Source organism: Tauraco erythrolophus, chromosome 5, assembly GCF_009769465.1.
Source record: "Tauraco erythrolophus isolate bTauEry1 chromosome 5, bTauEry1.pri, whole genome shotgun sequence".
Classification (NCBI taxonomy): Eukaryota; Metazoa; Chordata; class Aves; order Musophagiformes; family Musophagidae; genus Tauraco; species Tauraco erythrolophus.
The window spans coordinates 51,179,782-51,756,497 of record NC_141469.1 but is presented as its reverse complement, the minus strand read 5'-3'; the positions used below and the strand labels follow the sequence as shown (position 1 = coordinate 51,756,497).

At 41.7% G+C, this 576,716-nt stretch overlaps 5 protein-coding genes, 1 long non-coding RNA gene and 1 other non-coding gene across 20 annotated transcripts; 3 read left to right on the top strand and 4 right to left on the bottom strand.

Annotated features, from left to right (window-relative positions):
- The first annotated feature begins 161,283 nt into the window (after nucleotides 1–161,283).
- On the top strand, nucleotides 161,284–229,590 carry LNX1 (ligand of numb-protein X 1). 3 transcript variants are annotated; one of them, XM_086611724.1, is made up of 11 exons: nucleotides 161,284–161,672; nucleotides 194,582–194,823; nucleotides 196,376–196,531; nucleotides 202,382–202,537; nucleotides 205,766–205,968; nucleotides 208,672–209,043; nucleotides 214,052–214,192; nucleotides 218,372–218,549; nucleotides 220,461–220,689; nucleotides 228,399–228,557; nucleotides 229,291–229,590. In XM_086611724.1, exons 1-11 carry the CDS (start codon nucleotides 161,284–161,286, stop codon nucleotides 229,424–229,426), a joined length of 2,361 nt encoding a protein of 786 aa, XP_086467850.1. In that variant the 3' UTR covers nucleotides 229,427–229,590. The 3 variants fall into 3 exon arrangements, with proteins under 3 accessions (XP_086467850.1, XP_086467851.1, XP_086467852.1); XM_086611725.1 differs by lacking the exon at nucleotides 202,382–202,537; XM_086611726.1 differs by lacking the exons at nucleotides 161,284–161,672; nucleotides 202,382–202,537 and adding an exon at nucleotides 165,508–165,599.
- Nucleotides 229,591–230,908: 1,318 nt separating this feature from the next.
- Nucleotides 230,909–273,205, bottom strand: FIP1L1 (factor interacting with PAPOLA and CPSF1). Of its 11 annotated transcripts, none has more exons than XM_086611824.1 (18): nucleotides 273,121–273,205; nucleotides 272,278–272,323; nucleotides 269,800–269,857; nucleotides 266,249–266,352; nucleotides 264,943–264,945; nucleotides 264,042–264,103; nucleotides 263,733–263,840; nucleotides 262,434–262,564; nucleotides 262,080–262,148; nucleotides 259,689–259,798; nucleotides 250,961–251,054; nucleotides 249,735–249,888; nucleotides 244,241–244,267; nucleotides 243,611–243,665; nucleotides 241,786–241,841; nucleotides 238,110–238,335; nucleotides 231,917–232,054; nucleotides 230,909–231,205 (listed from the first exon to the last, which is right to left on the bottom strand). In XM_086611824.1, the coding sequence occupies exons 1-18, from the start codon at nucleotides 273,203–273,205 to the stop codon at nucleotides 231,058–231,060; spliced, it is 1,674 nt and encodes a 557-aa protein (XP_086467950.1). In that variant the 3' UTR covers nucleotides 230,909–231,057. The 11 variants fall into 11 exon arrangements, with proteins under 11 accessions (XP_086467950.1, XP_086467944.1, XP_086467945.1 ...); XM_086611818.1 differs by lacking the exon at nucleotides 264,943–264,945 and adding an exon at nucleotides 239,293–239,388; XM_086611819.1 differs by lacking the exon at nucleotides 264,943–264,945 and adding an exon at nucleotides 239,293–239,388 and having other exon boundaries at nucleotides 238,110–238,314.
- A 5,556-nt stretch (nucleotides 273,206–278,761) lies between these two features.
- On the top strand, nucleotides 278,762–488,048 carry SCFD2 (sec1 family domain containing 2). Of its 2 annotated transcripts, XM_086612206.1 has the most exons (13): nucleotides 278,762–279,497; nucleotides 288,018–288,186; nucleotides 313,276–313,403; nucleotides 332,530–332,705; nucleotides 367,886–368,135; nucleotides 369,657–369,664; nucleotides 379,656–379,671; nucleotides 392,471–392,485; nucleotides 415,130–415,171; nucleotides 473,828–473,973; nucleotides 477,611–477,745; nucleotides 482,300–482,419; nucleotides 486,411–488,048. In XM_086612206.1, the coding sequence occupies exons 1-13, from the start codon at nucleotides 278,762–278,764 to the stop codon at nucleotides 486,501–486,503; spliced, it is 2,034 nt and encodes a 677-aa protein (XP_086468332.1). In that variant the 3' UTR covers nucleotides 486,504–488,048. The 2 variants fall into 2 exon arrangements, with proteins under 2 accessions (XP_086468332.1, XP_086468331.1); XM_086612205.1 differs by lacking the exons at nucleotides 369,657–369,664; nucleotides 379,656–379,671; nucleotides 392,471–392,485; nucleotides 415,130–415,171.
- Nucleotides 488,049–490,792: 2,744 nt separating this feature from the next.
- Nucleotides 490,793–493,602, bottom strand: RASL11B (RAS like family 11 member B). Its single transcript, XM_086612042.1, has 4 exons — nucleotides 493,476–493,602; nucleotides 493,298–493,354; nucleotides 492,105–492,181; nucleotides 490,793–491,260 (listed from the first exon to the last, which is right to left on the bottom strand). The coding sequence occupies exons 1-4, from the start codon at nucleotides 493,600–493,602 to the stop codon at nucleotides 490,793–490,795; spliced, it is 729 nt and encodes a 242-aa protein (XP_086468168.1).
- Nucleotides 493,603–534,398: 40,796 nt separating this feature from the next.
- LOC147528727 (uncharacterized) lies at nucleotides 534,399–536,467 on the bottom strand. Its single transcript, XR_015222179.1, has 4 exons — nucleotides 536,285–536,467; nucleotides 535,369–535,467; nucleotides 534,863–534,946; nucleotides 534,399–534,415 (listed from the first exon to the last, which is right to left on the bottom strand). It is a non-coding gene; the product is annotated as an uncharacterized LOC147528727 (long non-coding RNA).
- Nucleotides 535,082–535,199, bottom strand: LOC147528728 (small nucleolar RNA SNORA26). Its single transcript, XR_015222190.1, has one exon. It is a non-coding gene; the product is annotated as a small nucleolar RNA SNORA26 (small nucleolar RNA).
- Nucleotides 536,468–546,221: 9,754 nt separating the features above from the next.
- USP46 (ubiquitin specific peptidase 46) lies at nucleotides 546,222–576,458 on the top strand. The gene is made up of 9 exons (XM_086611882.1): nucleotides 546,222–546,302; nucleotides 559,412–559,492; nucleotides 560,285–560,498; nucleotides 563,529–563,758; nucleotides 567,170–567,246; nucleotides 573,882–573,965; nucleotides 574,265–574,462; nucleotides 575,292–575,370; nucleotides 576,357–576,458. The coding sequence occupies exons 1-9, from the start codon at nucleotides 546,222–546,224 to the stop codon at nucleotides 576,456–576,458; spliced, it is 1,146 nt and encodes a 381-aa protein (XP_086468008.1).
- The last annotated feature ends 258 nt before the right edge of the window (nucleotides 576,459–576,716 follow it).

The window sequence follows — 576,716 nt, the reverse complement described above, 5'->3', positions numbered from 1 at the left end:
AATTTTTAGAATAATAAACAAAATATGAATGATCACAAAGTATCTCCTAAGTAAGTATTTCTATATTTAAACCGATAGTTTGTGGGATGCTGTTTTGAAGTGTTAAGGTGAAAAGATGACTAAATTTGTAAAGTATTTAAGATAGTGATTTATATAGGTCTAAAAAACATCGAGAAGGAGACAACTATTTTCATAGAATTCATGGACATCTATTGGGGATAAAGAAAGCTTTCTTTCTCTTCATGAAGCTTTGTGTGATGTGAACAGATTGTGTACGGACAAGGCAGACTGCTGGAGGAACAGAAAGGTTGGGTTTGTTTTCTTTGGAAGAGTCAGTTTTAGCTGCCTCCAACAGAAAACGACCAAATTGTTTGGGCTCTTGTTCACTTATTTCACTGCTGGGGTTCTGTGCTCTTGTCATCCTGGGAGAGCTTTTGTGTTCCCTTCCCTATTGCTGTCTCTCAGGCTGTTGACAGCATCATTAAGCACACTAACACTGTTTAGAAAAAATAGTGGTGAAGTACCAATTGCAGCAAAAATCAGATATGAATCTGTAACATTCCAGGCAGTGCAGGGTTCTTGTCTAACTGCATTGCCAAGCTAGCCAATAAGATATAGATTTTAAGTTTTAAGTGCAGGGCTATTTTTAATCAATATTCGGTATATCCTTGGGAAATGATGTTTTGTGATACTATCTGGGAAAGTATCTACTCTTTAAAGTAACTTTATAAAAATATGAATAGTAGCTATATGAGATATCTTAGCATGCTTTTACTTTTGTATGAAGTACAAAATACACTTTTAGGTGTGGTTTGGGTAGTTATGACTGTGGAATATCTGATGGTGATGTACCATGAGGCAAGCTCTCACTAGTATCCGCACATTAAGGAAAAAAATGTGTGAATCCTACACCTACAACCTTAATTGAAGTTAAAGGTTGCTAGCCTGCATGGGCCACCAGTGTCATCTAAAGAAGAAAAAAGAAACAAATGTTTAAGCCATTGAGCATCCCACCCACGCTTCCACTCATTAGTTCCACTCAGCCTGTGCTAACACTGCAGTTGTGCCTCAGTAGTGCACTACGACCATCTGGCTAACCCCAGAAAGACATGTGGGCAGCCTATCTTCAAAGATGAATACGGGCTTTTAGCAACAGGACTAACAGCTGTATCAAGCCAAAGAATGGAAAATAGATATCCTGAGTTCGCCTTCTTCCGTAAAGGATCGAACGACCTGGGTTTGACAGTGCCATTTTAAATGAAGATACTTAGATTTGCATGTACTTCCCTGTCTCTTTGTAAAATGTGCTCTGCAGCTGCTTATAGTTAGAGAGCATCAATTATGGTGTGAATCTATAGGATATATTAGCAGATGGATATTTTTTCCTTGCTTAGTGGAGATGAGGAATACTCTATGGAGATAAAAGATGGAAAAGTTACTCATAACAGTTCATATGACCTTTAGCTTTCTCTTTCTAGCAAGCACTACATAATTACTGTGAGCTGTTTGGAACTCTTTTTGGAGATGTCTCTTTTAACTCTTGCAAGAGCACACCTACAACATTTTAGAGAATAGTTTTGGACAGAGAGGGAGAATATTTTTATTTCAAATTGAGGCCATGTATCCCATCCAGCAATGAGAAGTGTTGTGTTGCTTCCTGGATTACTCAGTGTCTTCACTTCCTGCTTACCTGTTGTGAAACTAATGTGTTCCAGAAAGGATAGAGTTACTTGAGCATCTGAATTCCTACAGGGAGCATGAAAGTGAAGTACTTTTTAATCGTTTTGACTCTACAAATGATGCAAATCCAAGTACATGGAGGAAAGACTTGCATATTGAGAAATGTACTGCTTCATTCATCACCCTAAGAATCAATCGTGAATCATGCATACAAACTGAGATCTGATTCTTTCTACCTCTTGCTGTTATATTATTTTTCCCCATTCATTTCATGTGGAACAGGAAATGACTTGTCTTCTCCCTTAAGAGAGCACCTTTGTGTCTTCTGCTTTGTTAAATGATTCCGTAAGATTAATTCTCCTTATGAAAGTGTAGCCACAATAAAGATGCTGAATGCATACTTACCATTAGCAAAGAAAAAGGATCATGCAGAATAGCCATATATAAAACAAAAATAAAAGGAAAAATTCTTCTCACTTTTTAAAGGGAAATCCTGCTGTTATCTGCCTACATGACTGTGATATCACATAGTCTTGAATGGATCATAGTGCTGAGAGCTCGCAGTGGTTTGACAATTACCTGGTCAGCCACCCTATGGAAGTGTACATGCAAATATATAATTGTTCTTTGTACAAATGGTATTTCCGGTGACAAACTTACAAACAGATCATTATACAGGCAAGGTCACTCCCTACACACAACTAAGAAACCGAAAAAGAAGATAAACATTCATAATATTTTGCTGAGTGATCCTTTTCATCTCAACCCATTCCGTTTCTTCTAAGCTCCATTATTAGCCATACACATGGCAACTACAGATATATGACTGTATGCTGGGAAGATAAAGGGCAGGTAGAAAAATTCCTCTGATCTTTTCTTATCCTCATATCTGCAGGGTGCCCTGGAAGAAGCAGATGGAATAAACAAAACACGCAGATCCACCTCCAGACTGGCTTTTTGCAGTCATGACTATCACCAGGCTCTTGCTGGTGTTTCCCAAAGAAACCATGCCTCGCTCACACATCCAAATTCAGCATCTTCTGCTCTGATAACACACTTTTTTTTTTTTAACCAAGGATACTGTCCCCCAACCCTTTAGTAACTAACCACAGGGCCTTTTAGACAGGCTGTCCAACTGTCACACTGACATCCTTTTAACTCTACACCTTCCTCCAGCATCGCTCATTCTCCCCCGACGTCCCACTTCATTACACGAAACCCTGAGACCCTCCCTCTCCTTTTTTGCTTTGTAAAGATGACTCGGGACCTGAACCCAGCTGCTTCTGAGGTAATTGCTGGCATTTCTACAGCTGCTTCAGGGCTGGGCTGAGGTTTTAAATGGCTGGTGGTAGGGCTGGTTTTTCTTTCTCTTCTGTGCTCTGTGACCTCGTACACTAGTACCTGCTGGCAAAGGAATGAGTATCTCACTGACCATGTGAAAATACCTTGGTCCTAAGCATCACTTCTTTTTCAGAAAGCAGGAAGGAATTCATCACATCTGCAGCAAAAAAAGGTACAGGTTAAAGGCTGGGTTTTATTGTGAGGTGTATGTGCTAACTTGTGATCCGACACACACATGTTCATTTAGGAGGTTAACTGGCAAATGTTTTTATTGCTTCACCCTGCTTTAGCAAGCTTTTGTCACAATTGAACTCTATCTGAATAAAACTGGAGGAATTGCTGCCTGATTATCAATACATTTTATGTGGTTTAAGTTGTGTAAAACGTGAGGTGAAAGAGCTACATTAAAATTGTAGAGCCGAGCAGTCAGAAGATTGCCTTAAAATTGTCTGTTTGGTTGTAATTTTACTTCTAAGTGCATACTTGCTGTGGTGCTCTCTAGTGATTTATGATTGCCTACTGTTTATTTTCCACTTCACCTTTGCTCAGAAGGCTTTTAAAAAATACTTTAAGATGTTTAGTGCGAAATCTTGTATAACATCAGGACTTCAGTGTAGCGACAAAATCCAGTGATCCCAGCAGTATTCAGTAGTAGCTTTGACTATAAGACTGTCTTTGCTCTTGCACGTATCTCACTTACAACAGCAGCTTTTGGCACGGGGTTCTGCTGCACTGCTAGAAAGTGCATCCCGTGAGCTGGAGGGAGGCCAGGATCCTGTGGATTAAAAATCAAGACTGTAAATATAGATTGAATGCAATGGGCACATTAAAGCTTTGAAATGATTCTGTATGAGGAATGGCTTGCACTCTGCTGATTTAGATTATGGACAAATCTGTTGTATGGCTCTGTATCCTTGCTCAGTGGAAATCTTGGCCAGGACATGAGATGCTGCAGGGCCAGTTATGTGAAGAAGCTTTACTTATCCGGATCTACATGTACATCTGCAGCTGCAACTGCTGTCTTTGTCTGTTTAGCTTTGTAAAAATAAAGATAGGTTAACCTTCGTCTGTAGACAGGCTCCCTGACTCTCCTTGAGTCTTTCATGCTTGAAACCTAGACCCCAGGGAGGTTGTGGCATAAAAGCCACAGGCAGAGCTCTTGGGGGGAGGTCACAAAGTGCGGTGAGGGTGCTATTACATCTGGATGCCAGCTGAATCGACACAACTGCAGGTCTGTCCTGCTGTGGGGTCAGGCTGGTGTCTGCCTGCCTTGGGGGTGGGAAGTGGGAGAACCACAAAGAGCATTGCTCCCATGGTTCACTGGTCTGACACAGGGGAGAATTAGCTGTGCATGTTTGATATTCCATTTCTGGTTTTCTTCTGCCCATGTTTTCTTTTTTTTAAAAAAAATAGAGCACATTTTGTTGTAGGAGTTAACTGTTCTTAAGGGCATGATACTTGGGTCCATACAGCAGAGCTAAGCATGCCTTGAGAAATGGCTTTGGTTTGGGGGAGTTACTGAATACTGAAATAAACAGCTGCCATGGGTGATTTTGTGGAAGACCCATATGACATGCTCAATCGCAAATACAAGGGATTAGAGGAAGTCAGAATGGTGCATTAAAGACCTGATTATCTCCTTTTGTATGTTAACTGAAAGGTGTTTGATATGCTCAGTTTTTATGGCACTGACAGAATGAGATGACCATGGGTTTAAATGCTACAACAGAATCAGCTGACTGCTAATTCCACTAGTTTGAAAAATTAATTCTGATCGTGAAGTGCAACAAGTTTTTAAGAAATTTTGGTAAGAGAAGAAGGATTATTTTTTTTCTTTTAAAATCACTGTCTCTTGTCTTGTGGTCATTTTTTTTCTTGTAATACCTCTATGTATTGACATGTCTACTTTAGAAAAGAGAAAGGCAAAATGTGTCTTCACACAGGAATTCACAAAGTAGCTTACATAGAAATATTTTATCTGAAATACTTTAAGTGGTTATTGTCACTTTTCTATACATGGACTCATCTGGCCTCATAAAGGAATATTCCTCACAGATCCCTTAGTTCTCAGTGGCTTATGACTGTGTAATTTTGCTTTCTCTTCTGTTCACAATAAAACACAAAATTGGTATTGAACTCCTGATATCTGTTGCACTGACTTATTGCTATATTCTCGTACTATCTTTTCGTACTCGTTCCAGGAGCAGCACTTGTGTAAGCTGAAGCATTTCTGGAAATGATAGTCACTATATGATTTTGTATGTTGGTCTAGATATGGTCTGACTGGTGGTATGGGCAGGTGACTTACCCTCCTTTATTAAAGGAAAATAAGGAGTATGTACTGCCTGGTTTTAGGATGGCATCTTTTTAACTTTCACATCCCTGAGAATGTTTTATTTTCTCACAGTAATTGTGAACATAGTTGGGTAGCACCTTTAGTTGCTGTCTGTGAACTTGCTGCTTTGTGGTATTTTAAAAGATAAAGGAAAAGGAATTCTTCAGTAGGTAAAAGGATGTTTTCTATGAAGTAAATCCATGAAAGAAACACTTCCAATTCTGAATAATTTAAACATAACTTGGTCATTTATGTATATCGGTGCAAACCAATGGTAATTTCACTGCAGTATATGTGTATCTAGGTCACAACATAATTTAACTTTCAGGTTTCTCTTCTAGTTGATAATTTTTAAAGACATTAACTAGTTTAAGATCCTAAAAGTTACTTTTCAAAGTATTTTTTAATGGTCTTGTTTTACACTGTTTGAAACTTTTACCAATAAGTGTCAATAGTGTGAAAAGTAGTGATTATATATTAGTCTTACCCATAAGCACTGGGTAAAGTAATCCATAGGGATATCTAGTGCAACTTGTCACCTACTGTCCATATATCTGTGTGAATCATGTTGTTTAAAATAAAAGGCTTCCTTTCTCCAGACATATGCCTCTGTATGTAAATGTTAGGCAAATTCACCACTGGGGAGAAAAAGGAATTAATGTCCAATATCAAAACATGAGTCGTGCTCTCAAGCACTGTGTGTATCTGACTAGGGCCTACTTGGGAATACTGCAGACAGAGGCCCTTCAAAAAAAACCAACCCAAACTGTGCAAATGTACTCAGATTCTCCTATTTTTAAAATAAATTACTTCCATGTGTGTTAAGAGAACCATTTCTAGGTGGACCTCCTGAAGTTCTTCCAGTATAATTCACTTCCAACTTATATAATACATTAAAAATATCTCATCTGCTAGTATATGTCCAAGCTGACCCAGGATTGCATTCAGGGCCACTTTATAAGGAAAACTTGGTTGAACAAAGAGAAACAGATGTTTCCTGCCTAGTAGCATGAAGCAAGTTAGTGTGTTGGAAAGCCATCTAAAGTTAATGGAGGGACATCCAGGATTGCAGTTGCCATGATATTCTCCCCAGGCAGCTTCAGAACAAAAGCTTTTGATTTTTAACAGCTTCAGAAGGGGGCCAGCAACTGTAGATGCAATCGCAAAAGCAGAATAAGAGAAGGGAGATGAGGACTATTAGGTCAGAAATCAGCAACAAGTGACTGAGTATGTGGAGGTTTTGGTCTTGGTTAGCGTCGGTCCTTGGGGGTGCCCACCACACCAGATGGTGGCATGGGCTGTAGGGCAGCACGCTGCCTCAGGTAGCCGTGCTGTTAGGATGCCGTGTTGTGGTGGCTTGTCAGCTGCCAGTACTGAACTTGGCTGCCTTGTGTATCTCTCCCTGGCCTGAGGTGTCCTGAGGGTCCTTGAAAATCCAGACTAAGGAGTTTTATGGCCACAGAAACAATATAAGAAACTAAGAGGAGGGAGGGGAAATAATGCAAAAGGCCACCTGTTTCTTCAAAACGCAAGGCAGCTGTGGCCTCTCCTCTGGCTACATGTTTCCTTCTGCATAATGTCCCCTTTTTGTAGGCTACTTTTTCCCACGGCTACTTCTGCTGCTCCTGGACTGCTGTTAATATCCCACTTGCAGTATGCCCTAACAGCATCACCACAGCTTTCCGATTTCAGCTTGCATGTTAGAGTGTCTGGAAACAAGGTTCAAACCCCTTATGTAGAGCACAGGTTGAAATCTGAGTATCTCACTTGCACGAAGAGTGCCACAGATGCTTGTCTACAAGCCACCTGCAATGTATTCACTCTCCAACATCTTGGAAGGCAGAGAAGAAAATGTAGATTTCCTCTGATAATACGGGAAAAGTTCGTGAGGTGACAAGACAGGGAGCTGTGTGTTTGTGCTGGAATGGCAGAAGGCTTGTTTTCCACACCTACTTTTACAACAGTTTCTATATTTTATTCCATGAGTAATTTCAGAAAGATGATCCTTTAATTACAATGGAACTTATTGCTTAACTTAAAGAAGTCTGTGTGGCTTTTCATTTTTCCGGAGGGAGCTTTTACTCCAGATTATTTCTGTGATGGAATAGTGAGGAGTGATGGGTTCAGAAGAGGTATATTTTGGCTTTGTCAATGCTGTGTGCAAACAGAGTGAGTGGTGCAGTCTGGAGCTCTTTCCTGAAGGCATCATGCAGGAGGCTGGTTGCTGGAAATAGAAAAATGAATAGGAATATGATGAGCAGATCAGCACCCTATCATTACTGCTTGAGCTGATTTCTATTGAGTTTGGGATTTCTGTCAATCTTCTGTTCCCACAAGGCTTTCTCAGAGAGACTTTACAAAGAGAAACTAAGGAAGGAGGGAAAAAAAATGTTGCTGAAAGCCTATGTGTGCGAGGGCTTTTATCTAATGATTGATGGTATGGCTTGCAATTAAAATTTGAAAATGGTGACAAATAAAACTGATACAGTGATTTTATTGTACAGTCTCCATCCCGAATGAAGAGTAATTTACTTTGACTTTTCTGTATTATTTTATCGGAAAACACTTTCACTTGTATAAAGCATCTAGGCAACTATTACTTTCATTGATTTGTGGTCGTTTCTGGTTTCAAGAGCTAAGCGATAGATACATGGGGAAAATTGTACATTGCAACTACACTACATTGAAATGAAGTCTGACTTAGGAATAAAAATAGGTTTTTTTTGGTTTGTTTTATCTGTAAACACTGGAGTGCATTCGCTTTAGTCATGCTACAGTGCATAAGGAAGAAGAGGTTACAGTTGAGAAATTGCTTAGCAGGATTAAGAGACTGCGAAACAGTTATTTTTAGACTTAAGGTTTCTGTTTTTTCAATATTTTGTCTGGGCAAGAAGACTGGAAATGAATTGGACACTAGGGATTCCTGGAGAGAGGAGGCTGCTTGTAACATCCTCATGGGACTGATGAAGTTTTGTGAATTGCTACCACTCAGTTTACTTGTTCGAGCTTCCAGGGAAGGCCACTAGATGTGAATGTGTTTTTAATGGGCTGCAGCTCTTCACTGCTGTTACCCGCTATGTGCATATGACCTCAAGATCTCCCACCCCCGTAGCAGGGCAAGAATTGCCTCTGAGTTAGCTGATCTGCGCAACTCCAGAACTGTGTTCTCTGGAAGATTTCTCTTTTCAACTATCATATAAAATAGGTGGGAGCAGATAGGGCATCTTTCAGGTTATCGAGTAAGAAGAGGGGATGAGGGAGCAGATGGAATGACAGGAAAACACACACTTTTATTTCTAATCCTGACTTCTCAGTAGTGCTGCGAGCAACTGAGTCCGATAGACAGCAGCTCTTAATTTCTGACAAAATTAGTAAGCTTGAAACAGTGCAAATATAATAAAATTTTCATACACCTAGCTAATACTTAAAGAAAAATAGAGTATAGAGCATTGTCTGTTAACTTCCATTTCCAAACTTTGAGCTATAACTGTGATTGCACAGCCACTTCTTGTTCTCAGAACAACCCTGTGTACTGCTATGATAGATCCTCCGCAGTCTGTTTTCTACATCTGAATTTCTTTGAGTCAATGACTGAACATCAGTGGCTTTTGTTGGGAAAAGCTTGTATTTGGTTGAAATGCACTGTACTTTCTCCTGTAGGCTTATTCCCAGGAGTTGCTGGGATTGATAATCTTAGGATGGACAATATAGCTGCTACCTTGGCAGGTTGGTGGTGACTATGTTTTGAAAGACACCCTTTCCCCACCCACAGCTCGGGTAATTCTGATGTTCTCTCCAGTTATTCTCTGCTCCAGTTTCCTAGTGTGTGACAACTCTTCTTCAGTAACTTCAGAGCTTATTTCTGTCTTTTGATTCCTGAAACTTCTTAAAACATTTTGTCACTTCTGCCTATAAGTCTGCTGAGAAGGTATTCCTAAAATAAAGATAGAATTCATTTATAAAATTCTTAAATATTCCAGTGACTCTTCTACTAACTTATTTACCTTGGCATGATAAGAACATACGTAACTAGAAGGACAAAGTCCCCAGCTGAACTCTCCTGCCCTGTCTAACCAGCAGTGCACACTGAGGCTTGTACATCACTTCTCAGCGAGCTGCGCAGCAGCTTTGTTAGAAGTTCATGGCTCCTAGGTGGGATACGTGTCATCCATCCTGATGACAGAAAAGAAACCTTAGGCTGTCAGTGTTGTTGCTGGTGTTATGCGGAGGTAGAGATACAAACCTGATTCCCCTTCCAACTGGTGGCAGTGTGCATGGATGGAGGTCCCTGAGAATGGGGTGAGGGCTTGGCCTGGATCATGGCTCAGCTTGGTGGGGTGGCGGATGCTGTCCAGTCATCCTCCCTGCCCAGGAGGCATAAGAGGTTGTCACCAGGCATCACTCCAGCCCAGCACACACTGATCAAGGAGCAGAGAAACTCTCCCATCAGCTTGTGAGAGCATACCTGTGAAGCACAAATGCAGTGGTGGGAGGAGGAAAGTGCTGTCTAGCAGAAACTTTGCTTTCAGAAAGGTATCAGTGAAGGAAATGAATATTTTATATGACACGGTGCACATGAAATCATTGTCGTATGCACCATCCACTTTATACATCCCTAGAGCCATCAGAGTTCTGGTGACTTAACCTGATATTGATCCTGCATTATTTAGGAACAGTTCCAACATGCGATGGAGGGCGTTACATTTATGACAGTTATAGAAGTCCCTCATCAGATTAGTGCAATTAAATGAAAACTACTGCCACTTAATCTAGTCACAAAATTGCAAAATTATTCCAATACTTATCATAATTACAATGACATTAAGTCATTTCTGTTTGTTTTTGTTTCTTTGCAAATGAGATTTAAGCATCGTATCCTATGAAGATGGCACATCTAGCTGTGTGACTCCCAGGTGCATGAATTCTGTTTGTCTGCTAATCCCTCGCTGGCTCTGGGCTATTTGGCAGCGAAGCATTTCCTGGGGTGCACTGTAATAACAGGCAGCTGTTCTGTCAGCTCCACTGAAAAAGGAGATAAAATGGCAGACAACGTTCACTTTTTCCTAGACGAGTTTCTTACAGTTCCCCAAACTGACTGAAGTAACTGCTCTTAGTAGATGATGTCATTTGTGTAGAACCAGGACGGGTTTTTAGGGAACAAACTTAGAAATTATCTGCTGTAGAGGGGGCAGCATGCAGTAGTTTGCAATCGAAACGCTTGTAAGGGGTCAATGTGATTGCATGGAAGAACGGCCGTTAAACTGTAGGAGATGGGCTGTTTGTTTCAATGCAGCTGAATTTTCCCACCGACTTTTATCTGCGAGAAGGCTCTCTGCAATGATGAACAGGCCCTTCTGGATTCTGGCTTTCCATCTCTGCCCCAGTCATCTTGTTACTCTGGGGACTGAAAATGAAGAGCATATCTAATGAGATGTTGAGTTTTCTGGATATCATTTGGCTTAGTGTCTAGCTGGAGTCTTTGGTACCTCCTCTGAGAGGCTGAACACTCAGCAGCCCCTGAGAGAACCCAGCGTTTTTGTCCGTAATGGAAGTTAACATTAATGCCCACCGTGGCACAGAGCCCTCTGTGCTGCGACATAGAATCATAGAATCATAGAATGGTTAGGGCTGGAAGGGACCTTCAAAGGTCATCTAGTCCAACCCCCCTGCAAGGAACAGGGATATCTCCAACTAGATCAGGTTGCTCAGGGCCTTGACATACTTCACCTGCCATCATTCTGGCTTGAACTCCTCTTCCTGAACCACCCATATGAAATAGGAGGTGCCCAAGACTAATTAGAGCAGTTTAATGCTTTGATATGTCTAGATGTTAAGTGTTACGAAGAGATATTATTTCAAAAGGCTGAGTACTCTGAAGTTAGCCATCCTGGGTTTGATGTTGCATGGAATCACTCCTTTGATTTATGGATCTTAAATAGCTAATCCTGATTACAAAACTCCTTCCCAAGCAAATCTTTTCATTATAAAAGCAGTCTCTGTATCTCTGTTTTCATCCACAGACACAAAGTCTTTTAAGCAAATAAATTGTGATTTATTTGTGACATGTGTGTTTCCACATCCCAGACCATTTAGCTTTTATATATCTATCTAAATTTAGCCGTATTATTTTGCACTGAAGTGAGGTAGTGTTGCATTATCCCCTGGGCTACCTGGTGACTTTTGCAAAGTTATATCCAAGCCCAGCTCTGCTGCAGGGCTGTAGTGTAACAACTGACTTCTTAGGACTGCACTTGGCTAAACTACTGCTTTATGTACCCTTGAATCATGGGGATGGGAACCATCTGATGAACTGTTATTTGGTGTCTATCCTTTTACCAGCTCTTTTGATGTTGCCCTTTTATCATTTTACTGCTTTTCTCTTAGTGTAACATGTAGAAGAGTGTTCAGTGTCTTCAGTATATTAAGCTATAGTTGTGCAATACCTGAAGTCTGTAAAGCAGTGATGTTAGCCCTGTAGCTATTTAGTAGGAAAGCGGTCCTCTCCTTTGGAAATGAAGGCCTATCTTTGCGTGGAATTAACTTCTCTTTCCCGAACATGGACTATGATTTTGTCCTGGAAAGTTAAGAAAAAATTAAGCAATTTCTTCATCCAAATGTTTAGGATTACTTGTCCTTTCTTTACTTCGTTCCTTCCAACATAAGTTAACTAGTGCTCAAGGTTTTAAAAATAGACACCTTGTAAGCATACCTGTGGGCAGGATACAATTCATAAGGGGGAGAGGGTGAGATTTCAGCCAGATCCGACAAACTGGTGGAGAAGGGAAGCACAGCTGCCTTGCCAGGGACTGAAGTCCTTGAAGTTGATTTAATCCTGATGTCAGGCACTCTTTCCAATGTGGGCAAACAGCCCATAATGTAAACTCTGGGGATGAAACTGAAATTGGTGGTCACTTGCATGTCTTGCGGCATGAAAGCAAACTTGTGGTTAAAGCGTCTGTCAAGGGATTAGGAAGGTCTAAAGTTGAAGCAATGATCTTCTAGCAAAAAATAACAAGCATGCTCTTAGTAGAAAACATGTATAGCTGCTCTGCGAAACACTGACAGCGCATATAATCATCTTATAACGATGGGTCAGACCCTTGACTGATGTATCGTGGCTCTCCTGGCTTCCGCGCAGCAATACCAATTTACACCGCCTGAAGGCATAGCCTGTTGTGTGCAACTAAATGTGGGCCTGGTGTGGGCTGGGGGTAGTTTTTGTCTTTCTCATAGCACCGCAGCAGGCTACCCTCTCTAAAGATATCCTTTCTGATCAGAGATCGTAAGGCAAGGTAATTTATTTTTGGATAGGAAAGATGTCTGATAGTAGCTTACAGGTTCCCAGAGAGCATGGTGATGGGGTGGTGAAATCTTGTCACCCTTGAAGCCTGGGATGTATCCCTGCCTTTCATCATGCAGACAGCCTTTGAACTCTGCTTGTATCTCTGCCCATGGCTCAGACGCAAAGTTGAAACTTTTTTGAGAGTTTGTTGCCCTTTTGTTTTGTTACGCTCTTGGAGGAGCTGAAAAACCACTTAGGAAAAAAGTATACCTGAAGCTGCCTGGACTATGATCTTGGTATGAAATGAGGCCAAGGAGATTCTAGGTACTTCAAACTTGCATGTTTATCTTGTGTAGGTATAAAACCTGCTTAATAACATTGTCTGAAACCTTTCTGTCCTTCAGTCTTGCTCCAGTGTGAAATGGAGGTTCTGGTCCTCAGTTCTGCAGTTCATGGAGACCACAGTAAAATATGTGATGCTGCTGTTATTGGCTCCAGTGCTTTGGAGAACAATCAAGGATCAGCTCTGATGAACTTCTTGGACATTTCTCTTCAGCAGAGGAGCTGACAGCAGCAGTGGCAGTGAGTTTGAGACAGAAACGTAGAAGAAGAATTTCCTTTTATTTTAATTCCTTGTGGCTATTCATGTTGGTCAAAATCCACCTTGGGCTTTTAGCATCCGCTGCAACTACTTAGCAAGACCACGTACACTTGTTAATTTGTTCTTACCATGTTCTGTGGCTCTTAAGATATAGTGAACACATTTCAGATTGTTTGCACAACTTCCATTGGAAAGGTTAGATCCAAAGAAACTCTAACACACTGAAGTGCATGGATCTTGTTTCAAATATCCCAGCCAAGCTTTGTTAGAAGCAATTATCTTTTTTCTGGCCATCACTTTTTCCAAATTATCCCTTTAAAACGTATGTGTAATGCTGTGTTCACTCAGTACATTTTCCCCAGATGAAATTCAAATGTTTTGACATCAACTGAGTCTCACAGCTGTAAGAGAAGACTGAGATGAAAATAAATGACTGCACCTACTGTGAAGACTTGTAACAGAACAGAGCTTTCTGTCATGTATCAGAATATTGCATGTGTTATGAGCAGTTGTGATGCTGCTAACATAAAATTTCTCTTTTCCAAATCATACTCTTGAATCTCATATTCAGCCAGAACAGAATCTAGCCCGGTGCCCTAATGACCGGTGTGTCACAGCCTCTAGCAATCAAAGGGTTAAGCTTCAGCCCAAAGGCAGCACCTGCAATGGCAGTGTCATCTGCCATTGTACTGGGTGACTTGGCACTGGTGCAAGGGGAAGAATGCTTATCTAGGGAAATCGCTTGGTTTAGTAGTGCCCACAAACCTCCAGGGAGATGTTTTATCTGGCAGCACCCTGTTTAGTTTGTGGGTGCTGAGATCATCACTTCAACCACCCTGAAATTCTGGCGGGCAGCACTTGCTGGTGGTCTCTCTTGAACTGGCTTGTCTATGTGTTTCCAGCTGTTCACTGCATTAGAGACAATTGAAAATTTATGGACGCCTTCCAAATATTACTTACCCGTGTAAGACACTGCTCTCATTGCCAAAAAGATGTACTGGGGTCATGAATAAATAGAGACATGGTCTGTGCAAATGGGATGGGAGATTTCCACAAACCAGAGGTTTTTTTATTAAGATGTTGTCTACATACTGTATAATGTTGGGGAATAGCCATATTATAAGACAAATTGGGATATTAATGGACTGTACTGCAGGGATGCTGGTTGATTATATATAGAGTCAGTTGGCTGGCCACTGATGTTTGGTGTTATTGGTTCTTATTTGTTTTTATGATCTGCTCTGCACTACGAAGTTACAAGGATATTCTTTAGACAGGAGACCTGCTCAAAAGCCAGCTTTAGCAAAAGCGTTGCTTCTATCAATGTTTTCCCTAATGCACAAAGAATTTGTCTTACGATAAACAAAAGAACACTTGTATTTTTCTGTTTTCTGGACTTTTGTGAAGCCTGAAGGCTTCAACACATGCTGGAAGTTGCAAAATGATCCTTTGATTCAAGCCCACTTAAAAAAATAAAAAAGACAAATAAAAAACTGGTCCTTGCAGATCTGAAGAGGATGCAGACCTCACCCTTTCTGTCTAACAGGTTCAGGGACCCCTTATCTCAGGTGTTAGATTTCTGCTTGTTAGGATCTGAGTTTGGGAGAAGAGGTGCAGCCTTTGAAGGCTTTTTGACATATTATTTCTGGTGTGACCATTCTACAGTTTTTTAGGACAGTGGCTGTGGTTGTTTCAAGTACTCTATCTAAATTGCCACTTGCCAGTTGATGGAAGCCAGAAATAACACTTTACTAAGTGAAGTTGCTGGAGAAACGTTTCAGAGAAGTAACTGCCTGATTTCAATTCTCCTGCTATTCCTCTCCAATTAGCTGGTTTCAGCATCAAAAGCAGCATGAAACTGCTGAGCTAAATTTATCTGCCTGTGTGACTCCAAACACATATAGCAGTCTGGTATCTGGCACTGGGACCTCTAGTCCAGCAGCTGAAAAATGGCAGTAACAAAAAGAGTATGTCAGGAAAGAATGGTGGGCCTTCTAGCTGACTTCTAGTCCTTCAACTCTGCACCTTTCAATAAGGATAAGGGAATGCATAATAAGACAGACTGGAGTGAAGCTTTGTGCAAGATGGGATGCTTCCCTGGATCTAAACGCAGAACTACATTGGTTATACTGATTTGAAGTGGTCAGAGGTGTTTTCCTCCATCACAGAATAGAGAAAGGACAAGCTAGATCTATGTAATACCACCTCTGATACTGGCAAATGTTCAAAACAGTTAAAGTAGGTTTTGTGCTTACCCAGGTTACTCTAAAGCAAGCTAACTGCACTATTTCATCTAAACTTCCCTGCACAGATAAGGCCTATGATCTCTTGCCGCCGCTTCTGAAAGCCAACTGTGTTCAAACACACGCACTGCAACCCGTTTGGAATCATCTCAGGCTCTGGCTGATGTTGATGGAGCCCTGTGTTTAGAGCTGATAAGATATGTCAGTGTCTCATCTCCCTGCTTTATATCTGAAAGCATGTCGTGAAGATTGCTTGTAAGGCTACAGAGAGCATTTGGTTTTTCCAGATGCTTCACAGCGAGAGTAGAAGGGAGTAGAGGTGCATCACATCTTCTCAGCACTGCTGTTGAAGGCCCCCAAGAGTTCATAAATAGGTGAACTCACCTGAGACTGGCCTGGACTCAGCATTGAGGTAGGAGTCTTGTGGGCTTCCACCTGGATGGAAAAAACATTCATTTAAGTTTTTACAGGCTGGGACTAACGTTTGATATGAGTGTTCTGCACAGCTGTAATATTGCTGTGCCCAAAATTACCTGAGATGACCAACAAGCCAATTGAGGAATATAAAAATCGCATGTGTGACTTGATTACATCATTCCACCAACAAAATAGAAGCTGAGATCTGGATCTGAATGTAGGAGCTGTTGCATCTCTGTTGCTTTCATCATTGAGTTGGCTGAATTGCCACCTTTATTAACTGTGTGCTATATACAGCATGTGTGCATATTTATGTCACTGAGGAGAAAGTGGAAAGAATGAAATGCATTTCCAGCTCAATTAATTTTGCTGGTAGGACTGATATAATCCCCTGAAATTCCAGATCTAAGAAACAATGAAGATTGTATAAACATCTAGAGTAACAGGTAACTTTGCTGCTCTAATGAAATCTGACCATTGGCATAAAGTCTCAAAACAGTACTGAACCATTTATTAAATAATATCTATCCCCTAATGATGAATTCATTTTTAGTTAATAACAAGTCTTTGTGAAGCATAATGAAAAATACAGTGCCATGTGTAGTAAACTGGCCTCTGTTTTCTTTGACAGCATGCCAGATCCTCAGCTGCAGCACTACTATACTATTCATCTCCATAAAGGGCTCTTTCGAAAGCATTGTTAAACAGCAGGAAGGAATGGTGTATGACAGCTTCATTAGTCACTAGGAGCCAAACCTGACCACTTTCTGCTGGGAATTATTAGCATGTTCCAAAACATCCCTGGATTGATGGCATCCGAAAAAAATTTTTTCCCAAATTTTTGGAGTGTGACCAAATCTCAGTTTGAAAACCGTGGAATGGCAGTTGTACCATCAAGTCCTCTCTGAGCGAGGTTAGGCTCTATTTGCAAGGAAAACATGAACTTCCCAGCCTTAGGAGTCCAGAAATATTTCCAGTACACTATTTGGTTTGAAATACACAGACATGGGAAGTTGTTCTCTGTAAGTGCAGAATGTGATCTTGCCAAAACTGCAAATGCCCCAGCACCATCACTGCAGGCAAGCCCCTGTGTATCAGATACAAAACTCGAAGCTTTTTCCCATTTCTGCGCAGTATTTACAAAAGTGCATCCAGCAGGCAGGTGCTCTGGTACGTCAAAGATGCTCACGGTCCCATAGAGACCAGTAAATGTGAAATTCTCAGCTAACATAGTGTTTCAGGCTTTATGTTGTTAGCCTGAGATCAACTGTATTTAAAGTGGGGCGCTTCTGAACCTTGCTCAACAAGATCCTAAGCTACAGGATAAACACGAGGTGCAGAATCAAGCTCTTGCATAAATCTATTGCATGATTTATTGCTCCTTTGAAAATATCACAGGCTGTTTGTAAAGTGAATTAGCTGTCTAAAAAAAAAAAAAGTGAAACGAGCAAAGCCTGTGAAAATGCTGCTGTTAGCATGAATGCTTTAGCTAACTCATTCCAAGAAAATACCACCTAAAAGTCAGTTTTTCGGTAGTGAGGCTTCACTGAACAGTGAGGTCCAGGGAATTGATGGAACTCGTAATAAAACCACTGTATACAAAGAGGTATTTTACAGGCCAGCTGTTCTTAATTTCCTGTATATTTGTAAAGATAAAATTATCCCTTAATACGGAGTTATTTATGCTTTTGTACCCACACGGAACCTTCTGTGAATATTTTACAGGTAACGCCATTCATAATTAACAGCGAGCCAACAAATGCCTGGTGCTTGAGTGATGACTTAATGTACACTTGCAAGCTTAGCCAAGACCCTGGTGTGACTAAGCCAAATGCAGGAGAGGAGACTGTGCAAGAGCGTGCCTCCACATGCTTTTGGAAATCCTGCCTGTTCCTATCTCTATCGGTGTGACTGTCCTGCTTGGACTGCTCGGTGGGCTCGAGCCCAAGCGACAGGCTCGCCTCAGAACCCCTGGATGCTCAGCTCTTGCCAAGCTCTCCTTGCAGCGAACACTGGGCCATTGCATTTGCATAAGCGTGCAAGCTTCGGCTTTGGTGTCTCCTGTTGCCAGTAACAGCTGAGATCCTTCAACCCAGAGATTACAGGAGGTGATTCTCTTCCAAACTTTTTTTTTTTTAAAAGAAAGTATGGAGTATTTGGTGTGAGAGTCAGTTCTCATGATTCCTGGGGGCTCTTCCTCTTTCGTGCTATTGAAAAGACGGCCTTGAAGTTACTGTGTGTTGGCCCATGAGTCTTGTAAGGGGTTTACTGGTAACAATAGCCTCAAAGCTGCAACTCAAAAGCTGTGTGCCTAATCTACAGGATTAACACAAACAACATGTCCTTGAACAGGATAGGTTTACAGCAGTCTAACAGGAGTCATTTTCTCCAAGAACAGAAAACAGAACCTTTACAGCCTGGGGAGACGGGAGCAGAGCAGACCCCCAAGGTGACCATCAGCAGTGGGCTACTGGCTCTCCCTGCTGATAATCCACACGAGCCGCTCTCCATTTTGGTATCGTATGTCTCTGTGTGTGTGTGATCCTATAGTGAGGAATTGTTTCCAGTTTTCTGCAAGCTGGAGCCATTGCTGCCAGTAGTTTTTAGTGTGGTTTGTTCTGGTGCTCTGAGGTGGTGGAGAGTAGGTCTTGAGTGTGGGCTACTAGGTACCTCCCCCTACACTCTGAATTTGCTTGTGTCTTTTCTGGCTTCCCTCACTGCGTGAAAGCCAATCCCTGGTGAAAGATAGGGTTTGCTGCTGGTGGAAATAATATTCTGCTACGGAGCAGTGGAGGGCTGGAGAAGAGGGTGATGCCCACTTGTGAACGGCAGCCAATGAACTCTCTCTCCCACTGCGGCTTCCGGTTCTGCTCCAGCAATAACAACACATTTCTTCCCACACCTCATATTCCTTTTTCCCCTCCTGACTCTGCAGTTCATTTGTTCACTGGACTTTCGTTTGTGAATCTGTTTACTTTGCCTTTGCCCATTTGTTCTTGCTGTTGGGCCTCACTGAAAGCCCTCTCTAAATATAACAGGGAGACAAGGAAGAGAAGAACATTTGATATTTTTGTATTGTTTCCAGAGCTACCACTGGAGTGAGCTCATCTGAAAACCGGTTTAAAAGTATTAACCCCTTTTCTAATCCTCTCTAATAAAGATACCATCTCCTGTTGATATCATTCATTGAATCTTTGCAGACTCAGGAAGTCACCCTGATTTACACTTCCAAGTCTGTCTATGCGTCCAAAAGGACTAAAAATTCTTTATTTGTAAAAGAATTAAAGATTTCCTTTGAGGTTAAAGAGAATTCCTAACATGCATGAACTAAACAAATTCATCTTCTCAAAAAAAAATTATTTTAGCAAAATACCATATAAAGCATTAATTATATAATCATTCTTCACCAGTGGGAGGAACTGTGCATGTTAGGAAAGGCTGTATTTACTGGGCTGGCAACTACTTCCTGAGTAGTTGCTTTCTGCAAGAATACAAAAGGAAAAGTGTGTGTGCACGAAATGTAATCCTACCCCAGAAGTTTTAGTGGACTCTGTCTATGTGCTGCGGCTTTGCAGGTGTGATGGCTAAATTAAGTTTCACAGCACCCCCTTGGGAATGTGAAATGGGTGCCAGGAAAAAAAAATCTAGGCCTGGGAATTTGAAGCTAAATCCCTCTGAATAATTTTAAAATCAGATTGGTGGCACTCTGGAGAATAGTGAAATGAAGCAGAGGAGGAAGGGAGGAGCGGGTTCTGCTATCCAAGCAGGGCTGAATCAGAGGAATAAGGAGGGTGTACCAGTAAAGGAAAGACACAGGAATCTGACTTAACAGGTGACTTGGGTGACTTTAGGGAAAAGATTATTTGCTTTTGTAATGCTAGAGAAAAAATGATCATTTCCTAGCGGTGTGTGTAAAGGCAGACGGAGCAGTGGTGGGTGAAGGCGGCAAGTGTGGAAAGGCAGTGGGTTCCCCATAAGTGTTTTACATCTTCCTGTTTCAGAAACTGTTTGTCAAAGAGATCGGCAGAATCCGTATGCTCTTTTAAAAATGCTTCCAGCCTTCGATGCTGTAAACATAAGTGCTTTGTGCAATGAAATAGTACATTATGAAGCAATTTTGGCTTCCCTCGTTGCGCGTTATGTTCCCCTTTCACTTATAGCTGTCTACCTGTATCAGTTGAGCCTCCAGCAACAATAGTGTAAAACTGTGCTTGTGAAGAGTATGGTGATATCATCAGAATATTTCACTGGCAAGACCTCGATAGATGTAGCTGCAGTTCCTCTTGACTCAAGTAGGAAGGCGATATATTAGATCAGTTCTAAGAAATAGCAGAAATAATGTTAGAAGCACTGGTTGAGAAGGATTCTGTATCATTCCAAATGTCTGGCAATAAGACTTCTTAGTTGGGCTTGTAGAAGTATTAATTCTATGAAGGATTTATCTCTCAGTCTCTGAAAGTACCTAGGTTGAGTCTGGACTCAGAATCACTTCTGGTGAGGATTTTGCCTGATTTTGTCTGTCTTGATTTATTAACATGTAATACCTTACCTGCCACACTGACCTATCAACTGGCATTCTAGCTGAGATGCTGTCTGATTTCCACAGCTATGAACAATTTTGGAGCACACTAATTGCTAAAACAAGCATGTTGGCTCTAAAAAACATCTGTCATCCCCTCTCTTTTTTTAAGAAACAGTCAGCACTGATGCATCTGTGTGTGTTCTACCCAGGTTGCAGGTTCACTATACACAGTGTGGATGTGGTTGTCTCAGAGCCAGCTCCAAGTGCTAACACATCTCCATCTCACAGCTGAAAATGCTGGTGAGACGTTGAAGTAGTTGTGCAAGGGGTCAGCCCATGTCCAGCATGACCTACCCTGCATTTGGGCTCATAAGGCTGGCTGGACTAAATACTGCTCTGTGGAGTCACCTGACGGTTTGAGCCGCTTTCCGACACTCATAACACACAGTTATGTTCTGGTATGTGGAGCAGAAAAGCCTCTGCTCTTCTGGATAATGTAGTTGATTATTTCTGAATGATTTCTTCTCCGTCGGTTGTAAAGTTAACTGAGTCTGCGATGACATGTATTTATTTTGAGAAGGCTTAGGAGGAGGCTGAGGCCAGTACAGTAGCATTCAGTTCATAGTGTAGAAAATGAAGACTCAAGTGCAGCGCATCAAAGACTTTGCTTCCATTAAGCTCTGCCAGTGCTTCACAAGATATTTCTGAGTGGAGAATGATGAATACACAATTTGAAGTGTGGGCCCAGTATCTACATAGAAGAATAAGCTCTCCAAGGCAGAAATGGCTTCTTAAGCCAAAATGACCTCTCAAACGAGACTGCAGGGCTACTGTGCAAATGGGTGCCAGCCATCTGCTCCTCAGCTGGCAAATGTTGACTGCTTCAGGAGCTGAATGTTCCTCCCATGTGGTTAATTTCTTCCCATGGCAGAAAATGCTGGTGTACAGTTTGATTTTAAACAATGAGAAGAATAATGGGAACTACAAAACAAACGGTCAGAGGAGCTCCATTTCCCTCACTTGGCTCAGTTCCCAGTGTCAGACATTGCACTGCAAGGAAAAAAGCAGTAGGGTAGGGTTCAGGAGATACCCCACCTGACACTTTTTCAAAGGTTGTCTGAGAGGTAGCTTGTGACTGCACCAGACCAGTGCTGCAGGGAGAAGATCTTTCCCTGAGATGGGAACAAGCTGTGCTGCTCCTAAGAGGTTTCTTTCCTTTTGGCCTTGGGATGGCTGGTGTAAGGTCTGTGGCTGCAGGGATGAGGTGGTGAGGTCTGCATGATCAGCTCTGGGGACTCGAGACAGCCTTGTGCACCTCCAGGACAGCTGAAGATGCTTTGCTTCCCTCACTGGTCAGAGGGGCTTCCCGAACGCCACAGCATGCGCCCAACGCACCGAGTCACTAAACCACACGTAATCTATGTAAACACTTTTAAAACTTTTTAAACAAAGATACATACACGTTTGTCTCCAACTCCCTGTTCTTATGCTTTATATTTTGGATATTTATTGTGCAGTTTAAGTATTTGCTTTAAAGAAACTGTAATTCAATGTCTCCCCAAAGATTTGCTATTCCCCATAAACATTGCCTAGAAACATCTGCTTCCCTCATATGGATCTCATAATTTGTGCTTTGGATTTCATCCAGTGCTCTGTGGAAAAGTGATGCCTTCCAGAGACAGAAACCTGATTATGAGAAACCTCATGGACAATAGTGAGTGCCTTTGTTGTAACTGATTTTTGAAGAGAGAGAGAGAAACAGAGATGGGAGAATTGTTTTTTATGAAATGTTTTTTTGCGGAGACATGCCACACGCTCCTTTAGTCTCTTCAGGCAGATGCAGAGTAGTCTCTGCCTCTCTGGGTTTATGACCCTTCAGCCATTTCCAGCTGCATCTGACAGACAGGGGGGTCTTGAAGATAACCATGTTCTTGAAGTTTCACCAAAGTAGGTAAGTGGAAAAAGAAAAGGGCCATTTTCCCTGAGTGCCCTGACTGCAGCATTACAGTGTTAGATATCAGAATCTATGCAGCACAGAGAACTTGCAAAGAAAATGAGAATTAAACAAACTTTAACCAGTCACAAAATACAAGTCTGCAGGACACTGAGCTTTTTCAGTTCCAGTGTTGATGGACATAATTGGAAATAAAGCACCTACAGACTCCAAACAGCCTGAAGAAGAACAACCTGTGCTATGTCAGGTACCAACTGAAAACTGTGCAGCCAACAAGAGATAGGACCAAGATTTTTTTCCTCTTCATGTCCCTCCATCCCTTCCATGGCTGTGGAAGACTATCCCTGCTGCGGAGCAGTGGTCTAAGAAGGAGGTGGAAGAAGCCCTGCTCTTTCACCTGCCTTCCCTTGCACCAGCCAATGGTGTACAGGAAGGATAGCGTGTTCATTACCAACCAACAGGAAGGATAGCGTGTTCATTTTGGGGCACAGCTTTTTTGGCATTCCTCAGACTGTGTCCTTGTGGTGAAGAATAACAGCTTAGGTTAAAATAAAGCAGATGGAGAATAAGAAGTGGTAAAAAATGGTGAAGGGAGGAACTTGCAAGAAGAGGCAAGAATACTAAGTTCCTTTTAGGTGTTCAGTGTACGGGTCCTGTTCACCTAGCCATTTGTCTTCGCAAACACAGTCTGAGAAGGAGATGATAGCCATTACATATGGATCTAATGATTAGAGTGTTTGCCCAGGGATGTGGAATTCAGACTTGTCCTCAGCCTGAAATGCCAGTGATTCCTCACCTCCTGCTTCTCCGGGTCCCCAGGCCAATGCTGTAAAGTGTTCCAGTCTGAGTGGAACCGTTTTGCACTACTGTGATTAAAATCTGCATAACAAAAAGTCAGTTGGGCCAAATTTGCAGAACTCAAGTATCTTATTGGCTTCAGCTCTGCACTTCGCTTTGCTCCTCACTCGTCATTGTGGAGCTCTGGATAAGTAACTAATCTGTGCTCTACTGTATCGACTTCTTTAACATGTCGCAAGACTTCATAGTTCAGCCTGTGGGAGTAGGAACTTCACTTACGTTTCACGAGGTGCCAAATCCTTTGATAAACGTGAAGATATGGTCCAAGATTACCACTGTCTCTGTGCAGGAAAGGTTTTACCTCTGCTCGGAGAAGCGCTGTGGGTCCACCGGGCTGTATGCTCGCTTGTGACATCCTACTTCTTGGCTTTTGGTAGCTGCCCACACCCTTCCCTTGTGTTTGTTGTAATCGGTTACATATGTTGATTTGTTTTTGTACACATCTTGACCTCAAATCAGAACAGGAAAATCTCTCTCTGGGAATAGCTGTGATGAGGTACATATCCTTTGTATGAGTGCTCATGATCGTCCGTTGTTTGGTTTGGGGTCACCTCCCTGTAGGCACGTTTTGGTCTTGCCAGGCTTCTGGCTTCTTCTTGTATTTTGCCCAAACCTACTCCCAGGGAGAGGCTTCCCTTCTTAAGCAGTGCGTTTTGGATGCTCTCACATGCTGCTATGTCTGAATAGCATTTCATAAATGTGTCTACATGAGTTGTCCACTTAAAATTGCTGGGGTTGAGGTCTCGGCACTGTGCAAACCTGGACTATGGCAAATGTAGCCATTGCGTCTTAACTGAGTGAAAGCAACAGCTTCATTCCTCCATTATCTTAAAACATTTACTTTCATTATGGAGCCTTTTTTCTAATTCTTTGTCCTCTAGTCTCCTTACGTTTGAGGAAACCTCTATCTTCTCACCACCCTCCAAGTATCCCAGTGCCAAAGGGCCCATTACTCTTGGTGGTTTAATGCTCAGCTAAGTGCTGCTCTCTCACTCTATTCCTTGGTTGTTCCTGGATATCCCAGAGGAGTGTTCCTGGGCACGGGCCACTGAGCAGACCCCAGCTGAACGGCGTAACCATGCAAGCACAAGCAGTAACTCCTTGCTCGGGGATGTCCTGGCTCCGACTTTGCTCCATGAGGAACAGAGCTGCCAAGTTCCAGTCAGAGAGTGGAGAGAGGTCAGTATTTATGGGGTCTGAGCGTTATTCTATGACATAGGAAGAAAAATAGAGGAGATTATGGTCACCAGTGCGCTTCTGCTGCACAGACACACAAGCAGCATCGTTAACGTTTGAGTCCAACAAAATCTGCTTTGTTTACAGTGTAGCTTGCCATCTTTTTTGTTTCTGGGGAATAGGTGTCTGCTGTTCTTTAGTAAACGTTCACACAATGGTACGCTTAGGAAACAAAGAAAAAAAGTGAAACAAACCAGGAATACGAGTACAACTTGCAGTCTACCTCTTCAAAACACAAGTAGTGCTGAGCTAAAGCACTTCCCGGACAGCAGCCATCTCTGGGTGGGGCTGTTTTGGAGGAGGGAGTTTAAGTAGGCACGGACATGAATGAGGCAACTGCTGCAGTTTTCCTGAAATCTGAATGATGTTTTTAAAGTTCGCATCCTCCCTCAGAGCTTGGGCTTTGCCGTCTGTCTCTGTTAAGCAAACATGTCTCAGCTTAAAATCTTGCACAAAGTTCGTGCCCAAATGGCCTGCTGGGTGCAGTGAACCTCAGCTAAATGTTTACCGATTTTGATGGATTTGGACCACGCATCTGTCTCTCAAGAGCCTGATCCTTTCCTCACTGTACTCCAGCCCGAAGTCTGTTGCTGGGAGGGAGCAGGCTCTGGGTTTGTAGTCGGAGGCTGTGCCAGATGATGGTGATGTGGCCGCCTTTGGGAAAGCCCAATGGCTTTGGGAAAGCTCCTTCACACCTCTGCTTGCTCACCAACCCTGCTCATCCTTTGTGGTGTTTTTTTTTTTGTTATATTTTTTATAATTATTATTGTTTTTCGCAAAATTGAAGAGGGGCCAGGTGGGAAACGTGGGGCATTACTGCTCCCGGGCTGCCCTCTCTTGGGTAGCAGCGGTGGTGTTGCACCTTCCCAAAGTCAGGTGGCGGCAGAAGCTTACCAGGAGTTTTCTTACCGAGGTCTGGCACACCAGCGGTGCTGAGCATTGCCTGAGCTCGTCCTGTCCCCACTGGGATGCTGCTGGAGCCTGAGCCTCGGTCCTGGCTGGGTGTCCAGGAAGGGGACATGTTTCACTCACAGGACCATACAGACCATCCGAGTCCCAGGCAACTGGACTGCTAAAGCATCGCAACTGTAGCGGGTCGAGCTGCCCAGTTCTTAGTTTGATCTTTGTTGGTGTAGTGTACCCGCTCCTCCGAGCCCAGGGAAGGGAAAGCTCGGGGAATGCAGTCAAGCAAAAACATGGTGGAGTAGAAACGTCTTTGCCTTTTAGTTGGGTGATCAGGGAAAGGCAGAGCCCTGTATGTTCCTACATTTTTTTTGGTAGTAAAAGCTTACAAAAGATTCTTTTTTTTTTTTTTTTTGCTGGTCTCCACACTTTAGAAAGGGATGGGGGGAAGCCTTTCAGCTCAATATGAAAAGGTGAATTTTAAAGAGTAGCTAGTTGTTTGGAAGAGAAGGCATATGGAGCTTGGAGCTTGTTTGCTTGCTTTTTTTTTTTTTTTTGGTAACAGCATTGCTCAATATCTAATCTTCTGCAGAGCACATAACTTCTGTTTCCTGTGTTATGAAATCCTGGAAACAGCCCTGAATTTTAAGGAAACCAAGCACACTTCTGCAGAGAAGATGCAGCAAAAGAGCTCCCTCTCTTGTCCATTATATGTTTCGGCCAGTTTGCTTCGATGCAGGAGTATCAGTTTAAAATCAGAGTGAAACTGTCATTAAATTAGATTGGATTGAGGATTTATCTGGAGTATTCAGCTTTATGTCAGTTTAATTAAACTGTTTGAAAAAGATGTGTAGTGAGTATTGACATTCAACACCCAGATGAAAAAAAAACATCCAACTGTTTTTGATAAAGTACTAAAATATTACTTCTGCAATAACTCCTTAAAAACACAGTGGGAGATATATCTTTCATGATATCTATAAAATATTCTACAAAACATGGTTTTGATTATATTTTTCTCATCAGCTTTCATTACCAGTAAAACTGCGTTTCACAGGGTAAAAATAAGTATCTCTGTAACCCTCACTTTCAGAATCAGATTGGCTGGGCTAAATCTAGTTGTGATATAAATCCAAGGAAAAGATGTTTTAACAGGAGCTATTGAGCCACAACTATTTCTAATGGTTAATTGCTGTGCAAAGCTAGAAACAAAGCATTTGCAAAGTATCACTTTTTCAAGGTAGCTCTAACAATCTTGCATATATGAAATATGGCTTTCTGGGCACAACTGTAATAAGAGTCACATGTTCAATGTAAAAGGCTCCACTTAATTTGTGCCATACCTTGTAAAGTCAAGTCACTGCATTTTCGTGCTCAGTTTTCCAATCAGAAGCTTTCATTTAGTGGGAAAATAGCTATACTAAGAGGGCAGTTAATGATACAATGTTACTTCTAAACTGTAAACGTTCACTGTGTTTGGGAATGTTTTCTTTTATGAAACACATTCTCACCCTAGATTTAATGTCCTGATTAACTGCATCACTGGTTTTATGACTTTAGTTTTTTTTTTTTTCCTACTGAAATAAGTAGATGATTTTCTTAGAAGCTTGGATCTGAAAGCTTTGCAGAAAATCACTCTTATGCCTTAAGAGCAGCCAAGTGCTTTTTGTTGACAATTCATCTGATGTGACAAAGCAATTGCAGCCTTGCAACAGCCTTGTAACTTCTGCTCTGCAAGAAGACAGAAACCGTGTAGTGTATAAATCTGTCTCCAATATTTCCTTAAGCTCCATGCAGTCCTACCCAAAGATTCCTATAGACTTCCCTTGATTTCTCTTCACTGAAGGCCAGACCGATGTTTGTGAAGACATTTAACAGCTATAGATTGGACTGAAATCTGCCAGTCTTATCAAGGATAGGGATACTGACTTTGCAGAAAGAGCTGAATGACTGTGAACACCATTAAATGGATCCCTAGTACTCAAGATAAATGATGTTGCTTTAAAACAGTGGGCAGAAAGGTCTTGGAAGTCTGAGACAGGGATTAATTAAAGAGGGAAAACAGATCTTCCACCCAGCTTGGTTTCTTGCTTTTCTTAAAGAAACATTTCACTTAAACGAAAATCCGATGATTCAATGAAAAGTTGATTTTATTGCCTTATTTGAAAAGGTTACTTGAGCAATTTCAGGTTTCTTGTTACTTCAATAAGACCAGGCACGATGGAATTTTCTTCTGCATATTATGTATTTCATTCAGTCTTCTCATCATATAATCATAAATTTTTAGGTTGGTACTTCCACAGTGTTTTCAAATCACATCGTGAGTTCTGTTACCTTGGTTTAAGTGCTATGTAGGCTCTTCTGCTGATAGGAGACAGACACGTACAACTTGGGAAACTGTGTGTATGTTAAGAGAAAAATTCTCGCTTTAGTAAACACAGAGTTTGCAAAGGTAGCAAAAAACAGGTCTTTCCTAGGATGGTAAATGCTTCAGCCTGGCAATGAAAAAGGTGGAAACTTCTTGATACGCTAGTTTTCAAAAATTAAAAACATTTAATTTGATCTTATCTAATTAAGGTCTCAAAACTTCCTTGTGTTTCCTAAGTGGACTGTAACACAATGGAGAATATACAGCAGATGAGAAATAAATTATAGAAAACAACCTAATCATTTTAATGTGCTAGGTCCTCCCAAGGAGGAAGCAAAACTTTGGCTGGACCAGGACGTGCCATCATCCCCTCCTGATGGCCTGTGCTGCTGCCAGCTGTCCCTGCCAGGAGTGGTCAGGGAGATGGGCATCCTCACTGGACCACTTCTGCCTCTCCTCTCCATCCCCTGTCTTCTCCTCTGGGTGATTGTGTGAATATATCTCAGCCAGCCCCAGCAGGGTACGACTGCTCTGAACCCCAGTTGCTACCTCCTGGGAAAGGCAAGGGATGGCTGGGAAAGGGCAGCTTTCTTCCAGGAAACTCAGTTTTACTTCAATAGATACCATATTTATTTTGAAAGTGACACCTAGCCCGATGAAGGTGGCCTTGCCAGACTGCTGGCTACTGTTTTGTACAGGCTTTAACACTCCGGTATCCTGCTGATAAATCAAGTGAAAAATAATAACAAGACTAGAACAGATGCCTATTTAAAAAAGGGGAAAAAAAAGCAGCTTGTTTAGTTGACCTTCACACAGAATCCATCAGGCTTAACTACTCAGTCTTTGTTGGCACTAGAATAGTTTTGGTGGCATTGTGCTCTGGGCTCCCAACGCTTTCTTTTTTCATTTAAATCTCCGTGAGCTACTGTGTAAATAAATAAGGAGTACAAGGCTGCACTGTCTCTTTCCACAGCACTGGGCGATGCTGTGCGTGGGGCCGATGCTCTGATCATCGAACACCTCTTGGAACAGCCACCCACCCCATCTGACAAAACAGGTCTCCCAGTCTGGCTTTGAACTTAACGTCAACAGACAGAAAAATATGGGGAAAAGAGCTCTGTGGGGTGGAGAACCCCAGCCTCTGCCAGGGTTTGCTGCGTATTTTCCTGCAAACCACGGCTAATGGCACGGGAGTTTTCTGAAAGCATTACGCAGGTTTCAAAGTATCATGACATTGTTTTCCAGCGTGGTGCTTTTTCGTTTTTTCTGTACTTGTTTGGTCCTAAACAATCTGAGGAGAAATTCAGAAGTAAACAAATGGCAGGATGCTCTGGCTGAAGCTCTCAGGGGGTCATGTTTGTCGTAAGTCAGCTCGAAAACAGCTCAGATGATTGCTTTTTTTGAAAAAAAAATCTAAAGAAAGCCAGCTTGCAACTTTGAAGGCTGTAATCCGTATAATAAAACACAGGGCGAGCAAGGCAGATTTGGCAGCATCTGCTGAAAAGTCCCACACCATTCAGAATGCACAAGAATGGATGCTATCAGGCGGTGAACTCTCATTTACAGGGCCATATGCTTTACAAGGAATGTTGATAGGTTCCCCTTATCTCTGTTTGTCATCACTCCTATCCTTCATTTCACTGCTTGCAAAGGAAAACACTCCAAATTGTTCACGTTTTCTGCTGAGCCACCGCCATTTCTTACGTTTGCTCTTCCTCGGTGGAGCTTTCTGCCTCCAAATCTCTGAGCTGCCTTCTAATGTCATTTTAAAGATGAGAAAGAGGTTGTTTTTGTGCTGTGTAGTGGTACCCGCACAGTTATCTCTTTATAACTGGCTAGCGAGCTTGTCACCTGCTGCCAACATCTGAAGACAGGAGCTTAGAAAATAAATGGCACAATAAAGCCCACAAGCCCATAAAACCACACTTAATGATTTGTCATGCTTCTCTGCATCCTGTTAAAAATGGGCCCTGTTTTCACCCACGGTCTGAGGGCTGCTCTGTTTCCTGAATGTATTCCCCATACAAACCCGGTGCTAGCCCTGATACACGCCAGCGAACCCCATAGAAGAGAGCACTGCTGTTTTGGGGTGTCCTCACCTGCAGTGTGGTACAACAAGGTGATTTGCACGGTGTCCTGGAGTGCGAGCAAAGAAATGGAACAAGAAGGACTTTGCTGTGGCTAGGTTTGCTAAATACCAAATCTTCCACCACCTTGTAAGACTTTATTGACAACAGCATCCCTTTTCCAAAGGAAAAAAGTCTTGTGGTGTGGAGGTCTCATGGGGTGTGGAAGGGACAGTAGAGAAGAGATGTTCTCTGATCTCATTTCCTGCTGCTTCCCTAGGATGTGTGAAGGACCTTTTTGTGCAGGGACCTCATGACACTGGTCTCTTGAGGAGCCTCCACCCACGGATGCAAAGCCTGACTAGGGGAGGACTGGTCAACCAGGGCCCAAAGCACCCAGCAAGAGGGAGCAGCCCGTGTCGGGGCTGCCAGTTGGGTCTGGGTTCGCTAGTCCTTAGCCAGATCCGTGTGGCATAAACAGATGTTTTCTCCCTCTGGGTTTTCCACTGAGCAAGCACTAACCAGGGGGTGTGGCAGGGGGCATTTCTCTTCCCATTCCTTCAGGCTCTATCAGTTCCTAGACTCCCTGAGTTTTCCAGGTGATTTTGCAGTAGGAGTGACACAGAGCTGGGGACAAGGACCTGTGCTGCCATTTGCCATTCTCACATGTGAGCAGAAAACAGTATCCTGGTGCTCTCTCCGTTCGAGAGGGCCGAGTCTTTTGCTATTTTCATATTTCTCTCCTCTGCCAAAATTGGTGCATGTGGCCTTTTTACATAGTGCAGGAGGCTCTGCTTTTCAACATTATAAAGCCCAGTATACCAAAGGCAAGCACTTATCAGCTATCAGTGCACAGAAATTTGGTATACCACCTATGGTATATCCAGGGAGAAGGGACTCTTCATGGAGCCAGCCCGGCTTAGATGCAGTCGGGCAGCATTGCACAGGAGAAAGAGGACAGGAGAAGTTTCTGTGCTCAGGCAGAGAGCCTGAGTAGAGTAACAGCCTCCTGGAAGGCCTCAGCTGACAGCAGCACCAGGAGCTCTGCGGGAGGTGGAGGGAGAGGCGAGGGGTGCTGAGACCTTCTCTTCCCCACACTGAGCGGCGGAACTGGTCTTGTGCAGACGGGCGGCACGGGAGGACATGGTGAAGCCACTCAAGGGGCCGCCTTTGCACTGCTCTGCTCAGCCAAAAAGGCAGGAGAGTGAATGATTCAGGAGGTGTCTTTGATGCTGGATTTGGCTGAGGAGTTATTTAATTCCAAATTCAGAGTATTTTCTTATTCAGCCATTTTCTTGTCCTTCATATCGTGTCATTACTTTGCTTTTGCAGGGAAAGCAGGCCAGAACGAATTGCAGCTTGCCTTGTACTGCTGCAAAATGTCCGTATTCATAAAACATGCTTGTTTGGCAAAAACAAGGAAAGGGGACAGGTGTTATTGCCTGCATTGACGTCCCAGTGCTTTAGCTCAGACGTCAGGAGAGTCACACTTTAGAGATGCACAGCAAACGGGCTGTTGTACGAGCCTTGTAGGAAAAGATTGATGACTAGATTGGTTGTTTTGACACTTCTGAGAATCTTGTCTCCCATGTGCTTTTAGGAGAGCAGAATGTGTAATTTTCCTCATTACATAAGGGCTCAGAGGATCTGCTCTTTTGCACCTCCTCTTTCTGGAGCAGCTTTCAGTAACACGGCTTGGATATCAACCCAGCCTATGGTCATGCCTGAGCCACCTCCCGGACTTGGCTCATTGCAAAACTTGGAGAAGGGGAGATGTGGGCTGGGGCAGCCGCTGGAGAAGCAAAAGGGAAACTTAATATGGGAGAGATTGCCTGTGAGAAAATAACTGCAGAATAATTGGAGAAACCAGGATCCTTTGCTGGAAAATCATTTTTGTCAGCCTCTCTTATGTTCAATTGCATAAAAAAGTGGTAAAGCAAGCTGACTCACTTTTTTATGCCAAACAAAAGTGCCTTTCTTCCTTAATAATATACCAAAGGTATGTTGTTTGTTTGTTTGTGTGAGGCAAATGGATTTTTCTGTGGAGCACAAAACTGCCGGACTCACAGCTTTGTGAATGGAGGGTGTGCTCGCAACTGCCCCGTACACACAGGACTGCTCCGTATAGGGGCTGGGGTGGAAAAAAGGAGGCTCCAAAGCATCTTTTTTGAGAATTCCCCTTTGGTTCACTCTTAGCTCGAAGCTAAGCAGGGAGCGATGCTAAGCCTGTCTCTTCACATGACCGGGGTTTGTGCATCTTGCCTTGTAGCAAACAGGGGATTGTACAGTTGTTCAGGTCGGGCAACTCTATTTCATAACAGCAACTGCGCTTTCTGGAAATGTGGGCAAGGTCCTGTTTGCCCCTTTCAGCTCACCCAGGCATCCAAGGTGCAGACAGCCACTCTGTCCCCTGAGAGACTACATGAGCTTACGTACTCCAAAGTGCAGCACCCCTACTTGGATGGCCCAAGTGTGGGTAGATTCCCCCATCTAATTAGGTACAAGCACTGGAGGTGATGCCTTGCCTGGTCGGTGTGGCTGAGCCTTGCTTTCTTCTCTTGGTCAGGTCCCCAGGCCTCACTTAATGATGGACAGGTCCCACCTTGGGATACTACCTCATATCTCAACCTTTGCCTTGCAGTGAGTGCACCCGTCCTTTTGTTTCTCTGGGTTTTAATCACAGCACCTCTCAACTCCCACCGTCTTTCCCCATCTCCACGCTTGTCTTTATACAACTGCCTGCATCCTGGCTGTCATTCCCATCGTTGGCCTTTGCTTTGGCAAACACTGCTGTAGGTAGGTGTTCAGGCAGTGTGACCGAGGAGTGCAGAAGGCTACTGGAAGATGGCGAAACAAAGGGCTGACACATGGCAAAATGCCACTGCAAAAAGATTCCCTGCAGCGAGTGCGGTGGCCTGGAACGGCCTCGGCCCCGGGGCTTGGGAATTGCTTTTTCTGTGCCATGTTGACTTAGCTTTATAAGAAGCCCATCTTGACTGCATCTGAGCATCCCTGTGGAGTCGTCTCTTTGTTAACTGTGTTATCAATTAAAGCCTCTCTGTAATCCAAAGAACTTTTCTGATTCCCCTTCCTGGCACACTTTTTATTAGAAATGGCTCTTATCCATTCTAGCCTGCTGCTTCTGCTCCAGAAGATATCTGAAGCTTTTCTTCCCAGTTCAAAGCCTCGTTTTGTCAGTTTTCCCATCCTGAGGTAGGAAAGAGCAAATTACCTGCATTCCCTTAAAGCTGGCCAATGAGGAACTGCGGACCTTGGGTTTTGTTGCAGCTTTGTCTGATATAAAACAACAGAAACAACAAAACCCCAGTGGCTGCGTCTTTTTTTTTTTCCATAGTGGAACATTTTAGAAGCCAGACAGGAAGCTTTTCCTACGTGATGGCCTGTTGCAAAGATAAACTGACTCCTGGTGATTTTAGAAGAGCTGCTGGGTTTGGAGAATTAATTTCCATTGTATTACTTAATTCAATCTGCTTACACTCAGTAAATGTATTTTTGCTTTACTTCTTCTAACTTATATATCAAGCTTGTATAGCTCAGTAGAGAAATGAGGTCTGACTTCTGCAAAAAAAAAAACAACTCCCCTGTCCTTTGAGAGCCGATGTTCATTCATCTCCTTGCCCTCGGTGCATTTTTCTGTCGAGATCCCCATTCTCTGAGCTCATTACATTCCCCATCTCCTCTCCCCTCCAGGCCCCAGCAAACGTCTTCCACTAGCCCTACAGTTTGACCTTGGACCTCAGTTGCTCTCCCTATCTGACCCCAACTGTGGATCCTGGCAAACCTCCAAACTGGGGAGCTCCGGGACAGGCAGGAAGAAGGACAGAAGTTTGCCTTTCTTGACTCCTGTTCTCCTTAAGATGAACAGCAGCTGCAATGAGAGGTCATCACCGGGCGCGCGGATTCACGCTTCCCGAAAGAACGATCTTTTTGGGAAAACTTGCTCCAAATCGAGGGCCAAAGTACTTCTGCTGTCTGTACCAGTTTGTAAGAGCACAGCGATGCAACATCAGGTTTTGGCACAGGATCCAGAAATCGTAGGTGAGCCGGGAGGGATCAAGGAGATCAAGGGTTTGGGAAACAAGAGACAACAAGTCTAAGTACAGCTGAGACATTCAGTTATGCTTTAACCCAAACCATAGCTTTGACCAGTCACCTTACTGCTTTCAAGAATGCATTTTCATTCCTAGCTATAAATCAGTCCTACTCAGTAACCAACAGTTTCATCTGAAAAGCAACTGGCCAGTGCGTGGTAGAATGCAAATAGCAATTGGAGGAGGGATGATATTAAGATAAAACAATGAAAGTTGACATGTTTGGGATATCTGGGAACAATAACCTACTGGTCATCTCTCTCTCTCTCAGTGATTGTCATTGACAGACTGCTGCATTTGCAATAATTTAGGAATAGGACAGGAAAAGTAATCCAAAGGATATTTTGCAGGAAGGTCTTGGGAAAAATTGTCTCCATACGTACACTTCATTCTCTGAGAAGTTGAGTAAGCAACTCTATTCCTATTTTTTGTGAAAGTTAAAGGATCTTAGATTTATGATGAAAGGGCAGTGGCTGGCTGCAGAAAATGGTATTTTATACTTCTGGAGTATTTTACCCACTCTGCTTGGCTTTTGGCAGGGCTTGGTCTGAGATACTCACTACTGTAATTAATACAGCTTGTCAGCCTTGTTTTTGAGAAATCATAGATTTCTTTTTCCAAAGTAAGACAAGTACAAATCTCCTAACTGCAAAATGAAGCCTGAGTGAGTAGATGTTGTTATCCACAAAGGATGCTCTGATCTCTAGAAATCAGCATGTTTACATTAAGAGTGTTAGCACTGAACTCTAATGATGTTCTTACAGACCATTATTACTAGGTATTTCTTCAACGGTTTTACAAACAACTATTCAGTACCCCAAGATTATGATTTACAGTTTTATTTCCTGAGGAAAAAGTAACCATTTGGACTTTTTTTTGCCCTTGGACTTTTTCCCTCCCTTCCTCTACTCTGATGCTTACTTCTAGGAAAAATCCTATAAGTGAGTATCTGCACTGAATAACTTTTTCTCTGATCACTGGCATTTATTAATGAACATTAGCATCCTGGTCAGATATTAAAATGAAGTCCACACTGTGGCCATGTCTTCACATGCTCCCGACCTGCTCAAGTAGCTGATAAGTATTTGTAAATGAGGCACGAGAACAAACATATGCGCAGTGGTTGCCTGGCTGGTGGCATCTCCACAGAAATGTTAGAGGAGTGGATACAGATGAATAAACAAACTGGGCATGTTTAAACATATGTCTGTGATTATACAATGCAGATTTTGAAAAACCTACTTACTGTTTCAATAGAATGGGGACAGAGAATCTCCTGGGTAAAGCTGAGCTTTGCCCAAATGCCAGTTTGTGTGCTGAAAATCTCTTTCCGAAGCACATTTCAAGTCAGTTTTCCTGGGAAACATCACAGGCAGCTTTGCTGTATCACAAGCTAATTTTCAGCACCGTCAGACATAACTCTAGTTTTCTTCTGCTGTAGTACCTTAAAATTTCACAACAGCTGTTCCTCCAGCAGGAAAATCAAGCAGACTTATTGTCACTCTCCAGATAGGAACTGACGTACACTACTATAACGTAGATTTAAAGCAGGGATCTGAGAAGCAATGTGGCATTCCTGGGAGTCTTGGCCCACCATGACTCTGTCTGAAGGAGAAATCCAAGTGTGCACCTTGATCCCATGAGCAAAAAGTCCACGTACATGCACTGGGAGAGAACCATGCTGCCCTGACAGGTCCCAGTCTGGGTACAATTTCCTCAAATTCTCCTATGAAGCAGAGGACAGATAAAAGAAAGGGGGATTTCTTAATTGGTGGATTATTCTGTATCACTTTTCTGCTCTGCCTGGGAGCTCACAAAGAAATTTGGCCGTGGGAGTGGGGATATTACTTGAATGAAGAGCTGTCGTGCTCTGGAATTTGTGGATCAGTGCAAATAGCTGTTAAACAGTTCTGTATATGTACATGTGTATATGTACACAGGCTCTTTTAAATCACAAACTCATTTCAAGCCACATTTTGAAAGAAATTTTGCAAAAGAACAAAAAAGCGAAAATACAGCTATCAGTGACACAGCCAAAATCTGTGCTCTGAATAATCGCTTCAGCAAAAGACTTGATTTATTCGGTTTAAGTGGTGTTTTATATCCGGATAGAGATCATTCTCAAAGGGCAATCCTTTAAAACTCTTGTAGTCTGCCCAGTAGCTTTGTGGCAAGTACTTTGTCTGGGACGAAATAACTCACTTCTATAAATCAACTGTAATTTGGGAGAGAGTAGTATCTTTTAGTAGACTTCGCATTAGTTCATTCTCTCACCAAAATTCTAAATCCTTTGAAGTTTTACGGATCATTCTGCACAGCTAAGCTCAGTTTTGTTGAATAATAGTTAAGGACCTCAACAACGTTATTTTCTCCCTGCTGTCTATAAAAGAGATAATCCCCATACTAGGGCCAATGCTCACTCTTTGCATTGGAGGTTCTGCCTTTAAAGAAAATATCAGCATTTCATTTGAAGGTCCAAGTGATAATTCCTCCATGAAGTGTGTCTAATCTAGATATTCTTTCCTTTCAGGAAACCTGAGGACAATAATTTCTTCTTTTCCAGTGTTTCTGAATGGCAGTGAACCATTTGGGATTTCGCTACTAAGTTTTCTTCTGTGGTTTTTGTAGCCTCTTTCATGGCCGTCCCAAGTACGGTGCTCTCTGCTTGGAAATTTTCTTTTTTCTAATTTGCAGTGTGACTGCTCTAATGTGCTCCGAAGTTACTGCGCCTCAGAGGCCAGTTTAGGATTATCACAATAATTTGCTTGTCCCTGTGTGGTACTTTTTTGACAACACTTCCCCAGCAGCAGCCTTGCTTGCTTACCTGGTACAGCTTCCTAAGGCACCTTAGATCCGCCACTTCACATCTATTGACTATTGCTGTTGAATTCTTGATTTCTTTTGTTCTTTGAGACTTTTACATGGAGGAGCTACAGCAAAATCCTTTGAAATATGGGCTCTGTTCTTCAGAATTAAATCAGGGCAGGGGGATGGGGGCAGAAGGAGGGGAAATATCCATTAATTTCATTGAAGATATATTAACAGCAATGACTTTAGGCTTTTCGGTTCTTGTTTGTTTGTTCAAATGTCATTATTTCAAATGGGCCAAAGCTCGCTCTCCAGCAGGAAAAAGTTAGAGACATAATTAATTCAAGGCATTTAGCATTTCCTGTCGAAGTGGCAGACATTCATCAAGCTGTGAAGATTGCTGAGTTTCATGGCCGCTTGGGGCTGACGCTCAGACAGTTTTCCCACCACACCTCTCTGCACAACTTGCATGTCTCTCAGCTTTGAACTCGTCCTCCACAGACAAACCCAGGTCCTTACGTTGACCCTCAGTCTCTTCAAAAACTCCTGTCAAACCCCTTGCTATGTTCTCTCCCTGCTCTCTCCTAGGACATTGGTGACTCCAGGAAAGGTGGCTGGAGCTCACCTGGCTCCCTGTGCCCTGAGGAGGAGCAGCAGGTTGCGACCTCTAGATACAGGGATGCTGGGCCACCTCTCCTTGTCATGGTCACAACACCTGAGTGAGGCAGGGAGAGCCTGGAGTCATACAACAACCTTGTTGCTGTTTGCGGAGCGCTGTCCAGGAAACTGCAGCGAAAGGGGTGTAGGAGGAAGGGGACAAATAATGAAAAGCAGAGAGGAGGGAGCTTTGGAGGGTTTAAAGGAACAAAGCCTATGGCTACGTGGCTGGGCACAAGCCAGCTCCAGACTTCCACGTTAGCAGAAGACTGTTAAACAACACTTAAACAGGAAAACAAAGAAACTCTTCTTGACAGCAGGGCTCTTCTGTAGGGTGCTATGCCCCCCGAGAAAAATTCCTGGCAGCTATCTGCCTCGGGCTGTGGAGACCCACCCGGTGACAGGGAAGGGCTTGACTGTGAAGAAAAACAATATCTTGAAATACTTGTGTGATTTGGTAGCTCTTGGATTCCTCCATCAGGGTTTTGCCTGTTCTGGCTCGTTGCGTATGGTCACAGCACTCACACTGCTGTCTGGAAGACGCAGGCTCATATTTTTTTCCTCCCTCTGTGTTACAGTGGGAGCGGTGTAGATCATTCAGAGAACACGTCTGTTCATGAACGCTTGTGTTTCAGAGATTAGATGCCAGTGAAGGAGTGAAATGGTTTTCTGATTTGTCAAAAGTCCAACAGGTTAGACTTTAACTTAGCAGCAAATGATCAAATTAGATGTGACAGAAGCACAAGAAGTCTGTAGTATGGCCCTGTCTTGTAACTACATTGAAATTAGGTGAAAAAGTCTGGTTGATAATGGCTTTAGAAAAGTAAACGCACCATCTAAGTTTGACAGCTATGTGGTTGAACTGATAGATATGGTGATTATTGTTGGCACACAGCGGAAAAATAGAATTACATTCTGTTTAATCAAAGGGACCTAGTCTGGGATAAGCCTTGGATCCCTCCTCTACATGAAAAACAGCCTTTAGAACAAAGGAAGTTCTGCATAATGTTATTTAGTCTGCATAAACCACTAACTGTATGTCAGAGCCCTGATGAAGTCACTGCTTAGAAACCATTAAGAGATAGTGCACAATTGATGCAATATACTCTGCTTTAGTTGGGACGCATGCTTCTGGCAAGTAATCCAGCAGTCAAATCCAGTGTGCACACACAAAAATTACCAACAAACTAATGTACAACAGAGGAAAAAAAACACCCCAAGCTTTCTGCCACTCTAAAAAAGAGTTTCCTTTTAAAATGTGCTGTAAGACCACTTTTTGTATTGCCTCTCATCTGTGAGTCAGAAGAGCAGATTGGTCTGAATGGAAAAGTCTCCAAAGACCAGTTTAATATTAGAGAAAATATGTCTTCTGGCCTCCTATCAAACTTTAATATGTATCTAATGCTGATGCTAGTGGTCAAGTGAAGTAGTGTATTCTTCACTTTGGTTAAAAAAATTGTGTTTCCTGCATGAAAAGAGCCTTTGCAGAATGAAAACATCTGCCAGTAGAACCGAATGCCTGATCCCTAACACAACATTTTCTGGGGAAAAACTTTAATTTAGTCACACGGTTCATCCTCACCCAAATTCATTAAGCAAATTAAATCATGAAGGTAAGGCGAATCACGTGTGACCAGGCACGGTACCTATCGGGGTGCAGAGGAGAAGTGAGGAGCAGAAGGGTGTGAGTGCCATCCGTTGCCTATCACAGAATAAATCAGAGCTGAAACCTTTCTTTTGTGTGGTTTGGAACAGACGTGGGCCTCGAAGACAGAAGATGTGGACCAAAAGACAAGTCATTCCTTTATCTAGTTATAATTAACTGCAGGTGGTTTCTGCTAACATAATGCAGATTCGAGTCTCATTTATCTTTTTTTTTGGAGGCAGCATAGCTCTCACATTTTTGGGAAAAGTCAGAGGGAAAAAATTGATTGTTTTCTCATTATGGCAGATTGCATCTTTCTGTTCAAATTCTTGGCTGGTTTTTCTTTCTTTTGATAGTGATAACACTACCTGTCACTCTCTGACAGATGGGCTGAACATAACATAGGACAAACCAAAACTGATGAAGGCCTGGGCTGACTTCATTAAAATTGAGTCTTGTCTATCAGAACAGCTAGGAAAATAGATGTTTCTACTGGTGCATACTTGTCTTTCTCCCTGCCAGCAAATCTGTATCATCAAATCCTCTTAGTCTTACTGTGCATTTTGTAAGAGAAAGATTTTTGAGTGATTTCTTCCTTCTTGCTTCTTGGCTGTGTCGGCTACAAAACCCTGTAGCCCTGAGCCGTCTCTTTTCCCTCTCTCTCTCTCTCTTTTACATCAACTTAAATCAGGAATAACTCACTGGAGAAACCAAGGCGGTATAAGGCTGCTGGGACAGAGCTGGGGCTGTTGTTTTTATTCCACGTAGGCCGAGAGCAGACACCTAACACCGTGTTGCCTGAACGCTGCTTGTAATCATATTCCTCTCTGGAAACTGGATCCTTCTTAAAGGGAGCCCTGAGCTCTGGGTATTTGGCCTCTTTCTGGTCTCCTCAGTCTCCAAAGAGAGAAAGGGTCTCAAAGAACAATGGAGAGACTGAGAGGTGCAATTAATTGAAATAAGATCTACATAGACTTCGTAAGACTTGGGATGCAAGAGTTAAACGACATGGCTCTGCAGCGACAGCTGAGAGGAGACAGGGGTGAGGTCCAAGAAGGAGCTTGGCTTCTCTTTGGGGGGAGAAAAACGTAATGTTATTCTCTCCGTGTGCCGCAGCCAAAGCTGGTTCAAGTGTTCTGGTGCGATCATGCTCCTTAGCACAGGCAAACAGCAGTGCGAGACGCTGAGAGCTCTCTGGATCCTTTCTGTGTTGCAAACAGCCACTTGCACGTGTCCATTGCAACGTCAGAAAAGCTGAAATATGAAACTGCTCCCCTATCCTGGTTTTAAGGAAGTATCAGGCGCTGGCAAGTTTGGACACCTGCAGCGATTGACTTGTTTCCAGCACAAGTCCAAATGCATTCAGCTTTCCCAGCAAGTTGTTTTCTCCTAGGGAAGAGGCATAAAAGAAGGGGGAAAATGGAGGGAAAGTGAGAGCAGATAATACAAGGACAAAATGTTTCAAAAGCAAAATGCTGGGAGGACGGAGGAGAAAAAAATGAACACACAAGACAAAGCATGTGTTTGAGATAGCTACAGCTGTCATGTTCGGTTTCAGTGTTGGTTGTTATCTTTGGGAAAAAATGATGAGTGGGAAGGTGTGCTGATATGTTAAGGCCTTTAAGATGGGATGGAAAGTCTCAGAGATGCAGGGTAGATATATGGTTGAGGCAGATCATATCGCTGTTTCCTTCGTATCCCCAAAAAACAGCAAGACTGAAAGAACTGAACATACTAGAATGATTTCCTGTCTTGGCTACTTAGGAGAAACTCCACAACAACCCATCTAATATAATCAGAGTCAGATTTGGCCAGAGCTGTAGGATGCATAAGGAGACTGCTGCAATAGTCCCAATGGGCAGTGGGTTGGTTCATTTAATACCGCACCGAGGTGTTCCCCCTTGCTTAACATAGGTACAGACACTGCTGTGACTTCAGAGTATAAGTAGGGTTTCTGATTATTTAGTTTCTCTTTTAAGTGCTTGTGTTATTTTTGAGAATTATGACCTGCTTTTGTGTTTATATTATAATTTTTGTAAAATCGGCTTTCGAAGCATTTTAGTCTGATCTTTCCTGATGATTTTAATTTGTTGATTTTGTCTAATTCAATAATCTACACCCTCAAATCATTTGACTTCTCGAAAAATGCATTTAAAGACATTAACTGGAAACTTTGAGTTTGTTTGAAGCCAGTTTCATTTCAAACAGCTGAACTTTCAGCTGTGGCTCTGAGGTGATGTAATTTAGTTTTTCTTTGGTTTAAAGCTAAACCCAAGAAACTGTGCTTGTCTGACACATCAGCATGGACTCAATAAGGGGCATAAGCAGGCAGATGATCTAGTCCCCAAAGAATATTATGTTATATAACGTAGATAGGAATAATATATATGCATGCATACAGGCAAAAAGTATTATAATTGCTTAATATAGTGTGTAGAGATGCATTTGTAGCCGATAGTTAGTGACAAAATTAGATGCATAAAGTCCCTAGAATGTGTTAGAAAATAAAGACTCCAACAGAAGAGAATAAGAAGTGGACGAATATTGCAAAACACGGATTTAACCCTAAGTATTTGTGGAAAATCTTTAAGATTTGTGAAGACGATGGTTCCATGTTTACAACGCACTTGATTTCTTATGAAGTAGAAGTTATTCAGTCTTCCAAACTGCACTAATTCACACAAATATGATTTGTGCTTGAGATTTGTAGCATATTAATGGATTTTAAGTGGTTCCAGCAATTCCATTAAAAGAGGATGGAATAAATAAGTGAACAGTTTGCCAAAGGTGGAGATACCACAGTTGTGAAACCAGCCAGTGGTTTATGTCAAACACAGTCATTTAAAAACATAGTGGTGAGTTAAAGTAAAAGTGACTTTAAGATTAGGTATTCTGCAAAGCGTTGCTCTAAACGAAGACAGGGGTATAAGCAGTAACATCTGGATGAAATAAATCCCCATCTGAGACCTAAAGTAAAATAAAATTGCTTATTTGAATGATTTCTGTGTTAGAAAGTAGAACCTAATACCAAGAACAAGAGTCTCTGGGAGTTTTTGGAAGAGGAACAAAAAGTTGACAACTGATAAATTTTCAACAGCTTTACTGCCCGTCTTAAATTAGATACTTTTTAGCATTTTCTTATGACGTGCGCATTGCCTGACCACCTCATCTGCTTTGGGCATCTTGGGGGTGTGAAGTCAACAGAAGAAGACTTAAGGCAGCTGAATAGAGAGCAAGGGTGGCACAGCACTGAATTGCAAATGGGTTAGGAGATAATCCTTTCTTTGTAACTCCTCTGTCTTCACCTGAGGCCACAGTGACTGAATATATTTGTGTGCTTTTGCTTGTGAGAAAACATACGTAACAGCCTAGTCTAGATTTTCCTTTTGTTTGGAGTTTTACTACTAGTGTGGTTTCAGTAGAAAACTGAAACAGTAGAAAACTGTGGAGGTCCCACATACAAAGAAATTTTTACTTTCGAAGAACCATTGTCTTACGTATAATAATTTTCTTCTTTTGGCCAGTTTCTTATTAACCTACCAGTTTCTTATTAACACACCAGGGTTTATTTAGATGATTTTGAAGTGTCCTTCCTGTTTATAGACTGATTAACCACACGCACCAAACAAAATACAAGGCCAAGGAACAGATACCATGCTAACAGGAAGAATCTTCATGTAAATAATGGTGACACTCCATGCTGTCCAGTAACTACCTCTTCCCGCAGGATGCGACCAGCTTCGAAATATTTGTTTGGAAACAGAAGTATTTATTCTATTTACAGGATTAAGCAAAATGAGAGATGGCCATGTTTGCTTTTAGAAAAAAAAAAAGAAAAAATACATGAAAAAGGATGAGTTCTGAATCAGAGTTTAGAGGTTTTGCTTTGGGTTACTGATGCTGTCATGTCTTTGGGACAGTTGAGCATTCCTTTACCTGATGGACTGAGATAATTTCACCTTAATATTATTTACTTTGACCATATGAATGAACCTTCAAGTATGCACTGGGAAGAATAATGCAGGTGATAGAACAGGCTCCCGGCAACACACTGTTACACTTGCTCAGACGTCTATTATTCCTAGGGTACCTCTTAATGGTGTGATTATGTCTGTTGTTATCACTCTATTTGTGCCATTAGTTAAGGACACATACAGACACCAGAACAGAGACATCACCAGCACAAAGTCTTGCCAGATTGCTTTCTGAAAAAAAAGTGTCTGCTCGTTCAAAAATGCTTTTCAAATAAAAAAATGAAGACAAATTTATTAGTTTTTATTAGGAAGTTGTTTTTTTTTTTTTCAATTTGGCACAAAATATTAACTTAAAATGAACCTGAGAGTTTCTGGAAAACCTTTCAAATTTCGTAGTGCTACCCAGTGCTCAAGGATGAAAGGTTTGTTTCTGCATCCAAAATGGACCTTGGTGGTTGGTCCCTCAGTAGGTGACAGCTGCCTGTGACCTCCTGTGGGCCCAGGCCAGCATATGGGGCACTGACCTCACCCACTCACAAACAGACAACAAAGATGATCTAGAAGCTCCTTGGTGAACAAAATTAAACACTGCAGGTCAAATGGAAATCAATTACAAGCTGTGCAGAAGATTGTAGAAGTCAACACCAGCTCTCACCAATGAACTGGGATGGAGGCAATCAAACATTAGGTCAGTTCGGGTCACCCTGTGGCTTCAGCGTCAGTTTTTCACTCAGTATAGGGTAGGGAACTCTAAACATCTGAGACAGTGGATGAAGTTAACGGATGACTTGGACGTACTGATAGATCCTATGCTGAACACATTGTGCCAGTACAAACAAATAAAAGTATTTAAGCAAAAAAATAGCTCTTTTTGTAGTTAGCACAAGCATAGTCACATCCGTCTAAACAAAATCTGTTAATTTTTGCATTTAAGTCTTTGTCTCTGATTTATTTATGAAATCTATTTGGTATCATCTGTCTAATGCAACTAAACAGTTTTCAGCACTGAGCCTCTCTTAACATTTAAATGAACACAGAAATGTTTTTTTTCTCCACAATAGTAACAATTGCCAAGACTTTCACGAAAAGCCCCTAAATGAATCAGAAGCCCAAAACCCACTCACTTGTGTTTCTATATAGCACAATGCTTGGAAATGGCCTATGGACTATCTTAAGATGTTATTTTATGCCACTAATCTTTGAAAACAGCTATGAGCTGAGATGGCATTAGTGCTTCTATTTAAAACACAAGTTGTGACTCCTTGTAACACTTATGTTACACATCTATAACATGTACAAAATTATACTGAATGAGTAAATTATTTGTAGTGTATCTAGTGGTTATTGCAAACTTCTGGAACTATGAGAAGACTGAATCCATCATAATTGAACTTTGCATCTTGATATGATGGAGTTACCTTCGACCTAAGTTGGTACCCCAGAATTGCAAGATATTGCAGGCTGAGTTGGTTGTACAATGGTGATGATGGACATGGGATGTCTTCACCACAGTCTGTTTTATTTCCAAAGCATGTATGAAAGTCCCACAGGCACCCATGGGATAAAACAGCTTGACCAAGCACTTGACCAATCACTTGACCCAAAAACTAAGGACTGTCCTACCAATGGTTTGTTTTTTGGCTCTGAGTGACTTCAGACTCTTTCTCTGTGCTTTTCTTTACATTTCCTGATACTTTTTGTTCTTGTTTTCTTAAAAACCTAGCCTCACAAAAAACAAGGCTCAGCACAACCCCGTCATGCTGCTCACCCATTCCTAAGCAGATGTAAGACGTGTAACTCACCTCTGCTTGGGGTGGTGATGAATTCCTGCATCTTTAGATCTGTAGGCTTTGCTGTCTGTAACGTTTTGGGAGGCTGCCTGTGAAACTGGTTGAAAGTAGTGAGCGTACTCCAGATTATAAATCTTTTAGTGTGCAGGTCGCACAGTTAATGATATGGGTGAGCTTTTGGACTACCTTGTTTAGATTGGCATTTTGGGACAAGAACTTTATTTCTTGTGATACAGAACTGAGTACTTAAGGCATTTAGCCAATGACAATAACTTTGCAATGGGGGGCTTGCTGGATTTGTCTGTGATTTGGATGTTGGTGGGTGGCTGGGCATTTTCCGGCAATATTGCAGCTGGTTTGTCTATTTCATGGATCGTGGGATTAGCGCAGTAACAAAACATAATTTCAGTCTATGAAAGATGAAAAGCAACAACGCTAGTAAGTCTACATATTCACGAGTATTTCTATGCTTCATTTATTTGAAGAAAGACTTCTCTTTCTCCTAATTATTTTATGTATAGAAGACTGGTATCTCATGTAAGTCTTCCCCTGGCCAGGAGTCCTGGAGGGAAAAGTTAATTTGTATAAAATCAAATTGGTAATAGGACCTATGCTTTTAAAATAGGAGTGTGTCCCAAGGAGGTCTTGGGACAGAGCATTAAATATTCTCCCTTGATCCCAGAGGCTTGACTTCAATGCATGCTGGGATTTGAAGTCTCCATTGATATGTGAGTGCAGCTGCTTGCAAGGGTTTTCAACTGCAGAGTTTTATGGCCTGCATCTGGCTCATGGCTCATACCTTAAACATCCTCCAGGGAGCCAACAGTCTCATTTTTGTTCTTAACACACAGGAACAAAATTAAAATGAAAATCTAAAATGCAAACCTTTTTTCCAAACCATGTGAAGGTCAAGGAAATAACCTCTTCTGCAAAAATATCAGGAAAACACATATAGAAAAGCACATATCACAAATAAAAGTAGGCAGCTATTATAACATCATTATCAATCTAATTTTTAAACTGGCTAGTAAGTATGGAAAAGTTGAAAATGTTCTTTCAAACGACTTCCAACAGCAAAGGATAGGATATTGCACTGGGCAGGATATTCTAGCAGGTGATTCCCACTGCCTTCTGCTCACACGTGTTTTCCATGGTAAGTCAAAGCAAAGAAATATTTTCTATGTTTCTGTTTCTAAAAGTGAGCTTTCAAAAGAAAATTCCACCATGGCTTTTCCATCACAAGTGGTCTAACAGCAGTGATGGGAACACACGCAGAATCCAGAGCAGAAATGCTGATGGTGTCCTTGGGAACAGGGCTCCCTGCTTACCAGCAGGCCCTCCATGAAATGCAGGAAGCTTGAGGGGTTTCAACCACCAGTTCCTGATTGTAAGGAGTATATTTGTCATCAGTGTTCCCACACCCCTCCAAAGGCTTCTGAGCAATGCAAAGAGAGATAATTTCCCTACCTCAGAATGAGCCCTGGCATCTACCTCTTTGCACAGGAGATGCCACAGGAGGAAGGACAAGCAAAACCAAGTGTGGGCAGAGATGTTTCTGCCAGAAACTACTCCATCCTCTCCCCAAAGCAGCTGCCACCCCATGCACCCTGCCTTGCCCTCAGCAGCTGCCGGTTGACCATGTCTCCTGCATAAGTGACAGAACCAGGACCGCTTTATTACCACGGCCAAAAGCCTGCTCTGCCTAGAGCTAGAACCAGTTCTGGGGTTGCCAGGGGCCAACTGAGTATAAACGTGTTTGATTAGAGAACAGCAGCCTCTCCCCTTAGCCACAGATCAGGAGAAGTTTGATCCGACCGCTCCATCGATGCGGAAGAACAATGATAATTCCATTACACACAAAATGAACCGCAGCCCGGTGACTCAGAAACCCCAGGTTTTTGTCGCAGCGTTCACTGCTGACTGTGTTTCTGTGTTTTTATGATACATACGTAGACTGCAGATCAAAGGCTAATTCTAGGTCATTTTACCTATAAGATTATTGAGGTTTCCTGCTAAATCACTGAGAACAGTGAAAATTTGCAGTGTTTTTATTAAACTTGCACAGTCAGCACACAGTAAAATTAGAAGGTATGTCAACTTGGGTTTGAGTACCTCAAAGAAACCAAAATGCTTAAAACCCAAAATGCACAGTTAAACAAAAATAAACTTATAAATCTCTTGAAAAGTCCCAGAGACCTTCCAATCTGTCTGCGGACACCTCTTGCCTGTCTCTGACCCTCCTAAATCAAAGTATTTATCTAAAGTACAAAAGTTGACAGTTTGCATTTAATAAAAGTTGCTTGTGTTGTCAGTTTGCAGAGCTCTTGTTCCTGCTGGCCATTTCCTTGATGATGTGTTACAGCAATGCAATGGCCAGTGGCACCTATGGAAATAGATGCAAAAAGGGGCTTGATTAATTTTAAATATGTTCATTCTTGATGCAAAATGTAGGTTGTATGAGCCAAAGAGGTGAGGGTTGTAACGAGATATGTGTTTCAACTAGCCGAAGTTCTGTTTTAGGTGAACGATTACGGTTCCTGGTAACATACCATGGTACAAAAAAAATATAAAGGACCACTTTTGCTTACAGGCATTTTCAAGGGATTTGTATCTAACATTAATGCTGAAACGGTTTCAAACTCTTAGGTACAATTCTGCTCATCAGTACAGTTAAAGGTCTATTGCAAGCATCAGAGAAAAACCTTTATGTACGTATGCGCTGTTTTTGCATCTCTGAACATTTACAGACTTAGGCTTCAGTCCTGTGTACTTCCACATGGGGTTTTTCTTTACCCATATACTTTAAGTGGAACATTTGCCTACGTTTTGTAGAATGTTGATTGGCATCAGATCATAATTTTGAGAAATACATATTTGCTTGCATGTCACGTACCTTGTCCTCTTCATAAAGTAATGTTAGTATTTAGCGCCGAGTACCCCGCCAGCCATCCTAAAACAGCCTCCTGTTATGTTTTAAGGGTATTGAAATTAATTGGTTGTACTTAGTTTTTCTCTTGTTTAGAACAAAGATCTTTTCTGATATACTGTAGAATACACATCAGATGGAGACAGTCGTAGTTAATGTTAAACAATGTTCATTTGTTTACAAGCATTTGCTCTTCCCTGGACTGGAAGGCAACTGTGGAGCCTTCCTGATGACCACGGAGGGCTGCATTATCTGAAACAGCCTCTGAAAGTTAAAGCTACTTCAGAGCTGTAGACTCTACTCGGTAGAGAGGAAAGCCAAAGTGTATTTGGATCAGTTTAGGCACCAAGCAAGATCAGCCAGGGTGTAGAGAGCAGCAGGCTGCCACTCCCAGCCTAAGGTCACCAGTAGGTCCTGCTGCCTGTTTTTCCTATGCTGAGCTGTTGCATCTTCTTCAGGGGAGGGAAGAGGTAAAAGGGAAGCGGGCGAGTGCATCCAGGCCCAGCAATAAAGGAGGATGGGCAGGATAGTTGAGAGGCAGCAAACCCAGCTGGAGCCCCTCAGCCTCCCCTTACCTGCAGACCCACACTGACAACTTTCTGGAAGGCTGTGACGGGATGTAGGAGAGTGGGTATATTAGGAGGGGTAGTGGCATGGCCCTTGAAATGTTAGCAAGGCATTGCAGATGGAAATGCGGCATGGCAAGCCTGCATAGACAGATGTGGTGAGACTGGACGGTGGTTGAGGACATTTGTGCATGGTCCATGTGTGTGATTCCTGGGTTCGTTTTTATGAACGGTGTTCATTGGCGCCTCCAGAAATGTTCACGTAAACCTCACTCTGGGTCAGAAGAAGCACTAAGGTGTAACCACCTCTGTTTCTCAAGACTTCTTGGGTATCTTCTTCTGTCCAGCTCACAGGTGCTTTTTGAAACTTTATTTCTGTCAAACGTAGATAGTATAGATTTAATACTCTTTTATTGGCCTGGGCTGTCAGAATAGCTTTAAATCTATGTATTGAGAACCTCAGTCAGGTATTTTTATTTAGAATAAATTCAGTTCTAAACTCTCCTTGGTTAGATGCAACATGCTTTAAATATGTATTATCTTTCTTCATTTTATGGACTACACTCTTCAAAACAAATATTACTTAAGAAACTACAAAAAGGCAAAACCTAATATTGTATACCTTTTCTTACTGTTGTTGCCTTAAAAGGACCAAAGTAATAAATATGAGTTTTAAAAAAGAGTTCTTTCTGAAGTGGGGTTCAGACCTGTAAATTCAGTTTAAGTTCAGAAAATTATGCTGAAGGTGCACAGAAAACCCTGAAGTAGATATTTTAAAGAAACTTCCAGTTTAAAATTGAAATAAATATTGTATTGAAAAACAAAGTACACAGACTACGACATGAGGCTTAGAAAAACACAGCTGAGCTTCTGTTGACAGAAGTGGAAGACGGCTTACCTTGTGCTCTTCTCCCCACGGATGCTTGTGGGAGGCCCAGCTCATGAATCTCGCTGTTGGACAGTGCTGAATCCTCACCTACGTATGGTTATAGCAAGAACGATCCTTTGGACAGCTTGGAAACTCATGACCTTTTGTTTGCAAAAGGCATTTTCAAGTAGCAGCATTTTGGACTCCACAACTGATCTGTGCTTCAGCATAGAAAAGCGTTTCTTTAGTACATTTTTCTCTTAAGAAACTCCACTCCAAGTCAGCGAATCTCATCTTCTGGTCCTGGTTAATGCACCAGACAAAGGAGTCAGGCTTTTACAGTCAAGCTTATGCAAACACATGCACTCCCATGCACCCTGGTTTGTTTTGTTATAAGACAAGTGAGGGTCATCCAAAACTTTAGCAGGGGAGGTTCAGAGCCCTAGTCCTGGCACCGCCTGTGTTTTAAACAGATGGAGCACAGCAGAGTTGTGATATAGTTGGCTGACGGGTTAGTTGAATATTACCTGTATTTGTGGAGCTAATGAGAGTTTGGGCTTTTGTGGTACCTGGTCTGCAACACAAAGCAGAGCAGCAGAGTGGTTTCCTTGGTAAGGAACCCTCCCTTGGACAGTAGCCCGGATTGTGTGGATACAGGTCAGTGCCCACCTGGGTTAGGAAGTGTCAGGCTTTAAAGTAATTAGCGTGGCCAGCAGGTCGAGGAAAGTGATTCTGCCCCTCTACTCCTCTCTCCTGAGACCACACCTGGAGTACTGTGTTCAGCTCTGGGTCCTCAATATAAAAAGAACATGGAGCTGTTGGAGCGGGTCCAGAGGAGGGCCATGAAGATGACCTAAGGGCTGGACCACCTCTGCTATGAAGACAGGCTGAGAGAGTTGGGGCTGTTCAGCCTGGAGAAGAGAAGGCTCCAGGGTGATCTTATAGCAGTCAACCAGTATTTAAAGGGAGCCTACAGGAAAGCTGGAGAGGGACTTTTTGCAAGGGCATTTAGTGATAGGACAAGGGGCAATGGCTTTAAACTGAAAGAGGGGAGATTTCAATTAGACATAAGGAAGAAATTTTTTACAATGAGGGTGGTGAAGCACTGGCACGGGTTGCCAAGAGAAGTTGTGGATGCCTGGAAGTGTTCAAAGACAGGTTAGATGAGGCTTTGAGCAACCTGATCTAGGGGATGGTGTTCCTGCCTATGGCAGGGAGGTTGGAACTAGATGATCTTTAAGGTTCCTTCTGACTCAAACCATTCTATGATTCTACAATAATTAGAGAAGACGAGTGGTGAGATACTGCATTTCATTCGGGAGTCCTAAAGTCAGCACAGGCCATGAAGCTGGGGGAGGCCAGGCGGACGGTGTGAACCCCACTGGCCACACCACAGAGCCCCTTCCCCGAGGAGGGCTGTGACGTGCCCAGCAGCCTGCAGCCGCTCGCCGCCCTCTCTGCTCTGCAGAGCTTCCCGGAGCGCGGTTCCAAAGCCGTGCTGTCTGCTCTGAATATGTAAACCACGCTACGTGGCCTTAAACCTGAGGTTCAGCCTCCAGAGGGACAGTGTGGGGGTTTCCTCTGGTAACAGAGCGCTGTGTTAGCAGTCTTCTTGCCAGGCTGCGGTGAGGAGGCAGTGTGTGAAAGTGGCCAGTGCCAGCTGGCTCACATGCCCTCGAGACCACTTTTTTTAAAAAAAAATTATAATTTATCATATGAAAAATTGTATTAGCGTAGTTTAGAGTAGCCCTGAGCTCCTTAATTTAGGGCTACTTTGGGTATCTTTTGGCAATCACAAACACCCCTCAGGAGCCTCTAATGCAGGGAGGCAGCAACCAGCTCCCTCGTATCGTTATTTCTGTGCTGTTTTTTCGCTGGGAGACGCAGACAGCCGTGCTTAGTGAGGTGGCTCCTATTGCAAAAGCTGCTCTGTCAGAAGACCAAGTTTCTGCTTGTAACTCACCCCTGATGGCTGAACAGTTCAGTCACTTAGTGCAGGTTGGACTGACTTTGGTTTTAGCTGTGTTTCCACATCACCCTAATATGTTATTTTAACATATATGTATGTACATGTAAATAAATAATATGTATAATGTATGTATTATACACAATATCTATAACATATAATGTTTGGTTTTACATATACTGAAAAAAGCATTATTTCCACTGGCAGTCTTATTGAAGAGCGAGTTATAGGCTTCCACAGTGTGTCATGACACAGAATACTGCTGACAAGGTGGTGGCCTGGCATTGATTTTAAAATCAGATTCTTCTTTAATAGTAGACATGTTTTTGGTATTGATGACATTATGCTCTGCAGTGTCTACTAGGACCATGTTGTTCTGGTTGCTTGCCAGGTCACTGACCCTATTGTTTCTCTTACACTTCTGTATTAACCTTTTATGCAGTAGTCAACTCCAAAGCAAAAGGTTTAACAGGACACTGAGCCTTCTATTCTTTCCACTTCTCTCTGTAACTCCAAGTGCAATGCACTTTACTTAATTCACTGTAACTGCTTCTCCATTAATTGACCATTTATAATCCACTGGAACCATAACAATGACCTATAGTTAAAATGAGAGTAATGGAGTATCCCACTGACACAGAGTCAGCCCACCTTGAAAGCCCTGACATTACCACCACCCCACCGGATTAGAGGAGATGTGGTTTATATTAGTGACCTGAAGAAGGTTCATGCCCCCTGGGAGAAGGCTGTTCCCTGGAATGGCAGTGTGATTAATGGTTTATTTACAGCACTGACATCAAGGCTGTCAGGACTCTTCATCAGTCTTTGATGTAAAACACACTAAGAGGCCCTAGGTCCTTCTTATCTGCTCAGAGAAGAGAAACCAGAAATAAGGAGCATTTCAATGTGGCCACAATTCTGGAACTAAGGTTTTCCACGATGGCAGCAACCGAAGAAAATGACAAGGTCATTTCTACTTCACTGGCCTTACTGGTGAGACAGTGCGACCAGAGAGAGACTGTGGCTTCTCTTTTTTTGGCTGGGGGGAGGGCAGCAAGAAAGCACTAGTGACAGGTGATGTGGTGAGAACATGCAGATGTCCACATCAAATCCACAGGACGTTATGAGGGGTGAGCGCATCAGTTCTGCACAAATCACAAACCAGGATGGATTTTCATGTCCCAAGTGAAGTTGAGCTTAGACAGATATTTTTCGTGATTACTGCGTAATCCCCAGCACTATCGTATGTAGACATTTCCAATTTTTAATCTTTCATACTATTTTAGAAAAGGCTTCTACTCCTGAAAACTTCCTCCGTTTTCTGGCTGAGCTGGCTGAGCACAGTCTGATTTCCCTCAGCCCCGTGCGCTGGTAAATCCCACGCAGCCTGCTGCTCTCATGGGCCAGCTGATCTGTGAGATAACGTTGAGGCAGCGTCAGCCCTTTCCCTCAGCCTGCTGATGGGAACTGGCTTGCTGACAGCCGGTACGTTTGCATTGGCAGCCACCTCCTCCCTGCCCCATCCACCTCCTGTGGTGCGGGACTCCGGCGGACTTTTGACTTGCGCAGTGTCATCATGCCTGTGGTTCTTTGGTTCTGCGTTGCCCTCGTAGGGCACTGATGTAAAAAAAAAAAAAAAAAATCAATAAGATGCCTGAGAAGTTCTCCTAGGCTTGGTTGAAATAATAACTGGATGAAAACCAGTTGCTGAATTCAGGCCAGATAAGACAGAAAATAACGCTGGAAGGGGGGAAAGAAAACTATGTTGGAGAGCCTCAGCTTCCCCAGAATTTCCCTCTGTTAAGAAGTCTGGCACTTGTGCTATAGGCATGTTCCAACCCACTTGGCGTGGTGTGGGCTCCTTGCTAATTTCCTGGTGCCTGAGCAGCACGAGAGTGAGCTCTTCTGCACACAGCAGCCTGCTGGGCTGCGCTCCTTCTTACTGGGCTAAGATCTACAGATAGCAATCTATAACTTGCAGGAATATGCGTAGGATATAGGCTTATGAATCAAACTGTCGGTCTTAACAGGGCTCTGGTTTGTTCAAAACTCTGTTAACAGGCTTGTTTGGCAGGGCTGGCTTCCCAGAGCGCGTTTTGCTGGGGCTTGCTCCCTCCTTGGCTTCTTGTAGAGTACGGGGTGGAAATCGATGTACTCAATGAGGACCACCCAAAGCAAAGGATTTGCGTTAGAGCTAACGTATCCTTGAACGCAAGAGTGTAGGATGTACGTGCAGCGGGACCCAGAGATTTCTCAACAGCAGGTGTGACTTAGGGAAAGCAAAAAGCCCCAGGATGTAGTCGTAACAAACCACTCAAATAAAGCGATCAAGAAAAAAAATACAGAAACAAATTAAAGTTTGCGCATGATGAAAACAGAGCTAAACAAAGCTGTGCTTCCCTGGCCTAACTTCAATCCTCTAAAAGGTCTTTAGACATTGCAGTAGATGGCCTCTGGTCCGCATGTGAAGATCCTGACTACTATTAGGCAAGTGATTGTAATTAGCAGTCTAGCTGATTTTACTTCCTGAAAGTGCAAATTGCAAAAGCTTCACATACTCATTATTTAACATTTCTTCTAAGTTTCTTAGGGGAATAATTCTCAGCTGTGGACCGTTTGCAAATATTTCATTCTCAACATTTGACCTTTTGCTGTTGGCAACCTAGATAGATTTTTCTTTCTTGGTTGAATGCCCCTTAATTAATCAAAACCTTGTATAGTGAAGGTGATAAATGAGTGTAAAACCTTAGAGGCCCAGCTCCGGTTAAGCAGGTAAAGTGAATGATACTCAAATACTTCCACTAGAGTACTGCTAAGGAGTATGTAAATGTATCAGTGCCCAAAAAACCCCTTTTGATGCAAACATTTCGTACAAACACACACACAAGAAAAATCATGAAAATTTTGCAAGAAGATGCAACATAGCTTTCCAACTTTACCCTAAAAGCTGTTATATTTTCATGGAAAGTGTTTCCATTTGATTAGTACAGTCCTGCGTGCAGAACCCAAAAGAGAAAGATCAGAAAAGACAGAAGAAAAAAATACATAGAAAATAAGTCTTTGTTGATGACTTTCCCTGTTTCTCTTTCCCTCTGTTTCATGGAAGATCCGAGGTAACAGAAGTTCATGTGGCTGGTGAGTCACAACCAACAATCATTATACTCAATACACAGTATACATATATTTTGGTATTTTCTAGCTCCCAGAGAAAGTTGCATCATTTTCTCATTTTCTAAAACTTTCCCAGACCACTCCCTTTGTAAAATCTGTTAAAGGGCTTTTAGCCATTTTGTGGTCAAGGCTCTGTCCTCTGTGCAGCATGCTAGTCCCAAAATGTGCTTCAGTAAACTCAGAACAAGGTTGGGCTACCATCAGAAGCCCCCACTCCCTTTCTTCTCTCCCTGTCCCATCTCCGTATGGGAACTCAAAAGCCTAAATTATTAAATGCTGCAGGGTTTGTTGTTGGTGATGAGCAGCCACGGCGTAAAAATCAGCAAGGGAAACCTGGATTTTCTGGCATCCGTCTTGAGAAACACCCAGACCTGCAGCTTGGTCCTCTCCCACCGCTCTTGTCTCGCTGGGATGCTAACCACATGCATCTCTTGGTTCCCTCCACACTAGCCAGCCAGATCCCTCTGTTCTTCTGTTGCCTGCCACGCTGCCTGCTAGCTGGAGGGGACATCTCAGGGGCTGCGTCCTACGGGGCTGCCATCAAAGCGCGCTGGGTGAGGAGCCAGCCAGGGTTAGGGAGCAGGCAGGCACCAGCAGTCCAGGTAGCAGCAGGGAAGCTCTGTCCTTCGGGTGCAGGGACAGGGCATCCAGAGGTGCTCTGGGATGCTCACAGTCAGATCAGGATAAGGAGCTCCCCATTTTTTGGCAGAATCCTTCCTGCCTGAAGCACCCGGGTGGAAAGCAGAGACTGTCCTCCCCTCTCAGGGAGGGCATAGGGCTCTTCCCAGGGAGAAGCAGGTGACGTGCTTGTCATATTTTAGATGACTAGCAACGCAAGGGTTAAAATGCAGCTTTGCCACAAGCTCTCTTTAGGTACAACTCAAGAAATTGTTAGCAGCTGACTCATATCTGCTTCCCAGATCCCCTCCTTGAGGGAAAGGCAGCACTGCCAGCTCCCTTCGTGACACGCAGGAGGACCTACTGGTCTGCTGGTCCTGCTCGCTGTCCTGGAGCCAGCTCCTCACCCACTCTGCCTGCAGAAGGAGGTGCAGAGGCTTTATCCAGCAGCCAGGGCAAAGTAGGAACAGGAGACTCTAGGCCCCTCTTACCCATCAGCATAGGTTAATGGGGTGGGCTACAGCTTGTTTCTAAAGCTAATTTCTGCAGAAGTCGCAGCTTGAGTAAGTGAGTCACTTGAACAAGTGAGCTTGTGCTCCTCCCTAAGCACCATGTCAAATTTCTGTTCTGTCTGCTGTATCCGGAGTCTAATATTGTTTCTCGAGTCTGACAGAACCTGCTTTGCATCGCACAGAGTTCTTGCTGTGGGATATATTGCAGGGTCTGACAGTCCTTACATTGTATTTAACACTTCTTCAGGTGCCAAATTTTTTCAGTTTAACATGCAGCAGATGTGCTCGCAGTTTTTTTAAAACAGCTCCAGTCAATCCATTTTCAAAGCTGGCTGGCTAACTAATGCGTCTTTGCTTAAGGGTGAATGTTTTCATAAATAGCCCCAGGAATGGCTTATCATTTTTTCAGCCCTCCATCCATGAAACGTTTCATTAACAGCCATCGAAAATCTACTGCCAGATTAATTTGTTGATATGATATGTTCTTTAAAAGTTTCTGCATCCAGTTGGAAAGTGTAATATGGTTAATAGTCAAGCTTTGACAAATGCACTGATTCGTTTTTGCAAGAAGGTATTGCAACTTTCTAATCCTGTAGGCGTTTCAGTTATCAAATGCCTGTGGGTTTGGATGAGGCGTCTGAAACATAGCTAAACTAAAACCTAAATGGACATATAACACTGACAAGCTGAAAAGCGGAGCAGCCGCAATACTCCAGGCACAATATCCCCTAAGAGTCATAACAGGCTTCTCCTGAAGAGCACAAGCATGGAATGGGTATAATGCTGCTCCATCTCAGCTAAAGATAAAACTCCCGTTGACTTAGCTGGGAACAGCATCAAAGCCAAGCAAAAACATCTGATAACAAAGCAAATGGGAACCTTCTTGCCTGGGAGAATCAAGAAATGGCATTTTCTCTTGAAGTAGAAACACAACGGCGTTAGCTAAATTAGTGTCTTTTTTCACCCACCAGACTGCAGAAGTGATTTTCTGCAAGGATGGATTGTACTGTACTCAGGATACAGGAATGGGGTGCTGATACATGATGATAACGTTTCTCCCCATTGACTTGCTGGGACCTTGTTGCTTGTTCTAGGGCTGGATCGAGAGGTGTAAGTTAGCTTTCAGCTCCTCAGTGTGGTGTTGGGCGTTATCGCATGATGCCTCCATGCCTCCGTGCCCTCCTCAGTCCAGGGAGACAGGACCATTGACTGTGCTGGACACCACACGGATAGATCAGACAGCAGTTGCTTGTTCTGTCTTGGACAAGCCACTTATGATTGGATCAATGGAGAAACTCTCTCAACTTGAGCAGAATCTCAGATATGTATGGGGAGCCCAAGTACATGAGGACAATCTTCAGAGTCCCTGCTCAGCTACTATCCCAACCTGGAAGCACCCAAATGCTACAGGTCTTCCCCCTTCTTTGGTCTCTCCAGGCACTTAGGGCTCCTGTGCTTTCCCAGTAGCACTCAGATCACTGCTTCAGGGCTGGACTTGAGATGCCCCTCTGCTGAAGTGCCCTGGGGTAACAAGTGTGTTGAGGCTCACGGTGTGCATCTAACAGTCATGGGCACAACAGCTCCTCCTAAAGCAGCAGAGGCTGCTTCTCTTGTTTAAAGGATGGCGAGAGACGGAGAAGCAAATGTCCTGCCACTTTCTGTTTCTGTTCTCCCTTGAGCTAGGACACCTGGATCTAGCTCTCTCCTCAGTTCAAAGGCCCTCGAACTCACTGGTTTTGTCGTATGAGCAGAGCCCTACCCCCAGTCTGAAGCTGCTATACTGAGGAACGCTGCCCCGCTCCCAGCTCGCTCTGTAGCATGTACGCACCTCACCATGCCGATGGGCGAGCACCAAAGTGAGCATGGCTCTGATGTGTGCATGTGTGCAGGAGGGATATTGTGGTGGTGTAGCAGGCATGTCCTGGGCAGCGCAGGGTCACAGCCTGAGGAGGAAGCCTGGCTGTCCTACACATGATCTCTGCTCTGGACACATGAGACTAGAAGTCACAAGCGTCCAACAGCTGCCTTCAGGATACCGAATTCACAGTCTTGCCCTCTGTCTTCTCAGGCTTTTTGCTCTTGTCTGTTTGTGTCACAGGATTTAATTTAAAATCAATTTTACCAGGATAAATGCTGATATTACTCAAGGGGACTGGGCTTTACTGGCAATGGGTGAAGTGTAAAGTAGAGCTGAAGGAACAGCATCTCAGCATAACACGTTAGCAAGCCCTGAGTCAGCACAGGCACGACGCTGTAATCAAGAACATCGCCTGTTTACTTCAGTGTGATTAATATCAATCATCTGTTCTTCGTTAAATGGTTAGATCCTTGATAATAGGAAATTTCCTGGAGTTATATTTGGAAATTCCATCTGTCTCTCAAGAATTTACCTGCTGGCTCTTCACCTTGTGTGGCAACAACAGCTTTGGCACAAGGGTGACCAGCGACGAGGGTGATCCAGCTGGAGGTACTGGACACTCAGGAAATCACAGAGGTGAGTCAGAGCTGAAAATTAACTGCTTTTTAATTTAGCTCAGATCTACAGGCCATGTGTGAGAGAACATAATGCCTGAGATACTAATGGGGTTCCCGGTTATGCTAAACTTTAAAAGGAACCTCTTAGCCTTATGCAGATTGGACCTTGGTCATTGACATGGAAACAATTACAACTTGAATGTGGTCTCTTTTTCACTGTCATCCTGAATTGGCCTCACCTCTTAGCAAACTAATGCATGTCGAAAAGATTAATGGATTAAATGCAGCCGGGGATAAGCCTATTACACTAAAGCCCTTTAAAATCAATCCATAGCTTGTAAAGGAAGAGATCACCTGAAATACAAGCCTCAGGGAATATCTGCAGGGTGCTGTGACCATCCCTACACCATGGTTGGTGTTGTAGGCAAAACTAGACAGGACATGCCAACTCTGAGTGCCACACAGGCCACAGCCAAAGCTGGGCACTGGGGCCCAGCATGAGCTTCTTGCTACCCCACCACCACCCAAGCCATACCCTAGTTTTAGCATTTGGAAAGATTTGCTCTCAGATGACTGTACTGTGCTGTGTTTCCCTTGACTTCCCAGAGATTTCTTTTGCAATTCGTGGTCTGGGCTGAGACCCCGAAGCGACTGCACTGGAGAATCTCACCGGTGTCATCTTCCACCCTGCCTGCCCCGTGGAGCCTGACACTTCCTTGCAGCTCCACGATGTCTCTTTCAGCATTTTCTCAAGAGGTTTTGAAGAATGTTTCACAAACAATTGGCCCAGAACACTGAAAAAAATACCCATCTTGTTTATCTATGCTCCAAATTATTTACTACAACCGGTCATTTTAAAATATAGTTTACACAGTGTTTGAACAGTTTATTCCATAATTCAAGGGTTATCTTTAGAGATTTTTAAACATTCTGTAAACTTTTTTTTAATAGATAATTATATCATATATAAAAATGTAAAGGGAGAGAGGAACAAGAGAGCCTGACTGAAGCAGGGCCTTCGGTAAATAGAGGGAAACCACTGTCTGGAGTCCAGAGCAGGCACTAACTTTCTGCTCCAAAGCACACATTATGCCTTAGAAGATCTGCACCTGGAGTTTGCATCCACTGGGAGTGGCACAAATGGGGATTCATAGAGATCTGGTGCCTTTGAAGCCAACTTGGCGTGTGTTCATGCTGAAGCCAAAGGGATTGCCTACACAGTAGGCTACTGCTCTGCTGTTTGCAGCTACGGCCAGGTAGCTGAGGCTGCATCTCTCCAGTTTCATGCTACCTATTAAACTTGCAGTGGCAGACAAGCCTTATAAAGAGCTTTATAACCTTCTCCACAGTTTGGAAAGTCAGAAGCAGTTAACCCAATACATCAAGATTTTCGCAAGTCAGACCCTTTATTTGACCTCAAGCCTGCAGGACCTGTCCATATCTAAGAGTAAAAGTATTTAAGAAAGAGATTTTACCTTACATATGAGGAATATAACACTGAACCTTACTGGAGGCAGTGTGAACAAACACCTCAGAGTGCCCAGGGCACCATGCTCAGCCCATTCCCAAGCTCCCTGGTTGTGTTGCAGTTCCCCGACTTCAGCCAACTTCAAAACATAGTCATTGGCCTCCTGTAAAGTGATGGCTCTATACTAGCTGTATGTCTTTCAATACTGGAAAACCAGATGAACAGATTAGCTGCAAATAAGATACAGATCAAGATAAAGTCTTTTCAGGGAAAATCACTTCAACGTCAAAGGCAAATTAAAAGAGCCCAACAAGCAGGCCAAATAAAATGAAGTGAGAATCACTGAACCTAACACAAAATACAGAAGCTTTGGGAAAGTACGGAGGGTCTTGCAGCCTTGAATCAACCAACACTTAACTAAAGCAACAAATGTTTTGACCATCCTTGATGCTATGTTTTCAGATGTAGGGAGCTTGAGTTTTAGAGGTGCTTTTCCATCTTTTTCAGAAAAATTTTACCTTTTGAAGGCATGCCAGATGGTAAAACCCTCACACTGAAAAAATGGAAATGTTTCCAATGTAGAATCTGCAACTATTTACATAAATAATATTACAATTTATATTTAAAAAATGAAAGAACCTTGCTCTTTTGGACAGTGTTTACATTGCACAGATTTGACTGATGAACTAGAATCTGATTGATGGTCCAAAAATGCTCACCATATGTCCCTTCTCTGTATTCCAGGAGACTAGATAAACACAAACGCTTTCTTGAAATGAAAGAAGATTTTGTGAGAGCCGTATACATAAAACACAGTACTTTGTGAATAAAAGAGATTTTATCTCCATAGATATTCTCATCTTTAGAAGCACAATGTCTTGTCATTCAGTTAGGGGCATACAGGACAATTTGTTTCTTCCACTTCAGCCACATTTGTCTCTAGGTTCTTAAGGAAAAATAGCCTGAGAACGTTTTTCTGTCTTCTTTTTTCCTTATTTTTTTCAGCATGAGTTTCATGATGTAAATCATATTGACAATTTGAAGCCACTGTAAAAAACAACAACGAAGTGTTTTGTCTTACTGCAATAGCAGTGTAAAAGTTTAGACACTGGCAGGAGCAAACAGGAACTCTGAAGGGTGTAAGGTCATTTGTTATTTTTTTTTTAAATCCATTCTCTCTTCATTTCAAATGACCATTGGAATGTCATGAGCATTTGGAAATCACTGCTTTTGCCTTGAAGGTATGTTGAATCTTTGCTGTGGAGAATGACCATAATGCTTTAAAATCTAACTGACCATCAACATTTCCAGATGTGCGAGGAGGACTCGATTTCTCTCTCAAAGCTCCTTTTCAACACACAGCCAGCCAGCAACGCAGTTCAGAACATATGGAAAAGGCACCAAGCGTCTGACCTTCTGCTGGAAGAGACCTTTACTTGAGATTTGTCCAGTGTGTATCTTACATAGAAACTAGTGCTAAGTATACAAAGCAAAACCACATTTTTGGCTTTAGTGAAACAAATCGCAGTCCCTGACACTCCAAAAGAATGCAGGCTACAGAAAAAGGAAGAAAAAGAAATTAATGAATCCAAAGCAAAAGAAATCCAACATGCTTAAATCCAAACCCTCCCAAATGTTGTATTTAAATTAAAATATCAAAGGAATACTTTTCTTTGATAGATGCAGTATTTCTGCTCAAAAGGTCTTGTGCAAGTCTCTCTCTGCGTGTACATCTACCATAATATTGATTTTCATGATTTTTGATTATTGTTGATTCTTTATCAGAAAACTAAAGGGAATAATATTACTTCTATTTGAGAACAGAAAACCCTTGTACAAATTAAATTGTACATGTGAAGCGGTACACATTATATGTATTTATTCTATTACACATGTAATGCAGCCACTAATACCGTATTTCCTCCTTCAAAACAAGAGTCTTTTGTTCTTTGTCTCTTTTGCCCTCTCCATATAACAAAGCAATATATCTTTAAATGAGGAAAATTCCCCAAGTAACAAGCAAACAAAAACCTAAAGCTTGATTTAGTGTTGTAATGCTATGGCAGTAAATGAGGACTCAGGAAACGTCTTATTCCAAATGTATAGCTAATAACAGAGACTTAAGGTACTATTATAAAATATAAACTATTCACCAATTCTTCACTGGGCTGTACTCCAGGGAAACTCTATTCTGCTTTGATGAATTCTAGGGCTGACAGAAACGTAAATAGAGTAGATGTCTATATTGGAAGAAGATTTTGCTTTTCCACGCTGAAACTCTTTCAGAGAATTTATAAATCTAAGAGTGGATAATACTTTCATTTGCCAAACCCCAGATATGATAAATGTATCCTCCAGAAGAACATTTTAGCCATTTTTGTTTTGAAGCAGCAATAGAAGAATTGGTAATTGTATCAGTTACAATTTACGAACAATACAGGATGCCTAGCTAGTGAATTTGATTTAAGGTTTTCCTGCCAAGTACAAAGCCTGTATCAGTCCAAGTATTGTTTGATTCTCTAGTGTGTGACATGCAATTTCGCTTCATTTTGTGGCATAACTTGGTTCCAAAGCTCAGGAAGTACAAGGTGATTACGCAGCTCTTTGCGGTTGTTGCTTTTGCTGCCAGTAAAATGGTGTGGATCCTGCCATAGGCTCAGCCTTTTAGAGACGTTCGGAACAAAGGTATTTCAAACTATAAGAAGCTATATTTACATCGGGAAAAAAGGTGTAAAAAGAACCTTTTATGTTAGTTTAACTGGATGGGTTTATACGAGTAGCCATTTGGCAACAGCATAACTATCTTCTTGTAGATAAATCCTCCGCTTGGCATTAGACCCCATTGAAATATATTCTGCTTTTCTACCATGGATGTTATGCTTACATATTTTTCTCTCATTTTGACAAATTCATTACCTGATAGATGAAAACATGAAATCATTCAAGCACAATGACTGAGCGATGCCTCATCCAAAATACTAACTGCATTTCCTTTTAATGTTTGAGCCATTCCAAATTCCTGCACAACTTGTAAACACTCTCAGATATTTTTGATCTTCGACCTATGCATAGAGACACGTCTCTGCAGAAGCTCTCCCTTTATCTCTGAGACGCCGGCTCAGGCAGGAGTTTTTGTCCTCATTGTCTTGTCTGGGTTCAATATGAGGTTTGTCCTTGAAGAATGGTTCCTTGTCCGAGGCATGGCAAACAATTAATAATAGCCGTATCCTGAGGGCACTTGATGAGGGGTGACATAGGTGAATGCAGCTGTAGCCAGAGGGTATGTGAGAGAAGTGCTCATGCACCACGAGCGGACAAGAAAGCGAGAAAGGGGCCAGAAAAAAATCAGAGGGGACTTCAACTGCCAGAACCAGCAAAATGGGGATGGGTTGAGATGGATTTAAAGAAGTCAAAAGTGAGAGGTAAAGAGAAATTCTGGGTGGTTATATAGGCTGCTGAGTCCATTCATAGCTATAGGGAAGGGACAGAATAAGATTTGTTCCAGGCAGCTGTTAACTGTACAATAAAAAGTTTCAAAGTGTTTTAGGAAAAGGTGTTGCCCACGAGTGCTTGTAGATGATTCTCCAGGGAGGTGGCAGGATAGGTCTTCATACAGATACATCTCATGCTGCAAAAATCTGTCTGAAATTGATCCTTTCATCACACTTTGTTGGCTGCTTAGATGACTCCTCTTTACGCTCGAAAAATAAAGAGGATGTAAAAATAGCAATATGCCACGGAAATCATTAGGGACTGCTTATGTGAGTCCAAGACAAAATATATGGCCTCTGGAACCATTTTGTATCTGCTGAAGTCATTAGGTTGGTGGAAGGAGAGTGCTTGGGGATGAAGGAGTTCAGGTCCTTGGCCACAAAGCTCGGCGTCAGCTAGCGAGCAGCCCCGACTGGCTCTGAAGGGCTTTCCAGCTAGTCCTTTCTGTTTAAAAAGCTTACGACTCTGGCATAAGATTGTTTTGGTAGTGCTACACATGGGCATTGGCATGTTCCTTGTCAATATTTTTAAGAATTCAGCTACTTGCTAGCTAGTGCAACAGTGTGATGTTGAAAGGAAGCCCATAACGGAGAAAAGGCCATGGGTTTACACAGAAACAAGCTGATATGTGAATGAGAATCTAGATTAGCCTTGGCAGGACACACTGTTATTGAAATATTCTGTCTTTCCCCCTATGGCAGGTTGGTTTATGCCTAGCAGTAAGAGGATAATTGAAGACTGAAAGGGTTAGAAGTGGTTTAGTTTGGACCCGACAGTCCATGGAGTTTTTTAGTGTTATTATGACCATTATCTGTGTGCACAAAATTCTCCGGGGGAACAAGCAAGGTCTGCGGTTGTACCTTAGCACAAAACACTCAAGTGGTGTTTTGTCTTGATCCATTCTGACAGCTGGTTTATCCTCTCAGACTTGCAGGGATGGGACTGAAGCATGGATAAGGGTCCCAGCTAAACAGGATGGAGTTGGCATCCCACATCAGAGGCCCTTTCTTTTTTCTCCTTCTTTCATGACTCTGGGTTGAATGAGAAGGTGCTATGGATCGGGCCAGTGTGGGGAGGAGAAATCAGTCAGTGCCATTTCCCCATGCTCAGCTTTGATGAGATGTTATAATTTTTTTAGGAAACAAAATCCTTACTAGCTCCAGCACTAGTCAGTTAGCTGGTTTAATTTGCATTTTGACTTAAAAGCTTCAAAATGCCATTTATCTCAAATAAGCCTCTGACCTTGTTCTTCTGAACGCATTAAGCAGTTTCCTCCAGTCCTACCCCAAATCTCCCACAGCCTGTTCCTTCCTTGGCCTGGGGTCAAGGATCTTGATGGGATGGCTAGTGTGGGCTCTTGCTCTGAGCTTTGCCTTCAGCCGTGCCCTTGGGGTGTTAGATAACCATCACCTCTGCTGTGGTGAACATATCTGAGATGGAACGAATGGAAGTTGCCTCCTCTTGTAAAGCATTTTGAGCTCTCTGATGTCGGTCTGAAAAAGAGTGCCCTCAAAGCTCTGATTTCCACTCCACAAAAGCAGATGTCTAACAAGCCTAATGTTTGCAAAATTCTTCCCAGTTTTACAACAAACAGCAGCATTTATTGTAGCTGTGCTTGTTAGGATGTTGCCGCAGGAGAGTCTCTGGCCTTTAGTTCAGTGCTGAGACCATTACAAATGCTGCACATTCCTTCTGATTAGTCTTTTCGCTTCTCACTCTCTAAATTTTTTATTTTTATTTTTGGAGAAGATGAAACGAAGTCAATGAGTGCCTGCCTCATAGAGGGATTAGAGACCTGCCTCATAGAGGGATTAGAGACTGCGGATTGCTGAGTCCAAGCCTAAACCAGCAAGGAAAGAGGAGGACCATCTGTTGACCTAAGTACAAACCAATTGGTTCCCAATGGCAGCTGGAAATAGCAGCGATTCTTGCTGAAGTGGGTTTGGTGAATGGGTTCGGGACAAGTTTCAATAGCCAGTTACACCATAACTTTTCCAGCGCAGCTCTGATTCCCATCTCACAGAACTCCTAGGGAGACACAATGGTTGTAATTAATTCTATCAGCAGAGTTGGATTATACACAAATTTCTCCCCCTGCAAAGGCACCAAGAACTCCCTCAGTATTCTGCAGGCCTTTCTTGCTGTGAAGAGTACTATGGTAGCTAATACTAGGGAAGAACTTTCCACTTTGTTTGCTAAAAAAAGCTGATTTTAAGGTTTAATAATAGTTATAAATAATTCTGTAGAATATATACTAGATTTTTAATATTAGGATTATAAATTAGTCTTTCTGTAATTCATTTCTAGGAACCTAAACATTAACTTAGAAGTTTAATTTTCATGACCAGTGAAAATTAAATTTCATGACCAGTTGAAAATAATGCTTCTGTATTTTCATGTATGCTGATCTCTTATTAGATTGCTTAAAAGATACGTTCTGACTTAAGGGAATTTATCTGGAACATTTCAAAAACACATTTTATATCCCAAAAATATCAATGTGCACTTTCTGTGCAATCAGACGATACGTCATCTGTCATGAAATCGAGGTTTTTGCAGAGTCACTTAGAAAAAAAAGACCATTATGTCTCCGTGAGATGCGACTTTTAAAGAGGTTTTAATCTAGTAAGTGCTAAGCGTGTACAAGTCCTGCCTCCAATTTGCTATTTAAAAGGGCAGGAAATTCACAGGTAACACACAACGTGTACTTGGAAAAATGCAAGTTTCTGCCATCGTTTTAAACCTTCACGTAACATGTACTTCACTCCCTGAATCCTGGGGTTTCAGACTATAAAAGGAGCTTTCTAAATAAAAGGGTCAAAAAGACCATTTTCAAAGCTGAGGTGTACTTTGGTTCAGAGCTCTCTCAGACACAACGGTACATCATGTAGGAGCAATGCAGATCTGTGCGGTTTGACTTTCAGTGAAGTTTAAGAATATCATGGCTTTACCCTCTGCCAAAAAGACATCAAATCATCTATTTGACTTCAGGGGTTTCTTTGTGGAAGCCAGACCTCTTTCAGAAAAAGTCTTTTGGTGTTACCATGCTGGGATCTGAGGGTCCCAGGTCAGCACACATTTCACATGAGCTGAATGACATCTTGCTCTTTGATTTGCTATAGGGAAAATGTCATCGAGGTTATTTCATTCGACATTTTTAGGTGCTGCTGCTATTAGGGAAACTAAGGCAGAAAAGCATGCTAAAAAAGCAGCAGAATCAGCAATGTCCTGTTAATTTTCTCCCCAGTTGTTTTCTGCCGTAATTGTGGCAGCACAGCAGGGTGGGAGGGGAGCTGGAAATATTTTGAAAGGACTGGTTACATTTTAAAAGCCCAGTGTTATTGCACAATAAGGGGAATCTTCATTTATCTCCAGGATTTCACATTTTTTTGTCGTCAGCAAGTGCCTTTTGTATTCTTCACTCTCCCAAAGCCCCATCACGACTCATTAAAGAATTTTGTTGCAACAAACTGCTTGCCATTGTTCGTATTTGGGGTCAAGTTTTCTAAGGCACCTCAGAGTAAATCCAGAAAAACAAGGGCTCTGCTGTGCCCCTCGTTAAGACATCTCCCCAGATGTCCACGGGTGCTGGATGGGTGCTGGGCTGCCCTCACAGTGAATGGGAAAGTTGATGCTTATGTGGAGGGGTAGACAGAGGTGAGCACATGGAGCTGGGAGCTGAGCAACAAGCGATGCTGAGGAGAGGAGCAGAGCTTAAACTTTTACCTCTGAGTGATCCGAGTACTTCCCTCCTCTTCAAATTAATTAGTCCCAAGCCCTCCTCAGGATTTAAGCAACAGAAGATGCTTAACGACAGCCTGGCTATAAAGTGATTTGGAAGCTGAAGAATTACCTAGAAATTATTTTTTCCAGAATTAGTCACAATGGTTAAATTGCTAATGACATAAAAACAGACTCAATAAGTATTTATGTAATTTTAAAAGCAGTGACAGGCTGTCTCTGGATCTCATGAGAACAATGAAGTGCTTTTCAGTTTGTCAGTAACTAAGGGTATACAAAAAATACTTTTAGGCAGAAGTTTTCAGTTTGGTTTCCTACAGAAATGAGACAAAAAGTGTCTCAGTCTGCCAGATCTTATCCCAATAATTCCAAACCCACAGACTAATTCTTACTGATTTAGCAGAGGAGATATTTCATAGATATCAGCTCCTGCAAGCTTTGTGAAGATCAACAGCTGGGCAGAGGAGAAAAAATCCATTATTGCTTTGTTTCATTAGAGGAAAACTCAGCTGCTCTCTGTTCTGTTTGGCAGCAGGCAGCTGTTGCCAAGCCTGCAGGTACGCCTGAGCCAGCTGGACAACAGCGTGTGGCTCCAGGTGTCCACACAGCCAGATGGACTCGCACTCACACTCCAGAGAAAGGAGCCTGGGGCGGAAAGGTGAGGTAGGACACAAATCTGGTTTCATCCGTTCCACTGTTACGGTCCTCTACTTGCAGTAGAGGCTCCTTAAATGGCTATCTGCAGGGATTTGAATCCCACTGTCTGTAATTTCTACTATGTTTTGGAAATCCCGTCACAGAAGTAGAGTAGTGCTATGCGTGATAACTAATTATGACCCGGTTAATTTGGTATCAGTTGTGTCAGCTGCCTATTCAGGAGCTTAAGACAACAAAAGGACTGTACTTACAGTTAGTCAACACTCTTTCAGAAAAAACTAGGACTTGTTAAATGCTCCTGGTGTCAGAGCTCGAGAGACAATGGTTGATTGAGGCAGATCGCTGACACCGTGGACTTCTGCGATGCCTTAACACCACACAGCGTTCCATTTACTGAGCAGTGCTGCAGCGTATCCAGCGAGACACTTAACAAGTGACTTAAGACATGGCTAGCTGACAGATCTCAAAATGCAGTCATCAAAAGAGAATTGTAGCTACATAGACTGGGGATCGTTGTGTGGTGCCACAGGGACCAGTGTTAAACACACTGCTATCTAATGAGATCATTAATGACCTTCGGGAAAATATTAAATTTCTGCTGACAAAAGTTCTGCAAAGATTAGTGTGTTCAGTGTCATAGCATGATTGTAAGTAGAGAGGAATCACCTTCACTGGAGGTTTTTTTATGAACTGATTAGGCTAGATCTGTTGGGGATGGTTGGGTAGTGCTTTCTCTGTGTATAGTGTGAGAGAATAGACTAGATGACCTTTTGAGGTCCATTCCAGGGTTAGGCATCTACTGGCTTGCAGGCCTGGACAGTAAAGTAGCTGAGTTTATCATCTACGACTTAGATTTTCTCAAAACTTTCTGTCGACTCGATAGCTCAAAAAGTACTTACATCCAAAAGCCACACACAAGCCTGACAGAGGTCAACATTCATGCTTAGTCTTTGTTGCCATAAAAGAGGGCTGTGAATTCTTCACAATTGATGGGTGTTTCTTCTAAATGATGGTTTCCCTTAAGCTGTTAAATGGGAAATTATCCAAAAAACCAAAGAAGAATAGAAATATTATTTCCTCTTGTATTTTTAAGCAACACCCTTTAGTAAACTATTGCCAAATCAGATTGTCTTTTTACGGAGATGAAATGTATACAGCCTAGAGTAAGCAAATCTTTAAAACCTGGCAATTCCTTAATGCATGAACTATCATTGATCAGTGTTTGAAAATAGGGTGGTCTTCCATAAGACAAGAAAGTGTTATGTTTACCCTGCCGTTGTTTTGTTGCAGGCCAGCGCTGCTGAACATCACAGATTATAAATCCGTACACGCAGATGTTGTTGGCTACCTCCTTTCAGAGCGGCAAGGGCTGGGCACTTCCATTGCTTGGATGACCATTGCCAAAATTGTTGCTGATGAGATCCTGGCCCCTGTCACAGAGGGGCTCCTTTCATGGCCACCCATGGAAGAAGGTGTTTTGGCACTTACAGCTCTTTGGCCATCTGACCCCACTGGCGAGCCAGAAAGACTGTGAACTGCTCTCACAGTCCAGATAGGGACCCTCTCAGGAGGTGGTACAGATTTAGGCAGCTTTATATGCAAAACCTTTCTGTTCCCACTTTTTTCTGCTGGTTTTCCAGAACACAAGGGAGTAACTACCTGGCAGGCAAGGCTTTTTTTGCACTGATGCACTTGGGGCTGCAGACCGCTTTTGTAAATAGACAAGAAGCTGCTCTCTCCTCTGAGCCAGGCAGTGCAGGGGAATGAACCCTCAAAACAGAAGGAGAGCTCCAGTCAGCTCCCTGGGGAGCTGGCATTGCCCCCCACCCTGCCTGCCTCATGGGAGGCGGGAGAAAGGAGGCAGCTCTAGCTCAGGAGCTGGTCTCCTGGTTCAGGGCAGGACGTGTGTGGGGAAGATGGGCTCCCATTTTGGCACCAGCATGGCCTCATGCAAGAGGAGCAAGTGAGAATCAGCCTACTCAGCAAAACAGAATGCAGGAAAATTAAGGGTGGGCATAGTTTATGTAACAGCCGATGACGCATGGCTAAGAGTCCATGGCGTGGATATGAATCACTTTTCAAGAGCTTTAATTCATCACTAACCTCTTCTCCAAGTAAATCACACGGAGGAATATACATGCTTACATAGGCTGCTTCCAGAAAAGAGGAGAGACAAAACCAGCTCTGCAGCAAGCTGTGGCAGTGGATGAGCTCAGGTGTTGGAGGGGGTTGAATCTCCTTTCCTAAATAGGGAGAATCTTGAATTAGGGCACTAGGGAGAAACGAGGGGCCGTTGTCTCGCCTCCAGAGCACTCATTATGGAGTGCCCTAACTCTGTCTAACACCACAAGCAGATGAAACAGCCAGATAGAAATCATGACTCATCAAACACTAGTAAAATGCATATGTGATGCAGCTGTGCTCTGAGCCAGCCACTTTCTTATCAGCGTGTGTCACGGGACTGTGTTAGACACTCTAGAAGCCGTCGCTGGCTCTTCCTGCCCAAGTGGATGCATTTTCCCAGACTGGCTGCGCTGAGTGTCTGCTCAGGTCCAGGCAGGTATGGTGGCCCATCAGTTTGAGAAAATATCTTCGAAGAGCAAGAGCAATGTGTTACTTCAGTGTTAGAATAGGAAAGTCAACGAGCCAGTTCAGAGAACGGCTTCAAAACTACCAGTGTTTTTGCAAAACCAGATGTTCAGCAAGCGATGGGGTATTATCTCCTAACAGGAAAGAATTTGCTTGTTTGTTTTTTTGCTTTGATTTGTTTTGGTTTTGTATTTGTTTTAAAAGGCATGATATTTATACTGAATGCTTACCCAGGAGAAATATTACAAGAATGTCATCAAGCTTGTAAAATTAAGCACTCAAGAAATACCAGGAGTCAAACTGCGGCGCACTCTTAATTCATCTCCATTGAGAGCGTACTTAAATGGTAGCATTTAACCACATCAATGCAAAAGTCTCTCCCACTCCTGGATGGTTCTTTCTCAAGTGATATTACAGCTTCTTCTCCTTCTGTACTTGGCCTTCTGTCTTATTTACTGCATGATATTTAAGATCTGCTTTGAAGATAAATCTATTATTTTTTTTCCTTGTGCGTGTCTGTCGTGGGTTAGGCCGATCCGGCAACTAAACCCATGCAGCTCTCCCAGTCCAGTAAAATGGAGAGGAGAGTAAAGTGTAATAAAAGAGCTGAGGATCGAGACAGGAACAGAGGAGCACCCACCAACCACGGTCCCGGGCAAAAGAGGCTGTTTTCTTAATGCAAAAATATTTATTAACAGCTACCTACAAAGAGAAAAGCAAACAAAACCGGTTACTTAAGAGAATAACAAGAAACAAGGCCAGGTCTTAAAAACAACACCACTCCCCCCCTTTTGCCTCTTCTTCCCGGCTCTACCTCCTCCCCCCAGCGGTGCAGGGGGCAGGCAATGGGGGAGTACAGGTCAGTTCATTCCAAGTTGTTATTGCTGCTTCTCTTAAAGGAAAAGGAGTCCTTACACCATTGTCCCTTGATCCAGTGGATCCCCTACTCACGGCGAAAGCGTGAATCCTACCCGCCGGGGGGCAAATCCTTACCCCATCGGATTTGCCCCAAGTGCGGGCTTTACCAGTCCTGGACCTTTAAGGCGTGGGTCGTCATGTCGACCTTAAATGTGCCTCCATGCAGACTTAGATGCGTAAATGCAAAATGCTTAAATGCGCCTCGACCTGTGCCCATGATTCAAAATAGTCTCAGGCTCAGGCATCTCCTTTAACAAAGCACCTCCCCATCAGCAGGGGTCATCCCACGGACTCTAGATGCGTACCGTACTCAGGCTCTGGCATCTCTTCTCGACGTGGGTCCTCCACGGGCTGTGAGTGGGTCTCTGCTTGCTCCACCGAGGGCTGGTTACGAGGGGCCGCTTGCAAGGGGGACTCAGCCGCGGCACACGTTGTTCCATTCCATCTTCACTGACCTTTTATCTGTGTGGCCGTTTCTCTTAGATCTCAGTCCTTTCTGGGTGAACTCGGCCCTGTGGGCGCCCCGGCAGCGGGGCTCTCCCCGAGTTCCCCAAGCGGCTCCACCGCCGCCATCCTCGACGGGGCGGGCACCGGCCCGGCCGGGAGTCGGGAGCGGGGGCCGTGCCCCCCTCCCGTCTCCTTGCTCCTGGGCCAAAGGCACACCTTTCCGGTTCCTTTGTCCGACGTAAATAGGGCAATTCGCAGAGGTGCCGATTGGCTCAAGCCCCGACGGGGATGGGAGTCCGGTCTGATGGGCAGCTTCTGCCACCCGGACCTCCCTCCCCACTTCAAACCATAACAGTGTCATTAGGGTAACTAATGGGTAACTTAGTTACTGACCATTGGTAATTGCTGCTGTCTGTAGGGACCTGAGTGAGAGCAGAGGGAGAGGCCGTCCGTCACTGGCAGTGGAGGGATGGTGGACCTCAGGCAAGCTGGTCCCTGGCCTGGCCTCAGGATGGGGAGATGCTCTGGTAAGCAGTACTTTTGTACATGGGTATTTCTCCTCTCTGCCCACTGATTCCTGCCACTTCTGCCCATTTTCTGCATTCTTTTCCATTCTATTGCTGTCTTCCTCCCAGGCTTTCCAGCTTTGCAGTCATGGCTTGGGTGTTGCAGGTCCTCGCTCCTGTGCTCCTGCAGCCAAATCCCAGTCCCTCCCTCAGAGCAAGAGGGCTTGAGAGCTTTTCCAAGAAAATCTTGGTAGTGCATAGCGGGTTTTTTAATGTGGGCTAAAAAATGCTTTTCCCTCAGGCTTTGTTCTCAGAAGTGACTGAAATATTTGGGCCCAAATTTTTTAAAACTGTGTTTGAAGCAGAACTCAGGCTCAGTTTCCCTCAGTCCTGCTCCTGGTGTTTGTTGTTACTGTCTTAAAGGTGAAAATGGGCAACTGCAATAGCATTGAGAAAGGATCAGGAAATGTTGAAGACAGATCAGGCTAATCATGCAGTCTGTCCTCTATATACACAAAGAACTTCAGGTGTTTGTATTTCCCAAAACAGTGCTTGACAGCATAGAGCATTCTCATGTAAGCCAATATCTGTGAAATCAACCCTCAGTGCTTTTACAGGATGATTTAGCATCAATAGCAGTTGCATTTTGTGACAAAAATATTTATACTTTGTGATTGTAACAAGCTATATATTAACCAAGGATAGCTGAGAAAGTATGACGGGCAAGAGAAGATGGGTCAGTGTTTCCCCTGTAAGCATAGCAGGTGTCATTAGAATTTAGGAGTACATGGGCTTTTCATCTAATCCAGTACATCAGTTTGTACAAAAGAGAGATTTTGATGAAGCGAAAAGCTTTAGCTTCAGCTCCTTGAAGGTATGGTAACAGGTGAAGAGAGAGGTGATGGCACTGCACTCCCTTTGATGAAGGCTCAGCGAGCGAGGCTTGAATGAGTTGAGCAATGAGGTAGCTCTGTTGACTCACAGCTCAGGACCTGAAATCCTGGAGGCTAGAGGCTTGGACCGGGAGCACCACGTTACATTGAGAGGAAGATGCCTTCTAATTTGAAGTGATGGCAAGCATCATTGTTTTTCCAGAAAGATGTGATGAAGTAACTAATGTTGTACTGCAGCATACCTAATCTACTCCTCCTCTCCGGTGATTTTTATGTTGTTCAGTCAACAGGATGTATTTTGTGGCTGCTCTTCATTTACACACACAAAAGGGCAGTTTATATTCCCTGCATAGGACTGTCCCTATTTTACAGTGCCAGCTGCTTGCAAAAAGATGTAAATAGATAGTAAAAAAAAAAGATAAAAAGATAGTAAATAGCTGAATAATTTCATACTAGGTAGCAAAAAAATACATGTGAAACATATTTTTTCCTCACTGGCTTTAATTTACTTGGTCACAATGTCACAGGGGACTAATTTTGCCATTTTCTGGAGGCACAGTTACATTATTGTTGTGTGTATCTGTCTGGTTTCATCAGCTGCATATGGCATCGCATCAAATAATATGAAGTGACATGACTAGTAGAGTCCGATGGGATGCTCTGGGAGAGCCTCCAAGCGGAGATGTCATCTTTAATGCATCTACGAAGAGTTTTGGAGTGTGCTTTGTTCATCCTCACCATTCCCTTTAATTAGTGTGCTAGAAAGATCCTGCTCTTACTGTGATTGTCCTGGGAAACAGTTCATTCATTTGCAGCCCATAACATGGGCCATGCCTCTTGAGTTATGATGTCCAGAGGGAAAAACAGTCTCTGAAGACATCAGCGTCTTCTTGCAGAGACGTCCTGAACCTTTTTCTTTGGAACTTCTGCTGCTTTTGCCGTTTATGCAAGATTTCAAACATTTAAGTCCCTCTGACTTTGTTGCCTGCGATTTGTGGCCAGGGCCTGCCCAATTTTCTGCCTGAGGCAAGAAGAGAGTGGCTCGCTACTCTTTGGGCTGCGTGACCTGTGTGGGGATGTTTGTGAGGGTTGTATGCCCGTGTACACCTCTCTCCTGGAGGGCCACAGAAAGAGGGCAGCCCAAAAAAATGCAGCAAAGCTCTTCCCTTTGCCCTCATCCTTAAACGGTATGGAGGAGGGGGTGCCAACAGCGAGGCAGCCCTCTCCCCCTCGGTGGTGGGGAGCTGAGCACTGATCCTTGGCCTGGTGGCATCTGGATCCTGCGCATTGATACAAGAACTGCACATCTCTCTGTGTGAGCTGAAGCCTGTCATGATTACAGTAACATTTTCGCCCCATCCCTGAGACCGAAAGATGATCCCGTGGGCTGGAGCACCTCCATGCCAGTACATCTCCCCAACTGCTGGGCTGGGAAGGCTAAGGTTAACCAGGAACACACAAGCAGCTCCTGCATAAGCCGTGGCCAGAAGCCCATGATTAAAGACATAGCAGGCTGCAGGTCGGCTAAAGCTGCCAACAAGCCTCCTGAGCAGGAAGAAAACACTTAGAGCTGTCAAAGCACTCAAAGGTATGATCCTGCTCTCTGGGCTGGGCTCCTGTTTTATTTTTCAGTCTTTATTTCTTTAGACTTATTTTTTTCTCAGATAATTGATGCTGCAAACAGTAGGTTCCTGTGGAAGATGCTCTTAATCTGATCAGGGGTTTGAAATTTTAAAGGAACAAGGCTGCAGTGTGACTGAGAAGGGCTTGCAACAGGATCAGGCAACAAGAGGGCTTGCAACTCTCTTTGCTCCTAAGTTTCACCAAGTCACTTAAACTCCTCTGCAGCTTCACTGCAGCATGACTTAAAACTTTTGTTTGGATTGGGAGCTTCCTCTCCTAAGACTGAAATTTCTAAAAATGAGGAATTATGTGACTCTTTACAGGTATTGTGGTAAAGGCAGCCAGTAATTAAAGTTAATGACTGCAAGAGATCAAATGTGTTACAGACTTCCTTTCTCTTTTTCTATATTTCATTTACTTAATGCATTTGAATTACTGGGGAGGGGGGAAAATCCTGGCTCTTCTGGTTTCTGAGTACTGTCAACTGCAGTAACACTAAAATACTGCCCTTTGGCTATAGATGTTATAAAGTTTTGTCCAGACAGTCATTGTGTTAGTAACTTTTCCTATTTCTATGTGTCTTAACACAGGAACAGAGGAAATATTTACACTTCTTTTTTAATGGGAAAAAGTGATGGCTAAACCACATCTTGGCAGGGGAAGCAGGGATAGGTGTGCAAGTTAAAATTTCTTTTAGCTCTCTTTATATTGGCTAATTGTCAAGTTGACTTGTTTCCATTTGAGGGTGAGTACAGTACTGGACATTTATATGTATGTGAATGTTTATGTATGTTTATATATGTATATACACAACATGCACATTTTTTTTGACAAACTTATGCCATCACTGTAGAAAATAAAAATACAGCTACATGAGCCAGCAGTGTGCCCAAGCAGCCAAGAAAGCCAATGGAATCCTGGCATGTATCAGAAACAGCGTGGCCAGCAGGAGCAGGGAAGTGATTGTCCTCCTGTACTCAGCACTGGTGAGGCCACACCTGGAGTACTGTGTCCAGTTTTGGGCCCCTCACTTCAAGAAGGATGTTGAAGTGCTGGAGCGGGTTCAGAGAAGAGCAGTGAAACTAGTGAAGGGTTTAGAGAACTTGTCCTATGAGGAGCGGCTGAAAGAGCTGGGACTGTTTAGTCTGGAGAAAAGGAGGCTCGGGGGACCATATCGCTCTCTACAATTACCTGAAAGGAAGTTGTAGGGAGATGGGGGTCGGTCTCTTCTCCCACGTTATGAATGACAGGATGAGAGGGAATGGCCTCAAGTTACGCCAGGGGAAATTTAGGTAAGATATCAGGAAAAATTTCTTTACAGAGAGGGTTGCGAAGTATTGGAACAGGCCGCCCAGGGAGGTGGTCGAGTCCCCATCCCTGGAGGTGCTTAAAAACCGTGTGGATTTGTTGTTGAGGAACATTGTTTAGGAACCCTGACAATGCAGGGTGAATGGTTGGACTCGATGACCTTGAGGGTCTCTTCCGACGAAATGATTCTATGATTCTGTGATTCTACAGCAGACTACGCGGTGGAAGATGCTTGTTTTGATTTTGTCACACACAGTATTAGATTGTACCACTGAGCAGTAGAGCGGACTTATCAGCAGGCTAGCTGATAAGCCTCAGGTCCGTTTGTATTTATTTTTCCTGATTCATTGTATGCTGGGGGAACTGTAAAAGCACATCAAGATAAGCATATGATACAGGAGGAAAAATAGCAGCTAAAACCTGTTTTCCTGAAATTGTTTGTCTCTGTCTCTTGAGATAGTCCACATTGAGTCATACATCTAAGGCTCCAAAATTTGGGGCAATTTGGCTACCATGCTGAGATGTGATGAGTTAAAGAGACTACCTCCTTATCTGCAGGAGGTGACCATCTTGCAGGGAAGGGAACAGGCTGTATTTTGGCCCAGATTGGGAGAACCTGCTTCTCACAGCGGCTGTCGGTGGGCTGGCGAGCAGCCGGTGCCTTCTGCAGCAAGGAGGTCCCTGGGCAAGGCAGGCTCCTCTAGTCACCCTTCTGCTACTTTCACGCCGGCTGCTGCCCAGCTTTGGATATCCAAGCAACGAAAACCAGAAACATTATATAGATTTTATGTTCTCTTCTCTACCACTATTTTGCTGTAGCAGGCTGGAAGTGAGTCTATTTTTGGGTCTTATTTCCACTGTCTGTACAATAGAAACAACACCTACAACCTTTATGATACATTTCTGGATCAGAAATCCTAAATCAGGGAAGGAGTTCGTGCAAAAGTAACTGTGTGGGATGTGATCGTTGGCATCCTCTCACACTTTCAATGTTTTACATGAACAATTATGGATCTTTGTGTTTAGCCAAGCCTCCTAAAGTGGGGAATTTGAAGTTCAGAAGACTCATGCGCTTCCTGAAAGGCAAGTCTCCACTGTGTGGACTGCCATAGTGGAAATTCAAATTCAGCTCTTGTTCTGGCCAAGAAAATCTTCCAGCAAAAGCACTGTCACAATATCACGGAATCGACTGGAAAATAACCAATGCCGTGGAAGTCTCTGCTGATGAAACTGGAAATGTTCAGAAATAGATTTTGTTGGGAGAAAGGCGACTTCTTTTTTTTTTTCTTTTATTGTTATAAGCTGTTAGCAAAATTTCCTGATTCATATAGAGTTATTTCTTTCACCATCTGTTTCAATGACCCAAACTGTTTGTGCTTGGGTGTGTGAGGTTTGTCCTTGGTTAGGACGGCAGGTCGTCACAGCTTTTTGCTGCAGGTGAGATACACAGGTGGCTCTGGTCCCTCTGCTCAGCCGCCGCAGCCTGCCAGGGACCTTAGGTGTCCTCTGCACTTCAGGGACAAAATGTGTTCTGTGTTCAGTAGGAAAAAAAGCCACCGTCTGATGAGTGAATTCACTAGAGATTGAAGAAACCACACTGAGACAGCTTTTCTTAGCCTCGTGGAAGGATTGATGTTTATAAATGCACATGATAAAAATGAAGCATTTTACACACCTCTTTCTATATCGTTGAAGGCTGCCCACTTAGTCTGGGGAGGGGTGGCCTGTTAGACTAACACAGATATTTTAATGACTTTTTCAGCCCAAGTTCTGTAGTGACGGTGCTGGCAAGGCACCCCATGATGCATACATGGCCCCTCCAGGCGCCTTGCTGCTGCTGGATATTCAAGCAGATCCCGGAGGTACCTCCTTTCATCTGCAGTGAGCTACAAGGTTATATTCCCCACTGTAGGTTGTTGGACAGGCCATTGCAATCCACATCTGCGATTTCTGGGCTGGACAACAGATACTCAATCCAATGAGGAATTATTCTTCCAGACGTAAGTTAGGCTGTGACTGTCCTAGACTCTCTCATTTGGCGTCCAGCAGTTTGGATTGCTGAAGGAAGATCACCATGGCTCTCTGCTTGTTGCATTGGCCTCTGCACAGCCACATGTTTAGTTTGTTTTTCAGTTTAACATCTTGTAGTAGGGCAAGTGTAGCCTTGAAGCCCCTGTTTTTGGTGACCATCACCAGCAAGAGGGGTCTTTTGGCATCCTGCACTGGGAGTCTGGGAGGTGAGAAGGAAGAATAAGCTGCTCCTGAGAGCTCAGCTGGTGCAAGCACCAGCCATCAAGGCTTGCTGCTTCTCTGGAACTGGCTGAGGTGGTAGGAAATCAAAACTACAAAGAGTCCTTGCTTATCTACAGAATAATTTGTAAAGGCAATCAAACACGTAAACTCAGTCAGCATGTAGAAGGTTTCAGCAGTTGGCCTTGGAAGTTTTATGATTCCTTGGCTTGATTTTCAGCCTTTCATCTCTGTACATTGAACTACCAGCCTAATGTGTCCTCCATTTTCCTTTTGTGAGTAGGAAGCAGCCAAAGAACACACCTATCGAAAAGGTGAGAAAACAGTGTGAGGGCAGAGGAAAGAAACACCTTATTTTCAGTGCAATTGTTCATTTCTGTCCCTGTGGAGGTGTCTGAGACTCCCAAGTGTAACCGTGATTCATCATGAGAGCTCAGCAAGGTTTAGTTTCTGCCAGTCTCCAGATTCAGAGGGTGCTGGTGGAAATACTGCCTAAATCCCGAGTTGTATCCCTCTACCAATGTGGCAGCAGATTAGCTATGGAGCGTTCACATATCAAATTACAAGTCAGTGCCTTCAAGAATAAAGTTCTTTACTGTGTCTGCATATTAATTGCCATTAAACTATGAGAACAGATGTGGGGGGAGAGAATGAGATAACTCCATCTCTGTAGAGTACAAAGAAATCATCATGTTGTTAACTGTACCTTGACAGAGGGCATTTCCAGCTCAGCTGTAGTGTATGATCTGCCAGAGGGCAAGAACTATTCAGATATTTCTGAGCTGGTGAATAATTGCGGTTCCTATTCAATCAATACTTCTCCCTGTTATCTAGAGCATATGGTATGGCGCTACAATAGGATGCTTAAGGCAGCTTTAATGTGACTTAAGTGGAAGGTTAGGGATCTATTTATGAACATCCTGCTAAGTCACACTGCACTGAAAATTGGACTGTGTGTGGAGGCACAGACACAGATCATCATAGCAAGGCTCTGAGTGAGCCTGAATTTGGCTTGGCTTGGCTTGTTGGAAAATTTTTGGCGTCCATTTAACCGGGTTTCCTGTAACTTCTCTTAAAATTGTTTCAGTCTCAAAATCCTTGTTTTAGATCTCCCCACCACCACCTCCAAAGTATATAGGTTTTTTTTTCCTCTTATGATACGATATTACTGTGCAACAGCAAGATGTCAAAAAAAAAAAAGTTACCAGAATATATAACTAGACTTAGGTGACTTTATTTCTCTATGCAGTGCTTGTTATTCGTGAGCTATATCTAAAAAAGCTGAGTGCTGTGAACTTTTTATTATAAATATTTATTAATTACATAAACAACTGTCTACTAACTACTGATAAACACTCAATGTATCCCACCTACACAAGCAATGGTGCAAAAAAGATGCTCATCTGGAAAGGAATCCACTTGGACTAGAAAATAACATGTATCTAGATGTGTTGTTCATCCAGAAAGCATCCTCTTCCTTCCTGTTTTGAAGATAGTTTCATACTTCCTGTGTGCAACTGAGCTATTATTTTTAGTTGAGATGGAAAATTGCTTTCCCTCAACACTCTGCAAGTTAAATGTCTACATCGATAGGTTAGAACAGGCGATAATATGTTTGATAGGTTTGTACTAATCCGTTGGTATAAAATAAAAGTATGTGGGGTGTCTATAACAGATCTGACACCTCTGGTTTGCCCAGCATAAGGACAGAGACATGTTTTCAGCCCCTTTCAGAAATTACTGTGTTCAATCATTTAAAAATGTGTGTGTCTTTACTGTGTGCCTGTGTACCAGAATGTGAAGTCTCCTCTCATGAGTCAGACCAGATTTTGTATGATTCAGTTGTCTGGGCGATTAGATGACACGAGCTGAATTGCCAGTCCAGTAAGTCTTGGAAGGGCGAAAAGAGATATCTTCATCCAAGACCAAGATCCTGGCCTTTGCTCTGGAAACTTTCTCAAAATGCTAAACCAACGTTTCGGAGAAACGTGGCTGGAAGACCAGTTGTGAATACAAACCTCTGAAAGCCAATGTTTGTGGCAAGAGAGCCGGGGCTGTGACTGCCAGCCATCATCAACCTCTGACCGAGCCATCCCCTCACTTACAAAACGAACTCAGTGGAAGTATTGCTCGTTGAGGAGAGTCCCCTGAAACCCAGACATCTAAATCTAAGTGAAAACATCATTTCCATTTCCTGCTCTTCTAGAATAGACTCTAATCTGGTCCCATTTGTCCTCTAATTTTTATTTGGCAATGACATTTCCAGGAATCGTGTATAGCTGCTTAGAGCACCACCTCTGTACTTGAATAAGATAGCTGAAATTCAGCATTCGAGCCTTGAAGGTGGACTATTTAATACAAACCAATTTATCCCTCAGATCTGAGCTCAGGATTTATGGCCCCAGTTTGTCATCACGCCAAAGTTAATTTTTGACAGTTGGGTTTTTTTTTCGCTCTGTTTCTTGTAGGCTGAGGTGCAGAGGGGACGACTTTGCGCAGGCTGAAACAAAGCCCGTCTGAACTTCATGTGAGCAGCAGTGGATTTTGATAGTGCGTTTTGGGTTGTTTTGGGTTTTCTTTTTAACTTTCTGCCTTTCTGGGACTGGGACGGGACAGGACGGTTCCCATGCCAGGCACTGCGGCTCATACTCCCAGCCCCAGTGAGGCAGGAAGGCCACTGGGATTACAGCCGATGCAGATGGCCGTGCTCCAAGGTGCACATTTCCTGCAAGAAAGCTCAGCTGGGAATGCTGAAAACCAGCTGGAAAACCAGGTTAATGTTTGCCTTACGCAGTGAGGTCCTACATGAGGCTTCTTCAGTGGAGCCTGTGCTGCAAAAAGAAGTCAGAAGGAGTTCAGCAAGGCGAGTGGCTGATCCCGCAGGGCTTTCCAAACTGGAAATGGCAGGAGATGCCATGTCGGGGACCCTCGTGCAAGACTTAAGAGAGGGCTGACTCCCTTGTACCTGTCTTCCCTTACAAAGGGGAATGAGGTGTGAGGCAGGGGAGAAAAAATTCTGGTTAGCATATACAAACTTGAGTCAGCTTTGCAAAAGCCTGTGGCTCTTGATAAGGATGTGCCACTTTTTGGGAAAGGTACCCGGGAAGCAATGTGCTGACTGCCCCTTGCTGGGAAAAACTTGTGCTGAGAGAGTCTGGGCTCCCGGCTGGGGCAGTGTTGAAGCTCACAGCCTCCTCCCTCTGGAGTGCCCAATGCTCCCATATCCTCACCAGGGCTTGTCTCCTCCTTCCCCCTTGCCCTGCTGGCTGCAGGTACAGGACTGGCTACCGCCTCCCAGGGCAGTCACCTGCAGCAAGTGGAGATGCTCCTGCATCCTCAGTAAGCTGGTGCCTCTCTCAAAAACCTCTATTGCCTGCTTGCACATCTCGGCATGAAATTATTGGGAAAAAACCTACTCTGCCCTGACAAACTGCTGCTTGTTTTTTGTTTGTTTGTTTGCAGCACTTGTACATAGAGGATTTTTCTTTCTTTTCCTGCTTTTATTGATAGGCCTGTGCTGTCAGGGTTCAGAGCTCCAGTTCAACATGGAGACAAATTCAGATCACACGTTGAGGCTGGAGAGGAGATGTTGACCTGGTAGGGCTGCACACCAAGTACATCACCTGCTACATAGTGTGCAGGCGGCACAAACTCCCCTGACTGAGTCAAGCAGAAAAACCACCAGCCATCAAACCAACAAGCCCCCTGCTTACTTTCACTGAAGCTGCCTGCCTCCAAGCATATCCCTTCCCTGCTGCCAATGCTTCCAGCGGTGCCTCTGCATCTCCTGCCCTCCCAGTCTCCACTCAAGGTCCCCAAAACAGCCAGATCCAGGGCTGCAACACAGCTCTCTGTGGTGCGTAAATGGGTGATTCCTGGACATAGTGGGTTTGCTGGGCTTGTAACGTCTCCGGAGCCCACGGATGCTGGTGTTTAGAGACCTGGCTTTAGGGGAAGGGGATTTTCCCTTGCGTTGACTGCTCCCACCAGACTGTCTGTGATTCAGATCAATTGACCGCTGACATTTGACTTCCAGAGCAGAAGATGACAAATGCCCGGTTTAACAAAACAAGGGTGAATGCATGTAGCTAGTGTAAGGCTTCCTTGCTCCGCTTGCTCTCAGAGAAAGCTTTCTGTCCAGCTCTTGAGGCAGTACAGCTGTGCCACCTAAATATCTTGGCTGCTCCTCTCTGGTGCTGTTCTGCAAGACATTTACTTCTGTCTTCCACAAAACAAGAGAAATCTGCAGATGTTGAAAACATTGTGGTGAAATATGACCCGTCATGTTTTAGCTATAAAATAGTTCAGCCTCTGTGACGTGCTGCTCTAATTCCTTAGCTGTTTATTGTTTGGAATGAATTCTTACTTGAAATGAAATATTCAAAAAATTAAGATGGAAATGGATAAAGATTGTTGATTCATATGCAAGGGCATGTCTAAAGTTTTCTTCAAATCCACTGATCACAGGTATGAGAGAGAGAGAGACAAACGCCACCTCAGCTTTTTTGAATCTTCTTAAATTTGACCTGGTTTAGTGTCTGTCAATTTTGCCTGACCCAGAACACCGCCATAAAATTTGAGTTTCTCCAATAGAATTTATGGACTGGAAGTGTTATTCCATACTGTCCTCTGTTATAGACTGGCAGTAGGCTGAGGCACTCGGTGTGCAAATACCAGCAGCAATATCTGCACCTGAGCAACCTGCTCCACAGGCGACAGCCCTGCCTGTTCCTGGTGGTTCTGCTGCGCTGCAACGTGCTGCGGCAGCGTGGCCGCCCATCTCTCCTCTTCTGCTTTCCCTTCCACCTGGCTGCGCATGAGACGGTTTGAGCATTAGCTATTCATTCATAATTACTGAATAAAACCACAGTAAGACTGGAGAGAATCTGTGACCCTTTCCCTGTGTAGCCATTGAACTCTGGGTTTGCTTTTGTACTGGTACTCCTCTGCTGTGATGGTTAGCATGAGTACAAATATCTCTGTCAGCTCTGAAAGAGAGAGAAGATCTTTCCTAGGTCACCGGAAAGAATGGATTAGGTTGTGAAACCTTTTCATTTTAAACAACGTGATTTGGTCAAGGTGGGATGTTTGCATGCAGGCAGGACACTTCAGTACCTTTTAGAATTTGTGGTTAAGATATTCTCCTTAGACTACCTTTTCCACTCATCTAGCTTACATAAATATTTGACTTGAACAGATACCACTATTAATCTGTTTAGAATGCTGCTAGACTGTTTACACAGAAAGGAAAGCTGTAAGCCTGCTTGTCCAAATAGTTTTAAGCAAGGGCAATGCTGCTTTTTAGCACCTGGCATAAATATTTGGAAAAACTTATAAATCCCAGATAACCTTGCCTCTCTCAGATGTATTTACTGCTTCCTAAAACCTTTTCCCTAAAGATCCTCTCTTTTTTTTGTTGTTCTTTTTGGGAAGAGCTTGATTTTTCTCTGTGAATTTTATTTGCACATCCTTCATGATCCTAATCAGTGCTGTGATTTTATGAATTAAAATGTTTGTCTACCTAGATTTGTACAGATAACATGATCAAGTAGAATACAGCAAGATCACTTGAAAGTCCCTTAGATGTGAGCCAAAACATGCATACTTGAACAGATCATTTCAGAATAATGCAATAAGCTGTCTCATGTTCTGTATGTCCTGGCTTTCTTCTCACATCCGTTTGAATTGCCTTATTATTCCCTTGAAGGTTTCCTATGCTGAGAGAGATTGCCTTTAAATAATAAAAAACCCCTAGCACCACGACAGTAGGATGGAGCTCTGTTTCGAAGCTCTCTTTTATTTAGCTATGTCTGAAACAAGTTTGTTTTTTTCTTTAGATTTTATCCATTACCAACAATTTTTATTTGTTGTATCTGCTAGGTGAAATATATGTGATTGCACATGGAAGGGAAAAAGAACCCTGCCAGTTTATGACTGGCTTTTTGAGCCAGAAAAGATTAACTAGAATATTTTGATGTGATTATGATTATGATTGTTATTATACTAACATTTCAAGGGAGAGTTGCCTGCTCTAGACTCTAGGCGATGCACACAGAGCAAGGGAGAGCTGAGTACCTCAGGGGCAGGAGCGGGCTTTGCGCATTGAGATTTCCATACAAACTACTGGTAACTGCTACAAGACAAAAATATGTTTATGAAGTGTTTTCCCAATTTTGTTTAAGGTTTCTGTGATGGATTCTTTTTTTTTTTTTTTTAAAAAAAGCACTGCTTTTACATGAGATTCTTTGAATTTGAGAGATCAGTTTCAGTGCGCTTGACCTCTTGTACTAGTTGTTCAGCCTTTCAGAAAACATTAGCTTCCTGGTTTTAAAAATCTGGGTCTGTTGAATCACAGTAATAAAACTGCAAATTGATGAAGACTAAAACTGATCACTGGAGTTAAAGTGTATTATAAATAACGATGTTATTGACAAGTGCAAACTCACCTTATAAACAAAGAATGATTTAAATTTTGAAATAAAAAGTCTAGTTTAAAAAAATGGGAAGAATTTGGAACTGCTTGGCATAATTTCCACCTGCCTCTGTCTCACTTGCCTTAGGAACAGAAACATAGGACAACGCAAGGAGTCCACCCAAAGGAGATCTGGGGATGATGGGATCTGCCCGTCAGGGGTTTTGTGAGAAGGTAGTTCAGCAATGGAGGAGAGGGAGGTCAGAAGGAGCTGTGAGTGGAGAAGCCATGGATGCTCAAAAGAATGCACACCGTAGAGAAGGCAAGCTGGGGACTGAAGAGTATAATAAAGCCAGGAAAGGTTCAAATATATTTAGGTGGCTGCTACTAAAATTGGATATACACACCAGGTTATTCTTAAGGCCATGAAGTTAGATCAGATCTTTTTTATAACAATGTGCACATCACTTGGAAATTCCAGTCTGTTTTCCCTGGAATCCGTGGACCTGGTGAAATTTTGTGAACTGTCCCAAATGCCTTGTGTGCAGGAAATGAATTACCATGCAGAAGAGAAAATGATGAAGGGGCAACTCTTTCCTAAATAAATCAGAGGAGGAAGAGGCAACAAAATTTGAGAGGTACTTCGAGCGGACCTGGGCCATACTTACATGCTGTATAGTGTCATGTTATAATTTCTTTTTAGTTCACAGCAATCTGATTTCTTTCCAGTCAGCTTTCTCATGTGCAGAAACTCCACCAAGTTGCATTTAATTACAACACAAAGATTAAAAAATGATTTGTTCTTCTTGAACTGGTGCTCTGTAAATGTTCAAAGTGCCTGTAACCCCTACTGTATATTGCAGAGCAAAGCAATTGCGTCCCATCTCCAGGAAGCTTGCCAGAACCCTCTTTTCTGCATTGTCTCTGAGTCAGGAAATCTAAACATGTATTTCAGTTTGTCAAACTTCCCAAAGTGCTGCTATGTATTTTGTGGCATGGTGATACTCTGTTTATACCTCCCTTAACCATGAGCGTGAGAGCACTGAAAGAAGAAAGGAAGAAGAATAATGGGAAAGAAGCACAGAAGTAAGATGTTTCCCATTGGAAACTGCAAGTATTGGTACACAGGCTGTCTGATTTCAAAGTTGGGGGCCCATCCTCAGCTATTGCACACAGCCAAACGCCTGGAAAAGCTGACAGTGATTGAGCTGGATGCAATTGTTCAGTCAAACCTTTTTGGAGAGGGAGAGGGAAGGAGAAAGGGAGAGAGGAAGAAGAAGTGGTAGATGCAAAAATGAATCTGTATTCAGTGGTATGGAGAAATATTGTGGATTTGTTATTGTGTTAACAAACTGTGCTTGGAGAAAGGAAAGGCAAGTACAGATGTCCAATAGCTAATACACTTCATTTGACATAAAAATGGTCACAGATTTTCCTTTCCATATGTCCTCTAATTCTGTTGAAATGAAATTCTGCAGTTTTGAGGGGAGGTTTCAAGCTGGACAAAGAAAGATGGACAAAATAAACTTGTTCAATGTATACTTGATTCACTAAAATATTTGAAAAATATTCATCAGATTAATCTTGAAGATGTTAAAAATCTCCACCTAAAGCTACCTGTATATTTCATGTTGTTAGTATTTACATCCTTCTCCGAAATCACCTCAAAAAATTAATCCAGATACTAGATACTCTCAGCATTTTGAAATGCTAGACACCTATGAAGGGGTCTGAAAGATATGTAGATGCTCCACCTGTAAAAGCTGAATTGCGGAGTTTTGGAAGTATTGCGTGTCCCTCCAGGCTCACCTGCAGTGGAGCAATCCTTTGTAATAGACCATAAGAAAAGACTCCTCAGGGCTGCCCCCGGTCTCTACTCTGAACCTCGCTGCCAAACATAGGAAGGAGAGAATCCATTGAGCTGATTTTTAATATAATTAGGAAAAGAAGGGAAGAAAAGCCTCAGAGGATCCGGTGCCAGGCAGTCCTGCCGGTCCCAGAGCTTCCTTCTGTCCTGGGAAGTCAGGAGGGAAGTCAGGATTCCTCCTGGCAAGGAAGTCACCATCTGACCTGCTTTTTGTTGTCATCCAAATAGTTTCCTCCATGTTTTCTGTCTTCGCCTTCCCACGAGCATAATTAGCTTTGGTTACTGTTGGGCTGAGACCTGTCTGCAAGGACAGGACTAGGGAAATGATGGCCAGCAGAGCTTTTCAGTGAGCAGTAGTCCAGGACACGCACAGTGTAGTAATCTCCTTGTCACAATCTTTAGGCCTTCAGCAGCGTGTGTTGGTGTTGACTCATGATAAGCGTTGTGATTCAGGGTTCACAGTTCTGCAAAGAAGTACATACATTACAGCACTTTTCTTGCAAAAATTTTTGAAGTCATGGGGCTACCCTGTATTATGAAAACTGCTTCTCCAAATAATTATACGAAGGCTGCAATGTAGCATTGGGCCTGGGTGGTGGCCGCGATGAGCAGTCTCCCGTGGCCCTGGCTGGACGCATTGGCTGCTGAGGAGACAGGGGTGAGGAATACAGGTCTGCTTCAGCTCCTGTCCCTGAGCAGGTCTCTGCAAGCAGGAGGCAGAAAGAAATTCAGGCTTGAAATAGGTGAGTCAGAGTTGCAATGTGTCGCGGCAGGAAAGGTTTAGCAAAATGCACAATCTAAGCCTTATGTGCTGCAGAATAATTCAGGCTCTTCTGCAACTGCTGAAAGAGTTTCCTTCTTGATGTAAAATGTCTATACTTCCAGGACAGAGTACTTCTATACTCTGACTTTTATGGCCCCAGATGGAACAGAAAATGGTTGGTTTTGGATTCAGCTCATCAAAACCACAGACAGAAACACTGTGCTGTACTCCAGTCAACTCTTTCCATGAACAGGCAAGGGAACACAGTGGATAAAATGGTCTGTGGTTATCTGTAACTTAAATATGCTCTCCCAAATTTCTGTATGTAACAAAAGTCACAGTAGAGACTACGAGACAAAGCTCACTACAGCCTCTACAACCCAACTCTGCTATTGGAAATAATAAAAGAAGAAAGAATGACTTGTTTCTTACTCCCTATTAACACATCCATTTCTGGACAGATTTTTAGTCTTGCTTTAACCAAAATTTAACAATCTGCCAAAAGGAGGGAGGATGACAGGAAGACTGAACGGCTGGGGACTAGGGGAATGGATGAATGCTGTGGAACTGGAGCCTGTCCAGGTCTCCTGAGCTATTTCTGGTTTTGCAACGTTAGTTAGTTTGCAAAGCATTTTTCTGTAATTTAAACCTATCTGTTTTCATGGATGACTCATTTTAGGAAACAGTGTTCTGACTAAAGGCAAATCTGTGTTATGTGCTTGGAGTAGAAATATCTTTCTCACCAAAAAAAAAAAAGTGAGATTTTTTTATGCTGTCTTGTCAAATAGTATGCCTGAGATGGATACAGTTTCCCTAGTATTTCTATTAAAATTTAGTCTCAAACCCAGTAAATCTGAATAGATTCATGTTGGACAATTAAGGTAAGAGTATGACAATCCCTACCAAAAGCTAAAAGCTGTCAGTGTGAAGTTCAGTGAAACTCCACAAAAGTGAAAACAGGCAACAGAAAAGGAGACAGACGACTTCAAGTGCTAAAAGAACATTTAAAATAAGATGTATACTTGGAAAGCGTTTTTCTGGGAACAGGCTTCTTGTACAAAACATACAATCTGCAGCTCAGATCTAAGAGAAAAAAGAGTATGTTCCAGCCTTACTATGAGTGGTGGTGTAAGAATCAGCTGGGTGATCTCTTGGCATTAAAACCAGCTGATTAGCAGTGAGAAAAACAGATATTTTACCAAACCAATATTACAACAAAGCAGAGAGAGATTATTTTATAATATTGATGTTAGCTGCCATGTGGCAGCTAACATCAATATTTTTGCAGAATGATCACCCTCCATGAATGGCTTAGAAATGCTATAGTACATTGAAATTTTCATAGATATGTCATTTTACGGTGTCTCTATATTAACAAAACTATTCTAATGGTGGATGACGAAACAATTCCAAATGCTCAGCATCATTGGCACAAAAATCCAGCCATCTGCAACTGATCTGAAATCAACTTGTAAGGAAATTGGCCCAAAATGGCAGGTCAATGGCCTTGCAGATCATATCATATATCATAGCATAAGTAGGAGAAATGGTGAGAAGCCTGAAGGACAGTTAAAAATAAGAAAAACATATCTAATGAGGCACTGTGACTTGAAGCCACCGAGCCTTCTGCTTCTCAGCACAGCAAGAACTTCTAACTTGCTTTCAGTGAAATAAATTCACTGAATTTTCATTTCTTAGTGTTGGGTTTTTCGATGTTTTCATTTTCACCTTGCTAGCAGAATTGCTTGCTAACCCCTTACTGACCCCCTTTATATTTTCCCTTCTTTTTTTAAGATCTCTTCCTTTATTTTCCTGAGCACTTTCAAATATTTGCCACGAGGTGCATATCCAGATGTGCAGCACCTATACTCTTCCTCTGAAGACAGACTTCCGACAAATTTGCTCACTTAGTGTCCTTATCCATCATGTCCAGAGTATGCTTAGCTTTTATGTGACTGTAGAGGTATACAAAGACAATGTAGGCTGTCTTTATCATTTGCTGGGACCCGTACAATGACTAGATCAAGCTACGACTGCTCTTGTGAAAAATAAAGTATTTATTACTCATCTTTCAGAATATGAGTGGAAGGCAGCCTTCTTCATTAGAAAACTTACATATTTTTCCATATGAAAACTTAGTAAGAAGCCCTTTGTTTAGTAACTAAACTTACAGTAAAGATACGAGAAAAATCCCATTCCACATTATGACAACATTCCCAAAAGTTATGAATATATGAAAAATACCTCTTTTATAAAGATTTGGGCAGTCGTAAATGGTTTTGGTTTTTATAATATTTTTAAAAGGTTCTGAATTCATAGAAATTTGACGTTGACTTTTTTTTTTGTTTTAAACACACATTTTTTTCTTGTTGCCATGTATAGTTTTCGTTCCCCAAATATTGTCAGTCTGTGTAACAGTGTCCAAAGAGAAAAACATTCCCCTCACCCCAACACCACAGTGGGCTGTTTTTCTAACCACAGTTTCATTAGGTGGCAACTAGCTAGTTTTGGGGGAGCTGTTTCTAGATAGGAACGCCTCAACATCTTAGTAGTTGCTGCCAGTTAGATATGATCCCCACAGTCCATCACTGGGATTTGATATGGGTGAAATCACTGAGTGTAACACTCAACGGCCGGAAAAAATATTGACCCTGTTGTGTGACACAGTATTCAACTTTGAAATCCTGATCCAGGCACTGTGCTGATGTCAGAAAATAAAAACTCCCATTTTACTGCCTGCATTCCTGCCTGTCAGATACTTCAGAGAGCAAGAGCCTGGAGCCCTATTATCTATGTGCTTTATAGCTCCCCCAGGGTTTGAGGTGGACTGAAGGAGTTCACACCTTTTCACTTCACACCTCAGCTGTCTATTATTTTATTTGTTTCCTTGTATCCAGATGTGTACTCCCTCACTAAGACTAGTGTTACTTTCAGTGCCCTCATTTCTTTGAATTGATGGTTCAAACATGTAGTTTCTTTATCAAGCAGGACACAGCTCTGGTTGAGGTTCCTCAACCACAGGTGATGAGGAGAAGGTAGTAGAAAAGTAGGTCTCCGCAGGTGTTTTGTTCTCTTGCTCTTTCCTGGGCATCTCCGGTGGGGCAGACACAGGGTGCTGGGCGGGATCCTGAGCCTGACCCCTTCTGGCTCTTTGTTTATGACTTGGGGTTTAGTCCTTTTGTTTCCAGTCACAACTGCGTAGCTCATATAAGAGTTAGCTTACTTCTTGCTGATGTGTCTTCTTGCTATGCTGAAATGCTACCACCAACACTGCAGTGTCTCCACAGAACCTTCAGAAGAAGGTCAGGGACATCCATCTTGCAAAGGGTGCTGAGTTTCCCTGCTGATTGCAACAAGGATGCGATTTGATTAGGTATCCGAACATCCATTTTTGGTCTCACTTCTTTCGGCAGGAGCATCACTTTTGCTGATAACTTCTCATCTGGGCAGAACCTCAGTGTAAGTCTCCCAGGCTGACTGATAGCTTCCTGGAGCTGGTGTTGCAAGGCTGTCTGCTGAACGCTGCTCCCTCCAGAGACTCTGTCAAAGCTGTTTGGGGCTGCAAATGGATTGCACATGCAGGCAGCTCAGGAGCTGCAGTATGCTAACATTTTATGGCTGTTTTTTCCTTCTCATTACATCTAATACCAGTCATTCAGGTGCTGTGGGCTTTCCCTCCCCCAATGGTCTTTGTTGCATGAACTTGCTAGGAACTGTTTATCTGATGTTTATATTACCAGGATAAAAAATTGCTGCATTTGATATTTTTCATATTTAAATGTAGTTGTACCCCTCCAGAGGCATTAAAAACGGTACTGCCGCAAGAGTATTTGTTTCCATCTTTAATTTGGCTGATTTCCATGTTGCATCTGCTCTTTGCTTTTGCAGCGATGGTAAAACTTGAAGTTCACATATGTGATAAAGATCTGTATGAACGGACCTAATCAAGATTTCTTCTAGAACAAACTGTGGAGATTGTGCTGACCTACCCGACCAGTCATCCAAAAAATATGTCTATGGATTCAAGTCATTTATTAGTCTTGGCTTTTATTTTATTATTTTTTATGTTGCTCACCATGAAATTTTCTCTTGCTAAACATGAAATCCTGCTGGGGATTTTGGTAGCTCTGCTCCACTTCTGTTCCTGTATGACTGAAATATGCTGTTGGTTTTGCTCTGTAAATGTGAATCTCTTTCAATGGGCAGAGATTTTCGTAGTACGCAGATTGCTGCATGCAGCATCTCAGTTTGGATTCCATGCTCTTACTCATCCCAGCCCTGTTAGTGTTATCTGCTGGTTTTTAGAAAAACAATTTTAGCTTTTATTTCCTGTCAGATCGACTTCCAGCCCAGTTTACTGCCTCCATCAAAAGTCTCTGAGACGCTACTGTCTAAATGTCTTGAGTTGTAGTATAAATAGATCTTACAATTTTGTTTACAAACACGCCTTTTTGTGCAGATCATAGAAAAAAAGCTATAAAGGCATTTTGAAAAAGCAGCCCCACTTAGGCAGCAATATGTTTATTCAAATTCTTAGCCTGCTTCTGGAGTGTATGATAAATAAATACATGATTGAATTAGATTTACTGCATGAACATCTCCCATGAACTGATAAAGGATGTTGCAAAGCAAAACAAAAAGTCCCATCCTGTGTGCTGCTTGTTTGAGCAACCGTGCTCGGAGAAAGGAGGCTTGTTCCTCCCCGGATCTTGTCCCTGCAGGGCTGGGCAGGATGGCAAGTCCGTGGAGGTGGCTGCGCTGCTGCCCTCCCCACACCGTGGTCCTGGGGTCGGCTGGGAGCCTGACCCCGGGCGCTGACTCCCACAGCTGGGGTGGGGTGTGTGTGTGTGTGTGTGTGCGCGCGCGTATGTGTGTGCAAGAACCCCCAAGGTAAATTCCCACCTCCCCGTGCATAGGGCATGTATTTCATCACAGCCCTAGATTGCTTCCAGATGAGCAGAGACAACTACAGAGGAAAGTGTTTGCAAAGGTGGTGATGCTGGAAACGGACTTTCTGCTTGGGCAGCCTTGCTGCAGGCATGCTGAGCCCAATCTCCTCTCTGATATCAGGAGAGAAGGGGAGGTGAGAGCTGGCAAGCCACCCTCTGCACTGCTCCCTCTCCAGGGGTTGTCCTTCTGCTCTGCAGCAGCCCACTCAGAAAACCATCTTCGGATCAAATCTCCTCCCTCCCTACAAAGCAGACAGGGAAGGTGGATGCCTTGGTGGCATGGTATCTGTGTTATGCCAGGGGGCTGCCATCTGCTGGTAATTATTCTTTTTTTCTTTTTTAATTAATTTAATGAGTGCAGTTCAACAGTCTTTCAGAGGTACCCCAAGATTCTTTCATCTAGTGTGGTTATGATCAGGAGAGAGTTGCCCATTGCAGCAGCTGGTGGAGGCAGGACTAGTTGACCGTGTGGATGTGGGACAGGGGACATTGCGTAGGTGGTGCGTCCAAGCAGCGGGCTCTGGAGTTTGCAGGGGTTGTCCCAAGTTGTCCATGAGTCAGTAGAGTCATGTTGCTGCAAAAAAAGCAAACATCCCACTGGCTTGTATAAACAAGCGTACGGCCTACGAGAAATGTGAAGTAATCCTTCCGTCCTGCTCCACATGGATAGTGCCTCAGCTGGAGTACGGCAGATGACGCATTTCCAGAGGGTCTGGAGAAACTGGAGCGAGTCCAGTGGGCAGCAGCGGGAGAGATCATGTTTCTGAGGCCTGTGATCAATGAAGGGAGGCTGGATGAATTAAGCTCACTGATGTCTAAGAAGGGCAGTGGTACAGGACCAGGCTGCAGCCTTAAAGGATGCGTAAAAGCTGCTGGGGCTCATCTGTCCTCTTTGGCATCGGTGAAGAGAAAACAAATGAATGGACTTTAATTTTGGCCAAGAAAATTCAGGTTTAAACATTGGGAAGACCTTTTTCTTGGAGGAGGGGGAAACAGCTCTCAGGGATAAAATCCTTGACAAGGCTGCAAAGTCACTGGCTGAGTGCTGATGTGGGTCTCCTTGTCGGGAGGGAGGGCAGGGAGGCAGCAGGCAGCCCGGCTGCTCTTCCCTGTCCTCCCCTTCCCTAGGGCACAGGATGCTGTCCCGGTACCCATCACCCTCCCCACTCACCTAAGACAACCCCACTGACCACGCTGACCCCTGGGACAGAAAGAAGCTGCCCGATTCTTTGAGATTTTTTCACATCCATTCGACTTCTGTCTGTACTGACCTCAACTTCTCAACATAGATTTTGTTCTTCCTGAAGATGCTGATGTATTATGTTAGATCTAAAAGCAAAACTACACTGCTTATAATTTTGTTACAGATTCATTCTTGGGCAATGCTTGACATTACAAAGGTTGAAAACAAATGAGGTGAAGTCAGTGTTGTGATTCCAGGTTGTTTCTTTTTCCCCTTTGAGATCAGTTATGCCTGGCATTTAGTGACTCCATTAACAATCTCGGTTTTGCTCTGTGTGTTTTGGTTTTTGTTCAGAAACACAAAAAAGTTAAAATGTGTCATTAAAAGGAGTTATGCAGAAGTATAAACTGTGTTCATCTACTTTGGAGCTTGGGAAGTTAAGAACTTCCATGTGTCATGACGGCAGCCCTGAGTCAGAATATAATGTATGAGTTCTCAGCATGTAGAAACGGTAAAGCATTAGAGTTAACGTCTGGGAGAATTCAGCATTTGTTTCAGGTGGATTGCTCAGTCAAAACCTGGAAATATTCTTGGCAAGGCTCTAATAAGCGTGACCGTTTCAGGTTAGAGCTGCTGCAAGTGCCAGGAGACTATGAATTTCATTCATTTTTCTTGAGGATCCTGGAAAGAGCATCAGCACAAACCCTTTTATCTTTTTTTTCAACTGCATTTAACAGTTACAGTTTCCGTTTAGGCTGACTCTGGCACTGGATAACCTGTGATGGGAATTCCATGGGTTTGGGCAAAAAAAAGTTTTACATGGAAATTTTAGACACCCTTGTGAAGTGGATACTTGAATAGCAGCTGCAGCAGCTCTCAGTATCTAAATAATGGATTTTTATTGAATGTAAATACAATCCCTAAAATTTCAATATTGGAAAATAGAGCTCTAAGGTGTTTTTCAGAAAAAAAGCAGGGGCTGCTATCTGCACCTCCCAGCAAACTGGGGACACAGGAGGATGCCAGGAATCTTGCATCAGTTTGCCGAGGCACTCTCTAAAGAAGTTTCCCTTTGCAATAGTGGAAGCTGATTTCTTTTATGATGTCCAGAAGCAATGTTTTAAATCAGAGCAGGTTCATGTAGTTTGAGCTGTATTTTGGAAGAAACTGGTCTGCTGTTCAGATGTGTGTTTTCCTATAGAAAATATTTTCACACAAACACTTCTCAATTGGCAAATATATTTTCAAGGTTGTTGGTTTAAGGGTTTGTTTACTTTTTAAAAGTATGTTATTCGTGCGGAAATTTTTTCTTTTAGGAAAAAAGTGAACATTGATCTTATATCCAGAAACGCTGTTTATTTATTCATCTGTCCAAAGGCTAAAACATTTGACCCAAGTATAAACATTTTGGCTGTAAAGATGCCACAAAAGTTCATGGGAATTTCTGTTTGGGTACCTGAGATTTGTGTTTCCTTGGAAGAGATGATCTTCAGCAGATCTTTGGTTCATGTGATGCATTGCGAGCACGTGACTGCCATGAGGAATTGCCTTCTCTTCTACACAGAGAGAAGAAAAAACACTGCAGCATGAGGAGCATGGCTTTCCTTCAAAACCTAACCAAAGTGCAAGAATGATGGCACTCCTCTCCTCATGAAATTCAGATTCAGAATATTTTTTATTTCTTCAATCGCAAAAACTTCAGCTATTTCAGGTGAAAAATTTTCAAGGGCAGAAGAAGGAGCGAATAACTCTTTTCTGATGAGATCTGGTATAAATCATTGAATCACACCTAATTAATATTTTATTTTGCTGCTGCTGCTGCTTTGGTGCCAGCCCAGAGCAGATGCTCACAAGTTTACTTCTTACTGACTTTCTTAAGCATTATTCATTTTTTTCATATCTCTTATATCTCTTTTTGTCCCTCGGAAGGAACTGTCCTATCATAGCAACATAGAAGATTCTCAAATCATTTTTACCCAAATATGTCTTTGTTTAATTTGTAAAATTTCAGTTTCTTTTACATTCAGGAAGTATGACCAATGGCGATTTAGAAAACAAAATAGCTATTTCTCATTAGGCAGCCAACAGCTTGTTTTGGTCAGCAGAATAGCAATAATGCAATGAGACTAATTGGTCTAAACTATGTAGAGAGTTTTCCTCTTTGTAAAGCATTACTTTAGATGTCTCTGAGTTTTTCTGGCTCATGCGGCCTTCCTACATCTGTTTTTTTTTTTTTCCCCTCGTCTGGCTACTCTTTAGGAGAAAGGATTGTTTTCCTTTGGTTCACAATGGACTACTCTTTAGGAGAAAAGATTGTTTCCCTTTTGTTCACAACTTTGAAAGTCACCTTTGAGAAATCGGGGCTTCCAGGAAAACCATTCCCTCATTTAGTGCATTAACATCCCATTACCATCCCTGAACCCCCCAGGCACTGTGCCATGACCCTGCCTTCAGCTTGGCAGCCAGTGATGTGTCTCACCAGCGTGCATCATGAGCCCTTCTCCGGGAAACCAGGGATCTCTCAGTGTACTGTGTGCCAACAACAACACAACAGCGATAAGTAATGAGCAAATATGGTGGGGTAATTCATGCAGTTTTCCCCAGCATCTCTTCCAGGGGACCATGTCAGAGAGCAGTTGGTTGATCTCTGATCATGGCATCAAGACATCTCTGTAATGTACAAAGATTTAGCCTTTGCTCAAACACTTTCTTATCCAGAGCTTGCCCGCATTTAACAAAAAAGGAGTTGGGTGGTTTTCTTTTAATCTCTTCGTTAAAACAACATATTCCTGAAAAATCTCTGAAGAGCTCTGCTAAAAGACCGGTAGAAAGGAGGGGCCTGTTTGCATGGTCAGACTATGAGTCTGAAAACCTATGTGGCTCCTGAGCTGGCTGGCAGCCTCGGCGTGCTGCAGGAACCTGTCACCTGAACACAGGAGGCTTTTCTCTGACCTTCAGACTCATTCCTTTCTTTTTGCTGTTGTTTATCTCCGGTGCCAAATGTGGAGAAGGGAAGATAAATCACTGAAATCTCTGGGATTTCATAGCTGTATAAATGCACTCTTGCTACAGTATGTACTCGCATCTTGCGAACAGCTAATCGCCACTCAAACTGACAGCAGGTCAAAAGTGCACAGCAGCCATCTCGGGGTTTTAAAAAGAAATAAATAGCAGATTCTGTTGACTCTGGTGTGGAGAAATGCACATCTGAACTCCCTGTTGTATGCATGAGGTGTTTCCTCATTTACCAGACGGAAAATTTTGGATGAACTTCCTGCGGTGACGCATCTCGCATCAGAGCTCAACAGATAATAACAGGGAAGGAGGCTGTGACTTGGGATTAGTGCTGTACATGCAGGATCCTGTCTTGATGGGACTTACTGCACCAGTGATGTTGCAAAAAATTTCAGGACCCCAGAGGAAGCATCACGAAAACATATGAGCATATGTGAGAAGAAAAAATTGAAGGAAAATTATCTTTTGTATTTCATATTCCTTAACTGCTGTGGATAGCTGTCACACAGCAAGCAGATCAGAAAGAAACAAGTAGAAGGTGCCTTAGATGGGTGGACATGGGTGGTGCGGGCAGGGGGAGGAGAGAAGAAAGTCCAATCTGGCCTCAAGGTTCTGTGATGGGCCCTGAGAATATCCGTGATGGCAGGGTCAGGCCCCCTGCCCGATGAGCACTCCAAACTTGTTGTGGGGGGTGGGGAATTGTGTGTTGTCGGGGCTCTCTGTAGCCATCTCCGCTCCCGGTCTTGAAGGGCAGGTGCAAGTCAATGCGCTCAGTAAGGAGCTAAGCAGGTGGGAGTAGGAGGCTGCAAGGAGCCATTAACTGCTGGAAATGAGTTGACTCAGAAAATAATGACATGTAATAACAAGAGACAGCAAAAACTCCCAGGAAGTGGGAACATAGTAAAAAAAATGTGGATTGTTCCTCCGAAGGAAAGCAGTGAAAGCCTTGCTGCCTCCGACAGGAAGGGAGATGTACTTCACCACGGTAATGTTTAGGTTATGTAGCAGGTCTTTTCCATCTCTGATTCCTGTGATCACACAGCCAGGCATGTTAACTATAATTAAGCATACCATCAGGCATCATTTACCCAGGGGTGTGCCTTGGCTGCTCTGCTCTTCCCGACATGATGCAATTGCCTCCATTAGGCACAGCTCTCTAAGCACAAGCATCCGTGACTCATCAGGGGCTGTTTACCTGTCCGACTGCTCACAGACTCAATTAAACAAAACACAGGGTCCATTTGCACTGCGGTGTGCCATGGCAGCCTGGTGCGTGAAGTTACCTTGTAAAGGTGCCTGGTTGGGACCACGGGGTGTGTGGTGGCACCCTCCTGTGTGCACACATGGGGAGCTAGATGTTGCTTCTGCACTTTACTGACAAAATCAGACTTCATACAAATATAGCTTTCCCTAAAAAAAAAAAGAAAAAAGAAAAAAGAAAAAGAAAAAAAATAGAGTGAAAGTGGTGACGTGCTAAATATTGTCCTTTTTAAAAGTCTGATCTCTACTAGCTCTGAATGTGGTGCTGGTCTTCATCAGTGTCATTTTTAATGTCGCACACTTGGACTGCTTGAATGGCAGAGATCCCCAGTGCAACACAGGGGATCGTGTTAAGACTCTCGCCTAATACTTGAGACTCCTTGGTTTTATTCCCTTCTCTGATGGTCTAATCCCAGATTCATCCCGGCTAAATTTAGGCACTTAACAGCTCTGCCTGAAGTAGAAGCTTTGCCTTCTTTCCGGAGCAGGCAGGGGTGATGCTGGGCTGTGGTCTCTCTGTGCCTTACATATCTCAGAAGCTGGGGAAGGGGGTGAGGAGATTGGAGGAAGGCTGGGAAAAATATAAAGAGGCTGGAAAAGAAGAGGCACTACCACCATGCTGAAGTGAAGGACTAACCATCAGGTAAAAGCCATCAATTTTCGTCTCTGAAGTAGGAAAAATGGTCTTTATATTAGAAAAGGGTGAGGAGGAGGAATGTGTTGAGCGTTGCGAGGCACGTTGATGAGACAGTAATGGCAAGCAGGGCAGGGACCTTTATTTGGACACCAATCCCAGTCTGTTTCTTCATGTATCAATCCTGTGTACCAAGTAACTCTTCAGGATTTGAACAATGTCAGATTTTCCTTGTGGGCTTGTTGGGAAAAAGATTGGATTCTCTGTAATAATTTGAAAACCAGGTGACAGGCCAACTGACATCTTTCCATAGACCTCTGGAAGAGGTTGAGAGGATGGGGTGGGCCATGTTGAGGCAAAAGAAGTGTTCACAGAGATGCCAGTAACAGTACTGTTTGGTACATCAGCATACACTTGCAAGTGCCCTCATGGAAGAGAAGAAATGGTAGGTTGGCAGATGCCACCATAACTATTTTTCATGGGTGCATGCAAGGGTTAGAGCAGACGTGGGATTTAAGAGACCATTGTATGTGGCTGCATGTTGTCATCAGAACATGTAGAGAAGAAATCACTGGATTCCCGTAAGAGGATGTTAATGTACTGCAGCTGGCTTCTTTTTTTTGTTGTTTTGGAGAGTACATCAAGTATGTTATTACATGACTGTGGTAAAAAGCAGTGGACTTTAATGACCACAACAAATTAATCCTTACAAAAGCTCTATGAGTAGTAGCATTATTATTAATGTTAGTAAAAGTCTTTAAAGGCAAAGCATAAAGTAAATGCAAGGTGTTTACATTAGCATTCCAGATGTTTGACAATGAACAGCCCCATGGAGATGAACTTGCTTCCATCATCTCCTCTGGAGCATATCACAGACGAGGAGTGGACAAACTATCCTGCTGATCCTGAGGATGGCTCTTGATTTTTAGGAAATGTCATCTTATATCCTGTCATAGCTTTGTTGTGGCTGTTGATACTGCTGGTTTCCTCCATTTCTGCAGTAGGAAGCCTGAGGGATTGCAGTGTGTCTAAAGTGCACCTTATCATTCGCATCTTGGTGGACTTTGGCTTTACTATGCAAAATAGCTCTAGACAAAACAAATTACAAGAAGACGTCTCTTTCCCCTGAAACTGTCACTCTAAATAGGAAAGAGAAAAAGGAAGATGTGTAAAAGACTGAAAAAATTAAACATGCCTGACATATTCCCTGCAACAGGCCAGTAATCCAGAAACCATGCCGAAAGACTGTCTATCTTCTCTCACTCTGTCACTATTTTGTTTCTCTCCATTTTTAAATTTTTTTGTTTTACCGTTTGGTAATTTCTTTCCCATTTCTAGGATGAGTTGCTTGAAAGTCATGCTGTTGGTTTGAGAGCAAAACCAGATTCAGAAGAAAGTTTCTACTTAGTGACAACACAGCATATGAAACTTCCCACTAGCCTGTGGCGCTTGATGAAGTTTCCGTCTTGACGGAGAGCTGGACTTCGAGCAGCCACAGAAGGTATTGCCCCGTTCCTGAATTGCTAGTTTGCCCCCTGAAGGTGGGAAGCAGCTTCTTCAAGCCTGACAGGTGAAGCAGGCATCCTGCTCGTCCGTACCGGCTGTTATCTAGTCACCCTGCTTGGCAGCCGCATCCTGAACACTCCACACTGTGGAGTGGTCACTTAATTGGCAAGTGGCTCAGCTTCCTAAGCTTGTCTGCATTTTATGCAATAAAGCTGCTTTGGGGAGCTCTGAACTGTGGATGTAGTCCGGAGGGTGCAGGGGGTGAAACACCTAAGAAATCCCTCTGTCCTGATGTTGGCTGGGACAGAGTTAGTTCTTATTAGCACCTGGAAGAGGTCTGTGTTTTGATTTGAGCCTGGGACTCGTTATGAGAAGAATGTTAATAACACACTGATGTTTATAGTTGGCACTGAGACATCAAGGACTTCTGGGCTTCCCATGTTTTTGCCAGTGTGCAGGGGCACAACAGGCTGGGGAGGAGCACAGTCGGGACAAAGGGTCTGCAATTCCCCTCATGATTTGAATTTAAGTTTAGGATTGAGGGTTAAATTGGCCAATGGAGTATTCCATATCGTGCAGTGTCATGCTCAGTATAAAAGCGAGGGTTGACGGGGAAGAAGTGGCTTTGTGCTTCCGGGGGCTCTTACTCTCAGACTCTGGAGTGCTGTCTTGCGCTCTTACTCTTTTTTCAGGCCTCTCGCTCGTCCGGAATTGAAATGTCAGGACTTATCTGTTTTGGAATCGTTAGTCCAGGACGAGACGGGCCTCGGTCAGCAAGTGGTGAGCAATTACACTGTACATCACTTGTTTGTATATATTATTATCATTATACATGTATATATATTCATATATTATTAGTAGTAGCATTAAATTGTTCTTATCCCGTCCCATGGGGACTCTTTCCCTTTTCCCCTTCAGTTCCCCTCCCCATCCTGGGGGTGAGGGTGGGAGTGGGTGGGAGAGCGACTGTGTGGCGTTTAGCTGATGGAGTGGCCGAAACCATGACACCCTCTCGTATGTTCAGTTCGTGTGAGCCGGGCGTCTCTTCTGTCACAATTTTGTCCTTCTCTCTGCTGTGGGTCCCCAGGTCTTATTCTAAAGGTGAGATACAATAAGTTCCCAAGGCGGGGGTGGCTTGCTGAGGGTGCCCTGGCCAGGCAAGGCGAGAGCAGACACGTTCTGTCAGGGCACTCGCTGCCCTGGGCAGGCTGGTGCGCTCCTCAGCTGGCGCTGCTCGGGAAAAGCAGTCTGCAGATGCACAAGAAACGCGTTGGTCCTTATGGAAAGCAACCATAAAAGAGACGAGGGATACTTCTGTTTTGTTTATTGACTCGTGAGCTCCTAAGATGGCGGTGTGGCCAGAAGTGCTAATGGGATTGTTTGACTGTGGATTGAGGGGAAGCTCAGGAGGTTTCGGTCCAGGGCAGGAATGATGCCATCGGAGTGAGAGAAGGTTTAGGCTGGGAACGGAGGTGTGTGTGCACTGAAAAACGCTAAGCAAGCTGCTCAGCGTTTGAAGGGAGGAATGGAGGGAACCTGAAGATTATAAGCGCTTCCCTGGGAAATAACACCCTCAAGCCTGGACACACACCCTGTGACATTCAACGAGCGGTTAACCAGGTGACTTACCAAGTTTTGAGGTATGTTCCCCATCACTGGGTGTTTTTGAAACCATGAGCTGAGTTTTCCCTAAAAGAGATATGTTTAGTTCAAACTGGCATTGATTCAGGGAAGCCCTCTGGCCTCTGTGATCAGGGATATCAAACCAGATAGTTGTGCTAGTCCTTCTTTTGATTTATGAATTTATTAACGTTATCTCCAAACAGTGTGTTCACTGCATATTTTTCCCGGATTGCAAAAGACTTTCTGTGTGATTTTAAAATTTTGTTGCTGTGATCAGCAGTTTGCACTGATTTTCAAACAGGAATGCATTTTCCTGTAAATTACAACTAACTTCCACCCTCTCCTCTTCACCCCCACCCCAGTTTGTGAATTGGTTTCCAATTTCAAATACTTAACAGAAGGAATCTTTGGTGGTTTATATTCTGGGCAGAATTCATCGATTGCAAAATTTTTGTGATCCATTTTATTGCAGCAAGATTCTTTCCAGAAATGTTATACTATGTGTTGCTGTTTTGTGACTGGGACATGTGGTAACTCTACTTCAAGAACGAATCAACGCCAGATTCCACAATACATTTCTACATTGTCATCCATGCAGTGGAAAATTAGAAACATCTGTCCCCTTTTTTTTTTTTAATTCATTGAAAAGAAATATTACAACACAAGCTAGTATAGGTAGTAGAAGTTGATACATGAGTGGAATGAAAAGAGCCACGTGGAAGCATATTCTGAAATTTATTAATAAAAAAGACAAATCACTAGCCGTTATTTACAAGTAATAAGCAGTGATGTTTAATATTCTGCATATCTTTAGGAGTCATCACTGCTCATCTTGTGACCATGTGTCTATGTGGAAGATTATTATCAGCTTCCAGACTCTGAAATCAATTGCAGTTTCTCACCTTTCTTGAAGCTTGCAGCTGTGTTTTTAGATTTTCACCCAAATTTCATATTTTGGAAATATTTTTTTTCTTTAAGAATGTATCAATTACTATGCTGTTCCTTAGAGCCTCCTTGGGCCAGGTATCTGTTCACCAGGGCATGTACTTCCCTTCTGTTCACATTTTGTAATGCCATAGGCAGTTGTAGCCAGGCAGAGCAGCTTCAGCGTTACTGTACAGAAAATTGTTCCAGGCACTAAAAGTTAAAACTGGAAAGATATTACTGGTAGGTTAACATAAAGAAAAAACAATGCATTTTGCTTGAAGAACAGCAGGCAGAATGAAGAGCTTTTTAGACCTTGTTTGATACGAATTTTTCTATAAGCTTACAGTACCCTCAAGAAAGGCAGCAAAGTTACTGTCACTTTTATCATGCTGGGGCGTTCAGCTCTGTGGGATAAACTTAGCAGCGTTCCTCCTCTGAGTATTTGGAAAGCATCCCTTTATGTCTCAGTTTCCAGCATTCCTGTAGATTAGGAATAGTCTCTCTCTCTTTTTTCACCCTTCATAATTTGTATATATAGAGAGATCACTTTCCCCAAGTGCTTGTTACTGTTATTTTTTTGGAAAACAGCATTCATTTTTCCAAACGGTGTTGGCTGCTAATATGACAAGAATATACCAGTGCTATTCCCTTACATTAACAAATCTCAGTCTAAAGAAGATTGAGAGAGTAAGGGTTGAGTGAAATATTTTAGTCCAAATTTCTTTAACAAATGTAGGAAGCAATTTAATATGTTTTGAAAAAAATGGCTTTATCACAGAAAATTATTTCTACTGGGGCAAGGACACAGTTTTAAAGGCTTCTGCATTATCTTAAAAATATCAACAAAATATATTATAACTAAAAATGATTTTGTTTCAAAATTCTCTGCACATTTGAATATGAATATTTCACCTTCCTACCTGAAATTTTTTTTTTTGTTTACTGAAAACTTTGGAAAATGACCATTAATTTTTTTAGAAGAACTACCAGTATGCCAGGTAATCAGAAACACGCATCACTCCTTGGCCTCATACTTATGTCACTGCCAAAATTAAGAGAAGGTATATATTGTAATGATGCTGAAATATTTTTGTTTTGTTTCTAATTTCGACTAGGTAGGATTTGTCCTCTCTGATACTCCTTCTATGTGAATTTTTGTGACCCTGCTGCCTTTGTGTGTGCTCCTATGACTAAAACGTAGGGGACAGTGCTGCAGACTTTTGTAAGACCAAAAAGGTAATATTACTAGAAAAGTATTAGTCAGATGGAATAGATAAGTTACTTGGAATTTCCACTTTATATATGCCCTGCCCTCCTTCTAATACCTCCTTGGTTATCCTCTACTTGTGGACGGAGACTGCCTGAGCTGGCATGGCATTTTGTTTGCTGTTATAGCTATTTTAGTTGTCAGTGATCATGACAGAAACAGTCAAACTGAAATCGAGCAGTTATAACAGCTTCATGAAGATTCAACAGGATGGGAATGTCAAGAGTACACTAGCTTGTTTTTAGGAGCGCTATCAATGCGCCCTTTATCGTGTAGGAACAGTTGTGCCTTTGTTTTGGTGGTGCTATTTTTTGGAAGATGAGTGAATAAGAGACCATTGATAGTGGTTTTTCTCTTTTTTTTCCCCAAATCTCACATGTGTCTGTTGCCTGGCACATCTCTCTCTGAAGCGTAAAAATAGTGTGCCACTTTGCTTTTTACATATTTGAGGAGCAAAAAAAGGGGGAGGAGCAGGGAGTAGCAACACTGTTGGTATTAGTGGATAATTTTATCCTGAGATTCAGCAAATTGAGGTTATTCCCTGTCAAAGCTGGGGTGCAGCACTGCTAGCTTCCCAAGCCTCTAACTAGACACGTGTTGATAAAGGGTGAGGTAATTTCCAGATGATGGATGGCAAATGCCGTTAGAGTAACAGCGGCAGGAGAGCTGGTGGTGGGAATGGTCTCCTCACAGGTTGTTACCACAGTTGTGCTTGATAGACATCTGAGGTAGGTCCCATGGAGCGAAAGAGAAGGGGAGGTGGAGGAAAACGGGATTACTGACAGAGTCTGCTCTGCTTGTTCATGTTTTTTTCGTTCAGTTCTCCCTTTGGTTGTAATAGCTCAAACTTTGCATGACAAATGGCTTATTGTTTCTCTCCGTAAGCCTCTAAGAAATTTCTGAGCAGAAATACAGAGCCTTGCTTTCAGAGAGGCAATTTGCAACATCCAGGTTCTGGCTGCGAAGGACCTAAGGTCTGAGTCACGTAGACCATATAGGGGAAAAAAATGATGGGCTTGACGTGTAGCACCCAAAAATACGCTTGCTGCTTCTACTAGGTGCTCTTCAATTTTAGTCTGAGATTCAGAAAATGTAATGATTTCCAGACATTGCCAATATTAATACCTAACCCCCCTTTTTTTTTGGTGTTAAAGTGTTAGTTTAAAGCAATGAAAAAAATTCCTGGAAATATAATCTTCCTGTAGAAAAAGTCTATTTCAAGTTTATAGGCCATATGGCTACATAGTGAGAAGAAGAGGCATGGCATCTTTAGAAACATCCATAGTGAAACTTATCTTTTTGTAGAGAGTAAAGAATTTAAGTAAATTTAATTTGGTCTTTCAGGTGGGATTTATTCAAGTAGCTATTACAAAACTATGTGTGAATGTAAACATATTGTCTTTTTGAAAATAAAAAGCAAAAAGTGTTTCAGCTTAGTTATCAGTCAAGATTTGGTCTATAGCCACAGCAGCAAGTGGGTGGCTAGTCCACTAGAGTCCCTGAAATACAGGTTCAGAAAAGGTACACTACATTAGGACTGGTTATTTTAAATCATTGGATATGTGGTGTGGAAATATCTTTCAAAATTATTTGTACCACAATGTGAGACAAAAGTTTGGCTCTGGCTGTTTCAGTTTCAGCATAATATTTTTCTGGATGTGGTATCACTTTAAAGCTCATCCTATGGCTTTAATTCACCACATGAAAACTGACTAATCTTTATGTATATTTGTGAATATTACAGCAGGCATAAAATAACATTGTGCTTAATAAAAAGTTATTCTTTTATTTGTTTAGTTTAAAGATATAATGAATCTTTCAGGCTAGGTTTGATTAACAATAAATTTGTTTGCAGTTCTCATGCATATCCAGTATCTTAGAGAAACACGGAAGAAGGTACTGGAAAAAGCCATAACCATGTGCAGACTTGCAGAAGTAAACAAACCTTAAATTTTTACCTGAATACTGAAAGAAAATGTGTTATACCCCTGGCCTATCACCTAAAAGTTTTGGAGACATTCCTGTAAATCCAGAAAAACCTTCCAAACATGGACCTGTAAGAAGGGAAAAGGAGAAAGTAAAAAAAAATGATGACAGCCGCAGACAACTCTTGAGCAGGTTGATGTAGATGCAAGGTCCTGAATGAATGCAGAACTGCACCCCTGAGTATTTAAAGCCAGATCATGCAAAGTGCTTCTGAAAATAAGGCTACTTGTTTCATCCCAGAAATCACTTGGCAGTTTTCAAGCCCTCCACAGTAGCTGAGATCCTGCCTCCATCGAAGTCAATGGGGCGTTACCCTGACTCAGCTGGGGCCAGGTTTGCGCTCAGGCGCTCGTGCTAAGTGTAATGCTGGAAATCAGAAGAAATAATGTTCCTGGTCACGTTCTGGCTCAGTGTTAGAACTTCGAGTACTGTAAGATTCTTTGACCTTTCCTGTTTTCCTGTGAAGAGCCATCACCTGATAAACCTTGTGGTTCTCTTTTCCTTTTGTTTTTCTTTAGTGATTACTGTATCAACTTCCCCAGATTTGAAAGAAATAAAGGAGAGGTGCCTTGGGGGCCAAATTCTTATTAACTATTTAAATGTTGTCAGCAAGGGAGTAGGATTTGTATTCAATGCAACGTGAGCTCAAGCTCAAAAGGTCTTTATTTTATTCCTTCTTTACTTGTAGCTGCATAACAAAGATGATTTATTTGCAAATGAATTACTTTAATAATAGTTTTTGAGTCACACAGAACATAGATGATCTTGACCCCATCTCTGCAGCTGTAAAAGTAAGAGCGTGGGTGTGGTTGCCTGGTGGCTGGCCAGGACGATACAGTTCAAGGGGGTGGATGAAATAACATTTACACTTACAGTAACTGTTTAAAAATGTAATTTGAGTTCTGCCAAATCCTTCAAGTTCGTTTTGGGAATCCAGCTCGTTAGACTTGCCAACACTCAACTCTTCTCACCCTAGTTTTTTGCAAGTTATCTCCTCCTGCCAGATGCATTTTGCTGCAATAGTCTAATTACAGAGCATGAGGTTCCACCAGCCTTGCCCTGCAAATGGTTATGGTAAGACGCTCCTAGCTGACAGCCCTGCTTAAGCAAGCAACCTGACCCAGGAGACTCAGCATGGAGGGGGAACACAATCCCAGAAGAAGTTTTCCACTTATAGGTCTATTTGTATCTGCTGTAGTAAATGCTCCCAAGCCAAGCAAGGTCAGACATTTGTTGGATCCTCAAGGAAGCACGTGGCAGAGAAGATGGAAAGTTGGAAGCTGGCATTTGTGGGCACCACAAGTACCAGGAATCTTGTCTAACAAAGACATAGAATGAGGTCTTGACTGCTTTGCAGTCTTGTAGATGCTTTTTTAAAAGGGCACAAGTGTTGGCTGAAATAGCCAGATCATACCAACTGGAATAAGCACTCTCTCTCCCTGGGTTCCTCCTGTTTGAGGATACAGGGTGATCCTGCATCGCAGCTGGCACAGGCTGCCATGGACAGAGCTTTGCCGTGTCTAGTCCTTGCAGCCCTTACCCGCGTCACTGCTGTGCATACTGTGAGCTGTTCTTACCTGTGTAGATTGATGGACTATAGTCTTTTATTAGACAAAGAACCCAAGCAGAGTGGTGCTTGGGCTGCTAGTGCAAAGGAAAGCATCTTGAAGAGTTTACAGTCTCTGCTGGTTGAAGACCCATGTTCACAGCCCACCTTTTCGGACTACTCATGAAGTCCTTGCTGACACCAACATATTGCACGATAGCACCCATGACTAAAGGATGTCTACCATTGTTGTATCATGCTGAGGAATGAGTTTAAGACCTGAGGGACCACTGTCTACCCTGTTTACGTTTAGCTAAAATATGGGTTTTTTTTCAGATTAAAATCTACTGTTGAACATATAAGAGATATAGAAAGAGCTCTTTAGTGACTTGTTCACATGGTGAATTATTGCCTTCACTTTTTAAGAAAAGTCAACCTTTCTGCCTGGTATTTGGCAAGCTCTTTCACATTAAAAAGGTGTGGTTTTTTTTCAGATTAAAAAGCACTCTTAGTCCCAAATACCTTTTCTTAGTGAAGGTATATACATGTCCACACTGTCATCAAGTCAGCCTTATTTTGCATTTGGCTCCTGCAATGACAAGATTTGTGATCTTCTCCTTTTGTCCATCAGCTTCTCTTACCTAACACATTTGGAACACTTTGCAGGTTTCAAACGAATTTAAAAGAATGTAAAAATCTCAAAGAAGAGAGTTCGTGCTGGCTTGATGAAAAATTGGCCTGGGTAGAGGAGAGAGACTCTGAGAAGGGAAAGCTCAGCTGTCACACACTCTGTTTGGCAGCACAGGGTCAGCCGGTCAGGGTGAAGGTATTTACAGGCTACCTGCAGCATGTGTCATCTCACATTTAGTAGTGGGGTCATAAAAGACATCGAGACTAGGGAGAGTTTCCCTTCAGTTTTGTTTCCCTTAAACTCCTTTCCACCGAAAATTGGTATGAATTCAGGCATCAGGAATTCTGTTGTTCATGGAACATTTTCTTTTTTATAATTGTGAATTGGTTTCCACTCATTAAGCTTTTCAGTAAGTGACATTTTCTTCTGCCCTCAAGTCCTCTGTGTCTTCTTGTCTTTCTCTTTTACCCTCTTTGGATTTTTCAGCACCTAAATTATGAGAATCAGACTGTGTATAGAAATCTATTATTGGTCTTAACAGTGCCTTATTCACATCCTTACTTGCTCCTTTCTTCAAAACTTACCCGCGTTTCTTGTTGCGGCTTTGAAAGGTGAATGGTGCTTATCTGTCATGAACCCCAACTAGTCCTTGAAGCTGATGATTGCTAACCTGGTACCCACCCAGTTCTGCAGGCAGAGACTGTGTTTCCCGTTCCTGACAACATGACCATGCTTGGCTCTAGACACACTCTCTCTGGTATAATGTATAGAGTTTTCCAGATCCCTTTATATGGTCACCATGGTCTTCTCAGTGTTGCAACAAGCTTTTAGTCATGTTAATCTTAACTGATAATTATTTTTTCTTTACTTCTACTGATGTAAAATGCCGTGGTAGGTACATCTTTTCAACACGGCACATAAACACCCTACAACATAAGAGAAGTGAACAAAAGACATTGGATCATATATGAGAGATATAAATTATGTCATTGATGAATGGCTTATAAGATAGCACTGAGGACAATTTAATAATATTTTGGAAGAAATCTGTTCAGCTTCCGTGATCTTTAGTAATTCTGCAACAGGGAAAAAAGTGATGATTTTCCTGAAATCCTACATACATGGTGCCAGATGGTCATTGTTGTCCTCAGCAACATTGCATGTAGACTTTATGATCATATAACTTTGCACTTAATTTTATTTTGAATTACATTTCCATTATCAGGAGAATATTCTTAGCAAACTTAGGTTCAAGGAAAGTCATTGGATATACCACTGTGTAGACAAGAAAATCCTGTCAGAATAAATCTAGATTGTTTTTCCTTTAAAAGTTCTGAAACTACATTTTTTTATGGAAGATGAGGGCATTCATTTTTAAAGGAAATTCATTATAAATATCTTCAACACCTTTAAATAAGGTGTGACTATTTCTTTTTCTCTTCAAAAGTTTTTATTAAAGCCTTGGCCAACTTTAAGTGATTCAAACACTGAAACTTCCATTCAGTATCAGACGGCATTTATAGAATCATATAGCCAAAAATCTGGAAGACATTGAATAAAATGTACCCCAATCTTTACTATTTGTAAGTCTGTTTAATACGGCTGTTGAAGGAAGCATGGGACTGTAAAATTATTTAGACATTCAAATAAGTGAAAATTAATAGTGAAGAAATTTTCCTATCTCCGTTCACTAAACAAACGCAATCCACAAAATGTGCTTAATATATCATTTGAAGCGAACATTTAGGAGTATATTATTTTAATTAGGAGATGGCAGTTTCAAACACAACTTTTGAATCCAATCCAAGATTTTCAGTGCACGCAGAGTGTTTCCAAAACAGACTTTTAAATATTTGAGCTTCAACTCTGGTTTTAAGTACTGCAGCTTGATGAGCTGTTCTAGTCTGGGGCTAGTAAACAAGTCTAGAACTAGCTGGATTTCTCCCAGTAGATAAATTGTCATCTGCTTACTTTTAACGTTGTCTGGATTTGTCAAGTCTGTCCCGCAATCTTTGTCTCCAGGATAACATGTAATGCAGTCATCTCCTGGGAACACAGAAAGATTTTCTGTTGTAATAATAACATTAAAGTGAGCTTTTTGTGAAAAATATTCCTCATGGCTATAGAAGAGGTCAGCTTCCCTGAAGGTAAATTTTCACAGCAGTCTGCAAGATTTTGATATATCACCCCTGCCGAATTTTAATAGGGATAGAGTGCTTGGTCTTGCATGTAGGAAAGATGTTTGATCTACATCCAGATGAAAGGTCTGGGGTTTTTTAGCTTCCCAACATACAACAGCTGTACAGGTAGGAGCAAACTAGTTTGCATGTGGATACAGGGCAGCATGAAAATGCCAGCTTTTGTGATCACGCTGTCCATGGATTTTGTTGGTCAAATAAGGTCTTTTCATCCAGATGCAACATTTTTCCAGTTGTTAAGAGGATGTGTGGACATCTGAACATGAAGTTATTTCATGCTGTGCTTAGGCTGAAATATTTTGTGCAGTTTAGAGAGAGCGAGAGACAGACACTTTTTTTTTCCCCATATTTTTGTTTGTTTTGGTTATTTTACAACTTCTTTTTCTTCCTGTGCTCTTCTCTTGCCATTATCAGCCCAAGATGTTTAACTTAAATAATACTTCACAAAAAAAAAGGCCTTTTTAACGCTATGCTAGGCAAGATGTCTGTTGATTTTGAGAGGCTCTGTATTTGCCAAGCCTTGCAGAGATTTTTATTTCTGAAGGATCTAAAGAGCTTCTCAGGTGCAGACAGCACTATAGATAGTTGCATGTGAGCGTTGCAGGCACCTTGTTGCATCTTTATCCACTAACATTTTTGGACAAAAATCTACTACAACACCAGCTTGCTGTCCTAAGCCACCAGATCTCTTCTTCTAGGTAGGAGCTTCTGATCCCTTCTGTTTTTCTTTGCACCTCCAAAAATACCCAGACACTGCATGGTATCTCTGTCTTCTTGCTGCACTTACTGCAGGGAAGATGGGTCAGTTCACGGTCACAGCTGGGCTCTTTGAACCCAGGCTTGTTTTATCTCCTGAAGATACTGTGGTGACATGTATGTCACTCCGTCAAAAAGTAGATGGGTTTTGACACGTACACACGAAAAAAAGTCTGACCAGACAGGCCCAGTGTCCGAGGTCTGGAGGTGGGTACCAGAGGGAGCTGGAGAGGGAGGGAGGGAGGGAGGGAGGGAAGGAGGGGGGCTATGAGAGCTGCAAGGAAAGCTGAGAAATGGAGCTGAGTCACAAGTTTCTGACCAAACCGCCTCCAAGTTTCACAGACTTTCTTTCCCAGCAGGGCAGACGGCAGCAGGGCTCAGCCTGTGAGCTGTGCAAAACCTTCCTGGCTGGCTTAGGAATCTCCCTGGCTAGCAGGGAGAAGACGTTTCTGGTTAGTCTTACCCTGGCTGACAAGATCACTACTGTACTGATTTCTTGTAGCTGTAACAAAGTCCTTTCGTCCCGCAGAGGCGATGTAAAATCTGATCGCTGGTGGGCTGTTTTTTTTTTCTCTTGGTGTGCTTTGTGTAGAAAGTCAGAAAGATTTTTCTTGTTTTTTCACTGCAGTGCTGCTAGCTTGGTTGTTATACGACACTTTTTAAGAGCTATTTAAAATCTCAACTGACTAAAGCGGTGGGGAGAAAAGCCTGTTTCATATTTTGCCTCACAAAACATTACGTTTATCCTTCATTAGATAAAAAAAAAAAAATAAAATCTTTGTTTTAATGTGGGTTGAGTCTAACGGGGGAATTCTTCAGGTTTCCAAATTTACAAAGTGTTCTTCCTGAGTGGTTAACTGTTCCCACATTTCTAAAAAGGAGGGGAGAGGAAATTACCAAAGAGGTTTTGAAAATTACCCTGGACGTTAATGGTTGTTTTCTGTTTGTTTTTTCTTGTTCTAATTCTAATAAAGGTTTCTCAAGTCACACTATTGTGCCGCTCTCTTCTAAAAGTTGGCTATGGAAATAAGAACAATGTTGGGAATGTTTGTATGGAGTTGGTCTGGTTTATGTTATAAAGCATTTTTCTATCATAAAGCTCTGGATCAGGTCTTTACCTCCATCATTAAACATGAAGGGACAGAAACTCAGCTGGTCTACACTGGCTTAGCTCCATGGACTTCGTTGCTGTGAGCAAGTTAAAGATTTCACCCTTTACAATAAGATTCCTCCTTACAAGATTTATTTTCCTTTGGTTATGTAAATAATCCCTGAAATATTAAAAAAAAAAATTATCGATTCAGCCTGGGTTAACTCATGGAAGAAGTCACGCGTGAGGCAAACTGCAAAAGCAAACATTGCTCCAGCTGCAACAGTCTGCAAGTGGCAGGACAGCACCGTGCCCTGTGGCTCTGCCCAGGATTTGCCCGCGTGCCTGAGGTAGCTATAAGATAAATTAAACATCTACTTAGAGAACATACAGATAATCTAATCTTATTTTAAGCCTGCATGTGTAATAAAACATGGCCCTCTCTTCTGTGCTGCCTCCCAGGAGCCTGTGGGCACGTTCCCGGCGAGTCCAGAGCCATGGCACAGCCCTCGTGGCACCTTGGCACTGCTCCTGCCTGGCTTCTGGCCACCCAGGTGGAGGTGCTCCCATTGGCCCAGCGTGGTGAGGACTGAGCCAGTGACAACTGCAGCAGTGGTGGTACCCAGACACTGGAGCAGCAGCAGCATCCCTGCTCACATGGCCCCAAAGCCAAGGCAGCCCGCTCCTCTGCTGGGAAAGTCAACTGATTTATTTATGAGTTTATATCAACCAGCCACAAAGCGTTAGCTAAAAATAACAGAAAGGCTGCAGGCTGATGGCAGCCACCTTTGTCATCTTGTTAGAGCTGGAGCTTGATTTTGATTCCTGCTTTGCAGCTCTGTGAGCTGACAAAGGTCCACATTTTTAGATGCATGAAGATATCAAGAGTCGAGGACAGAAGCAATAAGCTTCTGAATATACACCTTGATGTTTACTTATACTATCAGGCTCCTCAGTCCGTTCAGAAATCTCCCCCTAACTTTCTCATGCAGTTACCTGTACGGGAAAGGAGTGCTCCTCTTTATAATACACTTTCTTTACAGGGCCTGATAATTTTGCTGGCTTCTGGAGGATTTTTTGGGCGTCCTAGTCTGTCTTTCTTTGAAACCCAGCCCAGCTCAGTTGCACTATCATGGAGAGTCCCAGCAGAGTGCTGTAGAGCAGTCGCGAGGCTCTGAGGTCTCTGCTGAAGGGCTGGAGAGTATGCAGGTTTGACATTGCAGGCATAACATCCTGGAGCGGAGCGGACAGAAGATTAACCTTCAAAAAAGAGAAGTAGAAAACACAAAAAATCATTATTTGGGATGTGTGGCAAGCCTACTCTGAGGCTCTTGGAAGCGATGAGGTGGTGGCTGTGGAGGTTGTTATTCCATGGGCTAAACCAAGGAGGCAGGAAGCTCCCATCAATTGCTTTGTGGTAGAATCCTCAGACTGAGTTTCCATCTCATCCTGTCCTTTCTAGCAAAGAAGAAATATGTGCATCCTTTAAAGTGGTAACTTGGAAAAAATATAAGCAAAGTCTATGTAAGCAAGCAATGGAGAAGTGTTGCCTCTTCTTGGCTTGGTGTGACTGTTTTTCTACACATGGGCTTCTACACTCTCAGCAGGAGCCACACATCCTGCTGGACAGGACAAAATCCTGGGCAAAAATCCAGTCTGGAGTGAGAAAAAGGAAACCAGTTTAGGAATAGACAGTACCCATCAGTCTCGATAGCACAGTTGTTCTGCTGTTTGCTACAGGAGTTTTCTAGTGCTTGTTCTAAGTAATTCATGCTCAAAAGTAACTCTGCATAAGCTGATAGCACTAGCCACCAGCCAAGATCTCCTGCTCTCCATGTAAACGTGGTCTTTCTTTCCCCAAGATAAGGAAGTTCTGCTTTTCACAATTACGTACTAAAATTAGAAACCATCTTGTTCAAGTTTGGTGGGAATAGTTATACTCCCAAAAAGGTCAGGAAATTAATTACACTGGCATGGTCCAAACTGCAAAGTATCCTTGCTTCTCTTGGACTCGGTGCAGTGCAGTAGATGGGTGAAACTCATGGACATCAGGGAAAAAGTCCTGAGCAAGGGTTAGACCAGGCCAGGAATTCACTCTGGGGAAGGGGATGTTGAAGTGACATCTGTAGGAGGCACCGGAGTGTATCCGATTCCACCTCGCCGTTACTGTATTTACCATTTCTCTCTGGTGCATGTGGTGGTATCTTCTTCTGTGGTGCTTGCAGTGTGGGCTATCCCCTCACCTCACCCTAAATAAAGTGGCATTACTGCATTTTTCTCTTTTTCTATACAGAAATAGTACAGTAAGTTCCTTCCTTCCTTCTGTGTAAGGAGAGAGGAGGGAAGATCTTTTTCAGAAAGAAAAGATTTGAAAAAGAAAGGCCAGCAAAAAAAAAAAAAATAAAAAAAGGCATATATTTTTCCTTCCTGGACTCTAATTTATCTGAAAGCAACTCAAGCTTCCCTTCTCCTTCAGAGCCCAGGTCCTGTTCTCTTGCCTCCCAAGGCTCTGCTGGTACAGCGCTTGGGTGCAAAAAGGTTTGCAATGGTATTTGTTTTCTACTGGCCCATCGAATGTGAAAACTTGTAGAGTTAAGAAGGCTGAAAGAAGGAAACCAGGGCATGAGCGGTGGTGACGGGTATGCCTGTGAACAAGGCCCCTGGGTGCTGCTGCACTTACTGCACCTGGCAGCACTCAGACAACTTTGCCTTGATGCTGCACTCCTGAGATTAACAGATGCTATGTCAGTGCTCTGTGCGAGCTTAAACCGCCACGGCGTACGACAGTGTTTAGCACTCAGGGGCTGCTCACCTTGCTTCTGAGATATGTTTAAAATGATACATTGATTTTTGCATTTTGGTGCTGGGTCTGTTTTTAAAAAACACCCAAATGTGGAACCCATCGAATAGATACGGTGCAATCTGTTTGCAGTTGATGGAAGGAGTTAGTTGAAAGCACTGGGTTTTCTTCCTTTCATTACCAAGCTCTTCCAGATAAGGCAACATTGTCTTAAAAGCTCTTTAAGTAAATAACCAAATACGATATTTTAAATGAAGGACTTCGTAAAAAGTCTTGAGAGAGGCTCATCTTCTTTCCTTTCAGTTAATCTTGGAGAATTCACAACAAAAGTCACATGTTTTGATGTAAATTGCCTGGAGAACAAGGCACACATGTGCAAGCTCAAGCTCAGTCAGTTTTCTCACGTGCGCGTGTGCAAACCTGCAGTATTTTTGTCCACAGACAAAACCAGGCTGTTGTGACAGTATATGAGCACAGGTTTTGGTCACAGAAATTTTCAGCTTTGATTCCTATGTGACATCATCCATGGTTTTGGGAACTAGCTTAATGGCTTACTTATTTAAGGGACTTCAGTAAAGAGCTCACAATGGCAACATTAATTCAGATAATTTACTGCCTTTTTCTGCAGAACAAATGGACTCAATGGATTTTTATTTTAGCTCAAGCTCTTTTTAAAGTCTGATCAAATAGTTTGGGAATGTCGAGTTCCACATATGAAATGTTGGTTGCGACCAATTAGAAATACATAATGCTGTTTCTGTTCTTATTTTGGGTGAACTCACTATGAAGCCAAGGATAGGCTTGTAGGTCTCTGAATGTCTTGGTGCCAGCACATATTAATTTGTAGTTTTCTCACGTCGCCACGACCATGTAAGTCTAGCCTATAAAATTCTTTCACCAGCATTGTTGTGTGAAGAAGCGCTCTACTGGAGATACGGTCCTTAGACTAACTTGGTTTCTTTTCCTTCTCCAAACCGGGGTAAGTTCTACTGCTACGAGCACTGTTTGTATCTGTGTCTACACCAGGGCTAGTCGCTGCACAAGAGCTCTCTGTAATGGTCCATGTAGTCAGGTACCCTATATTCAGAACTGGACAGTAGCAAAAGCCATTGGAAGGGATAGAAGAAATGATGCTTAGAGTGCCTGAAGACACCTTCACAAATCTCTCCAGGTTTGGAATTCCTGAGCCACAAGTGAAATATAAGGTTATGTTTAAGATATATAGAAGACTAATGCTTTGTGGCTCTGATCAGGTTTTTTTTTTTGATCAAGATGTGCTTTGGACCTTTTGCAGAGGTTGGAAATATATTTCCTTGTGTTGGTTTTAAGCCTGCTGCTTGATAACCTGATTGATTGCTGCCTGTTTCCTCTGTGTTAAGGAAGAGGGAATAATCATCCCCTGTTTGTTTTCCCTGTGTCTTTCATGATTTAATAGATCTTCATTGCATCTGCTGTGCTGTCTTGGTGTCTCTTGTAGTTCTACTATCGCCTTCAGGAAAAAAAAAAAAAACTAAAAAAAATCTCTGAATATATCCACAGATTAATGTAGTGAAAGAACATTTTCTTCTTTAAATAATTTCTAATGTTTCATATAGTATCTCCAAAGCACTGTGTTGATATTTTACCAGTGATCTCAACATCTCTTTTCTGAGTGGTAATGGCTACTTTAGAGACTATTACAGGTACAATTAGGGTAATTTTTCTCTGGTACACTAATTTAATGCACCAGTACCCACTGTAACATCACAAAGTTACATTATCAAAACCCTTGTGGCTATACCAGTTCTGAAAAAAATCGTGTATAATTCCATGATAAAGCACGGTTTTCTTTTCTTACTTATAACTGATAATAGGCAATAACTCTGATTATCCATTTTGACTCAGCTATTACGATCTTCAATTGCCTCCTTGGGCAACCACACAATACGCTGTTCACAAACGCTTGAATGTGCCATGTCTTCTTTTATTTTCCTGTATTATTATTATTAGAATTATGTGAACATTTATAGAAATACCATGCCTATTCATTTTTTCTCTGATTTTTTTTTTTTCCTCTCAATTTTTGGTAAATTTTCTGTCAACAGTTTAATAAGTGCATTTGAGAAGTTCATCATCTCCATCAAGTAATTCTTGATCTGCTGGTTGTTGCAACTTTGTGAGCAAAGATAGGATTTAGAACATGTGTTGGGTTAATTATGCAAACTACCCAATCAAGCTACAAATTGGCACATAATTTAGGACTGGCTCAAGCACAACAGCCTGCTAATTGTATAATTTATGGTGCTCATTGAATTGTTTAATGCAGCTGTTAACTAAGAAGGAAGCATACAGTTTAAATTCTCTCCTCATAAAGCAGCATGCACCTGAGAGAAATGTTGTCTTTAGGCTACGAATATTGAAATGTTTTTAGAATGTGATCTCATAAGGCCTGACTGTGTTGCTGAACCATGATTCTCTTCAAAGGTAAATGCATAATTTTTTTGGGAAAAAAAAAAACTGTTTGTAGTTACAAGTGAAATTCAATTCTTTTTTCTCCAGCCTTCTTCCACCTGGCTTGTTCTGTTGCCATTTCTCTCAAGAGTTTGAGCCTTAAATACAGAATGATTAGGATGAATATAGAAAGCACTGTCTATATGTAGTTCTGCATAGACAAAGGGGGTCACCAGTCTGAGGAGCTGACTGAAATAGCTCGGTCACCGAAGCTGTGTGTTGCACACTTCACTGCTGGCAGGCTGATCTGTGTGTATCGTTTACCCTCTATGTGGAAGAACTCACCAGGCTTTGTCGCAAGAGTTACAGAAATGACCTTGCAAACAGCCAATTAATTCTATTTAAATGCTTACTAATGGCCAGAGAACAAGCGTAGTGCAAATTAAAGCTAAATCTTCAAATGTTGTTTTGCCAATAATTAGACTCAGGGCCTGTAAGCGATGACCCGCTATTACAGTGTGCCTGGAAACCCTGATGTTTCTCTCTTGACAAAGGTGCTATTGAATTCGGGGCTGTCATGACAGAGCTGCGGTTGCATTCATTGACAGCATGCCCGAGGGTAAGAGACTTGCACATATACAAGGTGTAGAAAATACTTAATTTACTTGTTAAATCAGTTCCCTATGCTGTTTCCCATTAGCAAAAGTCTTTGCCAGCTGCAACTGTAGATCCTGCTAAAGCTTCATGGAAATGGCTTCTTTTTGCTCCTGTTTTTGCAAGTTGGATGTTAGTTCTTTTGTATTTTGGAAATTTTGGATAGAGATTTCTGGAAGTGAGCAAGAAGGAGCTGCTCTCTCTTAGACTGCCTGGGTGAGCGGAGCTGAGCTGAGCCACGGGGGAAAAGAGCCATGTGTTCTTTATTCAGGTGTGCAAAAAAAACCCGATGCTGCTTTGCCTGTGTATGTCTAATACTAGTCCTGGAAGAAATAAGTAAAAGATTTTATATCTGCCTTTGAAGGGTGGTGTGTACCGAGGCTTTCTGGTTCAACATGGTATAGTAGGAGCTGGCAGTATGTAGCTCATGTCTTTCTAAAAAACATATGACCTGCTTTCCTGGCTGCCTGGTTTGCTTTCTGTCTAAGACCAGCAAAGACAAACTTTGCTTTAAATGTGAAATCATCCCAAAATGGAGACATGTTCCTCTTCAAAGCCAATACTGAGAGCTGACACAGCTAGTAGCAGTCCATATATGCATGTGTGTAAGCACACAAAGACATGCAGCAACAAATACCGGCCAAAAACAGAGAGAAGAGGCCTAGATGCATTTGTGGTTGAGTTAAAAAGCACCAATGGTTTGCTTGGAGATCCCGCGTGCTATCAACTTTCTGTGTTTGTGGGCAAGCCATGTACTTTCCATGTAACAAGTTTCTTACTTCTAGAGAAAGATTTGACTTTGCTTCCTTTTCTGTTCTTTTTCTTACCATGTGTTTGTGTATTTCTTGGGTGTTGTGGCTGCTTAAGATCAATATATTTAAATGTGACTACAGATGTAATACAGGTTTAATTATATGTATAATCTAATTTCCCAGACTCTGAAGAGCTTTCAGGAAAATATGATGCCATTTTAACAGCAAAATTAAAGAACTGTAAATTCTCAAATTGCATATAATTTCTAGGGTTTTTTTTTGATTTACATTTATATCACCGCTTGATTTGTAAAGTTACGGTAATATAACCCAAAGAATGGGTGAGAATACTGTTCTTGTCCTCAGTAGTTACAAGGAAAAATAATTTGAGCAAGTCAGTCCTTAATGTGTTTGTCTTTCAACATCTGAAGCCAAACCCTCTCAAATGGATTACATGGCCAATCTGTTCAGATGCTGCTGCCAGATTTGTAACCATTAGAGTGGGACCCTCATTTCTAAGATCTTCCCGTTCTGGGTACCCTGTTCCAATATGAACAGGCAAAGATGGGAGCAAGATGCTCTTTTTTCATCTCTAGAACCAGCTGATCTGGAAGAAAATCTGCTTTCAAAAGCAAAAATTTATGGAGATGAAAACTTTTTACCTCAGAGTGTGTTAGCTGTTTCTCAAGTCATTGTTTCAAATCTGCTCAGGAGTAAAGATTCACTTGGCTTTACCTGGCTTAGCTTATAGTAAAGACAGGAGCTGTCTTTTAAGCTGAGATTTAGCTGTGGATCTAAGCTAACCTGAATAGTGTTTGCAAGGTTGGAATCACCATTCTTCTGTAACTTCATCCATGGCCTGTGCTTCAGGAAAGTAATATATCACCACTGTGGCCCCATCTGCTTAGTATTAGTTAAATAATCATGAAGTCCATGGAAAAGGTTGGGTTTCTTTTAAAATAAAGGATCTGATTGGAGGAAAAAAATATTACAGGGAGTAGAATCACCCAAAAGCAATGTACTGGGCTTGATTGTTTACTAACAATTATATTATTTTTAGTGATGGTATAGATGCAGCGGCAGAGGTTGGAAAAGGATTTAAAAATAAATGTTTGGTTTTGCTAAAAAAAAAAAGGTTAGATTTCTGTTCAAGCCATCCTTTTAGGAAAACTTAAGTATAACTAAAAATATTAAGTGCTTTCCTTTGGCTTTCAGTTTGTTAACATCGTCTTCTCAGAGAAAGTCTTACAGCTCTCAGTGTGTCTGAAAATGCCATAAAATAAAAATATTTGAAAATACTAAGATATCTCTTTTTCTTTATTAAAACTAGTATTTATTTTAATTGAAATGTGATTAACTTCAAATATAATTTAACTTTATTAATTCAAGTAATTAAAATTTTGATTACACAAATTAATATTTTGCACAGATTGCTTGATGACTGAAAGACAAACATCCCGTTGCAAGGAGATAATAACTCAATCATCCAAGTGTGTTGAAATAGTTCTGCAAGGACATGTATAGACGCTAGGTCACGCCTAGCAGTAGCATATAATGCTGTAGAGCTTGCAGGTGCCTTGCTTTTGTAAGTTGTCTCATTATTCAGCTCTTTTCTTGGGCATCTCTGCCTATGCTATAAGTATATTCTGTAACATAAGAGTAGCATGCTGGTCCTGCTCCATTCCTTCTGAGCAGAGCTACTCTTCCATAGGGGAGGTGATCAGGTGGCTATGGATAAGAGGGAAGAAGAGAAAAAGGAGACCGAGGCTATGTGTGCAGTGACAATAAATGAGAGGCAAAATATGCTTTAGAAGTGGGAAGAGTGTGCGTTAAGGAGAAGAAATGGACATGTCCAAAGGGGAGAAGGAGGCAGTGAGGGATGACAGTGCTCTGCGGAGAGCCCCAGGTGTCCAAGGTAGCCATCTTGCATAGCGCAGTGACCAATTTTGTGGGGCAAAAATGACCCCTATGAAACTGTGGGGTCATTCCAGGAACGCTCCTGGTAGGCTTCAGAGGAAGTTACAGCCAGCTGTGCTCTACCCGGGAGACCAGCATCATGATGTGATGTAAAGACCCCGAGGACGAGATGGGTAAACAGCAGACATGGGAGATTCCTTGGAGTCTCTGTTGTTGACAGATCTAGCTAAGGCAGGAGGGAATATGTTGTTATTCCAGGAAGCCTTAATGACTTTAGCAGTGGGCTTCTAAGGAACTTGAAATTTTTTTATTTTTCTGCACAGTAATCGAGGATTTCCTGGGATGCCATGAATACATCAGATGCACTTTGATATGATGCTTCAGGTTTGATTTGATCTCTTTCTTTTTTTACGCCAGTGTGATCTCTTACTTAATTGCAAATATTCCCCCTTCACATAACAATTAGGAGATTTTTAGTGTAAAGTGTATAATTGTATACAAATGCCTGAAAGCCAGACTGCTAAGTCTGCTCAATTTCCTCGTAAGAGAGGTTTCTTACTTTGGAGAAAGGAGCTGCTTTTGCTTTTAGCGTGGATGAGAAAGGTAGGGAAAAATACACATCGATGTGTGTATGTCCCATATATACGTAACTGTGAAAAATGTGTGTGTATATATGAGAATGGAATATGTTTATATTGATGTATATTTGGAGCATGGATATAATTTCCGTCCTCATACGCTTTTGTGATGGGTAGTATGTGTTTATAGCAGATACAGTCAAAGAATTGACCCATCCATTATTTTGTGTTGTCAGACTGGTGTTTTCTAGGCAACTCTTGCAAATGTTTGACTAGCTCTGAAATTCAGGGAAATTCATTATGGTAAATTGCTCTCAGTACTATCATTTTCCAGTGCCAAATAAGCCTCAACAGCATATTCCTGAACATCAGGAACCACTTTTTTACTGTGAGGGTGACTGAGCACTGGCACAGGTTGCCCAGGGAGGTTGTGAAGTCTCCATCCTCAAAGATATTCAAAACCCATCTGGATGTGATCTTGGGCAGCCAGCTGTAGGTGGCCCTGCTCGAGCAGGGTGGCTGGACAGATGACCTCCAGAGGTCCCTTCCAACCTCAACCATTCTGTGTTTCTGTGATTCTACTCCAGATCGAAGCTTGTTTGTGCATGTTTGTGTTTAGAAAGACTTGGAAAACTTCCCTTACTTTTTAAGCACATCTATAATTCCCATAAAAAGCAGTTACTAAAGGAATGAAAATTGTTTTCTAGGAAGAGATGAACCCTCAAGATACTTCAGTCTGTTGATGTATCTTCTGTGCTGTTGCTGCCTGGATTTGATTTGCTCAGGACTGATGGCAAGCCTTCCAACAAGAGGATTATTCATGTGGAAGTTGCTGCTTTCAGTCTAGCAGAGCTGTGCCGGGCAATTCCTAGGGCCTGGTGTGAGCTTGTTTCTACTAACTTCTTAATTATCTTAGCAAGGCATGCCCTGTATTTGATCCAGCTCAGCCATCCACTTGGATGATTCACAAAGTTGAATTTGCTGAATTAGAAAGGAATGCGAAGCACCCAGATGACATTGGCACTGCGCAGTGTGAGGGGAAGAGCTCCAATATGACAGGAAACCAATCCATCTGGTGCTTTTCATCTTGGCCTGTGAATAATCTGCATGGTCTCAATGCCTGTGCCTGTTGCTATGAACCTGTGATCCTCAAATCGTTATCCCAACTGTGAGTGCAATTTTGCGCCTTTGAGTTCTGTATATAAATTTATGATTTGCGAAGCGACTGGGAATGGCCCAGTGCAGAGGAATTCTCTAGATGCGCTAAGAGTACTAGCTCCCTCCTCATCCCAGCACCAGGAGGAAGCCAGGAGGACTCAGACCACCCTGTGCACTGAAAGCCAAGTCTCTTGTGGGAGCCTCTCAGGTCCAGGTCCTCTGCTCCTGGGGCCATCACCCTTGTTTCCTTCTCACCTCTCTACTCTCCCATCTTCCCTCTGGTTTGGGAATGCCACAGCACTGGGACTCATGCAGCTCATTACACACATGAATTATGGCAGATCTCTCTTTCCATGCATGTGCATTGCATCTTGAGATGTAAATCAGTCTGAGCAGTGGAGTCTCATGACAGATTGAGCCCAGTCTCTACTTTCCCCAGATATAAGGAAAACTGAACAATGGCAACATTTGCCTTAGAGGGGTCTTGTGCAGCCTGTGGTTTACAGTGCATGGCTGATTCATAAGACATGGGAAGGTAGCAGACATGACAGTAACAAAACATCCTACCCTCTGGTCATGGCAACTGGAACACAACTTTCCTGACTGGCAGTGCCCAGGTGACAGTGTGCAACTGCTAACAAAAAGAACCGTTTTGCAAAGTGGTACCGTTTCGCTTAGTACTAAGGATGCCATTTCGTTCCTGCTCTCCCAGCATCCAAAACATAGGGGATACAAGACAGATGGTCACTTCTCTTCCCCCACAATGTTAGGTTGTACTTTGATTTTAAAATGGCTGAGAAACACTGCTTTTAAGCATTCAGCCTGCTTAGCAGGGATTGATCCTGCGGGAAATAACTGATGTGAACCATAAGCGTGTTTTGAGAACATACTGGCTAAGAACTGACTGTGACCAGCTGATATACGTAAGCGAGCATTACTGTTGGAGTTTCTAAACAGTGTCTAATTAAAACAGGCTTGTTGCTGCTCTTGACTCTGCGGTCGTGGCAATGCCCGCGACAGGTGTCTGCCTGTTACGGGGGAGCCATTCCCTGCTACTGTTAGAGGTGCTGCTTTCAGTGGTGCTTGTCGAAATCTGGTTGCCTCTGTGTGGTATCTAGTCAGCTTGTGTTTTGAATGAGAGCACAAATCTTCTGGCAGGTGTGTGGTTGCAGTTACAGGACTGGGGACCCCAAGGAGAGCTGGGGCTGGAAAGGGCTCCTTCCCTCGGGTCAGCACTAGGGCTGCTCTGCAGCTGGAAAAAATGCAAGAGTAAATCCAAGTCATCATACTGAGAGGGATTCTAGTTTCCAGGTTTTCTTCTGACCAATCCCCCAAATATTTCTATTTGGTGAGAAAGGGAGGAAGAGATTTGTGAGTGTGTCCTTTTTACTGAATGGTGGAGCAGTTAAGGAACTTGTCCAGGTCTCCTGTCACTACTTTGCCCAAAAAGGAGGCAATTGGGAAGCCCTCAGCCTCTCCTCTTGAAGTTGTTCCACTTTGAATAAACAATTAACATTTACTAGAAGAGGGACTGGTCCTCAGGAAGTCTCATCTCTCAAAAGCAGACCCACCAGGCTACTGATTCATGCACACACGTGTGCTCTCTCTCAATGAATAGTTAATGTTTTATTAAGAGTGGAGCGGATCCAAGCGGATGATTCAAATCTCCTCGCTGGAGCCAATACTTGGCTTTCAGCTAATATGCTTTTTGTTCCATCAAAAATGTCATTGCTTTTACACAACTCCTTCTTCTTCTCCTCATCTAAATGCCCTTCTTTGTTTCAGTTCATTTTTGTTTTGTTACTTGCCTGGACCCTGCCCTCTCCTTTGCTCCTTAACCCTGAGAGTAGGAGATTTGTGGCTCCATTGTATTTGAGATTAGCTGAATCTGTGGAAAGGTTGAAGGTAGGTTTTCTTTTGAACCTAGCCGGGGAGGGCTATAGTGTTCCCATCTCCATGTTGTCTTCCCAGTCCTGAAGAACAAAACGACTCTTGCCTGCTCCGTGTGCCCTCAGCCAGCCAGTGGATGCCTGGTGCTTCCCAGCCACCTGCTTTGGACATGAGCTGAAGTCGTAGAGTGCGTTCAAGCCTCAACCAGCCAATTTTCACCACTGCCCATTGCCATCTCCTACCCCTTTCAGGGTGGTTTCAAAGCTGGGGATGACAGTTCCCCAGAGGGAAGCACAAATTACGAGTGGTAACCAGCATGCATGGGCTGCAGGGTCACCCTGCATTGCTTTGCAGAGAGAGAAACCCTGAAGGAAATCCCAAGCTGAGGACCTACAAATAACCTTGACTCTGGAATATAACCCCAGCCTAAACCTGAAGCAAATTTGAACCGCATGTGCAAATTGTTTGGGATTTCTAACTGCTTTTCACGACTGTGAGCTGTAACTCAGGCTGCAATGTTTCAACCCAGGGTTTTGTGCTGAGGTTGTGGATACATTTCTCTGCCTACATGGTGGCATTAATATCCATGCTGTTACATAGCATCTCCTGATTTCTGGGGGTGGAGATGGACAGAGAAAGTAGAAGTAGGGCTGAAATAGCTGAAGGAGATGAGGCTGTTGTCTCCGTACTGGCTTTTGGCCTGACTGGTTGGATCAGTCACAACCTGGAGAAGAATTATTGGCCACCCCGTGGCTGATAGTAAGATCAGCGGCTAATGGTACTTACAGGACTTGTCACTGATTGAAATTCAGATGTAGTTATGAACGTTATTTGCTAAACCTCTGCTTTCCTTTATTCCCTCTTTCTTTCGGTCAACATGTCCCTTCTAGCCAGCCTCTCTGTCTCTGAAGACATCTCTTGTCTCCACGTGGTGATAGGAGAGCTGTGTAAAACAACTGTGAAAACACCCATGGTAACTGGCTCCTTGTCTAACCAAGCCCCATCTGTTGCAAACTGCAGTGTTTGCAGTGATATCCCAGAGCTGTTAAACCATTCCATATGGGAAGCTTTGCCACGTACATAACCTTGCCCACAACAAAGCCTAGTGAAGGAGCTGTGATGTTAGGGAAAAAAACAATACAAATCAAGACAACAGTTAACATATTGGGAGAACATGTAAACAGTCTGCCAGTTGTAAATTGTAAATTCCGGTTGCCCACCGTGAGGTGGGGGGAGAGGAATGTGAGTAACACCAGCACCAACACTCGCATCTCAGACCGTTTGCACCAACTGCTTTGATTCATCTTGGTAGAAGGGAGTTTCATGTTATCTGCTGTTCTTCGTATGGAGCAAGTTGATTTTTATGGTTCAAAATAATGGAGGGCTGTACTTTTCTTACCTAGCTTTACAAACTTGGTGTGCCTCCTGTGTATGGCTTTGCAAATTGACCTTGAGTCTAGACTTCTGGGTTTTTTTAAAGCACAAGCATCATGTCCTTAAAGTGCTTCCTCTGTTTTGTTGTGTCCATCCTCCCACCCTTCCAGCATGAGCTCTACTTCTTGGCTCTCTGAATAAACTCTCTCTTACAGGAAAATCTGTAACACACCCTACTACAGTTTCCACTATTGCATATGGCTTTCTTTTACCCCAAGTAACATTGGAGCTAACTTGGGAAATGCAAAATAAATTCAGGTTATGCTATCCAAGCCATTTTAGGCTAAGTTCTGCCATGATAGGTAGAAAAAACAAACCATGTAATTACATTGAGATTTAGTGCTTGGTTAAAGAGCAGGATCTCACAGGAAACGGAGCAAGAAGGAAAAGTCATTCCACTTCTGAAAACCGTAGCCAATGTTCCTTCCAAAACTTGTCGGCTGCCATTTGCCTTCTGTTTTGCCAAAGCTTTTATTAGTTACTTTGTAAAGGTGCCAAAGACACCAAAGAACCCAGGAGTTTTTATTACAAGTGTGGTTTAGGTCTCTTCTAGGTGTGACGATTGTGCAGAGGCTATTCTGTAAGAAAAGGCAAGTAATACCACCTCAAAGTCTACTTTGAGATGGAGGAATTACAGCATAGTAGCTTTCAGCTGAGGAAAGATATCTGAGCTGCATCACCCTTGTTAGAGAGGTGATGGGCACTCAGAGGACTCATGGAGAAAACAACCAAACTGAAACAAGTGTAAACCTGTGCTGTACTGCCTTGCTGACCTTCGTCTGGTCTCTACAAAATGCAGCCCACCTGGGGTTTTTGCATATTTGATCCCTACTGCTGCTTGGCTGGCTTGGAAGTGTGTTGGGAGCAGACATGCACAGACTGTCTCCCACTGCTAGCGTCACAGCATGCCTCTGTGTGCAACACAGCCGGGAGTTTAGACATTGGGTTGAAACCCAGGTCCCTTTTGAGTGGTGGGGTTGGGCCGTTGAGCCTGCAACTTCCATCCTGATTTAACTCACGAAACATCTCTGCCTCCTGCAGAACACTACTGCCTGTTTTGTGTCTTTCCAGAAGTTTTGTCCTCTCTTTTCCTAATAATATCATCTCCTTATGGAGCTTACAATTATGCCACCAGCAGGATATAAAATTCTCCTTTTTCATTAGAGACATAGAACATTTTTATTTTTTTTAGAAAAAAAAAATACTCAGTGGGGGAAACATTCTGGGAAGCTGGTGTTTTTCATGCACAGGCTAAACTCAAGCCTTCTCCTTCAATAATTGAAGTGTAGTTAGAAAGATACAGCTGTGACTCATTCGGGCTCTCTGACAATCTGTGAGCCAGGGGCCTGGAAAGGAGGCCACTCTGCACCAGCTCACAGGACTATGGTGGATGTATAATTTGCAGCTGCTTTCAGGATGCTTCATAGTCTTTTCTTGACTTATAGATTTTTCAAGTATCGATGTTTTAGGATTTTTCTGCAGGAAATTGGAAGAAATAGTCTTCATGTTCTTTCTACTCTCAAGGATTTTTTTCTATTTTTCCAGATCTGAGGGGTTCTTGGCATTTTCTTTACTGTTGTATCACACTTTAACTTTTTTTAATCTTTGTTAATGGCCACATTTTTATGAGCCTGTGGGACACATTCCGTGAGTACTTTCCTTTTTCTTCTGAACATGTGGTAACTCGGTTTGAAAAGATTGCCTTCAGCATGCCAAGGTGCTCTGAAGAAGATTTTTCCCATGTTTTGTGACAGCAGTGAATAGGCAAATCAAAACACCGGGTTTGAAGCAGATTAGATACCTCTTAGAGGAAAAGTTTCTCACTTAATTGACTTCCCTGAAGAACGGAAATGAAAGAGACTTTTCATCAACTGCATTTTCCCTGGCAGATGAAGGAAATTCTGGTGACTGCTATGGTTCTTATTCTGTACAGTTGTACTTCTGCAGAGAGCAGTAGTGCAGAGGTCTGCTGTGCCCTACACCAGCTGCAGTATGAGTGGCTCTCATAGAGCCGACAGATAATGAGAGCCAACACTGCCTGAGCACTTGTGCTCCAACTCAGCAGTGCTGTAGAGCAGATGGGAGATGGCAAATCCTGTCCTTCCTTTCTCAATAAGGGTGATGAAAAGCAACTTTCCACCTTTTTTCAAATGCTTTTTCCTCTGGAAAGCTAGAGGTTTGAGTTTTACATGTTTTATTTTTTCTCTCCAATATCTAAACAAGACATCTAAAACAATTTGAGGCACCATGTATTTCACAGCCAGCAATATGTGGGCAATTCCTTCCCATGTACCTGCACATGCAATCTGCTAAGCCGGAGAGATTTCCTGATTTTGACAGACAGTGAGTGGTGGGGAGCAGAGCCTCTGGCCCTGCTTCAACCAAGACAAGACTGAAGTTCCACCATCTAGAGGAGAGGAAGGATGACAGGGTTGCTGCTGATGACCTCCATTCATGGGAAGGTATCTTCTCCCTCCCTGTTAAAGTAACGTTGGCCAGCAGTCCCATTTCAGCAGCTCCAGGACCGAGTCCACAGCGTGGGACTTCTTGCTTCAACTGCAGCCAGCTTGACTTCAATGTAGGTTGGAAAAGACATAAGCAGAATCTTTGTTTATTTAAAACAGGTCGTTATACACATCAAAATAGAACAGGTCTTCCCATAATCAGAGAGAGAAGGACAAAAAGTTAACCCAGAAAGACGGTTCTAGCAATCACTATCCATGTAAAGAGTGTCTGGTAAGCTGTCATTGTGCCTGGCAAATCAGCCAAAAAGCAGCCTGTTACTGCCTTGAGCTAGCACTTGGGTTAAAAACTTGGGTATTTTTTTGTAGAGACACTCAGAGGAGCTATTTTAAACAGGATTTTGGCAGTATTGATGATAAAATGCCAGAAATATTTAATCTCTACTCCGGTTACCTCTTGTTGACATTGAACTAGCACTCTGTGAAGAAGTGATTGAAAGATTATTGCTGAAGGAAGAAGAAATAAACATAGATGGAAAAAATAACACTACACAGTGTAAAGCAGACAGTACCAAGTATGCCCTTTAAAAATAAAAACAAAAAAACCTCGCCATTAAAAAAGGACAAGAATACTTTGTGTTTTTAGAATGTGAGCCACAGTAGTTTCTAAAATGATGTTTCAATTAGCTATGATTTATTCTCTGCTGTTACGCACTTTCCTTTTCCATGATTTTTGTGCTATATTCTATAATTGCATTCTAATGATACTCTGGCCTGAGTTTTGAGTCTGTGGCTCTGCTGCAGCTTCCCACCCGTGGTGAGAATGACACTGCGAGGCCACGCAGCGTGTTCTGGTTGGTCTCTGAGATCCTTTCTGAATGAGTGATTTTGGCCTTGAGAAGGCTATTTGTGAAATGAAGTTGAGGAGAGCAGTTCTCATTCATAAGACTTCTCTTGCCTTTTAAGGAAGACTTTTACAGCCATTTTTCCCCTTGTTTCCTATCAACATTTTTTCACAGAGAAGCTAAACTGGGGTGCTGCCCACCACCCTCTCCTCTGAACTCTCATAAATGAGCAGGAACAGGCGCTGCAGTTCCAGCTGGCCAGTAAATGAGGTGTGAAAAAAAGCTTTACCTTTTTATTTTAAAGCAGAGCAGAGCTTTAAACTGCTGTACATAGAGAGATTACAGGCATTGAAAGAGTAAAATAACATATATCTTGTGTAGCAGATGGCAGGAGATGAGTATTTCAGTCTGTCACAATTTTTACTCCATTTTCCTCAAGTGTTTCATATAGCTCCACTGAGACACCTTGATTGCTATAGGATACCCTCTTTACACAAAGGTTTCCAAGAGTATTGCCAGTTTGCAATACAGGGAAAGACAATACTTAAGCAAAAGCAACATCCTTAAACCAAAGCCCCTCTTTCCATTTAAGAGTCTGATTGTACTCCAGTAAAGGAATAAAGTCAGGGTAGGATGAGACAATTTTGAAATTATATAGTTTTGGACATGAGTAATGCTGCAGACTGGCGTCAGGTACCCATTAGCATCAACTGAAAATACTTAGCGGTTCCAATTGCCTGGAGAAGCTCCAGTCCAGCAAGTGAAAAGGCAGAGGACAGTGAGGGGAGTGAGAAGCAGGAGTAGCTGTACTCAAAGTACATGGTTCTGAATATAGGGAACACAGTTCAGTTCAGTTTTCTTTTTTTTTCTTTTGTAAAAACTTCTTGAAATGTTGCAATACTCAGCCTTAATTTTCTCCACAGATACAGTTAAGAAACTCAAAAATACATAGAGAAAACTTCTCCTTCCTCCTGCAAGCATATGAAAGATGGCCAGATTTCTGCAGTCATCTTTCTAACGATGATGCTGAACAGGTAGCTGCTGCTCCAGATGTGGCTAAACGAGCATAGGAGGATGTAAATTTGTTTTTTGGGATCCCTAACAAGCTTCTGGAGTAGAAAAAGTGATGTCTTTGGGACGGGTGGTGCAGAGCTTTCCTGCTTCTGTTGAGAAGAAAGCACTGTAAACATTTGACATGCAGATCTCTCACTTGCTGGTTATACAGAGGACATAGTTTTGGCCAAGAACCAGGCCAAATCCTATTGCGATCACTACAAAGTGTCAGGCAGGCCCTGTATAAAAGTGGAACAAACTAGAGTTTATCTTTCAGAAAAACAGACAGACATATCCCTTCAAAACCCATCCATTCCATCATCTTGTCCTTATGTATCTGTTCACTCTCGGTCCCCAAGAGGAACCTCTCTAATGCCATCAGGAACTCAGGCCACCTCTTGGGTGAGCGACTGCCTTGTCATGATGTGCAGAAAGGACTTAGAGAAGAGAGAGGGAGGTACCAGGTACGTCTGTGGAAAAAGAAACTGAGTAATCTAAAGGCTGCTGCTAGCGGTAGAAACCTACAATTGGAACTCCATTCTCCTTTTAAAGGTTCATTGGCTGTGAAGCAGAACTGCACGTCTACTTGTTCAACTGGGGTGAGGATGCTGCTGGAACAGCATCGTTGGGGAACAGACATTGTGAGGGGAGACAGAAGCCTACAGTGTGAAATGATCAAAACCCTGAACTGAACCTGCAAAATACACAATTTCATGAAACGTATAGGTAATTAAACAGCAACATCACGCAGTTTATTGTGGGAACTACGGCTGGTCCGCGGATCCCAGGACAGAAGATGAAGAAACTGGCCTTGAAGAAATTGCTGTGTACCCCTGCAGATATGAAAACTCCCTGAACAGAAGTGGAAAACAACTTGCAGGTGCCTGGGAGAGCCAGGGAACCGTAAGATAAAGAGGAACTGTATGATAAGAGACTGGACTGTGTTTTTGCACTAATTGTGTGATGTAATGAATTTGGCTTAAGTTATGTAGAGTGCGTGATCACCAATCATGTATTAGGCTAAGGCGCGTGAACAGCTGTAGCTAACCAACCACCTAATTGCTTATGTCGCGTGCACTGCTAGAATTAGTATAAAGGTGTGCTGGAACTTGCAAGGGGGGATTAATTAATTATATAATAAATCAACACTGCTTGAACCTGTGTATGTCGTGTCCGTCTCAACAGCGACATACAGCAACAGTTTATAATCTCAGCTTGAAGTCTGTTACTAGTCACGCTATGTCTTTAATATCCCGACTTCCCTAAAAATCTGTTGGCATCACAAATCAGCATTATTCATCATAGTGAAGGTTACCCAGTCCTTTTGGCTTGTGTCATAATCAAGTTTTCTGCAGTGTGTTGTTTTTTTTTTTTTTAATATTAGAGGTACTGTTCACTGTGTCTTTACTGTCCTTGTCAATGTAAGTGTTTCCTTTGTGTTGCTTACAGCTCTGGTTTTACAGGAGATTGTGTTCTCTCTTTCCCTCTCTCCCGGATGTATACTTGCTTGAGCTGCTGGGGTGCAAGAGCACAGCTTTTCTACCTTCGATGATGAAGCTTGTGCCGATACAACCTGTGCTGTAAAACCGATCCTACAGTATTTAGTGCAAGTGTGCCATTTCCTCGCCTCAGGCCATGATATGAATGTGGTCTTCCATATATTACAACTGGAAACATTTGGGAGTTTCAATAGGATAAATTTTTATGGAGTTATATGTCCCTTGCAAGTGGCACAGGGAGCTTTTCTCTAAACTCCATCCATTTCCCCTCACTTCCAATCCATGTGTGAAGGCCAGGCAAGGTTGTTCCCTGGCATAATCCTGAACGTTAAGAAAGGCGCCAGATTAATGCACGTGCACATGCAGCACTCCACAGAGATGTGCCTGGTTAACGTTAACGCTGCTGTCAGTAATGAGCTTTCTGGAAGGCAGGATGCTCAGCCATGCTCAGAAGCACGGCACAGGCCATGCCGGGGGACATCCCTGTGGCGTTCAGCCCTAAGGCAGGCAGGCGAATGGAGTCTGTCGTGCTTTCTGTCCTGATGGGTTTTTATGAAAGCTGACCAAAGTAATGTTCATGAGTGTGAGAGTTTTGCTTGCTAGTGCACTTGTTTTGGGAACTGGGAAGGCACCCACGTATGCCTACTCCTGTCACAGGTAGCACCCAGGGAGGGCAAGCAGATATATGGTCATGGACTACATGAAGATGCTGGAACAGAGGACATAGCCTCTGCTGGGTAATTCTCGCGATCTCATACAGCTGCCTAAATTTAGGCATCTAGTGCTAGCTGAGATGTCCCAGAACACCTGAGACATCTGCACAGAGCTAGCAGCGATGACACAGGAACCACCGAAGGTCCATGTCATGCTGGAGGCCAGCCGTCTCCAAAGCTTAAGCCCCCAAAAGGGCACAAGAAACCTGGCAGCTGTGTCACACCCCGAAGCTGGGAGGTGATAATGAAAATAGGATTCAGTCTTTGGAAAGCTGTTTTCTGTAAGCAATCAGTGTTTGTCGACGGGAATGCAGTTCAGCCTGAATCAGGCGTTATTTCAGTATTTTTAGTTGTCTTTCTGCCTTCTGTTCTGGAAAGAAACATCTCTGTTACATAGTTATGACAGCATAAAGCAATATTTGAGCCCACTTAACAAGCCATGTAGACTACCTTAAGGCCTCAGTAGCAATGCAAATGCTGCAAACCAAGGCTTCCTGCAACACAATGTTTTTGAAATAATAATAAGAGAATTTGTCTTGGTGATTTGCAGAAGGACCATGTTCCCAGCTAGTTTAAAGGCTATGGCTTGCCTTGGCCGCTCAAGGGATGGCCGTTTGGTTTCTGCTGGGGAAGATGGATGGTCCTGGGTTTCTCTCGGTCACATCAAGAGCTAAGCAAACACACAGTTGATAGCCTCTTTCAGGCGGTTCCTCATCTCTGGATTGACACCCCTGCTCGCAGCCTCTCCTGCTTTCTCTTTCTCATTCCCTTCCCCCTCCCTGTTTCCATAAATATGACAAACAACGCCGCATTATACAAACTCTTCTGCCACAGTGGAAACATCTGTAGTCTGAACACTCCTGTAGAAATGTCACTTCGGGGAAATGCTCTTCATTTAATGAGAAACCTCTCTTTCAAGCCCTCGGAGGGGCTGGGGAGGGAGGGGACGCTGGGCTTGACACTAGTTCTGTGTTGTTTTTCAGGGCTTTTGCGGAAGAATGTTGTGTCTGATTTTGTGGATTGTCAGAATGAAGCCAGATGGCAGTGGATTAAGTGTAACGCTGCTTTGTTGTTCTTGGGTTTGCAACTGTGCTACCCCTTGAGCAAGGCAGCCCCCCCCCCCCCGGCAGCAGCCCCAGCCTCGTGTGCCCCCAGCCACCAAGTGCCCTTTCCCATGGGCTCCTGAAAATGCTGCTCTGGAGGTGGGGAGAGAGGAAGCTTTATGTTGGTGAGGACTGCTAATTGGAAACTGCTCACTTGACATTTTTCGTGCCTAGATTATTCCTGAGAGCCTGTTTGCTGTGTTCTCCATATGACGAAATATGGGTTTTTTGCAATTGTAGTAATCGGTTCGCTTGCTGAAGTGAAGTTGCTGGGTGAGCAGCTGAGCCAGCAAAGCCTGGTTTTTTACAGATTTGTGTCTGGTAGCTGGATTTCCTGAGATTTAGGAAGGCGTGAGTTCAATTGAAGTGTTTCCCATGAGGCATTCAAGTATTTCAAGACTTTTGTTGATCGTTCAGTGTCTAATAAGGTATGTAATTATGCCTCAACCTTCCTTTCTGTGTGAATGCTTAATGGGAGTCTCTTTCCTCTATGACTCTGCACTATTTTCTTTATACTTATGGGCACATAGTATCTTTGAGATCATTATCCTTTGCCAAAGTTAGGATATTGAAAACAGACACTGTACCTGAAGATACAAAGGGAGGCATGAAGGCACAGACAGAGAAAGGTGTGATTGCCTCAACTTTGATTCCCTAGGAAACTGAGTTAAGGATAAGTTATTATTTCAGGAGAAGGTGAGTTTAAAGCCTCTTCCAGTTTCTTAATTAATCATAGACAGGCAGATGAATTTCCTCTTAAAAGGATTGTTCTTCCCCATACCCTCTGCCCCCAGCATGAACACCTTCTTTTTCCAGGATGGTTTTTGACAGTTTGGGTTACAGAGCACTATCCTCTCACTTACCTAGAGCCTCACCAGAGCTGCACAAGCTCTGCTTCATTTGCTCAGCACTTACAGACCAATGCAATTCCACCCAGCTTATGAAAACACCAGCGAACGATGCTATACATTTTCCCTTCAGACCTCATCATCATTTTAACCATAAGCTTAATACTTTTCATTTAATTTACTCCTCCATGATCTTTTGTTGCAATTTCAGTTCAAACCAGCAAATTTTATTTTGTAACAACCCTGCACTTCGTGTAGACCAGCAAAGGTCTGTTCCAAGTTTGTTGTAAAGTCCTTGGGCCTGGAAAGCACTCTGACAAAAACCTGCTGCCTTGATAATTGAGGAGAAACCACAAGCCAAGTCAGCGTTGCCGCTTTGTTGTGCTCTGTCCTGTTCTTTCCTAGGATAATGCCTCAGCTGCTCAGAAGTTTGTCTGGAAGTCAGCTGTACTTCACAACTGTTCAGAGGTTTTTTTTCCAGCAAGTCACCATGCCCTGTCTTTGTCAAGACTCAGCACACCACGCACAAAGCCCTGTGCAGAAACATGTAACGTTGAGTAGTTCTGGATTTCCTTGCGCAGAGCTGTGTCTTGATCTCAGCTGCTTAGCTTGCAAATTCTTTGATGTGCAGCCTGTCTGCGTGGCTTGCACAGCACGGTCTACCCGGGCAGTGATTAACAAAAGAAATGGGAGGAGGAGAGGGGCTGCAATTAGGGTAATGTTTGCTTTTTTATTACATATTGTTACAGTGTAAAATGTAGATAGCCTTAAGCTAGTCATGATCTCCAAAATGTACTAAGACATGACAATTTTATAGTGACCAGCTATTACCAAGATGCTCAGAAAGACTGGGGTTTCCTAATCTTTAGTTCAGTGACTTTAGAGATAAATTTTTCCTGATTCTTGAGGAGATACCCTGGTGATGTAAAGGAAATTTTTCAAAGAGTTTGAGTCCTAGTACTCTGCTTGTAACCTCTGTGTTTCACCTTCTGCCTTGGTGGTCCAGCGGGGGTGGCCCCAACATCAGTTCAGAGTGTACTTTCATCTTCCTTGTACTGCACTGCACAGTCCAGAAGGTATAAATTAAATGTATTTGAGTATGCCACTAATGTGCTTACTCTATTTTAAGCAGAAAATTCACTTATGATATATTTTCTGTTAAGAAGAAGTAAGTTTGGATGTGTTTTTGTTGTTGTTTGTTCTCAGAAGTATTTTTCATTCATAGTGTGAGTTTCTCCCCCTCAAATTCTTCTCTTGTTTTTCTTTACTGTATCCTGTTGTAATATTCCCTTTGGAAGGTCTTTTAGAGAGTATTTTTTAACAGATTCTAAAAACTTCCTTCCTGGCATTTGCATCCTCTCTTTAGATGTCAAAATTAAAGATAATGGTCCATTGCTGGTGTTTTGGGAAGGGAGGGGTAGGCAAGGGAGTTCGCAGCCTCCACACGCTCAGCAAGTCAACGTATTTTACGTGCGGTGTGAGGGACTTAGTGTGTACCAACAGTGGTTCACTGTTAGCCAGTACAAGGAGGAGACATTGAAATTCAAAGCAAGCATTTTGAAAATTGTCAGTATTTTGTGATCCATTTCCCCCCACACAAAGCGAACAGATCTTCCAATGAACTTTGTGAACATGGTGCAAATCTAAATACGAATGGTGATTTTGTCCATGGGGCATGAATATAGACTTGTTCTGTCAGCAGCAGGGCTACGTGTCAGGGGTGCTCTGAACAACTGTTTCAGCCTGAAGCCTTTGATGGATAATAGTAACCCCATTCATATACACTTAGTAAGTATATATAGTGGAAGCTCTCAGCACCGGTTCCCTGGCGAAGCAGAAAGAGAGGAGGTCGGTAGCATGAAGCACAGGTATGTCAACATTGAACCTGTGGAGATTTGAGTTCAACTGCTGACATCGTATCATGTGCAGAAACAGTTTGGTGGCTTTACCGTCCCCACATCTGGAATGTTTCAGCATATGTGGTCTACAGAGGCTTAAAACCACAACAGAAAAATGTTTTTGTTGATGTTATCAACTGAGATTCAAGTAGCAGAGCTGTGGTCGAAATGCTTTTAAAAAAGCTTCTGCTTCATGTGCCTGGATCAGAGGCATTCATTTTTACCTTTTTAGCAGTTAAAGATATTCAATAGTGATTCTCCAGGTATAATTATGGTAGAAAAAGCACACAAAATAGTCACTGAAGACATCATCAGGCACTGAAAGCTGACTTTATGGTTTTGTAATGTCAAATAAGTCTTATCTTCTCTACTTTGCTGGAGAGCTTTCTGTGGTTTTGCTGCAGGCCATAATACACTGAAAGGGGAAGTGCACTACAACACTGATCCAACAGCATGACATTTGTGAGTTAGCTAAACGGAGTTGCTTAATTTCTTTTGAACAGTTTCAATGGAGTTACGACTTCTAAGACGTTTCATGGTACAATGCATGAAACATAGATGTTTTCTCAAGGAGCTCTCATTTGAAATGATACTTCAGTGTTCACATTGTGGACTGCAGACAAAATAATTCATAATGATAATATTTCCATTAGAAATGATTGAAATTTCATTCAACATTTTGTTGATTTTTTTTTGCTATATTTACACATTATATATAATATATTATAGTTATATATTCATTTGTTATGGTTTTTGAAAACATGCAAGATCTCAAATTTCCAGTGTGGAAAACAAGTATAGTTTGTTTCAAGACCCATGAGCACCAAAGCCAAAGAATCCTGTTTTGTTATAGATTCATGAGTGCTATGAGCTTCAAGGGGAGATTTTCTTGCTGTTTTATCATTTCAGACTTCTTTCCCATGCTGGATATGGGAGCTCTGCATTTTAGCAAGGCATTCTCAGTGAAAGTTTTCTCCTAGTGGAAATGCTATCAGTCTTTCATCTCTACCTGAAAGCTTACTTGCTTTCACTAAACTTGTTTAATTGCTGTTGAAAGCCCTTCTCATCTGTCAGAAGTGGTTGAAATTGTTCCTTGAATCCAAAAGTCATTGTGGATTCTGGGAGACTGGCAGGTACACAAGTGCAGTTACATGAGCTGCTGGAAACTTGAAATGTGTTTTCTGTGTTACAGAAGGAGGGCAGAAGCCCACGAAAGGCCAGGGCTTGCACTACATGGGGAAAGTCAGCAAACCAGCTGCTCTTCTATCCTCTATTTTTAGACCTTTGGCTTTGTAGGTAGACCACTTTAGAACAGAGTAGCACTTGTTCATTCGAGCTTTAGGTTACACCTCTGAGCTAAATGTCTTTGCTATCCACCATCTCCCAGTTTGCAATGGGCACTGCTAAGGAGGTTCTCTGTGTGTATGTGTAACATTTTATACACTTCATTTTTCTGTATGTAATTATGTGTCCTTACAACTTTTGTTTCTGATGTAATCTATACTCTATGCATTGCACTCTCCCTTGAATAAATGAATTAGCAATTTAAGCAATTAGCATGTAAAAGGAGTCGTGCTTAGACTGATGCTCAACTCATTTAGTAAAGCAAAGGGAGGTTATCTGCAAGGTATGCACTATTCCCTTTTTGCTGAGCTTGCTGGGTCAGCAACACTCTGTGTCTCATCTACAAGCAATAACGTGTTCAGACTGAACGTGCTGGGCTGCTCAGGAACCAGTGTATTGAAAACATCTCACCTTCTTCAAAGTGGCCCCTTCCTGTGTGCTTTGTCCCACCAGCTGATACCTTTTGTGGTTTTCTATGTGGATGTACTAGAACTTACAGTGAGTATGACCAAAGGAACACTTGCATACCTGAAAGCACGTCATTTTTTCCAGCTGTAGCATTTAATCTCGTAGAAAATATAACCTTTCCACACAAGGAGAAGATCCCTTACCTCTCTGAGATAAGAGTAGAGGTCCCATAGTGTCTTGACTCAAATTTACGTCTTTGCAGGTCCCTATGGTATGCATGGAAGTAACATACTTCGTAAAACACACCCTAGTTTTCTCTAGCTAGATGGCACAGGATTTAAACACCTGAAGAGACAATCCAGTGTTCAGTGCAGACAGTGAGGGCTGAGTGAAACCTACTTCCCCAAAGAGTTTTGTCCTCTTATGAAAAGGCAGGTACCAGAGTGGTGACCAGGCATGTCTGAGATGGCCGTGGCCACTGACATGGCCCCTGCCTGTTCCTGCAAAGCTTTGCAAAGCTTCGTAGTTTGCAGCTGCAAGTGGGTCACTATCAGATGTGCAGATATTAATGCATTTCTTCCTTCTGTGTGAAACGCATCTGTCTCTCTTCAGAGAGTTTCCATGACCAGTGCTGAGTCCTGTGAATGCAAGGTACCACAAGCATTGTAGCATTCCTTGATAAATCGTGTCTCCGTGACTAAAGCGGAATATTTGTATTGATACTAAAAATTGCATTTGCTGAATTATGCTGCAGAGCCACCTGCAAAAATAGGATGCTCCAACACAGAAAGAAGGATGTTGAACGTCATTATTTATATAGTGCTGCAGATACAGTATCCCAGCCAGCCTGTGTCAGTGTCCAAGGGGTCAGCACAAAATATCTCTGTTGGTTGGACTGATGACGTTCCACGGAGCAAAACCGTGTACTGGCTGGTAATATACACAGTACTAAATGACAGAGAGATTGAATAGGTGCAGTGGGGACAAAAAATCTTGACTATTAGGAACTGCCACAACTATATCTAAAGTAACAACACACAGAAAGAGATTAAGAAAGTAAATGTGGTTCAAATTCAGCATGTCAGGAACAAATCAAATTAGCATGGTAGAGGATCCAAAGAGAAATGCATTTGGAAACGTTTATACACTGAAGCTGAGAGTCTGAGTAGTAAGTAAGAGGAACAGGAATTTCTCAATAATCAAGATAAATTCAACTTAATTGTCTCATCAGGTTTCAGTGCTAGAGGGACCAGTATGTCAGAATATTGTACAAGCTGTTTAAGCAGGCTAAGGGAGGTAAAAGAAGTTGTGTGAGTGGAGTGACTTTGTGTATGACCTAGTGACATATATAGGTATGCATAACTTAGAACTGGAAAGCACAGGATCTCTAAGAAGTGCAATGCAATACGCTGATTAGCAAAGCCCAGGAGCAAGCAGGGGTGGACAGAGGTGATGTTATAAGTCACTGAACTGAATCTGAAGACAGGTTGAGCTGCTACTGCATGTGTAATTATGAGGAACTTTATTTTGGAGACTCGTTAAAGGTTTCTTTTAGCTACCTGTGAAACATCACTACAGTAGTGTTAAATACTGGATGACAGTTCTACAAAACAAAACTGGCATAGAAGAATTCTGTTTTCAGACAGCCTGATAATAGATAAAAATGAATTTATCCGCTAGACTGGAAATCAGGGGTTGTCTCAGGAAGAAGTAATCATGACCTGATTACATTCAATATAGTTGAGGAGAAAACAATCCTAAAGGGTAATATTTATACATGCTGTATTGATAAGATCAATTTCCCAAATCTGAGGACAGCCCTTAATAAAAGTGACTGGGAAGAGAAAGGTATGACTGAAAACAGCAAGTTTTTCAAGAAGAGTTTGCTTACTGGGCTGAATGTTGCTAAAGAATGTGTGGCAAAAGAAGACAGAAAATAGAAATGTGCTTGCACACGTCTACACACGTGTTTAAATAGGTGTATATTCATCTACGCATCTGCATATGGGGCTATGTATGTGTGTATATATATCTATAGACATATATGTCAGCATGAATACACACCGTATTTACATATATGAATAAAGTGTGTGACTGTATACTGGAAAAAAGAGTTAGAAAAGGGGAAATAGACATCTGTTGATATTTACATGTCATGAAGTATGGAAATTACTAGCAAAGTCTAAAACAAAATCTACTCTTGGCAAGAAAATGGTGTTTTGAAGAAGTTTTTAATTTACATGAGTAAAAAAAAAAAAAGTAGCAATGGTGTAGGCCCAGCAAGGGTTGAAGGTACTAAAATTGTTAACAAGAAATACGTAGATGGCTGAAATGTTCCATAAATATTTCTAGTTTATGTTTGGAAAGAAACAAGGTGGTGTACATATATCATGTGAGGATGAGGAATTCTTTTCCCGCCCATCTGTAATTAAAAGAATGTTAGACAGCACCTACTTCGGGAAAAGCTCCAGACCCTGTATAATCTGCAGCTATGCATCCTAAAACAAAAATTTAAAAAATTGTCTGAGGAATTGTCTGGCCCACTGATGTTAATTTTTAATAAATTTGGGGATATTGGAGAAATTTGCCAAGACTGAAAGCATGGTTGTTGTTTTTGCCGATGTCCTAACAGCACAAACAGGATAATTCTGATAACAGCAGGGCAGCTAGCCTGACCTCATTTCCAGTAAAATAATAGAGATGCTGATATGGGAATTCAAGTAATAACAGGAATATTATTAATGGCAGCCAATGACGTTTACTTTGAACATGGGTTTTGTCAGGTAAGCTTTGCTTGCTTTTTTTTATGGAAGCTTACCTGCTTGGTTAATACATTAGCTATATAGGCATAATAGACCCTGAAAGGTGTTCAGCTGGATATCTTAATGTATTTTGATAAAAAATGAAACATTTTACATTCCTGTATAAGGACATATCAAGTAGCCAAGAACAGATGTATCAAAAGCAATTGATGCAGAATCACACTAAAAATGATATTTCTGGTGAGTTTCCAGTGCCAGATCAGGACTCAGTCCACTTCTGCTAATGTTTGCTTCTTGGTCTTGCAGGAAAGATATTGAATCACTCACTGATCATGCATGGTGCTACAGAAAAGAGAATCTGAATTACCTAAAAAGTGGAGTTCAGACCAAAGAACGTTTTCATACAACCAAATGCAAAATTATAGACCTGGAAATGAGGAACATGTAGCATACCTATAGAAATGGAGAAGACAGCTTGGAAAGACTTTGGAGATCTTAATGGACACCCTCTGAATGTAGTCCTAGCCCAATGGCAGGGCAAAATGTCTAGTGTGATCCTTGAGCACACATGCAGAAGGGGATCAAGTTGGAGCAAGGGTCTGATTTTTGTCTGTGTTTACAGTACACATGCGTATGGGAGACTCAGGTGGAGCACCATCAATCGCATCACAGTCAGCACTCTAGAAGATAATGTAAAAGCTGGACAAGAATGCAAGGAATAGCAAGAATCTTACCTAAGGGCTAGGTAATATACCTGCTAGTCAGAGCACAATCTATTTGGTCCACATGAAAAATACATTGGGATGTTAGTGCAAGTGTAACACGGGTAATGGTACAAGATGCAGATATCAGCTTGGGAAGGGCTCTTTCCAGCTAGGAAATGCATAATATAAACTGATGATGATAACCTGAAGCAGTGTCATCAAATCAGCAATAAATTATTCATGTGTTTTTATAAGTATGGACAATTAATTCCCAGAACAAACTACCAAAGAGACCAGCAGGCTCCCTACCTCTTGGTTCTTCAAACCAGAACGGGGTGTTTTCCTAGAGAGACTCCTGATGGGGCTAAATCCAAGACAGTGGAGCCCATACAGGGTACAGAGCAGGGGACATGACAGCCTGTGACATGTAAGAAGTTGGGCAAGATGACCACCTTCTCTCTTCTAATCTCGAACTTTATGAACTGCTCCTAGGACATAAACCTGGCTGTGAAACTTAATTCAAGGATGGACTGCGCATGCTACGTATTTGTACATGCTTTCAGTACAGATGTTTTACTCCAGCTTAAACAATTCCCTTTACTATGTATGACAAAGTATGGGAGAATTAGCAAGATGCTCTTTATGCCAGGTAATTGCTCTAATTCCTTGGTAATTATAAGCAAGTAACTTAATTTCTGTGCCTCAGTTTGCCCATTTCTAGAGAGTAAACCCAGCTTTCCTCAGTCCCTCCCTCCACACTGGGGATACCTCTGGGAGGTAATATACAAACATGTTCTTCCAAAAAGGCACAGGTAATCCAAAAACTGGGATAGGGCACAGGGTTGATGTTTTTAATGGATCAGAGAACTTCCATCCCACAGAAGATATTTGTGTTACCTTGGTCAGCAATCCACCCGTACTGTGAACCTTGACGAAATAAACGTAATTGTCCTGGGATTGGTTATATAACGAGCTTGCTTTGCAATTTAACTAATGAATGTGCTGAGAGCCCAGATTAATCTTTTAACTTCAGCAATTTCTCCCAAGGGAAAACATATAGAGTCTGTCTATCTGTAATATTATCCTCTCCCAACAGCTCGAGTGATTTGGCCACTTGAATGTTTGTTTTGCTTCTGTACGTACAGCTCATGTGTTCACAGATTTTTTCAGAGGAGGTGAAAGGACCCCAAGCTTCACTTGAGATTGTACAGCTGGATCTGAGGGCTTTCCCAGTCCGAGTCCTTCCTGACGGACACCATGCGAGCTCTTTGGTGGGATGATTTTAATTGCTGGTATGACACAGGCTGCTGTTGTGTTTTTGTTGTTTTTTTTTTTTCCAAGTAGGGCCATATTTAATTCTGTGCTCTCTCAGCCCATGAAAGCTGTCTATTTAAAAAAAAATAGTATTTGCAAGTCTGGTACTATTATTGGCTCGTTAGCTGAGGACAAGAGATTATTTTAGTACCATGGTTTTAGTTTTTTCATTATGCTCCTGTTCTCCTTCTCAGGAGTCTTCTAGACAATTTAACAGTATGGGATACAGAAGATACAGTAAATTTTTATGACAAATGAAACATGAGTTCCCAGAGTGACATACACTGTGTGAGATCCTTGCCATCCATAAATTGCACCAAGAAGATTAACTTTGGAAGTCAACATCCTATTTAAGCTGCCACACTGTAGAGAATTACTAGTTTAACATTGGTGATTAATGACTGCAGAGTCCATAGTCTCATTTCCAAGCAGACTGTCAATGGCACTCAGTAGTCCTCAGAGAGTTCATAGTACAAGTGCTTGGCAATCTTTCCTTTTATGTTTTCTGATCCAATTCAGATTGCTGATTTTGTACAAGGAGGAAAGAAGGAGAGGAAATTGACACAGAAAACACTGGCCTTCATTCTGGAGTTGTTTCTGAACCTGATTTTTCTCCCTTGGAGTTTGTTCTTGTTCTCTGGTGTGCCTCTACAAGCCAAGGTATATACTTGATGTAGTCCCATGTGAGAACATTGAATCAAATGCCCATGCCAGATGTGGATGTGGCCTGCTGTTATTAGAGAAAGATGACAGTTTTATCCCAGGAGGGACCCCATCTTCTCCTGGCTGGTCTGTCCTTACCACCCCAAGCCATGACCCAAAGCTCTTGATGCTCCTTACCCAGCTCCCTCTTCTTGATGCTTCTCCACCAGGACAGCGTGCCAGCCAGGACCACCCACCTTCCACCTCCTAGTCCCCATTCTACAATCCATCCACCAGGAGCAGGGACAAGAGTATATTTTACCATCATAAGGATGTCACAGAAACACTCAACAGCACTGGAGATTCTTTGTGTGCCTGAAAGAGACAGCACAGCTCAGCCCAGTGCCAGGTCTGTGCTGACAGGAACATAACACATGCCAGAGACTGGTCTTTTATTTCCTTTATTGCAAGCTCCCTGCTGGCTGGCCTGGACCAGGGGCTGGAAGAGAGGGGTCAGCGGCAGGCATAGAGCTGACCTGACCCCTGCCCTGTCTGCTCTGGCTTCATGGGGGTTCAGAGGAGATTGTGTGGACCTCTGTGTTTGCAGGACACGGTGATCTTTTCAACCCAACACAGATGGCATCCATTACAATATTGTCACCAAACATTTCATTATTACAATTTTTCATAATTTGACTTGACTAATCTAACTTAGCTCACACAACATCTACTGCCAATGGTTGCAATATATGCTGAAATCATTTAGTTGAACTAAACAACTCTAATACAATAGAGTTTATAGCACATTGTCCACCTGGAAACGATTTTAGCAGTGTGAAGCACAGGATATGTGCAACTGGAAAGGTCTGTCCTTATAACCATATTTGCATAGACTGAGACAAACCGTGTGAATTTGTTTTAAAATTATACAGAGCTAAATATGTAACTTCTTTCTCCTTCAATGTATGAAGCTATACCAGGGAATTAGAAGTTTTTCGAGGAGGTGTCATTGCACCAGTCAGATCTATGAGATGCTGCTGTCATTTTGATGCAAAAGAATGAATCGTAGTAGGAAAATACTCTCACTTTTTTATGCTGTTGATGAAGAAAATCTGCCAGAGCCTTTAGCCAGCTGCAGGCAAAGGAGGGAACCTGTAAATAATGCAGTACACAAGCTGTAGTTCAGAGGAGATCCTTCTGTGTTCCTCCCCAGCAGATGAAAGACAGGTTCAGCATAGGATCTTCCACCAACAGGGACAGCTCACCAGCTCTTTGGTTCAGAGCCAATAAATAACTTACCTTCTGGGGAAATAATTTGCCTGGTATATGTAAGGAAGTATTAAAATCATATTCCAGAGTAAAGAATTTGGACAGGAATGGGTGCCCAGGTGGGCTGTTCGGGTGAGCAGGAGAATGGAGAGCCTTTCTTCTGAGCAGAAATGTAGAGAGTTCGTGTGGGAAGGAAAACATGTCATGAGATGGGAAAGGCTATTACAGCAATTCAGTAATATTGGCGTGAGAACAAATGAGTTTGAACTGGCCCTTAGTCTGGAAACTTAGAAAAGCCTCCGGCAGTGGGAGGGGGCGAAAACTTGGCTAGTTTCTAAAATGGAAATTAAGCCTGTAACTGAGACCGTCTGATGTGGTCACCTGTGACAGCAGGGCTCTGGGCTTTCCGAACTAGGGCGATCAGCCTCGGAGGGACCTCCCATGTGAGGAAGGATTTAAACACACGCTTTGCTCTGTGGGGATGTATTTGCTAATGTTTAAGCTTCTGTAGCTTAAGCATGTTTTCAAAAGTACATTGCATATGCATAGTTCAATTTTGCAGATGGCTGACGCATGAGGCTTGCGTATCTGGCCTTGTGAATGCCCTGGACATCTGGTCCTGCGCGGGCAGTGTCTCTCCGTATCACACCCGTCACGGGGGGAAGAGCAGCAGCTCCTCAGCGCTGCGCAGAGCCACAGCTCCAGCACGGCACCGCCAGCACACACCGGGGTTTTGGGTGGCCGTGCACTGAGCACCAGCAGGCTGGCTTGGTGAGGACCCATCCCAGGTTTCCTCAAGTAACTCGGAGCACAGGTGCCGGTGCTGTCAGGGCAGGAAAGGCAAATACTACTGCAAACAAGCGTCCATCAGGCTGAGAGCATGACTGTCACGCTTGCTGGTAGGACTTGACAGGCCCCTTGATGATTTCTTAAAATAAATATTTAACAAGGGATTTTATAATCGCAAGTAGCGTGTATGTTTTTGAAACGTTTGGAGGGAAACAAACTTGTGTAAGAATGAATTGGAGGCCAAGACCTGGTAGCCATAGATGTTTATATCAGAGGCTGGGGATTTCCTTCCACCTGTTTTTGGCACATACTGCAGTTGCTTCCTTCAAATCCCTCTCTGAAGCTGCCTTGCTTCCTGAATAACACTTCCTTCCTGAGGTGCAAATACTTATGACGGCCGAAGTCTTTGCATTTGCTAGTGATTCACATAGTTGAAAGATCAAGGTTTGTTTTCCTTCATTGGAAGTATTTTCTGAAAAAAAAAAAAAAGATGTTTTTTGGTGCTGCTGCCTTTGTAATTAGCATTCACACTGAGCTGCTGTGTTACTATTCAGCAGTACATCTTATCTGCAGTACAACATCGTACCCCTTTCTTGGGTACTTTTTCAACTGAAAATTACTGGGTAAGAGGGTTTAAAGTAGTCTTTAGTTTGCAATGTTCAGAAAATTGCCAGAGCTTGTATTTTCAGCTGGCTGATTCCAGAGTTTACAGATTACTTTTACATGGTTCAAGTCTTCACCACCGACTTCAAGTGTGCAGGAACAAGGTGAAGATCCAACTTCTAAAGCATGGACTCAAGGTTAGAGCTTGCAGGCCTCATCTTCCCTTTCCAAGGGGAAAGCCAACATGAATCTTTTGTCTTGAAGCAATTTTTAAAATGATCCTCTGGACTTTATTAAAGTTGAACCACATTGATTGCAAGGCTGAAAGAAGAAAAGAAACGCAAGGAAGAGTTGTACTGAAAATGGACTTTGGTATATGCCGGAAAGAAAATTAAAAGCTTCAAATTACGCTGTTGTCTGAGTAGCCTGCACATGCTTATCTGCCTGCAGGAGAAATGACGGGGAGGGTGTGGTTTTCTAAACCTTAAATTGCTCAGGTTTATGCAATTCAGCTTTTCTTTGTGCCTTCTGTCATGCCATAGGCTTCCCTGCCTGACACGGCCGCCGGCCGCTCTCTGCCTGCAGAGACAGGGCTGAAGGTTGGATGCCATTCCTCTGCCCAGCAGCGCCTGCCCGAGCCCCACAGCGGATGAGAGACACCGTGAAGCCAGACACGTGAGTTTAAAAACTTGTATTGTTTTTTGTGCTGCTCCTGCTTTTACCTTTCAGTCGGGTGCGAGTTGTTCCAGAGGAGTAAAGGTGGAAGGAAATGCTCCAGCAAACAAACCAGCCCTGGTTTGCGGCAGGAGGGAGCGGGTCCAAACCTCAGCCTGCACGCTGCATGCAGGGCAGCGATAAATATTTATTGTGTCTGTCATTAGTGATTCAGTCTCCCCATAATCTAATGCAGGGATTATTTTCATAATCTCACCGAGAAGGCCGTATAACGTACCTGCAGGTTGCTGTGGTTGGTAGCCGGTGTTAAAATACTACTTACACACATACTCCATGCTAGTATTGTAAAAGTGTTGTGCTTAGTTCGTTAGCTTTTTGTTGGCTAGATGCTTTTGGATTTCTGTCTTCCTTTGGCTAACAAGGTCTCTTTATTCAGTAAAGTCTGTTAAAATCCAACTGATTATCTGTGGAGAGGTACTATTTGTACTGCAACTGCTTTAGCCCATCGTTTTATTAATCCGCTGGAAACCCGTATCTTCCCCTCCCCCAGGTTAAAATGCACAAAGTCTTGCTGCAGCCGTAGGAGGTAAATCAAGGCTACGTTCGCCCCTGCTGTATCTCACAGTTTGATTTTAAGCATATAACTGCAGCTGAGGTGAGAAGATAAAGAGAACTTGGTTGACTTTTTATCTTTAGCTCACGTTCTCCTCTACTCACTTAAACTTATACTCTGTTCTTAACTCAAATCATCTTGTAATTCAGTACAGATATAGGCAATGGTTGTAAACTTGTGAATACATATGAATACACTTAGCTTCTTCTAAGTTTCATTTCTACCAATGGACCTGTGAGAATATGTATATGAACAGACATGCCAACACAGAACCCAGGACTGTGATGACAGTACGTGGACATCCTCACAAACAGAAGTACACACTTAAAGTACTCGGTAGAATAGAGGCCGAAGCACGTAAGTCAGCAGGACCCATTTAAATGTTTAAAGCTAAACACGTTTTGGGGTGTTTTTAATGAATAGGGATGGACTGCTTCCATCAAGATCTCCATTGCTTTGACATCTACTGAGGAAAAAGAAAGAAACCAGGAAAGGTGTGCATATCAGACTTGTAATTCACGCTTTGCCTGGGTGCCTGCTGATGACTAGGAAAGGGTTCCTCCAACAGCAAGAAAAGCAAGAATACCTTAGGTGACTGTACTGAGCACTACACAAGGCACTTGTTTTCCCACAGTCTCCTGTAGAAACAGAGCTCCCTGTTCATCCCACCCTCTGAAGCACTTTTCATTTCCTCATTCAGGTTCATGCAGAACATCAAGGCAGCTCCATCACTTTATTAAAACAGCACTGCCTGTTGTCTGCTATTGTTAGAAAAGCAGAAGTGCTGATCTGTAAATAGAAGCCAGGATTCACTGTCAGGCATTTGGAAAGCTGCTGCCTTGTGAGGAGTTGTATCCTCAATACTTCCATCCACTTTCGTGAGACTGAAAAGTCCTCTTAAGAAAGAAATCTGTTACTAATTTACTATTTTATACTCCTCCACGCAAAACTTAGAGCCCACGTATACTTTCCAGAAATATAAATTGAATCAATCTGGGGAAGCTTGTCTCTTCATTATCTTTTTCTTGCCACTTGAAAATATTCTTTCTCCTGCTGCTAATTTCTGTTACTTGCTTTTGGTTCTGTACAAGCATCCTGTCCTTTGCTCACATGAATTCTACTTTCTGGTAGACTGTTCCAAGGCCATGTGTTTGAGCTTTAACTGCATCAGGACTTCATTGTAGCACAGAATTGTAAGGAGGAATGTTCCTGGCTCTGGGTCATGATCGTCTATCAGAAGAGAAAATTGAATTGTCTTTTGGAAGAAGTTGGAAGGCACTGGCGTCTTCCCCCAGCATAGCTTTTCCTTTGCAAAATGTGAATAAATCTTGCAGGGAGGATGAGATGATAGATTAGCTCCATTTCACTGCAAACCAGGAAATCGAGCAACATTGTTTCCAGCAGAAAGGTGAATTAGTAAAAGCTTTCAAAAGCAGAGAGTCTCCTCCAGCCTGGCTGCTGGAGGGAAGCAGTCTGATACTTTTGGAGCTGTCCTGGCCTGCCTGGCTCCTCTCACTGCAGCTGATTTTGAGGGACTCTGGCCAGAGGTTTTTGGGGAGCTATTGAGGCCCCTCTCTGGTTAAAATGACCAGACACTAGTATCATGGAGGACTACCTGACATTGCACTTGTTTGCAGCGCGCATCCAGTTCTTCCACTGGAATTTTTTGCTCCTGGAAACTGGGATGCACGAAAGATTCAGTTGACTTTTCAATCTGAATCTGTAAAAAAGATCGTTACCTGAATCGCGTGACCCAAGGGAACTCAACACGGAAGCAGAAACTTTCACCTTTGGTTAATGTTCAGGGAGCGGTTAGTAGGCAGCTCCAGTTGGGTACGGCTGTCTCCGACTGCACCCTATTGCCATGCCTCTGAATAAATATCAATTACTCCTTGACAAGGAAATCCAGGAGCTAAACACCCTGAAACTTCCTACCTGTCTATAGCGGCTCCTGGCAGCCCTCTCCTTGCTCCACCTCATTTACTGTAATACACTAGCAGCAGTCTTACTAAAACAAAGAGCCTTAATAAAATGATGGTTTCCATGTGCCAATAATTTCTTATCAAGGGATGGTGGCTACTTCTCTGTCTGGACTGATGTATCTTTTCAGAAAATGGCTTATCTGAAAGCAGGTGAATTTTGATTTGATTTTGGATATAATTCCAGTCTGCTTTTTGCTTTGTCTTTTCCCTAGCCTCTTGCTTTCCATGTCTACAGACACATGGTACAGATGCTGTTGAGATGCTGATGTTAAAAAACATGGGTGATGCTGTTATTTTATTTGCTGTTCTCCTTCAAAGCTGATTTTTGTTTGTAGCTCTCTTTACTATATATCTAGCAGTACCAGTTCACATAGGATTTTCAAAGTAGAACTCAGTGCTGGAAAGTATCTTGTAGCATAGCTTTGGGTTTTCATAGTTTCAGTCTGAGGAGTCATCTAATCATACTACTGCTATATAGAATCATAGAATTGTTAGGGTTGGAAGGGACCTTAAAGATCATCTAGTTCCAACCCCCCTGCCATGGGCAGGGAAACCCTCCACTACACCAGGTTGCCCAAAGCCTCATCCAACCTGGCCTTGAACATTTCCAGGGATGGGGCAATTTAAAAGAATATTGCAGTTTAGATCTAGTCAAAAAGAGTCTGAGGCTCTGAAATAACTATGACTTGCAGGAGGAAATTCAAATAATTAAAAAATCCCCTTGCCTGTGTACATGGAGCAGATCACATCTGACTGTGTGCAAGGATGCAGGAAGCAGGACACTTTGGGCATGTAATTCCTAATTGATTTCTCATCACGGGATTAAGCAGTGCACAATTGGTCTCCACACCCACAGAACCGGTTCTGGAAGCAGATATTAATTCAGCTGCAGACTTAACTATCTTTCCCAGGCTGGTGTCACCCGCATGTCCTGGCTGACAAAACCTTAGTAAGCCTCTTCATTTTAAGGAGAATGTTACAAGGCTGCCAGCAACACATGCATCTTAATTAGCAATGGACTTTATTGGGGGAGTTCCCGCATAGCCGCAGTGACAGCAGTGATGAATCAAGTCCAGTGAGTAAGTAGTACCATACCCAGGGATGCTGTTTCCCAGCACCAAGCAGATGAGGGCAGAACCAGGCTCTAGAGAATGAGTTTTGGTAGCTGAAGGCCACTATAATAAATAAAATTCATTTGTTGAGGCATTTGATGAACAGGTCATCATCCTGCTGCAAAAAGGTGCCCTGGAACGGAAACTATTGCACAGCCTTAGCTAGAGAGCTGCTTCCACTCCTGCTCAGATACTTTGTGTTTCCCCAGTCCTTTCCCTTTGGGAAATGGTTATAAGCTCTGGTGCACAGCTCACTCCTAAATAATCAATGGGCACTATCAGCAGACATGAACGGGTGCTGTCAGCGCTACTTAGTAAGAGACATAACGGAGTGAAAGACAGTATACTGCTTGTTCAAGACCCAAAAGGTAACTGGCATTAGGATCAGAAAAAATGCCTGTAAGCTCACCCAAACCTCTTCCCCATGCCTCCTGAAATTTCTGCTTCCAGCTGCATATTGTGTGTCTGCACATTTAGGAGACTGCCTCTGGGCTGTACTGCTCTCTTAAGTTGTTGAAATCTTCTTGTTGACTACCTTGCCTAGGCCTGTGCCCTCTTTTTCCAGGTTCCTGAATGGGGCTGGACCACGGCAGCTGTCACCCCAGGAGTGAGTGGCAGGGAATGCTTTTGGATTGCGTTATTTTAAAGACCAGAGTGCCACTGTTTTGTACAGTTCTTCAATAGGGACTGTTTTTCCAGTTAGAATTTGTTTATTCAGTCATTTTTTGCTTATCCAAGTGGCAAGAGAAGAAAATAGTAAGATACAGATACAATTAGACATTTACAGACCTGTAAGTTAAAGTGTAAGATAGAAGTACTGGAGTTAGATACAACATAAACAAAACTGAGATGCAGAGGATTAAATCATTGCTCCATTGAATTAGCTTAATTTTGCCATTGGGTGCAACGGGACGGAAGTTTTACCTAAAGCATTGCTTCTCCTGCTTAGACGGACCCAGCTGCTGCAAGTTGCTGCTGTCCCCCCACGGATGCGGGTTTGTAAAGCAGAGGATGCAGTCCTAGGAGCCAAGAGCCTGCAAGTGTTTTCCCTCGGGTCAGGTCTGAGAGCATGTCTGTGGCTGCACAAGGACTCTTGTGATGGAGACTGGGCATCAGCATCACGGGAGCCCGGCCGCGCAGTGTGGGAGCAGCCAGCTGCCCCTTCCTCTGCTCACCTTACCACTCTGCGGGCTGCTCCTGAAAAAAGTCCCCACAGGGTGTTGTGAGAACTCATTAAGTCATTTGTTAAGTATTAAGAGACTCCTGGATCAGAGGAGGAGTTGTAAAGGCACAGCGTAATTAAAGCACGGCTTACTTGATTACGTGTTATTAGCAGAGTTATCCATCACATGTTCTGAACTTTGTAGTTATTAAATGTTATCTCATGGTCACATGTGAGAAGATGTTTTGTGGTCTGAAGGTGGCTGGCACTGTGGCTGTGGGAAGCAGGGTGAGGGGTAAGGCTTCAATGTCCTCTGGGACAGAAGTCCTCCGCAGTGCTTTCTGCCCCTGCCTTTTGGTTCTCTCTCCAGCAGCTCTTCCTGCCCCTGGGCAGAGAGGCAACATCACCCGCCTGCCCCGCCAACCCACGTGGGGCCCTGGGAGAGGATTGCGAAGAGAGATTAAGACTTACTCTGAAGCTGTATTGTTAAGATTTTTACATTCCCATACATTACACTTTGCCATTTCCAAGCTAAGTAGGGCAGGCCCGCACGGAGGACACGTGGACTGCATCCCGGGTCGTCTGTGCAGATGCTGCAACTCTTGCATCTGTTTCGTGTTGCGTTGTGTTTGTCTGTGGGGAGCAAACCTCTAACAGGGGATGTACAGGTGCTCTCAGGATGTGTTTGTGCTAGCTGTGCCACTCACATGTCGCAAAGCTGGGAGTGAGCTGGACAGGTTGTCCTTCATCCTCATCAACATGAACGTCATACTGCAAAACCGCAATGGACCTTTACACCACAAAAGAGATAAAAGGTACTTTAAAGTATTTTAGAGGGTGCTAAGGGTGAGGGTGGTTTTTTTTGGTAGATGATCTTGGCCTCACAGATGGGGAAGTCAATGAGATTACTTTCCTGCTGTCTGAAGACACAGCATCTTCAAAGCGTGGGGAGCAAAACGTTTTAATCAGGACAAGCACGTATTCTCTGAGACTGACTAGGCATCACCAACAATCGGGGTGCTACCATCTAGCTATGCCTTCCATCTATCCCAAGCACAATCACCTCCTTTTCCCTGCTTCCCAGTACCCACTAACCTCTTAAGCCTTGCAAACTGTCAGCAGTTTTCAGTCACATTGAGGGTCGTTTTTTCCCCTGATGGACCAGGAGTGTCTTGCCCTTCTCAAAGCGGCTGGGTGCTTTTGGCATTAGGAATGTAGTAAAAATTGCATCTGCGCATTAGGAAGCCAGAAAGCAAGGGGCATGCCTAGCGAGAAACCTTTTTGTTCAAGTAGGTACCTCTGTTGGCGGTATGGGCCATCTCAGTGTCTGTACTGCCGTGTGTGGCAAGCCATGGAAGCTGGAAGTAGGGAAGGAAGTAGAACAAACTTGTTGGATTATGTATTGGGTTCAGGGGGCAGAAGAATTATTGAACACTGTTTCCCTGTAGCTTTGCTTAATATGGTGTAGCTCCAGCATTAGTTTTTCTTGAGGGCTGGCTATACGCAGGTCTCTTTTCCTGCCCATCTATGCTAATATACAGCATGATTTGGATTCACTCTGCAGCCTTTCTTTTAGTGGAAACATTAGTTTTTTTCTCTTTCCCACCAGCCACCTATTCTCATGGTAATTGCGATAATGTATGTGGAGGCTTCTGCCATTTTGTTATACTGGGCTGAAAATGAAAAACTGATCCAAAAGACACTGGGGAGCAAAAGAGCAGAGATGAACAAAGAGACTCAGACAGAGAGAGCAAGTGCAGAACTGCCCTGTTTCTTTAGGAAACAGGATACAAGCAATGTCATAGAGTTAGTATCAGGAATCAAATTTGTGCTGAAGGTACAGAGCATTTTATTTTATTTCTTTTAGAGCAAACGTGTTTTATTCCAAGTTTTGCACTTCACTATGTAGCAGCAAGGTAATGTCTCACTGTTGCAATGTGCCCAGTGTGGATCCATGTATGCCTGGGGGCTAGGCTGTCTGAATTGAGGAGCGCCTGGCTGGAGCACCCCATAGCTCCATAGTGGCCTACAGGCCCATATTTTCTTACTCTGAAATATGGAGTAGGGTGGGCAGACAAGCATCCTCCATCGCAGAGACACAGCAGACACACACCTGGAGCAAGGACCGGAGACACACTCCCTCACACAGTTTGTGTGGGCTGTTGTACCTGTTCCCAGATACCAGCATCTTGAAAGGCAGCTGGGGCACGCGGGTATCCAGCCACACAAATACAGGTTGGTCATTTGGTCAGTGGCTGAAAGCAAGCTTGTGGTATTTGTGAGGTCTCACCAAAGCCAGCCGGAGCAATCAGCCAAACCAGAGCGGTAATGCACCTTTTGTTACGTAACTAGCCGTGCAATTTTATAATTTATTATGTGAAATGTCGATGGCATTTATTATGTCAATTAGGATGAGCACATATTTAGGAAGCACTTTAGGAGTCAATCATAATTGCTCACATAGCCTTGCTTCAGCCACATGATTGACTTCCTTTGAGCAGGTAGGCTGTGTGCCTTTGGGAAGCAGTTACCCACAGCCTGCCTGTTTGGATACAACTCATCCTTGTGCTTGGAGTCTGAGCTTGTAGTTCTGGTGTAAGCTGTTGGTCAAAGTCTGGGTTTACTGAACTTTGAAAAAAGCAAGAAACAGAAATTATTACCTCAACTGACATAGTATTTGACAACTTGAGGCATGCCAGCAACAAGTCTTCTCAGAAGTACTACCTTCTGCTAAGGTGAGATCATTCATAGGATGTGTTGCTTGTAGTGTGGGTATGTTAACCTGCGGATGCGTACTGTCTTTTTCAAATCTTTTCTTCACTCAACTCTTGTCTAGCTGTTCCTAATATTCTCAAATTACTTCTGGGCTGATTTTTTTCATTTTAACATGCTGAGTAAAGTTTTGTGTCCATGAAACCATCAGAAAGAGCAATTCAGGTTTGTGTGGGCATGCGAGAGAGAGTCAGACAAAAAAGCGGAATATATTTCCGTACATTCCTAACAGGCGTTTCAGATACATAATTCCACAACAAAAAAACTTTTTCCAGCACTGGTTTATTCTGTAAATTCCAGCATGAACCACAGAGAAAACCGTTTTTTTCTATCTGGTTCTGGTTTTTGAAGTTATTGTGCATGCAAGCACAGTATGACATTTCTGTTAGGTTTCACAGCTTGAGCTGCAACTTAAAAAGTCAGGGTTATTCACCTACTGTACTGTGGGATTTTTCAATTCAGTTGGAAATGTCTTTCATCACTAAAGGCTCTGCAAAGTGCTTTGTTTGTTATAAGCTCTGAGAAGGACTTTTTGACTAATAATAACTTTGAAAAACCAGCTGTCTTAAAGCTGGGGCCAGGCAGAGGAGAGGTTTTGGAGCTCTTGTTTGTTGTTTCAGAGACATTTTGTACTGCTGTGCTGAACTTTTAAATACAATTGTTTTTCTCCAAGAGCCAGCTGTAACAGACTTTCCTATAATCTTAAAAGTCAAGCTGAATTCTTAACTGCTAAATCAGTATCTCTGGGATCCCCAACTTTTCTCCAGCTACTGACTTTTCACCTGGAGGCATGGATCTCACCTCTGCCTGTGACAAATTTCTGCTGGAGATGGCCTACTACTGGTTACACCTCAGGCAGAAAGAAAATTTTGTGACTTTTCTATAGGTATAACAGATTTAAAAATAAGGGGGAAGGGGGAAAAAAGAGAGAGGAAGATACACGTAGGAGGAACGCTGGTCCTAAGATGTGATGATAAGGTTTTAGGTATCTTAGTGTTTTATAACCTTCCTCTGAACAAAGTTTCAAATCTAGGCAGACTGACTCACCCCGTTGGCCTTAAGTGCAGCTATGCCAAGGTTGGTGCAAATCATAATATGATATTTTTTAGCCAGATCTTTGGAATGTGAATCACTGGTTTTTTAGATGGAAAATACTGTATAACAGGTATTACTGGAGTATGGGTCACTCTATAATGTTTTCTACAACTGTTGTCTAGTATTATGAAACAAACAGGCTGCCCGATGGCCTCTGAAATAAGTACAACCTTGAACAGTAAAGTCAGTGAATAAAACACTTCAGTCAGAGAGAAGCAAGTAGTGGTACAAAACACCCTAACGGGAAAGCTGGGAGGCCTTCTGCCAGGAAAGACAGTTTGATGAAAGACAATATATTAAAACAGCATTAAAATTTCTCTAACTAATGGTGTATAGTTTTGTATAAGCATTCAACCTGATGCCTCATTATAAAATGCTGGATATAAAACAGGTGGAGTGATTTTGTAACCTGGATTCTCACAGGAGTAGTAAGGGCTATGCTCTCCTGAGCCTCCTCACAGCTAATCCTGCATAACTTAAGGGTTTTGAGCTTTTGAAGGAGGACCTCTGCTCCCTCCTGGCTGTGATCCACTCTTCTTCCCAGTGTGGTGAGCCACTAGATGGGGACAATGCCCAAATCTCCTGGCCTGCCTACCTCCAGCCACTGGCAGCTGGGCTGAGGCTTCATTAAAGGGTTAATTCTGTGACTATGAAAGGTGCCAAGTCTCCTAGCAATTTTATGCAGGTACTTTTTAACATTAATGAGCAAGATGGCAGCCTCTGGGTTCTCAGCGAAACAAGCTGAGTAATAAGAATGGAAGGTGCTGGTTGCAGCGTGCTCACAGCTAGTGTGGCGAAAGGAAGGCCAGGTAAAAGCATCTCTGGAACAATAATGAACTTCTAACTGTATGTGCCAAATGGCTACGCTGCTGCCGTAGAGTGGTTTCCTTACAGGTGCACATTCATAGGAGATAACAGCCCATGCAGGGGCTGGGTGAAGAATGCAGCACGACTTTGGTATCGCAGTCCGTCTGAGAAGAGCGCGACAACTCTGTCGGTAGATAGTACCTCTACCTCCTACAGGTGTGTGCGGCAGAGAAACAGGGCATGAAAAGGCATTTCCTTTTAATCAGTGGATATAGGATTCGTTACGCACATGCTTACAGTCCAAAAATAAAACAGGAGCATTGATAAAATGTGTTTCTTAAATACACAGAGAGAAAAACAAACCAAAGGAAAACAAAAACAACTAATATTTGGCAATCTTACTGTACTATTCAGAATTCATTTTCCCTTCACGCTGGCCATCCTTTCCCTTGTTTGAAGATTTTGTTATCCCCAAGCCAGACTACTTCAGAGCTACTGAAGCTAAATTCCTTTACCTGTTTTGCAGTTTATCTGTGTCACTCCTTCATTTAAGTGATGCCTGTTCACTGGCTTGTCTTTCACCATTTGGGATTTAAGCCACTTGCTGCCCTTCCAGGCTCCCTGTCACTGCTTCTCTGGCCTTTAGGCATCTGTTTATTCCTTCATGTGTTAGCTGCTTCCTCGCTATCTTTTATCACCAAATTCTTTCTCTTTTAGCCTTGGTAACTCATTTTTTGCCACCTGAAGCTTCTCCCATTTTGTGCCATGCTACTTCCAAGTGCAGCCTCCTGAACTGCTGGGTTAATATTTGACGGTGTGGCTGGGTGGAGGCGATGGGGCTCTGCCAGCTTGCTTAGCCAGCCCTCCTCTTGCTGCGCTGCTGCCAGTGTAACTGCCATGGTAAGTCAGGATTTAAGCTTAAGGTTGCTTAAATGCTTTGTCAGGATGGGTCAATCACGGGCTTGGCTATGCAAGTGGTGAAAGGGATTCTCTCTATCTACTTTCCATGTTTACTGCCCATCCTTTTTGTCTGGGTTTGTTTTGCTGTTCTCTTAAAGCTCCTCATGGCTTCGAATTCCTAAGCAGCGAAGACCTATAAGCTGCAAACTTCTCCAAATCAGTGCAGTCTGTTGCGTAACTTGTCACAAAAATGTGTTACTATGATACTGGCTTCCGCTGTGGTCATAGCCCTGGGAGGTACTTCTTGCCTGGATGTGACCATTCTCGTGCCAATTTGTGGCTGAAAGCTTGGCAAAATGGATATCCAGGATGACAGTGTTCTGCCTTCATCATTTGCACCAAATTCCTGTGCCTTCAGCTGTGTGCCTTGGGCTGGAGCTTGATTTACTGCAATGTCAGAACACTGTGAAACTCTTACAAATCAGTATTTAACTGTATTTATCTCAGCCAAGCTGTGATAAGTGCTGTACAACTATGCTAAATCTAGGACCCAAGTTGGTAGAAACTTCTGCATGGCAGCAAAGTGGCAAATGCTACTGTTGTCCTCTTGGGCATACCACCACCACCACCACCACATCTAAAATCTCCTCCTGCCTATCATCCATGCAGTGACCAGTCCCTGTAAATACAGCTCTTGCTATAATCCAGGGTGAGGCTGTCACAGTGACGTCCTCACCCTGCTGGGGTTGCCAGTGGTGTTGACACTGACTGCAGATGGACATAGGATTCTTCTGCCTTCCTTTCCTTTCTCCTCCTCCCCAAAGCATGGGCCTCAAAAGAAGAGACTTTCAGCCATGTAACAATTGCCTTTTTTCAGTTAGATATTGTCTACCATCTACCTGTACAGGGTTCCTTGCTCAAAGTGTATTTTATTATTCATAGTTAATAGAAGAAGTAGAAATATGCACTGGTTATCAGCAGGTCAATTTTAAATCCTCTTTTCCCTCTCTTCTACATTGTTCAAAAGGAACTGTTAGCAAAGCTGAACACCAAGGCTTTAAGCTTCCTAACAGAACATGAAATTGATTATGTAGCTTGTTATGACAGCACGTAAATGTTATAAATACAAATGACTGCAGACATTGCAGACAACGTCTGCCTCTGACCGAATCTGTGCAACAACTTTGTCACGCACCCTCCGTGCTAACTCCTGTGGTGGTACAATCACCTCTCACAGACCAACGGCGACCATTTCATTGCTTGGTATGTCCAGCAGTTTGAGAAGGTTCATTGTAGGTGAACATGGACCAAATTAGGCAGAAGAGGCTGATAGTTTGGGTTTTTTTCCCCAGAATATGTGTTATTATCTAGTCTAAATTTTCTAAATAACAAAGGCCATAGGACTTAATTCAAGTCCTCCTAAAAATCCAATGCCTGTTACTAATTAACGTGTACGGTTTTGTTTCCCTGTGCTGTAGCAAGCGTTTACAATTTATGTAAACATTGTAAAACTCAGGTACAGCTCCCTGCACCTGCACTTTTTTACTAGCAATGCATTATTAGCATGTCAGATTCATAAAGACCATCCGTAACATATCCAGGACAGTCTGACTTTGGGTCCGGTGGGGCTTCTCTCATCATTTTTGCTGCAGCAGAGCATGGCCGCAGGGCAGCGATGCCTCCCTTTCTCATTGTCATTGCGGAAATAATTGCTGCTTTGGAGTTGTAGCACCATTTCCAGTTGTACCTAATTTGTATTAGGGGAGTTGATGTGTTGTATGTGTGGGAGCGGAGGGGTGGTACGTTCAGGGTCCAGGCATGAGGCTGGGAGGGAGCCATTGGGATGGTCATGCTCTGGGATCAGCTTTCAGCAGGCTCGCCAACGGGAGCCACACTTTGGGTCTCCTGCCAGCAAGAAGCAAGAGTTTATGTCCTTGGGAACATCCAAGAAGCAACAAAATGTTGGGGTTGGCAGTATTCTGGCATGTGGTGCACAGGAAGAGCACCCACGTGGGTTCACTTGTGTGTGCTGGTACAAGAGGACAGGGAAGGAAAGTAGAAAAACAGCATGATATTACCCACTCCCCTGGTTATTCCTAGTGCAGGGCATTTAAAAAAAAAAAAGGAAAGAACAAAGTTCATAAAGCAATGCTATATTTTTCCATGCTTTATTGATTTCTAATTCATTTTATGGCTATGTTTAAAGCCATAATCCCACAAATTCCCAAGCTGTGTATTGCCACTCCTGCAAGCATCCTTGTTGACATCAGATAGGCTCCCTCCACCAGTGAGGGATGTGGAGATCAGCTGAAGGCTCTCCCTCTCATTCTGTGAAACACAGCTATTAGTAGAACAAACACCAGCTTGCGGCCATACCACATCATCGAGAAGTTGGCTAAGAGCTACTTACCAGGAGTCACTTGTGGTGCCCAAACGGTCCCCACGTCAGTCTCATGATCATCTTTTCTCTTGATTCATTTTGCTGTGTGTCACCTTAGTAGAGCCAAACAATAGTGGGTTTAGTTCCTATATTACGATATAAGCAGGTAGAGCTGTTTTCTGCACTGTAGTAAGATGTTAGTTTCTTCACAAAGAGCTGTTCATAAAGCTCTGGTGAATATTTTTACAAAAGGAAACACTTGGTGCAGTATAGAGTATTTTAAATATTTGCCAGAATTCTAACAGGTGATAATTTTAATGCAAAAGAAGCTACTGCTAATCAAGAGAGAGCTTACGCAGAACTTAGTCTTGCAAGGGAAAAATATTATTATACAGTCACTTAGCATAATTGCTACATAAGAACAGAGTCTAGCAAAGCATTAAAGTGAATGTTTGACATTTAAGCATCTGGTTAAAGTTAGTGGGGCAATCATTTTACCTTTATCTTAGAAAAACCTTGCCATGCTAAAGTGTAATTTCTCAGGTTTAGAGCCCATGAGCTTTGCATAAAAATAAGGTTTTATTTTATATGAAAATGTGCTCTGTCATAGTCAGATTTTAATTTTTTTGTGTTCTTTACCTCATTTGCCCTCAAATGTGGGTGTCTGAGGCTGACACATTGTCTCAGCAAATTAAGTCAAGCTGGAAGCAAGGGTACAGTGTTACAGCAGAGCAGCAAATAAGATTTACATTTTCAAGCAAGAGCAGTAATTAGGCCATTGCATATTTTGTATCTTCATGTTTATTTTCAAAGTGACATCAAAATAAGCATAGATGTAATGAGACATAAGTGCTCCAACAAGCAGTCAGGGTTCATCAAGTGAAAACTACAAATTACTCTTCGGTTTGCTGCCACTCACAGAGTTTATATCTTTAAAATACCAGTAGGCAGGTGCTCTGGCCAGAGCTGATTGGGTCTGTATTTAGGGACCTACTGGGTTTCTGTAATACAAATTATTAAGGGAATAGGCCTAGTTTTGAATGATACAGTACTTGGCATTGTGTTGGGGACTTTGGCGCATGAGGTACTTGGTGCTGTGGAGAGTAAAATGCAGTTTTGAGCTGATTATGCTGGTGCAGATGGTTATAACTGCTTAACTTGAGGTATCAGAACAGTGTCATGGGGGATAAGCAGACAAGCTTTGAAAGCGGGGTCCCAGATCCCTGAGACCGGCACTGGTGAAGCCGCACCTGGAATATTGTGTCCAGTTTTGGGCCCCTCGCTTTAAGAGAGATATTGAGCTCCTGGAGCGAGTCCAAAGAAGGACAACTAAACTGGTCAAGGGGCTGGAAAATAAAACTTATGAGGAGCGGCTGAGGGAGTTGGGGCTGTTTAGCCTGGAGAAGAGGAGGCTGAGCGGAGACCTGATTACGGCCTATAAATACTTGAGAAAAGACGGTGGGGAGGTAGGGGAAGGGCTCTTTACATTAGTGATGGGTGATAGAACAAGAGGAAATGGGCATAAGCTTAGTCAGGGGAGATTCAGGTTGGATGTTAGGAAGTATTTCTTCTCTGAAAGGGTTGTCAGCCACTGGAATAGGCTGCCCAGGGAGTTGGTTGAGTCCCCATCCCTGGATGTGTTTAAGAATAGGGTGGATGATCTACTTGAGAACATGGTTTAATGGGGATTAGGGATGGTTGGACTTGATGATCTCTAAGGTCTTTTCCAACCTAGAAATCTATGAGACAAGACAGAGAAGTTCCGAACTCTCCCCAAAGTACATGACCGCTGTCCGTAACGCCATTGTGTGTAACATAAAAGACGGGGTCTTGTGTTCAATGGTTTTGAAAATCAGAGATCCATTGCTGCCGTGGGAAGAGGGTGGTCGAGGGTCCCAAGCTCTAAATCCTCACGACCCCAAGAGTATCCTCCCTCTGGCTGCACGTACAGTGTCTGTACATGGGTGTGTGTTGGGTGAAGTTGCTGCTCTCCGTTACTATGCTGAGGGGGCATCTTGGGCAGTAACCATTATTCTTACCTATTTTCTGCACAGTCTTGCAATATTTGCCTACACGTGATGCTGCTTTTCCAGCAGAAGTAATGTGACCACAAAATCAGCTGACTTGAACTGTAAATATATGCTAATTTCAAGTTTTCAACCATGAAATGCCTGTAGTATTTCTCCCTGTTTTGATAGCTTTCTTTATAATTAGAGTGATTGTGTAAATTGAACTACATTTAAGAGTAAAAGTCCCTGGAGCTAACGCTCTCTTTTCTCTCCCCTCTTTTTTGCTTCACCCTCCCATCCCAAAGATGCAATCCTTTCCAAATACCTGCTCAAGTACTTTATATCCAGATACATACTGTAAGTATGGTAAGAGAAAACAATCCAGAAATAACCCTTTGGTTTCTTTCCCACAGATCTGATGGCACACAAGCCTTGCTGCGGCTCTCATGAATAGAAAACAGGTCGGGTATTTCCGTCTGCCCTTTTCTGAATTGCATCAATTCTGATTATGAGCCAGAAAGAAGAAGAAGAAATGGAGGATAGTTCCCAGCCACTCTGTGTCACCTGCGGCCAAGCACACTTACCAGAAGAAAATCACTTGTACAGCTACACTGAAGAAGTAGATGATGATCTGATATGCCACATTTGCCTACAACCTTTGCTTCAGCCGTTAGACACGCTCTGTGGTCACACCTTCTGCACAGCCTGCCTTACCAACTTCCTCGTGGAAAAAGACTTCTGCCCCATGGACCGCAAGCTTGTGATTCTCCAGACGTGTAGGAAGTCCAGCATACTAGTGAATAACCTCCTGGACAAGCTAATGGTTAGCTGCCCTTTCACAGAACACTGCTCAGAGGTCATGCAACGCGGTCACCTCGAACAGCATTTCCAAACCCAGTAAGTTGTGGTTGATAGACCTTTTTCTCACTCTTTTTCTTAAGGGGAGGAAAAAGTATCTTCAATTAATGCTGATTAAAGTAGAGAATTAATGTAAAGAAAGATTTATAGATTTCAGTCCCAATGAATGCCTACAGGATCACGAATTTAGAGCTGAATTTGGTCCATTTATGCGACAAGATCTCCTCTTTTTTTAGAATCAAATACATTCAAGGTACTTCATGCAATCATTAGCAGTTTGAGCGGATACCTTGTGGTTAGCTGCATAATGGAAGTGTGTATTTAGTCATCCAAAGAGACCTGGGAGTTTTGGGAAGCTGAGCTATCATAAATATTTCAGTTGTACATTAAGGGTTTTATAATTGCCCTTTCTTCAATCCTTTTTGAATGAATCCTTCGCAAATGACCTATATGAGAAGTAGAGCAGAAAACATTCTGGTTTGGCATTGGGCTTTGGGGCTGAGCACTCCTTTCTTCCAGGTGAGCACTTACCCGTGCACCGCATTGTGGGGCTCACAGAGCCCAGACTTCTCCAGCGTGCTGTGGAAGAGCTCTCTGGCTGGAGTCCTCCTCCAGGCTTACCTCTCTTGGTGGCCAGGACACCCTCTCTCCTGATCCTGGGAGAGACCTCTCTAGGGAGCAGTCTGGTTCCTCTGCAAGGAGAAAACTGATGGTGAATGATCCTCTGTTCTGTAGGGTAAAAGCACATGCTGCTGCTTTTATCTTGCATCTTCTGTCTTTTGAAAGGAAGGCAGAAAAGTAACGAGATACATTCAGGACTGTGCTTTCTGATGGCAGACAAATGCTTCAGCATAATCCAGGTAATAGCAGATTTGAGGAGATGTGGGATCTGAGAGATGCCCTTCTTTGTAGCCTTTATCTGTTGTCCAGTGAAATGTCTTCACCTGTGGTTTTCAGGTGTGAGTCATGTTCCTAGGTGCATTGTGGAGCAAGCCCTGGGAGACCAGTGCAGAGCTCCAGACTGCTGCTGGTGGCACATTCCTGCACAGACGTGGTAACACTGAGGATCAGAGCATCCCTGCGAAGCAGCCTGGTGAGCCGGAACATGGAGATGTGTTCACACGGCTGCAGGCTTCTGGGTCTTGAAACCAATGGCTCTGCAGCCTGCCATTCAAACACATCCCCATTTGAACTGGAGATGGCACTTCCTAAAGTACCCGGATTCTTCTGAGGAAATTATTCAAGATATGTGGTTGAACCAACCAAAATATTTGACTGTTTTGCATTACTAAAACTGAAAACAAAACCCATTAGCAATAAGTCCCTTGCAAAGGGCGAGAACCCATTTTTCACATGCCTGTGGATTTGGGTGCCCTTGGCCCACTTAGTTCTGGACCCAGCTTTCCCTGTTGAGGGTCCTGCTGTCTCATGGCCCATGGCGTAAGAGGCAGCGGCACAGCCTCCAGCCCAGGCCAGCCATGCTCTGCAAGGTTAACTTTCCACTGCTAAGGGGAAAAATTAGCAAAGTTACTCATAGTTTTCTGCCTTTCTGCCAAATACGAGCCTCAAATACAAATTTCACTAGTAAGGCAGGTAAAGGGACTGACAGTCTGCTGTGAGCTGCTGTCACTGAGATTATGTTTCTCTAGAGATTCCAACGATAAAATCCTGAGCCTCTCGTGTAAATACCCTTTCCCTTTGATATATGTATAGCTGACTTTAATGTATTTTAGATCCTCCTTTTTGTCTTCTTTTTTTTTTTGAGTTAATGGAGCTGTGGCCATAAAACCATCAGAAAAAAAAAATCCCATACAATAAATAAGCAAACTGGAATTTTGTTTTTTACACAGAAGCCACGCAACCAGCACAATTCCTGATTTCTAGTGTTGACTCTCCTATATGGACGTGTGCGAGTCACCTCAGTGTCTTGGTTCCTTCTCCTTGAGGTAGTAAAGATATCCTTCACACATATGCCTTGCAGAATTGCAGTGTTGTAAACCATGATTTGATCCTCTAAAAGACTGGCAAATTTTATTTCAGTGCTTATTACTGAATGTCCATGGCCTGGATTTTCCCCTCAGGATCTTCAAGATCTTATGCCTCTGGCTCACCTGGCCTGAGTCCAACCACAGGTAGGAGGAATTGGCTTAGTAACATGTTCCCAAAGCTTCTTGTTGTTCCTCCTCCTCTGTGCCAGGCTCCCTCCACCAAGTCCTGGCTTTGCAATCCCAGGGAGCAGAGGACTGGAGGGATGGAGCAGTGGTCTCCCTTCCCACCAAATCCTAAAGCCTCCAAGGTAGTGCAGTACAAGGCAGCACTATGTAGGCTGGGCAGCTGCTTCTTTGCCACTCATAACACGAATTTTCCTTCCTTGGCGTGGAGGGCTGAGTTACCTTAAGGCCAAAGGGCAGAGGCAGGGGAGTAGGAAATCACGGGGAACCTTTGCTGCTGGGAGCTTTGACTTTCTGGGGAGTGGGTAGGGCAGCCTCACTGGTGTTCCCACCCAAGGGAAGGATTAGGAGAGAACTTTGAGTGAGCTGTAAGGTCGACTTCTGTAACTTCATGCTTGCAGAGACTGTGCAGTACTTTTATTTTTTTTAAGCGCAGCACTAATTAATTATGGCAAAATGCATCTTATGCCTCTGCCTAATTTAATTCTCAGGAATGCAGAAGCCTGTCTTGCCATCCCACCTCCAGCTCATGGCAGGACAGGAGAGAAGGGCATTGTGCTCTTCAGGCGCCGGCACACCCATGCACAGAGCATATGGAGCTGATGTTGTCCTCTTTAACTCCGGTGAATCGATAGAGGGGAGAGAAAGTGTGCGACTTGGCTAATAAAAAAAATAAAATAATAATCATAAAAAATCCAGTGCCTGCGGCGAGAACAGCTCAGAGCCCATGTGAAATCTCGACTGAACGTGATCTGTGTTCTCAGTGAATAAATTAAAGTAGACTCCGCTCGAGTCACCAGGGCAGTCGGCAGTCCTTGCATTTCTTGCATGATTCAGGCTCGGACCAATCCTGGTTCTCAGAGAGGAAATGAAAGCTTGCCCTGATCAGAGACAAGGTCACTGATGGGACAAGGTGAGTTTGCAGTGTTTTATGCTTTGTAATTGATGAGGGAACTTTATTTTGTTTTAAATGCCGGTTGCTATGGAGTAGTCCATTAAAAGCATCCTTATTTAAAATGTTTGCTCTAGCATCCTTCAAAAAAAAAAAACAAAACCAACAACAAACCAAAACGAGAAGAGACATGTCCTTGGTTTATTACATGATTTGTTTGCACAAAAACATCTGACTGGATTTGGGGAATTCAAACCGAGACACAAACAGCCAGCAGTTGGCTGTGATCTTTTGTGGTGTTTTACTTTAAAAAGGTGTGGTCTTCCGATATCGCCTGCTTCAAAACTCCACAGGGGGCATTTTTTCCTCCCCCCCTTGTCAGACAGCTACACCCTTCTGTGATGCAGTTTAGCTCGTAACCCATCTGCTTGTGGGCAGTGATGTAAACGTACCAGCTGCCTCTGAAGAACCGCTCTGAATCCTGCAGGAGGCAGGTCCCTTCCCCGAGCATCCCTTTCCTCTGCAGCATAAGTCACTGTCTCGCCAACCACGCTGTGCTGTCCCTAAACCCTCACATCTACCCATCCGAGAGTCAGATCGAGTAATCCTCTTACAGGTCAATGATTTTTGCAGCGTAGCTTCGTTTAAGGGATTTAAGCTCGATTCATAATGTGCTACCGTTGCGTTGAAATGGAAAGGCTCGACTAGAAGGGGCTTGGCTGGCACAAAAGCTTCACGTTGTGTGTCCCACCAGCACAGAGAGACAGTTGGAAGGAGGAAACCTAGCAGCAGTGCCAGCCCTTCACTGAAAATGAAGGCTCTTCTGTTACTGGTCCTACCTTGGCTAAGTCCTGCAAACTACATAGACAATGTGGGCAACCTGCACTTCCTGTACTCCGAGCTGTGAGTACGCACGGTCGCGCCGGCGTCGTGCTCTCTGTCTGTCTGTCTCACCCGTGTGACAGGAAGGGGCTCCCCACGAGCGTTATGGGGGGTTCTGTCTGTCTGCCTGTGTGTCTGTGCTTGTGTGTACATGCGAAGAAAATCCAGCAATGTCTTTCCAACAGCTTCAAACTGTGCTGCTGCCTGGTTGCTTCCCATCCAGAGGGCTAATAATAGCAGTATGTCCCCATCGCTTTCTGCTTTGGAGGCAGCTGAGACGTACAGATTGAAGCTGCCTTTTTCCTTATCAACTTGCTTTTCTGTGCCGACGTTTTCGGTGGTTGTTGAGTTTGGTTGTTTTTTTTTCCATTCCTGAATTCGTGTCTTTTCTTTACTTTCCATAAATAGCTTTGCAGAGGAGCTGGGCGTAAAGGAGGGCATCAGGATAGACACCCCCGGTAGAGCACTCACTGTGTGTACATGCATAATGTTCTGTGTGTAAAGCTGTATGCCTGTAGCAAAACGCTGAGAAGCCTTTCACCAGAAATAATTCACTTGAGACAGGAAAGAGATTTCCCGTATTCGTATTTTTGCCCATAGCAGAATGTTATTTTCTCTGTGATGTGAATTTAAATGTAGCAATCCGTGCATATACCTTCATGTCTTAAAAAAAACCCACCACCTCAAAAAACCCGTAGCTGATCTTTCCAACCCGTAAAACAAAAATTCTATGGGATCATCTGTTAGTGCTACTGGTTTAATTTGTGCTTGAGTGTCATTGTACTAGCTAATAGGGTTTTCATGGCTAGAAATAGATATTTATTCCAGTATGTTTCAATTAAACGTGTTTTTTTTGTGTTTTAACAAATTATAAACACCAAGATCTTCCTTGAGATAATGAATGAAATGACTAATTCTGCTCAAAAATGAAAAATGACCATACTGTGCCTACAGTGGGAATGTTTTAGATACAGTTGTGATTACTACCAATGATACTAATTTCCAAATGATTTTGTCTCTGCTGTCAGACAAAAATAGCAGTGTTTTGCAGAAACACAAGGTCCCCTTTTGAAATTCTGGTGTGATACGCATGGCAACTATTAATAATTTAGTCACGCTGCCTACAACTGCTCAAGATTTCTGTATGCCGTAAGTGTTTTTAAAAATTTAACAAATCTGGTATCAAAGGTTGCAGCTATGCCCTAATTTTAATTTACTGGCATTTTGTTTAAGAATATTAATTAAAAAACCAAACAAAACACCAACAAAAAACAGTTAAACCAAGCAGGCTACAGGAGCAATCAAGCTCAAAACAGAGCAGATGAACACTTATAATGGAAACAATGGCATCTGGGACATCCAGTTTCCAGGAAAACAAACTGATGAGATTAATCAGAGCACAGGCGCAGACGCAGCCTACTTGCTTTTCTTGGGGAATTCAGGTTCACTGATTCTCCTAGGGTAAAGGGCTGCGACGTACGGTAACTGTTCGTCTCTTATTTATTTAGCCTTCTAACCCAGAGAGATGTTAGTCTTGCTGGATGTCACCACTTGTTCTTGACTGAGTGGGTGTGGGCTCGGGTTTGGGTGTGCATCTTGGGTTGTCAGCAATGGGTGGTGCAGGTCCCCTCCTCGGTGCCCGGCCCTGGTGCCAGGAGCTGGTGCTCAGGACCTCACACACCGCTCTGTTTCTGGCCGCAGCAACAGAAAGCAGGATTTGCTGGGGGTGACATAATCTAAAAGGGCGCTGGGCAATTTGAGGTCATTTCAGGAGTTTCTCCTCCTCTGTGTGCATTTGGTGCCTCTGGATGCTGCACAAGACGCTGATGTACTAATCTGTGGAATGAATTCAAGGTCCTCTCTAATAGCAGCAGTTGAACGAGAGAGAGGAATACTGTTTTCAGTCCTGTTTAATCAGGTTTACTGCCCCAGCCCTTTTGTGCCCCAAAGCCCACGGAGGCAGCTTCCTAAATCCTTCCCCACAGACAACTGAGCAGCCACCTCCGTTGTGTAGCATGTCTGATGGCTTACTCCACAGCTTGAAACTAGACCATAGTAGCGGAAATTTTTTTTTCATTATCATACTATCTTTGGTTGCTGGCCAGTACAAATACTGGCCTCAGTCAGGACTCATTATTTTGTTGGCTGGCAGCCAACAGAGATACCAGCTGAGGAGGAGTAGGGGGCCGGCAGGAGTGCAAGCGGCAAAGGAAGAGCTGGAGGACAGTAGGGGATGTGGTTACCATCACCGGTGCTGGCCCAAGGGGAAGAATAAAGGCACTGGGATTCACACTGACCTCCCACTCATGCAGCCCATCTCTTCTCTTCTACCTCATTCAAACAAAGTCAGGTTATTTGCACTGCCTTGCAGGGATTTGCTTTAGCTAGAGGGTGTCTTTTTTATAAGTGTGGAACGAGTGGCCTGGGGAGTAGGGATTACACTATAGCCCAAAGCCCACCTGAAGATGCAGGCTCTGGAATCTGCCTAAGAAACAAAAAGGAGATTTTAGGAGAGTCAAAGAGGAGAAATGAAGTTGGGGCAAGACTGTGTCAGACCTTTGCACTTCAGCCGGGTGCCACGTGGGTAGGAAAGAGGTGTGTGGATGTGTCGCAGTGGCACTTGGTGGGACAGGCATTGGTGCTGCTATTTTTATTTTTCTATTGGCAGTCTGATAATTATAGATATTCTCAGCCAATAAATATATATGTCCTGACACTGTCACCTGCAGTAAAACCACTTCCCTGGCCACTGTCTGTTGTCCCTCCCTTGGCCCCAGCAAACATCTCAGCACAGATGTCTTCTTGTCCTTGCTCTTAGCCAAATCATGAAAAGCAGTCCGTGGTAAGCTGAGGTGTTCCCTCCTGAGGAGAAGCCCATGGAAACACCTGGCAGAAGGACAGGAGAAATCTGTGAGGTCTCCCCTAAGGAACCTCTGAGAGGGAGTGAGATACAGCCACACCAGCCCAATGGCTCTCAGCATTGTAAGGGTCTGCACGGGTCTTAAGGAGACCCCAGTCCAGCACCCATGCCTTCTTTTTATCCCTGTACAGCTGATTCAACAGGCATCTGCTCTCTTTCTTTCTTATCTAAAATATCTACAGAAAGGAAATACTTGCCAAGCATTCTTTTGAACCAGGGTATGTTATTCCCCCTGGTGGAAAACAAGGTGTGTTGTTGGAAAGGCAGCCTGTGGCTGCTGCAGGAAGCTCTCCTGGAGGTGAGGACCTGGTGGTACTATTCACACCAAGGGATGCCAGCCTCCATTGCTACTTCTCTCACTTCAAAGCAGGACCTGTGCAGTGGAGTGTTTCTCAATAGAAGGATTTTCTGCACTTTGAGCTCAATGAGCCACTTAGAAATAAAATTGGAGGGGAAGGGGGATGTGAGACTAGGCAGTGAATATCCTCACCTTGTCCCTCTGAGGACCTCAGTCACGTGGAAAACTTAGGGTGGTTTCCAACCTAATCCCCCTTTGACATGTGGCTATGCTGACGGAGTGAGTGCGTGGAAGGGTGCTGGTCATCGTGTGTGCTCAGCACAGCTCAAGTGCTGGGGAGCCTGCGGCAGCCACGCTTGCTGGAGCTGCTTCCTTCCAAGGATTAAATCTCTCCTGACCTTAGTCACTGCTGGTAATCCACCAGCTAGATCCACCCCACTAATTTGAATCAACCGTTTTTTTTAAAAATCTATCGTTTGTTAGAGTGGAATACTCCCATATGTGAAAAATTACTTCTTTTTTTCTTACCTCTCTTGAGTTTTATATGAAACAGTCAAAGGGATGTCACCAAATTAACTGGATCAAGTTTCTCCATATAACTTTTATATGATAACTATTCTCTTAAATTTCAAACCAGCACTTTGGGCTGGAATATCCTGTAAAATTTTGCTTCTCTGTTCATTCAATTTAAAAAGAAGAGACGCAAGAGCCAACTGTCTCCCAGTGTCCTTGGGCACCTCTTTTTTATAGTAAGCATGCTTTAGGTCAAGATACTAGGTATGCCTTCCCAGCCCCCTACCAGCACTGGGCTTAACCATATGGGCAACTCCTTTAATTTCTGTTTAACTCGGTGGGGAAACTTGTGTCTGGCTTCACGTCTGTCCTTGTAAAGTTAGCTGCACAGAGATTGAGGAGTGCAGGGCACACATTATTCGTGACAAAATTGGTAAGCCTGGAGCACCTTTTAGGTTTGTGTGTTAGTCCACTGCAAAAGTCACGTGTTGGCCTCCTTACTCTGTGCAAAGCTGTGTGTACGAAAATCTGTGTTGGAGTTAAGCTGTGAGGTTAATTAAAACTAAGTTTTGGAAAGCAAGGCTTGAAAGGAAAGATTCTTGAATGAAAATATAGATGAAATATTTAGAATATCTGCATTAAGCAGCCAGGGCAAAGCATGCTTGGATAAAATACGAAGGATCTTTTCCAGTGTACTAGAATTGGTTGCCTCTCAGAGAAAGCAGAACTGAGGTGGATTAAATCAGAAAGGCATGTGTGCATCAGGGACTGCCTATTAGCTTCACTCCTACTCTACAGCCTCACAAAGGGACCAGGATGGAAACATGGCAAATCTGACATCTTGCGTGGGAGGAAGAAATAGTCTTCTCAGTTCCTGATTCTTTCTGTCTCCAATGTCCTCTTTGGGAAAGCTTCTGAGCAGGTACCGAGGTGCAGGACAGCAGCAGGCACTGGGCACTCTCAGTCTTCCGTTCTGTTTCTCCCCAAGCTCTCCTCAAGAGCAGCAGATCCTCCCAGGAGCTGATTTTCCTTCAGACTTCTGTGACCTCTTGCAAAATCTCCGCCAACAGCTAGTGTCGCTTCTTCAACCTGTCCTCTCCCTGCCTTCTGTTCTACCCCACTCCACCAGCTCCGGTGGCTCCTGACCGGCTCACGCTCATGGTGTCAAGTCTGCGGGAGCCCACCGTCCCCAGCAGCCATGGGAAATCCTCTGGCTTCATGTCAGGAGGACGCTGCAGCCGGGGCTGAGTTTGGCTGCTGTGCTCTGCGGGTTTCTTACGGTCAAGGGAGGCAGGGTGCTGTCGCCAGCACAAGTCCCCGTTGCACCGATGATGTGCAAAGGGGGAGGCAGTGGGAAGAACTTACTGAGCAAGCTGCAAACCATCCCTCGTGCTGCCACAAGCTGTACTGATTGGGAGCGTAACTGCCAGCCGGAGGAAGGAGGTTATGTGAGAATTTCAGTTTGAAAAGCAAAAGATCATCTTACGCTCATCTTCATATTCCCAGCCCTCAGAACTGCACAGTAAAGCTTGTACGAACGTGGCCTGAAAGCCCCCAGAAAAAAGCCTGTGTTGGTGAACTGCAAATATAGTGTATTATTCTTAAAAGTACAGGAGGGGTTGTAGTCTAAACTCGTGGTGTTGAGGTGCCTAGTATGAATTTTCTGAACGCACTAAGTGGTGTATTCAGCAATGTTTGATACAGACTACACAGCATAGGAGGTGCAGCAGAAAGTGGTTGTTTCCACTGACGATGACCATTCTGGGTCCGGTCACTCTTTGACCAAGGACTAACTACACTCTATCAAATATGCAGCGTTTTCCCCTTAGCAGGACAGTGGGTTCTGAGTCTCTCTCCCAACTTCTGCCTTCCTCTCCCAGAGATGGTCCCTTTCCCCACCCAGGTTAGAGTGCTGCATTTTCATGGCATGAGTGAGTGTTACGGGTTAGCATCTTTTTGTCCAATGCTGTGATTCTAGGTGCAGAAATAATTTTTTGGTGGGCAGCTCCAACAACCAGAAAACCTTTGAGAGCTTTAAGAATTTGTTGATTATGCCTAGGAATTTTGTGTGTAATGAAAGCTGGCATTCCAGTTATACTTTGAGAAAGATCCTGCTGTATTCTTTCTGTGCATGCATGAAACTCGCCTTTACTCACGTAATTGAGATCAGAATTAGACCTTTTCCTCTGCTAGCATGTTTTCTTATGGCTGGAGCCTTCTCACCACCTTTGGAAAAGGCCGACATTGGCCATTGTCAATTCAAAAGATACATTTTGTTGCCGAAAGTAAAACCTAAGTTAGCCAAAAAAAGTGAAACCCTGCCAAGCTAGAAGGGCAATGCAGTAACTGTGGTTGGCAGAAAGGTTTCTTTTCGTGAATGAGTTATGTCTCAGTTATGTCTAATTTCTGTGTAGGCTGCTGGTAAGAAGTGTGGTTACATGTCTCACCCATGTAACAGGAGCACAAAGGAGGCAAACCTTGGAGGCTGGTTCTGGGATGGGACCAGAGAGAGGAAAGCAGCAGGGATAGTCTGGAGGGCTGGTGGAGTAGTAGGAAGGAGTGAGATGATGGGAGCTGCAGGAGGTCAGTGGTAACTCACAAGCAACAGACTCTCCGTTCTCATCTGACATTAAGCCACACAGGCCGTATGCTGCAAGTTTGGCCGACCTCCGCGTCTCTCTGACAATTAACCTAGTTTAGCACTGGCACTGGCAGCTTGACAAGGATATTTTTCCTCGAGCTATTTCTCTGACAAATCTGGCAGAACTGGACTGTCCTGCAAGGCGAGGATAAACACCGCTCTTGCAGAGCTCTTATGCCTGTCATAGCTTAAATCCTGCTCCGAATACTAGTTCTGAGATCAGCTGTAGCACAGCTCCTTTCACTGCAGGGAACCAGTCTAGTACTTCTGAGGGTCTTTCTAGGTTTTTTTTCAACAGTCTTGACCTTTTGGAGGAATCTGCCTTCAAGGTCCTCAGACTGCAGAGCAGCCGGCTGTGTTTCGTGATCTCCTCCATGAGCAGACCTATCGTTCAGGAACTAGAACTGTTTTTCTGCATCTTGGCATGTGACTACGTGCCCAAACTTCCAAACTTCCCCCCCTCAGTCGTGTAGTGACTGGGTGCACGAGGACACCAACAGCACAGAACACAACAGCAGACATTTTATAGTAACATCAGTGGCAATGCTGGGCTGATAGCATAGCCTGTGTGACAGCAGAGATGTGGCTGCTTGGGGCTTCCCGTTTCAAAAGGAGGGCCCAGGCTGGTCCCTCTGTGTTGAACTGGTACCTCAGTGGAGATATCTGTTAGTCAGTGACATGTCATATATCATGACTAAAACTCCACTGCCACCAAAGGATTCCTGGCTTGGAGCTGAACTCTGTTTTGGGATTAAGAATGTGAACTTTTTTTTTTAAACGTCTTAGAAAGCTGAATTGACTCCTAAGCCTCAGCAAAGCTGCAGCTGGTGAAGACCGAATTTAGCCAGTAAATCCTTGGGCTCTCTTTAGAACATGCTTTATGCATTCATATAATTTATTAATTGACAACAGATTCTGAATATAGATTGAAGCAAGTTCAGGAGCAACCTAGTGAAATGGCTGGAGATTCCAACAGATACCGTACAACTTTCACACTCAGAAAAATGAACTGTGAAGCATCCATAACTTCTACATATTGCACAATATATCCTCCTGTTATGAAGGAAAAGAGGCTGACTGTAAACAGTGGGCAAGTCAAGCCATATTTCTAGGATGTTTCTGTCTCCTTTCTGCTGAATTTCTGTTGGCAGCACCATCAAATTTGTTGATAAAGTCTTGTTCTTCTCAGCAGTGCAGGCAGACTATTGCGTTTGTAAAGATCACATATAGCATTGACTGTGTTTGCTCTGGTATTTGTTTTATCTTCTTTTTATCGAGACACTGAGCTGAGTATAATGGATACCTGGGTGAGGAGGAAATAATCACCATTGATTGACTCCTCAGTCCTTGTGGAGCTGTCTTGCTCCATGACACTGCTGTGACACATGGCATGAAGCCAGGTTAAGACAAGATATTTGCAGTTGATGATGGAGCCATGCTCATTTTTTTATTTGCTCTTCTACTAACTCACTGCATATTATTTACTAAATAACAAAAAATGGATTAGTAAAACGTCTTTAGTGGTGTAAATTTCAGCCACAAAACTCGATCATCAGTGTGCTACTTTGAGATTTATTTTCCCCCCCTTAACTCTCTTGAAATCACGTTGGCAAGAAGCAAATGTTTTAGGTCAGCAAGTCATTTCATGTGCACACATTGGGAAACTTACGCCTCCCTCTATGTTACGCATTGCAGTCCCATCATTCACTAGACAGCGTGTAACATATTCTTTACGTAGAATTTCAATAATTTACTAACCTCTTAAATGGAGGACAAGAGGAATCTGACATGCTCTAAGAATTGTATTTTCCTTTCTCCTCTGCAGAACCTAGTGAACTGATAAGATTAGTAGACTGACAGCCTCATTATGTTTTGTGTTTCATTAAGAACAGACAGTACTATTTTTGAAAGCGTAATTCAGGTATTTTCCTTTCTCCTTCCATATATGATAAGTGTTACTGTTATATGTTATTTTTAACACTCAGTTAGGGCTGATGATGTCCCACTGTTTTTAACCTTCCTTCCCATGTAGTGGAATGGTTTCATAGGAGGATCTGCAGAAGTCATTCTCTTGTGGATTTTATAATTCAACAGTATGAAAGGCCAGAAAATGTCCCACGTGGAGCAGGCTTTCAAGGAGAGGAGATGGGCATGATTAGCCAAATCTCTCCTGTGATCCATGGTAGAGCACTGGAAGCAGAGAGTATGCTGTGCTGCTGCTACTACATGAGGACGTGTAGGTTGATATGGATGAGCAAGCCTGTTTCGCTTGATATGTACGAGCATTTCCTGCCAAGAGGCTAAATCATAGTCAGAAATAAGTGCTCTATATGAAGAGCACATGTTGCAACTCAGCCTTTCGCCAAACAGGTTTTGCAGTGGGAGCGGGAATCCCAGGAGGTGGTTGGGACTTGCCCTTGTCAGCTCCCAAAAGAGCCTCATCACTGGTTCAGGTATAAACACCAGGCTCATCTCTCCTTCGAGTTCTACTACCTGGTTTGTAAATACAGCAGGAAGATGGCACTGCTGGAGAAAAGATGAATACAATTCCTTCCCAGTGTGTATACGCTACTGTTCCTTTTTTGCTCTTGGCACTGCCTTGGTTACAGTTGTCGTTGGGATCTGTTGTGGGGATGAGCGTAGCTGAAAATGCCAGTTGCTGCTACTTTGCCCCAACCCAGACTGTGATGGAAATATTGATACTAGTAATGTTAGAAATCAGTCTAGAAATGCTGAGAAGATCCTGCAGCAGGTGCCCAGCAGTGGCCATTGCAATCCTTGCCATCCCTGATGTCCCCCTACTGCCACATGAACCCTGGTATAGGACTGGCAGAGACACCGCACAGCCTCCGGTGTTGGGGACGTGCTGCGTTCTCCACATCTCCTTTCTACCTGCTCTGTGCTGTTGTGGGTCAAGGCTATGGCCATACAAATGTACTTTCCTTGGTGCTGTGTCTGTAAATTTTCTCAGTGTCCATTTTTAAATTGTGTTAAATTTTGCATTTCTTGATGATTTTTAGTGGATTGAGTGTGCGTCGTTTCTAGCAAACATGATGCTTCCAGTTTCTTCCCTCAGAGGAGATTAAATTCCAGTACATTCTTGTTTTATCCTTCCGAGGCATGAGTGTAATGAAGTTGGACAGTAATGGTCGCTGCATTTCACTTTTTTTCTGCTCTTTCCCCAGTGGTCTAAGCATCTGTAGGTTTGAAGGCACTTATAGTTGTGGTCTTCGAGTTCAAAATAAATCAGAAGAGAATAGACCAAAGCAGGACAGAACGTTTAATAAGATATATAGTGTATGTATAAACTTGCACTTAATATGTGGAGCTGACAAAGCAAATAAATGCAAAGTCCTGCGGATCTGCCTTTTTTTTGTAATCTGGGCTTGAATAATAGTAACATGATCCAAGTGAACAAAAGAGATTTATAAAGGCTGAGATTGTTACTCTGTTCCAGAGCTGATGAACTGTAATCCACACCAGATACTTCCAAAACGCATTTGCTCCTGCTCCAACTACCTTGCAACACAACTCCCCTTCCCCTTCCCCTTCCCCTTCCCCTTCCCCTTCCCCTTCCCCTTCCCCTTCCCCTTCCCCTTCCCCTTCCCCTTCCCCTTCCCCTTCCCCTTCCCCTTCCCCTTCCCCTTCCCCTTCCCCTTCCCCTTCCCCTTCCCCTTCCCCTTCCCCTTCCCCTTCCCCTTCCCCAGATGTTTAGCTACATCCCTAATATTTTTGCAAACTCAGTATTGCAGAGAGGTTACCAGCCTCTTTCTTAGAGAGAAAATGCATTTCACAGATTTGTGATGGTCTCCTTGATCTTTGTTAAGGTCTGCTAATTGTTGTTCAGATCCTCCTGTGCTTCATGTCTCCTCTGTTATTCAAATCCCCAGCAAATAGAGGTTGACAACCAACGCAAAAAATACCATAGTGATTTTGTGCCCTGTGGTGCTTTACAACACGAAGAGAACTCACAGCAGACAGCACGAAGGTTTTTTGTCTGTGATGAGAGAGCTTGATTTGCTTGCGTCTTGGGTAAAAATAACCGTTTCCTTTTAAATATGTGCTTATCTTTTTGCAGTGTTACATAAACTCTCTTGACGTTACCTGCCAAGTGTGAATCGGCTGCTTCTGCCCTATATATGTTTTGAGAGAAGATGGAGGTTTGAAACTCTTTAAATAGGAATCTTCCTGTTGATTCCCTTGACATGGCTTGTAATGCTCATTCAGTCTCTGTCATCACCTGTGCCAGGCTGTTTTGGTTTCTTTAGCCATTTTCCACCTGGCTTCTCCTGGCTACCCTAAATCTTTGTCTTTTCCTTGCTTCCTCTCTACTCCTGTTTTCTTCACACCTTTGCTCTTGCCTTTCCCATGTATCTGCCCCACTCGTTACAGCAGCACCAAGGAATCAAGGTTAGCAGGGAAGCACAGCCTTGAACATTGCACGGCATGACAGCAGCATCTTTCTCCTGTCTGGTGAAGGAGAATTGAACTGGTTTAAAAATATAAGCCACTCTTGAACTCAGAGTCCATTGCATTTACTGCAGTAAATGCACAGAGTCAAGATCAAACAAGGACTGAGTATGCTGGCCCTGGATTTAACTATGGTAGGTGGATGGAGATCACCCATCCATAATTTCAGAGTCACTTGGAGCTAGTAAGTTCAATGAGTCCATGGAGAGACTTCTGCTGGTGCTGCACAAGCCTTGTCCTCCTTGTTGTAGAGGTGGTGAGACCCTGTCTGCTCCCTTCTCTCGTCTCCAAGCACCTGACTGGCCTGTGAAATACTGAAATACCCTGTGAAAGGGCTATTCCCTTGAGTGCCTTGTCTTGTTCAAGGAGAGTAAGAAGGAAAGGGAAAGAGAGAAACTGGCTAACTTGATCTGTCAAGGATCCATGTGGTTATCTCCAACGGTGCTGAGCATGCCTAGCCATGTGTCTTCCATCACTTTGCACTATTGCAGCACTGCGAAACTCTGAGCTGGTTATGGTTCTTATTTTAAATTTATGGATTAATGTGTGAGTAAACTGTGAGTTTAAACTTCAGAGCTTAACTTCAGCAAAAAATGCAGAGTTGAAGGCTAAAAACAAAGCAAGCTTTACGGATTGACCAGGTTTGGTGAGACTCTTTATATTAACTTCACTTCAGCAGTCTTGGTGAACTCTAAATATTTATCTGTTAGGCTAAACATAGGTTAAGCCAGGCTGTGAAATAGCTCAGTTGTAGAACTGACATCTAATCAGAATTTTATCAACTGATCCTCTGCCTGGTTAAATTGCCACCTGGACTAAAATCCTAAAAGGGTTGCAAACTGTTCTAAAAACCCACTATAAACAATGAAAATAAAATAAGCCAAGAAAATAGAGGTTGTAAGTTCTTACCTTGTATCATTCAATTCCTCTCACCTAGTTGATTCATTTGGATCAAGGACCTCATCTCTAGTTGTTACTCTAGCTGCTATTCGAGCACTCAGACAGAGGAAGCTATGGAAGATGGTAGAAGTAGTGAACAGAGTAATGTCAACATGCTTGATTCTTTTCCTCACTTGGATTAGTTCTATACAGATACTATTCTGGTGGCTTCAGTAAATTACTTCCTTGAATTTCATTAGAATGCATTAGGAAGAAAATGAGGTTTTGTGTACATGGACAAACTTCTATTGTTTACACCTATATAGCAGAGAGAGAGAATAGTAGAGATCCAAAAAAATATTTTTGGGGAAAAGAGCATCTAACCACACTGATTCACATCACATCATTTTTAGCAGAAACAGCAATTTTGAAAAACAGAACATCCCTTGAGGGCGTGTGGGTGAATGAGTTGAAACAATACAAATAAAATATCATGGACTTCAGCTTCTGCGATCTCTGTGACAACCTCCCCTTCCCTCCAAAATAACACACCCCTGTGTGGGAGCTTTGTAAAACCTCAGGCTCCACTTTTCCTCTCGCCTGTGACAATGGTAGCTGAATGACAACAGATCTTACAAAACTGTGACTTTTCTCCTGGTGTGGGGTTTTTTTTGTTGACATTTATCTCCCAGCCTTGGCAGGCACAAACTTCATGACTTTAACACTGTCCAGAAAGTCTCTTTTAAGCAGGATGTTTTCAGGAGAGTAGCAAGACTGGTGATAAAACAGCGACCCATTGCTGAGTGGTGAGATCTGCAGCTAAAGGGCAAGAGTGTGGAAAGGACCCTGTTTGTCTTCAGCCTTGAGGCTTGTCCTTGTAAGGGTCATCCACATCACCACAGAAGGCCTCAAGGGTTTTAGAGGATGAATATACTTGCTAGCTGTCTCAGAAGATACTGAAGAAACTGAATGGTGTACCTATAGGCTGGGGATGGATCCTAGTCCTACCTCACTACACCTCTGGTTGACCACAGTGATGGCGATGAAATAGGAATTGTTTGGCATCTTCATTTCACCTTAGTGTCCCAGGCACAAGGAAGCAGAGGGTTTTTTCTGTTGGCTGCAGGGAAACTCAGGTCTTACAATTTCAGTCTTCCTCATTGAAAAAACTTCTGTGCATTTTTCTCCCATCTCTTTCTGGCAGTGCTTGAGAGTGGGATAGGTCTGGCACCATATGACACTCCTTTCTCCCTCTGCCCCCATCCTCCCACTTGGGGAGGCCCTGGGCACCGAGGAAGACAGGAGGCAGCCCTATGTCCACCTGAGAGCTGCCGTGGCTTACTGCATGGGCATACACCAGCAGGATTTCAAAACGTCCTTGAGATCATGTTTTGTCCCTGAAGATGCATGATGCCGTTCAGAGCCCAGGGACAGTGTTTCACTATTTGTCTGTGGTCGCTGATGGGATGACCAGCCCTGTGCAGACCTTCCCTGCGGCGGGCAGCTTGCGAAGGGGGCAGATGGAGGGAGAGAGGTGGAACTGTGGGTATGACCTGAAATCCTCCTGCTAACACTCCCTGGATGTGGCTGTGACCAGGCAGGAGAGGCTCAATACAGGGCTATCTCAGCTGCAGCATCTAGACTGAGACACCACTGCGCTCTCCTTTGTCAGAGAGAAACAAGGAAACTGGATTCTAAGAGATTTTATAGTTTACGTGTCTGTTTCTCAAGCGATATTTGCTATTTGTAAAACTGGTCAGACTAGGGCTTCCTGAGCAACGTTTTCAAGAAAAGATTATGACTGCATGAAGCACTATTCTGGAGTCGCCCATGGTGATGACAACTCCCTCGGCACCTTTTTTTTCCTCTCTGACATTTCCAAAAAGAACAGCTGTGCTGCCTATGGTCCCCTGTGCCAGGGAAGCAGTTGCTGATGTTATCTTCCCCTCCCTTCTGACGGCTTTGCAAATTGTGCTTCTTCTAGGTCTTCTGAAATAGTCACATTGGAGAGAAACGGTCTTCAGTCTTGCAAGCCAATAGTGAGCTGTCAGGTCCAGGGCTGAGCACAGAAATTTGAGTGATTCGTAATTCTGCATCTTCATCTGCACTTGGATGCAGCAACAGAGCTCTGTTTCAAGATGCAACCTTTTCTGTGCTTTTAGAAAGCAGATGAGTGTCTGTTATATTCATTCTTCTCTCCTTTTTGCTAGAGATGCTGGAGTACCTGATGGGGAATAAAGGCTCTATGAGACTGCTTTTATTCTTACTGCTTTTCATGCTATGGTGGTTTAAAGAACTCACAAATGAGCTAAATCTGTGTTGCGGAAGACATTGAACAAGAACAGAGTAAGCCCTAAGGACTTTTTATTACACATGAAATAAAGAAAACTTATAACTTGTTTTCAAGATGTAGCATGTTGAGGAGTAGACCTTGACTCTCACACAGCTCCAGACCTTGATCTACAGATTAATGTCTTCTCTGAACTGATCCTAAACTATTGTTAGACATGGCTGATCAAATGAATCACCTTTTATGGAGTTAGGTTCTTTTATAAAGGATGTTGCCTACTGAATTGGGAGAGCTTTTTTACCCTTAAAGTTTTCTTAGGGCAATAGTGTTAAAATGATACTTTTAACATGTTAATTAACAGAAAACAAGTTATTGAAGGCAAGAAAAAAATTATCTGTTTTTCTCCTAGTAGCAGAAGGATCTCTTGATTCACTTCCCTGTGTTACTTATGTCCATTGGCATGAAGGTCTGTGCTTCATTATGCCTGCTTCTTCATAGGCTAAAGGAATGGGCAGGTGCCTTAGGTGACTTAAGCCATAATTTTACTGATACTTTGATTATACGTGGCTGCTACTTAGTGTGAAGAAAGGATCTCAAGATGTAGAGCCCAGAGATGTAAAGTGCAATGGCATTGGGAAACTAGCCCTAAAATTGGCACTGAGAGCTCCCGCAGTTTCCATTTGGTCCCCAGAAGAAAGGGCAGAAATTATCCCAAAAAGATGGTTTGAGCACACAGAGAAGTTAATCCGTAATAAAGTCAGGTGTGAAGTGACAAAACTGCTCTTACTGTAGGGTAACTTCTCTGGTGAACGCTCTAACTCTGGAACAGGATATCTCCAGGGAAACTATTCTTGGATGTGTGTTTCTACACATATAATATACATAGTGTGGCTAAGGTATCATTCCACAACCACTACAGTAATCGTGTACTTCCCTGTTGCAGACAATCCCTTAGGAAGCAGCACGGTCTCTGGAGGCTGATGTGGTTAGCCTTTGCAGGACAGTTTGAGCTCGTTTTTGGAAGGTCTTCTCAATGCCAGTATCTGAGTACTCAGGAAACTGTCCCGTGTGATGCTGTAGCATCTTCAATTAGCTTTTAAAGAAATAAGAAAATAATTTGCCTGAAGCTGTTCTGTTTACAGTCACTAAATTGTTAGGTATTTCTTTCCCTTTCTTCCTAGTCCTTCATTTCCCTCCGTATTGCACCCTTATAAACACACGGTGCTGAGTGTCTGACTTTGCCCTTCATGAGGCAAACCTCTTTCAGGGACAGCTAAGGAAGTTCTTCCAAAGGTGTAACCAGCTGAAGATAGGTAAACCACCAACCACTGGTGCAAGGCGTTGGAAAAACACTAAAACAGAGACCCATGTCTCAATTGCTAATACAAGTATTTAAATGCACTGACAGTTTTATTTAGTCTGTCTATTCAACTTGTTTTTTATCCTCAATGTCTATGTCAGGCTGGAGTGAATATTTTGGAACCAGAGAGAATGTTCTCATTGTAGCTGTAAGATTATTTTGTGTTATAAAGCTGATCAGTTTGGCTCGATGAGCCATCTACCTTGACAGGCTGTTGTAATATTTACATTAAGCAGGTAGGATTTGTTTTACATATGTCTGAATCTGGGCTACCAACATGTCCAATGCCCCCAGCATGCTGCTGTCCACTGGACGCTAGTGTAGATGTCCAGCTGGAGATCCTGTCTGTTGGTGATGGCTTGGGTCACTTTGAGTCATGACATGGGCAGTGCCTTTGCTGTGAAAATTAGCAGGTGATGAGGCATGGCAAGAGCACGCTGCTGGAGGTTAGATTGCCAGCTCCCTCTGAAGGACCAGAGCCATCTCAGTTTGAAGAAGACAGTTATAATTATCCCCCTTTTCAGAGCCAATAATGAACAGACATCATTTCCTATGCCACCTTGGTTTTCCTTCAGGGGGCTATCATCACTGCTAACAAGACCCAAGTCTACTTAAATTGTGACGTTAACAAAATCACAGCCTGGGCTGGAACAGCCTCGGGCGCAGAGGCTGGCTGAGTCACCCAGATGCCACAACCTGTCACAGAGAATTCGTGGTTTGGATTCATTTCAAGGCAGTCTCTCGCACAGCAGCCCCGACCCCTTTTGTGGGAGCAGCAAGGTCAAGCAGGATGTTCCCTCTCCTAGGAGAGCAGGGGCAGGTCTTGAATTACCCAGGGAAATATAATTGCAGCTCAAGCTCAAAGTTCAGCATTTTTCTTTACTTATACTATGCAAAAATAGCATGAAATCTGAGAGATTAGAAGTAACTAAGAAAACCTAAAGAAACCTGTAGCATGTGCAAGCTACAGAATACGAAGAAAGAGCAGCCTGAGCAACTCGGGCTTAAAGTAAGACATGGTGCAAAAATTGTTTTCTCTTTCACCCACTTTTTTACAGTGAGAACAATCATTCACTGGAACAATCTCCCCAGGGATGTGGTAGAGTTCCCATCGCTTAAGGTTTTCAAGATGCAATTGGAGAGGGTGCTAGATAATCTTATCTAGGCTTCCTTTCCCATGAAAGGTTGGACCACATGATCTTTTGGGATCCCTTCCAACCTAGACTCTTCTATGATTCTATGATATTTGACTTTGTTGAAGATATCCATTTTGTGTTGGTAATACAGTACACACTTCTGAAGACATCTTTTGTAATTAAGGGGTTTCAGGGCTGGATTCCTGCTTCCACCCTCATTTGTGTATTTTATCCCTTGATTCATCAGTTATATCCCTGTAGTCTAAGAAGACAAGACACAATTTTATGGACAGGTTCTCAACCTGTATCTGAAGCCTCTAAGGTCGCTTCTTTAGCTACAGACTGAAGAAAGACTCGTGTGCCTAGATGGTATTGCCAGGTTTTCCCCAAGATACTGGCTGGACTAACAGAGGACAGCGCCTTTTCTTATGAATCTCTCCCAGCTTGAACTGAAAAACCACAGCAGCCATTGAAGCAGAACTCAGATTCTCCCTCCCCAGGCATCAGTTTTTCACTTGGCGATAGCATCGGGTTCCCTCTTGCTTAATCCTGCTCTCTGAATAAGCTTCAGCAGGAGGATCAGCTTTACCCCAACCTGACCTGAGCTTTAGTTGTTAGAGCACTCCTGAAAACTGAGATGTGAGGGTGTGAGCTCCGTCAGCCTCCTTTGCCAAGCAAGTGCTGACAGTGGTCGACGTACAACACGAGAGAAAATGCACAGCTACATTTTTGGTTGCTTTCCGTGGTATTGAACGCAGCATTGTGTGTAGGTAGCTGTGTGGGGACAAGGCGGAGTGGATTTTTTTGTCAGACTTGGCTAAAGGAATTCAGGTTAAAAGTATTTCTGATAGTTCTGTTAAAAAAAGGGGATTCAAAAAAAAGTATTTTTCACATTTTTTATAGCATAAGTGAGCATTTCTTACCATGTGAGCTTTCAGAAGACTGTAAACAACATTCCAGCCATACTTGTGCTGTGGCTGGATATGGACTTTCTGGAACCTTTAAATGCTTTTACAATGTGTGTTCGTTTTAATGGGAGGGTGAAATATCTCACTGAAATATCTCATATTCAGCTGGGTGGAGCCCATAAAACCACAAACAGTGAAGATTTTTCCATGTCCAATGGGTTTGGGGAGTTTTGTTCTGAAAACAGACTCATAGCATCCCTCTGATCCACCCTCTTCCAGCCATACATGCAAAGGAGAAGACTGCAGAGCCAGGAGGAGCAGAAGCCAGAATGGTGTTTCTCTAGCAAAACGTGCTGTTGGCTATGTTATCTACACAAAAACAGTAATGTAGTGAGGTATTTAGTCAATTGTGTGACTTGTGTACATCTTATGCCAGTGTCAATACTCATTTAGGCTGAAATCCTGGAAACTGAGTTCTGAGATACACCAGGAAATGTTGTACTCTTCCTTCCCCATCCCTACAATAAGCCCATGTTGGTTTCAAGTTTTAAGACAGTGATTCGTGGATCACATGCAGTTCACTTCTTATAGTACTGGTTCAGGGTCTTTGTTGAATAAGACATCGGATTTGATAAGACAGAAGAACCACTTTTTAAAATGGGAAGTTTTTGTGGCATCTTAAGATGCTACTTAGTCATGGTGGTGGAGACGTTTGCTCAATACTCAGCTGGGCATCTGACAAGGATCTGCGGTTTCTCACCTTCTGAGACCTCCTTTTACTGACTTTTCCCATGAGGAAGCAAGTATGTTTTCAGAGCTTGATGTGTACCAAGATGTGTTAGCAATGTAATTTAGATACCCAAGCTGACCTAAAAGGGATGTTATGTTACTTTTAGGTCACTGAGGTCAGAGGCAAGTGCCACCAGAGCCAGAGCTGTGGGTTGCACTTCATAGCATGTTCTGTCAATAAGAGAGTATAAAGACAACATTCATTATGTACTGACTGCAGCCCTGTTATTTCGTGTAAATTCAAGTTCTGGTGGAGAACATATGAGTAAACCCAAGTCTTGGGTTGAAAATATCTTGAAATTGAATGCATCATTCCCTTTTTATTATTTACATCTTTGTCACTGCTTTGTGCCAACTGGAGCCTCAAACCTGCTTGTAGTTGTGCTGGCTTGTTGAATCTGTGACATAGCAGATACCACAATTAGTTCTATTTGAAAAAGAAATGTGTGCTAAATATGTGTAAATACCAAGTTTCCATCTGGTGGGCTCTTCTGTCTATAGCTGCAAGAATCAGGTTACGCTGGTACTGTCACTCTTGTTAAAAAAACAAAACCCCTTGTCCCATTGCAAGCGTATTTTGCTCACTGCATCATAAAGTTTTTATAGTACAGGTGGTGACAGTAGGAGGGGAAGACAATGCTGAGGTACTAAGCTCCAGGAGACTAGTTATGCCTGTTGAATATAATCCAGAGATCAAAACACTGAACAATAAATGCGAAAAGCACACGAATCAACAGACTGAATGCTGCTTCTTAACATTAATTACATATGTATCCACATAATTTGAAAAATGCAGTGTATTGGATTGTGTGGTAAAATGAGGTATAGCATTGCAATGCTTTAAAAATTTGTCCTTGCACGTCTTATTTTTGTCATAGATAACTTGATATTAGCAGCATTAACATTTTTTCAGCCTTTTTATATATACGCTGTGATTTTCCTTGGACTCCTTTTTCAGTTAAGGTTCTAAATGAAGAAGACATTCAATGATCCGGCTGCCATCTCATTACGTACAATCTCAATTCCTCTGTGAAAAGGTGACATTATTATTTTATTAGTATAAGGCAAAATCAGTGGTCAAGATTGCCTGCAGAGTACCAGTGCTGTTCTTTGAGTTGTCTTGGATGGACTTGAAAACCAGATATGAAGCTGGCAGCTGCTGATGGCAGGTCTTACATTGCTTTCCGAACACCCAACTGACACACATCACATGTGATTGCTCCCTCATGCACACTGTCTGTCGATAAAAGAATGTACAACTATTGATAAGTATCCAGATTTTCCATGAAGAAACCTCTTGGGGGTCTTTCTAATTTGTGTTTTCTCACTTTCATTTGAAACAATGTTTGAGTTTTACTCTTCAAGAGTGGGGAAGACTGAAGATTTTAAGTGTGTTGTATAGAAAATAATGTCGTTCTGGAAGGTGATGAAAGCAGCTGGTAAAAGTTTCATCAAGCTCTACCTTTGCTGAAGTCAAGAGGAGTTTTTAGTACTTTAGGACTTTAATACAGCACTTGATCAGAATTAGTGGTTTTAAATTATGTATTATATGTTGAATGCTAAAAGCACTAGAAGCCATCAGCAAGGTTTACAGGCTCCCACCAGCTCAAAGAAGCTAGTCCCATGCATCTTATTTTTCCCTCTTATTTTGCTCTGAATCTCCTACCCAGGTACTCATAGGTTCCTTGCTGTGTCAGTTCCTGAGCACCTACCAAAAGTTAGAGACGGTGCGCTGCTCCTCTGTTTTCTTTGTTTGTGTCAGCTGGTGTGAGTAGATTGCATGAGACATGCAGATTACTCTTGGAGATCTTCAGTATTTAATGGAGTAAGTTTAGTATAAATAAATGAATACTGCTGTTGTTTTGCATCACATAAGATCACCTTGGTTCTCTGCTTCTGGCCACTAACTTCCCTGTGATGACAAATGTTTTTTTATAGTAATCTAGGAGTAAATAGTGATTAATAGGCTGACTTCAGTCTTTCACCCTGGTTAATTTCTTGATTTTGTTGCTCGAGGTCTACTTGTGTGTCGTGGTTTTAGGCTGATCCAGCAACTAAAACTCACACAGTCTCTCCTTCTCCAATAAAGTAGAGAGGAGAGGGAAAAAAAAAACCAAAAGGACTGAGGGTTGAGGCAAGAACAGAGGGAGCACCCACCAACCATGGTCCTGGGCAAAACAGGCAGCGCTTTTCTCAAAGCAAAACAGTTTATTAATGATTACTTAGAAGGACAAAGGGAAATAAAAACCGATTACTTGAGAGGACAGAAAGAAACAAAACCAGATCTTAAAACCGACACCTTCCCCCCCCCCACCTTCCTTTTCCTCCCGGCTCTACCTCCTCCCCCCAGCAGCACAGGGGGCAGGGACTGGGGGAGTGCAGGTCAGTTCATTCCGTGCTGTTACTGCTGCTTCTTTCTTAAAGGAGAAGGAGTCCTTACACCCTTTTCCCCTGCTCCAATGGATCCCCTACCCACGAGGAAAAATCCACAAACTTCTCCAACGTGAGTCCAGCCCACTGGAAACAATCCTTCCCCACAGATTGCTCCGGTGTGGGCTATACCACAGTCTCGGGTACTTAGGGAGCTGCAGCCACTCGCTCCGGCGTGGGTCGTCACGAAGACTCCAGATGCCTTTCTGCCTTGCCGTGCCCCCAACACGACCATCCTCGGGCTCAGGCATCTTCTCCCCACGGGCTGCGAGTGGGTCGCTGCTCCACCGAGGCCGTCCTGGTTGCAGGGGGGCAGCCTGCTATCTCACCATCAGCCGCAGGGGAACCTCGGCTCCAGCACACCTCCTCCCGCTCCATCCTCACTGACCTGCTGTCGATGCAGCTGTTTCTCTCAGATCTCAGTCCTCTCCAGGTGAACTCAGCCCAGTGGGCACCCTGGGAGTGGGGTGCCCCCGAGTTCCCCAGCTGGCTCCGCCGCCGCCATCCTCCGTGGGCAGCGCCGGCCCGACGCAGGCAGCCGCCCGGCCGGGAGCCAGGGAGCGGGGGCAGTGCCCTCCTCCCTTCTCTGGTCGATCCTGGGCGAAGCACCTTTTCCGGTTCCCTTGTCCTGACTTAAATAGGGCAATTCGCAGAGGCGCCCTATTGGCTCAACCCCGAGGGGGATGGCAGTCTGATCCGGTGGCCAGAACTAAGCCTAACCCGGATCCAAAACCGGGGAGGTCGCAGGGAGCAAAATCCCTCTCCTGCCACCAGAACCACCCCCCCCTCCACATCAAACCATGACATTGTGCTCTACAAGCATTACATTTAAAGGCAGCATTGGGAAAGGTAGAAGCTGAAACAACAACCCAGGGCCATGCCTTATGTGAGCAGTGGGAACAGGCTGCTGATGCCCTTGTGTGTTCTCAGAGCACTGGTGGCTTGGGCACAGGTGGGCAAGGGGCAACAGAAGGTGAAGCCATAAAATCAACTGTGAATATTAGCTTCTCTAAAGTAGTAGTTGTGTTAGGCATGATACAGAAGCTGTGCTAATCCATAAAAGAAGTTGGCATTTCCAGCCCATGTGCTGACTCGCCCATCTCGGCTGTCTCTAGCAATTTACAACTCCGTTCTCCTGTATGTAAGCCAGCTGCAATTTGTTGGAATGGTTTAAGACTAGAACTTGAAATGATGCTTGAACCTTGAACAGAAATCAGTATGGTTGTAGTTTCAAAATCACCAGTGACAGAGTGATGGCCTGGAAGAAGTATCAGGGGAGGGAGAGAACATGATCTGGATCAACAATTTGTACACAGTCTCAACAATAACTGGGATCATTGCACAATAATCCAAATCATGATTTTTGCCCACAATTGCAGGCAACTAATATTGTTTACCTATTTCTTTCAATTCCCTATTCCCATGATAGAAGTTAATGGGACTTTTGAAATATTTCATAATAGAAGCTGATGACGGTCACTGAAATAGAACATTTTGTTCTTTAAAGAGAAGGGGAAAAAAAGCTTAAGCATGATGACATGTTACATGATACTTTGGTAGCATGTACATGAAGTTTAAACTCTACAATTTATTTAAGAATAAAAACACACTCCAAGTTCTTTCAACTTGCCTGAAAACTACTAAGAAATCTAGAGATTCCTCCCTTCTCTCAGTATGAACTGTCAAATTTAAAATGAGGATTTGGATTCCATTGTATGCTTGTCCAATTTGTGTCTGGTACCAGCTGTCTGTCCATCAGCAGTTTTGGGAACTGTGGGGACTGAACTCTGAACCACAGTTCCATTCTTCACCAATGCAAAATACTTTCAAGGGTCTGTACAAAAATTGCTACCTGTGCTTGCTCTTCCTTCTCAGCAAGCACATCACAGGAATGGGTGTACATCACTGTAGCTGATGACTAACATAGTGATTATAAACAATGCTCAATACATATTTTTTTCACATGCTCAGAAAACCTCTGTTTTGAAATCCATGGGAACTATAGGTCATTTTGCACCCAGATTTCTACAGAGTAGCTGAGGTAGAAGTGTAAGTTTATAGATACTCCTGCACATGTTGCTTATACAATATAAAAATATATTTTGTTTGATAGCATTACAGTGCAAAAGCATTGTAAAAATGACAGCCCTTCCCTGAGGTCAGATCTTTACAGATAGGGCACAGCACAACTTCAGGCTTTTCTAGTAAGATAGTTCCAGAGTTTGTTGAATTACGATGTCTTCATTAAAAAAGAAAGAGCATGAAAAAACCTTAGGAAAACATAACAGAGATATGCAGAAATTAAACTGAAAAAAAAAAGATATTTGAGAAATTTTTCCTATCTTGTGGGAAAGTATCTAAGCTAAAAAACTTTAGCTTAAAGAAATTAATGTTATGAGGACCTTTATAAATATTTATAGAGTAACAATATAGAAATATAGAACCACTGAATTTACTATGTGTTTAGCAAAGGCCTCTGATTGACAATAGAGAGAAATTAACATGAGAAAATCTCTCTGACAGCTAGACAGAGAAGCCATTTGCCTCATCTGATCTTCTATCATAGCTATCTCCGTGCTGACAGGGAGAAGAGCGGTGTTTATGGAGGCGTAGGACTGATCGTCGCTCATCCACATCCCTCCGGAGGCAGTGGGGACCGAGCTGCCAGCCTACACCTCTCTCCCGCCAGCCCTGATGCCCCAGGTGTCAGGAAGCTGTCTCTGAAAGGCTTTTGTTTATCGGGTTATTGAAGTGAAAGACTAATAGTAACCGGGAGAATTTCCCACTTCAGTTAGGTGAAAAATGAGCACTTTTTTCCCCCAAACAAGATGGCAAGCCTCTGACACTGGGAGATCATCAGGGAGAGGACACACAAGTGCATCGATGCCAGGGTACGGAGTGCACAGAACAGCAGCGGTGAGCATCTAGAAATGTTGCTGGCACTATGAAATTTAAGTACAGGTGCAGACAACAGTCTGTTTGTAGTTGAATGTTCAGACAAGGTTTTTGGAGCCTGACTTTCAGCCAATGTTGGTTGGAAACTGAAAGCCAGGAGTTTAGGATTCGCTTTTTAGATAGCTCATCCTCTTCTTTATGAATATTGAGGAAGGTTTAACATAGGCAGAACCTTCCTAGCCATAGCTGGTGATTACAGTAGCTTGAGGAATGCTCTTGGCATGACACAATCCTTTATAAAAAGCAGAAAAGGCAAATGCATTTAAAAAAAAATAAATCAGGTACTTATTTATGGAGCTTTTTTCATATGCAGCATTCATGCAGTGATTAATCCTTGCAAGAACTCAGAATTACCAAGGAAAAAGCATTGTTGTTAAGCACTCAATTCCAGGATTGATTCTCTCATAAAGCAAAAAAAGAAGAATTTTGCACCCACCACCAGGAGTCTCAGAAGCCAGATTTCCAAGCAAGGATGACACAACATCATTGGGTGTAAAGGGCAGCAGGGTATCAGTGAGGTTATCAGCACCAGGTTATCTAAAAGGCTCCTTGTTGGTTGTCTTCAGTTTCTCCATCAGCTTTTCTGCCAGATCAGTTCAGGGGTACCAGACCAGTCAGAGGAGTTTGTGTGACAGAGTCACAGGCATGGTATGCACTGTTGGTATTTCTGATCCCAGCTTGTGACAAGCCCAGATTACATGGGAATGAGACCGCTTGGAGTGAGGGCATAGCTGAAACACACTAGTCTACCCTGATCAGGGTTTAGCTTCAGATCAGTGATGACAGCCCATTATGCAGTATTTTCTTCTGCTGGGCAATCATGAGTGCTTTGTATACATTATTCTTAATTGCATTCAGACAATGTGTCCGTTGCTGCTGCACTAAAGCAGAACAGCACCAAAATACGAGTGTGATGGAAGTGAGGCTGGGAAAGCACTGCTGGAACTGGGCAGGGAGAGCTTCTGCCCTGTTTATTTGTGCCAGACCTGGCTCACAAGCACTATCAGTCTCTGGATTCACTTTTTCCCTTGTTCCCTGCCCAGGCAGTCAGGTGTGAGACAGGGAGAAAGAGGGGCAGCCTGTGAAATGACACAGGCACAGAGAGCAGGGCATTTTTGAAAGAGAAAATGCATTATAAATATATATGTAGGGTTTTTTTTGCCTGTGATATTGTTTCATTTAGATGACTAGAAGGGAAGTGAAAAAATCCATGCAGTTGTCTTTGTTTATGTTTTGCCTTTACGTTTTGCCCCTGTGTCAGTCTGGGTAATGGAGATCCTTGAGGTCAACCTCACTTTCAGGCCCTCCTTTGCTGTGCAAGTCAGGGATGCCGCAAGGAAAATGCATTGCTGTTTCCAAACCACTGTTTCCATTTGAATTTGCAAATGATGTGGAAATGTTTCTGTTCGTCTTGAGTTTGACCGAAGCTTGTTTTTACAAACAGTAGGACCAAGTTAAGGCAGCCATGGGGTTGTGGATCTCCTGGCTCCAGCACTTCGTGTGTGCTACTCCTGAAACCTGGACTGCAGAGCCTTCCTCGTGTGCGGAGTAGGGTGCAGGGCAAGGCATGCCCTGCGGCTGCCGGCATTGATGCCAGCCAGAATTGCAGCCCAGGGTGAAGTTTCAGCAGCTACCACTGCCCTCTGACAGCCCGGTGATTAGTTCATACAGTCAGGATTTAGGACAGCACATTTCTGCTTCATGAAAGAGACTGTGCAAACAAAAGAAACTATTTTCTGAATTTCCTGCATGCACCTAATGACACTACTTTAATGGCATGAACTGTACAACACTGTTATTCACGTCTTGTTTATCTCTCTCAGTTTTGACCTTCAAATTTTTTCAGTATCCTACGACTACACGGATGTACTCACTGTCCAGCGCAACTGAGGAAGAACATAAATCTGTAGTTCACCTTGGCCACCAGACAGGGTTGGGTTCACTTTCTGACTGGCCTACGTTAATCAGGTATCCCACTCTTCCTGCTGTAAATCAGGCAGCTGATTAATAATCACAGTGAGAGAGATAATTAGTACTGGCATGTAGCTGTTTTATGGATCTCTCTTCTGGAAGCTAAATCCAAGCATATGGGAAAACGTAGCTAAGACTATAAATATGATTCCACTTAGTCGTCTCTTCTGTTTTCTGTTATCGCAGCAGTGTCAGCACAAGGAAAACAATGAAAGTGAAGAGATGCTGTTGCAGATTTTATTACAAGTTCGAAGACTTGGGACTTTTTTTTCTTCTTCAAGGACACTGTGTTAATCTGAAGAAAGAAGGCTTGATTTGTGTTCATTTATGCCTGCCACAATTATTTAAGAATTAACTTCAGTGCTCATATTTGAAAAGCTTTCGTTCTCTTTTAACTATTTCTGGCAGAGTTAGAAAGATATGCCTTGTGCTTTGTGTCATGACAACTTGTCTTCTCCAATAAGCCACATCTTAAACTGTGTCAGGCCTCTCTACATTCAAAGTAACTGTCTTCTGTTCATTGCTCTTGGATTGATGTTGTTACTGGGTGTCTGCAGTGCAGCCAGCAGCAGCTAGCAAGGGTTTCCACAGAAAGTGAAGGCTTTAGTAGTGAAGCACAGATGGGCACCAGGCAGAAACTGAACCCATGTAGCTGGGAATCTTTAGGCAGAGCTTCTTCAGATCTTTATGTTGATCTTCATGCAACACACTAAAATTGAAAAAAGATCTTCTTTTGAGGACCCATTCACAAGGCAAGTGCCCTACTATCAACTTCTGAAACTTACTGGCACAGTGAAAACAGAAAATAAAATAAAATAAAATAAAATAAAATAAAATAAAATAAAATAAAATAAAATAAAATAAAATAAAATAAAATAAAATAAAATAAAATAAAATAAAATAAAATGTGGAGCAGGATTGTTTCTTATCATACTCTGTATCTTTGCAGGATCTCTGTAAGGCAGAGATTGTCTTTTGAGAACAGGAAGCAATTCACCGTGAAGCCATTTCCTTGTGTGTGTTTTGTTATGGTGGCTTTTTAGATTATTTTTAACTATTTTGTTGAGCATTCATAGGGTGAATTAGTAAATGTGACCCCACTAGAAGTGAGAGAGGTCAAGGATGCTGGGGAGCTGGTTTCCCATAATGCTGTGTTGGAGTTTAGGTAGGCTGCAAGAGAGAGAGACCTTTGTGGTTCTGCTCCCCATGAAATAAAAGGGGGAGCATCCTGTTGGGGTGTGGGATACTGTCAGGGTGTGCAGCTTCCAGCAGCTCAAGCTGGTGAGGAAGTCAGACCTCTTTTTGGGGGAAGGAATGGGAAAACACCTGCTGCAGTGGAGGCAGAAGAACTCTTCCTTTTTCTTTTACATGATCATTGTTGCAGTCTCATCTTGGAATAGGTGCCTCAAATAGCTTTTTGTTGGTCTTTTGAAATGGTTGACCAACGTTCTCTTCCACAAGAGTATTTTCTTTTAAGACCTCCTTTTGCTTGTGAAAGGTTTTAGAAATAACTTCTGCCACAGCCATTTCCATTCAAACCTTAAGGCATATACAAAGCCCTTACACAGCTGCATCAGCATGATACAGTTTGGATTAGTTTTTTTTTTTTCTTTTTAAGATAGAAATTGTCAGAAGCAGTATGAGGTGAATGATGGTAAATGATGAGAAATCGTAATTCAGTGCTAAAATGTTTTAAATTCAATTGTCTCTTGTAAAAAGCCAATACCATAAGAGAAATTAAACTGCTGCTCTGAAGACGACATAGAGAGCTCTGTGACTTGTCCTCATCTCATCTTTCTGTCCCAGAAACTCCTTCCATAAATCATTTCTCTTCCAAGGCCTCTGTTCAGTGTACTACTTCTTTTTCTGACACTTAACTCACTAGCGTTGTGTACTGTATGTATTATGCATTGCCTTTTGTGCACGCCATATATTACGAAGAGCTTTCTCTCCCTGAAGGTTTCTGCAGCTATTTCTGTGAGTTTGTCCTACGGGGCATTTTATGAAAGTCATCAGTTAGCCTTTGCTATGAAGAAAGAGATAATAGTAACGGAAAGTAGGCCAAGCTCATTAGACTATGATTAAAAGGCAGATTTTTTTTTTTTTAATGTAGTGAATGAGGTTCTAGTGGGTGGGCTCTGGGCAAAAAAAGTCACAGGTGCTGAGTCCTTGGGCCATTCTGTCTCTTCAGTTATTTTATAGCTTTGATTAAATACTGACTCATGAAGAGCACAGTGACCTTTAATTTCATTCAAGTGACTTTCTTTTACAAGTCTGAAGAAATAAATGTTGTGCATGGTCCTGCCTTTTCTGTCTAGGATGAATCTAGAGCAGAGAGCTGGGACCACAAGTAAGTTGTTTCAAAGCAGGCTGGTCATTTGCCTCTTACAATGCTGTATCTTCAGCTCCTCAGGAACATGCATGTCTCTGCCAGAAATAGAGGATTTTGTCACTGTGGAGGTCAAATCAGGATTTAGGATTTGAATTTTCCTCCGGAATTATTTTAGAACCAGCCTTGAGCTCCCCAAACTGGTAAAGTCCCAGGCTGGCCCAAGGACCTTGGTCTGAGGTCTGAGAACCTGTGCTCAGTCATCTGTGTGGAGCCCAGTGCTCCCTCCTTGTCTCTGGTGGGGCTGCAGGGCCAGTGGGACCCCACACACACCTCTTGCACCTCTTCCTCCAACAAGGTGACGACCTCTCTATTTTAGTATCTCAGCTGAACTGGAATAGCAGAGCTGGAAACTTCATCTCCATGGCTGGATTAGAAAACAATTCATTAGGTGCGGTTCAAGTAGTAAATGGTCTGTACAGGAACTGAGTGGGGACTCAATTCCCAGGTGTTCAGCTCCTACCTGCAGCCCTCCCTTCCTTGGCAGCTTTGGCCTCTACCTGAAGGGCAGATCCTGCCTCCTGCATGAACGACCACAGTGCTATGGTTCCAGTGTGACCATCTTGGTGACTGGGAAGATTTGTCAGGGTGCAGGGCTGGGTAGGATGCCTCTTATTTCACCAGCAGACCTGGAGAAGCTCTCAGGCCTCATCCTGCTCTCCTCCATTGACCAGTGGCAAAGGGAAAATTATAGACTGTAGTCTCTGGTTTAATTAGCCACCTGCTATTCCTGTCCTCTTACATCCACAGTAACTATTTATACACATCAGCCTACAGGCAAGGCTGTGGCTCGCTCTTTTTTCTTGACCAGCAGTAGTCTTTACATGGAAAGTGGCAATTCAGCTAATTTAGAGGATGGTTTCCTTCTTTTTGATTATGTGTAACATGGCGGGACCAGCGTTTTTCCCTCCTGTGAAGAGTCGGTATTTCATTGGCCACCACAATCCTCACAGTTTGTACTCCAAGTGATTGCTTGGCACGAGAAATTTCCATAAGTATGCAACATTTAAATACAACTTGTTATCATGTATCCCTTCCCCTCCTCTCTCCTTAGATGTAAAGGAGCGTCCCACTATGGCCTTACTAAGGAACGGAAGAGGCGTTCCCAAGACTGCTCTCCGGACCATGGCTCCAGCTTAACAGTAGCTGCCCTGAGCCCTGAGCTCTCGGCAGCTGCGGCCATCGCCTTAATGACAGATGAGCCTGGGCTGGTGAACCCGGCCTTCAGCCCCACCTCGGAGGACAGCCAGTCAGCCAGCAGCCCAGGAGACTTGCATCGCAGCAACCAAAACAGAAGTAAGAACTAGAAGTGATAGTTTCAGAGCCTGGCAGCCTCTTTCAACATTCGTTTTCCATGAAACATATGTTATTGGAGGCTTTAACAAAAAAAGAAGGAGAATGGAAGCTTTAATTTTACATGGCTTGTCAAGTTGTGCACTCAGTGACCCAACAGATTTGAGGTGAAAAACAAATTGGCGTGGCTGGGGGCAGCATCAAGCCAAAGACAGACTAGCTGCACGCATGCAAACTGCACGTCTTAAGAAAGATTGTTTAGGCAATCCAGCTCAGTTGGAAAAGCAAATGGTATGTGTTATGTGCTGAAGAGATGGTGCAGCTTTGTAATGGTTTCACCAAAACACAAGTAACCCACATAGACCACACCATGGGCACCCACCCAAATGCCTGTTAGGAATTGTGTTTGGCATTGGCCAAGTATTTGTAGAAAAACAAACCTTAAGAAGTTCCCTGGGAGTTTGGAGGTCAGCTTGGAGGAGCTGGTCCTGCCGAAATAACTGCGGTCAGGGACAAGTTGCATCAAGAAATCTTGCCTTGGTCCTTCACCCTGTGATACTGCACTTGGCTCTTATGAGTGTTGTATTTGAAAAACATGGCCTGGCCAAAGGCAGACTCGGAAGTGTTAACAGTGAGTTCAAAGTAAGTTCAGGCCTCTGAAGCCAAAATGAATAGCCCACCTTGTGTTGCACCAGCTGAGTGTTGAGAGAATGGAAGGGCTGAAGAAAGGCTAGAAAATGAGCAGCACTATCCTCTTGTATGCATGGGGTGAGAGAGGTGAGGAAAGGGAGGGGTAGGAAGAGAACACCAGAATGAAATTAAATCCCATCAGTTTTATTGACTTTAGAGGCTGCAGTCTGGTTTGAGGCAATGTTGTATTATTAGGTTACAATATTTGGTCAGCATGCAGAGCTCGAAGTGACAGAAGAGCAACAGCCACGAAGATATCTTCAGCAGGACGGAAGAGAGTGACATGTTTTGAAAGTATTATGACTATTTTTTGGTACTGCCTTACCTCAGTTAAAAGATGTGACTTAGTTGATCCCTCTCACCTGATAATCTTTGAATTGTTGACTGTTTGTTGGTGGCTTTGGAAGCATTGCAGGATTTTGAGGCAGTAGTGTCAATTTCTTTTCAAGAAGAGTTTTTAACAACTTCCATCTTTTTTTTTGATGTTGTTTTTGTCAAACTTGTATAGCTTGGGAAGGGCAATGCTTCTTCCTTTTATATGCATTTTTCACAGGATTGATGCCGATTCTGCCTTGACTGAGAATTATTCTCTCCCAGGCTACCATGCTCACAGGAGATTTCTGTGTGTGGCTGGCAAAACAGACAGGGAACGTGGCGATGCCAGAGTGTGGGACAGAGGTAGGATAAACGCACCTAGATTCAGATGGGTGCAATCTTGGAGTATCAGCTGGTGTCAGGTGCAAAGACGAAGTGCAGGCAGCTTTGCTATTGTTATATCCCGTTGCACACCAACGGTTGCAGAAATGATGTGGTTCTAGCTCAGAACTGCTGAACTGTAACCATTTGTTTTCTCCTGCTGTTGCAGCTCGACACTTTGAACGCTCCACTATAAGAAGCAGATCTTTTAAAAAAATAAACAAGGCGTTCAGTGTTCTTCGAAGGACAAAAAGTGGAAGCGCTGTTTCCAACCAGACTGACCGGGAAAGGGAGACTGTTGGAAATCCTGCTGCTGGTGAGGAAGGTAATGCTCCTGGTGTTATCGCTTAAAATGGGCTAGAGGACTCTATCCATGTGGGAACTGGATGTCCATGACTGACATGGCTTTCATGTGGTGGGCTGTGCATGATTAAAAAACCCAGAAAACTCAATCTTTCCTTATTTTCTTCTTTAAAAAGTTGTTAGTGACTTTTGTCAGTGGCGGGCAAGAATATTGCTGGGGTATGTGAGACCTCATGTAGGGCTGTTTTGGTAACAGCCTGCGTGCTACGGCCAGGCCGGTATCTAGCATGCAGGATGTGGGATCTGGGAGTCTGGGATCTATTACTAGAGCTGTCATTGATTTTCTCTATCATTTTGTTCAAGAGGCTTCATCAGCCTGTATCTGTCCCCCTAAAGCAAACGGATCATAATGATCACACGATATAGGAAATTCATGAGTTTTGGCTAATATTTACAAAGCACTGGAAATTCCCAGTGGGAGGATGGTAGAAAAGTGCAATGCTGTAATCATTCCAGCACTTCTGTGGGATCCTTGGTGACAGGTTTTTACTACCTCAGCCAGACAGATGATGAGGTAAGAATGCTCTGCTCTTAAACAGGGGGGAGAGGCAAGTTTGGCTGACATACGTCAAGGATGAGGGGTCTGGCAGGCAGTAACACTTAACATTCAGCATTCCCAAAGCAATAAGCAAATGTTATTAATTGCTTTGGACTGTAATTATGAAGCCAACATTAGCATTCACGCATCAAGAGGAAGTGATGATAGAGTGGGAATCATTGTCTTAACCAAGGTCTTCTCTGAGCTTATTATTCCTTTGCTTGATGCCTCAGCACATGTCTCTTCTCAGATCAAATGTCCAGCGTAAGGGCTTTAAGAAGACAAAATGTATACCTTGTCTTTCCTCTGTATTTCAAGTTGTCATTGAAACTCACACAAAATTAGGACAAAAGGCTGCCAAATGCTGTGTTTAGGTATCATTATTCTTGAAGTGATGAATCAGAGAACAACGTTCAATATTTCTTCTGCTTTGTTTGCTTATTACTTCAGGAGAGTTTCACTACATTACTGTGTTCCTGTTACTCTCTTAGTCAACATACTTGCTGATGTAGCCAAAATAAAACCCAGTAATTCAAAATTGTGAACCTTTTCCATAAAAATAACATGAATCTGCTCCTTAGCCTGGAAACATAATTAATAACTTTACTGTCCCAAATCTTTTATTATTTTTCCCAAAGTAAAATTTTGCAAATTAGTTGTCTACGGCTCTCTTTGAGCAGACAGATATAGTTCTCATTTTGTAGCAAATGTTCCATCCATTGTAAGTAAAAACTTGCCCTTCTTCAGCTGGAGTGATATTCTGCATGTCTCAAGTTCATACTTTTCAAAAGACACCTCTTCAGGATGGAGCATAGGCATTTCTATGACTGCTTTCTACCTAGCCTTATCATTGACATTAGTAATCCTTCCACTGAAAGCTAGGTTTCATGCCTAGAGTGTGTGGATGGTCTGGATGCCAATGATACCTAAAGAGTAACCCAGTGCAGTCCAGATGTTAACAGAAGGAAATGTGAAGATGACGCTGGCCTTTACATTTCCAGCAGAAAAAAAAGCGTTCTTGTCTGCTTTTTAAGAGCCGTACAACAGGACCTTGAAGTGGCAGTCACTCCAGGGCCCCGTTGACGGTGTCAAGAGTGTCATTCTCTCCTTGGCTCTGCTTGTGGTCTCATTCCTCTGCACCAAGCACGCCTGTAAACTTCCAAATATATTCTACTGCACTGGAAAAACCAGGTAGGCATGTAATCAGTTAATGAGCAGTTACTCTTACATATGAGATCACAGAAGCTGTGTACCCAAATGACTATTAATTACATATGCAAAGAATGCATTTTGATTACATAGGTCTGGAATTTGGTCTTTAAAAACATGCAAGCAAGTAACTTGCAGCAATACAAATACAACTTTGATGAGGATCTCTACTCAGTCCTTTGCAGCAGGTGCTTTGTGTAACGGCATCTCAAAGGTTCTCTCTGTTTCTTCTTGTTGGAGAAAGAAATGAACATATTTCTTTCTGTAGCAGTTATTATCACTCTGCCAGCTGGAGGCTTGTTTTCTTCTCCAGTTCTGTATGTTTTCTGCTTTTATTTATTTTTTTAAATCCTCAGCTTCTCTGAGCAGTCTGCAGTCGGATTCTTGGTTTGAGTTGCTGGTCAATCTTTAGCGATAGTTGCCATATGCTCTGTCCTGTGCTCACTAGAAGTCCAGACCAAATGCATTGGAAAAAGGCAGCCCCAAGTGTCTGTCTCCCCATTGCTACCCAGCTTTCCTGTGAGTGGAGGTGTTCCTAAAAGTGGTGGCCTCCTGGCCTTGGAGATTCCTGCAGCAGGTGTGAAAGCTGCTGGTGCCATCTTGCCCCAGGTTTCACAGATGCATGTCTGCGACCACTTAAGAGCACACCTCAGCCATGCGCCGTTGCTCCAGGAGATCAGACGGTACCTCATCACCGCTCTGGTGGCTCCTTTCCTCACTAGGCTTAGTCAGTCCCTGACAAAGCTGGATAAAGGATAAAGCCGAGACAGTGCCAGCCTTCACAGCGGGCGCAGAGTGAAATAACCTCATCTTGCTGATAACCTCTGGTTGATAAAAGATCTGTCAGATCATCTGACAAAGTCCATCTGTCCCCAGTTTTCAGAACTCCCTCCTCTTAGTTCAGGTGTCTCTGTTTAATCTGTGTTTTGCCTGTATTTTGGTGAAAGGAGCTCTGAGAACAAAAACCATAGTGCGTACCTATGTATTGGCCCTCAGCACCAGCAGCACTGATGTCAAATTAACTATTTTCCCACTGCAGAGTGTGTAGATGCCTTAAATCTGAACCTGATATGTCTGTTGGACCAATGCTCAGTTGCAATATGACTGTGAAGGTGTAAATAGTCATTCCTGATGTGAGAAAAAAAATATTCAAATAACCATGATTCTGTTTAACTTGAAGCTGAATGCAGTACTGGTTTTGGAAAACTCCTTTGCTAACCAAGGACACTGAAAAATATGATGTATAATGGCAAATGTGTTTCTGTTATAATTACAGCAGAGAAATAATTACAGTCTAATGCTATCTTATATCTAGAGCTGGTAGCAGTCATTCACTGTGGAGATTACTTCATGATTTTTTATTTGCAATCTGTGATTTGATTTATTTAAACAATGTCATGTGCCCCCGTTTTGGATTTAAATGATTCAAGTTTTCTTTGTTCCACTTTTCAAATGTTTTGGTGGCATTTTCAGCAGAGAACTGTTCATTGTCCAAACTGAAAAAAATGTTAGAAGTGGATGAAAAGTGTAAACACTGATGAGAAAATGTTTGATGGAAGGAGAAGTTAAGATTTTCTCATTTTTAATAATTTGGTCATTTGTAAATAACCCATGCAAAGAAGTATTTGTCCATAGTGCAGCACCCAAGCTTGTGATATCTACCTGAGAGTAATCTCATTAATAGCACTTACAGCTGCAAATAGCTTTGCAGGTCTGAAGTAGATGTTAGGAAACTTTAAGAAAGACGATTTCATTCTCAGATGTGAGGGAAGGCGACAGGGACATCCTTCCGGCACTGGTGCATTTAAGATGTAATATCTTCTGACTGGATCTAGTAGTGTAAATGACCTTGACAATCTACTTAAATGGTAAAATATCTCCAAGCAAAGACTGCTCCAGCTTTGCTATGCTTATTTGTGTCACTGTGCTCTTAGCTTGGCTTTACACTCTTTAAATTCACTTCCAAGAAAGACTGTATGTATGCACCCTTTACTCAAACTGATCTACAAATACAAGTCTTAAACCTGCTAATGCTTTAGGAGGAAAATATTAGGGAATGCAATTGCAAAAAACTCTACACAGTTTCACAGTAAAAGGGAGCCGTGCTGCTGCTTTTCGAAAACGTTCTTCAGTTCCATTTTGCAGTCAAGCCATTGTAAAATAAATTGAATTTATGATTGCTTGAGGATGTCAAATGTTGTTCAAAGTCAAACTCATTCTTCTTAGTCTCATGGTGGGTGCAGTGCTGCCATCTGTTATTGCTTTGCAGCAGACGAGACGAAGGCAGCCCTGGCAGGCACTGGCAGGACTGCATAACAGACTCTCTTGTTGTGTGGGTGTATCTCACTCCTAATGTTCAGTCTGAGACCTCTTGGGTTTTATATATACATATAAAATAGATAGGTAGATATTATAAACACTTCAATGTTTAGGAAAGGTACACGAAGAAAAAGAAGGCAAATGAAACGCAGATGGCTCTAGGTATCAACCATTTCGTGGCATTAAAGCTTTTGTATGTGCAGAATAAAAGTGCCCTATCCAGCCCCAGGGAAAGGCAGCGCAGCCCAACTTCTGTCTCAAGAATCCCTTCAGGAACCCTTCAGGAATCCCACGCTGTTCCTGTTTTCCCCAGACTTGATTCAGTTGCAGTTCTGATTTCCCAAAGCAGCTGTTGAAGATCTTACAGAACTGGTTCAAAGCACTCTGCTCTGGAATGATGAACTAGGCAATTTCAGAAGGAAGAGATTGTAGCATTTCCTCCACTGCAGACTGATAAACTTTGCATGCTGTAGATGAGATAGTCAGACCTCTTTTGAGGCACATTCAACTCTACAACAGTTTCATTTTAGTTCTTTTGGGACTCCTTTGGTGGTAGAATCATAGAATCATAGAAACATAGAATCATAGAATCATAGAATGGTTAGGGTTGGAAGGGACCTTAAAGATCATCTAGTTCCAACCCCCCTGCCATGGGCAGAGAAATCCTCCACTACACTAGGTTGCCCAAAACCTCATCCAACCTGGCCTTGAACACTTCCAGGGATGGGGCATCCACAACTTCTCTGGGCGACCTGTTCCAGTGCCTCACCACCCTCAATGTAAAAAATTTCTTCCTTATATCTAATCGAAATCTCCCCTCTTTCAGTTTAAAGCCATTGCCCCTTGTCCTATCACTACACGCCCTTGTAAAAAGCCCCTCTCCAGCTTTCCTGTAGGCCCCCTTTAGGTAATGTAGGAATGTCAGAAGCAAGAAGAGACATTAGAGCTGGCGTTGCCTTCTACCTGCGTAGGTCATCACACCAGCGTCCCTGGAGAATTAATGGAAGGTATTAAATCTAAATGATGGCAAACCACTGGGAGAATGAAATGCTAAATTAAAATCATCTGGGAAGGATGAGTTGCAGAATGAAGTCCCACACTAGCACAAGAGCATGTGGCGTTGACAGATACAATAATTTTCCAAGAATAGGTTACAGAATCTTGGTTTAAATTCTGGTGACCGGGTGCTGAGGAGCATGGGGGTGTGTGACTGCAGATAGCCTTATTTGTGGGGGTGGGATGGCACCTCACATCAGTCAGACCTTCTGATCTGAATAAGACCTGCAACCTGAGACACAAGTTTTGTTTACGGTGACCTTTGTTTAATCTGCACTCAAAAGTCACAGCAAACATTATACAGTACTTTTTCACACTGGATACTGGGAACGAAGGCAGAAGTTATCCTGATGGAGAGAGGAGCATGGTGCACACAGAAGTCAACCAAAACCCAGCACTGAAGGAACACCACCATTAAGTGTTGCAAACTGAGAGGGTAAAATATTAAGCATACTTAAAATTTTGGATTAGAGTCTCATGGCCACTATACTAACAAGTGCTCATTGTCCTACATCGTACCATACAAGTGGAGTTTACTGTGTAAAGCTGGTCCGTCCTATGTTATTTGTTACTGTAGTGAGATGTGTGAAAATATCAATAAAATTGCACACTAATATAAGGAAAATATTGCCTGAGGAAAAAACCCACACAATCTTTCTGAATGCAGATGACATTTTATTATATTGACAGATTCAGAATGCTCCCTACAACCCCCGGTGACAAAAACACAACACTCTGTGGGAAAACCTGCAAGAATCACCAAAAACAAGACAGAGAGTTTACTTCTTTCTAGATTCAGCAGCTCTTCGATATTTAAGGACTGGAAATATAAAATGGTAAAGAAAGGTATGCAATACTCCTGGGTTTTCCTGCTCTGGAAAACCTGGTCAAAGAAAACAGAGTTCTAATTAAGAGTATAAGGGCTGGAAAATGGGGTCTGTGCAAACCAATGCTCCAGCCTCACAACAGGCTGTGTCTATATGAATGATACAAGCCCTCAGCCCAGTTGGAGTCCCTTAAATTGGGCTGCTGAGGCCTCATTCGCTGTGCACAACCACGTGCTGGAGCAGGGTCCACCTCTTCTGGGTGTGGTATATACACTAGAAAAATGTAAGTTGAAGACATTGTTTTCCAGATACAACATCATCTTGAAATAGACATGGTAGATTTTGATCACATTGCACACAATGTACGCAGACTGTCTAGTGAAAAACTGATTGTGAATTTTCTTATTAAAAAAATAAGTATTTGTGTATTTTATACATTTAGTTTGTCAAACTTACTGTTTATCAAAATAGGCATTGGGCTTTCACTTACGACAGTCTAGGTTGTTGGTGATACAAATGTCTGTACATATGTCTGGGATGAAAACAAAAGGCAAGTCTTCGATGAAGAGAGCAGAAATTAAGGGGTCATGGAGTTATTTTGGTTACTTGGCCCATCTGAGGAGAAAATGGTGCAATTTATTAATTATATTCGATAAAGAACATGAATCAAATGAAGACAGGAGGTGAGGCAATACATCCTGCTAACTATGAAAAGAGAAACCTTTGTGACTTTCAGACTGCAAGAAAAATGTCTTGGGAAGATTTGTTTTGTTGTAGACTACACACTTCAGAAGGAAATCAGGTATTAAAAATTCCTCTAAAAGAATCTGTATAAAATCATATTGGAAGTCATCCCAGTGCCCCTACAAGACTTAATTTAAGGCACTGTTCAAAATGCAAAGAAACTTACATAAGTTTATACCTTATGTAAAGATATATGTAAGCCTTAAATAAGTGTAGAGATTTGTTCACTGCCACATTGCCCTGATTTTGCTCTGGGATAATTACAGGCTGAAATAACGTGAGAGTGTCGATAGCTTTTTCACTCCACAGTTCTCCATGGTCAAGAAATGTAACTGGGTAATTTCTTTAGAAAAGTTTTCAGAATGAGGTATGGGAGAACGAGTGTTTGAGTCAAAAAGCTCAGTTTGTTAGGACATAAGGTGAATCGTCATGCAATGGGAAATGGAAGTAGTTCTGCTACAGGACTGCTTTGGTAATCTGCAGAATATACAGAGATGTTTATTTATGCTATTTCTGTGCAGAGAAGATCTGAGGACCCAGATTATCATTTGCATTTTTGCATGTTAATACCCTTACAGCCACACTGAGTGTGTAAAATACACATACTTATTCTGATGCAGGGATCAGGCCTTTGGTGTATCTTGAGGAGTACTCGTATAGTCTGACTTTAAGCACCCCACTGAGATGCCAGAGTTACTTGCCTCTTTCTTCTTCCATAGCAGCAAGGAGAGTTTAGCAGCTCCAGGTGTGACTTAGTAGTGAAGCGGTTATCGCTCCCTTGGGAGCGCATGCACTACAAAGGAAGCTGGAGCAAGTAGATCAGCAAATTATGCATTTGGCTTAGAGGCCTGGATTTAGATGGAGTGAATCCACCCGTCAAGCTAGAGAGAAGCAAACAACTTACAAGCTGGGCAAACAATGTTCAGAAAAGAGAGGAGTATGGGGAAAATAAAGCGTTTTCCATTCCTGAGACATTACACATCCTGCACAAAACTGAAATAAACCCACATTAGAGAAGAAACTGCTACTACTAAAGTATAAACTAAATGAGTACTTGGATATTAGGTTGATGAAGGATGTATAGTTATCTAGATAGACTTTTATTGGCTGTCAGCTCCATGTAAAACCACAAAGTCGAAGTCTGTGCTACCGGTAGGTGCTTTTTACAGACATGGAGGAAGACAGCTTCCTGCCTCGAAGAACATATGATCAAAGAAGTGGTAAGGAATGCAACATGGTGTTTCTTAATATTTTTCGCCTGTTCTTTCTTTCTTTCTCCTTGCTCTCCCCTAAAAGGTTTTGGTGCCTTGCTGGTTTGTTGCCTGCTAATTCTGCAGTAGAAGACATTTATTCTATCTCAGATACTGGCCTGTTAATTTTCATTTAACACTTTGCCGCTATTTAGTAACAGTCACTGTACTTTCGTTTCTAAAATAGGTTACTGAAAAATATTAACACTTAATTTTTTGACTTCCAAGTTTTTCATCTGAGCTCTGGATTGGACTCCCATACTAAAAATTCTAAAGCTTTCTCTAACCTATGGGGGATTCAAAATAATTGAAGGCTGATACATCTCTGCTAGAAAACTCACTGATGCTTTTACTTCAACTTTGCTCACTGTTGAATGTACGTTAAAATTTTGCATTGACCTGGAAGGAAAAAAAGTATTAGTGACATGCTGTGAAAACAACCATGCCAGTTGAAAAGTAGATTTTGGAAAAGGATACTCTTATCCAGTCTGTTACAAATACAAAAAGGACCCCTGCCCACCATTAGTCCCTTTTCCCCACACCCAGATTGCCAGGGCCACCAGAGATCTTTCCCTCCAGGCACCTTAAGCCTGCCATGGTTTTAACACAGACATGTCGCAGTAAGAGCCAGTCATTCCTGCTTGCTAGAGTTCAAGCAGTGATGAAAGAAAAGGGGAAACTACTGCGTGCTTTGGGTTGCCCAAGAAATTTTGCCTTTCTGTTAGCTCAAGGTGAAAAAATGATTCCTTGGATGTCACAAGCCGAGCACTTGGTCCTCAGCTATGGCACCAAAAACAGAGGAAAATAGGACAGCCCAGGATGCTACCAGTGGGACAGGGTGTGCAGCCCACCACAGCAGGGATGGATGTTTGTTGAGGTGTCCGTGCCCATCTGCTCTCAGGCCAGCAAGCAACCATGGCCCGGTTCAGAGGGGTCTCTGGTGACTAAAAGTTTATTTTGTTCCCTTAAAATATTTGCACGTACAACAGTTTTTAAGCACATTTCATCTGTCTGATTATATCAAATATTTAGGGCTGTGCTTTGTGAGGAAAAAAAAAGGAAGTTTGAATGTATTAATTAAAAAAGAGTCCCCTCAGCAAGCATAAGTATCTTTTCCTTCCCACTTAGTGTAAAACATAGCCATGCATAAAACCTAGTTTGGATAACTGGCACGTACTTGAAGTTGTGCAGTGCATGTTTTAACAAAGCAAAGCTGTGATGTCAAATAAATACCTTACAATGTGCGTTTCCAGGTTTTCCCAGATTGTATCACCTGATTCCAGATGGGGAAATTACCTGCATTAAGATCAACCGTACCGATCCCCACGAAAACCTGGCCATTAGGATTGTGGGAGGCAGTGAGACTCCTTTGCTACACATTATTATACAGCATATTTATCGAGATGGGGTAATTGCCAGAGATGGAAGATTGCTGCCTGGAGACATGATACTAAAGGTACAGTACTGTGGAGGTATGAGATAAAAGTATCCTAACAAAGAAAAAGACGATGTAAGTCGATCATGAGATGAGATTTGCAATGTTGCTGGTTTGTGTGGGTAGAACAATGCATGCAGAAAGACATTCAGTTCCTCTGCATGCTGTGATGATTTCTTTGATTTCAATCGTTTTCAAAGCTCACAGATTTATTTGTTTTTCCTATTCACTACCAAGCCTCTCTGATTTCTACTCAAACATGGTAGATCCAAAACTCCATGTAGCGCAGTATACCGTTGGCATTTCTGACCCAGTGGTGCAAAAGTTTTTTTTTGAAAGCAGAGGCTGGGCTTTTTGTCCTGAATTCTATGAACTGTGGGCTTAAATCTCAGTTAGTGAGGTTTCCATTGCCTTACATCCCACTTACTTACACTAGGATAGGTGATAGAAGCCTGATCAGGTTATTTCAGAACCTTGCTGCCTGCTCTGTTTTGGGAGCATTAGTCCACCAGCAGCCATAGGTGAAGTCTCTAAGAACAAACCTGATCATCATTCAGGCATTAGCTGTTGGCTGCTACTTCTGCTCCTGTTTCTATAGAAATGTATAACATGAACTAGAAGTAGGCCAGATGGTTAAAGATCATGTATCTTGTGAGCAGTGGCTTCAGCAGCAGCTTTTGAATGGGAACGGCACTCTCAGCTCCAAGTGACTTGGAGCTCTGCAAGGATGCTAAATTATATTAATGCTTCAATCTTTAGAAGAGAAGAGCAATGAGAGAAAATACTAGTTCCTTTCCTTGCTCCGATGCTTTGATGGTGTGTAGCTGGAGTGTGCAGGTATATTTACATTGCGAGCAGAACGCACAACTGTGGCTCACCCAGGTATGCTCAAAGAAGCTTAAATCAACTAGCTCAAATATTGGTGACAGCGTGGCCAGAGATGGCAAAGAGGTCAGCATAGGTTTTCCAAATTAGAGGTAAACGTTTGAGCAGACTGCTTTGTTCACCGTGGGCCATGCTACCATGAATAAACTGGTGCTGGTACCCAGGCTAACCTGTGTGCTGTTAGCTGGGATAAGGCTACAGGAGCTGGAAGTGGAGTGGACTGGCCATGCATATCTCAGGACTGTATTCCAGGAGGGACTCCAGATGTCTATCTTGCTGCCTGCTCTGGTGTGCCTGGCTGGTAGGGTTAGTGAGTAGTTCTCTCAGCCTTACTGATTTCTACTAAATATTGCATATGAGTAACGAAATGATATTGTCCTTTGAAGTTCAGAGCACTGCCTGTAAGCCACTGTGCTTTCCTAGCTTTTGCTGATCCCCGTGGTAGCTGAGGACACTTGAGCCATGCTGGAGTTGTGACACGCCTTTTGCTTCTTGTCTAGTGGACCACTGGCCAAAGGGATTTCACAGGATCACGATGTGGGCATGTTTTCCTCTGGCACTATTTAAACGCACCTCTGGATTGCCGTTCCAGGTGGCAGCTGGATGAGTGTCACTCAGTCATGCATTTCAGGGAGGCTTTTTGTCCTGGTGCCAGCGCAGAGCAGCAGATTTAATGGCACCACTGAGCCAAAACTGTTCCTGCAGGGCACATCCAAACTGCAGTGGGAGGCTGTGATTGCAGCAAGGACAGGCCAGCTCAGCTCTCCCTGGCTGTGGTTGACTGCTCGGGGATTTACTGAGGATTCCCAGCAATTTCAGCCCCATGCTGTGCAGCTTATGCCGTTTGTGGTATACAAGCTGGCACCTCCAAGTTAGTCGAGCTGTGTCTCTGGGGTTCAGTCCCCCCGACAGACGGCAGCAGGGACAGCCCTGTCGTGCCCACACAGGCAGTCTGCAAAAGCAAAGGACAGACGAACGCTTTTGTCCATGCTGGGAATTGTTTCTGTTGCAGTTTGGAGACGTTTCTTAATATTTAAATGTTTCAACCTCTGCAATGTAAAACTACATGGAAATAACTTGTCCGATTTGGATTCTCCAGGCAGCGATGAACCACAACCTTGCAACTGGTTTTCATTTAGCGGTGATAAAGTGCAATGCCCAGTCACTCTTACACACACAGACAGGGCAGGATTGACTGGAACCTCTTTTATTTTCCCCAGCCAAATTAGAGAAGTGGCAGTTATGAAGTTTTACTGTCTGAGCTAAATCTTACCTGGAAAACATTGAGAAATGTAAAAAGCCTCATTCTCTGGTGTGGTGTATCAGCATAATTGCTAGTAACTATCCAGGGCGTTTAAACTTCTACTTGAGGCTCTTTTCTTCATTTTAATCAGAAATTCATTATGGGAACAATATTTTCTTTACTGTACCTTGAGCAGCTGGGAGATAATGAAGAAGAGAAACAGCAGGAAAGTAGTGGGAGTGAGAGGAAAGGCTGGCAAGGCAATTTGAAATCAGAAGCTAGTAGAATAAAACTAAGATACATGAAAGGATACTGGAGCTTGGGAAAGAGCAGTAATAAAGCTGAAAAATAACATGTATGTCTGGAGACTATCAGGGAGAAAGGGAAAAAAAAAAAGGCAGAAAGTGTCTGTACAGTGTGTCCTTTCCTTGGGGGGACGACTGTTCTGCCCCGCGAACTTGGCCTTCTGCGTGACACAGTTTGCAAGAGCACACGTCACTTCATATGAAGACATCTGTGTAAATAGATGTCCCCTCTCCAGTGCCAATTCAGATTGGACGGTCTTTCTGTTACTGATCTATGCTTCTCTCTTCCAGGTAAATGGCATGGACATCAAAAATGTGCCTCACAACTACGCCCTGTCAATCCTGAAGCAACCCTGCCATGTGCTCCGACTGACGGTGCTCCGAGAGCAGAGGTACCGATGCCGAAACAGCGGACTCTCCCTTGATGCTCACTGCAATAGGGACGACAGCTTCCATGTTGTGCTAAACAAAAGCAGTCCAGACGAGCAGCTGGGAATAAAGCTGGTCCGCAAGGCCGATGAACCGGGGGTATTTATTTTCAACTTGCTGGAAGGTGGCGTGGCTGCCCGTGATGGACAGCTTCAGCAGAACGACCGGGTGTTGGCCATCAATGGGCGCGACCATCGGTATGGCAGTCCAGAGAGCGCAGCCCAGCTGATACAGGTTTGTCACCACCACTTTGACCTCAGTTTCTGAACTTTGCAAAAACCAAGCAGTGTATTTCACCACCCATTGCAAAGCAGGGGCCAAACCTAACATGTGTGTGTTTGGGGCAGGGAAGGAGATGTGTCAAGCTCGGATGGAAATTTACACCTCTAAAAGCTTCTTGGTTTCACAGTGAGTGCAAGGGTGAACACAGGCGTGGACTCTCACTGTGACGCCTGCTACCATCAGGCTTTGTAACGCACACATCAACGTGAACATCTGTATACTCTGTGCATCACGGAAGAGTGATGCCATCTGCCAAAAGGCAGGCTGGCCTGCACCCTGGGAGTGCTGGGTCCAGCTGCGTCCTGACTCTTCCAGCTCAGAAGGAGCCACAGAGCTCCCTGGTGCAGCCCTGGAGCTAGCCAGAGCAGCCTAAGGCAATGGCTGGCATGTTTCAGGATGGACATCATCCTCCCAGACTCAGTGATTTCCCATGGGTGTGTTTTACGACTGAAGGTACTCCATACCTTGTAGATATTTCTTACCTGAACCCAGCACATGGAAATCCAGAGGTTTTGGAAAAAATGCATCTGTAGCTGTAGTTTTTATAAATTTCTCTTTAGATTTGCGTTGAGAACTAAAGGGATGCCTCTGCAATGCACTGAACAGTCTCACCCCAAAACTGTCAGAAAAAAAACGCTATGCCTTTCTCAGCTACAAAATCAATCAACTTCTGCTTAATTTCCCCTCCAGAACCATTTTCCTTTGTTTTCTTTCTTTACAGTCATGTTTTTTTAGAAAACTTGAACATAAAAAGCAATGCGAATAATATTTTGTTGCTTTTATCTCATATTTGTAGCAGTTACTATACTTGTGCAATTTTACATATCGTTTGGAGGCATGCAGAATGTCTCCATGTATTGAAGAATTTCATGTGCCTCAATAACAAGATGTCAAATCAGGCTGTCTGCTTCCCCTTTCCGACAGGTATAATCAGGGTAACATGAGTCAGACTGAAAGAAGCATTCAAATCCAAGCACATTATGGAAAAGATTCCTCCTTTAGCATACGTTCACAGTTGGCTGTAGCCAACTTTTATTAAGAAATTTATAGCCTAGGTAAAGAAAATGGAGTCCCCTTGCATAATGCCAGTGGTTGAAATTCTCGTCCGGCATCTTTCTGGATTACTTTATGTAGCTCACTAACTGGGACCAGAAGGCATCGGTGGGGAGGAGGTTGAAATTCTCTGAGGGGAACAAGCCTGGAATGAAAACCTTTCTAAAAAATTGATATTCTTGGAACAGTTCTTTATGGCTACAAAACAAGGCAATAGTACTTCATAAGCAAAAAACACATGCAGCCTAGAGATGAAATGGAAAAAATGACTAACGAGACCATTCACACACAAGTGTTCAAAAATGCAACTAACGATCTTACTGGGTTCCAAAGAGTGGTTGTTATTTATAATAATGCTTGAAATGCACACCAGTCCCTGAGAATTTAAACAACATGCCCATCAAAGGGGAGACTCAGGTTTCCAAACAGCCAGAATTACATTGCATTGATGTGAGCTCTGTGAATCACGTTTGTCTAATGCAAAATTCCCAGAACCTGTGTCTTTTTGGTCATGTTTTTTCATCACTTATCATTTGCCTTTCCTGTTTCCATGTTATGCCAGAAAAAAAACATTATACTGAAGCCACAAGTGTTTTGCATTTGCTTCTAACACAAAGGGATGTTTTACTGTGTCCTCCGATTTCTCAACAGTATCCTGCCTGTGGAGACCTCAGCGTGTGTCACAGACAGGACACTAAGGTCTTCAAATTAACAGTGCCAGAAGCTTCAAATACGCCATCGGTTTCTTTAAAAGCAGAACTAACGTTCACTAATATCATAAAAGGTGGTGATGGCTTGTTAGCACAGCTGGGAGAACATCAGGTTTCTGCGGAATCTGATTAGTTTTGACTTCTAAATAACAAATAATTGGGACGAATCTGATTCTTCAGGCCTTTAGCAATTACACATTAGCATATATGAAGCAGTTGTTAATCAGTAGATTAGGTGTCTGGCTGTTTATAAGCTCAGTCGCTGGAACTGAAATGAAGAAAACGTGTAAGTGCGAATGAGGAATGTGCACACATCATAACACTTGGGAGTTTGCAGCTTCCCATTTGTCGCGTCATCTTTAGTCGTGGCCTTGTGTCAGATGTGGCACTTTTCATCTAAATAACGTGACATTCCACATCTGCTTTCCATGAGAGTGGCAAGAAAAGGAACAAGGTAACAGATCAGTGGGCGCTCGTGCGAGCCGAGCTGCACGGGTCGAGCCAGACTTTACTGCATCCAGATGTTCACCCTCCTCTCTCCGTCTTCCCCCCGCTGCTGTTCAGAGCAGCTGTGAGAGGTGTACAACCCCCTCTCCGTCACGACAATTGCCACCAGTAGAAAGCAGGTCGTGCAGCCACTGTGGGCTGCAGGATGCAAAGCACATTCTTGCTCCATCATCCTGGTGAGAGATGGGGCAGCTTCTACTGAGAGCAGAAGATAACAACTGCCACCGCGTCTCTGCCTCCCTGTTTGATTGGCTTTGGCCATAAGAAATTTTAATTCTAGTAGGTTGTTTCAGCTATTGCTTGCATTCAGTCTCAAAGCTAACCTCATTTCTTCAATTTTTGCTTCATCTTAAGAAACAGAGAAGGAATTGTAGGAAAAATGAGTGTTAAGAGGGAGGGAGGTATCAGAATGAAGCAGTAATTAATATTCTGATCGGTGGAAATGTTAATGGGTTTTTATACGGAAGTACGTAAATATAAAAGCTGGTCTTGTTGTTTGGATAACTTTTAAAAATACTCCGGATTTCTGAGAAACTACTCAACTTGACAGACCCGGAGACAAATGTGACATTGCAATAGAGACTCTTGTTGAACTTCTGCTAGTCCTTCTAGAGGAATTAATCACATTTACAACCTTGCTCTAAATAACCAACTTTGAGACTAACCATGTGGCAGCAGATGAGTTTTAAACAGAAGTTGTGTAAGCTGAAGCTGTTTGTTTTAGAGAAAACTGGGGGTTTGTGGGGCCATATGTCCTTAGGAGGTTTAGTCTTGTATTGTTCAGTTCCACCTCAGTCGTATTACAAACTGGGGACCAGGGTGATTTCCTTTCTCTGGAAACAGAGCATTCTGCTTTTGAGTACCAGCTGAGTTCAGAGTCGAGGAATTAATATTCCATAAAAACAGACCTACTAAAAATATCTAGAAAGTTATTTTGAAATATATATGTATATATGAAATGATATATTATGAAGCTGTGGAGATATGAGTTGCTGGTGAAAGAACTAGCATCCCCTAAAATATTGGGAAAATAACAAAGAAGTGCACAATTTTTACTGAGCTACTGCCTTCCTTGGAAGTAGCACATGAAGATTCCAGGCTTGAAGCTGGAGGTTTAGGAGAGGTAAGTTACTTTTTTTTAACTACAGTGACATTTTTCAAAAGCATTTTATAACTCTCAGCTACTGCTATTGAATCCAGCTCCAGAAAAGACAAACCAAGCTATAAAACCAAAAATCCCAGGGGCCTCCTCTGGCTTCTGTTAATTGTCTGTGGGAGAGTTGATTTCAATAGCAAAACTGGGTCTGGGTTTGGTTTGCAGATGCTTGTTCAACACCAGCTTTCCTTGGAGCTTCTCCCCAGTGAGCAGGGCACGTCAGCGTGCCAGCAAGCGAGTCCGGAGGTCTGGTGCCGCAGGGCTGCGGTACCGGCAGTCATCATTACTGCAGTTCCAGGGGGATCAGACCTCCAGACATGCTTGCGGGGGGCTCCACATCAGATGCTGAGCAATTCCCTGGTTATAACCTGCGAGCAAGCAGGCAGGAGCCCCTCTGGAGACCGGCCCTTACAAGCCCCTCCTGCCTGCCACACCACCAGGGTCTTTAGCCTGGAGAGAAGGAGATTAGAGGATTAATATTTTATCTCCTGAGTATGCTTCTACAGCATTGAGGCTATTTCCACAGCTCTCTCTCTCTTCAGGTCCGTTCAGTATGTTGGTTTCCACTTATGGCAGACATCTATGATTTACCCAGCTAAACCCCACTCCCTCTCAGCTTTATCTTTGCATCACAGTTGTCGTGAACAGATTCATATGAGCCTCACTGAAGGAAAAATGAAACCATTTGCTTCTAAGGAAACAGTACTGATTCAATAAGACAGAAAAAATGTACCTGTACACAGAATTAATAATACACATATCAGGTACATGCAGAACACCTTACAAATAACAAGCAAGCATAACTCAGTAGAAGCTTTGCAGCATCTCTCAGGCACATAACTATTATGACTGCATTGTGCAAAAAGGCCAGAAGCAGTTTGAGCTAATTTTGGGTAAATTGTTTTCACACTTCCGGTTCCTAGAGTGAGAGCTTGGGCTAGTTTCCCATCCTAAACTCCATTACTCTCTGTGTTTGCTTGTGCCCTCCCTGTTTCTCCGTGCTTTGGTGCACTAGGATTTTACTTCTCAAAATGGTTGCACATCCCTTCTGTAAGCTACCTTACGTTTGTCATTCTCATTGCATGCAGGTGGACTCAATTACATCATTTATTCCCCCCTTTCATCAGCCAAGGCTTGAGCACATCCCTCCTTACATAGTTAATTGCATCTTTTTCAGAGTTCCCATCCAGCAGCAGTGGCTCTGGTTGTCTGTCTGTCTCCCATAGTAGGCACATAGCGGCTCTGCAGTGATGTGTGCAGGTGGATCACTGCTTCCAGCCAAATTTGGGACAGATAGGGAGGGGTTTTCAGAGTTAAAGCCAGATTTTCAAGAGAAGGATTAAGTAGTGCCAGACTTTTTTTTACAGACTTTATTGACCTGAACGGATGCTGCCACTTTACGTCATTGCAGCCATGTTTGTGGGAAATCCAACTCACCCTTAAATGGGACCCGCGTTTCATGAATCCCCTGGGGCTGAAGCACAGGGGTTTGCTGCGGGGGTTGGTGGGATTGACGCTGTCCCTTGTCCCGCAGGCCAGCGAGAAGCAGGTTCACTTCATCGTGTCGCGGCACACCAGGCAGCAGACCCCCGACCTCTTGCAGGAGACGGGTTGGAGTTACGGCGGCGGCAGCATCCCCCAGCCCTGTCCCACTGAGAGAAACAACCCTGGCAAGGTGAGGGCACGAGTGCTCGCGTGGTTTCTCTGCTGCCTGTGGGACTGGGGGGGCAGCTGGTGTTTCAGTGTCTCGGGGTGTTACCTCTGCTTTCTGTTACCAGAAAAATCATGTCTTATTTTTCAATGGAAATGTAAAAGCTGTACTCCTCATTATTTATATACTACTTCTGCCCTGATTCTGCCTGGGGTGGGGAGGGAAGGCAAGGGGCAGCAGTGGGGCAGGAGATTGGCGTGCAAGCAGCATCCTGGCCATGGGCACAGACCTGGCTGGCGGTGGAAGCCAGCGCAGGGCAGTGCGCTTCAACGAAAATAAGAGGCTTATCTGAAGTTTCTCCATCTGGAGCCTTCAGGCAAAAAGCTTTCCTACTCTGGCCTGAGACTTTCTCATATGCTGCTTGAAAATTACAGTAATTATTAGTCTGTTGTTCATTTCTTAAGATACTCATGCTCTCCACAGCCACTGTGAGCGTGCCATCTTTCTGTGGGGCTTTGGTTCTGCTCTGGTAGCACCTGGCACTCGCATGGGACGAGGCTGCAAGGGCTGGCAATGCGCGGCATGGCCAGATCCAACCTGGGGCCACGTGGCACAGAGCAACCATGTGCCCCAGATATGGCTTTGGTTACCAACCCATCCCTCCACCTGCTCCTCTGTACCTGGTTACATCATGTGTTTAGTGCGTTTAGACCTGCATAAGGTCTAAATAAGACCCTCTGCATAAGGCAGGGAGACTCTCGTGGTCAAATAGGTTTTAAAGCGGAAAGCAATGCAGCAAGAGCTCTGAAAGTATCTTTTCTGAGTTTACTCAACGTCATTCTTTGCACTATAGACAGAGCAAGGAATGCGTTTGTAACAGCTGAATTTATTTAACTAAATTTAAAATCACATGGCTGGTTAACTTACATTAATTGCTCTGAGCATCACCACTTCTGCAAATCCTTCTGAGCTGGTCCCCTGGCCTCCGGTGCCAGGGGTGCATCAGGAAGGTGGACAGGCAAGGTTGGTTTAAACCTGTCCTGCCTGATGGGCAGCCAGATGTGTCCTTAAAGGGACCTTTGGACTGAACCAGCTGTCAGATCGGATGCACAGCTGTCAGCCAGGAGACGAGGCTAGCTCTGTGTTTACCAAATGCTTTAAAGATACCCATTCTTTGCAGTTTGTTTTTTTTTAAACTACATTTGTTCAGTGTTTTTGTGTGTAAAAAATATGCCAGTGTCTCTTTATCTATATTTAGTTTTCCTTTTCCATGAAGTCTCAATCACAGCCTTTTTTAGGTGAGACTGGTTCAGCAGGAGTTAACCCAAAGAACAGAGTCAATGCAGTAGCTACTACCCGGTAGCAAACAGTGCCCAACTAATCATGCATCTGCAAGGCATTACTTCCTAATGAAGTACTGATTTCCTTAGGGAGATATGTGTAGGACAATAATTAGCTCGTCTTGCTACTGTATAATTTCTAGTGATGCTCTGAGCACCTGCTAGCTCTGCCATGTTGATCTGATTAATTGTTACCACATTAGATTTCTTGGGAACATGACTTGTCTTCCATACACTGCCCTAGGTCCCCGTTCTCTATTCCTTTACTGAGAGGTGTTAGTTGGGAATTCTTGGTGAATCCCGCATTATTTTGGGTAGCTGTGATATTGAAGGACCAATGCGGACCTTGCAACTGTACTTTAAAGATTAGCGAATCACCTTTTGTTGGATAGGCCATGGTTTTTAGGGGGATTTTCAGTTTGCCATGAGAGATGGGTGCTACCTAAGCACATGAGCAGGCATGGGCTCTGGCCTTCTGGCCAGTGCCAACTTTTGGGCACTTTCCAGGGAAGATTACAGCCAAAAAAGTAAATTCTGAGCTGTTCCTAGCTCCCTTTGGCTTTGTGTTTGTGCAGTGGAGGGCTTGTATCAGAGAAAATGCTCTGGCAATAGATCAGTACAGCTGGTGGACACAATAAGCTTCAGGCACTGGAGGCTTTTGGTCTGATACAATCGTTCCTGGAGAGTTATTTGCCCTTTTATAGGATATGAGTGTGTCAGTTTGAATTTCTCTTCCTTTTTGTTGAAGGTTTAACTGAACTTTGTTTGCAATTCAAGATCTTTTAAACTCTAGGTTTTGATACACTTAAAATGTTATTTGTTTTCAAATAGCCATCAGCACAGAAGCAACACTTGCAAGCCTAGGGCCTGTACGGTGTCCTGATGTAGTAGTACACGCTCCCGCTCAAAAACGAGGCAGTGCTTGCTGGCCACGCTTCACTGTCAGTGGAGTTTCTATGTGTGTGTGGTTTGATGAGTCTGCTACCTGCTGCCATCAGCAGGATTTCTTTATTATGTATGATTGATAGAGGAATTGTTAACTGACTTGAATTCTGATTAGTTTTAAAGTGTTTTTTGTCCCCTGAGCTTACTGTAGGAGGTGACGTTAGCAGGTCAGGAAGGTTCTCTTTGAGGCAAGCAGATCTCACTGCAGAGCATGTATGTAAACATTGCCTGAAATCTGCTCTGGAGCCTTGGCTGTATTCAGCACCAAGAATAAACTCTAGCTTCTAGCAGCCGTCTTGCTCGTATGACGGCTCGGGAACCAATTTTTGGCCAAGCTGTTACCCTCGCGACAGCCTGTGTCCGTCTGTGCGAGGAGGTGGCTCTTTCAGGCCAATGCCAATTGCAATCAGCCACGCAGCCAACAAGGCGCTGGAGAAAGAGGACGACAGTCTGTAGTGACCACATCCTTCTCTGGCGGCAGTGATGGTGGGTATACGGTGTGCTGGGAGATCGGTCCTGCGCAGGCTCTCACCGGGCTGTGTTCCTGTGTATGGAGATCAGGGAGGCACAGCCCAGGCTCTTCCAGCTGCTGCCTCGATTCAGAGAACAGAAGATGTCAGAAACACTTTCTTGTGCAGCTGAGGTTGTTAAGCCAGACTGTAACACATAAACAGGCCAGATTCTATTTCTTTGAAGTCAATGAGAGCTTTGCCATTAATTAAATAGCACTTGTTTTTCATTGGAACTGTTTTCTTACTCCTTTCTAACAAATTGTCTAGCACTTAAAACAAATCTGTCGCCCTGTTGCTTGTTCCCTGTCTGTACCAGCAGGTTAGCCTTCAGGTGGAGTACGTTTTCCAAACAGATACAGCTACGTCGTTGGCCTGCAAGACACGTGTCATGGCTTTGATGTTGTGCTAATCTGCTGTAAATATTTATTTTACAGTAAAAATACAGAAAATAAAAAATTAAGAAGAGGAGGTGATGAAGTGTGATGTTTTTCTTCTCCTGACCTCCGAGGTCACTTCAAAATGACAGAGAAGGACGATTGTTTAGAAGAGAATGCGCTGAAATGCAGTCCCTGATAAACATTGCCTTTTAACTGGTTTGCTCATTATCAGTTGTACCTCCAGGAAAGCTCTATGTGTGTTTACCGAGAAAGGCTTTTCTTTCCTTTCATCATTGCCTTTGTCTCAGCCAAGTCGTCCCAATTCCTGTCTATCTGCAACCATGTCAAAAATGACATGTGGAAGAGTAGCATCAAAGGAAAGCTGGTCCTACATGGTTGAGCATACAAGTACCAGTACTTTTATGATTCTTCACTGAAATGTAACAGGACAATTTGTTACCAAGCACTGCTTTGAAATTTGCTTGCCTCTGCGCCGATTCCTCAAAAACAGAGCGTTAGCTGGTTTATCAGGTAATGGTTGTGGCGTCTGAGACATGATGGACACTGCACACACAACAGGATTGCTCTGAACGCTCTGAGCTCCAAGTCTAATTGCAATTTCATGATTTGCTACAAAATTTCATACTGTGTTTTTGTGAAAATGAGTAGTGCTGCTATCCCACATGCTTCAGGAAGTGGCCTTTTCCTGACGGGAAGCCATTCCTTTCCAAGGGAAAAAGGACAACGCTTTTTACAAACATGGATGAAACATTAAGTTTAGTTTGCACAGAGACAGAACTACCATGCCTGACTGACTATGAAAGCACAGATTATCTTGGCTGTAGCTCTGACTCGGCAGATGCCTGAGACCTGGAGAGAGTCATGCCTACCATCTGGCCAGGCATGGCAGGCGGTCATGAAATGCTTTGATATTTCCTCAAGGAATATTCATTTCAGTAGAAAATGCCTAAGATGCCGAGGGGGACCCTGTGCCCACTGTGTTTGATGTTGCTGTTCTCTCTGTTACAGAGCACCCTTCATGCTGTCACCTGTCACGAGAAGGTGGTGGCTGTCCGGAAAGATCACACAGAATCACTGGGAATGACTGTAGCAGGAGGAGCATCTAACCGGGAATGGGATTTGCCTATCTATGTGATAAGCGTAGAACCTGGAGGAGTTATCAGCAGAGACAGCAGGATAAAAACAGGTAAAAGGGAATTTTGAAAGACTGCTTTAATTCAAAGGCTTCTTTCGAAAAACAGAACATCACACTCTGGCATCTTCAGCCATCCCACAGATTTTGAGATGTGTCAGATTAGAGGGTCTCGAGTCAGCTACCAGAAAAGGTATAATATGCAGCAGTAGCCATCTCTGTGAAGTGGGATGTGGGCATATTCTGGTAAGAAAAAAAAAAATAATATTTTTTCTCAGGAAAAGGAGCTTGCACCACCATTTCCTAACTACTGACATCTTCATTGTGCAACCTTCATGGGTTTCTAATGTAAATTTTTGGGCTTATTTGTCATATCATTCATGGCTTTGAAAGAAATAAAAAGGAACAGAATTCCCATCATATATGAAGCAACGTTAGTGCCTTGTGGCTCAGTATCATGTCTGGAAACATTGGCTTCGTAACTCTGTTTGGCTCTTGATGGAACAGTGATTAAAATTAATAGCTTCTCTCCCTCTGCATGAATATGCCTTTAGGGTAAGATGAGGAGCATGTTTTCTCAGAGGGTTTTGAGGGACTAGGTAGGCAGTAGAGGAATGGTGAAACTCAGTTTTCAGGATATTATATCTCCAAGAGCCAAGTACCTTGGTACCCTGAATCCAGCAACCACACAGCTCCCTGTGCCCTTGCCCTTCATCCTCTACGGTCAACTTCAGCCCAGCAGCTGCCCAGAAACTGGAGGGGAATCCTGAGTATGAGGGAAGTGATGGCACCCAAAAGTGGGGCAGAATAGCTGCAGCCCAGCTGAGCACCCTGAGCCTGAGGCGCAGCCCCTGGCACCGGCACGTGTGGGAACCTCCCCTTTGCGGGAGCCACGACTGCTTATCAAAACCCGTGTCAGAACATGACAACAGGAGCAAACCAGCAGGTCTCCCCTTTCCCCCTGCTGAGAAATGACTGCCTCTCAGTGGGATACGTTTTCCAAAAGAATATTCGTCATGAGGCAGTGTGGAAAATTCAGCCTAGTTAATTTGGTAAAATTAGAAACAAATGAATGTATGATGTTATAACAGTGCCACAAGCCTCCCCAGTTAAGAGCAGCCCTTAGGCTGTTGTCTGTCTCATCAGGGCAGACCACAAGGAGAGGTTAATGTCCACGATGTGCTGCTTGGAATGCTGGTGGACATGGCCCCTGCCTGGAGGAACATGCAGGCGAAACGCAGAGGGCACCCAGGGAAGCGTTGGCTTTGGTGCACTCTGCGGAGGGTGGCGGAGAGCTTGGCACCATGGCTGCTTGCAAGACACTAATGATGTCTTTATTGTTCTCCCTGTAGGAATTGAGGGCATCTTTGCATTTTTCTCTGAAGCTGGTGTGCCTATGTTATAAATAAGGCATATAGAAAGATGTTTTGGCTTGTGGCCATTCAAACAGGCGTTAACATTAAAATAATAATATGTTATTCTGCAAAGCAAACTTTACAAAAAGCCAGCTGGAGCAGCAGTCCTCAGCTTAGGGAGTGCTGGGAGAAAACCATCTTCAAGCTTTCAGATTTCAGGTTTCAAACTTGGCTTGAGTTCAGAAGTTGTTAGCTGTAAGTGGGCTTCAGAGACCTGGACTAGCGTCAGGTGCCCTTACCAACGCCTGACAGCATGGCAGGATTCTGGCTGTTCTGATCAGCTCTGGATGCAGGACACGACGTGAAAAGAAACCAGGATCAAAGCCTGCATCCGGCCTGGCGATGCTCCTGTGTGCGGGGATCTAGCCTTTCCCTCATGCCTGTGGCATGTTTACCAGCATATGCTTCACATCCACGTTAAACGAAAGGATTAACAAACAGCCTCATCAGGCAGCGAGTTCTTGGCCCTGGCTTTGACGTGCTTGTTTGTGGGGGTGGGATCTTGGAAACACTTGCAGGGTTTTTTTATCATCTGTTTTATTGGTCTCAGGTGACATCCTCCTGAACGTGAATGGCATTGACCTGACGGGGGTCAGTCGGAGCGAGGCTGTCGCCCTGCTGAAAAACACCAACTCGTCGGTGGTGCTCAAAGCCCTGGAGATGAGGGCGTGCGAAGCCCAGGAGCAGCGGGGCTGCCTGCCTCCCCCCGAGGCCACGCAGGCCACCTCCGAGAGCAGCGAGTGGTCACCTTCCTGGGTTATGTGGCTGGGGCTGCCACGGTAAGTCCACAGATCACATCCTCTTGCTGAAGGGGAGTGGGAGGAAAGATTTACATTTTCTGGCAATTCTTTCTTTTGGCTTGATTCATTGCACTGACATCTTAATTAAAGCCAGGCTCTGTCACAGACTTGACTCTGAATACCTCCCTGTTGTAAATGGGCATGTGTACATGGAAAAATAGACACGCAGATCCCCTTGCAAGGGAGGAAACGATTCTGAACTGTTCCAGTCTTGAAAACATATCTGGCACTTTGGGAGTGAAAGGAAAAGCTTGCAGGGATACAGGAGCTTGATGAACTGGGGTCTACACTCGACCACCCCGCAGAAGGCAGAGCTACCTCTCCTGCAGCTCTCAAGCTGCACAGCCCTTCTCTTTAGCCAAATCCAGCTGAATTGTTTGACTTTGCCCAGATGTTGCAAAGCGCGTGCAGTTGGCCAGTACCTCTGAATCACCTCTTTTAACCCCACCCCCGACTGAAAGAAGTACATTTGTCATATACAGGAAGCAGCTGTGTTGTCGTTTCTGTAAGAATAACAAAAGCCGCATCGCATGTCGTTAAGTTCTCTCAAACGCGCTCGGTGGGCAGGGTGTATACCGGTGGCTTCAGCGGCATTTTATCAAGTATTTGAACGAGCACATGTTGTGAATCTGTGCACGTGCGAAGCTAGCATCACACAGTTGGAACTGGTATTCAGTTTTAAGGAACGAAGAGTTTAGCTTACAAGTTATGTTTGCCCATACTCCTAACCCTGGCAGCAGTACAGAGTGTCTCCTCTTTCACGGGAGGGCATGAAAAGATGTTCTGCAGAACAGGTGGGCTTCTGCCATAGGCACAGTTTCAGGACTCCTCTTCATTTCCCAGTCTCATGTAGTAGGTTAGGTGCTTTCCCCCTTCTGGCTTGAGCCATTTTGAGCTCATTCACCTCACAGCAAGGTCTGCTGCGAGGGCCAGATGTGTTTCGGGACTTGGTCTGAGGCTAATGGTTGCGTAACGTGCTGAAGCACTGCAAGAGCAGAAGGCAGGCCGAGTGTCTGTCACTCACAAAGGTTCCTCTTCCAGTGGAGAGGACTATGTCCTTATTCCTGTGAAAGAAAAGCAGTGAAAACAAAAAGCAGTATATGGATGGCTCATAACTTGCTACCCCAGGCAATGGTGAGCTTTCCTCACCCAGTCTTGTTGCAGGCAGGTGGGCCTGGGGGAGGTCCTCATTGCTGCTCTTCTGCACACCTACGCTTGACCAGCAGCCTCTTGAAGGCACTGGAGTGTGGGTAATGTCCCTCACAGAAAGACAGCAGACTAGAGGCCTTATAGATGCTGCAACCTGCAACGCTCAGTCTTGCCTTCAGTCACCATCCATTGCTAGATGGACTGAAACGATTGCACCCTGTCTACGCCTGCCCTAACCTCACCGTTTTCGGGCTGTATAGAAAACCTGAGCTGCCTGGTCATCGTCTCCCACCCACAGCTACCTGAATTCCTCATGTCCTCAGCAAGGTGATGGAGATGAAGGCCAGAGCTCCACAGTACTGCAGGCTCGCACCCAGTGTTCACATCAGTCGGTTCCACTTTGCAGTTTGGGAAGAAAAAGTGGTTTTCCCACTTTAAAAGCAGTCTCTAAGTTCGCTCTATCCCCCTCTCCCCTCTGAAGGCTGTGCCTGTGAAGGCATTCCCACCCCTCTGGTTGGAAGGAAAATCAGCCCCAGTGTCAGGAAGGCTGAAGACAGGAGTTCATTGTAACTCTATCCCCAGCTGCGACGCTGGGCACCGAGCACAGCACAGCCCTTCTCTGCCGAAGAAAAGTAGGGGATTGGTATGCTGAGCTGGTACGCTGCTCTGAACAGCAGACTAAGACAGGGACCAGCACTCGCTAGAGGTGACAGTGACAAAGGTGCACTGTATCTTTATTAGCAGCTGGTTAGCTGAGTAGGGGCGTGTGAGGATCGGGTTTGGGTTTGCTCATTATCAGATCCTGCAGTCTTCTCCAGCACGAGTGTATTTACCCTCTTATTCTTGTACTGATTCTCCAGGGCCCATGCCAGATATTTGGAAGTCATAGAATGGTTTGGGTTAGAAGGGACCTTAAAGATCACCCAGTTCCAACCCCCCCTGCCATGGGCAGGGAAACCCTCCATTACACCAGGTTGCTCAAAGCCTCATCCAATCTGGCTTTGAATGCCCCAGGGATGGGACATCTACAACTTCTCTGGGCAACCTGTTCCAGTGCCTCACCACCCTCAGAGGGAAGCATTTCTTCCTTATATCTAATTGAAATCTACCCCCTTTCAGTTTAAAGCTGTTGTCCCTTGTCCTATCACTACACACCCTTGTAATAAGTCCCTCTCCAGCTTTCTTGAAGGCCCCCTTTAGGTACTGGAAGGCTGCAATAAGATCTCTCCAGAGCTTTCTCTTCTCCAGGGTGAGCAACCCCAACTCTCTCAGCCTGTCTTCATAGCAGAGGTGCTCCAGCCCTCAGATCATCTTTATGGCCCTCCTCTGGACCCATTCCAACAGCTCCGTGTCCTTATGTTGATGGCCGCAGAGCTGAATGCAGTATTCCAGGTGAGGTCTGATGAGAGCAGAGTAGAGGGGCAGAATCACCTCCCTCGACCTGCTGGCCACGCTGCTTTGGATGCAGCCCAGGACACGGTAGGCTTTCTGGGCTGCCAGTGCACATTGCCAGCTCATGTTGAGCTTCTCATCCACCAGCACTCCCAAGTCCTTTTCCTCAGGGCTGCTCTCAACCCATTCCCTACCCAGCCTGTACCTGTGCTTGGGATTGCCCTGACCCATGTGCAGGGCCTTGCTCTTGTCCTTGTTGAACTTCATGAGGTTTGCACAGGCCCATCTCTCACACCTGTCAAGATCCTTCAACAAGTTCTCTCACTAGGATGTGTATCACATTAACTCATTTTGCTCCAGGCTGAGCATTTAACCTTTCCCTGTCTGGCTTTCAGTTTGCTTTTGGCAAGGATCACATCCCACTAAATCTCAAGGTATTGACAGCAGTCTCATGACATTTTCCAGGCTATTAAAGAAAATTGTTCCCTGTCCAAATAGATGTCTGACAGGGCCATCTTGGCAAAGGTGCCTGACGTGCAACTATGGGGCAAGACTATGAAGATTCACGTAGCTTAATCAAAACCATTTACCAGAGGACCTGCTCCACATGAGTCTAAGAACGTTTAGTACAGCTGATGGAAAAGTAGTAACATCAAAATCGTGATTATACAGGATCATGCAAGGTACTTGGGAAGATGGGCAGGATGGGGGACATATACATAAGAAAAACTTAACAAACAAAAAAGGCAGTAAAACTGGTAGGCCAGGAGCAGGCATGATTGAAAAAAAGAGGCAGCTGGATGGTGGATTCTTTAAATTCTGTCGAGAAGGGAAAGATGTGGCTCTAGACAGGTCCACAGCAGTGCAGTGTAAGTATCTGTTCACAGCAAGGAAGGCGGGGAGCGCAGACGCAGCCTGACATCGTGAGTTAGAATGGGATGCTCAGGACACTGAGGGGAGAGGAGGAGAGTCTTTCCTTCTGTGTTCCAAAACCATGGAGTTTTGATGAAAAATCCTGTGAAGGATGGTTCCATAAAGTACACTGAGTTGAGCTAAACACAAAAGGATGTCTATAGACCTCTGTCCCTGACTGATGAAGCAGGACAGAGGCTAACGCTAATAAGAGTTACATGACTAAAAGTACCTTCCTCATGTTTGAGGCTGGTGTGCTCTAAATTCCTAATTCTCCGTACCAGCACAGAACTTGCCCTCTTCCTAAGGATTGCATATACGTTACAGAGATGGGCACAGACAAGAGGCACAAATATTGAAAGTCAGGGAATAATATCGCTTTTCTGGATCAAGTCAGTAGCAGCAGAATAGACAGGTTATCTGACTCCTCGCACCAAAGCTCAAAGCCTTGGAAAAGCTGTCTTGCATAATTTGATGTTTGTGGCTCTCACTTAAACTTCTGCCCTTTCCTTTTGAGATCTTAAAATTGGCCTTGGTCGGTTTTATACGGCTTGATAACACACAAACAACTCCTCTGTTCTTTCTGTAGCACAGCCCGATACGTGGCGGTTATAAAATAGAGGCACATGTGCAGCTGATGTCTGTCAAAACTTGGCCCGCGCGCGAGCAGAGGGGCTGCGGGCTGGGAGGAAACCGTGATGCAAGACCTCAAGCATTCCCGCCCAAAGGCTTCTTTCAGGGTAGCTAATGTCATTGTTTGTTGTTGAAGAAGACAGGTCTCCTTTCTTGTTGGAGGGAAACGTTGTTGTGAAGCACGCACAAAGGAAATAATGTGGAGCAGCTGGTGAAAAGTGTTTCCCCAGCCCCATGATGTTTCTTCTATTCTTCCTTGTTTTTTCGCTCTCCTTTCTTTGCTCTCCTCACATTTCCTTCCCCCAATAGCACTTATAAATACTTTATAGATCATCCTGTCATAACATTTACAAACATTAGTACCTCACACGAGTGCTTTTCTTCATCTGTAAAGTGAGACGAGAAAGACAGGAGGTGGCCAAAGTCATTTGCAAACCAGGGGTAGAACTGGACATAAAACATGGAATTAGGACAGAAAGTCCTCCAAATTAATTCCATCGGGGCTGTAGGGCTCTGGTGGGAGCAATTCTCAAATATTACTGTATTCCACTGCCACTTAGCTGCTGTAATGGGGCAGGGGGAGGGAGCCATGCTTTTCATACCTGTTGTTGCTGAAGTCCTTCTGAAGTCGGGCTGGTTTTCATTCCCAGGGCATACGGCTACTCGTGCTTTGCAGAAAAGCAGCAGGGGATTGTACGTTTGACTACTTGGATACAGGCACTTCTAAATTCCTCGTGCATCAGTAACTGCTGCTCAGTTCTAGTATTTCTTACGGTAGGACTCTGTGTCTAGATGCTGTTTATCCTCAAATTTTGAATCTGAGGCAAGTTCACATGTAAATTATTCCTTGTCCTCAGGTTTTGGAGTACTTACAGATAGAGGCGGAAGACTGTGAGCTGCTCTCTTCCAAGGCAGAAGACAGTTCTCCTTGGACTGGTTGCAGTTTAGTGGGTTATGGCAGTTTAACTGGGTCAAAACACACAGACTGGGGCTTTCGTTACTGCGGAGAAGTAATCTACTCAAACACACTAAGCATCTTTGGATGACGTGAGCACTCATTTCATTTTCTCTTTTCCAGCTTGTCTTTATTACTAGACAGACGTAAACAGACCCAAACGAAGTCCCTCCCTTTGGGCTGCTCTTTGCTCAGGCAGAGCCTGTACTAAACTGTTTGGAGCAAGCAGTACCCACATTACACACTGCTCAGCTTTGCCCACCCTGCCTGCCAGCATCCTCTTCACGTTTCTGGCAGCACTAACGAATAGCTGATGGATGGTGCACTGCCATGTTTTTACCCTTTATCCCACAGGATGGAGATAAGGAAACACTAATTTAAAGGCGTAGCCATCACCTAACCACTCCTGACAAGAGTCGATCTCTAGGTACGGCTGGCACGATGGGTTGGAGCCAGCCTGCACCAAGCACCCGCACAGCTCAACACCTCCAGTGAGATGAGAGGAAATAGGAAGGATGAGAGCGAGAAACTCTTGGGTCGAAGTAAAGACAGGGAAATCACTCACCCATTACTGTCGTGGGCAAAACAGACTTGGCTTGGGGAATTTAACTTAAAACATTTAGTTACCAATTTGGGTACTGGGAACCAAACATGGCAAACGTGTAAATACTTTGGGAAAACCCCTTTCCTCCTTTTTTCCCCCTACTCAGCTTCACTCCATCACCTCTCCTCCCGCCTTCCCGGCCTCCACTGCCTTGTTGTCACAACAGGTGACACCCTTTCCCTTTGGTGAGGCAAAAGGCAGCGCAGCAGGTTGTAGTCAGGACCAAGTAGTAGAGAGAACAGTCCCAATGGCAGTATGTCGTACCTATTGTACTGATTTTTAGCATGTGTTTTGACAGCAGATATGTATTTCTGCTTTCTGGACTGATGGAGACCATGTAACTGATAGCCTTACTTACAGACCGTACCTACAGAATGAATGGAAGCTTTGTTTGTCTTCACTGTGTTTTCTTCGTGTGCCTTTACCTGCTCGACTACTTCTTTCCTAAGGCTTTAGGATTTAGCCGATCACCTTTCCATTTTAGCAATATCCTCCTTAAGGCAGTGAGCATAGCAGAGACCCCTGCCCCCCCAAAATCAACACTGAGTAATGGCACTAACGGCTGAACCCTGGCATCGCTTGGTCATGACCTTGATGAGTACCATCAAAAATAGAGGGTTTAAGTGATTTTGCACATTGAAGAAGTCCACAGATGGTAAAGCAATAACGCCTGGCTGCTGAGGGAAGAACCGAACGTCACCTGTTTCTTACATTAGCAGCCAGTGAATTCTTGTGCAAATATTATATACCTACCAGCCTGGCAGCAGGTGAATATTTGTAGGTCCTGGGGGACTAATCTAGTATTACTATAAAATCCTGCTGTGAAACACAGCAGATGCACTATTTGATAAATAGAAGTTAAAACAAGCTAGACACATTGGTCTTTAAGATAAGGTTATTTGTTCTAAGTTATTTGTCCTTTTGCAGAAGATGTGTCAGCTGTTTCTTAGAAACCTAAAGTCTCTGAATAGAGCTTGTAACAGTTGCTTGCTGTAGACCAGCCTCTCATTTCAGATTTGGAAAAGCAAAAGGATTTTCAGGCTCTTCAACAATTTCTGGGTACACTGCTAATGATGAGTGGGTTAAGAACTAAAGTCAGAAATTGCTGTTGCTCTGTAACTAATCAAATTAATCTTGCTTTTTTCCTGCTTGGTTAGAAAAAAGGAAACAAAGCAGGTATTGAAATCAATGTACTCAGAGAAACAGGCGAAGTGTAAGAGTCTAATAACCTTACTCTTCTCACTTTCCCCTATTCCTTGTTCCAGATAAGCTTTGACTTAGCATAACTTACAGTATCACAAAATAGATTTAGAATACAAGTGGATAGAGAAGCAGATTTCAGATGTCTTACCATAAAATCCCGTGTTCATTGTTACAGTGAGGACACTCTTGACAGCAACCTCAGCACTCCAAAGCACTGAGCGGCATGAACAGGCTTCTCCTGTCTTCTGTGCTTCAAACACCATGTTACTTGACAAAAAAAGCTCAGGATCCCTTCTTCCACTGATACCCTTCTTTGTGCCATCTCTGCAATTTTTCCATTCTGGCTCACTTCATTGGCCTTGAAATTATTTAGCTTTGACATGCACCACACGAATAAATGCTTGACAACTTTTGACAGAGTTAATCACATACAGGCTCTTACCTGGAAGATATAAACAAGTCACTAAACTGTACAAGGTAGGTGAAATGCAGTTTCTGGAATGATGGTTTACAAATACTAAATCCAGTCTCAGTTAAGCATTCTTCTCCATCGTTTTGAACTGCAACAAGATCATTTGCATCAATTCTTACCCTACGAAACAACTTATTTCATATATTAACCCCAAGATTATCCAGTCATTTTACTTTCAGGATAACTGGTTGTGGAAAGCAGCACTACAAAAACCAGAAGGGAAGCGTAGCTGTCCAATGCAGTGGGACTTTGGTGCTGTTTTGCTTCTTCAAGAGTCTACAGGTGTATGAAAAGGCAGATTCAACATTATTGATTCATCAGAATCTAAAGTTAACCATAAGATGTTTAATTAGACTGGTTTGTTTCAGGTATTTGTACAGCTGCAAAGAAATCGTATTACGAAGAAATACATCTGGAAGTCTTGGCTTCAGCATTGTAGGAGGTTATGAAGAACATACTGGGAACAAACCGTTCTTTATCAAATCCGTCGTTGGGGGAACACCAGCATATAATGATGGCAGAATTAGGTAATGATAACTGTCTAATGAAAAGTAGCATTTAAGTAAATCTTTCATCTAGTTCATTTGTGTGGGTTTTTTTAAAACACGTTTTCATGAAGACAGTGTAGTACTAACTCTGTAGTTCTGTATCCATGAGTCCTTTTTTTCCCCCACTACACTGTCCCCCACTACACGGATCTGGAAACAGGATGTAAGTGTCCTGAACTTTCAATCAATTTGTCTTCATAGCAGAAGGTTTTCAGATGTGTAGGAACCACTGGTGTATGAGTAAGTACAAAGAGAAGTCGGTTTGATCTCTGGGGTAGGACAAAGCACACCAGCACAGAGCAGCTTTCCCACATCCCTACCTCAAAAAAACCCCAACCAACCTTCCCTGCAAACACCAATACAATTTCAGAGAGTATATGTAGAATTATAGAGCAGACTTAAATCAATTAAGAACTCTTAAAACATAGTTTGTTCAGAACATGGATCATTCCCATCTGAAAGAACTATATCCTATTTTCTTTCAAATATGTGTAATTAATTATAAAGTTGTAAGGAGAAAAAAAACCACAAACAGGTATTTTCACTTGCTTTATTCCCTTATTCATGAACAGTGGTTAGCCAGAGAAGGAACAGTAATACTCATCTCCATCCCTTCCACCCAGCTTAAGGACATGCTTTGGCATTTGCAAACGTTTAAGATAAGAAGTCACCTTGTTTAATTCTTCTCTTGTACTTGCCTTTGGTTTTTCAGATGCGGTGACATCCTCCTGGCTGTTAATGGCAGGAACACATCAGGAATGATGCATGCCTGCTTGGCAAGGATGCTCAAAGAACTGAAAGGAAAAATTACTCTCACAATTGCGTCCTGGCCTGGCACTTTTTTATAAAAAAGTCTTTGTGGAGAGTATGACAAGTAATTTAACACAGGGGAAAAAAAAAAAGGAACACCAGTCTTCGCTTGTTTTGAGGATCAAGTATGTGTTTATGAAGAAAAGGTTTGTGAAATTTCAACCTGCATGTCAAGAAAAGTCAAGCTTAGGCAAAGCAGGGACACCTGTCAGAAAAATCACTTCAGCGTGATTTAAGCTACAGTCTTAAATCTTTCCTTTCCCGTGTTCTTAAAGGGTCGGGTTTCTTTGGTTGGTTGGTTGTTTTTTTTTAATATATATATTTAATGCAGTATAATAATAATGAAATTTAAGGAGCAGCAGCTCCTCCTCACCCACTTTATTTTGATTTACAACAAGAAATCCTTGAATAACTTATGAAAAAATTCTTGCAATTTTTCTAGTTGCAAAAATCAGGTGAAGGTTTTTATCTGACACATTAATAGCACTTTGATTATGTGTACCTTTTCATGGTCAGCATGAAGCTGGTATTTTCAAGACGAAATTTCAAGTACTATTTGTTAGTCTGTAAAACTGTGAATTAAATTTCTAAAGCAATTAAAAATAACTGTAACTGTGTACTTGTACAGACATTATTTTCACCCCAAAACCAAATGACCTACTTTCCCTGGTATGTTTTGATTAATACTGTTATATCTAGGATTTTTATATAAAATTATTGTTTTTAAGGAAGTATACTGCACCCTGCAAATACCATCATGTAAGTCTTCTAAATAGCACTCTGACAGGGCAGCACAATTTTTCAGGACTGCCATGCCAATCACACTTGATACTGTTCTGGATGGAGGAAATCTGAAGGTGATGACGGTCTTGTATTTTTCTTAAAACAGTTATTTGCCTTTCTCTGCAAATTACCCATGTTCCTTTTTCCTCACAAGCTAGCGATGGGAAGAGGATGTGTTTGTTAATCTTTATCATGTTAAGGACAGCTGTTCCCCTAGAACAAAGACTAAAATGAACTTTCTCTTAAGCCACTGAAAAGCAGCAGGGATGATTATCCCGCTTAATTCACCCTTATGCATCCACACAAACCAGAGAAAATTACCAGGGGTATGATTACCACACTCAGCATTCCATCAGACTAAGAACAATCAGCACCTTTCCCAGTTTCCCTAATTTTTTTCATTTCACCTTAGTACATGGTTCTTGAAGAATCTGCAGTTCCTGCCTGTCCCTGTACTAAAGGATGACCTTTTCAAATATGAACTCCAAAAGCTGTGCTAAGCCCACACTGTTCCAGATGTTGCTACATAATAAAGTGAATGCATGCTGTTTCTAAAGTCAGTAAAAGAATGACCTTCCCACTGGCTTATGAAAAAAGGAGACAATTTAATACAAAGAATTTAAGCCCTACGAATATTGTAAGAGCATAAGCCTCTAGCTGTAAGATGTTTTCTCATCGTTTCTTAAAAGACACAAAGTCAGTCCAGGAATCTTAACATGAAAAATTCATTCTTTTATTTTCAAAAAAACCCCAAAGTAATCTCTGATTTCAAACTAACGGAACAAGATTAAGAGCAAATTATTTTAATACCCAGAAAAATAACAAGATTTATAGTAATCTATTTCTGGCACTAATATATATGCAAGTAGGCAAAAATCACACAAGCCTATTCCACAGGGGCAGCTTCAGTGTTTTCCTGTTCAGGAGCAGGTTCACTGCTGGCTTCTTTTCCTTCTTTGCTTCTTTTGGATTTTTTGTGTTTGTGCCTTCTGTGGCTGTCCCCTTCCTCACTGTCGTGACGACGTCTGCTGTTACTAAATAAAGAGAGAAAAAATACCTCAAACAATTGCACAACACTTCAGGCCCCATTTAATTACAGAGTACCAAAAAAAATAACCTTTGCATTCATATTTGAAAACCAGCACCTGCTCCTGTTCCAACTCAGATAGTATTTGGATGTCAGCACCAAACGATTTTTCATGGAATGGTACATACATCCACCCATCCCAAACTTTTTGTTGGGAAGTTGGAATAGTTTTTCACATTTGTAACCCATGTTTTTAGAGCAATACTTTGAAATAATGTTATGTACCTACTGGCACCCCTTAATGGTTTAACATTAGTACTGAGACACCATTCCCTGGTCTTAACCTTTTTTGTAACTTAAAAAGGACCAAGTTGAACTATTTCTATCACGTAACCAGGAGGGTTATCTTATTAAGAATCACTATGGAGTTCTTATATTAATGCTGCTGAATGTCAGCTTTGCTCCACCTTTCCCCAAATTCATAACTTCTGTTCACTAGCTAAGACTGTCACAGACATCATTCAACGAAGTTACCTGGGGCCAACATGGCTTTTTGTCTGTCCATATTTTATATGGCAGACTTGTTCCAAGTAGTACATCTAAGTGTTTACAGTCTTTCCACAAAACTCCAGTTTATTTGGGGTTCTTTTAAAAGTTTACTTTATTTTTTTAAACTGGTCAAGACTTTCATATCCTATTAAAAAAAAAAGAATCAAACCTTCTAGATGACTTGTGTCTAGTCTCTTCTTTCTCTCTGTGTCTCCTGTCTCTGTGTCGGTCTTCTTTCTCTCTACTTGTTCTATGGCGGTCATAGCCTCTTTCTGCATAGTCTCTGTATCTGTATCGCTCTTCATCACTGGTTAAAAAAGAAGGTATTTTCAGGACAGTAACACCAAGCAGTATGTATATTAAAAAAAGCAAATTCTTACATACTTTCAAGATAAATGACAGAAAAATCTTAATGTTGCTTCTGGGTTTCTAAATGAGATCCACAAAGTATGCTAAAAGGACATTAAAGCTCTTCACCTTATACACTAGACTTCTGTGGTTAACATGATTCTGAAAAGGGAATTGTTCAATAAAAAGGGAAGGAAAAAAGAATACAAGTGTCACATTAAGTTTATAGAGAGAGGAGTTGTCAAGCAGTCAGCTTAAACCTCCATCTAGCTGCCAACAGAGTACAACCCTACATAAACCTTAGCGATGTTTTCAGATCAGTGCATGTAACACTCACAACTTATCAGCACACTTTTTGACTATTATACCATTTGGGTAAATTAAATTAAATTTTGGTACAGTTGATCTGTTTTGTTAGATCAGCTTCAAGAAAGAAACAGCTAGATGCAAAGAGACTGACAGTAACAAATATATTTAGGGTTGCTTTTAAAATTAATTTCTCTCCAGTGCCAATGTTGTCTCTACTTCCACTCCTCTCTCGGATTACCACGAGTGCTGCCCTGCCACAATGCCGGTAAAAAATCCTAAATATTACAGGCTTTACTTAAGAACATATTTTCCTATTTTGACTTGATGGAAAGAGCAGTTCTAAGAGTTTAGTGAAATTTTTAAAAGAAGGTGAGAGCTGTATATAGAGTTAGCCGACACGACTCAAATTCTACATCAGCATAGCTTAAAAAGGTATGCTCATTTTATAATTACCAAGAAAATCCTACCCAGACATACCGTCCAGTATCATTTAACAACAAGACTTCAAAACGAATGAACTTATTGTAACTGTTTATATATCACATGAATTCTTCACATCCATAGTTTGGAAGATCCCTACCAAGTCCTAAAGAAATGTGACCAGGCTTTCTGAGGCAGCAATTATAAAACAGGTAATAACTTATATACTATTAAGCTGACAAAAGCCAAGCGTTTAATGCTTTCCATCTTTGCCAATGTTTACCACAGAAAAAGTCTCTTCCTGAGGTCTCTGACAGCCCCAGAACAGATCAGACAGCTAACATAAGAGAACAGCTCAAGCCTAAAGAGATTTCTCATGTCGTGGAGCAGTGAGAACTTAGATCAAAATAATTTTATCTGCCATAACTTAGATCCTGTGGCCATTTCCCAAGTGAAGACATTACAAAAGTGATTATTACAGCTACACACGAAAACTCAAGAGCAAGAAGGGGGAATGCCTGAAGCAACAGCACCGGTCTTTCTACGAAACTCTGCATGATTATACGATGAAGCAAATTTCAAAAATGAGCTATTTAAGACACTGTGAAGAAGTATCAAACACCCTGCAGAAATTCCTGTTTTTCTAAGGGACAATAAAAACATTCATACATCAAAATCAGGAAAACTACAGCTACCACTAAAGAAGTCAAAGTTAGGATTTGTCACTGAGTAATATGACTGCATTGATTCATGCCTGTATTGCTATAAAATCTCAAAACATTTATAAGATTTAATAACGTACTTACAACTACAGATCTGAGAGTAAGCTAATCAAATCCTGTAAAATACATTTATGACAGCTCACAGAATGACAGAATGGTTGAGGTTGGAAGGCATGACTGGAGGTCATCTGGTCCAAATCCCTGCTCAAGTAGTACCACCAGGACCACCACTTGCCCAGGACCATGCCCAGAGGGCTTTTGGATATCCCCAAGGATAGAGATACCACAACCTCTCTGGCCAACTTGTGCCAGTGCTCTGTCACCCTCACGGGCATCATGCCACTACCACTTCTCTTAACTATGGTACCCCTCTTAAGACAAAAATGAAAAGGAACTGCATTAAACACTTTATTTTAAAGGCTATGTTAAATCCAACATGTCTCTCCCACAAGAAAATCCTACAACAGAGCCACATCAACTTATAAAAAATGAAGGCAGTACGCCCGCAGAACATGGATTCTGATCACACTACTCCACAGCCAGCTTAAGGCATTCTATGTTATAGTCCAGGGTATGAAAATAATTTCAATTGCTCCACTGAGATATCCAAAACCCAGACAGGTAAACTAAAGCAGTTGGGTGGGGGTAAGAAAATAAATCCCAAAACTCAACAATGCTGAAACCTTAAGTCCTATGCCTTCAACCTGTTTCTATCTGTATCAATCGTTCACCATTGTTTAACCCTCGAGTTTCTACCCTACTATCAGGGGAAAGAAGGAGGTGTAGGGGAGACATTTACAACCCAAGTGTCTTTCTCCTGAGCATTTCTTTTCACAAGAAACTAACCCAAGGCTTCAGGGAAAGGGGTAAAACCCACAAATAGAAGAGTTTTCTTATCAAGTGTCACAGGAAGATGAAGGTTGATATCAACTGCTAGTTTCCAGGACAAGTCATACTGAAGAGAAGACGAACCTAGCTAACACAGCAGTTAGCTTTGCAGTTCTGAGTGACACTCTTCATGTGATCTACGTCTGAAGCGCGTCTGAACCTGGTGTGTAATAAAGCAGCACCATAAAGACAGCATGTGCCTGGTGAAATCTAGTTATAAAGGTCAGTTTTAGAATAGGAAAAAAAAAAAAAAGCATAATGTTAAAAATTAAATTAAAATTAGGTTCTGAAATCTACCAAAAGTTATAACTAAAGATAAAGTCTGATTTGACCAACAACTGAAAACTTTTGTCAGACATGGGATTCCTGTACTAACACACCTTTAAAGTGCCACTACTCATCACAACTTTAGGAGACTTACATTTCTGCAGGTTTGTAGGGATAGAAAAAGGTAGAACCAATTCAAATACAGTTCACTCCCAACACCCAATGTTACTTCCCAGAACTAACGTTTTGATGACCAGTACTCCAATTAGAAAGTTAAAATTTGAATGTCAAACCCTGCCTTCTGATGAGCTTTCCATAAGAAATCAGATGGCTACTTGTAGACTTACAACTTGGTTTAGAAACTGAGATTCAAAACCTTTAATGTTAACCCACAGCCTGCCTTTGCTCTGTTACACAACTATTTTAAAACACTCTAGAAAAGGTTAAAATATTATTGATACTCCTTTTGAAATCTTATTTTGGCAAACTACTAAGGAACCATGACAGCTCATAAGTATGTCTGAAAATAAACAACCTTTCTGTAAGTAAAGCAAAAAATCAGTTTGCGAAGTCCAGTATGTTGGGAGCTTTCAAGAGGAATGAATGCCATGTACCCAATGTTACACCTGTGATCTCCGCCCCGTTTTGTATCTGGGCTTACATTACAGTTATCAAAGCCTTCCAGGGACAGCCTTGAGAGCACTGTAACGGTTGACCTGTGGAAGAGGACTCAGTTACCTGTGCCCTCCTGGCAAAAAAGCCCTCGAACAGTCTAGTTCCCACAATCTCTGTTCTCTACACCTTCAGTTACTTTCTCAAAACAGACTACAAGCTATTAACTTCACAAATCAGAAGAGCTCACTTTGGTAGAGACATCTAACTTCTGATATCTGTATTCAACTACTTTACCACGTATTCAAAAACCCTACAACAAAGAACCACAGGATTTAGGCTGGAAGGGACTTCTTCAAGGTCACTTGGGCTAACCCTCTCCTCAGAAAAGTCTGCTCAGGTTGCTTAGGGCCTTGTTTAGTCAAGTTTGGAGTATCTCCAAGGCTGGAGATGCCACCACCTCTATGGAACCTGTCTTACTACCTGATGACTCTTCTTGTGTTCCTGCCTCTGCCCCATGTAACTGGAGTTTCCCTTACTGTGACTTCTAACTATTACCTCTTGTCCTTTCTCTGTGCACCTTGAAAAAAGAGCCTGGCTCTATCTTCTCTATAACCCCCCATTAGGTAGTTGGAAACCACCTTTAAGAACCCTTCTCACCCTTCTGCATTCAAGATAAATGAACTCTGTCCCCTTAGCCCTGCTAACCACTTTGTCAGCCCTCCGCTGGACTCTCCAGTCTGTCAATATCGTCTTTTTCATACCGAGGGTCCCAAACTGGGCACAGTACTTTGCACGTGGTATCAAGTGCCAAATAAGAGGAGAATAACAGCCTTATCCACCTGCAGGCTACACTCTAACGCAGTCCAATGCATTTTGACCTTTGCTGCGCATTGAGTGCTGAGTCTCATTCAATTTGTTGTCCACCAGGACACCAAGTCCTTTCCTGTAGCTTCATACTAGCCAGACAGACCCTCGTCTGCTCTGCTGCACGAGATTATTGGGTTCCAGGATCCTAGAAATACAGTTTTTTGGCTTTGATTTTTTTTTTTTCCCAAATTGCTAAGGAAGAAACACAACACGGTAAGGTATCAGTCAAATGCCAAAGTTTACATTTTCAGTGGTAACCAGTTGACTTGAAACTATCAAAACAGAAAAGAAAACATAGTCTTTGCAGAGGGACAACAGTCCAAAAAGAACGGCATTTTCTCAAGGGAGTGGAGAGACACGTTGCGAAAATGCACAATTTCATCTGAGCACAGCAGGACAAAGGTGTAACAGAATACAAAGACAGCTAAAATGTTCATTTTTAAACCACATTTTGGTTATACCAATAGAATAAAAATAATTCCCACTTTCTTACAATTTTAAGAAATATTATAGCACAAATACAGGCTTTTTACCTGGAAAAGAACCACTAAAAACATAGAAAGCAGTCATTCCCGAGCAGTAAAAAGCTAAAGATTATGCATATTCCAAATCTCACCACAGTGTTGCTTAAATTTAAAAAAAGAGAATTTAAATAAAAGTAATGCATCTGTGCAGTCGCTAAAATAGTTCACATTCTCTTACTCATAACTCATTTTATTTTCTGAAGTGCATGGAATTGAAAATAAACCTTCTTAAAAAAAACCCATTACGTCTGCATGTTCTGTCTTAAGCCTGTCCCACCTTCTCTGTGAGTCCCAAACCTACTTATACTAGCTAAGGGCCTCCCGCTTCCTTACACAGCCATGTGGCAACAGCTTTGCTACAGATGGTGGATAATTTAGTCACATAAAAAAGTTGAGGCCTGTTCTTCCCCCCTCCTTCACAGATAACTCTGGCAGCAGCACAGAGATTTCTCTACGCCTGGAAGCTATTAAGGTTCATTTCAAGCACCCTTGAATGACCAGGCTTCTTTCTGGCCTTCAATCAAGCTGTCTGAGGAACAGATGTTTAGATCAGTCCTGGGTTCTCAGAAACTGACCCTGGAACCCAGTGCAAGCACACGGGAGGGGACAGCACCGCATCTGCATACATGGAACATCCCCTATCTTGCACCCAGTTGGGGTCTTCAGCGAACAATCAGCACACAAAAAACGTCATCTCTCAACTGAAGCAACGTTGAATCCGGATGCTCTCATTCCCCACAGCGTAAAACCACTGGTAAAAACAATCTGCTTAATAGCTAACGTAGATGTTCTGCAAAAATTGAAACTTAACAAAACACACTGAGAAAAGCGTCAAGAGGTTTACCCCAAAGTACTTAGCAAATAATGAGCAAAGTAAATTTAGATAAATTTGGCAAGCCAACAGACCTCTGCTCCGTGGAGTCACAGCGAGCTCAATATTAAATGCTTTGTACTTGTGCACATGAACACAGAACAGATGCAGCATTTTTTTATTTCTTAAGCAATTTGAGAGTTGAAAGACAAATAAAGTTATCTGCCATTATTTTCATCATCTGCCTGAAACTGAAAAAAAGTTCTTGACCTTGAAATAATTGTTTTTTAAAAAGATAGGACAGATTATTATCCAGCCAGTGTTAATGGCCAAACTACCCATTTTAGCAGCTAATAATGCCATTAATTAAGGTGAAATGTTGCACCACATTGCTCTTGGCACTGAACTGACTGTCATTTTTAGACTTCTGTTTTACATTTAGAAGTTTACTTATAGTTTCGAGAGAAAAGAGGGAAGGGGATAAAGCCACCTGCTCTAGCTCTTGGAATGTACAGTTGAATGCTAAATTTTAGAGTTGAAGTACACTATGTAACACAGACACAGGGTTTTGAGCAGAGACATTTCACTAACCTGTTGAACACACTTGGAGTCGGACTGTGATCTCGGTCCCTTTCCCTGTCTCTGGTACGTTCTCGATCTCTGTCTCTGTCTCGGTCTCGGTCACGATCCCGATCTCGAGATCGCTCTCTCTCCCGTTCCCTGTCCTTCTCTCTTCGTGCATAGTAATCCCACTGTTTGCTGGTGTCCATAAGACTAGACCATGAAGGAGCAGAACCTGCAAGGTGCGGAAAGGTGACTAAAGAAAAAGACGCGGGTATTAGAAAGAACAAAATCAGATACCATATGAAAACTGTAATACTACTTATGCATGAGAACAGTCAGTCTCATTCAAGGACATATTCCAATCTTCTCCTGTCACATAAAAGCTAATTCTGAGCAAACTCTGCACTTTTTCCATGGCACTAATAAAGGCCTCTGGCACTCATTTAAATACTCGTTATGAAGATGTACAGAACCAGGATGCACACCACAAAGACTATCTAAATTCTTTCGAAAATAAAAAAATACTGTGCAAAGATTTGCTGAAAGAACCTGATTTTATGTGGTCAAATGGCTTTGCTTTGGGGGAGCAACAAAAAAACTTCGTGGGTCTGAAACTACAGTTCAGAAAAATAAGGAAAAAGGATGCTTTCAACTTTATATTTAGATGGTACTATTTTTATGTTTTGTCCTTCAAAATCTTTGTATAGAAATTATAATGTGAGTTAAAATGTTCTCATTCACTAATTTATATTCTATACTGTACTTTGCCATGCTTTTCTGATTACAGAACGCAACAGCAACTTCAGAAATATCTTCCATAAATTCATTCTGGGGAGAAGAAATAACTCTCCCACTTATGCTTTGTAAGACACCCTTTCTAATTCAGCACAACCACTATTACCCCTAAAATATAATAGTTTCATAAAATTAAGTATATTCCCTTAATCTACAAGAGGATATGCTAAAGAAATTAAGAAGGAAGTCACAACACTATCTCACAAGCTTTTTAGGTAATCAGCAATGGGAAGAGAGAAGGGACATGCTTCTCCATTGCTTTCTGCCAATTCCGATGTAGTAAGTAATTACTCCTTTTAATGCCCCAACTGTTCTGTCCTGCCCTCCCTCTTCAGAAGCCCCGGGAATGCATCCTGTTAGTGAAAAATAAGGGCTGTAGTATTTAACTGGAAACAGCACTCTCTAGTGGACTTACAGTACAGAGGACTTCCCACTTTCTGCTTATCTGCTTTGCTAGCCAATGATAACATAGCCTTCAATAAATCGTTTCTTTTGAGTTCCACTTCAATATCTATAATTCGAGAACAATATGCACTTGAATCCATGGTGTCACGAAGAGATGTTAACAGCATAATTAACATAAATATACACTGAACAACGTAAAGTGCATTACTGATACTGTATTTAATACTGCCGAGTTATATATTACTGATACTATATTTAATACTGCCGTGGCTTCTCCTGACAGCTATGTCCAGACTGCCTTGCCTACAACATCTGGGGCATGCCTGCCCCAGAAAGCTTTGGCAGAAGCTTAAGACAGCAGTTTGCCAAGCGTCCAAAGGAGGATTACAAAAGGCCTTTTGAGCAGGCAGCGGAGCAGGAAAAAACACTTCATTGTTAAAATACATTTGCAATGAAAAGCATTACAATGCTTTAAAAAACCATTTATACAAGGTTTTGCCTCTAACAAAAAGCTTGATACTGTTTCACTTCAGGGCTACGGAGAAAAAGAAGAGTTAACAGAAAAAAATACCCTAATACAATAGTATGTTGTTCATTATACTGCCAAAACCTGAAATTCTTCTAAGGAAAGCAGCCAGAAATAGCAAAAAAACAGCTGGACTTTAAAGACTGCTAATTTCCTTGACTTGCCACTATGTCAACAACATACGTATGGTCTATGAGATTTGAATACACTTGCTGCCAGATCTAAAGTGTAAACTTAAATTTAACTTTACATGTATGCTACAAAACAATTATTCTTATTAATAGCAGTATAAACTTTTATGATACATTTTGGTTACTCCCTCACATCTGCAGTAATTCTCATCAGACAGAAGTATGTCATTTCCACCCCAATAACCTGAGATAAACTGGTTATTGATACTCTATGCATTTTTACATCTAGATTTTCACTAGTAACTATTTACAACACATAAGAAGCTTACTTTTTACTACGAATTGGTGTTCTGCGTTTACTACTTAGAACAAAGTAATTTGTAATTTTTAGTATTTCTACATGGATTATTCCAATAATTGCTCCAGAAAGACAGACATTTCCAAAGTTTAACTCTGATTTTATTTTTAAATTGCCCCTGGGTTGGGGCAGTCCTCAATATCAGCACAGACTGGGTGATGAATTGATTGAAAGCAGCCCTGCAGAGAAGGACTTGGAGATGCTGGGGGACAAAAAATTAAATATGTGAGGGCAACGTGAGTTTGCAGCCCAGAAAGCCAGTCATACCCTGGGCTGCATAAAAACTGTGGCCAGCAAGTTGAGGGAGGTGATTCTCCGTCTGTGTGCTCTAATGAGATCCTACCTGGAGTACCACATCCAGCTCTGGAGCCCCCAGCACAAGAAAGACATGTTAGAGCAGGTCCAGCGGAGGGCCACGAAAATCATCAGAGAGCTGGAACATCTCTCCTAGGTTGTTCAGCCCAGAGAAGAAAAGGCTCTGAGGAGACCTTATTTTAGCATTTCAATACTTAAAGGGGGCTTACAAGAAAGATGGAGAGAGACTTTTTACCAGGGCCTGTAGTGCCAGGACAAGGGGCAATGGTTTTAAACAGAAGAAGGGCAGGTTTACATCAGACACAAGGAAGAAATTCCTTACAATGAGAGTAGTGGGACACTGGAATAGGTTGTCCAGAGAAGCTGTGGATGCCCCATCACTGGAAGTGTTCAAGGTCAGGTTGGATGAGGCTTTGGACAACCTGATCTACTGGAAGGTGTCCTTGCCCATGGCAGGTGGGGGTTGGATGAAATGATCTTTGATGGTCCCTTCCAGCCCAAAACATTCTATGACTCTATGTTTATTTTATCTTCCCAATTCTGGCTAGGTCAGGAAGAAGCTGACATCTTAGTATTGCTCTTAGTATTGCTCTTTTGGCTCAAGAAGCAGAGCTGTGCTAGGTATTTTTGTTCAGTCTTACTATAAAACCAAAAACTGATGTTTTTCAGCTTTAGATTTTTCCCATAACATTAAAAAAAAAAAAAAAAAAAAAAAAGAGACTGACTTCTGCAACAGGATAGCTGAAGATTATAGTATTTTAGACAGGTAGTTTTTCAAAGGAGAGGTACATCGCTCAGGATTTCTCAATGACTGGTCTTGCTGATCAAAATACCTCGACAGTACTTGTTCTACTGCTTCTAAATCCTACCAGTTCTTGGAAAATTATCCTGGAGTTTTGGTCCATATTACAGTGTATTATTTTTTAAAATCACAGTTCTGCATAAGCAGCATGGAAAGACATCCAGTATACAAATAAGTAAGCAAAACAGTAGTATTTACCAACAGCTGTTTAATTTGCAACAGCATGTATCTGTTTACAATGGTAGGCAATGAGCCTTCATAATGAATTACTGAAAGGACCCATTTAGACTCTTAGCTAAAATCCTGATAAGTGTATCAAACAATCTGATATAGCACTAGTCAAAATTTTCAAAGCCAGTAAGGTTACTCACCACTGCCATATGAAAACGCACGAACAGAACGACCATCATAGCCAGAAGAATGTCCACTGTTGAAAGAAAATAAACATAAAAATCCAGTTTTACCATCAAAGCTACCTCCATTAATAAATATATACTTTTAATATTATTCTCTTGAATTCTTACCACCATACAGACTCAAAGTGTTTGTTACAAATGGATTTAAGTCCTCCATTTTGAGCATTACTAATTAAGAAAGCTGTCTATCAACACAAATACGTGTATTTCATGTTTTACTACAGGAGGTGAAAATAGTATTCTCCCTTCTTAAAATTTAAAACGAAAAATATCCATATCATCAAAGCTGTTCTTTTCTATTTTCAATGAATCTTCTGTTTCTAATGTTGCTTGTATCATAAGATACTGCACAGATACTGAACTTAATCTCCAGTTGCTTGAAAGTGCTTCATTCATGAATGAAGCCATTCTTATTCTTTCTGTTAACAAGTAGATATATGAGCATGTCTAAGAACAGGTGGACTTCAAACGTGTAGTTCTATAAATAAACTGTTAAATTAGCTACACATTTTCTAGACTGACTTCTTTCAGTGGTAGCCAACTCAAATAGGTAAAAACCAGAAAGGTTAAAAAGGATGATATGTGCACAGGACATAATTCATGCATATGTAATTCTTTCATTACTTTTAGCACTTCCTACATAACTTGAAAGAATCATCTTTGCAGAATTTAAACTAAGTGTTATTTGTGTTCTTGAAGCCACTTTAACATTAAGAAATATGTTTTAGGTTAGTTTAGTTTAAAAACAAAAAAAACCCACAATGATAATGAAAGGCCAATGCAACATTTTAACATTTAAATGTACGAGATTTATTTCCTAGGTTCAACAATAAATTTGATTTTTTCACATCATAATTCAGAAACTATATAAATATTCACTACAAGTAAATGCAATGAGCGCTGCTTAACAGTCAGAAGCAGCACTCACTCACAGCAACTGTCAGTATGAAATAATAAATTTACTTTCATGCACATCAAATGCATCCAGTTAGGTTTTTTTTCTGAATTAAATCAGATGAGGATTTTCTCAAAGATTTACCATTATTATCCTGGAGCATATATGTTAATAGAATTTTCAATTTCAAAGGAACAGATGTGTGCACCTTCCTTCAGTGAAATCCAAAGGACTGGCAAGAGGCTCATACCATCTTCTTAAATGAGCTTTGTATATGTCCTGGTTTTGGCCTCTAGCAAAATACAAATACTTTTCAAGGGCTGTGCTGGCCAACTTTTTTTCCTTCCTTTTATATGCATATGTATGCATAAACATATACATGTATATAAAAAAGGTATCGAAAAAATACTGTTAGGCCTATTAAAGCTAAACACTTATAATAAACACAGTAGAAACACAAATTTAGATTCCATGGAACTCTGGCGTTTTGTTTAACTTATGAGGCTTGAATCTGTAGCCAAATTGTTTATTTGCATTTATAGAAAAGGATATGATAGCTGACAACTATACGGTTCACTTAAATAAGCCTTCAGACTACTAAAAAATACTTTATCAATCGTTACCTTGACTTTGTTCTTAAGTCTTGGCATTGATACAGAGTCATAACTCAACTAAACTAATAAGTGTAACCTACTCAAAAGAATATTAAGTGTCAGACAGGTGAGACTAGTAACAGTTCTGTAAAAATACTTTAAAAATCTGAAACTGCCGCCCCTCACCCATGTAAAATCTATAAAATACTGAGTAGTGTGAGAGTCCTTACTAATTTATTTCAGTAACGGAATACTGACATATTGCTTTATAAGACTTCAAACAAATAATCACCTGTCTATTGTGGGTATGAGGGAAGGTGGAGGACCGCCAGGTGGTGGTGGAAAGCCTGTAATAATAAACCAGGTGAGGAGGAAAAAAGAAAAAAATAACACAAACATAAAAACATAAAAGAACTAGGCTAAGCATACAATGGCAAACAAATTTCAGACAGTACAACGCAGAAATTGTTTCTCACTGAGTAAATGGGGTTTATTTTGTAAGACTGAGAACTACTTTCCAGCTTAACAAAGGCAGAGTATTAAACATATTATTAGTGCTTCAAATCAAATACCTTATAATTCCTAAAAATATAATAATTTAGAAGCATAGGCAAATTCTTGAGTATCTAACAATACTTAATAAACAACAATCACAACTATTTTCTGCATAGCTGAAAAAAAAGAATGGAAAGAAAAGAAGGAAGCACTTTCTAAGAAAGTGGCTGATTAGGTCCACTAATCAACAGCATTTTCATACATTTTCTTTTCTGCTTGGCATCAAAATAACTGAGTCTACATCTATACACATAGTTTTGTATTTATGAACTTTTATCTATGTAACTAAAAGGAAGTTGTTAATTTGCATATCACTCAAGTTTTAATTTCTTAACCAAACGTGGAAAAAAATTTTAAGCAAGTTTACCTGGTGGTGGCACTGTTATTGGTATACCTAAAAAGACAATAAATAATCCATCAGTTATAGTAATCATTTATGTTTATTATCTGTAGATCTAAAATCAGACTGATCTATCACCACATACATGATCAAGAAGAATGACAACTTATTTTGCGTCCTCAGACCAAGATCTCACATTAACACCTATTATTAAGATTTTATGCAAGTCTTGTGAAATCTGGCTTTTTATTTAAATTCCCATTTTTCAGAATCTTATTTAATTAGAGCCAAAAATAATAAAGAATGAATCTGGGTCTCAGGATTAGAATTATATTCATAACCTTAAAATGTTTTGTATCCAGAAGGAAAGTAACATCCCATAGAATATATCTGCCTTATTTTATGTTCCATGACTGGATGAAAGGAAATGCAATTGATCTCTGACCTTTAATAGCTTAATATAGGAAACAGTAGGTCCATGCAGACAAAATATTCTAGCAACAGTGTTACAGACTTTTCAGTCAATGCTATGCCACATTGCAATTAATCATTCAGTTGCTACTTGGATGGAAAAAAATTGTTCAGTACTCTATTTTCTTGTAACTATCAGAAAGGGGCATCCTTTAATACAAACACATTCAAAAACTGTTCTAACTTTTCTGGTTTTCAGACTAGCATAGCTGTTACAAATCTAACTAAAAGCTTAGAAATTGTTCCTAACTAAATTAGTTAACATAAAAAAACATACTGCCTCAACATATAAACCCATCTTATTTGGTTATGAAAGGAATGATTACATGGTAAAAATCATTCTTACACTTTAAAGGACATTATTTTCTCATACTTTGTGAAGAACTAGCTTTATCTCAATTGAACACACAAAACACTGTTACATGAAAATAATAAACTTGGCTAAGACAATATAGTCATAAAACAGACTACTTTATCAGGCATAAAGCTCTTTCAGTTATGAGCAACTCTGCTTCCATTAAAACAAGTACTTTCAATCTGACAACTCACTGCAAAACTTTGGGAGGAGAAAACAGAAAACTTTGCCAAGTGCTTTCATCAGTTCTGCAATAACTGCATAAGCATCCAGACAGAACAGCAGCCAGACTCACTTAAATTAAAACTCATCTCATTCAAGTTCCAGACTTCAGCATTCAAAGAATATCTTACATATACTGTACAGCCTACTGCACGATTAATTTTATGTATATATCATTAGGTCAACATTTGAACTAAAACACTATTGGTACAGCAGCAACATTTAACTACATCTACATATTATACTGTCTAGAAATGCCAACTGCTCCCAAATTGCCTTGGCAGAAGGACAGAATGAAGGAATATGCAAGGAGTAAGTAAGAAGGAAGAGTAAGCAGTATCAATGTTCACTAATTTCTGGTAATTTCACTGACATGAATTCTTTCCAGCATTAATCCTATAGGACTAAACAAATTGTGAAACAAAACAGAGGTTGCTGTTCAATCCTTAAGGTTTAAAATCTAATCCCTCAGCCAAAATGTAAACTAAAAGACAGTGAATCCAAAAGCCTGAATGAGCCACAGTTTCTCTTCACCAGCACACAAGCTTTCCAATACGCACTATTGTTAAGAACACTGGAAATTATACCATAAAAAGTTTGGCAGTGCAACATTTAAAAGACCAAACACTCCTAATGAAGATTTCTGAAAGAAAAGCAAGACTGGGAACTCAAACTGTTGCATAGCTGAAGTATTTTCTATTCATCTTTTTTGGTTAATTGTTCCTCTTAATAGGTTCTTCATGAGCCTACAACATAGAAAATATAGATATAAAAATATGTAAAAAATACCTCTGAGACAAAATTACTCCAGCAATGTTAAGAATATAAGCTAGAAAAATACAGAACTTCTCTCAAACTAATTAATTATCTGTACCTTATGCTTTAAAAAATTTCAATTGCTGCATTAAAAACAGTATATTGTTACAACTGAACACAGCTCTTGGCACTATGTGCAGAATTGCCTGGAAAGCCATCAGCTAATACTCTTTACAAAAAGGAAGAAATTCTGATTAAACAATTAATATATTCCCCGGAATCTTCTCTTGTGCAGAAATATGAACGAAAATTGCATCACAAGATTCCAAGCCAAATGAAAAATACCATTTGGGAGCCATTCAAATAAAATTAAGACAGGATGAATATAACTAATATCCAGAGACCAAACATCCAAATAATCTCAATGAATTGGTTAATGCAGAGTATTTTGCTAAAAAACCTCAAACAATACACAGGCTTTTTTTTCCCTCAAAAACCTTTAAGAACATTTAAAAAGTCATGATTAATGATTACATCATTTTAAGACACAAGCTAATTTACTTGATGGTATCATGATGAAACAAACATTCTTCTACATTCCAAGTTTGCAAGTATCACAAAAAAGATCTAAACAAAGTTTTTTTCCTCACCTTCCTCACTAACACACAAATGTGGTACAAAACAAGAAACAAAAAAAAAATCATAAACTTCAGTTAACAGAAAATTAAGAATCTCTTAAAACTCTTCACTCTTTCGCCTTCTACTAACGCGGTGTATGAAAACATACTTGTAGCGCCATCAGCCAATTCGTTCTTCTGAGAAAGAAGACAGACTCTGAAATAGTCATTTCTTGCAACGTAGGGACTAAACTTGAGTACCAGAGCAAGAAGGTGACACAGTGTAGATCATGTCCTGTCCCTACAACACATTGTACTGCCTACAAAGACACACCTAGCCTAAACCTAAATATTCAGACTTGTATGTCAAAAGCAATCTCAGTGGCATTAGTGCAGCATTTTACCAAACGTGCTCAAAATTGCCTTCAGGACATTGTATAGCATCCTACTAACTCGAGGCTGGTAAATACTGGCAGAAAAACAAGTAGGTTTTACTAAAGGAAAGTCATGCCACATGTGCTCTGCTTGTGGAGTAACAAATCAAACGTGATAATGCTGCCATAGCTTAACAACATACTGCAAATTAGCTGAACTGCATAATAGCCCAGGGCAATGTAATGTAACTCAGCTTGGTGTAAAAACTTCCTTTGCCACAGGCTAAACTAAGTCAAATTCTCTCTCCATCACAAGAAAAAAGTACAGACTTGGATTGCTGGGGCTGAGCAGATGTACAGTTACTTGCTAAGTCCTGGTATAAGTCTAGGCAGTCAAATTTCCCAAAGTTATGTAACAGAAGTTCAATACTTCAGAGCATTTTTTTTTTATTTAATATCACAAATATATGTCACATTTTAACCACACTCTTAAACCAAAACACATAAAACAACTTTTAAGGCCTGTTAAATAGCATCGTCCACATTCTTCTTTAAATTACTCCAACATAGCAATAAACCAAGCAAACGAAAAACAACACGTTTTTTGCCACAGCCAGTGATCTCCTAGGAGCATTTGAGAATTTTCTGCATTTGGCCCTCTGACTCGTTCCAGGACTCATTCCTCAAAAAAGATTTGAATCGCAAGAGTGAATGAATTCAGAACAAGAGATCTAACTTCAAAGCAAGATCCTTTTTCAAAGGGGCTTTTGGAGGATGTTTTATATTTGGAATACTTAAAATTTTCTGGCAAGTAGTCCTGGTTTAATATTGGGTAACAGTAGTTTTTTTCCTCCCCCTTCACTGAACCTAGGAGGGGTGGCAGATTCTATTTTAAGAACAGCTTTGAAGATAAAAAGCTGGCAACAGCACAATTAAAACACAGGCCTGAAGGAACCAAATCCACAGCTCTTAGTCGTTATTTTCTACTCTACTTGAAGCACGGAAGGATGTTGCAAGAGACCTTCTGAACAAGTGTATGTCATAAACCTGTCTGTAAACCACAAGACTAAAGCCAAACCTGCTTGCTAGATCTGTAACACGTGGATTTTTTCACCTTTAAAAGCTCAACAGGTGAGGGGTTTTCATAAGCACAGTCCAATACACCTATATGACATCCCTGCACCAAGAGCATTTGGGATGTGTGGGGTTCCTCTCATGCTTTTAATGATATACAACTTAGATCACCTTTTCTCTACCACAATTACAATTAAAATAACTACTTCTAAAAACTTTTAATGCATTATCTATATGATTTTATCAGAAAGTTTTAATACAGCTTAAAACCACAGTTAACATTAGCGTCACATTCCTCTCCTTTCTATCTCCTCTGCAGTACAGAAAGGTCACAAAATTGCCAGAACAGTAGGCATATTCTCTCTTCAGACATTCTATTTTTTATATTTATGCAAAAAAACTTGGAAAAGGGGACAGAATTATTTCATCTTTAAATCTTTTCCCCCTTCTGTTTTCTAGGTTGCACCATGTTGTGTATGACAGTCACTGACGAAAGCCTGAGCGTGCCAGGCTGCAGGAGTTAATAGTTTTAAAATCATCAGCAGCAATTGAAGAAAGTAACCTTTTCTGTGAGGATTTAACACCCCCCCCCCCATAAAGCCCCATACAAAGCTGTTGCACAGAAATAATGTTACCCCCTTGCTTACATGTAAGAGTATTAACAGAGAAACTTTTAAAAGATTCCCTGTGCAAACAGAACAGCAAAGAAACTGCTCAGTAAGATTTCAGAACGAGTCAATCGAAAGAACACAAGGAACAAAAGGAGAATATAAGGAAAGGGGCTCTACCTTAAATCAGTCTCTTCTATAAACAAATCCTTCACTTTCCTACTCAAATACTCCCCAAAGTTTCTCCATCTATTTTCATTTCTCACTGACTATTCTTCTTAGTTCCTTGCCAAGTCTTTTGGAACTTAACTCCTGAAAATGGCTACGCTCAGGTAACTGCACCATTTGTGCAAATGCCCATGACACTCCCTCTAGTAACTTTCCATAAATATCAAGTTCCAGTAAATATTCAGTAAATACCAGTAAATTTCAAACCAGATTTAACAATGAGAAGAGTTCTCAAAGAGCTTTGATTCCTCTAGGATTCACAGACACAAGATGCTGGATGAAAACATCAGGTGCTAATAAGACGTTTGACTGAAGGATACGGCACAAATGCAATTCTTATCAGACTCTTAGGAATTCATACGTACTGTGAAGGGAAAGAGGAATTAACGCTTCTGTTGCTGTTTTGACCTTAGACATCAGAGCATCCAACTTCTGACACAAATTCATGGTATGCCATACTTTTAGTTCAGAAGTTTATAGAATGATTTGTTAACATGTACCTCTCAATAGCGTTAACAGTAGTTGAATTACAGAAAACAGCTTCTCACTTCAAACACCTTCAAGAACACAAGATCCAATGTTTAGTCTTTAGGTTATTATTTACTACTGGAGAATATGCTTACTGAGAAAGTAAAGACAGAAGTTTCTGTTTCTGCCTTGCAGATATATTTATGGAAAGAGAAGAACACAAAATTCTGAAATTCTGCACATACAGCCATATGTGCATGGAATGCATTGACTTTAATTCAGTATCATCAAAGTATCTGAAGACAATGCATCTCGTTTTTCACATCCTATGTAGTGCAGGATATTTACCTGGTGGGGGAATCAGAGGTGGAGCAGTACTGACAGTTGGAGGGGGTGGGAGGAAAGGAGGTGGTGGAAGATGGGTAGGTGGAGCTCCTGGAGGGAAAAATGGAGGTGGCTTGGTAAAATTGTCTACTTCAGGATTAGATCGTTCTGAAAGAACCTGTAAAATATCAAACTATAGTTACAATTGCTATGTCAAAAGGGTAGAAGATAGGTTTCCTCTCTTTCCAGCTACTACAGCAGGAAAGTATTATTTATGCACCTAATGAGCCATATTCAGATGGTTTAAGTTCTATCTGCACCCCTACATTCAGTGTCCCATACTTGCCAAGTACCTCTGAGGGTCTAAGAGCAGCCAAAAGGGAACAACAAAAGTGCAATTTGAGAGGGAATATAAGTCATCTGAATATGGCCCAAAACATCATCTTAAATTTATACATAAAGGAAAATATTTTAAAAATCAGTATGAAAAACATGAAAAAAACTAAGACTTTAAATTACTTAAACACTGCAACATTGGATGAAAAACACATTGCAGTGTTTTCAGAGTAAGAACTACAATTCATCATTATTTTCGTTGTTTAACCTTAACCTAAGTTGGCATGGAAACGCAGCTAGGGCAGCAAGGAACCTTGATTCTTCTCCACAAGTAAGTCAAGAGAGAAAAAGTGTATTCAATCTTAACACATTTAGTTGTTTTCTTAAGATAATCCAAGCCCGTAAAAACTAAAATCATGAAGACTAATCCTGCAATTTATGGTAAAATAATACAATATGATTTAAAAAAAAGTACTAATAACTATTTATTCCTTCACAACCTATTTTTAAAAGACTGCATTTCTCAAACTGCACATGGAGAAGCTTGCACTTATCAACACTAGTGTCTGGCAGGAATAGGGGAGAAATCGACAGTGAGTTTAAATATTTGTCACTTAGTAAACAAAATGCTATTCCATGTGCATCTAGCAGAGCCAACGCTAATTCCTGGATTGCAGGTCTGCAATACTGATCATTTCCTTTCAGTAAGAAGTATACAAAAAGATTTATCTTTTGAAAGATATCAACTGTTTCATCTTAATACATTTCAATTAACTGCTTGCAACTTTATTCCTGAACTTAAAGCTACTTCTGTATTACTCGTTCATACACACTGAAATGTCTTAATCAGGAGATATCAGGAAAGCAAAAATGTCTTTTAGTCAAAGATAGTGTGCAAATCTGCAGTATAAAACCTGTATGTTGCTGTTTTCATTGGCACGCCGTCGTCCCTCCACCCTGCTGATAGTGATGCTCTGTCCAATCACATCTATTGTGCCAGATAATCGCCTGCAACACAGGACAAACCAGAATCAACAAGCAAAATTGGAAAAGGGAAAAAAAAAAGAAAAATTAAAGAGAGAAAAGAAAGTCTTACGGACTTCTCTCATTCTAAATCCCAAAAGTTCCTTCTCCTGTATAAAATACAAAATACTGTTTCTGAAGAACATTAAATGTGATCAATTTGCTGAACTATGCAAGCGTGTAGAACTAAACAATGCAGCAATAAAGACTCCTGTAGGACGAAGGCTGACTCCACATTCTTCCTCCATCCCCTACAAGATAACAAATCTACACTTCTCTTACCAATAACAGAAAGAAAAAAAAAGAGGAACAATACAGTGAGACCACAAAAAATCTCAGTAAGGAAAAAATACATTAAACAGAACTTCTACAAAAGTCCAAAGTAAAATAGTCATAAACTAATCATTAGAAATAATTTCTAAACTGCAAGAAACCATACTGGAGGGTTCCATGGAAGATCAAATGACGGAAAGTTAAGGACGCAGTAATAAACACAAGCCAACCCTACCACACATACTATTGATACTGCAGCACATATTGAACAAAAGCAGCCACCACCTCTCTTACCTTGGAATACACATTCTTGCTATTAGACAGAAAGTATATGAAACTAGTAGACACTGACTCTTAAATTAAACCCTGCATTAAACTGCAGGGTTTAATTTAAAGATTCAAAGGAATCTTTGACCAGCCATTTGTACCATTTGTACTTCTGTTCCTCAGTTTTCCAAATGCAAAATGTCTCTCTCTCAAATACCTCTCAAACATTTTCATAGCTAACCACTATGACCACCTACTTTAAAGAAACCAGTAACGGAGCAGCACAAGACCCACCTCAGTTCCCCTTACTTATAACCCAATCAGGCAACAACAGAATGTAATGAAGAATGTAATTTCTTCCTTAGAAATAGGAACTAATGGATTTTTAGAGAAAGATGACAAGAAAAGTGACATGCATATACACATCCTTTCCCTCTCAGTCTCTGTCAATCAAAAATTTAAGGACTGCCCATGCAACTTAATAGCCCCTGATGAACGTGCATTTGCACAATCTCTTTGACACACTTTTACTTTTGGTCTCCAGTTACGAGATCTGTTTCAGCTATTTTTTTTGCCTGACAATTGTATTTGGTGCCCTATAGTCCTTGTGTTAAAAAAAAGTAATTTAAAAAAGATAAAATTATCCCTGTTCTCTGGCAGTTTAGTATTTGTGGTATCTCTGTTCTATCTCCTCTCAGTTGTTTCCCAAGCTAAACGAGTCCACGTCTCTCCTCATATAGAAGAGACTCTATAACTTTCACTATTTATGCCATCTTTTGTGGACCCTTCCTACTCCTACTGTATCTTTTCTTGTCTGACATAAACAGAACCATAGATTGTATTCAGCTCTCAATGCATCATGGCTTTATGTACTATTGTAATGACTTTTCCCACTTTGTTCCCCACTGCTAATGATGACTAACATTCCATGTTCTTATTTTGGGTAACACTGGAAATTGAACTAACATTTTGGGAAGCAGCAACAATCATTCCAAGATCTCCTTCTCATTGGGTATGATTATTAATGATTAATTTGAAGAAGTGCATCTTATTTAGAAAAATCCAATCTAGCACTTACATTTTCAGTTATTTCAGTTCACTTTGAATAAGTTATTCCAGTCCACACTGAAGTCCATGTGTGAATTTTAAATGCAAATATATCTCACTTCGGTTTCCAAACCAGTGAATCTATTAAGCTTATGCCTGTTAGCCTTAAGTTGTTCTATTATAAAATTATTAACTCCTATGTGCATATTCACAGAGCCTGTTAAGAAAAGTATCTTTAAGTCCCCTAAACCATCTGATACTGTGATTTAACTGCAACTTTTTGACTTTTCAAAGCAGATTAAAAGTGCTACACTGAGGGTAAAGACATGATGGCATTCCATTGAATACAACACTAAGACTGGGAACCACTGAAATTGGGAACCACTATTTTGAAGAGAGGAAGAATCCAAAGTATAAACAACTTTCCTGTTTGCAGCCTCAAAACAAATGAAACCCCGAAACCTAGCTTTATAGAGAACTTATAACTCTATTATTCTTACGCAAATAATACTTCTACTGCTTTGCAGCCTATGGTTAATTTGCAAAAGCAGTTAAAAAGCAGGATTTACTTAGATCAACTTCATTAGAAAATGAGGTATAAAATTAAATCGCAAATGGACGAGAGAAACAAAGGTACATCTGTGTCACACCTATATGGGAAAGGACAGCAGAGAAAACTTGACAATCTTTATGAATAGCATGATAGGTAACAAAGTAAAAGAAAGACTGCGAAAAAACTTTCAGGAAATTTCAGAAAAGAAATCCATAGAACGAAAAAAAAATACTTTGAGTTTTAGAAGACAGGTTCTTATATTTTTTGTATCTAGTGGACTACCAACCACATTAATACCAATAGCAAGGAGAACAGCTGGAAGTTGGGATTACAAGCTCCAAGTTCTGCCGGACTGGTAGCTCTGATCCCAATTGCTCAAATATCTAGACTCCAATGCAGCTGAAAAAGACACAGCAGGCACTAGACCATGAAGTATCAACCAGATCTGCCAGAGATAATCTAAAGTTCCTTGGCAGACACATACTGAGGATGATCCAAATGCCTGTCCTCTGAGCATTTCAATATCTGGGCTTAGAGCTTCCTCCTGGATTTTAAACCAAGCTCATTAAGCACAACAGCTTGGAGGGGAAAAAAAAGTCCAATGGTACAAGAGTCTGAAAAACATCTGCAAACTGAAACAGTATATACCATATAGCAGCCTCTCTCATGATAACACAAGTTTAAGAAATTCTCTGATCTTCTAACATCCCATCCTAAAAGTCAGATTGTTTCAGTCTAAATCCTGAAACAATCAACACCTGCTTTCCTAATTCTCCTCAGTGGTCTTGCATGGTATCCCAGCACTGTTGCACTTTGGATTACTATTATTTTTCTCTCAGTAACTACACTGAAAATATAGGTAACAACAATCACTAAACCCATTGTTTCACTAAAAAAAAAAAAAAAAAAGGACAAGTGAATTTTTGTAAAACAACAAAACTTTGTCTCAGTCTTCACTCTGACAGCTCATTTGGTTTCAGAGTTCTAAGGCACTGGTTCTCCTCCATTGCTGGTATCTTCCCTTAATTATCTAAAACTGTACCCTAGAAAACTCATTTTACCTAGTTTTAGTCCTTGTATGTGACAGATGACTGTCTTCTACAGCAAGAAGTCCTCTTGCTTGGCTCACTCCAGTGTTTTACAGGGCTTCCATTTGGGAGTGATGTACTTAAAAATTAAGACTCTTCCTCTCTTGCACTGTTTGCACACTGCCTGCAGCTCTTGGAATCAGCATTGAAAATAGGCAATGGACATCAGTGCAAGAGTTCTGGGCATTAAAGTAATATATGCATCAACCATACTATAATAGTATGAATTTTGGGCTTGGGAAGTAGCCCAAATACAATAACTGCATTATCAAAGGAAGCAAATCCATACTACCAGTGGCTTCCTAGACATCAACTTTACAGAAATGAACAGGGCTTTCGCTTTCTTTTCTAGAGTCGCAATTTCACAATTTTCCTAGAGTCTGAAGAGTACACCTATGCTCACTCATTCTCACTGAGCTGGTGCTTTATAATTATTTTTAAAATGTTTTATAGTGGTACGTCCATTGTTCTTCCCAACATCTAACAAGAGATTTAATTTTAGTAATAATGGATGAGTTCAGGAATTTGCCATCACACCTCGAAGTTGACAAGTTCTCTATTTCCGAGACTGCAATAATGATTTCATTAAGTACTCCACTAAAAGAGTTTGAAATTGAACAGGAGAAAGTGTAAGTTCAGTAGCAAATGGAGCAGCAGAGGACACCGCTGTCAAAAACATAATCTTCACAAGACAGGCATCTGAAGTGTCCAGAATTGAACAGTTCAACAATTTTGTAAATGGGGCAAATTCGAAGCCTTGGATCTTGATTAAGTCACAGCAAGTTGGCACAGAGGGAAATTTCAAAGACTCCCCAGCTGTGATTTAGCTTAGTGATAAGACGCTAAGCAGGCATTACTAGGTTTCTGTCTCAGTGCTGTATGCAAAGAAAAGAAAGGACTTGGTTTGTCCCTTACACAATCAGGGCACCTGGGCCACAGATGTATTTCCAGTGGATACACCCAAACATAAAAAGGCAATCCACGCGTGTGGGATGCACATGAACCCATAGCAGAGTTCATACAAAGTGCAGCTTGAAAGGAACTTTCCAGCACCTCAGTGAGTGATTTCACTCTAATTAGAGAATAGTTATTTACAAGCTATTTGTACTATGAATACCAGCCTCCACGGAGATTTAATTCAGAAAGATATCTCAATCTCATTTGACAAGCCTAGTTGATTTAGGTTCTGCGGAACAAAGAGGAAGGGGGGAAACATAAATAAAAATACAAAATTTGTAAAATAAAAATTATTTTACAAATTCATAGCTTTAGATACCATTTATCCCTACCACAAGTAACATAAATAACAAACTGCTTTTTGGACCCTGTGCCCCCCTTTTTCAGAATTCAGAAACAGTCTAATCACATTTCACTAGACTTATAGTCGAGTCTAAGAATTATAACACAGTTTAAAAACTGTATTTAGTATGTTCTTGTGTTCCTTCTTGTCTTGCTTATGCATTTTATGCTTTATTTTCCTTCTTTTGAGGACAGCCTCAATTTTGCTAAGCTCACTTACCACAATTGATATAAATAAGCAGCAAACAAATTTTACACATAAATCATTGGTATACGAAATAGACAATTTTTTCAAACTAATATCGGTGTTTTCATCATTTAGTCTCGCAAGGCTAGTTCATGAAACAAGAGGAACCTGCATTTTTTCATAGTAATGACATATCACAAATCCATTTTCTATAAAAATTCTGTTTACATAAAGGCGCAAGCACAGAGAAAGCTGATAAATAGCTCACCACATTGACAGGCTAATTTATCTGAAAGCAAAATTCATTTAAATGTAATGTACTCTTTGGTAATAACCCAAGAAGCACAAATGGAGGCTATAAACCTAAAAGCTCCTGACAGAACAAAAATTTTGTGATGGAGAGATATTCTAGATATTAGTGGAATGAGAAAATAGCAGGTTTTGTATCCAGCTTGTAAATGAAACTTCTGTTAATTTCTTTGCTACTAAAGAAATACTATCTCATAGTCCTTGGAAAATGAGGTAAGGAAAAGCACTGGCCTAAAAACCAGTAAGGTATCTCTATGACCTGGCTGGTTAGGACAGGTTTGAAATATGTCAAATGCTTTTCATGTTCTAGAAAGCACTACACCCAAAACAGATTCCTTCACGTTTTCACCTTAATTGTGAATAGGCAAACAATGAATCTTTAATTACCTACCTCGAGAAAACAAACATTCTATTTTATATTATAACGTTTGTATATCATGTGCATTTACTAAATCATTTTCATTATGTTTTAATTCCTCCTTCAGGGTTACGCACCTCTTTATGCTATTTGTCAGCCCTAACTATCACAAAATCAAGACAAGAAGTTCAAGTGTCATTTCTAAACAACTGATAGCTCAGCTATGATTAAGACAGTCATTGTTTACAAATCCAAGCAAAATTTATCACACAGACATGTTGTATGAACAAGCACTGAATTCTTGACTTCAACATTTAGGATGCAATTCTAGTGAAGTAGTAACTTTTATTTGCTGATGAGCAATAATACTGTTTCTATTTTGTAAAATACAACCTCCATCTTGGTAAAGAGTAATATTCTTGCTAGACCTGAGATTTTTTTTTTTTTTGAGAATTCCAAGTGTAAGAATATGGAAACTACTGTATTCAAAGTAAAAAGGTAAAAACAGTACGCACAAAATTATTTTGATGTTTGCAAACAAAAAAACCCCCACAACAACAAAAAACCACAACAGTATCTGTCCTCAGGCTTCCCATTAAAAAGAAACATGTGCTGCAATATCTATGTATAAAATCACGGATGAGGCGATGTTGCAGCCCTGACTAGTAAATGGACAATTAAAATGTTAAAGCAGGATCACGCCCTGACTTCCCCCCGCCCCCTTACCTTAATTCAGGTGATTTGTCCCTCCTATATCACTCCCACCACCTTCTGATGCCTGAACCGGCTTTTATGGAGGCAGTGCTTGCCTGTGACTGAGAAGAGGTGCTGCTTCTGGTCATATGAATGCCCAGGTCTTTCTTTTCTTGTGCCTCTCATCTTTTCTGCTCTTTGAGTTTCTCTTCTCATGTCCAGCTCCTTACCAATCCCCACACCAGTGCTCTTATACCCTGTGTCCATCCGTTTTCCCTCCCTTTCACCAAATATATCAACTACTGCTAGAAGCTGAGAGAAGTTTTACTGCTACATGAGAAATAACTCCCAGTGATTTTGCAACAAAGCTATTGCAAATGCCTCATGGCATAAAGGCAATTATTTTAAATTATCAAAGAGCTGGATTTCTGAAAAATTTCTGCCTACCTAAAATTAACTCTTAAAAGTCCAAGCCCATAAAATGCTGCCTGGTTATAAAGAAATTAGTAATATAGGTTTTTATATACAGAAAATAGTAGCTGCATACTAGAGAAGTCATTCAAGTAGAAGTACATATAATCCATACAATTAAGATGTATTCATTCTGAGCTACTCTCAGACTTCTGATCATACAATTTTCATTTAAAATCTCTTCTGATCACTTGGTAGAAATATCTTTTTCTTTATACACAAATTTATTTTAAGCAAATGTATCCAAAGGAGCAGATATTAAATATGCGAAGAAGTCAGCTTTGCCATTGTAACAACTTACAATTACAGTATTCACACTAAATGTATATAAAACAATCTATTCTGAGCACTGGAATGCACAAGCGATACAACTGGAAATGTATCATTTTGTTTCCTCTTTATCTATGCAACAGATCAACTTCACTTACTGGCTTCTCATTCTTAAAGATATACGGGTTTCCCAGGTTTTGCTAAGGTAAACTTAGTTCCTTGAAAAGACACATGTCTTAAGTTCCTCAGGAAAGCTCTGATTAACAATCAACATACGAACTTTAAACCTTTAAACATCAGAAAGATGGTCACTTAAACTTGGGATTGCCAACTTCAGGCAGGAAAAAAAAACAAACACACACATAAACATATGGTATAAAGTCATCTATGGTAAGATTTATCCTACCTAGAACACATGACAAAGATTTTACTTATGAAACCTACACCACGGACATGTACAACTTTATCGTATTAAGCTTTCTCGCAACAAATGCAAATTTCAAAGAATAGCAGAATTTAAGCAACGTATTTTTTCTACAATTTAAGCTTAAACTACATCTTAATATCCTGGTCATTAACCACTTTTATTTTAGAGATTCTCTGAGCACCAATGAGATGCATAAAGAATTGAAATCTTGTAACAAAACCTGTACCAGATACAGATTTGGAATCCTTACCCTGTGAACAGTACATTCAATTTTGAGAACTCTGTTACTTCACACATCAGAAGAGATCAATTCAGAAAAGAAAAGTAAAAATATAATTACAGGGTTGGTATAAAGTTTGGAAGACTTCTACTACTTCTTAGAAAAAAAAAAAAAAAGGGGGAAAAAAACCCCACAACAAACCTAAAACCTACTAAAAACAGAGCAGTATAACCTGATAGCTCAGAGGAGAACTCAGGCTACCAGGAGGAATATTCTAGGAGTGAAAAAAAACACAGGCAAGAGTATCAAGTAAGATTTTTTTTTCAACCCAAGAGAAATATACTTGGGTGTTGAACTGGCTCTTAAAGGATGGGATAATTGAACATGAGTACTCCCGCATTAGTCAAGGTACTTATGGACGCAGCATTAAAGACAAGTCACAGATGCTAATCTTTAATTGTTGATGATGGAAGCGTACAACCTGCTTTACCTGTCTTACCATCATTTATAATACAATGGCTTTTAATTAAACTCCTGAACAGCATCACTTGATAACTAAAGTAAAGCAGAAGCACGGATTCATCCTAAGCCAAGTGCCAGGTAGTAGCTTAGAAATAAAGGACAGAACTTATTAAAGCCTGGGGCTGGCAGGAGGGGAAGAAACCTCAGTTTCTCTCGTTTCAAATAAAATACAGTAAAATATTAAAATATTAAAATATGGACAAGCTAAAGCTACCTTGCAGGAAAGAGACTAGTTGTTGAAGTCATGGCTGTCTGATTTTGTCTCGTTTAACTGGAAAGGTGTGTAAGCTAATACCCATAAAGACAACACGTTGTTGGCCAATCTAACTCTATACAAAAAACACAGTGTCATACATCAACATCTGGACTTTTATAGCTGCCTTGTTATTTGGTCTTGCTGTTTTTTCTCCCCTTTCCTTCTACCTTCTCTTTCCTGAACAGCCAAGAAGGTAACATAGCATTCATGCATAAGGGTGACTAAAGACTAAAAGTGATTAGGAACACTCTTCCCTTCACTTCTACCTGTTACAGAAGCAGATTTTCCTTTTTTTCCTATAAAAAATCATAAACTTCAAATACATAGTGGTAACAGTATCAAAAGTTTTTTAGTCTTGAGTTACAACTGTCTAACTGACCTGTTTGTTGGAATTCCTGATTTGAATAAGGAAGGCGGAGATGTGAAATCAGCTTTGGTCGACTGCACTGCCAACTCTTTCTCCAAATTTCCAGTTCTGCCCTGCTGTACCTTCAAAACAATGTTTTATCATTAGTTTAACCTCAGAAGTGTAGCAGCCCCAACACTCAACATAGCACACAGCCAACACGAAAAGTAAGTCCAGCTTTAATCAGATTTTTTAAAAACTGTCACCCTCGCACAGCTAGTAAAATTTCGTATTTTATAAGGATTTATTACTTAAGTACTGTAGATAATATATATAAAGAAGCAATATGCCAGAGAATAAATTATTACAGATTAGACAGTTTTAATATTTATTTTCTAAACATTTGATTTGGACATGAAAGATCAAGCTGATTTTCTTGTAGAATTTCCTATATGAACAAAATAACATCTTAATTTTTAAAACAAGTGAACTTATTAAAAAAAAAAATCTTTATAGTCTTAACGACAGAGATATCTAATAAGTACGTTCCCCAACAACAAACCACAAGACAAGAAACTGAGTGGATTCTCCATCTCTCTTACTGACCATGAGATCTAGTAACTACTTAATTTCCGAGTCATACCAGGAAGTCACCTCATACTCCGGGTTATGCAAACTTTAAAAGATTTCTCATTAGTTCAGATTGAATACTTCAAAAACATACTGCTGTTTCTTAAGTACTGAAAGATTCCAGAGACACATTATTAAAGCTATGTAAGACCTTTGATGCAAGTACTTCAAGTATTGTCTGACTTCAGCAGCACAGTATAGGAGAGAAAAACCTACCCGGGTTAGCATTAAAGACAACCTTGTACTAAATTCAGCTTTAAAAGACATTCCCACTGTACCAACCACACAGCTCCATCACTCTACATAGCTAGCTCACTCGTGGTGTAACATCACATAGGCTACGATCGCACAGCTTCTTGTAGGCAAGTGAACTACTAAGCTTTTGCGGAATCTCACTTCTAAACACAGGCATCTCTCTCCTAAACCCAGAAAACACACATAAATAGTTAAGATTTGTTAAAAATTGAATTAAACTTTAGTATCCAGAAAAAAAAATACCAAAGAAGTTTGGTTAAAGTATTTCTCTGAAAAATCTGCAAGACTTCTACTAATTAATGAGTAACAGGAAAACGTAGGAGACAGTCTTGCCAGTTACAGATTAATCTAAATATACCATGTAAATTACATGAGATTTAGTATTTCAGAAGAGTAGAAAAAAGTTAATGAAATTATTTAATAATTATATGTAAACTCCTTGTAAAACACATGACAAACTCTTACTTCAGCCTATCATTATCTGTACTGTTTGATCACTGGAGCCCCAGGGAGTTGATACTGAGCTAGAAATAGGGGAAGCTTTGGTTTGGAATACTTAGCCTGCTTCCTTCAGGGTAACAGCTCAGAGAAGTTTGAGAATGTAGTCATCAGCTGCAACTCTTAACTCCCATTGCCCACCACTTCCACCATTCCAGAACACTATTATAATGGTAAGTGAGGAAGGCAGAAAGCCCTGGGGAGCTTCTGATCTGTTCTTACTAAAATAAAATGACTGGATACCCTCAAGTAGCATCTGAGGGGAAACAAAAATACCTGTCTGCAATTGACACTTCTGTCACAGGAGTATACAGAAGAAAGCAACAAACAGTTCCAAGTCAGTTTACTGACAGTTCAAGAACAAAAATGACTGCATACTGAAAATAAGCAAAATAAATAACCTTCGTATTTTAATTTCAACTTTAGCATCAAATGAAAGAGTAAATGAGAAAACGAGAAATTGGAAAAAAAAAAATGTTCGCCCCTTAAGACAAATCCTGTCATATAGATTTTTCTGCTTTCTGAAAATCAGCCTTTCCAAACAGAAAAAACATTGTCTATAACTTGATTTATTGCCATATAATCCCAAAAGGACAACAGAAAAATATGGAAGATTGATTTTCACATCTCAGAGTTGCCAAGACTAAGTGTTACAAAACACAGTAAGAGCTACAATGCCACAGGAAAAATAAACATGCCATAATGTACAAAAGCTTCCCCAGCACATCAGCACAAATTCTTTAATTGCACAAATAAATGCACTACAATTAAAAACAAAACATCACATAAAGAAAAATTAGTTTTACTGGGAAATTTGTTAGTTCACCAGACCGCTAACCCACATGCTTGCAGAAGGGTGACAAACAAAGCAACACTTTTTAATCAGCATTTCGTGACGTGTGCAGAAAGTCACTGATGTAAGATGAGAGTCTGAAATAATGGCTATGTCCATTTCGGTTGTTCTTCTATCAGTCTGTGGTGGCATGGGAAGCAATACTCAACAAAAATGAGAGCAACCAACAAAAGTTTACTAAAATTCACCTTAAAAAGATGGTATCTGCCATCGAGAATCTCTGCACTTGGTCTTACTTCCATAGCATTGTCTTCAGCCTAAGTTAAATAACACATTGCCCATTAAGATACCATACAACTCTTAAGAGATGGGCCACAATCTGAAAAACGGTACAGATGCAATCTAGCTGTAGCTACTCTGTCACACTAGCCACACAAATTTCCAGTGAAACAACACAGAAACACTCTAGGCTCAGGGTGGGGATATCAGGTGCAAACTCTTCAACAAACACACTGAACTGGGCAGAACAAGCTTATGACATACAAGCAGCTTTACAGGGAAAAAAAGCATGTAGAACAACACAAAAGTGGTGTACTAATTACCGTAATTTTATTTGTAGATGAGGTAACTGGTAAAATTTCAAGACCCATTCGTATTCTCTTTTGTTTTTCACAGTAAGCTTTCCAGGTATCTTCATTGAAGCCATAGTTGAAATAATCAGAGAGATCAGCCCCTTTAAACAGAAAAGCGTAGGTTTTCAGACATTACAAAGTTAATCTTTTCTTTTATTCACTGAACATACATACACTTCTATTTATAACATCCAAACGGATTAGGCATTGATCTAAAAACATACTACTGAAAGGTACAGTACAATCTTACATCAGTAAACATAAAGAGTATTCATGGCTAAGACTGTAAAAACATTAAATTTAGTCAGAAAGAGGATCTTGCCTAGTATCCTGTCTCAAGGATCAAGAGTGGATACTTAGAGAATATCATAGGATATTATAATCCACGTATCTTTACAAAAGGATAAATGTAAGATCTACAGGTCTGCTCTATGTTCAGTGAAGAACCACTCCCTCTTGCTTTTTCTGTATTTGACTCCTCATCTCGTTTTGACTCCTAGTTTCATTTGACGCCCCCAAGCATTTTTATTGTAGGAGAGAAACTAGACATATCTCAAATGCACAGAATATATTTCAAATAGCTAATGGTTCAAACACCAGAATACTATCAAGGGATTCTTTCTTCCATTTTGCAGACAATATTTGCATTGCCAAAGCAGGATACAAACACTAGAAAAAACTATACACAGCAGCAAGATGTACTGTCACTGAAAAAAAAACAACAACCAATGCTGGTATTGGACAAGTCTAGTCAAATCACTTGAGCCAACCAGATGATACACACATGAGATTTATGGAAAGGCCATGTGGTACCAGCTTCTTTCTTCAAAGCTTACGGACATCTATGCATGAACACAAAGTACAAGCAGCTATGTTTCACCAATCTTCATGCTCAAACCTGCTACAACTATTTTCCATTCCGCTTTATCTTCTGCCCTATGGCACAGACCAATGGCAGTAATCTGCACAGAAATACAGATTTCCAAGGAGAGTTCAGGATATACGTGTATGAAAAAAAATAAATAAAGGGCATGTCCTACAGTCTCTTTTTGTTGACATATGTGTGGGATGTATACTAAGAAACATGGCACACCCACGCACTGTGGCACAGCACAAAGGCAACATGTAACTTAGCTGCTTTTTCCAACCTCCACTGTACCATATCTTCTAGCTATAGGGTAGATAACATCTACATGCAGTAAATGGGAAATATTATTAATATAACCTACTGAATAGCTACATATCAGTTAAAGTAAACCAGAGCATTACCTGGCTTTCTCCAAGGTTTATCTTCAAAAGAATCTAAATCTACTTCCAGAAGTGGCACACCATTAATACTCCCTGGTGCATCCAGATCCACCCCTTTAACTTTTGCACCTGTAAAGAAAAGTTAGAAAGTTGGAGCCTTCTGTCTCTACCAAAGACAGCTGTAACAGTTGTAACACACTTAAAATATAAATAAAAAGTCAGAGTTAAATTTATCAAGCAGTTTTGGAAGTGAAAATTACTTCCTTCATCCAAAACAATCAAAACTTTTTTTTTTCATTTTTACTAATATTACTAGGTAAATTTTCTTACCAGAAGATCCATAAGCTCGTCCTCCTGTCTTAATATTGAGATTCACAGGTGTTGCTCCATAACTTAAAGAAATTAACAAAACTGAATTAGACAGAGAAAACTCTAAACCAGAAGAAAATACAAAACAAGAGTTAGCTAGATCCAGAAACAAACTGGACTCAGGCTCAATCGCCATCCTGAATCTTTAGCTTTCCAAGCTGGTAACACTGTAAAAGTAAAGAGATCAGCCTAGGAGGAAGAGAGTGTACCTTTCTATGCTCAGTAGCAACTTCTCCAACTAATAAACAGTTGTGAAGCAAATCCGAGTCACTCTTCCTGAGTTGAAAGGATAAAGACCTTGATAGAAACAAGAATGGACAGAACCAGAAGAAGAGAGAAAGGAAAAATGCAGTTCATTTAGGGATACAGATGACACTCTGGGGATTAGGGTAAAATAAAATTTAAAAAAGATAGGGTTTAGACAGATTCTTTTCACTTTTCATAATTACTCCATTTAACCTGTACAGAAGTGGAAAATAGAATTTCTCTACAATGACTGAAAGGCTATCTGTTTCAATGTACTCCTAGCAATCACCTATCCTTGTGACCAGCAGAAGAGTATTTAACATTTCACTTTCTAAAATACTTGAGAGCTTTCTTCACAAAAATGCACTCAGAAATCTAGATACTGAACTGATTTAACTATCTTAAGAATTACAGTACTGTTCATTTGGAACATTAAGAGCTAGCTTTCACTACCATTTGCATGCAATGTAGCTTACCCTCACAGGTGGTATCAACCCATAAACATAATGAGATTAGCACATAATTAGAAGGCAACATATCGTTTACAGTACCACTTCCATGCAGTTTTAGTTTTCATTCAGATGCTACAGTACAAAACTGATACAAAACATTTAACCTCCTGATCTGCCATGCTGTATTTGTGCATGACTTTGTCAAACAAATCTTACATTTTTTTAAAACAGCAGTTGACTAGTACATGAAAAATAATTTAATCCAATAAAAGGAATTTATAATACTGAAGTTAAAATGAACAGCAATGTTGAGCTTGTTTTAGATTACTGCCTTTCCACAAACTTTCTGTCTGCTTTGCCCAGAAAAAAGGTTTTTCAGAAAACAACCATTTCTACATAAAACTTTCTACTCTAACTGGATTTAGGATCATCTGCTCCTTGTCTTCTGTATTCATGGAAGGAGCACCAGCAAATCCACTGAGAATATAAATCTAGTATTGCTTTCGTCTCAGAAAATTTGAGGTCACTGCCTACACCAAAAGCATACTGCAAGTTACTGAAAGCAGACGAAGAACTGAAAGAACTGCTATTTTTTACATTACATTCATTTGCACTCTTAGTTCAGGATATGAAATACCGGAAGTCTAAAAATGTTTCAAAAAATGAATAAATCACCTGCATTCTAAAGTTAAGAACACAACCATATACTTGAGTCAGACCTACCTGCAGACCTGTCATGATTGTATTAAGAAATGACACCCTAGTAACTCTGATTTAATAAGCATCAAAACATTACGATTGCCAAGACAAACAAGCAAACCACTTCCCTCAGAAAACTTTCAGGTAATGCAACACTGTTCAAAAGTGTTCAGTGAAAATCAAGCCCTTTATCAAAAGGAGAAATACAAGGCAACAACAGTAGCAAAAAATGTCTTGTTTGGTACAAATGCCTAAACCATGATCTTCAGCAATTATCTCCACAGACTGGCAGCTGAATCCTGAAGTACATTAAAATCTTATTTGAGAACATCAATAGGAACTGAAACTATAGATGTCTAATTAGAACTGTATCCACAACAAACAGGACCAAGGACAAATGCTTCTATGTTCTCTGTACTTACCACTCTACCATTTGGAACAAAACTGTCACCGTACGGTAACAACCCTAAAAACGCTATGTGACATACCCATTCCATAATAAAAAACAACTCTCTACCTTACAAACTTAATACAATTATCTCTGAAAACAAAATTTAATTCGTACAGCTTCTCCTTTATAACATTTCATTGATTTCATTTTACTTTTTTGTTTTCAAGTCACAATCATTAGAAACATTGTTAAAGAGCTGAAAAAACTCTAGATTGAGACTAACTGTGCATAGTTTGATATTGACAAGTATTAAAGAGCCTGAATTAATAATTAAATGTAACCTTCAAAGTTCCCCCAATTAATGTTTGCAAATAACTTACCCATATTGTGAAGCTCCTGTCTTAATATCCCCTATGGTGACTTGAACATCATCTTCATCATCGTCACTATCACTATCACTGTCATCCTCAGCCTCTGCCACCTTCTACGAAAGAAAAAGTCATTGCTTAGACAAAAAGCAGCCACTTACCTTTAGAGTGGAAAAATAATCCAGACAGAACTATCCGTTCTGGAAATCTTTGAAAGAAGAAAATTCTCCTTTTCCTAGACGACAGCACTGAGTAGCATTAACAGTAAATTTAGGAAGCTCATCTGCTGAAACGCTACAAGGGAAGAATCTTTAACACAAAGTTTCTGTTTCTGAAACATCATATTTCCTAAATAAACATAAAATAGATCCACTATCCAATATCCTTCTTCCCTCTATCAAGCTCATACACATTGGTTCTACTCTTGTCACTCAGGAAATAACTTAAAACATATGCAAGACTAGCTTCTTGCCATCCTCAATTACATATCAGAGTAATTCAAATAAACATTTTGCTAGTTGTAGATGGACACTGCCCTTCAGAGAAATCTACTCCACTCCTAACATCAGTAAACTATACAAAATATTTGAGATTTTTCAGCAAACAAACTGAAAAAAACAGGTACAAGAGCACACTGCATGCTGTTCTCTCCCATAGCATTCAAGCTTGCTGGTAACTAAAAACAGTCATGCCAGTTCATATCAAGATTTCGCCTAGCCTAATGTTCTGAGTTTGTCTGGTGTTTTGTTTCGATTTCCCCCCCACCCAGAGACCACAGAGGAGAGAAAAAAGAGGGCAAATAAGTATGATGCTCTGCTTTAACACTCTTTCAGCTGCTGATTATTATCAGCTCAGGACATTTCTTAAGCCAGTTAGTTTGTATATTTAGTAACTCCCAACAGATCTTTCTCTCAAACACTTGCCCAGACTTCCCTCGGACTCATATAAAATCCCAGCATCTCTTTGAGAAGGAACTCCATAGCATCGTCTACTGCATGAACCTCTTTTAGTTGTTCTCATCTTGGCTACCACGACTTTCATTTAACAGACCCAGTTCTCCTATGGAAGGGACTGTAAGAAGTCAATCCTTATTTACAGTCTTCATACATTATTTCGTTGGCCTCTATCATATTCTATGCACAGCTGTCTTCCAGGCTGCAAAGTCCTTGTCCACTCAGCTACTCCTTGTATGGAAGCTACCTCGATTGCTCTTGCTGCTTCTCTCAACTTTTTCCAGTTGAAGTAAAGCCTTTCTGATGTGAAGGGAACAGGACAGCAAACAGAATTCAGGGTGCAACTGAATCATGAATTTATGGTATAATGATATCTTCCATTTTGTTCTCTATTCTTTTATGCTACATCCCAAGGTTTAACTGCTTTTTAGATTTCACACAAGCACTTAACCATAATTTTCATGAATCTTTCCACATATCTTAGTACATCCCTCCTAAGTGGTAACGATCAGCTCAGAGACCACCATTTTATTTGTAAACCTGTTCTTCCTCCTATGAACATCACCATTCTTTTTCTACATAGAATTTCAATAATTATTTATTAACCTGTCAGTTTTTTACAACTAGTCCTTGCTCTTACTATCTTGAATTACTTTACAACATCAGGAAACTTGTGATCCCACAACTCACCCCTTTTCCAAGTAATTTATAAACACATTAAACAGCACAAGATATGCACAACATTCCAGAGATCTCACTGGAGGTGACCTTCCTTCACTGTGAAAATGGAACCTTTACTTCTACCCTCTGTATTCTCTCTTTTACACATCAATTATCCATGTGGGACTCTCATCCTATAACTGCTTAGTCTTCTTAAAATCCTTTGGTGAGAAACTTCTTTAAAAACTTTGTGAAATTTGAGTGAACTTTATCAACCAGATCACCCTTCTCCACATACTTGTTGAATCCTTCAGCAAGAGGCTGAACATACCAAAGCCATGTTGACTCTGTCCAGGTAGCCTGCAGTTATCCAAGTACAGCTGAGTTATAGCCCTTATCTATTATACCATCTATTAACTTGCTTGGCACATAAATTAGACAAAAATAAGCATCTGCACAGAAGATAAGATGTTAGAGTGCAGTTCATCCTTGCTATACAACATGAATATAACCTACATAACAATTAAGAGTTTAATCAAGGGGTGGGGGGGAAAGTTTAGATCAGTATAGATACTCTGTAAATTACTACTGTAGACAGACCACAGTCTTTCAATGTCCCACTGCTGAAAAGTACAAGTTCACCACTCTCACACAACCAGGCAACCCACACAGTAGAGAGCCATCACAAATGCATCAAAGAGAAAATAAAATTTTGTCTGGAGCATGTGCCTTTTCAGCCAAGACCAATTTCACTTACAAACAATGATTTCTTAGTTCCCTCCTCACAGAAATATTCACCTTTTCTTATTCAACCAACTTGAACACCATCTGTTTTTCTAGGTTGCTGCTGACCCTTCATGTGCATCTTTTACCGTACAGTTCTTAATTTTATAGAGATGTTCTAATGATATCCTAACAACACTAGGCTTTATACAGGTGAAAAATACAAAGATATGCAAGTACCAGAAAATTGCGCCAATGAGGATTTTCAGAAATATTTTAAAATCAGCATGTCCAAAAGAAGCATGCTATTGTATCCTTGCATCTAAACTATTAAATCTACTGCCCACTTACATATTAGCATCAGGACAAAAAGCCTTTGGTGCAGTTACAATAAAGAGCTTTTCAGTTTAAATAACTGAAACAAATTTTTTAAGTTTTTATAAGCTTCCCCCCCCAACTTTAAATAAGTTGTAATATCTTTTGATATTTGATTGTAAATATGCTTTTGAGAGAGGCCAGTCCTTAAAACTTGCACAAATATCACGATAATGGTTTCTGCATCACTTAAGAGAATTCTTGCAAGACACAAGCTAAAAATTCCAGTGAAGTAAAATGACAGTTTTTTCATAGAACAGAATTAAACTGTTCCTGAGGCCTTTTAACAACACCGCAACTGTAAATTTAATTTCCTGGTCCTTTCCTTCACCATACCAGCACTGAAGTTATAAGACATATTGAACATCGAAGACTACTACCAAACAAGTCTGTCATGTTGCATCTGAAAGGCAAGTGTAATTCACCTCTTGATCCATATTTTCACATAGTTCTGCAAATGCTTATTGTTCATCAAGTTCAAAAAAGAAAAATGATCAGAGGATCTTTCCTATCAGTAAGGAAAAATAGAGAGAGTATCATTTTGAAGAGGATGTCTTTGAGAAAAGACAGCTGTCTTGAGGCACCATCTTTCCCCAGAAAAAACCTGGAAGTGCTATTCATTTATCTTCTCTAAGTTAGATTTAAAAAGTGGACTGCAGCTGGAAATTTGATTTCCTAATTTAGTAATTTCTACAGAGTTTCTGTAGATAGTGTCAAACATCTTTCAGAAACAAAATAAAAATCAAAAGGCGTACACTTACGCATTAATTCATTTAAGTCCTAGAGAAATTATGAATACTCCATAAATCCGAACAAATTAAAGCAGTATTTCAAAAACACATTTAAAACTACCGTTTTCACAACGCCATTTTCTGCAGCTTCCTCTTCATTTCCAGGTGGAGGTGGAGCACTTAAACAAAACAAACAGGAAAAGATGAAACTAGGTATTTATGCACATACTGTTTCACGCATATCAGCTAATGATGAAAAAAGTCTTGCTACATCATTCCAGAGAAAAGCCGAAGCTCCAGTTATCTTCTGCATTAAGTAAAAAAAATAACTTATTAAAAAAAATTCTAGACAGGTATAATTTTATACTAGCAAGGTAATATTTAGCTATGATAGACCACACTAGCTGGATGTTTGTAGAATAGTTGGAAGTAGTAAGGCACTACACCTGGATCCTCTTTTGAAATCAAAATGGAGTATTTAATAATATACGAAGGGAGAATAACAGCTTTTCTTTTCTTCCCTGCAGACCAACACTTTTCAAAGGCATAATGGAAAAATATTATAAATATTTTTTATATATATTTATATATATTTATATATATTTATATTTATAATATAAATAAAAAAATTTAAATACCCATAGGTAACGTACTGAATCAAAACTTTCACATCTGCATTGTGAGATTTTCTTCCACCGCATGGCATAGCTACAATTCAATGATGAATTCAATTATAACTGTAGATTGAAAACTGTAAAAATTTTAAACTAGTGGCCCATCTAAAATGGCCAACACTGTCTAATCCATGCAAATGACCTGTCTCACTGGGCTCTCAGCAATATTTTAATTTCCACGGTTCCATTAACTGTTAGGATGTTGCACCACAAATAGCAGAGTAAGTAGGGAGCCATTTAGAAACAACGTTCTTCCAGTGAAAAGATATTTCTGAAATGGAGTGAGCAACTGCCAATTTTTATTGAACAGAGTGATTTTTATCCTGTCTTCTGTTGGCAGAAAAACCACTCATGAGCATTGCACCAAAACCCTACACAGCCCAGGTACGGCTCCAGGATTCAAGCTCAACTATTTCACTTCATCACCCAGTAAAATGACACACTAGCTACAGAATCTGAATAAAACATCGTGATTTTTATATATACTAAGAATGCCAAAATTGAGAGACCGGAGACCAAAACTTTTAACAGGTAAACTGTCACCACACTTCCAGAGTTTCAAACACAACCTGTAAGATGCATAAGCTACCATTTGCTAGTTGTTTTAGTCCACAAGTATGTATTGAGGCAGCCAAATGCCAAGCTAGATACTATTAACCAGAAGCTGGAGTAAAGCACCATTGTTTCTAAACATCATTTTGGTTGCCATGCAAATAATATTCTTAAACAACAGTAACACTGACAAAAGGTGCCAGGTCAGGAAAAGGTAAGTGAACACAAGGAATCAACTGATACGGAATAGCTTCCAAATAAAGAGCAAATAAATAATTAGAATTCTTTGTCCTGGAAAAGAGATGCAAGACAAGACAAATGCAACAGAGGTCTAGAAAACTATTAAGTGACATGGAAAAGGTGACAGGAAACAACCTGTTTCTTACACTACAAGAACTAATGGGAATCAAATAATTGCATCTAGTAGCTGCTTCAAAACAATACTGTATGTAGTCAAGTGGTAGAGTACAGTCATTACTGCTGTATCACACTACGCCTGTCAAAAGCTGACGTCAGTTCAAAAAAGCAACTGAGCAAGTCTAAGGACAGGAAGTCCACCAAGGGTAACTAAATTCAAGAGTTCTCACTGAAAAAATCTCTGTTGACTGGAAGCATTTATAGAAAATAACAATGCATGTTATCTTTAATTTCCTTTGACAATCAACAATTTCCACAGTTTATCAATCGTGAGACTTCTTTCGTTCAGTCCGAGAGGCTGATTCCCGTTTCTAGTCATTCATTGCTACAAACCTCCATCAATTTAGTTTAGATTAGGAGCATCTTTTTGCATTCTCTCATACAGCTCCTTATAACTCAAGCAGGCTCCCTCAAATGCTTCCAAAGCTTTTTCTAAACTTCTCACAAATACTCTTACTAATAAAAAAAAACAACCCCAAAACCCTAAGTAGATCTGTTATGGGACCTGCATATCAAACTAGCTCATAATCTTCCCCTGCTTCCTTGTATTCCTCTTTTTGCAACCACATTGTAAACTCTTTGGGAGACAGACTGTTTTGTAACTTCTAAATTATCTAGAACAAATGACATCCTCATCCATTACTAAGACTGCAAAGCACAATGATTACAGAAACATGAGACCCGTTGGCATTTTGTTAGGGGCTACTGCTGTCCATGCAGTTAAAACTTAAAATAACTTTCATACTTAAGTACCCCAAAATCACAGGTAAAACCATTTCACAGAAAAGCCAAGTCATTTTAGCAGATCAAAGGCGCTATCTTAAGGGGATTTTCGAAGACACCAAACAAAGTGCGTTCAGTCACCATGAACTTTCAAGCGTCTGGGAAGAAGAATATAATGAATACAATTTTTCTGCAGCTACACATACAGGACTTCCAGTTGTCAAGATACTCACCTAGCTTTTTCTTCCTCTGGTCTCTCTGCTTCATTTTCATTTTCATCTACCACAAAAAAAAAGAAACACAGTAGTTACGAATAAAATCCCTTGAATACCAACCGTGACAGATATCTTGCCATGTAGATTATTAGGCAACTCTTCAGTTTACTATCCCATAACCCTTGAGACGTTTTCATCACGTTTCAATTGTGAAATCAGCCGAGCAGACCCCTAAGCCCTCGCAGTGCTCCACACTGACAGGTCAACCACGGGGGCAGGGTTTAGTTTACAGGTTTCATCACGATTTGAACGTAAATAAAGTCCCTAAAGAAAGTTCATACGTAAGAGGTTAAGGCTCTGCTTCAGTACTTCACCGCCGGCAGCCCAAGCAAGGAGCTACGAGGAAGAGGCTCGGCCGCCCCAGGGGTGCATGTGGGGCCGGAGCGCCATGCGGGCCGCCCGCCGCGGTGGCCCAGCACGCCTCGGCCCGCACGGCCGGGAGACCCTCAGCGCCGCAGAGACCGGCAGCCGAGAGCCCGCGGGGGAGGGGGCAGGGAGCCGCGGCGGCGGCGGGGAGGGGGCCGCGCACAGGCCCGGGCCGGCACCGCCGGAGGGCTGGCCAGGAGGAGGGGACTGAGCAACCGCGGGGGTGGCGGGACGGGGGACCCTTTTAAACGGCCGCCAGCCCGCCCGGCTCGGCGAGCAGGTGCGGGCCGCGCTCGGCCACGGGCCGGCCTGGCGAGGCGGCGCACGCCGCGGCCTACCCCCCCCCTCACCCCTGCCGCGACGGCGGGGCAGAGCGCCGGGATGACGAGCGGGGCGGGCGGTGGGCTGGGGTCGGGGGTCCGGGAAGGTCCGTACCGCCATAGAGCCACTCCTCCTCCTCCTCGTCCCCGGCGGCCCCGCCGACGTCCGCCGACAGCCGCTCCACCTCGCCGGTAGACATGGCCGCCTCCCGCGGGACGGGACGGCCCAGGCCCGGCGGCGCCGGGGCCCCCCGCCGCTCGGCAGCACCGCCGCGCCGCCTCGGGCCTTCGCCGGCGCCTCAGGCCGCGACCGGGCAAGCGCCCGGGAAGTGGCGAGCGCCCGCCCGGTCCAACGGCACCGCTCGCGGAGGAACCGCTGCCGCCTGCTCGGCGCTTCCCCCTCCCCCGCCGAGTGAGTGACACGCACAGGAAGCGGGCCCGGCCCGGCCCCACGGCGCCCTGGGCACGGGCATGCGGGGGGCGGCCCGGCGGCGCCCGGTCGCGCTGCGAGGGCGGGCGGCTGGCGAAGGGAGGTGGCCGGCCGCGCCCCGGAGCCCTCCGCTCTCCGAAGGGCCCTACGGGGCCGGGGGAAGCCGCCCGCCATGAGTCGGGAGAAGCGGAGGGGCCTCCCGGCCGCCCGCGGGAGGAGCGGGCCGGGCCGAAGGCGAAGGGGGAGAGCTGCCGTGCGGCCAGGCCGGGCCCAGCCCGGGGCTGTGCTCCCGGCGGAGCCGGCGCCGCTGCCCGGGCCGGGCTCGCACGCCGGTCCCCGCTCGGCGCGCTGCCGGTCGCCAGGACTCACCTCGGCTGTGCCTTCCCCGCCCTGCCGAGCCTCGGCGTGCCTGCGAGAGCCGCCTTCCCTTCCTCTCGCAGGTTTTTGTCTCCGTTACTCTCGGCCGTCCTTGTGCTCTTCGCCATCTCCCAAGCGCCCGTCCGTCTCCTCAGCAGGCATCACCGGCAGCGTGGCGAGCTCCTGCCAGACATCCTCGCCCGTGTCCAGGAGCAGGACTTGCCCAAACACACGTACCGTCCAGAGCCGTGCTTCTACTGGCGGCTGATGGCGGCTGGCGGGGGGGAGTATAACCACAGGATAAACACGCGCTGCTACTCCTACTAGTACTGTCCTAGCTCTCAGCTCAGGGACTCTCCCAGCTGGAGGTAAATATTTTAGGTTTAACAACTCTATTTTATAGATTTATTATTTTTTTTTTTTACCTCCACGAATTGCTAGTTTTATTTTTAGCTCTAGTAAGAGTGGAGTAACATTCATAGTGTGCTGTGAATGTTCCAGAGCGTAACTATGCGTTTCATGAAGAAATTGCTCTATTTTAAAAGTGGTGGGAAGTAGCAAGCCGTTTTTACTGATGATTTACTCACTTTACATCTGTGGATACTGCATTGACCACTTCAAGATTCATAAGAAAATGTAAGTACCAACAACTGTCAAAACAAGTTTTGACCAGTTCTGTGTACAAATGGAGTCTTCAGCATCTTAGGATGTTTGTGAAAACTAAAAAAGGGCCCCCTTTTTTCACAGCAGGACAGCTCGTGAAAAATCAGACTAGAGGACCTGGCTGTATTACAAACACATCACAAGTGGGTGGGAGAAGCTTATTCTTTGAGTTGCCTGCAGAGAACCTCGTTTTAAAGTTTCACGTATGGCAGTACGTTTCACTGGAGTTCACATGAACAAGCTACCTTCTCAAAAGGCATTTTTTTCCCCTGAAATTAAATGTTTGAGTGTCATTTACAGATCACGAATTATGTGGTATAATTGAGTGGATTTTCATACTGCAATTCCATATTTTATAAATATAGTAGTGGAGTCAACAAAGGTGTTTTTCACCCAAAACATTTCTCAACACTTGTTTCTCATAAATTTGTTTTGTAGTACCTCTTACTGGGCGTAAGTATCTTTCTTCATTTACTTGGCTATTTAATACACTTCTGGCTGACATTAAAAGATGTGATAGAACTCTAATAGTTTCCTTTGACTGCAGACCCAAGGAATAAGAAAAAAAAAACACTTTTGTGGAAAACGCCATGAAGAGAAGGCAGGAGGAGGTGTAGAATGTAAAATCTCTTAAAATATATCAATGCAGATCCTCAAAGAAGTTTTCCATGAGCTGGTGGTCACATAAAAATCCATCTTGAATAGCTTGAGCAGCTTAAACACTGGAAACTGGCACAAGAAGGCTAAGTCCCGAAAATAGCTGCTAGCCTTCCACTGCTCCCAGGAAGATCTTTATCCCCCTCTGGCTCTGGACAGACAGAGTGCTCTGAACCCATTTCCTGCTTTTGCTTCCAAGGACAAAGTGCTGGCCTAGATGGCACTTGAACTTCTGCCCTCAAAGGTGGAAACTCCCACCAGTCCCAGGCACTGGAAGGGACGTTGTGGTTTCTCCTTACTGCTGGGCAGAGGGAGAGCAGCAGTTGGGCCTGAAAAAAACGCTTCTCCCAAGGCCCCGAGTAGCTAAAAGGCTGAGGACAGAGGAAGACATCTTTGCAATCTGCATAAACATCTTAACTCGTGGGTTACACTCCAGAAACCCACAAGAAGATACCAAGTTTCAGGAGCCCTTTAATACAGTTCTTTTTCTAACACTAGTTGTAAATTTGCACATAGGATAAAATAAGCTGTAAAAATCACTTAAGATAATTTTGTTTTGTAATTTAACCACTGTGCTTTAAACTGATCAACCTCATTGTATCTTCCGGCTAGTAATCCTTCTGCATATGCAGAACTAGTTGCAGTCTATGAGTATTTATAAAGTAAAAAAGCTATTTGTTTTCTTAAAAAAGCATCTGTTGTTTTGACAATATCTTTAAAAAAAACACCCAGCCTTTAAAAAATGCTAACGAAAGAGTTGGGCAAGCTATACTATATCTAGCTTTTGTCCATGGCACCCAAGCATAAAGCAGAAGCTCAGAGATACATAATCTCTGAGGTAATTCAGTCTGAGAGGAGGATAATTCTACTTGTGCATAAGCCCAGGGGCCCAGTGGTTAACCATCCCCAATCCTTTCTTGGCATTAATTTTTCAAGTCCAAATAACCGGGAAGGCTATTAACGTGCATATTTTCTAGCATCATAAAGTTATATGCCCTAAGGTTAAAATAACAAATTGGAGTTGGAACAGCAGAAAGCTGTAAGTCTGAATTTGGAAGAGGGAAGAATGCATCAGGGTAGGAATATGCGTGAAGCAGACTGGAAGGAGAGGATTTAATTACTGGAAATCTGGTGATTCCACATTATTCTCCTTTTTCAGTGTTCTGAAACCTGCAAGAGACTGTCTGTCATGGTTTAGCCCCAGGTGGCAACTAAGCACCATGCAGCTGCTTGCTCACTCCCTTCTTGGTGGGATGGAGAAGAGAAAACTGTAACAAAAGGCTCGAGGGTTGACACAAGGACAGGGAGGGATCGCCCACCAACCATGGCCACAGGCAAAACAGACTCGGCTTGGGGACAAATCAATTTAATTTGTTACCAATTGCATCAGAGAGGACAATGAAGAAAAAAAAGCCAGCTCTTAAAAACACCTTCCCCCCATCCCTCCCTTTTCCTGGCTCTATCTTCTCCCTTCAGCAGCGCTGGGGGACAGGGAATGGGGGTTGCAGGTCAGTTTGTCACACGCTGTTTCTGCCACTCCTTTGCCTTCAAGGGCAGGACTCCTGACACTCTTCCTCTGTTCCAACGTGGGGCCCCTTCCCACAGGAGATAGCTCTCTACGATCTTCTCTGCTGTGAGTCCTTCCCGAGGGATGCAGTCCTTATTCATCAGATTGCTCCAGTGTGGGTTTTTCCCACAGAGTCACGGCTTAGGGCACAGCCACCTGCTCCAGTATGGGGTTTTCCATGGGCTGCAGATGCATCTCTGCTCCACTGTTAATCTCCAGCAGCATGCCAGTCCTTCCCATGGAGACAGTCCTCTATGAACTCCCTTAGGCACAGGCATCTGTGCTGCAGCGTGGAGTCCTACACAGGCTGCAGGTTGGTCTCTGCTCCACTATTTCTCTCATGGACTATAGGGGGGCTGCAGGGAAATCTCAGCTCCGGCACACCTCCTCCCGGTCCATATTCACTGACCTTGGTGTCTGCGTAGTTGTTTCTCTCAGATCTCAGCCCTCTCTCTGCTGAAGCCATGCCAGGCCCGACGAGCCTCAGCAGTCTCAGCAGGACAAACTCCGCCCAGTGGGCACCACGGGAGTGGGGCACTTGGGAGCGCTCCAAGCTGCACCACCATGGCCATTGCCAGTCGAGTGGCAGCAGCCCAGTGCAGGCAGCCACCTGCACAGGAGGCCAGGGACCAGTCCCCCATCTCCTCCCTCTCTTCACTGCAGGTCTCCAATGGTGCAGGTTCCTTTGTCCCTTCTTAAATGTATTATTCACTGAGGTGCTGACTGGCTCAACCCTGGTCAGCAGTAGGTCAAACCTGCAGCCGGGGAAGCTACTTGCAGCTCCTTACAGGGGCTATCCCTGTAGCCCCTCCCCTGCTACCAAAACTCTACCACATAAACCCAGCACAGAGACCTAAGAAGACTAGTTAACATAGTGGATTAAATAATTAAACCATCTACCTTTTTGTTATTGCTGATAATCCCAAGATATCAGAAAAAGTATCCTCCTCATTCTGCACTAAGCAGGTTGCTCAAGTGAAATATTGTGTACAATATACATTTGCAAGCGAGCCATGCATTCACTGGGGAGAATTATGGTATTTTTTCTAGTTAGATTTGAAAGTGATTTTGAGATCAACAGCTTTTTAAAAGAGAAATTGAATTAAATTAATTTGTCATATGTCACCAGCTGTATATCACAAAAGTTGTATTTATTAAAAGAGAATATTTCATGTTGTTAGCTCATCAACCACTGGGTTTGTTAATAGTAACACAAGAAATGCAGAATTATAGGACAGGGAGTGGCAATGGAAGTTTCATCTTTCCAGTGCTACAGGTTTGAAAAAGTATCGGCAAAACGGTTGTTCTCTCAGTGTTAACAAAGATACCAAGGCAGCACAAAAGAGGTTGCGACACAAATAGTGACATTGAATTGTTTTAACATTTACCAGGAGCAAGACCGAAGAAGTTCCCAGCCTTTTCAGGAAAACGTCAGGCTAAACTGAACTGTCAGTTGCCAGGCATCCCTCCTGGTACTGGCCAGGGCAACAGACTGTAGCAGAGTTGCTAATATGGACTGTAGGTGAAAAAAACATTGTAATGTTTGTCAGAATTTGGCACTGCAAGCAAAAAGAAGAGGCCCCTCCCCTCCCCTCCCAGAGGTGTATCCCTGCTGCTGCTCTGGCGGTGTAACAGACCTGGGCGGGAGAACTGGCCGAGGCTAACCCCTGCGGACACCAAGCCCTGGACTGGGTAGCAGGAGCAGTGCGCGGGCAGCCCTTCGGCAGCCGCGCAGGGCACGGGCGGCCTCCCGGGGGGACACCACAGCACTGCCTCCGCGGAAAGGAAAAGCCTCACCGCCGCCGTTAACCCCGCCAGAGGCACCGGGGCCTCCGCAGCCTCTCGGGGCACTCCCTCCGCACAGAGCTGCCGCTGCCGCCGCCGCCGCCGCCAGCCAACAACCCCGAGCGACCCCGCCGCCGCCTCCGTTCTGTCACGGAGAGGGACGGCACCGCACGGTGTCCCCGCCCCTCCCCGCCGGCGGGCAGCCAACCCGCGCCCGCCACGTCATCCCGCGGCGCCGGCGGCGCGCCGGGCACGTGCGGTGTGTTGTGGCTGTCAGCGCTGCCCGCCGCCGTCGCCATGGCGGTGCCGGAGCTGCGGCGGGTGTGCTGGCAGGCCTGGGAGCCCGTGCTCGTCAGGGCGCGCCGGGCCGTCGTCTTCCTGGACGCGGCCTCCGCTGAGGCGCTGCACTGGGGCGGCGGTGGGGCGGGCGAGCTGCTGGCGGCGGGGGCTCTGGCTGTCAGGGCGCTGGCTGCTGAGGCGGAGATGGCGGCGGGGGCGGCCCGCGTCGTCTTCGTGGTGAGCGGGATGCTGCGGGGCGGCACAGCCGCCGCGGTGCGCGGCGTGCTGGATCGGGGCGCCGTGCGGCACTGCGTACTGGTGTCCGACGGCGAGGCGGAGGGCGGCGGGCCGGCCGAGCTGGAGGAGACGTTGCAGCGGTGGATTGGCGAGGGCGGCCGCGCCGAGGTGGTGGTGCGGGGCTCGCCGCTCCTGGCCCCCGTCTCGGCGGAGCTCTGCCTGCTGCCCGCCCTGGCGGCTCTCTTCCCGCCTCTGCCCGGTCCCGGCGGGCCCAGCTCTGCGGAGGTCGGGCTGGGCGCCCTGCCCGCCGAGCTGCGGGCGGCGGTGCGGGCCCTGGTGGGCAACCTCGACACTCTGTTCACCGCCCTGGGCCTGCGGGAGGAGAGCTTCGCCGTGGGGACCCTCAGCAGGGTCATCGCTGCTGAGCTGGCAAGCTATGCCCCAGCCAGGAACAGGAGAAGGACGGCCACCAACAAGGCCTCTGTCATCTTCGTGGACAGGACATTGGACCTCGCTGGTAAGAAACCCACCGCTGGTGGGGGCTGTCATCCCTGGAAGCCCACATCCACCCCATCAGGAGGTTTTAGGATAGTTGTGAGAGTCCTCATGGCCTGAGAGCATGTGTGACACCATGGCTGTGGTGGTTGCCAACACATCCTTGCTCCCCACTGGGTCATGGAAACCAAGTGAGAAGCAGAAGGCTGTGCTGGAAACACAAGGGTTTGTTTCTGGCACTTCCACTTTACTGCAAACTAGAGACCTTATCTGTGTCGGTATGTCATCCCAAGGTGTGAAGGAAATCGTGTCCGTGGTTCAAACTGTGCCTTGTGGATTACTGTGGAGCATTTCCCAGTGTATCTACTTGTTACTGTTACCTGTCTGAACAGATACACATCTATATATACACTTAGCTATATCTGTATGCCTGGATGCGTCTCTCTGTGTGTATATATATATGGGTTTTAGATGCTATGCATTATTCTTAGTCTTTGAGTGAAGCAATTGCATGTTGCGGGTGATATTAACTTGGAGAACATTATGTTTGAGTGAAAACAATGCAGAATTGTTTATACAACACTTTCTGGAAAGCAAATGAGTGTAAGAATGAACGTTATGGTAAATTTAATACTGCAAATTAATGCAGAGTTAATGTAGAAGTTGAGAAGCATAGAGAGTGGTGTGAGAGTCTGCTGGGAAGCTGTCAGAAGGAGAATGCCTAATATTGCAATCAACCTGCAAGCTTGGTAAGTGAGGCAAACTCTTTTAAGCTCTTAAGATGTGATATCAAAAGGGCAGAAAGAGGGAGAGTGACTTCATGAGTCACCAGCAAGGTGCAGGGTCACTGACCCAGAAGAAGTTTGTATCAGCCTCTCACTTGTGGAATAACTGTCTTTCAGAGGAAAAAGTAAACTCAGAGAATTATCGATGTAGGTGTGGCTGCATTCACCTACCCCATCATGTTATTGACAGACCTGCTCATATATACAGTGTATGGGCCTGGTTCTGTTTGTGTTATCTCTAGTCAATAATTCAGGTCATAATTTTGCCACCACGTGTCCCATAGCAAGTGCTTGGCACAATGTTGCACCTGCAGCTCATCTGTTTTTGAATTCTCTTCTGTCTGTTTTTTGCGCTTAATTTTGGCTTTGTGTATCTTTGTGTTGCTGTAGGGTTCATAGCTGTCAACAATGTGCTGAAGAGCAGCTATGGATCTGGACAGTTAATGCTGTGCTGTGGTGTGGGAAGATCGCTGGGAAGACTGCGGGAGGATAGACTTGAATGAAGAGGCTTGAAATGGAACTGAGAGAGGAGTGCCCATTTGGGGTGGGAACCAGTGAAACTGGGGAAGGATTTGTGCACCCAGGTGGTGGGAAGAGTTATAAAGAAGAAAAGGAACTGGAATTTGTGGGTGACAGGGAGCTGCCTGACAAGGAGACTGTTGAGGAGGCGTGAAGAGAGATAGTTAGTACCAGCTTAAATCTGGGAAATGAAGTCTGGGATCTTGTACTTCAGTAGGAGAAGGTTTTTTGGAGAAAGCATCAGGGCTGTGATGGGGCAGCTTTGGAGGGAATGCATCAAAGCTCTTCAAGTAAGGATAAGCAGTTAAAGTGTTCATTTTTTTAGAAATGTATTCTCTTCAGTATCTGTAACTGAAACCAAGATCCCTTCATGCAACCATTCTTTTGTCACCAACAAATATCTCCGGAATTGATTGACAGTTTCATTGAAGCCTTCCTATGCTTTCGACATGACACTGTACTCTTGCCATCAAGTACAGTGCAAACTGCAGGAAGAAAAATCTAGTGCATTTCAGAGGTAAAGCACTAATATAGACCTGAGTTTAGTGCCACACAGTGAGATTTGTTTCGTGGGTTTGCTTGAAATTGTACAGTAAAAAGTACACAAAAAGGACAGCATTTAGATTGGGAAATGGGTTGTCAAGAAATAGGAAAGGGAGAATGAAGTTGTACCTGAAACCTTAATTTTCTTAGGTGTGTTTAGCCTTTTATGTACTCTTTCCCCCGGCCCCCTACCCCGACCCCACTGCTTGGCCTTCAGGTAAATGACTCTGTTGAGTTTCATCCTTACACTTTGTAAAAGCTTAAGCTTCCTATCTGCAAGTTTCCAGCTTGGTGTTGGCAACTGGGCCGCTGGATTTTTTTTCAAGCTATCATGTGTATTTGCAGTCAGCAGTGTAAAAATAAGTAATTTTTTTTCAAATAACAGCTCGGTGCAGGTGGAAGTCTTTGAGGTGGACTTTCTCATTTGCAGCTCATATCAAACAACTTTTTAAATCTTCCCTCTCTGAAGATGAAAGATTTTGGACATGATTTGTAGATGTCTTACCGATATCTTAGAATGTTGTCTAACATGTAGGCTGCAGATATGAGAAACAGTTATGTATTGATGAATTGTGAGAAAGCTTTCATATTCCAAGCACTTCCACAAAAACCTGGAAGTTTAGGGCTAGGTGCTGGGCTACTCTCTGATTAAGTCAAGCTATTGTTTCAAACCAGGTGACTTTGAATCACTCTGAATGGGCTATCAGGAGCCAAATATATTCTAAATCAAAGACCTGGATGGAATACAGCTTTAAGTAGCTCTAGATAGTGTCTGACGGAGTTACATTAATAGATGTCTTATTTTTGGCTCACATTCTATGCTTCTCTAGAGCAAATAAGATGTTAGGCTAGAATAACAAATAGTTTTCAGTAATGTGAAATGATTTCTAACAGTAAAAATCAAAATGTCTCAAAAGTGCCTTTTCTGGTGCTGCAATTGCAAACAACCGAGCTAAGGGAAAATACTGGTACTTACATAAATATTAAGAAGTTTCCACTTTAAAGAACATACTAAAGGAGTATTAAGTACATTTTGTTAAAGAAGCTCTGATGCCAGTGACAAGAAACTGTATTATCTTTGTTGTAACAATTATTAAAAAAAATAGTCACATATAAAATGTTTTTCTGTTAAAAAAAAAAAATCAGAAGGCATCTAACTGCCTAGATTAGCTTTCTAGGTTCCATGAAGCAAACAAGCTCTTCTGAGTTATCACTCTAAAATTTGGATTGAGCTCTATTGAATACTTACGCACGCTGCATTTAATGAATAGAGAGGAAAATACTGAGTTAAGATAAATAATTCTCCGTTTTGTCCTGTATGGCATAGCATTCAGCGGAGCTATAGCAGGGATCTTCTTTTTGTGGCCTTTGCTGCCCTCGCTGCAGTGGAATGGCTTCAGCTGAGGATGGCATGGATACTGCCTATTCCTGTGGTTTAGGATCTTATGGACAAAGCAGTGTCCCGGAAAGTGGGACATGTGTTTTTATGCCCTGGGGAGATCCCAGGCTTATTACTTTGTGCTCACTTCTTTAATTCTGATTGTATAAAACTTTGTTACTGGTGCTGTCCCAAATCTGAATATATGTCCAGTGCTGCTTTTGTTTGCCTACTTACTGTTTTAAAGTTCACTACCTTTGCTTTAAAAAGCAGAATAAATCTTCCCAGCTATAGTGGAGCTCTGATAAGTGACACTGGTTGAAGTCAGAGCTAACTCTGGCACCTTAATTCCTCTTTATTTTTCTCCTCTAATAATTTGCGCCCCTAAATATTTGCATTGTGATACCATATTGTAACCTCATGCTCCTTCCATGTGGTTTTTAGTCACCATCTTGCCAGCATTCACATCTTTCACGAAGCAGTTTTTCCAGCTTCCTAGATTTCCTTTTTCAGTCGTAAGCTCATTGATACCTTTCAGATATTGGTGTTCAAATCAGCTTGACATGTTTCTCTTTCCAGTCTCTTGGTGCTTTGCAGCATTTGGGATGTGGGCTGTTGTAGGCGCAGGGAACAGCGATGTCTCACCCACTGGTATGTGCAGGTGATTTTTTTGAAATGCAATACAGTGAGCAAAAGAGAGAGGAGAATGAATAGCAGGGAGCTGCGTGTGTAGTTAGTGCATAGTTTTGAATAATAACCTTTGTATGAGTGTTATTGAAGCTGGATATTTCAGTGCCATCAGCAACAGCACTTTTATCTTCCTCTAGCACTTTGCAGGTGTTGGTCAAAATCACAGGAATGTTTCCCCACAGCCAAGTCTGCAAACTCAGGTTTAACCGTCTGTATCATCTCCCTCAGTCAGCCAGGCATCATTTTGCATCACCTTTGCATCACCCCTTTGCGCTGGTTGTCATGTTTTCAGCCTTTTAACAGATGCAAAAAGCACAGTTTAGGTGCTCGTCAAGGAAGTGCAGATACCATTCCCTTTCAGTTCCTGGGAGCAGCCACAGCAAGGAGAAAGTCTCAGCATGCCTTAACTGTCCTGCTACGTAATCCCATTCGTAGATAGGGATGAGAGTGAAGACTAATGTAGGCCCATGCCTTTCTGGTAAACTCTGGTTCTGACTAATAGCTCTTTTTGATTATTTTTGTTTTAAGCTGTTTGTTTGTAATTGTCTATTTATTTCTTTGTATCTGTCATGTTTCTAATTTGGAGTGCCTTACTCATGCTCTTTTTGATTGCAGCATCTTCCAAGTTGATGTATTGGTGGATTGACACTAATGTCTCCTTAAAGGAAACAAAACCATGTGTTTTTTCTTCCTTACCATATAAGCCGAGGCTTTGAAAACATAAATACTGAAGCCTGTAGAGTACAGTAGTCCTCTTTCTATGAGCAAGGCTGGGACTTTGACACTGATACTTAAATTATTCTGGTTACTTGAGGTTGTGGACTGCAGCTGCGAGAAGTGATGGCAGCTGAAAATATTCAAATGGTGTCGTTTCAGTACTGTGGGTCACAGTGCAGCCTCTACTGTGTCGTGGTTTGTAAAGATTCTGCTATTGTGGAATAGGCACACAAATTTTTATAACAGGTCTTTAAATGCTTCAGATATTAAGTTTATTAGAGAGGCTTTACAGTGATAAGCAAATAAATGGAATGAGTTTTGCCTATTTAAAGAAAACTGCAGGTGGCTAGGTCAGTGCAGGTGTCTTGGAAATTACATGACCTTTGCGCAGATGCTTGTTTCTTATCTCGAAATTTACTACTCTTTACATATGTTGCAATAGCTGGCTGTGAGAGACAGGGAATCTGTCATATTTCTATGACAGCACTCTGATGCTGCTGTGCTTGGCTGTGGGCTACTGTGCTCCTACTACTGGGCTACAAGTTTTTGTTGTTGTTTTTTGGTTGATTGGTTTTGGTTAGTTGTTTTTTTTAGATCAATATCCAGCCTAGTGGGACAGGTAACTGACTACTTTGATGTTCCTTTGTCTGTGCAAAGGAGAACATAGATCTATATTCTGGCAAGGTAGAAGGATGTTCTAGTTTGCTTTGAATGCCTGAATTCCTGGGAACATGCAGGCTGCTTACCAGAACTGTTTAACAAAGTCAGCTTAAGCTATCACTAGATGAGAGAATATGGCAAAACACTGATAAGCTTTGGAACTGAAGCTCCAGCTTCTTTCAAGAGGCTAGGTGTTAAACATTTCTGCTGATATTTTAAACCCTGCTCCCACTGAAGGGATGCATTGCGTAAGAAAGTTGCATCATAGGAATTGTCCCTCTAGAGTCCTTTAGTGTAAAGTCTTCTTAGTGGTGATCTTATTCAGAAAAGCATTAGGTGAGTGTGCAGTGTTGAAACACCATGAAAACTGGGATGGGTTTGTCCATGTATCTTCTTCTAAATCACCAGTCCTGAACTAATCTACAAAGAAGTTAAACCAGCAGATGTTAAGAAAGCTGGATAGTGGGAGCAAGATATGCCTTGCATACTGCTCTGGTGCACAGTGACTTACATTTAAACTTTAATTGAAGGAAAAGCCTCCAGTAGAAATTAGCTGCCTTAGTTGTTGTCTAGTGAGCAGTGCCTTTGTAGGAGAACTGCTTTTTTGTTTTGTTTTTGAACCAGATGGTAGAACCAGTAGGAGAACATAATAATTGAGTACAAACAGTGTGATACAGGGCTGGTAATGGGCTGAGTAAAGTATTTTCTTTATGTGTGTCATTTGATGCCTCTTTCAGGGAAGAGGAAGTGTAGTTAATGAGTTCCTGGCTGCTGTTAAAGAATCAGTTGTTCAACTTTTGCCAGTTGTGCCAGCTACAACCTGTATGAAAAGTTACATGTTTCAGTTTGTAACTCTTAATGAGAAGACAAAGTAAAATTAGAAAAGCCTGATATGTAAGATTTCCTGTATCCTCAAGGCTGGGTATTAGCCTGGCATGAAATCTCCTATTTTGCGTTGGTCAGATAACTTTTCCTTGTCACTTTAACACACCTTCTGTGTGCATTTTGGCAGCATTAAAGCTGCCTTCAAACTCCGTTGGTCATGAGAAGCTGCTGAGCAGCCTATTGACTGTCCTCAACAGTGATGAGGAGAGAGGATGGAAACGAGTTCCATGCACCCTGCTGAGGTCAGGGTGATTGAAAAGCGACTCCTCATGATTTCCTGTCCTGGTCTCATGAGGTTTAATTGTCTTCCCAGCCTTGGTTGGTTTGCATAGTTGGTCAAGGGTGACAGGGATTTTTAAAAGCTCCAGGAGATGTTTTCTGTTTGATTCGAGGAGGCAGAGCTAAAGCCATTAGTGCTTGTTGACCAGTGGGAGCCTCCAAGAAGCAGCAGTTGTGAGAAGGAGACTGAGATGGCACTTGCTGATTGTGGAAGCAACTTAAATACACCGAGACTTTCCCCCTCTACCAAGGAGAAAGGAGGGCTGTTAATAATTGACGTGAGTTTGTTTGCATTTGAGGTGTTTCCAGTTTAGCTAAACGTCTCGTCTAGCTAAACGTCGCTTGTGTGCAGCAAGTGTGGAGAGATAGGCATTGCTTCTAGTACGTGAGGGTGGAGGGGTTCAGAAGATTACCATCTGTTTTCCATGTCTGTAACTTTGCGAGTGTTGATAACTGCAGTGTGGCTGACAAGTGACTGACCTAGTAAGAAGAATGTAGGGATTTTGGAGAGCAGATGGCTTAGGGAGTTGCAGGGACAACCCAGCTTATTTCATCTGTACTTCAGTGGTCTAAATCTGTCTGGGGGTGGTAGAAAGGAAAGTTGCTGTCATTAGGTGACTATTACAATCTCTGGTGAAACAAATTGGTAATCTCAATCCAGCTGAGCAGCCAGGTGTCCACATTGCAGTACCACCACGTGCTGGACATGTGTGCCTTCCTTGCCTTCTGTGGATAGAAGCAATGCCAGTGTGAAGTTTGACTTTACTTTTCTCCTCCCTTTTCATCCTTGCTTCTCTTTTCAACTTCTTCTAAGATTCAGAATACTTGATAAACCGTGAGCTGGTTTTCAGCATGGATACTTGGCTGCTGTAGACTCGCTGGAGACAACCTTCTGCGTATCCAAGAGCACTGGATATCTGTATCTAACCCTACTAATGTTCTTGATATAAGAGCCTTGTTTGGATTTATGGAGCATGTGAAGCTACTTCAGCTGTTGAAACAGACCTCTGTCTGGAAATGATGAAGAGTGAGACCAGATAGGGTGCCATATGGACAGACTTTGATGGAGTAGAACCATATCCTGAAAGGTCTTTTTCCTGCCTCTCAAGGCTTCAGAAGTCCTCATTCTCCTGTGAATAAAGCCAGGAGAACAATACTAAGCTCAGCATTGCTGTCCAGCCCTATGGTGATAGCTGAACCGTAGCTAAAGTGGCAGAATACAAATACCTTCAACTTGTTCCTGACCTAAAGGCAATAAGGTTTCTAGTCCCCCTCTCTGCATCTGTAGAGTGTGTCATGTTCTGCTTTGGTGTGGCTTACAGTCTTAATATTTTGCAAGTTGGTTTTAGTGCCTGTGTTGAGAGTTGGTGAAGGGAAAGAAGAGCATGTGTGTGTGAAATCAGGAGAGTTGAAGAAAACATGCCAAATGTAATTCGAAGTTTCTCTTGGAACATGGTCAGTTTGACTTTTTATACTATGTAACTTGGGTTGGTTTAGTCTTTTCATGGTGGCTTCACCTGTGCTGCCCTCAGTCCATGTAGGAGCGATGACCTCGATGGTAGTATGTTGTTGGTAATTGTTTATTTTGATAGTATGCCAGTCTCCCTGGGCAGTTATGTACGCAACTTGCATACAGCCCCTTTGAGCACAGTCCTATTAGTTTAAGTAGAAAAGAACAGTTTGCATGTGAGCATGTTTGCCTGCTTTTTTTAATAACCATTGCAAATCTTGTTAAACAACTTTCTTATTGAAAAGAGAAATACTTTGCCTATTTAAGTGCAAAATCAGTGAATATCTAACAGCTCTAAAACGAAGTCTAATTTGTGCTTTTTAAATGAATCTTTCTGAAATGTTATCAATGCTTTTAACTTCAGACATTCCAGAAATTAATTTTACTTTTATAGCAAAATATCTTTGAACAGCTAAACGTGGTCTTGATGTTATGACTACCAATGTCCTTCTCCCCAAAATGTGTGATTATTATTTTGTTCTTGATTATTTGTGTGTTGTGTTGTTGTTTGTTTTGTGTGTTTTTTTTTTTTTCCTAGTTAGGTACCTGACAGTTTTTGGGTCTTTTTTCCCCCAGGAGCAGTGGGTCATCATGGTGACAATCTTGCAGAGAAGATACTTTCTGTGCTTCCCAGGCTTCCTGGCCACAAGACCGATGTGATGGTTAACATGGTGGAACTTACAGCACTGCAGACTACAGATGAAACTTGCAGTATTATAGCACCTGGCTGCTTGGCACAACCAAAGTAAACATTCTTTTCTTCTTTTTTTTTTTTTTTTTTTTAAGATATTGAATATATTTGTTATCTCTCTGTGAAAAAATGAACAGAAAGCAAGTCTTCTATTAAAAAAAAAAAAAGAAAATAGTCAAGCTTACAGGAAAAACCCATCTGGTCCTAATTCTGCTGGAATATAATCATCTGTATGTGTGCATTAAATGAGCAGGCCACGTAAGACTCCCAAAATTGGGTGGTTCTCAGATTTGGGTTGTTAAAACTGTTGTGGATTACTGTAATAGAAATCAGTACAGATTAAACATCCAGAATTCTTCCTTGTGACATTTCTTTTTTTGCCTAAGTAACAGGTCATCCAAACAGATCTTAAGTGTGGCTTCCTTTTCCCATAAGCCTTTTTATAATTATGAAGTGAGCTGCATGCTGAATTCTTGTTAGAGTACCTGTTGACTTAAGGTTTTATCCCTGTTTTTAAACACAATACCTGTGGAGAAAGACAATTACACACAAATTTAGGTGTACAGACAGCTTCATGAGGGCCTGCTTTTTGCTTAAACAAAGACAATCTAAAAGCAGTAACTTTGAACAATTGTACTTAGTTTTGTATAGTTTATAGCTAAGTGCATCAGGTTTGATATTTCACTTCCTAAATTTAGTTGTCCAAACTGAAATTGTCCTACAGCTTCTGTTACCATGCATAAACTAGAAAATACACCAGGTGCTGGTTTCACTCTACAAAAAAAATTTTGCTCAGCAGTGCTCTAGAAATTCATGCAGTGCAAAGGAGATGAAAAGTTCTTTTTCTTTTGCTATAATGTTCCCTCCATATATTAGAAAAGGGTTTTTCAAGATGAGCTATCTAATGTAGGTTCTGTTCTTTCGTTTTGACTCCTTTTGGTGCTTCACACCTGTTGTCTACCCCCTCTTCTCCACCACAAAGATTTCACAGAAGACTTTCCACTGTTCCAACATATGGTCTATATTTTCTGAGAGCCTCCAGATCCTTTGTCGTCTTCTGTCTCCCACACATGCTGTGACTGGGTCCAGTTTCTAGGTTTCGCGTTGCATAACTCTCTTCTTCCTTAGGAGTTGGAGAGGAAACATTTCCTCATATAGGTGGACTCAATTATAAGTTGCTGCCAGGGTGACTAACTTAAATAAAATTTGTTCTGTTTTTCTTCTTATTGGCCGCTTTCCAGCTGATCTCTGAAGTAGAAGTGAGATGTCCTTAAGATCTGTCTACACAGTGAAATGAAGAGGTCAGTGCCTGTGGTAGACATTCTGTGGTAGCTGTTGTTTGTGCTAACTTTGAGTAGCTACCAGAAATCAAGAAAATTTCTGACAGCGTTGACTAGGAAAAAAAATATATTTATTACCTTGATATTGTTGACCTGTGCTACCACTCCATTATTCCTAACATTATTGGCATTGAGGAGACTAAAGCTAGTGCTAGTAAGTCTTCCTATGCTAAAATTATTACTTCATTCTTCTCTATATTCGTGTTTTTAGGAACAGCTGGCAGAGTTTTATTGTGTTCTAAGGTGGCTCATAGTATATATACCGAGGTTTATTTGCCTGTTTGCTAGCTAGTGAGAGGGTGCCCTCTGTTAACAGTACAGTTAGACTTAAGATATTTTGCAAAGTCTCCTATGGACACAGGTGGTTAAAGAACAAGTTTGAGTACAAGGCACAAGTGCAGCAAAGTTGGATGACAGCAGCTGATACCTGGTACCAAGTCAGTGGCGTCATTACCACACCAGTCTATAACAGCTTCCTCAAAATACCCTCCCTCTGCAAAGTCATCTTACAGAATCTGTAAACACTGGAAATTTTTAAGAACAGATTTGGCGAAGATTGGTTTAAGAAGGATTGATCTTGTCTTGGAGCAGAGCAAAGGGACTAGATGACCTCTCAAAATCTCTCCTGTGATCGTTATTCACAACTGAAGAAGTGTTACATGCCTGAGAATAGTCTCCAAACTTCAAAGAATGTGGCTCTGCAATGCTCAACCCTGCGTCTTTCTCTTTTTCTCCAACCACATCATGATTAGGAATAGTTTCCAATTTAAAACTGGCATTTCCAAACCAGCTTAAAACAGTTGCTGAAGAGTACTAGAAACAGTGACTGAAGGCAATAGTTTCCGTTCTGTTCAACAGGACTGCGTTCTTAGTGTTAGATTATAAATGTCATCTTTGCTAGTGTAAAATGGTCAAAGTTCTTCTGAAGTACTGAAATGGATTTAAAATTCGCACCAGTAAGTTTCTGTGTCAATTCCGTAAGAAATTTCATAGGATGCTCTCAGTTCTTCATCAACATGGTTATTGCAGTTGGTAGCTGGCTCTGAAGCCTTTCTTGTAATTGAAAACTTAAGTCTTGATTTGTATTTGTAAATGATGCACGGCAAGGAGTGTTCCTCTGCTTATAAATTTTCTATTTACTCTGGCGAGTGAAAGTGCCAGCACCTTTCCCAGAGACAGGACCAGTAACTTCAAGTACACCGAAGTGGAATGTGTGGGGGCTCTTTTAAATGAAATTTTGTGATCAGATTGTGGCATTTCACAGACTCACATATTCAGAATGTTTTTCGAATGTTTTCCAAATATTTTCATTATTTTCTCTCAAGTAATATTTGAGCATGCTGTGGTTGGGGGAGAGAGTGAGGTCTGCTCCTTCCACACAGCTTGCTATATTTAACTTTTCTTTTGGAATGCCTCTCCAGCAGAAACATCTGGGCTCAGTTACAGAGTTAGCAAACAGAATTAATGAATAATTTATGGCTGGTGCGGTGAAATAAAGCAGGGTTCTTTTCTCAAATCTACGGAAATAATGGTCTTCTTTAAAGATTTAGATGAAAATGTAAATGCCACATGCTGCTTAAGTTACTGTACTTTGAAGGTGCTGTCTTTGTGAGGAAGGGAATTTCTTAAAAAAAAAAAAAGAAAAAAGAGAAAAGATCTATTCTATAGTTGTTACTTTTATTAGTCTTAGTAGCCTCAAAAATCTTGCAGACTTGTTTGCCATACTACAGTCACTGACACGTTGCTGGTGCGGTGTGAATATTAGTTGATAGTTATTCTCTTTGAGAATAGTGTCAAAATATTTTATTAATTTTTTATTTATAGATGGATATATATAAATAAAACAGTTTAGAGACATAAAAATAAAGATAGCTACTCTTGATCAGAACTGTTGATTTCTGATTAAGAAAAGCAATAACCATCTTGTCCTTTCAAACAAATGATGCAAATGGAAGTGGAAATTGTAGTGAAAGCTTAATGGCAGAGAAAATTTAAAAAAAAATTACATCAATTACAGCTCTCTTGCTGGTCTTTGTATTTTGATAAGCCAGACAGTGTTTCTGGAGGAATTTGTAACAATTTCAGGTTCTGATTTTAAGCATACATGCAGTGGCTTCTTGGAGTTGTCTGCTTGGATGAACATCAAGCTCTCTGTGCTTGTGAGCCATCCATTGTGTCTATTTGATAACATTTTGGCCGCTTTGTTTCTCCAAGCACCTATCTTGTGTTTCTGCGATTTGGTATTTTGTTGCGTGGAAGCATCCTGCTGTCAATAATGGGTTTGTCTTGATGGAGGTTTATCTTGTGCCGTTTTCCAACTCTTGCAAGCTGGGATTCGAGGTGCGTGGAGGCCCCGTGGCTCCCTGAAGCCCCAACTTAGGTTTGGGATGCCTGCATCCTGGCCACAGGTCCATGGTGTGTGAGAACAAGAGGTAAATAGTTATGTGATACTGAACTGTAGGCAAATGAAGAAATATGTGTGTTTACTGTTTTTTAATCTGCTCTTTTATTGCCCGGAAACACTTTTGATGTACTCTGGTATTTTGCTGAATAAACCGAATACTTAATTAATTTACTCACATTTCAAGAATGCGCTGAATAGAGATTTCTTGCCTGTTTTTCCACTCTTGCTTCCTTTCTCCAATCTTTGGAGTTTGCAAGCTTCTTGGAATTCGGTATGGTGTTAAAATCTTAGAAAAAGACCAGATTTTAATTTAAAATAAATATGTATTTAATGCATTATACAAAGAACCATTAGGTTCTTACAGCAAGCATTTTTCCATAAAGATGCAAAACTGTAACGTAACACATTTCATGTTTGGGCTGCTACGCCTAAAGCAATTCAATGAGTAATATAGCTGAGGTGTCTGGGCACTTTTGACAAAGCAGATGGAGCCACTAAATCATCTGAATTTGCATTGGGGAGAAAAATAACAAGTTCAGAATGAGGTGATCTTGTTGATGGGTGCGATGCAGAAAACATTGATATGCAGGCCAGATGTTTGAAACATGGCACTCACAAAATCTTTCCTTAGGTCTTTGTATGGGAGGTGGAAGGGGAGTTGGTTAAAAATTAGAATGTTCCTGCAGATATAATAGTAAAATTTCAATGTCTTATGTTAATGGCAGTGGAAAATACATACTTCCCCCAATCCTTCTTAGTTCTGAGGTTGTTATTGCTCTTTTGGATGGATTAGTACTTTTGTTTACAAGTGCTAAAACTGTTACAGTTTAGATGGAGAAGAAAGCCCTGCTCCAGCTACATCTTTGCTCTTGGGTGTGATGTGATGATGCAGTGCTGCCCTGGTACTGGTGAGACTTGGACAGCCCTGAGCGTAGAGGAGGGCCAGGAGGTGACGGTACTTGTAGTCCAGTCCTGGCTCTGCTGTTGGCTTGCAGTGTGCCCTTGGACAGATCACTTCATTTCTTTCTGTTCCTCTTTCCTTTCCTAGTCCTTGTCCAAGGAACTTGTTTTTTTAACCAGTAAAATGGAATTTCTCAGGATACAAGAGTTTGCAGACCATACGGCAGAAAATCCTAGGGGTTCTGGTCTTTGAGAGGGTACAAATAATGGTGCAAATGGTTGTGAGCATAGTTAAGATTTCAGGACAAGCAAAGGCAGGATCTTCATTTGCCCTTTCTTCGGTACGGTGTCCTTCCCACTCCTACCTGCAGTGTTTTGTTGTGCTGGGGAGAGGAGACTGTTTTGAGTTGTGTCCCCCTGGCTCCCTTTCCTCTGAGCTGATGGAACAGCAGTTCCAATGATCTCTGTAAAATACACCACAGCAGTATTCTTTGAACAATCATGTATGATGTGAATTTAAAATGAAAGATTATTCGTGCTTGTGTGGCAAAGAAAAAAGCAGCAAGAATTAAAACTGGAAAGGAGATTAAAGTTTCCTTTTAAGCTGGGTAATAGACTTTTTTTGAATGGTTGATTCTATGGTCTTGTTTTTTATTGGTGGGTGTTTTTTTCATTTTTTTAGTTGGGGAACAAGCATCTGAAGGATATCAGAGTGATGTTTTTCTTAACGCTGAGTTAATTACAGATTAAGCTTTGAGGAGATAGTTCTTGGATCTCTGTGATATTTTCAATTTTATTTTTTAAGTATTTCCTTTACACCAGCTGTAGACATTAATTTAACAAAAAACCACCACAACTTTTTTGCATGCATAAGTTTATAAAGGCTTGTAATAAGAAGGTAATTTGGGACTGTGTTATTCTTGAATGAGCTGGGAATTTATGGCATAAATTACAACAATTTTCCTTTTTGGAATGTTAATATTAAAGAGGAAGCGTTAATACTACGGTAAGAAAATCCAGATGACACGACTATATTGCTTCGTATCCACGAAGAGTCTTGCAGAGGAGGAAGGGTAAACCAAAACAATGGATGGCAAGGCTCTTTCAGACGGGGAGAGGAAGAGCTGTGCGCTGTCAACCGGCTTTGGCTCTGCCCCGGTATGTTGGTGGTGGTTCAGCAGCAGCGGGGTGCTGCCGGGGCTCCCCGCCTGTGCTGGCTCCCTGCCTGTCTCCACTTCTGGGGTGCTCCTCCGGCTTTTCTACTGCCGGACGCTTCCCCCTGCTGAGAGCTGCGCATTCCTGCTCTCCCGGGACCTGGTCTCTTGCCTCCGCTGCAGTGCCCTGCTGAGCTCTGCTCTTGGGGATTGCTTTAATCTGTAACATAACCAACCCCCCCCAAGACAAAAAAAACCCAACTGACCGAAAGAAAAAAAAAAGCCACCACCCATGTATAGCCTTTTCCTATTTCCCTGTCTGAACAAGGTGAGCAGAACTATTATGGAGAAAAGGAGGTCTTAACTGCAGGGTTTATGAAAAGCAGACATTAAAAAAACCCTGAAATTTTCCTTATCCAATGACAGGAGAAATTACAGCCCAGCCCTGTGCTTGTAGGACTCATGCTGTGCTACTGAGGTCCATTTTCAGGGAGATGAATTGGGCTTTGCAGGGTTTTTCTCTTGAAACCTTTTGCCTTTTCAGCAATCCAGCTGGGACATCCTTCCCTAAACAGAGGATCAGGCAGTAGAAATGCCCCAAACACAGCATTCCCCATTGCCACCATGTTCCTGGACTGGCAGTCTTCCTGCTCATCACGTTATTTTACTCATATGGGCTCAGAGCACAGTCCTGAATTGAGGCCTATTCAGAGTTTATTTATTGTTTGAAATTTCTCAGGGCATCTTCTTGTTGGGAATAACAGCCCTGGCTGCATCAGCTTCTGGGGTTTGTCAGTCAAGACAAGCTTTCCAGGAGGTGCTTTCTGCTCAGTTTCAAACCAGCCTGCATCAAATGAACATAATTGACTGTTGCCACAGGATAAGATGAACAAGCTGATAAGATTTATTATATCTTACAATAAATGTGTATATTTGCCTGGATCCTTTCAACACAGGACCTCCTTGAAATGGAAAAAAGGAAGGGGTGAGGGGGGTGTGCCGAGGGTGGAAAATTCTGGGAAGAGGTCAAGACCTCCAGCTCGCCTGCGCTGTATGACGTACAGCATTGCTAGAAGACCTCGCTGCCGCTGTGCAAAACCCCAGTTTGCTGCAGTAGTGGGTTTGTTGAAGTAACCAGTGAAGGAATTGCGTGGCAGTTCTTCATCTGACCTGGTACCCGCCTAAGAGGTGCCACGTTTTTTTCAATTGCCTGTTACGACAGGCCTCAGAAGCCTTAGAAGTTGTCTTCTAGATAAGAGGAAGCTTGAAGCATATTTTCCTTGAGATAAAGAATGAATTGGGCTGACAAATTCTCGGCATCGACTGTGCTGTTCTTCCTTATCTGTGCCTCTCAGGCCACAAAAAGGACTTCTGAGGGTTGTGGGAAGCTGGACTGCTCAAGACTTCATTCCTTGTGCTTTGAGGACTGCACTGTTTGTCTGGGCTACCCCAGCTTACTAATGAAAGTTTTCAGCCAGACTTCAGTTTTTTTCCTGGGCCCTCTGACACTCACATAGGCATCCTCAGAGCGCAAGGATCAAGAGGTTTGAGATGCCATTGCCTGTAGAATTTGCTAGCTGAAAATGGCAAAATCCCAAACCCTTCATGCTTGATTTTTTGAAGCCGTATTTTTAGTTCTGGAGAAGAACTCCCTGTATTTATATTATTCTCAATATACTCTCTATTTGAGTGCTGTCATTGAGTCCCAAGTTTCTGACTTTTTCCTTTGCCAGTGGAAAGACACAATAAATTTGAGTGTTACTGAAATGTTGTCCAACCATCAACAGGTCTCTGAGTACTTGTATCTTCAGGTGGTTAGCACAGCAAGGTAACTTAATGTCTGTAAGGAAGTTCAGTGACTACAATCCCTCAGCTAGTTTATCTTCTGACTGTTTCCTTGTTAGCATTGCTCTCTGTTCTGCAGGTACCTTCCTTGCAAGATGTAAAGAAGGACAAATCTCTTTCTGTTGACCATTAGAAAGAGTAACTACTGATGTCTGCAGTCAGGACAGAAAGGGAAGATCTTTATGTTGCTTAAGGGCAGTGATTTTTTGGCTGTCTGCAGCATTTCTTTTAAAACCGACATCTCTCTCTTGTTACTTTAATGCTTTCAACTGGGAATTTTGCAAATTTTGTTTTTCCCCCGTGTAAGTTTGCAAACTGCTTTTCTCTTGGTGTGGCCACAGTGCATTTTCCTGCAGATGCATGCAGAGTTCAATAGCAGCATAAAGACTGTGTCTGTTTAAGTAAACTTTATGAATCTCCAAAGTGAGCTCCAATCGTTCTTGTACGATCTCCCAGTAACTGTTGCTTTGGCTGATGTTGTGAGATTTTTTTTTTTAAGACTAGCTCTCTCTCTGCTTGGCCAACTGCCTTCAAGTTTGCCTCCTGAATGACCTCAACAACGAGGTTTTAAGATACAGTGATATGCATTGGCCTTATTACATACTGCAGAATTACTCATTTTCTGTTCAACCGTAGTGCCAGAACAGGGAGTGACTGAGTGACCTGGAGGGGGGTTTTAGTTTATCATTCTCATACTGTAAAGTAAGCCTGCTGTATCTTACAACAGAGAAAAATGTGCCATAATGGACTGATGAGAAGAACAAATGACAGCTGCTCATTTGGATGACGAGTCAATTTTTGGGAAGCAAACAGTATTATCTGTTGGCAACAGGTTTGGTTGCAAGTTTTGACTATACAATTTGGATTATTTCATGATTCCAAACTTAATTTGAAACAGGAATCAAAGCTTATGTGGGGTAAAATTTATGTGAAGTGAGCTATTTACCTGGCAGAGCTTAAAGATGCTTTCACTCTGGATAGTAGACAGAGTCTGTGCATGGAGAAATACTTCTTTATTTTTATACAGGTAAATACTTGCACAAGTATTGATTTTAATTTTTATAATTGATCCAAAAATTCAGCCTTCTCTTCTGTTGTTTAGATGGAAGATCTTTGGATTCTAATTCATAATGCCTAGCTCCAGTGCTCACCTCTCTTCGTGCATCTTGTTTTCCTGAAGAGTAGCAAAGAGATGCTGAAATGGATTTTGCTGCTTTCTAGCTGCTCTCAGTTTCAAAAGTGGTTGTGAAAATTGACCAAACCAAGCCAGGTCTTATAGCTGATGAACTGTGGCCCAGAAGCGGTCCTTCTGCAGGCTTTGGACGACTGTGCTACACCAAGTACCACTTAATTTCTGTAGATTGTGAATATATTTTCTAAAATGATCTTCAACTGGGAAAGATTCCCATTCGCTGTGGGAGAGAAAAGTTTTATGACCTTAGCTAAATCTCTCCACGACTATACTACTTATTTGAATAAGCAACCAGAAAAAGAAATCCATGTTGAGCTATTTTCAATTACTGGAAACAGCCGCAGAACATGCACTGAATGTGTATGCTGCACGTGGATGCTCGAGCTCCAGTTACCCCTTAGAAAAAGGAAATTAATGTCGACAGAAAAAGCTGCAGGTCTTATTAATGACATGGGAATATGCCATGGCTTTAAACGCTCTTTGCATAGGTCGGAAAATACCATCAATGATACACTTGGTTGTGATGGTAAGGAGGGAATGTGAAGGAGGAGGGGGATTAGACAGCACCCAGCACACTTCTTGTACAAGCCCTTTTTAGGAGAAGGATGCAATTTTAATATTGAATGACTACAAAAAGCCACAGAAAATCCAGAGATTTTGGATTAGGACAAAATTCTGCTCTCCTTAGTCATTCTGTGGTAGGCAGAAGTGTATCAGGGAGGGATTGTGAGAAGATACCCAGAACACAGCGTAAATATATGCAATGCAGACAGAAGTCTTTATCTCGTTCTCCAGGACAGATCAACCAGAGTATGGAAATGGTTATAAAAATGAAAGCCTGAGGCTGGAGCTTTATTCTTTCTGAATAGCTGTCAGTTTGGTTTTGAAGGCTACAACTGGCCATATTAGGTTTGCGTGAGATCTGAAGAAGCTACGGCTCTAGGTTTGCACTGAAACTATGACAAATGTGCTACTTTGAAGTAAGAGAAGGGAATAAGGAAGATATACAGGGCCAGGCCCTCAAGTTGATCTAAGTTTGCTTTCACCAGCATCCTACCAGAGAATCTGGCCCTGCATGTTCAAACAACATGTCTTTAAGAGGTAAGGTCTGCTTCAGATTATTTTTTTACTATTTATTATGAGTCTCCAAGTCTCTACTTGAATTCTTGTTCTCAACTCATAAAGAGAGTGTCTTTGACTGTTTTAACTTCTCTATGCTATAAGACTTCATAAGCAATGTTTTTTGTGGTAACTGAGTCACTTATGGAAAGGATTGTCTTTCCTTCTGTGATGAAGACATATTCCTGTATATTAAGCCCTCAAAGTGGCCTAGTCAAGAGGTTGCTTCAGTTACTCGAGGCTTTAGGCCAGCAAATGAGGAAGAGAGGTCAAAGGAGACTACCAAAAAGTGGCCTTGTAAATCAAAAACATTGAGGAGAGGGAATTCCTGGCATTCCATGGTATCTGGGTTTATTTTCTTACATTTCTCTTAATAAGAAAAACACACTTCAGATGTGTTCTTGGTAAATGTTTTCACTTGTCTCATCTATCTCTGCTGCCAAAAGTGACCCGAAATATATTGGTTTTACATGCCTCGGACGTCTATTGGATTACTACCCAGTGCATCTGTAAAAGTGGACTTGGCAGTCCAGTGCAATCCCTGAATGTAGGTTCAATTGTCAGCACCTCATTGCTAACTGTTCTTTCACTGGAATCATTTTTATTAAAATAACCTTATGCAATAGCTTTAAAACACAGAACAGAATGCTCTAAAGTAACCTATTATGTTACATGTAGTATTCCCAAGTAATACATATGTTGTAAGGATCAGACTTTATTTTTAGCATAATTCATTTGCTTTGTCCAAAAACTAAATTAAAATCCCTGACAAGTAACTCTTTAATATACACATTTTAAAGAGCTGCTTGGCAAGAGTTTTGGTACACCTTGTAGTGTACAAAATCCTACTCAGAAGCTTTCAATTAACTTGATTCATGCAGTAACTCCATCTGGCATTCCGTGTAAGCTGTCCTGCAGCTTGTAGGAATGAAACATTTTACAGAACCATTTCATTGGACTAAAAGGCAGCCAGTTGAAACTCAGACAGGGCTAAATGATGGTTATGAATATTAGAAAGTTTTAAGAAATTCTTGTGTGCACTTTTTTCCTTTGCCACTGCAGAGTTTGGCCACTGTTAGAGGAGCAAGAGTGAATTTTGGGGTAATGCTGGAATGATTAAGGTCTGCTTTATTACAGAGACTAAGAGGGCTGTGGCGTATCTGGGAAGCCTTTCAGCATCAAGCCTTCCCTCTACATTGTGAAGTACTCTATATCCACATTGGCTAATTGGAAAATGGAGTGGGTCAGGTCCCAATAAGCAATTCTACTTCCAACAGAATTTCACTTTTCAGTGATTTTCTGAGATTTTTCTTTTGTGTGTCTTGAAGGAAGCAAACAGGCTCCAGCCTTCATCCGGATGGTCAGCCGTTCTGTTTCTGGCAGTGTGCTATGCTGTACTTGATTGTTCATTTAGATCTGTGATTAGTCTAAAGATCAGGTGCTGCTTCTGCTTTTGAATGGTGGTAGACAGCTGGAATAACCCATATGTTTGGTTTTCTTTTTTACTCTACTTGGTAATGACTTCATATACTATTACAGTCTATGCATTTTACCCTTCTGCAGGAGCTCGTTTGAGAAATCTTCGAAAACTTGTAAAGAATATGTCACTGGTGCGGGAGGGCAGCAGAAGAGGAGGAAGGAGCACTGCTAGACCTGGTCCCATGCTGAGTCAATGCAGAGGAGCTTAGTTCTTAATACCTGGCAAAAAGTGAGAATGCTACCGTGTATTTGGAACTGAAACTTGTTTCTGCAAGTCCCAATGTGATGCATAGCTATCCACTGAGCGCCCCAGCGCCACCATAATTGTTTTAAGAGCTCCTTTATTAATACTGTTTGAACAACAGGAAAGTTTTAGGGTAGCTAAATGTTCTGTGGCCTGTAATAAAGGCTCTGCTGCAGAGCTGGCTTGTGTCAAACTATTGTAGAAGGGAGGGAACCTTACCGGCTGGTTAATAAATGAAAATGATAATAGTATATATTATATATTGTTCAACAGCATAATTAAAAAAAAAAAAGGAACAGATAGGGGTTAATGGAAGGGTAGAGTTAAAATGTTTTGAGGCATGCTGACCACATCTTAGAGCTAGGACTCTTTGCCCAGTAGATAGTAATCTGCTTTTCTCTTTGCACAGAACATGTTAAAAGTCATGTCTATGTACAAGATGGAGCTTTAAGATTTAATACTGCAAGGATTAGTAAGACCTTACCAACAGTCAGCCTCTGTCGAAAGCAGTCCTACCTTCCTGAGATGCATCTGGCCTGCTCTCTTCTCTCTCTCTCTGTAATCTGCCAGGTCCATCTGCTTAGAGTATCAGCAGAAAGGGTTAAAATGACCAAACCTTGTATTTGGTAAGTATGCTTTTAGAGATCAAAAAGAAGAATCCTTAGAAAAGATTAATAGAATCCCTGTTTTATTGGTGCACTTGACTTTCAGTAAAGTTTTTGAGATAATCCAAGTCTTGAGAGACACTGAAATTCATATATTTTAAGACAACCACAGGCATTTGGTTCCAAGATAATAATCTTGCAAGATTATAGACTTCAGAGGTTCTTGAAGTTGATAAGTAACTGTCATAAAAGGACTTCAGGCAAAGATGATGATCTGTTTCTTGTTGGTACAATTGCCAGGCAGGCTTCTGTTTCAGGGCTGTTCGCATGACTAATGCTTCTCTTTCACTGATGCTTCAGCCTGGTGAGCAGCAACAGCTCTGCATGGATTCCTTTTCCTACACTCTTTACCTTCTCGAAAGTGCCTTTGTTTCCTCAAGGCTTGCCTCAGGGTAACATCTTCCAGCATTAGCATTATAACAAAAAACACACGGCGTTTTGCACAGTGGTCATATAATGGTATGAATCATCACTGGCAGTCTGTTTTGTAGAATGTGAAGAGAGCTGGCTTCAGAAATGTATTTAGGGGGAGCCTGGTGCTTTGCCAGCCATTGCACACCTGTACTGTTGCTTCTTCCAGTAGTTCAGCAGGAGCAGCCTTACTTGTTTAGAGGAACTCTCTTCCTGACAAAACATTTGATAGCTGCTGAAGAAATGATCTTGTAGCAATATCAGCTGTCATATGAAATCGCAAAGCTAAGTCTGTTTGCTTACGTGACTCCCAGTACGTGTGCATTACAGTGTTATATTTAAACTGACATTTTCTAAAGTGAACAGGAGCTTTGATATAATGGTCAGTAACCCAATTCAGAGTTCTAACAATTTTGTAATTTGCAGAAAACAAAGTGTTATGGAATTAAGCACTAGTTCTCCTTTTCACAGGGCGGTTTGGAGATCTAAGTAGTTTCTCCCTGCAACATCAGTATCTTCTGCTTGCTCAGTTTATTTTACAGATTTTGATGTACCGCACTTGGATGCTGCAGCGCATGTAGGGAATGACAATTTGTAGATATATTTTCCCTCTGATCACAAATAGAGATGATGTGATTTATCTGCATGTATAGCTTGCTTAGTGTTGGCGTGGGGCATCTGTAGAAGGATAACTGTGAGAGGTTAGTCAGTCCAGGAGTTGCAGAGATTTGCATAATGTTTGGTCCTCAAGCAGACCCGTCTTGATTGTGAGGCCTGTTGTATTTGTAAGGCTTTCGTGTGTTCTTAGTGCCGCTGGTCACAAGTTTATACATGTATCTCACACATCACTGCGATAGGTCAGCAACAACAACAGTCCATGTGGACTTAAGTTAGGGGGCTTATGTTGCTTGTGGCAGTGGTAAGATGTTTATACAGTATTACAGTTTTTTTGGTATACTTTTATTCCATCTGGGGAATGTTTGATGAATATTTTTTTACTCATTTTGTTCTGATTACATAGCATTTTCTAGAAAGCAACAGTTGGTAAATTTTAAAATTACTCCATAAAAGGAATTCCATTCTGTAAATCCTCCAAATTAAGAAATCTGACTCAACAGTTGCATGAAGTTTATCTTCTTATCTCTTCTATTACTAAGAAAGAAGAAAAGAAAGTCTAGTTTAAGGAAACTGTCTTAATGTTTCACAGCATATAGTCCAGTTGAGTACTCCATATTATATTGCTTCCTTATGTTTCACCTTTGGTTGACCTTGAAGTTTACAGGTTGAAGTGGATATTAATGATCTTGGGAATAGCTAAAATAAACAGAACACAAAGGTGATGAGAACCCGTAGCTCCCCAAACTGTTCGTTGGACTGCGTACTTTTTGATTTTGACACAGGAAAATGCTGTATTGGCTGTTTCTAATCAGATGAAACAATGTAGAAATCCTTTCTGTCTAAAGGGTTATTGAATGTGATCATATCAGTTCAAATATATATATAATATATATAAAATTCTGTTGAAAAAAACTCTGAATGTTTTCTAAGAAATTTTTCACTAAGCAATATTAAGCTGATACAGAAATTCTCTATTACTCGTCTATGCAAATGGAATAGAATAAGAGGATTTATAAAATAATTTTCTTTTCAGATATTGTGTGTGTGTGCACACATACGTGCGTTTGTGCTGACTTTTGCTATGCTAAAACGTGGTCGACAGATTACTTTTCTGCTATCTTGAATTATTTTTCTGTTTTGGTTTAATGCACACTGGTGTAATTGGTTTACACTGTTAGTCTTTGATACTGGAAACGGCAGTGAGTGGAGTTGCATTACTTTTCGGTAACATCATTCCGTGCACAGCTGCATTGTCTCATGTATGTGGTTATTAGCACGTAAAGTTGTTCAGTGTCATGGATGCTGATGTTAAACTTTTTGGCTTTCTGAAGCCAAAAACTTCTTATATGTGTATCTAAGCATATATGTATATAAATACATCTATATTTAGATCAACATGAAACAAGATTGTGGTTAAGATGCTTGTCCCTACAAGTTTACATGATGCTTGGATTGAGGAAATGTTTGATAAAACTTAAGATGGTCGATTTGGCAAGTGACGAACCTGCTTCAAATGGTGGTTGACCACAGTCATCAAACTTGTGTACGTATTCTATTTTGTAAGCATGTCCATCTGTAAAGTAAATATATGAATGAGCCAGAAAAGTTCAGTTTCTCTTTTATTTTTTTATTTTTAAAATAAATAAAAAAAAAAGGGCAAAGCATAGAATGCTGTGTTACCATTCAGTTTCATTGGGAGGATATTTTTTCCCTTCTTTTTAATCAATTCTTGATGTGAACTGAATCCTTGCCAACATTTTAATAATTAATTCTTAAATTTTATTGTCATGCAGTTCACCTGTGGGACCAAAAATATGTCAAATTTTAAGAGTCTGATTTACTGTCCATTATCTGTGAAGGGGGGGAAAAGGTCGTCATCCCCAAGTAAAGAGCTGTAGATAAACAGAGCAGTTGTGGGGCACTTTGGGGTTGCCTTGTTGGTTGTGTTTGTAAGAACCTCCTGAATTGTTTGGTTTTAACTTCTCCCATGCTCTACTGATAACAGGGAGCATATTTCTTCCTGGTTTGGAGTATAGTGGTCATGGTTTTATTGGAACACAATAGTCTATATGAAACATAGTGGGTTTGTGAGTTAAAATTACGACATTGTTTTAAAAGCTGTTTTGAGATAATTCACAATTCTTATTTGTCTGAAGTGAGCTTGTGATTTTGTGTATTTTCAGCATTTTTTAGACTTTTACTACCGTGTCTGTGAAAGTCCTGTCACATACTTCATATGCTTCATTGTAAGATGAACCAAAACTTATTCTCCCGTGATGCTCAGTAACAAATTCAAAGAGTACTATCCAATTCCTGTTGGTCTTAATCATTGGTTGTGTTTGGTTAATCTTATTTTCTCTTCTCCTAATGGTTAATAACAGCCTGTTTTATCATCCTGCATCTGAAAATTATTACAAAATTTAAGTTAACTGGACCGATGTACAGCATTGCCCTGAAGTGTTGGTATCTGTAGGTATGCCTTTATGAAGCAAAAGGTAATAGCTTGAATATAATAACTTGTATATGATAACTGTTCCTTCTTATTGCTGTGTTTTAACCAACTTTCCCCTGGTGCACTAGACAGCGTACCCTTCTTTTGTGAGCTGCATTTTTCAAAGAGTAACTCATGTGCTTGGCCCATTTGTTTTATGGTCGCGTTGAGCCAGCTGCATGCAAAACCAGTCAGTAACGAAAGAAAATTTGGGCTGTATCCTGTGGAGCTGCTTGGCAGTCCTTCCAGGGTCAGGGACTAGGTAAATCAAGTTCTGTGCTTCCCAGTTTGGTTTGCAAAGTGAACCTGCACGGTGGGTCAGTATTACTGATGCAGGAGGATCCTTGCTAAGGTTGAAATAGGGAAAAGGAGCAAAAAATTATGGAATTTTTGACTTTTAATGGCAAACAATGTCTTTTTATGAACAGGACTACTGTATTAGTCCAATTAATACCGCATTTTCTTGGAATATATACCTGTATATTGAACAACATACAGTGAACTGATCAATAAACTCCTGATAAAAATATGTTACTTATAACACTTGATACTTAAAAAATATTTCAGGTAGTCAAGAGGAGAATCTATTATAAAACTTTGTGGCTGATCATCAGCTCCCATTTTTACTCATGTGCTTTAGCTTTGCCAGCTGATTTGCAACACCTTGAATATTCTGCTTTTAAAATATCTGGCAGCTTCTGTTTTGTCTGCCTGCTGTCTTAAAATAAGTGTTTTAAAATTAATTAGTGGCAAAAGGCTGTTAAGAATCTAGTCTATTTGTAATGTTTTTTTTTCTATATCTTTACAATGAGTTTATTTTAATTAAAATTTGCTGGTTGTGTCTTGCAGAAAAGTAGTCTAATTGTATAATTTGATAATGACATTTGCTAACATCTAATAAAAAATAATTTGGTCATACAGGACGATATTCTCTATAGGAGTGCTTTAACAGTACAGAAACATTTACACACTAGGAAATATTCCTAGTTTGGACATAGTAAATAGCAAAGCATATCATGTAGGCAAGGCCATTAGTTTACTTTTGGGGGAAGTTCAATAGTTTACAGAACTAACAATATAGAGAATTCTCTTACGTGACCCTTCCTGTTGTAGGACAATTTATTTTTTGCTCAAATATCTCATACTGAAATAACTTCTGAACTTTACAATGCACTTTAATTGACAGACTAATTTCTCATAGCTTCTTCCATCAATTTTTGTAGTGTGATTATTGCTTTAAAATTGCCGTGTACAGTGTAGAAAAATGCAAAACCTTATGCACTGTTGCTGTGTTGAGGCAGAAAAGTGGGTGTTTTAACAACACTGCATATGACCTTTAGTGAATCAATTGTCGTATCAATCAAATTATGCTAGTATGAGTTAATTAATTAACTTGATCTTGATGTGACACAGCCTTCCTGGAGTACATGCAGAAAGGAGGGAGAGGAAAGAAGGGTCTGTATAAACACCACATGCAAAGGCTGAAGCTATCAGCTTGCCATTAGCCCTTTATCTAAGAGGCTCTTGGCATATAAATCAAACAATAACCTCTCTGTTTTGACTCTGTGCCAAAGTACACAGCCACAGTTGAGTCTAGAGCAGATTACACCCACTGAGTGGCTTGAGGGCTTGGAGTGTAACTGGGAAATAACCGTTAAATGATTCAGGAATACATTTATGTTCTTTAATGTTGGCTGTCGGCCTTTTTTTTTTTTTTTAGTGCCATTTGCATGTTCTAATCATAAAAAGCAATATACAGAGGGCATTTCAACACACGTCTAAGTGAGGATGTGAGAATCATGTTCTGAGTTGAATAGCTGTGAAGGGCTTGTTTTTAAAAAAGTTTTGTGTGTCTTGCCAAATTGCAATATTTTTACTAATCTATGGTGAGGGTGGTAATATCCAATGCCCCTTCTGCGGTGTTCTGCAAGCACAATATCAAGATGACATTAGCTTTCTGTTTACTTTTTTTTTCCCAAGATTAGAATGGATTGGAAAATAGTTCAAGTTCCTACTGTCTATGAGGTGCATTTAATTAGGCCGAGAACATTTGCCAACCATATAAAATGTCCAACAGCAGAATTACAGTCTGTTGCTAAGAAATTTTAAAACTTCAAAAAGTTGTTATTTTACTCTCTTAGAAATAAAAAGCGTTAGTCCCTCCTGGGGATGCGCAATTTGCATTTATCTGAAAATAAACATTTTGGGGTTTTGTATTTTTCTTTGAAGAAAGTATTGCTGCATCTTCAGTTGGACACACGTTTGCTAGCCCATCGAGTGGATGCACTCAGGATGTGCACAATACGTAGCAATGCTAGAGACGGAAGTCCTGGAAATACTGATAGCTGTTTCTATGAGAAATAGAAAGCTGTTTCTACCATGAGAGTTGTAGAACACTGGAACAGGTTGCCCAGAGAGGTGGTGGATGCTCCATCCCTGGAGACATTCAAGGCCAGGTTGGACGAGGCCCTGAGCAACCTGATCTAGTTGGAGATATCCCTGTTCCTTGCAGGGGGGTTGGACTAGATGACCTTTGAAGGTCCCTTCCAGCCCTAACCATTCTATGATTCTATGATTCTATATAGAAAATTTTTGATAAATTATATTAGAGCTAATTTGGTCACTTTCAGAAGAGTGAAATGAAAAGCAGCTTCGTTCTCTGAGCCCAGCTGTGTCCAGGCAGTGCAGAGGTCAGCTCTTCCCATCCCCAGGGCATTTCCCGTAGCATCCCTGCAGCATCCCTGCGATGTGGAGCAGAGGCTGTTCAAGGGAGGTTGTTCCATGTGTTGCTGTCGTTTTTTTTCCGACAGTGGGGACTGCTGTGCGTGGAGTGGGGTGCAGTCACGGATTTGGCTGTCCCCCCCTCCCCGAGTTGTCGGTCTGGCACATGTCTCCAGGGATGTGCAATATATCCGGTGTAGCCTTGGCGCAGCCTCCCCTCTCTCCGAAAGAGCAGGGGAATTGGAGGAGGGAGGACATCTCTTGATACGTGGCCCCTCGCTCCAGGCTCATAGCCAAATCGTTGCGTCTTATCGCAGACTTGTGCTTCTCTTTGGTTTATCGGAATTCAAATGACATATTGCCAGCAGTGGATTGTCCTTCCTAGTAACGGCCTCCTAACCACTCTGGTGTTGTTTTTTGTTGTTTTTTGAAGCGCTCTGCTTTTAGTTGGGATGTTGCATCTTCTTTAAACAAATATGAGTTATTGCAAAGGATGTGTTGGCAGCACACTTTTTTTTTTTAGCAGTTGCTCAGTTTTGGGCAGCTTTGTGGTATTAATGAAGCTCTAATTTGATCTTTACTGAATTTTTCCCTCCTTCCTTCCTCTTGTGAAAATATACAGGTGCAGCTGAGCTGTAAAGCTGTATAGACATGAGGTGAAAGTTTTGCTGATAGAATAACCACAGAATCTCTCATGTTGAGACTATCACAATTTTCCTTCTGATTTCTTTTTTTAAATCTGTAAAAGTACGAACACGACTACTTTGATATGCTGAAATGCTGTCATTTCAGCAGGTTAATTTTTGAAGCCCACTCACTGTTGTTTTCTGTCACTTATTCAGAGCTTGTGTCAGCAAGTTGCTCTTTGAAATCCCATGTCCTTTGCCAGGTGTAGAAATAACCACATTTGGTTATTCTTCCTTCTTTAGCATCTTGCTTGTATGATGTCCTCCACCTGGTTACTTGTTGTTTCTGATGTAGGCTGTGCTTTCACCTGACCCCAAGCAGTTTAAGGAAAAAAAACAAAACTGTACAAAGTCATCTTTTTCTTTCTTGATTTGAGCTACAGGAGGTTTGGGAAGGAAACTGGATATAGATACTGACTTCTCAATTTGGCCTTGGAAAAGGTTATGGAAGAGACTCTTGACCTGTTTTTCAGTAAGCCTGGGGACATAGCAAGGGCTGTGTGTAACTGAAAGAAAAAGTTTGTTATGTCGGTGTTTTATCAGGAGAACACGGGATGACTTGAATTTGTCCTGTTAGGCAGAGCAGTCCAGGCAAAAATCCAGTAATAGATAATGTAAGTGTCAATTTATTTTCTTCTCCTTGACTGGAAATTAGATCATATTAAAATAATTTGCAATAGCTTGCCAGAGACTACAAATGTGGCTGATAATTTTGGTGATTATGGTATGCTGCTTTGACAGGAGTGTTTAACTTGTTTTCATTTGGTCAGTTATACATGCTGATGGAAGAAATACATCACCAAACTAATACTATAAATGCTAAATGGGTTAAAAATGGCCTATTGGTATGTCTCAAAACATAATCAGAAATGGGGAACACTTACTCATCGTGGGCATATTTTCCAGTATGGATTTATTGCTTTTTGACCTTTTGCTCTCGCATTAATGACCTGGAAGACCATATTTTAATAATTTATGGGTAACAGAAAAGACCTGGGCAGTAAGAAAGTAAACACTTTTCTGTACTAGTGGTGTGAAGCAAGAGGCACATCATTTCAGCCAAGCCTAAAATTGTGGTAGTGTACTTTGGACTCCTAGGGTCCTCAGCATGAGTAGCTTTGAGACCAAGCCTGCAGATGATCACAGATGTGGACACTTTGTCTGTCAGATAACCTTGGCAGTATTGTTCTTGAAGGACAGGACCAGACCAGATCAAGCAAATAAGTCAAAATTATTTTAACCGATGCAAAATTAAGCATTTGATTATCAGCTTGTAAATGTCTCCATCAAGCAACTTAGTTCAGGGATCTGAGCTGTGTTTAAAAATAACCGTTTTTTTCCTATCGGACTCACTGCATAGTCTCACATGGAGGATGTTGCCACCGCTGAAAGGGGTGGCATCTGAATGGGATCAATGTCCTCTACAGTGAGTGTTGCTGAAGCTAGCACGCCATCACCAACAGAACTGCTTACCAAACAGCGCCCTTATTTCTGCTCAAGGCTTTGGCTTTTTCCCACGATGTCTCCGTACCACTGAGCAACGTATTTCATCGAGTGATCTTTCCTTATTGTAAATTTGGAAAGCCAGCTAGTTAGCCACTTCACAGCTAAATTGTTCTAGTCTTGGTTTTTATGTTTATCTTTCCATCTCTCCTATCTTTCATTACAGAAAGAGTGTCTCTGGAGGCTGCAAATCAGAGCTGCTTTTAACTGCCTGCAGCTCTCTCTGGTCAGCATAGAACATCCCAGTCTTTCTGACCTGCTTCTCACCAGCACCTGTTTCCTGGCACTATTGTCAGCTGATGTCTTGGTTTAGGATTCTTATAAATTACGAGTTTGATTTGGTCCTTTTCCCCCTCTTTGTCTTCATGGTTCAGCTTTGAAAACTGGCATGCAAATACCTGAAGTAGGGAAGCTTCATCTTTTAGGTGTTTAGTTTTCTCCCTCTTCCTTTGAAACCTTTTTTTGTTGTTGCTTTAAAGTCCAAATTATATGCAGTTAAATTTTAATTAGTTTTGGAATAGGAAATAATGCATTTAAAAAAAATGTAACATTTATGCATGAGGAGAAGAGAGATATTTGCAATTATCACATGTCTGTCAAAAACCTTTATGTACATCGAATGGTATAGCGATGTCTAACAGAGCTTTTAAAAGACTTCAGCTTATATCTGGACATAACATAATGTTTTTGTTTAATAAAATTCTAATTTTTCTACTAGTTAACTGCTATACTTATTTTTGTTATATTATGTTTTCCGAGGTGGCTGTTTGCTTAGGTACTATGACCATAACGATAAAAGGAAGGGACAGGGTATCAAAACCTTTGAGCAAAACACTAAGCGTGTTGGTGACACTGGTTAATGGCAGAAGTCCCTGTATTTTAGTGCTCTCTTCTCTGTTAGACTTGCTTGCCATGCCCTGCAAAACATTTTTAGTAGAGATGCACAGAAGCGTGCACTGTAATATTTACCTATTGTTGTGACATTTATTTTGAAGGGTGGTTTAGAGTTCCTGATCTGTATTGTAGTGTAACTGGAAATATTTCTATTTTTCTTAAGCAAAACAACATGATTTAGACAGTATCTTTAAAGGTTTTGTAATGCATAAAACATATTTAAAAAAATTACTTATTTTCAGAAAACTACGTTGAGAGTGCAGCGGTTCGCGGCATAACATGTAGAATCAATACGTAATCCTTGGGAAGTCAAGGAATGCAAGAGGAAAGAGAAACTTGAATTGGGGTACCGGATCCCATACAAATCACTGATTATAGTGCCACTGTCATCAGATTGGGGCATTTGGACTAAAGCAGAGGAACTGCAGATGGGAAAAAGAGGAGGGGAAGGGGCACTGTGACAAGAGCTGGAAGGCAGTGGCAGACACATGTCTCACCCAAAGGGGAAGATAAGATAATATTGTTTCTGAGTGTTAGAAATCTCTAAAAGGAAAATGTTGTGGTAAGTTCTCAGGTTGGGCAAGAGGCAACACCAGAGCCCTGTATTGCATCCTACTGACTGGTTCCCAGCAGCCATTCCTGTCTTTTCATTGATGAAGTTAAAGGATGGGCAGTTATTCAAAGCAAAAGCCCTTCTCTGAAGGTGTAATAGAGGGGGAACAGGAAAAATGTTTTCAGCAGAATGTGTGCAAGTACTTTTGTTGCTCTTTTTCCTATTGTATTTCAAAAAAAAAAAAAAAAAGACTGAACATGGGAACTGTTGCTTTCTGTGGATTGACCTAGTCAGTTGGCTATGTATGTGAGCTATGAATATATATTGATCTCATCCTGTTTATATATTTTTCTATGTATGACACCCAAACCATTAGGTATTCTGCAAAGTAGAGGGAAGAAAAATGTCTACGGAAACTCTGTGGATTACACAGAGATCCAAGCGTACAGAAGTGTGGTGACCCCTGTCTGCTTTTAGGCTGTACCACAGTTGTTTTGGTTTTTGCTATTTTTGATGTGCTAAAGCAACCCTCAGGGATCATGCAAACTTAGGTCCTTGGGATTAAAGAAAACCTACTGTGGCTAAAGGAGGAAGAAACAGTTTACAAAGCAGAAAGCAAACACATACACCCTCCTCACCATTTTGTTTTAGTGCATTAGTGTGACTCATTCTTACTTTTTAATTATTTTTTTTTCGTTTGAAATAATTAGTCTGTTATTTTGGAGGGATTTTATTGTTTAAACCAGGAGCAAGTAGAAGTACCAGCTGAAGCAGGGACTTGTCGTAGTGACTATACAAGTATAGTATATGTTGCTTTCAAAGGTCTCGCGGACAGAATTAATGGGCTTAATCAACGTGGTGTGGAAAGGGAGAGCAGCAAGCAAGGACAACAGGCAGAAAAATGGTGCAACCTTATCACCTACACTCTGACTTTTACTGAGGTCTGTAGATGGTTTTGTGATTAATTTTCCACACTTTTCTGTTTGCTAAATATCTTTATGAAATGTAGGAGCGAGAAAGACGAGACTACAAAAATCTGTACAAAAACTGCGAGGCTTTTATTTTAACTTCCTTGTGTTTGTTTTACTTTGTTTTCAAATCTTAGCTCCTGGTGTCTGTGTTTATGTGAAACTCTCTGCTCATATTTATGGTGATGGAGAGAATTAGGAAAATGAGAACAGGTTAAAATTGTAGAAAACAAGACACTTGACTTTTCTTCCAAATAGGAAAAAAGGTTTTTTAAAACTGGCTGCCTGCTGGTTTAGGCCTGATTCCTGATCTCCATAGGTTTGTCTTTGGAACTGCATGTTCAGGAAGGGGTTAGTTAACAGGCAAAGTTGTGGCTTCTTGCAATCCAAACCTCAGGCATGATTGTAAATGACGGTGAGGCATACCCTGTGAATGTGATGTGAACAGGATCAATGGGCTGCATGTAAAAGTGATGCTGGGTGGGTAGGACTGAATCATAGTAATTGAGTAGATAGTCTGTAAAAATATCATATCCAAGGATCCATGACTTAAGGGTGATTGTGTTGAAGAATCTAGTTTATTTGGAAATCTCTTTCTTATTTCTTGCACTATCATATGTTTTGAATTGGTGTGCTTTTATTTGTGAGGAATCCCTTTGGAGCTGCTGCCCAGGATCAGTGTGCAGCATCAGTGCTGAGGTCACACTTGGCGATGGAGTAGAGAGAGCTGCTGCAGATGCCCTGGCTGCTTCAGGATGCTCTGCCTCCTGCCTCTGTCACTGGAGGAAGGTTGAATTTCTCTGTGTGAAAGAGAAATGGAAAGACTGTATCAGGTCATCTGATTTTTCCTTTCTTCAAGCATGGCAATAGGATGAAATTTGCTCTTCCTTTTCATTTGTGATTTGTTCAGAAGAAGGGTGGCTCAACCTGGTGGGTTCCTGGGATGGTAGGAGCGGGGCTTGGCAATCCTCTTACCTGGTTTGGCAAATAGCACAGATTTGCCAAATACAGCCCTACTGTTACAGCAGAATGTAAGCACAGCTGCTCTGTAACAGGTATCAAATGATTGTTAGGGTTTTTTATTTTCTGTGAAACAAAGCTTGTTTTAGCATGTTTATAAGCCTGTTGTAAATGACATCAAAATGTGTTTAGGAGTTAAATGTCTCCTGAAGAAAAAACAGAGGGAAGCTTTTTCTTTAATAAAGAAAATGAATGAAAAAAAAAAGTCCAACACACTTAATCTTAGTGTGTGGCTTTAGCCCCAGGCAAGGGTGTTTCTTCCCTTCTCCTCCACCCCTACCAAGAAAACACTGAATTCATTCACAACAGCAGCAAATGCAGTATCCTAAAGGAGAGAGAAGACTGACAGGGAACTGAGTGCAGATGAGCCACACAAATTCCTAATTTAAGTTTAGTGACAGCAACAATTATAAAGGAAATCTGTAAACACAGGAACCATAAGGACAGTTACATTCTACTGTAGATTATTCTTTTCATGTAAGGAGAATCCATGAATCCCAAAGTGACGGTAGTTCATCAAATCATACCAACAGCCTTCAGCGTTGGAAGTATTGGCTTTGGGACTTACACTCTCGTGGGGAAGTTAGAGTCCGTCCTTTCCATAGCTTTTTGGTAACTGAAGAAGTTTGGACTGTTTCTGATATTCCCATGCTTGAACACTAGTAGTTACTTTGAGGCCGACATGCTTATTTATTATATGTGAATTCTAACGCTTTGTAATTGGTAGCAAAAAATTCTAGATTTTTTTCTGTAAAATGGTAGCAACTGTTCTGCTAAGAAAAATCAATCTTTTATATCACTTTGTTTTTTGCTCGTATCCTGCTCACCTCAGAGGATTTACTAAAGTAGAAGCACTCATCTTAAAATATAAATGTTCTCTTAGGCTTACTCCATTATTCAAGCAATGTTTAGTGTAACCCTGTCATTTTCTTATAGTGATCCAGCTGCCCAAGCTCTCTGGGAGTCCTTCATGAACGTCAAACAAAAGGAAGCTGTGATGGAGGCCAGGAGACACCTTGTGGAGGCTGCAAGCAGAGAAAATTTACCTATTAAGATGAGCATGGGTGAGTAGTGTGACATACCCTTCCCTACACAGTGGGAATGTGAAAGATGATGTCAGCTCCTCTTCTTCCATTTAACTCTCTGGGGAAAACTCACCCCATCCTTGTCAACAGATTCCAAATGAGCATCGTGGCTATCATAGCATCTTTCTGCTAAGTAAGTGAGAGAGTCAAGTGTTTTCTTCTGAATACAACAGCCTTAAAAAGATTGAGAGCAGTGGTGAAGCCATGGAGTTCTGTGAGGGAGGGTTTTAACGGCATGCAGATGGTTAGCAGTGCTGCTTGTCTTTATTCTGCAAAGTGTGAGAATTTGGGTATTCTTAAAAAGCTAGCAGGATTTGTGTCCTGAAGGCAGGCATTGTAAATAGCAGCTGATCTGATAGAAGCTGTGCAGATAGATCTTGCATATGATTACAGTGTACGGGTAGTGACTATGTTACATAGGTAGTGAGGTTTGTGTGAAGTAACGCTGCCCGACTCGAGAGTTTAAGCTGAAAACTGTGTCTGGGTACTCTTCAAACCTGAATTCTTCAAAATAGTAGAAATACAGGTCATAACATAATGACCTTCAATAGCTTTTTTAGAACCTCATTGTCACTATGTACCATACTCAGTGAAATTCAGGAACGGATATAACGTTAGGCTTATAAAAACTGGTATTGCTCTATACTGCAATAATTTTTTGCATTTTATGTGCTCTAAGACTATTTTATGCTGAACTTTTCATCAAGAGACAAAGTCCCTCATGGAATAAGAGTAACAAGCTTTTATCTGGGACTCCAGAGTAAACTGCCAAGATATTGTAGAAGAATTAGATGTACAGCCAACTCATGAACTCTTAACAACTATAACATTTCATATATTGTATAGTCTTTACAAATACCTAGAGCATGCATTTAGTAGATTATCAATCAGAAATACTAGATCTCTGCAACTGTAATGCTGTAAGCTGTTTTAAAGAAACGGAAAAGGAGCAGCTGTGAGAGGCCTATTGCAAATTTGTCTGAAGGAGGTAAGGCACAGTAAACAGTAGTCTTGTTTAAGCTTTCACTGAGAGCGTGTATGTGAATATTCACCATAAAAACAGTAAGAAGCCCCCACTGTTTTTCTGTTACATATGCCTTAAAAAAAGATTATTAATGCTGAAATTCAGTTTTGTTTTAAAAGTAATTACTTCCCGTCTTTGAGAGGTAACAATCCGTTTACTGCCTTTGCTGCTTTATGTGAATGATTAGATCAGCCACCCTGTCCTCTGCGTTCCTTTTCCGTGGTATCCAGTGGAGGCTGCAATAACCTGGGTCTTAATCATATTAGCTGACATTTAACTGATGGCAGCCAAAACATCTGACTTACGTGTGCCCAATATAGTGCTACATAGAAACATTTAAGAGTTGATGTGAAACAAATTTCTGACACTGTATTTCTTGAGACTTGTTGGTTGTTTTTTTTTGTTGAAGCATAGCTGTAATTTACTAATATTTATGGAACTTTGTTATTCATTTTGTGAATTCTATATTTATCTTGCACTAGAATCATAATCAGTTGTTAACTTTGTAGTTGAACTTCAAAGGGTGAAACAAAATTCAAGGCAGTCTCTTAAATTACAAACAGAGATAAAATGACAAACAAGGAAAGGAGGGCACTACAGTCACCAAAATCAAAACTTCTTATTAAGCATAAATGCAGAAGACCTGAAACTCAAGCCCAGATGTCACATTGTCCAATGACACATGTTTATTAATGACTTTTTAGAACAGATCTGCATCTTTACAGCATTCATTGCTCGTTCATCATGCTACAGAACATCTTTAGTTCTCTGTAGGGAAGCTGGAAATGGTGTTGTTTATCAATTGCTGCTGTTGCTGAGAAAGAAAAGTTCTAGTGGCCTGTCCTGGTCCCAATTGCTGTGTTTAGTCAAAAGGCTCCTTCCACTGCAGCTGTGATGTGAGGCAACGCTGGCTGGAGAGAAGGGAAATGCTTTCACTCTGCTCTGTGCTTAGACTTGAGTTTTTATGATTTTACCTCAGGTTCTGCCTGTGGTAGATGATCTTGGTGGGTTGCACACTGGTTTTCCCAACACTTAGGATATTTTCAAAATTTTTTTATGGCCCTAATATTAAATGTCAGAGAGTTTTTCTAGCATGAAAGTTGCCTCTTATTCTCTTTACTAAGACCAGCTGTGTCAGATGGTGAGACTATTTTCCTTACTACTACTTTTTTGCTTTTTTCCCCCATGGAAATAAGGAGTGAATTACATTTGAAAGCAAAGCTTTGGATTCCATTTGGTGTAGCTGAGCCCTCCTGCAGTGGCCACCTGCCTGAAAAACTGCATCACGTGTGACACTGGCAGCATGGGGGCCCTGTGCAGCCATGAGAAACTCGATCCCATCCTGTTTCCGTATTTTCAGTGCAAGGAAAATAAATTCTGTTGTTTTCTGGGCTTTGAAAGGCTGCTCATTGCTCTGAGGTGTGCGTGTGCTTGCCCACGTTTCCCCTGCAAGCAATGCGCCTGGCACTCGGCTTTCCTCTCTCTCTGCCTGGCTGTGTGTGGCAGGAGCTCTGACAGTTAGGAGAGGACATATAGCTCAAGCTTTCACTTTCTGATGTCTTCTGAATGTGTCATCATCTCCTGAGAGGGAAAGAGGGTAGGAGAACTGTAGAAGGGGACACATGTCTTCTCCTCAACACCCCCATGTATCTGCAGGCCACTGGGAACTCCATCTTCTCCCATTGAAACCAGCGGTGATGGAGAGAAGAGAGGAGTTCTGAGGAAGGAGAAGAAAGAGAAATAAAGGAAATAAGCAATTTTGGGCACGTTTTTTTGAGCCGAGTAGATTGGAGCGCTGCTTTCAGGTGCTCTTGATTTGCATATTCATTGTGTTAGTTGTATAGAGGGTAGTGTGGATGTCTGGAAGTCCTATTGATTGTTTCAGAAGGATTCAGTGTAGAAAGAAGGTGGCTGGAGATAGGATGAGCAGAGCTGGCAACATTTTGTTGAAGGTTTTGGTGGATGGATTGTTGGAGCAAGCCCAGTTTCAAATTTAAGACCGTCTTCATGATATTTGTAAATAGAGCAGGATTCTCTCCTTTTGCTTTAGCCGTCTCATACTCAAGTTTTCAGGCGGGCCATTAAGTGTTCTTATACCATCTTCAAGAAATATTTGCAATTTTTTCTTTTTCTTCCATTTATGTCTGAGGAAAGTGCACATTTTATCTGTCATTTCACTTTGAGTGAAAGAACTATGTTGTCATCATTACAAACTTAAGTGAGTGATGTGGGTTAGTGAGCTGTTCATAACTGTTCATTGCAAGCATTTTAAAATCCTGTTTCTTTTTTAAGAAGAATTGCAAGTCTTGGGAAACTGCATCACAGAAGGAAACAAAATGCCAAGTGATGGTCCATAAAACCAACTAGAACCCAAAACTATGGAGCTATTTTGCCTTTTTCTTATGAAACAGAACCTGTGCTGTGTAGCTGTGCAGCATATTCGATTTTCTGAGGTCAGCCCTTGAGAAGGCAGGCAAAGCACTGTGCAGAATTCCAACATAAAGCATAAAGGCTTTATATGTGCTACATCCGATTTGCTTATTATTTAATTCCTTCTATCCATATATACATAACATGGATATATGGTTTTTGAAGATATAATTTCCTGTGGAGTTTAGTAATGCTGCCAGTATTGGCTTTTGGTGAGTATTTGTTTGGTATTGCTTACTATGGGCATGCCGAGATTGAGCCCCTTCTTTACAGGATGCAATAAACACACTGAAATCATGTTACTAACATAGTAGATACATCTAAGTTTTGCCTTAACCCTTTCAGCTAGGTACATTTCCCAAAACAGTATGTGTGTTTGCATATAAACAGGTGGACCTGTCTTTTGTTTGAAGTCCATTTTAAATAGAGGCAATAATATATATGGAATTCCATATATATATATGCACACACACAGACACACATATACTTTAAAAAAAAAACTAAACCAAGACGCTTTTTAAGAACTACATCAGCTCTATTTTGCTTCTGAGGCTATTGCATTTATGTTTTGGGTACCCAAGTGAATGCTGATGAATATATGGGGAAGATAAATATTTGCCAAGTTCTGGTCAGACATCCTGTTGTATAGGTGTCAATGTGTAGGTGTAAATTAATTTGGCATAATAAAAATTCAGAAACTTGTTTTATTTAAAGAATTAAGTCTCCTTTTGAAAAGCTCTTTGAAAGACAGTTTAGAAGATCATCAGAATAGCTTTCTGGTGAGATTTTAGCATTGTGCTAAATTCAAATGAGAAGGTAAATACTGGAAAAAGATTACTTCTGCTCTGCTCTTAAAGTAAGTGACTGTACGGAGTTTGGTTCTGAGGCAGCAGCCTGGCTTAACAGAACAGCGGAAAGGTTGCTGTTTTTTTCCATTCCTCTACTTCCCGTTTCCTTCTTCATAGGTCTGATGCATATCTTAATCATCTTCTGAAAGTGGCAGCCCATGAATCTCTTGTTGAAAGCTTTGCTATTAGCATAGTATTTGACAGTGGTAAAAACTTTGCTACAAATGTTCTTTTGTGGCTTTAGAAACACCCTTGCTCTTCTGTTTGAAAAGAGCACAGTAAACCTTGATAGAGTCTGAATTCCTTTATTGTGTCTTTTTACTGGCATGGAGACTGATGAAAGTCGAAACACTGGTATAGTAACAGAAACAAAGTGCAGTGTGCTGTTACACGAGCCCTTGTTAACAGATGAAAAGCCTTTTGGTTTCTTTCCGTTCGAACTGTACAAATGCAGTTTTAAAAATCAAGCTCACTACAAAATTAACAAAGCTTCAAGCTTTGTAAAGTAAAGAGGAGTACTATAACTTTCAGATGGACTGTTTTGTATGGGTCAAATTGAACTCTAAAATTTGTTTGGGTAGAGGGAAGATCCTGAAATTTTAGCTTGGAGATATGAAATAGCATTTTGAGTTAGAAAAGTACTTTAAAATGGACAGGAAAATGTAGGTGAATACCTTATCTAAAAACAAAGAATATAAAATCTGCATTTTTAATTATTTTTTTTAAATGAAAAGTTGCATTGGATTGTAACTGTTTAACATGTTATTTATTCTTGACAAGACCAATGTAAAAATATTAAAGATCCAATACTGTCAATTCCTGGAATAAACCTTAGGGATAAAAGCTACCCGTTAAGAAAAAGAGCTGTACATATCTTTCTAGATAAATCAAGTCTCATCTGAGATAACTAGAATCCACCTTGCCAATCATTAGGACAGTTCTATGACAGAGGCAAGTAGTGAGACAATGTCAGTCTGGGTTTGAGGTCTTTAAAAAGGAGGAGAAGGCAGATCAGCATTGCAGGGCTCAAACTGGTCTGCAGGGTGTTTGAATCCCTTCGGTGCCATGTCTCTCGGTGAGTGATGGGTACCTGGATAACAGCTGGACTTGGGAGACAGTGTGGCCCCCCGTTATGCAAAGAGGAGATCATGTTGTAGACTGGTTCTTGGGATGTTTATGTACTTCTCTCTGTTGCCTCTTTACCTGGTCTCCGAACCCATCAGGAGAGCAGGCTGCAGAATCAGTGAGTGGCAGCAGCCAAAGTCTCCCTCCAAGCGTCTTCATGAAGCAGGAGGCTTCCCATACCAACTTGACTGAGACAGGCCTGGCTTATCCTGAGGAGTCTCGAATTCCTGACAGTGCTCACTGATGTTCTCACGGCATTTTTTCCACGGAGAGCGGACACTGCTCGTCTCAGACCTGAACTCCTTTCATTGCGTAGCCTGGATCCTGAGCAGGTGGTTCCTGAGTTAAATTAGTCTGCTCTTTGCCTCATCAAAAGTAGCAGAAATCCTGCAGTGTGGGACTATCTAGCCAAGCAGATTTGTTTTTTCCAGCCTGTTTCAATACTGTGTTCTTGATTTCTCCCTGTAGTACAACTAAAATCGTAGTCTTGACCTGAAGCAAATGTTCCCAATCTCAGTGATGGTCAATGTAGCAGATGTTTTGTTGCATCATTCACTCCCGGAGGCGGGAAGGTTTTTTGCTTCTCAGAGTGCTAAATGTTTTTGAAGAATTTGAAGAGTTTGGAGTGTTTCTGAAAGTTTTGGATCCATTCCTATTTGGAGGGCTTCTGTATAGGCCTTTGCATTCCAAGGGGAACACCCTTTGAGTATAGTGAGGTTAGGCTTTCCCTGATAATTCTTGATGAAGATGGTCCTTCTGAACAGTCACTACCACACTGAGAACTGTAGAAAGAAATTGATATTATGGCTGTTTCACCTTGCAGTGTTACACCAGGATGAAGTTCAGAGTTTCGACTTTGTTGAGTATAATCAGGGTGTTCACCTAACTAAATAGATTCCATCTTCTGATAGCCATCTGGTTTTGCCAGCCTAGGACAGAAAGGTTGCTCCAAGTTCCAGATGTGCAAAGAGCATGTGCCTTATGTTGTTTTTCTAAAGCAACTAAACTTTTCAAGTCGTCTCTGTAACTCACTAGATGTAACAGAAAGGATGAAGGATACTGATATTCCTGCCGATGAAGTTATCTGTTTTTCAGGAGATGTGACAAAGTAGCTGAGATGGAGAGATGTTCAGGAGCAGAACAGTTGGGTTTTCATCAGTAAGTGCCATTGCACTTTATGTGTAGTGTTGCTTAGAAGCATCACCAGCTGTGGAGCCATCTTTGCGCTAATCATTAAGAATGATTAGAATCATTATGCTTCTTTCAAAGTTGGATGCTGAATTCAGCAAAGTGGTGTGTCAGCTCCTTTTTCAGTCTCACCTGCTGATACATGGGGTAGCATCCTTGAGAACAAAGGAGAAAACAAGCATACTTTAGAATAACTGGAACTATGTGAGGTGTGATGTCTGTGTGCGTATTTTGCAATTTATCCTCCATCTTTTATTCTTCAGAAATGTGTACTTTGAGGTGCATGCAAATACTTATGCTCTTGGTTTGAATCCTGTGCAGGTTGAGCAGTGAATGGAGTGTTTACTGGGCTTGGAATTTGCTGTTAGTGTGAAGGCAACAGCGTGGCAGAGGCTTGGTGGTAAAGAGGAAGATAACACAGTGCCAAAAGGCTCACAAAAGTGGGAACTTTAAGCGCACAGATATGCATCCTTTCTTATCGAGTGCGTCCCGGAGAAAGAATCCTGTAATATGAAGTTAACTGAAATGGCTTGGCAGGAAATTTGCCCTGTTCATGGCTGCCTGCAGCTTAGCACAGAAAGAGCAGTATCAACAAATATGGATAAATTGTAGAATAATTTTGGATTGGAAGGGATCTCTGGAGCCCCCTAAACCATTTTAGCGTCCTTCACTGGACCCACTTTAGTGTATGTTGTACTGTGGAGCCCAAAACTCCATACAATACTCCCGATGTTGTCTTATGAGTACTAAATAGAGGGTTATAACCACTTCCCTCTGCCTGCCAGCTGCATTTGGGCTGATGCCACCTAGTACATGGTTCGCTTCCATTGCTACAAGGGTGTACAGCTGATTCCTGTTCAACTTGACAAATGCATTTCATCTTGAACTTTAGAGAGATTTAGGTCACAGATCTATTATTAGACTGTTAGACAAATGAAAGAAACACAGGAGAAGCTGAAATAAAGGCTGGGGAAAAAAAAACACACTTTGATTACTGCAAAACAGCATGTTGAATGTGGCAAAAGACTTGCTAGTGCCTACAGGCATCTATGAAATGTGTTAGTGAGTGCTATTGTTTCTGCAGTTGAAAAGAGAACTGGAAGCTGCTGTGTCCCAAACGTTGAAATATTGTGCTAGCAAATAATAAATTTTAATCCTCCTTGTTGGAGTTTTGCTCAAACACTGGAAATATATAAAAATGAGAGGATTTCTTAAGCACAGTTACTTAAGCTTACTGTTAACTGTATTTGTTTTATTTGGGCAAGAGCTTGAGGACTGAAAAACAGGTACTGCGCCAGGTCCAGACACAGACTGCGACTCTTTAACACCAATGAGTTTAAAAGTGAAGGAACTCTTAACTCGTAGAACAGTGCAGTATATCTCATGGTGAAAAAAAGTCTAAAGTGATAAAGGCAGCTGTAGGTAGCTGAAGGTTCTTACCCAGCTCCGTCGATCTTGTAGCCGCTCAGCCGATCAAGTCAATTCTTTTTGTTTTAAACAGCTTACCAGTTTCTTTCCTTCTGTCTCTCACCTTTCCCTTCTCCCCATCCTTAAATGGTCTTTCAGTAGGTTATTACTGCTTTATGTCTTGGGGAAAATGACACTTCACATCTGCCTGTTATTTCTGCACTGGTTTGTTTGTGTTTAATGGCTGAGTATCATTTTGACTCCTCAAGTGCAGCGGTCCCATTTCCCATTTTTTGGGGAAATGTCCACACTAAAATCTGCCTCATTGAGGAAAGAAGAGAGGAAAAAAATGTTAGAAATCTCTGTCATTTACACACCGTGTCTGAAAAAAGTACTTTGAAATACCGAATCTCTATCTTATTTGTTGAGATGAAAAGAATGTTGTGGAACGTGCCCCCTCACTGGGTTCTCCTTCTGCAAAAACAGCTACAGCTTTTGGAAAAGGGTTTGGAAGTGGTCCTGGGAGTTACTAAGTCCTGCCTTCTGGTTAAAGGAAACATGCCTAATTTAGAGAAAGAGACTGCGACAAGTAACGTGAAGTGCACTCATGACAAAATGAAATCAATTTTAAAGAAAACAGGTTAGCAGAGATGTTTTAATCCAAAACTGAAATTACTCAGAATAGTATTAGAAAAAAACAGAAGTTTTGTAAAGCATCGTATATTTCCTCTATTGCAATACATTTATTTGGAGGCAAAATTTCTCCCTCAATATTTTAGGAAGGTATTCCTTGCAGGTGACTGTGAATGGCTTTTTGCTGTTCTTGTTTAGGAAGTCAAGTGTTACTCAGATTTGTTCTGAGTGTTGTGAGTGTTTTGGTTTTTGTTAGTGGGTTGTTTGTTTTTTTGGGTTTTTTTTGCGGGCTGTTTTGGGATTTGTTTTTGTTTGTTTGTTTGTTTTTAATTACTAGACCACTGCATTATGCATCATACGAATTTACCTTAAAAAAAACCCAAGAAGTCTAGTATTGAGACTACTTACACTTATTCAAAGTTAAGTGAAATACTTCAGTTGGCTCTGAAGTAGCAAGCACCATGCTTTACCTTAAGCTCTTGTTATATTTTTAAGTTTTTTTTAATTCTGTGTCTTAATATTCTTACAGAAATAACAGTTCCGAGGTTAAGTTAGATTACAAAATTTCAGTAAAGATATTTTTGTCTCTTACTGTAGCATTGTCATTGTTCAGTGAGTTCACCTACTGCATGCTAAATAGTCTCTTGTGGTGTAAGATGGATAATGGTTCAAGCCCCAATAAAATTGTGAACTATGTTGTATTTGTGTCTCATACCTCATTTACATAGCACTTGACTGCTACAAAACAGTTAGCAGATGTAAATGAAACATAGAACCCTGTGCAGTGATGTGAAACAGAGAAATATGCTGTTAGTATGTTATCTTTGATTAAATTGTAGTTCCACGTGGGTGCAGGACTATTTGGCTAACCTTACTGTTCCTTTTAAGAAGGAAGCATGGTGACAATAGTTTTTCTATGTGTCTTGAATTTTTGGATAAAGTTGTCTGTCGTTCCCACCCCCCTCCCTTTTTCTTTTTTCCCCCTTTAAATTTCAGTTTTTGTTGTAGACAGTAAATCTAAACACTTAAATATGAACTTATGGCCAGGTCTCTTTCCGTGTCTAGTTGTGATTAGGGTTGAAGATAATTCTTAAAAACTTAAAAGAAAATGGAAGTGCGTTGCTCTTGCAGGAGTTCTGCAGATATATAATTTCATTATTTATATACTTTGCTAATGTAATACTTCAAGTCTTTGAGACTTGAAGTCTTTTTGTCTTAATAAAAGTACTGTGAAAAGCCTATATTAATGTGGTCTTTCTCTAGACAATTTACATAATGTTCACAATAGTTGGCAGTGAACATCAGTGTACAGATGAATGTTTGTGAAGTTTTGAAACAAAGATTTAACATAAATGTACATTGTTGTTAATTTTTACACTGTGTATGTTTAAGAGGAAATGACTTTGTGGGTTAAAAGCTTAAAACGTTAAATGGCATTTACTTGGAAATGTGTTTAGTTTATTTAAAGGATTATCACAAATGTGAAGCTTCACTCCTAATACTTACACAGTGCTTTACAAAGCTTATTGAAGGTTTTTAAATGACTGTCTTATTAAAGAGTATTCTGACCATGGTTCACCACACAATCTCTTAAGATAATTTTTTACATTCATTTTGAGATATTAGAGTCAGATCAAATAATCTCCATTGAGAACAATGTAGATTCTAAGTAGATCTAATTAATATTTAGACTTTTAAAATATAGCATAATAAAAACAGAATACACAGTGGAAGTAACAATTTTACTTGCATGAACTGTGAATTATGGATTTCTAAATTGCGAACAGGTGTTAAGGTATAGTTAATTCACTTAAAAGCTTAATCAGCTTTTGAATAGGTGTAACTACTATCTGATTTTTTTTTTCAGAAACTACTAACTAGTATTGCTTTTAGAAATGTCATAAGTAACAGTACTTCTTCATTGGCTGGAATCTGTAGTGAGTCACAGTGCTTCTAACGTGTCTAAACAGACAAATTTTATATCAAACCAACCAAACTGCCCAGGAAAAGTTGAAATGCTTCTTCTGATTTTTGATTACCCTTTAGTCAGTAGTAGGTATAAAGCCAGATCAGTAATGCTACTATATAGACATAAGCTGATTTTTTTATATATATATATATATATATATATATAAAATAGAAATAAGTACTTCTATATATGAAAGTAAACCATTAAAAATACTACTAGTTACTGAGTAGTGATGCCGTTTCCTGAAACAAAGTCATTGTATTGCCATCTTCTGTTTTCTGCTAAATTTTTGTTTTGCTTTGTTTCAGATAAACACCAGAGATTTCTTTTATTTACTAAGCTTACTTTATTTTTTTGCTGATGCTGACTTATATCTTCTCGGTCTTGAAATATTTTCAAGTTTTGAATTTGAAGGTTGTTGTTTTGAGTTTTTTTGTTAAAAAAGTACTTTACTTGTAGACTGTCCATTTGTGATGATCAAGACATGGCTAAAAACACAGGAGCAGGTCCCTTAGGACTCTTTGAACCTGGGTAAAACATAAACCACTTATTCTTTAAGTCCAAGAAAAGGACATTTACGGCAATTGCTGTTACTTATATTTGTAGGGAAGCAGCCTGGTTGGAAATAAGATACAACTTGCTGTACATGTGCACTGCGGTATCTTCATTTAATAGGGTATGCCACCCATAATGACTGTGTTTGACATCAGCAGGAGAGTTCATGACTATGGGCTGAGAGATGCTGATTCTGGTGTCTGCTTGGCATGTGGCAGAAACACATGGCTCCTGCGCTTTGCTGGAACACTGGGGCAGCTGTGGACATCAGAACTAAGTACTGTGCTTTGTGTGTCTTAGGAGATGACAGAAAGGGCTTCAGAATTTCTCTGCCTTAAGAAATGAGCCATCTAGTTAAAAAAAGGAGGGAGCAAACTTGAAGAAAGTAGCTGAAAGCGATACAGAAGTAAAAGGAGTGAAGTGTCACTGAGAACACCCGTGCCAAAGGGTTTAAACCAAACGAAGGGTATGTGCTGGTGTGCTTGTGAATTCTCTGAAGTGTAAGACTTGAGGTGGAACGTGGCAATAGAGTAAAACTGTGTGGCTTGCCCAGTGCTTTTTTTCCAAGCATAGCTGTGTAAGCCTCATCATTCAGTCTCACAAAGGATGACTCGTTACACAAGAGACATGGCGAATTACATATGTACATAGTCATATATCATCATGTTTTCCATCCCTGTTTATTTGCCTACCACCCAAAATGATAGTTAGGGTATTCTTAGCTGCACAAGTCTTCCAGAAATCATCAGAGAAATAATCAGTCCTGTGAATAACGTACCAAAGAACAACAACGACCTCCCTCTCTCTGGGACAGCGTGCCAAGAACACGATGAAGTACTCAGTGTCTGAAAACATATGTCTTAGTGCTAAATGAGGACATGCACAAGCCACCTGAAGTCCTTTGGGCACGTTATTTTAAGACAAACAAGTTGATTCATTTCTGTGAGAAGTTTAAAGCATCCAGGAGATGATTCAACCAAATTTGCAGATTTCAAGTCCCTTTACGGTCACAGTGAATTACTGTTTTCAAGGATTACTGTTTTTTTTAGGGCTATAGACCCTCTGGTTGGGACTTGGCCTAGTACTCAGTATTTATTAACCTGGTGGAAAAGGTGAAAAGCATGGTAATAAAATATAACCATGATACATATTTAGTCGAGACTAAAGAGGGAATTTGAGAAGCTCTGGTATACCAGTATTAAATTGGAAGTTCAATATAGATGGCAACCCCTGGGAAGCTTAATTCTGGAAGATAAGATTTCACCTATTTATTCAAACAGTTCTGAAATTTGCTTTAATATTTGTGAGGGCACTGGATAATGTTGTAGATGCTGGCTAGAGATGGCTGTTACTTTTTTGTTCATACCAATACAACACTGAAAGGGGGAAACTGAACAGTGGAGTGCACAAAGAAGGAAATAATGGGTTCAAGTGGCCATGCATTTAAAAACAAAGCTCTGAAGGACAAAAAAGAACAAATTATCAATCCATATTGAGACACCTGAGCTACCAGTTACGTTTGTCGAAGCCTTCTGAATGCACTGGGAATCTTGAAACTGTAGATAATCTAGGAGTTGTAAATCATAACTGGGGTCATATTTAGGCATCTGCATTTAGGTGCTTAGAACTAAAAATCTTGATGAATATACTAGAGTGTTTTAGTTACACTTTTTCCACGTATTTGATTAGGTTTTATTTGTTTTAAGGCACATAAAAGAGGCTCAGATCCCTAAGATGAACTTATCCTGGGATTGCTGTAGTGAGGACTTGCCATTTGTGCTCATACCTGTGACCATGGGATTATCTGGATACTAGTGCTCCTGCAACAGAAAAGAGAGAGAGGCTTAAGAGTGACCATCAACCTCAGAGCAGATGAATTTGTGTTTGTGGGAGGGGAGCTTATGCACTTAGGAATAAGCCTGTGACATGTGGTTTCAGTCTGTTGTAAGGTTTAGTGCTCTTCAGATCCACAGCCTTATTCTGGAGAAGCTAGCCAAACAGCATCTCATACTGGCCTACTTTTCATCTCTCCAAAGAACAAGGGAGTAGTTGGCATTCTCTTCTTTATTAACAACTTAAGGACTGGATGACTTTTGAAGTTAACTAAACAAAAGTTGAGATCAAATTATTTTTGTGGCACTTGCTGTTAAAGAGTGTTACTGAAACTTCCTAAGAAGTACAAAAGCATTTTGAGTTAATAACATCTGGAAATTACTCTAACAAGGAGACATAAGGGACGTCATCTGTCCTACTAAATTGCTCTCACTTAGTTTGCAAAATATGCAACTCCCTTAGCAGTATTGTTGCCCAATTGGCTTCGTGGAGTGTGAGAGCTTTCTACATTCCTCGCAAGTATCCGGCGTTGGACATGATCAGAGGCAAGCTACTGAGAGAGAGAGGTCCATATTCCTAACACTGTGGATGAGGAAGACAATTTATTTGGAATTTTTCAGCACTCTACTGCCTTGAAAAATCTCGCCTGTGAACATAAGTGTGCCAAGGTCATTTCTTGTTTGTGGTTCTGTGAAGTGAAAAATGGACCTCAGCAAAAGTGCTCTAGCCAGCGAGGCTCGAACTGTTCTTGCATGAAATTGAACTAAGTTTAAAGCTATGTGTATTTGGCGGTTCCTGTAGTCTTGGAAAAGCTTCCACTTATTTATTCAACTGGTCACAAAATGTACTTTCCTCTTTACTTGTTTTCTTGTCCCTATGGAGATAATTAACTAAGTGTTAGATGAAAATATAAGGACTATATGTTTAGAACAGTGCATTGATAATTCTGACCTTTGCTCTTTAGACACCTCGTTCATGCATAAATCTTTATGTGAAAAAAAAAAAAAAAGCACTTTGGGATTCTGAATTTTAAAAATTTACTCATACTAGTAAATGTATCTTGAAAAATAATTATTTTCTTGAAGTGATGCCTGCATTACACTATGTAGGCTGCAGCATTAGTTTAAAATGGAAAATAGTCATACTGGGGAATCGTGTCTTAAGGTCTACAAATGTGGTTTGTCTAGTTAACTTTTTGTTTAACTGTTGAGGTGAAAGTCTTTTTGTTCCACTAAGACTACTCTCAGTACTCAAAAACAGATTTTTGACAGACCTTTAAAATCAGCTGCTGGTAATTTCTGCCCCAATATGTCTAAATTGAGTCATTCGCTTTACTAGTAGTAGAATTAATTCTTCCCTTCAGTCTAACTGTACACATGATCATTTATGCATGTAGTATTAACTGTGCATTTTCTATATGATATAGTGTTCCAGATGTTGGTATCCAGTGCTACTATTTTCATATTAAACAAAAATATTTTTTCTTTTTTTTTTTTTTGTTTAAATACAAGGGATGACTTCTGTAATTTAAAAGTTGGCAAGTGATCTGTAATTCTTTTGGGATCTGCCCTGAATTCTTCAAATTTGGAGGCGAAATTCAACATCTGTATGTCCCAATATGTTTGCAAATTATCATAGGAGTGGAAGATTGAAGGGAGGCATTTAAGTCTTGTGAGCCTTTATGCAACTGCTCATTAGACACTCATCAAACTCCACCTTGGAACAAGTTAAATTTGTTTGCCTTTGCTCTTGTCTCCACTGTTGGAAAACTGATTGATACAGCGATGTGTTTCTTAATGTCTTGTGTAAATACATTCATGCTTTATTTATGCCCATTGATTTTAGCACCAATATTGACTCTTAATGTAATAATTTTTTGTGACTTACAGAGATCTCAATTTTTTTTCCAGGGAGGGTAGGAAGCCCATATAAGCCAGACATTTTTATTTTACTTTCCTAAGTTCTCTGTCTCCCTAATTATTATAGTAGTCTCTCTGTGCATGCAGCACAATTTTGAGTGGAATTTCCAGGAATTGGGGTGATTGGAGCTGCACGGAGTGCTCCAGGAGGAGAAGCTTTGTGCTGAGGCATTTCTATGGCCCTGATTTACTGTGACTGTATCACCTGGTACGAATTGTACTTGCTTTTTTACAATGAGGCGGCCTAGACATTATTTCGGTCTTCTGCCATTTCCTGGTTTTAACTCCCAATTTACAGCAGATGCTCTTATCCTAGCCTCAAAATGCATATTTTTGCACTTTATGCTGTTAAATTTCATCCCACTTACATTAATCCAATGCTCATAGCAATCCAGCTGTGCCTTCTGCTCTTACTCCATATTAATGATGTTTCACAACCTTGTGACAGCACCCATTTTGGCACTGTTTAGTACCAAAATTTGTACTATAAATATATTCACGTGCACACAAACATGCTCTTATTTTACCTTTTCTTTTTATATGCTAGTACTTCTCTATTGCATATTACCTGCGATCTACTTTTGGAAGTTTCTTAGATATCTTACAATTCTTCTAATCCTAGTCTTTTCCCCCTTAGTTCATGCTATGCTAAATCCATGTGCATTATAATTCAGTAATTAATTGGTTACATATCAGTTTTGCATAATATTCTTTGATAAATGTACTTTGCATTTTATCCCACTGTGTGATGTAAGGTATTATTTTGTTGAATGTTCGTTACATGTTTCATGCTCCTGACATCAGACTAATAAGGTATCTAATTTTCATGATTTCTTAGACATAAATATTAGTTTTATTTTTTTCTAGTCTAGCCTAGTCCCTGTTATCTCTTTCTTTTTATCCTCAGTTTATCAGATTACTAAAGTACAGAGCTTCTTCATCACACTGACTTTCAGTGTTTCCTGCACAGAACTGGCTCTTCCATAGGAGTGAGACTGGTACCTAGTTCATCATGTTTTTGTTACTTCTGTGATGCCAGTTTCATTCCCTACACTATTTTTTCATTCTGTTGCCCAAGATTCTTGCATTAGTGCACAAATACTTTGATTGTTCCTAACTAAACATTCACAGTTTCTTAGCAGAATTAGTTCCCACACTATCTGCATCATCAGTCTTTCAGCATTACTGTTTCCCTTCCCTGCTCCCCATCCTCCTGTATTCTATTGAGTTTCACTGTGAGACTTTCCAGTCACCACCTACTCACTTTGTCCTCTCTGCAGTACTTGGGAAGAGGCATGAAGCTTTGAAATGCTTTTTAATGATGTTGCTTTCAGTTGATGTTGTTTTTATCAAGTCCTTTATTGTGATTTAATGTTATTGACAGAATTTGAGATAAATTTACATGTTGCACACATGCTACACTTGATGACTATAAATGGCAAAGATTACTTCACAGTCAATATGGAATTCCTGGTGTTTGTGCAAGAAAGGTTATTGGTACTTTTAAATCCTTTAAGGGTGGTTGAGATCATGCTTCTCCTTTTTCCCACAGCCACGGATTAAAAAAAACGATCAAGTGCTTTGTCAGCATAATGTAGTCCTCGCAAGTCAGACTTTGGTGCCCACAAAGACGTCTGGATACGCAAAGGTGGAGAGTTTGGAGCACAGTATGACTGTGATGGAGCAGGAAGAGGAGAAGAGAGCAGGACGAGACACACTACAGTCTGTTCTGCCAGTAGTTGCCATCTTCTGCCTGTGGATCTCTAGATTTGCTTTAGAAAAACAAAATGACAGTTAAAACGTGATGATGTGGTTGGCATTGATCTCCTTTTAATTTCAAAGGATCTGTCAGCCACATTGCAACACAAAAGGACTTGAAATGGCAGAGGGACTTTAAAAAAATAAAAAGGCTGTTAGGGTTGGGATTAGATTAAATTGAGTCTGTTGTGCTGTAATCTCCCTCTGTGAGCAAACAGCAGGGAAGGTGGTGAGGATGTAGGCCTTGGGAAAAGTAATTTAATTGCTGGTTACCACCAATCACTTTCCCAAATTCCTTTCCTCATCTACTGGAACAGTTTTATTAGCTAGCTGCCCAGGGAGATTTCTGTGTAGAAATTGGCTGGAACTCTTGAACCCTGGATCCAAGTGGTTCCATGGATATTGTAAATATCACAGATGAGATGTTGGACTCTTTAATGCCAGTGTAAGTTTTGTTAATGACTTGCTGAGGTCAGGATTTCACTTCTGTTTACATATGTGTTGGACTTTCTTTTGGTGGTACTCTGAGGGTGGGAAAGAATTTGGTTGTTTATCTAAAATGGTGCTGAATGGATCTCAGACTGATCCAGTGCTGCATCTGGATTCACTTCCACAAGGGACAATATGGAACAAAACTCTTGAAAAAATATTTTTTTTAACATTGAAATCAGAAGTCTTGAAAGCCCTCCCATTTTACTGTTTCATATGAGGGAAGGGCTGGCAACTTCATGTTTTCTCAGTTGAAGCAAGTTATCAGATTTTGAATGTGCTACAGTATATCAGGACTGCTATAGGTAATAACTCAGTCATTATCAAAGGTATGCTGCAAGGCATCATGGACTGACATTTTCAAATCACTGTGTAAATCTGCCTGACACAGCTTTAAAAGAAATAAAACAAGACTGAAAGCTCCAGTGTTTAGTCTAAAAACACACATGGCTGTGGTTGCTGTTTTAGCCCATGTGAGCTAACCGTGGAAGCCTTTTGTGAGCTCTCCGGCCTACTGAGTGGTGTCAGCTTGATTTGTGTGTTAATTTGCTGACTTTTCGGTTTGATGCTTTCCGTTAAAATTCACATAAAAAGCCTGCATGTTTTTGCTTTATTTAGCAGCTTTCCGTAATCTAAATGCTCTTCCAAAGACCGCCCTTGGTATCACTGAAAGTAAGAGAAAGTGCTTTCAACATTTATTCATTGTTGGAATCATTTATTCCCCACTTATATGATACTGAAAGGATGGAGGCAGATGGAGAGCCTTGTAAAGTGATGATATAACCAAACGCAGAGAAGAAACACAGTGGCAGTCTTACAAGATCTTTTCCTTATGGAAAAATACTGAATAAAATGATCAGTGGTGTAAGCTAGGAACTGCCTAGCGTCAGCTCAGCCTAGTGCCTTCCTGGCACCAAAGCTTGTCTTGTCCTGTTTAAGTTAAAGGATCCTCCTTACTCCATCTCACATGTCCCTGCTCCTTAGGTCTGGTTTGCTTAAGGAAGATGACTTGTTCCTGGCAGAGGCTGCCAGGAACCAGGAGACAGCCCTGGACTGGATCTCAGTCCAAATTTGCAATTAGGATGGTGTTTTGACACTGTTTTTCCCTGCATTTTGATGGCATGTGTGATCACCTGTGATGATTTTCTTGGGGCAGATGAGGTCCTATGGACCTTCCTCCCTGGAACAGATCAACTCTGAAATATAAATTAATTGAGTAGTTTAGCTGGCACTTTAATGTTAGATGGAATAACTGCTAATTCCATAGTGTTTATGTGGTCTGAACGACTCCTCTCGTGCTCTTCTATTAAGGAGAGATCTGCAGGCCAATATATGGGCACTGAGGTGTTTATTTTCAAGTAACAGGTGAAATCATGCTATGCTTACTGCATTTCTGAAACTGAAGAGTCAAACCTTGGAAGTGGCCCTTCCAAGAACAGCTCCAGAAAACAGTTCCTTGAATCACTAACATTACCTCTATTGTTTTGAGTCAACACTGATCAAAAATGCACCCTCAGGAAGTGGCTGGAGAGCGTGAGTTTGGTATAAGGTAAAAGCCTCACAAATTCCCACTGGATTTTTGATAAAAATAGAAAGATCAACCATTGTTTAGAAGTAGTCATCAAGCATTACTTCCCTAGCTTAAAAGAATGTCCCTCTATGTCTGAAAAAAAAAATGGTATTACCCTGTAAGTCAGCATCTGTTGTGTATTGTTACGTACCTACTGTACCACATACCTTAAGCCACAATTAATGGATGAAGTAAATTTTTGTTCTGACCTGTTCCTGCAGCTTGAAGCTCTCAGTGATGGCAGTGAAGCTAGGATCAGGCCCATAGTGGAAAGATCCTCTAAAGTTCTGTGTAACCCATTCACTATAATTTAAAAAATCTAGGTTTGAATACGCCATCCTGTTTTTCTTTCCACAGGCAGAGTCACTCCAGAACAGCTCAGCTCATACATTCAGCTTTTCAGAAATAATCTCAAAGCTTTGGAGAACCATTGTGGTCTTCTACAGCTTGTGCTGGCCATGGTCCAGACTTTGAAACACCCCCAGACTTCCAAATGGGACAACTTCCTTGCCTTTGAGAGGTTACTTCTGCAGGTACATATTACATGAATTTATTTGACCCAAGTAAAAAATGTTTTATTTAATTTTTGGAATTCCCATTTAATTCTGTAGCTTGTATTTTTTTATTAAGAAGTACATTGGATGTCTTGCTAAAAAGCTGTTCCTTATTGCCAAAATGGTAAATGAATGGGAATCTACACAGTTAATCTTTTATAGTTTTGTCTGAGAATAATTTTATAAACAAAAGGGTAGACATTGAAGGTGAAGTAAATAAGTAATCTGAGTTGGGTAGTGGTTTTACATCTATATGAAATTTCAAGTTGATAAAACTTCTAGCATTGAATAGGATCATCATCATCATCATCATCATCATCATCACTATCACTACCAGTCTGAAGATGCTTCTTGAGGTAACGTGCTGAATCAAATGCAGAGAGGACTTTGTTACTATGTGAGTGTAAAACTTGTGTAATTTACCAAGCAGATGAAAGCGTAGTAGGAAATTCCATGCACCAAGAGAGTGAGCTTTCTCTTGCTCACAGCTGTCATCTACCCTCAGCTTTTCCCACCATCACATTTTTTACGGCATCCTGTTGGTGACCACAGTATTATTTACATACCGTTTTGTATCACACTTGGATTTCTCTCAGGAAATTAAGAGTTAGTGGTATATTGAACTCTGTCCTACTAACCTTTGGAGATGTACCAAACAAAGGAGGAGTTTTTCTAAGAACCTAATAGAGTTAATTTCTGCTGAATTTCAGGGAAAGCTCAAAACTTTCCTTCCTGTGCTGTTTCTTCTGCCATTGTGTTGTTTTTAGAGGAACCATCTTCTGAAATCCTAGCAAGAGGCAAATCTCCACGAGGTAACTTCTAATGAAGCTAGAGTCAGCTTTAAATGAATAAAGTGTATAGTGTGGGTCTCAACTAAACCCAGATACTTCTTCTGTAAAAAATAGCTGTCTTTGTCTAGATGTTGAAAACAAACCAACAACTCAACTCACCCCATGATCTCTGGAAGCAGTATGTAATCCCTGGTCCTTTGAGAAGACTCAGTCCATGCTTCATAGCTTTGTAGTCAATGAATTTCTGTGACATTTTGGAGGCAAAGAATGCAAAACTTAAATAGTAGCAAGCTCTTGTCTACATTAATTTAAAAAAACTCTTCTCTCTTGGTAAGACTGAAATATTTTTGAATAACATAGACAGTTTACTTTGTCTAGTTAAGAAACAAACACATCTCAGGAAAAGAACTCATTGCAGCCATTCTTTGGTTTGTCTGGACTGTACAACATGGGACTGACAGCCCATAGTCCCCTTCCCTCTCCTGCAGTGACTCATGTCACATAGCTCTTCTCACAAGCTGGCTAAGTTCCATCTTAAAACCAGTTCAGCTTTAGAATCAAAATAAAGCTGCAAGCTCAGCATTGTTTTCACAACAGACAGCTGCCCATATAAAAACCATGCCATAAATCATCAGGGAGTGGAAAAACAGAGGTAAGAAACAGCTGAACTATATATTTCATAAAAAAGAAATGTATAACAAGCACTCTTATAATCGTAGATGGCTTTGGATTATACCCACTGCCTTCCACCCATCACATTAAGGTAAAATGTGTTAGCCAAAGCAAACTTACTAGGCTAACATTTGTAACTGTTCCTTAAGCACAGACTTATTTTCAGTAGTTCGAACAACAATTATTTTAAATTACGCAATCTGTACAGCATGTATCCTTCTACTGCCTCTATTTTGAAGACAGAGTCTGACATGCATTATCTGCTTCTGAGCTTATGGCCTGTCTCTGATCTGTTAACAGGGGCTTGTAGGAAGAGCAAAATACTGAGAGATTCAGAAGACGTCAAAGATTTTTTTTATTTAGAAAAAAAAAATCAACCAGGTCATTACATTGTGAATGGTTGGTACATAACACTCTGCACTAAATTTGATGCCAGGATAGTTTATTTCAGCAGTACTACTGAGACACAGTTGCATATTTAGTATAATTTTTATGTTTCAGATATTTTAAAATAATAAATCTTTAAAAATCCTCAGTAAAAGTAATTTTTTCAACATGAAAGTAGCATTGTTACTATGCTATATTGGAACCACACAGAAGACAACTGTTTGTGAAAGATCTACTGGGAGTAATATTATTAGATTCGGACAATGTAGGAATTCTAGATTTTTCACTGATGGATGCATGTCAGACTCCAGCTGATGCCAAAAGAGATAACCCAGTATAAACAGCTGGTGTTAGAATTCTCAGATTTCCCAAAAAAATAAATCTGCACAGTTTTAGCATTTCTCTCATTACTGGATCTCTCTGATGGGTCTCATGATTCTCTGCTTAGTCTACTTCGTGCTTTTTGAAAAACCACATTGTTGACACAAAACCTTTCGTCTTAACTCTTACATTGAATAAACTCTTCCATTTTTCTTCTTTTCTTTACTCCTTGAATCACTCCTTTCAGTTGATGTTGTAGATACTCAGTTCTACAAATGGCCTGGTAGAAGTAGAAAGCAGCCCACTTCCACTATTTTATCAGAATTAAAGATCTGTAACTACATTTTTCAGACCTATGTTGTCTCAGTAAGTTTTTTACATCTCCAGCAAGCAAGTTTGGTTTTGACTAGAAGTCTGCTGAAAGTCAGTGCAGCTGCCTACTTACTACAGAGTTGTCCTCTCCTTAACTGGGATGGATGAATGGTCTGAGAGCGAAATTGGATTTTGATGGGATCATGGCCTTGATCTCAAAGGAAAGAGGATCGTGTGCTGGGTTAAAAGTAATATATCAGAATGATTCATCTTGTCTGTCACAAGTTTTCTCCATTCTGCTGCTCTACCTCTGCACATGATGGAACTTTTACTACTCAGAACCTTGAAATGCTTCGTGAATTGAAACAGTATGTCCTGTTTACTAAGGAGATATCCCATCCCATCATATTTTCCTTCTCTTGAGGTCCTCTCTCTGTTTTTCTAATTCTGACCATCCATAAAACTGATAGGCGGGAAGAGGAACACAAGCTAAATGCTGCACCACGCTGCCTGCAGCTCTCCAGTATTCCTCATGTGACTGCCTCATTTTCCTTCGAGTGAAGATTTAAAATTTAGGGAGGTAACAGAAAATAAGAAAGAGTGTTGTCACTTCATACTTTTCAGTTCTGTGTAGCTATATCCCCTGTTCTCCTCAAATTTATGACTTACATGGAGGTTTATTAAACAGTAGATGCCTGTGAAATATAGAAGGACAAGAAGAGGAGCTCTCTCATTAAACAAAATGTGACACTAGGAGAGAAAAAATATTTTTGTCGTTTTTAACATATACTACTCATATATTCACTTAGCAGGGGTTTCTGCCTCCAAATACAATTTAAAAGTACCCAGCAGAAGTAGATGGTGTGAATGGGGGCATGATGTGCCCCAAGGGAAAGCCCAGTTGCTCTGTGAAGAGCGCTGCTCTGAAATTGCCCGGGTTGGATGCTAAGAGTTAGAATTGGCTGCATCCTTCTGGCATAATCTTGCTCTCAAGATTTAAGAGTAAAGTACTTCTCATGCTGAGTAGTAGTCTATTTTGTGAAGAGCCACATCCATTTAAATCCCAAGGTTGACATTTATTCAGTGCAAGAAAGTTTATCAGACTGAGTTTCTAAAATAGCATATGGAATACTTGAAATGCATTTCCTCCCAAAGAAAACAGACATTCTTCAAGCAATTTAAAATTCTGCTGCTGTACTTTGGAGTGAGGCGGAAGAGGAGGGGGAGGATTAATGTTGATTCCAAGTTTCCGTAGGTTGCCATGAGCAAAGACATTGTCATGCTAGAAAGTTTACTCTTAGTACTGTCATTTCTGTGTGGCACCAAATTCTGGCAACAGTGGTATCAGTTGGCACTGCATGGCAACTAAAGGTTTGTTACATCTTGTCCTCAGCTAATTGTCTGCTGCACGATTTTAAATGCAAACTTTCCCACTAAACTGAGTGGATTTAAAATGCCAGGTCCTGTGTGTACTGTGTGTGGTTCCCATGGTAGAAAGTTCCCAGTGCAGATGCCTTTCTGTAACGTACTATGGCTAGTAATAACTCAGACTAAAAGAAAAATCTCTTCCACAATATTACTGGTATTTCTTGCCTTATTCCTTACAAACAGCTTTTACTTTTCCAGACAGGATTTGCACCACAACTGTTGAAAGCAAACAGTTATTTTCACCTCCTCCAAAAATGGGCGGGGTGTGTTTCTTCTTTAGAATGAGCACATTCTCTTCTGTTTTGAGATGTCTGGGCTAAACTTCATTTTAAAACTGCAAATGTATCAGCACTGTTGTCTTAAAATGACTGCATTGCCCAAAGTAAGGAAATCTGAAAGATTACTAAATTCATTATTATTAGTGTTGGGGAGGAGAATGTTGCTTCTTGGAGCTTTTTTGTGGCACAGTTTTGGCACCTACTGACCAGCATTTCACAGTTTACTGGGAAACTGAACAGCTTCAGCGTTGACCTGGAAACCATGATGCTACCAGTGGATCTGAGTGCTGTCAAAGTTTGGTTTTGTGATGCTAAGTCATGTCACATAATCTCAAGAGTAATTGGAATTAAAGGCCATACTGAAAAAAAAACCCAAATAACCCAACAAGCCCACAAATCAAGCCAAACCCAAAAATCCCCAGCACATTCACAGTTTCATTCTACAGATTAAAAACAAGAGTGTAAACTGGGGACTATATTGTTCTGGTTGGCTATAATATTAGCTTTATGATGATGCGTATCCAGCTAAAAATCCTTTCAGCCTTCACCTATTTGAATTTTCTGATTTCGTAGACTTAGAGCCCCTTGAATTGGGACCAAGTCCCCTTTGAGCTTTGGCTCCTTTCAAGTTCCGCACTGTCTGTGAGGCAAGTGCCTTGCTGATTGGGCTGGTGCTCCCACGCATAGCATCTCCCAGCTATGGCACTAGAAACGTCATCAGTGAGTTTGGAAATGGCACGTTTCTAGCAGATATTGAGGGCAGCTGTTCAATTGACATCACAATGTGTACCACCACCTCACACATATTGTCTTATTGCTTTGGGATCTGAGCACATGATCAGCCTACCTAGCTCTATAGTATGTTACTTCTGTACTTCTAGTCTCGGCCGAGAACATACAGGTGGGCATTGCACATCTCCTTGACTGCTTAGAAAAACAAGTACAGTGTTGTAATGCCCATTAGCAAGCAAAGATAGATCTTGAAAGACGGGCTGCCATCTATCTATATATCAAAGTTGTCAATATGTGCAAATTCAATATAGAATATATGATGTATCTATCAAAGTCATTACCTTCTAAAGTTAACTTACTTGTTTTCAAAGGATGACGTGGTCATTTTTTAAATTTTATGGGTTCTTTTCCATTCTTTTTTCAAAGCTTTACTATTGTAGGAAAGAGAATACTGTAATATTTTAGCAAAAATATCTGGAGTTTTTAGTGGCTCTTGGTACTAATATAAGTAGGTCAAATGCTCTGGTAGTGGAAACTGCACACACTTACATGGAGAGCGCCTGACAGTATAGCATTTTCATATTTAAATTCCCAAATACTAATTAGTTGTATTTTATTTCTTTTTTCTCATTTTGGTGCTGTAAAATTTGTCAGGATACAGATATATTTTTGTCCTTGGTGTCTTGAGAAACAGAAAATACAGACATGTTTTTAAGATAAACAGAAACTTTGTGCCAGATGGTCATTCCAATGTTTTTATTTTTCTGTTGGCGGAAAGTGGTTATGAGGTTAATAAAATGACGTAATTCTTTCTCCTATGAATATTAGAGTGCAAACTCACAAAAAAATAAGTGGAATAAGTACAATACAGCTGAGTATTTTACATTGTAGTTAATGTTTCAGTGGCAAGATCTAATAGCTAGGGTGTTGGTAATATTCCATCCTGTGCCGTGATTCTTTACCATTTTTACAAATGCAGGGTACACATGACTCATTACTTAATCGAGGATGACATTATTATTTATTTGCACTTTTGGCTGTTGCAGAATGTGGTAGGCGTTGTTCACATATGAATGCCTGCACAGGACCCCATGCCAATAAATTTGAAAACTGTAAGAAACCAGCTTGCAGACTTGCCCTGCCTAGAACTCACTGTAGTTTTCAGACCTCTCAACTTTTCTACAGGGTACAGTAGTTACTAGGTGACATTTCTTGACTAAACTAGTGTAAACCAAAAGCTTAAGCATGGGCATCAGGGCTGCCAAAGCAAGCAGTTTGATACAAAGCAGTGAGGAAATAGAAATGCCTTTGGAGTAATTCCTCTTGCTCTGCAAGAATAATTTCTAGTTCAGCTGTAGTGAGACCTTTATTTCTCCATAGAATTGATTAAGATCAGTGGCATTCCTTGTTATTATTATTTATATTGCTTTAGTCTACATGTAATTTATAATTATGTAGCTCAGCTCAGTGCAATAAATTATCTTTTTGGTGGCCTATAATGTTATTGATAAATCATTTTAGAAGAGATATTGCAACAGTGTTTGGAAAGAAGACCCATGATGTTAGCTGCCTGTAATTATAGATGTTATATTAAAAAAAAGTCTTGAAATTAGATCAGTCACTTTTCAACATAAAGTTACATATGGAATGAATTGTCTTGGTGGGAGTCTTGCATGATACCTTGTTGATTGCAAAGGTCATCCTCTGGAATTTGGTGCCTTTCGGATGAGATTGCAGTTCTGAAGAGAAAATAGCCCTGCAGCAATCACTTGCTTAAGCTTCCAAATTATTCACAGTAAATTCTTATTTAACTATCTGTTTATTAGACTTGCTCCATTTAAACTGGGAGTTGTTTCCAGAACATGTAAACCTATTTGATTTCTGCCTTTATACATATAATATTTTTAACTTTGCAAGTATGTATTCGGTATAAAATTTATGTTAAATTTCATGACCTTGCTTAAAAATGGTGTATACAAACCCTGAAATAGTGTTGCTTCTTGTCACCTGCCTTGCATGGTCTCAGTTCATTTCTTTTGCTTGCTCAGTGCCTCTTGCATTCATGATACCTTGTTTTTAGCAAGAATTAGAATCATAGAATGGTTAGGGTTGGAATTGCTGGGGACATCTCAGTGCTACAGCAATACAAGTAAAACAGTGGACTAAATTTGTGGAAGTGATGAGCTGTTTTGAGTGTCTTTGATTTTATGCACCACCCGTGATATTCCATAGAGAAGGAGCTTGTTGGTTACAATTCGTATTCCATGTTCTCATGGAGCTAGGTTATGGACCACTTCCCAAATTTAACATGCCAGAATTAAGACATTCTAACTAATTTTGCTCAGAAGGGGATGTGTATGTGTTTGTGTGTATATGTATGTGTGTGTATATATATATAAATTCTTCTACTCTATGTAGATATAATTCTTCTAGTCAAACTAATTTTCTGCCAGCAGAATGCTCCTGTCAGACTACTTCAGAAGCAAAGTAAAATACAGGCAGTGATTGCTTTGACATTGTTTTAATGTTAAATAAATCCTTTGAGAGTGAACAGAGGCTATTTTTACTGACAATTTATTGATCTGTTGAAAGAAAACTGTTTTAAGTTTTCTAACTCTGGCTGACAAGGGGTTAAAATATCTTAAGTGAGGTTACCATATCACATGGGAGTTAAGAGTATCTTTCTGTATTCTTGTCATAGAAACGTGTTTGTGTTTGCCCTGAAAAACTGCAAAGCATTGCCATTGTGGCTCATTTAAAAAGTAAAGACTTCCCTCTCTCATTTTCTGAAAGACCTAATATTTTGTATCCACATGTGGGTCATATAGAGCCTCTAAAATGAGCACTTAATAAAGAAATGGCTTTCTTAAGTGAACAAATGTCCACATCGATAAAACTTAAAGCGCCTTGTGGGAAAAAGAAGCTAAACATATAAAGTCAATTAAGTTAATGTTACATTAATATTCTACGTACAAAACCTAAATACTTGCTGTAAAATAAAAGAATCCCAGTGTATAAATTATTGTGATGGGAGCCAGCTCTTTGGAGGGGAGAAGCAAAAGACCACTACCTTCCCCTCTACACACACCCACATTATTTAGTTAGAAGTTTAAACAATTAACTGTTTTTTCTTGCCAGTTTTCTTTTGAGATGCATGTTGAGATTACATGGCATTTGATACTTGGTTAGCCCATGTTGCAGAAGGGCAGCATGATTCTTTGTTTTGTATGAACACTTATCGCCAGCGATAGCCAGAGTCCTTCACCAACCCCAGCTCCCTGTGTGGAGCTACAGCTCTACCTGTCACTTGCCATTCTTTCTCCTCTGTGACTTTCCTCTTTCAAATCTAATGTCAACTGCTTACTTACTGTAAAAGATAAAATTAACTGGGCCGAAAGGCAGATGTCCTCACTCTCTGTCAGTACGCATGGAGTAGCTGTTGAGAGGCACAATACTAACGACATCAAATGAGTCACCATTTACTCTTACACAGATAATTGTGCTCCAAGAGGCAAAGCTGCTGTCCTGTGTACTCCCAGCAAGTCCTTGCTTTGCTGTATGCATTGCTCCGCTGCTAGAGAGTTACGTACTACCTGGTTTATCTTAGTGGCAGGATCTGCTTCCAAGTCTCTACTTCTTAAGGAGATTGCTGCCGCCATCACCAAAAAATTTATCTTACTTCTTTCTGTTATTACTTGCACTGGACAATCTGAGTCATACGTGAAACGTTTTTCAAACCACTCTTCCAAAGACGTGAGGAATGTCTCCAATGGACTGGGCAAATCTCTTGGCTTATTAACCTGCAGGAAAATGTCATGAGCTGTTTCAGATCTAACGAAGCGGAGGATTCAAGCACTCTTGGCAGCAGCATCTTATACTATATTTTGGGAGGCAGGGACCTGTAAGCGGTGCCTCTTCAGGTGTGGCTTCTGTGGTCACAGGTCAGCAGTGCAAGAGTGCAGATTCCCATAGTCTGTCTTTCTTCCTCTTAACAGCAGAAATCCCATTAGCGATGCCCATTCATCAGCCTTCTGATGGACAAGTTAATTGGCAACATTTTGCTCAGTACTGAATCAAGTGTGTTATTGTGGTGTTTAGTCTCTGCTAATAAGCTCATTAATTTGGCATTAATTGTGTGTTACTGGAGAGGCAAAGTGGTATATGAATGGAGATGGGAGGTGGGTGGCTTTGTGCTCTCGCACATTTATTTTCTATCGATTTTGTTCATTATGATAGCGGTGTTTTTTGATAAAAAGACTTGTTTGGTGTATGTTTTTGGATGCGTTCAGTCAAGATGATTCACTCAGCTTATCATAGTTTAGGTTAGAAAAAGTTTTTAAGATGATACGTAGGGTTTCATAGCTAATAATCCTAACTAATTTTGCCCCTGCTATAGGTTCGGAGCAGGACTGCATTTGCCTTTTGTGTTTTTGTCTGCTTTCACTAATTACATTATAGTCTTTAAGGAAATGAGCATTACGTTATTTTTACAGTCCAAGTGTTGTCCCTAGGTAAAATTCCAGGTGCTGTTGTAATAATAATTAAATCAACACCACAGAACACAGCATGTTGTCGTGAGAGCTTTACTCTTAGGAACTGCTTATCATTGTGGTTGTTAGCTCAAAGGCAGTAAATCACCTATCAAATCTCTTATCTGCAAACCAGTTTCATAGTGCCAGCACCGTATCTCTGGTTTTGAGTGTGATTATATTAGTCTGTCAGCTTCGATTTCCTCATTTTTTTGGAGAATATACATGATTATTTCTTACAGACTGGCAAGGAGAAAGCGGAGAAACAACACAACTGAAAATTAATGAAAACTTTACTGTGGGCGATGTCCAAAATTAACAGTGGGGCTGCCACGTTGCATTCCCTCTGTCTCCCCACCTTAAGGAGTCGCATATTTCCCTTTCCCCTGGCCCACACACTTCCTTGGATCACAGACATTTCTGAGCACAGGGTACATGCACAGATGTACAGGTGCACACTGAACTGCTTTTTCCCACAGTCTGGGTTGTCTGGGCATTAGTCAGCCCCAGCGTGGAAAGCAGATAGTCCCACTGGCACAGTACTGATCCCTAGCTGTAAGCCTACCGTCTCCGTTTGTCTTGTGTCCCCCAGAATATGCTAAGGGATTTTTTTTCCCCAGGAAAAAAATAAACTTTGGTGAGTCTTGATGTGCCTGTGCAAACATGTCTTTTATAGCTGCTGCCTTCAAATCGCAGCTCTTACCTCTGTCTGTGTCATCTGTTCTTGGCCATGAAGCTCTTTGAAGGCACAACTGTACTCACACTCTGTGGCTAATATTTTTCCCAAAACCACTATTTTCAGTAGGAAAGTAAGTATATTCTTAATTTGATTTTGCATACTTGATAGAAAACAAGGTGGTGTTAGTTTTCTGAGTTGTCAGGCCAGCCAAGCTTGGGGTGGTCTAGGATCTAACTGCTTTTCCTAAATTAAGATTTTATGTTATACCTGGTGGAACTGAACTGGCAGTGAGCTAGACAACTTGAAAAACTTTGAGTGGTTGTTGGCCATGTTTTTAATTAACAGCCCCCACCCCTCAAGGAAGTTGCACAAAAAACCAGTACTACACAATAAGTTGATTGCAGCTCATTCCAGCTAGGGAGCCATGGTAGATTTTTGTTCATTATAAATTATGATGTCATTGTTTGCAAATGTACAGACTTGCTTGACATCATTTGCTTACTTCTAGTAAAGCAGGCAGGCTCAGCTCTCCTTGTCCAGGTTAGAAAAGCAGGTCTTGTTTGAAGGCAACGTGCTTACTCAGCCAGTAAAATCTTAGTGGAATTTTACCTCTGCAGTATATCATGAAGAATCCTTTTTAAAATCCAATCATGCTTGTCAGAGGTCTGCCTATGTAGCACTTATTGCCTTGCATCCTCTTGGAGATGACCGGTTATCTCTGCTTAAACAAAGTTGTAACCCTAACTGTTTCCTCTTGCAGAGGTGTAAAATATTACACCTTATTAATTTTATATTAATTTAATATTAATTAAAGCGGTTACTACTACCTCTGCTATCCCACAGGTGTGTGTAACAGACAAATGACTCAATCCTAGTAGGTGTTTCCCACGTGTTCCTAAGGTTTCTTGGGAAATGGAGAGAGATTTCTTCTAGTGGTCTTCTTTCTTTAGATTTCCCCTGATTCATGTCTCTACAGCTAAGTCACTTTTATTGCCCTGAAGTTTCTCTAGGGGCTTTCTCCATCTAAGATGATACCTCTTTGGAAGCCTGCCTGTTTCGCCTCATGACACCACATTTGGGTACAAGAACATTAAAGTCAGCATACTGTAGGCCTGACAAAAGTGGATTTAAGCTGGGAGCTGCCTGCTGGCTGTGGTGTTCCCAGCTCTGCATGGAGCAGCATGAGGGCTGACACAAGACACACTAGTGTAACAAGACCACTTCCTTCTCATTTGCCCCCTGCCTTCCTCCAAAAAGCAAATACTCGCTCCATGCCTAGAAATGACCTGCCTTTACCTAGTCTGAGGCTTCTGTAGCATTGTTTTCTCTGTGTTTACTCTTTCATGTATTCTATAAGAATGCTCTGTTAATTAAAAACGTAGTAAGCACAGGAGGAAAAATGAAATTTCTCTCTGGATGTTCTCCCCTGCACCACCCCATCCCAGGGTGTTTGCCTTTGTGCACCTTTAAAACAAATAGCATATGGTTTTGTGAGTGTTCCTGTAATTCAAAGTAGTCATGTTGCCTGCAGAAATGAAGGGCACCACGCACACGTAAAACTTGTATGGTATTTTCTAATGAAATATGACAGCCCGTTTGTGCAGCTGTGTCTAATAAGGCACGAATACAGTTAACTGCTGTTTACCTCCTCACTCTCTGTTTGTTTGGAGTACAGAAATGCTGTACGTTCGCATTAGGGAATTCCGTATAGAAATCTAACTGGGACTATTGATGGGAAGTATTTTATAATTTTGTAGCAGGTTAAAACATATGGTTGTAGTTACAGTAAATAAATGGCTTAGTCCATAAACCACTGCCATTCAGCACAACTGTCAGGTTGATGTAGGTTTATCCTTCAGTAGAGTAAAACGTAGGTAACGGGTAAGTAATAAATGATAGTCTGGGTCTCTGCCCAGGGAAGGAAAGAGTTTCAAGTTCTTTTTAACGAGGGCATTAGTGAGAGGAGAGGAAAAGCTAATGTGCCATAGATGAGAAATTCTCCAAATATGACTTAATTCTATCCATCAGTTTTCTTCTAGTGTTTCTTCCCTACCCATCCCCAAGTCTAGGGAAAGTGAAATAGCTGGTAAGCTGTAAGGCAGCAAAGGATTCAGACATACTCCATAGTTTCATCTGACTTATCCTCGCATAATAGTGCTGCCTCCGATAAAAATAAGGAATGTTTTCTCTAAGTTTTTTAAAATGTCTCTAGTTTTCTCTGAATTTCTTAACCCAGTATTCTTCTGCAACACAGGAACGAAGATAACAGTTAAATTTGGGAAGATGCAGGCACTGTATTAAGTGAGGTTACCAAATGCTACACCTATTAATTGTATCTGCTCTGAATATGGTTTTTCCAGTTTTCAATAGGGTCAGAGTGTGGTTAAAATAAAGTTTCTCCAAGAGAGACTGGCATGGGTCCTCAGCTGTCTTTTTATTAACATATATTTTTTAAATGGCTATGGTGTCCCTGGTGACCAGCTCTCACTGGCTTGAATTGTTTTGGTTCTGTTTGGTTTTGAAAGTATGTTTTTAAATATCATTCATTCTTATGAATGAATATATCTGTTTTAACAGATACAATTTGAGAAAACTCTACTTGCAGAATGAAAAAAAAACCAAAATCTGAAATTCTTGATATCATGTACCACTACCTAAAGTTCACTGTCTGTAATGGACAGTAGCCTTAGCTGGGTGTAAGTCTTCCTATTGTGACTATAAGATACACAGGAATACATTTCAAAATATATGTTCTTGTACCAAAAACCAAGTGAAAAGCTCTCTGAACCTTCTTACTTGTCTTAATTGAATTATCCTCCCTTCCCTCCATGTAGGTTTTTCCCCACACTATAAATGGATTTTCTGCCCAGGTTATCTCATTTCTGGAATTCCTCAAAAAATATTCAGTACTCAAGGAGTCAGTACACGATACTCAAGTACCCTGTATTCCACAGTAGTTCTGGACAGCTTTAGAACAACTCAAGTAGCACTTTCTGTGTCTTCGTATCTACCGTTTCTCCAAGCTTGTCTTGATGATAGGTCGTCTTTTGCCAGAATTATTGGAAAACTGATGCTTCCTTCTCCTGTGTGCCCTGGAAGAAAAGACTGTTTGAGAATCTGCATACTGTAAGAGGGAAGTGGTTCTCTACATCTTCTCATTGCATCTACAGAGATGGCAGCAGATACACAAAGATGTAAGCTGCTGCTGCTTTGGGAGTGCCAATCGCTGACGTAGGCAGAGTTTTGCATTGTCTGCATACTGGTTTAGTTTCATCTGCTTGTTTGCAGCAGGGAAGAAATTGAATGCACTGAAGCCACATGTGCCAGCATTTAATTGGTAGGGGTCTGACTGCACGCACTGGCAACAAATGTGTAGATTGGGAAGCCACCATGCATTTCAGGGGACATCATAGCAGAGAACTCTATAAGCAGGATGCAAAACTTCAGTGTTTCGCTTCAAGTTCTGATTTCACCCAGTTTTTGCAGCTACGTGGAATGAAACTTTTTCTGTATTTTCTGACTTTCTGTAAAGCTATCAGTTTGAACTCCGAGTGTCAGCATCTGCAAATGGTTTGGTTGCCTCTGTGAAATTAATTGTTTCCTAGCCTGTCACTGTGTGCATTTGTGTTTTATCCATAGCCTGAGCAAGATCTCTAATAGAACTGATCACTACTGGAAAATGAACAATTTCTTTAGTATCTGATGAGCGGACTTGGAGAAGTAAAGATAAGCATGGAGTAGTGTGCCCTTCCTCATCCTTCTTCCCTTCTGTAAGTCAAAACAGGACGCACAGTTACGAGACATCAGTGAAGCACTCTTGCTGGGCAGTAGTTACCTTATCCTTTTCCTGCATATGCTGCTCATAAGAGTTTTATTTTCATTAAATATGTAGAGGCAGAGGATACCTTTAAATCTTTTGACTCTTAAATGTTTTCAGTAAGTAGTGGCACAGAAACTGAACTTCTTTTGTAAAAATACAAAAGCTTTACACTGTCTCACAGAGGGAGCAACATATTTCGGGCAGATGGACTCTCAAAGACGATAGAAACAGCAACTCATGGATGACCAGGTGACCTGCTTTTCTGTCCTGAAAAAACTAAAAATAATTTACATATTTTTGTTTCTAAAACATTTGCATGTCATCTTGGTGTGATTACTGGCACACGTTGTATTGATTCAACTTTATTGTTGCGTTATTCTCTCACATTCAAGGGCCACATGTGCTCCACATCTGGTGAACATTCAAAGGCCTTTTGAAAAACATCACCATGGTTTTTTTCTTAGAAATGCTTATGACAAATATCATGCTCTTGCATCTGCTTCTGCTATTGGTTGCAAACAGGATGCACTAGGCTGTGCCTATTGTCCAGTTACAAACCCACCAAAGATAACATAATACGTTTCCTGTTAACCAAAATGATTAACTACTTGATTATTGGTTCCTTGCACCAGAATGACCATGCATGTTTGTTCTGGTGAAATCACAGTGGACTGTAGTGGATGTGTATCTCTTTAGAATCATAGAATCATAGAATCATAGAATGGTTAGGGTTGGAAGGGACCTCAAAGATCATCTAGTTCCAACCCCCCTGCCATGGGCAGGGAAATCCTCCACTACACCAGGTTGCCCAAAGCCTCATCCAACCTGGCCTTGAACACTGCCAGGGATGGGGCATCCACAACTTCTCTGGGCAACTTGTTCCAGTACCTCACCACCCTCAATGTAAAGAATTTCTTTCTTATATCTAACCTAAACCTGCCCTCTTTCAGTTTAAATCCATTGCCCCACTGTCATCTTTATGACCACTTTCATTAGACTAGCCAATGTCGGGAAGAAGAGACAGCAAGAAGAAAACCATTGCATTTTTAGGAACGAGTAGGAACCCTCTTTTTATATAGTTATTTATAATAAAATATAGTCTGGCTTTTGAGGACAGAATGCCTTAAAAATTGCTAGCACGGTATTCAATGTCGCAAGTCACCAATAAACTAGGACTTAAAACATTCTGGAAAAAGTTAAATGTTTTCCTACAGATCTGTCAGTACTGTTCTGGTTTGGTACATTGCTCAATGCATTTTATAGTGTGACTGCATGACTATTTACCACGCTTCATGGCGATGACGTTGCATTTATCGTGAACCTCTCATGGGGTGAAGTATACTCATTCTGAACACCATCTGTTTAGAATAGACGGTTCCCCATACCAAATCAGTTGCATGCAAAGGAGATTGCAGTGTGCTTTTCACACATTATTTATTATGTAGGGCAAAGTTAAAAATCATGATTAGCATCTTCTTACATTTCACCCTTAGGTGCATATAATATAAAATCTCATTTTGAGATACCTAAAGCCAAACTCAAACCTGAAACATGTTTAGTTGGGCTTAGAATGAAGGAGAAAATAGTCTCCTGACTCAATAATGAACTTCATTTCTCTTTTGGGACTTGACTTCTGACACAGAGAGAAGGCCAAAATAAAAACCAGAGTGAGTGAGGGCCCCGACTTAAACCTGCTTTTAATTAAGCCTTGTAAAGAAGCTTTTCTGCTAAAACTCTCAGGTTGAAGAGTTCATGAAAAAAAATCTCCCTGTGGCTTATGAACAGCCAAAGCGGGGACATTCAAACACACATTTTTGAATAGTTTAAACTAGAAAAAAATGCAAGTGAGAAAGTCCATATTATTTGTTTAATGCAGTTTTTTGTAGGCCACTCCTTTTCCAGTTATCTTCTCTTTTTTATTATTCTGTGTGTTTCAGTTTAAAACTTAATGCCGCTACAAGATGTTTTGATATTAACAAACACGAAAACTAAATTGCTTTGGTTTTCTTTTTTCCTAATTGCACATAGATCTGACCCAGTTCAACTGGACGCAGTTACAGTGCATTAGAAATGTAATACACATTTCGAATCAGAATCCTTGTGCCAAGGCAAAGGTCAAAGTAATTTTCTTGTTTGTTTGTTTTTACAGGGATTAAATAAATGTAGTTTTACCACGAGGAAAATGGTAGTGCCCATTGCTCAAGTATGGCTTTTAAGTCCACATTTAAATGGGAGTAAACAATCCTGTCTGGAAAGTGGCAGGGATCATTTCAGAAGTAAAGGTTGCAGGCTTTCTGTGCAAAGTGATGCTCATCGTGCAAGACTTCTGATAGATCACTTACACTATCAACCCCAGACAAGAGCTTACACCACCCTAAAATAAAGCTGTGGCTTCAGTGACAGACTGTAAACAAAAAGGGGTGGGATACAGTTAATGGCAGCAGTATAGCACTAAAGAAAAATAAATAATTCCCTTTTACTTGCAACTGGCAAAGGCCCAAATCCTGAAACATCATCAATCATCCTTGATGACTAGATGAGATCATAAACCGAATGAGGAAAAATAAACTTGAATTTAACTTAAATTGTGATTGGCATAGTAAAAATTAGCTTTCACCCCAAAAAATGTTTTCTTCTTCCAAAACATTTCTAATTGCCGCCCTTCCCAACTTTTCCCCACCCATTGCAGAACTTCCAGTGCTCTTCACTGTTGGTAGACGTCATCCCTTATCCTTCCATGTCTGTTTCAGCATGTATTTTTAGTTTTTTGTTGAGAAGCAAACTGCTTTTGCATTTCTTGGAAAAAAAAAAACCCACAAACGAACAACATTTTAAGGGTAGTCTTCATGTAAATACCGAACATTATGTTATTCACAACCTCATAATTCACCAGTCTACCAGCTGAATAATGTAGCAGGCATGGAGGACTGAGGAGCAAAGGATGTTATACAGACCAGGAGAGCCATTCTGACAAAAATCTGTTGGGGCAAAACTTCCTGAGAAAAATACATGAAGTTTCTTTTTCAGTTCTTCACACATCTACAGCTTATTATGAACAAAATACACACTCTAGGGAACAGTTACGTACTGTCAGGAAAATTGATTTGATATTATAATTTTTACAGCTGTTTATATTTTGCACTGTGATTTTTTACAGAGTTTCTGTATAATGTCCCTGGAGAGAGAGCCTTGTTCTTCATGACCTGATAGATTTAAATATAAAAGTTAAGTTCTGGAAAATTGGAGACCTGGTAGAAATAATCCTAAAATTCCACCAACAGTATGAAGTCATGAGGTTGCAAAGTCAGTTTTGGAGCTGGCATCTTCGTTTAAAAGATAAAGCAGCATGTCATGAATATTGCAGTCACACAGTGATCATTACTGATTATTTGATAAACATCAGACACACGGTTGGAAGAATTGGTTTGATACTTTTTTGATAAGCAACAAGCAAGGAAATTTTGTAGTTTTAGATCATTGATTTAAAGGCACTGTTACATCCTAGCTGACCATGGCACATACAAAGTAAGTTGAGAATATCAGTCTGGTTCTTAGAGGTCTAATTGATGCTAAATTGGCAGAGACTGATTAGGAAGGGAGCTTGGGCTACCCCCTAACCTCTTGAGCTTTTGCATGCTTACTTTATCAGTTGTGTAGATAAGGGGTTTTGCTTCCCCGTGCTATCAATCTGGCCCTTGCTCTAAGATGAAAATACTGAATTTAATTAAGTAGCTGTGGGTCTGCGTTCAGCCATCCCCTGCGATATCAGATGTGTAAAGTGAACCTCTGCTGGAAATTAGCCTGTATTACTGATGAGTGTTGGGAACAAACTGTGTGAGTGATTTTCTCGATAGATAGTGGAAGAGGTTTATTTTTTTTCCCTTTAATTAAAAAAAAAAAAAAAAAGAAGAGGTATAAATGCTGCCTTAGAGTTGCTCCTGTTAGGTAGTGTTGAAATGGTGGACCGGTCATGCTGATTCTGTTTATTTATTTATTTACATAATAAGATTTTTGGGGAAAGCTATTGTAGACTGAGTTAAATTTCAGTCGGTATATGACAATGCCACGTTATTTTCTGTGAAAGGAACTTTGTAAGTTGAGAACTTGTGATTTTGGAGGAATGTCTTTCGAAGGCTCACTGCTGGTTGCAGCTTACAGTACCAGAGGAATGGAGCCAAAATAGTATTTTAACTTTATTTCCCCCCCCAAGTTATACATGTAAATTTTTCTGGCTGTGTTGGCAGGAGGCTTGGTGTGCAGATAGATGTTTATCCTTTTATACGTGATCACGTTCATGTAATCATTCTTGCCAGAAAGCGAGGACTTACTACAGAGGATTTTGAGACACCCAGCAGAGATTTTGTGGATGTGGGGGTTTCAACAGTAGTTTATGAGACCCTTCCCAGCGGTCAACACACCAGTGTTTGCGTGTGAGAACTGTGGGCTTCGTGGCAGTGCCCTGCTGCTATCAGGAGAGGGAAACATGGCTGCCATGCACTAGGACCATAGGGCTGGTTTAGGGCCATAGTGTCCTTTGAAAGGATAGAGAGTAAATGTTAAGTGTAATGTGTTGTTCTGGCGTATGTTGTTTAAATTCGGTTTTCTTAAAGTTGCCACATAAATTTCTCAAGTGGTTGGACATTGAGATTTTAAAGCATTGTCTTCTAAGTTCATGGTATCTTTAAGTGAGATTGGTGGCAAGTGGAACATGTCACCTAATTTAAGGATGAGAACTAGCAGAGTGATCCTTTAGGACCAATTCTGGGTTATTTTGCAGTTGGCTCAGTATTTGCTAGTCTGTGCTGCAAAGAAGGGCTAAGAAAAGAAAATGGCTCTGCTGTGTGCAAGGAGAGCTGCTTACCGAAAGCTTACAGTACTGCTTCCAGCTCTTGCAAAATCCCATTGATACCTTGATCTCAGAATACAGGGCAAGTTTGGACATCCAGTAGTCCCAAAAATTCTTAAATGAAGAAATAGCTTTTTTCATTGTTTTGCCATTGCCATCATCAAAGTTGCCTTTGCTATGTGGTTTCCATACAGGTAGCTGCAGCTTCAAAACCTGTTCTAAATTTCATGGCAATCCCTGTACTCTTTGCAGAGAACAGCATGAAATTCAACTTTTACAGCTGGCTTTCACTCCTTTCGTGATGTTTGGGTTGTTGTTGTGGTTGGTTGGTTGTTGTTCTCAGGCTGAATGTTTTGCTTTTACTGTGAATTCAGCACTGCTCTGTGCAATTTAAGATGAGGGCAGATGCCCCTCTTACCAGGATTTTGATAGCTCCACACCAAAAGTTAGTGGATTCGTGTATTTGGGAGCATTTGACAGATAAGGGTATGTTCTGGAAGATTAGGTGAGTTAACGACTGTAATTTTCAGGCATCTTCCATGAATTCAGACTTTCAGATTAATTGTAAGATGTTGTTGCTATAGGAATCCAAAAATTTGGTTTGTGTCCAAAAAGTAAACTGTTTTTTGGTAAAAGCAGTAAGAAGAAATAAGGGTAACTGAGAGATTTTAGGAAATTTTTCTGATTATCATTTCTTCTTTTGTTAACAGCAAATACACATTCCACATGTCCTTCAGTTTATCCATTTGTACCGAAAGACTGAAGAGTTTTAAACGATCACTAAAATAGTTAAATAATAGTTCTTCTCGCTTCTCTCGTAATCCTCTGGGAATCGGGTACTGGGAAGAAAGATTCCAGAGCCAGTTCTCCTGCAGGAATGAGGAGTATGGATCACTGGTTTTAGAGTATTTGTCCACTCAGTGGACTGATTTGAGTGTCAGGATCTGGCAAAGAAATTTATCTGGCTTCCCCAAGGGGAGTGAAAGCCATTGATGGCAGTGAATATCATCTAAGTAGCTTCATTTTCCTTTCCTAACACTTCTGCCAAGGATCTAAGCCCTCACAAAAGTTCTGCTAAATAGAAGAAAACTGTTGCACTTAATGTATACGTTTGCCTTTAGTGGCTAATGGAACATTAGTGCAGTATTCACATCATCTTTCATCTCAGACATGAAGTATATAGTGACTTCTGGTTTTTTCTTCGAGGAATTTGGTTCGTCAGAGAAACATCTGGTTTATGTAAATGAGCAAGGAATTCGGTACACGAGATGATTGCAAAATAGTTACCTAGATGGTGTCCACATCAGTAATTCATTTAGCTCCATTTTGTAAAAATAAATGTTACTTCTATAAAGGCTGTCCCTTTTTCAGTGTTAATGAACGCGTTTTCCTCCTGCGAATTTAAAAAAATAATAATTAAAAAAAAAGAAAGAAAGAAAGAAAGAAAGAAAGAAGAGCGTTCGACAGGGAGCGTAATTTTCGTTACGTTCGGGTAATTGCAGGAGAACGCTGAGGTTCAGCCTGGATCAGCTTTCCAGGCGCCACATTCCGCCGGCGGCTTCGCCTCCCTCCGGCGCTCCCACAGCGCCACCTGCAGGGCCCCGCCGGCCCCGCCGGCCCCGGCCCCGCTGGCACCGGGCAACGGGGGCAGCCTCGCGGCTGAACTCGTCTCGGCGTGCCGGACGGCATCGCGCGGTGCCGCTTCGGGCTGGGCGAGAAGCCATGGTTTTGTTTCTGTCCCGCTCTTTCCCGCATTTAACAACGGATACGCGTCCTGCGACGCAGCGTATTGATGCCCGGGAGTGTGCGTTGGCGTCCTTCCAACCCAAATTGACAGATCTACGCACCTTTTTCCCCCCCTTTGCGTAAAGCAAGCTCATAATCCACCTTAATAAATCCAAAGCGCGGTTACACGTGGAGAAACAGTTCTAGTGTCAAAGTTTAACTTTTAATTTTTTTTGTTAATCCAGCTCTGACTCAATCATGTTTTATTAAAATGATTTTAGTGGCATTTCTGTTGCATGTTTTCTGATGTGGAAAAACAAATCAAACCCCACTTATCACATGAATCATTGTTAAAGTCAGCAGTAGTCCTCTGTGTAAAATCTGCCAGTAAAAGCCGGGAGGATGGGGATTAAACCTGGAGCACATTAAATTAGTTCCAGTCTATCCCGAGCAGGCTCTGCATTGCTTGCTTAGGCAGGCAAAACGGAAACAGGCAGTTTATAACAAGGCTGGTTTAAAAACTGTGGGGTTCATTTGAAAAAGATTTATTATCCCCCACTTATGTAAACATTACAAATGTGGGCTGCAAGCAGGAGGCAAATCTTTATCGAAATCTCTTTAAGAGCTTTTTCGTTGCGAATAAAACGGACAGCATGTACTCTTGTTTGAAGATTCGCCAATATTTGTACAATAATCTTTTCTCAGTGCTCTGACTAATTAAAATACGGCTCAGGGTATAACAGCGAGACCACCAACTGATAATTTGTTGGGATCTGACAAAAGTGGCAATGACTGAGGTGGTGGAGGGAAATTATTTGAGGCAGGAGGAAAGATTGTCCTGAGACTGGTTTGTGTTTTCCGGAGCAGTTATTAAAAAAAAAAGTTAAATTTTGAAGAGAAAACTAGATTTATCTCTACCCACTCCCCTTCCCGGTGCATGCTGCCGTTCTTAAACAGTAGCATAGAAATTTTGTTGGTCTTGTGATCTTTGCTGGGGCCTGCAGCACTGTCTGCTGGGAAAGTCTTAATGTTTGCTTCAGGAAAGCTAAGAGCAGTCTGGGACGAGAGGGTCCCAGCTAATGACTGGGGTAGCAACTCGCATTGTAACATTTCAGGGTGACTTAATTGTGATGATGTTATTTTGAAAGTTTATTTTCAGAAGGATTAAACATACATTAGTGCAGTTAAAAAAATCTACTTTTATTTGAAGTATTAACAGACAATTTTATTTCTAGCTGTTGCAATACCGTTGTACGTTGTTTATTTAGTGTACATGTTATAAGAGTTGTTCAGATCCTGGATTTAACAGAAAGTGCTTTTCATATTTCATTTTGCTGTTAATAAACAGTGTCTAAAAGAGCTTTGTAATACTATTCTGCCTTCCAAAATGGGATCCAAGTCTCAGATAAATGACTTAAAGTATTTTGTGAGTTGTAATATGCAACCAAGATCGTCTGGATTCTCTCATCCAAACTGTGGTTTCTCATACCTCTTCTCTTTTGTTGCTGTGGTGTCTCCATACGGAATATCACTTACGTCCCAAACGTCCAATTCTCCTGTCCTGAGAGCAGATTGACAGACAGCTTGTTAGAAAAGCAGGAGCTTTCTGTGCTGTGGAGAGGGTAAAGAATTCTCTAGTAGTTGCCAAAAAATAAATTAGTATTTTTCTGCTGTTATAGTGGTACACATGCGCTGCAGTAGAAGCCATGTATGGTAGAGGTTGGAAACACTCCAGCCAACCCTGAGGTGTGGGGAGCCAGATAAGAACAGAAATTATATTGAAGTGCTGTATTTTCTCTCTTGCAAGAGATTTGTGCAGTAGAGACTGTGAGGTAGGTAGACGTAACCATCCTGGTTTTGAAAAAGCAGCCAGTTAATACTGAGCTCCGTCCTGTGACGGCTTGATGGCTATTGATACGCTATAGCGGGCTCCAAGCATGCCCGTGCTATGTTGGCATCAGCGTACCATGACCTGCAGCGTATGCGGGGGCTGCAAGGGGAACTGTTTGCTGCACTGAACCGTATTACCAGTACCTGGGACTCCGCATCAGGCTATCAGATCACTTGAATTAACCCTTCGTTGGTGTGAGGAACCTACCTCCACTTAGAGGTGGAGAAAAGCAAGAAGCTCACAGTCGGACATGGAGGTGGGCATCGGCCTCCAGAGACTCAGTCTGGTGCCAGACCACTTGGCCATGCTTCCTCTTGCTCCTACCAAAAAGCACAACAGGGAACTAGAAAATACCTCAGTGTCTAGCATATACAACTGAAGTTGGGGAGGGGGGGAGTTTGGTTTTTGGATTTGTTTTAGTTTAGGGTTTTTTTGACATTGCACATGCAACCAACTTTTTTTTTGCCTGTTACTGAAGTCTGAATTGCAAGTACGTTTGGTATTCTGGAGTAATTAAAAAAAAAATTGATATAAGGGTAGCTTAGGACACGTCTGGGCTTATCTTTAAGGCTTTTTTTTTTTTTTTTCTTGTTAAAACAGCATGGAATATACATTTCCCCAGATCTGTAGAGTGAAACTTGAACATAAGAAATCCTTTCTGCATGAAGCAACTAGGAAACATATAGGAACGTAACTGAAAACTTCTGAAGTCCTTAAATGTTTGGAATGACATGCATGATTTAAGTGTTTTTAGATATTGGGACCAGATGTCCTGTGCTCCAGTCAGCTCCCTTTGCACAAATGTGATATCATGAGGGATAGTTATGCTGACTCAGGCGTTTGGCTGAGTGGGAGGGAAATCCCAGGGGGACAGAAAGCCGGGATTGTTTTTCTAGTTGTAGCTCGTGCTGGACAAACAGATGGGGAGGAGGTGTGGCAGGAGCAATCCCTGGCAGCCAGGATGCCCTCACATGGCCCTTGCAGCTGGCTGCGGGAGAGCAGCTCGACATCTTCTCCACCCAGAGCAAGGAGCCAGCTGCAAAACCACTCCCAGTGCCACCCAGCACAGCCCAGCCTGACGGCGGGACGATGGGAGCACTGAAAGGAGCAGAAAGAGGAGAGGACTTGCTGTGTGCCAGCCACGGGAAGGGCACGCGGGCCAAGGGACATGGAGCATCGTGACTGACAAGCAGATGTTGGGTATACCTTCTAGTAACGAGCGTCCTGAAAGATTGTATACCCATTCACAGGCGTGCCCAGCCTGGGGCATGTGGTCCGTTCACCACCGCATGTGAATACCAGCATTGAGGATTCCTGCTTGGTTAAGGAGCTGAAGGAACGGCTCATATGCAGTTCAGTTAAACTGTGCTTGAAGAGAGAACTGTTAGCTTCTAGAGCCGGAAAAGATTTCCAGGACAGGATGAGAAGATGAAGAGAATGGGATTTCAGAAGTTTTTCACCGTAATGCTATCACACTGGAAAAAATAACTGCCATTTTGCCTATGCCCAAATTTCACTTGATGTTTCATATTAGACGTATGATCAGCAGTCATTGCGGCTGCTGTTCTTGCACATTTATAGAGAAAAAGCTTACATCCTTTACTTTGAAGTATCACTGTTGTTTCTGCTGTCCGGTGCTCTCCAAAAGCTAATAACCTGATTAATTTTTAATGGCAGGGAAAATTGGACAGGGAAATTAAGATTTTAACCTGATAACTTTTTGTAGGATGAAATGAGATGGAAATGTATCCTTATGCTTGTTTTATTCTTCGTAACCTGAAAAAGGGAAGGAAAATGTTCTTCCTTGTGCAAATCATGCCACAGTGGGCATCCTCTATTGAAGATGTCCTGTCAATGAAGCATTCCTTCCACACACAAAAATGGATGATGCATTCATAAGTTACAAACTTCCTCATCCATGTGACATCTGCCTTTAATCACCATGAAAGCCTGAATCCTGTTTAAAGCATGGTGAGCCTTGTACAAGGGCTAGAAATGTCAGTACTCTATTGCGATAACATTTACTGTACTGATTAACAGCTGTGGTGCTCTGCAGTGGACTGATAATCTGCCTCCGCATGTCTTTGTGCTGCCGCTCTGTCTCCTTCCTGTGGTTCCAGCCGGGACTATGGGCAGAGCAGTGGGATCTTCTCCTGCGCAAACCTCCCATGTCCATATATTTTTGCTTTGTGGTTTGTGTCATATATTACGTCTTTGTCTATCTGCATACTGAGGTATAAAATACTTTAATGACAAAGTAAAATATTTCAAAGTTAGCTACTGTTTCTGTTATGGTTCTCCTCCCCCTCTACTCTGCCCTGGTGTCCAGGAATATTGTGTCCAGTTCTGGACCCCTCAGTTCAAGAAGGACAAGGAACTGCTTGAGAGAGTCCAGCGCAGGGCCACAAAGATGATTAAGAGAGTGGAGCATCTCCCTTATGAGGAAAGGCTGAGGGAGCTGGGTCTCTTTAGCTTGGAGAAGAGGAGACTGAGGGGGGACCTCATTAATGTTTATAAATATGTGAAGGGTGACTGTCATGAGGATGGAGCCAGGCTCTTCTCACTGGCATCCAATGATAGGACAAGGGGAAATGGATATATGCTGGACCATAGGAGGTTCCGCTCAAACATGAGGAAGAACTTCCTCCCAATAAGGGTAATAGAACACTGGAACAGGCTGCCCAAAGAGATTGTGGAGTCTTCTTCTCTGGAGATGTTCAAAACCCGCCTGGACATGTTCTTGTGTGATCTGATCTAGGTGGTCCTGCTCAGGCAGGGGATTGGACTAGATGATCCTTTGAGGTCCCTTCCAATCGCTAACATTCTGTGATTCTGTGATACTGTTTAAATTTCTATCTGTAAAATGCAGTAACGTGATCCAGCATCATGTAGCCATCTCATGCAAGTTGACGTTTTCAATGGCTTTCAAGTTTCTTGACTCATAGGAATGTCAACTCCTAATATTTTGGTAAATTCCAACAGTTGACATGTATGTTTATCTTAGTGATAGTTTTTCACTAAGTTTCCTAGTTTATTTTTCTTTTTTTAAGAAAAGGGACAGAAGAAAAGGGATGGGGAGAGAGTATGCTGCTTTGCTCAGATCTGCATCCATTTCCATTGAAATCGTCAACAAAAAATTGGATCCCAGGGATACTGTGAAATGGGGTATGGTTTAGCCAAATAGTACACTTATTCAGCGTATTTGATGTGATAGTATAATCTCTAATCTTTGCTAAAAGCTTTCAGGTGTACATTTAGCCATAACTTAGTTGGAAACATGATTTGTACAACACTTTGGTGCAAACTACCATTGATGCTTGTGGCAATGTATGATAGATGTCCTGATTGTCCGTTGGTATCAAATTTCTAGGGGCAGAAGTTGACGTGATTTGCTTAAAAAATAAGTGTGAGGTAACATACTTACACACAAAAAAGCCAACAGCTTTTCTGTCCTTTCACCCTCCAAAGTCTTTCTGAAATATGCACACCACTGAGATGATCTCCACTAACTTGCGAATTGGAAAAATCATAGTTTCAACTTCCTTGTTTCTCCTGTGCCTTCTTTGACTAGATTCAAGAGCTGTCTCATACTCCAAAATTTTCTTCTGCCTGAAGAGACATACATAAACTGCTATTCTTCCTTGTGATAAGCCAGCTGTCTCTCACTCTGAAGAAATTTACTCTTTTAGTTGTTTTATAACTGTTTCCAACGTTGTCTCTAGTTTTCACATCTTCTTAGAAATGTGGATGCTGGAACTGGGCATTGTTGCTCACCAGCCTGGGCTGCAGCACCAGGGACACTGTTGCATCCTCCGCAGCCAGGAGGAAATGGCCTGCCTCTTGTAGGCAGGATAGGTACCTTGAGTTGAGTAGTTAATTAGTAGTTCATTATCTCAACTCAGTCCAGCTGGATAAGAATGATTGGTGCCATAATTCCCCCTTTTTGTTTTCACAAAAGCTTTAAGGGTGAGCAGAGACCCGGCCCATTCATCCAACTCCAGCACGCTTCCCTTCCGCGAATACCACGTCGGGGCTTGCGGCTTTACCTTCTTCTCTGAAGGACTCTCGCTCGAGCTCCCGGCTCCGGCTCTGGCTCCTTTGCAGCCAGGGCTCTTGGCTCAGCGAGGGAGTCAGGGCTTCCCAGGGTCTCATCGATGTATCACGTCGGGGTCACCAGTTGTTGCTCACCAGCCTGGGCTGCAGCACCAGGGACACTGTTGCATCCTCCACAGCCAGGAGGAAATGGCCTGCCTCTTGTAGGCAGGATAGGTACCTTGAGTTGAGTAGTTAATTAGTAGTTCATTATCTCAACTCAGTCCAGCTGGATAAGAATGATTGGTGCCATAGGGCATGATATATTGGAATTAATACTGACAGTGCCACATACTGTAATAAGCATGCTACCCGACTTCTTTCCCTTGGATACTGTATTTTGCAGTTATATTGATCCTTTTGCTGTGGCTTTGAGGTAAATGTGTCCATTCTGGACCGGATCAAAAATGTAGCTGAGCTAGTTTGCTTTTTCTAACCGTATTCAAAAGTAGCTGTTTACAGAAGATTAAGAGAAGAGGACAAGGTTATATGATACTCTCCCAGCTACGACCATTTTGAGTTCGGAACAGATGTGGTTTCTGTGTATTTACCAATATTTGATGGAAATTTTTTCTCCTGTGAGTTTTCGCATCATCTTTGTGAACCCGAGTAAGAATTTAGCAGCACAACAACCTTTGGCAAGGTCCACATCTGAGCAAACTGCATGAACAACTGCCTCTGTTTAATTTGTTTTTTAAACTGGCTCTTGCCAGCTTCGTTTATTGCCCCTTAGTTCTTGTGTTGGAACAGAGAGTAAGTAATCAATCCTTACCTGCCTTCTCTAGTCCACTCATGATTTTTTAGACCTTTTATCTCCTCTGGGACTTCTGTTTTTCAAACCTCAAGGCTTATAGGTAGTGATCTAAGCAAGGATTCATGTCCTTTTCTTTGTCTAGAGCATCTCTGAAATCTTCTTCAGTAACTGTCTCCCGGGACAGAATCCTCCTCTTCTGCACTATTGAATGACTGATTTGGCTGTACTATATTTCGCTTGATTTATACCCCTTTTATTTGTTTTCTGTCCCTGTGGGTTCTTATCCTTTGCTTTGTAGTGACTGAACGCTTTCCCATTGTTCTCCTCAAAGCTGATATGAGTTTTAACCTCCTCAGATATTATTTTATCCCCATGCGCTTTTCTCAGTATTGAATCCCTACCATCTTCTGGCAGTTTTCCCAATATTCCAAGACTTAGAAAAACGAACAAACAACCTCAAAAAACCACAAAAAATCCTGACATGTGTAGCACCAAGATCTCTGATATTTGTTCTATCTTAGCTGTGCCGTGCTGCTTTTTCATTCTCTGCCACCGTTTTTGCCGTGCTGATTCATGTTTATATCGAGCACGTCTGTAGAAGCATCACAGCTAAAAGCTTTGACTGAGTAGGTTGGAAGTTCTCCCTTTTAACTTACTGATGAGTCTCTTATGTCAGACATGTAGTGATTTAAGTAAAATTGTCCTTATTCTTGCAGAGCTTTGTCTAATAAAATCCAGACTTTTTAAATATCCTTTTTTTCAGTATCCTGTTGCTGCTGAGCCCCCATGAACCCATTAAAATATCTTAACACAGCTGTACACTTAGATGGTTTCCAAAGAGAGAGAGAAAAACTGAACTGTATGATGTAATGATACATCACGAAACAGCATAACTCACTGAGATGAGGTGATTTCTGTACTGTGGAAGATTAGATATCAGTGGGTTTATTAGAAGCTTTTTGTGATGGCATTTAAATTTTCTCAAAATGTGTATGTAAGTCTTGTAGTTCTGACACAGTAACTGAATCTGCCTCTTATAATACAAGAAAGAAAAATAACTGAAGGTATTGCAAGCTGATTGAAAATGGGAAATTGCTGTCAAACAACTATGGTGCTGAGTAAAGATAGGGAAAAGGAGGTAAGAGAAAAATCTTAGTTATATCGTTCAAAATATAATTTCTTTTCATGTCCTCAGGAAGTTAGGTTAAAAAAAAACCCTGGAAATACTACTTTGGCTATGGGTTATAAGTGGAATCCAATTGCTTAGGTCATAATTATGGGTTAGGGAGTTACTGGCTGAAAAGACTGTCCTGGGTTTTGCTTTTGTTTTGTTTTCAGAAATGATAGGGCTCGAACAGCTTGTTTTAAATATTATTGTTGTTATCACATATTAGCTGTTAAGTGTCAGTGGTGTATTTTTTGGAATTATGCAAGACATGAAAAAAAAAAAATCTCTGACCAAAAGTGCTCACAAATGCTGTGCTTTTAAAATGCTTTATGTTGTCATTATGTTATTTTTTTTTGCCTTTGACTCATCATTGTGTTTTACAGTAAGCACTGACATCATGGATAGGGATTCAGCAGGTATAAATTGGCAAAGGACTGTTGGTGTCTGCAGTGTTGTCTGATAGACTCCAGTTAACAATCTGGCCATATGACAGTGTATTGAAGAAGTCATCCAAACAGCAGGTGATTATTTATATAATTTTCTTTTATATCTCTTGGCAAACTTAAACTGTAGTTCATGTAAGCTTCAAGCCAGTGCTGTTGCATAAGGAAACAGTCCCATTCTTGGCCTTCATGGCTAGTGTGTTTCTGTGGCCAAGCAGTAAACCTGAGCAGAGAACTTGTCTGGGTAAAATGATTTGTTTTAATGCACAGTCACAGGAGCACTTCAGCAGACGCAGAAGAAAGAGTCTTGCTGTGGTGGGCAGAAGGCAAGAATGAAGGCCAATTGGGAGAGCATGCATGTAGGATGAATGTGAATTTGCATCTTTGACAACATGAGCCAGGTTAAAAATAGCTTTTAAATAGCTCACTTGTTTTCTTTTATTTGCTTTTTATTTATTTGCATTATAATTTTAAGACTCTGTCTACAAGGGCTGCCTGGAAATTGTGTCTGCAGTTTTGAGGATATAGTTCCTGGGGCGATGCTCAGAGTGGGTGATAAGTGCAATAAAGGGGACAGGAGATAGAATTGGCTCTGTAGGGATATTTCATTAAAGACAAAGGAGTCATTAAGAGTAATGACAGGGGAGACAGGTCCTAGATGCTTTTACTGTTTCCTTTGTCTCTCAATAGCAGTTTAGTTCTCTGCTATTTTCTTAATACGCGTATTTTTGGTGGACTTCTGTATCGTCTATCAAATGAATAGACATACGCTGCCATTAAAGAGAGGAACATGCAAGTCTCTCCGTATTGACAGAGGCAAGTCATAAACCTGTTTTGATCTCCAGCAAAAGGCAATGTGATCTTTCTCATTGTCTTTAATGACTTACACTTTCTACTGGAAGTGGCCTTTTACTGCCAGCATCTCACACCTCCACTCTCAAGCTGCTGTGAGTTCGCTGGATGCTTCGTCTGCTTTCCCCTAAGGCTAAAGTTTGCTCCTTCCCACTGCAAGGCAAAGGCTGCATCAACCCTCCCCAACTGGAAACTAGGTTTGAGACTAAAACTTTTCTGGCATCCACACTCACTTCCTGCAAAAGGAAATGTACAGACAGCGAACTTCAGTTATCAAAATGATTTCATCCTCATAAGTAGCCTGCCTGAATAATTAGATGCTATATATTTCGATGCTGACAGATTGAGGGGTTTCCTAATGGTGAGAATGTAGTACTTTGAAGACCTTCATTTTTCGTATTGTGTTTTGGGTTGGTTATTCTTCAGTCAAACCCTACAAATATGTAAAGCGAAGACAAAGAGAAGGCACATTTGTATCAAAATCTGCCCAAATCAAGAAATAGAACGATTTCTAGAGCTTCATATGGAAAAACATAATTTGTGTGGTAAGATCATACTTACTGATTTATTATGTAAAATCACTAGTCACCCATAGGCCATTTAATGAAAACTAAATACATGAAACAATTGTTTTGCTGAGAGTAGGGAGTACAGATATCTTCTCACCCATATGGAAATTACATGCTATCAACCCCAAATCTCGGGTGGCCAAACAGTGTAGAACTGCTAGTAACAGAACTGCAGCATTTGATTTATGGGCAGCTGAGCACTGCAGGCAGCTAAGGCTCCTCCTTAGCTTGGCAGCACCTCTCGTTTTTGCTGAGATGACTGCTGCTGCAGAGATCTGTTGCCATCAAAGGATCTGAGCGCGTTTTGCGTACCCATGAGGTACCCCCTTAGTGCCATTGTCACTTTCAGCAGCTAGAATATTCTGCCTTTGTCTGAATGGTGAGAAAGTTAATACACTGAGTGGCAAAAACACAAAACATGAAACCCAGGTAAAACATGACAAATCAGATAGAGCAATATTGAAAAGCCACTTATCCCACAACTCATGAACCCTCTTTTCCCACCTATCAGTACAAAGAAGCTTCTATTAAATAGGGTGGTACAGAAGGATCGGGTAGCAAATGAACCACAGGCTTGTGAGTTTGCACTGATTCTTTTGCTGTTGCAGCTGGATTTTGGGTTTGTTCTTCAGTTTTTTCTTTCCCCAATAAAATTCTTCACTGTTGTAAAGCTGTGTGGTTCCCATTCCAAACAGTTCTGTTAACTCATGCGACCTCTGAAGGAATTAAACATGTTTTGCTTCCTAAGCGGAAAGCCACTAGAATATTTACATAGTGAAGTAGTCTCTTAAGATTTATCTCCTCCTTCCTTCTGGATTTTAAAAGAAAATAAATTCCACTTGCTTGAAGTTGATTTTTGCTTTAATATTTTTAATGATGTGTTGAGGACAGTGGGCCGGGAGCGCAGGGATTAGAGTGCTCGGTTCTCGTCTCAATTTTGTCAGGGACACGTGTTAATTCAAGTAAACTCTGACCCTCCTCTTCTCTTCCTCCCCAGCGCACTCTGTTTTCTATTGTGTAAAAGATACCTAGTGATACATATGGCTTTAGGTTCTTACAAGTTTATTTAATACTGAAAATAATGCCTTTCACAGAAATGCAAAACATTTTTTTCTTGGGTTTAGTACACTTCCTGTTAATTCTTGTAGATCCTTTAAATCATATTTTAAATGTCACTTTTGAAGCACAATATCATGTTCAGTGTTTAAAAACTGAAAAAAATAATGTCAGACTTTCTTCGCTATCCTCCCATCTGCCAAAACTTGGTTCTTTTGCAAAAATCAGCAAATTGACGTCAGTTCATTTACCCTTAGGGATAGTAAATTACTACACAGCTTAAGTTATAAAAATAAATAACTAAGCATGGTGGAGCAACGAGATGGAAAACAACAAAAATCTATCACAAACTCTCCCTGGATTCTGAAGAATATATGATTATAGCATTAAAATGTCCAAACAATGCAACTGAGCAGAAGGCGTTAGAGCTTGGTCCTTAGCTGGCGCTGCATTAAGCTGTGTTAATGTTTTTATACAGCCTTTGGAAAGCTCAGAATTGACCTGTTTTTATTATTTTTATTGGCTCCCTTGATAATAGACAAATGGGGCTAAACTGAGGCCAACGTAACCAGCAGGAAATTTGGGTCATGGGTAGTTACATTTTTAAAACTTGTGTTTTAGGGTTGTTCAATCAGGGTAATTGATTGATTGTTAAGCAGTGCAGGGAGCCTCTAAATCATCGGAGGTGGCCAGATAATGACAATCTGCCAGTGGATTTTGTTTGAGGCAAATTTCCCAGCTCCCTGTGGAGCCGTGCTCTGCAGTGAGGCTGTGAGTCCCTTTTTTTTTTTTTCATGCGTGCTCCAGTCCAACTGGCCTGTTTGGACAAAATAGCCTCTGAAACTTGGCAGTTCCATTTGAAGTCCTCTGTAGCACCATTTCCCAAGAGATAAGGGAAAAACATACCAAAGAAGTTCATACCCCAGAAAGACCCTACGTGCGTTCTGAAGTTAACGGTTTATTATAGCTCTTTAATTTTTTTTTTCTTCTTTCATTTTTACTTTGAAGATAAGAGGTGGCAATTGTTGCTTTAAGTCGTCAAGTTTTAGCCCGCCCTTCAGTAAATCATCCTGAAAGTTTAGACGCTTTTTTTTTTTATCATGTATGTTTGAAAGTTTGCCAGAGATGCTGTTCACGTGTGCTTTCAGGAGCTGCTGTCCTCAAGCAGGAGCTGTTGACCTACTATTTGTATGAGCATCCTCAGTGCTCCATGCATTTGGATAATTTGTGCATGCAAAAGGATGTATTCTTTTCACGAACTCATTTTTGGTGCTATAGGAGATATGAGATGTTTAGAGATGGGTTGAACTGGAGGGTTTGTGTGTTGGGAGGGGAGGGAGGAACAGATGATGTGCCAGTAGGTGATATGTGATATAGGACTTACCTTTCCTTGAAAGTGAATTCAGATTAATATAGATTGAAGTTTGTCATCCCTTCTGGAATAACTCCACATGTAGGTTAATCTTCAGTTCTTGGATTTTTAGGACTGAAGATGCTTTTGTTCATTGCAGGTGGCTTCCTTCTGGTAGCTACGTGGCTCTGAATTCCTTGCAGTTTCGTCTTTTTACATTTTAGGATCTGGATGATCTAATATTTATTGTACTGGCGTACAGATGAGAACTTGTTTGTGTCACTTTTCAAGAAGTGAACTGAGGCAGGGCGCAGTTGAAATTTGGGAACCGACAGCCTTGTCTTGAGGGTGGCCCAGCTGCCAGCGTATGCCAGACCGGTGCCAAACACCACAGACTTGCTTCCCAGGCGGAGCAGCGCCTGGACTTGCTGTGCTTGTGATTTAACACTCCCTGCCCAAACACACAGAGTGCCAACCCCTCCCAGATTGCTGAATGTTCCTTCTTGGCTCCTCAACGCTTGTGACCACTGTAGCTTTGTAATTTACTGCTTCAAGTCCACAGTGTGCACTTACTGTTAGGTTTAGCATGGAGTTAGTTAGAAAATTCTTCTGTAAGGTATGTATCTGAATAGAAACATAACATCTGGCCACATTAAAGTCCCGTGAAAGGTGGATCTATGGCAAAACTTGTGTATCAGGAGCAGAGTGGGGCCCACAGTTCGCAGAAGTGTTGTTTCCTGTAGCACAGGCTGGAAAAAAGTTTCTTGAGTAATTCATGCTTTCTTTATGATCGAGATTGGTAGTGGATTGGTGTACATGTAAAAATTACAGTTTATGAGATGCTTTTTAGTGTTTCTGAGATTGTCAAAGAACAACTAAACAAAATACAAGCAAAATAAGAACCCCTTGAAGTGTTGGATGGAGCACACCAGGCATGAAACGTTCGGTTTTCATATTACTAAAGTTCGACTCTGAAGTCCCTGCCCAGGTTTCAGAAAAAACTACTCAGTTGTCAGAAGAGCTCAAAACTAAATTAATGCAGTTAAAAGCAGTGATAAGCTTAATTGCATGATTTTGTTATTGTATAAACCTGTGTCTCTTTCTGGTTTGTTTGTTTTGTGTTTTGTTTACTTACTCTGAATCTATTTAAAGGATATACTGTTGGCTGTTATTACCATGTAATAACATGTCCATTTACATGGAGTTACTGTAGTGACAACGAAGAATAAATGTTTGCAGACTTGACTCAGTGGATTACAGGCAATTCAGTGTTTCACTGTATGCTATGAACTGACCCAAAGGTTATCACAGGGAGCTGCTTGGTGATCACAGGGCAAGGAACAGGGTACTGGGGGTAGCATTGCAGGAGACGTCTTGGATGGATCCTACTGATCACTGCTGTCAAATGGGGAAGGCCGTGCTTCTCCCACACCTCTCCCCCCACCCAGGAGCGTGATGTTCCTGCTTGCTTTGCACTGGCCCTGCTTCTCGCCTGACCCCGCTGCTCAGCTGCAAACTGACCCACAGCAGAAAACCAGCGTGTGGAGATTTCATGTGCAGGTGTGTGTGTGCAGCAGGGGTTAGTCACTCTGCTGTCCTGAGTGGCAGAAACCGGCAGGGTGGATCTAAACACCAGCCGTGATGTTACGTGACGTGGATATCAGCGTGGCACTTCAGGGCATTCGTGTCTGAAGTCTCCTTTTTACAAGCCTTATGCACCTCGTAGCATGGATGTGCTGTGGGAACGAGCCTGACCTGCCTAGCAAAGAAGGCTTTTTTGCTGTGGAAGACCCCTGTTACATGGCTTGAGAAGCTGGTGAGTGTGTTGTGAAGGAGTCAGAGGGAGAAGAGGGCCAGGGCACATACCAGGCACGTGATTGCTGCCTGTTGTACAGCTCCTCTAGGAAACCATGCCGGTCACTTAAACCACATGCTTCACAGGTGATTCCCTCTGTTTCTGATTTTCTGGGTTTCTGACCTGACAGCATAGGTTCAGGTTTGCAGATGTGCTGAGAGCTCACAATAGCAGGAGAATTCAATGGGAGCTGTGCTTTGAACTCCCTGCTCAAGTACAAGATCAGGCCCAAGGAGAAGGACCAGAATTTAGAGGAAGTATTTGACCTTGTGTTTTGTACCATTTTTACCCATTCCGCAGAGACTGATGCTCCTGTCCTCTCATCTTATTGGTACATGGAGAAGATCTAATCATTAGGCTTTTCAAGTGCTAAGAGGCTGCTGTCATGAGTGCCTAGGAAAAAACTTGTCGGAAACTAATAAATTTGCTATCTGAGCAGCAAATAAGACACAGGACAATGTGCTGACAAATGAGAATGCAAATATTGAACGATGTTTCATTAAATGAGCACTGCTGTTACGAGAAATAATCACTTGCAGATGCAGGCAGGAGTATGTCTGATAAGCACTTCAGGGTCAATCTGACGTGATCTTCCTTCTGTTTTTCAGACTATTGGCGAGTCAGAAATGCCCAGTGTTTTGAACCAGTTATTGCCAATGATCAGGTCTTACAACGAGAGGACGAAAGATGATTACAGCTGCGAGGACTTCCTTGTCTTGCTGGTATACATGTATTCTGTGGTTGGAGAACTCAAAAGTGGAAAAGAGCTGGACATAGCTGAAGAAAAGGTGAAAAAGGCCCTAGTCAAGGCCATTTGTGATGAGCCAGAGCCTTCTCCTGTGTTGCAGAAAATAACAGGTAAGATTCTGCTTGCATGGTGAGAAATTGGATGGCTGTGAACATGGGAACTGGCACAAACGTATAAAACCATCTTGACTCGTCTGTGGTGCTGAGGGTACGTGAGTAAGCACAAGGATTTCCTGTAGATTTGTTCTGTCTCCCATGTTCATACGTGCCAAATGCTGACAGGCTGTCCCTGAATAGTGCTGAGTCTGATGAAAGCTCTGCAAGTTGTTCTTTTTGTTAAAGGTTGGCTAAGTTTGTGTGTTTTCCTAAGGTAATCTTTTCCATAATTTCTTTCATTGATCAGTGTAAAGTTGACCTCGGGAAGTCAAACTTAATTCTGGAAACATGTTCAGTGAACCACAGTTGCTTTGTGAATACAAGGAGCTGGCCTGTCTGGCATAGGAGAAGAAACGCGTCTAAAACCAACATTGAGCTTTTTGCTGAAACGACATGAACATTTGCCTTTAAAAATAGCACACTAACCCGTTTTTTAGATGAGCACTCATGGAGTAGGAAAGCCCTAACCTCTTGCTGCCGATGTCACATTTTAGAAAAAAATAATTGTTAAAAACACTTGTTAAAATGAATGAACTGTGGCTCAAGGGTGGTGTATCTGAATGGCGGAAGGGATCTCGCTTCCTGCTGTCAGTTTTCTCAATATTTATTAATAGTGAGCAGGTCACTGACCAGGTCATCTTTGAGGTAGGGAGCATATGAACATAAATCAAGATGCTCTGAGGAGTTCACAATTGAGAGCCTTTGCCAAGAATGGGCCTAAGCGGGGAGTCTCAAGGGCAGTGGAATAATACTGATGTTCGTTATCCTGGTACTATTTCCCGTGGACGCATCTACTTCAAAACACAGGTGTTGTCTGACTGGTCTGCTGCTGCTGCTTTGGGTGTAAAATACTATAATGGATAAAAGACTCCTACTGTAGAAATGGACATGTTCAATCATATTTGCGCTGTGCTGTTATTTGAATACTCGCGGTCACAGCGCCTGCAGCGTAGTGCTCTATGTGGCCACCACCGTTCCAGGTTTCTTATAGGCTTTTGACCTCCTGTTTTCCAATACGTGCTGCACATCTTGTCCACTGTATGGTGCTTCCGTCGCAACTTCAGTGGTGTCTTCTGCTCAATATGATGCATTCCAACCCCTTATTTCTAAACCTCCATTTTCATATTTTGCCTTTTATTACAGTTTTACCAGTTTCTCTTCGTTGTGACTAAGGAAGGTATGGGAAAATTTGAAGTCTCTAAAACTTTAGTCGAGTACCAAAGAGAAGCTGCATTCCTGTGTACATAGATGCTTCCCTGTACTCTCAGGTTATTTAGTTAGAAGCACAAATGAAGAGCAAAATACACATTGTGCTTGACTTATGTTCCATAACCTGTCAATAACTCTGTAATTTTTATCAATATACTTGTATGCTTGATTTCCAGTGTGCATGATTCCTGATTAAAAGTCAGTATCTGTGTGTTTGCTTTCAAATTCTTGGGAGATAAACAGGTGAATGATTGTTTCAGTACAAAGATTCTTTAGTTTATGAAATAAAATTACTTGTCTGGTTTTACAGAGTGGTCAGAAGCATGGTGGGTGTCTGAAGTATGGCATTCATCTCCTTAGGCATAAGTATTCACTCTGTCTTGTGGGGTATCTGACTATGAGAAAGAGAAAGCCCTGACACTGTGCAAGCACTGTTCAGCAACAGCCAAAGCATTTCTGTGTTATCAACATGGCTTTTTAGCTGCAAATCCAAAACTGTACAAGCTGTTGTGAAGAATGTTAACTCCATTCCACCGAGACCCTGTACAGGTGGTTCTAGATGAAGCACATCATTGTTACGTTATGAAGTGAGTTGCATAACGCAAAGCCAGGGTCCTTGCAACCTTTAATTTCTGTGTGTTTGTGCTTTTCGCACAAGTGTGTGATAGTGTTCTTCCTTGCTTGCTTACTTTTTTGGTTTATCAGCATTCTTTGTTTTTACATGTTATTTGGAATGACAGTTCTTTTTCCTTATTCATGAAAGAGGGAAAAAAAATAGTGAAACTTACTATCTTGACCAAAAATAAGGATTTTCTTGGGAGGAAAGTATAAAATGAAATATCTAGGAATGTCTCTTTGGTAGTTTTTAAGCCTTTATTCATGCAACAGATTGCTTTCTCAGCATTAGTGGTATTCGCTGAATTTGTAATTTACTGTATTTGCTGAACAGTTGAATTGGGAAGACTGAGAAAACATGAGCAGCCTTAGACCTACTCTTCCTTGACCTGTATTTTGCCAGGCCTGTGTTCTACATCCTGCTTCCCTCTGAATCTTAGGTACCTTCCTCACTGCTTGAGAGGCAAAGCAAGTCAGAACGGTAGGAGCAGCCTAGGAGCAGCCGCAATCTTTCTTTCAAAGGCACAGCAGGAGGGCTTGCTTTGTAGCAGGGCTGAAAGTCAAGGAACAGATGGCAGCGCCGATTTTCCCTTTTGCTACAGCAGTGGATATAATGCTGAGACATCTTCTGCTTCCAGCAGAACGTGCTATGAACTACAGACAGACTGTTCCTTTCAGCAGATACAGGTTGGCCTGTTTTCACAAGTTAGCAACAGGCACGGATCTGGACTGGTCGTGGTCCAGACCTACAGTGTTCTGCCCTCATTTGACTTTAAGTTAGAAACAAGAGAAAACTTTTTTTGCTCTTAAATGGCCACAAAAGTTAATTAGACTAAAATCAATTTCAGTAATTCTTGGAATCTCTCAGACATGATCAGAACAAAGCAAAATGTTCATGGTCTTATTTTGAGATTTCCATCAAGGTAAATGATAGGAAGAATGTTAGGTTGGATGTGTCAGGAGAGAAGCGTAAGCCAGCTGCTGGATAGATTCAAGACACTGCTTGCTGGCTCACTCTTCGCCTCTGGGTTCCCATGTGGGACCCGAGTTCCTGAATATTCAATATCCATTCTGCAGTCAATTTGTTCTTCCTAAAGGAGCTTAACCTGCAGAGCTGCAGGTTTAAGTTTCAAACCCTGCTAGCCGTGCAGGACTGGACAGTTTTGGTTATAGCGACAGCAAGATTCACCGTTGCCTTTAGAAAGGCACACAGAAGTGATACTACGTAGGCTGCAAAGCCAAGCAGCAACTTCAAAGTTGAGAAATGCCCGTAACTCAGTTTCCCATGCAACCATCATTCTACTGCTGTGTGTATTGTAGCACAGGCTTCAATTTCATGATTACATAGTGTGTTTTCTCTGAGCCATGGCTGCATTCAGTGTATGGACTGAACACTGCAGAGAACCAGAAACTATAGCTTCAGTTATTCTTACACATGATGAATAAGTACTAATAAAGTAAATGAGACTATATGATATTCAGCAAGTAACTTTCTCTGGGTCTCAGTTTGCAGTTCATGAAATGGGCTGGCGCGCTCGGCTTTGCATGACTCATTTTGGAACTTGAAGAACAGAAGCATTAAATTACATTTTCAGGTATTAATGATTACGTTTCTTTGAACAGAGAGGACTTTGTGCTCTGCTTCCAGATGCACCTGGTGCCTCATGCTTTGGTTTTAGTTTGGACTCAACACAGTACTAAGGCTGTGCGGTTGATTTAAGCTGAAATTAAAAGCCGTATCTCAGCCATGGGTCTGAACTGCTGCCTAGGCTTTTTGCTTTCCTCTTCTTTGCAAGGCATGAAATGTGCAGTCTTGACAGATGCACATTTTTGTTGGTTTTATTTGTTGTTCCCATGGAGTGACTTGAGAAATACAATGCAGAACCCTTGTAAAACTTTAGAAAATGTGACTTTTGAGGTCCAGTCATCAGTCAAGGTAATAGCCAGGTTTATACAAGGTATCTTTTATTCCTTTTATGCTTGTTAAATTTAAACTTACTTATGCTTGCCTGGGTCTGTGCCTATAGGAAATCTCTAGTGATGTGACTACCTTGCAGAACTAGTGCAAACCTCCCCAAAAGATGCAGTTCATCAGTGCACGGAGGGTATTTATGCTGTGTCTGGTTTTTGGTGTTACCTAGTGAAACTGGATGAGTATTTGCAGTAGTGGAAAAGAAAGTGATTCTCGGAGATGTTAGTCTATCCATCCAGTTAGACACACTAGATTTCCCTAATGTAGCCTAGATGATTACAGCCCTCTGCAGAATATCTTAAGGTGCAGCACTCGTGTAAGCTTATATTGTGAAAGAAATGTAAGCATTCACAATTTCCTGGCTGTTGAGTGTTAGGCTTCTCAACCTTATTGTTGCCTGAACATATGTTTTCCAAAATACTTGTACAATAGCATTCTGCATTTATGTAACACCTTGTTTCATTGAAAGGCTAAAGATATTCTGAAACTATTAATTAAAGTGAAAATGCAACACATTAATCACCCAATGAGATTTAAGATATTTTGCATGCATAATAATGGAAAAGTATATTAGTGGTGTTGTGTTTGATGGAATTGTTAAATAATATGTGTTGTGGTAGACTATCTTAATACCTTGGGTAATAAAACTGAATGTAACAGTTCCAAGATTTCTCCTGGGTGTGATTTACCGCAGACATATGTTCTTCATCACTGTTTCCAGCAGAATGTTACAAATTGGAGGGGAAACACAATAGGCTAAAACATATTGGAAAATGATGCTTTTTAACAGAAGGTTGGTTTGAGGGGCATTTTTGGGGAGGAGCTTTTTGGCAGCTGTTTAGAAAAAACAACAAACAAACTGTAAAATACTGTATTTATTTTATTATCTTATCTGTTCATCTAGTTTTGTAAATGTCCATGTAGAGCTCTGCAGAGCTAGAAACGTATGCGAAAGCAATGCTAATAGAGCCGCAAAGCAATTAAAAACCTGTTATTTCAGCTGCGCCTTTCTCTCTTTTTCATCTGCAAATCTCCGTGGGAGCTTTGTAGAGCAGCTCTGCCTTTCGGGCTGTGCTCTGGAGGCCGGCAGGCCAGTCCCAGGCACCACTGGGCTGCGGGGCAGCTGGCCACGCTGCCCACGCGTGGGAGCAAACAGCCGCTGGTCGGGTGTGCAACAGCGGCAGTTCGGGCATAGGTGTAGCAGGAACCCTCTTGTGCCAGGAGCTGCTGTTTATCAGCCTTTAAAAATGGAATTTTTAAATAATAAAATGAATTTCTGTAGTTTTTCATCGCTTTTTTGAAATTCTGTGTGTTGAAGTGTAGGCATTGCTGTATTGGGTTAGACATCTGGTGTCTTGGCTGCTTCTGATTGTCCTCAGCACATGATTCTTGGGGGAGATGTTGCACATTAATGAAGTTACACACTAATGAAGGTATCATTACCTTACTGCTAGCGTGACCTAGGTATCATGATCCCTAAAATCAATCCTGGTTTTGCAATAAGGATTTACATTCCTAGAAAGGGACAGCCAGTTCCCTCGGAGGACAGACGCTCTCACTTTTATTTGGCTCTGGTCTTGGCTTCACTGCTGGTTTGGAGCAACGATTTCCCAAACCTGATTATGTTACAAGTGGGTAGGTATGAAATCAGGTCCTTGGCTGAGGTTATAATGTAGCTCCTTTAGATGGAATTGAATATGCCACCCCTCCTGTGTAGGAGAGAGCTTCTCTTGCTTCACAGTGGAGAAGTAGCTCAGGTATCTGCTAGTGATTTCTTTTTTTCCCCCGCATTCATGCAGTTCAGATAAACACCATGAAACTACCATCCTTTAAAATCATAAAATCCAATAGTAAATTCTGCGTGATTTTGAATTTTGCATGCTTTTATCAAGAGTATTTTCTAAGGTTTCCACTATTTCAGTGAAAGGCTGGCCCTATCCCTCCCTCATATAATAGCTTATTTCCAAGTAATGTGTGAGTTTCAAAACAGAACTAATTAAAATAAAAAAGTCGTGACTTGAGGAAAGCATTTGCAGTCTCTTTTTTTTTATTTTGCTGTTTATTGAGAGATTAATCCTTACTACAAAGAGAGTGTTCTAAAAATCTATGGGTCTCATGGTAACATGTAGACAAATTAGAGAAGAAATAATCCAGTATTTCTATGTAGTGTAGGTATTTATACTGAGAGTATAACTGGCCATATTTTTTCCAAAATGAAATAACGCTACAACCACATTATTTCTTGCTATCATTTAGGGAAAACCCAGAAGATTGAAAATTAAATATTGTCCCTGCTGAATTTTCAAAGAAATGTAATTCAAGAAATTCGAAATTCAGTTCTTTATTTTGAACATTTAGAGAAGTCTTAACAAGCTGTGCTGTCTCCTGGGCCTCCTCAAGAGCTTCCATTTTGCCCATTCACTCTTCAGGAGCTCTGCATCATTTGCATCATCTGCACAAAAAATAAGAGCAATGTGTTAGCAACGCTGGGTCCTGCCGGGACTGCAGGTCCCTGCAGGTCTGGGGTACAGGGCTCAGCTTTAAGGATCGCTCCTTGATTCCAGGCATGTGTAGGAGTCTGGCTGCAAGTAGATAGTGATCGGCTCACCACCAGAGCAAAGGTTTATAAGCTAAACTGTTTATGTTAAAAGTTCGTAGAGTGGGTTACAGAGGATGGGAGAATACCTCGACACATCAAATAGCTAAACATTTTGAATGTCCAGGCAGGCTTCTCTCTGAAATACTGATTAGCTTCTTCCAGTCCCTGACGCTAAAGAGTCCTTTTTGTGCCTAATGTTAGTGGAAAAGCTTTGTGCTCCAATTTGAATTAGGAGGAAGACCTCTTCCCGCCAGGTTAGGCTGTTGTATGTACATGATTATCATAGGCTGTGTTGTTTGGGGAATCTGTGGTATCCTGTAGCCTGCAAGTCATAACTGCTGCTCTGTAACGAAGACAAACGCCAGAAATGCCACTGAATATGGTTTGTGTAGAGCTAAATCTGCTGTGATTTAGAGAGGAGCTGTAAATGCTGATGTGGTGTGGCTGTGCAAACTTCAGGGCTGCTGCCACCGTCACGGATGCGTTACAAACAAGGAAAACTTTCTTATAGGACGGCTTCAATCACGTGATTAAAAAAAAAGCCGTCTCAGATGATGGCAATGTTTCTTTCTGCCATGTTCCCTATGTCTACCCCAGGAGCGAGGAGATGGTCCTTGCCCTGCAGAGCCCTCCCAGGCTGGGGTGGTGATAAGGCGCAGATAGAATGAGTTTTTCCTGTTGCGTTGGATGACAAAATGTAGTATCTATTGACTAAATAGCTACATAGCTATTTAGCTTCCTCCTGTCACAGTGCAGACTTTATTACTACAGCCAGAGGAAACCCAGGCCATTTTCTCCCCAGTTCTGAAATGGGAGTTTGACGCTCAGCAGATTTTTTTTTTCCTATCACCCCAGCTGATTTTATAGACACCCAAAATACTCCTCTCTCTGACTGACGGAGAAGGTGTGTAAGGTGACATTCTGGTGTCTGTCTTATTTTCTTGATCTGTTTTGGACACGATCCAGTGGAAAGTATTTGTGGTCCAGCAGCCCCAGAAGGTGGTGGATCTGGCGTTCGCCCTGCCAGGAGCACCGGGAAGACGTGAGCAGATGTGCTGCCGGGCCGGGCGAGAGGGGCTGCCGAGGGAGCTCCTGCAGTTTAGTTGACCCAGAGATGCTGCTGCTGCTGCTGCTGCGACACTTCGGTCCTTTGCTTCATGGTAACAGAGCTATTGGGGGAAAAAGATCACTTCACATGTCCCAAGATATTAATCTGATTTACACAGCAGTCAGAAGGATTCATATGGAGATATGGAGATATCCCTGTTCCTTGCAGGGGGGTTGGACTAGATGGCCTTTGAAGGTCCCTTCCAGCCCTAACGATTCTATGATTCTATGATTCTATGATTCTGTGATTCATGGGGATTGTTGTGACCTCTCTGCAAAAACGGGGAGTAATGGGGTATGCACCAAAGCAATGACCTGCTCTGTGTTAGCCACTGACTCTGCAGGCACAGAGTACATGTCCCACTTTTTGTCAGCTCTCCTTAGGACCCTTAAGCTCTCCAAGATCTCAGTACCTTTCTGCTGTGACCTTTCTAAAGGCTTTTTCGCATTTCTGTTCAAAATCTGTGGACAGCAAGTGGGACATGAGTGAGCCACGTCAGCGGTTGCTGACTTCAGGCTTTGTGTTGCTGCCTGGGTGGATTCCTGGGCTATTTCGTAGCTGGGAAACATGGAGGGTTTTCTAGTGAATTGTTTGGGAGACAAATTGAAGTAGTGTTCTAGATTAATTTATATCTAAATTTGCATATGTATATTTTTGTAGGTCTTAAAAATAGGAGGCATATCTTAAAAATCAGTGTTAAAAATGTCTGGTTCTAAAGGTGAGAAAATCGGCCTGCTTTGTACACATACAGGGATATTTTGTTTGGATTTCATGATGTACATTAAAATGTGTGGTAGAAGACTATCCTAATGGAAGCCCAGTGGCGTTGGGGATTTTTTTTTTTTTTAAACGTTCATATGTTACGTGTTTATTTTGTCTTCAGCACCTGGTCTCAGTTGGCTCCAAACTGGATAGTAATTTTCATTGAAGTGTTTATAACATGAAGTCTTTTTTTGCTTTTTTAACATGAGACATATGCGTGCAGCTCTGCAGGCCGCTGTCTCACTGCCAACTTAGCAGGACAGCCAACTGCAACAGGAAACTGATACGGTGCAATTTTCATTAATGATTTGTATTCTTTTTCAACATGCAAATTCAATAGCATTTAGAAGGTGCTCCTAAGATCAAATATCTCTTTGCTTTAAGGATGAAATTAAACCAGAAGCTGCTTTAGAATTAAGCAACTTTTTAAAAAGTACTCATATATGTATGTGGCAAGGCTAAATCCTTTTTTTTGTTCTTTCCATTCGGGTCACTTCCTTGCAAAACCTTAAAGTTTTGGCATATTGTAAAGCTATGAGTAAATCCTTACTGTTTTGCAGAGCACACCCAGCCTGGCAAACCAAAAATGATGAAGTATTAAATAACTGTCAAATTGAGAGAAAAAAAGAAAAAGAAAAAAAAAAAAAAAAAAAAAAAGTCTTGTTAGTAGCCACCACCCATATGACTGAAATCTACTGAGATTTTGGTGTTTTGTTTTTGTTTTGCACACAGCCACAAATGTTAGAGTACTTGCTGTAGATTGCAAAATTTTACTTTGTTACATAGGCTTAGTCTGGGGAGGTTCAGGTTGGATGTTAGAAAGTATTTCTTCTCTGAAAGGGTTGTCAGCCACTGGAATAGGCTGCCCAGGGAGGTGGTTGAGTCCCCATCCCTGGATGTGTTTAAGAGAAGGGTGGATGAACTACTTAAGGATATGGTTTAATGGGGAATTAGGGACAGTTGGACTGGACGATCTCTAAGGTCTTTTCCAACCTAGAAATTCTATGAAATTCTATGAAATATGAGTGTCTTCTTGTAAGAGTTTCTAAGTATTCTAATTTCTAAGAATTCTAATTCTCTTTTCAATTGGTATCTGTTTTAAATACCACACTGTGTGCTGGATCTGATGGCGTAAGGACAGACAGCATTTCCTCCACTGAGGCAAGGAGGAATAACTGTCAGCTTTACATATTTCTAGTTGTTTTCTTCAGCTCAGTGGGGTGGTAGTTCTCTTGTGCTAACCAAGATTTTATCAGGGGTGAATTCTGTCCTTTGAATTTTGGGTAGTCGACCTGTGTCAGGCTAGCAATTTCTGTGTATTTTATGATGATGCAATATGTTGAAATCCAGCATTTCAAGAAGCAGTCAAACCCAGACATAGAATGGAGTCATAAGGCTCTGCGTTATCGCAGTATTAAACCAAAGAAATCTCATGAATAGTTGATCATAACCCATTTTTTATCTTGCAAAACTTTTGCTGTGTTAGTCATCTTAATATCTCAACAGCAGAACCAGGAATATAAAAAACACACTGAAAAGAATTTCTAGAATTTAATAAATAGCTCAGGGATTTATGGCTTAAACATACATCACTTGTCCGTGCAGCTCACTAGTCAGCATGCCCTAGTTTTCCCCTCTTCATCTCAAGATTTGGAGACTTATGGATTTGGGCTCTGGAGGTCTTCTGTTGAATTGTTCTTTATAGTCATGATAATTTGCTTTCACATATATTATATTTTAAGGGTTAGGTTCTGCTTCTGTATAAATTCTTCTTCTTTTTACAAGGGTGTGTAGTGATAGCACAAGGGGCAACGGATTTAAACTGAAAGAGGGCAGATTTAGGTTAGATAGAAGAAAGAAATTCTTTACATTGAGGATGGTGAGGCACTGGAACAGGTTGCCCAGAGAAGTTGTGGATGCCCCATCCCTGGCAGTGTTCAAGGCCAGGTTGGATGAGGCTTTGGGCAACCTGCTGTAGTGGAGGATTTCCCTGCCCATGTCAGGGGGGTTGGAACTAGATGATCTTTGAGGTCCCTTCCAACCCTAACCATTCTATGATTCTATGATTCTAAATCAGTGGGAAAACATACAGTGCTCCCCCTGCTTGCAACAGTCCTGAGATCCAGCTTAAGGGACAGATCAAACTATCATGATGTGGTCCATAGATCAAATCTGACATAAGAGAATAAGCAGGATTAAAGATTTTCATTGATCTGTCAACCTTGCTAATAGAGCTTTTTCTTAATATAACAATTTAAATACCTTCTGTAGACTTGTTGTTAGTGCTACAACTGTTTTGTTTTCAATAACATCTAAATATTGTCACGTACTACAGAAGTTCAAAAGTGCTACCCTATCTAAACAAGTACTATCTCACAAATCTCTTCATGTGGACTCAAGCCCTTACTATAAGCCTAAGAGGCAGATCTCTCATGGTCTTCAATTTTAAATCAACATGGAGAAGGTGCTCTCATAGTCCCTTTCTCCCTATTTGTTCTTGTTTAGTTTTAAATTTTATAGTTGAGTAAATGTCACCTCTGCTGGTTAAAGTTCAGGTCAAGTTACATTTTGCTGTGACCCTCCTGCTCTCTTTTGCAGACACTGGGACTGCGGTCTGTCCAGACAGGAAAGTTCACAGATCATAGCCTAAGGATTTTTTTTTTTATCCCCTTTCTTTCTTGGATATCCTTTCGTCAGGCAAGGAAAGTAATGTTTGTAAAATTGGATTGAGGGAGCTCTGTTAATTGAGATGTTTGTGTGTGAATAACAGAGTGATGTTTGTGCCCTACATAATTTTAGAAAGCATTATACATCGCTGAGGTTAGTTTAGAACCAGATGTCTGATTCTTTTTAATTTCCCACATTATTCATTAAAATAAACATTATTGTGGGAATAGTTGCCTGATGAGAGGTGGCAACAGCCAGTCATAGCCAATTAGACACACTTATTTAATGAAAACCAATACAAATATGTATTTGACTTGAGTGGATTTGTGTTAATATGAGGAATGTGTGGATATAATGTGTGGATGTTCCTGGTTTATTCAAATCTCTTTCTTGAGGCTTTTGTTTCTGGTGCTGTCTGTGCATACTTGTTTCACAGATCTGTGTACACCATGTGTATTGATGTAGCCCTCAAGACTATAAGAAAAAACAATAGAGGGAGAGATAGGTAGAATTAGAGTCTTTGGGGAATGCTTGTAGCCCCAGAGAAGTGCTGCTGCCTGTGCACCAAGCAGAGCTACCCAGATGACAACTTCTTTCCCAGGGTGTTACCAAATATTAGTGTGTCTGTACGCAGGAGGCTCCCCAGAGGTATGCCACAATCCCAATGGGAATTCTGCCATCCTTCTCTTAAAATGTTGAGCATTTGGAGAATGGACATGACAGAGGCACCTTCACGTGAGCTTAAAGGAGGTTTATTAGAATGGAGGCTGCCAAAGAGAAAAACCTAATAAAATAAAAATTTGGAAAGAGCCTTGCCTCCAGTAGCCTTGTCTAATAGTAGGTGAGAATTGGGAGTCCGAGACAGAGAATCTAATTCTTCAGTTTCTTCATCTTTTCCTCTTCTGCCCCTTTCTGCCATCTTCTCTGTACTCTGCTCACATTCCTGCAAATCCTGTGCATTAATTGAGGAAGAAATGGCAGAAGAAATAGTAGGAGCTAATCGATTGCATCCGTATCTTAATGTTGTTCATGCTGAGGAGCTGTAATTCTGGCATTTGTTAACTTTTGAGTGCTTGCCTTCCCGAACTCACTGTTGTTCCTTTGATGCTTTTGACATAATTTCTGAAGTAAGCAAACAAAACACTTAAAAGCTGAAACAACATTTTGACTGCAGAGAATACTTCTTTTACTGGCGAGTTCAAACAGTTTGGCTGCACATCATAGCTGTCTGCTGCTTGTGCTAAGGAAGGGATCAGTGCAATAGCAGGTTGTCTTCCAAATGGCCTGAATGTTTACCAGCGGGTAGACACGCCACCTAGGCTTTGCAGGTATTTGACAGCAACAGGGTACTGAGGTTTATGAATAATTGATTCAATTTGAGATTTTCTGCCTATATTCCTTTAGCTTCCTTTGTCTCTTTATGCCACAGCTCTTTTCCCCTGCCATCCATCTCCCTGTCCATCTGTTTTTACATCTGCCCCCATTTCCAGCCCACTCCCCCAGTTCTTCCCTCTACCTCTCCATCACCCACATGGATGCAGTCCGCCCTTAGCTCCTTGCTACACTTCCTTTTTTTGTCTACCTCCTTCGACATTCTGCCTTTGGTCTCTGCAGGCTCCCAACTGTAGGCTCTCACATCTCTGCTGCATTTGTGTATGTGAGGTGTCTTCCTACCCTTCGTTTTTCCTAATTTCAGGTCAAGCATTTATGGTGGAGAGACTCCAGTGACCAGTTGTTGTATCCCCAGGTGAAAATGCCATGTTCATACTCTCCCACTCATAGATCTCCTCTGTTCTCCAGAAAAAGCTACCGTAGGACAGTTACAGCCACAACTGGTTACCAAATTCATTTTTAAAAAGGAAAAAATAAAAATAAAATTAAACAAAGGTGTTACCCTTATTTTTATATGGCTCCCTAAAACCCCTCTGTTCCTACATTACTCCTCCCAAAAACTTACTTGTACCGATCAGGGATGGAAGGGAGTACACTGGATTTGTTCCCACCACCCTACTTTAACCCAAGTTTAAAATAGGAACCTTGTCTCTCTGTCTTTCTGTCTTTTTATGGCCAACGAAAGAGGTTTTTCAAGGGCCTGATTCATCTTGCTTACTTGGGTGCCTTGAACCAGCCTTATGGAGTACCTGTCCCTCCATTGCCAAGGATGAGGTATGGGAACCATCCGTCACCAAGCTGGTTACGTACCTACGAAGCAGGCGTACCTGCCCAGCTTGTGACGTGTTGTCTGCAAGGAGCCACAGCGGGATGGTGACAGTCAGTGCCCAAGCTGCTCCTGGGGCCGTCCATCAGTAAAGGTCAGGTTGCAAAGGTTGGATGTTGCTGGATTATTTTGGTTCATAATTATTCATTTGTGCCTTTCTATTTGCTTTACGTTCTGCAAACCCCTTCTTTCTTCAGAGATAGTCTTATGTCGAAAATTCATCTCCTTTCACCATCGCTGTCATTGTCTAAAAGTCTGGATATTTTACTTCACGTTCATGGCCCCTAAGTTACGTTCCTGGTGGTTCCTTCTCAGTTCTTGTGTCTTAAGACAGTGTTTCTCAGTGCAGAAAATATATGTTTATCTGGCATATATTTCGAGAAACAAGAATATGTATGTGATAATATGTACTCATTTACAGCTGGCTTTATGAGACAAGAAATGACAGTCTGTTATTTTTGCTTTCATTTTCGATGCCCATTTACCATCTGCTTCTCCAGCAACACAGTGTTTCTGGCAGACAGGTAGGAATTGAGAGTGCATAAAGTGGAGGTTTCTGCACTTCACGATGCACGTGTTCCTTCCTTAACTAACTCCCTCAATGGCCCTGGGTTTGAGGTGCCATCTTGTGCGTTGCCTGTTCTTCCAGTTGCTTGCTTGTAGTGGTAGACAGAACAGTTTGGATTGTTTTTCCCTGTAGGAGCTGTGATTTTTGGATTTAATATCTATTTGATTCTAGTATATTCACTAGTATCTCTTTCCTGGTTTCGAGAAGATAAACTGAGATGAGTCATAAAGCACTTATTCCCAGAGATAGCTTCAGCAATCAAAAAGGGACTATGAATACTTCAGGCAAAAGTACTAGATATTAGGCATAGATTGTATGAAGGTCATTGGGTTTTGTTATTTTTTTCTCTCTCCCTAAGTAAATGAAGTTCTCTTCAAACAGACCTCAGAAATACCAATTAGTGTGCTTCATTCTGAAATGTAATCAAATTTAAAATGTAAAAAATCGCTTTCGGCTACAGTATAATAGGGGCCCCTAATTATGAAAGGCGTATGTTCCCCTCCATCTTTCTTCCCTCCACCCATATAGATAATTGTCCTTCTCGAATGATTTCTTCTTTGTAAAAATCTTCGTGATGTTCTACTCCTGGTTTGCTCAAAGCAATGCTGTTATCTGGCGCATTAGCTTTGTCTTGTTGGATTCTCGCAGGGTAATATACAATATAGTTACGCTGATTACTTGCTATTTCGCGTGTCATCTGTGTTTTGGAATATCTCAAAGCTTGTCAGACTTCCACTGGGGATTACATCATTTTGGGGGTCTCAGCCATTCTGAAACAAAAGCATACTTCAGTGGTAAAATATGTACGCCCGGACAGCTAGGCAGTCTTTCAAGGCTCCAAACTTGACACAGAGTTAATCTCAGAGAAATGTATTTTCTTCTATTCATAGTAACGAAACAATTATTTCCATGCTGGGTTTTTTGCCTTTCCACACCCCACACCCCCCCCCCCTTCTTTCTTAATATAGGGTTTTATTTATGGATGGTAATTATTGACATAAAAATAAAATACATTTCTTTGGGTTTTTTTCCCAGCCACTGCAGGATTTATTCTGGGGTGGTGATTTTGGTTTCTGCGTGGTCTTTGAATGTTTTGGCAATGGTCAATTCAAATTAATAATTGTTTCTTTAGCAGTAAACCTGATCTTGTTCGGAACGTGTAAGTCTCTCCATTATTAGCTTGCCTTATTTTTTGGGGGCAGACCTTTGGGGACAAAGTCACCTGCACCTGCTAAGCTACCTTGTCCCATATTGAATTTTAACAGCAAATTGGCATCACAGACCACACCACCCCATCACATAAGCACAATTTATGTTGTAAAGGATTCATAAGGGTTGAATTAAAACACAACTTGCTGCACTAGGATGAATTTCATCCCAATATCCACTATATAAAATGGCATCAGAGCTGTTACGAGAAGATGCTAGGAAAAATAGCAATGCAAAATTGGACCAAGAATTTGCCATGTGCATACTTAATCTAGATTTTCATGCTATTCCTACTACTTTGTTAGGTTTAAAAAACATGTGCTGCATGTAACTTGTTCCAAGGAAAACCTGTCTGCCAGACTACCAACTCCTAGTTTTTATTTGACTCCAGACTTGTGCCCTGGTGGGTACTGTTTCAGTACCAGTGTCTCCAATTGGGCTCAGCTGTAGACAGGCAAAGCCTGCTTTGGGAGCTGCTGCATTCAGAGGCACAGCGTGAATCTCTCTCACAGACCCACTAGGTAAGGATGTAGCCCAAGTGAAAACACCTGCTGAATATTCTCAGCTTAAACAGAGTATCTATTTTATTTTCCTAAAATATGATTTCATCAAATATTTTTATCATAGAATCACCGAATCGTTTGGGTTGGAAGGGACCTTAAAGATCATCTAGTTCCAACCCCCCCTGCCATGGGCAGGGACACCCTCCACTAAATCAGGTTGCTCAAAGCCTCATCCAGCCTGGCCTTGAACACTTCCAGGGATGAGGCATCCACAGCTTCTCTGGGCAACTTGTGCCACTGCCTCACCACCCTCAGAGGGAAGAATTTGTTCCTTATATCTAATCTAAATCTTCCCTCTTTCAGTTTAAAGCCATTGCTCCTTGTCCTATCACTACAGACCCTTGTCAGAAGTCCCTCTCCAGCTTTCTTGTAGGACCCCTTTAGGTACTCGAAGGCTTCTTAAAGATTTGCCTTTCCATTTGAAAGAGGATTTAGGCGTATAGTTCAAGTAACTAATATGAACTAATAATAACAAATATAAAATGTAAATTGAACTAATACTATTAATTTGTTTTAAATTGGCATATAGTACCAGTAAATAAATTACTAATGTTGGAGATATATGTGTAGATCTTTTTCTATGTATGATTCACCAGAAAACTTGTGTGAGTTAACTTAATAGCTTGCAGAAGGTAACATTTCCTCTTCATTTTTTTTGATATATTTTTCTTTAATTTGCAAAGATTTCATGTTAAAAGAGTTATGGAAGTGGAGAATTTATGCTTTTGTTTCACATAAGTAGACATCACTGGCATGACAGATGAGTTCTTTCTATGTGTAGAAAAGCATTTAAATAAGTGGAAAGCAAATATGAAAAAGTTGTAGTATTTTTTTTAAGACTGAAGCTTTCCAAAAACATCCCTGAAAAAGATTTTTTATCTCCTTTTAATTTATCACAGATTAATTAAATCTATGTTTCTCTTAATTTTAGTGGAATTTAATTTTAATTATTTGTTTTTATTTGTTGTGTGCTAGAACTTTCCAATATAAAGAGATTAGATGGCCTTCATTCATCCTTTTCAAGGCGTACTACTGCCAAAAGAGCGCTTCGTAAGCGATTAAGCAGAATTATGCAAGCTCTTATTGCGATTGTTTAAATCCACGGCAAATCTGATTTCCGATTGGTTTGCATGCAAGTCATGCAGTCAAGTATCTAAGTATGCAGGTCATGCAAATTACAAGTTTATTGAAGAGTCAGTATAGTTATCAATGGCAGCTGTTCACAGGATCCTTAACACTGAGCTGAAAATTTATCTTTTGATTTGAATGGTTCTCACCCCTAAAAACATTATAAAGTCTCAAGAGCATTACTATTTTTAGCTAAATAGCGGTTATGTCTTTCAGTTTACTTAGGCATCAGACCAAAGATCATTGAAGTCAATATGAATTCTTCCACTTACATCAGCATGCTCAGGGTCATGCCCTTAATAAACTGTTGTTTGCTATCCAAACCAGAAGAGATTACAGAATAAAAACCGGTGTGATACAAACCAAAATGGATTTCAGCAATAGCCTGAAGTACTAATTCTGCCTCCAGGCAAGCCAGAGGGAGATATGAAAAAATCCCACAAGAAAAGTTGGACTGTTTGTTGCATTGAAGTTACCTTTCAGTTAACCTAACCATGGTAAAAATGTTTGGGCATGACCACCTTGCCCACACACCAGTGTTAGTGATGAGAGGTTGGGGTGGGTGATAAAATGCCATGTGAGATTTTAGAGTGTGAGTGTTTATCATTAGGCAAACACTAGCTCATCTGTGAAGTAAAAAAAGGACTTTTATCTTTGTTTTGAAGGTCTTTTAATCATGATAGAACAAGTATATTTGTACTGCAGAAGTTTTGAAAAACGTGGTGAAGATGATAGTAATAATTAAAAAGCCCTACATCAGGAACCCTAAAAATATGTTTGGAATAGAAAGTTTGGTTGTCTAAAAATTAGAAATTCAGGTATTGTAGCATATGAAAGTTTCATAATAAGGAGAAAGAAGGAAATAGATGATGTTATGCAACACTAATCCGTTAGTGTTCAGAGGAAAAATTGAAGAAAAAAAACCAATGAAAATACTATGTTTAACCCTTTCGCATCATTACATTATGAGTGAGTAATCCAGTGGAATTTAAAATACATTTTTACAAGTAAAAGAAAGGAAAGGGAAGAACCCTAATACTAAAAATATTCCAGACAATCAATGAATTTGGGATAAAAAATGTGCAATAGAAAAAAAAAGAGTAACCTGATTTTGAAGCTTGATTTTAAGGCAAGCATCTTCAGCCTTCTCTCTGGAAGGGCTTAGAAAAGCAGAATTTTCTGCATTAAATGAGAGTAATTTTTGGTGGGTCCGTTCAGGCCCATATAGCAAAATGGAAAGTTCTTCACTGGTGAGTCTGAAGGTGCAAATCTTTTACTTGCTTTTGTTTGGCAGAAGTATTAAGCTCATGGGAAACCTTTATGGTAGTAAAATATTTTGTCTGAGTGATGCTGAATTTCATCTTTGCAACAAGAAAAAGCGCAAGCTACTCAAATGTAATAATGGTATTCATCTTAAAATTTAATTTTGTTTAGTTTAATTTTTAAAATACAAGGGGTTTTTGAATTACCAAAAGGGAACGGAAAGAAATGGATATCATTATGCTAAATTGTTGTCTGCTTTCTCGTTTTGTTCCATGCTAAATTATTCCCTTGACAAACAGAATAGAAAGTATTCGTACTTTAGACATTTTATGATTAATCAGCCTCTGTGTTTGTGTCTGGGCTAGTAAAAACAGAGCTACTGTTGAAGGGTGGAAATAATCATGCTGGCTTTTGCCTGCAGTCAATGCTCCTGCCTCTGTTGGGTACATTTTTTCCAACGTATATCAAATACCGTATAGAAGGTACGGCAGTGATTGAGGAAACAGCTGCTGAAGGGCTGTTCAGGCAAAGCCTTTCACTTACACTTTATATGGTTCAGTAGCAGAGGAGCCTTGGTATTCTTAGTGGTTAGTTGTTCATGTTAGGTGCCTGAGATTCATTTTTGAGGGTGGCAAATTCTAAAAAGGTGTTTGTCACTACTGGCCCAGGGATGGGGACTGGTTAGGCTGGTGCTTCTCACCACTGAGAATCAGGTCCATGTGATTATTTTTTTTTCAGTTGGCTTTACAGTCCAGATGATGGAGCGGTTTCACTGAAGACCTTTTGAACTCAATTCACCAGCTACTTTGAAAAGATTGCCACTGAAGACCCTTCAGTACAATTTTCAGTCACTGTGGGCAAAGTGCTCCATTGCAGTCTCAGCTTTGGTAGAAATTGCTTCTCTGATATTTTGCAGACACACTCAGAGGGCATCTCGGCCCAGGCTTCTGGCTGCTTATTGTAAAGCCGTCAGCCTCTCAGGGGTGGGCACCATGTATCACTGAGGACACCTGAAGTTCAGATTTATCAGAGAGAAGCTGAGCCATGGGGCCCGCGCTGTCCCCTTCGCGGCTGGGTTGGGTAGAGAGCAGGGCCGATGCTTGACTAAGTGGAGAGGTGCACACCACACTGTAAATGCTGGCTTTGTTTCTCAACTCCCTTTATCAAAGAGGAAGGTACTTATTAGCACAGAAGTGAGAAGGGAGTGTTGCTGGCCTGAAAGTCGTTGTTATCTGGATTTTTGCATGGGAATAGATGGAGAGAAGAAAACGTTCCTCCAAACACCGCCTTATCCACTAGCTCATTTCATAATTTCCTTCACACAATCAATTTGCATTCTTTACGAGCGGTGTCTTGCTTCTGTTTTTTCTCTACCAAGAGGAAACAAGTAAATAGCTCATTTTCTTGTATGACTTTGACATCTTCCACACTTTATAAGAAACAGAAGAGTTTCTTTTAAAAATGGTGTTGAATACAAGCGTTTACATGGTTTAGAATGAGAGAGGCACATTTTTTGGACTGATACCTGAAATTGTGCATGCAGTTTTATAGTGTAGGTTCTCACTTATGTGCACGAGTGATGATTTGTTCGGGTAAAGTTGCTCGATTTACCCAGGCAAATGCTGCACTATGACCAAGTGCCATTGTATGTAAAGGTCAGCGTAGAAAAACAGAGAAAAAGGTTATCCTGAAATAACCATGACTATTTATTAATTATTATAAATGTTAATGTAATAATGTAAAATGAATGCCCAGGTTTATTGAAAAAAAGGTATTTCCATGTGTAGGACAGTTTAGCAGAAAAGAGATTCTTTTTGTCCGTCAGTCTAAGGACAAGTGAGGAAAACCTGTACCAGTTCACAGTCACTATAGATCATCAGAGACTAATCGTGGGTTTACAGCATTGTTTTAGCACATTGTTTTAATGGCCTGATCTGGTTGACAGTGCAACTTGTCTATCAGCTCGTACCAGCGTGGCCAAGGGAGTCAGTATGCGGTACCAGAGGGTGCTGGAATGGGGGAAGGACTCCTGCTGGGCAGCCTGGACAACCATTTATTTCATGAACTCCAATGCCATATGATTAGCGCTTTATCAGGCAAATTCACAAATTCCATAGCTTTCACGAGGGCACCCTCCTGCTTTTTCTGCTGAGTCCTTCCCCTGGTTGTTGAACTGTTGGTGAAACAGAATAGCAGGCACCCCTCCTGGAGATAGAAGAACTCATGTCAATCCTCCTCCAGCACCCTTCAACACGTAGCTGGTGCCCTTGTGGTCTTGCAGCTTTTGTCTCGCCACAATAGTATAAATGCGACCTAACAAACGATCAGTTGAATTGTTGGATGGGTGTTAAATCCTACTTCCTTTTCCCTCCCTGTCCCCACAGAGCTCTCACCAGCATTTGTCTCCAAGGGCAATGGCTATATCTTCATACTCTCTCCTTTATTCATTTTAATCTAATCTACCTCCCTTACATCATTCTCCTCTCTTCCTGCCGGGAAGTCACGCTGGGGGGAGCTCCCGGGGTCCCCCGAGAGTTGTCTCAGGGAGATACCTTGTGCTGTAGAAAGCCCTGTTTTACACTTTATGGAATGCAGATGGTCTAGACACAAATTTCATTTTTTTTTCCCAGCATAAAGCACCACATTTTTAACACATACCTCAAATAAATACGTCAAGAGGAGAACCAGTTAGCAGTGATTCCTTAAGGCAGCTATTGCAGCTGTCTTGGAGTTCTATACAGCATCAGTGTGGCATATTTTATATGTCCAGCTCAGGCACATAGCTTCCAGGATATGGGATTGCTAGAAGCAATACCACAGTGCTGTCAGTGTGCTAGCTTAAGTCCTCGCTATACTTTTTGTACTTTATTCTTTTTAAGTAGCTGTCGGTTTTGCTGGTCTACAAGGGGCTATCACTTCAACATGATAGTCAGACTTATTTTGTTAATCAGAAAGTGGTGTCATATGTAGCCACATTTATTTAAGCAACTACATAGTTTAGCTTCCGTTTGCAATTTTTTTGATAGATTATGTTTTGCCCACAAATCATACCAATCTGTCTGGATGAAATATGAAATTAAATTTTGAAAGTGCAAACAGTATTTATTTTTAATCAATTGTATGAAGCTTCCTTAAATGTGTTGAAGACTTTTTAAAAAAACAATTTGAAAGACATTTTGATAAATCTAAATGCATGTTTTTCCAGTTAATAATAGAACTGACAGATCATAATGTCATAAAATCTTCACTTGACTAGACCTCATCCTTTGCTATCTAGTTTTTATCCGTAAATTGGAAATTGGTTCTCTGTATCTAACAGCCAAAGATTTTCTCAGCTTTGAGTGAACTAGCCTTTGAATTGAGCTAGATGAATAAACCGATTTAAAGAAATGTTCTCCCTGCACCTGCAGAAGAAGCTGCAGCTGCCAAAAGATGAATACTTCAAAAAACTTGGATCCCAAGGATTTAGCCAGTGATTTCTGCCAGTTCAGTACTTTGATGTTCTTTAAAAGTTCAGCACCAAATGCACAGTGATGTGGGTTATTATGTAAGTATAGCCCTTTAAAAAAAAAAGAACTAATGTCATCTCAATTTGGAATCTTAATAAGCAAAAAAATCAAACTTAAATAAAATTTTTTGTTAGTGGAGGCAGTTTTTAATACCTGCTTTTTATTCACGCTCTTGTCTCTGAAATCAGCACGGGCTTTTCATATGACTCTCTCTGTGCAGGTGACGGAGGTCAGCTGCCAGCAGAGAGAGGTATTCATTTAAAAGAAAAAAAGATAAACCAGGGAGGGAAGCATCATTTCAGTAAGTCACTAGGGATGGGGGGTGTTGATCCAAGGTTTGTTGAAGAATTTCAGGAGGGAGCAGCTTAGTTACAGTCATATGTAACTCACTGAAAGCAATTACTTTCAGCAAAGAAATGGATGCAACCGATTGCATACCTAACTTAGCAAAATGGGTATAATTGTGAACCTTACTCTCCTACCAGCACAGACAGTGAAGTTCTCAAGAGAGAAGTATAAAGGCAGAAGGAGGAGATGGCTGTGGAGCCCTGTAAACACAGGCAAGAAACCTCCAGGATGCAGGGGACGGCAGTGCCTGGGGACAGGGATTGCAGGAGGCAGCAATGACCCATGCATGAGCTCATCCTGGTTTTTAACAGCACTGTAGATAAATTCCAGCTCCTCCTCGTGGAACGAGGGTAGTCATCAGAGACCTGGATCATCAACAATGGGCTGGTGGGCATTCTCACATTTTGAGGGGAGCTATTCGATACATAGTCCTCTTCACTTTATTCTGCTTGAACATGTGAAAAGATCATGATAATTTCCAGAAAAATCTTACAGTTATAAAACAGGTTACAGAGCTTCACTATGGACAAATGCAAGGTGGTGAGCATTGGAAAGAGCACATGACTCTCTCTTTGTCCTGTATCCAGTGAAAATGATGTCTGGCTAGATTTTTGCAAGTAAGAGATTAGCTGTGTGTCTTAAGCCTGGACAGCAGTTGTTAGATAAATTAATTTAATATTAGCATCTTTCTGAGGGTGTTATTTTGCATAAATTGAGATTGAAATTTGCAAATGAAATCCTCCTCCTTATTATGTTCAGCTCTTGTTAAAAATTAATAGAAAAGGTAGAGAAATGAAGCAATGGGAAGTGAATAGCTGGGAGATCACATAAGGAACCAGGGTTAGCTGGAAAAGTTTGGAAGAGACATGGGAAAAAACCAAAGAAGTCTAAACCACGAGTTTTTGTATGAAGAATTTTGTTCAGACTTCTCATTTGCCTGTAATATGGGGACACTGAATCAAAATGGCAGGCAGTTTAGATGCTCTCAAAGGAGATTTCATTTCAGGTATAGCTTTTGTGTTTGTTTTCTAGTATGAACCAGGAGAGAAATGCACACAGTCGCATGGGTGCACATACACTCTTTCACCTACCTCCATGCAGATACGTGCCCTAGAAAGTCCACCCATGGCTAGAAGATGCTTCTGCAAAGGCCAGATCCGGAGCTAAATTGCTTTCTCATGCTCTTGCCTAAGCAGGCTTTGCAGGATTGTATTGCAAACAGTCACGTTGTAGGGAACACATGCTGGTATTTCAGCTGGTCAGGTGTCAAATTTCTAAAGATAGTGCCCTTTCAGTAGGAAAAAACCCTCAAATACCAGAACAGAATAAAAAAATAGAGTTAAATTATATCAGAGATATAGATGAAATATATTCTATTAGTAGTGATGATGTGGTAGAAATAGAAATAAAAGTGCCATATTTCACAGTTGGACACTTCAAAGGATACTCCTCTCCCAGTAATCTTCTGATCTGCTTCATGTCACAGGTCACCTAAACAGTATTTACAAATGTCCTGGCTGGAGCACTCGTTCAGGATTTAAGGTGTTGCAATTTTTTTTGACATCAAAAGTTCAAGTACACTGATATTTCTCTGAGAATGTAACATCAGAGTTAATTTTTATGCAGACTCATGTTTATGAATATGTCTCCTCGAGACTGACATGGAACTTGCCTGGAGAGGGTGAAGAGATTTCTCCTGACAGCATGTGATGAGGTGAGACAGTGTCTGGTAGTTAGACGGGCGCTGCTTCAAACATGCTTGAAAAGGTGAGGACCAAAGCAGAAGTCAAAAGACTTGGCTTAACCATTGACCCATGTGTCACTGAGAAACTGGTGTGAACTTTGGGTTCCCTTTAACGTCTGAACGTAAGTATTAATGTTCTCCAAAGTGCTTTGCCACCTTGAAGAGTAAAGTGCAACAATAGTAATTGCTGCTGTAATTTTGAGAGTGGGCTGGACTTGGATGTAAAGTCTCCCTTTTGGCATCAAGCTCATTCTGGGAGCTTGGCATTTACTGTGGGGTGCTTGAGCACCGATGGATTCTGCTCTCTGAGGCAGGCATCATCCTTGGTTCTAGGTGGCCTTTCCGAATCCTCCAAGTCATGAGGGTTTGGAATTTTTGTGCTGATCAGACAAGTTGCTAGTTGCTTCAGTTAGAGGGGTCCTATCTCCTACTCTTTCCACAGAGTGAGTTTAGTTTTTACTCTGTCTTATTGCTCCAAGCAATTGAGGTCGTATGCTGACTACTGTGCAGCTTCTTGCAAACCCTTGCAGTAGGAAAGCTGCTCTATGAAGCCTGCGTGTTAGGCACGTTGGCAGGCATTTGAAGACTTTTTTCATGCTTTTCTTCTGGTTTTGTTTTTACAAGAAAGGAGAGCATATTCAAAATATTTCTACAGTACCAAGGTGAAAGGACCTAGGGTCATAGCCGAAATAAAACTCTTGAATATTTTTCCCTTGCCGAAGTAGGAATGCCTGGTTGCTCTGTCCATGAATGATTTGAAGGAAGAAGGATATTTTTTCAAATCTGTTTAATTAAGATGCCTCTTCAGTCCTCCCTGTCCCTCATTTCAATAGGTTTTCAGAGGCTTTCAAACCATAACTACACAGGGCTCTAATTCAAGTGCACTGTAAAGAGCTGATAATATAGCCTCTGTGACTGGGGCACAGAATCTTCCTTATATAGCTTTTCTGAACAGGATACGCTTGTTCTGCAACAGATCTGGTGTTGTTTATTCCCAATAACTATTCTCAAGTCAGTATAAATGACACTTCCAGATAACTTTCTTCCTCCCTGATAACAATCTGGTAGTTTATACGACTCTCCAGAAGTGTATATTTCTGTTTAGTTTTTTAGGGTGCATTTAGTATTTAGTATGGCCAAAGTAGTAATTCTTTCAGTATCTGCCAGCTAGATCGGTTTTGAGAAGAGTCTCTTCAAAGCAATGTCTGTTTAGAACTGACTTATTTATGTGCAGTTTCTGTTCCACAACAAAGCAGTCAAAGAAACGGAGCATCAGTTCCTGATGCCTGAGAAAGAGGCCTGAGAAAGGTCTCAGAAAACAGGTATGATTTAGAAAGTCATGTGCAAGAAGTCTGTGTTCTGAATAGCTGTGTATTTGTGCAAATTCAGATCTTGTTTTTAAGGCTTTGTTTTTTGAACGAAGCACTGACGGATGTGGAAGCGACAGTGGGTCGTGCGAAAGGGAAGTGATCACAATCCAGGGAGGTTACTAGCAAAGCTCTTCAAGGACGGTCGTAGGGTTGCATTACTGACTTTAGCAAATTAGGGGTGCGCTCGTGTAGGTTGCTGGTGACCCGAAGTTGTTAGTACAGGGGAAGATGGGCTGTCATGCACAAAGAAACTGGACAACATCAAAGCCTAAGAGAAATAGGGCAGAATTTCATAGGTCAAAATATATGTTGAGACTAGTAATGAGATTTTCTTGACTGGAAAGAGTCACTGTGGTGTATTAGTCAGGGATCACAGACAGGTGATCATGAACAACAACCTGTTACTGGTGTACATCAGGGCAGCAAATTATAGCTGGGCAGACATGGAATTCATGCTGCTGAATTGGGGCTAGGAGATTCCTCCAGTTCTGTTTGCCTACATGCATGAAACATTGACTGTAGCTGAAAAAAGTTAAGAAGAGAACTTGTTGGATGCTAAGGAAGGAGTTGTTGGATGCTGAAGAGGCATATGCGTTTTACAGGATGGAGAAGAAAGCTTAATAAGAATAAGGAGTAAAGTAGGAATATCGTAGGTGGGGGCACTAGCTAGTTTGAATTACATAGCATAGCAAAACAAAGAGGGGAGATGGTTGCTCTCTCAAGTAAGCTTGTGAGGCAAAACCCAGGCAAACAGTAGTGTTGATTGCATCTACCGGAGGATAACACTGCTGTAAAAAGAAATAGCATAAACCTAATCATTAGTAATGTGGGAAACCAGTAACAAGTTTCTAACTGTGGAGTAGCACGACTGTATGAAGGTCAGAGGGAGCAGAAACCCCTCTCTTGCAGCTATTCTCCAAACAGAGCTCAGTAAATAAGCAGGACTGTATAACGTGGTGGCCTACAAAAACAAGAAACTAATAACAAGGGACTGATGATTGTCAAGAAATTCTATTCCTTTTTGTTCCTAAGTTGTATGTTGGCTAATAGATATCGGAAAGCTAAACACAAAGTATCCAGGGGTTTAGAAGAGCTATAATATCTCTCCTGCCATCTCTTTCAAGTATTTTAAAGTACTTTCTGATTTGTTTTCTGTTTTGAAATTGCATTTACCAGTAGAAAAAGAAAAAGATTTTGCCATACTTGTAGGGCAAAATATGTTGCGTTGGATCTGACAGCCCAAGAGAGGTGAAGCTGCTGCAGCTGCATGTCCCCAGGTCCAACCAGTAGCAAGCCTGAAAATGTGTTCCCAGCAGCTACGTGCACACACAGCATATGTATATATAAATCCCTTTCTCTGAGTCCTTAATTTGGGTTCTCTACCTGCCATTGTGCCCCTGTGCTCCTCTGCGCTTGTGCAGGTGGGCCTTTGATGGGCTGATGGCTCCAGTGATGGGCCTAGGAGTAGCTGGGCATGGTATTATTTGGGCTCCACTTCCTGCCATCATCTCTCTGTGCTCCTCTGTGATTGTGCAGACAAGGTTTTATCATGTAACCTCGCAGTACCAAACTGGGTTTTGAATGTGGTTCAAAGGGTGAGCAGCTCTAGGAGAGAGAGTGGTCTCAGTTTGATGGCTGCACACCATAAATCCATGCTTACTGAATGGCAGAACTGCACAGAAATAAACCCTCTAATTGGACAGAAGAGAGCTGGAGAAAGTTAAGACCAAAATATAATATGGATGATGTTCAGGACGAGAATATGGGAAATGTTGAACTTGACTATATTTTCCCAGCAGGCTGGAAAAAAGTAATGAAAGGAGGAATGCAGCATGGAAATTTCTGGGTGATGGCAAATATCTTTGCCAGAAGATATTGGAAAAAAAATTAAATGCAGACGTTCTCATCTGGGTATCTGGCCTTTACAATGTATAGAAATATTTTGTCCATTTTGACCTTGTAGGTAAATGGTTTAAAATATTACTTAAAATATAGATATAGAGGTAGATTTTTTTTTTTTCCCAGCAGAGTAGTCCATTCTCTCATCTTGCATTTTTGCTCATCAAAGCTTTCCATTTAAATCGATGGATATACATGGATACTCCTGGACGATTTTTCTGTAGATATAACTAACTCTTCCTTAGGTTGCAGAGGACAGGTCTTCTATGTGTGTTTTTTGACATGGAGCCAGCTCTAATACATCCATGAGAGAACTGTTTACATTAAAAGATTGCTGCCCAGGTACCCATAATTAAATTTATGCTGAGTTTTTGAATAGCAGTTGTTGATGTATTCCCTAGCAGAGTCTAAACCTGTGTCAAACAGGTAATGGAGACCTTCCCACATCCCTTCTCATTCTCTGGAAAATCAGAGACAGCTCTGTGCCCTCTGCCAGGGGCAGAGTCCAGAAGAAGGACTCCTGGAGTCCTCTCATCACTTTGGACTTAGACTCCATCTGAGGAATTCCTGCTTCCCAGCCCTGCTGGTGCCAGTTTTGGCACTGGGAAATGCAGCATGACACAAGTTCATGCTTCAGTTGATCCCGTCTGATAAGTCCTCCTCCGTTTGAATGTTTCTGCTCAACAAAATACTTCTGAACAGCACAGTGTTTGTAATGTAGCTGTCATAAAAACTTATCAGGAATATAGATCCATGCTGAAGGTAGGGGTAACTATATGGGATGACTTCATCTTCCAAATTTTTCAAGCAAAGCCTATCCATTTGAGCCTCTCCAGGAAACCTGTGCATACGTTGCTCAGTTTGTCCTTCTGTCCAAGCAGAGTGCCTTAGTGAAGTTGCCTTGGTGACATTATTGTCGTAGGAGAAGAATTGAGTAGAATCATAGAATGGTTTGGGTTTGAAGGGACCGTAGAAGATCATGTATTCCAACTTCACTGCTGTGGGCAGGGACATCTTTCACTAGGTTAGGTTACTCAAAACCCTATCCAACCTGACCTTGAACACTTCCAGGGATGGGGCATCCACAACTTCTCTGTGCAACCTGTTTCAGTGTCTTACCACCCTCATTGTATGGAATTTCTTCTTTACGTCCAATCTAAATCTACCCTCTTTGAGTTTAAACTGAGTAGCAGTGTTCCCAGCTCTTCTGAACACCCACATTCTTTTCCCACAGGAAAAAGGCATTTGCCTGTATTATTGTCATGCATGCTACTGAAGCATTTTGTGTGTGTGAAAATGCCTGCTCAAGGCAGGCTGGTAGGAAGTTACCCCCACCAGCTGCTGGTCCCCCTGGGGCTGAGGTAGGAGGAATGCTTCATGTCTTGCAATGCAATGTCCAGAGCAAGCCTGTAGGATTTGCCAAAGCAATGTTGGTCTTCCCATACCAACTTTTGCTGCCAGGGTCAAAACACATGACCGTCAAAGTGCATTGCTGCGCTGCAGAAAGGGCATCATGCATGTAAGTCTGTACCTTGCACTGTGCTGTAGGTTGCAGTATAGTAACAGAGAACCTCTGGAGCAGGAGAATCTTTTTACACTATAAATGACTAAACAGATTCTTTTGTGGATTTAAAGAAACAGATTGACCCTACTGTGCTTAATTGTTAATGTAAAACTGCATCTCATATGAATTTACTCTTAGCTCATTTGAAACACTCAGGTGATGAGAGGATTTCCCTTATGAAGCCCTGCTCCCCCCTCCTCCCCTCAACTATATAATTTTATTAAAACGGTGCATTCAAGCGATTTGAAGCTTTTATTATTTGATGTCTACCAAAAATTACTATCAAAGATTCTCTTTGAGAAGCCATTTTGAACCAAGATGAGAAGGGGCTCCCATTTTGTATTACTAACAAAATCCTTGTGTTTTTCAAATGTTCATTACAAATGCAGTAGAAAATTTTATGCTTTTAAGGCATTCAGAGGAGGATCCACTTAATATGGGCACATTCGCTATCAGTGCATGTACATTCTCCTGTTTATGTCTTACTTTCAAACAAAAAGACAAATCTTTTTAATCTTTACAACATCATTACGTGTAGGGAATATATTGATTGCACCAACGATCGATAGTACTTCAGCAGTAGCTAGAAGCCCTCGTTATAGTGCACTCCAAAAGATTCAGGGTGGTTGTAAAGTGAGATGAACCCAATTAATTAGTCTGCAGAGGTAGTTGTGAAGTCTGCCAAGTGTGCTCCATCCACTTCCATCTTCACAGCTCTGGCTCCAGCAAAGCTGGTGTGGCTCAGCCTCCCTTTAAGAATGGATGCTTGGAGTCTGCCTGTCTGCCAAGATCTGTTTTATTGGGACCTCCCTTCTTCATGACTTAACGAATTGAAGACTTAACAACTACAATGTGGAGCAGACCAAAAGAACAAGCCAGGGCAATAGGAAAGAGTTTCAACACTGCCTGGGGCCGTCCTCTTTCTCTTTCCCACCAAAGTGGTAGTTATGCAGCAGTAACTGTGCAGTGCATTATGCATGCAAAATAGGCCTGGCACATCCCCAAAATGCTGGATTCTCCATGGATGGGCTGCACGGCATGTGTTGTGGTATAGACTGGTGTGTAGCTGAGATTTCTTTTACTGAAATGTGGGAGGCATGTGTGCACGTGCCTGGATTACGTGCCATGACTGTGCAACATCATCTGGCCAGGTCTGCTCGAACCATCCATCCAGTGCGATGATCCTGTGCCACACAAAGTGGGTTTGTTACATGTTGGAGTAAGAAAAGGGAGTGACTCCCTTCCGCATATCAAAGCAATGAGAGCTGGGAACCCCGAGACTGAAAGATTTAGGAAGTGTAAGCCTTTGGCATTTTTTTCCTCAAACTAATTTTGTCTAGGGTCATAGCTAGGCTTGGCTACACATCTGTCTTTAAACTTCTGCAAGAAAGCATAGCTGTTGTAAATATAAACGTCTTTACAACTTCTATTTAATGGATAATTCCTCAAATCTACTGTATTTTTAAATTGATTCTCCACATATTTAACTTCTAAGGGCACTGAAATAAAGAGACTTTGGAAAGTGGTGTCAAAAACGTAGCTGTTAGAATTGCAGGCAGCTGTGTATGGGAATCCTGCAATGCACATAATGTACTGTGACAGCAGGGGAGCTGGTTTTGCAGAGAATTGATGCATTTTTTAACTTTCAAGGTCACTTTAGACACCACTGTGCAAATCACCCCTTAAAATTACAAAGCAGAAGAAACTAATACATATTTTTATGAATGCAAAAGTTAATAATATGAATAGCTGCAATAGCATTTTTGTGAGCAAGAATTAAAGATCATAAAAGCATTTTTACATGAAAAAAGGTAAAAGTTTCTGAATAATCTGTAATAGAATTTAAGCCCATTTGATGCTTGGATTAGGCTTTTTTAAAACTGAAACAGTATATAGCTTTCAATGTGCTTAAAACTTTCGTTCAAATGCAGGTATTTTATTTTTTAAAAATTCTGTAAGCACAGAAAATATTCATCCATTTTCTTTCTGGTTTAAAAAAAGACATACTTCAGCTTTATGAAGTAGGTGTTCTCCACGGAATGGGCGCTGATGAGAACCATGCACAGAACAGGAAGTTCAGAAGACAGAGGATGGCAGCCGAGAGCAGCTCCATCTGCTCTGGAAACGCATTGCCTTGCAGCGGAGGCCAAAACAACTGACAAGACAAAGTCATTATTTATGGAAAGACTGAACTCTGGCTGTTTGTCAAGCTGACTCAAGTAGTCTGCTGCTGGCCCTGATGAACTAGCAAGTATCTAACATAGATTTGTGCTCTAATAAATGTCAGATACAGAGGCGTTACTGAAACAAATTGCTAAAATATTAGGAGAAAAGGGGAATGTACATCGAACAGTGAAGACTAACTTCACTAATAGAGATTGGAGAGCATCAGAACACTCTATTTTCAAAAGAAAAGCTTGGAGAGGAGCAGTGCAATGTCCCAGCCCTGAAGCCAATGGCAGAACTCTCATTGACTGATGTGGAGCTAAGGTTTCTCCCGCTGTGGGCAGTGTTTCAGTGGACTCCTCCATCCATTCACTTCAGGAGCTGGGATGGTTTGTGTGTTTGTGAAATAGTTTCCACGTGTGCCCATTTAGTAAAAGTTCCAGTCCCCAGGCCAATGAAAACATGCCCTGTTCCCTTCAAAAATGTGCATCAGCAAGGACAAATGTTATCTTTTAGACTAATAAAAAATTATTGGGATGACGCTGTGCTTTTTTATGGTAACCTCTGTTGAAAACTGGAAGTTTTTTTTTTAAAAAAGCTGAAAGAAGTACGGATAATCTTGTAGCCAAGTCAGGTTGGGTGCATTTTTTTGTCTCTTGTTTGAGGGCGTCCCAAATCTTGCCATAATTCTCAAACATATGAATTATAGCGTGTTAGAAGATTACCAGAAGGAAGACTTCTTTCCATAACTGTATAGTGTACATGCTATGTACAGTCAAAACCTAGACATTCATGTGCCTTCCCTGCTCAATTGCTCCACTACCTGACTTCAATAGCAACGAGTAATTTGATGTTGTCTTCAAAAAGTATCATGTTACAGGCATTTTCCTATTGCAAAAATATTCTCTAAACATAGGCACTTCTGAAAAAAAAATAAACCCAAACCTCCTAGTAGGAAGCCTGTCTAGATTCATTGCTTGGCTGCGTGACACACAGCAAGAAAGGGAGCCACATGTTCCTGTCTGGAAAGTGATCAGTTACATTATTCTAAGCATTAAAATGTGTCCGTATGTGCGCATCTGTACACACAGAGACACACATACTTCAGATCGTGCTGATAATGACATTTCCAGTCTCAAAAGAAAAATAGATTGTGTACAAAATCCTTTATTTACCAGACATAGAATTTCATTGTGGTCAACCCCTTCGACTTTAAAAATACTCTGTATTATGATGGCAAGAACAGTCTTATAGTGGTTAACCGATTCTGTGTATAGCCTCTCATTTAGCCTGTTACTGAATGACAAAAAGGAGTACAATGATCTCCTACTTTATTCATCATATTTTATCTAGTGTAAGAGCAGGTTATGTATATCTATCGTTCTGTATATAATATCTGTTATAGTCGTGTACATTGGATATTTTAGAGAGCTGAGAGTCTCATGATGAGTTGCAGTCATGTGAGGCAATCATTTATCACATGCCTGTGACAGTCTCACCTGCATGCTGGCCATTAATCTATTTACCAAGAACATAACATTACTGTCCCCAGGCAATTTTGCAGTTTCCCTGCATAGAAAGGCAAAAAAAACCCTGCTACAAAACTGTTTCGTTTCCATGTTATCAAAGGTAGAACTTCCTCCAAAAGTGCTCTCAGTGAGGTCTAAAATGAGCAAGATTCAGTCTAGAACTAGTGATGAAGTTGTGGATACCCCATCATTGGAAGTGTTCAAGGTCAGATTGAATGGGACTTTGAGCAACCTGATCTAGTGAAAGATGTCTCTACCCATGGCAGAAGGGTTGGACTAGATGGTATTTGAAGGTTCCTTCCAACCCAAACCATACCATGGTTCTGTGAAGCAGGACATTAATAATGTGGGTGATTTTGGAGAGCTAGCACTTCAACTCTCAGCAAGGGAGGGAGCAATGGTATTTCTGCTGACCTAGGAAAGCCATCCATCACAGAGACTTCACGCTGTAGAGGCCTTTGGTAAAGGTGGTAGGTTGGAAAGAAACGAAGCCATCTTTTAGGCATTGGGATCTGAGGCTGTCAGCTTCAGTAGGGACAGTAGATGATGAGGAACATCAGATACATGGACTGCAGCTTGACCCAGCCTGTTTAGGAGGAACTGGAACGAGTATTCGGGACCTCCCAGAGTTTTGCTGGTGACAGTTAAAGTGGTTGTAACAGCACTGAACCTATGCGGGGCTTTGTCTCTTTGTTAGAAGGTGACATAGAGGGACCCTCCTAGGACAGAGTGCAGAATAGACCATGAAGTCAAGGTACAAACACAGACCCATGCTAGATCACACCTTTCCCACACTTTTCCTGTCACAACATTCCTTACTGTCTGCTTAAAAACAACCCCTTTGGGGACTCCAAGCATTAGGTCTGATGTGATGGTGGACTTTCTGCAAATAGCAGAACCGTGCAATGGTGGCTTTTCTCTGACTTGTGCCGTGCATTATTGTACAGTGTTTATGGTCATGAAATTGAGCTGCATGTGTCTGTCTCCATTAGAAATTTATTTTTGTCAGTAACAAAAGGAATTTATTTTGTCAGTAAAGTTATTTACTTTTCCTTCACTTAATTGTAGTTTTCACTGCAGAAGACAAGTCTTGGTTTTGGGAAGGGGAGAAAGGTCAGATATTTTACAACTGAGCAGCTAATTCCTGAGTTCTGCACATCAAAGGTTGTTGTGCATTTTTACTGCATTTGATACTCATTATGCTGTACATGCTCTGTTCTTTCCATGAGGAATCCTGCAGATGTAAAGGCTCGCACTATGATTGGTTTAATTAGAAATAAAGTGTCAAGAAATTTGGCACCTTTTTTGTTCTTTGTTCAAATAACAAATGTTAAACACATGGACATCAATTCATTCCTGGAGCAATTTAGCTGATTTGAGTGGCATTACAGCAGGGTTCGTTTAGCCTATGACATTCATTTCAAATTATTTTTTTTATTAACTTCTCGAATAAGTGTTGCCATCTGAAAATCTCTGGTGAAAAGAATAGCCTGAGATCTGGGAAAAGCTTCATCAGCCACACTTCCAATTGACAAGTCATTTGCTAGGCCATTTTCTGAATGGTGTGATTTTGTAAGGGCTAGCGTTGGAAAGGAGAGATAGTATTTTATTAATCTCTCTTTTTTTTTGTTTTTGAGAGAGTGTCAACTTCGCTGATTACTGAAGATCCTGGTCCGCAGCTATAGTTCAGTCGTATTCTTGCAAATTGTCAACTGAAGTAGCTTGCTGCTGAGATTACTGGCAGTAATGATTGCAGAATTGGGCTCTTAAGTTACAATATGGTCAAAGATGCTGTTACAAACAGTAATAAGATCATTAAAATGTTTTCATTGGGATTTGCGTTGAGAAGTAGCTGTTTCACATGCCTTTGCTGCAAACTTTAATTTGTATGTGTGTCCATACTCATTTCCAAGGTGCAAAATTAGCAAATGACTTGTGGAACGAATCAGTAAAGCTATTGTGCTCTGGGAAGAAGTGAATAAACCAGCTATTTTACCCCCAGCCTAGGCTTCCCCTCTCCTGGGCTTCCTAGCGGATCCTTTTGAGATATATCTGTCCGTAAAATAAAGCCGCTTTTTATGCTTTTTAGTACTTGCTGACTATTTGCCAAGGATTTCTATGAAGTATCTGTGAGCGTAGCCTGAGACAACATGACGCTGCTTCCCCTGTTTCCTGTGCTGAATGGCCAGCCCCAGTGATAAACTGTAACACTACTCAAGGTAGAAGGGGTGAGCTGCCAGAAACTATTTATCACTTCACTGGCTTTGTACCATGCACATCCGTCTGAAGTTAAATTGAGGTTATAAGAAGAGTTTTCTTTCTGCTCCAGCTTTGCCAGCGATAGGATCTTGCGTAAAGGTGAAAATAGACGTTCAGTGTTTAGCCCTTAGATGTTCCCATGCCATGAAAAGGAGATGGAAGTGATATAAAATTTGACTCAAAACACTTTCAGTTTCTGACAGTTAGTGCTGTAATATTAGTCAGCCATTAATGTCAGTAACATGAATAGCTCTTTCTAATGGTGGATTTCAGTATGATGCTTTATGTGCTAATATGTAAGGTCGGGTGTCAGCTCAAGTTTTCATTCTTGTTCGGTATTTTAGGACTTTAAAAAATATTAATATCTTCTGTCCTTTCATTCTATTTGATGTTGCTGTTAGGGATAAATAAATTATTCCTCTTTTATCATTTTAGAGACTAAAAGTAAAATCTGCATGATACTCTAAGGCAAAGCTGTGGGTAATTCTGTGCAGTTCAACTCTTTATAAACCCATAAATCCAGGTAAGGTTACTCTTAAATGCTTCCTACAGTAGAATGAGAGTTTACCTTTTGTGAGGTTTCTCTCTTATTCGATGTTGAGTACCATGCATCACACGATACTTAACTGTGTTGTAAACTGGAAGCATCATCGAAAAACTCAGCATGCACTCAGCAGCCTAGCGCTTCTTGTTTTAGCACATCCAAAGCAGACGTGCATCTTCATTATCAATGCTGGTTGCGTTTTGATTTTAATGGTTGTGCCAGGTGTTCCTTCACCTGAGAAAAAAATTAAATCAAAGAAACAACAGGCTTGACTTGTAAAAAGACGGTGCTCGAGGTGCAGTATCCCCTGGTGACTGTGATAGCAGGTGGCTGATGATACACACCGTGCTCTTATGCATCTTCAAATAATTCAGTAATTGTAATTGTTGGAAAATGTGTCTTTGCTAAGAGATATTCCCTGTGATTGTATCATTGCTTTACAGCTTTCGTTTCTACTGGCTGCAGTGCTGAAGTTCCAGTTGTTATTTTTGAGCAGTTGGCTCATGCTGATAGGAATATTGGCTGCCTCTCTCATCGGCTCGAGTGGGACAGGGTGCTTAGTCGACCACCCTGCTGACTGAAGACATAAAGCCTGAGAGCAAAGCACACCGCGCGGGAGCAATTACGTGCTGGGTGACCTCCCAGCTGCTCCACATGAAGTATCCCCTTTCCCATGCTTTCTCTAGACCTTGGCAATGGCAGAGAGCTCAATGGATGAGAGGTTGTGGTGGGAGAAGCTGAGTTGGGGATGAAGGAAGGCAAGGATGTCTTTATTTCTAAACCTTAGGAAGAGTGTGTATTTAAGAAACCTTTACGAATATTTTGCATGTGAGTCAAGAGCTTTAAATGGGGCATATTTTAAATTAATCAAAATATGTAATTGAAACAAAATTCCATCATGCAGTCAAAATTCACTTACTTTTTCTTCACATTTATGGCAACAGCAAACTTATTTATGTTCATGCTTTTCTGAGCATGTCAAAAATGCTTAATATATCACTTGAAAAATGTTAGTGCAATAACTATGTTTTCTTTGTATGCCAAAAAACAAACATGCGTGATAAAAGTGCCACAAAGGGAATTAATTGATTGCTAGTCCATGCTGTAGAGACTGACTGACTGCACAACACCCTTAAGTAATTAAATTCCTTTAACCACAGATAGCTTGGCCAGATTCCTTCACGTGATTCCCACCCCCCACCCAAGATTCATCATTTCATTTCATTTGATGTTGACCTTGCCGTAAGCTAAAAACACACAGATAATGTGTCAAACCCAAGTCATAGTCTTATTTTTGCTTTTTGAAAGAAAAGAGTTGGGTTTACTCCGTTATTTTAATGTTTGTACTTGAATAACTTCAAAAAGGTCAGTCACTTTCAGTACTTTGATGTGTTTGGGGTTTTCTTTCATAAAAAAATGGTGGTATTAAAGCTACTCAAGTAAAGGAGACGTTTTCTGATAAAAATCCAGTTCTCATGATTTGCTGCCTGGTTTTACTGTGCATTCCCTTTTCCTTTTGAATTTTGCTCTTACAAGGAAGGGTAGCTAAATAAATACAGTAGCACAGAAGCAAATGGAAAACATCTGTTCTTATTCAGGAATTTAGTGAGTCAGGTTTTATGAACATCTGAACTCAGCACTTTTACATATTTGTAGAACTTTCTGTAGTTTAAAATTATTATTGTAAAACATATATTTAAAGAGAATACTGTAAGAAGTGTTGAGAGTGTGCCTGCGCTTTGGAAATGCCAAAGCTGACCAGGAATGAAAGGAAGGTCATTTTTTGGTTTTGTTTTATTTTAATGGAAATGATTCAGAACACTAAGAAAATAAGAAGAGCATACTGGACCAAAGTGTGGCTTAGCCTGATGCCTGTGTCTGGTAGTGGCCAGTATGAGGAAATGAAAGACCTGTGCTTTTCAAAGTGATCCTTCCCTGGTATGCCATCCTGTCCTTCAGCAATCAGAGCTGTAAAAGATTTGCTGAGCTAGTGGTGGATCTTGTCATGACCATAGCAGTGTAATGGAGATGGATATTCTGTGATTTATAATTGTTGAGGCTAAAAGATGAAATCTTTTAAATCTATTTCAAATGAAATAGATGTGAGCACAGATTTTATTATAGGAAATAAGTAAGTATTGTGGCGTAAAGAGAAAGTCACCATAATAGAGCAACTTTTAAAACTATGATGTTCTCATAATGAAGAGAAGTGATTTTACCTAAAATATTAAGAACGCTTTTCTCCATATTTTGTCAAGTTGAAAATGACTTCTTATGGCCTAGTATGGCCTATTTTTTGTATCAGTGATGACATTGTGAAAGTTCTCTTGCTGTCTCTCACTCCCTCAGACCATCAGCTCATCTTCTTTGTTTCTACAGCTTTCTCCTTCTCTGCATTCAGAGCCCCTTCAGAACTTTATTCTGTTCAGATCTGGTATTTGAGACATATGTAAGTATCACCGCATTACTTGAGCTGGATGGCATTACTTTCTTAAGTCACCTAATGTTCCCACATTTGTATGTCCCCTTCCTGAGAACTACTGCCAATGTTCACTAATTCAGTACCTGTTATGTCATCTTTATTTTGGCAGCTTTAAAAGCCTTTACTCCCACTCATCTTCCTCACTTGTAAATTGCTAAAAGTGGGAATAAATTATGTCATTCATGTACCAAAATGCAACTCTTTATAAAGCTTTTTTAAATCTTTTTTTCCTGAAAGCTGAGCAGCTCTTTCCCACCAGATGCCAATGAGCATTTTCTTGCAGTCACGGCAGCGATGACGTGATGTCGGAAGTACTGTTTTGATGATCTGTAGAAAGGAAAAAAGAGCTTGCAGCTTCCATAAAGTTTGCAAACTATGTGAAAGTCCAATGCCTCCAAAGATTTTTTTTTTTGGCTTCAAGAGGTGGACATCCAAACTGTAGTAAAACACTTCATGCTGGGCACCAAAAGCTTACAAAGTTAGTCATTCCACCCACCTTTGAAGTGTATGTTGGAAAAAGTTGAGACTAAAACCAATTATCACCTATCAGAAAATATTTTGAGCTAACAAAAATTAAAAATAAGCATATTAAAACATGCAGACATTTCGGTCTGAACAACTGATAATTATGACAGAAGGCACCTCCTTCTTCTTTGTTGGCAGATGTTAGGTTGCAACCGTTCCTCTCCCCAAGAGAGGTTTTGTGGCCTGGAAGGTCTTGTGTAGTTTGAAACATGAAAAACTAGGTATACCCAATCCACTGTGTTGTTTTGAGTGCTCAAAGTAACATCTACTGATAAAGTGAATGCCAGCACTATTTTCTGTATCTAATTAACCACATGGGGAACAGCACCTGTTCAGTCAGGCCCACCCGTAAAAAGGATGCATGTTTTCTGTGATTTTGCTTGTATGTACTAATTATTTGCTTTGGCATGCATGTTATTCATTATTGTTTGGCAAGAATATGAAAAAGGCATTTTGTTCTGAAAATAGCTAAAAGAAAGAGGTGGGAGGAAGAAAAAGTGTTTCTGTAGTTGGTCCAGATTGAATCAGGAATCCATCCCTCTCCATGGTCCCACTTGTTCAATTTCAAATCCTCTGCCTTTCAAGGTCAGTTGAGCCAGGTCAGAGCAATTCAAAGGAGTTGTGTGCTTTGTAGTTTGAATATCCTACTGGTTTCAGCTTTCTCTGTTAGATCTTCAATATCTTGTTTTATGCCTCCGCAGTGGCTCTTGCAATTTGTATCACCTGAAAAGTCTTGCTTACAATATGCTTGGCAGCTGTGCTCCAGGTAGCTGTATTTGTTTGTCCATGCAGACTTTGGTGTCTCTTATGTGCTACCTCAAACTTCCAGCCTGGTCCCAGTTTAAGATGTATAGATACTGAAAATGTTTGTTTTCCCCTCAGGATACTTGTATTTCCAAAAACATTTATGTATTGTTTTCATTTCATTACATAGAAAGCTGGGGCACAAAGCCTACCATTGGAAATGGTCCTAATGCTGCTCTATGCTCTATGTTTACAGATGTAATTAAACCAAAAAGACAGTAGTTTCTGATAGGTAGTTTTTGATCTTGGGGCTTGAGTTTTAGACAATTTTTGTCAAGTCCCAAAGTACACGCTATTGATGCTGCATAAGCAGTAAGTAGTGACGATGAGCTTTCAAGTAAATAGCACAATTTCCATTTGTCTTTGGAGCTGTCAGCACGGTATCTGAATGCCTTGACGCTGTAAACCTCTCAGGTGGATGGATACGTCAATCTGGAACAACTGACAATTTCTTAAGGGGAATAAACTGGTGTAGCTCCATATAACTATCAAGCATCTGTGTTGTTTCAATCCAGCTGAGAATTTGTCCCATAATTTTGGTTACCTCTGTGGATCTGTGTACAGTCACCATCCTTAGAGAATGCTGACATCTGCCATGAGCTAAAAAACACATTCAGCTCCTTCGTGTCTCGGATTAAGGGCTCCATTTTTGTTGTTTTTTAAAGAGTTAGTGAGATTGAGGATTCTCCCGAGAATCATCTCCCTCTCCTAATGAGAAAACCAAAACTCTTTCCTCCTTACCGTAAGAGTTTCTCTGGCAGGAGATGGCTACCTCTGACTTGAAATGAAGGGTTTCAGATATCCCACCTGTGTCAGATACGCATCCTTTTGTTCATTCTGCTCCCTGTTGTTATATTTATTGGCAAAAAGGAAAGACTAGCTACTTTGTAGGAATTTTCCATCCATCCTTCATGTCCATAATTTTGTGCTTCTACCTTACATACATATATATGTTTGAAAATCAGTGTCTGTCTGATTTTTTTTCTTTCCTTGATCAAAACTCTTCATACGGCAGGTAAAAAAAGTCTGTCTATCACAAAATTCCCACATGGAGAATGGAAATACACTAGATGCAATTTTGGGCTGTAGCTTTTAAGAAATAGAGACAAAGGCAAAACATGATGAGGAATGACTCAGTTGAATTTGAGTGATTTTTGCATCATCTTTCACCTTCCTAATTGGTGGACTGCTCTGGAGATGGGAGAGTCTTCTGGCATAAGAGAAACAAGCTTGGGCATACCTAATTTAATGCAGCACCCAGAAGCTGCTCAAGGGGCATAAAGTTGTTCAGCATTTCTATGTCAGCTGGCTCTTCTGCCACCATTTTCTATATGCCAACAATTGTGAAGAGGTCCTTTGAAGGACTTAGAGTAATCTGCCAGTTTCGTACTAGCAGGACTTCCTTGAAAATGTGGGGAGTCCTTCTTAGATTCCTTTGTGGCACGTTAGCCCTTTGCATGATGGCACTGTGGGGAGGAAGATCTCATCCTCTCCTTCATGCCTTTATTTAAGATGCTAGCCCTATTCAGATCATCAGTAATACCTTTGGATAAATGCATTCATGATTTCTAGATGCAGGACTTGGACTCTACTTTCCAGCCTTGCATCTCAAAATCCTGTACAAAGATTGGTGGGTGCTTTCATCTCCATCATATAGCTGTGGATGTGAAGACAGAGACTGTGACACATTCAGGCCAACAAAGACAATGGTCACAAAAGCCCTGGTTAGAAACAGTTTTGTGACTCCTGGTCTGATTTCTCGAGCAACAATTGTTTTCTTCCATTCCAGAACCATCTTACACAATCATATCTCCTACCCCATTCTCACAGTGTGCAAAGGAAAAGTTTAACTGAGTCCTTTAAATGATTTTCCAAGCTGAAGTGGGTCCTCATTGTGTGCAGCCAAACTTGACACAGGCGAGACAGGCATTCTTGCTGTACCCTGTGCTTATCAACGTGTCAGGTTGGACCAAGAACATTCTGTAAAAGTTATTCCTCATTACGACAAATCCCCTAGCTAGATTACAGCATCGACAAATTTTTACCAGATTTTTACTGCCAAGTTCACTGGGAGCACATCTGGAACTATTAGACGTTGCCGCGTCTGGCATATCGTATTCCTTTTCCATTTAGGGCAGGTTGGTCATCATTGGGAGAAATCCTAGCTGCAATCTGATGTCCTTTCCCACCGATAACATAAAGGAATGGCCCGAGTTCCTTGTTCTCCTCTGTTTAACATAGTTAAGGTCTATGAACTGAATTAAGGAGGCATAGAAGAGAGCTGTGTTTGCTATACTACCACAGACTGTTAGAGAGTTTATTGGGTAAGGCATTTATGTGTCGAGAGACAGAGAGAGAGAGAATCGTGCCTCCAAGTCTCAGGTCTTGTGCACTACAGGAGAAGGAGTCTGGCAGGACCCTGCAACGTCCCTCGGTGCATCCCCTGACCCCAGGCAGGATCAGTTCTAGCTAAGCCCTTCCTACCAGATGTTTGTCTTCCCAGTTTTTACAACCTGCCCAGGAACTCCCCTAAAATTTCCAAAACTCCCCTAGAGAATCAAGTGCTTAACTTCCCTTGCTGCAAAAGTTTCTCTTAACATCCAATGCCTTAAATCTCCCTGCAACTTAACCCCAGCCGCCGTGGCCATAGACAAGTCAGGTAGGTAAAGGGTGACTGAGAAGAGTATTTGAAAAATGCTCCCCTGTTCCTTCCTGTCTTCTCTGCCCCAGACTAAACAAACCAAGGGCTCTTATTCCTGATTTTGCTAGCGCTGCGATGATTTTGGGCAGTTTGCTCCAGGCTCTCTCCAAGTTTTCCATGTGTTTCTTCAAGAGCAGTGGTCACAACGAGGAGCAATACTGCAACAGAGTCATCCTTGCAGAGCAGAGGACGGGATTATTTCGTGTTTCTTGCATGTGATGCTTCTGTCTGTAATTCCCAGCGTGGGGCTTGCTTCTCCTGCGGTGGTGTGGCACTGTTTGTAAGTCTGGCCCGTTCCTGCCCTCCCCTTCCTGAAGACAGGCGCTATGCTTGCTGCCTTCTGGTCTTTTAAAACTCCAGCCGCTGCCTGTGCCTCCTCAAAGAAAGCCTGTAATGACTCTGAGATTAGTTCACTGAATTCTCTCAATTCTCTCAGGTGCAATTTGTCTGGCCCAGCTGACATGAAAACATCTCAACTTATCTAGTCTGGTTTTCCTCTAGTCTGTCCGTGATCATTTTCACTATCTGATTACGTTATCTTTCCTAGCAAAGGCTGCAGCAAAAAGGCATCAAACCCATTAACGTTCTCAGTAATACTTGTGGATAGATTTACTTTGCATTTAATAGCGATATCTTTAATTTTCATTGTCATCTCCCCAAGATTCGTTCCTTCCTTTCCTCTTTCCCCTTTCCCTCCTTCAAATGTTTTCTTGCTGTCCCTCTCAGGGGACATCAAAAGCACCTTTGAGCCTTCTAATCTTGCCCCTGTGTGCCTGTATTTCATCTGCAGTGGTCTGAGCTGAGTTGCACTTCCCATGACTTCTTGTTTCTGAAGTCAGTGAAGACCTCATGATTTAGCCAAGTGGATCTCCTGCTGTTCTTCTAGGTTTTCTGCTTTGTAGGGGAAATTTATGCTTGTGTCTTGTTTTGTGTTTTGTGTGGCAGTTCTTTCCCTGCCCATGGCAGGGGGGTTGGAACTAGGTGATCTTTGAGGTCCCTTCCAACCCTAACCATTCTATTATTCTATGATTCCTTTCTGTGTTCCTGTTCTTTCTCTTCTCTTCCTGAAACAGGTCAACTCAGTCATTTCAAGTTTTTTATTAACGTAATTGCCTTCTACAATCTCAGTAAGTTCCCTGATGTTTGTAAAAATTAAATATCAAAAAGCCCTGCCTCTAATGACTTTTTCTATCACCTGTATAAAAAAAAAAATATCAACTCTACATTTCAGGGATTTACTGAGTGTAATATAGGAGCTAAAGATGACTTAGGTAATTAAAAACTGGCAACTTAAACCTGACCATTATTTTTATATGTTGCATGGTCTGTGGAAAACACTACTACAAAATCTCTAAAGGCGAGTTTGTAGTGTATTTTTAATGCAACCTCAAATGCACGTTTGATTACGGGATAGCTTAGCGTCCCATCTGCTGGGGGGCCGCTTGTGTCTGCATGGAGTGTCACAAGTTTCTGAGATGAGAGGGGAAAGTACAGGACAGAGCATTAGATTGCACAAACTCCTTCCACAAGTTCAGCTACTTAACCTTCCTGGTGGATAAGCCAGCCTCAGCAATAGCCAGGTCTACCTGGCCAAGTCCTTTGCGTCAGAGCCTGTAATGTCTTGCTGTGATGTCGTGTGGCTGACATTGGGCAGACAAGGTGCCTGTGCACCTTCCTACAAGGTCCTGACATCTATTGCAGCGAGTCAGCCTGAGATGCAAAAGAATTACAGATGTTTGCCAGGAATGCAGACTTGGGGATCTGGGAGTATGGGCAGATCTGTGCTTTACAGGCAAGTGTACTCATAACCATGGGTAACCAACAACTTGCTAGTAGCAGGGAGCCAGTAGCAGCAGTTCGATAAAGAAGTCTATTGCAATAGGCTATATAAAAATGCTAAGCATGGAGTACAGAGGATATAGGCTGATACATTTTGAATGCTGTATTTTAGGGAAGCTTTCTTTGTGTAGACTTTGCAGCATCAAGGTGAAAGAATACAGAAAATAAGCTGTTTGCTTTATAGTTGTGTTTTGCATTAAAAGATAATGCTACGTTGCCTTGTTTGTGCGGGAGATAGGTAATAGGATTGGTTTTAATGATGCTGATAAATGGATGGTGAGTGGTGACTGGTTGTTCTTGGGATGCTCTCTCTTTCACTTTTTGTATTGTCTGTTCTGTACATCATTAATGCCTTGCGTATGTTTGTATTGTATGTAAGGCTAAGGTGGTAGACATCCACATGAACTTGACAGCCAGCTGGAATGTAGGTACAGGCTTTAGACAAGCACTGGGGTGTGCCAGCAGAGGAAACTCTCATCTGTATTTCCCTTGGGTGCAATGTTGGAGCATCTGATGGACAAGCTTGAATTACCCCAGATTATTTTTCTAGAAAACAGTGGAAATGCAGCCACAAAATCACCTGGGATCTGGAGGTTGCCTGAGATTGACCTTCCCTGTGTGATCACGGGGCTGAGCTCAGAGGTTTCCTGGAGACAGCAGCAGAGGTACAGAGAGTGCAGGTAGGGAGGATGGTGTGTATGAGCCTCTTCTCAAGAGTTCACCCTGCCAGGACAGACGTCTCCGCCTCAACGCCAGCTTGCTCAGCAGCAGTCCTGGATGTCCAGGCTTCTTTCAGTTTTGACAGATTGAAGTATCTACAGATCTGTCACTCTGCTTTTGTGCTACTTCACAGGTCTTGTCATGTTTGTGCTTTTGCACCTTGTGCTCCTGAAATTGCTAACTCTTTGGAGGTGTGCACTCTGTGAATGGTTTGGTATCAAGTCTTGGATACATAGAGCTGTATTGTTCAGATACAATAATCAAAATATTCCATCTCCATCCATAAAGAAAAATTTTGCCATTTTTGTTTAAACTCTGTCCCTGCATAGCGAACAACTTCTCTGAACTAAGAGAAAATAAAATAACCATGTATGCACTAGGATACTTGCCTGGGACAACTGCTTCTTTCCTTTACCACAAAGTACAAGTCAACAGGGAACTTTCTCAAATTGCACTGGCATACATCTTCAAGAGATGAAAAAGAGCTGTAGGTTTATTTCGCCTTTGCATCGTCCAGACACAGCAGTAATTTTCTGACCACAAAAAGGGTGTATTCTGGTATCTACCCTGTTTTAGAAAGAATGGCACTTCTGCCAGTTGCATCTGTAAAAGTTTCAAACATCTGAGCACCAGAAGAAACTGCAGCTGAGTGTCAACGTTGCATGATAATGCTGGAAATGCTCTTCTGAGTTCAGCAACAGTGTTTGTTCCTGTTCTGAAAATTCTGAAATGAATTAGCGAAGACTTGCAATGTAAGGGAGAAGTCCTTGCGTGCGTATCTGAAGCTACGATGATGTGCGAGTTGGTAAAAAAGGCAAGTTTAATCACTGTACACTAACCTGAAAAAACTTACGTCGTGGTTACCATGTGGTATTTCATTATGGTGGCTTTTTTTTCTTCTTTTTCTCTGCATTGAAGGGAAGTTGTAGGGAAGGAAGCAAATATGTGACAAGCAGCATATGCAAACTGTAAGGTGGAAGTGGTAAATGAATAAGACCACATTTGGAAGAGACAGATGGTGCTTTTCTTGATCATATGGTAGGACTGGCAATAGAAATGTTTTGGAGTGAGGGAAGTGGGGAAGCCAGACACGTTTCCTAAATGCAGGATGATTTATTTGTAGAACATGCAGAAATGGAGGGAACAAAAACATTAAACAGCCCTCTGAGACATGCACGAACGTGATACATTTACATGTGGTTTACTCTGAACTCCTGGCCATTCACATGGGATCTTTGATTATGTACTCTTGCTTTGTCTGGTGACATTTCCCAGCACCTCTTCTCCCCATTGCCAGTTTCTCCTTCTCTGGTACCTGCTTAGGTCTTGCTGTGACACGTCTTCTTCCAGATCCTGTATCAGCCAAAATTGTCTTATCTCTGCCCATGGTTATTTCTGTTCCAGTTGTTTGTAGATTAACCTTCAGTCAGCTAGACATTTGTTCTTGATTAACAGGTGCAGCCATAGACCTGATTTGGCAAAAGTCGGGATATTGGGCTGGTTTATCCTAATGTTAGAAGGCATTAAGACGTCCTCCATCAGGAGAAATGGTGCAGTACAGGCATATAACGTTGTGTGCTCAGGAGGAATTATATATATATATATATTATATATATAATGAAAAGTATGATTTCTAAAAATCAGTTGCTGGAGGAAATAAGTTTCCGCAACTTCATATTTTTAGAATTACTTAAGCAGCAATTCCTGTCTGTTACTACTGATAATATGTAATCATAAAGACTTTCTGAAGAATAGTCTAGCAAGAGAATAATTAAACCATTTACTTACCATTTATTTAATTATGTTTTGTGGTTTCTAGGAAACTTTTCTATTTTTTGTTGTAGCTTGAACAGTAAATCTTAAATCCTTTTAACTACTGAGCATCTGAGTATATAAACCAAAATTTTCATAGCAATATATGGAAGATATATGCTGTACAAAAACCTTTCTAGAATATGGAAAACAAATGCTTAAATATAGTTTAAGAGTTTAAAAAAAAAAAAAGAAAAAAAAGAAAAAAAAGAAAAAAAAGACAGTTTGCAAGCAAAACCTTTATGAAAATTTAAAAAGGTACTTTTGAAAATCCACTTGTCATCTTTTTTGTCCTGCAAAGATGATAAAACTAATGGCATTTCACACACTCATGGACGGAAACAAAGCAGACCTTTCAGTTGACAGGGTGAGAAGAATTTTCCTAAAGCTACAGTAAGAGGGGCAGAATCTACAAGTCTCCCAGGCTCCGGCATTTAAACCAAATCTGTTTGAAAATAGCATAGTTCTGCTTCCAGATATCTTAAATCTTAATGGAAGATTGAATATTCAGTGTTTTTTACTTTCACAGCAGTAAAAAAATTGTCCCTTGAGGTTCACTGTTTTGTTGACTGAGGGAAAATATGTTCGTTTGTACTAAATATGAATCATTGGGAGCTTTGAGAGGAGAATTTTGAAGACAAAATGCTTTTGAAAACTTCCTCACATCATGAACATTGCAAAAGATCAGATGGTGATCAAATGCTCCTCTAAACATTGCGATTGTATTCATACAGAAGACCTTTTAAAGATTGATTTTGACATCTTTTGCATCATTCTTCCTGGGCACTCCTCTGATATGCCACGGCGGGTCGCACTCAGCTGTGGAGAGACACACTGCAGTACTATGAATGATGTTGAAGGGCATGGCTGGTTGAAAGGAACTTCTCAGTCCCCACAGATTCTTTGTATGGGATGTACTGTGATATAAAATCACAACTCCTGTTGAGATGTGATGTGTTTGGAAAAGATCGCCTGATGTAAAACTTTGTGAAGACAGCTCCACACCTGGCTATTAGTGCTATTTAAACTTAGGTTTCTTGTACATTTGTAATTATGTTAAACTTTATTTTCAGATGAGCATGAGAGCTGTTGGTAAGGTCAGATGTCTTTTGAGTTCCTCGTTTAAGTCTAGGCTTGTCCTTCACTAAGAGTCAACTTCAGTTGAGCTTCAGTAATTTGAAACAGTAAGAACTCATCCACCTGCACGTTCCCTGAGGGCTGTGGTGATGCCTGTCCCTGTCCCCATCCCTAACACACACCCCAGACCTGTCTCATGACTCAGCCCCATTCTCAAAACAATTCAGCATTGTATTGGCTTGTTCATACTCCTCTTACATATGCATTTCCCTCTTTCCTAGATTTCTTGCGGCTGGCAGGCCTTCCCTTCATTTTGCAGCCCCAGCTTGAACTGATTTTGTGTTCGGCAGTGAATTGGCAGCACCATTGGCTGGACGAAGCCACTGTAATCTTCCTTCCAGTGCTATGCTGGATGAATGCTGAAAAATTAATCCGTTGACCTGAACTGGAAATGCTGAGTTTCATTGACCTGCTCCACATTACTTGTACAGCAGTAAGTTAGAAAGTTATGTTTAAATGTGAGAAAGTAAGCTTAAGAGCTGCTGCTGCATGTAGCGGGCTTTATTCAAAGAGAAGTGTGTAGTTTTGATCATACTGTGGAACTGCGTGATAGCTGGCCAAGCAGGCGTGGTGATGGTGGGGATGAAGAAGCTTACCCAGATTCATCTCTGAGGCTGTGCCAAGTATAATTTTAGTGAGATCACTAGGAAGAAAGGATTGCGTGGGGCAGTGCAGTATCAACTGATTCCTCTTTATTCAAGAAGTGGGCAGCATTTCCTACAAGCATTTTGCTTTATCAAAGTAAAAATGCCTGCCTGGCTGCACAGTACCCTGCTGCCTTCAACTCTGGAACTCGAGTTTCTTTGCAATGGAGACTTTTCAGGATATGTAACTTATCAGCTGAAATCGTGGAGATTTTAGTTGACTAAGTCGTATAGATTCAGACTCTTAGTTTGCAGAGAATTGATCTAAAAGATACCTTGAAATTGGTCCTTGGAGCTCTGAAGTTTATTTTTGTTTCTGCACAGCTGGTGTGCGTATGTTTCTTTAAGACTACATGTTAAATGTTCGTATGAAACACTAGAAAATGCCCTGTACATGTTATAGACTTGCTTAGCAAGTCTTAGTATCTTTATTCCTTCAGAAATGAAAAATTATTTTACCTTATTTGTCATAATAGATTAGCCTGTATTTACTTTTTTCTTTTAATGAAAGACAGTAAAGTAACCTCAAAAAAGATTTTATGTTTACTAGAATACAATCTTTATCCTTTCAAGGTTTAGAACAATGAGATTGTGTGTTGCGGAGTTTGGTTTGGTTTGTATTTCTGGAAGGCCTGGAAGCAGTGGCTGAAATCCTGAATCCACTGAAGCTGAGGGCAAATTCTTGGGAACCAAATTTATTGGGACCAAAATGTCTGTCTTTATTCCTGGCCTTTATGATACACTGCTAATCATCAGCCTTGACTGACTGCAGCAAGCTGGAAAAGCATTCATAGCGAAAACTTTGGTAGCCACTAGATTACAGAAGCAGTCTTATGGAAGGTCATGAAGACTGAAATCCTAAAAGGAATTATAAAAAATCAGTGAACTGAAGATGTAAACCATTATTAGGAAAGATTCTTGGCAGAGGCTTAAGCAGTGCAGACATAACCACCTGGGTATTTTCCAACAGCACACCCATTACCTTTACCATAGCTGCCTTCAACTAAGTTTTGCCTGAAGCTGTTAGATGATGACATTGGCCCATGCAGCTTCTGCTGTATGAATAAAGACGTTTGCATTTCAAAACATTAGAGATGAGATTTGCCCTACTTCTGAAGCTCTTCATTAGCTACTTCTCAAGATAGATTCATCACTTCTGATAGGTCAAGAGATAAGACCTCAGAGACACACAGAGCCCTTTCCAGAAAAATGTATTTTTTTAAATGCAGAACTGTTGGTAATGCTAAATTAAGCACTCCATGATCTCCTACAAGTCTCAGTCTTCTACTTATATGACCTTCTGAGCCCTCAAACTAAGCAAACCTACTAAGTTTCCTGATGTCCTTAGGAGAAAAAATTACGTTAAGAGTGAGTAACAATGAAGGTAAGTCAAGTTCTGTGATGTGCTTAAGGTCAGCCTCTTCATTTTGCAAGTGTAGTAAATGTTGTGCCCCCTCCATAATTCTGCTCATTTGAACTATTTCTCTGATTATCTTGATCAAATTCTGCAATTATCTTATAGATTAAAATGCATGCTTCGTTTGCTTGTAGTTAAATGTAGGCCAAATCTTGCAGAAAGGCTGTTTTGGGAGAAATCAGGAATAATTTGGAATAATAATTCACATCAAGAGTCATCTTTCTCTAATTAAGCAGCTTGATCGCTGTTGCTCTGATGTGTTGCACACCAGCTTACCCACCAGTGCTTGAAAGGCTCCCCATAGCGTCGTTGGCTTTTGCTTCACTGCTCATTAGGGCACCGTTTCTAGGGGAGCTCAGGCAGTCATGGATTCCTAAAGCCTCAAGATATCGTGAGAAGGGGACTCTCTCTGTCTTCCCTCTCAGTAAATGCCAGTCTCGCACAGCTATTGCAATTATCTTTCAGCTGACATACCAGGGGCCAGATTTGCTCATTGGTCTCAGCTGTTTTGCACTGCTCCAGAGGTCTCCTGATGGTTTGTTAACTGTAAGCTTTTCCTAGTGGTGGATGCACACCATCTACTTTGATATAGCGGTGAATATCCACATAAAAATATATGTATAATGCTATTACTGTATATCTTCAAACCATGGAAATACCATGTGTGACATTTCTAATCATGTATAAAATTAGGAATGTTTACAGAACATTAAAAAAACAAAAAACCTAAGGATAAAAAAAAATGCAGGGATGATGCAGTAATCCTCAAATCAAGGACCATAAACTTACACCTACCCTTGAAAGTAGTCTGAACCTTTTAACAGAAGCAGTCTTAACTCCCTTTGGTAATGGCATGAAATGAGAAGGGAGGGGAAAAGTCCTTAAAAATAGGTTTAAATTCATCTGGAATTGCAAATGCTTTAAGTGCAATCAAAAGGGTAGCGCAGAATAAGAGTGGGATTGAGTTAGTTGTTTGCATGCTTAACTGTGCAAGTGCTACCTGGTATGTCTGGAATTCTTTTAAGTATAACCTTATAGCATAGCCTATATATATTTATAACCTTAAGTATAACTCTGATTTGATTCTACTTCCGACCAGTTGTCTTTTGCCAGGTTTGTAAAATGTCTATTAACAAATCTTATGGGATCTCAGGTAACGAATGTGGAGCTCTAGTACAAAGTTAGAGCTGGAAGGAAAGTCATCCCAGTGTCTTTTTGTAATTTTTAAGGGAAATATTACAGCTGCGTGCCCAAATTTGCAGAAAGAATTGAGCACTCAGAAGCTTCTGCCATTTCTTTGCATCCCAAAGCAACCATTTATGATCCAGCTTTTGTAATGAAATGGACAAAAAGCATATAGGGTACACTAACAGCTTTCCCAGTATTTCACTATTTTTTTTTCTTTTGTTACTTTTAAATTTCATAGACTTTTTTAATGTTTGAAGAATATATATCGGAAATCTGCATGAACAGAGTAGAATTTGGTCAGCGTAGCTTGTGCACAAGGCTTTCAGAGAGGAGAGTATTTTCAGATTTAGCCTGCAGGTTTATTTTCAAAAGAGATTGAATTTCTAGAAAATCCCGTCCATGAAAACTCCGCAAAAACTGTTCAGTGCAATCAAATAAAATATTTTTGTTAGGAGAAAAAAATAGAAAAACCAAACTATTTTACTGGGTGTATTTGACATCCTCTGTGTAAACTGATCTGGTTCTGATCGTGGTCATGAAATGTGAGGTCTGATTACAACAGTTCTTGACCCAGACACAAACAAACAGTGCTTCTCACTTTAATTTAATTTTAGTCTGTGGTTGGAGCACCACCTCCACTAGGGAATATAACTCCCGGCTTGTTACAAACATGCAAAGTAAAACAGCATGACTGCAGAGCCATGGACCACGCTGAGTCTTTGACTGCCTTTGTCCTTACCACCTTAAATCTACAATAGACAAGGCCAGTAGTCAGTTACTTAGTGTCATTCTCAGTCTCACCAAACTGAAAGTATATATGTGTATAGTGTAGATCTTAAAATAAGCTCACGATTTTGGGAACTTGTAGTCTTATAAAGTGAATTCTTGAAGCTGATTGGACACAAGAGCATGCATAAAAGTTCCCTCATGAAAAAGGAAACAGCAGCATCTGAAAAGTGAAAACTATTATACATCCATGTCAAGCACCATAAATCGATGGTAGAATATGATAGTTGGGACCTGCTGCTGCTCCCATCCCATCCCATGCGAGGGGTAGTTTTCCCTTTACTTCTCTGAGAGCCAAGTTTGTCCCTAAGGAGAATGCAAGCAGTCATCACATGTCTTAGCTGCTCCAGACTTGGCCCTTATGCAATGATTAAAGCCAGAAATTGTTGATACTACCATTTTCCTCCTTTGCCTGTTTCTCATCTTGAATATTATAGTCGATTCTCCAATACCCCTGTGCCCCAAAGTGTGATCCTCAGACTTGTTTTGTGCACAGGCATTAGCTTGTGAAAGTCCAAGCTAATTTTTCCTGAGTTTGAATAGGTTTTTATACACAGAAACTTGAGAATCTGGCAGCTGCCCGAGGCTGGACATATGTCATTTTTGGCTCTTTTCTAGGCCCCTAAATCATTTTCCTTTTCTAATTTCTCAGCCTTTCCTGGCCACTGGGACAGCAGGCTCTGACACTTAAAGGCTGTTTTCAGCATCTCTGCCTGGGCAGCCTCCCTGGTGCCATGCAACCCCTCTCATGCCTGCAAGCTCTGTTCACCACAGAAGATAATTTAAGAAGCTCTTCTGTGACAATTTTAATCTCTCCCCTCCCACACCACCTGAATTCAGACCTGAACTAGAGAGTTGTCCCATCGTCATTCCCTGTGGGAGGAGAAGTCTGTCTGCAGCCAGCCCAAAGGCACGGCCAGGGCAGCAGTGTCCCCTGCTCCCTGCCATGGGCAGGCTGGGATTTCCCTCCGAGGAGATGTTACGATTCCTCCTCTCCATCACTCCATCACTTAACTAGTTCGAAAGAGTAAGGAAATGCTCAACATCATCTTACTGCTGCTAGAAACTGTGTGTCTAGAAGGCCAGAGCTGTATTTCTAACTAGCCCACAGCCAGAATATTTGCTATGGTAGTTTCGTTTCTCATGCTAGGCTGTCCTTCCTTCCCCACCTCAGCGCTCTCATCTTTCCTTCTCTGTTGCTTTCTTTTGCAGTTTTTAATAATTCAGATGCGTTGAAGCTGGTGGTTGCCCTGCAGAGCCTACACTGCCTGTGTAGTTCAAGTGCAGAAGTTTGTGGGGTTTGGCTTTGCTGGTCATCACTTTCATAAATCTGTAATCAAAAATACAGCCCAAGTCTTCCTCTTGCGCTGCCTTTGGTAAATATGTGGCCATCTGAGAAGGTAATCTTGCTGTTTGATTCAGAGTTTATCAAAAGTAGGAGGGGAAAATGTAACAGACTTGGTGAGTGATTTGAGGAAATTGCCATTGGGATTTGCTTGTCTGGCGGACTCTGAAAACAGCAAGTTTCTATCTGCGGTTGTTTATTCCGTGCTATGCACTCTTACTAAATAGCAATCTATTCCTAGGCTGTTGTATCCAAGTGCCTTACAGAAATTGAGATCGCGAAACACCTCTCAGGTGTTGGTACTTTGGCAGTCAGGGTTAGTCTGTAGTCCGAGTTGGGGAATACTTAGGATGGAAATGAGGGGTTTGAATTCCATCCTGCGGGTGAGGAGGTGCTGGTGGCTCTATTGTCTCTGCTGCCGGGCTCCCATGACATGGCATTTGAGAGCTGCTCATCCTCCTCATCCTCTTCACAGGCTCCCACCACTCCCAGTGATGGCTAACCAAGTGATTTCTCAGCAACTCTTTGGGACCACCACAAGGAAAGACTTTGCAGAAGAAAACCGGTGTCTTGGACCTGTGTAGGGAGGAGGCAAACTACTGCATTTTGAGCCAATTGGTTCTCTTTCCTTATTTCAGAGACACTACTCACTCCCACTTACTAATAGAAGTCTTTCTATTCCAAACAGTCCTTCAATAAGTTTTGAATTACCTTCGAGCAGTAGCTGGTCATCTAGCTATTTCCCATCTTCCAGCTTTCGTTAATGTTTGGAGTGAGACCTGCACATAAAGTGATTATCTTCGAAAAGTTCCTCAAAGCAGAATTACTTATCTTTAGTCTTGCGGAAATCTACATTATAGTTATTGAGAACGATTGCAAACCCATCACGTCACAAAAGAGACGCACAACAGTTTTGCCTTGGGGTAAAATTTCTGTTTCCTGAGCGGTGTTAGGAGATTTTTACTAGCTCTGGGATGAAAATGGCTCTCATTTGCTTTGTTGTTTTAATCCCCATCCTTGGCATCCCGGCAAGCCATGGGATAGATTAGTGCTTCTCAGCTGGACCTGTCCGGATTCAGAAAAAGGGAATTGTATTCAGTTACAGTGCAGGCAACCTATAGAATTTATCAGTCGTAACTCTCTGTTGCACGAATAGACAAAAGGAGGGAAAAATGGTTGTCTGAAACCTGGATCTGCCCAGCAGTTAGAGAAATGAATTGAGAAAAGCCATCAGGTTCTTCAGAGTAAAAAATATTCTTACTTACCACTGAGATCTATGACAGTGCATGGCAAAAATTGAGCATCTCCCTGAATTATTATAGCTTAAAAATGATCTTTTTTGCTTCTTTTATTGTGAAGCTCATTCAGTCTACTTTTCTTTTTTCCTCAGAAAACTATTCACAGTCCAGAGCCAAGTAACCAAGGGAATATCTCCTTTCACATTAATATCAAAGGAGCAAAACGATAGGAATGCTTCCCATAGCTGGCAAAATCTCTTTTATCCAAAAAACCCAAACTCACATGAAGATCCATGTTTTTATACGGCACTGTCCTGTAAGCCTCCTTTATTTCATACCCTGGGATCCCAGCATTTGGTTGTTTAGACAGGATTGTCCTGCTCTGTAATAGGTTCCAGCTGCTGTCTTGGCACTGTTGTTCAGGAGGTATCACTTGGTTCCTATCTAGGTCTCTCTTGTGCCAAGACGCCTTGCAGGAGAGAAGGCTATCCATTGCGTCTCTTGGCAATGAGGACCTTCTTTTGGCAATACAAGATTGCGATAATTTACATAAACAGAAAGAAACTGCAGTTTTGTAGGAACCAAACTCTATTGTGTGAGGTTTCTTCTACGAAAGGAGCAAAATGTTACACAATGAGCATTCTTTTATTGTTTTTCTGTAAGAAATGAGAAACGAATCATGCAGTTTGTTGTTTTTTTTTCAGATATGCTGAGCATAAATTGAACTGGAAGCCCAGTTTTGCATTCCTGAGAGCTTCAGAGCACAGCTGTCCTCCTCAGAACAAGTCACTGTAGATGCATCCTCACAGTTTTGTGCTGAGAACATCGTATTTGCACACACACCTCACTTTGCCATATGTTCCCAACCTAATAGCAAGCACTTAAACCAATATCCTTATCACAACATTCATGCAGTGATGCATTGCTTTGGAAAGAAATTCCTATGCTATTCCCCAACATGTGTCAAAAAGGTAAAAAAAAATATTTGAAAGGGAAATAGGTTGGTTTTTGTGTGGGGTTTTTTTGGCGTGTGGTTTTTTGTTTGTTTGTTTTTTTTTTAAATTTGCTTTCTCCTTGCACTGATACTTTAAAGTTAAATGCCACACTTGGTTCTGGAGATTTGTTTTGTTTTAACAGTATCACAGTGTTTATATTAAGGTAATTTGTGAGTTAATTACAGCAAACTCTTATGTCCTCTAATGGGGTATTCTTAAACATAGAATTAACTGTAATAAAAGAGTGCATTTATTTTGTAAAGCGGAAGATTTCTTTTCGCTGTTGGCCAGTACAGCATGTGTCAAGGAAGACCAGCTCAGCATTTGTGAAAGCCGAGAAGAAACACCATTCACAGTGGTTGTTCCATTATCTCTATCATTTCTTTATCAACAAAGTGGCATTTTATCGACAAAGAGGATCAAAAACTGGCTGGACGGCCACACCCAGAGAGTGATGGTGAATGGAGTTAAATCCAGCTGGCAGCCCGGTCACCAGTGGTGTTCTGCAGGGCTCAGTGTTGGGGCCTGTTCTCTTTAACATCTTTATCAATGATCTGGATGAGGGGATTGAGTGCACCCTCAGCAAGTTTACAGATGACACTAAATTGGGAGGTAGTGTTGATCTGCCTGAGGATCGGGAGGCTCTACAGAGGGACCTGGACAGACTGGATCGATGGGCTGAGGCCAACTGTATGAAATTCAACAAGATCAAGTGCTGGGTCCTGCCCTTGGGCCACAACAACCCCCTGCAGCATTACAGGCTTGGAGAAGTGTGGCTGGAAAGCTGCACAGCAGAGAAGGACCTGGGGATGCTGGTCAACAGCCGATTGAACTTGAGCCAGCAGTGTGCCCAAGCAGCCAAGAAAGCCAACGGAATCCTGGCATGTATCAGAAACGGCGTGGCCAGCAGGAGCAGGGAAGTGATTGTCCTCCTATAGTCAGCACTGGTGAGGCCACACCTTGAGTACTGTGTCCAGTTTTGGGCCCCTCAGTTCAAGAAGGACATTGAGGTGCTGGAGCGGGTTCAGAGAAGAGCAATGAAACTAGTGAAGGGTTTAGAGATCTTGTCCTGTGAGGAGTGGCTGAGGGAGCTGGGACTGTTTAGTCTGGAGGAGGCTCAGGGAGGACCTTATCGCTCTCTACAATTACCTGAAAGGAAGTTGTAGGGAGATGGGGGTCGGTGTCTTCTCCCACATTATGAATGACAGGACGAGAGGGAATGGCCTCAAGTTACGCCAGGGGAAATTTAGGTTAGATATCAGGAAAAATTTCTTTACAGAGAGGGTTGTGAAGTATTGGAACAGGCTGGAGTCCCCATCCCTGGAGGTGTTTAAAGACCATGTGGACTTGTTGTTGAGGAACATGGTTTAGGGACCCTGACAGTGCAGGGTGAATGGTTGGACTCGATGATCTTGAGGGTCTCTTCCAACCAAATGATTCTATGATTCTATGATTTTGCTTTTTCTGAGGTTGGAATTGAGACTCACTGGTCACAGAGGAAAACAGGACTTCATACAGAGAGAGGTGGTTATTTACGCATCATGAGAACCCACCGGAAAATGGAAACGGGCCATGCGAGGATTGTCACACCCGTCTGCTGTGCCTGCTGAAAGCCTATGCGGCATCTGTTGCCCTGAGGATTTGGGGACACCTGAGGTCAGTGCAGATCCCGCTTGTTGGTTTAAGGTCTAGGCACCATGGGTGAAGATGGATGCTCAAAGCAAACAGCTGAGCTGGGAACAACGACTGGTGTCTCCTCATACCAGACGTGCTGTCAGTGCTCACGTACAGAAGGGAAGGCTCTTGTCGAGTCCTGTCGTGGTGGATGTGGGTGGGATGGAGAGGGTTTGCTCCTGCCTGGCTTGACAAGCGTATTCCATCATCCCTCACCAGAGGTGGGGGAAGAACGGCTCTCCCACTTGCTCAGCAAGATGCGGTGTCAGCCGGGGGAGGCTTCGGAGACTGACCTCTTTAGCCTTTGCACAGCACGTTGCATTCAAGCGGTAATTAGCAATGGCGTGGAACTAACTCAGGGAAAGCAGGAACAATGCTGTGGCCCAGCTACTAAAAAAAAGCTACTACCCTTTTAAATTAAATCAGTGTCTGGGGAAAGTTACTGACTTGTCTGTTCCTCTCCTGTCTTTGCTGCTCTTCCCTTCCGCCCCCATTCAAATATTTCTAGGCTGTGTTTCAGCAAAGGCTGCAAGTAAGAGCATTTTTCTCTGATGCAGACACAACTGATTATGGGTATACAATGATACTTAATTATATTTTTGTAGTGGAAGTGAAACATTCTGCTCCATTATCAGCTTTGTTATCAGTCCGTATGATTTTTATGGGATAGTATTTCTGTGCTATTAGCAGCGCTGTATATGCAACTGAAAACTAGATGCGGTAAATTACGGCCAAACACCAGCAGTCCAAAGGTTAATTTGATTGTGCAAGTACAATCCCAGAGTTATGTATGAACATATGCTCTACATACTTATTAATGAGTAAGGTCAGACTGGCATGAGCTGGGTTATATTTCCTGAATATTCTTCAAGAGTTTACATATGATCTTCAGTACAGATAATGCAGAGATCTGTTTTCAGGAAACGCCTATTTAAACATAAAGAAAATAGTAGAATGCAAATTGTTAGCTGTACGGTTGACTGTTTTTCAGTTAATGGAGGGGTTGAGTGGGATCTGAAAGAGTGCCAGTAACTTGTGGTTGGCATCACCCTCGGGGCTTGTGTGCGTTTGGGAAAGGCACAAAGAAGGAAACCTATGAACCCTAAAGCATTTGCAAGTTGTAGTCAGCTGTGCTGTGCAAGGGAGCACTTCAGGGAAACGGGTCTGTACATTTTTATTTCGGTGCAACTGGCCACAGCTTGAGAAAAGGCTCTTTCACAGCACCTGCCTTTGCAAAATCCTGATGCTTGGATCATTTCTCTCTTTGTGCCAGAGGATCTGGACATCTAATGCATGCTGAAGTGAAACTCCTCAGTTATATTTCTTCTGCTGATTTAGGGCATTTTTCTCTGATCACTTGCTGTAGGATAACCTTACTGGATGAAAGTGTGACCTTGCTAGTTGAAAGAACCCAGCCTTACATTTCTCTTTGTTTAGTTTCAGACTTTCTTAATCATACCTGATTTACTGTATTAGTACATTATTGTAGCTTGGCATGCTTAAATCCAGTTTACTGCTCACACTGTTCCTTCAGTGTAGGTGTCTCACTGTAGGCTTAAAATTTGGTGGGTTTATTTATCATCCATGTTATGGCAGAATCCAGGTGCCGTGGCAGTTAATTTTGATGAGCTAACACAGAAACTCATCAAAGTGAAGATAAATGATACTCTTTCTGCCTAGGAGTAGTAGCTTGGTGAATTAAAGCTACACAGGTTTTACAAGCTGTGGCCCTACTCCAGCATTGATCCCAGACGCGAGGTGGGTGCCCAAGTGGTAAAATTAAACTTGTTTGCTGGGCCAGCTCTCCTTCTTGAAAGGATGAATGCTTCAGGGGAATATTGGCTTTTAGATACCCCGTGCTCCAATATTTCTTGTATAACTTGAAATACTAATGGAAAAAAATTTAATCGGATGTGTTCTAGAATATCTGAGGAATATTTTTAAATAAATCTGGGCTTGTCTTCCTTTAGCGAAAAGGGTCAACTGGTGGTTATCACTGAGACTGGCTTCCTGTGTTGCAGGGGGACACTTGCCCCGTTGTTCCCTCTGTACATGGAGTAGGTTATGGATTGCTCTGGGATTTAGTGGAGCCTAAGGCTGACATTTTCACCCAAGCTTTTCTTCATTTTAACATCAGTGTGCCATGCTTGTATGGGGGTGAACTTAGGCATGGCAAATGTTGGTGAAAATAATCTTGAAAACCCCTTGAAAGGGTGTGAATATACTCGTTATAAGCTGCATCTCCATGATATCTTGTCTTAGCAGGGAGCCCTGGCATCACTTGTGCTTTGTGACACAAGCCTTCTCAGGTGAGTGTGAGAAACGGGAAAAATTGGCTCCCTTCCATGCCTGAAAGCCAAGAGCAGGCGGTATGTGTGAGCTGTGGGCAGGCAGCTTTCTCCTTGGGCAGGGAAGTGGCTAATTTAATTTGGGAGAGAAGGCAGCAGCTAGAAAGCAAGTGGTTCCATATACTATCTCGGTGGTTATTGCCAGTTCAACTTAATTCAATTCTGATAATGTCAACAGATCTCTCTGTACAACATCTTTCGGCCGTATGGAGCTAGTCTGGCAGCTCCCCCAACCCAAATGGGCGTCTGGCACTATCCATCATCTTGTTCATGAGGCTCAGACAGTGTTTTATCCAGACTATGTAGGAGCCTCAGTATATCTCCTACCCAAAAGTAGATCTTGTGAGTCTGCAGTGACCCTGCTTGTACCATGGCTCTGTGCTGGCCTTCAGCTGTGTCATCATGGAGAACTTTGGCACATGCCAGGCTCTTTCCAATAATTCCAGGTATATAGACATCACAGAGAACAGCACCACTTCTTTCTTCAGTGCAGCTGCTCCTGCTTTTCTGTGTTCATGTTCAAGGGGAATAAAATATGGCTGTAGAAAAGCACTGTTGAGATTGTCCACTCCCTTGCTCATCTCTGTCAGCAAATAGATCATTTGTCGAGGGAAGAGGAGAGTCTCAATGCTGCTCTCCTAGCTGACAAGTTCAAATCTAGACAAAAAGATTGAGCAGTCTTCTGTGCAAATGAAAGGCCGCATATGATTTAAAGAACGACTTGCCTGTTGGGAGGAACGTTCAAACGTTTTAGGCTGAGACAAGGTTTCATATTTTTGTACCTGCTTTAAAAGTTTTATATTCTTCCAAAATATCTTTTTCTGATGCACTCAATTCGTACCAAGTGATTTCTAAAAGATATACTCTGTCTATGTCACCCTATTCTCTTCGTATGTGATCCAAAAATGTTATAAATTTGTGAAATCATATTCATTTCCATGACAACTGACTAATGTTGCAAACAAAGGATTAATTGTTTTATTGTGGGATGAAGCAGAAGGGGAATTTAGATCACATGAGGAAAAAGTGAAGTGCCTGTCCAAATGCAAGCATACCACAATTTTAAAAGGCATATAGCAAAGGAAGAGCTAAATATGTTTTTCTTTAACTAAATCTTCAAATTTGTCAAGCTTGTTTTAGTGTTAAAAGCCGCTTTCTGGGAGAAGAAGTATGAGAATATCAGTTAATTCCTTGTGCGAGGCTGAAGAGCTTATCTCGCTCACTGGTCGAGCATCAAAAGTGCAACTGGCCAAACATCTGCAGGCAGAGAGAGGCAGCTGTCCTTCATGACTGGAGAAACCCACACATCTTGTGCTGGGTCCTTAGCAAAAGCCATCAAGAATGAAAAAAACCCAGCAATTTCCTCCAAAAATGTCACCACGCTCCTATTTGTTAACGTACAGTGCCTTCTTGTGGGCAGAAGATCTTACTGCTGGATGGAAGCCTTGGCACAGCTGCCGCTTCCCCTTCCTTCCCCTTTTTAACTCGAGACAACTCGGGGAAGAAGCCCAAAGAACGTAAAACATGTGGGTTTAGATACAGAAATTGCAAACGCATGTGGAGCCATCCAGTTTGCCGTACATCACAACTTTCCATTAATGAAAGCTCTTTTGAAGTCTACAGAAATGAGATGAACACAGGGTTTGACTTTCACAGCGCTAAGAAACGTTCTTCCTTTTTGATTTAATTTTGTTGCAGAGAAAGATGCAATCTATCTCGCACAGAAATAGATGTAGCGATACTTTGTCAGGCATTTTCTCATCACCTTCCCTCTTTCCAAGAAGGTTTTTCTCTTTCGAGTTCAGACACACATATACACATGCATACGGATGCCAGACCCTCTGGGCTCATACACATACGGGGCTGAGTGGATGGGACAGTAAATCATCTTTTATCGTTTCTGATTTCCTTTTTCTGCTTAGAGAATTACCCGGCTGCGCGAGGCACCGCATACGCTTCTGGCCATCGAGCCCTTTAGCAAGCTGAGATCCCAGCCCAGCAGCGCTTGTCCTTCCCTGCATGTCCCAATCCCTCTGCCTCCACCACTCCTCAGCCCCAAGGATTCTCCAGGCTGGGAGGGTCTCTTCTCCCCACAGGCAAATGCATGTCCCCTCGGGTATTTCGATTACCGCAATAATGCTGTTAAACCCAGTGCAAAGTGCCAGATGTGCTAGGCAAGCAGGCTGGCTGTAGCTGTAGGTGCGTGCTGCGGTGGATGCTGTCTGAGGAGCAGGAGGAGGCTCGTTTCTAGGTGGAAGAAAGCAACCCCAAACATGAGGCTGTACCTCTACTTTTCATGTAATTGCCGCATTCTTTTTTGTAACATGTTTATTGTAAATATAATAGCTGGATACTTCCTCTTCAGCAAATCTTGAATGTTTGCGAGACTGAACCACAAATGTGTTTATTGCTGAGATGAGGCTTATATTTGAAACCGGTTCCTGAATTTGCAGCTTCTTTCACGCAGCCAGTATCAGTCCAAGTGTGGTGGAGTTGAGTCTAGTGAAGGCCTCTTCCTGTCATAAATAAGATTACTTTCATTTCACTTGTGGAGTGTGTTATTCCTCAGAGTAATGGATTTCCTCTGTGCCTTTGAGCACATAAACATGGTTTTCATTAGGTTCCTATTAAAAAAAAAAAAAAGGCAGAGTAAAATTAATAAGACGACTATTAACTCCATAAATGCAGATGTGTTTTCACTGCATAACTGTGTTGGAAGTAAACAGCTTCTTCTCTGAAGTCTGCAAATTGCAGAAAATGAAACAATTCTGCAGACCTGGATTCTGCTATCAGAGAACAAAAGTAGGTGAAGAATCTGACTGTTCACAAACTAGTTTCTTAGGAGGAAAAATAGACTATCAGATGAAATATAGACAGGCAAATAGCCTCAGGCTTTCTACTTAATACATAACGTATGTGATAATAGTTTTAAGCCATATATTTAGAATTAGCATTACAGCTAAGAGTTTGAATGTGGCTTTTTTTTTTTTTTCTCTTTTACTAGATATGTCCCTGCAGTTGCAGAATAAGGTATGACGACATTTGCAAATATTTCTCTGATAGGCCTTGTAAGTCGTAAAATGTTCGTGTACTGTTTGTATTTGCGGCTTGAGATCTCTGTCAAGTGGTGAATCCCTACAGCATCACTGTGGTTTTCATTTTTTCGTAGCTACTAGGATTTTAAACAGAAACCCCAAAATCACCATGCACGCGAAGTCAGGCATTTGCAGAAATGCAGACCCTTAGACTACTGGTATCTCTTTCCACTCTCCCAGTCAAAAATATATAATAAAATGGTAGAAATTAGCAGTTAGAATACATGTTTTTTACACTCCTCTAATTTAATATTTTATTGAAGAAAAATTAGTTCACTTTCTCACTACTCAAATCTTATACAGTAGTTTTAATTTTCTCAGAATGAAGTTGCTAGACTTCAGCAAAAACTTAGTGCCAAAACTACAGCTTGGCAACTACTTAAATTTCAAAATATTACCAGCCTGCTGTGTGGAATTTTATATTGTCCAGTGGACTGTTTCAATCCTTGTTTTTCCAGAAAACAAAAATTCTGAAATATTATGTATATAGTTCCCAATTTCATTCTGCTTAGGCAAAATCAGTGTAAACAATGACAATGCATCATGCAATAGCTGTTATTCTTGATGCTGATAAAAACATAGTCTACCACGACTTATTTGTACACAGAAATATAAATGTTCCTTTCATATATCAAATCACTGTTTTTTAAATAAATTACCATCTTATTAATTTTTCTTTGTGGTAATTATTTCCTAGTAATTCTGTAAGGAAAACTCTGCCAGTTTTACCTGAAAGACATTTTTAGTCTGATGCTAAACCTTATAATTATTGTTCCTAGATACGGTGCAAGTTTTGCAGTGCTGTTACTGCAACAGTATGGTTGTTTTTTATTTAAAATGGTAAGGAACAAATTGTTTAAAGAGCCAGTCTGTTTTGGGTGAACATTGCTGGTTGAAACCTCAACAGCAGAGGAAGAAAAATCTTAAATACCAGCTCTCATTTCCCTTAGCTTTTGGACAGGAAGTTGTTTTGGGAATTTTTTTTTTATTTATTTTTGAGGGTGACGATAGAAAGCCCTGCACATTAAAAATTCTATACAGTTGTTTAATATTTGCTCAGTAGTGTGCTATTCCCTAATGAAGCCCCTGCAAGCTGTAAATCACGGCCACTATGTCACTGTTTTGATTGGAAGCAAGAGCTGTACCATGGCAGATCTCTAGGGACAGTAAACTTCTGCAGCTGTGGAAAGCTGGGACTTTTTGCTATTATTATTAAAGGAATCCGAGAATTTTTTTTTTTTTAATGTAAAGTCGTAGTGAAATTCATAAAGATGCGCAGAGATTTAGTATGAAAGTTTTAAAGCAAGCGTGAGCTGTAACAATAGTGCTACAGGAATAGAAACCGAGTTGTTCCAATTGTCGAAACAGCAAACATAAAATTATAGCCCCTTTCTCACCTCTTCCCTTGTCGATCTTAGGACAAAATATATGCAAAAAAATTATAAATTATTTCTGAATGTAAAATACCAGTCAGCATTTGGGGCTTCATTAAAACGTCTTCCTGTTGAATGAAAGGATGGGGTTTCCTTCTAGAAACATCCTGGAACTTTTTACCATAATTCTGTTTTCATGAAGGTGTTTTGAGTGTTTTTGGGACTTTGGCTTCTGAACTATAGCCAGTATAAATATAGCCTAAGGACAGAAATGTTAACTTCTCCAGAAGTGCCATATAAATACTTGAGTTAATTTATGTACTGTATCACAGAGAGGTCTAGAGCTAGATACTAACTTTCCATTAGAATATTCTCTTAAAGATACTCTAAGTGCTTCCCCAGCATTAAATTGAACAACTGCAGAGGAAGTTTATTTTTGACATATGCAAATCCTCTATCCTATATGCATGGGCTTCTTGCAGGATTGATTGTAATATTATTCCCAGATGCCCTACTCATATGTTAGGCCTTGATTAATTAAAGTAATAACGTAGTCATGCTGCGATTTTCCTAAGAGTAAATCTGGCACACTGGTATATGCCGTTAGAAAGAGGGGGAAAGTGGAGGAATTTGAAAGATAGCGTGCTTATTGACATGTGGCTTAAACTAGAGGTTATGAATCAAAATGAAATATGGATGTGGAAAAAATAATTCCTGTTGGGCTACAAGATGGCCCAATTGTATTTTGACATCTGAAATGAGTCTTTGCATTTACTGCAACAGCATCTTTTACAGTAGCGTGTCTCAAATTCCTGGTGATGTACAACTGGTTATAATATAATAGATAGTAGATAATAGATACGGTTTATTTGGAGAAGAGCTTTGCCCTTTGATTTCATCGGGTGAACACTGAATAAGCGAGCAGAGAAATAAGCTTCATTGTTATATTCTTTTTAATTAAAGAATAGTTACTCAGCATAAGTAGAGCAATAATAGGTTTCCACAGGGCTGATGCTTCTTGCTATTACTGTTTTGGAAGTCCTGTAACCACAGCCTGCAATCCGCCTGGCTTCATTCAGGGTTATTCATAGCTCAGTTTTCACGATTATTAAATGAGCCAAATTTACATACCTCCTTATCCAGATACAAATCTATTTTAAAACTGCTGCGGAAAGAAATGCTTTCTAGTAACAAACCCACCTCATTATTCCTAAGCCTTGGTAAGAAGCAGTAAAAGGTGGTGGTATGGTTGGTAAATGTGCCTCGAGGGATCACACGTTGAATGTGACTCTCATTTTTTGTTCCCATGTAGGTCTCTTTACACCACTCTGACTAGTTTAAAGTGGCCTTGAATAAGCACAGACTAAACTTTGGGCCTTTTTTTCTTAAACTCGTATGAAAGAGATCTGGCAGAAGGCAAATCAGGTGCACGATGTTTTAAAATGTGCTGTAAAAGCATCAGGTGAGTAGCAAAGTGCCTCGGTGAGGCAGTCTTTTTTTCCCCCAGCTGTGGAAATTCAGAGACCAGCCGATAGACTTGCCCAAGGCCACCCAGTGTGTTAACAGCACTACTGGGATTACAGCTCAGGAGCTGGTTTTGTGCAACCCTGTAGCTAATCCACTGTTTCGTAGAAAGTATGCAAGCACAAACCCGATTACTCCGGCTGCGCAAAGGAGGACAAATAAATCCACCCTTCCTGGCCATCCATGGTCATAAGCGTTGGCACACAACTGATCTGAGTGTGAAGTGCGGGGTCATCTTCACAGAATCCATCTCAGAGCCTTTCCTGCACTGACACATGTTTTAGTCCAGCGTAGAAACCCCATCTGAGATGTGCTGCAGTGTCGCCGGGTGATTGCAAGCAGGCAGGATTTACTGCTGCTCTTCGGGCATTCACGGTCTTCTCCGAATGCATCGAACAAGTGAGGTTGCCCACATTCATGTTTAGCACTCCCCATCTTCATAGCAACTGTTAGGGAGACTGATGATCTAAAAATCCCCTCTATGGCTGTGTTTCAGTGAATGTCAGTCAGGGAAAGGCAGTTCCCACAGTCTTGCTGAGGAGTTACTTAAAAAAAGCTAGTTTTACAGGGTAGCAAAGTGAATGCTGAAGAAAAAAAATATCGCAAATCCAGCTCCTGGATGTCCTTGTGTAGCCTCAGCCATCTCTGCTGTTTAGGTTTTCTTTACATCCTTCCCTTCCAAACCTGCATATCACAAGAGAAATCTTAAGAAACAGAGTCAGGTTGGACATACAGGTGACTTTCCTAAAACATCTCTGCGATGCGGAAGTTAAATCCCAAACTTTCTTTGCCATATAGAAATATAACCTGCTGGTCATTCTTCGTTTTGAACTTGCTGTTGTGCTTTGCTAACTAGCTTAGTGGGTACCTTTCCTCCTTTTTCACTGCAATGTGTTGTGAAATATTACCAAACGCTACCATTCTAGCAGTGCAGCATATATTTAGTAAGACCTGCATGCTTTTTTGCTATGAAATAATAAAGAGTATTACAACGTAGTTCGCTCATGATCTCATAGCAGCCCAAATATCAGATCAGGTCCAAAATTCTTCAACAAAATATCAGTGGCCCAAATCAATGTTGATTCTTTCATAGTCTTATAAGTCACCCTAAGAATATCTAATAGGAGAATGCTGATAAAATATGATGTGTTGCAGTACCTAGCCTAGAGCCACTTTTTAATTCAAGTAGACTACTCGGTAATGTTATGGGCATATTTTGTGTTGAATGTATTCATTTATTCACCTTCTGTTTGGTGGAAGAGTAAAATATAGTGCCACTTTCTGATAGCACCTTTTCCTCTGTTGTAGTGCCCAGCTTTTGGGGTGTTTTGTATTGCTTAGCATGGCTGTCACATCATAGAATCATTGAATCATAGAATGGTTCGGGTTGGAAGGGTCCTCAAAGATCATCTAGTTCCAACCCCCCTGCCATGGGCAGGGAAAGCCTCCACTACACCAGGTTGCCCAAAGCCTCATCCAACCTGGCCTTGAACACTTCCAGGGATGGGCATCTACAACTTCTCTGGGCAACCTGTTCCAGTGTCTCACCACCCTCTGAGTGAAAAATTTCTTCCTTATATCCAATCTAAATCTGCCCTCTTTCAATTTAAAGCAATTGCTCCTTGTCCTATCACTACATGCCCTTGTAAAAAGTCCCTCTCCAGCTTTCCTGTAGGCCCCCTTTAAGTACTGGAACGCTGCGATAAGATCACCCCGGGGCCTTCTCTTCTCCAGGCTGAACAGCCCCAACTCTCTCAGCCTGTCTTCATAGCAGAGGTGCTCCAGCCCTCAGATCATCTTCGTGGCCCTCCTCTGGACCCGCTTCAGCAGCTCCATGTCCTTCTTGTGTTGGGGACTCCAGAGCTGAACACAGCATTCCAGGTGGGGTCATCTTCACTGCATGCACATTATGCAAAACCAAAATGAAATTCTCATCTGTGCTGCATGGATGGTGAATGTATTTCACCTTAAGCATACGGAAGTTTACTGTATGTCCAGTTTGTAGTAAAGCTCTTCAGCTGTGCAGGAGAGTTTTTTTCCCAGTGTTTTTAGAAATAATACTAATTTCAGTGCTAAAGTTCTCCAGTCGCAAGGATGTTCTTTGCAGGAAACTATTTGAGCAGAGCCTGTTTTGGTCTTCTGAGTCAGGCTGATTGTTTCCTGTAGCCATTTCATCCTTTACCAGGTGGCATCTGTAAGGCACAGCCATGCACAGTGGTGTGGTGTTTCCCTCTGTGCCTGAAGACCAAAAGTATCTAAGTATGGCTTCTCTTTATGGAAAAGTGTAACTATCAGAGTGTCTAATTAAAAAGGGGAACACAATTACCATTTAGAAGTCTAGGAGGATACTCAGAATCAATTGAACTATTTTGGAATTGTTAGACTGTGCAGTTCCCTAAATAGCTAGGATTCCCCTTTCTTTGTATTTGCTGCCCTCTATTGCGAATACCCTTAAAATCTAGTCAAGTTTACCCTTGTGGCTTTTATCATGTTTGCATTCAATATAATTCTAAAAGCTAGCATTTTGAATGTGAGCAGGCTTTTTTTCTCCTGGTGAATTTGTTTATAGGTACATTAGTTCTCAAATGTCAGAAACTGTCTTTCTGTGGCTTTTGGGGGTTGTTTTTGTTTTAGCTTCTCTTTAAACCTGGGTCATTTCCTTTTCATTTTTCCCCATCTCGCTCCCAAAGGAATTAGCAACAAACCCCCTTTGAGAAAACACATGGCTGAGGAAGAAAAGTACTTTTGATGATTAAGGCCCTTCTGTTCAAACAGTTCCTGCCTACACTATGGAATCCATAGATACTGGAGATATAAAGGAGAGGGTTAGAAGATAACTAGGACCCCTCAGGCTCAATATGTAATCAAAGAAGTATTGTTTGGGAATGACTTAAGGGGAAGCAGAGTGGCTAACATTTTGGCCCCGATCCAGCCACCACTGGAACTGATGGCAGAGTTCCCACTGACTTCAGGAGAGGCGAGAGCAGACCTTTTGTCTGGTGAGGACAAGCATATGAAAACACAACGGGAAAGATGACAACCATGCAAATTGGGAAAGACAACTGCCTACAGATTCCTTATTTAAAGGATGTCTGTGCTTGGGTAAGTGAGCTTGACAAGAGAGACGCGTTTCATCTCCGGTTGCTGGGCAGTGCCCAGCTCAGTCAGTGGCACCTTTTGGTGGAGGCAGGATCCCACTGTACCGATAACAGCAATTCCATGAGTACGGCTGTGCGTCTTGCCATCTGAAGTTGTAAGAGCAACTGAAAATTAACTAACAACATAAGCACAGTTGTACTGGGTAGGAACAAAGACCTAGCTAGCTTGGCAATCTGTTTTCTGTAGAGGATTAAAGGATAGCGGAATAGGACTTATAAAGCACAGTGCATCCCTTGGTACAGCATCCCAACTTCCCTAAGTCAATATTTTAGAGCTATTTGGGTATTATATACTTTTCAGAACATTGTGTTTAAAGACCACTAGTGGACCTGTGTGCAAACAGTTGAAGTCTGAACGTCAGGCATAGCATCTCCTGTTATATTTATGTTAACAGGTCTGCAAATTAGTAGACATAGTTTAGCAGATGTACTGTAGGGCATCTCTTTTAAGGCCAGCCCCTGAAAAAGATGCTTTCCACGTCTTTCCTGCTGTAGTGTGAGTGATCGAAGGCACGCCTCTTGGGGCTGGTGACTAGTTTCCAGGACATTTGCAGCTCAGGCATTACAAAGCCGATGCTGGGCTCTAGCTTCTGGTTGGGAATAGGCCCTCCTGAAAGGTGCAGTTTCCCTAATGAGCAACGACAGCTGTGATTGGCACTCCTTGAAGTGAAAGAGTTCATATGCCTTAATCTTGATTAGAAACCAGCACTGAGAGAACTGGCAAAATCCGCAGAGAGGAAAGTACACCTTTAGGAAAGGCTGAGAAGAAAAATAAATATGCAAGGTACAGAAACCAGGGGGAAAAAAAGGTAGAATAAAAGAGAGACTTGACAACTGTGCTGGGACCTATAAAAGGATCCACATCTGTTCTGGCACTATCCCAAGCCATGAACAGGTCTGACATTCACAGAAGAAGCTTTCCCCAAGCAAAGACTGGAGAGATGTTTGGTGGAAAGGCTGCAGTGTAAACTAGCTGCGCTTTCCCTCGCCTTACGGTCATATGGTTCCCATTTATTGGGTGGAATTGAATAGCTGCAGACTTGCCACTCTCAGAGGAAAGAGATCGTCTTACTTACTGTAAAAGTCTTGGAGGCTTTTTCCCTTGAATGGATGAGAAGGACACTTTGGCTGTGACCTGTGAAACTTTGTGCAGTGCACAGCAGGAGCTGCAAGGTGGTTTTGCTTCAGTGCAAGTGTGAATGAAGGGCATGTGTGGCCACAAATAACATTCAGCTGCTGGGACAGTCTTCACTGGGCAGAAGTGACCCTGGTGTTCTCACATCTACTCCGTACCTTTTGCAAAATAGGGTCAGAAACAAGGAGAAATAAAAGGGGTATGTGGGAAGAATTCATTTGGTTAAGGAAGATCCTGGTCATGAAAATAAGACTTTTTTTTCTGTCTGCCTTCCTCAGGTGCAAGCTGTTGGGAGAAATGAGCCTGATGCCCATGCAGGGCTGGTGCAGGCAGGGTCAAGTTCCTCTGCGATTCTTCTCTCATCACTCTTCCCCTCAGCCCAAGTCCAAGTCTGGCAGGTTTTGGTCTTTCTCTTTAAACTCCAGCTGCTGAGTTTGGGCTATTACCTGAGAATCTCATTTGGCAGAAAAATAAGTTGCTATCCCTTGTGGCTGCGGTAGAGAGGCTGAAAACATGAACCCGAGATGTGCCAAGGCCAATGAAAAGAATTCAAAGTTTAAAATTGCCCATGGATTTTTGAAGCCTTTTTCCTAATTTCTAAATGCTAATTCAGAAATAATTGAATAATTCAGACTAATAAAATTGTTTAGGCAATTTTCCATACCATTGTTAAGCGAAGTAAAGTCCTAATGTTATTTATTTAATTACAGAGAATTTGGAGGAAGGCGTAGTGAAGTGAAGGATACCATTTAGCTGTTGTCAATGACTGCCTGTTTCAGGGGTAAAATGGAAGGCTTAAAAAAAGTTATATCCTTTGTATCTCAGGTGGAAGTAAGTCTTTTTTCCAAGTTTATTTCTCGCCCTGCTAAATAATCCAATCATTTTTGTGTTCCTCAGATTAATCAGAACTGTCAGATTTAGTAAATTATTTTTTTCTTATTAACTCTTTAACCAAGCATTTCTCCAAAGCACACTTATATTTTTTTTGTAGATTTTCTCATAAGCAAAATATCTTCAAAATTTTTCTTCATCAGGTGTTAAAACATAAATAATAATGAAAGAAAATTCTGATTGTATTTAGACCAAAGCAGTTTCTATCGAAGTTGCTCTGCTTCGGAGGTGTAATGCTCTGTAACAGACATGGGAGCTAATGAACCGGTAGCTGCATCAGTCATGCTGGAGAGAAGAGTTGACGTGGCTTTTGCAAAATTAACTCTGACACGTAAATGCTCAGCAGTTAGAGTAAGGAAGGGGTTAGCAATCAACTATCTACAGTTGAGACCTTCCGGATAATATACTTGCATTTCATCAATGACCCTCACCCAAGGCCTTTACCTAAACTAAACGGTCATGAGTCAGTATGGAAAATTCACTTACAGATTGCTCACTGGTTACAATTTAAGAAGTAAAAAAAAAGCCACAAGCAGGGTACCAAAAATAGCCACAGACATTGAATGTGAGTGTGCCCCAATTTCTCCAGACATGCTGAAGTGTGATACCACTGATTGCCTTTGCCACTTCTCTCCCATTTGGACTGCAGAGCAAAGCGTTTACACCGAGTAGCTACTCAATTACTGTCCCAGGGGTGAATGAAACATGAGGGAGGAAGATAATATTAGGAAATTGCACCGCTGCTCTCGGATTTCTTTGGCTGTATTTTGACAGCTGAATTAACTTGAGTTATCTGTGCTCAAGTGAACTTTCCCCGGCATAGCACAGCTTATGCAAAAACAGCCGTCCTGCAAAATTATACCGGAGCTGCACAAATGAATTAGGGGATCAATAATGTGACTGTAGAACTGCACAGAGAGATTAAGCTGGGCAAACTAAATATTTTGCCTCTTCGTTATAGCTTGAGGCAAATCACACAAGTTAAAAGCACCATCACTTCTGAACTAATGTTTTTTTCTTTATGGGTGGAAGTCTCGTTAGGGCTGAAATTTTAGTTTTGGCTCAAATTAGTTCTACACTGAAGGTAAGTGCTTTTGATTAGTGCTTTACAGAAAAGTGTATTTTTTAAAAACTTGCTTCATCCCCCCTCTCTGATGGATGTCCAAGCAGCTCTGGGAGAAATGGCCTCTGGGACTTAATATTTTGCCTCTGATCCGTTCTGCTGAGGAGCCGCTTTTGGAAAGAAAACTCACATCCCACATTCTCTGTTTACATATATCTCATTTTGCCCTGTATAGAAGAAAAGAAAGTTGTATCCGACAGACAAGATGATACTGAAAAATTAGCAGAATACTTGAGAGTGACATGAAAATTGCTTTCTTCAGCCAGAGCCCACCAGCACCTGGGTGCAGTGGAGGTAGGAGCTCCTCTTGTTTTAAAGCATTATGGAGCACCTAGGAGCATGTGTTTGACACACAGCGATGGAGATGTAAAGCCATGAACTCTGTGGAAGTTCAATTTGTTATTTTTGTTATGTAGTTACTTCCAAAAAAAAAAGAAAAAAAAAGAGTAATATCTTCATTCTGATAAAGCCCTGAATTTTCCAAATGAGACTTTCAGGAGGGAATCGTTATCTGTGTGTTCTCCAGCACTGGCAAAGCTGCTTGTTTCTTATGTCTAGAAAAAAAACTTGTTTCTGGGGAGAAGTCCCAGCTGCAGACAGCCTAATATGTTCTTGGCACATCCTAGGATTTGCATTGCTGTGGGGGTCAGAAATGTAATAATTCACAAATCTATCTGCTGAGATGGGCTCAAGTAGTCAGTCTTCTTTTTTCTTCGCTTTTCCCGTTGCCTTTTGGGAAGGGTAGAGCTTTCCCTCAGCAGAGCAGAGGGTCTTGGAGCGTGTTGTGGCACTGTGCCTAGCAGTGCTGCTGGGAAGAGCAGAAGCAGCACAACATTGTCTGTGTTTTCTGCGGGGATGGAAATGGGGCTTGCCAGGAGACACCACTCATCTCCTCTGGACCCGTGTTTGGTGCAGGCAGAAATTGCACTCTGCTTGCTTACGTTTAAGATGCTTTCTTCCATTCTTTACAAGATCTGCAGGAATTGAACTGTTCTCATTTGTGGCTGGGGCTTCATGCCTCTATGTGCTATTAGAGTTCACTTATCTGTCCCTGCTTCCTCCTTCCCATACCCTGGCAGAAGGCAGCCGCAGGAATATAAATGTCTCTGTCCAAGGAAGGTTGCATCCGTGCCCAGCACTTGGCAAGGCAAGCCGTGTGCCAGGCTGGCGCTGCTCTTCCAGGTCCAAGAAGCAGAGGAGCCATCAGCCTGCAGCCAGGCTACAGCATGAACACAGGAGCTGCATCTTCTCAGAGGGCTGTCGTGAATTTTCAGTGAGGTCTGGGACAGGTCACGTCATTGCTACCTGCCTTGGTTTACCCAGGCTGTATAAAAAAAGTAGAAATAACCTCAGGTAGAAGCTAGATGCAGTGATTCAAGCTTCACATAGTTCTGAGGTCTCTGAGCTGCTCCTAAATGTTTAAGGTGCCATTATTCACAAGCTACAGCTGTATGTTTTATAAACACTTAAGACTTGGCCATATCAGAATGGATGTTGACCAGACACAGTAAAATATATACCTACCTAATCTCAAACCCAGATTTAAGCTTCCTAGCTACTTCTAGGTGTTAGAGCAAAGATAAGGAAGAGAGCTGCTGAAAATATTTAAAATGACAGGGAATTTCTCTTCTCTTTGTTCCCAGAAGCAGCTGAACTATTTTTACTCCTTCCTTCTAAGCACATCCACTTTTTGAGGAGAAATCGGATAAAGAAGATGCTGTTTTGACAAAGTTGTGAGAAACTGAAAAAGGACTTTTGCATGTAACCAGCAGCCTTCAACTAGAGCTGTCACTGGTGGCTCCAGCCATAATGAAACATCACATTTCATGCAAGTAGAGGTTCATTACCTGGTAAAACTTTTTAGCGTCCAGACCCTAGCATCATCGAAAGCATGATGCGCTGACTTGCACTAGGACCTGATATGGGAAACATGGTTATGGGGTAGCTCAGGCACACACCTAGAGTCTTACTAAAGACAGTAGGATTGAGGTATGCTTTCCCTACCCCCTTCTGTGTTGTGAGTTGCGGTCTTAGTCTGTTTGGGCTTTTTGGTAAACAGTGTATAGTTGTGGAAGAGTTAAAAGAAATCTTTTTAAGTAAAATATTTCTTTGCTGAGATAATCTGCTATGACACAGATCGTGGGGAAGGTCCACAGAATGCCAACATTTATTCTTTGCTGCCATTAATGACACAGCATTTAAAATCTTTAGCCATTGATATGTTATATATTATATATTAAGAAATTCCAGCTTTTATAACATTAGGTGAAACTTCTTTGTTAGGTAATAACTCCGTTTCTCTGTGTTATTTATCTATATGCATGCACTTGCAGGCATTAGAAGAGTAAGAAATCAAAGTACAGAAGTTACGATATGGAACCTGTTTGACACTTGTGTATATATATATATACACATACATTAGAAATACTAAGCAAGCAGAAATATTGTTTCAGGAGATGTGTTAACACTTACTGAAAACTTATGGCCAAAGGGTTGGAAAATATCCTTTATGCAGAGTTCTGATAATTGTTTCCACCTAACGTGATGCTTTAGACCAGCAGTTGGAGAGCCCTAAATGTTGACTGCCAAGCAAGAATTGTCCACTGTGGCAATTAAAGTTCAGCAGTGGGATAAACTTTAAGTATATCAGATCTATACCGCTGTCAGCATGGCACCAGTGCCAGCACCGAGGGTCCAGAAGCTGAGGATGGATCGCAGGTATGTTCGAACGATCTTACACTGCCGTCCAAGAGAACACCTGTCACTCCAGCCAGCGAGTCGGCTTTGTCGGAGGCCCAGCTCAAGTGTATGTACACCAACGCACGCAGCATGGGAAATAAACAGGATGAGCTAGAGATGCGTGTACATGAGCAGGGCTACGACCTTATTGGCATCACGGAGACGTGGTGGGACGACTCCTATGACTGGAGTGTCAACATGGAGGGGTATAAGCTTTTTAGAAAGGACAGGAAGGGGAGACGAGGAGGGGGTGTCGCTCTCTACGTCAGCAACCGGCTGGAGTGCGTGGAGCTTCGCCTGGGGTCGGAGGAGGAGCTGACAGAGAGCTTATGGGTCAAGATTAGAGGACGGGGACGGATAGGGGATGTTACGGTAGGAGTCTGTTACAGGCCACCTGGCCAGGAGGACAGAGCAGATGAGGCGCTTTATAGCCAGATAGGAGCAGCCTCGCGGTCACAAGCCCTGGTCCTCATGGGGGACTTCAACCACCCTGACATCTGTTGGAGAGACAATACGGCAGGGCACAGGCAGTCCAGGAGGTTCCTGGAATGCGTGGATGACAACTTCCTCCTGCAGGTGATAGAGGAGCCGACAAGGAGGGGTGCCATGCTTGACCTTGTGCTCACCAACAGGGAGGGACTGGTGGGCGATGTGAAACTTAAGGATAGCCTTGGCTGCAGTGACCACGACACAGTGGAGTTCAAGATCCATGGGGCAGCAAGGAAACCATTCAGCAAGCTCTGTACCCTAGACTTCAAGAAGGCGGACTTCGGCCTCTTGAAGCACCTGATGGGCAAAGTGCCGTGGGAGGCGGCCCTGGAGGGACAAGGGGCCCAGGAAAGTTGGTCCACATTCAAGGAGCACCTTCTCCAAGCTCAGCAGAGGTGCATCCCGACGAAGAACAAGTCGGGCAAAAAGACCAGGAGGCCGGCGTGGATGAGCAAGGAGCTCCTGGACCAACTGAAAATGAAGAGGTTAGCCTACAGAGGGTGGAAGCGGAGACAGATAGCCTGGGAGGAATACAGAGAAGCTGTAAGAGTGACCAGGGATCAAGTGAGGAAGGCTAAAGCCCTAAAGGAATTGAATTTGGCAAGGGATATAAAAAGCAATAAGAAATGCTTCTATAGGTATGTAGGGGACGAAAGGAAGTCCAAGGAGAACATAGGCCCCCTCCGGAAGGATACTGGTGCTCTGGTTACCCGGGACATAGAGAAGGCTGAGGTACTCAATGAATTTTTTGCCTCAGTCTTCACTGGTAAAGCCTCTTGTCTTACCACCCAAGCTGTGGAAAGAACTAGCAGGGACTGTGAGGATGAACCACCGCCCACTGTACTTGAAGACCAGGTTCGAGAACATCTGAGGAACTTGAAGGTGCACAAGTCCATGGGACCTGATGAGATCCATCCGCGGGTCCTGAAGGAACTGGCGGATGAAGTTGCCAAGCCACTGGCTATTGTATTCGAGAAGTCGTGGCGGTCTGGCGAGGTCCCCGATGACTGGAAGAGAGGGAACATAACCCCCATTTTTAAAAAGGGGAACAAGGAGGACCCGGGCAACTACAGACCGGTCAGCCTCACCTCTGTGCCTGGCAAGGTCATGGAGCAGATTCTCCTGGGAACCATGCTAAGGCACATGGAGAGCAAGGAGGTGGTGGGTGACAGCCAACATGGCTTCACCAAAGGCAGATCGTGCCTGACCAACTTGGTGGCCTTTTACGATGGGGTGACAACATCGGTGGACAAGGGTCGACCAACGGATGTCATCTACCTGGACTTGTGCAAAGCTTTTGACACTGTCCCGCACGACATTCTTCTCTCTAAACTAGAGAGGCATGGGTTTGATGGATGGACCACTCGGTGGATAAGGAATTGGCTCAATGGCCGCACTCAGAGAGTAGTGGTCAACGGCTCAATGTCCAAGTGGAGACCGGTCACGAGTGGCGTCCCTCAGGGGTCCGTGTTGGGCCCGGTCCTCTTCAACATCTTTGTCGGTGACGTGGACAGTGGCATGGAGTGCACCCTCAGCAAGTTCGCCGATGACACCAAGCTGTGTGGTGCCGTCGACACGCTGGAAGGGAGGGATGCCATCCAGAGGGACCTCGACAGGCTGGAGAGGTGGGCCCGTACCAACCTCATGAAGTTTAACCAGGCCAAATGCAAGGTCCTACATCTGGGTCGTGGCAATCCCAGGCATAAATACAGACTGGGCGGTGAATGGATCGAGAGCAGCCCTGAGGAGAAGGACTTGGGAGTACTGGTGGACGAGAAGCTCAATATGAGCCGGCAATGTGTTCTTGCGGCCCAGAAGGCCAACCGCGTCCTGGGCTGCATCAAGAGGAGTGTGGCCAGCAGGTCGAGGGAGGTGATTCTCCCCCTCTACTCTGCCCTCGTGAGACCTCACTTGGAGTACTGCGTCCAGTTCTGGAGTCCCCAACATAAGAAGGACATGGACCAGTTGGAGAGGGTCCAGAGGAGGGCCACGAAGATGATAAGAGGGCTGGAGCACCTTTCCTATGAGGACAGGCTGAAAGAGTTGGGGCTGTTCAGCCTGGAGAAGAGGAGGCTCCGGGGTGACCTTATAGCGGTCTTCCAGTACCTCAAGGGGGCCTACAGGAAAGATGGGGAGAGGCTGTTCAGGAGGGCCAGTTATGATAGGACAAGGGGTAACGGTTTTAAAATAGAGGGAGGTAGGTTCAGGTTGGATATTAGGAAAAAATTTTTTACCATGAGAGTGGTAGAACACTGGAACAGGTTGCCCAGAGAGGTGGTGGATGCTCCATCCCTGGAGACGTTCAAGGCCAGGTTGGACAAGGCCCTGAGCAACCTGATCTAGTTGGAGATATCCCTGTTCCTTGCAGGGGGGTTGGACTAGATGACCTTTGAAGGTCCCTTCCAGCCCTAACGATTCTATGATTCTATGATTCTATATCTCGGGGGTAGAGCCAATAGAGTGGAGGTTAAAGAACTAGGGTTTAACAGCAAAATGGAGAAATTACATTCATTCAGAATGATACAGGTGAAGGTATAGAACATAATTGGTAGAGACATTGTCTTGTAGTAGTAATAAACACCAGCTGGTTGTAAACAGTCTGGGGAAAGAGTGAATTTAAAATATTTGAATCATCAATTTTAATGCAGTAGAACTTTCATGTTATAGATGGTATTGGGTTTTTCATTTCTTTGGAATGTCTTGCACGTTATCATTCATTTTGTTTCTTTGTCAAGAGTTTTGCAGATGTGCAGTGATAAGAAAACAACAGTAAGTAAACAGAAGTTCAGACAATACTACAAAACTGAAATAACTGTAACTGATTCTGTGTGATTCTGTAAAGGAAATTAGGAAGGAGCTTAGGCAAGAAAATGGATGGGGTGCGGGAAATACGTAGAGCAGAACTGCTGAATTTTTAATTCCTCTAGATTTGAGTCTCAAGCACACTAAAATCTTCTCTCCTCCTCTTGCACTTTTGGAGTTCAAATCTAGTAATGTGATGGGAAGCATCATAGTATTGTTATTTAAGAGGTATTTTTATTGAGTCAGAAGCTGTGAATTCGGTATAATGCAGCGCAGAGAACAATAGCTGATACATCAAAAACGCGGACATACAGCATGCAGCAAAACTCGGTTCAAAATTCATGGCTATTTTCATTTCCCATTTATTTAGGCATCTTGGCAGACACAACACAATCTTCTCAAATTGTTTCTGATTAGTTCAGCACATCTCTGTCTTAAATCCTCTCCTGGAGCGCGAGTCACACTGCCTGCAAAAGCTCTCTGAAGGAGAACTAATCAACTGTGAGCTCCCCTGTGGATGTGACCTCTGTCAACAAGCTGTTTATGATTCCCAGAATGGATTTAAATGGATACCAGTTCTTCCTCTGCTGTGAGAAGCTGTTGACATGGTTGCAGTTGATTAAAAAAAAAATCACTATATCTTGTAAGAGAGTAAGTGAATCATTGCTTTATTTAGGAACCCTTTGGATTGACACCTCGCTTCTTGAACAAAAGCATTCAGGACAACATAGCCACCTCCAGGACATGCTGGTGATACTCACCCAGACTGGAGTTTCTGATAGATTTTCTGCAGCTGGGACAGACAGACATTCAGAAGGATTTCTCTCTTTCTTTTAACATAAAGAGCAATCAAATAAATGTATACTGCTTTTTTTCATGAACTAAAGCGGGTAATGGATGAAGCAGGGGAAGACTGGGGAGTTCTTGCGGTGTTTCAGAAAAGGCTGTCTTTCCCAAGACAGCAGAGGTCAGTGTGCTCATTAGGAAAGAAGTGGGGAAATCGAGAGGCACTCAGGAAACTTCAGTCCTGGGGTGACAAAATCCATTCCTTTCTTCCTCCAAAACGAAATTGCTATTTCTGATCAGTTTTCATCTAGTGAAAAAAAAACAGCATCTTTTGGCCAGTAATAAATACAAAATCTATAATTTATTAGGAATCTTCTGAATTCTCACTGCTATTAAAAAGAACTTGGGGTTGAAGACCCTGAAAGTTAATTTCTGTGGCTAGGAGGATGGGAGGGTGTGCAATGACAGACCCTTGGGTAGGTTTCGGTCTTCTCCCTAAAATACCAAAAAGCTTTTTAATTACAATTGTCATTATCAAGAAAAGCCCAAGAGGGTTTATCATTGTGTGCGTTTCTCACTAGAGAGCTGCAATTTTGAGCATGACAAATTTGACGGCATGCCCTGAGATGTCAGGGAAGGTGTGTTGGTGCCCGTGTAGCCCTCACACAGCACCTTACAGATTGACCCTGGTTAGAGTCGAGGGCAGCGTAACACAGGGGAGAGGAAAGACCAGGGACAAATAGAAATTGCAGTAAGCTTTTTTCCCAGTCAAGCCGTTTCTGTTTCGTCTTCAGTGCAGTCAGCGCTGTATTACCTACCAGGCACATTTTAAGTTTCGGTCCTTTCTTATCAGTGTAAAATCAAATCTAGGTTCATTCTGACAACAGACATTAAAATTTAACTTTTTCCTACCTTATGGGAAAAAAATAACAAGCTGTCGCTTGCTTGGTTCTCTGGCTGCTAATTTTCTGTCCAAAATCAGCCGTCTGAGGCTGGAACAGGAGGGGGCAGTACAGGAGTGTTTGAGCACCCGAACTGTGGGAGCGAAATAGGAGGAACAAGGATACAGGCATTTAGGAAACATGCTTTGTTTCCATCGGCAACAAGACAGAAGCTCTTAAAACTCCATTTGCTTTCTTCAAATAAGTGTTTTTGTTTCATAGAAACACTGTAAATGAAATTTAGAAGTTGTTTAGTGGCTAAAACTAGAAAATGCTATTATTTATGTTGACAGGTTGATTTTTATTTGTTGTGATAAGGAAAAGGACCACTTCTTGTGGAGACTGAAGAAAGCAAGGCAGCAACTTTTGTTTCAGCAAAGGATGACCTGGGATGTTAGACACGTGTATCCAGGTGTCTCTCCCGAGCTGCAGTGCAATCAGTGTTTCATGGGATTGTGTCCCTGCATCCAGCTCCGTGTGTTGGGATTCATGGTGTGATTGAGCTGGGGGAATGCACTGGAGCATTGCTTAATCCAGAGGCACTCAGAGCATGTACCATGAAGTGAGGAGAGCTTGTTTTGCCCTCTGACACAGGGCAGCAATTGAGCCTCCTAATGCCAGTCTTTCTCAGAACAGCCGTGGTGTGATGGCTCCGTAATCATGCACAGCTCAACGAGCACATGAGTGAGTATCCAGTGTTGCTGCAAATCCTGCCATCCTAGTTCCCCCGCCTCTCCTGGAAGGGGGCTCCCCCACCAAGCTTTGCCATTCTCTACCTCACCTCCAAAACAAGCTCTTACAGGGTGACTTGGATGCTTGTAGGCAGAGGAAGAAGAATATGATCTTCCAGACCGGAGGAAATCCCTCCCTCCTCTCTACAGAAGCATGGAAACATAACTGAAAAAGCACAAGGCCAGTTTACTGGTGGGAGTGGGAATTTGGCAGTATGATCTTCCAGCATGGAAAATATACTGGACCAGAGTAAAGCAAATTGGTCAGCTGAGCTAAGGCATCCATCCTATGGCCTTTGGTTAGTCTTTGGAAATTGACTTGGGTAATATAATCTTCCTAGAAATCCCTTTATTTTGTGCACTATGGAAGCACTACATTTGCACAACATAGAAAAATGCAATTAGCTCCATACTGACCTGGTTTGAAGAATCTGTAAAAAATGACCTGATCATCATTGATGGTGACATAGATCTCTTAGTGGCCACTGTGCCACCCAGGGTTGTTCAAGCAGTTGTCAGTACAAGCAGGAGACAAACTTTTGCTGCTTAAATCCTTTCTGATGTCTGTGTGACAAGCACTGGTGTAGAAGGCTGCATGAGGGTTCATCTTAGCTTTGTGTGCCTCAACACAGTTGTACCTTGTGGATTTTAAACCCCCAAAGCCACAGATGCAGCATAGGGGACTGTACTGAACCAGCATGCATGAGCTGCTGCATTTGTTTTGCAACCTTGGGTAGACCAGCTGCTGTAGGTTTTTCCCTTCACATAGCTGAATGAAACTCTGACATACAGTATGTGCATGGAAATAAACAACAGGCATAAAAATAAACAAATAAACAGGAAAAAAAAAGTGTTTTTTTATAAAAAAAGGGAAGATGTAGAGAGGAACTCAATCAAAAAGAAAAAATCAATAGGATCTATTTAAAGTCTGAGCTTCATGACATTAGTGAGTCCTTGAGCACAAGTCTTAGGTTTGTGCATCCTTATGGAAAAAGGGTGACCTAGACTCACTCACAGATCTTTTCTTTCCTTCTTTCTTTTTCCTTTTCAGAGCCATCCTCTTAGTATCTCCTCCCTTTCTTGTCCTAACAATTCTGAAATGTTTACTTCCACCCCATTATTTTTTATGGTACTTAGCAGCACTGTCATTTGTTATTTTCAGAGCTTTTCAAACAGCAGAAGGTTTCATTGCAGTTTTGCATGTCTTTGCTGCCTACTAATGTTACTTTGCTTTTTTTAAATCACATAGCTCTGTGTGTATATCGTAGCGTTTTCTATCTGAGTGAAGTAACTTTCTGTTTTCTTTCTGCTTATTCTCCATACTCACTGTCACAGCTGATGCTGAGGATCCAGGGTCCATGCTTGATGAGTTGGAGACTTGTTCTCACCTGCTCCTGTGATCTGGATTAGTCATTGGAGGACATTTTTGGTTTAGGTACAATGGGAAGGAATTCAGTTTGTGCACTCTGAGGTTACTATGTAATGCAAATCAAAGCACAGCAAGTGGGAACTAGGGGAAGATTCTCATCAAAACTCCTAATCCAAACTAAAATCTAACATAGATGCAACTAGTGGGACTTAAATGCCTGCACCATAAAGATACTTTTGAAAGTGAATCAGAATTACTTCACAGCTTCTCTACAGGCATTTTTGAACAGAACACACAGGGTAATTGACTTTAAGCAGGGTTGTACATGGCTAACTGTAGTGACACCACCACCAAACATCTTTTCTAGCTCAGCTAGTTAGTTGTGTGATTTTTTTTAAACAGTCTTTAGATCTGTTAGACATTCTTAGGCTTGGATTTTGAGTAGCATGATAAGATTTTTGGAATAGAATTTGTTTTGCTTATTTTCTTTCTAAGATGGCAGTGCTTTTAAACATAGATGTATTAGAAATAAACATTTTGTGTGTGTATGTGTGTGTCGAAACATGCCAGAAGTCATATCTTCATTTGCTTTCTAAAATGTTCAGGCTCAAACATTGGGAATCAACAATCAGATCCCAAATTCTCTTCCGAGGTAGATTTATAAGCATAAAAAATCTGCTTGCATGGCAGTGACCTCTTTTCAGCCTACATAGATTTACTGCTAGACATACTGCATCAGTAAACTTGACCTCGAGTGAAAAAAAGGAGCTCTCTTGCAGTGATGCAACACAGTTTGCCAAATTAAGTTCATGATTTGAGAAAGCCCTTCAATTTGCTAAAAGCACGAATAAGTATATGCTGAAACACTACCGACTAGCAGATAATTGCCTGCAGTCAATATGTTCACCAGCTTTCTGCAAGGTATCTCTTCCAGTGCACATTTTTCTACATTACTAAACACAGTTCTTGACTTTTTTTTTCAGTTAGTTAGTTGCAAAACTTCTTTGTAACAAATAGAAGTTGATGAGACCCATGCTGTTACCCAAAGGAGGGCAACTGGATAGACAGCTACCTTTAAAAAGCCTGCCGCTCCTTTCTAATTTTTCCTGTTTCCCCTAAGGCCATGCCTCCAATATCAGAGGCCAGAAAGCAGCGTTAAAGCCAGGAGTGGTTGTACACAATGGCATGCCCCTTTTTGGTCTAATGAATGTGTAGAGGGATCATTCCAAGTAGTTTATAGAATTGTGGGTTGTATTGCTGTTTCTTTGAAGTAGCTTTTTCACACTGGCTTGTGCTAAAATTCATGCTTTCGTCCTTAGGGTGGGGAATCTCCTAGATGTCAGAGCAATTGGCTTAAGTCTTTTGATTTGAAAGATATTGCAGTATTGAATTACCAAAGGGATTTCTCTGAAGAAAGGAGAGAAGGGGACTTGGGAAAGGCCTGGGCTGCCTATACTGAAGCGTTGACCAAACAGCCTTTGCTTGTACTCTGCCAAGGGCTGTCTGATCTCGCCAGACAAGTACCCCTTTCTTAATTCTAGCTGCTAACTTCCCTGAAAAGATGATAAAAATGTGTTCAGTGTTTTTTTAAGTCATTTAATAGCTGAGCAGTTGTTGCAGTTACTGGAGAGTTAAGATAGAATCTGGAGGTGGAGATATAAAGGCCATCACTGTTGAGAAGTTATTCCAACAGTGAAGAAAGTGTGAGGCTCCCTGTTGAGCTTGAGAGTTTGGTGGCAATTTAGACTTTAGGTCCTGTTTCAGGGTGGTTTAGAGTCTCTTATGTGCATAACTTGGAACTGAAATCATGCCTTAAAACAGTGATTTTACGTACCTTCATACAGTGTGGAGAACTTTAATACCTCTGCAATTCATTGGCCTGTCTTTTCTTGGTTACATTAGAATAGACTAACCAAAGCAGAAATAATTCACCCATCATTTTATAATGGAGGGATCTTAAAGTGAAAGGAAAAAATCTTATGTTTAAAAAAACCCACAAAGTTTATTATAACAATTCCTCCTATGTACTATCGCTTGTATTATCACTCCTGAGTGATCCAGAGGGATGCTAGTGTACTCTTCAGAAGAATTTGACCCACTGCCTATTTTAGTGTGTGTCTGTTGCTCTGATCTGATATTGAGTGTATGGTCTATGGGTTAAATACATCCCTCTACTTGTCTAGGTAGGCCAGGCTGCAGCCATTGCTACAAAGAGGTTTGATCAGCTATTAGCAGCGCAGCACCAAGTGATCAGACATGCTTTGTGCATTCAGGTTCTCCACCCATAGAGCTGGTTGGCATGCTGGTGATTCTCATAAAAAAAATAAGTTAAATGTAGTAGTTAGGGATGGAAAGATTCAATTAATCTAGACACCCATTTTGCTGACATCTAACATAACATTTTTTGATTGCTAGTGAAGAATATGCTGGGTGTAAAACGCACTTCCAACAACTCTGATTTGTATAAACACAGTTATAATGGGATTTTCAATGAAAGTAGAGTGCAGCCCATCCAGTTCACTTCTTAAAGTATTTTTAATAATTCTTAGAGGTTTCAGTGGTGAAAATCCTACTGTAACAAGTACATGGTGTTTACAGATGGTCCTCCCAATTTGAGAAGTATATGTGGTGGTTGTAGAAGCTACACATTGACAGCCAGGGAAACAGTAATTGCTGATTTTAACATGAAGCCAGGGAACCTAAGGCAACAGCAGTACAAGCTTTATTATGCTGCTTAGCGTCCCTGGAAGATTCAGGCTGTTCGGTGTGCCAGTTCAGTCTTTGGCTTTTGTTCTGATCAAGCTGGCTTTGGTGGTCTATTCTGCAGGTATCCATAAAAACAAAAAGGATCTATCAACTCAGGTCACTCGAATCGTGGTTCTTCTGTGAACAGGCACGCGTTAAGACCAGTGATTGCCTGAAGAAAGGCACTCGTGCCACACATTAGCTCTCCAGACATACCTCTTCTCCAAAAGTCAGGTCTCTTGTCTCTTACCTCTGCATTAGCCAAATGAGCTGTTCTGAAGCATTTTTAAGACCATATTTGCAGAACAGATTAGTGCAGTATTTTGAGCCTGATTAACTTGTGTTTAAACTTTGACTCTAATACTCCTGGAGCCTCTGATTCTTAAAACTTCTGCCCAGGTTTACTGCTAATCTCCTTGTAACATAGCTCCAATGATGTCACTTTCAAATACTGCTTTTTCAGTAACTTTGCATGGATTTTTTTTCTCATAAAGATGTAAAAACAACACTCTCATTTTAACTTACAAGCTAGTAAAAAGATTGTCAGCTAAACCCAATTAATATTCTCTAACAAGAAACTGAGTTCGTGATGTCCCACAACTGCTCAGTCTTCCAAGGTTTTATCTCATAGTGTTCAATGTGTCCTTCCCAAGTGTATTCCCATTGAGCTGGAAGTCTAGCTAGAAGTCACTGAGTCTTCTCTCAAATCTGAGGAGCTGAAAGGCACATGGAGCCATGCGGATTTGGGCCTTCCATCCTGTTTGTATTGTTTGTGGCTTACACGGTATTTTTGATTCTGATCGTTCCTGCACCCTCCATCCTGAGGGCAGCAGAGCAGCTGCTCTCACCAGGGAACTTCTCATGTTGAGCAGGATCCTCAAGCAGCAATAGATGCCCAGTCTCATCCTGGTCTTCTTCCTGTTGCTTTCTGACAAGTACACTTAGGTACGCTGCCTCCGATTCTTCTGCTGTGCTTCATAATAAACCTCAACCATATTAGGTCCTATATTCCTAGTAATTTTGGTGTTTTATGGGTCTGTGATGGTCTGTGATTTTTTAAAATGCTTTTTGTGATTTTTTTTTTAACTCGTTACAGTATTTTAAGCCTCCCTAAAAATGGAACCTGATGAAATTTCTTCCTTGCATATGACCCACAAACTGTTGCTTCCTGACATCTGATTATACATTCCTGCAGTAGCTGCTCTTAAGACTTCAACAAGAACATAAGAAACATTTGCCCAAAGAAAAGAGTACTCTTCCTCACGCTTGACCCATTTTTCTGTGCTTACCTTTCTCCCTTTTGTATGTAATTTATGTAATTTTATTTTTATACAAACCATTTATCTGATGAACTAGGCTTCTTTACTGATTCCCTTTCTGTAATTCTGTCCATATGTTTATTGTCCTTTGTAAAAAGTATGGAGTAAATAATTCCTACTGAGGTCATGTCATTTTGTTTACATTCTTAGTAAAAATGAAGAGCTCGATTGGAGCCCTTTAGGCATCTCAAGTATGAATGTCTTTTTCCTGAGTCTTCTATAAAAACAGGACGCTGAATTTTTTGGGGCTAACCTGCAAGAACTAGTTTTAATAAAAGAAATAGATGTCAGTGTGACAAATTTATTGATAAGTATAGTTGTTTTTTATTTAATTCCTCTGTAGTTTAACAGCTTACTAAACTTTAAAAAAAAAAAAAAAAAAAAGTAGAAATGAGCTTTCTGCAACTCATTTTTGACATGGATTTTATCTTTTGACAGAGCCTTGTCATTGCCTGGGTGCCATTAGTAGCCTGCTCCTTGCTGCAGCCATGGGTCTAACCCCATGGCACCAGTGCAGTGCCTGAGCCGCCCTGGCCTGGGTAGAGCCTAGGAAATGGGATAGGCTCATGGTGTTTTGTGAAAATGGCACATTTTTTGCTGTCTGATCAGAGTTAGGAGCTGGGAAGTAACATATCACAGCTTGCCGCTCTTTAGTGATGATGGATAGACTGCTCTGTTAGCACTATGTCCTGTGAAAGACTGGAGTATGTTTGGCAAGAACATCCTTAGACGTCTTAATGGTGAAAATCCAGCAAGGCTTAACTGAGCCTGTGTGAGCAATGATCTTTCAGAGGTTTACAGCTCACCCGGACTGGAGCAGACTTTCAGAGGAGCAAGGAAACGCACGTCCCTGGCTATAGGACCAGGCGATTGCTGTAAGCCACCTCCCTGTTCTCTGGAGTACAGGCAACAGGAGTTGTTTGGAATATACTTTTTAACAGATATATCCTCTGCTTCATCCTCCCCTCCATTCAGCTAAGCTTTCTATAAATAGCAAGGCAGTGAGTCTGCCTTTCCATGCTACCCAGAAGTATGTGATACAAGTCCTTCCCCGCAAGAGCAAATTGCAGATCCTACAGAATCCCATTTGCTAGCCCATGTACACAACGAAACTTCTTGTTTCTCCTGCCTTTCAGAAACATAACACATAACAACTACTTTCAAGCCTTCTGCTTTCCTTTCAGCCTCGACTTTTTCATTACTTTGCCTCTCTGATGACCTTTCCACACTTCTTCAATGCCAAAGCAGTTCGGCTTATTAGGGAAGTGAAAGAGCTACACATCTGTGGTCTCAGTCTTTTCCGATGGCTAGGCAACTTACTCAACGTTTAAGTTTTGAGAGAAGGAAGGAGAATTGTAATAACTTTCTGGGGGGAAAAATATTTTCATTTCTATTAGAGACTGATTCCCAGCTTTGAGCACTTCGTCATTAGCGGGTTATAAACCTCTCAGACAGGCTGTCCCATGGCTATCCACTGAGCCATTTGTCAGGGCAGAAAAATGTGCGTGGTGAAATTGGTCACTGACAGCCTGCAGCTAGACTGAACCAGGCTTTTAAAAAGGCTGCCAGACATTTCTACACTTTTAATAGTCAAAATCCTACATTAGCATTTATGAGGACATTTATAGAGAGTTTGAGCAGTTGCATGTTTTTTCTCCTAGATGTAATATTATATCTCTGAAATATAAAAATTGTTTGAAATGATCAAGGGTCTACATGGAAAGACAGAAGCAGAGAGGTGCTTCCCTCACCACCAAATCAGGCCCCCGGCTCCTTTCAAGACAAGTATATCATATAATCTTGTTTATAAACTTATCAAAATCCGTCTTGAAACTGCTCTTGTTCCCAGCCACATCCGACTACTCTCACACAAAGGCTCTTTCATGACCTTGTTCCTTCGATGGTGGGATGCTTTATTCTACTTTACAGTTTATATGTCTTCAGTTTTACTCTTGCTGAGCTGAACAAGCCCCATTTTTTTCAGATATTTTTTTATTTCTGTAGTCATGCTCACAGATCTTCTTTAAGCCTGTTCCAGTCTGAATTCAAGTATCACAAGCACCAGTGCACAAAATTGTCTCTGTTGCAGAAACATTTTTTTTATCATTGTTTGGATGAGACTAACATGTCTGTATATCTGCAGGAAGTATTTTATCTGATGGGTTTTACATGCCTCATGCGGTGCTGGTGGCCCAGGGTCGTCCCCGAATCAACTAACACCACTCAGATTCTTCTCTTCCTGATGTTTTCCATCGCAGAGTCCCATCTGCTGGAGAGATTTTCTTATTATTGCCCACTAAGGTGATGACCTTGATGAGGTTTGTCTCATTTTGTATTGCTGTACTGGTCTGCTTTGTCTCATTTCTGGTGCTTCAGAACTTAAATCTTGTGTAATATTTCAGGCTCCTTCTGCCTTTGACAATACCTCATAATTTTGTCATCAGCACTCCTACTTTTTGTGCAAAAGTCATCAATGAAAATAGTAAGACTAGTCCTCAAGGAATGTGGCTAAGACTCTCTGTTTAGCCCAGGCTGTTGTTGTCTTTCCTTCAGCCTGTTCCTTACAACTCTTTTTATAAACACCCATCTCTTCACTCCAAACTAATTCTTCACGTGCCATTGTATCAAGTGTTTGACTGAAATCTGAATAGACTTCATCTACCAGACTTCTGTCAGCTGAACAGTTACCCAGAAAGATGTATGGCAAGCCTGTTATCACCTGCGTTTGTTGGCTTTTGTTCAGCTTCCTCATTCATTTTAACACTTGGTTTTTCTTTTCAAAATCTACTTGAACTTTATGCCTGCTTGAAAGACAGGTGACTAGACTGCAGTTGCGTGTGTCGTTTTGCCTCTTCTCTTACATTTATATACTGCATTTGGTATTCTGCTGTTAGCCAGTTATTCAGTCTTCAATTGAAGGCAAGTGGGTTTATGCAGAGAAACGACTTGCAAACAACTCTGTGGGGGTTGCATATTTACAGCCACTGTGACTCATATCAAATTTGCTCAACTTACAACTGCAAATATGTTTTTATAGCTGCCAGCTCTGCAAAAACACTCTGAGATTTGAAAGCAAACCTGTGTCCATTTTGGCTCAAACGTTGGAGCTTCAGATTCTGCTTCATTTCTGCGCAGTCAGGATTTGGGTTAGAGGCTGCTTCATTCTGCTTTCGTTTGGCTCCCTTTGTCTACAAGACTTGGTCAAGGCAATCTTTACGAAGGCGAAACCCTGAGGTTTGATTTTGGTGCACTCTGGAGAAACTGTGAGAAAGACTATGTCAAAAACCCCAAACAAATAAAGCAAGTATTGTACATACTAAAAACTCCTCATAAATGGATCATGTTCCATTTATCATTCCCAGGATAAAGTATAATCTAGCTGATATCTCTTTACTTTTTTCCCTTCTGTAGTGTTGGCATAAGCAGAAAGTAGGACAGTTTATTTATATCTGCAGAGTAAACGTTCCTGACTTTGAATGTGCTGAGGGCTGATGGTAGCATCTATTCATAGTTGTTTTTTAGAAGAACAACACATGCCTGATTGTGCTTGTCATAGTTCTTCTGGTCTACAGGTTAATCCTTTTTCTCAGATTTATATTACTTTGGCTTATTCCATGTTAATGACTTGGGCCTTTAATTGGAAGTGGGAATTATTTTACAGAGTTTGATGTTAGCAAGTGAAGCTTTCTAGAGTCTACCTATAGTTAGTGCAGACAGGTTGGCCTTTACGGAAGATTCCCTGGGGTGAGATAATGAGTGCGGACTAGATTTCTGGTTTTCAGATGGCTAACGCTATTAGAGATGAATCCCGCTTCTGAATACTTTTAAATGGCCAATAATCAACATAAAATAAGTATATTCTGCAAGAGCAAAGAAGCGTCTGATTAAACTTCTGGGAGTGCAAAGAGTTATAATAAGCTGTGACAGGATGATTCAAGACTGGGGGATGACGGGAGAAGCTTAAACACGATATTCCACCCTAGTGTAGAGGGATCGTTGCTTGCTGTGTGCTCTGCGCAGGGGCAGCTGGATGTGTCCCATCAGCTCTGGAACCCAAATCAGACAACTGTGCCCAGAAAATGCAGCACTCCAGCCTTGCTGTGGGCAGACCTGGTCAGTCTGGATGAAGCATCATCCTTGTGAGACGATGCTTTTCCCAGGAACTGAATGGCATGATGCTGCACTGCAGCACAATCTGAGCTTGGTCCAGGAGCTTGAGCGTGGTGCTGCCTTCTGCCTTGTGCCTATGGCATAGAAATCTCCGTTAACTAATTTCCAGACTCTGCCCTCAGGTTTTACTCAGTTATTGAGGCTGTTCTGCTCCAGTGAAGAAAGGAAGTATCTGTGCAAGAAAACAGTGTATTTTCCAGATTCTGTACAGAATATCTTAATATAATATTTCAAATCCTTCTGTGTAAAAACAAAAGTATGGTTTTTAATTTTTTTAAAAAGAAAGGTCTCAAATATGAGGAAAAGAAGACCTTATTATATCGCAATCATAATTTTACATCTGAGGATGGCAAAAACTTATAGCATACAATGACGGAGAAAGACGTTCACATGACATTGGCCAAGACTGTAATGGTGACATTGCACAGAATCTATGGTAAGCAACATTTTACTTATCTGAGAGAAAGTAGTAATAAAGTGTATGGGGAAGCTTTGTTCTTTAATATTTTTCATTGCTTGGAAACATGAACGTTTTCTTACTCCATGATGGTTCACTTCTGAGGAAACGTGTGCTGCTGCCGAGCCCCATGGCTCACTGGTACTGCCATGCATTGCTGTCAGGGAGGTGGAAGTGATGCACATTGAGGCTGCTCGGGGGGGAACGATAAGTAGGTCTGTGCCACCTCAGTGTGTACGTCCTCTGCTGCCCCCTCTGCATGCGATGTGTCTCCTCATGGTAGGAGGAAGGAGAAGGAATGAGTGAAGGGTGTCCACCAAGCAGCAATGGCATAGGGAAAGATTTTGAGCGCGGCCTTCTGTTATTCAGTAGCATGCTTCCATGTGAACTCTATGGGGAAGTAAGACTTGGGCCTAGCAGTCGTCATCATTCATGTGATGACTAATGATGCTTGGAATTCAGGGAGGGAGATAGTATCAACCACAACACTTCTGAAGAATTGGTCCTTGGCCTGTTAATTATCTGTAGTTGTATGTGTTGTCATGCATTTTGCACCTCAGCCTGAAAGTGCTGAGATTTATGATTTTAGAAGAAGAGTCAGTTACTTAGAAACACATGTTTTGGTGATGAGGCAACCAGTATTTCCAGCACAGAACTGCCTCTATACTCACCAAGGAGCCAGCAGAGAGGAGCTGGCAGTATATGGGTGTATTTCCAAGCAGCTAGGGGATAGCAAGAGCTTTAAAAAATTGGCAGACTTATGTTAACACTGAGGAATTGAAAGACTGTATCTGGACATCAACATGTGGGGTTTCTTGTGGTACAGGCTGAATCTCAATAGATAAAGGTTTCATTGCTGTTTTCCACCAAAGCAGATGAGGGCATTCAATAATTATAAGGGCTACTTCTGTGATCCAAATCAGGTAAGAAAAAATGAACAGGCAGAGTCTTGCTAATAAATAAATTAAATACAGTGAGACCCAGTGCCCAGGAGGCAACAAGAGGGTTGGTTGTTTCATAGATTCATAGATTCATAGATTTCTAGGTTGGAAAAGACCTTAGAGATCATCGAGTCCAACCGTCCCTAATCCCCATTAAACCATATCCCTAAGTAGATCATCCACCCTATTCTTAAACACATCCAGGGATGGGGACTCAACCACCTCCCTGGGCAGCCTATTCCAGTGGCTGACAACCCTTTCAGAGAAGAAATACTTCCTAACATCTAACCTGAATCTCCCCTAACTAAGCTTATACCCATTTCCTCTTGTTCTATCACCCAACACTAATGTAAAGAGCCCTTCCCCTACCTCCCCACCATCTTTTCTCAAGTATTTGTAGGTTGTAATCAGGTCTCCGCTCAGCCTCCTCTTCTCCAGGCTAAACAGCCCCAACTCCCTCAGCCGCTCCTCGTAAGTTTTATTTTCCAGCCCCTTGACCAGTTTAGTCGCCCTTCTTTGGACTCTCTCCAGGAGCTCAGTATCTCTCTTAAATCGAGGAGCCCAAAACTGGACACAATATTCCAGGTGCGGCCTCACCAGTGCCGAGTACAGGGGCAGGATCACTTCCCTGCTCCTGCTGGTCACACTATTCTTGATACACGCCAGTATCCCATTGGCCTTTTTGGCCACCTGGGCACACTGCTGGCTCATATCAAGCCGGTAGTCAACCAAGACCCCCAGGTCCTTCTCCGCCAGGCAGCTCTCCAGCCACTCTTCCCTGAGCCTATAGCGATGCTTGGGGTTTTTATACCCCAAGTGAAGGACTCTGCACTTGGCCTTATTAAAGCTCATGCCATTGGCCTCAGCCCAACGATCCAGTCTGTTCAAATCCCTCTGAAGGGCCTCCTTACCCTCGAGCAGATCGACACAGCCTCCCAGCTTGGTGTCATCCGCAAATTTACTGAGGGTACATTCAATCCCCTCATCCAGGTCATTGATAAAGATGTTAAACAGAACTGGACCCAGCACTGAGCCCTGGGGAACCCCACTGGTGACCGGCCTCCAGCCGGATTTAGCCCCATTTACCACCACTCTTTGGGCCCCGCCATCCAGCCAGTTTTTAACCCAAAGGAGGGTGTGCCTATCCAGGCCAGCGGTTATCAGTTTCTCAACCAGAACACTATGAGAAACTGTATCAATCAGTATCTCCTCTGCCATTGCCAGGTTTGTCCCTGCAGTTTATTGACTGACCTGGTCGGGAGCAGGGGAGGTAGCTGTGGCTTGAGGCTAAGACCTTGTGTGCTTTTATGGCCGATCTACTAACACGAGCCCTGCACCATCTAGCCCTCTAGATGATTGTTAGCGTCCCATATATACCTCGGTGCATGACTATATTCTGCACATCGAATTTGGTGTTAGCTAACTGTGGGAGTGGACTTTAAAAGTCAGGCCACCTGCCTGAAGAGTAACTCTGCAACCACCATCCTTCTGCAGTAAAAGGAGAAACTTGTCCAGCATAATCAGACACTGAACAGTGTGATCATGCAGCAGAAACACATGAGCAGCTACAGCCAGGTGACCCTTGCTGGTGCTTTTCCTGCAGAGTCGTTTCAGTGCCCCAGGTACTTCTCTCAGAACATAAAATGCAGCGTGTGCCTGCAGTTCAGCGGCAGATGTGCAGAGCCGCTCTTTGTGGATGCACCGTGTCAAGTAACATTTTCAGCTGAGACAACAGTATAAAATAATCTGAAGCAAGATGTTTGCCTTATTTCCATTTCTCTTGTGGAAATATGGTACAGTTTTTCAATGACAGCCAGCAGAAGATAACTGAGGACAATGTCCTTGGTGCCCAGAGCTGCCAGAAGTTAACAAAAGTGAAGGCAGGCGAGCTGGCAAGGATTGTTTTTCACATGTCCTTGTTGCGTAGAGACAAAGCTTTGAAGAAAATAGCTATCTATTCAACGAAAGAAGAGGAGCATGACTGGGAGTGGTGCTGTTAGTGCTGGTTTGTTTTCAAAATTCTCCATTCCTGCAGCTTAAGAGTTAGGTGAAGCAAAAGGGAGGTGAAGTAGCAATCAGAAATTAGCTACAGAGGGCAGCATTTATGTCTCCAAATGTGCCACCAGCTTATTAGAGAAAGGCGAGGATCAAGTTGGTCAGTAGCAAATGCATCAAGGAAGCAGATAACTCACAGTTTCTCTGATGTGGTTTCTTTTACAATTTCTTGGTTTATTCCTAAATTTTTCTTTCACCATTTGCACCAGTCCTTTGGCTAAAAGATTAAAAGTGGGGAAAATTAGACCATTCTTTTGGTTTCAAGATCTGCATGGAAGTGTGAGGCATCTTTCCTTCTCTGAGGGGTTTTGTACAAAAAACATACAGGGAAAATTAGCAAATCGTTATGAATGCAATCTCGATTAATTATAATTGCTAGTGAATAGGGAACGTAACACTGTGAAAGGTTCAGTTGATTCGATGTTGAATTTGAACATGGGAGAAAAAGCTGTAGATGTGATTTTTCACAGTGGTTACATTCACAGCTACATCCTCTTCTAATTCTTCCCTGTGCAGGAGTTATCCACTGAGAGCAGCAGTCACAAGCTAAGGACTTCAGGACCAAAATTAATCAGTATTTTCCCCTTCTGAAATGAAATGTGGTTATGGTAGGAGTCTCAGGAGTCTCCTCCTCTCCTCCACTGGCTTCATTACATGTGCTATGTATCCATGTAAGTGCGTCTATGTCTACTCATCATCTGAGAACCTGTTAGCTTAGATATATTGTTATAAATGTTTCTGTTGCAGTTATAGGATTGCCATTGTATGAGTGCTCTGCAAATGCCAGTCTTTGGTGGTCTTTGAGCTGCACTTGCCCGGTGCCCCGGTAGCAAACAGTGTTGGGCTGCCACAGATCAGCAACTCATGGCAAAATTGCTGCTATCAGTCCTTCGGACTTCACTGGTTGCTTGCATTTACTAATCTCCTCGTTTCCTAAGGGAAAAAAACAAATCATTTAATTTTGAAACTGCATGTCCCCTTTCATTCTTAGGCAGGCAAAATTTTATGAAAAAACTCTCTATGCTTCTGCCGTATGGTTGAAGCATAAATCAATTCATAAATCCTTATTCTTTTGGCCACAGTAAATAAGTAGGTGTTGAAACTTGACTAAAATATTATGAGTGGTTTTTATTCTTTCTTTTTCCTGGAAACAGTAACAATTTATACTAAATGGAAATGACTACAGATCCCAGGCATTTTCTATCAGATGTTGTTTCTTCAAGCCTGTGTTAAAAGCTGTGTTTTCACCAATGCATACAACATTTTTGATTAGTTTGAAAAACAAAAAATGTTAATTCTTAAGAAACATTCTAGACCAACTCCACAAGCCGTTCAACTGTTTGTTAATTTAAACAGTAGAATTATTTCTGAATTTAAACTGGAGAGTTTAACCATAATTCAACAAGGCATTTAAGCACTGGCCTAACTTCATCACATCACACCTTTTAAATTGAATGTGTGTTTACATTTTCTGCTAAACTGAGGCCTCTGCCCACATCTTTTTTTTTAATCTATTTCACATATTATGAATTATTATCTGTTCTATGAATACGAGTTTATTCTGCTTAATACTTTACGATATTTCTTCCCTTTATACATGCACTTGTGGCTTGTACTGCTGATCATTTTCTTCATTGACTGATACTTGCCATCTGCACTACAGTGTGCTTTCTAGTTAATGGACAAGAAAAAGAATAAAAATGAGCATCAATTGTATGATTTTGTGTTATTCGTAGTCAGGGATCTGCTGTATCTTGGTAGTGGCCAGCTGCAACACCCATGTACTCGGGGGAAGGGGTAGCTTGGCACATGGTGTCATTGTTCATCCTTTGGAAAGAAAAAGTGCCACATTGATCCATCTTTCCACAGCAGAGTTCCTTCTCTCCTCTTTCAGATCCTTTCTGCAGCCTCACTTTTATTTTGCTTTTCACTCGAAGTATGCTTTATGCAGTCTGTGTCTTGTCTCTTGTATAAGTGTAATTTCAATTTAAAAATTAACATAAAGTGGGATAATTCATGCAGTGCTTTCTTTCCAACTTGCATTTTTTCTTGCTTTATTATTGTTCTTTTTGCCCATGCTTTTTACTTGGTTGCCTTTTTCTTGTTTTTCTGAATATTGTTAGATGTTTGGACTGGGCCGTATTCTTATGATCTCTGCAAATTGCAGTGCACAGTTTCAATAGATTATAAGAGTAGATGAGCACAGGAAGACTTTTAAATCATTTAGATGAGTCAGTGTTATCTGCTTTCATAAAGAAAAAAGTCTTTTGTGAAGGTACTTTTTATAGCATGTTATTCCAACTGAGACGTGAAATATTCCCAAAACAAGAGGAGTTATCTTTTGAATCAGTACTCCAGCGATGATTTCAAATGAAATAGTTCTACAGCAGGTGATAAAAAATATAAACAACCACTTAAACCAAAACTGAAGAGAGAAATTTGCCATGACCTCTCCTGTTTTACTTCTGACTCCAAATGTAATACTGGTTTTGCATAGATATTTCTGTGAGATTCATGAAGAGCAAATGCCTCTGCAAAATATGATTTTCCTAATCTTATCAGAGACATAATGCCTATTCAAAATAACATAATCACCCATGCTGTAAGCTAAACTATCATCTACCTTTTTATCTAGACACAAAGCATTCTAATATCAAACTCTGGTAAGGTGACAGACAATACAGCTTGCTTTTATACTAGAATTAAATTGTTCATGATTCATAGCTTCAAAAATTGACTCAGACATCCCAAGCTCACATGTACAACATTGTGTTTTAGAGATAGGACGGTTAGTTGTACAAGCAGTGGCAGTTTTTCGCTGTGTATTCTGCAGAGGAAGACCTGAAACACAATAACATCACATCAGGTCATTTGTTCAGCAGATGAATACAGTGACTCACCAGAGACAGGGGTTTGTCTCCAAGGGGCCTGTTGTGTGCACAGCATGCGATACAATTGAGCTGGTAACACAAAGCGAATGCTGTGCATAGATTAAAGCACACATACTCCTTGCCGTGATCACCATTGATTGTGATGGAAGGGCATGAGGGGGCTGTGCTTCGGCATAACTTCTCATCTGCCTGCAGAACATGGACATCTGTGCCCTATATACACCCATTGCCTGGGCAGCACACGTGTGACCAGCTGAGGGATGCACACATGGCTTCTTTACCACCTATTCATTGCCTGCTACTCATTTCCCTCCCTGGTATGCAATGGGATGCTAAGCCCCTGAGACTGGGAGAGCACAAGTCTGCAGCAGCTTTCCTGCAGCCCCAGCCAGCCCCTTGCCGGAGGTGTCCTCTGGTGAGGCCGGGACACCAGGGAGATATAACCTTCATTTATGTGCATGGTACCACTGATAGTAGCAGGGCAAAACAGCTCCAGTGAGGGCCAAGGGTTGTCATGGTGTAAATGCAGAAATTTTCAGTGTTCCAGTTTCTAGTCCTTTTGCCTTTGGTCATGTACGACTTGCAATGGGGTAGGTTGCCATCAAAGTAGAATTCCCAGTTTCAATATGGAGAACTGCGGTTGTTGCTTTCAATGTTATAAGTTAAAAAGTTTTTCTTTATGTTATGCAGTGAAGCCCTTTACCATAAATATTTCTGTTCTTTTTCTCTGGAAATTGTTATACTTCACTTATCCTCACTTGCAGGATAGAAGAACAGCTGTTCTGCTCTTACCCTGTTTTATCCCCATATTCCACCTCAGTGTCCAGTGTCAATGTTCATTTTCAGGAGAAGCAGCATCAAGAATAGAAAAAAAGTATAATATGGTCCTTGCCCAGTACAGGCCCTGGTCTCCAGCAGAGCATCACAAGCCATATTTCTCTAGTTTTCAGCATCGATAACATTTTCACACACCGTAGGCAGCTTCATGCTACATTTGGGGAGGCAGAGCATGTTGCAATTCTTGCACTGCTGATGGAAGGAAAAGGGAAAGTCTTGTGCGATCTGCCAGGTAGGAAATTTTCTTTCTAACGAACTGACAGGTGCTTGATAATATATAAAAAGGGGAACCCTTCCTTCCGCCTCCTAATGCATGTAGCCCCTGGGAGCTGTGCCGCTTGAGTTTGTCCTTTGGTCAGCTTGTGCCCAGCAGACCATAGTAAGTCATCCTTGTCGTTCCCTCAGCAAACGTGCTCTGAACTGAGCCTGGAGTTAAGTTTTTATTTAGGCAGTAGGAGCATCTGATGTAGCTGGCAAAGTCAGAGGTCCTGTGGGCACGTGGTACCAGGCATTAAATAGTGTCTGTTGAATGCAGCCTAAGTGCCTATTATCCTTGTCAGTTTTCTGGTGGCTTTTCAGCTATTGTATAGCATACCAGGTGAAGAGACCTTTTTGAACAGATAGTTATACATAGCATTAAAATGACATTATTTTTGTCTTCCTGTTAAAAATATTGTTTTGCTTCAGTAGCTGATACATGGGTTACAACTATTAGTTTTAATTGTGATCTTATGTTTCTATACATTTACATTATTGTATAAAGCTGCCTTCACTAGTTTACAGATACTGTGAGTTCTGGTTTGGCTCAGAACTTACATTGGGAAAGAAAATGTCTCTTGGACAGTTCTCCATTACCATCATTCTTAGATCCGTGAGTTGAAACAGTTTCATGCATTTTTAAAAATTCTAGGTAGGACAGTTGTTTTCAGAAGGAAGCATTTTCCGATCGTATCTGCAAGCCTGACTTGGCAATATGAAGAACATACAATCAAATTGGACTGTGAATGCAGAAGACATTGATTGTATTCATTTCCATTGTCCAAGTTAAAAAAAAAGATGAAAAAATCAAACAAAAATACTGAAAGACTTCTTTCACTTTGTTGTTGTTTTAAAAGTACCATTCCTTGTAATCAATAGAAAGAATAAAAGTTTTATAAAAATAAGGGCATTTACAGATCTTGCCATGTTTTCCTTAGGTTCGCCTGTAAGACTGAGTAGGAAAAGCGTCTAGACTTCCATGGGTAGAGCATCTAGACTCTTGTGGACTCTCACATGAGCTTCCTCCGTGCTCTGCCTCTTCATAGTGCAGAGACAAAACAGACCTTTGGGGTTTTTCTTTCTGAAGTGCTTTAAACACAGTTGCTTAGGAACACTTTTATTTGCATACGGTTTTCCTCAGGCCCAGGTAGTGTGAAGTTCCGCATTAACAGCACCATAGCCTAAACCAAGGCTTGTCTGGCCCCAGGTGGTCTCTCACACGACGTGGCTTGCAGGTGCTTGGAGAAAGAAAGGAAGAAACAGGGCTATTAGGTCCTGAGTAGGTACATTAGAAAAGGCAGTGACAGTGTCCCATCCATGTCCTACCATGCCAGTTATTCCAAAGGAGAACAGCCGTATCATTTTGCACGTGTAGCTTTTCCTCTGTTCTGGTGCGTACTGGCCAAGGAGGCTTTGCCGTACTGGTAGTACTTGCTGCCTCACCTGCTACTACCTGGACATGAACCTCTTCCCCACGTATCGTTTATCCTTCACCCACGTGGTACCTCTTGGAGTACCTTGCAGAGTAGGTGAGAGGCAGCAGATCCGAGGGTGAAACTTCGTCACATCACTGAAAGGTGTTGGCTGATGCATGAATAGCAGAAAAGTCCTTGACAGGACCAAAAATCTGTCTTTGCCAAAGTGCAGCCACAAGCCTGAAGACAAAAGGAGGGTAGCTGAGAATAACTTGCAAAAGACTGAGGATGTTTGATTATATAGGTCCTAGGATGATATGTTCATAAAGCTCTATATCGTTTAGTAAAACCTGGAGTTCTACTGAGTTCTTGCAAGAACATTATTGGGAAGCCTTATTAGACTTACACAGCCTTTACCATAGCTTTATTAACATGTGTGGTTTTTTAATTAAGATGTGGACTACTTGAGGGAGCACCTGAATGGTTCCCTAATGAATTTGTTACATTAATTTCCTTCAGAAAGCACATCTGAGCCTAACTTAAATTCCTCCTGCAATTAATTTATGTAATTTATTCTAGTAAGTGCTGTAGCTTTTCCCTGTAATTGTTCGCTGGATTGACAGGTTTAATTTCATGTAACATGAGAGCCTGCAGTACTGAGTTTGCAGTGCTTCATAAAAGTTGATATTACATGTTGTGCTGTTGGATTTTGGCAAGAAGGCAGCAATAAAATATTCCCGTAAAATAGAAATGTCCAAGTGACAGATATTGAGGCCAAAATTTTTTTTTAAAAAATGACTCTCTAAAGGCAGGTCTTAAATCCATATTTAATCATGTAAGTAAATGACCAGATTTTTACACGTGCAGCTTCAGAGCTTGAGATCCAGCGAAGTACTTAGCCACGCAGGTTGTGTGTGCCTTGCACACCCAAGAGCAGTTTCCAGAAGAGATTCCTACACTTGAGGCCAACAACAAGCTTTCCAGGCACACCGCTGGCTCTTGCTGTCCCTCCCTGGTGAGCTCCAGAGATCACAGGATGTGTCCCTATATAATAAAAGTCAGATCTGTGCCCATGGAGACACATATGTGCAATCCTTGGATGCTCAGCACTGCTAAAGTTTGGAAACTTATTTAAAAGCTAAGTGGAGATTTAGGATTCTAAGTTTAGTTACTCTTTAAAGAAACATCCTTGGCTTTTCTCTCAAATGAGAGATGTTTGTCATGATTAAAATAAACTACGAATTGCACCTTTGCCAGTCACAATACTGGCTTCTGTGGTTTCCTTGGTGGTGGATCAGACCCTCCCTCCTCCCGTCACAGACACCACATCCATGCCGTCACTTGTGCTACGTGATGCTGGTGACTGCCCCGCAGCATCCTTGCATGCCACCGTGTTTTCATTCTCCGTGTGCCAATCAGATTGTAAATGGCATTTATAGAAACATGGAGCTGACCTTCTCTGTTCTGTGACTTTTCAGGTAATCTCTTTGATTTGTTCTGAAGTTTCAGACTTCAGCTGGAGCCCTGCAGTAACCCTGCACACGAACCTTGGGTTGCAAATAGGTTCAAATCAGATGTTGCTAATAATTGAGGGTGAAGAACATTCTGCTTTGACTTTTAACATCATATACATTTCCCTCTCTTTTCTAATGTTTTTCCCGCATGCTGCTGTTCTTTGCTTTCCTCCTGCCCTCCATTTATCTTTCTGCCTGCTGGCCTTTGCAGTCTGGTACTCGGTGCTGTGTGGACTGGCAGAAGGGCTGGTCGAGCCCAGGGCTGAGAAGTCCTGAGTTCCCACTCTTGGATGAGACACTGACCTCTTGGACCCCTTGGAGAAGTTTCAACCTCTTCGCCTGTGGTGCAGAAATAACTTGCCTCCCCAAGGAGGGCTGTGGGGATGGAGTGGTTTCGCAGCAGCATGGTCCAAGCTGAGCTCAGCCTCCCAGATGCAATGAAGCGCTGAGACACAACTGGGACAAGGGAGCGTCGCAGGAAGTGGGGAGGGAAGAGGAAGGATGAGAAAAGATGTTGAATCAGGACAACAGCTTAGACGTCTGCTGTGGTTGCTGGTAGGGGATGAAGCAAGAGCATCCTGATGCTGTGGGTAGGGACAGGTTATCTCTGCCCCTCTGCACCTGCCCCTTCCCTGGCTGAAGATCTCCTGCCACTCTGTGCCAGCAGCACCAACACGCTGCTTTGCCAGGGCTTCAGCAAAACGGACCTGTTTGGGTTTTTTTATGACTTTCAAGTATTTTTTCACTAAGTGCCTTTTTCTTGGGATTTTAATTTACCTTTGAACACCAAATACCATTTTGAAAAATCTTTCTGCTTCTACCATTTCTTTTTACCCTTCGTTTCTGCTAATCCAATCCATAGCACCTGAATCACAGCCCTGTTTTGAACGCAGCTCACTGTAGTGTTGACTTGGCCTTCAGCATTTCAAGGTTGCCCAGAGGCTTGCTGCTCACTAGGGGCTGCCAGCAGCATGGACATGGCTGCCCGAGCCGGAGCCACACATTCTCTGGATGCTCTCTTCTCGCAGGCTGAGAAACGCACCTCTCTTCCATAATCCCCCAAGCTAAAATGGAGTCGATTCTGATTTTTCACCTTCTGCTGATGTTACTGATGGGCAGTAACAAATGTCTTGTATTCTGGCCCGTCCTTCCTCATCACACAGTGCCACACTCACTTACCAGCTTTCCTTTTAGATGCAGCAGAGAGCATGATTTAATACAAATCAGATTTAAGAATAAAGATTCAAATGCATGGCAGAATCCATCGGGAAGAAATGTGAGAGGAGAATCACACAAATTTCATCCTAGTTTTGGTTTTTACACTTTTTTTTCGCTTGCCAAAAACAGCCATGGTTTATGTAACTATATGCATTTGTACCAACTTTTTCGTAACAATCTTAATGCATGACTGTGTCAAGACTGTTATAAAACATATGGCTGTGGGTATACATATACATGCTTTTAGATGTATCTGCTAGCAAAAGAAGGGCTCCTATTGCTATGCTATCATCTAAAGTGTAAAAATAGAAGATTTTCATTACTTTAATATCATAGTGCTGTATTTTGAGTTCTGACCCTCAAGGCACCCTATATCTCTGTTCTTTTTCTCTCTTTTCGCTGACGAGCAAATTAACCCTGCATGTCTAGAAAATCGCTTGCATAATGCAATCCTGATGCTGGATTTTCTCTTCTTCACAATACCAGTTTTATACTCTATTCCATACTTCAATGTGTGCTTCTAAAATGGCTTGGCTACTCTGCCAGCTCCATTCCAGGGTTTGCAGGGTTTATATTAGTTTATTTCTGTAAATGGACTATAGAGAGAGCCTAAGGTACACAGAGCCTAAGTTAATACCAATAAAACAGAGTAAAGTGGTCAGCTTTTCAGCTTTCATAAATTTTTAACTTTGTACAATCATAGCCGTTCGGTGATGTCTCAGAAGTATCAAAGACCTTCACAAAGTGTGAATAATTATCATACTGCTTTAGAGAAAGAACAAGTTTGTTTACAACGCCTGGACCACTCACCAAAAGAGACAAAGCACCGTGAAAGGTTTTCTGACACACAGGTCTGAAATTCTCATTTGTTGCATTCAGGGAGGGAATAATCAATTACATGCCACTGTATAATTATAGATCTTTTTGGTTCACAATGTCTGTGTCCTTTTCTTAAAGTATCTTCACATTTGATTTCAGAAATCAGTAGAAAAACAGGTCCAGTTGGATTTCTGGGTCGCCCCAGACTGCAGAGAAGAGCATCTCCATTCTCGTCTTTCCAAGCTTCTTGTGAAAATGGATTAGTTCTGGTACAAATGATTATGTAGATTTTGTAGCTTAAGAGGAGATATGCTTTCTTTGATGAAAAAGTTCAAAAGTAGGTCAAAAATAAGGGCCAGCAGTCTCATGCTGTTAGACACTGGATGTAGCTGCTGACACTCTGACTCCCCTCAAATTCAGCACAAGTGGACAGAAGCAGAACAGAAGCAATATCGGTGAGGTCGGGCACCGCTTACTGCAGAACCAGGTTGTGTTCTTCTTGATATGTCATCAAGATCTTGAATATGTGCTTTAAAATCTTTAGTCCCACACTGGTTAACGGTGATTTTTTTTTCCACAACTGGGCTTCGTCAAGTCTAACAGGAAAGCAATAACCCCATATTTCATTTAAATGCCTTTTCCCATATATAATAGGGCATGGGATTCAAAAGAATTCATTCAGCATGCTCTCCTAATACCATTTAACTTCCCGTGAAAAAACAGTAACAGGAAGAGTTATTTTAATTAGCACATAAGCTGTGCAACAGCTAATGTATTCCACCTCTTCATTGTTGTAAAAGGAGCAGATTTCTTGGTAGCATGAAGCAGCAGAGAAGAGGGTTTGTGTTCTGCTCTCCATATGCGCACACAGCCCCATTCATGGGGAAGGTGTGAACGGGAGGTGATTTGTAGCCGCCTGCCATTTGTACAACACAAGCTTCTGTTGTTCTCCAGGCTGAAGAGAAACCGGGTTTCCTTCTTCAAACCTACTGCAGTGCGACAGGTAGGCAGCAGCTTTTGGAGAACCTGAGATTTTGTTATTAATTTCAACAAGAAGGGATTGCAAAGAAAACTCATTTTTTAATTTACGTTTTTAAAAAAGTAGACAGAATGTCAGGCTGGAAAGAGAGCCATGACTTGCCCAGACAGCTGATTTTTCTTGATCAGAAGTCCCAAGGAAGCTGCATTTTAGAGAAACCTTTGAAAGCATGGCTCTTTTCCCTCTGTCTGGTCAGCCTTAAACTGGCACCAGACCGGAGCTTCAACTCCTGCTGCCTCCCTGCTCCACACTGGGTCCAGCACCACGCTCTGCTGTGGAGACTGGAAGCATGAACTGAGCCCGTGCTCCAGCGCTCCTTGGGATATGCTCTGGTCTGCTGGGAGGCACAGTTGAACACGGAGGGTGAGGAGCTGCTGGTGTGTTGCATGGCTTGCCAGGGCTCTTGTTTTGGTGTGGGCGATGGTGACGAAGCTATGTGGCCTCTTAAGCAGCTGCTGAGGGTGGATGATTTCATGGCCTCCTCCAGCCCACGAGTGTGTCAGCACAAGCTGTAAAGCGAAGCCTGAGCTCCAGGCAGCATTTCCCTGGCCATGAGCGATGTTACAGAGGCTGTGCTTCACTGAGAAATGGCTTGAGAGAAGATTGTCTCTGTTACAAAAATCAAAGCGGGACATACCAGGCCAGGCAAGGTGAGGAGCATCTCAGGGTCTCCCAGCTATGAAGCTCGACTGTCCGATAGAAACTGCCCTGTAGTTCCCGAAATGAGAAGTGAGAAGCTGGTTTGAAACTTCTTGGTCGTAAGGTTCTTATTAAAATAAAAAGAGTGAGAGAAGAGTGATGCCAACAGGAGAAGGAAGCAAATATTTATTTTCATGAGAAATATAACTGTAGGGCCAAAACAAAATACTTTTAAATGGTCCAAGAAAATAAACGATTAAGAAAAAAAGAATGTCCCAAGCAAATCCAACTTGATGTGATTTTCACCTTGCCTGAACTTGTTCAACGGGGGGGACTTGTGTTCGCTAGTGAAAGGAAACATTGCAGGGATGGCTTGGCCAAAAGCAGTGGCTTTTGCTGAGAAAGGATTGAAGAGAGGACAAAGAAAAAATAACTACTTACATTAGCTAGGGACTGCTTATCTCTCACGTGGCTAAAGCAGAGAAAGCTCATCTCTCAGAGAGAAGAGAAATCTAGTAATACAATAATGAGATAAGGCTTTTCGTTTAATTTTTCCTTTGCAAACTGTTTTATAAATGTTAACTATTAAATATGCATAGCCTCTGAATTGGGAGCTAACATGTGTTTTCCCATGGGCAGGGTAAAAGCACCCTGACAATACAAGATCTCCTCTGAATATTTTGCCTGTGCTAGTGATAAATATAAACCAGGATTTGTCACCTCAGACTTTATTTATTGACCTCATCTGTCCAGGAGGTGTTCAGTTTCACTTTTTTCAGCTGTTGGACACCATTCCATTGCACATGAACCAGCACAAGATGACTCGCAGGAGCCATCTCTCTGATTTCAAGAGCACCAGTGGAGTGGGGCAGTGAGCTGCAGAGTGGGGTTTGTGTTCAGGGCTTTCATTGACAACACACGGGCTCCTCTGCCAAATGGAAAACTAAGCTTTGGTCAATCAGAGTATCAGAGCACACAGATCTTACACATACATTAACAACAAAAATATTTCTGTAAGTTATTTTGCATTAATTAAAAAAAAAAAATAACTTCAAGAGCTCTGTCCACAAATAGATGAGTGTCTGCCTTAGAATTACAACATGGGAGTCACCGAGTCCTGGTTCGTGTTCGCTTCGTTGCTTTGTGGGATATGATGGCATAAATCCTCAGCAGCTTGGTCTGATGTAGCCCTGCAGAAGTACAGTTATTTTTTCTGCTCTGCTGCACCAGCTGGGAATCTGACTTGGAGCATTTCAACAAAAAATGCTCAGACAAAATGAAAGCTCTGTGTCTAATTACCATCTTGTAGGAATAGTTTCAGACCTCTGTAAGTGTGTGTGTATGTGTATATATTATATATATGTTCTGCTGTACAGAATGCAAAGATCTGAAAGAGTAATCCAGATTAGCTAACTATTAGGACTTCCCTGTAAGTTTTCAAAATTTGTACTGCCTTTTTTGTTGTTCCTTTAGTGCATAAGAACTCCATCTTCTGTCAGTTGTAGAGGGATGATTGCTTAGAAAAAATCCTCACCAAAAAAACAGGCACCATCACGGCAGGCGCTGGGACCTGCAGAGAGACATCATCCTCTCAGCAGGATCCTCTGCAGACAGAGAGGTTTGCTGGTGCAGGACCGATTGACCAGGGGATGGACACACCAACCACTACTGCAGCATCCCCTGGAGAAGACACTGGCGATAAGCAGGAATGAGTGTGTGTTTGTGTGTGCATGTGGCAAAAAGGCTTAATTTGTGCTGGATTTTCCGCTGCAGGGATGAGGAGTCAAATGAGAAGAGAGGCAGGCAGAAATGTCAGAAGGTGCAGAGCTGTGTTGACAGGGCAATACAAACACCAGGTGATTCAGTTATCTCTCACTTGGCTAATTCTAATCAGCAGGTCAGCTGAGAAAGCATTTTTTCAACTCTTCTGTGCGATATAGGTCCTGTGGTGAGGGGATGGAGCCAAGGCTCAGAATTTCGTTTTGCCAAGACGCTGCCTGGCTGCCTGGAGGGACCTTTTACATGGTCCTTCAAATGGAGTTTGGCCTCAGTGGAAGATAAGCATTGTATCTTAGCAGAAGTGCTTTGGAAAAATACATTAAAAATAATAATTGTGCCACTTTGAGGGATAAAGACTTTTTTATGGTCATACAGTTCTTTCCAGTGCGTAGCTATCATTTCTGCTGTATTTAGCACAAACTCTTCCCATTTTTCTTGTTGCAAAGGAAGGAAATGCATTTGGAGTGAGCAGGCTACCAGCCGGGGCTTGGGTACAATGTCTGAGAAGCAGTTCCCCTCTTCATGGCTGTTTTGCCCGAAGAAGACCAGCAAACCAGCTGTCTTCTTTCCATGTGGGACTCTTCTTCAGGGCCATTCCTCAGGGCCTGCTAGCATGGGATCTTCTGTGTGCTGTGGAGAGCAAAACATACCCTAAGCTGATGCAATTGCTGTATGGTTTAGGTTACAGATGTGTTACAGAGGTGCCTCTGCACTTTGCTTGCTGTCTACGATTTTTGCCTTCTTGCTTAGCTATAGAGACTTGTGCCATGCTGAGGATGTGCTGTCTAACAAGCTCCTGAGTTTCTACAATATGACATGATGAAACTAATTTAAAATTTCCTCCCAGTTATTCTTTTCCTACTGCTTATTATCAAAACACTTGGAAGTTTTTCACTCAGTCAGCTCCGTGTTTCTTTATTTCTTTAGGCTGTAACTCGTCACTGAACCTGACATCTCAGAAAGCCACAGATGCAGTGGACGATATCTTTCGGTCCCTCAGGGATATTGCAAGAGCTCGAATGCACATGAAACAGTTTAATTCCATATATAATCCAGGCAGCAACACCCACCAGGCAAGTGGATCTTTCTTTTCCCTGTGTATGTTATTTCTCTAGCATGCTGTCAAAATTACAGCGCTAATTTTGCTGATGTGCTAATCCAATATGTGTTCTGCCCATGTGGAAGATATTTAAGTGTAGATTTTATAATTGACCTGATCATCAAGAGCTTCCTCAAACCCTTTGTCCAAACTCTGGCATATCTGTGTCAGTGTCAACAAAGAATTGTCTGAGGAGGCATTTTAGGATTTGCTCTGCAGCGCTGTGATATGACATAAATACCTGTGAAAGGCAGGACTAGGTCAAGACAGTTCTGGAACAAGACATAGCAAAGCTGGATGCCTGATACAGCAGCTATATTCCTGTGTATTTTCTCTCCTGTCTCTATAAATGCAAGAGGTGCATTACTCCTGTTTGTAAACAGGTGAAAATGCAGCTTTTGTTTCTAAAATATGAACACATGAACTATGATATTACTGTAGGTCATCAGGACTAATATACAGAGGTTTTCTCTCTCCTCGTCTCCCCTGAGGTGTTTTAACTTTTTCAGTTAAAAATAGTTTTACAATGGAAAGCACATACAGTGATTTAGAGAGAGACTGTAAAACTTGATTCCAGCCTTAAGCCAGAAAAAAATCCTTCCAAACTCGTAAGTATGCTGTGGACAAGCAAAGGGATGTAGTTCAAATTAAGGAATGCTTTGTAAGAGCAGGAATTGGGAGTGTTGCAAGTTGTCGCTGGAAAGCTAAGGTGCAGAAAACTTGTTACTGAAGTCTCCTGGCACTTAGGACCAGTCCAGTGTCTGAAATAGGGAAAATTGTTAAGCATTTAATACAGTTCAGCAGGGAGGGCAGTCAGATGATAAGAAAATACCCTCTAAAAGTTTCCTGGAAGTGTAATTAGCATCAATATGTTCTTTGGATGTAACCCAGGTTGTTTGCTTAGGGCTAAGTGCTGGAACACACAAGGGATGTATTAACACCTTGCAGCCCCCTAACCTGGCTATACATTGGATTTAATTGCTTGAATAGAACCAACCTTCTGCTGAGGGCAGCTCAGGAGGTTTAGAGTAGCAGAAATAAGCAGGCAGTAGGTTTTTTTCCATCATACACACAGCTCTCTACAAATGGACCTCTCTTTTGACTGGCAGGTGTTAGTACATGGGTTGCGTGCAATCAGTGTAGTTCCTCTAAAGAAGTACTGCCCTTCCCATGGCCATACACATCCCCTGCCCAGCTTAGTGCTATGGAAATGGATTTAGCCTATAGGTGCTTTTCCACTTTGCCTGGTAAGCTGGGAAGCCTCCATTTCTTGCTAAGACTCTAAAAAGGTCTCTATAGATAAGTATAGTATAGATATAGTGAGAATCGAATAGCCTCTTAGAAGGACTCTTTGTAGCAATGAAGTTCGTATGTCTTACATAAAATGATGAATGTTTTCATCAGGTTATCAGACCAGTTCATGTAGCGACAATGCAAGAGAAGAGTGTTTATTTTGCCTGATACCGTAACTACTGTTCTTTTCCTTTCATCTTGATCTGAAGTGTATTCCTCCCTCCTTCCCTTGCTCCCTTCCTCTCTCCCTCCCTCCCTCCCTCCTTCCATCTCTCCATCTCCTTTTCTCATTCTTTCTCTCTCTTTTTCTCTCTCCTTTTCTCCTTATAATCTTGTCTGAGATATGTCCCATAGCCACTGAAGTTTCTAACAACTATTTTAAACACAATTTGCACCCTGCCAAAATTTAAAGTTGATAAAAATTTAATTACATGAGTTAGAAATCAATGCAGCTATTGGGGGTTGTATTAAAAAAAAAAAAAGGTAAAAAAATCTTTAAAAATTTAATAGATTAATTTCAAGTCATAAAAGATTTTGAAAATATTTGAAACTCTCATAACTAAAAAAAAGGTGATTCTAGTATCTGCCTTTTAGTCTCTGTGTAGCTGAACTGGATCATTTTGAAGGGCACTGAATTCTGGTGCTGAAAATTCAGACATATAAAAGCATAGCACGTTTTTAACATCTTTTGAGTACATAGTTTTGTCTGAAGTCAGACAATATTTTTCCTTCCATTTCATGCAGTAAGGATGTCTGTTTAACTGTGATTTGATCTCTACTCCAAAAATATTTCATTCTTAATGTCATTCTGTTCCTCATCTATGAAGATATTAAACAGATTTTTATACGCAGGACTTCATGCCTGCATGTGTATTTTCAAACAGTTGTTTATTGCATGACTAGATTTGACACAAATCTTGGCATGTTCTCCTGAAAGATCCTGCAGCTCATGTCTGCTGTAACGTGCTTTGTTGGCTCAATTAAAAATTATGCACATGTTGTGAGAAGAATTAGATGAGTTGTATAAATCTTCGTTGACAGGATTGTATTCAAAAACTGTAAGTTTTGTTTCTCACTGTAAAGTGTTGGATGAAAAACATTTCTTTAATTACTCCAGAAAATTCTAGTTTCAAGCCAAGCAGCTTGCTTTTTATTTTCCATCCATTTTTGTGTTTATTTTGCATGATGTCTCTTGTAGATATCATCTTTACAAAATGAATGATGTTATACTCGATTCCCTTAAGAAATCTAGGGGATGATGTATACCTGGGCTAGTCCCAAAGGAAACCAAATGTGCGAATTTGAAAGCTGCTGATTTTCTAAGACTGTTGCGCTTCCTGAAACGATTGTGGTTCCGTTGCAGTTGGGGCAAAGTTGAAAGCAGCAAAACAAAACTCTTATCTGTAAACCGAGTAAGGTTGAATTTTCATTAAAGAGCATCTTTCCACAAGTCCGTAAAATTTTTATCTTAGAAACTTTTTCAGGATGGCAGAGTGGGTCAAACCTTGGTAAAGAAATGTGGAAACTTCTAGGCTACTAATTCATATTCAGCAGTGGTTTGTGGACCCTGAAGAGGATGCAGGATGGATCCTTTGGAAGTGGATCTTCCACAACGCTGACCGTTCGTAGCTTTGCATCTTCCACTTTTCCTGTTCCCTGACTTCTCAAGGTCTGACATACGTGATATCCGTGGGGTTGTTTGGACTATTATTCTCAAGGTTTCCCACAGGTATTACGTAGAGTGCCCTGGCTATAGAAGCTGAAGGACTAACAGGGACTCCTTATCTTTGCTTTCCCATGAGGGACAAACAGGCAGATTGGCCTCTCCCAGTCCTGCTGCTAACCCGGCTTCCATGTTGACATGATGCCTGGGGGAAGGCAGGAGTGGTCCATAAGCAACCCCTCCTAAAAATCCTGATTGAAGCATTTATAAAATCATTACAAAGGGAATGAGATCTTCTGGGTGCACGATGGGCAACAGAGTGTCATCCCTATTGCTATCCGTTTCTGTACTTCCTACAAAAATATTCCAGAGGAATTAGAAGTCCCCTTTCTTCCTTGCCTCCCTTTACTCATATAATACACATGGGGCAGAGTAAATGAGTGGCCACCTTCCTGTCTTCTCAGTGTGATGCTGTGCAGGTGCACACCATTTGCGGTCAAGGTCACAAAGACCACTGCCGCTTCGATAATTTTTTAACTCTCTGAATGGTTTCCTTTCTAGGATAATTATTTTTGTTACCTTTAATGCAAATAAAATGTTTAGTTGCACCAAGTCTAAACAGCTTTATTGACAGTGCGTTGTTCATTTTTTGCAGGCTTCTTACAAACCGCTGCTGAAACAGATAGTGGAAGAGATCTGTAATCCTGATCGACCTGATCCTGTTGATATTGAGCATATGTCATCAGGCCTCACTGATCTCCTTAAAACTGGATTCAGCATGTTCATGAAGGTAAACCAAGTTTCCCAAGCTTATCTGTAAGATTTTCCTGAGGTCATAGCATCATATAGCTTATTTTATGTATTTGAGTTTATATTGTTCAACAGAACTTAAGGGATGGTTAGGAGAGTTAAATCCTTGTAGAGGGGGCTGGGAATATCTTGAGGCACCATGTTGCAGGTCCAGTACAGATGTTTAGCACCTGCTGAACAAAACAAGAGGAATGGAACAGACTGGACACCTACCTAAATGAGGTGATATGTCTGGGAAGAGGCAGTGTGGCTTTGCTAAAGGGAAGTCCTGCCTCACATAGCTTTCAGAGCTCTTCAGAGACACCCAGCAAGCACATTCAGAAGCAAGCGCCAGTTCATATAATCTACCTGGATTTCCAAAAGGGATTCGGCAAGGCACCTCATCAAAGGATTTTAAAGACACCAAGCAGCCTTGAGATAGGAGAGAAGTAAGTACAAATAGTCAGGTCTCACAGGGAAGAAAGTTCATCAGAGGAGCTCCATATTCAGTGCCTTTTCAATAACTTGATAAGGTTCGACTTGGGGAGGACAGAAGTCAGATGTTGCCTTGTGGATGCTCTTAGCATGTTTTAAGGCAGTCTTTCTACAAGAGCTTACTCTGCTTTACAAATTAGCCTATGCTATGTGTTTGTTAAATGTCTACAGAGATGAAGTGTGGAGTACCTAGCATGCTGTACATTCAGCTCTATCTTACTACATATCCTGAGTTCTCCATCGAAGAGTATTATGGGAGAGTATGAAGTATATCATGGCAATATGTACCTGTAAGCACCTGCATCTCTGCTAGTAAGAAAAATATCCTACTGTAAGGAATATATAACAGATGAGCAAGTGAACCTTGTGTAGGATGAATATTTCATAGGCGTCCTCACATACCTCACAAATGTGTCCATGCTTGCTCGTTTAGTTTGTAGCCTGGCTTGTTGGCAAGTGCTCAAATACTACATAAATGAGTTTCTGACCAGCCTGTATTTCTCACACAAAACGATCTTCTCCACTGACTGCACCATCAGCACTGTAATTATTTCATGAGCTTCCTTGTGTTTGTACTTCTTCCTCAATGCCTGAATATAAATGCCAACTCACATAAACATGCTTTGGTAAGTGATGGACTCAGATATGTTCAACCAGGACAGACTGTTAAAGCTACCTCTCATCCAGAAGTTGTTTCTCTGGTGGATTTGTTTGTTTTGAAGCTTAAGGAAGGTGAAGGGAAAAGGCCTCGCTGCCGCCAGGTTTTCTCTTTTGACTGCTGCTCTAGAACACACATGTTTTGTGATGATCTGAGCTTAGTATCATTGGTACCAAGTGCCTTGCATGGCGGTCTGTTTTCTGGTGATCAATGAGTTTTCCTTTTTCCAGTTACTCAGCTAAATAAATTGGTTTCTGGTTGGTCACAAATACCAGATGCATTGGTGCTGGTGTCCTCTTTGGCAGAGATAGCCCCAGCGGGGCAGTAGAAGTTGTTTCTACTGACTTGCCTCTGAGGAAAACACTGTGTTTTGTGAGCTTCCATGAGAACAAACCTGTCCTCTAACCCCTTGCTGCTTCAGTTTTAGAGTTTTATTGACTGCTGTCACTCCGTTTCCCCATATCCCTCTCTGCCTGTCCTCCATGCAGACACATGTGCCAGCAAAGAGCCCTTTAACCACCAGCTTTGGGAGGAAATGCAGCAGTGGTGGGCTCAGAGCTGGAGAGAAGGATGATGTCCAGCTGGGATGCTCTGCTAGCTCTGGGAGCCATCTCTCCTTCTTCCTTCAGTCTCTTTCACTCTATGTAATGGTTTTACTTTTTTCTTGGTTGGTCTTTCTAATTGCCCGAGATAACTGTCCCATTTTTTTTTAACACATGAAATTTTGAACTGAAAGTGTATTTCATTTGGGGATTGTTGCAAAATTCAGATTGCGCAGTAAATGCAATTCAGAGGCTTCAGAAATGTCCCAAACCAACCAAACTTTAGAAGGATCCCAGAAGATACACATTGCTTTTGTTGCCGTCCATTTCAGTTCTTCTCTGTATCACAGAAATGAGTTGTGTTTAGCTATACACAGCCAGTTCCTTCAATAGAGAGAGCCTTGGGTGGTTGTATTATCAAACAAAAAAATCTTGGCAGAAACTTACATTCTTAACACAGCCAAATATTTTGTACCCAAAGTATTGTCTTCCTTCAAAACACTTGTACATAGCATAACAAAATTACAGATTCCAAGACCCTTTTCATTGCAATTTTAATTTAATTTAAAGTTTGCATGCCTAATAGTATTTTTAATATGCATTTCTGGAATTTGTGGTTTGAACTTTAGTCTTCTGAAAAATAATAAGTTTTATATAGGCACCATGTGTTTGGATCTAGGTTTTATTTTGACTGAAGGAAATGATTTGTTAAGACATTTTCTCTTTAGCATTGCCATGAAAGCTTGTGTTTTCCAATTAATACTCTTATACTGGGTGTCCTTTCAGTGTTATGCATGCATGTGTATGATGAGTTTGTTGTCGCTAGTAAGGACATTAAGAAATAGAGACTTTATTCAATAGCAAGCCTCTGAAGTTCGAGGTCTTTGCGTTAAGTCTTGGGTCGTTGAGAATCTTTGTGACATGGAGTTGAGCCGTTTGCTCTTGCGACAGGGTTAAGAAGAGCAAAGAGCTATGAAAAGAAATAAAACAGTAATTCCTGTATTACCTCAAAGTTCCGTAGCAGAGCATTTTGTCAACTTTTATCTTCACCATCTTTGTGAGCCGTTATTTCTTTAACATTGTGTCTCTGCTTACAGCAATTATGGCATGAAATTCTCTAATATTTTAACAAGTAGTAGTTCTACTTGGCCTGCTTTGTAAGTATTTGGGTCTTACTTAAACTTCTCATGGTGTTTGTAATAGGAATGGACATTTTTTCATTTGAGATTGACACTACGTTGTATCCGGATAGTAAGAAGCGAGAAGTCTGATGTGGGAAAGTGCATAAAGAAAGTCTTTGTAAGCTCCAGTGTATCCATTCAATTGGTCTGTTGGTATAACGGAATATTGCTCAATATCACACCAGAATTGCTGGACACTGCTGAATTGTAGTATGTGCTATCTGTGCCGTCAGCTCAGTGAATATGTCTGGCAAAGTGGGGGTGATTAAGAGAATAAACACCCAGTACACAAATACTCAGCTCACTAATACATCTGTCTAAGTCTTTTTGTACTGGTTTCAGGCTCCCAGGGAATTGAAGAGCTCCCTGCCTGGGGAGCAGCGTTGCACGGGGAGCCCTGTGTAATCAAAGGCCAGCTAGCCTGGAGAGAGAGTACGCCATCCCCCAGTGCTTGCTTCAAAGGGAAGAGTCTTTTCTGAAGGTTGCCAGTCAGAAAGCCTGACAGAGCTGCAGGATGAAAAACTGCCCAAAGACTAAATATAGGGCAACCACAACAAGGAAGAGAAGAAGAGCTGTACCCTCAGGAGCTGCAGGCGCAGGGATCAAAGATAGCTGCCGTGGTGGTGAAAGCAAAGGAACCGCGCTCCGCCCAAGCATGGGTTGATGACCACTTTTATCCTGTCAAGTGAATGCTGTCGAAAACCTACGCTTGTGGAAGGAGAGGGGGCGGAGAGTCTAAAAAGGAGCAAATGAAACTGTTCTCACTGTCTCTTTTCGGAGCCAAACATTTGGAGCATTTCATACTCAAAGGTGGTGTGACGAGCAATCGCATGGGCTCCGTTGACATCACTCCCAAAGACTGTGTTTTATCAAGAAAGAAAGAGTTTGCTGGGAAACAGAAAAGCAGTCAAACTTCTAGAAGTGGTTAAGAGGAAACTGATGTAAAGTGTCACCTTCACATTTGAAATTAAAACATGGTTTTATAAAGTCTTGACTGAAGTGGAATGTTTGTGCCATTTTAGTGATAATTGGGGAAAAATGAAACAAGTATTTTGTTTGGGCTAAAGTTTATATTAGTTACAGCCCAGTCCTAGAAGTATTGAAAACTCTGAAGTGAAACAAGCTAGAACTGGTTTTATACTATAATGAACCTCATTTATTTTTGTTGGATGAATTGTAAAGGATTATTCGCTGGACTGGTGAAAACACATTGCTTACGATTCTTTCCGTTGCTGACCTCAGGCAGGAATTCTAGCGTGTTTAGCCTGGACTTCTTGCTTCTACTGGGTAGTAATTTACCCCTCATTCCGTAAGGTCCCATGTGTACATGTATCCAAACTGTGCATCCACCTGAGTACTCTCCTCCCACTCTAGGTAAGGGAGGAAAGACGTGAAGAAGGAATGGAGGGAGAAGCCCTCAGACCTCATGAGGAACTCCTCTAGGTTTCAGTGGAGGCCATGAAGACTTCATTTCCCTGGAAGCAGTTCATTAGTTTTAACTGGGCGTCATCCCCATTGATTTCCCTCTCAGCTGCTACAGAAACCAGCATTCCATGAATGTTTCTTTCTGAGCTTCCTCATTAGTCTTCCTCCAGCAGTTCAAGGAGACGATCACTGCTAGTCCATAGATTTGGAGCTGGACTGAGCAACTACAAATAATGCTTTCCTTCATTTTACAGGTGAATCGCCCTCACCCTGGTGATCATCCTCTTCTGATCATCTTCATGGTTGGTGGAGTGACAGTCTCTGAGGTCAAAATGGTGAAGGATCTGGTAGCAACACGCAAACCTGGTACCCAGGTAAAAACAGGTCTAAATGCACTATTCCTATCTGAACCAAGAAAATTCCCTATAGCACAGGTACCAAACCTACACGAAGCTACAGCCATATAGGCAGGAATGGTGTTAGGGTTTTGCCGTGAAACATCTGTAGACAACAAGTGTTCAGGCACCAGGGGTCCGTTTTTCACATGTTAGCGTCAGCAATACAAGTTAAAACTCAGATTGGATAGTTCAGAACAGACTGGCATTATTTTGAAGGAACTTTCATGTCTCAAAAGACTCATTTCTTGATATTCCTTATAAACAGAAACATTTGCTGTCCAAAAGTCCGCAGGTTCCCTGGCGTTGCATCTACAGGGCACAGTGCAGGGACGCTCAGAAGAAGCCTGCCAAGGGCCTGGATACCATCTAGTGACATATCAGTGGTGATCCTGCAGACTAGTCAGTTAGCATTACGAAGATGCAAGATAAATTACTCTGCGTACAGCTGTGCTGATTTCTGGGTCCGGCCAGGTATCTCTGGTAAGATTCCTGACTGCTAGATGCCTTAAATAGCCTGAAGCAGGTAATGTGGAGAAAGCCTCAAGTCTCTGCGGCCCTTGGATGTCCTGTTGGACTTCTGGAAGGAGGATGGCTCCCACAGTGAAGCTTCAATAGCATCCATGTAGCTGTTTTTTGCCTCTTCCACTCTCTGGCAGCAAAACCGGACTACAGCAGCTGTCATCTGAATGGAGAGGGAGAGGAGGATGATGGATGGACTCCGGCAGTGTCTGAGACATTAAAAATCATTGTTGATTTTGGAGGAGGATGTACAAGAGTGATTGGATATCTGCTGAGTAGTGCAGATACACAGGGTAATCTAAAAACTGCAAAGTGCTGTGTAACCAGCTGCATCATAAACATAAGTCTAGTTTCCAAAGTGGCTTGTAAACATCTTGTTTTCAATTCCTATGGAATGCGGTTTTGATTAGTGAGAAATCATTAACAAAATGGAGCCAACCAAAGGCAGAGCAGCCCCTCGGTTTGACATGTGTTTTCTATGTTTTAGTTGTCTTTGCAAGGCAGTCTCAAGCAGTATTTTGTAACACAGAGTGCCATTTTTAGCGATGGATTTTTTGATCTGATAATACATTTCTCCCCCGTTAGCCTATTGCTAATCTGCTCAAAACAGCAAATGAAATTCTTTCCCCTCTTGGAGGGGGATTGAGTTGTGGCACACTGATGGACAAGTTAATCCACATCCAAAATGTATTAATGCACCCTGAAAGATAAGCAGAGGGCTAACACGTGAGTTGGTTGAGAACTATGCAGGGAGACTTTCGACTGGCTTTCTAGAGGGACTTGAGGCTTGACAGTGGTGACATGGGATCTGGTGTTGCTTTGCTTTGGCTTAACCCCGGCAGCAGGTCACCCTCTGAGGCAGATTCCTAAAGAATTTTAAGCTTTTACTGCATCTTGCCCTTTGTCCAAATGTGCTGTGTAAGAGGTGAAAGGACTGAGGGAGAGGCGGGAGGAGGAAGAGAAAGAAGAAAAGAAGCAGTTGTGCAAGTCTCTCATATATAAAAAAAGTTTATGAGTTTGTTGGATTTACCTGGATTCCTGCACTACAGCTGTGAATATGTGCCACCTGTTTGGGATTATTCTCTTTTCAAAAAGCCAGGCATTTGTCTTACTCAAGCCAGCATTTAACAGAGCTTTTTTTGTGGTGTTCAGGCAATCAGGTTCAGGCATCAGGGGAACACTGGCCTCCTGAGTCCCTTCCAGTCAAACAAAGCACTGACATTTATACTCATTATTGGTTCTTGGAGAAATGGAGAGATGTGTGGGTGCAAAACTAAAGAATTGAGGAAAGTAACTGAAAAACTGACAGAACACTGATTACTTCAGCAGTTGTTTGGAGTTGAGGCAATGACATTTAACTGTGGAGTAGGAGATACATGTTTCTGTCCACAGAATTCCTCTGCATCTGAATGTGAATGACAATTTTATCTTTCATGGAGGAGCACAAAGAAATACAGCATTTCCTGCAAATCATTTGGGTTTGGGTGGTGGTGAATAGCTCCCCAAACCTAGTGAGAAATACCTTACTTCAACAGGGAGAAGTGACCTTTTTTTTCCTCTTTAATCAGGAGAGTAAAAAAGGGCAAAGAGCATGAGTGGATCTTCTACCCTCCCTCCTCCCAACATGCACAACCATCTATGTGGCTCTGGCTGAGGCAAGCGGACAGATAAACCCCTCCAGATGCACCATCAGATGTTAGCTTCATCCTTCCCTGTCCTCTGCTGAGGGGCAACTGCCCAGTGCAGCGCAGTGGGTTGGGATGGGAGCTCCTGGCTCCTCAGCTCCATCAGCCCTTAAAGTGAAACATCAAAGACAGGCGTGCTGTACTGAGCAAGCAGAAGGTCTGCAAAGGAGATAGGCTGTCCTGAAGAGACCTGCCTGGAGAAGAGATGGACATTACTCATCTGGGCAATTCCTCACTTCTCTGTAAAAATGAAGGAACAAATATTCATGTTTATCCCCCTCAATAAGCCCTCAGAGATATTGGGGGCAAAGGAGGGAAGTCCCACTGTGTTTGGCTGCATCCTTTCTCAAAAGTTAAAGTTGCAGATCTTACTTTTGTCTCTGAGCTTGCTGTTAGTTGCGTAAATCCCCTCAGGGCTCAGTGGTGGGAGAAGAAATTGCTTTTATCTGGCAATGGCTATTGTTGATATTTGGCTTGTACACCCAAAAAACTTTGGTAACGTGTCCCCTCGTGTTTTTCAGAATTAAGCTGCGTGATAACAAGATGAGCACATACTGTGCTATAGTCTGATTCTCATGGAACATAAGTAAGGCAGTGTCAGCCTTTGGCATCTGCAAATTACAGAGTTTTTCAAACATAGGAAGGAGAAGAGATAATCAGTGTCAGTTTGCCACAGATTGTGTGGGAGGACAAGGGAAGGGGAGAAGTGAGGGGGAGACTATCATCAGTACAGAAGGGATCTGTAGTAACTTAACTCCAAATTCCTTTCGTTATTTGAAGTGCAAAGATGAAAGAATGAACAACAAAAAAAGTTGAAGTGTAGCACTACCACACATTTAAGCCATGCAATGCAGAGCACAAGTGGTTTGATCACTACTGTGAGAAACAGACACACATACTCTGTTGTTGATGCTTGTGCTTCCTCTCCTTGGATTTGCACTGAAGAACCAAATTCACATTGAAGTGGGTGAGTAAGATAAATCTGCCCCCAGTCCTGACCCTACAGACACTACTGAACTCGGGGCTTTGTAAGAGCAGCGTCCTACAGCTTTGGCCCTGAGCATACACGCTCACTCCTTGTTGATAGCCTTGCCCTGGAGAGGAACCTTGACACTACACACCTACATACTGGTTTTCACTTAAGACAGACAGATACCTGCATCTTACAGGTGTGTATCATGGTTGTAGTGAGCAACGGTTTCATTCATCAGACCCGTCTTGGATTAAAAATTTGATCAAACAAAAGCAATAGCATCCCAGCAGTGCCCAAGGTTAAGCTTTGGTCCTGATGTGCAGAAGCCTGGCCTGAAGGGACGTTTCTGAACAGGGACTGTGGCTCCTCACAGCAGGCTGGCAGCATGTCTCTGGTGCTTGCCTTATCTTCAACTGAGAGGAAACAGCCGTCACTCAAAACTGTGCTATAGAAGAGGAACCCCTGCTTCATCAGCTGGTGCCTCGCGGTAAACACGATGGCAGTCACAACAAATCGCCGGGTGAGATGTGGGTAGGAATGAGTCAAAGCACACGTTCATTAAGAGCACAATGCTACCAGTCATTATGCTCCTTGAAGTGATTTAACTACAGTTATTAGCGAGCAGACAGTTTCACTGAGCAAGTTGTATTGCCCTGTCAGTAAACACCAGAAACACACAGCCTGTCTAGTGCTGGGTGAAGCAAGCAGTTCATATCCGCGGCTCATTAGTACTGAGATCAGTCTCGGTCCCTTTGTTTTGACTCGTTGTTTCTTGTTCCCCTTCTTTCAGGTGATGGTGCTCTCCTCCGCACTCCTGACTCCACGTAGTGCTATTGAGTTGTTGTTTGCCACAGACCGTCTCCAGCCTGACACCGATATCTGACGAGGGAAGTTCTGTGGAGATGAGTGAGTACCTTGGCTGGAAACATCAAATCCGTGGACTGTCACTCTTCCCAATAGCCCTCCAAAAAATTTCATGTCCCCTGCTGCAGTTACGGCTCCAGCTGAAACAAGTTGGGTATCTGGCTGCAAGGGAGCATGTGCAGCTCCCAGGCAGCTCTTCAAAACGGTCCAGTTGTCCAGCAACAACTTCCCCCTCCTTAACACTAACACTGTGTGGTGCTGAATTCCCCCCCAGCCCCACTCAGCATGGCGAGGATGATCACTTGTAATAATTCCCTAGAAAAGGAGCAGTTGAGGACCAGGTGATGCTGAAGTACTCCCCAAGCAGTACTGTTTTTTCTTTGAGTGTTCCTGATGGTTTCATTGAGGTTGCTTCTGGTGGGAAATGCTGCTGAGGGAGTGAAAGGCTAGCAAAATCCACCCTCTCTGTCACGCTTCCTTGCAAAACACGTGCCTTATACAGTGTTAACAGCCTCTGCTCGCTCTTGGTCCCTCACCCCACAGAGGCCACGGAGCACGATCCTGATTTAACTGGCAGAGCATCTCCCAGCCTGGCGATGCTCTCCCAGCAGGACTGGTTGAGGCAGAGGAGCAGAGAGCCAGACTCAAGGGCCAGGTTACATGGCTGCTTCTCTCTCAGCTTCCCATTTCCTGCTCTAGTTTCTCCACCCGCAGTCCCAGGAGAAAAGGCTGTTTCTGGTAGCACACTTCTCTGTAAATTTACGCAGGAGGACATATGGGCTGTGATGGTTTGATGATAACCCTGGAAGAATCCTACCCTCACATGCATTTTAAAAAGGAAAAGAGGGGGGAAAAAAAAGTACGATCTCATTTTCAACAGGCCACAGTGACAGATTCTTTCTTGAGCTGGATTTCTAAACAGCATGATTAGCAAACAGTTTTTACTTTTAATTTATGATTATGAAAGAGCAGCTATCAAATTCAGTTATGTAATTTTTCCTTATAAAACTTTGATACAATCTGTGATAAAAAAGCAGCAGCCAGTAGAGATTGTGATTGCTTATAGCACCAAGATTACCGAATTGCAACATAAAATGGTGGAGCTCTAAAGCTGCATCCTCTTACTTCATCCAAGGGATGCTAAGACTACAGCTTACACTGAGAATGGGAATGTGGAATTACAAGCGACATTCACTTTATCATAGCATTCTTTATTATGCCAAAGGAATGGATTAAATGGGAAGGAGCTTTTTAACCTTTGTTCATTAGCTAGTCTAAGTTGTCTTAAATGTTTATAATGGTCTGCAGAAAAGGGTACATTTTGATTTAAATTCACTTTTGAGTGGCTAGAAGGAAACAATGGACTGATTATAAAGCATGGACAATGTTGCCTCTATGGAAGAGAGATCTGTAAGAATGAACATAGAATGGAACTTTGTGCCGTAAAAAATGAGAAATATTACGAGATTGCAATGCTAAAAGCTTAAGAAATAGTTAGAACAGAGCAACTGGAAAGCAAATAGCCAGTCTCTTGGTTTCTTTTCTGTCCTTCTGTGCTGTTTAATCTTAGAATATGTATGTTTTGTAAATTCTGTAATCAATAAAGCAATGCTCTTACAATGCTGAACCTCAACCCTCTTCTTCCATCCTAGTGTGCACGTCTACACATGCCAGGACTGCATATTCCTACGATCCATTTTTCTTTTTACATTATTTGATTGCCCCTAAGAACTTAGTCCTTCTGTCTTGGGAGGTATCCTAGCAGGGTTTCCATGCTCTGCTGGTAGCAGAAGGGCTCTCCTGCATCCAGTAGCCATTGTGTTCAGGTACTCACACCTCTGAGATGCTGCTGCTTTCCTGTCTTTTCTCAGATGCTCTCAAGTCTCTGACTCAGCCATTTAAGGCCATACTGTCTAGGACAGTGAGAAGCAGGGGTGAGTCTAAGCAGATGCTGGTGTTCTTGCACTTCCTATGGGTCAAGTAGGTCCTCTGACTGAGGCAGAGACTAGTTTTGCAGGCCTACACATACACTTTAGAGGAATCTTTTCAGACAGTGGCGCCACGGCTGTGGCAATAAATACTGGGACTCAACCACCATCTTGTACTCGAGTAGTTAAAGAGATGAAAGAAAATGATCAAAAAAGCCTGCTCCTCTTTGAGACCAAGACTGGAGTGGAGTCTTTCCAGTGGCCCTGGTATACCAGTTAGCTCCTTGTTTGTAGGAAATAGCTGTAGTAGCTACACATAGCCTGTGCTTGGGGAAAAGGCCAGGAGGATGAGAGGTCTCTTGCAAGTCACATGTGAGCAGGAACTGCACAGAAGAGACTTTGCTTGGGCAGGTACAGGACCACAGCAAGGAGCGTCTAAGCCTTCTGCTTGTGACACTAAGCAATACTCAAAAAGGAGGAGGAGAAAACACAAGTCCACCCTTGGCAAATGGGTCTACTACTATATTAATGAGCTCAGCAGTATTTGGTAATAAGCTCAGACTGGAAGGGCAAGCTCAGTTTTGTTTTCAAGTCCAGTGCTAAGTCACTCAGCCAGTAGCTCATGGTCAAAAAGACTATCATCATCAGGACCTTGTCAGGGTTTCCCTACAACCAGGTATTATTACAGCTGCATGTTAAGCAGGTGAGCCTGTGCACCAGTCACCCTAGTCCCAGCACAAATATCCTCCCCAGGAGAGCTCCCAGTAAAGCTACTTTAAACATGAATAAAATAGCAGAAGACTCATAATTTGATTAAGTTCTTCATTGTGATATAGCTCAATATATAAAGCTTACAGTTTTGGTTTTTTAAATAGGAAAGTGGCAGTCACTTAGAAGATAATGTTCTTCCAGATTTTGACTTACCTCACACCCTTCCTTTCTCACCAGATTTTTTTTGATGAGGGGAAATGAAGAATCCCATTTTAATTTGAAAGGTCTCTGCCTTATTCAGTTCCTCCTAAAAGAATTTCTTAAAAGGAAGTTGTAAAGCATCTGTGAGAGCTCCCCCCCTGTGGTTTATGCTAATAAAGCAACAGTATAGGCAGGAAAGGCCTTCTGACTGTTTCTGCAATGTATGTTAACTACCTTGAGAAAACTATTACTTTGTCTCAACATTTCACTGGTTATTGCCCATTGTTTCTCATCCACAAAGAACACACAAAAAACATGCAATTCAAAAATTTAATGTTGAACCAGGCAGTAAGAATGAAAAGTCCACTCCCTATGAGGAGTAACTGTACACAAAATAAATAAGTTACAGTTTAAACAAAAGCACAACTGGCTTTTTAAAGTGCATGTGTATAAGGCCTTTAGCCTGTGAACTCCTTTAGCTCAATGTAAAAAAAATATATATACATAGAAATCTGCCACACATGTTTAAGGATGAAGAGGGACTGGCTCAGCTCAGAACAAACCACCAGCTTCATTGCCTGGAGCCAGCCGTGCTTCACACCGAGCTGAATCACAGCCACGTTCCTTCTGTGCCTACTGCAACAGAGAGAGAAGTGTCTTAGACTGGCAGCTATAATGAACCTATCACTCCAACTCCAGGCTCATTCCTCAAAAGCTCCATGCTGGATCATTTAGTCCGGACAGTATTTTTTTCAGATAGTAAAAAACCCCCACAAGTTACTTGCAGTTAGATATGTTTACACCCTGCAAACAATAGTTTCGCATACAAAGAGGCTGGTCAAGTTGTCAGCAATAACATAGCTAGTAGAAAAATAAAGGACCATTGTTTTCAGTCTTGATCCCCAGTCATGTCCACTTATGTTACAATTATTTTTACTGAATGATTTTTGTGTTTGCTTACTTGTTTTGAAATACACAGGAAATAAACAGTTCTACTGTGCAATAAAATTAAACCGATACATCATACTGTCCTTCATCCAAGTGAAAACAAGACTCAAGTGGTTACTTCTGAACAGTGAACTGCAGTTCAGGGTGTTTCCCTGCTCAAGTATGAGAAGTTAAGAGTTACAGCTAAAAGGTGGTTTCTGCAAAAGCGTGAAGTCAAATCTATCCCAGTGGAGAAAAGGCAAACTGAAGGCTTGTTTCATTTACTGGAAAGTTCCTTTTCCAAATGAAAATACTTGTTCTACAAGTCACATCCTAGAACCATTTCAAGAGTTTTGGGGGTTTTTTCCTTTTCCAATCTGCCACTGTTCCTTTTTTTAAGCAACTGCTTGTTTGTACAGCCATGCAAAAGGCTACCTGAACCATCCTTCTTTCACAATGCCTCAAACTCTAGATGTGCCAGTGTTAAACACTCCAGGTTTCAGTCTCAGGCTAAACGTTGGGAAGACCAACAGCTCTGCTGTCAGACAGAAGTGACAGTCCTCACTTTGGCAGACAAAGCTTGCTTAAACCTTCTCTTCAGATCCTGCATGTTGGGCGATTTTGGCCGTGGGATAAGAGAGGTTCTCCTTCTCTCAGGGGTGCTGGTTGTTTGCTGTTTACTGACTTCTTTACAGAGGAGATGGAAGGCATTGAAGACATCGTTATAGTTTTCGCTGACAGATACTTCGTAGAAAGTACAGCCCAGCATGTTGGCCAGCTGAAGTCCATGCTGAGGCTCCACCTCTTTGATATGCAAGAGATCAGCTTTGTTTGCTACGATGACAACAGGGACTGCATTTCCTGGATGCAACTGTCGAATGTGATGGTAAAGGTGACTGAGTAGTTCATAGCTCTTATAGTCTGTGATGGAGAAGACAATCACCAGGGCATCTGCCCAGCGAATGCATCTGTTCAGCTGTTCATTACAATCCAGACTGTGTTCATGGATCTGAAAGATGAATGGTCTTAAATTAGATAGCTGAAGTCATAAAAGATTAAGGGAACCTGTCTTTAAGAGTCTGCAAAGCCAAATAGCATTTTACAGCTTCAGACATATATTTGCATTTCACATTGTAAGTACAAACTTAATCTGAGCGTGGCGAATAAATGCATATGTTGATTCAGCTGCAAAAAGCTGGAATTTAACACTGGAGTTTGCTATACTCAAATGGAAAATTGACCTGAGTAGTTCTGCATGCAGAGAAAGACTTTGTAGTTCCACAGAATGGGAAATTAACTGGCTAGACAGTAAGTCTGGGGAAGCAAAGATATGAGCTGGAAGCATTTAGACCTGGAGTGATGCCCAGTTCAAAAAGGCAACAATCCAGCATTACTCAGGTCTATACATTCAAAACTTTAACTTGTGACACACTCATGAGCACAGCCACAATATAGCAGACTTCGCTTTCTATCGTACACATTTATGAAGCTTGTTGGACATTTGTCATGACATTTTCCTCTGCATGTACCTTATTTGCCCAGAATTGTTTCTGCTTTTGTGTCTGATGTTCCCAGTATACAGGAACAAGACACTTCAGTAACTCAACCACTCAAAAGTAATGAGCCTCCAGTGTACAAGTGATTCACCAAAACAGCAAGTTGCTTTCTTTTACTACCAGCATACTACAAGCACGCAACACATCTGGCTTCACTGGTTACAACAAATTACAACCTCTCCCACACCGAACACCGAACTCTGAAAAGGACCGTATCAAGATGCTGCACACAGACGGACACAAGCTCAAACAGATTTAGAGCTGCTTTGGGAAACTGCATGGCTGCATCTAGCTCACCTGAACTCCTGGAGTGTCTTGCACTTGAATAGCCAACATCTCTCCATCTATCTGGATGTGCCTGCTGTAGAGATTACCTGACAAGAAACCAACAGGTTCACAAGTACAGCCACCACTCTACAGACAAATCTTGCTCCCCATTAGTTGTGTTGGGAAAGCTGTATCGCTATTTATGAAGCAAGGAACCAGTGTTATAAGCTTTTTGCATGTAACAACACATAAATTTATGGCATTACTAGAAGCCTGGGATTTAATCTTGCATTGACTTGTTCTGAAGCTTAGCCTTTAATAATGTGCAACTTGGAACTTAATCACTTCTTAAAGACTGTTTTAGCTTAGATGATAAAGTTAAGTGTGCAGAATAACCAGCTTTTATGACAGAAAAAGCAGTTTGCTTGTCATTTGGTATTTCCACTCTTTAGTGAAACTCTGCTGGCTGGCCTGTTGGGTTTTTCATTTGTTTGGCTTTTTCAAGTCATTTTCTCAACCGAACATTGAATATTTACTTTCACATTAGTTTAGACTTCCCTTTGTACTACACTCAAGCAAGTACACAGCATCACCTCTTCATTTTCCCCATTAAGGCAGCACCGTCTGGATCATTTAGCTGCTGGCACTCAGTGGGCAAAGGATAATACATTAGGCTTACAGAATGTTTTCTTGTTTTAGCTAGAAGACCTCTTCAAAGAGGGACGTTTTCACTATATGACAGACATTAGAGAACAGAGACACAGCACAAGGCAGCCCTTGGTGAAGCCACGATCATAAACTGCGTGGTTGCTGTGGCTGGTGCGCACCTTCCCGAGCGCCGCCGGGGCCGCGCAGGGAGCGCGTTTTAAGCCAGCTGCCAACCTTGTAACGCCTTGGTGGGTATGGTTGGTAAAACAGCTGTTAGGTGCACCTATAGATGCACCTATAGTCCTGTTCTTAAGTTCTTTCTTTGACGTTTGAGACCTGGCTCAGTGCGGAGTTTTACATGCCTATCTCCAGGACTTGCACCCCGGCTCTCCAGCCCCGGCACCCCGCGGGCGGCTCCAGGGCAGAAAGCCGCCGGCGGGGCAGGGGCTGGGGCCCCGCTCTCCCCTCCCCCCGCCGCTCTCACCTCCCGGTAACCGCCCCTTCTCCCCCTCCCTGCCCCGGACGACCCGATCTCCAAGCCCGGCGGGAACAAAGCCACGCCGCCCCTCGCCTACCTGCGTTCCTCTCGTAGTCGCCGATGAACCGCCGGGTGAGGAACCGCACCACCAGCGCTGCGGGCACGCACAGACAGGCAATCGTTAGCCGCGCTCCGCCGCCCCGCACAGCCCCCCCGCCGCGCCCCGCACAGCCGCCCCCCCGCCGCCCCGCACAGCCGTCCCCCCGGCCCCTCACCTGTCTTGCCCACGCCGCTGCCCCCCACCACGGCGATCTTGACGAGGCGGGGCCGGGCGGTGGCAGGGCAGCCCTCCCCGCCGGGCGCGCACTCGGCGATGGTGCACATGCTCTGCGTCAGGCGCATCGCCGCTCCGCCGCCCAACGCGCCCGCAACCACCGCAGCCGCCGCCGCTCCCCCGGCGCTTTTCTCGCCCCCGCCCCCGCCCCAAGCCCGCCCCCGCCCCCGGCGGCCACTCAGCGCGCCCGTTCGCCGCCACGCCACGCCCCGAAGCTCCGCCCCTCCGGGGGCGCGAGAGCGTGGCGGGTGAGCGGCCGCGCTCGGAGCCGAGGGGGCAGCGGGCGGAGCCGTGGGCAGGGCGGGGGGGGCTGTCAGAAATGGGGCGCCTCTGGGCACGACCCGTGTGTCAGTGTGTGTGTGATTGTGTGTGTGTGTGTGTGTCTCTGTGTGTGTCTCTGTGTGTGTGTGTGTGAGTGTGACCTCCGCGCTCCGCGGGTGTCAGCCGCCTCCAGCCCGAGGTCTCAGCGCTGCGACCGCGTCCCAAAGTCCCGCCAGGCTGACTCGAACGCACGCAGCATGGTGTACAGGCTCCGTCATCTGGCTGTTCTTCGCCCTGCCGGGGGTGCATCAGCCCTGCTTCCTTGCAGCGCCAGGCGTCGGTCTGTGCGCACCTGCAGTCCCGCACCTCCCTCCGCCTCTGGAGAGCTTCCCCTTCCCTCCCAGCCCGGCCCTGGGCGAGCATTTTGGAAAACCAGACTGAAATCAGAACTGCAGCAACTGCGGAGAAAAGAATTTAAACCAAGGCATGAGGGTGGCAGGGGTCTGTGCCCACGCGGCTCAGTTGTAATACACAGAAACAGGAAAAAATCGAGTAAAACATGGATAATGCAATGTTTAAAGAAATAACAGAAGATGATGTTCGAACCCCCCCCCCCCCGCCATGGCAGGGGGGTTGGAACTAGATGATCTTTAAGATCCCTTCCAACCCAAACCATTCTATGATTCTATGATGGCATGGAAGGAGAAATATAAATGAGAGGTGGGTGGGAAATGGAGGACCATACCAGTCTGGGAGCCGGGAGTAGTCAATGTAAAGCACTCAAAACACCTGTTGGCATAAACAAGGAGCCTGAGCAGCAAAATGGAAGAATAAATCCTGCCCACGCATAAAACAAAGCTTGCTGGGAGAGAGGTAACAGAGCAGGATAAAATCACTCTCCTGTATTCAGGAAAGACAGACCTCGTAGTAAAGGCCACTGGGTAACACCGAATGCTAATTACGCAAAAATAACGAACAGACCCAAAGCGTTTGGCTCAAAACCACAGCAGGGAAAGTGTTAAAAGAGAGTCAGGAGTAGAACTGGGAGCCTGATGGTGACATTGGCCAAAGACGGTCACCATCGCAGCAAACATGTTTGTGCAGAGCTTTCTATAAGCTGCAAAGCTACATTTGCATATGAAAAAAAGATACCTGGAATATAATGAAACAAATTACAGTAGCTGCTGCTTTCCCAGATATAGAGGTGAGGGCAGGGGCTGGGAATGATGCCTGGGGCTGAGCAGCGCTGGGTACAACAGAGGAACAGACCTCTTTGCCAGCCACCAGACCAACGAGAGGTGATGACAGTTCAGCTGTGTAAGTAGTGAGTATATTGCAAGGCTACTAAGATCATAAGGGAAAAAATAATCATTTGACAGATGCAGTTTAAAATAAATAGATGGGTAACACATAGGTTTATAAAAAGGCATTCCGAGTAAAAAGGGGAAAGAATAAGAGACCTAATTAGAAAAAAAATCAACAAGGCTGAAGGACTTATGGACTTGAATACAAAGGAAAGACTGGATTTCTTTATGCCAGAGCAGCAGAAATTATCTGGACGTTGTGTCTTATGCAAAGGGAAAGGGTTTCACAGAAGTTCTCCTGGCAGCTTGGTAACTAAGGTCACTGGAAGCAGAAAATCTACAGGTAACTGTGAGGAGGATCACTCTCCTAAGAAAGTTTTCTCCTCAAGATGAGGACATACAGAAGATAAATAATGGCAGCTAGAAGTAGTTACTTCAACCAGGGAAAAAGAAACAGGGCTGTGTTGCAGTGAGAAGGGCATACAGATTGAAGGAAGTCTGGCAATATTTCCAAAACCAACAAGCATTTTGCCTCCATTTTAAATAAAGTTGATTATGTGAAAGATGGGAGCAGAAGAAGGATGAGTAACAGGAAGAAAGTCATGGGTAATTACTGCAGTGGGGAAAAACAAATTATCTCGTCCAGAGCACAGACAGGCCAAGAGTGTGAAGATGAGGGTGGAAGGAGCAAGAAGTTTTACCGTAGCACTCAAATCATCCTGGAGTACTTGCATTAAAGAAAGAGAGGGAAATCATTCACAGTAATTTGGAAAAAAAATTAAGGAAAGAATAATTAAAGATATGGGAATAAATGGGATAAAATGAAGTATGGGATTATATGAAATGTTGCTTCAGCAGCATGATATCTTTCCCTGATACAACTTTGTTTCCCTTTTCCTTAAAGAAAGGAAATGTGGTAGATGTAATCTATTTGGGGCCAATAATACCTGATACTGTCCAGACAGGAAACGACGTGGGGATCAGGAGACAACGACAATGGGGTGTTTTATGTGGAAAGTGTCAGGCTGAAGGAAAGCTGCTCTGTGGGATTCATCAAGGCTCCTGTCGTCCTTCATATTTTCATTATACTGGTGTCATCGAGAACGCAAACATGCTAATGAAATCCGCTGTTGGCAGAGCTGGGAGACATCCCCAGTTCAGTCAAGGGTGGGAATAGTATATTGGAGAAACTGCCTGCCTCTTAGAACTGGGTTAATGAAAATATAATTAAATTTGATGATACTAATGACATGCAGAGATTAATCACAAAAATTTCTTCCATTGACTATGAGATCAGCACTTGGAAAAGAAAGACTAGTTAATCACAAAATGAGCAGGAGCTATGTAAAAAGGGAAACATAAACCTAGCTATGTCAGACAAGTAATTTCAGAAAATATCTGCAGTACGATGTGTGATTCTGTCAGCCAGTCAAGAGTAAATCCAAGTGGAACAGGTACGGACAAAAACCACTGTGATGATCAGGGAGTGGACAGCCCATTTCAGAGGAGGATGAAAGCACTTGGTGTATTCAATGTGGCAAAACAAGTAACATGGGGTTTGGGAAATGGGGGAGCTGGGAAAGTTAAAACTAAGGGCCAATGTCAGCATAAGAACAAGTGGATATAAGCTCATCTCTGCGGTGAACGTAGCAAAACACCAGAACACCCCTCTCACCAAAGTGGCAGGAGCAAAATTGAGTCTTTTAAATGGAACTGGAGGAGTTTATAGAAGGGATTACATGACGTGATTGGCCGCCATGGCAATGAGATTGGATGACCAAAAGATCCCTTCTAGACACCTACGAAGAATATTCTAACACCGTTACATGAATAAATATTTAGAGTTAACATATAGCAATGCATGCTGCAGTGGTGTCTCCAACACACAAAGGGATATGGTAGAGAAGGGGAAATGGGGAAGGGTGACGAAAATGAGACGAAGACATCTCAATAAACCGGATTTGTGAAGGAGATGATTAATTAGAGACTGGATGAAAGTGCTAAAATAACCAGAGAATGAGATCTTCTCCCTCTGTCTCAGAACACCAAAAGCAAAACGATCAGCCAGATTGAAAGGCAAAACTTCTGGAAAAACTGAGATACAAAATATGTTCTTGTAAAATACGTAATCGAGACACTGAGTCAATTGTTGTAGGAAGGCACTAGGACAAAAATTAAAATTATCACTCTACAAAGCAAGAGTGTACATTTATAAATTATAAGAAAATGCATTTTTATGGTACTTTATGCTAGCATGAAATTAGTAAGCAGCAGTACATTGATCTCAAATTTTGAACCAGTTTCTGAAGTATTATGGACCAGAAGGAGTTCTGACACAGCATGGACAGGCTTCCTTATCCATCAGTCTTTTTAATAGGAAATTTCTTATGTCTTTCTCTCAGTCTTTCTCGTTGTCTCAGTTCTGCAGAAGTGACTGCTGTCAGAGACAAGGTCTTAGCCCGCATGGTCATAGGTCAGGGCCGGTGTTAAAACACACTTCCACACTTCAGGAACACATTTCTATAGTTTATTTGTGCCGCTGTTCAGAGGGTAAGTTTGCATGCACCTTCCACCTTCCATAAAGACACTTCCATAGGCAGCTGAGGAATGAACCTTACTTTGTTATCTAGTGCTTGGGTAATCAACTTCTGACATGTTTTCAGAGAAACAAGTGGTGTGGACACAGCGTTCAGAAACACAGACAATCTCTGCTCATTCCAGATAAGTATTTACTTTCCAAAGCACTGTGAATTCTCTCTTTGGCTTTATAGGAGTAAATACAAGAAAGGTCTCTGCTCATGGCACAGTATGTATGTCCCATGCTCCTAACGTGTACAGCCAAGTCGACCAACCCCTGTGAAAAGCCTGAGAAGGCCAGAGTTTACCTCTCTCCTGGCACAGCCCTGCATCACCTTCCAAAGCAAAACAAGAGAGAGAGGGAACACAGATATTAAAAGAAACTACACGAACAGGAAAACAACTTCTCTCTGTACTGGGAGAGATCTCCTGGCCAGAAAAGGCCAAGCTTACAGAGCAAGATAGGATCTTCATTCCAGGGCAGAGAAAGGGGGGAGGGAAGGAGGGAGGGAGGGACAGGCTCCATGCACTCTCACCTACCCACAAACCCTCTGTGGTTTCTGTAGCAGCACAATAGCAGACATTTTTCCCTCTCCACAAGAAAGCCTGAGTAATGTTCTGCAATTATATCAGTCCGTGTTTTAATCAGATTTTATCTTCATTTAAGCTTTCTTTTTTTTTTTTCCCCTCATTTCCTCCTTATGTAACATTCCCAAACTCTCATCCAAGAAGTGGAAAGCTCAGGGTTTTCTTTTCCATTACGGGCTGCCCATCTGCTGCCAATCTTTTTTTATACTGGTTTGTGCCCCCACAGTAAAAGCAGTTGTTCTGCACGCAGAATGCCCGTTTGAGCCCTAAAGGTGGGGAGGAAAAAAGCCTCGATGAAGGAATCTCTTGCATTAATACAAACTCTAATGCTTCGTTCAAAAATGTATAAGAGAGCACTTAGCAGCATTTTTGTTTTCCATTTTAGGAATGCCTCAGGATCTATATTAAGCCCTGTAAAAACTGTGGCATTAAAGTGCCATTGCTGGCCTCTTTAGATCTCATCTTATGTTACAGCAGAGTCAGTTTGTGAAGGGGCTAAACTCCTGGGTTACGTTAGGAAAGGTCAGTGACCAGTCCTGCTGTGCCAGGCAAACCGTGGGATGATGCTTTCACCAGCAGAGGAGCTCTGCGGCTGGTGCAGCTTCTCTCGGTTGCTAAGCGAATGAAACACACGCTTTTTGCATGTACCATCTGCAAGTCTGACCTCTGCAGATTCCTTAACTTTGTGTAGTCATCACGGAGAAGTTGCATCCCTGAAATTATGGACAGGGAAGGCAACATTTCACTAACCACCTTTGCAGATTTTGGCTGTCGCCTCTGGGCTGGCAGCAACTGGCCCCACAGCAATGCTGGTGGGAGGCCCTGGGTGCATGTGTCCAGCCCAGCACAAGCGAGGCAGCCAGGATGACACAAGCCCTCGCTGAACATGGCTTGAGCTGACCTTGTTCTGAAGTGAAAAGAGACTGAAAGCTTTATGTTTCTAATACAACTTCTTTAGCAAAAAGGATGTAAATTCAAGTCATGCCTACATACTACAATAGAATGCTACAATGAGTGAACGTGTAGGTTGAAAAGTCAAATGCAGAAAATATAGGAAATGCCAGAAATAAGATTGCCTGGGCAACCTTAACTCATCCTCCCACTTGCATATGCATTTTGTTACTGCCTTAATTGCATAATGTCATAGCATTACACTGTCTCCTGTCATATTGACAGTCTGTTTTCTATTTGCCCATGGGAACAGAGGACCTAAATAGACTTGAGGATCTGGATGTTATTCAGCTTTTCTTTTAAATCCTCAATTAATCAGCCCATGGTGCAACACAGGAAGTATTCCCTTAATACAGGAACTACCAACTCTTTTATAGGCTTGTCATGGTATATAGCAAAGATACATGAGAAAAGCTCAATCTCTAAGTCAGCTAGGCTGCCTAAGTCCAGCATGTGCCTGCCACTTAAATTCCTTTCAAATGCTCCCTCATCTTTAAGCACCTCAATGCTTTATACCCCCAAATATTCTGTAGCAAAGTCCCACAGACACACTGCATTGAAGCAAGGACTGTAGCCCTGAAGTTTCTGAGATGAGCAGTTCAACCACCAGGAAGGAGTCCTTCTCTGGTTTTACCTTAGTGAACATCAAATTCCTCAGGGCAGTGGAACAACTTTGATGGGAAGACTGAGAGCCACATCTCAGGCTACACGCTGAGTTTGCTTCTGTCAATGTCACAGACCTGAGGCCAAGGGCTTCCTTGATACTGGGGAGAAAAGAGGCAACCTGAATGTATAGGAGGCGAGGGTGACAGTAGAGCATGTTAGGCCATGTACCTGGCAGGGAAGGGTCGTGAGATGGGTGAGAGCTCCCCAAGAATACCAGGCATAGGTCTTCCCGCCCGTACTCCGGATGCAACTAGTGCAGCCAGGAGCTGTGAGGGCAATCAGGGGAGGAAATGCCTATTTTGCAAGAAGAGAGGAGGAAAGTCAGGCTTGCTTAGCCTAGCAAGTGGTGCCTGTGAGAGGAGGTGATAGTTACCGGCTGGCGGCTCACATAAGAGGGATCACAGAGGAGAGGAGCTCCTTAGAGCAAAGAGCAGCTCACAGAGGGTTTCCCTTATGAGTGGGTTTTGCAGACCTTAAACACGTAAGGGAACTGGGCATTCCACTCCTACTGCCTGTTGGTAGGAACTGGATCCACATACCATTTTAAAAATGCAATTATTGTTAACAATTTCTAAGTAAGTTTAAAAAAAAAGACCTGCAACTATAGAGATTTCCATAAGAAACCAGGTGATCCAGAACATTTTGTCCATAATCCAAACTAGATAAACAAGAAGAACTAGATAAACAAAGAAAAAGGTAATAGGGCGAGTTGGGAAGTAAATGGTTCCCGCTTGGGAAACACTACTAGTAAGCTACATAGGTATGCAGGGTACCAGAAGCTGGTTACATTTTGCTTCACTGTGATTCTATGTCACAAATTTCCATATCCTGTTTTGTCTGAGGCTAGAGCCCACTGGTGACGCTTTGTGAAGGACCTGTTTAAGGTATTTAAATGAGCAAGCACTGCTGCCTATGAGGCAGCCTTAAAACAATTTTATTCATCTGAGTTTCAGGATAGTCATTAGCATTCACACAATTATTACGGGGGCAGATGACTATAGATAGGCAGGCAAAAATTGTCAGAGGAATGGCATTCATTTTTGTTAGCAAAAACCTGAGACGTCGGAGTTGCTGCAACACCCAACATTTTAATAACAATCTATTTTTCAACAATACGCTGTTCAGCTGGCTAAACATGCACAAGGATTAAACACAGGAAGCTTAAGAGCAGACTGTCAGCTATGTTTGTTTTCTATAAATCCTTTTGTGATGATGATGAACTGTGCCATAACAGAGAAGGATAGTTTAGTGTTACTGTATAGATGACTCATATAATCTGTACAGTTTGACAAGAGTGCAGGTTTTTTTCTAAAGAAAGCAAGTAGTCAGTCCAAAAATAGAAGTAACGCTTAGAAGAATGCAGCTCCTGGAGGAATTACAAATTCTGTCTACCAAACACAGAGAGGTTGGTATGCTGGGGCATCTCTGCTGAGGATATTGTGCGAAAGCCATTAATTCTTCATCTGGAATGTAAATCTATGCCGTTCAAATGGGATTTAAGTATTTCAAGGTAGGACTTCAGTTCCTGGCTGGAGCCAGTTCTAACTGGTTGGGCAATTTTCATGGTCATTTTTATATTTGCTTTCTTGCTCAGAGCCCAGAGTTATTTGCCCTGTGCTACCTGCAGCGCTGCGGCGTGGTATGGCTGGAATGGGTCCCCAGGCGAGGAAGGAAATGGGGCCCTAGTCCCTCCGGCCGCCAGCTTTCCTGCCTTCCTCCGCCCTGGCAGGGCCTCCCACCCCCGGCACGCTTCAGGGTAACGCACCTCTTGCAAAGTCCAAGAGGGACGCTGCCACTGCAGCGTATTCAGTCGTGCGTTTTAAGGTTTAATGCCATCTTATTAATAGGAAGAAAAGGAAAGCATCGATTCCAGCTAGAAGGAAAACATTTCCACTCATTTCTTATGCCACACCAGGGCACTTTTCCCCTCTCCTTAAAATATTCAGAAACTTTGAAAACAAACACTCTCAAACAAACAAACAAAAAAGTCTCAACTTCTGAATCCATTAGTCGTATTTTCTTACAGAATGAATTACAGAAATCTCCACTAAATGAGAAAGGAAAATACTAACAGTGGAAAACTTCTTTTCTGCCTTCTAGCTAGAAGTAGGGGTAAGAGCCTGGGACAGGCTGTGCCTGGACGCCTCGTGCACTGATGCACCACAGCTCGCTGTGAGTTTTATCCGGCTGCCTAGAAACCATTTGTAATTCAAGCTGGGTTGAGACTACATCCTGAGAGAAAGTTTCTGTTCACCCTCTCCAAAATAAAGGCCATCGCTACTAATGCTTGTTGGACACAGGTGAAGATGTGAAAGAAAACCTGTGCTTAAACTACTTCCACGGAGAAAGGTGCCTCTCCCAGGTGCACACTAAGGCAGCAGGTCTGCGGAGAGGGATGAGCACGAGGACAAGGGAGCAAGCCAGCTGGCTGGAGGCAGGGGGACATCCTATCTGGCTTTGTTGCAAGTAGGTTCAACATGGGGTTTCCTTCATTCCTGATGCCCAGGGAGTCACTCCGTTACACGACAGCTGTGGAGGGGATGCCAATACAGTGCAGCAATTGCCCCCTGTCTGGATGGGATGGACAGCTTGGACCAGAGGCAGCCTTACACATAGGAGCAGATGACTGGGCTCTTCCAAGGCTCTCATTGGTGGACAAGCCACCATTTAGGAAGTAGGACCAGGCTTGGTTTTCCTGTTACAAAACATAAAAGCCTCTGCAATATAACCTAAACAACCAAGACAGCCAATGGCTCATCCTCATTTCAGTATTGCTCCTGCTTAGACCTAATGACAACTCTCTATGCTTTTTGCATCAGGGACCCTTTCCTGTGCTTGGAGCAGGTTGCAGAGTGATGACTTCAGGGCGATTTAGCTACCAGTGGGCTCTCTCTGACTTTAGGACTTCTCTGTCTGCTTATACAAACTGTCAAAGGGAGGACCGTAGCTACAGTCTCCATTAAATGTCAACTTGAAATACGCTGCACTTTAAATTGAAGATTAAAGGGCATTTAAATGCAAAGTACTGCCCTTTATTCATGAAAGTGTAAGAAAATGCTCTGTTATATGCTACTGTACTACTGATGCAGTACGTATTTTGCTTCAGGTTTGGTTCCACCTCTGCTGATATTAGTAACAAAGTTTACATTAATGTCAATGGTATAAGAATAGAATTATTCAGTACAAAATGCATTTGCATAGTTTGAAGTTGAGCAAAAAAGTATATAGAAAGTCTGGGAAAACTTATGCTTTTTCACAGTTGCATTTGTTAAACAGAATTTTTCCTTTTAATTTGAAAAGGAATTCTGACTAAGACTAACTTGTGACTCAAGATATGCTTAAATGAATGCTAAGAATCAGCATTAAGCTATCTGTAACGCAAGCTATATACTTGCTAAGAGCATATAGAAAAATGTCTGTGATAAGTCAGGCTCAAGAGCAATTCCAACTAGAATCAACTACTGGAAAATTAGACAATATTGAAATTTAATTTGCATTGGGTTTTTACTGCATTCTAGACAAAGAATCACTGTATCTGCAGGTCTAACTACAAACAGTAGTAATTCTCCCCAGTAGTTATTGTCAGCATCTCTCCTGAATTCCTGTGGGCATGAAAGGGAATAGGTTTTGCACAAAAATAATTAGGAGAACCAGTCGAATGAGGTGTTATTCCGGCCATACTACTTAGCTGTAGATGTAGACAACAGCTGACTCACTGCTTAGAATCACACATTCTCTCACATCTTGGCATCTGAAATAGCTGAAACATCACAAACTGATGATAGGATTTCTAACTAAGAAGAAGTATTTTGCATTAATATTACACGCAGCCATGAATAAAACATTAACACGTAACTAGAATGTTTTTCACTGTATCAGAGCAGTAACTGCAATCTCAGCTGTTTCAAAATATGTATTCTTTCAAAATACCAGAAGGCAATTGTACATAAAAGATTCATTCTCTTATGGTGTATGAATCAGCTATGAAAGAACTGAAGTTGCAATTTGTTCTCCTGTTCGCTCAGCAAGCAGTACGACTACATTATTACTGATTTGGGACAGATTGTAATGTTATAATTAACCCTGAGATGAAAACTCCTGAAAAAAATAAGTCAATGCTCAGTAAAAATATTCTGGGGGAAAAAAGAACTGGCTGAGAATACAATAGAGCATAATTTTGTCTAACTCTACTGATACAGTATTTTCTAAACCAACATTTACATTTATTAATGAATGTCCCACTTTCTTTGACTAGCAAATCATTTGCAGAAGTAGAAACCTTTGTTCGGAGTTATAATAAGAGATTGCATTAACAGAAAGAAACATTTTTTTCAAGACTCTTTGGAAGCTATACAGCAGCTCATCTGTGCCAATTTAGCTTACAATTTTTCCTAACACTAGGACAGATTGTCCTTTAGCTGGCAAAGTATTACTAAGCCAGGATATTTTATTTATCGTGTCTTATTGTTTTAAATAAAATGCAAAGGCAAATTATGTGAGTCTTGGTTTGTGTTTCAGGCTTGTAGTTCCACTTGAACTTGAAAAAGTACCCAACGTATTTTCAGGGAAAAGGAGAAAAGAAGCATGCAACCAGTAGAGAAGGGAAAACAAATTCTGCAAAAGAAATGAAAGTGAATTGCAGCCGGCGCTTGGGATGGGGAGAGAGACAGACATGGCAGGCAGGCTGGATGCAGAGCCTGGGGTAGTGCTCCGGAAAGTGAGGGGTCTGGGAAGAATATCTGTGATATTTTACAGTCCATAATGCGTAGGTTTCCTAAGTGGTGCCATACCACTGTGTTCTGAAGGTAGTTGCTTCAGTTGTTACATCCTCAGAGTTTCGTTGGTCACCAAGAGCTACAGCAATGGTGCGCAGCAGCATCCATGGGCTGGGAGAAGAGCCCTGTTGCCAGCCCCACCTCCCGGCTCTGCTGCTGACTGCGAGCTCCTGCGGTCCGAGCAGCAGAAGGAATTGCAGACACAACTCATCTGTTGCCCTGAGCAGAGGGGTGCATGGGCAGCCGGAGGTGGAACGGGGAGATCAGAAGAGGTACAAAACCTTTTTCTCTGCTCAGTTCAGCCCAGTCTCAGCGCATGGCCAGATCCGAAGCTTAACGACGTCAGTAGGTTTCTGAAGCTCGGTGGCTTTAGCTCAGGGCCTCCAGGAGGTCAGTGCCTCCCTACATCTGAGATGGCCGAGGTTAACTTGAGTGCCATCACTGACAGCAGTAGGTACCAAGATATTAAGAGGCAGCAGACACCTCAAATAGCAGTGATCATGGGCCTGCCTCTGGTCATACCTTAGGACAAAGCACGTTTCAATCCCCTCACTCCATCCTTATGCCACTCACCTTAACACTGAGCCAAGTCCAACCAGACTCCACGCCTTCCCCTACCACTGCCTTCCTGTCCCATACAAACTCATACACTAAGCCCAACCCTTGCACATGTCTGCTCCCCTCTGTGCCTCGAGCTGTCTTTTTGGCATCCTGAGCCAAAAGCACAGCTCCCATGTTGGCAGTGCTCCTGCAGGCTTTCATGCCAGGCCACCCGCGTGTCTGAAGGCTTGCCGGGCAAGAAGCCAGAGCCTCCCCCGTTCCCCCGCCTGTGCCGATGGGACACCTGAGACAGCTGCTAGCTGCCGCCGCAGAGGTGCCAAGAGGAGAGCAGAGCCCGCTCCAGGTTTGGGTGTGCACCGGCTCGCGATCTCACTGGCGGTACAGACACTGGCATGCAGCAGTGATGCCATGCAGGAGGTGAAGTGGCCTGGGTCCGAGGTCAGGGAGCCTTCGCTCTCGGGACAAGTTAGTCTGTTCACTCTCACGAGTGTTTTTTCTATTCAGTTTTTTTTCTCCCCCTCGATGTCTTTTCATGTATTTTCCCCTGGCTGATTGCCATAAAGGTCTGTCATCATGCAAGAAACTGCTGGTTGCTTGTAGGTGAAATTTGTGGCTGCAAGCACGGCTTTGTGGAGGGATGTATGAGCAAACGTGAGCATCACGGGTGTGCGGGGCTGCTGAAGCTCTCTGGGAGAGGCTGCCAGCGCAGGTGACAAGGCTGCACACAGAACACGTACAATTTACATTTCATCACATGTTACTGCAGGACATATACTTCACATCTAGAAACGAAGCTGTTATTACAAGATGAAAATCCATATGCTACGAGGCTTGTTTTTGGCCCCGCTGCAAGGCTCTGCTCTCGGGAGCTGAGACATTGTGAAGCAGTAAGGGACACGCTGTGATTCACCCCCCTCATCCAGCAACAGCTTCCAAACCGTGGAGCAGTTGTTTTTCTTACAGTTGCCGAATGACTTTTGTTCAGCTGCCAAATTCAGCCGACTTGTCCTGCCTTGACGCCCTTTGGGAAGAAAGAGCAGACCCAACTGGCACATGCTGTAGTCACAACTAAGGCAAGCTCCTCTGAGCTCAGACATACTTCAGCCCACGGAGAAGACAAACTGCAGGTAAAGATATGCAGTATCTTTCAAGGAGACAAATGGAAGCAATATGTGCTCTATCAAGCACTAGCAGGCTGTGTTTTTGTGATACATACTGGGTTTTTTTTTGCAAGAGCCAGACTAAGATTAGTGGGATTCTGCAAGAAACCCCAAACAAGACCACTGTTACAAGAACCATATGAGCTCTTGGATTGGCCTCATTGCTCTGGGAGGTTTCTTCGGCCTCCTCCTAATACCTTTCTACATAGTTGTTTCTTGGAGTCACCAGTATTCAGTCAGTTTTACCAAAAGGAAACACGCTATGCACAAAAATATTATTAGGAAAAATAAAAAAGGTACATATACTTGATTTCCTAATTGCAGGAAAATCAAGAAGGCACTTTATGCACAGTTCAAGAAGCTTCTTTCCCATTTTCTTTCCCCTCTCTTCTCCCTTTCTGTCCTTCAAGTCTGCTGATAGGTATTTTGGGGTGTATAAATTGTGGCCATGGAGTGTGCATTTCTAAAACATGCTCTGCTGTTCACCTAGTTGTAAAACTTGTAGTTAGTCCTCTCCAATGGACCATAAATGCTGAAACATTCACCTAGCTGTCTGCTGTAATGCTATATTACTTCCAGTTCTGAATTATATCAAAAGCGAGCTGAATCGCCTGGTTCCTCACTTTCCCCATCTCTGGAATGAGGCAATGATGCTTCCCATCATCATCATGTGCTCTAAGGTCCGTGGATGAAGAGCACTATCAAGGTGTGATGCGTTGTTAGTAAAATGGTGTCTTGCAAAAAAATATGAAGGTGCTTTTGGTATGCAAGTGAAGCCAGGTTGTGCTGGCAAAGGATGAAAGTTGAGGGAGCTTTCTGGGAGCGAAGTCCCATGATTCTTTAGTAGGAATTAACTTCTATCAACTTGGTAAGATGGCAGAGCCACCCGGACTGCTGAACTGAAGACAAGGTAAAAAGCCTAGAGGCTCAGCCTCCCTGTTGTGTCTGTGGTCTTACTCTCCTGGGAGTTAGCCAAAACAGCTTCAGGAGGACCTCCATAGGGCTGTCTGTGATCCACAGAGCTTCACAGCGACTTTGCTATCAGCCAGAGTCAGTAGGAAGGATGATACTTTTATACCCAACTAGTCCATTTGTCATGTCCAAAAAGATGTAGGGTCACATGATGATCTTGGTTGCAGGAACATTGATGATGTGAAGTTTCTTAGACCCAGTGTCCCTAAGACACTTAGGGATAGTGATGCTTAGAGACACGGGTTGATTCTTGGAGTGCAGATTCTCAGCTCATTTTTTTTTCTTCAGAGAGCAGAGTGATGGAGACTGCCTATGTCTGCCCATGACTGCCTACAGGTTGAAGTGCTCATCTAGAAAGCAGGAGACCTGCATTCAGTGCTCTCCTCAGCCTAAGATGATTCAAAGACATATCTTGCCCCCTCCAGGAGTCTCCTCCAGCCACTGGACTGCATACTTCTATGGAGACAGGGCATTCCCTGCCTCTCCTCTCAAAGGAGAATGACAGAACACAAAAGAAACAATGTGGGTATTCAGCTGAAGGAAAGAGGCTTTGGCTTCAGTCTGCTTCCAGAAGAGCTTACATATTTTTATCCCATCCTTTGTAGCATTAAATATTCGAGGGGGTGAGGAGGGGTGGGTGGAGGAAACAACTATACTTGTTATTTTATGAAATATGGAGGTCTGCAATTTAAATTTGCTTGATAACTATTGGCATTTGCTAACTCTGAATTGTAAGAGGAGTTTAAGTGCTGTATACTTCCATCCCAGCTGTGGGAATAATCACCATGAACAGACCCCTTCTGGAAAAATAAAAGGTTTCTCGATTAAACCAATCCAATGACTGTTGCTAGAATGCCATATCCTATATGAGCAGAGACAAACCAATGATTAATTAACACTTCTAGCTGGAAAGGTAGAGGCTCTTATCCTGTTGATGAATATAACTGTCTATCTCTCATTAGAGCACAGACTGGAAGCAAGCCCGTGTCAACTTTTATTATTATAATGAGTCATATGTGCTGTGGCAACTAATCAGATCTCCCCTGGACCCCTCTTGTGCCAGGTGAAACAAGGGGCAGTCCAAAAACCAGGCAGCTTCACAGACCAGTCCCGTTCTCTACCTATTACAGTCACAGGTAAGCGCTGCAGTCTTCTAAAGTGGGGCTCAAAAATTGCCGACTCAGCAGCGAGGCAGCCTAACAATAACCAGCTTGGGAGGGGTGGATGGATTCGTTAAGATCACGGGCAAATGCATACATTTCGTGGTGTTCATTTTCTCCCCCCTGCTGTCTCTGCTTTTGAGAACAGCGGGGGACAGAGGCTGACAATGATCCAGACCTCTGAAATGCTCGGAGAGGCAGTGAAGGTCAAGTTCAATTACTTCTTAATTGATAAGCAGGGAGCCAGTAGCCGGGATATGGGGACAAGGCAACATGCCTGCATGTGTCCTGCACCCCAGGCTTGCTGATAATGCCGCCTTGTCTGCCAGAGATGTTTAATGCTGTTCCAGCATGTGTTTTTAGGCCAACGCTTTGTTATTTATTATCAGATTTCTCATTAAAAGGACAGCACTGGGTTTTACTCTTGAATCCATTTCTGAGTACGGAGGGACGTCTCTAGACATTAATCCCATAAGAACCATGACACTTGTATCCTAAGTTCTGCCTTGTACCTGAAACCAAAGAAAAGCCATCTTAAAATTGGTTCAGTTAAACAAGATAAAAGATCTACAGAGTAAAAGGTGTTTGTACTTCTTTCCAAACTTCAGTGCATACTCAGCATATTAGAACCCTGCACAAAGATTAAGGTTTATATCAGATCTTGAACAGAAATAGAAATGTTTTAAAAAGCAGTGTTAGTGGAAAGGAAGATTACTCTCCAGTAAAACTAAAAGTAAACATTTTGCAAGGGCAGGCAACAGTAAGGTAGCTGATCTTTTAGAACTAACCTTTTGTCCTCTAAGATATATAGCTTAGTGTCATGGGAATACAGAGATAAAGAAAAGCATGGAACAGTGAAAAATCAATAAAAATTTTATCACTTAGTAGTTGCTGAGTTGGACTAATATTGCACGTTTTGAAAATACCTTCAGAAACTTACTGCTTAATCAAAAGCAATAAAGCAGGTTAAAAATCCCAACAACCCAACAATGTCTCAAAACCACATTACAAAAATTAACATAGTAACTCTGGCAGCTGTTGAGGTTGAACTCACAGAGCATGAAGTAGCCAAAAAGCCCTTTGAGATTACCATCTTTTTAGGTTAGACCCATTATTGGTAGTAATTCCTACTGTGTTTATAAGTTGGTTAATCACTACAAGACAGCTTGAATGCAAAGAAGTACTAGGACCTGGGGAAAACTGTAAGACAAATTCCTGGCTGACGGCAGATTTTAAAATGAGCAAGCAGCAAAAGTAGGGAATGATGACAGGGTGCCCAGTCCTGCTGCCCTTGTAGGGATGGGGTGAGGAACAAACGCTGGTAAAGATAAGAAATACTTATAACTTGGTATTAAAGTGTTTGGTAGCTGCTCCACCAACTTTGATGTAATACTGAAGTTTTAAAGCATATAAAGAAAGACTTTTTGGAGAAATGTGATCCCAAAGCCTCAGAAAATACCCCCATGTGAAAGACAGAGGTAGAATAACATAGCAATACTGTAGTTACAAAATACTAGGAGGAAAATTACAGGCAATTTCAGTCCATCGCTATTTTCTTTACTGCTTTGAAGGAATGCAGTAGATTACCTGCATTAGACAGGCAAGCTTAGAAAATGGTTCTCTTTTACAGGCTGCTATAGTCTCAAAGGCTTTAATGCCTTTGGAAATGCCTACACAGCAAAATAAAGGACATGAAATAGCATGACAAACCTCAACAAGCTTTTATCTTGCTATTACAGATAATGATAACAGCAAAAACATAGGAGGTAGAAAGGGCTTTCCACACCAGCATGTGTCTGCAACATCCATATAGAGCCTCAGGGGAGTTTATATTTGGGTTGCTGGTTTGTGCTCCAGTCTGTGTCAGTCCATCCTGTGCTGTACAGGCACGTTTTCTGTCTCAATTGATAACGATGCCCAATTAATGGAGCTCCCTCTCACCTAGCTGAAGTCTGAACAGGCCAGGGACAAGACCGATTGCATGTAACATCAAATGGTATCACAGACAGTCAGCAGAAGGTTCGTTTTGCATATCACATCAATTTTAACTGTGATACCAAGAGAACAGGACCTGTTAATAAAGATCTACAGGGAGGAAAGTTTTCAAAATGCAAAGACCCATCTAGGTCCCTGACTAGTACTTGTTATTGGATATTTGGCAGCTTCTGTCTCTATGGATGGTGTTTGAATACCAAACCATTTGGGGAATGACTGGGTACAACAAGGCCAGAAATGGTCAGTGAAACTGGCTTTCGACTATCTCAAATCCAGCCTAGTAAGTAGCAATCAGAAGGTCCTGTTAATATCTCCTGGCTATTGGTTAACATATTTTTAAATAATCATGATTAAGACTATTATTTGCATTGTGGCAGATGCTGTACAAAGAGGGCAAAGCAATACGGAAGCCTAGTGTAAGGGGAGGAGTGAGGTGAACACCCCTAATCTGGGTTAACAGGCACCTGAACAGGCTCTGAACGAGAAAACAAGGCACAAAATGGCACATCAGAAGCACCAGCTTGCTGTGTCCATGTTTTGTCAGTCCAGTGGCTATCACTTACCCGCCAATTACACAAGATCCAACCCAAGTTTGTCACTGTCAACGTAACTCACTGCAACGCTGAATCATTACATCCCTTGCCCCTCTCCACATCGTCATGTCACCTGCATGTTAATTCCCTTCAGAAATTGCACTTTTCTACACCACTGATTAGAGCTAGTTGGAATTATTTTTTTTTTCTCCACTGAAAAAGAAACTGTTTCCATCAAAAATCTGACCTACAGATCTTTCTTCCATTTCTGAGACACAGTTTGTCCAAAGAAAAATAAAAATATGTTGAAGAAAATGTTAAACTGATTACTTTCCACTTTATTTAGTTGTAAATTGTCTGATCAGGAGAAAGATCCGGTTCTGCTAGTAAGGGGGTGTATGCACTGACTGGTGTACTGACCCTCAGGGGTCGGTATTGGGACCGACGCTGTTCAACATCTTTGTTGGTGACATGGACAGAGGGATCGAGTGCACCCTCAGCAAGTTTGCTGACAACACTAAGCTGTGTGGTGTTGTGGACACGCTGGAGGGAAGGGATGCCATCCAGAGGGACCTCGACAGGCTGGAGAGGTGGGCCTGTGAGAACCTCATGAAGTTCAACAAGGCCAAGTGCAAGGTCCTGCACATGGGCCGGGGCAATCCCAAGCACAAGTACAGGCTGGGCAGAGAATGGATTGAGAGCAGCATGGAGGAAAAGGACTTGGGAGTGCTGGTGGATGAGAAGCTCAACATGAGCCGGCAATGTGCACTGGCAGCCCAGAAAGCCAACCGTATCCTGGGCTGCATCAAAAGAAGTGTGGCCAGCAGGTCGAGGGAGGTGATTCTGCCCCTCTACTCAGCTCTCGTGAGACCCCACCTGGAATACTGCGTTCAGCTCTGGAGTCACCAGCACAAGAAGGACATGGAGCTGCTGGAGCGAGTCCAGAGGAGGGCCACGAAGATGATCCGAGGGCTGGAGCACCTCTCCTAAGAAGACAGGCTGAGAGAGCTGGGGCTGTTCAGCCTAGAGAAGAGAAGGCTCTGGGGTGACCTTATTGCAGCCTTCCAGTACTTAAAGGGGGCCTACAAGAAAGCTGGAGAGGGACTTTTGATAAGGGCATGTAGTGATAGGACATGGGTTAAGGAATTTAAACTGAAAGCGGACAGATTTCGATTAGGTATAAGGAAGAAGTTCTTCCCTCTGAAGGTGATGAGGCACTGGAACAGATTGCCCGGAGAAGTTGTGGATGCCCCATCCCTGGAGGTGTTCAAGGCCAGGCTGGATGAGGCTTTGAGCAACCTGGTCTAGTGGAAGGTGTCCCTGCCACTAGGCACAGGGGGGTTGGAACTAGATGATCTTTAAGGTCCCTTCCAACTCAAAGTATTCTAAGAAATTTCCAATCAAGTTGAGGAACATAAGAGAAAGGAGGCTTACCTTTATCTCACTTGGTCTAGCTGTTTGCCATTGCAATGGCATATTTAGGCTGCAGTCATCTCAAAAGAGAAAAAACATACCCAGCTAACCTGGATAATAGAAACGTACCAACCCCAAACTCCGTGTAGGTTAGTTTATTCAAGAAATAAAGGTGCATGTCGTGACTGTGACAGACACACCTTTAAATCATGCCTGTGTAAGTCACTTTACATGAATGCAACATATCTCAATTAGTGGCTTTCCATTTATAACCTCACTAGTGTATGTTTTTCTAGAGCAGATAATGAAATAACATGCAACCTTTCCAGCTGACAAATAGTCTCATCTTTTCCTATTACAACAGCAGTAAAAGGGACCCAACAAGGTCATACAGTCCAACCCCCACCACCCCCACCCCAGGGAGGAACAACTAAATTTAAACCATCTATCACAGGAATTGCTTACTAAACTTTTCTCGTCTGCTCACACATTCTTTTTAAGTCAACCTTAACCTTCTTTTTCAGTTAAAAGAGGATGGATGATATCTTTCTTGCTTAATAGACTTCCTGCTGTTTCTCTCTTTCTATGTGTTGTTTTTGCTGGATATTTTTCAAAGCCAAATGCCCTTGCTAGAAATCTGGGCACCTTGTTGTTGGAGCTAAAACTGCTGTTGGATTTCCCTATTAGCTAATGTGTGTAGACGGTGACTGATGTCATTTTCGTAAGAAAAGCAAATGCTTGCAGGAGAAGAATGGGAATATGTATTACTGTGGACATTGAGATATGAATTAAGGAGAGGGTATGTTTTCTGTTCCTTATCTGATCATTTCCTTGATTTTCTGGGAGAGATTCTCAGCTTGTATAAACTCAATTTCAAGCAGAACTGACCTGTGCCTGTTTACGCTAAGTAATAAGGTGGCTCTTTTGGTCTTGATAGACAGTGCACTCAAGCAACCTTAAATGAGAATTCACAATATTTCTCTGTGGCTCCAGCTGCACTGTACACGTTGGGTTTTATGAAGAAAAAATATGAACCTGTGGGGAAACACAGATTTGTTTGTAACATGCCCTGTTGAGAAAACAGCAAAGACGTCTTTTTTGAAACAGAGATTTTCCTTACAAGATGCCACAGCTCAAAGGTGTATTTTGGCCAAAATGCTATGCTCTGATGAAACACGGAAAAGTACAGACCACAAGAAATCAGCTTTGATCAACAAATGTAGCATAAACACAATTATCACATAATTATGTCCCTGCCATTCTCTGCTACAAAGATTGCAGAGTCAAGGAAAGCCCGGGAGTAGTAAGGGCATGCATACAAAATAGCCATTTTCTCATATTTCAAGTGATGCAGAAAGAAGTAACAGTCTATCCATTTTCGCTGTGCAGTTTTTTAGTGTTCTGAGCAGGGCCTGGATGGTAAACACTTAATAAAAGAAAAAAAAAAAAAGGAAGTCTCCTGCCCGTTTTCTCCTCGTACGTATTAAACTAATTACTCTGCTTTAACAAGGGGAACTTTGTTCTCATGATTTCCAAGTTTCATTCCAACCCCTGCAGCTAATCATGACCACGGTCGCTGATAATGAGTAGTAAATTGTTATAGTCCTCAGAGCCTGATAGGTACATTCCAGCCTGCATCATGCAGCCCTGCTTCTCTATACATTATTGTTCACAGATGGTAGCTGTCAAACTCTGTCAACTTCATATACACATTCAGAGAGTCACATCCGCATTCCTGGAATTTATGACTGCACAGCCCTCACCTTCTAAGGCCTTTAATTCAATAACATGTCATGTCCCTTCAGTCTCACCCTGCTTTAAAATACTTTCACCCACTTACAGGCCTTCCATTTAGAAAAAAAAAAAAACAACTACTGAGTTATTACAATGTAAATATTTTAATAGAATAGGGGGAAAAAGCCTATCTGGCTCTAAACAGCCCCATTATTACGTTAAGATTGATGGTCAGGAGCTAATGGAGCATTTGCTTTAAAAGTTTATTTAACTACAGGGAAAGTGGATATAGATATGTGTATCTATTGACTGCCACATCACTGAGTCTTTGGGTAACAGTACATAATATAAAGACATATTTGCAGGGGCTTCATTGTCTGAAGGGTATTATTTAGTCCAACTTTGTCTAATATTTAAACCCCAAGCAAAATAAAAAATAAGTATGAATAATATCCATTTCATTTTAAAAGCACTTATTTTAAAATGAATAAATATTACACTTTGAAGATGGATGTCTGAGGACACTGTCACTAATAACATGAATGAAAAAGGGGAAATTCCTTCCTTTGCCCAGACTGAGAAAATGAAGTGCGAAGAAGTAAACAAGACAAGTAAAGCATAATAAATAAATCAAAAGACATTTTAATTTTTTCTGCCTAACAATGCAAAGATGTTACTGGTAACTCAGACACCATACTTGCTGCATGTTTCTCTCCTTCCTCGCAGGGCTCCTCTAGCCAAGATTCTGTTGGCTCAGGAAAGGAAATACGTAGAGAAGCACCTTTCCAGAACTTTTACATTTTCAAATTGCACTTGCCTCTTGTTCACCCATCTTCCAGAGAGGACTTCAGTAAAGCAACCTGCAGTAGTGGTCTGTAAGCTGACTGTGTTTCAGGACTGGACACGAATCAGCCAGAGCTCTGAGCTGAATCTGCCCTTGCATTTACCATCTCTGAGCAACTCAAAAAGACAGCGAGTCTTTAAAACTGAGGGAAGCTGGGTTTTGCCAGGATGTGCACTATAAACACTTCTTACAGACAGAAAACTCAAACCGCCCACATGGCAGATATCAGAAATTCAAATGATTGGTATGTAACTCTCTCCTGTCCCACTGTGACCTTTAAAGGCAGGCCCTTACTTAAAGGCATTGTTTTGGTTTGGGTTTTATTTCACCTCTACCATGAATGAAGAACACCCGAGCATCGCTCTGCTGACACTGGTGCGAGTGTCTTGGCAGGAGCGCCTGCCCTGTGAACAGCACAGAGTTTCACCCCTAACTCAGCAGCCACACTGGTTGTGTTAGAAATCAAGGTAGTCTCATGCTCTGAATAAACTGAACCAAGTTTTCTCCTACATGCCTTTCAGGCTAAAGTAAGCCAGTTTGTATCCAAGAATAATGCAGTAAGACATAGCCAGTCTTGCAGAAACACTTGAATTACACCCCCACACCCCCAGTAAGAGGAGAACTACGAGTCATCTCATAGGAGTTACTCTGACATTCGGTTGCAATGCTGAAGTCTCCCTTCTCTCATTAACCTTTCTAAAATCACCCTAGGACTCTCACCAGCGTCCCTGGTGGGAGCTGGTGCCACCATTAAGAGCATGTAGCACACATGCTATGTCACATTTATGGCCATCTCCTCCGCTGCTAATGTCACTGTGAACTCATTGTTGCAGCAGTGATGTATATGCCAGATGAAAGGTTTGTGAGACTATAATTTATCCAGAGCTGGATGTTCCGAGACCACAGTGGTGGTGACCTCAAGATCGTGTCACAGTGGGACTCCTTTATAGGTTTCCCCCACGCAAGAGTGCATCTTGCCAAGGTGGAGATATGGCCTGGGTCACAGGCTGGATCTTGCGAAATCTTGGGAATAACATTCTGAAAACAGCATGTTCTTTTGTCTTCCTTCACTTCGTGTGAAAGGGCGACAATTAAAACATTGCAAAATGCACCAAGCGATGTGGATACTAAAAAGCTAGAAGCAGAAATTTTCCAGCTACTGCAGCATCCTGTGAAAGTTCTTTTTCCCATGCAGGCTAGCTGAGAAACAGTTTGAGGTTTTTGTAAACTAAGACTTTATCTTGCACCTGTAGCTTGTTATGTAGTCTTGTTTATGGCACACTGGGAAAGTTGTTTTGAAATGGGTGTTGTAGCATTTAGCCAATCATTCTGGGAGGTGGATGGTCAAGCGACCAATTGCCTTGGCCATCCTTGTGAACCATGTTATATATACGGATTTGTAATTAATTGAACGTTGGCTGGTTGGCATTGGCATTTTCTCCTGGACCTGAATTCTGTGTCGTTCTTCTCTCTGTCCGCGGTACGACAGCGACAAATTGATACTTCAGTACTAGCAACAAGCAGGCTAAAAATGGACGGGGATTTAACTCGAGTTGTGATTTTAAGTCTACATATTCTCAAAGAAAGTGTGATAGGCCATGACACCTCAGAGTGTAAGCAAAACAACTGAAAAAAAGAAAAGAAAAAAAAAGGCAAAAAATGCACCCACTCCATTAGTTAAACAAGGTGAGGAATGTTTTGACAGTCTGTGATTTCTCAGATTTTAGTCTGATTCCCTCGTTGCCACAGCTCTTCTGTATAACTGGACAAATTGTGTGCAGCCTCGCTTTATCACAGAGCAGATAAATACATTCAAGACTCCAAAACTACTCAGATATCACAGTAGAAGTGACTGCAAAAAGGGCTGCATTATCACAGGTCTGGACTTAAGTCAGGAAAACATCTTTAGTCAGGAAAGCTCTTCAAGTCACCGGGAGATATGGTCTTTTCACAGTGACACTGCCCCAGTGCTCTGTTGTTTGTCTCTTTGGAGAGCAGAAGCAGAAGGTTATATGAAAGCTATTCAGCAAGAGCTTATCTATTTTTAAGAAATTGGAAGGGGGAAAAAGCAATTTATAGGCTGTGATTTTAAAAAGGCTCCTATGTGTAGGTTTTTTGCCATGACAAGACCGTGTTTCAGTCTGTTCTGCATATTCTCTAGTGCTGCAGGGCATAAAAGAAAGGAGCATTACTCTGCACACAACCTGCTAACACCATCCATCAGCTGTGACATCAGCCAGCCAGGCCCATTCTGGCTCTTACTCTGCTCTGATTTCTTGATAACCGTTCAGTTAGAAGTATATGGGATATCTGAGAAAAACAACCTCAAGGAATAATCTAGTCTTTCTAGGAAAACCTGTCTTGATCAGCCAGTCATCTAAATGAAGGGAGCCATGGATACCAATTAGAGTTATAGAATCATAGAATGGTTTGGTTTGGAAGGGACCTTTAAGATCATCTAGTTCCAGCCCCCTGCCATGCGCAGGGACACCCTCCACTACACCAGGTTGCTCAAAGCCTCATCCAACCCGGCCTTGAACACCTCCAGGGATGGGGCATCCACAACTCCCATGGGCAACTTGTTCTGGTGCCTCACCACCCTTAGAGGGAAGAATATCTTCCTTGTACCTAATAAAAATCTATCCTCTTTCAGTTTAAAGCAATTGGCCCTTGGCTGTCACTACACGCCCTTGTAAAAAGTCCCTCTCCAGCTACCCTTCTAGGTGCTGGTCTATTATCTGTAACATTAGACGAGGATCCATGGTATAACAGGGAGTGTGAAGATGAGCAGTTAGTACAGACAGTGATTCAGTCCCCCTGAATCGTGTTAGTCAATCTACTGGCCGTGTGATTCTGCAGTGACCTGTATTCGGGTAAGAAAAGTACTTCTCTCCTCCTATTAGTATGTTTTACTTGAACAGCTCACTAAAATGCAGACTGCCTAAGCACAACAAGCATGTGTAGAATTCAGCAGAACACGGCTTGAATCTTAGCTGATAACTCGTGTTAATCTATGTAAGAAATATATGTAATATATGTAAGTATAATATATGTGGTTACAATTCATACTCAAAAGAAAGTGCTAGAAAAAAATAAATTACTTTTGAAAGAATGGCTATAACTGTTTCCTAAATTTAAAAAATGGGGAAACTATTAATTTGGTTTTACCTATGAGAAGAATTGCAGGTTATAGAGGAAAAAAAAAAATCTAATAACTGTAAGATTGCCTGGATTTAGATTTGCAAACTTTCTCCACTGTTGCAGAATCTGAACCAAATCCAAGTGTTGGAAAGCCACTGAAATTTGTTCTTTCCAAAATACAAATCTAATCCACTCCATGCACTGCTTATTACAAACAAAAAGTCAGCTTTTTTTTCCTGTTTATATATCGATTACAGCTTAACTAAGGACATAGTGGAGCCACTGTACTGGCGACTTGCTGCTGATCTACACCACATTCCTTCAGGTGCCGATTAGAGCAGCCTTATCGGGAAGCTTTGTGCAGGTGCAGCAGGCAGCGAGCTGCTCTGGCAGCAGGCTGGGGAGCATTCGTCTACCCAAACATCAGGGCCTAATTAAACAGCAGTCATCAGGGAATGTGTACAACAACGGGGACTTGTGATCCAAAGTCCACAAATAATAGCAAAAAGCATTTTCTAATGTGAACAGAAGTGATTTTGCAAGCCAGGTTTTCACTTCACCTTGCCAAGAGACTTCACTAGAAACATTCCTTCGCTGAGCAAGCCTGTGTGAAAAATACACAATTGAATCAGGAAACAATGAAACAATTTACAATGTGCTTGTAAAAAGTGCAATAGGTGCATGTCTTTAAAAATATCTATTGCTCTGCGCTACACTTCTACATAGGGGATTATGAATTTCCCTGTCTCACCAGGTGAAGAGGAGGGATGGCCATGAGCAGCAGGAAGACCTGGTGGGGGCATGAAAGATTAAGATCTTGGAGGGAAAAGAATTTAACCCAAGCTGCTACTCACCTTCCTTTCTCTGCTGGAGAAGATGATGATGTAGGTCAAGTGTCATGTTCAAAGGCCATGACTGGGGTAGACATCCCCACAGATAGCTCAAGAAAGGGGCAGGAGGAGGCACAGGGCTTTAATTGCCAGTTAAGGAGGAGCTGCATGAAGAACTGGTTTCAGGTGAGGAGGCACAGGAAGCCTCTTTCCTTACTGGGACAAACACTGGTTTAGAATAGAATTAGACTAATTATCTCAGCAGCAGTTGCCAGAACCACTCTCTCTTCAAACTGGTGCTCAATGTGATTTTTATCCAAGCAAACTGTACTCAGCACTACCACCAGAAGCTTTCAAGGGCCTCGATGGAACAGCACGTCCAGTGTACTGAAACCATCACACCAGCAACAAAACACCCACTTCACATGCTTCCTGGGCACTACAGCCACCAAGCTGTTTGGGGCACTTTTGGGACAGAGCTTTTTCTAGTTGGCATATCAGAAGCAGAAATAGGTTTGGGGTTTTTTTTTCACTCACAGAATAAGGGATTTTGTTAAAAGGCAAGGTAGTAAGTTTTTGCGATGTGACGATTTGTAGGACTGAAGTGTTTCTAGATAAGTAAGACAAAGAAACCTTGATAATAGACCTATGGAATTTGATTGCTCTAACGGCAAGAACTTCGGAACATGCTTGTTTGGCCACTCTGATCTTGATGACGTTATTAAGGTGAAGATGATTCAAGTATACATTAATTACTCTTTAAGAGTTGAATAAGGTACTCCAGATGTACTGTGGGATATATTACTTTCCATGTTTTAAATAAATACACAAATTAGATTGCTTGGTTCATAAAAGGCACATGAGTGCAGGAAGATATACGTGGTGTTGTTATCTCCTCTAGGGAGCACAGGGTCAAGAATTACCTACTGATCGTTTGATCAGCAAGGTGAACATTTGTGTATGGATCTTTGCTCTGTGGGGGAAAGGGTTTTGTTACTGTGCACTGGCCTCACAGCAAAAACCTGAGAGATTACCAGCATAAACTGATATCCATAGGATTCAGTAGCAACTCCTCTGTTAAGTCTAGTGCTGAGTTATAAAATCAGTTGTTCTTTGTGGCTCTTGAGTTAGATGAAGGATGGGAACTTTTCCCTCCTCTTCATCCCAATCATCCTGTGCTGCCGGATGAGAAAGCTCACACTGTACTAGTTCTGGGAACAAAAGGAACGGTTCTTTTCTCTAGTGCTGACGACCTGATACCGTTCGCAAGCACTGCCAATTTAAATTAGGAATGTGGAAAAGGTATAAGAAGTTTAGGCAGCTTAACTGAATTGACATGCTTATTGAAAAGGGCCCCTAGTGCCCTGAATTTGTATGCAGCCAGTGGAGCTGCTAAGCCAGAACAATCGATCACCAGGAGCACAAATGCAGACCAGACATGTTTCATTTAATTAAGCATTCAGTAAGTTTTTTTGTCCTCCGTCTAGGTGTTCTAACAGCAAAGGTACCCAGGTGTTATTTGTAAAATAGAATTGTAATTTGAATATTGCCAAGCCAATAAGATCATTACCAGAAAGATCACAAGCATCCTTAAAAATAGCATGAATTGACCTGTTTTCAAGTAACAAAAGGCCTTGAAGGTATGATTTTTTTTTGACAGCTTATATTCAGTTATTTTTGTCCCTCAGTGTTTCCATATGAGCTGAAAATCATCTTAAGTGTTACAGTATGGTGGTGTTCTGTTCCCTGCCCTCACGCTGGAACAAGAAGGAAAGCTCAGTCATGTTCTTGCCATTTCCTTGCTGAATGTTGCATACATAGAAAAGAATAAGTAAGAGGGTAGGCCAGTACGGTCTTGAATACCAGTGGTGAAAGATTATAGCCTAATGATTTCAAAACCTCTTTAAAAATTATTCTGAGAACAAAACGTACCTGTATGCTTTCCCCAGTACGCTGAGAGATTAGATAAGTACAAAACAGTGCCTGGGCTGCCTGTCTCCATAAAAAAAGAATCACCAGGCTCTGCCATAAATCTGCAGCAACTCTAAAATGAGATTTGTATGGTTATTACTAGTGACCATGTAGCAAATCTCTTAGCTATCAGGTTTTTGAATTATGAAATTAAGGCAAAGAGGAGAAAGACAGTCTTCCCCACTCCCGCCTTACCAACTCCACATTATTTCAGTGCTAATTATTAACCCTTAGTTGTTCTCAACAGTGGGTTTGGATCCTATACAGCCTCACAGAGACCTTTGTGGAACCCTCTGGATAATTTTCTTCCCTTGTGTCCTTGCTTTGTTTAAGATTGAGATTTTTAAAATTGAAAAAAATGAAGCCTAGGTTTCGAAAATAAATTTATAATAATTTAGAGAAATTTGGGGGTTTCCCCCCTTAGTTGATGATACAATGCAGTGGTTTTGCGTTTCAGCAGTATGCTCCAGCATGTTGCCACTTGCCCTGTTTTAGCTTTTTCTCCTTTCAAGCCAACTGGTGATTTAAGTCTTGCAACTTGAACAAGGCAAGGTCTCTGCATTATACAAAACATCCTGGATTTCATACACTTAACCTTTCCTTCAGAGACAAAAAGCCTTTTTGTTACAACTCATTAGGTTTCAAAAAACTGTATATGACACTTCACTAGAATTTTATAATTTCTGAGTTTTACGGAAGCTTCTTTCATGTTGCTATGAATCAGAGTAAACCTGCTAAAAGCTATCACTTGGTAAAAAAGCAGCTCCGTTAGCGTATGCAGAGAATCTAACAACTACGATACCCTCAATAAATGAGGCACAAATACATCTTTAAACAAAATGACACTTTTGTCCTTGGGTAGCCAAGGTGTTTGGCTGTTATACAGTGTGTATGATGAGGTAGTGGGTAACACAAGAAGGAACTCATTTTCTCAATACAGTAAAATTTGTTGTTTATAGAAGTATGATCATAAGGAGACGTATTTGCCCCTACTGCTTTACACACAATTCCAGCTATTTAAAACAGTTGCAGAAGATCAAAATTATTATTGTTATAAACAATAAACTAATGCTATATATCCTGCGCTGCTGCTGGTTGCCCAACACTATAGAGAACCAGGTGTCTTAGGAATACATCCTGACTCCACGGCACAAACTCCCCCACAAAATTAGGTCTGAGCAGATTAACTTGCATACTGCAAGTCTAAATGCAATTTTATAGGCTTATTTACCATGTTGCTCTCTGCTACCACAACAAGTACTGATTCTATGTAAATTACAGTGGACATTTTTATGCTGCATTGATCACATCCCTTTAGGCTCATTTGTAGATTTGCAGCTCCAGGGAGAGAAGAAAAAGTAGACTCCTGAGTGAGGGAACTGAATCCTTCTCTTGCACTACAAATACCTGACAGCATACCTTCACAGGTATGCAAATTGTAGTGAGGCTCCATCCATCTCCATTACCTTCCTCCTCACTCTCAAACTCTTTCCTGAAGACAAAATGCCCCACAGAAGCTGGACCTGCTGAGACCTACATTCCTCACCAGTCCTCTCTCTTTGTTCTGATTAATCTTGGGTAACCATCCTTCCCTGGTGCAAACCGTTTCTGTGTGCATGTTTACAGAAGCAGATCTGCTCTGAACATCTTGGAACCAAAAGCAGCGAGCAAATGTGGTAAAAACCCCCAGCACTGGGATTCAGCAGAGCTACAGCTGAACGAGAAGCAAAGAGCCACAGCCTGTGATCTCAGCTGTTCTGTTTCTAGTTAAATAAGGACCGAAATCGAGCAATCAATAAAACTAATTGCATTCGAAAACCCAAAGATGTTCTTGCTGAATTTGAGCACTGCTTTTCTAACAAGCAGAGGTGATACTACTAGTCTTTTTTTTCGACCGAATTAACGGCAATTACCTAAATGAACCATTCCTCTTCTGGACAAGCTGCCTACACACAATTTACTAGGGAAAAAATCATCCGAGGTTAAAAAGATAAGTGACCTTTTAAAGCAACATTACTAAGTTGTTATGTAATATATTTAATCATACAGCTTGTGCTTTGAAAATCTTTTTCATACATTACAATTGTGAACAAAGTATATTTTAGTACCCTAAACTGTTAATCTACAGGCACTAATAACCAATGGCTTGTATTGAATATCCCATCTCTTGCTAAATTATAGATCAGAAATGTGAGAGGTGTGTGAAACGCTTCTGGTTTTGGTATATAAAGCTATCAAACAAGAGGAAAGACTAGTTTAGCTTTGATGTGGACTAGACATACTGAGTTTTACAAAACGTCTACATTTTGTTCTGTATTTTGTTCTGTTCTTGACAGTTTTATATCAACTCTGAATAAGTTTTGATCACCAACTGATTTTGTAATTCATCATACATCAGTACTTTGTTGGTGGAACAGATTACTAAGCTCATGTTGTCATAAACAATATTTAACATCTCTATAGCATGGGGCTTTTATTTTTTTACCCACAGTTAATGTGTTTAGGGGTCTGAAGAAATGGACTTCCCACAATAGGTAGCATTCAATTTGCAGTGGTTATTGAACTATTCCAAAGCAGAGCAAACACACACATTTCTCAACGTTCCTGAACAATGTGTGAACACAAACCACTGCACATTCACTTTCTGCTTTAATTCTTCAGAAGCATTCACACAACCACATCTATACTTTTCTTCAGTCTATGCCAAAAAAAAAATTAAATCATATTTGTGGTAGCTTTCCAGTTTCAAAATAAAATCAGAATTACGACTCCTCTGTATGCGATGGCTCTTTTCAGTCATCTCATGGTGCTCCCTCAGGCTATCATTTTGTAAGCAGATTTGTTTCATTATTTTAACTGTATGTTCTATTCGCTTTTTAATTGCAATTACTTACATATTGTTTAAATAGGATTTTCTTTTACCCCAGTGATGCTACCACAATGACACTGAAACATGCACACAAAAATCTGAGACTGACCTTATACTTAGATCACGTCTTCCATACTATTCTCTGTATGAAATTCACGTTTTCCCAAAGTGCTTTACCTCGATGAGTGCTTTGCTTTACAGGTTGGCCCTATAGTGTGTTACAGACTATAGCATGAACTATAAATAGTGACTCTATCTCCAGAGCTGTATTTTAGGTAACAAAATTCAAGCAGGGCATTAAGCACTACACAGGACTAGCTCAGGTTCTTAAAATAACTGCATCTTAAGTAACAAAAACTATTTCCTCAAATCAAGCTCCTGCCTACTAAAATAGTTCATACTTGCAAGACTGCTTATATCATGCAGTGCCTCTATTTGATGATACATAGGGCACAAACTAAGGGTTCTTGAAAGACAGTCTACAACTACATCTGTGTGGTTTATATTTCATTCAGTGCCTAGAGGATAATAAATTAATTTTGCCTCTTGGCTTCATGATATAAGTAAGGAATTACATTATCAACAGTTTCAGTGTGGCCAATCCAAATTACTTGGCTGAATCAAATACACCCTGCCACCTGAAGAGATTAAGGAATACAAATGACTTCGCTTTTAGTAACCAGCAGTGGATTTTCAAACTATTCAGCACTGGCCAAATTTTGCTCTATTGACATCAACAGTAAAACTAATTTCAGAAAGCTTGAATAGAATCCAGTTCTGAATACTTCTGAAAAATCCTACCCTAAAAATTCTTATTTTAAATTACTTCAAAACATGCAATGTATAGAAACTAGCATAAGAAATTCTGCCAAAGTGGATCTGAAAGGCAGCTGGGAATATAAGCAAACAGATGATCCATATGATATTCTTACTTGGAGCTTTGAAATCTGACAACTGAAAATAATTTACTTGGAAGGAAAAACAATTCCTCCCCACCCTCTTTTCAATACATGAAATATTCACCTCTAATTTATTTTTCCACAAGAAAATGGCAACAGCATTTTGCAGTACTGAATTTTATGCAAGACCCTCTCAAGCAGTCCAACTTTTACTTGGATCTCAAGGCAACAAAACCCTATATAAACTGTGTAAATGTCTAACAGAATAAAACCAAAGGCACTTAAATCACAGTCTATAACTACTTTAGGATTCCAATTACAAATTGCAAGGGACTTTTTCTCTCCATCATCACATAAACATTCCCCAAATTTTGGGAAGATATTAAATAACCTTCTTAAAGCAGACCCAGTAGTAATACAATTACCCTGAATAAAAACAAAAAATGGTGAAATGGGAATGATTCACAATCAAACTGCAGAAGCCACAATGGAAGGACAGATCACTTACATGGAAGAACAAAGAGTATTATTCTTAAAGTGAAAACCAGAGGTAATACATAAGAAACAGTATGAGTCAAGCTAGAAATTTGTGACACCCTGTTGAACAAGATCAAAGATGAGTTCAGGTTAACAGTATGAGGATTAGTGAGAAATGGTATAAATAACCCAACTTTATATAATCCCCAAACCTTCAGACTGTGCCAGGGCACCTGGAAGCACAGCACAGAGCAGGAATGGTGAGGTGAGCTACAGAGACAACAGAGGCAAGACTGAGGACAAGACCTCAAATCATTTTAGACATAAGCTTGTGAACAGCAACCTCAGAAAGATAGCCAAGGTTTGTGGAGAGGAGTGGGGGGCCTGACTCTTTGCTGAAGTAAACAAACACAGTGAAACTTTCTGAAGACCTGCCCTCTATTTGGGCTAGCATGCTTGTCACCCACCGTACTGATTCACAGGTCCTGGTGACCTCCAACTAAGTTTGCATACCTCATTTTTGGAAGTTTTAAAGCTACCTAAATTTGAGCAGCCTTCTCAAATTCTAATCGATAGGTCTCAAGCCAGAGAGAGATGACAGAGAAGCTCTTCTGTCACACTACAGTTTACATGGAATGACATCTCCACTTAATAAAAAATGCAACCATTTTCTAAAAAAAAAAATAAAAATGCAACAACGGTAGTATCCTATCTATATTTTCTTCCTCATAAATCAAGTTCTGTCCAAGGGTTACGTGGGAGCTGTTACTGACTACATAACAAATGCTGTATCTGCTTACAGTTCCTGAAGTGACAGTAGCACTGTAACTCATAGTGTTGTGAAGCAGTTTGAGATACATGGGATATTTAAGAGGGTACATATTCACTATTTTTATTTCATATCCAAACTCTATATCCAAATATGGAAAGAGAGCACTCCTCTGATAGCTGAAGTTGCAATCAATGAATAGTCATCATTCTAGTCAAAAAGGAAAACCGTCAGCCTCTCTCTGATGGCATAAATACAGATACTCAAGTTCTCAATGTTTTATGATGAATTCTTGGCACGCTTTCTTTTTCTTAGTACTTTCCAAAGAAAGTGAGCAAATAGCTCAAGCAAAAAGTTTATAAAAATCGTGGACTACACTGTATGTAGTGCACAAGCTGCATGGTACTAACATCATTACAGAATGATAGCAACTGCAGCAATTTTTCTCTTCCTGCTTGCCTCTAAAATATGCTGTCTGTATGCACATGAATAAGAAAAATATTTTTTTTTGTGATTTTTAAATGTCAGCGGTCTGAAATTGTAAGTATTAATCAGTTAGATAGGAAAAGGCAGAGCTAATATTTTCCGTATCTTAAACTTGTGTTTGTTTTGTTTAGCATGTCTAATTTTTTAAATCTTTCAAATCACACATTCATATTTCATAGGATTTATTAAAAGCAGTTGCTTCTCCATATTCTCTGTCATTTTAAGATTTTTTGGTTAGTGTTTAGTGCTTCTGAGAAATGGCAACAGCAAAAATCTAATCTAAATTATTATAATAAATCTATTGATAGCTCATAAACTGGTTGAAGGAAGAAAGCTCCATGAGGAGTGAAAATCATGGCTAAAGCAGAGGAAGACTGCAGCCTGAGGAGCCTGGAAAGAATGTGGTAATCTGAGGAACTTGGTGTAAACCTTAGTAGGACCAACCTACAGCAGCACCTTGAGATCTTCCTTCTGCTTTGACTCACGATAAATTGACACACTGCAAAGCCTTGTGTCCAGTCAGGTGGAAACCAATGGAATGGTTTCCTGCGAACCCAAACAGATACAGCAACAAAATATAAGTTTGGGAAAAAAAAAACAGAGGTGCAGCACTCATAGCAGTAAAAAACAAGTCACTCTGTTAATTACTTGTATCATTAGTTTCCTTTAACTAAAATGTGTTAAAACGATGCTAGAGAGGAGCCACAGCAGATGGGACCATCATTTCCCAGCTCAGACCAAGAGGGCAGACAGGACCTAGCTCAGGTCAGAGAGACTTCTCACCCTTAACACGGCAGAGGTGGGGATCAGACCACTTTGTTATTATAGCTCCAACACTATGAAGAAGAAACGACCTACAGTTAAGGTATCCAAATCTGAGGTGCTCTCCCTACAACAAAATGATATGAAAATACTGACCTGGCAGTGTCTTTTTGTGTAAGGCCAAAAACGATTCATGCTCTGCCATCAGTGATTTACAAACGAGGAGGCGTGAACAACTGAAAGGATTGCAGCTGATAGACAGTTCCAGTAAACATGCTGGTTTTGCAGTATAAGATGACACAAAAGCTTGAATCTGGGAGGGACTTAATGTCATCTTACAATTCTTCAGGTTGCTTTTTAATAATTGTCACATTACTGTTACTATAAAAATATATCATATAGTTAAAACATTTTTATTGCACATATAAGAGTTCTATCCTTATCCCTTTTTTGTCTTTTCCATTTTTATTGATAGCAGGAGTATGTCTAGATGAAAATCTCAGATTTCATGTAGAGCAGCAAAAGAGATTTTTTGGTTTTTATTGTTTTCTACTTATTTCTTGTTTTCTTATTCTTTTTTTTTTTTTCCTCCATTTTATACCACACAACAGAGGACAGAGAGGCCATAACCTATGTGCAAATTGAAAGAGCAGCAGCAAGATCTAAATCAGAAATTTTGAGGCAACCCATGGGTACTTGGAAATAAAATCATGGTATGTCACAGCATAACAGCAACTCTAAAAAGCTTGTGCTATACTGGACCTGAAATCAGTATCTTGAGTCTGGGTACTTGGAAGAGAACACATTATTTCTAGAAACAGACTGCATGCTTCTGTATGCTTTACTTGGCTTTATTCCCTGCTGGTTACTTTATCGATAAGATACGTTGTATGTATTTTATGTTTACACTTCAGAGAAAAAAAAAAAGTGATGAACCTAATAGGATCCGTTACTAAAATCTAACTAATTACAGTTAGCAATCAAGTAGCTTACAGAGATTTTTTTCTCTATAGAGCCAATATTTGTTTTCTTTCTTTTTCCAAACTGCATGAGATAATTTTCTATTTTTTAGGCAGAGATCATGATACAGCTAAACAGAAGCTGGGATTTCATCTTCCTGCATCATCTGTAATAAGACTCGATGGCAGGAGCACTGATAAAAATAAGCCAAATTCCTTTATACGAATTACGTTCATATAATCCCTTCACTTATCAAGAGAAAGTCTGGAAATGCTCTGAATCATAGGCCACATACCACCTCTGCTTTGCTGTGTAATATACCACTGAGAAGGAAATAAAACGACCTCACCTGCTATCACATTAGACAAACTAGAGATCTGCATGACCTATTTTCTCCAAGCCCAGGCAGTGCTAAAAGCAGGAACTCCGAGTATTTTTTCATCCAAATTTTGTGCACACTGCTCTTCCCAGGACTCTATTTCCAGTTACTCCCGCTCATGATTTCAATAAAGTATATTTAAGTTAAAATACATTTATTAGAATATGTTGTGAATTAAATTAACTTTGTGTCTTACAGTAAACAAATGGAATACAATCTGAAGATGGCAACTCCTTGTTGTCAGAGTCTATACCTTTTTTTTTTTCATCTGAAAGAGTATGAATTTTTTCAGTATGATAGTGTTCGGTATTTATGCATTGAGTCAAGGCTGTACAACTTAAATATCAAAGCATGTGAGGAAATCTCTGATCTTTACATCAAAGTCCACTGGACAGAAAAGGCTCTCTTTGCAGCAATGAATGTCAGTGAAGGTCATGCAGCTTTCACCTTTGTTTAGATAAGCAAAAGTATTGAAGTGTGGAAAAATCCAATGCAAGTTGCATCTGAAACCCAATGTAGAAAGTTTTAAGAAAACGTCTTCTATATAGATCTGATATCTAATGACCATAAAAAAGGGATTTTTCCATCTCATAAACTGTAGTTTTGCAAGAAACGTCTGCCTGCATTGATCCAAACTAGAATACATGAGATATGCACTCATTGTTTCACGGGTGCAAGTCTATATTCTGCATTTAGTCTACATTCTCACCCTGTCACGGATCAAGTGATTCACTTCACTCATAAGACAGAAGTAGCACTATGTTTTATTGATATAAAACAGCAAGTTAAAGTTCAACGGTAAATGCGACAGTGGTTTAACAAAATTCAGCAGCAAGGTACACTGGATTATTTACTACATAGAGGACAGGGTCAGGCAAAACTGTCAGAGACACCCTCCTGTTGAGTCACAAGGTTCAGAAAGGAACCCTTGGCTTTCTAAACTTCTCAGAGAGGAGAGGATCCAATCCTAGTCTGAGACTTAGTCAACGGGTTATATCTAAAGGATTATATGTACACAATCAATGTAAAATGTAATCTCAGCAAAGCTTCAAAGTTTAGCCAGCTATTAGTCACTTACCAAGCATCTGTTGCAGCAAGGAATCTCTCAACCTTGAGGAGTACCCTTGAGAGGTGTCCCTAGTCAAGGGGGAATCCTGACATGCAGCCCACTGCTGTGCAGGAGAGCTCCAAGGGCGCTTGTGCTGCTCAATATTTATGGAGCAAGATGATTGACTTATAGTCATATCTGCGTGCTGACTACAGATGCCAGTTTCTTCCAAATTTGGCTTGAGAATCTTGAACATGACTGTAACGTTATGGGAAGACATGAGGAAGAATAAGGAAGGCACAGGCAACTAACCATCAACTCAAAAGAATATCTAGGACAACAAGTAGCCATTATTACCTGAGTATTACCTCCAAGTGTCCCACTGAAGATCAATAAGTATGATTTATTAATGTAAGGCCATGAAAAGTCATAAATCTAACTCTGATATGAATTAATTCCTGCATCTAAACTTTAGATTCTTAAAAACAAAGCAGCACAAACCCTGGAGATCACAAATCTGTGTTACTAAGTAAAAGTTGTCACACAAATTCTGATATTGGCAAGGTCCTCAGAACTAAAACTCTTGGAGAATACCAGACTTTCGAGGTCGTCCACCAACAACTGTTCCCAATCCAAAAAAAAAAAAAAGGAAGAATAAGCATTTTTATGTCTTGCCAGACCCTTGCACAGAGCACAAAACAATGTTGTTGCATGTCCAGGACTTAGCACTTACTGCCGAAGTACATTTCATTTTTCAGCTTTTTTATCTGCATTTCCTTTGATCATTGACTCTCAACAGTTGTAATAACTTACTAAAAGGAAGTGAAGTAGGAAATATCATGTTTTCAACTGTCTCCTAGAACACGGAATACATAAACATGAAAATATTTTCCCTTCTGTCTGACAGTCTTCAGTCTTGCTGAACAAATTTAACATTCTTGCAGATTTAGGTAATGAAAAGCCAATGCAGCGTTCCTAAATTTGCAATCAATAGCCAGAATAAAAAGAAACATACAGATTAAAAGCTATATTACAGCTTTCCTCCATCTTTATTTCCCTCAAAAGTCTCATATAATCCCTGTTGTACAAACCATACACACAAAAATTTATAAAATTACAGAATTTGGCTTAATGTCATATAACTTGTAACCAGGCTAGTTAATACAAATCTGTGATGGTGTAAGCCAATTAGTTAGCCCTTAACTATTCTCCAGCAAATTTGTCTTCACTTTTTCAATGAGTAATAAAAGGGAAAACTGCAACGTTAGAATTTCCTTTAGAGGACAGCATCCATACCAACCAGCTCGCTCTCAGTGAACTGCACAGCTCCAACTATACAGTCCCACAGGGTGGTGGTCAGGGTGAACAAGCTAATTTACAGCAATAAAGATATCAGATTTAGACTTGCTTCATAGTCCTACACTAATACTAATCCCTTTGTTTTGCTTCAGTACTTTAACATACTGTATAATAAAATTAATTAGGTGAATGCCTAAACTGACATATTTGTGTTCCAAAAAGCCTGAAGATGGAATAGAAACAGTCAAAGTTAATAGAGAAGAGATTTCTTGTTATAACTACTCGCGAGAAGTCATGGAACAGAGTACTCTCAAGTGACTTATCTTTCCAACCATTGTTTCTTCAAAATGAGCCTTCAGCATAGAATAATGGCTCCAACTGACTGATAAGGAATAAAATGTAAAAAGTCATAACCCTTATAAATACATAAAATAATAAGAACCTTCCCTTAGTTTTGAAATACAAAATCCAAGCGGATTTTGTATTAAAACAGTTCTACTGAAAAAGTTCTTCCCATTTTTAAAGGATGGTACCTTAAAATTCCTACTTACCTGAAGAACAAGGTAGGTGAAATGTTAAGTATTCACCACAGAGTCTCAAGTATACTTTCTTTCGTTATTGCTCTCTCCAGATATACTAAAACAGTAAACTGAATCCACCGATGCTGCATGAAACTGGAATAGTAGATCATGTTTTCAATGGATTCCCTCTCTCTTCATCCACCTTTCTGACCAGATGTTTCAGGACAGAACAGCAAAGACTGGACTTTACACGCAACATCATCGCTTAGTGGCACGTAACGGGTACTTCATTACTAGTTACAGCAAATTAGGACTTCACTAACACTGCAGTTTTATTGGGAAACTTGCATAATATACTGCCAGTACACAAGTGTGTAAGCCACTAATGTGCAAAGGCTTATCTTCTGCAACAGAAAGAAACAAAATTGCAGCTCCCGCAATGGAAAGCACATCCTAAAACATTTTTAGATTGAACTTCTTGAAATTTAAGGCAAGTCTCTTCCTTTAAGAAAGGGAAAAAAGGAGGAAAGCAATGAGTAACGAAACTACCTGAAACGACCAGATAAAAAGGACGCAATAGGGCTGAACAGATAAAATATTGCTTAAGAGACAAGTTTTAATCAATCTCATGGACAAATCAAATCAACACACAAATTATAGCACTTTTAAACGGTGAACGAGCTCCACAGTGAAGCTGTATCTTTCCGTAACTGCAAGTCGTGCCAAAGCAAAGTAAAATTGAGTAACCCAGTTTAAACCTGTACTGTACTGAAGCAGCAGAAATGCTTAAGGAGCAATATAAAAGAATTTTAAAATATCTTCAAATTGATTAGAAGCAGGCAGTCTGCAAAGGAGTTTGCAAGCCCAAGAAATGAACAAGTATGAAAGGAGCCTTTGAGAATTTGAACAAAAGCGAAATGAATGATCTGTCTGTGATAGAGACTATTTTCTCAAAGTTTTTAAAAACTAGGAATGAATGAACAAGGACTTGCCTGAAACATTTTAGAGGAAATTTGTGAATCAGGACCAAGTCATTAAGATTTAATGGTACTTTTTATCAACTGCACAGCATGAAGTTGAAGAGTAGTAATGCCTAAAAAAACCGCCCTAAACAAACAAGTCTCTGAAGGAGCCTGCACCTAAGCACAGAGCATGACTCAAAAGAACACACTTTATTTTCAAAGTCTTTGGAAAGGTCCTTCAAGATCATGATAGCTACCAAGAAACAGAAGGGACCCTTAGTGTACTCCTAGGCCATTAATTCAGAAAGGAGATAAATAAATAGCTAGTTTTCATATCTGAAAAAATTTCAAAGCTCTGTTTTCAGCATCAGTTGATACGAAAAAAGCAGAATACTCAAAGCTAACTATGACTGCAGACTCCAAAAGACCTTGATTCTGACAAGATCCTTGTGGACAGAACAACAGACAGAACTTAATGCCATTTATTGCACAACTGACAAATCTGTGAAGGAAAACTCCAACCCTAATTCTAAGACAGCTTCTACTCCATTCAGAAAGTTCTAGAAGTGTAGAAAGCTCACTGAAAACATCAATCCAAGCTATCAAATGGAAACAAGCTTACTAGTTAAGGAAAACAGGATACAGCAAGATTAGAAAATCTGTACAGGGCAGTGTGGATCAGATATAAAACCACACTCACATAAGGCAAGACCGAATAGGCTTAAACTTAGTCCTTGAGTATGACTGTGAAGGACAGATGCCTACAAAATAACTGACAAAGCTTGTAGGAAAATGATTGTTTCTTGTAACAGGAACTAGACAGTTGTCAGGTTTAAAATACAGCACTTTTGTACACCCTTCAAACTGAATTTTAGCTTCTAATAAAACAAGTCCAGAGGAGAAGAAACACTTAGGCAAGCCTAGCAGGCAGCAAATGTCATACATCACTACTCACCCCGTTTTGCAGATGTTTAAGCAATGATAACCAGGAACACTTCCTGGCTAGATGGAGGTTAAATCTGATCAAGTATGCATGAGACAGTTTGATCCTAAATCCACACTAACTCGCTTTTGTGTGCAGGCTGGGGGGAGCACCTGGCAGTTACTTATAACTGTATTCTCTGTTCTTGTTTGTGCATTGTCTAGTAACAGGATGCACAAAAGTCACTTCAAGACCTACTGTTGAAGAATACATTTTTAATATTTACTTAGACAAAAGCAACTGAAAAGCACATACCAACTTTCAATAGCTCAACAACATTGATCTTGCTCTTCAAGGATCTTCACACTTCTATTTTTTTTTTTACATGGAATATTGCAATATTTTCCTTTTTATTTGAAATAGGCAGGAAATGGGATTTCTTGCCAAGGATGTAATAGGATTCTTGCTAAGGATGTAATAGTACTTGTTCTTTAAAGTTTGAGACAATGTTTCAACTAGTTGGAGAACATGAAAACAATGCACACAACCCAATGAAATAACCTAACAGTTGGCCAGTTGATCTTTAGAATTCCAATTTTAGAATGCTTCTGCATTCTAAAAAAAACTTCAGAAAACCTTGACCAGACATTCAGAATAAAAGATGAAGAGGGTCATCTTCAATGGATTTGCAAGTTAAAGATGGAATTTGCACATGGCAACAGAATGCTTCTGCATGACAATATAAAAGTATTCACAATCCATGAAATAAAGCCTACACAGGAAGTACCTCAATGAGAAAACTTCAGAACACCCAACTTCTGGTAGCATTCTCATGTTTTATTTCAATTAATCCACACCAACACAGAAATAAATTACAGCAATTTTGTTAAGATATCTCAGTAGTGAGGGTCCTGTTTAAACATGACCATTGAAGATTTGTAGTTTTAGCCACTGCTTGTCTCAATTTCACTTTCAATACTTTACAGGTGACAACCGAAGTCATCTAGTACGAACTCATAAATCAGCCACTCATCATATCATAAGCTGATGTTTACTATCAGTTCCAACCCCTTGCACATGCTCGTTTCCTCCCTGTAAAAGAAGTTTTAATTAATTTGCAGTCAGTATCACACACACAAGAGAGGTAACAGGCATAAGGCTGAGCTGTATGAACATGCTACGTAACACTAACCCTTAAGTCAGAGCCATTTCTTCATAAAAATTTCTGCTTTTGTATAGGACAGGATTTTCCTTTCCCATGTCATTGTATGGATTCCATTCCAGAAGACCAGCCAGATTAAAAGAATCCAATAACTACTGTGATGATAAGCTTTCCTCAGATTTTTTCCAGTTTAGACTAGCTAGACTGTACCAAATTCTAATAATTTCCACACGGTTTCCACTAGTCCAAACTAATTTTGGTTCTGTTTTTCTTTTTTTTTTCCTTTTAGTTTTTAGGTAAGGAACAATTTAAAACTTCTTTAGATACCGAAAACAATTCAACTACTAACACTGAACAATCCTTTATACACTACATACCTGGAGACCAATCAATTTACAAGGCACTCTTTTCACTCAAGGTATTTCATATAGGCTCAAGAAGCATCACCACACTTGAGAAACCTGGAAAATAAGACTTACATGAAACTGATACTAAGGCTCAGATAAGAATAAGGTGACAGTTAAAACCTACCTACAAGTTATTTTGAATGCAACAGAGTTGATTAGGTAACTTCCCAAAGTTCAGTAGTTTCATAAATGTGTTCCTCTCAGCATGATCCAAAGAAGAGTTTCAACCTCACCTCTGGGTTTGAGAGAGAACTTTTATACCCCTCTGTGTTGGCCACTTAAGACACTGCTAGACTTAAGAGGGCAAAGCATAAAAGGGGAGTAGGCTGTAGCACCGATTTTTTTCTTATTAACTAAGATGATCTGAACTCACCACTTACTCAAAAGAGGTATTAAAATTTACTTGAAATTCATGAATTATCAAAAAGTAAGATTTAAAGCAATCTGCAATTGTCATCACGATAAAGCACACTTACCTTCTAGCAGAAGGTATTATTTGTTCCTAAGAAGTCATGAGCACTGCTTCCAATTTAGGTATGATCATGATGTTTGAAATATTCTGGACACGGAAGTTGCTAAGAGAGACACCTAAAAAGCACAAAAAAAGGCAAAAATGAAATTGTAATTTCTATTATGTCTAATTACAGACTTTCTTAAAGTTATATTCTACAAAGCTGCAGAAGTAATTTACATAAAGTTCCTCATCAAATCAAGACCTACAGCAAAAGGTAGTAAATAGTTCAATCTGTTGAAGAGATTCTTTTCTAATCAGCCCATTTAAACCACACAGAGTATTTTTTAAAATATACTGATAATCAGAAACAACAGAAAGTTTATCAAGCCTGAATTGCTTTTAGGGTCAGCAGTACCCTGAAGTAAGCTGTAAATTTTTAAGATTTTACAGACTGATCTTCACCAGTCAATTTATTGCTACCTTGTGCCTACTTCCATATACCTTGTAACAAATTATACAGAACTCAACCAAGAGAGAGATGTTACAGACATACTAGAAGGCTTCACTGAAGTCTATGCAATCAGTGACTTTTCCTTGTTTGAAAAGTTAAGCCCATTTGAACTTAAGTGCCTACAGCATTCAGTACTCTAAACATTGCAGGTTGTAACTGCATTTTTCTTTACACAGCCTACAAAAAAGAAGACACAACACTGAATCTGATTTAAGGTCTGTGCAGCACAATACCTCTAATTTCAGAAAGTGCAGAAGGGTGTAAATGAACATTAACACTTTTGTCTCACACCGATACAGATCAGTATCCTCAGATACGTTTAAGCGGTATTCTCAGGGTTCAAAGCCCTCCGTTCCGGAAGCCCAAAGCCTGTGTCGAACCAGCCGTAGTGTGCGCGATATGCGATGAAGTCGGTGTGCCCCCTTACCGACAGGCGTTCCAAGTCGCGGCTCCAGATCCCCAACGCTTCCCACTGGTGAGGCCTACTGCGCTCCACCTCCTGCCCGCGCTGGGAGGAGCCGAGAGGGGCAGGCCCGCGGACAAAGCCTTGGAGGGCATTTTCAGGGCCTCGCCGGTACCTTGGGACGCTTTCCGCCTCTCTCCCCGCCGGGCGGCCGCCACGCACTGCGCAGGGGGAGAGAAGTCAGCCCGGAGCAGCGAGGGGAGAGGGGAGGGCGAAGCGAGGGGGACCGCTTGTGCCTCACGACAGGATGCAGGGCGGAGGGGACGGCTCCGCACTGGGTTTCTGTGAGGGAAAGGCGCTCTACCCCCCTGTGTTGACTCCTCGGGCCACCGCCAGGCTCCGAGAGGGCAAAATGTGAAGGGAAGACCCGAGCAGGCCCCCACCCCGTAGTGCCCCCACCTCGACCCCACACCCCGTCCACCGGGAACCCGGAGCTCCTCGTGGGAGCGGCTGACCGCCGCCGCCTTACCGCAGCGACGGGCGGCAACGGAGAAAGGAAAGGCCGCGCCTCCCGCGGCCTTAAATACCGCCCCGCCGCTCGCGCGAGACTCCGCGCGGCGCCCGCCGCCGGCGGAGGGGGCGGGGCCAGGGAGGAGACAGCCGGCAGAGCGCCGCCCTCTATTGGTGGGGGTGGTACACGTGACTCCCCCTGTCCCCGCGGGGGAAGGGGCACTGGCGCGCGCGTGCGGGGGTCGCGGCGGTTGCGCCGCGCGGCGGAGGTGCGGGCGGGCGCTGAGGTGAGGCCGCCGTGCTGCGCCGCCCCTGCCGCGCTCCCCGCGGGGAGACGGCGTCGAGCTGCCCCTGGGCCAGGGGGACGGCCAGCGTGCCCGAGCCGCTGCGGTCGGGGGCGAGGGAGCGGCCCTCTGCCGCCGCGAGAAGCGCCCCGGCTGCTCGGTCGCGTTCCCTGCGGCAGTCGGTCAGCGGCGAGCCCGCGGCCTGGGTCTTGGCGGGGCTTTCGTCTTCGTTCGGACATAACTGTCGATTTCTGTCCGGGCCGAGCTCTGGGGGCCCAGAGGTCTTTAACGTACCGAAACAAAAGCATCTTCGGTGTGAAGTAGCAGCTGTGTCGCGGTTTTGAGGAACTAAATACTGCTGATCTCTGTCTAAACTCCCATCTAAGCCCTACTTTAGGAGGCTTAGGGCCTGTCTGCGAGGATAGTGAGGTAAGCCTCAAGCCTGCGGCGGTACCCTGCTGCTACGGCACTCTGGAGCACGCCGAGGGTGCCGTTCGCAGCGTGCACGGTGCAACCGGGCCTGTCGTCTGCGAGTTGGTGCACAACATGGCTGTTGTTATACCTCAGCTGAGATGTGCTACCTGACTGGGCATGCTACTAAGAGATTTTAGAGTGAGTACAAAAAGATTAGCATAAACTGGAAATAAGTGATTTGTAGCACAGAGACTTCAAATGTTGCCCACCAAAGCTAGTAGAACCACAACGTCTTGGTTCCCATGAAGTTCTGAATTCAGTGGAAGTCCCTGATTCACAACGAGGTGGATAGACTGCTGATAATTCATAGCTTCTGGTCTCAGTGAGGAATGCTATGTCTTGGCTCATACTGAGTTGCTACCAGCACAGCATCTGTAAGTGTGTGGAAAGAAAATAACAGGTTGGTCCACTGTCCCTGAGAGTTTTCTGAACGCTGCATTTAAATTGCCCTCAGCAGATCTGAACCGATCTGCTTCGGCCTGAAACAAACAGTCATGTATTTGCAATCAAGGGATAGCTCTACAAATTGTTTCTTATCACTGTAGTTACTTCTTCTGTCTAATTCGTGATACTTAAAACATTTTTGCAGATGTAATCCCTGTGCCAGTGTGTTAATTGTGAGTACATGAGGATTCAAAAGTTGTCACAGAGCTCTAGGTAAGTCAGTCTGTGGATATGAATTTTTGAGACATGAAGCTTCAGGTTATTTCAAGTGAGGTTCTTTGCAATGACCATTTTCCACAGTTAGACACCTAAGTCCTTTCTTGTAATGTAGCCAAAAAGATGAAGTAGTATCCAACCTTTATGTTTTTGCCACCTGTGCCAGTGGGATGTATGTCAAGCTCACTTTCTTCTTTTCCAGTACAGAATGTAAACTGGCACCTCTGTTAGCACAGCAAACCAGTGATCAATATCCATCCCAGATGACTATTTTAAAATCCTACTCCTTTTTCTTACCCTGCACGAGCTTTCTTCTGTCGTCCCCATACAAACTTTGCATTGTTTGCCTTCTCTCTGGCTCCATGAAACTTGCTTTCTTGTCAGACAGTGGCACAACTTCAAGGGGAGGAATGCAGAGACCACCTGCAGGAAGGGTTCTCCTGTTTCCCGGGCAAGTGCTGTGACCATTGAGTTGCTACCTACAAGACTGCAGGCAGATGTGCTGTTTCTATGTTTTGTTGGAGGGAAAGGGCTGCCTCCAACTTTTGTCTGAACAAACTTCTCAGCTGGGCACTGGGTCTGTCTACAAGCCCGAGTACCTTGAGGACTTGTGGGAAAGCCCAGTTTACTGGTGGATCTAAGTACTGCTTAATTTTGAGATGGATCCTGGATCACTAACTAGGAGAGATGCAGGTCTGGTCATGAGCAGAATTTGCAGAAACTTCAGTTATCAGGGGAGCTTGACTAGTGAACATGAAAATATTTAAGGAGGGAGGGGGATAGTATGGACAGTTGTTACAAGAACTACACTTCAGAATCGGATACTTAACGTGCTACCTTCGTTCCACACTGGTTACCTCATGGTGAAGAAGAGCCTTTGCTTCTTTTCAGTGTGAGAGATTAGCAGGTTCTACACATGCCCAGGAAAAACTATCAGGCTCAGTCATGCCAGTAGAAGTTGTTAGATCTGTTTGCATTAGCGCACTTCTACTTTAGGTAGTCATGGAGAAGAATATTTGAAGGTCTGCATTTTGAAGTTATCACCTTGGCAGCTAACATCCTCTGCCGTTAGCAGCTTAGTGCATTTTGAAGTGGCAGCTGGGTGCCTTGGTTATTTTGCAGATTTGGTGTTGAGCTTTTTAAGGAGTCTGTGGTGATCTGAACTGAGTTGTTCAAATTTTGAAGAGTGGTGCTCTAATCAGCCAAGACTGTCTTTGTGGGATGCATTAATTTAGTCTCAAAGTCACTGGTCTGATACCTCTCTGAGCTGAAAGACTTTTGAAAAACATTTGTTTAAAAACATCATGTTGGGTTCGTCACAGTGCACAATTGTCATTAATGTTTCATTTCTATTTCACTCTTTCTCCACACTGATATGAAGGAAAACCAAGCATACATAATCTTGATGTGACCCTCAGTCTTTGCAGATGGATAACAGTATCCACCTGAATGAAATAATTGGCAGGTTTGGGACCTTACAATGTAGCAGCCTTTTAAAAAAAAAAAAAAAAAATTAAGTAAAACTTTGAGATGCTAATGTAATAAAAATGTAATTTGATTAATTTATGCCAAAATTTACATAAAATGAAAAGGCTATTTTAAATTCCTGCCAAAAATAGACTAAATGCTGCTTACAGCCTGTCTACTGTCAAAATATCCTTTGTGTTTTGTCCTCAGAGTGTCTGTTAATTAAAATTAGAGCCTGTAGAATAGGACAAAAATAATAAATAAAATCTTTGGAAAAGAAGAAGAGGGCAAACCAGAATTGTTATTTCCTTTCCACAGGCAGAAATAGCAATACATTTCTGTTAGAAACTTGAGTTTTCTTTTATTTTTGCTCAACGAGTCTCTTCTTGTTTGATAAATTACTTCCATGGCTAAAAATTTTCATTATCTCTTTCTAGCCAATATGTATGATTAGAACTTAAATAGGATCTTTCCAACTGAAAGCAGATTTTGTATAGGTAAGAAAAATGCCAGTCAAGTCTGCTAGTGAACATCCTTGCTGAATAAAATACCTGATAAAGAGGCCATTCCTCAAGCTTCTACTTTATGGAAATGTGGGAGTATTTTCAGTTCAGTATCGAGTGTCAGGGAAGATTAACATTACGTAAACTGATGAAGCAATATACAGAAGTTCTCCTAATGTCACTGTTCAAAGCTCCTAATGCAATTCAATTAAGCCGAAGGAAAAAGGTGAGAGTAAGGTATTATGAGATAATCACACCTCTAGGCCATCATCAAGCATCGAACTAACTGTGAAGGCCCAAACAGCCTCTTCATAGAATAGACTGTTTAATGGTTATCGCTGTAGAACTATTGGCCCCTTTTATCTCCCCAGTCAGCTTTTGGTGTATTTGACATTGATGCATTTGCATCTGTCTTATTCTGCCCTCTTTGGGCTTTCAAATCTGATATTTGGCCAAACCCAACGAAGTCAGGTGCTGCACATGTATTGTGTTTTCATCTGTAAAATAGTGATCTCTGAGAAAAAGGAAGAGATAGTATTCCCGCTCTGCCAACTAGTATGTTTACATCAGCAAGGACAGGCAAGATTCAGAGATCAATTTAATGCAAAGTGCTTTTTTTCCTGTACTTCATATTTGGTAGGTGACAGTATGAGTTGTTAGAATTCTAAAAATAAAGGTTTACTGTATTTTAAATCAAGAGAAATAATTTCTTAGATAATTGGAAATGTTGGGTAGGAGTTGCTTTGAAGTTGACAGTCTTAAAGAAGAATAGTGATTCCAAAGTTGGGAGTATTTTTTCAGACTAAGGGGCTCCCAGGAAACTCCCCACATTTTCTATGGATTGCCATGATTTTTTCATGGACCGCAACTCAGTCTTACTGTTAGAATTTCAGGTGTAAATAGAGTGGTTCCTGCAGACCTACTGTGAGCCATGCACTACAGCCTCAGTCTGTGGACTGCAAGTTGGCATTTGGTGTTGTACTAAAGCTCCCTCCTGGTCTGTTCTGCAGTGGGGGCCAAGCTTCATGGAAAATCCTGAGCCCTCATGCTTGTGTCCACATATTTGCCTTCTGTTAAAGACATACTGGTATTTTTTGTACAATGTAGTTTAATATGATATACAAAATATATAACAAAAAAAGTAAAGTTCTAACATACATTGTCATCACAGAAAGTATTTCAGATATCTGAATTCTCTTTTAATTCTTATTATATATTCTCCCACCTTCCAGAAAACCTGAGTATTGTTTTCACTGCCTTTTCCATTAAAATGCCCTTTTAATTGCCCGGAAATGTATCCTAAATTTGATTCTTTTCCAAACACTTGTTCAGCAAAACTGTCCGATGATTACCCATTTCTGGACCAGAATTTATTACAAGAAAAACATAAAGGAACCCTCTGTGGAATTTTCCAAGATTTCTGGAGAGGAAATGCAATATCCTCTTTGTAGCACAGAGTGAGCAGATACTCTAGTCCCAGCTTTGCTACTAACTTTCCTGTGTACCTTTGGACAAGTTGCTAAATATCTGCTGCCTGTTTTCTTGCTTTGTAAAAGAAGCTAATATTAACTTGCCACCCAATAATTTGACAAGCCTGAGTGAATGCTTGCAAAGTACTCTGGGAACATCAGATGGAAAACGTTTCACGAGAGTCCAAGCCTCTGGTAGCCAAAGAGGATATTTACAATAGGTTCTTATTTTATTCAGAGAAATAAAAATGTTCAAGCGTATAACCAGCTGAGACCAAGGCTGATCTAAAATTAAATGCAGGAGGCATTTTTTGACCTTTCAACAGAAATTATATAAGCACTCTTAGGTTATAAATAGTCCTTTGTTTTCCTCCCCTTTGTCTAACAGAAGAAACACAGGGTTAGTTGTTTGTTGTGAGGAGATAGGGCAATGCTTTAGAGTGGAAACAATTGTTCACTATTCTTTATTTACACAGTTCCTATAATGTTTGTAACTAGCATATGTTGCTTTTCTTAGCACTTTTTTTATCTTCAGAAAGCTACAGAAATAAACTTTCTAGTCCTGAAAATGACAACACCAGAAAAAAACCAAAACACTTACGGGCCCATTTCAAGTGTGAAAGTTTTTCCTCTTTTGTGGTTTGATATGTGACTGAAGAGAAAAAAATCCAGTGCTAAACTATTGTTAAACTGGCATATAAACTCTTGTATATTATTTCCTATTTTTATTATGAATCCTCAGAAATCTAAGACATGAAATGTGTCCACCCTTAAATTAAAGTATTTTTATTAATGTTAAGGATAATGATACTGATTTCTTCGCAGAATGTCGTGTGTGCATGTATGTGTGTATTTCCTAATATACTTATTTTCAACAGTAGTCACTTCCTTCAACAACCGATGAATACTTAACTAATAGCAATTTAATTTTGTTTTTAAAATATAACGTTTTAAACAGAAACCACCTGAAACCTTACCCTGAAGTCAAGTAATTGGCATCAACGAGACAGCAAAAGTATGAACATACCACTTTTCGCTTACTTTTTTGTTTTCCTACTTTGTGTGATTTCTCTGGGGTTCATATTACGGGAGTAATGTCCTTGACATTAAAATACATGTGAGGTAGATGGCTTTATTAGTTATCACATTTTGTTTCATTTAAATTTTTAATCACCTTTCAAACCCTTTCATTTGCTTCACAACTTTTCACTGAGCAAGTACCATTCTCTACAGGAAATCGGAATAAACGGGCTGCAATGAAGAGTACGCAATTAGGCTTTTGGAATAAAAAAGATCTGAGTTTAAAAACCAGCTCCAGTACAGTACTGTCAGTCTCTGTAGGCTGCTTAGAAATGCACTGGAGACCAATTGGGTCTTGATTGCTTCAGAACTGAAGCTGGGGGTGGCCAGTCCTGAAATGACACATCGGCGTAATTCCAGTTTCCCATGGTTATGTGAAGAAGACCTGTGAGATTACGTATAATCCGATACTCAAGAGTTTAAGGAAATTAGACATTTGGCATCAAATTCACACATAGTGTAAGACTATGAACGTAACAGAATTATACCATTATATATGTTTTTTTTTTCTCAGTGTTACATTATTTGATGGCCGTTTAACATATTAATTTGTGGATTTATGAAGCAGTTTAGTAGCCATGACGACTTCACTCCACAATGTTCAAAAATCTTTCTCCATCCTGTATTTCAAATGTTTGCAGTAATTTACTACAACTAATCCAACTTACTGAGGAAAGGAAGTTCTGTCTCTGTGATAACTCCATTTTGAGATTCCTTACTGAAACTGTCAACAGAATGCCAACTAATGCCAATTTGATACCATTTTTATAAAGTGGGCACTTGTCCATAATGAGCTGGATTGAGGCCACTTACCTAACAGTATTCTCAGGGTAGGAGTTTATCTTTAGATGCTACTGCTGATGCCAGATTTGTATTAATAATCATAGACCTTTTCTTGAAATAAAAAAAATATTACTGACTTCAGAATGTTTCTTGTAAATAAACTGTGGGGCCATGCTCTATAGACTGAAATTATTGTATTTTAGTATCCTGAAGTAAAAAGCATAGCCGAGCATGAGTGTGCCACCCTTCTGGGTGCCATTAGGAGCAGAGGTGCCTGTGGAAACGTGAGCAGTTGTCTCTCTTCATTTGAATTATTTCCTCAGCATCGCTGAGGAACTATAAATGGGCCTTAAGCTTCTGCTGGAAACAGCAACATCTGCTAAGGAAATTCGGAATCCTAAGAGGAGGCATTGCCCTAGCTGAGCTCCGTTCTTGCTTCTCTCGGAGATTTGCTGTGTGGCCTTGAGATAGCTATTTAACAGCCTTGCACCTATTACCTCGTGTAAATTTAATGTGCTCGTGCTCCTCTACCTCGGAGAAAGGCATGGGCCTCAGCTTGTGTTCGAAGAGGAACTGAGATTACTGCATGAACAGCGTTGTATAAACGCCACGTGTTGCCAACTTGGGAGTGAGCCCTTGGGCACCGAGATGCGTGGTGTGGATGCGGTCCCAAAACAGCATTCATGAAGATAAACGTCTGCATGAACGGCACTGAGCAGCACCTGCTGCGGGCAGTAAATTACGTTCCAGCGTACTCTTCTGGGGTTCGCAGGTGCCTGGGCTCCTGTGTACCTCCAACTAGGTGGAGAGACCACGTCCCGAAGCATGGTGCTGCCGTCACTGCCACACATCCATGTCGTCCTGCCGGACTCCGCCTTCCCGCCCTTCACCCCACCGCCTGCCGATACGATGTCGTGCGCACTGAAACCCGCGTTTTCCAGCCCCGTGACCATTCCGGGCCTGGCGATTAAGTCACCTCCGCTCCCTCCGCAGCGCCCGTGCCAGGCCGCAGCGTGTCGGGCGGAGGCGGCAGGGGCAGCCCCCCCGCGCCCCCTCCTCCCCGCGGCGCATTGGCTGCGGCGGCAGCCGCCCCGGCCGGGCCCGCCGGGGTGCCCGGTGCCGGTCACTGCCTCTGACCTCCCTTTCCCCGGCGCTGTCAGAGCGGATCAGCGGGCGCGGCGCTGCAATGGAGCGGCGAGCGGCAACGGCAGCCGCCGGGAGAGGAGGAGGAGGAGGAAGAGGAGGAGGAGGAGGAGGAAGGGAGAGATTAGCGCGGTGCCGGCTGGCGCAGAGGCGCGGCTGAGCGCTCCAGCGGGAGCCCGGGGCCCTGCGGACCGTGCGAGAGTCAGAGGCGGAAGGAGCAGAGATGCGGCTGCTCTCCCCGCGCTGCTAAAGCTCCCGGTCACTCGCCCGGAGGAGGGAGGGCAGGAACGTCCGTCCTTCCCTCTGCTCTGCGGGCGCAAAGGGTGCCTGTGCAGTCCCCTCCTCTTGCTTTTATCCCAGCCCCGGAGCAGAAGCCGCCGCCGCCGCCCCCTCTCCCTTCCTGCTCTCTTCCCACCATGAGCGAGGCTGTTTTCACCTTATAAAGATGGCGGTGTGGGATCGCTGCAACCTTTAGACTAATGACTGTCAGAAACATCGCCTCCATCTGTAATATGGTGAGTGCTCGCGGGCAGGAGCGCCGGCGGGGGCGGCACAGCAGCCCCCCCGGGGGCAGGCCCTGCTGGCCGGCGGAGGGGCGGCTGGGGGGGGCGGGAGGAGGCTCACCCCAGGGGCGCCAGGCAAAGGAAGCGACCGCGTCCCTGCCCCCGGCGGCGGGGGAGCCCGGCGAGCTGCGCCGGGACGTGCCTAGGATGGAGTTGGCCGCCGGAGACTGGCGATGTCCCGGGGAGTTTTCCCGGAGCAGTCCGGGAACGGGCCGGGGAGGGCCGGGGATGCTGAGCCGGTGCGGGGCCCTCTGGATCGGGGCTGGCCCCGGCCGGTACGCGTCGCAGACGGAGCCGCAGCCCGTCCTTCCTCCTCCTGCCCTACCTCCTGCCCTAATAATCCTGCGAAAAGACCCCAAAGTTGGGCTCTGAATCCACATTAAGCCAGTGACCCCATTTAGCCCTCTCCAGCAGGTACCCTGTGGTCTTCTGGGGCCAGGAGCTCCCCAGGTTACACGGAAAATGAGGATGATTAGATTGCTGATAACATGCTTTTGGATCCCGATGCTAGGTACCTGTTCTAGGGAGTCTTGGCTTTGGAGCGAACATCAGGGTTTAGCTTGCACTGCATGCTACTCAGAGACGACTGCTGTTTGTTAAGTACTCTTGAATCATTTAGCTTTCTCTAAATCAGACTAGACAATTAGGAAGGAATAAGGAAACATTAATATTTTTGTTCGTTATGTTCAGACTTTGCCACTTGCCTCCCCAGGAACAGTTGAAAGGATGCTTTCTGTATTGTGCTTGAGTCCAATTTTAATCCTAAAAAATCTGGAGCATCTGATTGGGTTTAGATTTTTGAAACTTTTTGGTGGGGGAATGGAAAGTTCAAACTTTGTCTGTCAAAGGTGTATTAGTACAGTGAGGCAGCAATAGACTTGCCAAAGAAATGAGTGTGTGCTAAGCACTCCAATGCAAACAGAAGAGAAGCTTATTTCTGCACATTTTGTTGTTTTAGTCTGTATTTTTCCCCTTAATTTCCAGGTTCTTCAAGAGCAGCTACACGCAGTTGTCAGCTTCCCTCCATGTGGTGCCCCAGTATGCCTTGTGCTGGTGATGCCACACATACCATTCATCTGCCCTGGAGAATGGAGCCTGCCTCTAGGGTAAGGCAATAGGCACAGCCCCAGAGGCCTGGCTCCTGAGGCGTCAGCAGCAGTGGTCTTGGGGAGAGAGTGTGGATTGCGAGCCTGCTCCCCTTCCACACGTCCACACTTCCACTTAAGTGGGCTTGCTCTTCTGTTTCCAACCAGGGCATCCCATGCTTAGTTCTGACTTAAGCCTCAGTCCTCCCTTTGAAACACCTGCTCTGAAATGCAGAGAGAGAGAGAGGGTTGGATTTGGAGTCAAAAAAGCTCAATACAAAATCCAGACTTGGGGTAAAACAGTCTGAGTGTTCACCTTTCTTCACCAACAGTAAGTAGTTTTCTGAACTTTTCATTGTTCTTTGTACTTTCCAGTCCTGTGGTCCAGTGGGCCAGGGATACTGCAAAGAAAGGTTTAGGAAACAGTACAGGACTGAGGAGAAACCTGGATACCCTTATCTTGCTTCTGAGGCAGGCTCCTGTTTTATTGCTGATGAATGGTGGGTGTGATGCCCTGGAGACTTCGTAAGAGAGCACCGCATGAAGGGGAGCTGCAGACTCTTAGGTGGCCATAAGACTTTAGCATTGGCATAAAGTACTAGGAACTCTGTGATTTCCTTCATGTGCTTCAGACAGATGCACTCGTATACAGTACGTGTCTTCTCCCAAAGACTGAATAGGTTCACAGCAAAACCGATGAGGTGGTTGTAATGGTGTGCTGCTCAGCTGTCACTGCCAGCATATCCTGCAAAAGTAGCATCTGAGAAACGGAGAGACTGAAGGGAAGAATTAGAGCCTCAGGCAGAAAAGGCATACAAGGGCTCATAGTTCAAGGCAATTCTAGCTCATGGTACCAGTACTGCGACAGAAGGTGAAGTTAGTTTAACGATAATGATGTTTTAAAGCTACATATTCCTTGAGGTCTATGTACTTAGCTTTTAGAGATGTTGTGTTGTGCTGGTCAAGTTTATTCTTCTCTGGGTAACCCACAGGGACTGGAAATTCTTTTAGGAAAAAAAGCTGAGATTTTTCAGAAAGCTGCAGGAATTTGAGACTGTAGGAGAAACATAGATTTTGGAAAGTATTGACAACACTGCATTATGGCTTTTCCAAAAATGTGTCTGCTTAGATGAGGTGGTGGACTTGAACTCAGTAGTCTGTAGGAGGAGCTATGACAACCCTCCATAAGAATAGGACTTTGGAAGGGTAGAAGTGTGTAAGAAAACTTTTTACCTTTAGAAAACCTGAATATTTGCGGTGCTAGTTTGATTTAGGGCATCTGTAGAAATCTACCAGATAAAGATGTTAATTCCCAGACCTTGTTCCTGCACTAAAACTTACTGCTTGAAGAACTGAACTACTTGCAATTGGTGTACTAAGAAATAGCTGCATAATTCTTAGGTAATATAATTTAGTATATAATAATGTGTAATAGTATGTTTCTAATTTTTTTAACCTGGTTGAACACAGTAATGAAAAAAAAAGTTCTGTTCGTCATCCTTTTCCATTCCTGTTTCACTTGAGAATGTTCACAGAGATTTTTTTTTCTGAACTTTTGCAAACACAGGCATGATACCTGGTTGATTTTCTTGGGAGAGGGAGAGAGACAGAGGAAGGAATTAGTCCTGAAATACTTGTCTTTCTCTGAGTGCAACATAGATTAGATTTTCAATGGCAGTCCTTTCTTGACAAAGTTTTTTTGTGTTTGTTTTTTCCAAGTACTTTCATGTCCTGAAGGGGAAAATTAGATGAAATTTAGCTGAATGCTGAAGGGAACCTTGCTAGTCAGTGTTATAGTATGTATGTTTGCTATTTAATTGACTGCCTGAGGTCTAGTATCTCAGGTTGTAATTTTGGTCTCCTGAAGATGGAAGAGATTCAGTCTTTCCCAGGAAGGATCAAAAAAAGTATACTGAAGCAGTGAAGCCAGGAGCAGTATTTAACTTTCTTGCAAAAGAGATCTAGTACTATATATTCGCTGGATAAGCTCTCATATGCTGAGGCAGACACAGTAGGAGCTAACCAGTAAGAAAAAATATTAAGTGTAAACTTTCCACTTGACACATTTATTTGTGGTAAATATTCAAATGCACAACTTCTAGAATTAAGCAAAATTCCTCTATTGTCTTTTATCAGTTTTGTTCCCCTAGTTATAATAACAATAGTGCTACTTATTATTCACTGATTTGATTAATGAGACCAAAGAGCTAAAACTTGTTCTGCTGGGACAGATGGTATGAGGGCAACTGTCCCTGAAGGAATTGTTGGGACTCTTTTGTGGGCACAGTGGCCACCCTCACTGAAAAGGGAGGTCTAGTCCCCAAGATGCTCTTGTTACCTGCCTTTCACACGTGGGGAAAGTTTATCCACTCTGTCTGCACACCAGGTTCACCACAGAAGGAGCTATACAATAGCCAATCATCAGCTTTTATGTAGGACAGGTACAGTAGATGTGAAGAAGCATACAATACACTGAAGAAACCCTGTTTGAGGGAATACCAACACCCGGTGCCATGTAACCCTTGTAGACTGTAGGCACCTGTAATCCTTTTTGGTATTGTTTCTGTGAGAATTTGGGACTTTAAGAGAAACATAGATTCTTGAAAGTATTGACAACACTGCATTATGGCTTCTCCAAAAATGTGTCTGCTTAGATGAGGTGGTGGACTTGAACTCAGTAGCCTGTAGGAGGAGCTATGATGACCCTCCATAAGAATAGGACTTTGGAAGGTTAGAAGTATGTAAGAAAACTTTTTACCTTTAGAAAACCTGAATATTTGCGGTGCTAGTTTGATTTAGGATATCTGTAGAAATCTACCAGGTAAAGATGTTAATGATGGCTCAAGTACGTATCTGTGGTTCAAAGGTAGATAGGCATGCTGGCATTTTAAGATTGATGCTTACCAAAATCCACTGCAGTATATTTCTCTGTTGAAGAGCTTTTGGTACAGCCTTGAGTTCTGAGTTAAGCTCATGCTGCAGCTGTGGCCTAGGGATATGACTGTTATGTGCAGTGAAGGACATCTCACCATTTCACAAGGTATTGACATACATCTTTACAGAGATGGCTAACAAGCTCTGTAGACCATATTTCTACTAAATACCTGTTAGTATTCTGCTGAGAACAGGTATTAACCCCCCCCTTTCATAACTTTGTAATAGTATTTCAGATAATCTGATCACTTCAGAGTGCTTTGTCAATTTAATAAATGGGACATTCTAACCACATTGGCATCGCTTCTGGTACAAGATATCGTCTGAGATGACTCACGGTTGCTCCTGGTAGTTAGTATCCTTTGGAAAAAAATTCCAGTTGCTCAGATTAATTTTTTTTTGTTATTTGGACATTCATGTTCTCCATTCTTCTCGTAGTCTCTATGAGTTTCACAACAATTGGTGTTTTTCTTCAGGAAAACATTCACACAATTCACCAGGAATTATGTGAATACCTGTGAGTTTCAGCTTTCATTTTTAAAAACAACAAAAAAGTTTCTAACCATCCTAGAAACTAGTTGTGGAGAAAAACCATAAAAACCTGCGAGTCTCTACATTCAGGAAGCAAATAACCGTTGGATATTTTTGTTCGTTTGTTTGTTTTTAATGCCATGATTTTTGACACTCATTGCAGGATTTGTTTGAATATAGGACATTGCCAGAATGAGGACTTACACTACAAACATAGTTTTGGGAAATGCTTGATATCAAAAAAATCACAACTGTAATGCTGTAAAAATAGTCAAATTCTGCTTCATACAATAAGAGTATGATTGGATTACAGAATTGATCACTATGACTATCAACTGGTTTTATTCATTTGGACAACCTGCAGTGTATATTTCTTCATGACTTTTAAAACTTCTCATAAACAGAGATTAAGGCAGAATAATACATGCTAAGACAGTAAAACAGATCTCTGAAGGCATATTTAGATTGATAAAGGAAAATTGATTTTTACATCTGAAAAGATTAGTTACAGGCAGTTCAAGCAATACAATTTTAGGAGCATATCTCAAGAGTGCACAGTTTGAGTATGACATATACAGAAAATCTAGAAACAAAAATATGAAAAATAGAATGTGAAGTCGAATTATTGTAATATCTTTCTGAAGTAATAAGAAACTTGAGAGTATGGCTGACAAGTGGGTACTGGACTGACAAGCAGGAAGCGTGCATTCCATCAAAAAATAAACAGAAGTCCACCAAAGATATTTTTTATTGGGTAGAAGAGGATATGCAAAGTGAGAAACATCCTAATACATCATTTCCAATGTATAGCCTGAACTAATGACTGAGGCTTATCTTGCATGAATATCTTTTTTATGGCTAAAATGGTTATCATGCACTTACTAGTTGTTTGGAAGATAAGTGCAACAGGACAATTCATTAATACAGTGTGTGGTTTACAGTGTTTTTCTTTTAGATGCATATAGTCTTTGGCTTCAAGCTGCTGAATTAAGAGCAAACCAGTGGTTGTGCCAAATACCTTAATAACGGAACCTCTTAATTACAGCTCAGCCAAGGCTGAGTGGGTCTGAATTGTGGAAGCGGTGGGATTAAAAGCAGACTGATTAACTGTGTGTGGTGGGCAGTTGCCATGCAGGTTCTGATGGACTCAAAGCGCCACAGTCTGTGGAGTGTAAATCATGGCCAGTCAGAGAAGTGGTCACTAAAGTCTCTGCTGATCTTCCTTTAGCCTCAAGAAACTGTCCTTGGCTAGCTGTTTGGTAGATACACTTATATATATTTATGTACATTATGTAGTTTTAACACCACAGTGTATTGATACTTCTGGGGAAGAAATGAGCTCGTGTCTCCACTGTCAAGGCTCCTTGGGTATGCTCAGCCTTTGCAGAGAAGGCTGCTGTGCCGATGGGCTTCAAGCCAGCCATTACTGAATATTGTGTGTTGTGGTTGTTTAATTTGATTTCACAATTAATGACCTAATAATAGTTGCAGCTAAACTGTCCCAGGACAATAAAGTCTCCAACTGTCCACTGGCATTCCGTTTGATAAGCCTGTGTTATTTCTGATGTATGTCTGTGAAACTTGAAGATTTCCAGTGATGGTGACTGCATCATCGCTCTAGGCAGTCTGTCCCAACGCATCAATGTCCTTATGACTAGAATGTTTCCTAATATCTTACCTGAATCTATATTACTGTAATTTAAGCTTGGTACTTCTCATCCTGCCCACCCTTGAGATCGAGAATAGACTAGTTCCCTTCTGTAACAAACTATATACTTGAAAATATTGCCATGCCCTGACTCAGCCTTTTGTATTGTACAACACAACCATGTTCAACCCTCTTTTTACAGGTAATTTTTCTCTAGAATTGAGTTTTTAATTTTGACTGTCTTCTTTTGGATAGTCTCCAGTTATCTTCATCTTTCTTGAAACCTGGCACCCAAATCTGGATGTAAGGTCCTGTCTGAAGTCTCACCAGTGACAAGTTAAACAGGAAAGTTACTTTAAGAACTTTGTAGACGCTTGTCAGTAAGAATTTCATTATGTTGTCAACATTTGTTGTGATTGTTTTTTTTTGAAACAGCACTGCATAGCTGATGCTTATTCATTTTATACTACACTATGGTCTCTAGACTTTTTTTTTCCTTAAGTTTTTTTTTTTTAAGCACTACTACTACTACTACTTTAATCAGCTGATTCCCATTCTGTACATGTACAGGTGATTCTTCATGTGCACAATCTTGTACTTGTGTCAGCTAAATTTCAACACTTTCTAGACCATTTCTGTAAAAGAAAAACGTTGTCAAAAACTGTCAAAAATAATTTTGTGTTCTAAACCTGTACTGCAACATAACTGCAGCCCTCATAACTCACGTTATATTGAGATTTAATGAAGGTATTCTTCCTTCTGTCTCTAGGTTGTCAGAGTACTTCAGCTGGTGCAGCTGCGATGAAGTCTAGAAGGTGCTTTGCCTTTAGAATGCTCTGAGGCACCACGTATGAAGTCTGGGTGGCCTAGACAAAAATGTTATTGAAGAAATTATAGTCTGTAAGCAAACCTCAGTCTCTTTTTCACTTGTGAGGCCATTTTGAGGTTATGTGTTCTGAAGAAGGAAACTGGCCCAAAAAAGATGTTTTTACTACTTGTTCCAGCAAAAGCCTGAGTGCCACTAATCCAAGAACAATTAAGCTAGGAATGGAGATAGACTCGTGAGACAGTACTGAGTTGCAGTCTGGTAAAGGTTGTCTAATCATGGACACTTTAAAGGTCAATACTTAAAAAAAACCCTTAAATTTAGATACTGAACTTGTCACATTTCATTAGAACCTCACTTCCAGTACTTGGTTGCTTTGTGCTTTGAGAAAACCAAGTTTTTTAAGCTATATAAGACTGAGTGCCTTAAACACATTGTCCAAGATTTTAAGTGGTTCAGGATTTCAGGCCTCTCAATTTTTGTCCATTTCTTGGTAACCACACTGTAAAAAGCTGGTTATTTATGGTATATGTAATACTTGGATCTGTGATTAGAGACAGTTTAGTGCTTCCAGCAGAAGAATAAGTTAGACATCCCCTTTCAAGCTGATATAATTTGCCTCAATGGTCAGAAAACTCTTTGGAAAAAAATGCAAAAAATAATTTATCTAGATACATTGTCTTGAATCACTTTCCTTCAAAAATATGAGTACACAGTGTTTTTTCAGTCTGTCAATATCCTTTTACTGTTTACTATGATCCCTATATTTTTCGTAGCGTCCTCTCTTTCCTGTTTATCTTGTGGCAACAAAGACCCAAAATAGCTCTGCTGGAGGAACAATAAAGCATTTCTTTGCAGAAAGGAAGAAAAGCTAATCTGGTTAAATTCAACCATCTTGCGGGACTTACACTTTAAAAATTATAGAAACGTTTCAGGTTTGACATGTAATAGCTACAAGTTTGGAAGAAGGCTGGTTCAGCTATTCCGGTTACTCACCATGCCTCTCTGAAAGTTGCATTTGTCCCCGAGAACAGCCAAAGTCCAACACTGAGGACAGGTGATATGTCTATTGAAAGCAGTTGCATATATACCACATGATATGATATTGCTTGCTCTTCTCTAACTGTTGTTTTCTTTGTGTTGCTTCTGGGAGCTAAGTTTGGATTTTATTTACAGTGGCTTCCTCTCTTTTGAGTTATCCATCTCTGCCATTTGTTGGCCAGGAGGCCTTCCTCGTCTTTCTTTATCTTTTTTTTTTTTTCCCTTCTCTCCCATATGCTGTGCCTTCCAAAATCCTGAAACTCAGGCTGCCTGGCCCTGAAGCCATTTCTATCTTTATTCTAATTTCTCTTCTACCAGCTCAGACATCACCCTTAGTTTGTCTTAAGTCTTCAGTTTCTCCCTTCAGGAAACAACTCTATTTCTAGCACATTGCTCTTACTTTCCCTGAATACTAAGAAAAAAAAATCTAGTTCACAGATGTATATGATCTGAAGCCCTTCCTCATGAACTAGCCATCTTCCTTTACTGATCTTTTATTCTTTATATATTTGTTAAATTTCTGTTTTCATGATTCAATTTTTAGGTAATTTTTCTTATATTTTTTAGATTTTCTTGTGAACAAGATATTTCTTGTTATTTTATAGTTTCCATTTTATTGTTTGATGGTTATTCATACTGTGTTTCTGTTTATGTAGTGATACCTATTTAATAGGTTTTCCATAGGTGACTTGTGACATGTTCTTATTTACTGCACTCATTTACTTTACATTTAGCATATGCATATTTCTAGAAAGTTAGTGCAATTTTTTTATAGCTTTGTCACACTAGAAAGTCTAGTCTGATTTGCTGTCTTCTGTTTGCAGTATCTTTCATATAAGCTCTATTCCGTTTCTCATCCCCCATAGAATAATGTGTGATTTAATCATCTAATCTGATGTCTTTTTTTTTTTCCCCTGAACTATTGTTTTGCTTACATGCTAAAGTGCAAAGGAACAGGAGGTTTTTTTACTTAATCTGTTTCATGTGATGCAAAGCACAAGTTAAACTCTTAGCAATGTTATCAGAAATTTAAGCTGAAAAGAAAACTGGCAGACTTATCCATTGGAAAGCCTAGAGCCAAATAACAAGAGGAAAAAATATAGGTCATATGGCCAGAATGTTTTTGGAGCAATACTGTGGTAGAAATCTTGGCTTAGCCTGAATTGCCCCGTGCTTTGCTATGTCTCTAACTGTATGTCTTTGCCATTTTATAAGGATTGAATACTGATTGATGAATTAAGTAGCGAAACTTCAGCGAAATCAAGGTTCACCAACGCCACAGAATACATAGTAGGAGTTTCCATGTTGACCTACTTCTCATTCTTATAAGGTCTGGTCACTGCAGTCACTTTGTTGCATTTCCTTCATTAGTGTATTCTGTTAAGAAGGAGCCAGTCTCGTTTATTGTCTCTATACCCTGATAGGAATTTATTTAATAGTCCTAGCTCCCAGCTCATTGACTTACATGGTTTCTCCTCATTTCAGGCTCTGTGGCTGCACTGCCACTCTTGCTGGATTTTTTGAAACTGCAGTATATTCAGCTGTGGTAGGATATTTCTCCTAGCTAAAGCACAGGACTGTTTATAAAACCATAGAGCATGGATCACATTAAAAACGTTTGAGCAGGTTTTCACTGCAGAAGTGACTTGCTGGGAGTGGGAACAAGCACAACCATTCTTAAAACCATGTTAAACAGTCATAGTTGATTTTTGCTGTAGATTAACCTCAACAGACTAACATGCTTTCTATATTTGTTATGGTTGGTTTAAACTGAGTTCTGAATCATCTGTAACACATTTCTAATAACATTTTTTTTCCACTTTAAACCTGGCTTGGTGTCGTGGGTTAGGCTGCTCCACCAACTGAACCCACACAGCCGGTCACTCACCCTCCCCCACCCCCAGGAACAAGGGAGAGAATTAAAGGATAAACGGGAAACCCGTGGGTTGAGATAAGAACAATTTAATACAGATAAGTAATACACAGTATAGATGCTCACCACCTCCTCTTATCCGCAGCCCATCTTGTCCCGAAGCTGCAATCCCGGACAACATGAGGCCCTGAAATAGAGATGGGAGAGAGAGAGAGAGTACTCCGAGAGTGGGAGTACTGGAAGAGAGAGCAAAAAAAAGGCAATAGAGCAAAAGCGCAGCAAGCGTGAAAGAGCAAAAGCAGCGAAAGAGCCAAAGCGCAAAAAAAGCCCTTCTTTCCGGCTGACCCTCACTTTTATACTGGGCATGACGCTGCATGATATGGAATACTAATTGGCCAGTTTGGCCCTCAATCTTAAGTTCCACCACAAATAACAAGGGGAGTCGTGTCCCCCTTGTCCCAGCTATGCTCCCCCCTTATCCCGCCGTGCTTCTGCACTCCGGCACACTGAAAAGTCCTTGGAGTTTCACGTCCAACCACAAACATCAACTTGCTATCAGCATTCTTCTCAGAGCGAGCCTCTGAGTAAAACCAAAACACGGAGCTCTTCTAGCTGCTGAAAAGAAGAGCTAACTCTGTCCCTGCTAAAACCAGGACACTAGGATGTACAGTTTCTGGTATACTTTGGTTGTAAAATTTCTAATTGTTTCTTCTGCCATCATGTCAGCTGCTTCTTGAGGAGACTTCCTATGCAAAACATGTAATATATATGCAACATGGCATGGTTTGAGTTTATTAAATAGCCTGTCTACATTTTTTTTCTCCATGTAAGAAATATATCCTGCTTTGAAGTATTAGGTTTCTGTGCTTTTTACCTTTTTTCCTACTCCTCCTCTTCTATTAATTTAACAGTATATTTTTGGAGACCTTAAAATAATTGAGACTGGAATTACCCTTGATATAAGAAGGCACAACTCCTAATGAAGTCCATGGGAGTTATGTCGGCTTACCCAAAGATTGAATTTAGCCTCTCTCTTTTACTGGAAAACCAGCACACAATGCTTCATTTTATGTTTGCTACAGTGTCTGTGTTTAGCCTGTATCTGGGGCTAAACAATAGTCAGCTGTTCTATTATCCAGTGACCCCTCCCCACTTGAGGACTTGAGGAGAGGAATTGGGAAAAAGAAGCAAGACCCATGGGTTGAGATAAGAACTATTTAATAACTGAAATAAAATAAAATGAGAAATAATAATTATAATTATGATAATGACAATAATAAATAATAATATATACAGACTAGTGATGGACAGTGCAACTGCTCACCATCCCTTGACCAAAGTCCAGCCCGTTCCCAGCCAGTGATCCCAGAGCAGGAAATTCTCAAAACTGCAGTCGCAGAACAGATAGAGAGTAGGCCTTGGGAGCAGAACAATGGATGAGACCCTCCCGGGACACAGTGACCATTGAGGAAAGAGAACTTGTCCCCAGCAAACTTTCCAATTTACAGTGAGCATGACATTACATGGTATGGAATACTCATTGACAATTTAGATGTCGATCGCCCTGGCCATGCTCCCTCCAGATTCTTGGACATCTGGGTCATTAGCAAAAACAAGTTGAAAAGTCCTTGATTACTATGGATACCAGCATACCATGGCTGGCTAAAAACTAAAACATAGTGTCTTATCAACTCTGTTCTTACTTGTCAGGTGCTGCAGTTGTCTTAAAAATGCAGCTTACTTCAGAAATGTAGCTTTTCTGAACAGAAAACTGGTTCTATGATTCTGTCCCAGAGAAACCAGGACAAACAGCCAAGGCCTGGTTCTGGAGGGGTAAAGCTCTATGACGAGCTGTTACTAAGCTTGTGTTGTTTCAAGAGCAGGTAGTTGGAAATTTCCATGCAATTTATGGTTTTTATACGAAGATCAGTTAGTGCACATCATGGATTGCTTTGCTTTCAGTGGTAATTTTGTTTGGCAAATCCTGATTCTTGCTCTTTCTCACAATATTTACAAGACAATTTAAATGCTAGAAAGAATTAATCAAACCATCTGGTATCCTCTGAAGTAAGAAAACCTGGCCATGGAGGAAAGGCAAATGAGCAAAGTAGGAGCAACTAGTTAGCAGAGCACTTGCATTCTGCTTGTCTAACAACATATACTAACCTGTAGATTTTATAAAAGAATAGGAGGTTACTTTTTAGAGATATTATTTTCCATTAATTCTAGAGGGAGAATTTTTTTCCAGCATGGAAAATACTTTCTGCAAAACTGGAAAAACACCCATTTCATTCTGACGTTAGGGAACTGGATTTGAACACTAAAGTGTAATCAGAGAAAACCTTTGCTTTGTTCTGAACGCTGTGCAATGAGTATTTATATGAAGACGGTTTTCTTCAGAAGCTGCATTAATCTTCTGTAGTCATGTTTTTCTTTTATCGGACAAAGATTTGAGAGTAATAGTGTCTGTTTGCGTCACTATTGATATCAGATAGGCAAACGTCTATCAGTTTCCTCCCTCTTGAGAAGTCGGATGCTTTGCTGAATCTGTGTATCTTTGGCAAGGCTGATTTTCCAAGCAAAGAAACGGATCTTCATATGGAACTTACGTAGTTATCACACTGTCATCTCCATTGAAAAGTAGCCAATAATTGCTTTGCATAGATCATTCTCTTTTCCACGTTTCTCACTGTGGCTTGGCAGAGCCCAGAAAGGACGTACAATGTATCCCTTAAGCTTTGCATGGAGCCTTGTGCAGCTCAAGTACTTGGATCTCAAAGGTCTGGGAAATCACATACACTCAGCCTGAGAAACAGCTCTGCGTGTGCAAGAGAAAGGGAGACTGGAAAGGGATCTGGTAAGGGGGTGTGAAATACAGAATCTTTGGAGCTTTTCTAGAAGCTGCCAACTTGAAGGAGCTGGTTTACTTTCAAGGCTTGCAAATTCTTGAAGTGCACCTGTGCTGAGTTTCACACCACTGATTCTATTGACTAAAATTATCTTGTTTTGACAAGTCGACATGTAATAATAATCTAATATAGCCAGCAGTAGTGATGGTAGGTGCAGTAAGGAAATATAAATCAGGCTTGGGGAGAAGATGGAGAAGGGACACCAGAATTATTGAATTTGATTACCAATGACTTTGAAAATTTTAGCTGATGAGCCCTCTGAGTTAATGTTGTGTTGAACAAACCTCAGGAAGACAGGAACTTCCAGAACTTTTCAGATGTTTTACACGTTGGCATGTTTACAGTGGCGTTTTACATGATTTTGTGAAAGACAATCAAATGTGCTGTTCTTGTGTGATGGAAATTCTAAGGCATAATATATGAATACTTCATACTGCAGAGCATGCTGATTAAGGAAATAAACGCTTGATGTCAGTAAAGCAATTATCATGCAGATTAAATATTGGCTAACTTGAAAGATTGTATGTAGGGAATCCTTGTTCAAATACAGCATTTTTAATGAGGTCCTACAGGGATCTATATGCTTATAGACTGGATAGGAGTTATGACATTATCTTTGGCAGCAATCTACCTTGCTTGCTCAGTAATCTAAAGTACGCAGTTTAATATAGCAAAACTACTTGTAACATATGAAAAATTAGTGATTGTACTCACAGACCAGTAGCTGTGAAAGTAACTTTGCCGTTGGAGTGAAGATATGGATGATCACAACTTGCCACACTGAGGCAGTGACTAAGAGCTGTAGCAGTTTGCACCCTTTGGTGTCAGGTAGGACAAAATGGCAGAGGTATTACTCTTGCCCTTGACATTTGTGATGCTGTTAGGAGAACTAGATGCCAGTCTGGAGCCCAAGTGTTGTTAAAGGCTGCTGACGAATTAGAAGGGATTCAGAGGAGTTTCAGTAATGCTTTGAAAACCTGTCTTACATCTAGAAACTGGTTTATCCAAGATACCTTTGGGGGTTTTGCTTAAGATCAACAAGTATCTTTACAAGGCAAGAGGATAATGGGATCCAGCTGGTCACAGACAAAGTAAAAATAAGGGGGAGATGGATGTGGAGAGAACCACTGTTGTTGTGACCTGTTCTCGTCTAATCAGCCATTACTAGAGTATCCAGGTCAGGTCAGCTCCACTACCTAGAACTGCAAATATTTTTGTTGGCTCGTGTGACTGTCATGCTTGCCCATTAGTAAGAGAGAGTTAGTTTGGCTAATTGTAGCTGAAACGAAAAAGTGAGTTTCTTTCTTGTCCATAATTTTATTTTAGAATCTTAATACTCTAAATAAATTCTTCCCTCTTCTTTTTTAGGGCACCAATGCCTCTGCTCTGGAAAAAGACATTGGCCCAGAGCAGTTTCCAATCAATGAACACTACTTTGGATTGGTCAATGTAAGTACCATTTTCAGTAGACAAACCGTATACAGAACTATGGCTTTGATGTTACCTGAACTTTAGTTTCTTCTTTTTTTTTTCTTCCTCAATCCTATTCTAAGGTAAGATTCTCCTTATTTTTTTAAAAAATGCTGCTCACCTTCCAATTTTAGGCAAAGTGGGTTGCAAAACTGTATCAGATGAAGATAGATTCATGTACCCCAGAGAAAACAGTTTACTGTTCTATGAATTTTTCCAGTGATTAGAACTTACACTTGAATAAAGTTTAAAGTCTGTTTTAGCTATGAAATGTGAGGGACAGTCTCTTTAATTTCTGAAAGGAAGTGACGGAATTATAAACAAGCTTAGGTACAGCAGTCTGCATCAGGGACTGTCTTAGGATGGGCTTTTTTATCTGACTAAGGAAGGAATGAGTGAGCAGGCTGTTTAATCACTTGTTTATTACCATATAAATAAAACAGATACAGTAATTCTTTCCATTGAAAACATTAGTCATTCTGCTACTGAGCAGCAAGATAGAGCCCAGCAATAGTGTATTAATATATGGAAACAAGCTTAACGAGATCCACTACAATAAATATATCTCTTGCAAGTGGAAACTTTTGCTTTGTATCCTAGTTAATTTAGAACACCATAGCTTTTAGCATGGGTGTGGAAATACATTTCTATAGCAGCTGCATAGCAAAATGGCTGGTATGTGACAAGGACGCAGAAGCCAAAAGTTGAATGAAGCAAGTAGTTTTATTGTGATGCCCAGGGATTAAAATTGTTTTTACTTTTACATGGCAGTTTGGGAACACCTGCTACTGTAACTCCGTGCTGCAGGCATTGTATTTTTGCCGGCCGTTTCGGGAAAATGTATTATCATACAAGGCCCAACAGAAAAAGAAGGAAAATCTCTTGACTTGCCTGGCAGATCTTTTCCACAGTATTGCTACTCAGAAGAAGAAAGTTGGAGTTATTCCACCAAAGAAGTTCATATCAAGGTTACGAAAAGAGAATGGTAAGTGTAAAACTGGAATCTTCTCATACACTCATACATTGATCAGGAAAGTATAAATAAATATCGGGTAATGTGGTCATATTAATCAGATGTTCAGGTTAGATTTGTAAATTGCTTTTAGTACTTTTGAGAGTTTAAATATTATTATTTTGGAGTCTGTGTACATGATATTATGCTTGAAATAACTGTACCAGGTTTCATAAGTTCCCAGAGGTGCATGCATTTATGATGTTTTCACAGCATGGTGGGACAGATCACACCATACAGTGAACTAGGGCTGGGAATAGGGTGACACTCTGCTGTAACTTTTAAAATTTTTTTTGTGTGGAATATGGCAGAGAAAAACATTGAGGGCAGTTGACAGTATAGAAACAGTGTGACCTGGAAGTGCTACAGGCATCACTAATCCAAAACACCCCGGAGGATACGTGAATGTATGTGATGGTGTCATGGTTTAGCCCCAGGTGGCAACTAAGCACCACGCAGCTGCTCACTCACTGCTCTTAACCTGGTGGGATGGAGAGGAGAAAACCTAACAAAAAGCTCGAGGGTTGAGATAAGAACAGGGAGGGATCACCCGTCAACCATTGTCACGGACCAGACAGACTGGACTTAGGGACAAATCAATTTAATTCATTATCAATCACATCAGAGAGGATAATCAGAAACAAAAATCTTAAAAACACCTTCACCCCCATCCCTCCCTTCTTCCTGGCTCTACCTCCCCGCAATGGTGCAAGGGGACGGGGAATGGGAGTTGCAGTCTGTTTGTTACATGTTGCTCCTTCCTCCTCAGGGAGAGGACTCCTCGCTCTCTTCTCCTGCTCCAACGTGGGGTCCCTTCCCGCAGGAAACAGTTCTCCATGAACTTCTCTGATGTGAGCCCTTCCTGCAGAATCCAGTCCTTACCCATCAGACTCTTCCAGCGTGGGTTTTTCCCATGGAGTCACAGCTTCTTAGGGTGCAGCCACCCGCTCCAGTGTGGGATCATCCGTAGACTGCAGATGCATCTTTGCTCCACCATTAAACTCCAGGGGGAAGGAGGCCAGCCCCTCGCCTCGCCCTTCTCTTCACTGCAGGTCCCACATGGCACAGGTTTCTTTGTCCCCTTCTTAAATGTGTTATTCACAGAGACGTTAATGAGCTTGGCCCTGGCCAGAAGTGGAGGCCACCTGCCTCCAAGCTCCAGGTCCAGCTTGGAGCTAGGGAAGCTTCTCGCAGCTTGTTACAGGGACTATCCCTGGAACCCCTCCCTTGCTGCCGAAACCCCATCACATAAACCCAGCACAGGGAGTGTTCAGTGGACTACATGTCAACTGCTGATCTTTTTCTTACAAGTGGTGGGCACAGTCTTACTTTGTGAAGTATCAGGCTCTTTTTGAGCATTAAGTTGGTGACAACATATGCCTAAGCTTGCAGTAGTTCTGTCTAAGGAATATGAGGAATATCTTAAAATAAAGAGCCCTGCCACACAGCTCCATTTTGGCCTGGATTCTTATCAATGTGGGTGGTATGCTTAGAAACAGGGGAGCTTTAAATGAGGAGGCAAAGTACGAGTCAAACACCTGGAAGAAATTGCTTCCTAGTGACAGCATATAAATGGGCAGACTGTTCATTCCAGAGCAGACGTTTGAAAGTGTGACAAAGTTAGCTCTGAGTCATTTAGTGATAAATGCCTCCACACTGTTGGGGATCACTTTTAGGGACTGGATCTTATGTTTTCAGCTTTTTTAAATTAGGGTCAGACTCGGTGTGTATTAACTCGTTTATGCGTCCAGGCTAGACACTGCAAAGCCGAAAGATCTGTGCAATAATTTCTGAGGAAATCCATATGAGCATTTTCAGGAGCATGGGGATAAAAATACACATTTCTTGGGAACATAGATTCTTTTTTCTTCAACATGGTGGGCAAATTAAGCCTTCACTGGAGAAGTCTGTACTAAATCACCACTGAGATATTCTCCCCTCCTTCTGCAAGCATTTCTTATTGAAGAGGACAAGTCTCTGCTCGTCAAACCTGTGTGCGAAAAATGAGCTTTGTTAGATGGTGTTATTATTACTATCTGTGGTGGGTTAACCTTGGCTGGCTGCCAGGTGACCACCAAACCTGTTTCTCACTCCTGTACTCAGCAGGACAGGGGAAGAAAATAAAATGAAAAAAACTTGTGCATTGAGATAAAGGCAGTTTAATAAAAGTAGAAAAGGCCATATGTGGAAGCAAAGTGAAGGCAAAGGAGAGTTATTCTCGACCTCCCATCAGCAGGTGATTTCCAGCCACACCTGGAGAAGTAGGTCATTGGTAAGCATAGGAGAGTCACACGACAGGGAATATCCCTCCCTTTGGTCAGTTTGGGTCAACAGCCCCAGCTATGTCCCCTCCCAACCTCTGGCCCACCCCCAGCCTACCAGCCTATGGCAGGGGGTGAAAGGCACATTAGAGAGACAACCTTGATGATGTGTGAGCACTGCTCAGCTATAACCAAAACATTGGTGCGTTATCAGCACAGTTTGAGCCACACTTATAAAGCACAGCACTGTATGGGCTGCGATGAGGAAAGGGATCTCCATCCCAGCCAGACATAGTACACTAGTATGCATCAGCATCCAATGTCTTCAGTTTGCCCAGCCACTTGTCTTACTGTCCAAACTCTGTGTTCCTAAGCATCTGAGGGACTTGGAATATATGGGTGGGACTCAGTGCTGCCTGAAGTTGGGCATCTAGTCTAAGGAATGAATTTAGGATGAGTCACTCTCTTACTTTCTTCATTGACTGTAGTGGGAGCCTACACACCAACTCCAAAGAAGAATCTAAACTTTCAGACAGCTAAAGTTAGGTGAGATGAAGCCTTCCGCAAAAGTAGCTTCACTGAAGCCAGGATGACTGCAAAACTGCTCTTCTTTGACATGATTCTAAATACTTTGCTGAGCAAGGGCTGGTACCTGTATTTGGAAAGAAATAATGAATTTAGTTTGCTTTCTTGAAGGAAAGGATATACTCAGCTTTAGAAATCTCAACTCTCTTCTTCGCAGATCTCTTTGACAACTACATGCAGCAGGATGCACATGAGTTTTTAAATTACCTGCTCAACACCATCGCAGACATTTTGCAGGAGGAGAAGAAACAGGAAAAGCAAAATGGGAAACTGAAAAATGGCAACATGAATGAAGCTGAAGAGAACAATAAACAAGAGCTCACCTGGGTGCATGAGATTTTTCAGGGAACACTGACTAACGAAACTAGATGTTTGAACTGTGAAACCGTAAGCATTGGGATAGATTTTTTTTTTTTGGTTGTTGCCCATTAATAGATAGATACATTTTATATGTATAAAGATATGACTCTTTTCAGACATCTGAGAATTGTGGATATTCCTGTAGCCTTTACTTCTCGAAGTGAGTATATTCTTTTCTAAAAATTTGTTTTTCTAAGCATTACTTGGCTAACCTATGCCAAGTCTTGCTGTCCTAATACATATCTCTACAGTTAAAATCCTTGCTAGTTAATCGATACTCTTCCTTGTTACTGAAACTTTGGGAGAAGATATTCACATCATTATTCCATGAATAAGTGAAATGTTAAGATGAATTTGTGTTAATTCAATCCTAAGAATGTGACTGGCATACAGAGGGTTTGTTATTAACAAACCGTGTTTTCTCTCTCTAATATTTTGTAGAGGATGCTGTCAGTTTGAAATCACTTATGTTTGAAGTGTGAGTAAAAATTGGGTTTAGTTAGGAAACCTGATTGCAAGTCTCCTATCGATTTCTGTGGTTTTCAATCACATGCTCCTACTTGAAGGGAAAAGAAATAATAAAAAGTTTCTCTTTATGAGATTGCTATGTGAATGAGTAACACAGACAGGAAAAAAATCTGTTTGGGGGAGAACAGCGACACTGACTTTCCAGATAGTTTGGAATTAATCTCACCTAACCTTTACTTTGTAGAAGGGAGGTGTCAAGGATGAACTAGTTTCTCAGCTCCTTCTGTAGATGATAGAGGTTGCAAAGCAGCTTCTGCAGGAAGCTCTCTCCATCTGTCTCTAGGGCGTTTCATGAAACAGGACGTTTTTAGCAGTATCAGGTATTCTGCTCTGTACAGCTTATCCTGGCTTCGCGGTGTTACTGAGCTGTTGCGATTGTTGGTGCAGCAATGCTGTGAACTGGGCCAGCAAACTGATCTGGCCTAAGGACGTATTTTTAACTCAGACCAGTACTGCTACCAAGGACTCCCTCTACAGAAAATGCAACTTTAGATTATCTGCATTAAGACCTGCCCAGAGTAGGTGTCTTCAGACAGCAAGCTGAGGTTAAACACCTAACTTTAGACAGCTGAAGTTAGGTGAGATAAACCCCGCCCAGGTCCTACCAGATGTGTTAACATGTTCTGATATTTCTAATCATAAAGAATAGTAGCTCTGTACTCCAAGAAAATATGACTTCTCCAGAGATTTGGGTCAGAGAAGGGGGAAAAGAGATACAGTGATAGCATGAAAAAAGGGGTTGGACCAAGTTTGGAACGAGCTTGTGTAAGTGAAGGCATGAGAGATGTTGAAAATTAATTCTTTAATCTATTTCAGTTATAAAACCCCAAGTAGTCATAGCAAATTAAAATAAGTGAAAGGTTAGAATTATTTTTTAACTGACAAACTTCTTTAAGTGGTTGTGGCCTAATTCTAAATTAGTGTCCAGTGTTTACTCAGACAAACCGTACTGAAGTTAGGATTTGTCCTTGGGAAACGGTAAAACTGCGCAATTCCCTATTTGTAATTCTAAGTGACCAAGCTTTATGGAAAAAATAGCACTAGATATTGCTGCTGTAGAAAGGTTTCTCTGTAGCTTCCTGTGAATGCAGAAATACTGTATACTACTCAGGATGCTTTTCCAGTTTGTTTTTCTGGTATTATTGTATCTTGAAATTTGGGGAAATAGTAAAATGGATTAAAATATCTTCCTTTGCTAAAATATTCGTATGTAGTGTATGAAGAACCATTCAGATTCCAGCAGTTCTTATTCTCACTTACAAAGAATGCCATTTGAATATGATTTTCCAGCTACCTTTGGTTTTGGTGTGTGTTATTCTATCTCCAACTAGCTCATCTTCCCCTTTGATGTGCTGAAATCAATGACAAAATTCCAGGCTTCTTTGTGGTATTCAGATGAAACAGTATACTTGCCAAAGACTTTTCCAAGTATTTTACCTCTTTCTTGATACGCAATGTGTCTGACAACTCTAGTTCCAGCCATAGAGACACAATGTTCTCTGAAGCTTCGTTGCTCTATCTTTTGGATTCTGGCTGTATGTTTATACTGCAGTTGATTGCTGCCAGTTCTGTGGTTTTCCTGTCCCTTGTGAGTTGAATCATGTCTCAGGGAGGACTTTTGTTTGAAGAACTGCTGTTCATTTTAATTAGGTGCCTCTGTACATCTTTGATAATATCAGAGTTCATCCCGCTAAAGGTGTTCCTCTGGATCCAGGACTGATATAGGCTCCATTCACCATATTTATAGGCGAATAATAATGCAAAGATGAACTGAAAGTAGTACATAACTTTCGCATCTATAGAGTCGCAGAAGTCTGAGCACGAGAGACTTGCATCAGAACAATAGATTCAACCTCTCACTGAAGTTCTTGAGTTGAACTTCACTATCCTGTCATCTGATTACTTATTCTAAGGAGATACAGTCATAGGAGGCAAAATACGGAGTGTTCATGTAGCATTTTATAAACAGAATTGGTTGTTATGAATATGACTAAATTCACATTCAGTAAGTAATTCTGCAGACTTTTTGACCCAGTTGAAGTATTCCAACGTTTATCCATTTGGATGTTTTGGGTTTTTTTTTACGTTACTTCAAGATTAAACACTCCAAGTGAAAAATCGTTTTCAAAGAAAAAATCAAGATCGATCATTCTGAAAATGTTTGGGGTTATGTTTTCAAAATAAGAACTCTTTATTAGAATTTTTCTCTTCTTGTTTCATTTAAAAAAAAAAACATTGGCAAAATTGAAATGATTTTGCAAAATGTTAGCACTATGCCGTTTTTACCTGTAATTTTTTAATCAAAATTATTGACCAGGAACAATATGCAATGGGGAAATGCAGCTGCATCAACCAGCCTTTTGAATACTCATTGGAGGGAAAACATAACATGGTTAAAGATGACGTTTCTTGACAGGTGTTTATTTGGAAAATATCTTCGTTACATTCTTAATAGTGGAAATAATTATGTAGGGCATAATTGTGATTATATAGTGTAATATATTATACAAAGGGTAAATAAAATTCCAGTAAAATAAGAAAATAGGCTGTGTTGTGTAACAAGGAATTTCATGTAATGCTGCAATCACAGCTACCATAGGGGATGATAGTCCACCTTTAATGAACAGTAGACTACGGTCACTGACCCATGGTTGATAGGCTTGGATAAGTGGAACAGATGGAAGTTAAATTAGATGAAAGCTGGATTGGTAGAGTTACTAATAAATATAGTCATGCTGAATTATAAAAAAAATTTAAAAGCATTGAAATGAACTATTTTTGTGTAATTTATTTCTGCAGAAATTGTTCTACCTTTAACATTTGCACATATATATAAACAGCATTTAGATGTATGTATTCTAACAGCATTTTACTAAGTCTCTGTTTTACATGTATATTTTTTTGCAACAGGTTAGTAGCAAAGATGAAGATTTTCTTGACCTTTCTGTTGATGTGGAGCAGAACACATCAATTACACACTGTCTAAGGTAAACGAATGCATCTTTTTGACAGATAGTTCTGTCTGACTTTGCTAAATTTTCCAAGTCTATGAGGCTCAGAAAAAAAGAAGAAGAATAACATTGAGTTTTGAGCTTTTCCTAAGCAGAAGAAAAAGATTGTAAACTGGATGTTTCCTCTATTGACAAAATGTACAGTAATGTATTTTGGTTTACTCGCTTTCTCTTTCAATGTATATGTTTGAAAGAGAAAAAAAATATCTCTTGGAGAAAATAATTGATTGCCTTGTCATCTGGAAGAATTGCTGCAGAATAGTAATTGGCTTCAAGGGGATTTAAATGTGCTTATCTTTAAGCTTCTACTCAAGTGCTTTGTTGATTAGGGCTGATGTGCATATTAAAAGTTAAGTGGTGGTTTGCAGAGTGAGCACTAGAGTCCCTAGAGGGCAAAAGATTTCAAAAGTCTACTTTTCTGCCATATAGGTTTCTTATTCTGTGTCTCATCCTAAAATTATAGGGAGAAGTCTTTTATTCTAAATTTCAGTTCTGTTCCTAGTACACTCCTAACTATTAAACAAATACTTCTGAGATCAAAATAATTTTCAGACTTCCATGGATGATTCTTCTGAAAGATTTAAAATATCCAGAGTTTTGGCATTGATACAAGAAACTGATACCTAGATTTAAGACAATATGTTGCTGCTCTAAGGCAATGATTATCGATTGGTCAGCCTACTCTTTCAAGCTCCAAAATTGCTACCAAGGCATTTAACAGTTATTCTGGAATGCCTAGGAAGTGTTGCCTGGCATCTCACCCCAAGCTGAGAGTTACAGAAAGAGAAAGCATATGAAGTGTTAACCATTTCCTGAGTCAGAAAGCAGTGATTTCTCTGTGCATACCACTACTGTACTAAGTAACTTCTGTTACATTTTTAAGTGCTAGATCCAGTAAATTTGTTCCTTCTCAAGTTCTCTTCAGTCTCCTGTAGGATACTGTAGCAGTCCTTAGCCCTCAAGTAGTCCACACTGCAGTAAGTAGCCTCATTTTAAAAGCTGAGCAAACTGAAGTCTGGCTTTGGAAAGGAGCACGTTATTTTCTTTTTTTCCCTGTTGTCTCTTTGTCTGTTCATGGTCACTGAGAATTGAGTAAATATAGGTACTACAGGCTTTTGTTTGCACACTTTTTAAGTTTTTCACTGTAGCCGCTACTTTGAACTTGTTTTTGTCAGTGTTACTTACCTTTCCCTCTGGTGTTCAAGTCAATTTGAAGTCAGACTGACATGCAAGGAGGATGAAGTGTGCATCTTCTGAAGTCCTTTGTAACCTGAGTTGTTATTTGATTTTATGACATACAGTTACTGGAGACTGAGCACAGACTTCTTACAGTTTAGTCTGGTGAACTTGTTAGAAACTCCTGCTGTACCTAAATTACCATCTGTCCTTCAGCTTTCTCCAATTTTTTATTTAATTTCTTAGTTGATAAGCTTCCTGGAAATGTTTTGTTTGGAAAGGCTATTTTATGCAAAGGCACAGAGTACCTCAGTAAAAGCACCAATAGCATTTCTACTACTGAACAACCAGTGGCTGTAGCTTATGATATGGAAGAACTGCATCTTCACTGCTGCAACCAACACATGAATGGTGGACCTCAAGAGGATGGCCCCTGTCTCCACCTTAGGCAGGATGCTTGTCCAACCTTTTCCAAAAGATCTTTTAGCAGTAGTAGCTCAATTACCCATCTCAGTCTTTCCTGGTTTTACTATTAACAAGTTTTTCCCACTGTGTAACATGAATCTTCCTTGTTTCAGTTCAAGCCCATTTCTACTTGCCCTGTGTTCTCTAGACATATACCAGGGATTGCTCCCCTTCCTCTTAGCAGCAGCCTTTCACATACAGAAAGAATGTCTTCACTTTCTTTATAGGTTAAGTAGCCTAAGGTCATTGAACCTTTCCTTCACAGGCTACCTTCTCTAGATCTCTCCTCATATTCATTAGTCTTCAGCCTTCTCTTCAATTGAACCCCTATCTTGAACTCTATCTTTCTAGAAGTGCAGTTGCCTAAAATTAGGCATGATATTCCAGCAGAGATCTACACAATCCTGAGAAGAATGGGTGCCCTAAAAGTTTGTTTGTACATCCCAGTATAGGATCTGCCTTCACTCCAACAGCATGACATGCATTTTGAAGCCCAGCCATTGTTCCTTTTGGAAATAAAGGGAAGCAAAATCCCAGTTTTGCTTGGCTTGGGGTGGGAGGTACAGGTTGCCCTTTACAGATTAAACAGGAAGAGAGTCATCACCTATCATCTATTCTGATTGTCTTTTACACTAGTAGCATGTCTACCTCTGTTTAGAAAACATACATTCAGTTAGAATATGGATTTCCTTTCATTGCTTTATAGTATTATGCATTATTAAATGAAGTGAGTGCTTTTGTGGTTTTTGTTAAAGGGACAGCCAAGTCCTTACTCTTTTTGGAAACTTTTCTGTTTCCTTTCTTTTAACAGCTGCTTTGCTGGGTCTTTACAACTTAAAGTGTTATTGCATTGAAAAGGTAAATTAAAGAAAAACATTGCAACATAACGTTTAAGTAGAATGAATTTCTTTGCCACTACAAATGAATGTTCTTTTTAGTTATTTCTGTAGCTTTTCAGATTGAAAAGTCCTTGTGTACATAAGAGGTCCAAAGAATACAAGACCTGAAGCACTGGAAGTCTAGTAACAAGTATATAGTAAATATCCATTATTTTATTTCCACTAGGAGTTATGAAGTTTACCAGTCCGTTTGATCTTAACTTTTAACTAGTCCACCTGTGCACTTTTTATTCCACTAACAATTCCTTCATCTCTTAAAATGGAAAATTTGTATTATTTATGCATATAAACAATAGAAAGCATCTTTCACACTGTAGCATAGAGGCTGTAGAGAGACAGACTGTGAAAACATATGAGGTCAATGAGAAATTAGTATATTGTGAGTGGATGTATTTAAAAATCCCTTTCTCCTGTTAAAATACCATATAAATGAAATTCAGATTGGCCTGTTAATGGAATAGGAAAGAGTTAGCAATGTCTTGAACCTAGCTATGCAAGTATAGAGAAAAATTCCTCAAGTCTGTAGTTCTTGTACATACAGACTTTGCATGAACTCCAGTCAATGATCTGTTGTTTCTAACTGTTCAGCATCTATCAGAAGCGCCACGTGGAAAATTCTAGATTGATGAAATAGCTACTGAAGGTGCAATTGTAAAGGGCAGCAAAAGCATCTAATTCTCACCTGCATTACCTCCCTTCCCCCAAAGAATATGCCACTGATTTTGTTCCTGGTACAGAAAAAAGGAATTCATGTAGGCTGAATAAGTGAATTACTAGTGCCTCTAAATTCCATAACTCTGCCTCACCTGCTTTGGCAGAATAGGGTAACATCCTTTCAGGTGGAAGTAGAAGACAAAGTAACAAATGAACAAATCATAGAATCATAGAATGGTTAGGGTTGGAAGGGACCTTAACGATCATCTAGTTCCAACCCCCCTCCAACACCCTCCACTACACCAGGTTGCCCAAAGCCTCATCCAACCTGGCCTTGAACACTTCCAGGGATGGGGCATCCACAACTCCTCTGAGCAACCTGTTCCAGTGTCTCACCACCCTCAGAGTAAAAAATTTCTTCCTTATATCCAATCTAAATCTACCCTCTCTCAGTTTAAAGCCATTGCCCCTTGTCCTATCACTACACGCCTTGTAAAAAGTCCCTCTCCAGCTTTCCTGTAGGCCCCCTTTAAGTACTGGAAGGCTGCAATAAGATCACCCCAGAGCCTTCTCTTCTCCAGGCTGAACAGCCCCAGCTCTCTCAGCCTGTCTTCATAGCAGAGGTGCTCCAGCCCTCAGATCATCTTCATGGCCCTCCTCTGGACTCACTCCAGCAGCTCCATGTCCTTCTTGTGTTGGGGACTCCAGAGCTGAACGCAGTATTCCAGGTGGGGTCTCACAAGAGCAGAGTAGAGGGGCAGAATCACTTCCCTCGACCTGCTGGCCACGCTCCTTTTGATGCAGCCCAGGATACAGTTGGCTTTCTGGGCTGCCAGTGCACATTGCCGGCTCATGTTGAGCTTCTCATCCACCAGCACTCCCAAGTCCTTCTCCTCAGGGCTGCTCTCAATCCATTCTCCACTCAGCCTGTACTTGTGCTTGGGATTGCCCCGGCTCACGTGCAGGACCTTGCACTTGGCCTTGTTGAACTTCATGAGGTTCTCACAGGCCCACCTCTCCAGCCTGTCAAGGTCCCTCTGGATGGCATCCCTTCCCTCCAGCGTGTCCACAACACCACACAACTTAGTGTCATCTGCAGACTTGCTGAGGGTGCACTCGATCCCACTGTCCATGTCACCAACAAAGATGTTAAATAGCACTGGTCCCAGTGCTGACCCCTGAGGAACACCACTCGTCACTGGCCTCCACCTGGACATTGAACCGTTGACCACAACTCTTTGAGTGTGACCATCCAGCCAATTCCTTATCCACACAGAGTGGTCCATCCGTCAAATCCATGTCTCTCCAGTTTAGAGACAAGGATGTCTTGTGGGACAGTATCAAATGCTAAGGGACATGTAAGGGAATGTCCCTCAGCTTATCAAATAATTGCATATTTCTCCGGCTTTCACAGATGTAATTCCCATAGCAGACAACTTATCATTTAAAATGTTAGATATTATTAGTTTCAGAATAATTAATAAATTTTAAAAGGAATTGAGAAACTCTTTGAGTTTAATTGATTTTCATGGGAGGCTTGGCATAGAACTGATATCTATCAAATTTCTATGATCTGTACTTGTTTCTTTATGTTAGAAAGATATTATTTCCACTGCTTCACTTTGAGGTAGGATGGAAACTTATAAATTCCACAAGTTGTTTTTTTATGTTGTTTTTTTTTTTTTTTTTATTTTGAGACTTTAGGCTTTGAAAAAAAGCATCAGGCTCTTTCCTTAACAGAAGACCTAAAACTTACACAAGCACATTCTAGTGAATCTTGCATCATTATGTTCTGCATAGATATAGCCCCATCTCTAATCCTTTGTAAAGTTTCATCTCTTCACTTATGATTCCCTGAAAGGTTACCATGTTTTTCAGAGGAATAGGCTGAATTCAGTAAATTTTGTCTTTAAATTCAAATGTGAAATCAGATGTTGGAGATCAATGTTTACCATTGAAGCAAATCCTTTCCAGTGATCATAATTTATTTTTCTTTTAGATAAACAATTATACTTCTGATCACAGTTTTGTTGCAACTTATCTTTCAAGATAAGTTCCAGCACTTTCTGATCGAATTGTTTAAGACCATATAAAGAAAAAAACCTAGTAATAGCATTCTCAATTAGTATAAATACTCTTCAGTCATATGAAGTGCCTCTCTGTCATGCTGTCAACCTTAAAGAACTTAAAACTTGAAAATAGGAAATCTTCCCCTTTTACGAAGTTATGTAAATAACTTATAATACCTATGCCCTGGCAATCTATAATAGTCTTCAGCTCTCCCATCTACCCCTGTGTTGATGAGGCCAGGAAGAAATAATCTTCCAGAATCCTTTCTTTGCCTTTTTAAGATGATTCTGGTGCTGCCTACTGCGAGAGCAGGCTGAACTTGCAGACAGTGCGGCTTCAGCCTCCGTGCATGTGAACTGCAATGGTAGAATGGAGTTTTCTGAGTCTGAATGGGTCTGAATTGTCTGGAGTTCAGAAGTTATTAGGTACAACGTAGGTGCAATCAACAGGCCAGTTCCGTACTTCACATATATCTCTTCAAGGCCCAAAGTCACAAGAAAACTGTGTGCAAGATAGATGCTTATGTCTGCTTTTACAGTTCTCAAAACACCTGCTCAGCTGCAATGTAACACTAGACGTGACAAAAGATCTCTGTAATATTTTTTTGCACTTAAGTTTTTTTATGTACCTAAAATTCTGGTCCAAAGTTGTATCAGCACTGTGACTTCTGACAAATCTTTTCTGTGAACCAAGAGACACTGTCAAACCGGGCTTTCTCTGCCTTTCTCACTACAAAAGCTCAATCCAGAAACATTTCCAAGCGTATTTGCTTGATCACAATTTACAAAATCTTCTATACGAGCTGACACTTTTGTTTTTAGTCAACAAGAAGGTATCATCAAATAACTTCTGGATGACAGTTCATGAGGTTAGAGGATGCAGAAAACTGAGTTCAATTTATTTATTCTGTGTCAGAGGATTCAAACCTATCTTAGAGAAGAACACCATAAAATGTGTATTATTTGAGGATGACAGAAGTGGACTTGAAGCTATTGTGTTCTGCAAATAATTTTAGAAGGGACTGGATGATGGATTGAGTGACTACACCCAATTTTAGGCAGCCCCTTGACATGTAAAAGACCAGGTTATAAGTCCCATTTTGAGACACCTGACCTTCCACCTGTATCGTATAGTGTGCCTCAGCTCCTAATACAGGGCTGTCGTAGCGGCCAGGTACCTTAAATCCCTTTGCAAACCCCAGTACGGTTGCTTTAGATGTTTTAGAAAACTGGACTCAGTGAAGAGAGAATTTAATCCTGTGTGTCTGTTTAGGATTCCAGTTCATCAGCCCAAGCAGGGCAAAAGTGTTAAGATCCTTTAAGAACTGATAATTGTATTTATTTACAGAGACTTCAGTAACACAGAGACATTATGTAGTGAACAGAAATACTACTGTGAAACTTGCTGCAGTAAACAAGAGGCACAGAAAAGGTAAGCGAAGAGCAGGCTATTTCACCATGTCACTCCTGGGCTTTGACACACCTCCTCCGTGATATTTGTTGTATTTAGATACCTAGAAGCCTTACACCCCTACTGCATTCTCTGTGGGGGCCAGTGAACCTACAGACAGATTCAAAGCTGTTACGTGTGTCTCAGTGTAGAAGCTACTGCTAGTTGACTACTGTTACTTACAAAGTGCTTTTATGGTGCAAATGTTTACTCATTAAGGAAAGACAGAATAGCTTTGAACTGCTCAGATCTTTATGATGTGCACTCTAATGGTTTCACAGGATGAGGGTAAAAAAACTGCCAATGATTCTTGCCTTACACCTCAAGAGATTCAAGTACATGGAGCAATTGCACAGGTACACTAAGCTGTCTTATCGTGTAGTATTTCCTCTGGAGTTACGTCTCTTCAACACATCTGGTGATGCTGTCAACTTAGATCGGATGTACGACTTGGTAGCTGTTGTTGTTCACTGTGGAAGGTAAGATACTTTCATGTATATCTCGAGCTATTGCCAGACGTTTGCCAAGGGCAGAGGCATGCCTGACAAAATGTGGGGAGAGTGGGAGGGAGGACCTAAACCCTGCTGCTGCACCAACTTGCCTCTGTCTTGCCCAAACCTCTTAGTCACCCTCCCTCATAGTAAATCTGTACTTGTTTAAAAAATACTGCCTCAGGCATCCAAAAGTCACAAGATTGGCTTAAATTAATGGAGCTGTCTCCTTCCTCATCAGCCCACTTAGAGAGCTTGGGAGCCAGGACTCTGTGAGGACCAGATGTTCCTAGCATGTAGGCCCTGCAAGAGATCAGCTTGGTCTCCTGTCAAGGCAATGAAAATGATAACTTTAATAAAGCTTCTCACATATGGGGCATTTTCAAATCTGGAACAAACAGAAAAATCCTTGAGGCTGCAGGAATACTCTTCTCAAAGACCATATGTAACTAAATATTGACAGTTGATATCAAGTAATTTTCCCTCTTAAATTTAGTTTATAATGTTTTTAAAATATTTGCACGAGTTGATGCCTGCCGTGAGCAAATTGTTAAGTGTTCTATAGGTTAAATTGCAAATGGTCATAGCACAGATGAAAACAACACATTTTGCTTTCAGTTGATGAAGTCTTTGCAGCAAGTCAGCAAAAAGGTGGAAGGAGTAAATGTCTACTGTACCACCAGGAGTGGGTTTACTGTGTTCTTCATAACATTTAGTTATAATTCAGTTTGCTTGCATATAGAAATGTGACTTATCAAAATGGACTCAATAGTATCTTCTAATATTTTGAGGTTTGTGGGTTTGTTTTGCTTTCTAGTGGACCGAATCGGGGGCATTATATTACTATTGTGAAAAGTCATGGATTTTGGCTCTTGTTTGATGATGACATTGTAGAGGTCAGTATGCTGAAGGTCATGAGTACAACATTTGTCGTTATGTTCTCTTCTCTGTTTGAGGTTAAAATTCTGATCCAGATCTGGGTATAGATTACGAGGCTGCAAAGCCACAGTTTGGGTGTAATGTGACATTTAACTCAACTCTGTTAGGACATAAAGTTGCAAACAAAATTATTAATCATGTAGTTCTTACTCTGTCAATGTCAGAGGGGGTTGTTTTATTTCAGAGCAACATCAAACGAATATCAGACCTCAAGGGTTTAATTTGGAATGTTTTCTATATCTAATAAAATAAATTCAATTCATTAAAACCAAAAATTTCCAGGAACTATGTTGCAATCCTTGGCGATATCACTTGACAAAATTGGACTGGCTAAAGCTAACATTGCTGTAGAATTGTAATTTTTGAACAACTGGGAAGTTACAAGAAAGTCTGGAGTCTGTAGTTGATCTGGGTTTGTCTGAATGTAAATTAGAGCAGGATCTGGCCCACAGCTATTACAGATTCTGTGTAAGCATTTTGCAGTTCATTCCTAAGCCAAACCTTTATGTCTTTGTGGCACCCTGCCAAAATGCAAGACTTGAGTGTGATTTCCCAGAAGTAAATCCAATGAAGGAAAATAAGCACTGGGACATTGGATGAGGCATGTCTTGAAGAGGGTTTCTGGAAATTTCAGAAAGATGGGGTCACATGGTCATGTATATTTTAACAGTGTTCACTACTGCATTACAAGGAGTCTCTCTGTTATTGGAAAAAGCCTAATTCAGTTAGGTTCACTGAGACAAACATTCCTATTGACTTCCATGAGTGAGACCAGTAGGGCTTAGCCCCTGAACATTACCCTTTCCCTGCTTAAATTGCAAAAAGAATTTGCTACTTGCTGCCCTGAAACAAATAACTGAATTTGTCTTTTGTGTTTCTACATCCGTGTTTTGTATTTCTTCTCCCTAACTGCACATTAATTTTTTTTTTATTTATTTTGCAGAAAATAGACGCTCAAGCTATTGAAGAATTCTATGGTCTGACCTCTGATATATCAAAAAATTCAGAGTCTGGCTATATTTTATTCTATCAGTCAAGAGAGTGACTTGGCAAACTGTGACAATTGCGCGCAATGATGCTGCATGCAAAGGAAGGTGGTGGCCGCCCTTAACTGACTTTTACACAGACCACATCTTACATGGCTGAACAGTGATACGCTCCCTCTCCTATTAAATGGTCTATGTGATACCGACTATAACCGTCCATTTTTGACGTGCAGAACTTTGCTTTGGGGAGGAGGAGTTGTTTGTAGTTTTTAAGTCTGATCAAAGAGTTAATTGCAGTCAATTTTAGTGGAATTTAT

Excerpts from the sequence above, each read along its gene's own strand:
- LNX1 (XM_086611724.1), top strand. The coding sequence starts at position 161,284 with ATGAGCCAGAAAGAAGAAGAAGAAATGGAGGATAGTTCCCAGCCACTC. Across the intron at positions 196,532-202,381 it reads TCCTGCTGCTGGTGAGGAAG|ATTCAGAATGCTCCCTACAA; the intron begins GTAATGCTCCTG and ends TTATATTGACAG. Across the intron at positions 228,558-229,290 it reads TATAATGATGGCAGAATTAG|ATGCGGTGACATCCTCCTGG; the intron begins GTAATGATAACT and ends TTGGTTTTTCAG.
- FIP1L1 (XM_086611818.1), bottom strand. The coding sequence starts at position 273,205 with ATGTCTACCGGCGAGGTGGAGCGGCTGTCGGCGGACGTCGGCGGGGCC. Across the intron at positions 262,149-262,433 it reads CATCTACAAATAAAATTACG|GCTGAAGACAATGCTATGGA; the intron begins GTAATTAGTACA and ends TATTTAACTTAG. Across the intron at positions 251,055-259,688 it reads TCAGGAATTCCAACAAACAG|GCGATTATCTGGCACAATAG; the intron begins GTCAGTTAGACA and ends CCTGTGTTGCAG.
- SCFD2 (XM_086612206.1), top strand. The coding sequence starts at position 278,762 with ATGGCGGTGCCGGAGCTGCGGCGGGTGTGCTGGCAGGCCTGGGAGCCC. Across the intron at positions 332,706-367,885 it reads TTGAGAGGTTACTTCTGCAG|ACTATTGGCGAGTCAGAAAT; the intron begins GTACATATTACA and ends TCTGTTTTTCAG. Across the intron at positions 482,420-486,410 it reads CACGCAAACCTGGTACCCAG|GTGATGGTGCTCTCCTCCGC; the intron begins GTAAAAACAGGT and ends CCCTTCTTTCAG.
- RASL11B (XM_086612042.1), bottom strand. The coding sequence starts at position 493,602 with ATGCGCCTGACGCAGAGCATGTGCACCATCGCCGAGTGCGCGCCCGGC. Across the intron at positions 493,355-493,475 it reads CAGCGGCGTGGGCAAGACAG|CGCTGGTGGTGCGGTTCCTC; the intron begins GTGAGGGGCCGG and ends GCGTGCCCGCAG. Across the intron at positions 492,182-493,297 it reads CGACTACGAGAGGAACGCAG|GTAATCTCTACAGCAGGCAC; the intron begins GTAGGCGAGGGG and ends GTTTCTTGTCAG.
- USP46 (XM_086611882.1), top strand. The coding sequence starts at position 546,222 with ATGTGGTGCCCCAGTATGCCTTGTGCTGGTGATGCCACACATACCATT. Across the intron at positions 563,759-567,169 it reads GATGTTTGAACTGTGAAACC|GTTAGTAGCAAAGATGAAGA; the intron begins GTAAGCATTGGG and ends TTTTTGCAACAG. Across the intron at positions 575,371-576,356 it reads TTGATGATGACATTGTAGAG|AAAATAGACGCTCAAGCTAT; the intron begins GTCAGTATGCTG and ends TTTATTTTGCAG.